The 439,814-nt window shown below is 34.3% G+C and overlaps 20 protein-coding genes and 1 long non-coding RNA gene across 33 annotated transcripts; 14 read left to right on the top strand and 7 right to left on the bottom strand.

Annotated features, from left to right (window-relative positions):
- Positions 1 to 2,081: 2,081 nt before the first annotated feature.
- Positions 2,082 to 4,501, bottom strand: LOC128675728 (uncharacterized). Of its 2 annotated transcripts, none has more exons than XM_053755310.2 (3): positions 4,233 to 4,501; positions 3,717 to 3,920; positions 2,082 to 2,746 (listed from the first exon to the last, which is right to left on the bottom strand). In XM_053755310.2, exons 2-3 carry the CDS (start codon positions 3,911 to 3,913, stop codon positions 2,269 to 2,271), a joined length of 675 nt encoding a protein of 224 aa, XP_053611285.1. In that variant the 5' UTR covers positions 3,914 to 3,920; positions 4,233 to 4,501; the 3' UTR covers positions 2,082 to 2,268. The 2 variants fall into 2 exon arrangements, with proteins under 2 accessions (XP_053611285.1, XP_053611284.1); XM_053755309.2 differs by having other exon boundaries at positions 4,275 to 4,500.
- Positions 4,502 to 14,810: 10,309 nt separating this feature from the next.
- On the top strand, positions 14,811 to 57,588 carry fuss (fussel). Of its 2 annotated transcripts, none has more exons than XM_053755795.1 (10): positions 14,811 to 14,865; positions 38,468 to 38,561; positions 39,232 to 39,457; positions 40,028 to 40,169; positions 40,572 to 40,826; positions 41,249 to 41,397; positions 41,564 to 41,690; positions 42,190 to 42,379; positions 54,712 to 54,856; positions 55,723 to 57,588. In XM_053755795.1, the coding sequence occupies exons 2-10, from the start codon at positions 38,469 to 38,471 to the stop codon at positions 55,791 to 55,793; spliced, it is 1,398 nt and encodes a 465-aa protein (XP_053611770.1). In that variant the 5' UTR covers positions 14,811 to 14,865; position 38,468; the 3' UTR covers positions 55,794 to 57,588. The 2 variants fall into 2 exon arrangements, with proteins under 2 accessions (XP_053611770.1, XP_053611769.1); XM_053755794.1 differs by having other exon boundaries at positions 41,231 to 41,397.
- Positions 16,169 to 20,263, top strand: LOC135309858 (uncharacterized). The gene is made up of 2 exons (XM_064436442.1): positions 16,169 to 17,045; positions 17,076 to 20,263. Exons 1-2 carry the CDS (start codon positions 16,169 to 16,171, stop codon positions 20,261 to 20,263), a joined length of 4,065 nt encoding a protein of 1,354 aa, XP_064292512.1.
- Positions 57,589 to 58,389: 801 nt separating the features above from the next.
- Positions 58,390 to 62,483, top strand: RpL17 (Ribosomal protein L17). Its single transcript, XM_053755885.2, has 4 exons — positions 58,390 to 58,496; positions 58,690 to 58,778; positions 59,441 to 59,713; positions 62,245 to 62,483. Exons 2-4 carry the CDS (start codon positions 58,698 to 58,700, stop codon positions 62,452 to 62,454), a joined length of 564 nt encoding a protein of 187 aa, XP_053611860.1. The 5' UTR covers positions 58,390 to 58,496; positions 58,690 to 58,697; the 3' UTR covers positions 62,455 to 62,483.
- Positions 62,484 to 63,233: 750 nt separating this feature from the next.
- LOC128675967 (uncharacterized) lies at positions 63,234 to 72,305 on the bottom strand. Of its 2 annotated transcripts, none has more exons than XM_053755824.2 (11): positions 72,060 to 72,305; positions 71,613 to 71,737; positions 71,066 to 71,234; positions 70,644 to 70,719; positions 70,109 to 70,262; positions 69,129 to 69,266; positions 67,486 to 68,362; positions 66,973 to 67,049; positions 66,097 to 66,232; positions 65,599 to 65,659; positions 63,234 to 63,389 (listed from the first exon to the last, which is right to left on the bottom strand). In XM_053755824.2, exons 1-10 carry the CDS (start codon positions 72,064 to 72,066, stop codon positions 65,604 to 65,606), a joined length of 1,815 nt encoding a protein of 604 aa, XP_053611799.1. In that variant the 5' UTR covers positions 72,067 to 72,305; the 3' UTR covers positions 63,234 to 63,389; positions 65,599 to 65,603. The 2 variants fall into 2 exon arrangements, with proteins under 2 accessions (XP_053611799.1, XP_053611800.1); XM_053755825.1 differs by lacking the exon at positions 72,060 to 72,305 and adding an exon at positions 71,968 to 71,986.
- A 206-nt stretch (positions 72,306 to 72,511) lies between these two features.
- On the top strand, positions 72,512 to 116,389 carry nAChRbeta2 (nicotinic Acetylcholine Receptor beta2). 6 transcript variants are annotated; one of them, XM_053755564.2, is made up of 12 exons: positions 72,512 to 73,976; positions 78,728 to 78,829; positions 81,410 to 81,603; positions 82,307 to 82,435; positions 82,621 to 82,782; positions 83,496 to 83,652; positions 84,127 to 84,254; positions 86,014 to 86,189; positions 90,502 to 90,654; positions 92,380 to 92,498; positions 93,137 to 93,249; positions 115,005 to 116,389. In XM_053755564.2, exons 1-12 carry the CDS (start codon positions 73,874 to 73,876, stop codon positions 115,224 to 115,226), a joined length of 1,758 nt encoding a protein of 585 aa, XP_053611539.1. In that variant the 5' UTR covers positions 72,512 to 73,873; the 3' UTR covers positions 115,227 to 116,389. The 6 variants fall into 6 exon arrangements, with proteins under 6 accessions (XP_053611539.1, XP_053611534.1, XP_053611537.1 ...); XM_053755559.1 differs by lacking the exons at positions 72,512 to 73,976; positions 78,728 to 78,829; positions 86,014 to 86,189 and adding exons at positions 80,650 to 80,806; positions 86,213 to 86,388 and having other exon boundaries at positions 90,502 to 90,669; XM_053755562.1 differs by lacking the exons at positions 72,512 to 73,976; positions 78,728 to 78,829; positions 86,014 to 86,189 and adding exons at positions 80,654 to 80,806; positions 86,213 to 86,388.
- Positions 116,390 to 117,520: 1,131 nt separating this feature from the next.
- LOC128675860 (uncharacterized) lies at positions 117,521 to 120,128 on the bottom strand. The gene is made up of 6 exons (XM_053755573.1): positions 120,039 to 120,128; positions 119,430 to 119,505; positions 118,944 to 119,075; positions 118,563 to 118,636; positions 118,118 to 118,225; positions 117,521 to 117,721 (listed from the first exon to the last, which is right to left on the bottom strand). The coding sequence occupies exons 1-6, from the start codon at positions 120,065 to 120,067 to the stop codon at positions 117,559 to 117,561; spliced, it is 582 nt and encodes a 193-aa protein (XP_053611548.1). The 5' UTR covers positions 120,068 to 120,128; the 3' UTR covers positions 117,521 to 117,558.
- A 3,261-nt stretch (positions 120,129 to 123,389) lies between these two features.
- Positions 123,390 to 130,388, bottom strand: LOC128675861 (uncharacterized). Its single transcript, XM_053755574.1, has 6 exons — positions 130,174 to 130,388; positions 129,563 to 129,650; positions 128,492 to 128,620; positions 126,901 to 126,995; positions 125,163 to 125,270; positions 123,390 to 123,566 (listed from the first exon to the last, which is right to left on the bottom strand). The coding sequence occupies exons 2-6, from the start codon at positions 129,641 to 129,643 to the stop codon at positions 123,416 to 123,418; spliced, it is 564 nt and encodes a 187-aa protein (XP_053611549.1). The 5' UTR covers positions 129,644 to 129,650; positions 130,174 to 130,388; the 3' UTR covers positions 123,390 to 123,415.
- A 5,030-nt stretch (positions 130,389 to 135,418) lies between these two features.
- On the top strand, positions 135,419 to 139,380 carry LOC128676045 (uncharacterized). Its single transcript, XM_053755945.2, has 4 exons — positions 135,419 to 135,667; positions 136,942 to 137,414; positions 138,031 to 138,141; positions 139,168 to 139,380. The coding sequence occupies exons 1-4, from the start codon at positions 135,566 to 135,568 to the stop codon at positions 139,349 to 139,351; spliced, it is 870 nt and encodes a 289-aa protein (XP_053611920.1). The 5' UTR covers positions 135,419 to 135,565; the 3' UTR covers positions 139,352 to 139,380.
- Positions 139,381 to 140,892: 1,512 nt separating this feature from the next.
- LOC128676043 (uncharacterized) lies at positions 140,893 to 146,483 on the bottom strand. Of its 2 annotated transcripts, none has more exons than XM_053755944.2 (4): positions 145,853 to 146,483; positions 143,451 to 143,680; positions 142,085 to 142,201; positions 140,893 to 141,127 (listed from the first exon to the last, which is right to left on the bottom strand). In XM_053755944.2, exons 1-4 carry the CDS (start codon positions 145,982 to 145,984, stop codon positions 140,977 to 140,979), a joined length of 630 nt encoding a protein of 209 aa, XP_053611919.1. In that variant the 5' UTR covers positions 145,985 to 146,483; the 3' UTR covers positions 140,893 to 140,976. The 2 variants fall into 2 exon arrangements, with proteins under 2 accessions (XP_053611919.1, XP_053611918.1); XM_053755943.2 differs by having other exon boundaries at positions 143,427 to 143,680; positions 145,853 to 146,478.
- A 1,305-nt stretch (positions 146,484 to 147,788) lies between these two features.
- Positions 147,789 to 153,809, top strand: LOC128675828 (uncharacterized). Its single transcript, XM_053755523.2, has 6 exons — positions 147,789 to 148,097; positions 148,917 to 149,055; positions 149,663 to 149,794; positions 150,398 to 150,486; positions 151,427 to 151,534; positions 153,535 to 153,809. Exons 1-6 carry the CDS (start codon positions 148,093 to 148,095, stop codon positions 153,710 to 153,712), a joined length of 651 nt encoding a protein of 216 aa, XP_053611498.1. The 5' UTR covers positions 147,789 to 148,092; the 3' UTR covers positions 153,713 to 153,809.
- A 3,997-nt stretch (positions 153,810 to 157,806) lies between these two features.
- Positions 157,807 to 159,982, bottom strand: LOC128675858 (uncharacterized). Its single transcript, XM_053755570.1, has 4 exons — positions 159,591 to 159,982; positions 159,357 to 159,517; positions 158,486 to 158,590; positions 157,807 to 158,117 (listed from the first exon to the last, which is right to left on the bottom strand). Exons 1-4 carry the CDS (start codon positions 159,735 to 159,737, stop codon positions 158,003 to 158,005), a joined length of 528 nt encoding a protein of 175 aa, XP_053611545.1. The 5' UTR covers positions 159,738 to 159,982; the 3' UTR covers positions 157,807 to 158,002.
- A 2,694-nt stretch (positions 159,983 to 162,676) lies between these two features.
- LOC128675859 (uncharacterized) lies at positions 162,677 to 176,342 on the top strand. The gene is made up of 10 exons (XM_053755571.2): positions 162,677 to 163,041; positions 164,266 to 164,470; positions 165,016 to 165,240; positions 166,438 to 166,548; positions 167,897 to 168,024; positions 169,097 to 169,294; positions 170,568 to 170,772; positions 172,668 to 172,883; positions 173,755 to 173,862; positions 176,132 to 176,342. Exons 1-10 carry the CDS (start codon positions 162,888 to 162,890, stop codon positions 176,250 to 176,252), a joined length of 1,671 nt encoding a protein of 556 aa, XP_053611546.2. The 5' UTR covers positions 162,677 to 162,887; the 3' UTR covers positions 176,253 to 176,342.
- A 1,334-nt stretch (positions 176,343 to 177,676) lies between these two features.
- On the top strand, positions 177,677 to 181,982 carry LOC128675844 (uncharacterized). The gene is made up of 6 exons (XM_053755550.1): positions 177,677 to 177,809; positions 178,261 to 178,441; positions 178,898 to 179,120; positions 179,567 to 179,752; positions 180,019 to 180,126; positions 181,844 to 181,982. Exons 2-6 carry the CDS (start codon positions 178,270 to 178,272, stop codon positions 181,974 to 181,976), a joined length of 822 nt encoding a protein of 273 aa, XP_053611525.1. The 5' UTR covers positions 177,677 to 177,809; positions 178,261 to 178,269; the 3' UTR covers positions 181,977 to 181,982.
- Positions 181,983 to 183,251: 1,269 nt separating this feature from the next.
- Positions 183,252 to 188,876, top strand: LOC128676121 (uncharacterized). Its single transcript, XM_053756068.2, has 4 exons — positions 183,252 to 183,709; positions 184,268 to 184,449; positions 185,107 to 185,217; positions 188,443 to 188,876. Exons 1-4 carry the CDS (start codon positions 183,566 to 183,568, stop codon positions 188,594 to 188,596), a joined length of 591 nt encoding a protein of 196 aa, XP_053612043.1. The 5' UTR covers positions 183,252 to 183,565; the 3' UTR covers positions 188,597 to 188,876.
- An 873-nt stretch (positions 188,877 to 189,749) lies between these two features.
- Positions 189,750 to 193,464, top strand: LOC128676096 (uncharacterized). Its single transcript, XM_053756041.2, has 4 exons — positions 189,750 to 190,050; positions 191,734 to 191,915; positions 192,238 to 192,348; positions 193,278 to 193,464. Exons 1-4 carry the CDS (start codon positions 189,874 to 189,876, stop codon positions 193,462 to 193,464), a joined length of 657 nt encoding a protein of 218 aa, XP_053612016.2. The 5' UTR covers positions 189,750 to 189,873.
- Positions 193,465 to 197,232: 3,768 nt separating this feature from the next.
- On the top strand, positions 197,233 to 200,623 carry LOC128675852 (uncharacterized). Its single transcript, XM_053755557.1, has 4 exons — positions 197,233 to 197,503; positions 198,721 to 198,938; positions 199,427 to 199,537; positions 200,230 to 200,623. Exons 1-4 carry the CDS (start codon positions 197,363 to 197,365, stop codon positions 200,444 to 200,446), a joined length of 687 nt encoding a protein of 228 aa, XP_053611532.1. The 5' UTR covers positions 197,233 to 197,362; the 3' UTR covers positions 200,447 to 200,623.
- A 1,691-nt stretch (positions 200,624 to 202,314) lies between these two features.
- On the bottom strand, positions 202,315 to 410,207 carry nAChRalpha1 (nicotinic Acetylcholine Receptor alpha1). 2 transcript variants are annotated; one of them, XM_053755269.1, is made up of 9 exons: positions 410,072 to 410,156; positions 359,296 to 359,346; positions 259,373 to 259,576; positions 226,834 to 226,878; positions 218,252 to 218,361; positions 212,342 to 212,522; positions 210,768 to 211,361; positions 208,569 to 208,844; positions 202,315 to 208,365 (listed from the first exon to the last, which is right to left on the bottom strand). In XM_053755269.1, exons 3-9 carry the CDS (start codon positions 259,556 to 259,558, stop codon positions 208,153 to 208,155), a joined length of 1,605 nt encoding a protein of 534 aa, XP_053611244.1. In that variant the 5' UTR covers positions 259,559 to 259,576; positions 359,296 to 359,346; positions 410,072 to 410,156; the 3' UTR covers positions 202,315 to 208,152. The 2 variants fall into 2 exon arrangements, with proteins under 2 accessions (XP_053611244.1, XP_053611245.1); XM_053755270.1 differs by lacking the exon at positions 359,296 to 359,346 and having other exon boundaries at positions 410,072 to 410,207.
- On the top strand, positions 297,954 to 300,097 carry LOC128675710 (uncharacterized). Of its 2 annotated transcripts, none has more exons than XM_053755272.2 (3): positions 297,954 to 298,256; positions 298,383 to 298,536; positions 298,910 to 300,097. In XM_053755272.2, exons 2-3 carry the CDS (start codon positions 298,440 to 298,442, stop codon positions 299,965 to 299,967), a joined length of 1,155 nt encoding a protein of 384 aa, XP_053611247.1. In that variant the 5' UTR covers positions 297,954 to 298,256; positions 298,383 to 298,439; the 3' UTR covers positions 299,968 to 300,097. The 2 variants fall into 2 exon arrangements, with proteins under 2 accessions (XP_053611247.1, XP_053611246.1); XM_053755271.1 differs by having other exon boundaries at positions 298,383 to 298,582; positions 298,910 to 300,084.
- On the top strand, positions 382,163 to 383,679 carry LOC128675711 (uncharacterized). 2 transcript variants are annotated; one of them, XR_008405327.1, is made up of 2 exons: positions 382,163 to 382,317; positions 382,646 to 383,679. It is a non-coding gene; the product is annotated as an uncharacterized LOC128675711 (long non-coding RNA). The 2 variants fall into 2 exon arrangements; XR_010370092.1 differs by having other exon boundaries at positions 382,163 to 382,513.
- On the top strand, positions 384,604 to 385,584 carry LOC128675712 (uncharacterized). The gene has a single exon (XM_053755275.1). The coding sequence runs from the start codon at positions 384,865 to 384,867 to the stop codon at positions 385,480 to 385,482; it is 618 nt and encodes a 205-aa protein (XP_053611250.1). The 5' UTR covers positions 384,604 to 384,864; the 3' UTR covers positions 385,483 to 385,584.
- Positions 410,208 to 439,814: the final 29,607 nt, after the last annotated feature.

Raw genomic sequence — 439,814 nt, 5'->3', positions numbered from 1 at the left:
AACAATCGGCTGATTGTCAAAAATACACGTGAGGTCCAACAGAAATATAAACTTCAGAATTGTGACAACCGTGTAATGATCAAAAAGTTAAGCCAAAAGAACTACACATATTTTAAAACACTATATAATTTCTTGAGCGACACACGATAGCGCGTTCTAAAACTAAATATCGCCATCTAGTGACATAAATATTCAATTTTAATATTGGCGATTAAACACATTACATAAATGTGAATTAGAATTAGCATATATATTTTTTACCTTAACCATCTTTTACGTAGGGCTTGTTAGTATAATATCGGCGTAATATTTCTGACAGTCCAGTGTACAGATTGTACGCATTAAAAATTCTTAAAATACCTTTGAATTTTGTCCTAAAGATTTAAACTGTAGCTTTTTTGAAAAATAACATCAGTGCAAGTTAATGCTCAAAATGCTTGCTCAGCTCACTACTGTCATTTACTTAAAAACGTCCACAGTAGCGTCAACGTCCAAAATCATTTAATAAGAAATTGTAAAATAAATAATATCTGGATGTATATTCAATGTTGTAGGACGATTTGCTGAAACGGTTTAATATATTATGTGGTAAGGCTGTAGGTAATGTAATAACAAGGATTTCGAAGAAATATATCGAAAATTAAGTTATTTAGACCAATGTTTTATAGAAACGGATGGGAGTCAATCCTTATTGTATTTTTGCATGCTCTAGTAGATAATGTAGGTGATGCCAAATTATAATGCCATGTCACACCGAAGTCGCATCAAAAAAGTGATACTTGTTTTAAGATTCCGTCAAACGTCAACTTTGACGTTGCGTGACGTCACAAGATGGCGGCGTTTGACGTCATGTGATGTTTATTTGCCGAGAGCGTCAAAATTTGTTTGGCTATTAAATTACTTAGACTAAGCGCGGGTGCGAAATGCTTGTGAAAATATTTTAAATGCCAGAGATATGTAAATTTATTTCTTTGAGAATAAAACGAGTCATTTTCAAAGTCGAATTTTTGATAAATATTTTGCCTATTTCAATCAAATCTTGATTCTATGGTATTTAATGTTACGTTTCGTGGTAATCCGCAACCGCGCAGTCAGACGGTCCAATCACTTCGGGCTAGAATCGACTCTCGTACCGCGTATCAGTCTCTAGTCCTTTTGTATCTTAGTACATTCATCGTATGTTAATCATAATGCCATTCGATAAATTGTTTATGACATTACACTATCACCGAGTGATCGTTCAACTCATTATATCAATGTAAAAACAAATTAGAAAGTAAGTAGATTTATTAGAATTAAAAGAGATACAATTAAATTGGTATTCTATATTAGTTAGATGGGTAAAATGACAAAATAAGCTAATAGAACTGAATTTGAAATACAAATACTTTTATTCTTATTGTGACGAACTACTCGCTGTTATATTGTGTGTATTTAATCATACTATATTTTGAATTTAGTAATATTGCGTGAATACATGATACTAGTTATTTTTGAAATTAATAAAAATGCTTTAAAATAAATCTTGTTTTATTCTAGCTACGCGTAATTAGAATGTAGTGGTTCTATGTTAGTATTAAAATCTTTCTTCAATGTTCCTTACTCCAGTTTAAGATCACGGATTTAAAAGCAGTGGCCACGCCAGTATGATTTAAATATAGCGCGGGATCACTTTCTTTGAGGAATATTTTATGAAGTTTTATGAGTATAACATTTTAATTGATAATTAACTAAGTGTAAAATAGTAATAAAACTGCACTAAATCTTATCTGTGATCATTGAGTGAGTTTACAAAGGTGACTTCATTTGTGATCTGATATGTAAATAGTTATAGATTGAAGTGTAATAGTAGTTGTATGTAATAAAATTATAGAGTAAATAAATTATTAACATGATTTTTGTAAATCCTGGGGCGTGCCACCATTTTTACGTTCATCGATACTTTGTGACAATTTTAATAATATCTTATCATTGTATTGTAAGAATACTTAGTTCCTGTGTTAGTTGTTTGTGTGGATAATAATGTGTACTCATTAGACTAACGACAATGTTGCGATTTCGGAGAAATGAATAGAATGCCATTGTTCTCTATTTATTTATTAAAAAATTAGAGATTTAACATGTACTTTTAGAAAACTTCAATATTAAATTGTTAATATTGCTTAGTAATTGAATACAATGTTTTAATAATGTCAAAAATAAAAATACAGTACGCTAGTACAGTAATCAAAACGTAAAACTGTTGGCCAATTGTTTCACACATATTCTTCAATCAGAAGAGAAAACTTCTTTCAGTTTTTCAGAAGCTATAATAGCCATTGAAGCCTCAAGAGGCGACGCGCCCGGGAATTTCAACCACAACTGCATAGCTTCTTCATAATTAGTCTTCAACATAAACGCCATGCGGTCCCCGTGTCTGTTTTTCTTTTTAGCAATCTTAATAACTGAGTTCTCGTCAATTTTTTTCAGCTGTAGTTTCCTCAGGGCACATACGAGTGGCCAGTATGAAAATAGGTGGTCAAAGTGCTCAGTTCCAGTCACAGCAGAGAGATACAACTTGCATGTGTCGACGTCCTCGTTGTCCCATTTGAGGCCGAGAAGCTTGGCCTCTTCAGACTCGATTTTGGGGAATTTGAGGCGGTTTTCGAAGACGTAGCCGGCGACTAGTCCCGTCAGTCGGTTTTGGGTGAATTCGAAGTTTTCCACTGGCACCTTTTGCCCGGTCCGCTTCACAATCAATGGCGAGCTGAAATATATTGTTTAAAATGGCGAGCGTCATGATGGTGGGACAAACCCTCGGATCTTTGTTCTTTAGTATAATATGTTACTGTTAGAGCACGAACTACGGTAAATCCTATGATATTCAAGTAAAATCTAAGATTTACCAACAAAAGTCCGAAAAATTTTGCGATTCGAACTTTCACCACCATTTCACTCGGTAAATCTTAGGATTTACAATCAAAGCACGGTAAATGTTGAAAAAAACATGTCATATCGTGTTCGGCGCTCGTTTAAAGGTAAGGTACAGTCATACCTTACCTTTAAAATATATTACCTTTAAAAGTTAAAAATACTTACAAATGAAAATAATTTAAAATAGGTAAGAATTTGACTAATTACTTATTTAATTAAATTCTCTCATAATTATGATACCTATATAAAAATATGTAAGTGATTAATAAGAATTACTCTTGTTTTATTCCCAAAACCAACATTTACCAGCCGTCGCGTCAGTGGCAAAACCTAGCAATATACTAAATTGTAATGGCAAAAGTCCGAAAAATGTAATTTTTTTATAAATCCTTACCATGCCGACCAACCCATGCCGTTCTGAAACAACCTAAGATTTACCTATGTATGGGCTTTTATAGTAACAATAAAAATAATATTATTAGGATATAGTACTATAAATCTACTATTTGCTAGTTTAAGTAAAAGTTTTGGCACCTCTTAATTACGATTAAATTTGCAAAAATAGCATTCCCAAGGAGGGTTGATGTCAGGTAGGCGGCAGTTAGTAAAATTAGTCTAATCTTCAAAATCATTCCCACGGAGGGTTGTCGTTAGGAAAGCGGCCGGTTCTAAAATCACAGCCGAATTTTCAAAATTTTCAATGTATTTTTGACGCTGCGACGCCATGCAGACACCGCTTCGCGGCGTCACAGCCCCGAAAGTTACCGGGAACTCGGAAGACGTGTCAAAAAGTAGGTACTTACTTCTTAGCGAGCCATAAGCCAGTCAAGACTTTGCTCTTCCCAGGCTCCACTGTCTTCATGAGCTGTCTGAGCTTGTACCCCTGGGAGAGGAACCACTCTATGTTGGCACCTACGTGCAGGAACTCTGCGTCTTTGTATACATTGTAGAAGTCGTACCCCGAAAATATTGCAATGTCTGTCTTTGTCACCACACTCATTTTATCACTGAAAATAAAGGAAAGATAAAATATTGATAAAAAAAATTGATAGTAGCTACTTAAGTACGTTTGCAAATATTGTAAATACAAAATAAAGTAAATTCTCAGGATGGTAGAAAGATTTATGAAATAAACAAAGAACATCCCAAATAGATCTTTATCTCAAATGAAATTCGTGCATGAACCAGGACAACACTCCCGTTTTTATGTAGTTGTGTAAAAAATTTAAATAAGAGTTTAATTACATACATATAAACTAGGAAATTATAAACACAAATATATTTATTATGAATAATAGGATAAGTAGGTAGGTACCTACTTAGGTATGTCTAGGTCAGCTATTTCAGAGTATACAACTTACGTTTGACTTTTTCCGTATTATGAACGACGATGGAACGATGTCACAAGCACTCTCAAGTATCGATAACACTAAATGGCACTCGCAAAACTAAGTATAACAATTTTGATACAGCTTATGTCCATCAGTAAAAATAAAACAGTGAAAACAATAGCTCAATTGATTATACATATTAGTAATTATATTCATATAAACATTGGTAATCGTAATCTATGATTCTCTCTGACTCTGCATACGTAGGTGCTTTGCATGCGTAGCAGTGTTGCTAACTATATATATATATATTATAATCAGCACTCGGATCACAATCATAACCTGTTTTGATATACCTTTTGACTATGTACATTATGTACTTTTATATATTATTAGAAAGAAAAAAAAAAACATTGTAAGAAACAATAATGGTAAGCCGATCTGGCATGATAGGGACCAACACTGTTCAAATGAGTTTCTTTCGGCATTTCTTCTCAGCAGTGGTCGTTCCGAAATGCCAGTAGTTTCTAGCTTGTGAGAAATAACTATAAATTTAAAGATTGACGAGAAAAAGTGCCTGTGAAGGTCTAATTTCTGAATAAATGATTTGAATTTGAATTTGAATTTGAACTGCTAGTTGTGCCCAGTCGCTAGACAATTTCCAAAAAGGTGTTAGATTTACTAAACATTAAAGTGATATTAAATATAGTCATTGAATACAACAATTTAAAAGAATACTTAAATTTTTTGGTTATTAAAGCGTAGAGATTAATATTTTTGAAAAGTTATGCTATGTGACGTCAAACGACACGACTATTTAAGAGGAAGACTTCGATTATTGGGGTACAGTCAGCAACCACCTACCTATACTTGTATGTGTACGATAGTCTACCGATACCGCTAATGAAAGTTGTTAGTAAAAATAGCTAAAAGTTTCATAAAATAGTAGCTGTCTGTCGTCAAAAAATAGCTAGATTTAGCTAGAAAGTTGCTAAGTTGGCAACACTATTCATATATATTTATGGTTAACGAGTTTGCTGCTGCTGTCAGAATTGGCGGCAAATTAAAATGAATAACCTGGAATCTTAAATATTTCAAATAGTGCATGAATATCCAGGCAATATTAACATTTATTACATTACTATTGACATTAAAAACTCATACAAGAACATAAAACATCTTAAATCCTTTTAATTTTAATTAAATTCCTCGCGCACTTGAATTTAAAAATTGCCGCCGGCCGTGTGACCTTACCTTTCGCCTCAGTCTAGTTTTCCCCAAGTATAGACAATTCGTATTTATTTCTAAAAGACGTTGTTTTTTTTTTAGCTGACGACTCTATAATGTGTAATATTTTTATAGGTTTTGTATGTGAATTAATTGAGTTATTTACATCTTGCTGTAGTGTTGATTCTATTCATCATTATGGTTTTTGACGTCTATTGAAAAAACATTATTTGAAAGTTCCAGAGCAGATTCTACTCGAAACTATTTTTGATCCAAACTAATTATACTATACATACTTAAGTATGTTTATTTGCATGCCATTCATCCCGGAAAATAATTGTTCCCGTGGAAAAGCCACGCGGGCGGAGCACAAAAAAATTTCGACTAAACAAAACAGTAGGTAGGTGCTAGGGTCTAGTAATAAGTATTTCGAGCATAGAAAGATAACGTAAACGAAAAATTCAGGCGTTACATACGAAAAGGTAAAACTTGGGTACATGCTATAAGCAAAATTGCGGGTTAATATAATAATTAGGTGTTGTTAGAAGGTTACAGTGGACACGAGGGACTGACGCCTATGTAAGTACTTCACTACGTAAGTAGTATAAAACAAGTCGCTTCCCGCCTGTGCTGGGAAGCTGTCTGCTTAGATCTTTGGAACTACTCAATGGATTTTGATGCGGGTTTTTTTATATAAATAGTGTGATTTCTGAGGAAAGTTTAGGTGTATAATTTATTTTGGTTTTACCCGAGCGAAGCCGGGACGGGCCGCTAGTATTTTAAAGTGTTGAAAAGCTTGAAACTTCGCATAAGGAATCGACGCACGGTACCGTATCTTCTTCGTATGTAAGTATATTGTATAGATATTTTGTGACAACCCGTAGTTACTACTATTACAGCCATAACGTCTGTATAATAAAAAAGTCACTGCTTCGTTCAATTTGGAAGCCCCATTTTGTAAATATGTCGGTCCATTCGTCACAATTACTGTTGGAGCGGAATAACAACGTGTGGTCTTGTTAGGTGCGCATCTCGTGGTGGCTCATACATTTTCATGAGAGGTGATTTTATCCACCCATGTCGGTCACACGATTGTATGTCGTTAGGTACTTGTTTTTTATTGGGATGGGGTGATGAAATAACCGTTCTGTAAACTAAATATGTGTCTTCCCTTTCAGTTTGTTACAAAACACATCATACACATGTTAAAAAACACATATTAAGTACCTAGGTATTAACCTAGGTACTCAATATGTGTTTTTTTGTTGGAACGGTGTTGAAATTCTGGAATGCTTTATCAACCAAGATTTTTAAATTAAATCAGAATAACCTACGACGGTCGATTTATATAACACAAATACACAAATGTTAACATTATATTTTGCAATACTACGGCCTGTTTTACCACACTCTCATAAAATACAAGTTTTGTAATCTGATAGATACACTAACTGCTAAATAAATCTGCCTGAAGTGATTGACCTATCCAACATTAACTTAATTTTTGTTCGATGTTATACATAGACTATCAGACTTTATTAGCAAGTGGTGAGGCCCACAATATAACGAGTTCGAATGTGAGGTTTTATCAACCGCATTGGTTCTTCCGCTTCAAACACCCATAGAGCTGACACGTGTCACGTGTCGCCCTAATCACAGTATAAAATGTTGGTATGGATGAGGCCGCCACAGTGGTGATATTGAGCTCCATAACAAAAGTATGGCTTGTGTTAGTACACCTCCATTTGTTACTGATAGTTCAAGGGTATGAGTAACTCCCTTGCCTGAGAATAATTAGAAATATTTTAACTTATTTTATATGAAAGAAAACACAGATAACATAGTGAGGTATGCTAAATACAATCCATATTTTTAGTAATTACTTTCTAATATTTAGTTTCTAAGAATATGCGCCACTATGGGCCGGGTCGATGGAGACAGAAAAGATGTCGTTAAACAAAAGACTATTGTTGTCCCGTCGGGCTCCCAGGCGGGCCGTTATTGCCCAAATGTAGCTGATTCGCCGAATGGGGCGCTTAAAATTTGCAAAAAAAAATCCTGTATGCCATGATAGGGTTGCGGAACAGGGCTGGTGCGGATATTTTGATTGGGGATCACAATAGGACGTAAATTTTGGTGATTATTTTAATATTTTTATGACAAGATTTGTTGATAAAAATGGGGACTTATTAGTAGGGAATTTGATTTGAGGTGGAGCTAGTGGAAAAGCTAGTTTCAAATCCTACTTGCGCTTTGAGGATTCCTAAAAGACGTACGCAAAGATAAGTACGATTCTAATAACACATACGAAGTGACAGCAAGATAATGAAAATACGTTTATGTGAATTAATCACAACAAAACGGCTTAATCAGATCTATAAACAGGTACTTGGGTATTATAAATTGTGTCTAAAGAATAAAACCATGTAGGTATGATAAAGTCAGTTTAATTTTTATATTTTAACTCTGAAGTATTTTCACTAAGTGACTGAAAATGGCTGTGCTTCAGCATGTAGTTCATTACCTCCTCGTAGTGTGTGGAGGGATCCTTATTAAAGTGCTTTTCTAATTCCAATTATAGCATAGACAATCTAGATCCAATTGTGTTGGCAGCCCTATCCATTTGGAAGTTATTAATAACGGTAGAATATTACAATTCAATTTGAGCGCGCTCGGCGTAATCCCCGGTAATCCTGGCTGTACTGAAACACAATTATATTAAAAGCAAACATGAAAATCCTCAAATCTGTACAATTTGTACAATCTGTACAATCGCTATTAAGTCGGATCGCGTTGTCAGCTGTACATGTAATGTGTTCTGAATGTATCTGAGCTTGTGGTTTTAAATGGATTTTTGGTTATATTTGAGTTGAGTTGAGAGGCGCTTCGTCCATTTACTTCAAGTTTCTTATATTATTTTATATATTGTAGTTATATTTATTTAGTTTATTGTAGAACATAATATTGTCGCTATTGATGTTAATAATGTGCAGGCATTCTGCTCACTCCTATCCTACCATAGATGTCTTTTCACAGTGATGGTTACCTCGCAATATTTTTGGGATAATTATAGCAAGCAGAGTGGTGATTATACTAACGATAAGTCGTTATCGTGTCTCAATGGAAATTATTATTGCATGTCAATACGAGCTATTATTGAAAAACAGTTTTGGCTTAAAGTTAACAGATAAGACACCCAGTGTTGTTGTGAAAACGTCGTTGTTATGCGGGTGTTAATTTCATCAGCATACATAATTAAGTAAACACCAGTATGTATAGGTAAAGGTATGGCATATAAAAGATACTACCCCGCGAGGGGTTTCTTGAGTGTGTAGAACGGTAGCAGTTTCTGTGCTGAAGATTCAAGTAAACGGATGTTTGTGTAAGCAAGAACTTATCGGCAAGAACACACTCGAGAAGAAATTACGTATAAATAAGAAGACAACAATATATTTGTATGCACTTAATCCCCCTAGCTGATATATTTACCGAAGCAGACACGGGATTGGGTCGTAGTAATCGTGTTAAAGTGACTAATGTTATTTTTCGCTACAGTGACCTTCCTTGCCCATAAGTAAATAAAGACAGGCGCGATTGTATTACTTGGATCGCAATAGAAGCCGAATCGTAATAAAAATGATAGTAACAGAAAAAAATACGCTTGGGTCTTTTTGAGAAATTGGAAATTGTACCTGATATTTACTTGAAGCAAGTTGGGGCAGAATAATTGTGAATTAAAAAAAAAATATTGTCATACCCATGCATGACTCGCTTGTGACAATCATTTTATCTAAAAAAAAGAATGTTTTTTTCATCATTCAGAGTTGAATCGAAGGTAAATCCTCCATCTCCTCTATAACTAGATGCGATGCCTGGTGTTTTGATATACATAGAGCTACAATTATTAGCTATTACAATCTGCACACTGTTGAGTAATTAAACTGTGGACATTATTATCCTAAGAAATGTCTGAAAAGAATATCCGTTTATATACAACTTGTGTTTAAAAGCAAACAAACAGGCAGTATATAATTAATTCCGGCAAGTTCCGGAGGCCGGCGCGGCTCCTCCCGTTTTAACTTTCCGCCCTGACGATCCTGGCGCAATTACCACGGTATCCGAATTAACGTGAGTATCTTGTGAGGTAAATTAGTGGTGGAAAAGTGGTTTAGTTGATAAAGGTACCCGGTGTTATATGCTTACTTCATCCCAGTCATTAATAATGTTTATCCATCCTGTCATTGTTATTTTGATAATATAATTGTATGTACATGTTACGCGGATTTATCTTGCAAACTCTTTTCTGGTAGCGCCATCTTGTTTGGTATCGCTTAAAATCAGCGACATGGCTCTTCGTCATGGAACTAGCTGAGTACCCTTTTTTAGCATATTTATTGTACCTTTGTAATATTAAAATTTTGTTCATTTTCTGTGATGTATATTAGTATTTTATGAATAAATTTATATCTATTTCAAAATCTTTACCCAGGCTCAAGTCCTACTCGTCTCACACAGTTTGTAAGTATACCAAAGATGTATGGTGGTTTACATAGGAGGAGTATTCGTAACAGTTATATCAGCTTCCTTTAGGTCATTTGAATAAATTGTGTGCACTTGTGTGAGTGTTGTCATTGTCATCTTTCCACTTCATTTCAGCAAATTCACAATCTATAAAGTTCGATCGGTTGATGAATTCGATTTCGTTTTTTCGATTGTGATCTTTTGTTTTTGATGAAATTAACAGCGCGAAAATCTCGGCCGGTTCTGAATCGTGTTTCAGGAGTAGTGGCCGGTATTCAATTAACTGAGCCCGGCTGTACAGTCTTCGCGCGTTTAGTTATGTCTGACAACGTTGGTGGCGATACTGAATATAACAATCACGTTGTGCCATGGAACAGTTTAATAGGTTTAATAGGTCCCTCCCTTGTTACTACTTTGCTAGTGTTTTTTTTTTAAATAATTTTATTCGATTTGTATTTTATTTAGATAAGAAATATCCCTTCGGTTTAGCGACAAACAGCAAGTAGGTAGGCTACGATAGATGATAAGTTAATGTTTAATTGATTTAGTAAGAATGTTAAATATATCAAAAACCTTTAGCAGGTTTCCTCACGATGTTTTCCTTCACCGGAAGCAAGTGATGGACGATGAAAACTACTATACATGAGTCAGATTGGTGTACAAACTCATGTGGCACGAGTAGACAGAACCTGGGACCTTTCGATCCACAGGCGGGCGTCTTAACCATGCATTATCATAAGTTGTTTTAAATTTCAGATTATTTTTGTAACAGTCGAAATAAAGGACTTTAAGGACCAACAGAACTTTATCTGTGGTCACTCCAGTCACTAAATTTCGATTAGCATTCTAATTACTTGTTGTATAGGTACCTGCACAGTACACAAGGTATACTCATAAGCTACCTTACCTTAATCACTCTGTCAACTATCTGTGTAATCCGAGCCGTGGGTTAGGCTGTTCATTACCTAATCTGCAGGGCGGCCCCTGTTTGGACTAGTCTGTTTGTCTGTGTTTGAATTTGTTTAATGGATATTAATGTCATTGTGCCACAGATTGTCTATCTAGAGCTACAATTTACTGATTAATTAAGCGTGCCTGTATAGCAAGACAGTAAAACGAGGTAGAATAAAGTATTGGTTCTGCTTATGAAATAATTATATGATTATTTTGTAATTGTGTATATATTAGTGTGTAGGTATATATTAAACCCGTTATTAAAAAAAAGCTATAACATGTTTTGTCACTTTCGCAGTTTATAAATTTGAAATTGACAGAAAGAGACAAAACTTATTTTAGTTTAAAGTATGTTTAAGTTTTTTATGAATATCAGAGTAAGTATACTAGCTTTGTTTTTCATAAAAAAGTATAAATGTTTTACAATTTTTGATATTTACAGGACGATACTAAACTTATTTTAGCTTATAATATATATATCTAGCTTATAATATAATATAATTTAGCTTATAATATAATATAATAAGGTACCTATGTTTTAACTATTTTATGAACAACAGGTATACCTCAGATGGTAAAAAAGGTAAACTCATTTGCCTGGCCTGTGCCATGCTTGTTTGTCTGTACTTATGTCAAGACCTTATTTCTTAAGAACGCTTAGCGGTATCAATTTGAGATATCAGCTGTGAAAAAATCAAACTTCGTCGTAAAAATTAAAAAGAAAACACGCAAGACGTATTTATTTAATGTAAATGTTGATGTATTCATAAAGCACAAGATTATATCATTTTTCGTTACGCACGTGGATAGAAATCCCCTTTTAATTGCCCTTACCATTTTGGGGAGATTAAGATGGCCGACAAATAAAATAGAGAAAAATGTTGAGAAGATTTAAAATGTCTGTAATTAAAGGGCGTAATGTAGACTTTAACTCTATAAATTTAAGGTATATTTCTGATCGACAGAATTTAGAATTAAATGGAGTTGATTTGTAAATATGTTCCGTCAGGAAGTCTTGTATTATTCACAGCATATTTAAAAACCATCCGTGGTTGAAAAGGCAAGTTTTTTCTTGTTACGAAACAATAAAGGATAAATATTATGAATACTATCCAATCATTATTGGACTAGCCCATATATTTTATTTATATATGAAATCACATATTTTACCTAAATTATTAGGTAAAATATGTGATACATTTCATTAAAAAGATATACCTACTTACAAGATTCTATAAAGGTACGTTAAGAACTTAGAAATAAATCATTTATTCGGCAAAAGCATAATATTAAAACATTAATTAATTACAATACAAAGAATAACGAATAAAATATGTCAATCGAAATGGCGACCAGTTCAACATGGCGCCATGCTAACGAGTCAAGGCGCTGATTTTCAGCAGCGGAACCAAGTAAACAAAAGTAGTTGGCAACAAAGTCACTATTGCAATGATCAAACAGGAGAATTGATAATTAGTTTGTATACCACAAGCCGCAGCGAGTACCAAGTAGTTAAAGTTGACTTGAAACGAATTTTCTATTCACAGTTCTTTTGCATGACGAAATAGAATAGGGCGGTCCAAAGAAATTTACTTGCTTATAACAAAAAATTGAGGAATCAATTTGCTACAACATATCAAGTAATGAAAAGCATGTATTTAAAAATTTGTAGTTTTATTTTACACATTATATTTTTCTGGAAGCTGTTGCACTTTGATACTGTGAAAATTTAGCTTGAGTTCAACATCTGTATATCTGTGTCTACTCCGTGGCGTAGTGGTCACCTCGTCGACATACAAAATATTTGTGCATGTGGGTGCATGTGCATGTTGAGGGTGTGTATTTTCCATTTTATTTAAGCTATTCGCTTGATTAATGCGAAAAACATAAGCACAAAAAGGATGTCGGATCTGAGGTTTTCTATTAAACGCCCGTCTATCAGTTACCGATACAATGTTAGGGTCATCTCACACTGGCGCGCCGCACGCGGCGTGACGACACTTCATTATGTCCGTCAGTGTTCAACATCAACACGCTAGGGTTGGCGAACTGTAGATAATAAAACCATCAGTCACCCAAATTTATTTTATGCGTTAGTTTCCAATCAGTTGTTAATTGTCACTTAATTTTTTTTTCTTGTTGTTTGTTAACAGCTTTTGCAAGTGTCAAGATAAACTAAACAAAATATTTAGGTTAGTACAAACCCGACGGAAAAAGTTAGTTGTCATAATCCTATCATAATCACAATTTAGTTTTTACATTACACCTACTTCACAGTTGTTTTATATTGGGTTAACTTTAAACATATGCTTTTTAGGACTTGATATAATATTAAATTCGAAATGACACAGGTAGAACGAACCTTAGAACATGTAAAGTTTTTGGACTAAAGATAATTAGGTAAAATTGGATTGTGGAATCGAATATTGTTGATACTAAAGTTTTTATAGCAGATGTGTTATGAATATGTGATAAGCGGACAAGAAAAATTAGTCAATAAGAGTACTAGTTACTTTTTTTACATCACTAAGAACTTTTTTGCAGTAAGAATTTGTTTATTTTTATTTAAAAAGGTAAGTCATTTACATCGACAGTCCATCCTAATTCGACTTTACACAACCCTGAATCAGTCAATAGCCGACGCAACAGGGGTAGCACTAAACCCTTCATCGCAGCTTAATTCTATAATTGAGGGTTAAATCTACCCTGCAGACGGCTTGTTTATTATGACACCGATTATTTCTCGGCACGAGGGTGAAGGGTTGTCTTATCTTGATGGGTTTGCCAATTATTTTTCATTTTAATTTTTTGCTTAATCGTTCTTTGCTGGCGGGTGGTTGACGTGGTGATTTTTGCAGTTAATTAGGACCTACTTGTTTTTTTAAACACGTACCTACTTGGGAATAGGGTTGTTAAGTAAAAGATTCTTCTTATAGGCGATGAACCCTGTCACTATTCCAGAATCAAAATTGTATCAATAAGTCCGCTATATAGCTTATTGTGACCTTATGTTTAAGAGATCTACCTAATCTCAAAGGGTTTATCAAAAAAATAGACTGAATACAATAATATTTCTTAAAACTATATACGAACAAAGAATACTTAAGTACATTTCGGAACCACCTTTGCCAAAAAGAAACGCTGAAAGAAGCTCATTTAACAGTACGAGTCCCTATCACGCCTACTCTAGAACGGAGGGTCACTACTTAGAGAATAGCCATTTCACCTTTCTCCAAAAATAGTTCATCCAACCTTTCCACATATAACATTATTTACAAGCGACGACCTCGATTCACGTCGCCAACACCCTATTCACTTTACATACTAAGTATAAATAGAGTATATATTATCCGCATTAAAAGACCCGAAAAAGCGAAACAATCATAAAACCACATAATGGCGTTTGTTTTAATCGAACGATCGGGGCGCGAACAAATTAATACCGTCATACTTGTAATTTCAATCACAAAATTAATTCGCCCGGGTTAAATAAGTGCCGGCTTCTCGAATCGATACTAGATTCCGTTCAAAGTTGGCTGAGCTCTGTACTAAAAAACCAAAAGCAACTTTAAATTTATTCATATAGAATTCAAAATCGACTGCGCTCACTTATAGATTTGGTTTTCAAATACAAAGTAATTCCATTTCTATATTTGTTGGAATACAGTTGAATTTGAGATGTCTGATGAATATCAGTCAGAGGTTCCATATTTGGGACGGAGAGTAGGCAGTGAGGGCGGGCGGTATCGGTAAATAAGGATTTGGGAGGGCTGGTATTGGTGGGCTGTTCGGTCGGTGGGCGGACGGGCGAGAGGCGTGGCGCGGATTGGTCGGGCGCACTGGCAGTCTCGGTCCAGCGGTCGAACGCGCGCTCTCGCTGGTTATGGTTACTCTGTGACTTTTTTTTCGTGTTTGACAAGTAAGTTTTTTTTTTGTTGCAACTGGTAATTTTTATTTATGTTTGACTTAAAGGAAGTAGGCATAATATTCGTTATAGGTCTTATCCTAAAAAAATGTAAATTGGTGGTAAATTTCATCAAAATTAGTTCACTAGTTTTTCATTACAAACAATAAAACAAAGAAACAAAAAAAAATTACAAATCTTTTCTCTTTATAATATTATCTAATATAATTATAGTAATGCTACTCTGGATAGAGGTACCTACTGATCATTGAGAGTATTATATGCCTTATTCCAGACATACAGCCAAGCGTGCATAGATAAAATAATATTATGTGATTATAATGAAAGTAGATGTGATAGAGGAAGTGCTAAGAAACTTTCTAAAATTTACGACTTTTTAAAGAAGGAAAATAATACCTGTCGATATTTTCATATTACTAAATGGTTTTTAATATTAATTAAATCACACAGCCTCCGTGCCTTGCCTAATCTGGCAACGAGTTTTTGTATCTCGTGAATCTGACCATTAGGCAGGTATGGGAGTAATAGCATGTGACGGTACAAACGAATGTGTTATTCTAATTTATATAAATTAATTATCTTGAATGTATATACATTCAAGATACATACTAAAGTTTTTCCGTATGACATTCTGAATTTTCTCACGGAATTATTAATTGCTTATACAGTATTAAAAAGACAGAGGCTTAGAGACGCCCTTTGGGATTCCACTTGAAATTCGATTTTATCCATACTTCTATAATTAAATTAAAATTCAAAATTCTTTATTCAATTTAGGGTGATATACACATATAATAATAATAATAATAAAATAGTAAGACTTTGGCATCTTCAAAAAGTTACGATAGTTCCAATAGTGCTATCAAGCACAGGAGTAATACCCAAGCAACTGCATACATCCCTCAAGACACTCAATCTGTCCCCTTACATATATACCTTAATGCAAAAAGCAGTCATATTAAACACATGTCGCCTGGTCAGAAAGTTTCTACAGACAGACGCTACTCATACACCTTCATTTCCGTCTCATACAAACCATGTTCTCTCTCAACTATCAAACTTTTAATAAAATTTCACGGTTTTTACTTGGCTTCGGCCCGTATATATCGTTAAAATTACCGGGTTAAAACCCGAGAATAAAATGGAATAATAATAATAATAATAACCCCCCTAAGGGGCCACCTTGACGTGGGAGGGGGGCTTACGGGGAGGGGATTTAACAGTCCTCTTCCTCAACTAACGGTCCCAAACCAATCCAAGCCAAGGTAGAACAGCATATGCCGAGGGCTGCATGGCTATGGGAGAGCATAGTCCTAAGTATGCGAACTCTGGATACCGGGGGACCTCCAGTTTCAATTACCCTTGCCATGGTATGCGGGGCTCTGCCGTGGTGGACTTCCAATCCCTTGCTGCTCGTGGGAACCACATGGAGAACGAAAGAAATAAAAACTTATCTACCCAGTCTCAAGCTGTTGTAGATCAATCAAACCCCAATCAACCACAGAATTTTCACAATATATCTGAACAAGTAAATTCTGTTAGGAGAAGTACTAGACGAACATACAACATATATAGAAGTATCTCACCCAATCTTTCCGATATAACAGAACCTTTTAGTCCTAGTACAATATCATACACCCCAAGTCTAGCTTCTGTGGATGAAGATCCTAGTGATCATTTAGTTCAGGAACCTCCTGCTTTGGATGTTGCGCGGGGGGAAAACTCCCTTTTACCCGTGTCCACCAAAACTGGGAAACCAAGAGTGCGCATGAGTTGGAGCTCAGAAGTTAACATTTTTATCATGCGAACTTACTACTACATCACAAAATTAGAGACAGACATGACAATTTACAGGAAAAAACTACATGAACATTTCTTAGCCAGGTATCCAGATATTAACGTGTCAGAACAAAGAATATCTGATCAAAGAAGGGCCATAATAAAGAACAAATACTTATCCGAAAGCTTTTTGAACGAACTGAAAAAAGAAGTCCAAACAAAATTAGAAATTGAATCAAATAATGAAAACAACTCTACCATACATACAATACACAGAGATGATACTACAGATACTCCTAATATACCATCATCTATCGTGCCTTTATCTATACACACACTTTCATCAAGAAACGCCCCTGTATTACAAACACACATACATAATACCAATGCTAACCGTGGTAACTCTGAAGACGTTCCTACACAAGTCACGCAACCATCTAACATGTCTACACAGACAGAAAATATTAATATTCTTCTTGAAAACGAGGTTGAATGCCTGGACTATGAGCTCGAAATTAACACTGATCCTATTGTCCAGCAAATGTACGAAAAGTTACAAACCACATTATTACTATATAGAGGTATAGATCCTACAGTCAGACCAAAATTACCAAAATTAAGATATAGCAAGAAACTAAGTCAGTTACTTAACCTGTTTAATGAACATATACTGAACCGATTTTTATCAAACGAAGTAGAATTAAGTGATATACACACATTAGTGTACTGCACTGCGTACGTAATATCTCAAGAACTAGGATTTAAAATTAATAATGATACTGAAGAAAGAGTACATAGACACATTAAACAGATTAAAAAGCCATCGTGGAAAGTAAGGTTGGAAAAGGATATAGAATCTATTAGAGCAGACATAGGTAGAGTTACTCAATATATCAATAATAACAGATCTAGAAAATTAGTACAAAAAGTAGAAGAAATATTTCAGAAGCTTAGGGTCCACAGCAAATATGATAAAAATAACGAAAAACCGGAAGAATACTTAGATACATTAAAGCAAAAATTAGCTCTCAAATCCAAAAGATTAGCAAGGTACAATAAATCTTTGAAAAGAAAAAATGATAACAAATTGTTCACAACAAATGAAAAGAATTTTTATAGGAAACTACAAGCAGAAAATAATTCGCAAGATAACAATGGTAGCACAGAAATCCCTTCAACAGAAGAGTTAGAAAACTTTTGGGCTGGTATTTGGGAAACGGAATCACAACACAAGGAAGCGGAATGGATGATAAAAGAAGAAGGAAGATGGGAAACAATAGAAGAAATGCGCCTCGGAGACATTACAGAAAGCGATATCAAAAAGAACACTGTTCATTTACACAACTGGAAAGCACCTGGTGTCGATAAAATTCATAACTTCTGGTATAAAAAATTACATGTTTTGCATAGGCCAATAGCGAAAACCTTTACAAATATATTTCAAGGTATGGAAAATATACCCCAATTTGTTACAAAAGGTATTACATACATGTTACCGAAAGGATCTCACACTAAACAACCATCAAAATATAGACCTATTACCTGTCTTCCTACTATCTATAAAATATTAACATCAGTTATCTCATCAAGGATCAATGCACACTTAGAACAAAATAATATCTTATCTGAAGAACAGAAAGGGTGTAGAAAAGGGCACATGGGATGCAAAGAGCAACTTATAATTGACTCTACAATTCATAAACATGCTGCTGCAAAAAGAAGGAACCTACATTGTGCGTATATAGACTATCAAAAAGCTTTTGATAGTGTCCCACACTCTTGGCTACTACGTGTCCTAAATATATATAAAATTGACCCAAAAATAGTTTTATTTTTACAGAATATAATGCCGAACTGGAAAACTTCACTTTGTCTAACCACGCAAAACTCTAAAGTCACAAGCAGGGAGATAACCATCAAAAAAGGCATATATCAAGGGGACTCACTGAGTCCCTTATGGTTTTGTCTTGCCCTTAATCCACTGTCTCATTTGTTGAATGGTCTCCGTGTTGGATACTCTCTTAAACATGACAATACAGAAACTAATATTGATCACTTAATTTATATGGATGATATTAAACTTTACGCTAAAACAAAAAAAGACATTGATAAATTAATAGAAACCACAGCAAAATTTAGCAACGATATTAATATGAAATTCGGACTTGACAAATGTCGTACATTACATATAATTAAAGGTAAAACCCAACCCGGGGGGTATGCAATAAGTGAGACAGAGTCAATAGCAGCAATGGAACCCAATGAAGTTTATAAATATTTGGGATACGTGCAATCAAGAGGTCTAGATCATAGTGAAATAAAAAGATCCCTACAAAATGAGTACAGAAGAAGAATTATTAAAGTAACAAAAAGCCAGCTTACAGGAAAAAACATGATTAAAGCCATAAACACTTTTTGCATCCCTATCCTTACTTACTCTTTCGGAGTTATAAAATGGTCTAAAACTAATATAATCACAATAGAACGTATGACTAGAACTATCCTAACGAAATATAATTATTTACACCCAAAGTCAGCAATAGAACGCATGGTCATAAAAAGGAAAAACGGTGGTCGTGGACTTATTAATATTCAAGCTCTCTGGAAAAAGCAAATTACAACTCTTAAAACATTCTTTAGTAGAAAAGCCGAACATAACCAAATACACAGTGCAATCATTAATAACGACAAAATGTACACACCACTAAACCTAACTGACAGACAGACAGAAACAGAACCCTGTAGAACCGACTATGAGGATGAAAATATAGACGAATGGAAAAGGAAAGTACTCCACGGTAGACATCCAAACGACCTCCAACAATCCCATATAGACCTAGAGGCTTCAAACAAATGGTTACAAGTTGGCACCCTATTTGCTGAAACAGAAGGATTCTTAATTGCAATACAAGATCAGGTAATAAACACCAAAAACTACCAAAAATATATAATAAAGGACGCACATATTAGAGATGATAAATGCCGAAAATGCCACATACATTCAGAAACCATACAACACATAACTGGAGCATGCCCTCACCTTACTCAAACAGATTACACCCACAGGCACAACCAAGTTGCAAACATCATACACCAAAAACTTGCTCATAAACATAACCTTTTACAAACTACAAACAAGCCTACACCCTACTATGAGTACTTACCAAAGCCAGTCCTAGAAAACAATACACATAAACTATATTATGATCGAAGCATCCTTACCGATAGAACCATACACTATAACAGACCTGACATTGTACTACAAGATAAACTAAATAAAACTACATACCTTATAGACATAGCAGTACCGAATACGCATAATCTCACAAAAACTATTACAGAAAAAATTCACAAATACACAGACCTAAAAGATGAAATATATAGGATATGGAATCAAGATAAAGTTTTCATAGTTCCCATTGTATTGTCCACAACTGGTGTCATTCCCAAGCATTTGCATAATTCCCTCAAGCTACTCAATCTCAAACCCCTTACATATATTAATATGCAGAAAGCAGCAATTCTTAATACCTGTCGAATAGTTAGGAAGTTTATGGACTCTACAGACACTGACACCTACAACATAAATACCAACTACACACACACGGACTGACCCCCTTAATCTACCCTAAAAATGATAGCCACTTGGTCATGGCCCGTGTCTATCATTAGAATGCCAGCCTCGGCTGAGAGCTTAAAGTGATAAAAACATAATAATAATAATAAGCCCGCAGGGCAGCTTGTGGCGAGCTGTTGGGGAGTAGCGACCCCACGGACCTGAGTGCTCCCAGGGGAGACCCCTGTTCCTCACCTCCGCCTTCCTTCCCCAAGGTCGGAGTGGAAACCGAGAGGTAACAGGACCCCTACCTCTGGCTTGCCTTCATCGGCCGGTCAGAGAGGAGTCGCGAGAGCTATATGCTCGAAGGGTGGAAGTGTAAAATGTCATAACGCCGGGGGCGTCTGACTGGATCACCATGATTTCGCGCCCCGCAGACTCACCTCTCTACACCCTTAGCCGCCCACGCCAATGTTGCCCCTTTGTCGCCAATCGCGGCGACTGATTTGAGGGGCCCATCCAGTGAGCGGCGAGTCACCACCTGCCACTGAATAGTCAGTTATCATGATTATGGCAGGTGACCGAACTCTTTGCAATAGCCCATTCTCAGTCCATCTAAATTTCATTATATAGACCGGTACTTCTATCCATTATTCTGCAATAGTTCACACTCCCGCCGAGACCTGCTTCATGGGCATATCATTTTATTGGTATATCCGCGAGCGGGTTTTGGCGGGAGACCTACACAACATCAAAACTCTCCAAAGGGCCTCTACGTGTTGGATCCATATCCCCACGCAAGCCTCTCAAAGGACCGGACTATGTGCCGTGAATTTATAAAAGGAGATACATAATAATAATAATATATCTTTATTTCTCTCCACAAATAAGATTGCTTAATACTAGTTGACAATATTGAGGTACAATTGAACAACTTGAGTTTGTGGGAGCTGACGCTTGTACTAGGTATAAACCTGTCCTACAAGTCATCAGGCCCCGCCTCTTAATTAGTGAAAAAATATTGAAAGTACCCAACTAAAAACAGTGCTAATACAATATTGAAGTTCCTAAACTAGAAAATATAATAATAGTAGATTGTGAATGCTTATGTAACGCTGTTACGCTAAGTAGGCAGTTTACTTGAAAGGGGCGTGAGATGTCATGTATTGGTGTCAATTTAAATGTAGATGTGAGATTACGATTTCAGAAAGTATTTAAGTGTTACAATTATTTACTGATTTTTATTGTAAAACTTGAAGTAAATTTTCTGTCTCTTCATAATTAAGTTTTTGTAACCATTCCACCAAAATATATTTAATTTTGAAGGTGTTTAAGTGGTGGATAGATAGCGATTTGTGAAGCTTATTGTATAAGTAAGGCCCTAGAAAACACAGAAATCTGTGACTAAATTTAGTGTTAAAAAGTTTTGATTTTGCTACTAGATGGTTGCGTCTAACATTTTCGCCAATGAGGGGAGTCAAAGAATGTTGCTTATTTACGGTATGAAGTATAAACAGTTGCCGCACAGTCAATAACTTAGTGACTTTGTAAAGCTCTTCTGTTGAGAATTGAAATGGCTTAAACCATGAAACCTTAAGTATAGCTCTTTGTGCTCTTTCAACTCGTAAGAAGTACGTTTTTGCAGCTCCGCCCCATGAGATGATGCAGTACGTCAATATTGATTGGCATAACGCGAAGTAAACCATTTTTATGGTGTCAACATCTGCAACGTGCCTTAACTGTTTAAAATAAATGAGCTTACGTACCCGAGAAGATAAAATAACTATGTGTTGTTTAAATCACTTATTGACGTCAAAAATATTACTTGAACGAAGTCTACTGCCGACTTTCAAAGCGCAGGTGAAGAAGAAGCGGCGCAACAAACTTAACCGCAGTCTTTTCTCCAAGGACGTCAATTAAAAATTACTATTATTAGTTATAATAGGAAATTTTAAATCATAAGTCAATTCAACATCATTATACAGCAATATACTTATCCCAATCCCAACTAATGTTATATAAATGCGAAAGTAAATTTGTTACCTCTTCACGCTCTATCTACTCAACCAATCTACTTGAAATTTGCATATATGAAATATGGAGAAGAACAAGGTACCTTTCATTTCATCCCGGAAAAATAAATGTTTCCGTGGGAAATTTACGCGGGCGAAACCCCGGTCAAAAACTAGTTAGTTATATTTAAATGTAAAATTATGTTGGTATAAGTATATGTACTTCTTTCGCGCTAAATCGGAGCATTGGATTTAGGTCATTTGTGCTGTGTAGATAGTTGGACAGATATTAAAATCCGCTACAAAAAGATCAGTTTGTCTTTTTGTAGCGGATTTTAATTTTTGATGTTGAAGTATTTAGACTAGAATAACAATAAATAAATAACTCAGATGACAGAGATATATACAGGGTTACCAGTAACCCTGTATATATCTCTCTCTAACACATTACCTTCAAAAGGCGCACAAGATACATAGAGACTAATATCTTTTGTTCTACGACTTTTGTCTAAAACGGATAAATACAATTTTTTTCCTTTTTTATATTTTTAATGTAGTTTCTATAAAGCGTTACTCTATGTTCGATTCCGATACATAACGCTATTGTACTATCTCGTGTTGCTTGGCTATTACATAGAGTTGTGTGCAATCGGAAATTATTTGTTTTTTTTTTTATATGAACAAAAAAAAAACTACGAATCACGAAAAGTCGTAGAATAAAAGTTGCTTGTTTTGATATACCCAAGTAGTCTTAAGGAGGTTTTGCGTTTGATACCTGTAACCCTGTATAATATACTTACACGTCCATGCCCTGTCCCGTTTAGTTTGAAATGAATAAAGATACAGAAAATACAAAGAACCTAAGTACATAACATGAAAGCGTTATTTTCCTTCATCAAAAAATACATCTAAATTATACAAAGACAAATAAGATGCGAAGATTTAATTTCTGTCTGTTTAAATATAAATGTTCTTGTTGTGTTTAAACAGAGCACCTGCCTCCCGAGGGGCGCCCTAATTGAAACAAGCGTGGGGGCGATTCGCGGCGAATTCATTATTTCTACATTAACTTGATGCCACGCGGGGCGCCTGGAGATTACGTCTGTTCGTTTAATTATTTATAGTGTGACTTCGTTTTTAAATTATCATCGTTTTGTTAAGATTTTTTTTAAATTACTTACTGTTAAATATTTAATAATTTTTAGGGTTGCCCTCAAAAGTTGTCTGTCGAGATCCATTTTCTTGGGAACGTGTAAAGATATAATTTTGAACATTTTATATCAAATAGTTACTTGAATCTATGGGCTCTTTTATCTGTGAAAATACCAAAATGATCAAAATATATGTATATATTTAGGTGTGTCGAAAATTTTGCGGTTTCTGTTGTCTAGAATAGAGTACTTTCCGTTGACCGAGAATCATTCAATTTGGCAAGAAATAACAGTTCAATAGATAAAGGGAAAAATAGAAAACCGTAAATATGAGAGTAGGTTGACGCTACATGAAAAAAATAGCGCATTGTACGCAACCTTCAGTGCGCGAGTCCGACTCGCACTTGACCGGTTTTATTCTTATTTAGTAGAAGTACATCGTTGTAATTTTTACGTTGAGAGTATAGAATAAGAGGATCTATACCTTTAGGTATAGATCCTCTTATTATATATCGCATAACTCTAATACGTAAAGCAGAAAAACACATTTATGGTCTCCCTGGAATCCAATTTAGTTAATTAATTACAATTTATTTTTACTCACAAGATATGACGCTTCTAAATATTTTTCTTTCATTACAATTGGCTTGATGGTCCTCAAAGTGTAAACTATAATGGCTGCATCGAAGCGCTGTTTAACTTTCTTTACGAGATTTCGTTTACAGCGCAAATTGCGTTATTACAAGCTTTGTTGACGTCTGCAGGAGACTTCGAAAGCAAATTATTGAGATTCGATTCGATTGCTGATGGAATTGGATGTCAGAGTGCATGAAACATGAAGAGTTTCTTTCTTAATAATGAACTTAAGAACTTGAGATAAATACCTATTGAGAAAAAAATATTAAATGTACGCGTTCTTAATAATTCTGTATTTATTCACAAGTATTCTTTATCTTTTTGCTTGGATGTTGCCAGGGAGAATTGTTCAGCTCGATTCTTATATATACTTAGTTTGGTTAATCGTGTTTTATATCAATTTTTTTTTAAGCATCCGATCATGATCATAACATATTTTTTGTATACTTTTTGACCATTTATTTTGTTATAGGTGCTACAGAAGAAACATAATATAAGATAATAATCGGGTAATCCCTTCTGGCATTATAGGGACCAAACCAATACCTATTCAAATAGGTTTATTTCGGCATTTCTTCTAAGCGGTGGTCGTTCCGAAATGCTAGTAGTTTGTAGCTTTTTGAGAACTACTTACTATACTATAATATAAAAATTTAACGAGAAAAAGTGTCGTGAAGGCCGAATTTTGAATAAAGGATAGGACTTTGACTATATATACTATAATAAACCGAAACAGTAGCGTAAAAATAGTATTAAAAATATATTACCCTGTTTACACAGAAAAGGTTCGCCACTCCAAGACGGATCCCTAAAAACGTCGGAATGTGAGGGGCGGCTCATCAAATCAAATCGCAAATGTCGCCTATTCAATTACTTTTACAAGTAAATCCGGGACAATTTACATGTTGATGCGAGCCCGCATTACTTAACTTTGTTTTGATGGGAAAACTTTGTAATGACTTGACTCGAGTCTATTCTACAGAGTTCTTTTATTAGGTATCTCTGCATATTTTAAGAAATAACTTCTTAGCTTGTTTGTTATGTATTTTTACATAAAGATTCACAGCGTCACGTCTGTATTGACGATTTAGGCGTCCACACATTATCGATAAGAAAGGTCTTCAAATTTAATTAGATACTTAAATAAAATTGGGATCGAATTAAGATCGAACTCTAATTCTGCTATTCCAATTTTTATGGTAATTTAAAATAAAATTTAGCTTGAAAATTTGTAATTATTTTTCGGTATTTTATATCAGCTCTATTTAAACACTGGAAATAAACAGTAAGAACAAGTTTATTTGTTAGACAAATTAAAAAACCTTTGACTTTCAATATTCATTTTGCTACAACTGTTGAACGGCTGAACCGATTTTCATGAAACATGGCAAAGAACACTCGGGATAAAATTATCCATGACACAAAAAAAAAACTAAACGAAAATCTGTTCATCCGTTTGGGAGCTACGATACCACAGGCAGATACACAGATACATTGACAGACACGTTAAACTTATGACACAGGGGTGTCATAAGTTTAACGTGTGTCGGGGGTTAAAAATGTGTTTATACCATTTTTAACCCCCGACGGAAAAAGAGGGGTGTTATAAGAATAACGTGTCTACGTGTAAACGTATATATCAAACAAGTACCTACTTATACCAAGTACTTATAATTTCCGTCATATATTTAAAATATTTCCACCTCAATGTTTAAGTTAAAAACAAATTGATTCAGCACTACAATGCCGGGGATTAGTTACGTATTCAATTGTGCGAAAAATCCACCAGAGGGCGCGAGGGGGTGCGGGAGGGGAGGGGAGGCGGTGCTGTCATATCTCCATTGTTGGAGAAACGGGCGACGAATAATGAGGGATTTTGTGTTTTTCTGTTCTCGAATAAACGCGGGTACCTTACGAAATGTTTATTATTGAGTAAATAGATATACATATATCTGTATAATTATTGTTTATATGACACAATACGATACGATTTTATAATCTTTTGACGATAAAAACAAATGCCTACACACCTTTTATTGTTTATAATACATGTGATTCAAATTTCAATGAACTATAATCTACGTATTAGGTAGATTTGTGACAGATTTGTTTTGATTTTACCACAAATCTAGTTTTAATTTTTTTTTCTATTTAAACAAGAGCGAATTGGGCAAGTGTACCGAATGTTAAAATTATGTTATCAAGTACGCATGTCTAATTTAGTGGTCTAGAGTAGAACCAACCACCATTACAGTCCACTTCATTGATTGGAAAACGGTGACACGTTGGTAATTCCATTTTGACGATTTTCATTAAAAAACACTAATAAAATAATTCTATGATTTAAGTGAAAACCTAAATAAATCATACAATATCTTTGCTAATATTGTTTTATATAATAACACCATGGATTTAGGAAGTACTAATAATATATACTGCTGTAATCTGCTCACATTGATATCTGAGAGGTTTTATTTCTCTAAACCTGGGTAATATTCGAATTTTGAACCTCTATGTGTCAACTGCATAGGTACCTAATACCTTAAATTCTCTCCAGTATTTTTTGAATGTTCTAAATTTGAAACTTCCATCTGTACCTGGCCAGTACCGGAATGCCGGCGGCGCGGCGAGCGTCAGTTCAAAGCATCGATTAAATATTAATCGTCGAATTAACCCCGCGTCTTCGCCCGCGACTCCAATTAAGCGCACAAAGTAGCAAAGTAAATACCGAAGCGCGCGAATTAATTTTGTAAGCTTAGGACAGTTTTCCACTGCGTTACAATTCCGAAGCTACACTTTGGCAAGCGATTCCAATACAATTTGAGGCATAAAGGTGATAAATCTTTATGAGTGAGATATTATAACTGTTATTATGATTTACGTAATGAATTAATATTATCTTGATATGACATTATAGATATATTTTTTAATTTTATTATAATATTTTTGTATTTTTAGAGTGCTAATATTGACCACTTTTTGTATGCCTGACAGGCAGAAAATAGAGAGCTATGTAATAACATTATACTATCTATATGTACCTGTTCTCACAAATAAACGATTTGATTGATTGAAATCAATAAGTTTGACACGACTCAACTAATTATTTGAACGTTTTCAGTTAAGAAAAATCCATACATTTCATGAAATTGCATTATTTTCAATAAACAACCGAGATATACTTCTTCTACTGTTCTTTAAAAATCTTATAGCGAACCCAATAGGACTTAATCGTTAAATGCTTTCGACGTGGCATTGATTTTACGTAATATTTGCTTTTGAGTAGACTTTATATTATACAAACTCGACGAGTCCTTAACGAATATTATCGCTTAGCAACTACCGTAGTGTACGACAAACCTTACGAGACGGGACCTTTAAACAAACTAGGATTGTTCACCCGACTCCGCCTCTATTGTTCTACCATGTAGAGCGGGCCTTTATGACAATTGTTCGCTGGATAAACTCAGCTTTGATTGTATAGATGTGAATGAGGTACATGAATCAATTATTTCTAAATAACTTTGACAAATATTTGAGGAGTAAATTGCCTTCGATTTAGACATTATTCTCAATTTCTTTTATTTTATTTTTAATGTTTTAAATATAAACATTCTATTTTATATAAACTATGATTGTTTATCATATTATATTATTAGTAATATTTGGCTTTTCCTCATTAGATTATGAGGAGTCAAGAGCTTATAAAATGGTGATAAATCTGTTCATTGCACCTAACCTATTTATACTTTATCTACTCAAACCTATCTTCATGAAATTTTGCAAAAACTCAGAAAATTAACTGCTCGAATGTACTACAATTATTTTGTAAGTATAAATAAATAAATATATTAGGACAAATCACACAGATTGAGCTAGCCCCAAAGTAAGTTCGAGACTTGTGTTATGGGATACTAACTAAACGATACTATATTTTATAACAAATACATATATAGGTATAGATAAACATCCAAGACCCGGGCCAATCAGAAAAAGATAATTTTCCATCATGACCCAACCGGGCATCGAACCCGAAGCTAGTAACATATATTTTCATGCCCCGTATTTGTTCATATCTGTTTTCAGTAGCCCAAAACAAATCGCCAGTATTGCGGGATGCCGCAACCGATCCATTGACAACATGTTGTGCATTTCTGCGGATAATCCGCAACTAGAGGGGCTCTTGTGTCAAGTTCTTAACGCTGGGGGCGCCAGGGTGGCCCCGGTTCAAAGATTTACATTTATTGGTTTATAATTGGTATCAATCTGTTTTCTGAGGAGGTAGATTTTTCTTAGCATTTACTATTAACTTAACAGCTCTATTTTTTAAAAATTACAACTTAATTTTAAGTCATTACAGCGTAACTAACTTATCCATAACCGTACAAAAATCCGTCCGGTAGTTTTTGAGTTCATCGCCTATGAATACTGTTCATACAGACAGACAGACGCGACAAGGGGACTGTTTTTTATAATGTGTAAAAAATATCTTAAAACAGATTCTTATGGGCCATTTAGTCATGTTGAGTATTAATATATTTCTGTTGGACGTAATTATTCATTACTGTAAAGTGTAAACAATAACATAACAAATTGTACAACTAAACCTTCCTCTATAATCACTCTATATATTACAAAAACCCGCATCAAAAATCCTCTGTGTAGTTTTGAAGGTCTAAGAATACATAGGGACTGACAGCGGGAAGCGACTTTGTTTTATTATATGTATGTAGTTATAAATAGATACAATATCGTTTCGTCGTTTATTTCGTTTCTTTTTCCACAACACAAGTTTCGAACTTTGAGGCCAACCCAATCGTGATTTGTCCCTATAATATTTATTATATTAATTTATCCTAAATAACAAAACAAGATGGTCCCCCTACCGCAATCCGCTCGGCTCGTGTCTCACAGAAAGTGTTCCTTTGAGAGCACACCATGCCCGAATACTACTTAATCTGTGAGGTACAGTCAACACAGCATGCACTCTATGCCGCGGTGATAGCGGCGAATTTGCAATGCAGTTGGCCATGCTGATTTCCAGGTGACTGTACTATTTGTGAAGCGTGCGCATCGAATAAGGTACCATTTGTATCCTAACTGCGATTGTTACGGTCTTGTTTGTAATTTGTTCGAGGGGTGTTTTGATTATAATAGGCAGTCGATAAGGGTTATTGGTCAAAGTTATTGATTCTAAATTTAAACGGGATAAAAGAGAGATAAAAATATTTTATTTCGATGTGTGCATTGAAAATTTGTAATATGAAAATGTGGAAGTAAGTTCACTTATCCATATACGATATCCTTGCATATATAAAAAATTCCCCTGTAGCACATGTCATACTTTTACGGCTAAACCACTTGGCCGATTTGGATGAAATTTGGAATAGATATGTTTTATGACTAGAGGTCAAACATAAGCAGCTGCGGGTGCAGCTTCGGGCAATTGATTTAAAACACTTATTGGACTGAAATATTCTCCCTCTTTAATTTTTTTTTAAGAATCGAAATATAAATATAACCGAAATACTATCAAAATCCTTATACATATTATAAAAAGAAGACCCCATGGCGCGTCTGTCTGAATGCGATAAACTCAAAAATTACCAGACTAATTTTTGTACGGTTCTCAGCAATAGAAAGTGTGATTCTTTAGGAAGTTTTAAATGTACTTACAGTTTAATATATTTACCCGAGCGAAACCGGGACGGGCCGCTAGTATGTAATGAAACTAGCATGTGAAAGTAGTCTTAAATAAAAATTTGCCCAAGTTTATTATCTCTGCCTCTCACTTAAAAACGCGATTAGTTCCGATACAAGTGGCACATGCTCGTCCCGACAGGTCCCCCGGGATTCGAACCCGGGATCTCGGCACCATATGGCTACTCCGGGATTCACAATACAAGTGATTATGCGAGGAGCAGGCGCCGACAGCCGAGCCGTGAAATTTGAAATATGATTAGTAGTCATATCCAGTATGTCACCACTCTATATTTGAATCTATCTATTAAAAAAAAGTTTGAATTTTTTTAGTAAATAAAGTTTTTTTTTGTTTGTGGCCAGTGTTCGAGTGCGTTAATATTAAAATGGTTTATGATTACGATTTGCAAATATGTAACAATCGTTCCTATTTATATTAGGAACTAGCGCCCCGTCCCGGCTTCGCTCGGGTTAAACCATAATAAATTATCCACCTAAGAGTCATAGTATTTATTGAAAAAACCCGCAACAAAATCGGTTACGTAGTTTTAAAGATCTAAGCATAAATAGGGACAGACAGCGGGAAGCGACTATGTTTTATACTGTAGTGATGAAATGAACCCGTAGCACGTTTGTAGCAGTGCTACAGACAGTCTGTAGAGCACGCTTCGGAAACGCCTACGTAAATAGTTATCGCTACGCCACGCCTACAATTGTTCGTAGCAAAAATAACAAAAATTATGTAATTTAAATACGTGGTCAAATTAATAGCTATTTATATAACTTTGTTACAAGTGTAATTTGCATTATTATTTTGTCGGCTCGTTTGTTCCTTTCCTTAAAAAATAATTCTACCAGTCAACCAAGAAGCAGTGACAATATAATGTTTTACCTGAAAATAAAACAGTTATTATATGCGTAACCTTATTCGAAACCTATAGAGTGAGATAGCATTACTTCCGATGACGTCATCAGCCCCCAATATGCTCCTTCTACCCCCTCCACCCCACTACCGGCGGCTCTAATGAGAGTGGAGGGGATCTTTGCTTGCTGCCAGCGCAGTGTTGGCTCGTCACATTGCATCTCACTTGAGTCCTGTGAAATTAATGAGGCCAGCAGGCAGAAATAGAAATATAGGTTTCGAATAAGGTTACGCATATAATAACTGTTTTATTTTCAGGTAAAACATTATATTATATGCTTTGAACCGTTATTCGAAACCTATAGAGTGAGATGTGTTTGTTATCGCCTGGTGGCAAGCAATATTTTGATATTATTATAAGGATGCCAATGTGTGAAATGAAAAATAAGGGTTACATAATCACAATTGTGTTATTATTAATGTAACTAATCAATTTAGTTGACATTTTCATAATTTGAACAATTAATTGTAAAAATACAAAAAGAAAAATAAATAAATAAATCCAGAAGCTTGTGGGAAATAGGTCGATTCATAGTGTATCAAACGTGTGTGCAAGGTTGTTATAATCATTTTGCTGAGAACGAATTTCAGCAGAATAATATCTAGCAAAAGTGTTAGCAGAACGCCAGTTTCCTTTTGCCATAACTTCATCGATAGAGCATTGCTGCAGCCAGTTGAGAGATGCGGCAGCGCTGCGCGTGCTGCCCGCGCTGGCGGCGACGCCGGCCGCCCGCAGCAGCGAGCGCACCCAGCCGCCCAGCACGGTGCGGGATGCGGGTCGCACTTTACCACACGCCGATATGAACAATTCCGACAAATTGTTATTTTTTCTGCGTTGTGCCGAAACCTCTATTAACTGTTTTATCCAAAATACGGGACATATTGATTTGTCATGACCCTCAAAAAATTTCCATGATGATTGTCTATGGAGATAGCTGTCCGTCTTGGAACCAAATCTTGGGTGCAAGAGTATATGGTCCTTCCTATCTTCGTAGTGATCTATATCGATGTGAAGAAGTGTTAGGTCGTGCACTCGGCGGCTAGAGGCGAGAAGTAAAATAAGTGCTGTGCGTCTCGAAACTTCGTACAAAGTAAGTTCTGTTGGCTTGTTTCCTAACAACCATTCGACTACCAACCTAGGGTCCCATACAAAAGGTTTCTTGAAAGAAGACCTTGCATTAGCTATGGATATAGCTTTAAGCATGCGCTTCACTACGGGATTATCGGTAAGTGAAGTTGCGTCTGGATTAGTTAATGTCGCTATAGTCGACTTATATACTAAAATAGTCTTATAAGAAAGGCCTTGTTGAAGATGGAGGTAAGCTAGGTATCTGGCTAACTGGGATCCAGTAGGATTCAAGTGATCAATACCTTTAGAAAGACACCAAACTTGCCATTTAGACCACACTGAAGAATAAACTCGTTTTGTGGATGGCCTCCAACTAGAGTCTAGTAACTCCTTTTCTTCCTTTGACCAATTTATCAATAAATGGTCCCACCCTTCACTAACCATACTTCGAGACACATTTGATCTACCTGTGCTGGTGGCATTTGGGTCTGTACATCCAACAACTTCTCCCTCAGTTGGGTTAACGTCCAAGGAGCTGCTATTGCTCTCCTCTTCAGGTCTGGGCGCCAAAACACTTTGTGCCAGCGAGGGACTACCAGGAGGAAAATGCCCTTCGCCTGATTGAGGTGCGCAAGAACTCGCGGCACCAAGTGTGGTGGTGGGAAAATCCAAGCTCTGTGATAGTACCAAAGCCTGCTGAAGGCATCGTGGTATTCGGCTTTCATGTCCTTGCAATCTCGTGACACGTAACGTGGGACGACGTGAGCGTTCTTGGACGCAAAAAGATCGATCTGTGGTATTCCAAAACGACGGAAAATTTGCCGACAGGCTTTTATCGATAAGGTCCACTCTGCATGGCCTTTCTGGCGAGATAGCGAGTCTGCCTCCTCGTTGTATGGGCCCGGTATGTAGTTTGGTATCACATGAATATCGTTCTGGTCTAAGAGCTGAAAAAGTAACTCCGTCATCTGAAAAAGGGCCTTTGAACGTAATCCACCTTCTTTCCTTATGTAACTCACTACACTCTTGTTGTCGGACTGAACCAACCCCGACGTCCCTCTTAGACGAGCCTGGAACTTTAGAATGGATTGAATAATAGCCCACATCTCCTTGAGATTGCTGTGCCAAGCTCTCTGACTGAGCTGCCAACGGCCGCCGCTCATTCGAGTGCCGTCTAGCACGGCACCCCAGCCTTTGCCTGATGCATCTGTAGTTATGAAATGTGTTACAGGCTCTGGGTGTATGGACGTGCTTGCCGAAAGCATTGTCGACCACCATCTTAGCTCCACCAAAGGCGATGGGCCAAGAGCGTATTTTGTGTATGGCTGGTCTTTCGGGAGAAGAGAACAGGCCATTTGAATTGGTCGGCACCGAAGTCGACCTCTTGGAATGATAAATGACGCGAAGTTTAGCATTCCTAGCAAACTCTGAGCTTCTTTTAAACTACATTCTTTCGTTTTCAGAATACGATGTAGCTTCATACTCACTTTGCGCTGCTTTTCGAGAGGTAGTAGCTTCATGTTCGCTTGAAGATTCCACTGGACTCCTAAATACTCTATTATTTGAGTCGGAGCCAAAATGGATTTTTCGAAATTGATATTCCAACCCAAAGACGATAGAGTCTGAACGGCTTCCGCAGCCTGATCTATCAGAATCTGTTTGTTCTGATTGAGTATAAGGTAGTCGTCCAGGTATACGATTACTCTCAGGCCTTTGCTTCGTAGCAGTTGTGCTACCCAGTTGGAGACAGTCGCAAATATCATTGGAGCTGACGAAAGACCGAAGGGCAGACTCGTTAGTTGTAAGAGTTCTGGATTGTTCGAATGTTCGGGCTTGTACAGTACTCCCAGAAACGGCTGATGAGATCGAGCCACAGGTATATGAAAATAGGCCTGTTTCAGGTCGATTTTTATGGCCCAGTCTCCCCTTTGAAGGAAATCTGGTACCTTCTGAACGTTGATTAATCTGAATTTGAAGTCTGTCAGATGTTGATTTAGGTTCTTCAAATTGAATATCGGGCGATCGCTGGAATCCGACTTCTTTACTAAAAACATTGGACAAACAAAACTCGGAGACGGCGGTGCTAGTATTAGAATTTTTTGGTTTTTTAAATCTGTAATTTGTTTTGTCATTGAGTGACTTGTGGGTGTTAAGTATTTCCCTAGCTGATCGGGCTTGAGGAGCCCGGGTTTTTGATAAAATGGGAGTCTGTAGCCGGAAATTGTTTTCATTACGTGATGAGGTGCTCCTAATTTTTTCCAAATATTTAAATAACTTATTAAACAACCGCCGTAAAACGAGTCTTGTTTGTTGTCATTTACGAAAGGACTTGTTATTGGTTTTGAGGGTAGAACGGCCCGATTTTTTATTTTCCTGTTTTGACTGCGTTCTCGTGTTGTCATTACGATTAACCGCGAATCTACTGTGATTCTTATTACCAGAAGATGGCCCAGGAGAGGTGTAACGCTCATCCTCCTTTTTAAAGTGTGCTGACCTCCGCGGTCGCTTGTTTTGGGCCTGCACGTTATTTCTCAGGGACATAATTGGCTCATCCGCTGGGCGTTTTCTAATGAGAAATAATTTATTTGTACCGCCAGCTTTTGTTAAAAATGCACTCATAACGTCTGGGTTAAATAAACAACTGTTTGTAGGAGGGATTTTTCGTAAATCTTCCTTAATGTATCGGTCTTTAATACCTGATAATATGCTATCTCGTCGTTTTTGGATAGTATCTGCTCGTCTTCCGCAAACGAGTTGAAGAATATCCTCAGATAGCTTTATGTAATCAGACTTACTGGAAAAAACTTCATTAAGTTTCTCGAAAAGGGAATCCGGAGTAAGAGTACAGTCTGGTTTGTGAGACCAATCCACTATTTGCTGTAAATTACTTTTGAAAACTTCATTCTGCTGAATAACAGCATGAGTTAAAGCACCAAATGAGCGGTCAAGTGACTTGAGCCAAGATGAGTTCGGATCATAAAATCGTAATTCAGTATTTACATCTAAATCGTAAAAACCTGGTGTGGCAAGATATTTCTTCTCGGTTTCGATATACCGCACTCGGTCCCATTCATTTGTGTCGAAATGATGTAAATTAGATAAAGTGGAAAGTCTAGCTTGAGATGTGTTGACAACTGTGGCTTCTTTAAGATTAGTCTTAAGGCTACAGTCCAGTGATCCTATTTTTTTAGGTTTATTAACTAACGGCTCATTTAAAGTAACCAATCTTTTTAAATTTTGTGAAGGGTGCAGAGAAAGTATGTCGGAATCATACTCGCAATTCAGTTCTTGCCTATTCAAGTATTTTAAAATGTCACCGACCTGATTGGATAAAGAATCCAATTTGTTATCATCCCTGGACCGTACTCTCGACCGTCGTTGACGCGAAGACCGCTTTCTATGCCGCCGGGGACGCTCGGAGCTCGAAGACGACGATGAAGAAGAAGACGACGATGCGGAGCTGCTGCTGCTGGAACTACGCGCTCGCCTTGTGCGGCGCTTGAGTGCGGGCCTAGTAGCCTGCTGAGGAGACTTGACGGAGCGCCGCCTCCGCGGGCGGTGTCGCTCGACGGGTCTAGAAACCCGTTCGCCAGTGTTTCCGGCGATGACCGGGCTATTTTCACGAACATCAAGCTCCTCGGGTAATGAATCACGCACAGGAGATTCTCCCATGGTGTATTCCATGCCAAGAGTAGTTCTTCCGCAGAACGCTCAAAAAATATTCCCTTCTGCAGAGAAAATGCACTGCTTTTTTTTTTTTTTTTTCGAACAATAACTTTGTTTAAATGGGGGTGTGCACTTGACGAAAGTCAATGCCAATGTGACGAGCCAACACTGCGCTGGCAGCAAGCAAAGATCCCCTCCACTCTCATTAGAGCCGCCGGTAGTGGGGTGGAGGGGGTAGAAGGAGCATATTGGGGGCTGATGACGTCATCGGAAGTAATGCTATCTCACTCTATAGGTTTCGAATAACGGTTCAAAGCATATAATATATAATACTGTTAGGTACCTACCTACATATATATATATATAAGAAGTTTTTTACAGAAGAAAGTTTTTTACTAATCAACGCCCAGCCTAAACCATAGAAGCTATAACTTTAGGGATTTCAAAGGAATTTTCAAAATTCGACCCCTAAAGGGCTATAAATTGGGGGTAAAGTTTGTATGAAAAATAACGAAAACCTTTACACTGATCTACTTGAAACTTGGTATAAATGCTATGAAACAAAATTAATGAAACCCGTGTTTCAGGATTTCTAAAAATTTGACCTTTAGGGTAGTTAAATGAGGGTGAAAAGAAATAATGAATAATACCATTCAAAATTTCGTCAACATATCCGTAAACAGCGAAATATTACTATTATGATTGTGATTACTAACATTAGTATCTTGATGGATATTAGTAATTAAATCTGATTATCTAAGTTTTATTATGGTGTTACCCTTTACACGGGCGAAAGCGAGACGGGCGCCTAGTATTTATATATATTTTTTAATATACTAGGACAAATCACACAGATTGAGCTAGCCCCAAAGTAAGTTTGAGACTTGGTTTATGGGACTCAATTGTACTATATTTTATAACAAATACATATATAGATAAACATCCAAGAAAATCGGAAATCCCGTGCCAATCAGAAAAAATATCATTTTCCATCATGACCCGATGGGGATCGAATTGGGGACCTCTCCGTCCAGTGGCAAGCACTTTACCACTGCGCCGCCGACTTCGTCTGATGTTTACCTCGTAAGAACGTACGTAACGTAAGCACATTACGTTTGTTTGGGAATTTATTTTCATTTCGAAACAACAACATCATTATTATCGTATGTCTTGTATTTTCGGCCAATTAAAACTTAATATCAGAGTTCATGATCCAAGTTTTTGAAATGGTATCTATAAACCTATATAATTAAAAGAATTTTTAAGGTCACTTTGTGTGACATTTAAAATGTGACAAACATAATTATAGCGTCCCTAAAAGCACTCCATCGAAGTGTTTGTCTGTTACAAAGTCACTAACGTAATGATAAATCGCGTTTAAACGGAACCACCGGCTAATGTTCAAAATCAACATGAGGGGCGTGCGGCCGGGGGTGTGAGGGGGGTGGGGCGGAGGGCGCGAAATAATTGATTAAGTTAAACGCTACTTTCCATTATTGTTGCATATGTTACATTTTGACATGCTCCGGGTAATTTTCTGGATTTATTGCTTGTATTAATTGTGGGGACAATGGACATTTTGCTTTTTGATTTCTTTTTTTTTTTTTTTGTTTATCATGGTAGATGGCAATCGGCAAAAAATACTATGATTACTACAATTTTATGACCTTATATTTATCTAAAGAATTTGGATAACTGATTTAGAAATACAAATAAAAATCTAATTTTGTACTTTTTTCTGTAATATTTTTTTATAGTTTGGTAATTCATTAAAAAAATAAAATAAAAAACAATTGCGAATTGCACGCAGATGCGTCTTATTGCAGGCTAGTTCGGTAGGTAACATAGAAAAAAAAACACGATGTGGGTCGTAGCTTACCTATTTGGTTCATCTGAGTAATGGACACTTTTTAGCCCGAGGTACACCTGAGTTCACCTAAGATCTTAGCTTTGCAAACGTAAGTCAAAGTTTTCATAATTTGTGAATTAACAATAAACCAGGAAGGAAATATTAATAAATAAATAAATAATAATAAATATATATCGACAAATTACACATATTGAGTTGGCCCCAAAGTAAGTTCGAGACTTGTGTTAAGGGTTACTAACTCAACGACGCTATATTTTATAACATATACAAATAGATAAACATCCAAGACCCAAGTCAGTCTGAAAAAAATAATTTTCCATCTCGACCTGATCGGCGATTAAACCCGGGGCCTCCAGTGTAGCAATCCGGAATGATGACCGTTAGGCCACGGAGATCGTCAAATCAGTATATATTTCTCTGTTAGGTATTTATTCCGTTAGAGTAATTGCCAAAAGTTTTAATAAAACCAAGTAACACATAGCCCTGCGGGGACTGTCGCTCGCGCCCCTCGCGTTTCCCCGCCAATTGATATTCGATACACCACATTCACACGCAAAATGGCTATTTGTGTACGAAATGATCACTTTTGTTGCATTTGTCCTCTCTGGTTTATTGACCGGCGGAAAACGAGGTCGTTTGCCAAAATTCTCACTTTTGTACCATTTTTATTGTTATTGCCGAAATTTTTTGTGTAATTTGGTTTTGGGGTGATAATTCCTGTTGTAATAGCTTATTTAATGGTGTGTTTTGTGATTCATTAAAATTAAATTCAGTTACGATGTTGTGTATTTAATATTTAATCATGGATTATTAAGAACGTGATTTTTAGACTGGTTTCTGCACAAGGGCGGAGAGAAATTATGTGTTATAACTTTTTAATTGAACCCAAAAAATAATGAGGATTTTCTCAATTCGTCGCAAACTTTTATTAATAATCGTTACCTTTTCTTTGACGAAATTAGAATAAATTTGATCATGCTAATATGATTAAATATGATTTGGCGACTAAGAACCATCAGGAAAGTTACTAGGCATACATGACTTAAAAGTGATATTGACAAGTTAAAAATTGGATTAGTGAGAGCCCTTTCCTTTGATTGACATTTCAAATCTGCGCGGGACGGTAGCAGCGGGGGCAATCCAAGTCTTTCTTTTGCTCCACACCAGCATGGAAGGCGCACCTATATAAAACATACTTACTCATATAGTATCTCACGTAGCAAGCATTGTTTAAGGATGGAGGCGACGAACTTGGCGCTGTCGCCGCGGGAGTCGCTGAAGCCGCGCGCTGAGCACAAATCGATGCAGCTGAGCGCTAAACCGAATCAAGTGAGTCTTCCAAACGTTGATAAAAACCCTGTAACTGCTAATACACATGGCATTTTTTCATATGACCTCTCAGTCAGAATTAAATAAGACATATATAATAACTTTTATTTTATAAGTTCTAAACCGATTTAATATCAGTCTATATTTTTTATTTTATATATTGTACCAGCGTTCCCGTTGTGCTCCGTTGATATTGACAATTACGATTCTGCATTGATGCGTTGACGGATGTAATCTAAACAAAGCACGACAGAGCAATGGGGCCAGGTCTTAACTTCACACATATAAAGTTGCTTTACTTAGATAAATTGATAGCTGTGAATTGAAAAGATCCACTGAGCTGACACTGACGGGATAATGTGGATTGATACTATTGATAGGCACCTTATATTCTCTAGTTCTTGCTGCAAGGAAAACTATAAAATAAAATACTCGTCATAATATTAAAGCTGACTAACAGGTGTCTATAATGTGCCGTCTAACTCTACTCACTACATCTGTTAAAACTCTAAATCGAAAAGACGACATGTCATGGATGTAGTAAGTACTTCGCACAACGGAGTACTTATTACATCTATTTTCTTATTGACATAGTAGTGCAGGGTAACAAACAAGGTTTTTATAGAGTACAAAATAAAAACTACAACAAAATCTACAATTTCTGTATCAGGTGAGCACAGTCTTATTATACGGCGTGCCCATCGTCTCCCTTGTCATTGAGGGCGTCGAGCGCCTCTGCCTGGCGCAGATCTCCAACACCCTGCTCAAGCAGTTCTCGTACAACGAGATACACAACCGCCGGGTCGCGCTGGGCATTACCTGCGTGCAGTGCACTCCCGTCCAGTTGGAGATACTGAGGCGTGCTGGTGCCATGCCCGTCTCGTCTAGAAGATGCGGTAAGTATTCTACTTCATTTATTTCTCGTATCACCGTACCTGACGTTCGGAGCTGTGACGCCGCGAAGCTCGGGGTAACTGTAAAAAATAACCTTAAAATTTAGATAATTCGGCTGTGATTTTACAACCGGCCCCCTGCCTGGTGTCTACTTCATATGGGAACACAATTGTTGCCTATCAGCTACCTAGGCTATATTTAGTCACCTCGTCTAACATGACATCTATTGGAGGATACAGGATGGTCGTATTTTGAAGGCGGAACTACCTCGCCACAAATCTTCAAACCTAGACATGGAGCATCAAAAGCTACTCACCTCACTCTTCTGATATAGATCTCGTATCTACAATGAGATCCACTTATGCTTTACTGTCTATCATTTGATTTTGAAATATTTACAATACGTAAATGCCTGTCAGTTCTATTGTAGCAGATAAGTAGATTAATAATGCGTGCTCCGTGCACGTATCAACATTCGACGTCTACTTTTTCTAAACTATAACAAGTTAAATATGTTGTTCCGTCGCATAATATTAAGTTATTTTGCGATATTGAAACAGCAGTATTCATAGGAATGATCACCCGACGGGAAGCCGAGCGGCTCTGCAAGTCGTTCCTCGGGGACAACGCGCCGCCCCGCCTGCCTGACGACTTTGCCTTCGCGGTGCACCACGAGTGCGCCTGGGGGTGTCGGGGGGCGTTCCTGCCTGCTAGGTAAGAAGTACCTGAAGCTATAGATAATACTGAAGCCAATCCTTCATGCTAGAGTGCCAAGAACTTTTTATCCAGAGTACTTATATTAGAATTTCTATGAAAATATATTATATTGCCTTTTTCATCTGTGGTCCTGTGGTTCTGACCTCTTTTATGTGTTGCGAGGTAATCATGGTGTCAATTTTGATCGGGATTATCTATTACTTGATTTTTATATGAATGCTTCTTTTTTGCAATTGTCTTTCACGGAATTATTCTCAGTTTTATACTTGCACTGAAATAAATAAAATGACGAGATGATTTGGCTTTGAGGAACAATATGAGTCGATTATCACCGAGCATAGCTTAGGAAGCCCATATTAAATTTTGATCGCCATGTTTTAATCTCTCCTTCAAACTTAGATACAACTCATCGCGCGCTAAATGCATCAAATGCGCGTACTGTGGCCTCTTCTTCTCCCCCAATAAGTTCATCTTCCACTCGCACCGTGTCGGTCCCGGCGACAAGTACGTCCAGCCCGACGCCGCTAACTTCAACTCCTGGCGACGTCACATGAAGCTCAGTGGAACCCCACCTGATGAGGTCGTGCATGCTTGGGAGGATGTTAAGGCTATGTTCAATGGAGGGACTAGGAAGAGGATGCTGTCTGCTGCTAGGTAGGTAACTTATAGATCATCTCTTTAAAGGAGTCTCATTAAGAAATTTTTCTTCTTTTTTCTACGTCATACATATGTTCGCAAGAATATTGTTGAAATACCACTAACTTTAACGTCAGAAGACTGCATTTGAATATGAACCTAACCGACGTAAGTTTGTTAGTTTTGCAGTTTTGACAACACTCAATGCTTCGAAAGTTGATCTTTGTCACGACTTCATTACGTGTTGATTGATGGTTCCCTCTATCTTACTTACCATTCTTCTGTAAATGGTTTATCTCATTATAAGTCTATCAAGGGTCCGGCAGATTAATCTAGAAGTACCTAATATAATTTAGAGGTGTCTAAAAGCGGCAAGATAAAGCAAATCATTTTACAAAGTTCAGCCTAAAATTGTGCCACAGAAGAGTCCCTATGCGCAGGCCAGAGGAGAGCGGCGAAAGCAAGCGCTCAGCGGGCAGCCCGCCCACTGCGCACGCGCCTGTGCCGCGGCTGGCAGACTACGTGTGGGGCGCACGTCTGCCGCTGCCGTATGCTATACCTTGGCTGAAGCCCACGCTCTGGACGCCAGGTAAAGATATACTCAGCTACAGATTGTGAACGCTAGAGGAGAGCCTTTTGCTTGGCTTCCTTTCTTTCTTATTTACTTAGAAGATTAACCTAGAAATTGTGGCGCAGTGGAAAAACAATTTTATGAGCTTTTTGAGAATATTTTTTTGACATGATCCATATTGTAGGGGCTCTTACAGCGCTAAGCGGCGTAAGCGCAATAGAGGAGCCGCGCGCATTTCGTCCAGTGAGAACACACCACCTGGAGTCCCCGCAACTGTCCCCCGCGCTGTCCCCACCACGTTCGCCTAATAGGTAAGTAATGGGCCAGTTCACCCGTGAAAATCTAGTAGTAGCTTCAGTCGAAGCTCGCAAAGTCGCATAGTCATGCGACCTGGGTAGTTCAAAAATAAATAGACAACACTCAACGACCCACACTAAGCACTAAGCTTGTGTCAAACGTGAAACGGTCACATAATATGTACCCAGACCCGCAGACAAACTTATATATTTGTTTTTAATTCTACCACTTTTAAAACTACCTCTGCGTTTAAAATTGAAAGAGAAGGGGGCTAACCATCAACTTTAGTAAAACTGTCATGCGTTTTACCTAAGTCATAGTAGAGTGAAAAGTCAACATATAGTCTGATTATGATCATGTATTAATCTTATACAAATAGGATAACTGTAAATTACATGAGTAACTGAAGCTTCGTATAAACATTATTCTCTAGTATTGGTTTTTCTACGGCATACTTTCATATTACTAGGTATTCTTTATACTCTCTGACTTACAAATATGACTTATTCCCAGGTCTAGGTCTCCCATAGCGTTGTCACCTCGACGGAGTCGCTCTCCGCACAGGTCACCGCCGCGCTCACCTCTCCGCTCGTCCCCACGCTCACCTCCCCGCTCGTCGCCCGCCAGATCAACCAAAAGTGACCGCGACAGCGACGAGAGTGTTGATATTGAAACGACGGAGGAAGACCAACCGAAAGACGTGGTGAGTAAATGTTTATATCCCTTTTTATCATTTACATCTGTCTCTATTTATCGTCGTTTCCTACAAATAGCCAGATGATGGCATGACACAGTTACATACAAAGAAATTGTTTACTCTGACACATGTAAAATTGATTTTAGCGATTCGAATTATGTAATTTTTTTTTATTTTCTATTAATGCTGCCAGTTCCAATAAAGACTTCTTTAAAAATAAATTCTTCATTCTGTATCAAAACGGACGTTCTTAAAAAAAAACTAATCGCCGATTACTGGGGCGTAACTACTGTGATTGGAAAAATTTCTCGGAGAACTTTTTAAATTGGATCTACCTTGAGGTCGGTTTGCGTCGAATGGAACGGCAGTAGATAATGCGATTGACTCAATACTCCTGTATTAAATTGCATCTTTGAAAAACGTTTACGTAAGTTATAAAGACGATAGGGAACGGGTATTATTGAACGCTGTGCAATACTTTCGTAGATTTAGACGCAGATCCTTAATATAATGGGGTTTTGTGTATTCGGAAATAAGAAGCCGTCGATGTGTTATTAGAATATTTTTCTCCAAAAACATAAGTATTTGTTTATGAATGGAATATATCTGACTACAATCATTGGCAATCTGAAATAACCAATGCAAAAACTTTAGTACGTAGTAATGTCTAAAAACGAATTAATTTAAAAATAACTTAAAAAGTTATACCTATAGGTTTCAGAAAAATTCATAAATAATGAGTGAAAGAGAGCAGTGGTAACAAGTAAATACTACATATTAGGCGTTTCATTTCTTTGGCTAAAGGGGACCCCAGTTTGAATTTCTAAGACTGATTCTTGAAGGCAAAATCCCTGGCTAAAGACCTCCTGGCCGCCCTCGACGAAAGTGGTTTGATGACATAAAGGATTGGACCGGACTTAGATACAACCAACTGAAAATAGCGGCCCGAAGGCGCGAGGGTTTCCATATGCTGACCTCTAAACTTCAATTCGAAGATGGCACCCCATGATGAAGAAAATTAGATAACTATAACTAAAATACACTACCACTTGGTATATATTTTACACAACGTTGGTGAACCTTAGTAAAGTAAGTGTTACCAAGTTGCACAGCTAGCTTTGTTAAACCAGACGTGGTAACATCGTAGGATGTTAAAAGTGCTACCTACAAGCACAATACCATACTTCTCGTACATATAAAATAATTTTAGACTATGCGAGTCATTCAATACGACCTACGGAACTTGTGGTGATTATTATATACTATATGTTTAGTAACGTTTAGTAAGCTACAAGCTACATATATTTAATAAGTTGTCTTATACCTACTTACATAGTTTTACTTAATAATGTAGCTATGATGTATTTATGTCAAAACGATTGTTTACATATCTGATAGTTTTAGAGATAACCATTTTACGAGTATTACAAACAAAAACTCTTCGTTGCGCACGTGCAATTTAACCGATATAATTCTCCTATTACTAACTCAAGTAATCTTAACTCGTAATTAAAATATTGATTAACTTAACAGTCGCAAACATTAACCATTTAATTTCAAGTGGCGTCCGCCAATTCCCAAGTGAGCCGTCGGCCATTTTGTTAAAATGGCGGACTTTGCACGTCGTAAACTCTGTGATTACGGTGCGGCGGATCCAAATGGACTTCATTTCGGTTTTAAATAAGAGAAAATGTTTAATTTATCGCCGATTGCCGATCAGGGTACCAATTAAATGAGGATTTTGCCTTTACTTAGGGACGGTTTTAGATTTTTTTGCTTCGTTTTTACATTCGGCTGAATTTTGTTTTGATTTTTAAATACAGTGGTTCAGGTTACTAATTGAGTAGGTTTTTATCAACAATAGTCTTTCTAAAATAGTCTAACTAGTCTCAAAAGGTTTATTTTTAGATCTAGTTTGAACATTGACCATAGAACATCGACAAAACAGATTGGTAAAATTACAATATAGGTAAATATAATGCAAGTAGTTAAAATAATATGTACTGATTTACATTAAATAATACACTTTAAAAAATAATAGTCAGTTGCTGTATTCGTCGTTTTATTACATCTCAAGATTTATCTAATGGACTTTCCAAGAATGGAATGGATATTGAGAATTTCAATAAAAAACGTATAAATCTTTGTTTACCTGAAATAAAGCAATTTTTAATTTATAATACTTTAACTTTTAAAGAATATATATGAATTATAAGAAGTCCATCAAGTAATGTTTATTAATTACGCCAGTTCAAGTGGCTGGTACTGGGAACCTGTTTATTTATCCGACAAGACGTAGCGTTGTTATTTACCCGTGAAGAGAAGACGTAAATAAAGAGGCGCCGGAGCCTCTCTAATGACTGACGTCACTTCGTAATTACCGAGCGTTCAAAACCCCTTAATCCTTTCAAAGGACAGGCTATGGTAGGGTGACCGTGGTTGTTCGTTTTAAAATGTTAGTATTTTTATGTATAACAGAAATATAAATGTTGAAAAAATACTAAGATTAAAATTAAACTCAAACTAAAAATAGTCAAAGTCTAATTTTCGTATAGATATTATCACTTTTTCACGTTATATTCTAAATTAAATAATATTGATCAAACCTACAAACTACTAGCATTATCACATCATTAGGTAAGAGGAAGATGAGATGCAAAGAGCATGAATTTACCAAAATTAAAACACAAAACAATATAAACCTAAAAATACCTACAATAAGTATAAACTTGAATAAATACATTTATACAAATGTATTATGAAATGCTTCAATTATATGAATTAAGAAAATATTTTGTGGGCGCTGGGAAGCTCCAACTCCCACAAAATGTGTATAAGGTGTAAGAACTTGACTTGCTGAAAAATAAAAAATATTATTTGTCCAATAAACATATTTTCTATTTTTTTTCCCTTCATGTTCTTCACTACAAGTCACCAGGCCCTACTTCTCTGTGAGGAACAATAGAAATAAAAAAGTAAATTCTAGAGAAATTTCAACGTGTGGTAACTCTAGCCGAGCTAACAGGGCTGCCACCTGATTTGTTGCGGTATGAATTTTCCTACTAAATTAATTAGAGTGATTGCTGGCTAATCTATTGGAATATTTAATCGGATTATTTAAAGTTAGTATACTCAAAGGGTTCATAGTTTATTAAAGTTGTTTATTAAAGTATTTACGTTATGCTGATATTAAAGAATAAACCTTCTTGTTCATCAAAAGTTACAACCTAATTCAGTTAAAATATGTTTTGTCTCGTTCTGGCAATGTCGATGTTATATGCATGGAATTAGTAGGTACTCCGTACAACGGATTCCATAGTTCTTTGTCTGTGTGTGACGTCACGAAGCCCTGGTGATCCAGTCAAAAATAAACTATTCTTTTTTTAAAGATTCCGCATCTAAAGAACATAACAATGTTACAACTGGCCGTCGAATCCCTGTTTTCAACAAACTTTGAGAATATCACTGTAGTCTATCAGCTGCAAGGCTGTGTCCCTTAGTCGCTTCGTACGACTTCCGCGGGAGGATATGGAGTCTTATTTTTAAGGGAGAATCACACGCTATATTAACTTCACACAAATATTGTAGGCATATCATATTATATTATAGGCATATCATATGCCTGCGACCCGTAGACAACTAAACCCATACCAGCGCATAATGATATGCGTTTTGTTGTCTACGAGTCGTAGCCGCGCCGTAGCTCTTGCTACGACGTAGCTACATGTCTACGACTACGTAGATGATCGTGGAAATCATAGTGCAATCTGGTAATACAATTTGTTAGAAAATGTCTTTTTACCCAGATTGATAGAAAATGTTGGATCAGCAATGAATAAAAAAATATTTAGTAGTATATAGTAGTAGTATTTGTATAGTAGTTTCCTTTACTTTATAATAACTATTGGTTTTATTAAGATAACGATTGACCGACATTCTGACAAAATTGATCGCTAGATTCAATCACATACTGGAAAAGTGGTTATGGTTTATATTTGGAGTGTAGTGTGGCTAACACTATGAGTGAAGAGATACTAATAACCAAAATGTATACATATAAAAAAAACTGTAAATAAGCTATGTACATGATAAAATTATTACGGTGATTTTTACGGGACTAATAGAAGCCAAAATATTTTTTGTTTGAATTGTTGTCTGTCTGTATGGTCCCACGCATCACGCAAAAAACTGGATGGAATTTGATGCGTTTTTCATAGTTGTATAGCGGATGGTCTAACTTAAAATCTGGCTTCGACGCGATACGATGCTTAGAACCGGAGATATTGACAATAATAAGTTTTAGCGGACGCACGAAATAAACGCGGGCGAAGACGCGGACAAAAGCTAGTATAAAATATGAAAAACAACAATTCATCCGCAATATAATATCAATTAAGATTAAAACTAAGTCAATTTCAAATTGCATTGGAGTAATTTGAAAATGGAACAATCCGTGAACAATCGCATTGGTCAGCGGCGCCTACTAATCATAACAAGGCAGACAATCGAGTCAGATTAAATTGTAATCGATAAATCGGATTGCACAGCATAGAACGGACACAAAGTGTGGATAGTGCAGAAGTAAAGCACATTTATGTGAAATTTAGACGTCTAGATAAAGTATAACTTTTTCGACATGGAGTATCATTGCATTTTAAAACTTCAGTTTTACACGTTAATGTTTTAACGTAATTAAACGTCAAGATTGTAACATGCTTTTATATAAACACACCTGTCCCGTTTATCTGTCTGTATTTTCGGAGGATCGAATCCAAAAGTCTTCAACTTTATACAACACTGATATACAACAAGTTTACTGAACGGATATCATTTTGGTATAGCTTAGTTGCAGGAACGTCTGACAACAATTACAAAGCTGGTAACCAAAATGGAACTAGATTTTTATTAATCAGTGTTTCATGTGGAAGCTTACCATCGGCGCCCGCGAAGTGCTATCATAATGGAATAAATATTTATATTTTTTTATTTATTTCTACATTATCAACAAAATTTTATATCTGCACAAGCAATGTTTTGTATAAAAGCCGCTTACAGTCGGCACTCGAACCGCTTTCAGTGTGTATAGTCGAGCGACAGTTTGAGCAACACTGCTGTGGCGTTACTCTAGTGGGTAATTCTTTTGTTTTCCATCCAGAACTGTAAAATTATCTTCCTGGGGCACTGGCCTTCCTTTGAACGCTCCAATGAAAGCCAAGCGAGCTCTCCCCGCACCCCGCCACAATGCGATTTTGGCGATTGCGTTTCCTTACTAAATTTATATGTTTTACAAATAAATATTTTATCCATCTATCTATCTATCTAAAATGTATGGAAGCATTGTCTGTAAGGTTAAATAATCTGTGGCCATGATCCACCACGCGGACACGCGTTCATAGGAATCATTTATTTTATTTATTTACTATTTAGGAAGACTTACAGCTAAGTAACAAAAACATAGAAATAAGAGTTGGAAACAGAGAGCCAATTAAAAGTCTCCACAGATAACATAAGAATAAGAAATTGTGAAATCTAAGCAAAAGGACAGTGTCACAAGAAAATACCAGAAGTTATATATATATACATAGTAATTTTATAGAAGGAAAAAAGAAACAGAGTATTAAGAAGAAATAGTAATTTAAATTCTAAGTAAACAATTAGCTCCTATCAAAAAAGTATACTAATCTATCTAAATCAGAAAAATAATCATTGGTTAATTCACGCCGTACCTCATTAATACTATCTGTGAATAAATCATTAAAAGTTTTTATTTCAGTTAATAATTGACAAATAATATGAAATAAAGTAGGACCAATTTAATAAGTCACATTTGACATCTGTTAGCCTATAGCTAGAATTGTCAAAAAAATTCTTCTATTTTTAGTATTATTAATTCAAATATTTAATTAATTTCAAAGATTTTGGATAAACCTTTGATAAATCTTTCAATTTTTTGTAGTTCTGATTTTGTAACAATAAATATTGTACGCCCTCCGTTACAAGGTTACATTTATGAATTTGGACGAAGTGTCAAATGTGACCTGTTAAATTGATCCTACTTTAGGTACAGAATAAAGGAACATTCTCATTGTCATCTGTTAGCTTACAAATTATACTATGTTATAGGAAATCTTGGAAAACATTGGGTTAATAATCTGGATAAAAGTATAAAGTAGTAAAAACTATTTGTACATATTCATATTATTTACTTGCCGAATGTTAACAACAGAAACATAAATGTTATAATAATGTATTTAACATAAAATTAAAAATAATTACCAAACAATTATATGTACTTATAGCTATTAAAAACACCTTTATATTAGCTATGGCCGGGCCATGTTTTTACTTAAGTGTCATTAAAATAAGGGTGTGTACACACCTAGCGCTCCATCACCCGATTGTTTAACAGTCCATCAATTAAATTACCCGATGTATCGAATGACACGAGATGTAAATGGAATACTGGTAATTTTATTGAAGCCATCCAAAATGTATGACGTTTTTCGTTTGTGAGGGGCGAGAGTGACGCTTCATGAATCATGATATATTGATCTTTTCATTTATTGTGTTAGGTACTCTTTCACCGACCTATTGTTATGAAATTTGGTACACCGGTAGAATATAACCTGGAATAACACATAGGTTACTTTTTATCCCGCCCCGGGTAAGTAAGTAAGTAAGCCCCGGGTCTCAGCTAGTCAGCTATATTTTTGCCACTATAGAAGAACAACGATCATTTTCCGACCCGCCCACAAAACAACACACATCCAATTAAAACTCCTCTAAAACATAGCCGCGACGCGACGTAAATACCTTTGGCATTCGAATACCCCACCGGCTCAGTAGTCAGTACCCCGGCCACGTAGCTAATAGATACTTTGGCCGGATTGTACAAACGATTCAATTGTGCCTCTAGTTGCTGGGATAAATCACTGGCACGCGCGCCGCGGTCACGTACCCTGTTAGCTTAGGGTGCCGTTCCAATAAGCCACGTAGCTAAGCTATAAGCGCAAGATATGCAGTTTATAAAAAATAGTTTCAATTATCTCAAATTGTACCTGCATAATGCGCGGTTTGATATTTACAAAATAGATACTAAACGTATGTGTTCTATAATAATTAAGTTGGATTTATATCTGAAATCGTGCTACACGATGCGGGTGCAAATTTTCACTGAATTTCGAATTTATCAAGAAATTTTCAGTTAGTACAACATTTTTAGAACCCATTTTTTATGAAAAATGTTTGCTTCATTATCCAATAGCTATGCTAAGCTTTAAAATACACCAATATTTATGTTTTATTTATAGAAATAATACCCACCACCACCAATATTTATGTTTTATTTCTATAAATAAAACATAAATATTGGAGTATTTCATTCATCTTAGCTGAGCTTACATGAATGAAAGCTAAGCTTAGCTCAGAGTGGAACCACAGTCTTATGTCGCTGTTCACGTACGAAGTGTGTTCGCCGTGTTATCCCGTGTTTCAAATGATTGGTGATTATTGCACGGCTGGGGACGAATTCTACAAGTTTTGGAGTTTTTTTTAGTACTATGAGACTGGTATTACATGTTATTGAAGTCTGAGGATATGTCTGGCACGTTTTTATTCGTACATGTAATTCATTGGTATATTCTGTGTATTTAATGGTGACACATAATTTTTTTAAATGAGATTTTTTTTAATTTAAGACAAAAGTACTTGGGTACTGTTGGTGCACTGAGCGCGGTTAAATTTCGCCATGAAAATGAAAATCGCAATCGAAAAAGTTCATGATATTTTTAGGAATTGATAAATAAATAAATAAATATATTAGGACAAACCACACAGATTGAGCTAGCCCAAAAGTAAGTTCGAGACTTGTGTTATGGGATACTAACTCAACGATACTATATTTTATAACAAATACATATATAAATAAACATCCAAGACCCGGGCCAATCAGAAAAAGATCATTTTCCATCATGACCGGGGATCGAACCCGGGACCGCTCGGTTCAGTGGCAAGAACCTTACCACTGCGCCACCGAGGTCGTCGATGTTTTTGATTATTCAAAAAATACTTATCCAAGTAAATTTGTTTTGAAATATTCATCCTTGTAATGTTATTTTAGTATTAAAATAAGAAGAAATTAATGATATGATAGACATTTATTTTTATAAAGAGATTTAAAATTTTGTAACACGATAAAAAAATTCTGCACTTATAGTTAAGTTATGGTTTAAGTTCATTCATTCAAATTAGTTATGAGTAGGTAATGTAGGTTCCTACCTAACTTCAATCTCTACAGAGATGTACGAATCACTACAGAGATTTCAGTTACATTAAAAATTGAGTTACACAATTTTTAGAACAACTATTGCTATTACAACTAGTTATAAATTTATTTTAAATAACAATTGAAAGCATGATGTTATGATGTTGATTCAAACACCAATTTATAAATCAAGACCGTAATGCAGTTACACGAATATCTGCAGTAATTGAATGAGCATATAATTCGTGACACAAGCATCACCCGAGCCCCCGAAGCATGTCCCGGGGGATGCGCGCACTTGATTACACGCCCGCGCAGACAACGTGATTTCATATTTATGGTAGAACTTGGCAAATACGATTTGTTATGTTCATTGTGTTTTAATAATTTGACAATTAAAATTATGATAATCATTAGGGGTTTCAGTTAGTTTGCCGTTAAAAGGAATTCTTTTAATTTAAGTTACAATTATTGAATAAAATTTATGTAGATATTAGCAACATTAGCTGTTTGAAAGTTGATCCCTGAATCTGATTAGTAACTTATTAACATATTCAGCACTCAGCTCTTCTCTTTCATTCTCGGCCAGCTCGCCGCATGTCACAGGTTTTTTCAGTTTTTGCTGTTTTATAACAATGAAAATAGATTCGGAGCTTTGTCCATTGACCCAGTTAGCGCATGAACAGCTGCAGAGATTGTTTTATTAAAGGCAAGCAGCGCCGGACATTTTTTCAAAATGAGTACCTAAATATAAGTAGCCAATACTTGACTTATTATGAAAAAATGTCCGCTTGCTTGCTTTCTAAACTTTTTGGTTTTGTTAACAAATACAACATTTATTCGAGGGTTTTGCATATAATATATAATTATTTATGTACAATTTCACACATTTAGAAATAAATCTTTTCTTAAGTTGTAGTCATAATATGTATGTACCTATATTTAACGAATTGATAAATATGAACACCAACTACAATAACTTTACACGGTTTGTTGACTGACTGACAACAAACCGTGTTTGTTGTTAACTAAAACTTAAATATTGGATTAATTTAATTTCGCTCAATGTTAGTCTCTCTGTTGATATGGCTGCCATGCGTCGCCGCATAAAAGTCGAAAACAATAATCATCCTGCCAGTTTTTATAAGTATTGAAAATTGTTCCGCTATAAAAGACCATTATTTACAATACACTATTCAAACTTCAACCGATAGTGATCTAATGTAAATCCAATATCAAATTAAAAGCGGCAGGAATTTTCTTTTATTAAAACAAAACACAATTTTTACTGCACGACACATCATATTTAATTCAGCGGTCGTGTGTCAAACAATCAAATTTGGACACAACATTAGTGACAAAAGATGTTATCAATCGTATGAAACAAAATTAAATGGTCTTTCCTTATGTAGATGAGTTTTGTGCGTACAATAACAGAGTGAATGTCACGTTGACATTTAGCGTTTTTATTTACCTCATCAGGGAATTGGCATTTGGTTTTTATCGGCGTCGTGTGTGCGGAGCATTAATTTTGACGTTTCGCGCAAGTGTGCCCCTGACCTATTGTTGGGGACAAAACATATTTCCTTTATGGCCCAATTTATTTATCTATTAGGTTGCTATTGCTGATTTTTATTCGGGTGTTGCCCAAATATAATTTTGTACCATTGAAAAATCGTATATTTTACTTTGATAGTTAACTTTAAATAAAAGGCACTAGTTAAGTACTTTAAGTAGGTGCGTACATTCTTTTCAGAACTAGTATGATAAAAATAACAACATTAGAAGCTAATAATACTATTGGTAAATTGACGTTCTTGAATAAAAGTCTGCGGTGAAGTTGTTTGCTCCATCTTCACCTGCGCTTTGGAAGTCGGCAGTAAATTTGGTTAGATTTAGACATAAATACTTAGTTATGAAAGACACACTTGCTGACTGATTTATTCTCTCACATTTTCGCGTCTTTCCGGTTTATTTGGATCTATGGCACCACGAACCCCGAGGTCAAAATAATTATAAAAATGTACCTTAAAAATTTTGAAGATCCGGCTGTAATTTTACAGTATGCCCCCTGCCGGACTCTCTTTGGGAATAATATTGTTACCTATCGTCTGTCAAGGCAATATGTCCCTTATTTGTACGACATCCACAGGATGATATAGAGTGGCGCTATTGTACAGCGAGACGTGTCGATAGACATAACTTAATTATTAGTGTTCCATAAGACAACAAAATTCAGACAACATAGGTAGTACACTCAATAGCACATCTGAACTGCATGAACCTTTATGGCGCGGTATTAGCGGCGAGTTTGTTATGAATTTGGGTAGCTTGATGTGCTGTTGACTGTACAACTACAAAGTTAGCGAGAATCCATGGCACAAACGACATGTTCGTGTCAAGTGCCGTTACATGCAACTAACATTTTCATTCGGAAATCAAGCTTTAAATTATGTTAACCGGTCACCAGTGAGACTTTTATTTATTAAAGCAAAACCAAACAGAGGTGACACGACACAACCGCGGTATTACGTCAATAATTATACGGAACACTCGATGAATTCTTTATGATGTGGCTTTGTAACGTCCAATATCTATAGAAGTGACATTACTGCAGGGTGAGAGGTTGGCTGGTAGATTATTCTATGCAAAAATATTCTCAGTATTTCATGTGTAGCGCTTAACAGAAAGTTCTCCAATACTCAACGTCCTATTTACGTAGTAATTTATACTATTTAACATTTTTCATAAATGCATTTACAGCAATATTATAAAAATATTATTATAAAAGTGAATAATAGGTACTTATTGAGTGAATATTACACATTATTATTCGTAAAAAATATAAAGCATACCTAGTTACTTTAAGTAACGTATAACTACTGTAATTAACGTGTGTTTTGTCTCATTCTGTCAATGCCAAATTTTATAAAGTGCGATATAATGACAAAATATAAGTAGGTACATAAGTTTAAAATATGCTTTATCTTTTTATAAATAAAAGGGAAATACTTTATTCAGCGGGAATAACGACGAATTTACAATGAACTTGCGCAGGTTAAAGTAATGACTTCTAGATGTCAACATTCAGATGAGTTGTTAGCGTTATTAGTTTTACCAACCTATGTAAAACTTTGAGAAGAGCTGGCGAATTGCTATTGTGACTTGATAACCAATAATAAGCCCAATGAGGCGTTATTTAACTAAATTGTTGAAGCGTGCAGCCACTTCATACCACTTCTGGTGTCGTGACTGTAATCGAAACGCTGGTAATCGGAGTATCTATCGGTGTGTTTGATCTATGAGTGTTACTGGTGGCGTTCTTTACACGGAAATCAATGTGGCATAGTAACATCGATTCCTGTTATTCACACAACTGACAAAAATATGTTTTTAAATCTATTTGGTCCCGCTGAGGTCTCTCTCCTCTCTACCTTTTCCCATGCTTCTCTGTCCAACACTATATCCAACTAGGTAAAAAATACTCATGTCCACTCCAACGCTTCTCAATCTCCATTAGCGTAATATCAAGTACGTTAGGTACTTAATGTAAGATCATAAAGGAAGAAATATTTTATGAATACACAAAGAAACTTAACACTGCGTATTTTGTCGATAGCCGGCGGCTGAAATTGATCTTACAAGTATTCTGAGAGCACAAATTAATAGTAATATCAATATAATAAATATGGGTTTGCGCACATTCTGCAAGAGCATTCGATCTCTTATGACGCTCAGAGCAACCTTACAATAATCTTGACAATGTGATGTTGCAATTGAATTGAATCATTTATCTAGGTAAGGGTGTTTCTCAGAGCGTTTCGACCGATGCCGCGCTGTCATTATAGTTTTTCAAATTTTAACAAACACAAGAATTAGTTTTACTATATGACTTTTAAATAATTAATCTATACTATGGTAATGTAAATTTTATGAATGATTGATTTTGGAAATAATTCTTTCTTTAAGAAAATTTACGGATCGTAATGTTAGCGCGGCCGCAGCGGTCGAAACGCTCTGAGAAACGTTACCTAGTACCTAATTCGGTTATTGATGCTCCGTTCATCTGTTGTAGTCATGCTGGCCATGTCGCAGTGCGCCCACGCCCCGGCCGGACGATTGCTGGCCGGGCTTGGTGCCCAAAGTTGAGAGAGAGGAAGATAGGGAGCCCTGGCGACTGCCCGACCTGCGGCCTTCGCTGCACTACTTACATGATAGAGGTAGGTTCAAAGATGTGGGGTTCCATCCTAGAATATACTCCAGTAAGTATATGGCATAGGTAGGTAGGATTGACAGCTAAAAGGAGAAGAACAACAACGGCAACTTTCAAACAAGGTTTACATTAGAAAGGCCGGTTGTAAAATCTCAGCTGAATTTTTATTCGATGCGAAAGCGGAACTGACACAATTTTCACCCGTTCAAAATTGCTATAATGGAGGAAGAAACTTTGTTCTTCTCCCATTATAGCAATTTTGAACGGGGTCTTTACCTACATGCATATCAAATTTCACCAAAATCTGTCCAGCGGTTTACCCGTGAAACAGACAAACAGCCATACTTTCGCATTTATAATATTAAGTAGTATGAAAGTATGAATATTACGTAGGTACTCTTATGTGATTAATTTGCATTCGTTCACCAGCGTTTGATGTAACGTATCGATTGCCGTCGCCCTAACGACCGATCTGAGACGACCAATTATATGCTACCCACGCTTCGCATGCTGATTCCACTAATAAACATAGTTTGAAGAAAAAAATTGTCTAAGCATCTGATGATAATATCTATTTTCTTTTATATCCATTAAAAGTCTGGACTTTTAATGTTAAAATTTTAATGTTTCCAAAATATTTTCGAAGTGGTAACGGATGACAATATAATAATACTTATATAGATGTAACTTAAAACATACTAACTATACAAGCTATATAAAGTAGTTATGTCATTCACCAGCTCTTCAACTAATTCCACACCAATGATGAAAAATAATGAAATATGTGTTCATAACGGAGTTCTGTGTGTGAACATGTTTTCATCATATTCTTTAAATACGCTGATAAAAAAAAATGTCATGTTTTTTTTTCAGAAAGGGACGGCTGCGCTGCGTGCGTCGCGCCTCTGCCGCTGCTGCCTCCACCTGCGCCCGCGCCGCATTAGCACATACAATTCGGCTCATGCAAATATTAAACTTCAAAGTGCACCTGCATATATATTATATTATTTCTACATATCTATATTACTTAGTAGGTAAAACATAGTCTGAACGTGCGAAGCAAAGCAGCGTGGCACAGCAGCTACTTATACTATTTCTGACTTTCTTATTTCGATGTGATATCACCCTGTTTCATTCGGCTGTCCGCTTAAAAAGTAAATGTAATTTTTTTAAAGATTTCACTGTGATTTTACTTCGTCGCCACAGTCGTAGGTACCTAATGGCGGGAACTTCAAGTCACATCACTTTGATTGCAATGTATTCTATTGTACTCTTAAAAATTGTATTTTTGTGCAATAAAACGTATATAAATAAATAAAAAAGTAAATCGTGCTTATAGTAAGATCCAAACGAGATTTTTTCAAAAAATGTGAAGTAGGAAAATATATTCTGTGTTAGGTACCTAAATATTTCGCTAAAAATATAAATCCTGTGCTGTTTTTAGAACGCATTCAATGTACATTAGTAATGTAAGATATTATTGTTTTCCTGTAAGTAGGTAGATATGTACCTAGGTACCTACTAGGAATAAGATTTTTTAGGATTAGCTACCCATAAGCAAATAGTTACCTACCTGTAATGAGTAAGCTAACATATAATTACGTACTATCTAAGTAATTAGTAACCAATGAAAGCAATCTGTACTAATGAATTGAATTCATACAAGCATTTGATCCTAGGAAGGTATTTTTAAAGTAAAATCATAGTCAATTGTAATCTAGTCTATTCTAGTTTTAAAAAATTAAATAATTTAGGTGCAATAAAATTTGAAAACTCAGAAAATTGTTGATCACAATTAGATATAAACTTAAATCATTAAGTACTTCATAATGAGGTTAATGTTCGCGTCATTGTATTAGCACCGCAACCGCACCGCAACCAGCGACCGGGATACACATTTCAACTAAAATTATATATACTTACTAAAATTATTTTTGTAAAGTGAATTACCTAACATGTAAATATGTAACGTGACGACACTCACTCACCATGCAAATATTGAATGAATTTTGAAGTATTGCATGAACGCGGCACATTACATAAAATACAAATGTGTCTGGCTGGCTATGTTGTTCCCGCCTGGCCCAGGCAGTAACTCAAGAGCTGGCTTGATGTCGCCAGGGATGATATGCGTGCCAAATAGGGATGTTAACGACCATAATGTTAGCGTAGTCTGACAAATAGGGATGCCAACGACCGTGCGAAGTGAAAAAGAAAATGTAGGAAAGCGGACCCTGGGTTCTAACGCTAAACGGCTGAGGAAGAAACCGGGAAAATGCTCAGATGAGGACAGGGTCCTACTGCTGGGCAAGGATATTTATTCCTTTCTTTACCACAAACCTTGTACTTGTGTTGTTTGTACGTTATGAAAAATATAATTTAATCGCACATTGTTCATATTCTAGTCATGTCGTCTAAACTTATGAAAAAATACGAGTATATATACATCAGTACCTATCTAGTACCTAAGTAGATAAAAGGCGGCCAACTTTCTGAATCAGCTTTGGAGAGTGCTAGCTGAAACGGGGCATGTAGGACGATTGTAGGTCTATTTTCAAAGAATAAGGGACGTATGGCAGCTTTCAATCGAAAAATTTTGTATATAGAATACTAGTCAAGCTAAGAAAATTATAACATGTTTAATACATATCACTACCTATCTGTATTATGTTAGTGAAAAAAATGCTAAAAGTCATGTAATTATGTATATTATGTACTTAAACAATATACCTATGTAGTAATTGTTAGTAAGAAATAAAATGATGATCCAATTTTTTTTTATTTGATAGATACCACCTATGAATAGGGAGTATTACTGCACATTTATCACACCAGCGTACAGCACTGTATGTTAGGTACATAAAAGCTTTGCCGCCTTTTGCTATAATTAAAATAATTAAAACGTTTATTTTAGAGTACTTTATTAATTTTTTCATTATGTAAGCATTCGTTTGTGAAAATATACAACAATGTAGCATATTCGGGTGCCGAAATATTGGGAAAAATCGTTTTCCATAAGATAAAAAACTTCAAAAACTATGGGCTACGCCTGACGCTGCAAAAATTTCGAGCCAGTAAACGGTCGAAAAAAAGCTTGGACTTCACACGTGAAGACTTATTAAAATAATAATAAATAATAGCTAAGATCTTCAGTCAAAATCAAGTTTATATCAGTTTATGACCACAGTTGACCAAATAATGCAGAACATAACCTAAAATAGTGTTATTATTTTCAGGATAATCCACTAAATCCTTCCTTTTTCCTTTAAACTCGCACCACGATTGCTTAGAAGGTATTTTTGGTCGTAAATCAGCAACAATATTGAAAATTGGCGCTTTTGTCTCCATTGGCAATGTTTGTGTACCTTAGTGGTACCAGTAGCGCCATCTGCGCTGAGTTTTGCCTAATATGCCCTATATGGATTCAAAGGTGTCTTTTCTTCTTTACTTTTTGGTGCAAAAAAAACAACAAAACGTAATTGTCTATGGCAGTAAAGCGCCGAGCCAATAAGTGTGTCGGTAGGTAAAATAATGAGAATACCATTCTTTATTATTTTCATCACTGGCAATAATATTTTTATGTCAATGTCATAGAACTGTCAAAATCTTTTGTCTATTTCTTTTCCTGTAAAATTGTCTTCTGAGAGGTTGGTTTCGTGTTCGTTTAAATCCATTTTTATCTAATAAAGTGCTTGTTTTTAGTATAAATCCAGTTATGGTGCCTCACATAATAGCTCAGTTCATTTACCTACGGCTATATTTTGATGGATAAGTGAAGAAATGCTAAGTTATAAAATATAACCTTTTGTATAGTGTTTGAAACGAGCCGCTCTGTTTCAGAAGCAAAAATGGGTCGTTACTCTCGGGAGCCGGATAATCCAACGAAATCATGCAAAGCCCGTGGCTCAAACCTCCGTGTTCATTTCAAGGTAAGCAACTCGCAAGTTATTTATCATGCCCACATGTATTGTTTACTTCATAGACGAATTTCGATAAACATATAAATACTTTTTAAGCCAGCATAGTAATTTATTGCTTTTTATGCAGAAACTGGTTGTTTGACCGAAACATTTGTAACAAAGTTGTATTTACTTGTCTAAAACAACCTACCTTCTAGGCGAATATTACCAACCCTAATTCATAATAAGTACCTATTTAGGGCTATTAGGTTATTGTCGGAACCTCTTTAGTTGATTTTCTGATGTTTCGACCTTTTTAGTACCTACCTACTGTCATTTTACTAAAGCTTCAGTTTTAGTTTGTGTAAACGCACAGTTGTTGGTTCCAGTAAAAAAAAAACAGTTCACTAGCTTGATGTTTTCATACGTGAAATGTAATTTCTTTGATAAATAAAGATCTTTAAATCAGTAACTAAAATTGACAAAAATAAGTAAAGGTACCCAATCGGTATTAAAAGTTGTATAAGTGTGGACTTTGAGTATTTCTTTCTGTATGGCTTCATGTTTGATCGTAGCTATGATAAGTTCATAAATAAACAATTTCTTCCAAAATTATTCCTAATGTGAATATAAAAGTAATTATTGGATTATTTAAATATAGGTATAGTAATTACAAAAATGTTGATTTTCAGAACACATATGAGACAGCCATGGCCATCAGGAAGTTCCCCCTGCGCCGCGCTGTCCGCTACCTCAAAAATGTAGTAGACCAAAAAGAGTGCATTCCATTCCGTCGCTTCAATGGTGGAGTTGGTCGCTGTGCACAGGCCAAACAGTTTGGCACCACACAGGGTCGCTGGCCCAAGAAATCTGCAGAATTCCTTTTACAATTGTTGAGGAATGCCGAGTCAAATGCTGACTACAAAGGCTTGGATGTTGACAGGCTGGTCATTGATCACATTCAGGTGAGTTTGAATTTTTTTTTTACAAGGAAAATGTGATTTAAGTGAATGTGATGGGACCAAATGCCTGATAAGAAAATTGTTGGCATTTTAAGGCTAATTACACTGCTAGATTTTTTACAAAATAGGCATATTTTTTCATAAATTAGTTGATTGCCTTATAGCCACACAACTAATTGCACCACAAGTACCTATATGCATAGCCAGTTTATATTTCTTAGTTAAGTTTCATTTGTACAATGATTTGAACATTATCAACAAAATACAGATTCTGCATAGGGTGAACCTGCTGGTTTACGATCAGTTAGTCGATGTCTCGATTTTAAAATGTCATAACTTAAAAAAATGTTGCATTAGAAACTAGATGGACTAGGGCAATGAATTGAAAGTCGAAATTGTATTGTATTATTTGTTGAAAAAAAATTTTTTTTCCGTTTGACAAAATGAACATTTTAGGGCGTTAGTGCTGCTTCAGAATAAGATATTTCGCGCATTTCTGCGCATTTTAAGTGCAACTAGGGAATGCATACATCGCAGGCTATATTTTTTTCCAAATCTTCTTCAAAATCACTAATTAATTCTTCAGCACATTCACTGTGTAACAAAGTATCTTTTTTATTACTATTCTTTTTTATAAAATCTTCTTTTTCTTTTCCTCTGCTTTCTTGTGTCCCTGTGTCAGGTAAAGTTATATTTTCATTAGGAGCAAGCAAATTCGAATGGTCGAGACCAATACTTTTGAAATGTTGTGGAACATATATAGGCTTTAGTATTCTGGAGTAACGTCTGTTATCATATCAGTTGTAAGTTGATTTGGTGCTGCAGCTTGAAGAACATATTTTACCATTTTTGTTTAAGATTCATCAAACATTGAATTTGCTAACATCTCAATAGGCAGAACGGATGAACAGAGATCTGAGGCATGTGCAGCTAGTACTTGCGAGTGGTCCTAAAGTATTCAATAGACGATCACTGAAAATGTTTCTAAACTAATCAAAAATTGTTTCCAAACGGTAACTGACCGGTATACGATCATATAAAACTAATATTTTTCTATAGAAAAAATAAATTATCGGTAACAGGCCGTTTCCCGACCACTTGGTTTGTCATTAGTAAAAAGCATTTAATTTTATGATTATTTTTCATTTTAAGCCGATCGCCATCTGATCTATAAAGTAAACATCTTACGATGGAACAAAGTAAATATTAATATTCCCGACAACACCATGCAAGATACTACAAAAGCTTAACAAAGATAAGGCCAAAACCGCCCCCTTACGATCACCTAATCGTAAACTGAAGGAAGCTTAGTTTTGTAACGTCTCATGGCGATCACCTTATTTTATAGTAAATTATTAACTTTTTTATTAAATTTCCACGTAAGAAGGAAATATAACTCTTTTTCAACACCACACAGATTAAAGTAAAGGTTAAACCGTATGAAAAACATGTTTTACTGACGATTCAATGTTCACGTCCCACTATTTTTTTCTTAAGATTTGGCGGTAATATTCACGCAAGCGCATTGGATAGATTTCGTCAGCTCACTGATCGAAAAAAAAATACCGTATTTGGCTACCGAGACAACTGATACAAATGAAAAGGATAGATGGATCAACCCTTTTTGTGCAAAATTAACACTTCACGCGCGGTAAATACGGTTATTTTAGAGGTTTTTTGTAAAAGTGATCGAGAGCGGGTGGTGATCGGTGAACCGGTCGATTCACCCTATGACAGTATTGTCCAATCCAGTTTCTATAAAAGCAATTTTTATTATGATTTGCAATTTTATTAAAATCCTGTCCTGTACATAATTTTTCACAATCTTTCACATTTATAGTATTAGTAGGCTTGCAATTGTAAGAAAAATCTGTTATTTGTAGAAGAATCTGTCTTGCACAAAATTTGGTCAATATATTCACCATTTGTTTTGAACTCTTGTCTTATCTAGAATCTGGCAATTAAATTAATTTGTTGACAATACCATAATTTGTTATGATTATCATGAAACAAGTTTTGTTTGTTTTGTTTTTAATATTAACATTTATGAATAAGATTCTTGTTAGTCTAGCTTCCAGATTTATTTATTTAATTGGAAACCTGTCTTATTTTTACATGAAAACAGAGCATTGGTTGGATTGGGGTGATTTTTTGTATGTATCTCAATTTGTAGAGAGTAACATTTTGTAGTTGTAGTTATTTTCTGCAGGCAGAGCCGTGGGCGATTTTTTATGCCTTTTTTGCTTGACAGGTAGCATTCTATGTGCCGACTGTTTTCAAAAGGCAAAAATTAACTGTAGCATGGTATAGTCTATAAGGAAAGTTTATTATTTTTCTTTATTTATTGTGTTACATACATTTCCTAATATTAATTTGCAATAAGTAATATTTACAATAATTTTACCAAGTGGTTGTGGGTTTTAATTTGACATAGCAAGATCCTATCACCGTCTCAGTATTTAGCTCAAAAACGATGGACCATCTTGTGCCGTTTATACTTCGTTAATCCCTAACAAGAAGTTGTGCGGTTGTAGGTGAACCGCGCGCCGTGCCTGCGCCGGCGCACGTACCGCGCGCACGGCCGCATCAACCCGTACATGTCGTCGCCGTGCCACATCGAGGTGTGTCTCAGCGAGCGCGAGGACGCGGTCGCGCGCGCCGCGCCCGCCGACGACGCGCCCGCCAAGAAGAAACTCTCCAAAAAGAAGCTGGCGCGCCAGAAGGAGAAGATGATGAGGGAATAGAATAAGGGTTAATAAACGATTTACAGCAACTTTGTTTTTCTTTTTAGTAATGCTTCGACCGCACTCGAAGATGACTATTGGGATTTGAAGAGTCCATTTGTGTTGCCGCTCAATGGTCAACTATCGATAGAACATCGATATCGTTTCGATCGACTAACGATAGTTTTGAGAAAAGCAATAGCATCGATAGTTTAATATTGTAGAACAATACTATCGATATATAAGTCGATCGTCATCGCGGTTCGATATTATTGTTCTTTATCAATAGTATTGCACCAAAACCGGCTATCGATAGATTTTTTCAAATTATTGGTAGTATATCGAAACGCTGTCGATGTCGGCAGCACTTCTTTCAGCTGCACCGTTCTCCAACGATGTGAAGATGATCTATTGAAAATGAGATTTAAAGCACTCATTGTAGTTATACTTTCATTGACAACAATGAGTGCCAGTTCATTGAAAAATATAAGCTTTGATGCACATAATGCCATTGACCTCTGTCAATCCTTACATATTATAAAACACTCCTCTGCCGCGTCTGTGTTCGCGATAAACTCAAAAACTACCGCACGGATTTTCATGCGGTTTTCACCAATAGATAGTGTGATTCATTAGGAAGGTTTAGCTGTATATAAAGCTGTATGTAAAGACGGGACGGGCCGTTAGTGTAAATATGTCTACAGAGGATGCTTTAAAGCTGACTTCATTGAAGTGGGAACGCACTGGTTAGCATATGAATAGCAAAGTAAATTCATGATAGGTTCATCAAATAAAACAAATAATTTGAAATGTTTAATTTATTCAAAAGAAATTCTTAACGTTAGCTTAAAATAATTAGGTATGTAGTAGATACATAGAGAAAACTAATTTTCTCAATGGAACTAAAATATTACCAATTTTACGCAGGTTCATGAACAGCTTTCGAGGCAACAGCACTGAAATAAGAAAGTAGGTAAATCATAATTTTCAATACCACATAGGTTATAGACGAGTTTTAAATTTCATGCAATCCATTCATTCGTCGTCAAATATCAAAAGATTTTAAAAAAAGATGACACCACAGCCTATTTTCATTCATCTGAATCCAGAAGCCTAACTTGTTCATAACACAATCAGATTTAATATACAAATCTGCATAAAACCAATTCCAAGAAATAAAGTATGAAGTGAAAAAGACATCAGTCGGTTTCACACATGGTACAGCCTAAGAGATCACAACAGCTGTTCGGCGGCCCTGCTAAAACAGTCAGGGTTAGTCACAAAATATGAAAAACTTGTTAAACTAAAATAGTTACATTTTTAATAATTTACAGAACTTTCGACTGTACGAACCAAGTAAATAGGGCGGTCGGCTGTAAAACAGCACAGCCTCTATACCTACCGGTGCTTGACTAGTGCTCCATACAATTACTGGTTGACAGTTCACGTTCATAGTGTGTAAGCGATTACTAGGTAGATAGTAGTAAAAGTCATGTCAGATGCCTTTAAGCAACTTAAATAAAATCTGCCACCGATGTTAGCAATAACACTTTTTTAAAGAAGACTAGCACTAGATAGAACAAAGGCCATTGCCATTTGCCATCAATAAGGCCAGTGGCGCCCTCATTTGAAACTTTCTATGCTATGCTATGCTTTCATTCAAGTTCTCACTCTTATGCCTCTCGCACTTAATTTCATTTCATTACCTAAGTGAAAACTTAAAGAAATAAAAATAACAAGAAATGTATTTAAATATAATATTATGACATATTAAAAGTATATTTTGATTGGGCACTATCACAGTCGTGCAGAGTATAACTTCAAATAGGCACAAGCCAAATTGAATTCTCTCATATTGTTTACAAAAGGATTGTCAGGGCCCAGGCCCGCTGGACCCAGCGGCATATAGACCTTTTTGTCATCATTAAATGATCAAATTCATCCATGCTAAAATCCCCAGTTTGAGGTATGCTCACGTTCATGCCAACCCATAGGTACGCCACAGAGATCTTAAAAGCACTTGAACAGCTATAACTATATAGCAGTAAGTACTGGCATCTACCAAATTATTTTTATTTCATCAAAATACCATTTCACAGTACACGTAGTGCCTAAAAACTTTTAAGAGTACATTTTTAATATACTCGTATTTAAGTAGACACACATTCCTTCTCTGCCAGGCCTCTCCTCCTGTTCCATAAATTGTACCTATTCCATTGTTTATTATTAATATAGTATCGAACTAAAACCATTTGCATGTCTGATCGGGTTACAGGAACAAATTTATCTGGTCCGGTGTGGGCGTCGCTACTGTTGAACAAAATGACTTCTAAGTCTCCAATTTTTATCGCTGGGTCAAGTATTGTAACTCGCAGATTACTAACGCATCCAATCGTAAACACCAGATACAATTAATAAATTCATTCATTCATTCAATTAATACCGACGAACTTACTGTCTTATTTATCCCTAGATAGTCCCATAAACATGCAAGCGACCCTAACATAGATTGATTGTTGTATACTAACTTAATATTGACTTATGACATACAACCTTCCATTCATTTATTGCTAATGAAACAACGACTTTTTGGCAATAAGGTATTGCCGTCACCATTTTAAATACATCCCATTTTGATTTCAGGCATTTTATTGCCGAAGTAAATAGAGGTCATTGAAAGCTGAGCGCGAAGTGCAGCTATGCGTTTCACTTCTCATTATCGAATCGATTCGAAGTGAGACACAGCAAACCAATCACATTGCGGTGTGGTTGTCGTTGCGTCACGATGTCACACTGCGATTGGTTAACTGCGTCTCACTGCGAGTCGACTCGATGGTGAGATGTAAATAGCAAAGTCGCACTACGCACACTGACACGAGTCAGATTGGTACTTATACAAATTCGCAAGGCACGAGTGGGATTCGAGCCTTCAAACTCAGCAGGCAAAAGCCACTTGGTGGGAAGTAGTCACCGCAGTCCATCCACGCCTGCAACACTAGAAGTGTCACACGTGCGTCCGCTCTTTACTCAACGTCAAAGTACGGTTCCTTTTGAAGCGCACTGTACGTGACATTTTGGGCTCACAAGGTAAGGAGTCCAGTTCACTCGTAACTCTTCCTTCCTTCAACATATATTTCTTACTTACCAGTGAAAGTTATCACTTACCAGTTTTAAACAAATTTCACGGAAATGACTTGTCCGTCCACCTTAGAGCGGTCGTATAGCTCTGTGTTATATTAAGGAAATTATAATTAGAAAAGATACTATTATATCATGAATGTGAAGATTCTGTATGATGCATAAAATATAATTCTAAAACGAACGTATGGAGTCTACTAAAAAGCTCGTTTTCTCGATCATAACTCAGTTTACATAACACGCCAGGCATGTTTTCATACAGGGTATTTAAGACGTAAGTAAGAAACAGAAGTACATTTGGAGTAATATAAATAGAATGCAAAGATATGTTTCCTCTATACTTTCAATATTAATTACTTTGGGGTCACTGAGCCAGAGGAGTATATATACAGACAAGATAAAAATAGTGCTTACACTTCGTAAGCATAATTTGACATTTTAAAAACTAAGTTTTAAGCGAGTTTCAAATATCACAGATTTTAACATTTTGATGTCTAATGATCGGTTCTTAATTACAAAGGATACTAATACATCGTTCGGCGTCTCTCCCTTGCTGGAACCTTACGATGGCGCGGCCTTGTCCCGTGATCTCCGCGAACTTCAGGGGTCCCACTTCATTCATCTTGTTCACGAGGGCCTGTGACGTCACGCTGGACGGCAGCTGGGATATATAGATAAGTATTAAGTGTATCAAACTAGCTATTGCCCGCTACTCCGCCCGCGTGAATTTCCCACGGGAACCGTTATTTTTCCGGCATTAAAGGTATTCTATGTTTCTCTCTGTACTTCAAACTATGTGCATGCAAACTTTCAAGAATATTGGTTCAGTAGATTACGTAGTATAAAGCGCGAAACAAACAACAATTAATTTAGTATATTATAAGTTAGAATCATGTGGTTTTAACCCTAGTGTATGACTTTTTCATGTAAGTTGATAAAGCGATATTTTTTTGAAATTTACAAATTGTGCATGTTGTAAGAGGCGAACAATGGAATGTCTTGACAGCTGATAGGCAACGACAGAATTCTCAAAGAGTCAGAAATAAAAAGACCTGTCGTAAAGTCCTAACTGAATATTCAATATTTAGAGTTAAATTTTTAACGCGGGGCGAGAGTCGCAAACGGGAACACGCGAGGACGAGAAAAAGAATCCTAAATGTTATGTACAAAAGAGTAAAAATATATTATTTTTCAAATATATCAAATTTTACAGAGAAAACATACACATGTTGTGTTAGCTTCCGCTGTGTACGATAGCAAATCGGCGAATAAAATGTTTCGTTTATGTCAAAATACTATTATGTCAAAATTCGTTTATGTCGACTGTAGATCGCTACTGTCTACGAATTCATTTCTGACAAGAACTAAAAATTAAATATGGTTATGATAAAAGTTACTCACATTTGTGAAGAGCAGCATATCAGATGTTTTACTTTCCGAAGTCTTTGCGTCGCTGAGTCTTGACACGTCGAATTCGTCTAAAATATAAATACTTACATTTAAGTAAAATAGAAAAAAAAAAACATGTTTGAATATGGCGCATTCATAGGTATATCTTTAGCTAGTTGACGACCTCGGTGGCGCAGTGGTAAGGTTCTTGCCACTGAACCAAGAGGTGCTGGGTTCGATCCCCGGTCGGGTCATGATGGAAAATCATCTTTTTCTGATTGGCCCGTGTCTTGGATGTTTATCTATATATGTATTTGTTATAAAATATAGTCTCGAACTTGGGGGTTTGGGGCTAGCTCAATCTGTGTGATTTGTCCTAATATATTTATTTATTTAGCTAAAGATGATTGGTGTGTAAACCGCATGAAAATGCGTGCAGTAGTTTTTGAGTTTATCGCGAACAGATGTAAACGCGGCAGAGGAGTTTGTTTTATAATATATACGGATGATCGAAACTTAACTTACCATGGTTAATTATGGAGCTGCCGTAGCAATTGTCACTTCTGTCATAGCTGCTATCACCTCTGTCATAGTTGCTCGCTTGACTCGGCGCCTGCGTTTGGGGCCAATTGCCAGTATTCCAACTTTGGCCAACGTTGGTTCCAACATTCTGTGTAACACCACTAGGCGGAATATCGAATCGAGTCTTAGTCGCTTGTGGCGTCTGCCACATACTCGCGTTTTGTTGATATGCAAGTTGCTGAACTTGTTTCACTAAATCATTCTGATTTACCATTGTACTTTGGACTACGGTTAACGCATTGGGCGGCACATCGAATCTGCTCTGTGGTTGATTTAATGCATTCTGATTGGCCGATTGATTCCCAAACGCACTCTGATTGGCCACGTTTTGATTCGCTACCGCACCTTGATTGGCCATGATTTGATTGGCATAAGCGTTCTGATCGGACATGTTACCATAAGCACACTGATTCTGCATCTGGCTATAAATTGCTTGTTGCAAAACCCAACCGAGTGAGCCTAAATTCCCGCCAACGCTTTGCATCAACATGTTCATAGGATTTCCCGCACTATTATCATTCTGACTATTATCCGATTGGTTGTTATTCCATATGTTGTTTTGGTATTGATTCGCGTTATCCTCTGATTGGTTGGCGCCAGATTTAAGATTCTGCATCTTATCGAGTTCTTTTAATAGCAATTTTTTCAATGGTTCTAGTTCTATGGTGTGTCGGACAGAAGACATGGGTTCGCCGTTAGCCCCGAGGCCCATGCCCACTGATGTGATGCCTTCGGGCAATATTGTCGTGCGATTCCATTTGTGCATCTCCACACACATACGCCTGTTATACAATTCTTTATTGTGGAACATTGATACAGCCTGGAAAATAACATTTTCCAGGAATGAACAATGAAAAACAGTATAAAACTTAAAGTACTTAAAAAGAGTAAAAATCTTTAAACTGCACTGTGGCACTTAAAAAATAAAAATCTTTAAACTGCACTGTAAAAATCTTTTAACTAAACCACAATGCTAACGTACAATAAAAATAATGTCGAAGGCCTGCTTCAACGCTTGCTGACAAAGTTCTTCATAGTCGTATTCCTCATGGCTGAGGGCCGTGGTCATTACGTGGAATGAAACACACACAACTACTTTCTTGGCATTAGTAATGGAATGGTTTGCCATTGCCTTCTCCGTTTCACACACAAGTTAATAATCAACCAGTGTGCAGGTTTCCTCACGATGTTTTCCTTCACCGGAAGCATGTGGTGGTCGATGAAAACTACTAAACATGAGTCAGATTGGTATACAAGCTCATGTGGCACGAGTAGGATTCGAACCTGGGACCTTTCGGTCCACAGGCGGACGTCTTAACCATTACACCACCACCGCTTCAAAGTATCTGATAGCATATATAAAACAAATAACATTAAACATTGTATTTCACAAGTGTTGGAAAGAGTTAACTGGGAAATAACTTCAGGCAGATTAGTTAAAACTTATGTGGTATAACAAAACCATTTAAATACGAAATTATGTTTTTTTGAAAGGCGTAGGTTCGATTCCTGATCGTTACGAGATTTTTTTATCTCATTATTATTTTCAGAAATACTATACGTAGGTATAATATCAACTTAACTACCTGAACAGCTTCCACGGGGTGGTCAAATTGGACCCTGGCCAGAATCTTGTTTTTTTTGTTAAATACGGTCGCGGTGACCACTTGACCGGCATAGCTGAATACCTCCCGAATTTTTGTTTCAGTTACATCGTCACCAAGCTGTAATACGACATGACTATTAGCGTTGAACATAACATGTATCTTTGTACATGTTATGTTCAACGCTAATGGTTGACACTTGGTATAGTTTTTACGGCGACAGACTAACTAAAGAGTTATGAAGGCAGGCACGCGAGTGAATTCGCCGTTAGGGACGTCGGTGTAGTGAAAGGTTAAAAACTATACCAAGTGTCAACCATAGCTATATCACAGTACTAATTAGCACAGTCGACTGACCTACTATTTTCCTACAGTCACATTCTAAAATCGATGTCATTTGTTCATTTTTGCAGCAGAAAACTGAACAACACTGTGTGACAGCTGCTACTCATTAAATCACGCTGTCTACCCAGTCTAGCTAGAAATCCGACCACAGTTAGATTGATTACTGGTACAGGCTAAAAGAGGCTTGTGAAATTTAGCTATTGTTCTGGCAGAGATAATCCTATGCATGCCCTCTCCATTCCAACAGTACTTAATAAAGTATATACAACATGAATAGTGGATAAATGCATGTACATTTGACGTGATTGACGTCAATAGTCCTTAAACTGAACACATTTCTACCGCACCACTCATCGCATAATGTACATTGAAAAATGAGCTTTAAACTGTCAGCAGTAGATATAATTTGACAAAAAATTGCGAACTGCTCGAGAACGCCTTAAAGGTGACTTTTCAATGAACGTCATCTTGCCAGTGCAGTAGAAATGCTATGAAAATAAAACATTGTTTATTGGGTAATTAATTAAATAAATTTAAAGCAGCTATATAGTATGCGGCTATAATATTAACTGATAAGTTTAAGAAGTAGGTATATAGTATATTTAGTTTATACTTACATTGGAAATAATTACTCTGTTGGTCAAAGGTGGCTGTATGCCAAGGTCTGTCAGAAATTTTACAGACAACCCATATGTTTCATTAGTCCGAAATTGATTTGAATATGTATTAGAATTATCTTCCGTTTTAGCATTTTTTACCATATGTTCAATCCTATTTATAAAAAAGAAAAATGACGTTAGTAAATATACATTCCTGTCGAAAGTTTCAGTGTACATATTATATTATGGTTTTTCCAGAGAAAAGCGAAGCTGGGACAGGTATAAATTTATATAAGACGACTTCGATAGCGCAGTGGTAAAGTGCTTGCCTCTGAACCAAGAGGTCCCAGGTTCGATCCCTGGTCGGGTCATGATGGAAAAAGATCTTTGTCTGATTGGCCCAGGTCTTGGATGTTTATCTATATATGTATTTGTTATAAAATATAGTATCGTTGAGTTAGTATCCCATAACACAAGTCTCGAACTTACTTTGGGGCTAGCTCAATTTGTGTGATTTGTTCTAATATATATATTATTATTTATTTATACTAACTTGGATCCCTGTTTGGATTCATATCCGAGTCTGTTACGCTGTCTTTTTATTCTATGGATTGATGTTATTCGGTTTTCTGAAAATGAATTTAACAGTATTCTTAGATATAATTACAACCATTATTATATAACAAAATGAAAGATTGCAAGAGACTGGTGTTTTAAGAATCTCATAGAATGCCAATAAAGGGTGTTTGAACTAAACAGAGCCTGGATCTCAGAAAATATTTACCTATACTTCTATGCCAATGTGAGTCTGTTAGTTGTGCTTTCATGGCTACACCACTATTCTGAATTTAATGAAATTTGGTATAGATATAGGTCGAATGGTAATATGGCACCTTAGTATTAATTTTAAAACATTGAAAAATTAGACTAAGTTATAGATAAAAAATATGCCATAGTATGAAAAGCAATACATACTTGCATTTGGTTCAATATCCAGTTTACGTCCTTCAACTGTTACACCTTTTAATATGTCTTCAATTGCCTTGCAAGCTGTTGCAGTAAGAAACTCCACAACACACTCCCCATTGAAGTCACCATCATATTTTATCATGTGTATAAATACTATTTGACTTATGTATGTGTCCTGAAACATTGATGAAAAAAATGTGTAAATTTAAAAACACCTTACAATCACGAATAAATACCTATTACAAAGGAAAGTGAATTTGGTTTTGTGGGTAGCCCAGCATAGGATTACTTTATATACAGCATAGGATTATTTTATACACACAAGGCGACAATAGGACACAGCCTAGGCTGCTAACAATACACAAGTTAAAAACTTCTTCTACGAACCCTTCCAAGCGGCGATGAGCTGGAATTTCTTTATTATTTATAATTATAAATTTTGTAAAAAAAAATATGTAATTTTTTAATGTTTAATAAAAATAAAAAACTAAATACCTAAGTTTTTTATTTTTATAAAACATACAACTTTGTATAAAAAAAGTTAAAAACTTACTTGTGCTATATTATGTTTCAACAACTGATAGATTTGGCTGTGGTGCTGCATGTGTGTTGGCAAATTTCCTATGTATAGGTAGCAGTCGTCAGAATCATCATTATAAGGAGACAAAGATCTTTTAGCTGAAATAGAAAACCAGGGTTGTTTTAGGATTTTTGTAAGTATTTCATGACAAAAAAAGTTGTCTGAGCCCACACATCATGTATGTTGTCAACTAACTACCAGACTTTGATAACCAAGAACCATATTAACAATGAATTGAAGATATTTATATTAAAAAAATCACTCAGTTTACATTTTTGATGGCAATGTAAAGCAAAGTGAATAGTGCGGTTGCAAATTTGAAATGCACCTCGTTGCAAAATTCAGCCAATGACAAGAAGGACAAAAAACACACATTTAACATACTATGGACCTACGAGTATTATATCTCGACGGACTTACTAGACATTTTAAAGTGATGTTGTTATAAAAATCGGAAACTTCACACGAGTGTTCTGAGATACAAATAAATAAACACCAAATTCAGTTTATTTAAAAACAGTATATAATGTATGTGTATACTTGATTTAACTGAACTGAATCATAGTATGGTATCTAAAACATAGAAACGGCCGAGCCACCATCGGGAAGACACGGTGCAAAACAAATAAAATACATAGCCGGCACGGCAAGAAAGGAGAACAAGAAATTTTAAGTTAACTGTCAATGTCAATACTAAAATATTATGTCAAAGTGATCATTTTTAATCGTATTATGGTTGGGTTGGGTAGTTGGTTGGCGATGATTTTGCGTTTTGTTGAATTCATAATATCATAAATTACAGTTGTAATTTGTTATAATTGATTGTATTTAAAATTATAGTAGGTACCTATTACTGCCAACATAAAAGCCCAGAGGAACTAAAACATGCTTTCTAGAAAAATTGTATCTTATCTGGTCTGTAAATAGCACAGATCAATGTAATGTTCTTAAATCTGTGGTAAATAGGCGTGGAAAAAGAAATTTTTGATCCAAAGTACTACCCTATGTGATGACTAGGTACTTCAGATCAATTACTAATGATCTGAGACGACTACAATATATGTACCTCGCAATATTAAAAAGATGAAATAGTAATACATAAGGTATAGGTACTAATAGGTATAAATAAGTAGGTAATATATCTACTGCGAACTCCATGATTTGTATTAGATTTCTCTGTAATTTTGTAGACTGTAATCATTTGTCTAAATTTGAAGTTTTCATATTTTCGCGAAAGAAAATTTATTATGAAACAACAAAAAATTACAAGAGTATTAAATACGGTTACCCCTATTCATACGCCCATTGAAAGTAATTTGAAACGTTTAATTTCTGAAAATAAACAATTACACAATTACCTGTTGGAGGCGACGACAAATCAACACCAGGAGATGAGCCGGGCCATCGACCTCAAAGTGAAGAATTCAAGGCTCAAGAAACAGATCCATGAAGCCAAAATAGAGGCATGTAGGTTGAAGAGATTGATTTGCGTTCCTCCGCTGAATGACCAATGAAAACTTTCAACGGCACTGATCAATTTAAAAAAAAAGTGATAAAGGCAGATAGAAGAAGAATATGCTGCTATTTACTGAAAAACTAAGAAAACTGGAAAAAGAGAACGAACAGCTAAGGTTTCTCATACGCGTGTCTAAACAGAAACGGGAGGAAGCCACGTGCAATGCTCTGAACTTGGCTGAAGAAAATTATTATTTGGAGAACAGGTTGCGAGATGTCAATAATGAATTACGAAGGTTGAAACGTATTATGAGGGATAATGATTACAATAGTTAGTAAAGTGAAAGAAATGGTTTAATTTCGTTTTTATACAACTTTCAATAAGGAATGTTAGACCTACCGACATTTAGTGGCATGTAGTCGCATACACACTAGTGAACTTAACTGTCAACCAGTGTGCAGGTTTCGTCACTAAGTATGTTTTCCTTCACCGGAAGTAAGTGGTGGTCTATGAAAACTTATATACTTACTATACCGGAGTCAGATTGGTCTAAAAATTCACGTGGCACGAGCAGGATTCGAACCTGGCTTTTCGTTCACCGGCGGAAGGTCTTAATCACTGCACCACCGCGGTGATCTGAATAAAAATTCCGCTTCGAAGAGCTGTGAAGCCAGCTTTATACCGATTGAAAAGCGACTTACATTTGGCCGATTTCCCCATGACTGATCTCTGAGGGCTGGACGGCAGTCAGTAGCCAGTAAGAAGCGAGCTAGGACGCATGGCGCACGTCCGAACTGCAGCCCTTATTTGCGCGTGCGCACTTTTTGCGAACGCCGCGGCCAAACCTGAGCCGGCGCCGCCGAGGAGGTCCGACAGTAAAGGTGGGATATTTTAAACGATTATTTATTTTTATTAAGGATCCTGATGATTCATAATGATCTTTTACATATTTAAAAAATCGAAGGACTTTCTCAATTATTCGGTAAAAATATAGATTTTGAAGTGGTTTTCATTCATAGATACTATTGTTTAATATCATCCCTTAAGCCAACGAGATAAAAAGGTAACAAGCTTATGTACGTATATATAAACGAAAGGTTTTAAAACTCGTAATACCTAATACATATATAGAATATCACTATTAATTAAAATCCTTTAATCAATTTCAAAATCGTATGTAAGTAATAAGTTATAACTCATAACGTATGTTATACAGCCTTTCTTAACTGATAATAACTACTAACAGTCAGCATATAAATATTACCTATAGATTTGTATATTTTTTAAACTTTTTTTATACTTAACTTTTATAGAAAGATTTATTTTATATTTAATATTTAGCGGAGACAACAGCAGCTCGGCTTCGTATCGTCAAGCGTAATCAAATTGAGTACTCAACCATTTTTTCTGACCCAATTATGTTCGGCAATAAACAACAGTGAAAACTGCATCAAAAATCCGTTGCGTTACTTCCCTCGAGGACTGTTTTCCGCAGTTAGGCCTCTTGTCTGGGCCCTTTCTGCGTGCGGAGTCTGAGCCGCTGGTCATTCCAGCCAGTGCAGCTCCTTCAGGAAGCGGAGCACCGCCAATGGTGTAATCCGTTGCGTGGTTTAAAAGAAGATAGCGTATAAACAGAGACGTGGATGGCGACTTTGTTTATACTAGTTGTTCGCCGCGAACTTAGTTCTCGCTCGCTCGGTCAACTATCTAGTGAGTCTGAAAGTTATAAACTGAAAGCATTTTAGAACGACTGTTGAGAAGAAACGGGCTCTCGACTGCACATGCACCGTTGCTATTAAGCCCCTCAATGACGCAACGTGAAGCGTCAATGAGAGTGTTATAGTCGTGAGTCGGATTGTCAACCACGGCGGCACCTTTGATGTTTTACCAAGTGCCGACTGACCCACTATTGCTAATGCGCCGGACGCTCCTAACTGCCTTACCCTATTTTCGTGCGAGTTCCAACGAACTTCAATGGATTTGTGACTCAATTTTGCAATGAAGGGGTAATTACGCTTGTTATGTAGGAAGCCGATGTCTTGGGAATGTTAAACTTTCTAGCACAGTTTGGCAGTTTAACTGTTAGTTAATCAAGAGTGGAGCCAGTTAAAAGGTCATTTGGATTTTTGCAACTGGTGGCGTGTTGTTCACTAAATGCCATTGGAAACTGGGAAATCATTATTTTTGGACAGTTGTTACAAATCAAACTGAAAACAAGTTGCTTTACCTAAATATGCTGTACCTGTTTTTAGAATCTCAGTCCATTGTAGTTGAAAATCAACCACCATTAATTTAACCATTGAAAAAGCAGTAATATCTAAATCGCGACATTCTGTAAACACTCGGTGATACACAAAGCGGAAAAAATCATATTGGTATCCAATCCTATGATCAACCATTGCGAAAGTTATTTATCACGGGTCAATTGCGAGTAGCACTGTGCCGTCCAGCCTCTCAATAATGTGTGAATGCTAAATGTGGTGCAAGTTTGTTGACAGTGACTCATTTGCAAATACGGTTACCGTGCCCGATTACAAATATCATCTGATCTATGACACTGCCTATTATGTTGCTGAGCTGTGACGCTGAACATCTTATTACGTTATGTGCTTGGATCAATATTTGACACAATATTTCATTTGCTATCGGTAGCGATAGCTTGTAGGTCTGATTTTGCGTAAATATTTAAATCGTTGAGTAGAATTTCATCATCATAAATATATATAAATAAATATATAGTAACAAATCACACAGATTAAGTTAGCCCCAAAGTAGGTTCGAAACTTGTGTTATGGGATACTAACTCAACGATATCATATTGTATAATATATACACAAATAGATAAACATCCAAGACCCAGGTCAATCTGAAAAATATTATTTTCCATGTTGACCTGACCGGGGTTCGAACCACGGAGGTCGTCAAAATCATCATTCTCTATCCACATTATAGAATATGACCACTAATTCCTAGACGAGTGGACATTATCAAAAGACTGTTCATCTTTCCTATAAAACCGATACTGTTACTGTCAAATTTGGAGTTGTGTGATTTTATATGAATACAAAAACTGGGAATTTAATCAAATTTTTAACCATTAGTTTCATAATAATACCAGCTGTTGCCCGCGCCTCCGCCTGCGGCGAAACAAAGCCTATGTCAGCTAGATCTCTAACGATATATACACTAAAAATTAATCCAATGTTCCGTTTTGACTTGAAAGAAGGAAATGAAGAAACTTTCATATTTGTAATATCAGTATGGATACCAATATGAGAATGTAAGGTAAATAATACAATATCAACAATAACAAACACGTGAATCATCACATTCTGGTGTCGTAGAGATTTTAGTACCTACTTATAAAACGATTTGCCAGAGTCAATGATCCAATTTCATAGCCCGACCCTAGTTACGTACAGTTACGTAAGTACGACTGCACTTTATTAACCGACTGCGAAAAGAAGCTGTTTGTCAATACGGGTATAGATTTAACATTTCATAATTAATGCAATGTCATTTGGAGTTTTCAAGAAAATAGTCGACATTGCCTCAACTCTTATTAGGTTAGTGTTGTTCATGGAATCCAGGGGATTTCCCTTTGCGTGTCGATTGCATCCGAGAACGAGAACAGCCGTCAAACTATTGCGTTCCAAAAATGAGCTACTGTAAATGGTTTCATTTATGGCTGTCTTATGATGCTATGAAAATAGATTAATCAGTAAATCTAAGGTATTTTGGAGTCTGTTTCAGCGACTTTTAAAAGATTTTTTTCATTTGCAAAAACTCTTATATAATTTAGATAAATTTAATAAATAAATAATAAAAAAATTAATATGAAGATTCATAGCCTTGTTCATATCTATACTTGTGGGTGCTTTAATATCACAAAGTTTTGTTTTCATCCATATGTGTCATATTTTTAGGGGGTAGTTCGGTAGTAAAAAAACAAAATTGTAATTTGTCTGTATGTGTATCTTAATAAATAAATAAATACATGAATTCCGGGAAATTCCACCGATACCGATACAGCGCCATAATTTTTGAATTCAAATTACAATATTGGAAAAAGGATTCTTAAAAAATAAAGATGTAAGTAGATTCGATTTCTTTCCCCACATGTTTCACATCACACCACCTATACAGCAATCCCAGTCCGACACATATATCTTTCGCTCAAGCGGCGAAGTCCCAATCTCGGTCAACCGTATAAAAATGTCCAATTAACGGTCACCAGACCAGGTCACGAAATATATGGAGCATCAAAAACATTTGCCACTTGGCCAGTCCCAGACAATAACATGGCAAGAACCGTGGGAGTGCGCTTCCGCGCTCATTACTAACATTAGTCAATTTGCTTCATTACAAAAGTGGCTACGCGTATATTTTAATCCAGTGCATCTATTTCCTTATGCATCGGCTCAAGTGGAAAATGGTATGCAATCGGGAAGTTGCAGTTTTGTTCGTCACACGATAGGTTTTACGTCAATCTCTGTTAATACATCGGAGCAATAGAATAAGATTAGAGCAGTACCTAGTAAATGGAATCCTACTGATATATTAAAAGTCAGGTCATCTAGTCATGGAAGACCGATGTTAGAATGAGATAATAAATAAATAATTGTTTATTTCAATAACTTACATTGTAAAGTTTTACAATTATCAGTAAAAACAATGGATTCTGAATTACAGGCGTTAAAAAGCTAGCTAAAAAACCTAAAATAATTACAAAAATTAAAAAGTATTATAAGTTAAAAATTAATAAGTGAAAATTATATTTATAAATAGTAAACGAATTTTAACTTAAATTAAGCATTTGAGAACTGCTAGCAATTCCTCTGTTTCGTCATAAGACATAATTTGGCAGGGTTCTTGGAGGGTTTGTTTGGATTATAATACGAAAAGGAGTAAAAGCCAAGTTTTTATTTAGTCTATTGTATATAGGAGTGGACCAATATAATATTTTTAACAAGAACAATATTTTTATGAACTCAGTTGGAATGTCTGCTACCGGGTTCAGAATCCAAGGATGCACTTACAAATTAATTGAAGTAATGTCCCGGCTCAGCGTTGACATTGAACCCTGGTGACCAGGAAGACGTAGCTTCTGCTATCGCCCTACTCTTCCTTGTCGGTTCCCGGTTTAATAATTGATTTGATTGGACACGTGGAGCGTTAGCTATAAGTAAATTGTACCAATATACTCTTGTCTGGAAATAGTATACGGGTAGCTGATTAATTTCCTTAGTTACGTTAGTTGCTAACATTGGTGTCAGATTTTATTCAAGTCGCTTAAAGTATTATTTAGAAATAGAAACAAATTTATTCATAGCATACTAATATACATCACATAAAATGAACAACACTTTAATATTACAAAGGTTCAATATGCTACAAAAGGGTACCACTCAGCTTGTGCCGTGACGAAGAGCCATGACGCTGATATTCAGTGACCAAACAAGATGGCGCTACCAGAAAAGAATTAGCAAGATAAATCCGCGATACATATATATTTACTAGTCCTTTATTATTTTTCTTTTATTTACGTTTCGTAGATAGTGCTCAGTTGTGTCAATAATTTATATTTACTGGTTCATTATGGAGAATATTTATTTATTTCTGTTTGTTCCAGATTCCAAAATGGCGCACGAGCGAACTATAGTTGTGAGACGACTGCCTGCCGCTTATTTGTATCCATTTAGTCTGTGGCCCATCCCCAAATACCAGACAAGAGGTAATACCTATTGCAAAGAAGAAATGAGAAATTATTAGCAAAAAACATTGCATTTGTATAAACTGCATTTTAATCATAAATTGAGATGAGTGGTTCCTTAGAATAGGATCGTAATATCTCGTCGATGTCGTATAAGGCGACAATTGGATAAGATGCCTTGATAGCTGATAGCAACAACAGCATATCCAAAGTGGGTTGACGTTAGGCAGATGGCTGGTCGTAAAATTACAGCCAAATCTTCTTCACTTCTTTCCCAATCTTGATACAGTGGTCACATTCTAAGGCGATTGTGATGCCCATCGCATGGAACATAATTAAAAAATAAAAATAACGCTCAGTCTGTCAAGAAAGTGATTAAATATGGGCGTCGTCTTCTGTTGGTTGGCAATACTGTACGTCTATCGACCAATCTTGATCATTCTATTATATTTGGTATTGAATTGGAAAAAAAGTGTAGGTAGTTCGTTTAAAATCAGTTTTCTTCACTTGACAGACTGAAGCAATTTAAACATAAACAGACTTGTCTTTCAGATCACGACGACAGCGGGCTCCAATACAGGAGGAGCGTGGAAAAGGGACAGAATAGACGGAACCAGAGATAGATATAGTCCGCAACATTATAGTAGATAATAAGGTTCGGTTAAGCCAGTATTTTTTTATGTAAAGTAACTAAAATAACGGCGGTGACTCGCAGGCTAAAGTTAACGTCAAAGGTGACTGGTGCAACCGGTACTACTCGTCGATGTTGGATAACCATAACGATAATTACTACAAAATGTTAAATATCTTTCTTTAATTTGTAAACATTTTTATGTATGTAATAAAATTAAAAATTTCAAATATTCCGAGTCTTCATGAAAGCGATTGGGTAGCGACCTGACTATTTCAACCAATTAGGTACCACACGTTACTTCGATCACGGGTCCATGTCTGGCTATTAGTAATTGCTTTATTGCTGATAAAGTATATATATATATATACAAAAAACCCTTTGACATGCAATTTTTGGGTATTATGATAAACATATTGATCATATTTCATTGTTTTTGTTGTGATAAACATACGTAATAATCATATGTAGTAGGAACAAAATAAATACGTAATTAAGTATTTAGTATGTAAGTTAAGTTGTATAAGTTATAATTATTCATCTCCTATACTAAGTATGGTTTTAGTTTTATTTGGTATTAAACTTTGTAATAAACTGATCGGTATAATTTTGTTTACTTATTTTTATGTTATTATTTTCTCTGCTGTCTTCTTGAAGTATTGTCACGTCCTCTCGAAGTAATATAGACTCATTAGAGAGAGTCCTCTAGGCCTTTAGGTTTTGTTGATTCCAACAAATATATATGTTTGCGATCCGCCCTAAAATAGGATCACTCTATATTCTCCTAGGGATGTCGTACGAGGCGACTTAGGGACATTCAGCCTAGCCATATCAGCTGGCTCATCAAAATTTCAAGACGTTTATTTACGCTGTCCCCGGGCTTCGCAGTTTCACAACCCCGAACGCAACCAGGAACATGCAGAGGTGAGACGGAATTAATCAGAAAGTGGTGAAATAGGAACATTGTAAAAACTTTTGTTGGGCAAAGCAACACCAATTTTTTTTTTTTTGTACTAACTTTTAACAAGAACTGTTATATAAATATTTTACTGCGTGGAATGTCTCACAATAAGCGTAAAATGTCAACCTTTTTCAACTCGACAGCAAAACTTCCTACTGGTCTATTACCCCTATCACCATCTATGACAGAATGCCTGAACTAACTTAGTTCCCATTTCCACCGGTACCGCAGACGGCGCTAGTATCAAAGCGTAGTGGTATCGATCACGCATGCGCGATCGGGTACCACTGAAACTGCAGCATCCTGTAAACATGGCCAGTAGCCTGAAACATTGAAATATTAATAACATCGAAGATGAAATTATCAGTTGTGTGGTTTTTCTTGGTCTATGCTCGTAATTGCTTGGGTGAGTAAACTTGCAAAAATAAAATTGTATTATAGGCGACTTCATAGATTTGAAATTTAACTAAATCCAACATCTTTTATCTAGAGAAACAACCAACAATGAATTTCATTCCGCATTTCTCCGGTCGTTCCAAAATGCTAGTAGTTTGTAGCTTTGGTAAATATAATTTAATTTAGAATACAACGTGAAAAAATGCCTGTGAAGGCCTAATTTCATAAATTAGATTTGATTTTGATTTGATTTTATATTGAAGTAAAAATTCTGAATAAATATCGATATAGTCATATAATAGTTTATTAGTACCGAAACAATTTTTATGCCAGTTACGGATGAAATAAACGTACACTCGCGTATATTAACTGATTTACACTAAAGCACCTTTGTTATAGTACAAACTCACAAACTCACAATCTCCTCTTTATAATATTAGTATGGATGGGTAAAGAGGTAATGTGTGTGAGAGCTAAATGTAAAGTACGTATGGGGTAAACTTAGAACATAGAAATTATTTCATAAATTAAGTTTATATTATTTCGTAAAGTAAGTAATTCGCGCAGGTGGCTCCGCGGACAAAAACTAATGTTTTACACGCATAATTTCCAGGTGTAAAGCTGTTGGAAGCAAACCCGGACGTTAAAAGGTTATACGATGACCTCCTCAGCAACTATAACCGGCTGATCCGGCCCGTGACCAATGTCACTGATATCCTGACCGTCAGACTGGGGTTGAAATTGTCGCAGCTGATGGAAGTCAACCTTAAGAACCAGGTCATGACAACCAACCTCTGGGTTGAACAGGTTGGTAAACTTGTCTTATTACAAACATTTATTTATATATGTTAGAATCCCAATGTGACAGACATCCTGAACAGGCTCGTGCTGAAGCTGTCGTAGAGGATGGAAGTCAACCTTAAGAACCAGGTCATAACAATCAACCTCTAGGTTGAACAGGTTGGCAGATCTATAAACATTTAGAAGAGTTTAAGTAATATAGAATCTAGAAATGTTTAGGATTTTTTAGGTTTGTAACTCATAATAAATATTTTTAATATGTCAGATTCATAATGTGATTGACATCAAGAAGATTGTGCTGAACATCAATCATTTGTATTTGATGATAGTCAAGCGTAAGAACCAGGTCAAATCTGGTACAGTTTACCTGATGTGATCCGGTTCTTAGGCTTGACTCGCCGTCCTGTTCCATCTTAGCAAATGTTAGTAGCTATTTTTGTTCTCGTATTGGATGCACAGGATCTCAGAGAGGTGGGCTGTAATTAACTCATAGTCAGCGATAACACAAGATTAAATATTCCTTTGCCATTTTCTTAAATTATATTTTTTATGTAAAGTTAAAACCATTGCAGATTCACCTCTATTAGAATTATTGTTTTAAGTCACCTTTGCTGAATCTTAACGTCATCAAAAGGGTGGTCAATTGGTCATATTTATTTCACATCAGGTTTCACTTGTCTTTTCTTTACACACATCTTTTCTTTTTCAGAAATGGTTCGACTACAAGCTCACTTGGAACCCTGACGATTATGGCGGTGTGGAGATGCTTTATGTCCCATCTGAACACATTTGGCTTCCTGATATCGTCCTTTACAACAACTGGGATGGGAATTACGAGGTACGATATATTCATCATATTATAGCAATACGTTGCTTAGAACCCGAGATATTGATAATAATAAATTATGAGCGGACGCCCGAAATAAACGAGGACGAAGCTGCGGGCTAAATAAAATATTGATAAGATTGCAAATTCAGTTTTTGGTATTGGATTTTGTTTAACAAATTAAATATATTTTTCAGGTAACACTGATGACCAAAGCGACGCTAAAATACACTGGAGAGGTGAACTGGAAGCCGCCAGCGATCTACAAGTCGTCGTGCGAGATCAACGTCGAGTATTTTCCCTTTGATGAGCAGACATGCTTCATGAAGTTCGGCTCGTGGACCTACAATGGGGCTCAGGTGATTTTTTCAAATAAAAAAAGGAAGGCAATAATCAAAATGGATTTATATTTTGATTTATACCAAATTCTATAAAAGTCCCTTCAGTAGAGTGATTGAATATAAATATTCGTTTAGTACTTATTGCTTTTAGCGGCACGCCATATGATAATTGGTCCGCATCTCCATAAACATATGTTCAAGCAGATTTAAAGCTGTAAATTCATCCGCAATAAATATATGACTTACTTAGTAAATGTTTATAGGAATCAATGCTACTAACTTCATCTTCCACACAACACCTTCAAGTTCTATGTTATTTTAAAAGTGTAAAATCATACGCATGAATGAAATTATTTATTTGAATACCATTAATTAGTTCAAGTTCTCTTGAACTTGATTGACGCATGGATTGACTCTTGTCAATCCATGCTACTACTTCATCTTCCACACTATCGTCAAGTTTAATAACAACCACACTATCGACTTCCGTGTCATAGTGGTCACCACTCCCGTCCGCTATGTAGAGGTCCTGGGTTCGATTTCCAGTGCGGGAAAATTATTTATACTGCACCATAATATTCATCGCCGTATCACAAATATTTGACAGCGGTTCTGGGTGTATTGTGCCCGTGTCGGTGTGTGTCTGGCCCACGAAATCTATGTGGGCCAGTGGCCCAAATTTTGCCCGTCGGATGGAAAATGTTGTCCATTTATTCAGTTATTTTCTTCAGGTTGACCTAAAACACATGGATCAATCACCAGGCAGCAGTCTCGTCCATGTCGGCATTGATCTTAGCGAATTCTACCTCTCAGTGGAGTGGGACATTCTTGAAGTACCCGCTACCAGGAATGAGGAGTACTACCCTTGTTGCCCTGAACCTTTCTCAGGTAAAGTTAGGAAAATGACATCCTAATATTTGGTCAACGCCGCCTGGACTATAGTTTATCGATTCCCTACGACACTACATAATATTTTATGTTTTTCAGCTAATATTCTGCTGTACACTCATAATTTACACTCATAATTCTGAGGTCATCGCTGCCGTCGGTTAAATTAAAAAAGAAAGTGACATTTCAAAGTTTTAAATTGAGGTTGTCAATAAAATTTTCTTGAATATTTGGCGTTCTATTAAAAAAAGGAAAACTGGGTATACAGCGCACATACGACTTGCGTCTTTCCCTAAATGGGTAGGCAGATGATTCTTCTGATATACCTAAGATAAGATTCTTCTTATGATATACCTAATTCTGTATAAGTAACTAATTAGGAAGCTAGGTAACTAGCCATCTTTTCAGCAAATAAGTGAAACAGTACTAAAAATATTCAAAATTAATTCGTATACATGTATACTTTTGTTACAGATATAACATTCAAACTGACGATGCGTCGGAAAACTTTGTTCTATACAGTAAATTTGATTATCCCTTGTGTTGGGCTCACGTTCCTAACAGTTTTAGTGTTTTATCTACCCTCGGACTCTGGAGAAAAGGTACGTAGGTGTTTGAATGTGTTTCGGCACTGTTTGATGTAACGACATGTTATTCACTTTTATTCTCTTATGGCATGGGCGAGTAAGGATCAAAATAATAATTACTTACAATAATAAAACGTACACCTACCGTCTTGTTACTAAAATTGTTATTCTCTAAGCTTAATTATTCTTTGTTTTGTCCTTTCTCTCTTCAGTATTTGACATTGAAAGACCGAGATAAAACAAATAATATCTGTTCTGAGCTTAATCAGAGAATATAATCGTTATTAATAAGGTGGTTACAATATAAGGTGATTTAAAATAATTTCATTACATTTTAGAGATAAATTAACTCAATGATTTTGAACAATTCAAATATTCATATCTAAAGAATTGTTTCAAATTTGAAACGTGAAGATAAATTCAACTTCTTGCTTCTATTAGATTTTAGAGAATCTAGGGTAAAACTGAACCGGTCATCAAAATTTATTTACATCTGTGTCACGTCAGTATGAAGTCACCTTATATTAATATTTCTATGTGGTAACGGAGAATAGGAATTATATTCTGCTCAGTGTGTTGTGATGTGAATATAGCTTGAACATCGAAGGAGATCTGCTTTTATAGGAGTGAAAAACACCAACGAAGACAAAACTAAAAGGAGAAGCCCATATGATCCCGACTCAACAGGTATTTTAAAATGACAACGTGAATATATATAGCACATATCTGAAGAAAAAAATATTATATTCGATATCGAACATATAAATAGTGTTAGCATGATAAATGTTAATATTTTACAAATTAAAACAGATAACTTTCGATGTTCTCTTTTGACAGGGTAGTGTTTCTGAGGGCATGTGTGTATCCATCCTTGAATCCGTAAAATGATCCATCCATTTTGCCTTTTTCAAATCCATTACCAGTAGTCTTTTTTGATCCATTAGTTAGACGTGTGAGTGTATTAGTATCATTTGAATTGGTTTGTTCATCACTGTTGTCTTTCCACGGAAAATTTTATCAAAATAAATTTGCCAAAATGTTGCAATGTGTATTCTGTTCAATATATCGTGTACTTCAATGAAGCAATAAATGGTTTCAATATATTATTTTTGGCAGAATTGTTTTGTTACAATTCACTAGGAAAAACAATCTTTATTCTACATTACTGTTTAACCTTATTTAGTTAAGTAGTTCTTTCGTAAAAGGCTACAAGTGACAATAGCCTTCTAATAACTCTACTAACAACGTTTTCCTTGTGGATTCCATTGGCTTTAAAAGTTGTTACCCTCATCATATCGGAATGCTTTGCACGTTATTACTACAATTTCAAAATCAATAACATAAATATGTCTACTTTAAGTAATTGCAAATTTAATTAACTTATTGTAGAATATAAATAAATAAGTATATATTTAGTTTCAGATATTACTATATCATAATGTTTAAATGCGAATCATAATACTAATTAATGTATAAGTAAGGTATATTCTTTAATTGCTATGTGTACCTGCTATGATTGTCGATTTACTATAGAATTGTACCAAAAAACTGCAATGGTTACAGCATTCACTACATTAATTCGCTACTAACTAAAATATGTGTAAAAATTTAAGTGAATTTTCCACAAATGTGTACAAACTACACAAACTCACTCATTTCTGTTAACACATACGATTCTGCATGCATACAAGCTTCACTTCAGCACACAGAACAGTGGAAAGACAATGCTTAACTTGGCAGTTCGTGTAACTCAAAAAGGACTTCTCTCCCTTAGATCTCGCTCTGCATCTCCATCCTGGTCTCCCTCACAGTGTTCTTCCTTGGTCTGGCAGAGATCATCCCGCCAACCTCCCTGGCGATCCCCTTGCTTGGGAAATATCTACTATTCACCATGATTCTCGTCTCGCTCAGTGTGTGGGTCACTGTATGCATACTTAACGTCCATTTCAGGTAATATATGTCTTTTCTCGTAGATATCATTAAGCATCTCAATCCTGGTATCACTCACCGTGTTTTTCCTGTTGCTGGCTGAGATTATACCCCCTACTTCACTGGCGATACCTTTGTTAGGGAAGTATTTGCTGTTTACGATGATTTTGGTATCGCTCAGTGTTTGGATGACTGTGTGCGTTCTCAACGTGCATTTTAGGTGAGTTTGTTAATTGATTACTACACTGATAATTGAACATATTAAACTGAATTGAATAAAACGTGCACTAAAAAGCTTTTGTAAAATTATAACGACTATAATAATTTCAATAAATCGAGTTGGAAAAATTATTATATTCACATTCGTTATTACAGCATCTAGAAATTTATTTTCATTGTATTTTTGCACGTTTACGTGCATATTTAATATGGTTTTCTTTCATTAAAGTCACTAGTTGTATGAACGTGCTTGGTTACACACAATGACTGGCAATAAACACCGCACAGTTGCTGATGCACAAGTTTATAAAATACGTAAGTGTAACAATGCAAATCGTCCTTGTCGATGACATAAAATCTAAAACTCATTATCGTGTTCGAACATAATTGAAAAATAATTGATACATATGATAAACGCCAATTTCACAACTAGGTAACTAACCATAACACAAAATTTTCATTTAATGAAAATATGTAATGGATAAGGTAACATAATTAAAAAAAAAAGTCGAGAAATTCTCTTCTGAATATAAAATTTTACACGAGTTATTTCCAAGTTTGATCACTAACATGGAAGTAATAAAGTGAATAGCCTCTTTAAATTGCTTGAACCAGCTATATTTACGCATTCCCTATTCCCCTGAAGCGATACTTCACTTTATAGACAAAATAAAATATTTTCGCGTATATATATCTTCATAAATATGTCCCGGGACAAAAGCAATGGCGGATAGCGTGCATAAATTGCAGTCTTTGTGCTATGAGCTGCATGAATCATCACGCGGTCTACATTGTTGAATACACAGCTCTTGACTTGAGGGAATTTATTAATTTTCGCTGATTTTGTCCACAAAATTATGGAGAGCATCTCTCTTTTTCTCGTCATTATATGATTCTCATTTCATTCTTGGCTGTGACGCCCCGAAGTTCAGGGTTGACCTGTTGGCGCCTTTCCTTATTAACTAACGTAACTACAATTCGAACTAAAATTAATAATAAAATTAATTTGAATAAGAAATTTATTGACTTAACCATTGGATTGGATTGACTTTTTTTTAAATAATAATAATAATTTATTCATTTCAAGAACAAAACTAATCGGCAAGTGGCCTTTACTTACATATGTTATAAGTACAGTCACATAACGCAATGACTTAGGTATAGTGTAATATTTAATACGCCAAATATTCGTCATTCAATGCATACCTTACTTACAAAACAGTAAAATCGTGCAAAAGTTAATGTTGTTTATTACGCTACTGAAATAACTGGTCTGTAAACAGTTTCCGAATAGGGCCAGTAAATCGTTTTGGTCACTGTAGCACGTCGTATCGACGGCACACAACGCTGGTGAAATATGGGACACTCTAAACTACGCATTGAATGCACACGAACGATAAATAATTATATTAACTTTTCACTTTTTATACAGATATGCAAAAAATATCAGGTCTATTTTCGCCTCTGTATACCCAGTAAGAGGAACGCGCTACCTGCCCGAAAAAAAAAGTTTTTCCACCCTTAATTGTTATCCGTTGTTGCTATCATAAAAACTGAGTTTATAAGTTTTCCTTTATTCGTAAATGCCAACAGATTCATTATTGGAATCTGAAAATCGTAATTTTTGTGATTCGACGAAGTAAACCGTTTGTATCATAAAAACAAAGTGTTATTTAAAAAAAAAAGGACAAGAAACCTACAAACCCAGTATAACCAAATTCAAAAAGACTTGTCACGATTTTATTAGTGAAAAACGTTTTCTCCCGAAACGCTAATTTGATAAAAAAAATACCTAACAATCAAGCTCGAACTCTTGCGCTCTATGTTATACTTTCCTCGTTAGCCACCAACGCAGTGGCGATTGTGTTTTCTAAGTATCTATTTTGCAAAACTGGAATAACTAGACAATAATCGTAAGGGACGAGCCTCAGCCTGAGCTAAGAATTGGGCCAAGTTTAGCTGTAAAGTAAATTTTAGACGGCTGAAGCAGAAGGTACCTATTTTAAGATGATCATTTTTGATTTATGAAATCCTGAACATTTGAATCGCTATTTGGCTATTGGTCTCAGTTTTTAAATCTAGGTTAACTAATCTGTTTCATTAAAATTGATGTCGTTTCACGACATTTGTAACATTTAATGCCTAAACTGCAGTTGCAGCCACATATGTGCCATTAGAGACTAGTTAGTGCAAAACTATACAAATTATTATTAAAATCCCCACCACAGCTAATTACCGTGGCGCCACTATCAACGCCAATAACAATAAAACTAAACACAATAATTCGCGCGCAAATTGTTCCGCACATGTAAATCACGCGATCTCATTGTTATTTTGTCATTACGCTTATAGAACACTGCGAAAACGTGAGTTATGGCTCAGCATATAGTGATGCTGCATTGTTGTATCGAATATCGATTTCACGTATTGAATATCGATATGCATATGGAGCATAACAGTTTAATTAATGATTAGTACACAACTGAGATAATAGAACTAATGACAATTAATATAATTTATCTACAACTTATATATTGTTTAGAGTAACTTAAATTATATTTATATTCCGTGGCAGTGCAAACCACATTAAAGATGTGTATTTTCTTTTGTGCGTAATATTTGTATTTAATCTCATGTATGTGACTGTTTTGTCCTAAACATTGAGATGTTTTGAAATCTAAGTCTATCGCCGAATAATTTATTTGTTGTCTAGTAATTATTTATATACTATCGCTAGTAGTATCCCTAGATAATGTCCAAGGTATTACATAAATAATAATAAATAAAAATATTTAAATAGCATTATTTTCTACATAAGTAAGAAATATTATTAGTACTTAAAAATTATCTTACTTTCTATGGATTTGAAACTTGAGATCCGAACTTTGAATATTATTTTATCGATACGATAGTTCGGTATGGATAGTTTTGCATCACTTACACAGATCCCACTTCTGATAGCCGCCAGTTGAATAATATGCTACCCATGTAACGTTATTGGATAATTAACGTTATAACGAACAATTTCGATTAAGATATCACCCCTTCGCAGGTTGTGCCAGTAATTGGTTGTTATTTCAACATATTCATTAACGTTACCTTTTATAATGATTGACTTTAGGGTTGAAACATGTACATGTACAATAATATTTTACAACAAATTATATAAAATAAAGTAAAAAGTAAAATAAAAATAAAAACTAAAATTTAATCAAAAATGCCACCCCGAATAGTAGCCGGATCAAAAGTGCCCATTATGCTTGCAGCATTCCCTCTCTGAATGGCTATGGACAACCTTTGAACCAGGTACTGCCCAGAGCGGTAGTCATAACCCCTGTCCCTTAAGCGACGTCCTATCTCACTCACAAATTCCCTGGCTTCTTTACACCAAGGACCAGCCGTCTCGACCGCCACCGGAGCAAACAAATAATTGTTGTAATTATCTTATGTATATATTTATATATTGTAAAGATATATGTAGCAGATTTTCCTTCACAGGTCGTTTATATTTTTGCTTCGCTTTTTAAATGAAGTGAATAAATAAGTAACAAATGAATAATACTGAACCTTAGAACTAAATAAATAACACAAAATTTATTTAGTATTTTTAAAAGTCCATGCTTTGTGGCACTTGTCAAACGTTATTTATGAAAAAAAAATTAAATAAAAACTTTCCACTTCACTTTTTGTATTCGAACATTAGTCGTATAATCGACATACATTGCAACATACATTAAAGCGGTAGTGTTCCGGTAGTTAAGGTGCCCATCTGTTATAGAAAGATCTCAGGTTCAAATCACTTGTATCCCAGTGGTTGATGAAAACTACTATATATGAGTCAGATTGGTATACAAAATTATGTGGCGTGCGCCCTAATCATTATACCGCAACAGCTTCCTCACACATTCGATAAGATTGGAAAACAACTAGGATATTTTTACAAAAATTCTTATTTGTCCCCGGCTGACGAACCGGGGACCGACATATTTGAATGGTTGTTTGTTTGATACGAGAATATATAATAAGGCAATGTACGTGGAATGTACGACGAATAGTTACGCGAATACTATTACGCGAATAATATGAATAATCATTGCAAATGACCTTCGCTCAGGTCTCCATCGACTCACACCATGTCTCCGTGGATGAAAAAGCTGTTCCTTCAGGTGATGCCCAAGCTTCTTATGATGAGAAGAACCAAGTACTCCCTGCCAGATTACGACGATACATTCGTCTCTAATGGTTATACTAATGAATTGGAAATGAGGTTAGTTATCTTAGGGTAAGTTGCTCCCATGGATTTAGTAAGTATTTCGTACAATTGGATTGGATAAATAAATAAATATATTAGGACAAATCACACAGATTGAGCTAGCCCCAAAGTAAGTTCGAGACTTATGTTATGGGATACTCAACGATACTATATTTTATAACAAATACATATTTAGATAAATATTCAAGACCCGGATCAATCAGAAAAATATCATTTTCCATCATGACCCGACCGGAGATCGAATCCAGGATATCTCGGTTCAGTGGCAAGGTCGTCAAATAGATTGATAGATTACTACGAAATATCTGACAAACAATAATAAACTCAAATTGCAAGGCACTAAAAACTTTATTAGAATAACCATAGACAGGAGACGAAAACTTCTTGAAAGAGTCTCACTTTGTCTTGGTGTGTTCCTTTCTTGTAGTATTGTGACCGTAAATTTTGACTTCTAACCATGTTGTATGGAATCTAATAACGATTTTTTTTTTCATATTGCCATAAAATAAATAATTATAAAAAATGGGCTGAAGTGACTCCCGGAAAATTAAATATTATTTGATGCTCTGTTGTACGGAGTACCTACTAATTCCATGGTTTTACCAGTCAACTTTGACCTGCGTTCCACTGATGTTTAGAAAAAATGACGTACGAGTACTTTAAGTTTTTCTAAAAAAAAAAAAAACTCATTCTCATTCTGTAAAACTCATTCTTGTCTTTGTTAAAATTTGAAGTATTGTAATGACGAACTCTGCGAACCACCCTTTATTTTAAAAGGCCATACACTAGTATTAGCTAAGAGAGAAGTAATAAACTAATATTTCTCTTCGCCTCTCAAACTGTACTTTTTGGTGTAAAATTTGTTAATTCCGCAATTCAGTGCAAACAGCTGGTGTCAGCACATAGCTGAATCCTTATAGAATTATTTTTCGCCGTTCATGGAACATGTGCTGTACGATGTTCGGATAATGGGCATTAGTCTTGTCGCATGCGGACGTGAAATATATAGGAGTAGCGAGCAGCTGCTGCATCACCAGTTTCGCACTCGGGATTTGAAAATAGGGACTCCGAATATAAATAGCAAAGACGACAAGGTCAAAAAATATTAAACTAGATAATATTTATTTATGATTCAATATCATTCGTAGACTGTTACAATGTACTTAGTTGAATTACAAAGGAAGATACGAAGATTTAAAGATTGATCCATCATAAAAAATAACCTTTTGTAACAACTTTTATTAAGAAGTAATCACCATAAACGCAATGTTAAGATTGCTGTCGAACACAGTTTTTTTTAGCGAACCCATAACCTAGTCGTAACGTCATATTTTTTATCGCGAGAAGCTTATTGGTAAGCTTATGAAGCGGTGATGGTGCGAACCTGAGACCTTTCAATCCACAGGGATTGAAAGGTCTCAGGTTCGTATCCTACTCGTGCCATATGAGTTTAGTTTGACTCATATATAGTAGTTTTCATAACCGCCACTTGCTTCCGGTGAAGGAAAACATGGTGAGGAAACCTGCACACAGGTGGACAGTTTAGTTCACTAGTGTGTATGCGACTACCTGCCACTAGATGGCGGAAAGTAGTCGTAAAAGTCATGTCAGATGCCTTTGGGCGACTTGAATAAAATCTGACACCAGTGTTAGCAATAACACACTCGATATGATGATGATGACGAGAAGCTTATTACAATAGGAACCTTTTGTTAACAGCCGAGACAGCCTCACCGATGCCTTCGGAGACTCCAAAGTGAGCGACAATGGAGACTATCGTAAGTCTCCAGCTCTTGAAGACGATATCCTGTCAGCTTCGGCACATCAGAGACCTTCAGGTATAATTTACATACCGAAATAGCAATATTCGTCTATCCATCTCTTTATTACACTTCGCGACATTTCGGATTTTTCTTATTCTGCAACAGTACATGCGTCATACGTCGTCGTCATGCGTTTAGTTTTAAGTAAATTTTTGACATCAACATGAGATGTATCCATTCATTGTGCTGGATCTACCAGATAAAAGCCCTAACATATGCATCCATGAAAGAAAACGCCCGCCAAGCATCTGTACGAGACAAATTACAGTGGCTACGTGTCTACAAACAACTTGCCTCACTACCACTGATTTGTCAAGAGCATACGAAGAAAGAAGATTATCCTAAAATCAATAAAGAATTTAAATTTACCTACTATGTAGTGAGCTCGTTTAAAAACGATGCCAGTTATGATCAAATATTTAAAATTTAAAACTAAAATAACTAATTTTACTGTTATGAATCAAAGAATATATGATAGTATCGTTGATGAAATTTATGACCTTCCGTGGAAATCTTACGAGGGACAGCCTTGTTAGCTGTTAGGCAATAATAGAATTCCCAAGGTGATTTGATTTGAGGCGTCCGGTTGTAAAGTCAAAGCCGAATCTTAATTAGTGTGAGTGGAGAATTAATAAAGCATTGTTCCTATACAGTTACGGAGTCTGAGAACATGCTGCCTCGTCACCTGTCTCCTGAAGTGGCTGCCGCTTTGCAGAGCGTGAGGTTCATCGCACAGCATATCAAGGATGCTGATAAAGACAATGAGGTAAGTCAAGATAGAGTTTGACATCATTTGGACGTTTTAATACTTTAGCATTTCCAGGTTTTGAGATTAAACGAAGAAGATCGTGATATTTTTCGACGCGTCGTTGAAAATTAAATAAGTCACAGCAAATATTTTTATTCAGGCAAAAGAATATAACAGTTATCTTTATGAACAAATCTGTTAGGTGATTTTATATTATCGTATTTATTAGGTACCCCAGTCAGTTTACTAAATCTTCAACTTAAAAATATGGGTTCAGGACACTCTGGCGAGTTCCAGTCAGTGGAGATAAGCATATTTTATGCAATTTAAATCGAGTCGTCTTAGAAATGTTAATTATGTCATTGAAAATATCTCGGGAGTCCTCTTACAGCTGCAGAAGAATTTCCAATTTGCATAAATTTGGAATTAAACAGGGAACGCGTATAAGATTTAACAGAAATGAGTGGGACCACGTTAATTATCGCTGAATAACAATAAAGAATGAAAACATTGCCCTCTGTGGCTTAAATATTCATGTTACTTTGTCCAAGGAAATAATGGCGGCGTTGGGATTGTTCACTGAAGAAGAGAAAGCGGTTAGCGGTCCAGACTTTTTCAAAGCTTTTATTTTTTTTTTGCTATGTCTATAAGGCCAGTTGAAATTTCTTTCTGTTCCAATAAAAATTGTGTAAAAGGTAGGTTATATTAATCACATATCGCGAGACCGATGTGATGTGAAATGATCGTGACAACGATTGAGAAAAATAGAAAGACCTTGGTCTTAGAGCAAGAATAGGAGCGAGGGAGAAGAGAACAAAGAATTGAGTTAAAAAGTAATCCTATGCCCATGTACGATCCTTAGAAACAAATCAGGTGTATATAAATTAAGAAATCAGAAGTAGAAAAAACAATTAATGTCGGCAACGCTTTTCCCTGGGGCCCTGAGTTTCCGCTCCTGTTCCCAAATGAACCGCTTCCTAAACCAGGAGAATATTACGAGGGAGTGACGATGGATGTTGTTACGCGACTGAAAGCCATTCTCTTATAATTATTACAGGGTAGATGATAAGCCAGTTGTACATGTTTTGCTCGTTTGTTCTGCTAATTGCCTAAATATCGTGTTTAGTCATGCGGGATTGTATTATAAGAATTGTAATGTTAATATTCAAATTAGATTTGAAGCTGTTTTAAATTTTTCGTTTGTTTCATTCCGTGTTTTTTGTAAAGACCCTAATTAATTACGACGTTGTCTCATTTGAAATTTCGGAATCTTTTGAATTGAATGAATTGTGCCAAACTGAAATTAAAAATCTTCCAGTGAAAGTAGTTTATGTTTTATCTTGCAATTAAGTCTAGACGAAACACATTTAGGTACAGCGTTGAACAAAACCCGGCCATTTCTCACGCGCGCGGTACATTTGCTATATTCAAAAGGCACTTTTGGCATCACTAATGTTCTTTTAACGTCCATATGATACACTCAGACGAAAAAGCCGACAATGCGATTCCAAGATTTACTTTCTTAGAGTAGAACGAAAACTTATTTCAGTTTTGAATAGGAAATATATTTGTTGCAAAAATCCAATATGGCGTCCTTCCGTGCACCGAAAACATGCAGCAGCTAGCGAAATTTCACAAATATCTCCACAACAAAGTATACATAATCTATTTCATGGCGGTATCGCGTGCAGAGTTGGAAATCATAAAATTCTGTAGGTCCCTGTTGCCCTGGTAGCGAGCGAGAAAATCCGCTATTTTGAGCAAATTAGTTCTGGCAAATATTTAGATGAATTGTTTATTTCATCAACGTTTACTTTAGAGGTCATTTAATATTTTGTAATCACGGAAATGTGATGTTACAATGATAATACTGAAACACTAATTAAAGCGGTAAAATTTGCTATCATCGACACATAAATTAAAATTAATTGCTCACGTAACGAAAACGCTGGTACCTATTTTTGTTATAATTGTAGTAAATGCTACATGCAATGATCCTGGGATGTTTAAAGTTATTTTAGATTCATTCGTTTTAGTACACATTTATAATAATAGAAAAACGGTTACCTTATAATTTAACGCCATCTACGACGATTGGTCGTAGTGAATGAGGTGACCCAACCTAAATAAAAACGTTTACGTTGGTCAAAGCTACATAACTATCTGCAACTCTGGTATTCATTGCAGAAAATTATACCTAGTCTTTGTTACCTATTAAGATACCTCAAGCAAAAATCAAATGGGCCGATACCTCACCAAAATATTCTATGATGTCTTCAATATCGGTAATACCAATTTAAATATTCAGATGAAGTATTAAAATATTACGTTGTTGATGGCCAGACGTTTAGACTTTGTTTAGTTAATAATTTAAGTGTATGCAAATTTAGTATCTTCAGCCTTTGAGCTATTTGAAAGATTTCTAGGCATGCTCAAAGATGTTTGTTTTCCTCTGAAACTTGTTACGCTTGATTGACTCGCTGATCTTATGTTGTCTGGTTGGTTTATTTGGAATTTTAAAACACTTTTGGGTTCGAAATGAGTTTCATTATACTCTTTTAATTTATCTAAGAATACTTCATTTGTAATTAATTGAATATGTTTTGTAAAAATAACAACAAAATGAATAAATGTCATCGATCTAATAGTAACCGGTGTTGGGACTACAAAGAAAGAAGGTACACACCACAGGTAGGTAATCTTGAAGTGAAGGATCCATTAAATGATCAAAAAATATAGCAGTAATCTTAAATGCGCGCTTTAGCTCCCGACATAGCATTCTGCTCCTGCTGTATGTCTAATTCGTCACTGTTACTAACCTAACTCAGAATCTCAGTGAGGGACGACCACATCGCCGGTCATTGTTCCTTAGCATAAAATATTCATTTTGTTCATCACGCCGGGAGTCCCCTTGAGAACATTAACTTGACCCTACACAGGAGGGTATTAATATTAACTGTGTTTATATTTTGGGACTGATAGCCTTTAAATAGTAATAAAGAGACGTTTTATCACAAAAGTAGGCACTGTCGAAAATTAGTTGTCTTAACTTACAATGTAATTATGTCACTATATATGTATGACCCTATGAATGTGAATCTTGCTACTCAATTTTGAAGCAAATATCTCCAACCTATTGAGCTGAAATGTTTTATACACGTTTAATTTGGATGACAATGCATTATTACATGATGATTACACGAACATGATTTCTTTGTCACACATTGAATGCAATATACCTCACTGACAACAAGAAAAGCTTGTATTAAAAATGACATTTTTGTAAAAAACTTATTTGGTGTTTACAGATTGTGATTGCCATTATATATAAGTATAAGCCTAAACATATGATAGCCTTCTAGATCCAAAACACTTCTACTAAGCTCTACTGAATACCCGGGTAAAATTATTACATTTATTTGATCTCTTCGTATTCAGTACCTACGGTAATGTAGCTCGATTTACGTGACTGTAGCACGGTCACCCACCTGAGTTACGACCTTTCAGGGTGCCCACTTCAGTGTTGCAGGAGCTAAGTGAATTAGCTGCAACATTGTGTTTTATTCCACGCTGTTACGAGCCCTACCAGGTGACGTGAAGTGGCGGAATTTGTTATTATGGATGGTGATTGCGTTGGTGTGGAAGTGCGGTGAAGGAAGCTTGTGGTGGAGGTTTTGAAAATTCATTTTTTGTAGATTTTTTTGTTGGTATAAGTAGTGTTCTAACTTTTTGACGTATCTAATAGTCATAGTACTCCGTAGAATTAGATCCAAAGTTTAGTTTTGTTCTTATTAAACGTAAATTATGGTATGGTTATTACGTAATTATGGTACTGGGGGTCCCGGGTTTGATCCCCGGTCAGGTCAAGATGGAAAATGAACTTTTTCAGATCGGCCTGGGTCTTGGATGTTTATCTATATATGTATATGATATAAAATATAGTATCGTTGAGTTAGTATCCTATAATACAAGTCTCGAACTTACTTTGGGGCCAACTCGATCTGTGTGATTTGTCCATACCTATTACTGTTATATCTAGTTACATATTATCTACTTTTATTTATTTATTTAAGTAATGGTTTTTATTTATTTTTGGTTTTAATGGTTCAACAATGTTTTATATAGGTGTGTTTCTTGGATTCACATAATTTTAAATACTTGAATCAGATATAGTTTCATGTTGTTCATAACTGGTGAAATCGTTGCTATAACAGTTAATAACATTCTCCAAACAAATATGTGAATTCTACATTGTGAAAATGTCGTTTCGGTTCAACTATTTGAGCGTTGCAGTATGCGACTTATTGCGAGCCGTCAAGCGTGCAAGCTTCTTAGCAACACTGGCAACACAGAACTCAATTCGCTACAGAGCTATCGAGCAGTCAGAATTTCTTTTAAAATATTCAAGTAAAAAGGTGTGGAAGTGCGGTGAAGGAAGCTTGTGGTGGAGGTTTTGAAAATTCATTTTTTGTAGATTTTTTTGTTGGTATAAGTAGTGTTCTAACTTTTTGACGTATCTAATAGTCATAGTACTCCGTAGAATTAGATCCAAAGTTTAGTTTTGTTCTTATTAAACGTAAATTATGGTATGGTTATTACGTAATTATGGTACTGGGGGTCCCGGGTTTGATCCCCGGTCAGGTCAAGATGGAAAATGAACTTTTTCAGATCGGCCTGGGTCTTGGATGTTTATCTATATATGTATATGATATAAAATATAGTATCGTTGAGTTAGTATCCTATAATACAAGTCTCGAACTTACTTTGGGGCCAACTCGATCTGTGTGATTTGTCCATACCTATTACTGTTATATCTAGTTACATATTATCTACTTTTATTTATTTATTTAAGTAATGGTTTTTATTTATTTTTGGTTTTAATGGTTCAACAATGTTTTATATAGGTGTGTTTCTTGGATTCACATAATTTTAAATACTTGAATCAGATATAGTTTCATGTTGTTCATAACTGGTGAAATCGTTGCTATAACAGTTAATAACATTCTCCAAACAAATATGTGAATTCTACATTGTGAAAATGTCGTTTCGGTTCAACTATTTGAGCGTTGCAGTATGCGACTTATTGCGAGCCGTCAAGCGTGCAAGCTTCTTAGCAACACTGGCAACACAGAACTCAATTCGCTACAGAGCTATCGAGCAGTCAGAATTTCTTTTAAAATATTCAAGTAAAAAGGTGTGGAAGTGCGGTGAAGGAAGCTTGTGGTGGAGGTTTTGAAAATTCATTTTTTGTAGATTTTTTTGTTGGTATAAGTAGTGTTCTAACTTTTTGACGTATCTAATAGTCATAGTACTCCGTAGAATTAGATCCAAAGTTTAGTTTTGTTCTTATTAAACGTAAATTATGGTATGGTTATTACGTAATTATGGTACTGGGGGTCCCGGGTTTGATCCCCGGTCAGGTCAAGATGGAAAATGAACTTTTTCAGATCGGCCTGGGTCTTGGATGTTTATCTATATATGTATATGATATAAAATATAGTATCGTTGAGTTAGTATCCTATAATACAAGTCTCGAACTTACTTTGGGGCCAACTCGATCTGTGTGATTTGTCCATACCTATTACTGTTATATCTAGTTACATATTATCTACTTTTATTTATTTATTTAAGTAATGGTTTTTATTTATTTTTGGTTTTAATGGTTCAACAATGTTTTATATAGGTGTGTTTCTTGGATTCACATAATTTTAAATACTTGAATCAGATATAGTTTCATGTTGTTCATAACTGGTGAAATCGTTGCTATAACAGTTAATAACATTCTCCAAACAAATATGTGAATTCTACATTGTGAAAATGTCGTTTCGGTTCAACTATTTGAGCGTTGCAGTATGCGACTTATTGCGAGCCGTCAAGCGTGCAAGCTTCTTAGCAACACTGGCAACACAGAACTCAATTCGCTACAGAGCTATCGAGCAGTCAGAATTTCTTTTAAAATATTCAAGTAAATGTTGAAGATTCACACAAGCGCATATAAAATTCAAGATATTTTTTATTCTGGCTATATTTTTGTGAGTTACATAGTTAGTTAATAAAAACATAAGATATAGCGACTATGTTGCTTATATTTAACTTCAAACTTTATTATCGAGGTTTTTATGGTTAGAATTTTGAAATATTTTCAATATTAAAAATATAAACTTGAAACTTTGCATAAACAATCTACGCAAGGTATTTTAGCACTTTGTGGTTATAAAGGTATTTTATTACACCTTGCATGTCTAAAATATGTTGAAGTGTTATATTAATTAAGACAGTTTTACATAACATTGTAATTGAGAGATTACAATGTTATTGTGCTGTTACCCTAACAAGACATAATTCTTCCTAGCTTGAACAGATAATATTCAAAAACCAATTTATTGTTACTGAAGTTGATACAATGCCTGCTGTAACAAGATCCATACACGTAACGATCCCATAGAAAAGCAATTTTATTCTCTAAATTAGAGTGCAAAAGATGGTAAAATATGAAATTTTGTAATGAAACATCATTTGGCAGCTGCGAGAGAATTCGGAATGAAGCAGGGAGCCGCAATCATTAAAACTCGTCAAGTAAATCTTAGTTAATTTGAATTAAGACGGCAATCCCGCTGTTCTTATAGAGAATGGTTGTAATTTGAAGTACATTTACGTAGATTAATATTGGTAGCTTCGTTGATAGAACGAATTGTTCCCAAGAGATTTGAATGGCTGGAAGGATGGATGTGTTTGGAAAGTATCGTTCGTCAGTTAATTGTGATGCGTTTGTTTTTAGATATTTTTACATTAGCTGCGACACCTACTTTTTTAAATAAGTTCTACAAAGTAAATAGGTTTGTCGAAGATGAGAACGCTTTCTGTCGATGAGTATTCAAATTTGACAGATACATACGGTGTAACAGTAAATTAATTTGTAACTTGCCCATTTCAGTCAAAGCCTATTCTTTAGATATACATATACATTAAATGTATTTGTTATACATGTCACACATGCTTTTTAACTTATTTTTGAAAACAAATATTGAGATGAAAAAATTCTGCAATCGCGCGGGTTCAATTCCCGCTCGATTCCAGAATTTTTTCATTATTATTTTCAAAAATGCATATACTTATTCAGTAACCTAGCCGTGAAGGCATTTATTTTGTAGTAGACCACCATCATCATCTCAGTTCTTTTTTGCCCACAGAGTGGAGAGTGGTTGGTAAAAGAAGAGAGGCTTCTCTTCTTTTAAGCCAACTACTCTATCCTATGCTAATTTTGTGAATTAGTCACGTCCTTAAGCTCAAAACTTTATTGAACATTAATATCAAAAAACCTATTCCACATTGTAATAAACAACCTCAAACGGAATTGCGGCGAAGTCTAATTACGCCGTCTCATTAGGATCCACAGATCCACAGAAATCAGCGCATTTAAATTACTATTGATCGAGTCCCTAAGGAAATTCAAAGGGAAATTCCTATCGGGCGCGCCTTCCTTCCGATAGACCGTGTCTCAAGGGCGTAGTAAAACCGCGAGTGTGCCCGTGTGAATCTTAACGATTTGGCCCATTTCGAAAAGCTGTCCATAGGTAGTTTTAAGGGCAGGTTTGGTTTTACGCCCCCTTTGCATAAGGGGTGCGGCAAGGGGGGGATAAGCTCGCCTCGACTTTTCAAGCTATACACGAACGGTCTTATCGATGAGCTTAGTAATATAATAATAAGCACCGGGTGTCATGTCGACGGGATCTGCATTAATAAAATATTTAAGTTATGCTGAGGACATGGTACTTTGGTTTGTGAATTGTATGCGCTCCATAGACTTAAGTATAACGTGTGAAAACGTCACACAATGATTTTTAAGGCTGACAAGTGCATTTATAAAGGGGTGCCAGAAGTTATTTTATATGGAAGGACAATAAGCTGGGTTGATAAGTTTAAGTACCTTGGTAGTTACCAAGGTACTTAAACCGATGATCTTAAAGACAATGTTGATGAACACAGGTCGGTGGCTGCCAGATGCAACATGCTGGCCTGTAGATTTGTTCGTTGCACAACACCGGTTAAAATCACGCTATTTAAAGCATATTGTTAATTCTTAAACACGTACAGTCTGTGGATCAATTTTACGGGTCGTAATCAAATATCTTGAAAGTATTTGTTACCCCCTGGCTTAGCGTTGGTTACGTATATATACAATATTTGTTTTTTATTAGTATAAATTGATATTGTTACTAACATCATATGGATTCTGTCTGAAATATATATTTTGAATTTGACAATTATAATTGTAATCATAAATATGTACGATTTTGAAGACAATAGGAGAATTTATGAATAAATCTTAGGATTCGATCAAGCCGTAATTTCAGGAGGGCTTTTCCCCAATTTTTATCAACAGATTTGCGGATACTTAAAATGTATTTGTATCCACTTATTTGTGATATCAAGTGGCGCCCCCTATTACTTTTCCGTTGGCGTTCTACTCTAGAGCCGACTCTCTTCCTCGCTTTCCGCATTAAAGATTAAGCCTCTATTACATTTGCTATCTGGAACTAAATTAGAATTCTGAACGGGAATTTGAAGTATTACTTCATAATTGAGTGAGATATGAATGTTTTGCTAGATTAGGTGTTTAACTGGAAATAAAATTCATGTATCGAGAAAGAAAATGATTATTAAAATTCTTCAATGGCTACTCATAAACATCAGTTTAAGGTACAACTCTAACAAGGTACAGTTTAAATAAATACGGTCATAAGTTACTTTCAAAGAGGATTGACGTCAAGAAGGCTATTCGTAAAATAACTGCTTAAGCATAAAAATAATGTAAAATTATTAACTGGAATCTTGGGGCGTCAAGACCGCGAATTGACAGCTCTGACGACGTTCAAATGACAGAGAGAAGACAGAGGTTCGATGATAATTATGTTCAATTATGGTTCCAGGAGTATCTTTATCATCAGCGGCTGTTTTTTTACCCAACACTAGGCGAATGTCATGAATTGAGAGACGCCTATCTCTCAATCCATGACATTCGCCCCTATCACGTGCTGTTCCACTGTTCCAGAAACTGAACACACATCCTATCTAATTTTGTGCATTTACCGAAAAACCAAAATCACAAAGCTTTCACAAAGGTACCGTAATTTATCGTAATTTTCGTTACAATTTGCAGACGCTTACCATCTATTAATTTGTCTGTTAATCACAGAGGCGTGTGGTTCTACCCTAGAATAGAAAGGACCCGTGGATATCGTGCATGGTGACTAAGGGACACATAAAAATAGCCTAGGCAGCTGCTGGGCAATAACTAGATTTACTGTGGATTCTATACGAATTTATTTTTAATTTATTTCAAACTCTAGGATGACGCAGCCCCCAAAAATTGATAATTAAACCAGCTAAATTTGATAAGCACTTAACTTTCCACAAAGTAAATTTCCTTAAAACTGCCCCATTATCAGTATTAACCAATTTATAAATTTGATTAATCCTAATAATAATAGGGTTAATCAAGTTAATAATTTGATTAACCCTTAAATAACGATATTCAAGTCAGTTCCTTGTTGACGACAAGAATGGACCGTGTTTGTTGTATTTTATAAATGGTAGGTCGCCTTATCTCCGCGCGACAGCTCCTGAATGCAAAACAGGCTGAGATATGTTGGCAACGAATCATTTTATATTACTGCCACGAATTTCGCTTTTGATCGAATTTTTGTTAGCTTGGTACTCTCTTAATTTTCGCTTATTCCCTAATGCGTTCCTGGCTGTGGCAATGCGAAGCACACGGCCAGCGTAAAAAATAACCTTAAAATTTTGAAAATTCGGCTTTGATTTTACCGCCCGTCTGACGTCAAGCCTCGTTGGGAATGCTATTGTTACCTATTAGATGCCTAGGCTATGTGTCCCTTAGGCGCCGCGTATCAACGGTAGGATGTAGCTAAATTCGGTATCTTGTCCCATAAATATTATTTTTCTATAGCTTCCTTTCTTATAAATATTAGCTAACTCACACTTATCATCACCTCCAAATGCCCTAAAGATAAACTGCTGGATAATTAATGGCTCAGTAATACATATTTGTATGTATATCAATGTACTTTTTGAGTGCAATAAACTTTCAATAAATACTTAGATTACGCGTTCATATTTAACCTTACGTTTTCGTAAGTCATATCACGAAAATTTTACGAGTAAACTCCTAAACTTCATTCTATAACGGAAGATAGAGAGCATAAACATAGTTACTACATACTTTCTTGCATAGTATGTGAAGGCACGTGCCTCGTATCAATGTAAACAAGGATTCAGCGATAGGCGACCCTATTTGAGATTTCGAGCGGGATTTCTTCCTCCTTACGTGTACATTGCAAGTTTATGTTGGCACATGGGGCTTGCATCTGAGGATAAGCGGGTTATGTAACACGGATAAAATGCTAGAATACGCTTTTCTAGAATTTTTACTTTAGAATTCGTGTTATGCCGCCGTAGTTCGGTTTAAGTAGCGCGTTTGAGAATATCCTGTTGCAGTTTATGAACTTTTATTGCTTTCGTCGAGTTTATACAAATCGTACCAAGTATACTTTGAATTTATAAAAATAAGATTTTTATGAAATTGACTTTTATAGCTTAAGAAGTCTAAAAAAGTTTAGAAAGAATTAGATAAAGGCATACTTATATACTTATAGCCTTTGCCGTGCTTCTTTTTCTACTTGTTTTCTTTATACAATAAAATCATATCAAAAACACAAACCATTATTATTTCGGTGTTTATTCAAATTTTCTGTAAATTTAAAAACCGTGAAAGTTAAATAAATTAACGAATAATAGTCCACAATTACCCAACTCGAACGCAGTTTGAATACTAATAAAAGTATCTATTTACTGAACAGAGTATTAATCTACCACAAAACGAATATAAGCTTTATACCAACGATGGTTTTAAAATTTATTCGGCCTGAGGGTGCTATTTATATCGCCGTTTCAAAAATGAAGTGCGGTTATCTCTAAGACGTAAAAACGTGTTCGGAATAACAAGAGGTTCGGTTAAAATATAGATGCTACGGAACAAGGACTGTGGACAGAACTTCATGAAGAAGTTGAATGAATAATCTTCTTCTCTTTTTCATAATCGTATTCCTCACGACTGTGAGTCGTGGTTATTACGTCCAGTGAAACAGATAACTTTCTTGGCGCTATTAATAGAGTGGTTTGCCATTGTCTTCTTCGTTTCACACACATTTTATAATAATGTAAGTTTCGTCGCGATATTTTCCTTCACCGGAAGCAAGTCATCGATGAAAACTACTTACATGAGTGAGTTAGAATGGTATAAAAACTCATGTGGCACGAGTAGTGTTCGAACCTGGGACCTGGGACCAGACACCACCACCGCTTCAAATGATTGATAAATGAACTTAAATCCAGTTGAGGTACCTATAATTAATTGATATTTTTTAATGAGATTTTCTCATACGCTGACAATAAACTATAAGTAAGTAAAATAACATAAGTATCATCTGAGGGTAAGCAGTTACCATTGGGTCAGTGGCACGTTGCTTACTTATTCAAATATTATTGGAAGTGGATAGTTTCTTTTCAATTTCCATTATTGTTACTCCCGATGCGTATATATTTCTTAACAGCAGCAGCTAACGAACCACACGGTTATTGCAACTAGCTAAAGATATTTTATAGAAACTTAATCCCAAACGAATTAATTACTCTATAACAAAATTAACCGAAATAAATAATTATTTTATATAGCATCAATTAATATAAATTTAAATTGAATACAGATGCAGTAATCAATATAATTAATGGCTTGGTTTATGCTCAGCGTTCTACATACACATTTTGTTGAAATTGATGCATACGTTGGTCACGAAATTATAGCATGTCAATTGCACGTGCGAAGAATGAAACTATTCATTTTATACTAGCAGCCAGTCTCGGCTTTGCTCGGGTAACAACGTAATAAATTATGCAATTATCCTCAGGAATCAAAAAAAAATTGCATGCGCAAATTCGTGTTGTAGTTTCTGAGTGTATCGCGAACAGACAGATGCGGCAGAGGAATTTGTTTTATTATATGTAACGATAAGGATTTATTAGCGTAATATTGCTAGGTATAGCTACATCGAAATGTTTCAATAAATCTATTTCCAAGGTCAGAGCCTCACTTATCTTTTCTTTGACTCGAGATCACACAAAGTTACTTCTTCTTGACGATTATCCCACCCATGTGGCGTCACACAGGCTATAGAGTCTTTCCAGTTAGTGCTATCATTTGCCAGTTCACTAAACACTCCAATCATACTTTCTGTAACGGAATCCACTAACCGGTGGGCGAAGTGCGGGTTTGCATTTCACTTCTTACCATCGAATCGATTCGAAGTGAGACTCAGCGAACCAATCACATTGCGCCATTGTGACGTAACGACAACCACGCTGCAATGTGATTGGTTCGCTGCGTCTCGCTTCGAATCGATTCGATGGTGAGAAGTGAAATCCCTCGGTTCTTTGGTTTTTCTTTATTCCTATCACCTATAACTTTAACAGAGTCACTTTTACTCTTTATATATTTTGTGTTTCGGAGAACGCGATAGGGAGGCGTTTCTTACAAATTGGGTCAACTTACCTACTGCACGTCAATTCTCGATCATTAAGAGAATTTGAATACGAATGTTTGATGTCTTATCTTTGCTTATCAGCTTGAATGATTTATGATCTTTTTGAAATGAAAAATGAAAAATTTATTTAGTAAATAACTGTTACATGACATAATATTGTGTACTGACACCCACTGCACATTCCCCTGTGCTGTGGGCGGCAGGCTTCTCAGTAGACATTTACAGAGTTATTTACTGTGGTATACAGACATATTATATGATTCGCATTTAACTTAAATTAAATGGAAAGTAAACATTAATGAAAGTTTAGATAGACATCTAGGTATAAATAAATAAATATATTAAGACAAATCACACAGATTGAGCTAGCCAAAGTATGTTCGAGACTTGTGTTATGGGATATTAACTCAACGATACTATATATTTTATAACATATACATATATAGATAAACATCCAAGACCCGGGCCAATCAGAAAAAGATCATTTTCCATCATGACCCGACCGGGGATCGAACCCGGGACCTCTCGGTTCAGAGGCAAGCACTTTACCACTGCGCCACCGAGGTCGTCAATACATTTATATAAATATAAAGTACTTACTAAAGAATGTTTAATTTGCTAAAAGATAAATTATATTTAATTACAGTTCAATATTCGCACTACAGTATAGTATAAATATTATGTGTATTTTGTAAATTATAGCGCTTATACATTGTACAATATTAAATATAAAGTAAGTCCTCAGTCTACATTGCTTACCATGTTTTCATAATTATCACCATTTTGGCCTTTATTATCAGTTTTCATTATCCACTTCGTTGCCAACCAACTCGTGCATTTAATTTTATATATCTACTAGATGTTGCCCGGGGCTTCGCTCCCGTGGGATTCTTGAGATAAAATATAGCCTATAGCAATCTTGGATTAATGTACCTTTCTAATGGTGAAAGAATTTTAAGTAGTTTCGAAGATTACCCGTCTCAAACATACAAACTCAGATAGTCACAAATTCACAAACGCTTACCTCTTTATAATAATAGTATAGATTGATTCTCTAGAATGATATTATTACACAGAATTTAGAATACTTACTCATAATTACTAGTTTGTGTGTTGGCCATGTTTATAAAAATAAAACTAACAAGCTATTTTGTACCTACAGATGATTCGAAACTATGCAAACATTACAGTAATGTGTGTGGTTGCGTTCCTCATTACACCACTATGAAAACATGACAATGTTGTGTTCCCCACTGTACCGCTATCGGGGCGACTCGGTGGCTGCGCGGATATCGGTTTTCAATTTGAACTGGAGCCTTCCGGGAAGTGCAGTGAAGTGTTTTTGATGCACTAGATAAAGACGGCAGGGTGTTTTGTGTTATTTAGAAATGATACTGTTGCTTGATGTTATTGTAGCAACAAAATGAAATACTAAACCTAAGGGAGAAAACAGACTAAAATGGAAAATACTCAAGAAATAACAGAACAACAAAAAGTGGGAAAAATAAGTAGTAAAAATCTTTCATGTACGTACAGTCAACAGTTCATCAAGCTACCCAAATTCAATGCAAACTCGTCGCTATTACCGCGCTATGGAGGTTCATACAGGGTAACTTGATATGCTGTTGACTGTACCTATAGTAAAATGAAACAAAACTATCGGAATAAAGTGGATTGCGCATTGAATTGTACATGCTACTCATATTTTATATCCGTATCTTCAGTACAGGTCAGATCCCGCGGGAGTCCAGCACTCAGGTTCGGTTCGTTTGTCAAAACTCATCTAATGTGAGATCAAAGCGCTGCTTTTGCCTATCAACTGTAACAAACGTGGAAAATGCGTGATGCAAATAATGAATGTATAGCTTGATAGGATAATAATTAAGAAAGTTCATTACTATTACTTACTGCTGTGTGTGTTCACTTAGTAGGATATAAAATCATAAGCCTACCCTTATCCCACTTTATGTGTGGTCGGTACAGAATGTCAGTCTCCTCCACTTCTCCCTGTCTGATGTTAACCTATCTGTTACTTCCTTTTTAGCCATATTCTGCCTAACGCACTCAATCCACCTCTTCTTCGACCTACCCCTATTTCTTTTCCCATTCAATTTCACATCCATAATCTTTCTTACAATATTATTTTCCTCCCTTCTCATATCGTCACCCCACAATCGAAGCTTATTACTTTCCAGTTTTCCTATGATTGGTGCTACCTTGAGACCTTTTCCTCTTACATATTCATTCCTTATCTTATCCATTCTTGTCACTCCACAGAATTTGTAACACTTGATTGGTGAATAACTAATATGAATATGAATTAGATCTTTGTCTATAACGTTAAAACAGCTTAGACGGACTACGGAGGCAGTTTAGTTACCGGTATTATAAATAAAATGGCTGTACTAGTATAGTGGTATGAAGCGGTGGTGTTGTAATGGTTAAGACGCACGCCTGAGTATCGAAAAGTCCCAATTCTACTCGTGCCACATGAGTTTGTATACCAATCTGACTCATGTATAGTAGTTTTCATAGACCACCACTTGCTTCCGGTGAAGGAAAACGTCGTGAGGAAACCTGCACACTGGTTGATTATTATTAACTTGTGTGTGAAATAGAGAAGGCAATGGCAAACCACTCTATTCATAATGCAAGAAAGTTGTTGTGTGTGTTTCATTCCACGTAATGACCACGACTCTCAGCCACGAGGAATACGACTATGAAGAGAACTAGTATTAAAAATATTTTTAATAGCAAGAGATCAAATCAGATCGCAGGCAAATCAATTGCTTCTCTCAGTTTAAGAGTTCTCGAGCTCGGAAGTCAGGCGGAAACCGTGTTACCGGCCGGCGCCGTGCATCCGATCTGAACACGGGATATATAGATTACTAAATGCAAAGTGAAGCTACTGCAAGGATTTTCTTAGACATGTCTTTATTGGCTCTTTTGGTTCTGTTAGCAAAGAACCCTCAAGAAGAAGAAGTCTTTCTAATCTGAGCGTATCAGTTTTATTCTTTGGCTGATGGGGCTGCTATGGCTTATATGTGATTCTTTTAAATATCATTTTGATAAATTAAAGCAGTTCCATTCTTTGCGTTTGTTTGCTTTTAACTTCTGTCTTCACTAGTATGTACTTGCCACTAAAGGTTGGCAGATAGTCGCAAAAGTCACGTCAGATGCCTTTAGGCGACTTGAATAAAATCTGACACCAGTGTTAGCAATAACACATTCGAAAAGAAGAAGAGAATTAGGGTTTTATTGATGGATAAGACATTTTCGTACATTGACGACAAAGTAGGAAACGGGCCCTGGGCTCCGACGCTCAAGGCTGAGGAGAAAAGAAAGTGAGAGAGAGTATATCATAGAATTTCTATTTAATGGAATAATAACAAATGCCTAGGTTTTATTTTTACAAGCTTTTATTTAATTTCTCCTCATCTTTCGCTTGTCCAACATAGTTGAAATTTTCCAGATCGCTTCAGTTTCCATTATTATGTTAAACAAGGTGTACCCTGGATTGGGTCATCCATACACTTTTATGTCTCGCGTTGAATCCCTCCCTGACGACAAAACTTGTCGATAATGAAAAATATCTAAAAATCTTATTTAATTCATCATACCAAATAATACAATCTAAATTTGTTAATAGTTGTGTAACACTTTTTCCATTTTAGCATTACATCGTATTCAGGTGCCCTGGTCTATTACATTACAAAGTTTACCGTTCTATTTGCATACAATTTACATGTAACTTGTTGGTAACGAACTACTTAAGTTGGTCGTATAGTTTTAGTCGACAAAATATCGTCTTTAAATCTACTATATTTACGGATAATTTTTGTATGTGTGAATGTTTCTTACTCTTTCAATCTATTGGACGGATTGTTATGAAATTTGGTATACGGGTAGAATATAACCTTGAATAACACAGGGTACCTTTTATCCCGAAAATCCCACTGGAGCCCTGGGGCGATGCTAGTCGGTTATAATTATAATTAAATTCTTATTTATCTGATAGACTACACAGCTGAAAGTACTGGGTTTAGAAATTGAAACTTTGTATGTAGATTCCTTTGCAAATGTCGTATGTAGGACGTAGCAAGGATTATAACGTTTACAAAGTCGTATGATAAAGCTATTATTAGCATAAGTATTTGCATATTTTAATCTACTTAATAGGTTTCTCTGAAGCGACTCTGGCGATCTTGACGAAATTTTTATTCAGGTAGTAAGATTTTCCTATACCGATAAGGTATATTTTGACTGAGTTTTTTTCAGTATGTAACTATTACTTTTTGGGGACGCATGCGCGAGAATCATAGACAGGTGATCAGTCCTCCCATACTACGTACCTAACTACGTACTTATGCGTACATACTTCGTATGTAACTAAGTGGTAATTCCGATTTTTGTGGTGCCAAGTTACTTGCGAATAGAAAGAGCATAGGAAGTCACTTCGAACTCTGCATTGACCCGAGGCTTCTCAATCGGCGCTCGGAAGTCGAACGGAAACTGTGTTGCCGGCAGCGTGCTCGGCACTATGCCAGCAGATCCATAAAAGGTATCTCTATCTATATAATATATTACTCTCTAGATTGAGCCATGTAAGTCACAATGTCATAATGTAACGCCGGCTCCACACTGTCGTCGAACAGTTCTAAACTTTGGCCGATTTTGTATACATTGCTCGTCTTTCATTGCGGTAATTTAAGGTCTCATATAAATAACGCGATGTTCTCGCATTCGCGTCGGCATGTGTCGAGTTTGGCGATTGTGTGGAGCTGGTATAACATTTATGGATATGCGTGCCAAATGTCTATGACAACTAACAATTTTTGAAGTAGCGGGAAAATGCTTATAGCTAGACTTAAATTACATGATCATATACCAAAGCTACTATAAACCACCTGATAACTCTCTATACACAGCATATATCGCTGTTGTGAGCTCAGAATGTCCGGCCAAGCCGAGCTAAGCTGTTGACCTATTTATATTCTTGCATGTATGAACGATCTGTGAAAAAGTACGCTCGAAATAAATAGGGTCCGAGACAGCCGCAGCGGGAATGGAATTTCATATTTACGTGAAAGATGTGTTCTCTTTGTACCCGCGACAATTCTCTCTTTTTGAATGTTGCAATCAATCGAAAGTTTCAAAATTTGTTATTTGACGAACAACTAATAAGCTTATGGTCACTAAGAAATTTAGACCATTTTTTTTTGGTGATCACAAGAAAATTTAAACTAGCAAGTAGCTATGACAGTTTTGAATCAACTGCTGCAGGGAAATAGCAGGTGATTCGAATACGTAATTATTTACTTGCTAGAAAAAAAAATCCATAAGTAATTTCATAGTAAAGATAGCCATTACAATAGTATACAATAATATTGCTTTTATTAAAACTTAATTTATCAATGAATTTGATTAAAAATCATATTAATAGTGGTCTTCACAGAGACTAAAAAAATTTACTTTTACTATACTATTATTTTATTAATGCTATATCTATATATACTGTGCTGTAAAATTAATTTAATTATAAATTCAAATTTCCAATAATTGAATTCAAGTTTTGACCTAAACGGAACGTATCTACCTCTTTTAGAGAAAAATACGCGGAAATATTTTCGTTGGCATTTCACAGGTCATTACGCAATTTCAAAACGGATTTAGTGGTCTTTCAATACTAACAAGCGTAGCACAGTATAAATAAAGTAAGTAACAAAGTTGATTTATCAAAAAGTTTAATAATCTTCATGTTAAAGCGATTGAGTAAAAAACTAGCACGCTTAACCGTCTCCAAGGTTCTCGTATAGAGCTTGTTCAAAAAATTAATTTGAACATGATTACAATCTGTTTTTCTAGTAATTAGTCAAAGCCTTCTCGCTGTTTAGGGATGGTTTTTAACCAATCTCTTGCCTTGAGACCTCTTAAAGAAAAGAAGATTCTGTTCTTTGTCAACCCCAAAACTTTCGACAAATATAAACGGACGTAATTGGCATGCTTTATTCTATTTTATACATTTTGTTAATTTATTAATATTAATTAGAGATAAGGTGACATAGACGAGGTAAAAGTTTACTATTTCGATGGGATAACAAAGTTTTTGACAATAAATTCTTGTTTTTTTCACGTTATTCCAATTCCAACATTCTGATCCCTAGGGGATGGGATATATTAGACATTTGTGTGCGAGCCGCAAGAATTGTTTCCGTTTGAATGGTCCTCCAAACGGCCGAAATCAGACTGTTTGTATGCTTTGAGAATAACTAGAGTGACATTACAAAAGTTTTGCCCTTCAGGGGTGGTCCGACGATGTACGTGTGATTTTATGCTTGTGTCAAAATGGCTGAATTGGATTGAAATTTAAAGTGTTAATGTATATAGTATCTTTCTGGAATATACGTCTCCATATTCTTCCGTAGATGTTGTACGAGGCGACTAAGGACACACACACACACACACACAGCCGCCCACTGCTGCACTTTCTCACATTACACACATACATTTTTTACACATTTACAAATCTATTTTGAGGGCAGCACCCCTGTAGATGCTATCCTCAAAATATATGTGTGTTTAAAAGTGATGCTACCCTCAAAAAACCTAAACTGAGTTTACGATTTAAAACATAAAAATATATAACTTAAATGAACACAATCAAACGGTGCAATAATTTTACTCTAATAGTATGTCGTAATATATTTCATCATTTTATGAATCGTAGGATTGATAAAATGATGAATGATGAATCTAGTCAAATGTTTGCAAATCTTTTATTAAGTTTTTGTACCTATGTTTAATTTGGTGCTCTTCACATTGTGAGATTGGATGTTACAGGACACTGGACTTTTTAACACATTAGACACTATAAGATACTAGACAATTTCGGCCTAACTAAATGTTCAGATTATATTTTATCCCTCTTTCCTATCTATTACATTGTTGGTACTAGCCATGTAGTCTATCTAGTGCCATGTTTCTGAGACGGAGTATCCCAACTACATCATTGTTACTAAATTGAGTGAACAGAGTACAATAGAGTTACCATCGTCTATAGAGCGCGCAAGTAGTTCATGAAGCAACAATAATGGTGTACCTGAATCTAGGTACAACAGTCTTGTATGTTCTATAGTAATAGAACTTTAGATAGGTGCAGGATTTTGAGACTGTTATTTTTGAATTAACATTTATTTTGTCACTGTTAGTTGTGTAGTTTTAGTTGTAGACTTAAGCGCGCGTTAAGCGGTGTAGTGGTTAAGACGGTTCCAGGTTCCAGGTTTGAATCCTACTCGTGCCATATGAGTTTGATACCAATCTGACTCATGTAATGTTTTCATCGACCACCGCCTGCTTCCGGTGAAGGAAAACATCATGAGTAAACCTGCACACTGGTTAATTATAAAGATTCAAGTGACTTAAAACGAGAACTTAATTTTTAGAGAAGATTTGTTTCAGTGGCTAGTGTCTGTGAACTATCTATTTCATATATTACACAATATAAATAACGAGTCAATATTGCAATAACAGAAAACTGAGAAATTATTCGCTGTCTACTGCTAAATATAAAATGGAACCTCATAATCATTAGTCTATCTACAAAAAAAATCAATAGTATATTGTGTTAAACAGTTGTTATAATAAATCAACTGTTTAAAACAAAAAAAGTGGTTCGCGATTATTGTATGAAATTGTATCATATGTACGCACACGTACGAAACGCAGTCGGCTGCAATTCCATACAATAAATATGCCTCACTAAGTATTACCTTACGCATTTATTCTGCGCCGGCCATTAACCTTCTTTTGTAGCCAATAAAGTTATAAGTTATACTCACTCTATAGTCAATAGCACGTAATCACGTGACCATCTATTGGCTAAGCTATGCAATTCAGCTGTTATAGGACTAGCATTTGGAAACAATGCTATCTGTAATTTATGGGCTACTGACTACAATTCAGCATATTCTGTTCAAGATTCCATTGATAAATTCATCGATAATTTAGCAATATAGCTAGATAGAGACAAATGATAACAAAATTATTAGATTTTTCAATGGTTCTTGCCATAAAAAACATATGTTCTGCTTACTTGATATGTTGCTTACATAAAATGAATTTCGTTAGTGACATCACGTTTCCCTCCAAATCAATGAACACCCAGATGCTAACAGTTTGAATAAAAAAAAAAACGTATATAACAAAAAGAGTACTCGTCTCCTGTCAGAGATATTGAGATCAAACAAATTGAATTCCGCCGAAAACAAATTCGATGATTCAGCCAAAAATATCTACAAAAAATCCTGTAGTTGCTCTGGTGAATCACAAAAATGAAAATAACAGACGAATTGGTAATGAGACAGAGGCTGTCTTAGAACGGGATCAAAGAACTTTCTTGTGTTATGATGTATTGTTCTTTATAACCGCGCTTAGGCCTAATCTCTTAGAGGAAATTGCGCCATGATACGATTCTTCTCATTATTCTAAACTTGAAAGCCTTAAAGAGACGGAAATAATGAAAAAATGTCCTCGAAAACTTTTTATTGTGCTACAGAAAGGGTTCAATTAAAGTGCCCCTTTTGAAAACAAGCAAACAAGGCGACGTCAAATTGGATCTTTAGCATAATTGGATAGGATTTTCATGCTGGCTGAAACGCGATCGGAAGTTTGGGTATAAACGATTTCAACTATCATGACGTTTGTGTTTTAGCTTTTATTAAAATCCACTTAGAAAGATGTCAAGTATTTTTATTTGTTTTTTCCCTTTCATCTTTGTGTGGCGGTAATGATTCAGTGTTTAAATTTATAACTATATATGTGTACGTTTATAGCATAGACTGAGAAATTTGTAAACTACTACTACTACTTAGTAGTATGTGTAAATAAAATTTTACCTATTAATAAATTTACAGCATGAGCAAGCTGAGCCCCGAAGTGAATTGGGATAAAAAGCACCCAATGTGTTACACTAGTATTTATATCAGCCTCTGCATTAATTAGGATACATTTTTGTCATTTATCATTTAGAATCTCTATGCTTAGATTCTCTCGTGCCTTGAAGATTGTAACGAACACTCATTATAATATCTATTAGTAGTAAATATTTACGATTAATTGAGTGTCTCTTAATTTTAATACTTGTTTTGTCACCAGGTGGTCGAAGACTGGAAGTTCATGTCCATGGTGCTCGATCGCTTCTTCCTCTGGCTGTTCACAATCGCCTGCTTCGTTGGCACCTTCGGGATCATCTTCCAATCTCCGTCGCTGTACGACACCAGGGTCCCAGTAGACCAGCAGATCTCTTCCATTCCTATGAGGAAGAACAACTTCTTCTACCCGAAGGATATTGAGACTATTGGTATTCCCGCTGCTTAATTTGTTATAGTAAGGTTTTTCAGTACTACAATGAATTTTATTGGATTTACCATTATGGAGTTTGGGTTATGAGATTGAATATCACTAATAAATATAGTCTTTAGGATGTACCTTATCGTTATGCAAATAATAAGCCGTACTGTTATATTATAACGAACAATGCTCAAAGAATACGTTTTTTTCTATATAAAACTATATAGAAGTGCTTTTAATGATTACAGATTATTTTTATGTTTAGTGTCATCTATTAAAAGTCAATACGAGTCTTCTAAATTTTCGGCAGAATTTGCGATGTTATTTGTGTTTCACACACGATTACCGTAATATTGCAAAAAAAAAAATTGGTAAATTTGGCCTATTTTAGGGACAAAAGGGTGCGATACAAGCTTGTTTTTGGCACTTGATTTACGATGTGTTGAATTTTTTAACAATGAACAGTCATAAGCCTCTGCTTTGCGGCTGAATAACTTTCGATAATTTTTTACATGTTCATAAAAATAACGTTAACAAGGACGCTCCTATGCTTTTTGCGGTCGAAAAGTACCAAAGAACTTGTGTGGCCAGAATAGATAGTAATTTAATATTAGTTCAATTAGATTTTATCTATACATATTTTACGTCAATCATATTTCTCCTATTCGAATTTCTTTAGGCTCGGGTTACCTATTTTATTCATGTTAATGATTTTTGATTTAAGAGTATAATGATTATTAAAATGTAAGATTTATATCGTTAGCTAGATATAGATTGGTAATCAGATTGTAGTGTATTATAGTAATTTAGAGAAAATACTTTGAGTATAATATTATCTTGAGTATATATTCTACTTGTCATTTTCTTAGCTAGGCAGAAAATGGCCAAAGTCAAGTCCTACTTGGATTAGAAAACCCTTTGCAATTTTTTTTTCAATGAAAATTCTTGATCCAAGACGGAATAACGAACACGATTCAAATCTACATGTATAAGCTAAGGTATATATAAATGTTCTGAAATAATAATCTTAGAGAACTTAACTGGCTGTGAATTTAAGTTTTTAATATTTTATAACTAAAAGTAGGTTTTAACAAGTGCATGTACCGTTTGGATATTGTTATAACCGTAAAATATTATGGTTTCAACCTTACTGTTACGTCACTGAAGTTCAATGCACAATAAATATTAACTAAAATTACGAAATTTGTTTTATTATAAGTGTAATTAGAGGGTACTGTGGCATAAGCTAGGACACAAAATAGGTATTGCCCCTGTAACACTCCTCTTACGGTCTTGTGGGCGTTGATAGGCTGTGGTGACCACTTACTAGGTGGGTCTTTACACTAGGTGGGTCGCACGCTTTTTGCCTGCTTGGTAATATTAATAATATATACAAAATCTTATATGGAAACTGTAAATTAATCATGTTCGTACCTGAATATGTTCAAGTAATAAATTATTTTTTAATTATGACTGTGATACGTGTATACTTGAATATAGATATACGGAATTGCATTCTATCATCTCCCATTAACTTCCCGCACATAGTGCGAGTTAATTACAATAGTATCGATTAAGTACCACGTGTGAGTTGCGGCAGTTTACTTTGACGTTGATCTTAAACTGCGCGCCGCCGCCGACAAAATAGCGTATTTTGTGTTTTTCCGCGCAGGTTAAAATTAACGTCAAAGTTGACTGATTCAACTCATTAAGAGTCTTTTGAACATTAAAAATCTCAAATTTTTTGTATATTATGATCTTGATATATATACGTTTCAATATTTCCCGCATAAAAATTCCGTCGTTAACATGAAAGCTTCATAATTTAGAGTCAATTATTACGAGGTCGCTTAATAGGCAAAAGAGCCAGGTTCACTTATATTAATGACATTTTACTGTGTTGGAAATTTCTCCAATGTTTCAAGCACAAACTGACTAACATCAAGGTGTTAATGAGTTCAATAACCCGAAAAAATTGTAGAATTATTTGTTTTAGCAGACCAATAATCATGGTCATACTTGGTTTTAAAGTTACGCGTTGGTATACAATGATTTAGGTACTATTAATGAATTCTAAACGATGTTCCTCATTTTATAGTTATTTTGATTAGGATGTTTTCAGTATAAGGTTTTTTTTGTCTTTTTAATATATTTATTGTGGTGTGTATTTCTGAGAAATAAAGTGACTCCATTCTATAATTGACCGCTTAACGGCTAATTAAAAGCGTCATAAAGAGTTTTGACGTGAGGCAGCCGATCGAAAAATTACAGCCGTATTTTTAAAATGGAAATGTTTATTATTCATAAGAGAAAAACCGTCCTGCATCAAAATATTTTATTCACGTAATCATAAGTCCTGTTAAGAATGCCGAATCTGCGATGGTAGTTCCACGAGCCTGGTGATAACGTCAAACAGGCTGTAAGGGCAGTCGTCCAAGTATTTGTCACAGTCTCCTCGGAGGCCATCATGTTCGGCCTCGTAGTATGCGTCGTCAAGGCCTTCTTCCCGAGATGATGATGGCCTGGAATCGGAGAGGTGAGTACAGTCATATAATAATACAATAAAAGCCTGTTTCTGTGTATGTGTCCATCGGATCCACGATATCAAATTTGGTTGGGCTGTTGAGTATATTTAATATTTTTTAATATCAATTTCAAATTATCCAGTATAATTTAAATGGTTTTATATGTGTATATCACATATCACACATGATTTTTAACTAATTCTGTGAGATTCTGGATTCGAGCGAGAATTGAATCCACCACGCGCCGCTGTCTATCCGGGACTGTGCTCTTGTCGGGATAGACAGGGATGTGGGATCAATTCCCGCTCGAATCCAGAATTTTTTCATCTTGTTATATATTATATAATTATCCAGTATATATAGAGAAGCCACCATATAATAAGCTATACTAACGTGAATATAATGTGCATGACGTGTCCAAGCAGGCCATTGTGGTGGAGCGGGGTCTCTGCGGCTTCACAGATGTTCCTGAGCATGCATTCACGGCCTTTCATGCCATATCTGTAAACATATGGATATTGAAATAAGCCTGTTCCACCATTTTATTGTTTCTCAGTCATTGATCTAACAGTTGCACAAGGCGTGCACCGTGCAGGCTTCCAGTGGGGCAGAAATACACAAATTATACGAAAAATCATTAAAAAATCATATCATAGATATTTGCCAATTAATGTAACAATTACAAAACAATTTTTTTGAAGATTTTATGATTGGCAAATTTACTTTACCCACTCTGGGACTGGGAAATAGTTTGCGTAAGTGGCTGTATACTACATGGCTTTATTCCTATGGGATATTTTATAAATAAAAATATTTAGCGATTTATGAATAAACTTACTCTTGAAATCGGTTTTCCAATACAGTATACGCGAGCTCCCTCGTCACACTGCGAGTTTGACGGGAACTGATGATCTGAAATTGTTAATAAACATTGAATTTTTTTCGTTTCGGTCCTTTTCATCAATTAGGGGAGCTAAGTGATGAAAAGGACCTGTGACATTTTAGAACTTCACCAAAGCTATGCTGTGTGGAGTTTCAAACACCCAATAGAATTTCGTTATGAATTTGTTTCATGATGGCATTGGTTGTGCGAAACAGCTACATTCTCCGCTTTGCACATCGCAGCTTTGGTGGAGTCCTAGCCATATTCTAGATTCAACGCACGAATGTGTTTTAAACAAGAAGACTTAGCACACTAAACAAAGTCAAATCAACTTACTGGTAGATTAGGAAATAGTACTTCATCGATCTGCGTTATGTTGGTCGTCTCACTGTAGTTCGCTTCGAAGTTGTATGAGACGAACACGTTCTTGTCAGGGATGTCTAAAGGCACGGCTATGGCTACAAAAACCTGAAATGGGTTACATTCATTGTTGTTTAATAATGAAGTGTAAAAAAACCTAAAAAAATGTTTTAGTTTTTTCAAGGATTCTCGCTCGTTGACCTTATTTGAAACACGGTGATAAGGAGTGATCGATTTTGCGCTGTTGTTAACTAGCAAAGAAAGACAATTCCAAGTAATGTATATCAAACAGTAAAAATGTGTCTTTTGAGGCTAAGGAGGAACATATAGTTTCAAAGGTGTTTTTAAGAGTGTTAAAATTTAAAAAAATGTAATGACAGCGCGGCCGCAGCGGTGGAAAACGCTCTCGATTCATAACGATTATATTTTTGTTGGTTCTGAAATGTAAAAGCAGGTACTCACCCCGTAAAGACTGGTCGGTGGGAATATTAGGGTTCTTTTCTGCCTTTTCTCTGAGTTGCAGACGCCAATTAGAGCTCTGGAAAGAAGAAATTAAAGAAAATAAAGGAAACTATCATTTCAACGTGAAAATAAGGTGGTACTTTGAAAAACTTGACTCATTAATATGAAAATAATTCATTTGACGAAGTAAATATATGTTTTCTACCAGTGTAGGTTACCAATCAAAGGCCATTTTCGATATTTTATATTAACTTTATTTTTTTTATACATATTATATTTTAAAGTTTGCTTGTAATTGTTAACACAAATTGGATTTGGTTACTACCTAATAATGTTTTGAAAACAAATCGAGTTTTATACATGGTATTTATATAAGTGTTAATTTAAATGTTTTTTGAACTCGGTTGACATCCTACTAATATAATATTATAAATGCGAAAATTTGTGAGGATGTATCTGTGTATGTTTCTTACTCTTTCACACAAAATCTACTGCACGGTAAATCTATTGTTATGAAATTTGGTACACGGGTAGAATATAACTTGGAATAACACATGGGTTACAATAACCAAAGTAGATATTAAAAAGATATTTAAAAAGCGTACTTACAATGTCACTATAGCTTTTATCCACTCCATGTTTAAACAAACACGAGTCACCAACACTATACGTATAGAACGACACTACGGACAAACTAACTGTCCGACTTGCGTGGAAAATTATCAAGGCTCTGCTAACAACTGTAGGATCTCACTTGATCCAGATTTTTTGAGACAAATATGTGAAAGTTGACGATAATTGAGTTGTCCGTATAATTTTGTCATCGAATACCATATTAATATCTATCAAAATCAATCAAAATCAAATCATTTATTCAGAATTAGGCCTTCACAGGTACTTTTACACGTCATATTCTAAATTAAATGATGTTTACCAATGCTACAAACTACTAGCATTTTCTAACTTGAAGTAGTGTTACAAAACATTATACAGTGCATAAAATGAAATACACAATTCATACGCCTTTATTTTTAGTAAAGTAATAGTAGATGACCGCAGCGGTAAAGTGCTTGCCTCTGAACCGAGAGGTCCCGGGTTCGATCCTCGGTCGGGTCTTGATGGAAAATGATCTTTTTCTGATTGGCCCGGGTCTTGGATGTTCATCTGTATATATGTATTTATTGTAAAATATAATATCGTTGAGTTAGTATCCCATAACACAAGTCTCGAACTTACTTTGGGGCTAGCTCAATCTCTGTGATTTGTCCTAATATATTTATTTATTTATATAGTATAGGTAAAAAATTTACATTATCTAAAGGACGGAAATTCCATGGCTTTCCTTTATGTGGATTTCAGCGGTCGTTAAATATTTATAATAACTTGAAATCAAGGTTTATTGGTCAAGATTAATACAAATTGGGTTTAACTTTGAAATTCTATAAATAAATTGCTGCCATAGAGACATAGATCGCGTCCCGTTATTTCGTGATAATTCTACCGTCAAGTGTGTACGGTAATTGGTTTAGGTCAACTCATGAAAGTGACCTTAAAACTCATCACGATCTTACAATGTGTATTGTTCAAGTAGTGGAAATATTTGGAATGTAAGACAGGCATATAATAATATCACAATACGATCATAAGTTGCATGCTAGTTAAATAAATAAATGCATATATATATATGGACAAATCACACAGATTGAGTTAGCCCCAAAGTAAGTTCGAGACTTGTGTTATGGTATACTAACTCAACAATACTATATTTTAAAACATATAAATGAATATATAAACATCCAAGAATTATATCAAAAAGATCATTTTCTATATTGACCTGACCGGGGATTGAACTCGGGACCGCCAGTGTAGCAGTCCGGCATGATGATCATTAGGCCACAGACGTCGTCAAAGTTAACGTTTCAACCATCCCAACATATACACGGATCAAGGCTTTATCTGAGGTAATTTTGTGCATAAACTTCAATCACATTTACCTTACTTAAATTTATACATATATTTATATCACGCCCGCATCACTGTCTTCATGATGGGTTACCCCCCAGCATTTTCCCAATTTCTACTCAAAAAGTTGGGTGCAATCCCCACTTAATGATGGATTTGCGCTGGACCTTTCGCATCTCCGGTTATGGTGGGACCATGTCTTCGTCTTCTTTAATCATTAAAAATAAATATGTAATGGTATTACATTCTGGATTAAGTTATTAAGAATAATAATTATTAATAATTAATAGTTAAATTATTAATTAATTAATAACCATGCAAACTATCACCGCGTCAATTCTTCGTGGTTAGCTTGGAAGTACTATAATTTTATTGCTGTAAAACAATTATCTACTAAACGATTTTACTAAATTGGGTGCAAATATTCAGACGAAAGCTGTTCAAAGAACATAATTATATGCCATTAAGTACAATTGACATATTGCCTCGCCGCTGACATCAAATAATCGTATAGAATTTACAACGAGTTTACAAGACAAAAGCTCCTCACGTCTGCACTTGTGACGTGATATTAAGGTGATTTTCGTGTGATATTAGGGTGATTTACAGCTATATTGGGGATCTGATAATAGGCGTTGAGTAATTATTACGCTTGGTGAGATGTTACATGTTACAGGGTAATCATATCATTTAAATGGTTTAAAAGACGTACTCGTGTATTTTAATACAAAAAACGGGTGATAAAGTGAAATGGAATTATATGGTGTTAAATCTGTGAAAAATAATGTTGTGGATAAATTATTGCATAACAAAGAAGTTTTGACGTTAAATAACCTCGTTTAACTCGTTGATCATAGTTTTTTTTTTAATAATACTAATTAATACTTAATTAATACTATGAAGCTGGCAAACAGAATTATGTAAAGGACGGGTTTAAATTAAATTGAAAAATGGAGTAGCGATACGCCGAAAAGGAGATGAATGGTTGTGCTTGTGCGTTGTTGGATGGCGCGACAGACAGACATAATATTCAACAAATTACTTAAAATAGCATATCTACGATATTTTAATGTACTGTCAACAGCACATCAAGTAACCCTGCATGAACCACTATGGCATGGTAATAGAGGCGAGTTTGCAATGAATTTGGGTAGGTTCATGTGCTCTTCACTATACACTATAATATGAATATACACTATCCAAATAGCCGGAAAAATATATTGCTCCACAATATACCATACTAGTTGAAGCATTTTTTAAAATACTGAATTGGTAAACATTTTGGTTAATGTACGTAGATATACTTAAATAGATAAAATCAAACAGTTCCATTCTCAAAGAACAACAGAATGTACGCAACGCACTGCGGAGAAAAAGAAAATAAACTGGTATGTATGTTTGTATTATCATAATCAAATTTATTTTCCATGTCGTGCGTTAGTACGATTTTCGCTCGTTTTTGCCAAGACTCTCTGTGACGTCATCGCTTTATTTTACATTCAGGAAAAAAATTACCTCTGTATTTTTTCATTTTTTTTTATAGAAAAGTATTATGCGTGCTCCTGTTGGAAGAATTTGCCACTCAATGAGTGCTCAATTATGAAGATTTACGTTTCGGATCAGAACTGTAATGTTTTATCACTACATAGTATAAAATAAAGTCGATTCACTACGTATGCCTGTCTTTTCTTATGTATGCTTTGATCTTTAAAACTTTTTAACGGAATTTGAAGCTTTGATGTTTTTTACGTAATAAATACATTATAGAGTGATTGAAGAGGAAGGTCTGACTCGGCTTCGCTCGGGTAAAACCAAAATACACCTAATATAATTTATTATGGTTTTACCAGAGCGAAGCCGGTACGGGCCTATAGTGAATATTATTTAAAGCATTTCTATAGTATTATAAGATTTTAAAAATTAAGTGGATCATCATCGGCGCCTGTACCGTTTCAAATATTTTTTTTATCAATCAAACAAGATAACCATTCAGTCAGACTTTTGTTTTTATTTATCTCCATAGTTCAGTCCAATTTCTCTAGAAACACGGATATCGAATCCACAGGATTGGTGGGACACGCATCATTGTACCGGTCACACTCGCCCTCCAGGCCAAGATACTCGGCCTCGTAATAAATATCGTCCAGGGTGTCTTCAGACATTGAAGTCGAAGGCCTGGAAAGAAATAGAAAGGTACAGTGTTTCTCTCTCTGTCATCTTCGAGTATTCCAAGTTGAATGGTGGCGCCTAAAGTCAGGGATACGTGTAAAAAATAAACCTTTAAATTTTAAAAAATTGGCTCTGATGTTTACTCGCCGCTTGGCTGATGTCAAACTCTTTGGAATTGCGGTTGTTATCTATCATCTGTCAAGGCTATGTGTCGTTTAATGACCTCGAACGACATCCACGGGAGTGGTTCTATTTCAGGGCGGAAGCACGCCAGCCAAGACAGTATCTTTCATCCATGCGTATTTTCGATAACAATCTTAGCCGTGTTTACTTCAAGTTTGAGCGGCTGTGATTTTCCGACCGACGACGAGCCATTTATTGAGGGGAGAAACTACAATGACAGCACATATTTTCTGACCATAATAATGAGCTTTATACACAAACCTAAGCATTATTTACTACATATACTTGAATAGTTAGTATATATACTTGAATATTTCGAGTAAGTTAAATAGGTATATTTGATAATCATAATCTGGACTTCTGAATAACGCTCCCCAAAAATACTAGGTATGTGATAAGTTCCAAAAGTAAATAGAAATTCACCACCTTTCGAGGCGAATATCATTCAGCATACTTATATACGTATTTGCACATCTCAGCATACCACAAGTAATCAGCTGATCCGAATCACACGTAAAAATAATCTACGGACTGAGAACTTATAAATACTGACATTAGCAGTACTTTCTCTGAACTGTAGGCCTACCATCAACTTTTACAGTACAATTCCAATACAACTCGGTTCAATTTAGGAACCTAAAATGAATCGCATTCATACAAAAAATTAAGTCGATGGTACGAATTTGCGATGCAGTTCAGTTTAGGTCGTAAAGTGAATCGCGTTAAGAGATGACGGTAAGCCTCCTGAGCTAATTTATTTCTCGGATATGACGCCACTAATGCCTAGTGAAAAAGGTAATTTATTGTACTTGATAACTGAATAGGTTCCTTCCTAGTAACAATTATGTTTTGTAGTAGATAGCCTTAAATATTTTAGTTTATTGTGTAACCTTTTCAAGATAATGAACTGAGTTCTAATATTGTAAATGAAAATTAATTTATCTCGAGTAAGTGACAAATTGTCTTAATAATGTGTATAAACCTAAAAATAATCAAAACCTTTCCTTTTTGCTGTGATTTTAGGACTAGCCGCCTTGCCAACGTCAATCCTCTTTGGGAATGCAGATACCTCTCAAGGCAAATTAGGATTTAGTCGCCTCGTACGACATAATCCTTCAGTTGCATTTGGGGCTGTGACGCCACCAGTATAAAAATAAACTGTACAAATCGATTGTGAATTTATCGCCTGTTTGACGTCAGCGGTCCTTGGATGCTATTGCTGGCTATCCGCTGCTAATGCTTCTTAGTCACCTCAAACGGCATCCACATGGTTAAGGATATTGTAAATTATTATATTCTCTCTCATCTTAGAGTTTCCCGGCTGCTTCCTCAGCCGTTGAGCGTGGGAGACCAAAGTCTGTTTTCCTATTTTATCACATCTTATTAGTGTGTGTAATAAGCCGTTAAATAGCAACTTACGTTAGTAGTAGATGAAGTAAATCTCCCAGTAAGCCGTTGTGTAGGAGTTGTGACGAGGCGTTTTCGCAGATAGACCTTAGTAAGCAAGCTCGGCCGCCTCGCCCGTGCCTGGGTGGAATAACATACTTGTATATGTTATTGTTATTTAATCTTAATTTTTTTTAGCGATGGTGGTCTAATTTCTATACCAATCTGACTCGTGTATTGTAGTGTTCGTTCATAGACAACCTCCTGGTGAAGGAAAACATCGTGAGTAAACTTGCACACTGTTTTTTTTTAGTTTTACTAGGGTGTATGCGATTACTTGCCACTAGACGCGGTAGATCTTAAAAGTCATGTCAGTTGCCTTTAGGCGATTTCAATAAAATCTCACTACTGACAAAATTTACTGCTTTCGAAACAAGCTTAAATGCCCTGAGCGTACAGTGCACATGTCATAATTTCCATATTGCCAAGTACACAAGTATAAGAAGCTTCTATAATTAAGGCGTTATATCACAAAACAGTCTTATAGTAGGCCTATAATAGTAACCATTGCGACTGCTGGTACTATAAAAGTTTTCAACAGATCGGTTTGTTGTTATTTAAGATAAAAAAAAAGCATTTAAGTCTTATAAAATAAGCTCTTAAATGAATAAGTACCGACCTAGTTAATTCCGCAACATATATTATAGTAACAATGCTCCATACATTTTTATCTGGATCTAAGTTTCTCTTGATAAACTTAGATCCAGATAAAAATGTGTGGCTCTTGATCTGCCATTTATTACCTCAGCACAAACACCGACTGAAAAATATTGCTATTTAATATATCATTAATATACCTGAACACCGAGTGAAAAATATTGTTAAAATCTCATATAATATATCTGAACACCGAGTGAAAAATATTTAATTTACAAAAATCGGCTTCGGCCACCACGAAATGATTTTAAACTCGCAATCAAATCTCATTCGAAATCAACCGCCATTCAGCGCACTGAATTTAATTTCATAATCGACCTTATTTGCATAAAGCAGCGTAGTGTGGGATACGGTGTGATGTTTGCAAGAAAATAATTATCTTTGCTTTGTAGTTTTGATTACTTGAAACGGTTTACAGAAACTCATTATGATAATGAGTTTGATTAACATGTTTATATATTGTAATGTTAACATGTTGATATCAGCAAAAAGAATATCCTTTTATTTAGTTTAGTACAACTTATTGAAATTATGATGATGTAAGGGCCATGCCCCATTTGCTCAATTGGACATAAACAGGTGCGTTGATTTTTTGTATGTTTTGACACTGACTCCTTGAAACATGAGACATAAAAATGGCTAATGAAATAAATACAAAGTCATAAGACTTTGTATTTATTTCATCAAGTTACCTTAACAACAATGTAAAGAAGCAAAATACCTATAATTAAAAAGGCAATGAAAATAATGTTATGAATCAAGTGATGTCAGATTGAAATGTGAGTATTTTTTTTTTGTGGACTAGTTTAAGGATTAAACATATTGAATTATGGAATCAGTTATGTGCAAGTTTGGACGCACATCAGGATGTTTATTACTCAATCATGCGAAATCTATTGTACGGATTTCGGGTACTTTTATCCCGAAATTACCACGGGAGTGGAGCCCTATAATACAGCTAGAGTATTATATACCACTACCATTAAACAAATATTATATGTAACATTAAACATGTATTGTATTACATGTAACTTATGTAACGGAAAATACTCACTGTTGTAACATGGTCTCAACAAACGTATATAAAAAGCTTCTAGTAAAATCATTCTTCGATTTGTTTATACTCCTCTTGTATTTGCTTCTCGATAACTGAAAACAGTGCAAACAAACATACATGTATTTGCAAAACTCATTTTAAAATATGCGATGAATCAGTAAGTAAATTTAAATCAACAATGTTCGGAATTATTGAAAGTTAAATATTATGCTTTGTAAATAGTTTGCGATTGGTTATTAAGCTCAATCAGTATACTGAACCCAGGACTTGTATGATTTTGTACTTTATTTATGCCACTACAGTTTTTCTTTTTCTCTCTTTCTTGCACGCGTATTCCTGTAACCTGTGATGCTGCAGGTCATTATAATATTATTATTTTTATGTAAAAGACAAATCAAAGTATTTTTTGTGAAAATACAGAAATAAAGACAGTGAGAGTTATATGTTCGATAAGAGGATTGTATATATTGATGAATTGTAAATCATACGCCGCCAGATTTTTATGCCCTTTAAGCAAATGAAATCGTAGTACCTTTAAGCAAATAAAATATTTCGAATTTGATTCTTTTTGATCTTTCAAAAATGGCGGAAGTATGGTACATAAGGAACATTTTAGCCCGATATTATTACTAATTGAATTTTATAGAAAAGTATAAAGCCCAATTTTCTGTTTCGTAATAGAAAATGAGCCTTGGAGTGATCTGATGAGCTCATCAGGGCATTCGACAAGACGTGGCTAGAAAAGGACAAGTGGATTGAAAAAATAATGTGGGGAGGCTTTGCTGCAAGGCAGTGTGACGTCAGCTACTAATAACAACACCAAAACAAGTAATATTAGACAGCTAAATTAGCCAAGTTTATCATTTGACTGTCCACCAAGGGAATAGTAAAATAAACAACAATTTGAAACTCCCATATTCCTTAATATGGATAATAGCCAATTAGGAGAGTGCGTCGGTAAGCGCTTTATCGACCATTGGCTACTGTCATACGGGCAAACGCTAATATATGAGCTGAAGATTACTAGAATAATTTTAACTCATTGCACCTAGTCATCAGCTAGATTTATTAAATAATCCTTTTCATTTCATATGAGACAAATATATCACTTGTTGCAAATACATCGAATTGTCGTGTGTGTGTGTGTGTGTGTGTGTGTGTATGATATTGTTTGCAACGTTTACACATTTAGAGTGCGTTGCATCTATGTTGCATCAGTCATCACTGAAATTAAATTTAACCTGTGCGCGGCTGACGTTTAAACAAAATGGCGTACTTTGCGTTTTTCTGCACATGTTAAAGTTAACGTCAAAGTTGGCTCGTACAACTCACTCTTAGAGCGCGGCCCGATTTCTCAATCATGCGCCCGTTGTTTTGACATCCATCAACGACAACGGAAAAATTGTACGAAAATTCGACTTACGGCGACGCCTATAAAAAACAATGGATCACAGCAACGGAGCGATACGTCGCAATATAGTAGCGGAGCCTGGCTCTTATACTAACGACATTTTCTCGGCGTAGTCTTCTTTGTACTTACTATACATCATATTATGGCTGCAGTCAGAATATTGTAAAGTTAACTTACAGTTGAAATATCGCCCAAGAACGGTTCGTAATAAGTTGAGTTGTCGACGGTAAAGTAGTTCGCTTCGAAGAACCACGCGACGCTCACCGTGGTCTCTGGATGCAGGGGTACTGACACCGTTGCAAACACCTGGAACATTACCAATGATAATGATTAGAGTTATGACGTAAATTGGTGATTACACTGGGTGATAAAATATTTAAATAAACAAACACGACAACAAAATGCTAGTATAATTTGATCACGTGGATTTCTGTATTATTTTATACCAAATTTTCATTCAAAAAACAATTGCTCTCTCATTTGCTAGAAAAACAAAAGATTAATAATCCAACGCGTCGTTGCCGGTAGCGGCCACTGCCGCTGAATAAGTTGGTAAGCATACCAGTTTTTAAGAACATCTCCAGAATTATTGCTTGATATAGACAGATCAACAAAATTCTCCATTTTATTGTTGCGTCTCTTTCCTGTTTCCATGTAATGTTCTATGTAAGTAACTTTATTGATTTACTGATTGATTACTCTTCTTGTTTGCTCTCCACTTACTGTGGCTATGGCTGAAAATCAACGCGTTGCTCCCCGAGGAGCAACATCATCGTTGAGCCATGACCTTTTTGTATTGCTGCAGCACACATACACATTTCTTATGTGTGATTGTTATTTACCCGTTTATTGTGTCAGTTATTTTTTTGTATTAACATTGATGTATGTGTGTGTACTGTGGCTACAAATAAAGTTTTTATCTATCTATCTATCTATCTATCTATTATAAGTTTCTACAAACATTTTGTAATGGCTCCTGATTTAATGTAAGGTGACGTCATATTTATTATACTCGACACAGGGTTCGCTTTCCTACATTACTTATCTACATCACAATTAGTTAGCAGAGCATTGGCGCGCAAATTATAGTTGACGACATCAAGCTATCACTTTTGACGTTTATCTCTTCTGCCAGGAACTGGCGGTAAGGGCATGATCAGGCATTTGTTCCCTACATCATTTCTTTGTTTACGTCTTGTAAAAAAACTTGTTTCGTTTCAGCAGTATAAAAACTAGTCAAATACTTACACCCCACTGAGTGCCCGAAGTGAAAATGAGATATCTTCGTTTGCGTCCATGTTTTTCTGTAGTCGTTGTTATGAGGAACATCACCAATCTGGAAAAATAATCAAAGGCTTTACTTGAACAACTATATAATTTTATTTATTAAGAGTTGGTTGGATAGCATATATAGAACATTGCAAGCCATGAATCAATTTCATGATACCAACTATAAAACTTACTGTTATGAATGCTATTAAAAGAAATCGACTAGCCGCATGTCGTTCTTGAAAACATTTAACAATAACTAGAAGATAGTTGAAATGTTTAACCAGAACTCTAAAGCATCATGATAAATCTAACAATTTTTTGCAAATGATGAGTAAATAATGGACAGCAAACACATCATTAATACAACGGACACACCCACAAATAACGGTCACATAAACAAAAATTAAAACACAAGTAATTTGCAAATGTAAGAGTAAACCAGTAACTTTAATAATGTATGTATTATAATATTTTATTAAGAAATGTAATCAGAATCCAGAGGACCACATTGATAGAAAAAGTGAGATACATGGTTCGAAATGAAGTAACAAGATTGACTCTGTTAGAATAAAGCAGCTATCGCTTACCATCAACTTCGTCCAGAAATTCAAAGCAAAGCACATTCATCAACCACACAGACATAAAACGAATACATACACCAAAATACAAAACTTAATCCGCATGCCTGAAACACGACACCGAAGAAAGGAGTATCGTCAAGAATGTCGTCTCATTGATTTTTGGGTAAACACACCACGTGGGTTGGTATTTGCACAAGAAATTTGTATACACGACGGAATCCTAAAATGCCGGGTGACATCAAACGATTTATAGTTTAGTGGAAATTTCACGACATTCTACAAATTAGTCAGGATTAAAATATCTGAGACTGTTTTAGATTTGTTGCATTTTTATTCGATAATTCTTGTTCCAACTTCAGATCCATATTTTTAAAATGGTGTACAATTTTAAAATTTTTAATCTATAGCAAACTAACTACTGTATAGTTGATATCTTTGATATTAAAAATCATTTATCACATAAAAATATAACTATTTATATGGTTTTATATGAATGCCAACAACAGCTTATGAATTAGGCGGTATCGGGAATTCCGCCAATTAGTTCCTATCAAATGATGTCACATTGACCATCCGCACGAACTCAGTTGCGTATAAATGTATAATCAAAGCGAAAAACGAACGTGAATTAAATATTATTGACATTTTTAGTAGCGTGCTAGCTTAATCTATTTAATTGCACATTTATAATTAAATTCATTCACACACGGATACACTTCTAAACTAATTAATTATCCTTTTTCACACAAGGAATATTAAATGTTTCAGCAAATTCACAACAAAGCGTTTGATTGCACTTTATTTATTGTGATTTTTTATAAATTTCTGAATTCGTGAATTATTTTCTAATCGACCAGATTTCAGGGTCAATCGACAATGTTACTCTGGCATCAGAGTTTGTTACCCGCCTAACGGTTTCTGATGTAGTTTGTATAACGGCCTCTTCTCCTTTCGTAAGAAAACTTGTTATGATTTTCTAATACAATATATTTTTTTCGAGTTCCATGAGTCAGTATCCATGTGGTCTCGTACCTAGTAAAACATTGGCAAATAAAGGAGTGTTAAGTGGATTGCTACCTCTTTACCATCATGTCGTAAATCCTCATTTGCTTTAATGCCTGCCAAGGTGACACTACCTGTACAATTATCCGAAACAGTAATTGTAGACAGAGTTATCCAAACCCGTAAGTTTAATTAATAGACACGACTCGCGACCAAGTTCGCTCCAGTTTGGGTTGCAATCGTATTCTCCTGTTGTCTCTTAGGTTCTGTCTCCCAGGTCGAATCGAAAAAAAAAAAAAACAAATCGACCCAATAAGAAAAAAGTTAACTGTCGCCCGGTCGATTCGACAAAGGAAGTCGAACCACTTCGCCAGAGCGCACTATATCAGGGAATTAAAGTGGCAATGTTCATTAGTGACTTCACATTTTTCATTGAACAATTCAAGAATTCTCGTTATTCACAAATAAATTAGTAAAACGGGCTATAAATTGGTATCGTGTGAAAATCCGATGCGTTTTTTTTTTTTTGCAAAGTGAAATCGTAAGTATCTGAAAACTGTTAGTAGCCTTGGTCCCAATTAGTAGATAACAAAATAAATTTACGGTTTAGTGGATATTGCTACTATTTTCCCAGAAACTCCAAGTTCTTTTTGTACTTTAATTTAAGCATTTTTCAAAGTACTGTTTTAACTACAATTGTACTTAGATAAATAAATAATTGGGGACAGAACAATGGATCCAAAGGGAGCAGACGTCTGTCCCGCAATTAGCAAGTCTGGATATCGTGACATATTACTCATATTCACTTCTGGCGAACTAGTTAACGTGTTCAGAGTTGTAACACAGAAATTTGAACCCTAGTTGGTGGGAATTCCGGGAATCACTGTAATCATGTCATGACCTAGATTTCACACAATGCAGCACAATGTTTGGAAAAGTTAGTACTTTTTATTGTAAAAATATGTGCAATATTTTCAGGATTTATGTCCGCGAGTGTACTGTAGAACTGACATGTGTTGTTTAGAATTGACACAATAAAATATTTATTTATTTTTATTGCAAACCAAAGATTAAAATCACTACATAGTAAAAACAGTTTTTCCTGCTTTATTTTAAACCACGCAACGGATTTTGGTGCAGTTTTCACTGTTATTTAGCCGAAGTTTTGTACATACAAAACAGCCTATATAAGCCAGACCGGGTCGCTAAATAATAATTCGCTATTTTATAAATAAAAATTCAAAGAACATTGATTGACATATAAATAATTACGACTCCAAATTCCTTCCATCATATTCCCGTTTCTTAGATTTTATAATTAAAATTAATTAAAACAGTCTGTCTTTAAGCGATGATCCACATCTTAAATATCTAATTTCTCCCTGCTGCGAACAAGAAAAATAAAATGGAACTTAATTATTACAACGGTAGCTTATGAAAGTCAATTTGGTTCTTATTTAGATTCAAACTTGGTGGCGGATGTAAATGTTTGAAATTGTGTTTTGGGGTGTAATTAAGGTTCAAATTAATGTCAGATAGGTGTTTCGGTATGCGCGTGTGGATTATTTAAGGCTTTTGAATTTTGAATGGATTTAAGTAGATAGAAGTCAGTTTTGGGTAAGAATTTGCCGTTTTTAAAGAAGCGATTGTTAATAGTACTTAATTAGTAGAAATTCAATTCAATTATGGTATTGCGTAATTTCGTGATTTTGTTTTTCGCTAATCTAGACATACTTTATTGTTAAATTCTTTTTTCCAATGTCGGTTCCACACTGTCGTGGAGCAGTTTGCTAAACTTTGGCGGATTCGGTATAGATTACTGGTTTTTCATTGGGGTAAATAAAAGCACTCATACTAACTACGCAATGTTCACGCATTCGCGTCGGCATGTGTACGAGTTCGCCGACAGTGTGGAGCTGACCTATAAGTAATAACATTGTGATTAGTTATAATTACATAAACATAATGTTTTAAAAGTAAACTCTTTCTGTCTATATGCTGGTCTTATGGTTTGACAATTAGGGATGCCGACGACCGTGAGAAGTGGAAACGAAAAAACAGTAAACCCCGGACTTCGACGCTCAATGGCTGAGGAAATAGCTAGGAATATATATGGTCAGATGTGAGAGGGATATGCTTGAAAAGATAATGAAAGGTTTGACTATGACAAAAACAACCACGTCAGTAATTTAGATAAATAATAGAGTACAGCCAACAGCATAATAACCTATGAAAAATAATTTCAAATTCTCCGGAATTACCATCAGCGCTTGACATTAATAACCTACTGCACTGTACAAAAGGCATTGTCATCACGAGACAAAATAAACTTCAGCTTAAAGCATGCTTTAATCTTTTTTATGAGCATATCTATATATAAAACGTATAACGTAACGTAAATCTTTTCACAATTTCAATCTCAACAATACATCCAAACAAATTGTTTACACGACAGAGTCATACGTTATGGAAGACCCGACATATGGAATATTTCTTGAACGATAACCACTCAAAACTCTTTTCAAACATACCGAAGCCAATAAATGCCACATCCATTCCATTCCTATGCAGTCGCCACGTCAAAGGAAATCTCTATATTTTATACGAGTCCAATTTGTGTGTTTCCGATTGACCGCTTGTAGTTTGCTCCTCAATTCAAATGTTTATTCAAAGACCTTTATGGATTTTCTCGTCAATTTAATAGAATCTTTATTTAGTATTTTTTAAAATTTATTAAATGTATAATTATGAACCCATCTATTAGAATATAATGTAGTGATGAGCGAAGCGGTGGTGGTGTATGATGTAATGATTAAGACGCCCGCCCGTGAACCGAAAGGTCCCAGGTTCGAATCCTACTCGCGCCACATGAGTTTGTATACCAATTTGACTTGTGTAGTTTTTCATCGACCACCACTTGCTTCCGGTGAATGAAAACATCGTGAGGAAACCTGCACTCTGGTTGATTATCAACATGTGTGTGAAATGGAGAAGGGAATGGCAATCTACTCCATTAATAGTACTCTAGCAGAAATATAGGCCTAAAGCCAAGAATTATGTTCGTGGGTGCTAATATTTTGTCAATAATATGACCTTTCAGCGTTTGTGAAAGGCCCAAGTGGTTTTTAATATTTGTGATCAGAATTATGTGTAAAGACCACGACCCTCAGCCATGAGGATTACGACTATGAAGAGACGATGAGTATAGAGGGCGCAAATAATATATCTCAGGATTAAAACAAAGTATCTGAACATGTGCGATTGTGGCTTCTCCCCACAATGGATGGCTCATTTCCTCGCCTGTCCCAAGTGTCCAAATATACCTGTACTCGGGTTGACTTCATGGCAGCTTCCGATGAAGCCATCGAAGTGGCTCGGTTCTGGCAGGAATATATTTAGGTAGCACCCAATAAAGCATTGATTTGCCACCGACACGCAAAGAAGAAGAAGAAAACAAAGTAAAGTAAACAAACTCTCTTTCATCTGAGCGTTTTCTTCTCGGTTATTTCCTCAAAAACAAGCGTCTGCTACGGTTTTTTCTTCTCCACTTCGCATGGTCTTCGGCATCAAGAGACCATTAACATCCTTGTCGACATCAAGCTGACTTGATTACTAATGCTGTATGTTGAGTATGAGTGCGTAGAATGTTTGGACTAAAGAGGAGCCCATCGTTCAATTTATTGAAATGAAGGGTTCAAATGGAATTCTGCGGTTCGTTTAGACATGTTGCTGCATGTTTCACAGTTTAATTCTGCCATTTATGCTTCTTTGATCCACAGACATACTGCGGTTATAAATGCTTATATACCCGTCATCTTTTGCTGCTAGAAATTTAAACAAAGACCATTTCGTCTGTAAATATAAAGTTTAAAAATACTATCTATATATTTTTAGACTAATAATTTATGAATTCTCTTACTAACTTTATAAATATAATCATAAATTATTATTACAGACAGTTCATTTGTTTTTCGTATTATTGTTAGCTTCTTTTATGCTTAAGAGCTTAAAGTAAAATCTCAAACAAATGTAAAATGCTCTAGTGCAAAAAAGTGAAATCTTCGTTTAATGATTGCGAATATGCGTTCATGACATATTAAAATTACAAACACGACATCCAAGTGTACAAATTTAATTTACAATACACAACAAAAATTACAATGAAGTCGAAAAGTACCTAAAAATTTACATGAAAATCTTTCAGACGTACGAAGTCTTAAATTAAATACACGCGAGTTTCCATGCTCGTTCAGAGTTGCTACGCGAAGAAACACGGTAACTGGGCTACATCCGAAATCGAGGGGAACATAACGGTTCATTAAACAAACGCCTAAGGCTCTGTACAAACACACATTTCAACTTACACGGCATCGAGAAGTACACGTACATAAAAAAAATGTTATTCAGAATAATTTTCTTGAATATTCTCGCAACGATTGCCGCTCATAGACAGAGGAGGTATCTAGTGTACCCAGACGGTGGGCCTGCCCGAACCCAGGTACGTTTTTACAAATCCCATGTAAATTTACTTTAGCTGATTTAACTTAAGCAAATGGTGTTTCCTTTGCACTCCGGATCTCGCTTAACGAAGCCCTATTTTTTTTAAAGTCCAAATGCAATTAGCCTCTTTGTTCACTGAGTTGAAGATTTTGTTGTAGCTTTTTGTGTTACTGTTTAATTAATTAACTATTTCGTTTATAAAATTTTGATTCCGTCATGTGTTATGTTTTATTCTTCGTTATCTTTTTAACTTTGTTGCTTTATTATGTTCATTTATCTAGTCTCGCGGATCCAAAGAAGGTTTCTAATTAAAATTTTACGTAGGTTGGAGTTACTAGGTCAAACTTGTCGTTATGTCTGTTTGAGGATATGTATGTAATAAAACAACTTCTTTATCCATTGCGTAGCCGAAAGAGACGTTTTACATTACATTATGGTCATCATTATTAATAATTTATGAACAATTAGCAACTCCACTCGTGGTAGCGTATGTTCAACCACGAGTCTATTATCGAACTATTACATATTTCTATTTCATCACAATCAGCAGTTTAGACCTGAAGGCGTGATATACCTACAGAAAAACAGACTTCAGCATCTGTAATATTAAGTTTAAATTCACAGTTACTTCAAATAAGCTACAACACCTCACGAACAAAACAACAGAATATTCACAACATCTTTGCCTAAAATCCAATATTGTTTTAATTTCCTTGCCTTATTGTTTCAACTTGTTAGTATTTCGTTTCAGTCGAATTCTTGTTCTTTGTTCTAAGTTTCCAGAATGTTGAAGTAGATTTACAGTCCAATTAAAGGATTCCTTTTTTGGACTGAATGCAAATTAAAGAGTTTTACAATTAGAGTACCTCTTAAGGTAAACTTAAGACATAGGTAACGCAACGTAGGTTTCAAACGTAACAAGTAGGTACATAAATATAGTAAATAAATCGTTTGCGACTAATTACTTGGAGAATTTGTGATAGATTTCATGAGTATCGATTTTTTTGTGTGTCATATCAAATGTTATTATTGCATATTGATAAAACAAGGAAAAATACTTTTATTTTAACATACCTTGTTGGCTTGTTGCAACAAATTAAAACTAAAGATTTAAAAAGTATTCAGTATTTATACACGCCTACAAAGTGTAAAAATAAGAAATGAATTAAATTATTCGCTTCCAATAAAATTTTATTTCCTACCATTCATATAATATTTTCAGCATTACAATTCCTTTATAAGTATAAACTACTGTCTGTATCTAATTTCCAGTTCATTATTGGTCTCGGTGTTCCTGTGGATTTGAAAGAAGCTTCTGTTACCGTCGGCACCGTAATCAAATTTCAATACGACTTGCCTACAAACAGTTCAGAATACACAAGCCGAATTTATGGATTTGCCAACACCGTTTCAAGAGATATGAATGGAAATGAAGATACAGATGATGAAAAAAATAATGAAACTAATGAATCTAAAATAATTGATACGAATAATATTTTAGAAGATGATTTAGATGATGAAAATAATACACTGGTAGATATAACATTTAGTGATAGAAGAAAAAGGTCTCTGTTATATACTGAAGGTGGTGCGGTGTACGATAATGGGATAGAAGGCAAAGAATTAAGTCTAGAAGAAGCTATAAAGCGCCAAGAAACTATTGATCAAAATAATTTGGTAGAAGAAGAACCTCAAAGAATGAATAGATGGGACTTTTATAAAATCCTTGAACATATGGCGGAGAGGTAAGAATGAGATTCTTGCATATTCTAAATCAAAGTCTCGTACCGCGTCTGTCTGCCTATCTGTCTGTCTGTAGGCGATAAACTCATAAAACTACTGCACGGGTTTTCATGCGGTCTTCGCCAATATATAGTATTATTCCTGACGAAGGGTTAGGTGTATAACTTATTATGTTTTTACTCAAGTGAAGACTATAGACAATAAAACTTTTAAGAGGGTGGGGGCGGTCAAGCGATTAAATCGACAGAAAGATTTAAATATTATAATATATTTCTAGTACTTTTCATAGACCACCACTTGTTCAGGATCCGTGAATAAAATTAAGCTCTAAAATCGCACGTGGTACTTGTATATTACATTAATAGACAACATGTTTTGTAGATAGCAGCTAACTATTTAGAGCAGGTTTGAATAAAGAACTAAAACTCTAAGGTATTAAAACTAGCATCCTCGAGTGTTCTGTGAGACGGAAGGCAAAGGGTTGGCGTAAATAAGCAAACTTACAATTTGACGCTTGCTTGACGTTTATCCTATTAAGTGGCCTTTTGTTCCTATTCTAAGGCCTCATGCCTCGGGAGAAAGGGAACGAAAACTTTAATCGTCTGAAAATATTTGCAGATACGGTTATACAGGGCGGCCATGCCTGCTGCGAACAATTTGTGAGGCAGCTGAGGTGCCTTTCACCCACGAAAATGGCTTGCTCGCCGAAATTGGACATATATTATTCACGTAAGTAAATCAAACGCTTATTCAACCACGATAAGTATGTGCTTAAGTATAATGAGTTATTGATTTGTTGCCTTATCTTTTACATGAGATTAGAATATTAAATTGGCTTTTAATCAGGAAGTATTTTTTCCAAACTATAAATTTTCCAATTTGAATATATTTGATCTCAAAACTAATAGTTATAGAAAATCGCTGATAGAAGTACTTGTCTCATTGAATGATATTTAATTCTTGTAGTATATACTTAACTACGGTTTAATACTTTACAATTAGCTGCTTGACTACTACTGTTTTAATTCGCACTCCTGATTCATTGTTATAGTAACTTAAGTATCCATTTTTGGCACTCAAAGTTTGTAATTATATATAAGTATATTTTTTGTAATTTTTTATATTACATAACCAGTATGTTGCCATAAGAAAAATAAAATAAAAATACATTTTTTAATCTTTGCTAAAAATTGTTCTACACTGAATTTTTTTTAGCATATCCGGGATTGAGTGTTATTTATTTTCTTAAATGAGTTACTATTTTCTTTTTATTAGATGCACTTTATCGCACTACCTCATCCTTATACAGAGTAAAAAGTAGTCCCCTTGTCGCGTCTGCCTATATAAACACGACAAACTGAAAAACTATCGGAACAATTTTAATACGGTTTTCACCATTAAAGCGGGTATTTTAAAGAGTTTGATTGTTGAGATTTAAATGTATAATTTACTATGATTTTACTCAAGCGAAACCAGGACTGGCCGTTAATAGTATATGAATATAATATTCCTTTTCCATACAAGGTCAAGGTTATGGTTGTATACATAAAATTTGTTTTGAGAATTTCTGAATAATGTGATAGCATTTTAATATTCCATTAAGAAATGAACAGAGCTTATTATTATGAATTATTAATTAGTTCAGACTAGTCTAGACGAAGAATGCAAAGTTTTATATACCTAAATAAGAATATTAGAAAAAAAAATAATTTCCTTTGAAAATATTTGTGTAATTTTTTTTTCTGTCGCTTCCAGCCCCTCGACGACTAAGGATACGCTCTCCCACCACACGGACAACGAGTACCATGCAGCAGAGAGATTAGGCAGAGAGGCCGGGGGGAGCTGCGAGTCTCTGTTCCCGGAGTGCGAGGGGTCCATACTGGAGACTTTCACGGGAATTGGGGTGGACACGCTGCACAAATTCGGACTTTTTGATTAAATCCTCGCTTATTATTAACTAACATTCATCATAATGTAAACATGTCATAATAAAAGTATTATGACATCTCTCGTCTGATTGAATTCCTGGTTACACCACCACCTTAGAGCGTCAGAGACCAAGCTTTCCTATTGACGTGAAAAAGTGCCTGTGAAGGTCTAATTTCTGAATAAATGATTTGAATTTGAATATTTTCTTCTCCTTGACTTCGCTCTGTTTTCTATTATGACATCTTTCAATGAGATACAGCTGCGAGACTCTGTACCGGATTGCGAGGGGTCACATAATTTATATTTTTATAATAAATTATTAAACATTTTCGCATAGTATTTTGTATCTCTTACTATGACATCTCAAACTATCTTTATCATCTGTGCATTTTTCCGGAAGTTTCCGCTGCAATTGTGTCGGAAATTCAGATTTTCGATTAAATATTTTTACGTATCACTTAGTATCTAGATATAAATATATCATCATATAAACTTAATGTATTTTTTTGACATACACACGACATATCACATATGTATGTATGTACATAACGACCGATAGGTACCTACTTAAAATTAAAACTATTTACAGGACACCTTGTATTTTAACTAAAACAAAACGTGGTAGCAAATGAATAGTTATAACATAATGACAAACGTAGAAACCCCTTTGCTACATAAGACAACCGAAAAGTGAATGTTGTATAAGTAAAATTTGTTTTGAAAATGTCTGAATAATGTGATAGCTTCTAAATATTCCATTAAGAAATGAACCGTTCAGAGACTATCATTATGAATTATTAATTAGTTCAGACTAGTCTAGACTACATTTTAATACAATCTCGGGAAAGAATAATGCAAAGTTTTATATACCCAAATAAGAAAATTATAGAATATAATTTTCTTTTCCTTTCAAAATATGTAAAAATCTTCCTATGTATATACATACTTGTAGGAGGGGTTAATTAAATTTTGCAAAGGCAGTGATTTTGAATAATCTATATATATTCTATACTTATAATAAAACTGTAACTGAACTATGTCTGTACATAGGAGATATTTGTGAAAAATGAATAGGATTTTTCACAAATATCTCCTATTTAGTGGGAGATCCAATTGGGAGAACAAGCAATATTCTATACAACAAAGTCCTAAAATAAATTTCAGATTTGTTCAATCCTATTCCAGTTTTTTGATCTCTACTAATATCCTAATCCTATACCAACTAATATCATAAATACGAAAGTAAGTTTGTTTGTTATCTCTTCACGCTCTATCTAACTCTAGCAATCTTCTTGAAATTTTGCATACATATAGTTTGAAATATGGAGGACATAGGGTGCTTTTCATATCCCGGAAATTAAATGTTACCGTGGAAAAATATACGCGGGCGAAGCCGCGGGCAAAAGCTAGTATAGTAATAAATTGTAAACCAATGTATTTTGTCTGCTTTTTACGTGAAACGTAACAATTCAATAAGATTACAGATAATTTGAAGCGCAATGTCAACGCACTTTATCTTTAGACTTTGATCTTTAGTAACAAAATGGCGAATTATAATGTTTAATAATAGTGTAATATAAAAAAAAGAAACATAGAAACCTGATCTATTAATATATAACTCAAATTCCAAATAGCCTAATAAAGTTTCGAGAATAGATCAATTAGTGAAATGGGGCAGTTCTTGTAGAGTGAGACACAGTCCTTCTTGCCTTCTCCATGCTCGTATGCTTCAATGTATGGCTGTACTTCATGGTGGTAGTCAGGGTGGTACATCTCATTTCTTGGACTGAAAATAATTAATTTTTATTACAAGTATTTATTTAGCCTGTATGTCTCTAAGTCCCTATGTCTAATCGGGTGGGATTTTGAAGTAGATATCTTCAACCGATCGAGCTGAAATTTTGTGCACACGTTTAGTTTGGATGACTATTGATTATTAAGTTAAGCATGACCTGATGGTAATATAACAATGAACATAAATGAAAATAATGCTTAATTATAACACATACTAGAAAATCATAAAGTAGTCGAAACATATTGACGAATTGAGAACCTACTTTTTTTTGAAGTCGGTTAAAAATCGATTTTGATCTGATGTCTAGACAAGTTTAAATAGCTACACACGACAATAATCCAATCATGAAAGTTGTCTTCAATTCTTCTTTTATCGGCATCATATAATAATTCTGTTTGGAAAACTGTATTTTCTATTTTTATAGATATTTGACGATTTGGAGATAAACATGTTATGAAGCTTTCGAGATTTCATTCAACTTCGAAGAAAAAGTTCATTCACCAACGGATCTTTTTGTTGAGCATCTTTTTGAGAGCATGCTTGATTTAACAACTGTTCGAGTATAAAAGTTAAACTATTTTTAATATAAATACGAATATAAAATATTTTTATGTAAATAGAGTATTCTACTTTAAAATCTTTACTTGAATCCAGTGGTTAAGTCAGTCTGTGATCGAAAGGTCCCAGGTTCGAATCCCACTTGTGCCAAAGGAGTTTCTATACTAATCTGACTCATGTAGTTTTCATAGACCATCAGTTGCTTGTAATATAGAAGTTAATATATACATACAGACAATACACATGTGACTTCACATTGGGTAAGATTAGTGGATGGCGTGAAAGTTATCATAAAATAATAAACGATAGAATAAAATGACGAGAATCATGTGGTGATCTCAAACACAATTATTTTGGAAATGGTGAAGAAGAATAATCTTCTAAACTTACTTCAAGACATAAGTTGCCAGTTCGTGTAGCAAGTCTTCCCCGTCCTCTGAGTGTAGTGGCTCCGATCCTAGTTGGCATAATGTCCGAAACACGCAGGAGGTGCCATTGTAGCCAAGACTGGAATGTAATAAAATTGCAATGATCCAAATTTTCTGATCTTCAACGAAATATCAAAAGTAAATAACACAAATCCAGTGGTATGCGCCGGCACTTTTACAAACAATCGAAATTATTATTCTGCGGGTAAACAGCCATAAATTACATTATGACATTCGGAAAATGGGAATTGACAAAAGCAATTTATGTTAAATTGCTTCCCAGGAATAAATTGTCGAGACGTGATAAATCATTGCCTTTTTAACGATCTGATAATTTCCATGCGATCCGTTATCTGTTATATAAGATGCGCCTCAAGGTTCTCTTCTATGAGAATCTTGAGATAGCAGATAAGAAATCAATTGTAATCTTAAACCTATCTACTGACTTTGCAGTAAAGATGATTAACCATTTCCATATAAATACTGCCACGTTTGTCTCTGCAAGCGTGTCTGTATATATATTTAAATCTTCAATATTTTTCAAATTAGTTTAAGACTCATATCATCTTACATAATCATATCATATAGCCTCATATCATATAGCCTCATATCATTTAACCTCATATCACATAGCTTCATATCACATAGCCTCATATCACATAGCCTCATATCACATAGCCTCATATCACATAGCCTCATATCACATAGCCTCATATCACATAGCCTCATATCACATAGCCTCATATCACATAGCCTCATATCACATAGCCTCATATCACATAGCCTCATATCACATAGCCTCATATCATATAGCCTATATTATCCTACTGCTGGGTATAGACCTACTTTTTTTCGCACCACTTTTTACAGCTGTCCTGTGCCAATGTCATTCATCGCAGACCCCTCTTTCCCGTGACCCAAACAATGTTGTCTTACCAGCGCGCTGGTGGCTCATTATAATTAATTTTTTGGAGCCTTTAGGAATCAAAAATGATTTTAAATATATGGATGGCAATTTGATTTAAAAATTCGACTCGATTATTTGTTTGTATTACCACAAGAATTTTATAACAATATTTGTTTTTTTACGTCGCAGATCATTTTAATCGCGTATGTACAAAACACTAACTATACATTAATCGTATCATATAACAACATCGTATAAGTATTCTATCCCTCTTTTTCATAAAAAAGTTAAAGCATACTTTGAAGTTTAGAACAAGGCAAAAAATACTATAACTTTAGAGATATACATCTTTACAGAAACTCGGATTCAATTAACGAAATAATAATATATATCTCACTCTGCCAAGAAGCTTTCAACAAACTTGTAGAAGTGATACAATCTGCCATCGTTGTCATAATACCCGTCCTTTTCCATCACATCCAGATTATTATCTACATCTCTTTTCTTCCTCGATCCTGTGTATCCGTTATATGCTTCCAGTACGTCGAATGGAATTTGAGATCTATTCCAGGGCAGTTGGAAGTTGGCTTGGAAAGCGTAGTTTAGGTTCACCAAAGCCGCAGGCGTTGGCGTTCCAATTCCCACGTTGAACTGAAGAAGATGAAACGGTTGCTTGTAAAGACAACAACACAAATAAATAGCAAACAAAGAAAGCACATTGACAGAGGTCTGTGTTGCAGTAATAGACAGATGGATGGATAAAATCTTTATTTGTTACTGTTTAACACAATTATAGACAAAGAAAAATAATATAACTAAAATACATAATACTAACAATACATTGTGCCATAAAGTAACAAAAAGGCTACCTTTTTGCCTTTTTGTTACTTTATGGCATAATATAACATATATAAAATAAATATAACTATATAGAGTTAATGTTACGAAGACGATATCATTACTAGTATCAACGTAGTGACAAAACTATTATGTAGATTATCATGCAAATTGTACAGATTAAACTGAAGGTCATTTAAGGCCATTATTAGGGTGCGGTAGTACCCACTACCGCAGTACACCCGTACTTAGGAGTATAGGATTTGTGCTTTGTGATTGTCTACCGTGATACGATTTGTTTTGATGAAGCTATAGTTATACGTATTCTTCATAACGTGGAAACGAATTCTACGGACAACAATTTTCATAGCAATATCAATGGAGTAGTATGCCATTGTTTATATGTAAAATATTAACTGATAAATTAGAAACTAGTGCCTCCATGATACTTTGCTTCGGAAGCAAGTGGTTTTAGATAAAAGTTACTAATGCTTCTTGAGTCAAATTTCTGTACAAACTCACTTGGAACCTTTCGGTTCACAGGCGCTTTGTCGTAGGAATATCGGAGTAAAAACACACTTGTATAACAAATAAAACAAATTAATGTAGCTTCCTGGTGAAAATTTTATCGGTTGTTATTTTACCGAATTAATACCCGCCCAAAACAAAGTTACATACCTACACTTTTTTCATAATATAGGTGTAGATATTGAAATATTCCAACCTAGACTAGGTTGGAATATTTCAATAGTCTTAACCACTAAACCACAACAGTTATAATAGTAATTCAAAGATAATCGAATTCCTTGCAATTTTTTCAGTTTCACCAAAAACAATACGAAGGCGTTTCTTTGTGTTGTTAAATATTTTTATTGCGATCAATGAATGAATGAAATTTGAACTTCATCTTAAGTACGAAAACCTAAACATAATATACAGTCGACGCTCTTAGCGACAGACAGGGTCAATTAAACGGGAATCAATGTAAATAACCTCCAAATGGAATGGAAAAACGATCGCCATCCAGTTCCCCGCCATTTAACAAGAAATAGGAGATAATTGTATTGCTTTGATCTGTCTCTTTGTACTTCTGGAGATCTGTTCACCTCGCCTTTTGGCTTTAATGACTACAAAACATTAATGTTCGTTAGCTCACGTCAATTTAATTTGTCGTTTGCAAATTTTGGGACGAGGTTATCTTAAGAATAGAAGAATATATATATATATATAAAAAAAGATTTCTGTGGATCTAATAGGGATTATAAAATACATATCTCTTGCTTTAAAATAAAACCGTTAACTTGTGCAGAAATGTTTGTGCCTTCTACTTTTGAAAGAATTTATTTAGGTTATTTAAAAGTAATCAGCTGTATATATGTTTTTTTTTACAAACTTTTCTTACTCCTGAACACCAAGTTATCAGTAATTTTTTTTCATAAAAAATAAAGTAAAAAGTAAAATAAAAAATAAAAACTAAAATTTAATCAAAAATGCCGCCCCGAATAGTACCCGGATCAAAAGTGCCCATTATGCTTGCAGCATTCCCTCTCTGAATGGCTATGGACAACCTTTGAACCAGGTACTGCCCAGAGCGGTAGTCATAACCCCTGTCCCTTAAGCGACGTCCTATCTCACTCACAAATTCCCTGGCTTTTTGACACCAAGGACCAGCCGTCTCGACCGCCACCGGAGCAAGCAAATATTTGTTCGTCAAAGCTGAATATTTGCTTTTTTCCTGGGCAGCCGCGGCCCTTGCAGCCGCCCCAGCTGAAGGCACAGTATTAGTCAATAGGACGCCGCCATTTAGTCAGTAATATTATTTAGAATGAACTTCAAGTTAATCAGCCTTTTATACTACGTTATATTTTGGTAAATTAAGCTTTAAATATTAATTAATAAACAAAAGATGTGTGTGGGAACATCAGACAATAATATTTAAACAATACATACTTGAGCAGACCTGCGCACTCTTAAAAGTTAAATTACCTGCAATAATGTTGAGTTTGGAAACAATAGTTGTCTTCGGCTCCGGTGGATCCCTTCAAATTCCTTCCCGCTGACGCTTATTACCACCAGAAAGAGATAGCATATCAAAATTAACTGGTAATTCGTCGACATGGTTGCTTAGCAGAGTTAAAATCACGAATGAGATAGCTGTATGAGATGTCTTATGTAAATATAAGTCAAAGACCACATTTACCAGTCCCTCATTTACAATAATCTCACTTGCATGCTAATTCATCTGCGTGAGTTTGAAAATTTGTAAAGCTTAAGGAAAATGCTGTTGTGTGCAGCAGTGCTTGTTTTGCGTGTTACGCTCGTTGCGCGTACGCACTAGTACGGCATTATCTCCTTATGGAGGACAAGTAAAAAATCAATGCATACAAAAGGTAGAAACCTTCTTGAAAAATATAAAGTTTTTTAGACTTCAAGTTATTTCAACATCGAAAAATAATTTCTTAAATAATCACACGAACGTTCAGGCACTCAATGAAAAAGAAATCCTATAAACACTTCGATATTATCAGAACTATGTTGCCAGATATACTCAGAGGCAGAATTAACAGCCTATCCTTATCCCACTTTATGTGGATTATTAGGAAATGATTACTGTTAAAGAATATGTTTCGGCTAGTGACTTAGATAAGTCACTAGCCGAAACATATTCAAAATCAAAAAATCAAAATCAAATCATTTATTCAGAAATTAGGCCTTCACAGGCACTTTTTCACGTCATAATCTAAATTAAATGATACTAAGCTACAAACTACTAGCATTTCGGAACGACCACTGCTGAGAAGAAATGCCGAAAGAAACTCATTCAAACAGTGTTGGTCCCTATTATGCCAGAAGGGCTTACCATTTTTTATATATAAATTTATGTATAATTTTTTTGTTATAATTTTATTCTTTAACAGTAGATACAAAAGATAATCAAACTCTTTTTACTTCTTCGAATTTTAACACTGTATTAATGTGCGCATTGAGTTTCTTATTCACTGAACCTTTAAATCTTCTTATTTATAAAATAGTCTAATGACTATTTTATAAATAAGAAGATTGACTGAAGACTGGCAGGTTACACTTGTTACCTTCTTGGAGCAAATAGTTTTGTTGACGTAATAAATTTGTGTGGCACTAACTGGCATCATGTGACTGCGGTTAAGAAGGTAAGGCTTCGACCACATGCAAGTAAATTATAAGGGATTTTTAAATAAGTACTGATTGACAAGGGAATATTCAAAAGTCATTTTGGAATGTTATTTTTAAGTCATTCAACAGTAGCCAAGCCCTCAGGATAAGCTCTAGATAAGTTTGCCAATCATAGATGATAGATGGAAATTACCTTTATGATACTTTGTTCGTTACTTGTTAACGCCTCGTTACCCTAATGAGGACAATCTCTCGTATAAATAAAAAGGGAAAAGGTGTGGATGAAGAAGAATAAGCAAAGAACACTCTCTGTTTGTAAAAAAAGGGATTCATAAAAAAGAAAAAGATAAATATAAATAAGTTTTAAGAAAGATAAATTGACGATTTTAAAAAATCCTATAAAATATCTTTACCTAATATAGGTAAAGATATATATCGATTTATCTTTTAGTGAAATTCAGAATTTGATCTTCGAGCTTGATTGGCTATTTTTATAGATAAGTCAAGGCAGATATAACATAAGTACGAGTTTGAACTGCATCGTAAAATCTGTCATTCTGTGACAAGATTTTATATCCTTTTACAAGGCAAATGTTTATTTTCGAGATCAAAAGATCAGAAGCCTTCTAAAGATATAGTTAATTGATTCGTTGGGTATAATAAAGGTGGTATTGGTGGCAAATCACAGACAAATGGGTTAATGAAGTGACATAAGCGTGTGAACTAAGCCTTAGGATTTCAGATACACAGTTAAATTGTGTACAAAAACTGACTAGCTTTGCACGAGTTTTACACTGTGTGTGCCCATCATTACATTTTAGGGCCCGTTAGTGCAAACATAGGCTGAGGGTAGCCTTCACAGAGAATTAGTGTTACACCGTGTAACACAGTTTAGGAAGGATTTTACTTATTATAATTTAATTCATTAATAAAAATAGTAGTGCCATGATTATGTCTCTAACTAACAAATATTTCACAGATCGTATCTACTTAAATTCAACTTGAAGCAAATAATGTATTGAATCAAGTTTGAAACATTCTTAATTCAAACTTTTCTGCAAGTTGCATTGAAAATGTGGTAAGTTATTATTTTTTATTAATGTTTACAGACAAGTTTTACTTGACCAGGCCTAAGCCCACATGCTACTGTAGTATCTTCAAATAATTAAGCACAGATGGACAAATCACATATATTAATTTAGCCCCAAAGTAAGTTCGAGATTTGTCTTCCATTTGTCTTCCATGATTTGTGTCCCAACACAAACTCAACTACATTTGCCATCTTGAACTGACCTGGGATCAACAAAAATTGAAATTAAACTTAAAAATTGAAACTACACATATGTATCAAAATGACCCCTTTTCTAAAAGACCTTATTGTCTGTTTTTTTCTTATATCTATGTGTACTGTAATGATACTCCTTCATTACATTTAAAAACCTCTTTATTGCATTTCGAACGAAGAACAGAAAAACCAACAAGATTTTATTCGATGTATGTTTTGACACAGTCAGCCCCCGGAGCTGAATAAGATTACCTGTATGTTATATCCGTATGTATGTATAATATAATTATATACTCTTATATTTCAGGTTATACACTGAACCGTGTTTCAATATTGATATTATAACATATTATATTCCGTGTCAATTTCAACCTTGACGTTGGCAAAATCATCGTTTTGGCGAACGATAGAGCTATGAAACTAAAAAAAAAAACAAAAGTATTAAATGTAGTCTGATAATAATATATAAGCGATCCCAATCGCTAACAGTACATAACACAAATGTTTAATACATGGCGGGACAAACTATTTAGTAAATAAAAAAGCATGCTGCAAGAAATTTTATGCTTCTTCTTCTTCAATCTGTGTTGATTAACACCTATTTATTCACAGGATCTATCCAATTTTGTTGATAGTAATTCATTTATGTCGTATTGCTGTTCTGGATGATTCTACATTGGAAGACGAGATGAGGACCAAGCGACAAATCAACAGTTTGCCCCTTGTGTATCCATACGGAGCTACTTTTAAGGTAAAATCTTCATACATTATAATAAATTGATTATATTTGTAGATCATGTCGGTTCACTTACAAGGTATAATATACAACAATATTACACCAGCGGTTTTGTCGGCATGTCATTTCTTGAAATCTATTTAAAAGTGTAAAGAAAAACTTTTCACTTTGAGTGTATATATATATTGTGAAAGGGCGAATATTTTTTTTAATCTACGGAACAGAGGATAATTCTGAATTCATTTAATACTGCCGAGAATCTCATTTGCTGTGGTCATTGCAATTAAAACGAAAGGACAAGCGATTCAAGCACCCAGAGCGAGCCAACTGAACGGCGGGCAGATCGCCAACGCGAATTATTTTGGCTTATTTGGGTCTTGTTTGTGCGCACTTGCGATTAATGTACTACTTACTACACTAATAAAGTCCCATTGTATTGTAACCTGTCATAATTTTAGGGCCTGCTCAGAACCTAGATCGTTATATGAAGGAATAAATATTTCTAACCTGAGTATTGTCATCCAAACAAAATGTCAGCTCAATGGGTTTCAGCTCAATATTCCACCCGAACATAGATAAAAGCTAGTAAACAAAACTATGCCATATTTCCATTAATTTACAGTTTATAGTCGGCTTCGGTTGCCCGGTGCCGACGAAGGAGAAGGTCGGGCTCTCCTTCGCGGCCAACTTCCAGTACCAATACTCCCAGTTCACCAACATATCTGATCTGTCACAATACTACGTTTATAACCAGGTAATATTTAATCATAACTAATATTATAAATACGATAGTAAGTTTGCTTGTTATCTCTTCACGCTCTATGTAATAACTCTTAAACTTAATTTGCTATAATAGCGTACATACATATATAATATGCACTATATTCTTATGTTATGTATGTGTATATACATGAATAGCATAGTAGCCCAGTCAGCCCCGCTATTGCTCCGTTGCGCGTCGACGTTGTTTTCCATACATTTTGAAACTCCATGATTCTCGTTGATATGTTGACGGACGTCAAAACGACGGAGCGTATTGGGTTGAGCCTCGCAATGGGACTCAAGCGACCTTTACTGTATAATAATAATAAATAAATATATTAGGCCAAATCACACAGATTGAGCCCCAAAGTAAGGTTCGATACTTGTGTTATGGGATACGAACTTAAGGATACAATATTTTACAACAAATACATATATAGATAAACATCTAAGACCCGGGCCAATTAGAAAAAGATCATTTTCCATTATGACCCGACCGGGGCTCGAACTCGGGACCTCTCGGTTAGAGGCAAGCACTTTACCACCGCGCCACCGAGATGGTCTATATAAATATAGATGTATGTTTTTGTATTAGATTTCGCGAGAACAACGGGAGGCCGACTGGACAGCCAGGAAAGATGAAAGATTGACATTCTACAAAGCTGTGGGGGATTTGTTGAACACGTAAGAATTATCAACTGACGCAAACAGAGGGTGCTCTAAGTTTGGCGTGGGACACTTCACTATTTTGATAAAAAACTAACTAACTAACTGGTAACTAGCTACTGAAATACCAGGGCTGTCACACGTGAGTCAGCCCTGAATAAATCTAATGAATATTTGAAGAACTTCATGTTGTATACCACGGCAGTAGTGAATATTAGTAGTTGGTGTTTCTCAGAATGGCTCGACCGCTGCGGCCGCGCTGTCATTACAAGTTGTCAAATTTTTACAAAGACAAGAATTAATTTTACTATCTGATATTGAAATAATTAATATGTATTGTAGTAATGTTCATTTTGTAGATGATTGATTTTGGAAATGATTCCTTCATCAAGAAAATTGATGGATGGTAATGAGACAGCCCGGCCGCAGCAGTTGAAACGCTCTGAGAAGTTAAATGGTCCCACTCACTAACCTCCAGTTAGTGAGTGGGACCATTTAACTTTGACCTACTGTACCACTAGGGTACGGACAGGGTCAGTATATCAATTTATCCAAGTTCATTGCAAATTTGTCGCTATTACACCGTCTGAAAGGTAAGTAGGGTAGCTTTATGTGCAGTTAGTAATGTATATATATGGATGGGTTCACGTTGTCAAATGTCAATCCAGTGAGAATCACAAAATACCTATCGGAGACGAAGACGCGGTGTTGAGATAGTCCATATGCATGTGAAAGTGTGCTTGTTCGTTTGTCTTTCTTTCACGTCAAAACATACCAAACATAGCATGAAATCTAGCCAATGTTTCAATGAAGCAATAATGAAATAATTGGAGAGCTAGAGAGAGAAATTTGTTACTTTTTGCCGCGGGCGGAGACGCGAGCAAGAGCTAGTTTGTATTAAATATTAAAGTCAACATTTCCGAGCAGTGTTAAGATTTATTTCCACAAATTCTTCCAGGAAAGGAATGAACGGTCAAGAATGCGTGTTGCGTGCTATTTGCGAGGCTGCGCAGTATCCGGTGGAAGAGGAGGGCTTAGTCGGGGAGCTTATTCATATCTTGCTGACGTAAGTAGTCCGGGAGCTCGTCCACATGATACTAACGTAAGTAGATTATATTTCACTAAGCTCTCACACCTGTAAGTGATGTTTACTTTTGTGTTACGATTTGTGTTCGTAGGAAAGAAATGTTGGGATTGGGTAAGTAGATTTAGGGAAATACATCTTGACGTTCAAAATAAATATTACTTTTATTATAATACAATAGATTTGCTTTTGCCCGTGGCTTAGTAGCCTGCTTGAATTTACCTCGGGAATAGTTAATTTTCCGGGATGAAAGGTATATCATTATTACTTTCAACTACATACATACATGCACAATTTCAAGAAGATGATTGGTTTAGTTTAGTTAAACAAACTTCCTTGCGTGTTTATAACAAAAGATCATAAAACAGAGCGTAAATTTTCATCATTCAAAAATAAGTTGCGTTCAATGCTGCTGGAAAAGTGCTACAAGTGTTAACGACTTAGGAAATTTGGGTAGATTGTTACTAACATTAATTTAAGTTGTTATTTTATAATTTAATTATGTATAATTGTGTTGTATGTATCTATATTTGAATGTAATGTACTTTGTTTTATGAATTGAATTGGTTAGAATATGAATAATTTAGAAAAAAACAATAATAAATTGTAAACGAATACGTACAAGCGTGTAATTAAGCCCTTTTTCAACGGGACAATCAGTGAATATGATTGTGGGTTGTTCACTTGCTAAGATTCACACTTTTTGTATTCTTCTATACTCTCTTCAAATTTACAAAAAGTAGGTAATCAAATCCAATAGAAAGTTCATCCAACAAATAAAAATTGTATGAAAAATTACATGAGAAATGCCTGCGGAGGAACGTAAGATACCGTCAAATTTTACAGACGAATAGACAATATAGACATGCCTGAAAGATTTTTCTATACTGATATATTACAGAAAAATACAGATTTTCCCGGACATGGGACTTAGGTCGATTTTAACTTTCGTATCGTAAATAATCGATTGTCGAAAGTTAAAATTTCGATTAATTTTTGAAAAGTGAAAACTCGAATACTGTGATTGTGCATTTTCGACATCTTACGAATTTTCGATCAGGGTCGCGTGTCCTGACGCGAGTTTAACATTTTTTACCCATCACAAAAAGTGCACAACGCCGCTAAATAAGTTTTCACTTCAAAAATATTGAATGAATGAATGAACATTTATTAAACACCACAACATAAAACAATAACAAACAAGTAGGCAGAAATCATATTATATACAAATGTATATTGCTAGTTACATATTCGACAGTTATTTTTTTTATCTGTCTATATCTTCAGTGGTCATCGTATTCCCAGCATGGACCGACTGCCATTAATTCTGAAGCATGTGCACTTGCACTCGCACGTAAACTACGTGCGCACTACCAGATATTACTATTGCAATTTTCTCAATTCTTTTCAAATCCATTGGCAAATGAGTGCCAGTAGTTTGTAGCTTGATAAATACTGTATACATATATAATTTCAAATAAAAGAATAAAATAGATTTTAAAATAATAATATAGTTGAAAAGCTCACTGTCAAGGTCTAATTTTCAATGTTTGTTTCCTTTTCACGCTATATATCTTTCTCTCTCATCTAAGAGTAATCGTTTTCCTAGTCCAGGTTAAAGAATTTGAGTTATCGTCGGTATCTTTTCTCGCTATATTTATACATATAAAATGCCATCCGGAAAGATCAGTCTATATATCTCATCAGATCTATTATATATCCTGACTAGCGGCCCGTCCCAGCTTCGCTCTGGTGAAAACATAATAAATTATACACCTAAACCACGAAGCCTCGGGAAACACACTATCAGTTGGTGAAAACCGCAAAAAAATTGGTTCATAAGTTTATCGCGTACAGACAGACGCGGCAGCGAACTTTGTTTTATAATACGTAAGGATATATAATAGACTGACTAACGTCAGGCCTGTTGTGAATATTTTGACTATTTTATCATACTGTATAAAAAATATTTTTCATTTCAGGCCAGATTACGGTCGCACTCCATTTGATGATGAAGACCAGAGCTGGGAGGAAGACATGTCGGTATATAAGGACGCTGCAACTGCCGGAAGACAGATGTTCAGCTGTTCTTACATCTACAGCGGGTGTCCAGAAGGCCAGGGTGTTATGGAGCTTATATCCGTTCTTAGAGACGACTGATATGAATACAAGTGTGTCCTATTGAAACTAATTGAAGCCATGATATGCTATGGATATATCTATGCTGATTGTCAGCTACTAATAATATTTTAACGAAGTTTTCTTTTATTTCCACCTTAAAGATCCTTCTTTTAACCTATTCCGTCCCACTGCTGAGCGCAGGCCTTCCCCAATTATTGATTACCTAGATACAACCATACACCTCCCGGATGTCAACCCTCTTTGGGAATGGAATTGTTGCCTATCGCCTACCAATAGGCTACATGTCCCTAGTATGAAATACATGAATGAAAATGGAAGTAGTTAATATTCTGTTATAAAATTTCATTCATTCTTAATAACCTGTGGTCTGGACAAGCCATTAAGAATGAATTAGTTATATTGAAATTACAGTGCCTTCACTTCCTTGGTGTTGTATACGTAGTGTTTTATTCGCAGGTTAAATAAAAGGTCGTAGAAATCTAGGTCATGCATAAACTAGTGAAAATAATGATGAAGGTATTTGATTTATTACATTATATTTCATTATTCAAAACATAAAAATAAAAACTTGTAAAAATCAAATAAAACAAATTTTATTCTCGCTCTACGCGCTTTGGTATTGGAACGCCAGTCATAATTGAATAAAAAAATATTTTTCTACAATGAAAAGAACTTTTTTAATCAAGCGAGATTTAAATTCCAATCCAGTTAGTTTGGAGGCAATACCGAAAGTCTGGACTTGCGTTTGGGGGATTTCTACAAATTAAGCGGGTCTCATACGGAGTGCGGGGCACGTAGCGGCGATCTTTCGGTTGGATATTTACATCGAGTTAGACGATGCACTATTAGTTCTCGACTGGATTTGAAAATGGAAAAAATAATATTATTTAATTTTTGAAATTAAAAAATTAACGTTCTAAAAATGAAAAAACAATATTTTTTTTTTCAAATTTTTGAACTGATTCTAATGTCAACGAGTCACTTAAGTCCATGAAGGACCTCTATGAGGTTAATCAATGGTCCTGTACTAGTCTCACATTATATAAATAGTCATAAAGACTCGAAAAGAATATTGATATTTATCTTGTCATTGAACACTTGAATATTATAAATTATAATTCAACAAATAAATGTTTTATGTATAAATAAATACAAAATCAGATTCCAGACTAGACAGCTATAGTTTCGTTATTACTAAAACAGCTTTTCAATAAAATTGCTTACGTTTTAACAGATCATGATTCAGATCAAGCTATATATCGCTGTTATGTATTTCGCAACCTCTATTTCAATTTACAAAGGAAGGAAATGCAATAAATATGAACAAATCACCACTGCTACGAATCGGCGAAATCTCACTTGCATCGATCTTGGTAATCGAGAATCGATGGTAGACGCTACAGGCCTTTGAGTGTTAAACCAACCCCAGAGGCCGCGAGCGCCAATCCAATGCGTAATGCGTCTATTTTTTCAGTGCAGGGCGAGGTAACACTCTCACTCACACAATGTAGATTAATGCATTGTCGATAACATTATTATTAGTTTCACATAAATCTAATGCCAAACACCTAGATTGAAAACTAGGCATAAATCACAACCAATTTATACTCTATCCATGACGATGTCTTGTACTTTTTTAGCAGAGGTGAACTCTAAGAGGTCACTCCAGTTGGTTTAATACAGGGCCCAATGGGCAATCAGTTCAGTAGTCGCCGATTTAGATGCTCGGGGAATTTATCGAATGCTGGCAAGTTTAGAATAACAATGTTGTAAAGCTTGCGTATTATTCACTCGATCACAGATAGTGACACTAAAATATTTTGGAAGTATATAAGTTTCTTACAGAAACCAATATTTTTGTAATTATTCGACAAATCCGAAAAACTTTCTACTAAAAATAATTAAATCGATAAGGATTGCCTGATCAAAAGAATGTTATGAATATTTATAAATTTCACAATACACTACCGTTATTAGTGCAACATGTTATTTTCGTATAAGGCTTTGAATACGTATCCTTTGTTTTATTACCTTCTCTCTTTTTAGAATTTGACATTGACAACGAGACAAAACACAAAGAAACAGAGCCTAATCCGAAAATAAAATTTTTATAAATGTTATTTTCGGATTAGTGTCGAATAAAGGTCGTGGCACACTAACTGCGTAACGCGCATGCTCTATAACATTTTTTTCACTCTATACCGTCAAGCAACTAACTGGATTTATTTCGTGCCCGAGCTGAGCTTGCAATGAGAATGGGACGGAAATATAATTACGATTGAGACAGAACGAGATAAGCCAATCAGTATTTGTTACTAACCTTAATAACAAGATTTTCCTTAAAGAATTTATCTGCATCTTGTATTTTGAAAATCATATTTATAGAAGTGAGCCCTCAGACCACACGTATATTTTAGGTTAAGTTGCACCGTCAAATTTGACTGGCGCGCAGGCGAAATTCAGGTAACGAAATAAAAAACAGGTATTAAAATATGTATGGGCGACAGCTATCAATATATACATAATATCATATTCAAGAGAGAGAAAAGAACTTGGACTGGAAACAGTATTACGTCTTATCACTCGCGGGGCAGTCAGAGTCAAGAGTTGCAAAACTCGAAGGCCATGTTAAGTTGTATGGTGGATTTGATATGAGGACTGGAATTGTTTCCAGTCCTCATCTCAAATCCACCAATAAGCCCACCATTGAAATGTTGGGATTTTTATGTTGCATAAAGATCCCAACATTTAAATGAAAATCCATATATAAAACTCTTGCGTTACTAATTGACTGACTGACTGACAGACAACGTACAGCCGAAAGTACTGGTCGTAGGAAGCTGAAATTTGTTCCTTGGGGAGTGTAGATGGGCACTAAGAAAGGATTTTTGGAAATTCCTCCCCGAAGGGGGTGAAAGGGGTGAAAAAGTTTTATATGAAAGTTCTACACCGTTGAAGTTAACGGCTTGAAAATTTGGATTTTAGTTGTTTACAACAAATTAATGAATACGTGTTTCAGATTTTTCTGAAAATTAACCCTCAACCCCTTCAAAGGGAGGTAAAATATTGAACAGGACTTAATACCATTTTCAAGATAAAAAGCTGAAAATTGGTAAACACATGATTGGTACTCTTCATGATTTTTTTAAAGAAATGACCGAGATTTTTCTGTGAAAATAACGCGGGCGAAGCCGCTGGTAAAAGCTAGTGTAGATATAAAAGAACAAAAAAATCCCAGCCTCATTATAATGGTATTAGTGTTTGCTTCATTTCTAGCAAATCTTATTACGTCAGTGCATTTCTTCATTACGGCTCTTAGTTGCACTGTGGCTTATGTTCAAATCGTGAAGGAAACACTTTTCTTCCAAAGCAAGTACATTATGTAACTGAAGAACGGAAGAGTTTTAATAAGTACCTAATACAAATGAAAGAACATTTACTTTTTATTGGTGTCCGACAAAAAAATGTACTTAATCGTATTTTTTTACCTGTAAAAAAAAACTATTTTTGAAAGTGTCGGCTGATTTATTGGCTAAAACTGAAATTACAACCGAAACTTAATTTTATTGTCAAAACCGAAGCCGAATATTCGGTCGGACATATTTTGTAACGTTACTAAAGGTTCTAGTTTCAAATTCCACTCGCGTTTCTTCCGAATTCATGATTCTTTATGATATGCGTCACTTAATGACGTCAAAATTCACTTAAAACTCGTTTTGAGTTTATATAATACGTTTTTACCTATGGCCTGCACATTGTGTGTGTGGTAAAATTTGTATAAAAGGACAATAGAACTACAAAACGGCGATCATGAAGCAAGTTAGTCTATCACTTATCGCGCGACGCGGTGTAACTGCGATCCTATTGTTATTCAATTGTTTTTATTATCTCCAGGATCTAATGGTAGAAAGAAAATAAAGTATGTAGCTAATTAGTAAACATTGAGATTACTTATGCTATCTCGCTCACTTCTGAGCGTTTTTGTGGCTGAGTCCGCCATTGATCGTCGGAGCTCAGGGTTCGCTTTCCTAATTTTTTTCTCCTAAACATTGGACGGTTTTCGGTATATTCAGGTTATGAACACAATAAAACAGGTATAGAAATATGTTTATTCAATATAAATATGTAGGGACAAATCACACAGATTGAGTTAGACCTAAAGTAAGTTCGAAACTTGTGTTATGGGATACGAACTCAACGGTACTACATATATATATGTCCATTTTTGACCTGACCGGGATTCGAACCCGAGATCTCCAGTGTAGCAGTCCGGCATGATGACCATTCGGCCACGGAGGTCGTTTATTACTACATATCAGTGTAAAGAGACACATCTAATAAGGAAAATGGGCAAGAAATGATCGACGTAGGACATTCTTCATCAGGCACGTTATGCCATTTATCTGTTGACGACGACTGATGCCTGAAATAAATTATTAATAATATTATTATTCTATATTAATAAACATCACAATGATAATTACATATGTTAAAGTATTTATTATTACAAATCCATGTTAATTATTTATTTCCTTTTTTTCTGCATATTTTACCAAACCCCCCCGGTTTGGTGATTAAATATTAAATTAATATGATTCACCATTAAACTTGTACATTTTGTCTTCAATAGCTATTGGCCGCAACTCCGCCCGTGCGTTCGACCTTGGGTCATTAACTATATCTACTAATAAATGTCATCAATACATAAATAACACTGTGCAAAGCCGAACTCGAGTCTAAAGTTAGCTAGCTAGTTAAGCCAAAGCCGAGCTAGTTAAAAATAAAACTTACCTGAAAACCATTTTCAAAATCCTGTAATACAAGCTACTCGTTTCACCAATGACTCCTATCTCACAAATTGCTCGTCGAACGCAGTGGAAACCATTCAGACCATTTCTGAAAGTAAGCGGCCATTTTAAAGATATATTTAACGTTGACCACGTTCTAAATGAAGAGTGTCAACTTGTGCACAGAAACTATGACAGTTGCACGACGTAAAAGCATTGGGTTTCCAAATGTAAAACAAAATGTTTTTTGGAAACATTTGGAAAGTCATGGCGGAATTGCTATCCCACTCATCTACCTCAACCCCGCGTATCATTACACAAATTTTGTAAGAATAATGGTAAAAAAGCAAATTTGTTTTTGCTTTATGACACAATATGTTCGGGAATGAACATTTGAGATTGCCAATACGCATACTGATATAGCAAATCAGTCTGCCGTAGAATAGAAACACATTAAATTCAAATTCAATTCAAATTTTCAAGTTCAAATCCTACACTTCTTTCTTAAAGGTGTCAGGTTCGAATCCTACTCTTCTCACACCGAGCTTGTATACCAATGGGAATTATGTTTAGTACTTCTCATAGACCACCACATGTTTTAGAAGGAAAATATTGTGAATAATAAATAGTTAACTGTTGACTTCTATTAAATCTACTGGACGGGTTGTTATGAAATTTGGTACACGGGTAGAATATAACCTGGAAAAACAAATTGGCTACTTTTTATCCCGAAATTATTACGGGACCGAAACCCTGGGGCGCAGCTAGCTATTTATAGATAATGAGATACTTTATACGCAAATGGTGAAACAGGTATGTAATTATATTCATTTTAGATTACACTCTAAGCTGCAATCTCATATCAGAATACTCACTTATCTAATAAAACCTCTAAATTCCTGTAAACCGATCGTCTATACAGATGGTGGTATGGATGGAAGGTGTCGGGCGGCTCCATCCAGTTTATGCGGAACCCTAACGCCTGCGCGAAGATCTGGTTCCACCACACCATGTTGGCTTTGAAGTTTAGACGGAGCTGAAATATTTATTAACGGTAACACCGCGGCGGGGTGCAGCTAAGTAAAAATATACTTAACACGTTTACTTACAAAGAATTGTGTGTTGTTTTTAAAACTTAGATATCTCCGAGGCCTGTAGTGTAAATTGTTATCGCTATTGGCACATCCAAAGTCTACTATTAAAAATACAACAAATAATATATAACACAACACACCCACTTGAATAAATCTGTTCATACTAACTACCTATTTATTGTTATAATATAGAATTTATAGTCTTTTATTTGATGTTATAATTCTTCCATTTTAAAACCACAAATTTATGATTTCACCATTCAAATTATGACGTTACGATATTAAACGTAACGTTTTTTTTTTCTATCGAATGACAGGTCTACTTCTGTCAATCTAATTTTTGAAAATTAGATTGTTTTAAACTATGTATGAATGAAATATAAATTATTACTTCTCAACTATACTATGATGACTACAAAGTGTAGCAGAAAAATGATGAGTTTTGAACGGTTGTTTTGAATGTAGGTGTGTTTGAGATTACATTTAACGAAAACTTTTTTTGCTTACCTGACCTGGATTTGTTTCGGTTTGGGAGCATGTTCTGTTTTACAATATATCTATATACGGTATGATTCATTTTTACTGAGTTACAAATTAATATTCAAAGATTGGTGTGGTTAAAATTCAGTGTATAGTAAATTGCACTTGAAAATATAAAAAGAAACTGCCAAACACGGAAGTACACATATTACATTTCTTGGTATATAGGAAGCAATATATTTTTATTATAGTAATGTAACTTTGCCCTTACAGCACGTCAATGCAAAGTTGCCCTTATTATCGCGACATACAGATTCATGTAGGGTAACTCGCAACGGACTTTACCTACGATAGGTACAGTAATGGTACAGATAACTTCACTATGGAATGCGGTTTAAGTTAATATTAATTACACAAATACGCTATTATTAATCACAATTTTGGTAAGTTAATAAATATTTCATGCTAAAATTAAAATCGCCACATAAAACGGCTACGTCACTCGGATTCACACGTAACAGAGAAAAAGTGAAATTTATTTATGGTCTCAAGGAATTATCCCTTTAAGCAGCGGGAACGAGCATCTGGGGCCAAGTTAATTATTATCTACTCGAGTGCAAAATACAGTAGGTACAGAGATGAATCGTCATATTCGTCCTGGATTCGATTCCCAGTGAGGGCAAATATTTGTTGACCGAGCGAGCGAAGCGAGCGAGATCTACAAATCAACTTGGGCTTAGTATCTATGAACAGAAATATTTGTCTACGGTATCTTGTGCCTGTTCCAGTGTTTGTGTCTATCGGACCCGCAATACAATTAAATATGCAAATAAAATTGCAAATTCAAAGTGATACATAACATGCAGTAAATTGTACCTACATGGAAAAATATCTCCCAACATTCATTCATCACTTACAAACACAACAAACCTAACTATGTATATTATCGTAGAACTTACAATCACAACGCTCAAAAATATAAAAAGTTCGGAGTCTGTGTTTGGACATATAAATGAGGAAGAAAACGAACATTTAACTAAAAGAACGTTGAACCTGAGGGAGACGGAAGACCAAGAAAAAGATAGATGAACAGTGTGAGGGAGAATGGCAAATGAGACGATGTTGATATAAAGTATAAAAATAAAATAATTAAATGTTTTATAAATGTTAGCAAATTGACAAATATTTTAGAATTACACAAATACCGTGGAAAATCAAATTCAATAAGGTTGTGTTTAACAAAACTGTTGATGAAATTTCAGCATTCAATTTCAAGTGAAGTTAATTAAATTATTGGCGAATATTCCAGCTATTGTATCTATTATTTATGCTGGTTATGGCAAGAATAAAAAGTAAGCTTTATGTGATGTTAAATTATATACTATACTCCATTTCTTCTTGTGGACGTCGTAGGAGATGACTAAGGGACAAATAACCTAGGCAGCTGTAGGTAACAATAGGATTCTTAATTTGGTTGTAAAATCGAATCTTCAAAATCTTTAGGTTATTGTTTATGTCGAGCCCTGGCTTTGTGGTGTCTCAGCCCCAAACCTAACTAATTATATACCTAAGCTAGAGAGAGATGTAAAATTATTTTATTACATCTCTCTCGCTCATTTGCTTGGCTTGAATTTAAATTGAATTTTACAATATGCATTGAATTTTACAATTCAGTCTCAATTTTACATACAGCTAAACGTGAAAAAAATATGGTATAAAGTCGTGATACTGAATGTGTATCAGGATTGAATATTATACAATTTGTTGTTTGCGTCATCTGTAATTTCGTTATTTTTAGACTTGATCCCTTAAGAACATACGTCTTCTTTTGAGCAGCGTGACGTGGCAATGCTCTATGAATAAGGCAATTACGACGAGATAATTATATTAAGGAAAAATAGCTTGAAGATATGACCACGGTATATAACATATTCTTTATATTGTAACTTAGTCTAATCTGACAAATGGTGAAAAACAAACTTCTTGACGTCTTTTGCAAGCCAGAAATTAGATAAATTAATTTATTCGTTGCCACAATCATACATAATCTGCAGCCCTCCGTGACTCACAGCTGGACATAGGCCTCCTTCCGTCTCCGCCAAACATCTCTGTACTGGGCCATCCTCATCCAGTTGTTGCCAACAATTTCTTTTACAACATCGACCCATATAGCTGCTGGATGTTCTACGGTCTGTTTTCCAGTTCATACACACAATGCATAACAATAAAAAAAACATAACAGAAAAGTGAAAATGACTAACCTTTACAATATAATGCTACACATATTACCTACTTACCAAATTGTATCATGTTTAATGCAATAAAGAAACTGACGCATTAATTAATTTAATGAGAAGGTACTCTGTTTGAATATTAGTAAGTTACATAGGTACTATACAAGAAGTAGAAATAGTTCATAAATTTATCATCGCGATGTATTTTGATGATATCTTTAAAAGTACCCAAATAAAATAGCAGTGGATAATCTGAAAACATAGGTAAGTTTATATTGAACAGATTAACTATCCACCTGTACCACCAAATCCGATAACGGTTACACTGAGTTTATTTGAAAATCGTGATTAACGGTCTCCTACTTCAGAGGATAAGTCAAACACATGGCATTACGCAGAAATGCTTACCTGTGCTTAACTGTAATCTCGACGAATGAAAAGAACTGGCCAAGAAATCAATTTAAAAAAAAACTATAAGTCCTTAATAACTGGCCATTTGTAATGTCATTGCTTAAAATAAATCTGTTACGTAATTGAAAATTAAAAATAACGCGCGCATACGATTTCGTTTTACAAAAAAAAAAAAATCAATATAGTTATGGATGTTTTCATGATTTTTGCGTGTTTATTTTTTTCTGTAAACGCGCAATCTTTGGATGTAAATGAAACAAAAATTGAAGACTCTAGCAGTGTTGTTTTATCAAGAAGAAAAAGATTTATTGTGTTTCCCGAAGGAAGTTCGTTGCAGCTTGGTAAGTTATGGATTCGAAGATATTCTAACTCAAGACTTTGATATTTTCTTATTTTGAGTGCTTTATATATAAATAGTGTCAGTTGACAGGGACACACATAATCCATGATACACATTATTTATATAGATATATTTTAATAATTCTAAGAAATGTTTTTAATGGAATGTACGAGTATATCTGTTTATTGCTTTGGTTGTGTATATTTATATTAATGATAGCAGATAGTTCTAGTCTTAAGATACTATATATGCTTGATGTAACTCATCCATGCAGTGCGCCACAAACCTGTGGTTGCCTGCCAGTGGTTTTCGAAGTGCAATTTATTGTCACGCGCAAACAATCCTTGTAACACGATGTAATAAATAAATAAAATATTGTATAGATAAATAACATTTTTGGTTTACATAATTACTTGTTATTATAATTTCAAATTATACATAACAGCCCTCAATCAGAAATCAATGATGAATACGCACATTTGTATAACGATATACAGTATTCTACAATAAACACAAAACAATTTTTTTAAATAAATTGTATTGTTAATTAGGTATAATTAAAACACTGCAATTTATTAACAAATTCTGTCAAATTCCGACAAGAGTGTTAAACACACAATTGAGTATATGATGTGAGAGCAACTGTGCAAATCAAATGATAACACGTTGACACTTCGTGTTTGTTTCAACGTGACTTGTGTAGTTTTAAACAGGTGTCAAACATTTCAGGTTATTATGTTGACGGTATCAATGAGAGTTGAAATACTGAATCGAAGTAGGGATAGCAAAAATACTAATGTGATTTTGATATGAAAATTAAAAAAAATATATGTTTAAGTACATCTAAGCTTTTATATAGCTTTTACCCCCAATTATAGTTATTGGGGGTTAATTTTTGAAAAAGAAATGTAGTCTATTTTTGAACGGGGGTCTTTGTTAAAGACCCCCGAAGAACATGCATACCAAATTTAATCAAAAACGGTCCAGCTGTGTAAGCGGCACAGACAGACAGACATTCGCATTTATAATTATCAGTGTGGATTACAATTGGCTTTTAATTAAATACATACTAGATATTTTTCTTTGCGAAAAACGCTTCGCCTTACGATCATCTTAATATTCCTCTCAAATGTTCGCGTTCTTGGCTGTTACGTCGAATAACGGTCAGCTTAAAAATAACCTTAACTTTTACCATCTTATTATATAATCTACTATTATTTTTCAGTATTCTGCACTACGTATCCTCTAGTATTATCTATAGGGGATATATTCCTATGGGGTAACACAGCTGCTCTGGCTTTTGAGTTGCCACAAGACCCCTACTCACCCTTTATGCATCACGCTGATCCTTTACATCGCAGGATGGATTCAAAGGCCATATATTATACAGACGAAGACGGAAAAGTGCTATACAAAAGACCATACAAAAGGTAAAGATACTAATATTATCTTCAAATGACAGCCCCTTTTCATAACAATTTCACTATAGTTCTTTGATAAATAGAAGCGGATTCCCGACGGCGAAAATGGCAGGAAAATAAATTTAGTTACGTTACAATAAAGTTTGGTTTCGTTCGTAGGAAAATTTGTTCTTAGGAACAATGGAAAATTGAGACGTGGGCAAATGTAAAATGTTTTGTTAATAATAAGTATGAAGTTTTAGTCTTATATTCATCTTATCCACTTACCTATTACATCTTAACTACGATTCTAATGAAATCGAAGTTCCATTAATAAATTTTCTTTCTTTTCTTTTTTTTTTCGAAGGTTTTTAAACGTATGCACAATCGAAGAAATTCGATCGATCGATGATGTTTGAATGAAAGATTTCGATTGTGGTTTTTCTGTGCATGTGGAAACTGTGTTACAGATAAATTTTATTTTTTAAATTCTTGACAATAAAAAAATATAACACTGGCTAGAATGTTAAAATAAACGTTTTTTATATAATTAATACTGGCCGAAAATCTTACAGAAAATTCATGGTAAACCCAGCATTTGCAAAACGAAGCGTCGACGCGACAGAGGACCAATTCGAAACAGAAATTCGAGGGAAATTTGAAATAGACAGAAAGCAGATGCACGCTTCGAAAAACAAACGCAAGTTTTTGAAAAGCGAACACATGGAGGGGCGCAGCGTGGAATTTCACAGGAGCAGTCGCGGCGTTTTCTACCAGAGAACAGAGACAATGCTGCGAGGGTATGTATTAGGACGTCAATCCAATGATGTATACGATTGACTTTAAATTGTTTCTTAACTGAAATACTACATAACATTGTTTTAAAGACAAAGACAAATATTATTTATTTGTTAACACATGAGTTTACACTATTAATAATTTATTATTTATTTATATAATATCTCTCTTAGGTATTCTATATTATATAAACGAGTCAATTATATGACATTAAGCAATATGGAACAGGAACTATTATAAAATACGTGTTCACTACTGTATACATATGCTGAAATATTTGCAATATTCAGTAAAATAATAAACAAAAATAAAAATAAATGACACACAGGAATTGTTTTCATATACATATTAGTTCCAGCGTTAATGTTAAACTCTAGTGCAGTGGGAATAAAAATTAATTTGTAGCAGCCCACGAGTAATACCTCGATTTTTCTGGTAAAACATACTGGGGTCTCACTGAATATTTTGTGCCTGTGACTTCAATGAGTCTCAAAACAGAGCATTTTGCATGTGTACACTTTGCTAAAGCTGCGCAGTATTCACATCACTGCGAGTTTCCCAACCAACCCGAACGTCGCTGTAATGCACACAAGAGCCCTCAAAGTTGTCATGAAAGCGTAAATATCTTACGCGGCACTGGATTCTCAGCCTAAGTGCGCTCGCTTACAGAATAAAGATTCTCCGTACTACGTAAACTGGCGCAATGGAGTTTTGGCGGGAACTCATGCAGGGGATCCCGTTTAAATTTTATAAATTGTTCCGCTTCTGTTGTGAGAATGCGATACGAATATAGTGACACAATGTGAATGCAATTTTAATTTACTACAATCAGTTTAGAATATGATAGCTTAGGAAATTAAAATATGGATTTATTGTTGAGTATATTTATTGTTTTCATGCTGGTATCTGGGAGAAAAAGAGCAGCAGCTGCTTCTCCACCCGCGGATCGTGAAAGTAAATCAAGAGAAGGGCTATTATACCGGAGATTCTGAAAAATATGAAAAGAGTGATGATGGTTGTTAATTTTAACGCAGTAATTTCAGGATCTGTTATAGAATATCACGGTTATCCTGACTAGTCCATTAATAAAACAAAATAGTAGTGTATTATGTGAAAGCGCTAACGAAAGCGGCGTGTGCGTGCGGCGCATGCGTGATGATAAATAAATGGCTAAGGTTAATTAAATCATATTTTTTCAGACTAGGCTTAAATGGGCGGGAATGCCTTCTAAGAACTCTGTGCCTGGTCGGACAAAACCTGGACGCTCCTCAGGGGTCCTTATTACAGGAGATATTGAGAGCTGTTTTCACGTAAGACTTAATTTTACTTCGCTCAAATTAACTTACTGAAATATTGTAATTTTCGACGACCTCGGTGGCGCAGTGGTAAAGTTCTTGCCACTGAACCGAGAGGTCCCGGGTTCGATCCCCGGTCGGGTCATGATGGAAAATGATCTTTTTCTGATTGGCCCGGGTCTTGGATGTTTATTTATATATGTATCTATTTATAAAATATAGTATCGTTGAGTTAGTATCCCATAACACAAGTCTCGAACTTACGTTGGGGCTAGCTCAATCTGTGTGATTTGTCCTAATATATTTATTTAATATTTATTTATTTAATATTGTAAGTTTGTATCATGCTCAAATTAACTTACCGAAATATTGTAAGTTGTATCACATCCGACCTTAGTATAATACGTGTAACGCTATGAATAATTTTAATTTTGACTGAGAATTGTAAAGAAATAAACTTTATTCGGCTAAACAAAACACATTTACATATTACGTTTACTATGCTAAAGTACTTATAATTAATTTTATAGGAACTTATTAATAACGGAAAATTCGGAAATCGAAGCCGTAAAGGTAACCTCAGCTATATGCCGCGGCATGAGCCACAGCGCTGATTTTCAGCTGGGCCCGTTTATGTGAGATAAAAATATAAATAAAAATTTAAAATATAAATAAAAATTTAAAATATTAATAAAAATTTAAAATATAAATAAAAATTTAAAATATAAATAAAAATTTAAAATATAAATAAAAATTTAAAATATAAATAAAAATTTAAAATATAAATAAAAATTTAAAATATAAATAAAAATTTAAAATATAAATAATAATGTAATAATAATGGTACAAAAACTCACGTCTCCTCGCACTAGGCCCGCGTCGTGGGATTTCTTAGTTCATTTATTTCTTCCACATTTAGCAAAATGCCAAAATGTTTGTTTGCTCCCAGCTGTGGGGATATTAAAATGGCTATTCATCTTTCTTTCTTAATGTAATAATTATTAAATACCAGTAGGTGTTAGATTTTATTCACCAAAATGCTTTTATTTTACGGCTAAAAATCGTGTTAAGTGGTAAAGTGATCGCATAGACATTAGCGTGACATAAGTGAACTTGTCCACCAGTGTGCAGGTTTCCTCACGATGTGTTCCTTCACCGGAAGCAGGTAGTGATCTATAAAAACTACTACAGAGGTACATTAGTCAGAATAGTATACGAACTCATGTGCCATGAGTTGGATTCGAACCTGGGACCTTTCGATAACAGGCGGACGGTCTTAACCATTTATTTAATCACCGCCTTTTCAATGGCTGTTGATGATAATGATCGTCACACGAAACTATAAAAGTATTTATATTTACAGGCTCCCAAAATCTAAAATCAAAGATGAAAACTTCACGGACTACGACAAAGCTTTGTCAGCCTCGCAGCCTTGCGACGTGCTGTATCCGGACTGCGATATACACTCGTCAGAACCAGGGTTTACTCAAAGTTTTTAACTAGTCTAGTCTACTAGTTGATTGTAAATTATGATAGTCAATGGAATTGCGGAAGTGAAAATTTCAAACAATCAAATTCACTTTTTGAAATCGTATGAACATTGCTTAGAAACTTACCCTATTTTTTTAATAAAAAAGATAAATCATACTTTAAACTAAAGTATGTTTCGTCTAGTTCTGTCAATGCTAATTTTTGGTAAGTGCGATAGTGGCAAATCATATTTTAACTGTATTCTTTAATCTTTTATGAAATATGGATGTAATGATGGATTTAGTTAACATTCCGAAACAAATGTGAAAGTTGGAATTAAATTACGTGAAAGCCAAATAAGTGAGTTATGAATTTTGAAGTGGTGCCATCAGTTTTTAATAAAGAGGACAGTTCATTTATATCTCATAAACTATACGTACTAGAATAAATTTCTAACCCAAAGCAAATTTATTTATACACTGAGATGTTAAACATTTTATTTATTTGTCAGATGGTAACTGTAATTGTTAATGATGTTGTATTGAAATATTTCTAAAATTGTTATGATTGTTTAATTCTTTAGTAACTTGGATAAGTTATTGAAAAAAGTATCGTAATTATGTTGTATTCTTCAGTAATAAATAAATACATGACATATTTTCTATGGAATAGGAATAAATGAAAATTAAAAACCTATAAATTTAAGGCCGTAACATTTTATTGTCTCCTTCCTCTGAAAAGATCTTTAAGTGATATCACACGATTTTGTTTGCTGTAATGTATGTCAACTGTGAAGGCACAAATTTGATCAAAATGATTCACGAAATCACGTTTTTCCTTTTTTGTTTTTGAACCACTTAATATTTCAAACACGAAATAACTGTAAATACGTTGACACGAACCATGTTAATTGATGGTTCATTTATACACATTTACGTGGATAGAATGGGACGCTTATACAGTCTACGCCATGTTTTCTGGTTGACAAACATGCGTTTCAAATTTCGAATTCTGATTTTAAAATATTCAATAATTGGCAGTCGTAACAATAGATATTTTAATAAATTTGCTAAGTGGCCAGTGTTAGTTTAATTTGTTGTCTTATTTAATTTTTTTACAATGAAATTCAATCAAAATATGATTGTAATATTCGTTTTTCAAACATTATTATTTGGAATTTATTGTGCAAACGATACTTGCACAATAGGATGTGAAGAAACTGAGACGTCAACAGTGCTTTCGAGAAGAAAGAGGTACTTAATATTTCCAGATGGCAGCTCTTTACAGTTAGGTAAACACATTTACCGTACCTTACTCCTAACTCACTTTCTAAGAAGCTGTTCAGTTAATTTATGGAATACATTTCTAACCAATAGTGTTACAGGTGGTTTATCGAAGCTAATGGTAATGTGATATTAATTAAATTTGATGCTTAGTATTCAATTACTTTTTTCTGCAATTTGATGCAAAGAGTACCAGTAAAGTAACTGATTCTGAGTGATTTGTAATAATTGTAATACACTGGTTCAGATTAAAATATTTATCAACCACGTGATAGTGATCAGTCCTATTGTTTGATAAAATTCTTCCCCAGTCAATAGATTTAGAAAATAGGAATATTAATAATATAATAGAAAAATATATAATTCAGAATAATAACCTTCACACAAACCTGTGAAGGCCCTAATTTCATAATATTTCACATATAATTTTAAACTATAATAATAATAGTTCTCAAAGCAACACACTACAAACATTTCGGAACGACCATTGCTGAGACCAATTGCTGAAAGAATATTTTATATCATCCTCCTATTCTCTCTATACATAGCAACCTCGATATTTTAAATCACTCGGTTATATCCTAGCTCTACCGAGGATATTAATCTCCAATTTGTTAGTTAGGTCCTAAATCGGTGACGTAATTAAAACTTGGTGTAATGTTGTCCTTTGGATCAGGACGTGTGAAGTCAAAGTTTGCTTGGGGACTCATGTCTATAATCAAATCGAAACTCTTAACTCCTTCGTTAGCAGAGTTTACATTGTAAACAAACGCGTAATTTATCGACGAATCGACTGCGGTATTCGTTGAAAACGTTTAGGTATATATTCCACTTTGTGTCAAGTTTCTCTGATCAAATAGTGTTAGGTACTGAAAAAATTGACATTTGACTTTTAAACACCATTTAACATATTGCTAGTGCTCTCTCGTCCTCTTTATTGTATTCAGGGCTGTAACGCTGCGAAGCCCTAGGTTACTGCAATAAGTAAATCTAAAAATTACCTGAATACACATACTAAAATTTTGTTTTTTCTCTCTTTTTACAAAAAATGTTATGAGTTAGTAGTAAGAGCATACAACTCCTTCTACATTGCGTAGTATAAAATTTGTGATTATAAAACAGAGAAAAAAATCATAGGAAACAATTAAATGTGTTTGATCCATTTTGAGTTGTGTGAATCTATATAATGATATCACCATCACTTATGAAAAAATATATGTTTTAAATGAATCAGATAATAAAAAAATACCAATTTTCATTATATCATTTTTGCAATTCCAGTATTTTGCGTGCAGACTGCGGCCCTTATCCCGATCGGCGACATTTTCTTATATGGCAACACGGCAGCGCTTGCGTGGAATCTGCCCACAGATCCTAAGATGTTACATCTGTTCGGGAAGGAAGCCATGAGGAGGGGGGATATAGCTAACACCATCAACTATGTGGACGAGAGAGGGACGGTTATAGGAAGAGTACCTTACAAAAGGTGAGAAGAATAATGATACGAAATTATGTTTGTTTGTTTATTTATTTGTAAGCTTTATTATACGAAAAATAAGTACATGATCATTGAACCTAATCATAAAATTTTAAGCATTCGATTGTGATTTTATGTCTGCCGCCTGTTTAATGTCTATCCAACTTGGGAATGCGATTGTTGCCAATCCAAGCAAAAGTACAAAATATTTCATTTAGTGAGCGTTGTATTAGTTTTTAAGTCCTTAAGCGTCGGAGCCCAGGATCCACTATCCTACTTTTCGTTTCTGCATTTCACACCTAAAACATTATTAATACTTATTACTGTATGATAAGAAACAAAAATATGGGTATTATTCAAATCAAATGAAATATCATTTATTCAGAATGTGATACAAACAAAATGTGTTGCTCTGACACTTGACTGTTACAGAAATAATATAAACTAAAAAAAAACGCTAATTGTTACATATGAAATTCTTAATTTAGAATCACATCAGCAATAGACATAGTTTTAAGTATTTTTTTGAAGTATTTATGTGATGTACTTATATCATGCCAAGTTAAAGTACTTATATCATGCCAAGTTAAAGTACTTATATCATACCAAGTTAAAGTATTTATATCATGCCAAGTTAAAGTACTTATATCATGCCAAGTTAAAGTATTTATATCATGCCAAGTTAAAGTATTTATATCATGCCAAGTTAAAGTACTTATATCATGCCAAGTTAAAGTACTTATATCATGCCAAGTTAAAGTACTTATATCATGCCAAGTTAAAGTACTTATATCATGCCAAGTTAAAGTATTTATATCATGCCAAGTTAAAGTACTTATATCATACCAAGTTAAAGTATTTATATCATGCCAAGTTAAAGTACTTATATCATGCCAAGTTAAAGTACTTATATCATGCCAAGTTAAAGTATTTATATCATGCCAAGTTAAAGTACTTATATCATGCCAAGTTAAAGTATTTATATCATGCCAAGTTAAAGTACTTATATCATGCCAAGTTAAAGTACTTATATCATGCCAAGTTAAAGTACTTATATCATGCCAAGTTAAAGTACTTACCGTTGTTGTAGTGCACAATCATCATCAGCCTACCCTTATCCCACTTTATGTGTGGTCGGTACAGCATGTCAGTCTGCTCAACTTCTCCCTGTCTGATGTTAACCGATCTGTTACTTCCTTTTTAGCCATATCCTGCCTAACGCACTCAGTCCTACTCAGTCAGCTACTTCGGCCTGTCCCTACATCTCTTCCCATTGGCTGTTGTACTGTACAATACAATACAAAATATCGCAGGATTGTAATATGAAACGATCCGCTACAGTACGTACCTATGCACATGACAAAAATCTTAGTAAATAAGGTAAACGTCCAGTGGTACATCACCCACAGCGACAAGGGTTGACATATTAGAAAGTGTCTCTCTGTCCGCTCCTCTTTGGGCAAGTTTGAAGACGTTATGTTTGGTGACATAATTATTATGTTATAATGGACGCTACGGTTGCTAAATTTAAATATTATATTTTTCACTAACTGTCCTCCGGATTTCACGTAGAAAAGTTCTAATAAAATGTACCCTATGTGACATGACACACCCTATTCCTAATTACTCGTGTATCAAATGTCGTCGAAATCAGTAGATATTTAGTGAATGAGTTACAAGTCCTCACACACATGTAATATTCAACATTTATTTAGTGGGATTAAATGAGAATGAAATTCTCGCTGGCTTCAAAGACATTCAAACTTTGTCATTAATTAGGCTTAAATATTTTGTTACAGTGCTAATGAGATAGTCTTTTAACTCTTATGGCAAGAAAATATAAATAAGTTGCATCAACACTGTGATTTGTAACAAAAAAAAAATTGTACTTACACTTTTTTCAGAAAACCATTCATAAACCCAGCATTCGCGAAGCGAAGCGTGGACGAGCCAATTACATACAAAGGAAAACTGAAAAACAAAATAGACAGAACACGGATGCACGAAAAAAATGTGAACAGGGATTATTTGAAAAAAGAACACATGGAACCGAGCAGTGTCGAGTTCCATAGGCGCAGTCGAGTGGGGCTGTTCGAGAAATTAGAAAAGCTATTTACGACGTAAGGATTCGAAATTCAAATTTCTTTTTGCTCTTTCACGGATTTCCATGTTGCCAGTTTTGTTATTCATACTCGCTATTGTCAACGGTCTTTTTCATTATTCTTCTTTTTTATTGGCTTGTTGTTCGAAAGAAACGCTCTATTTAATTTAACTTAAAAATTATAATCTATGGTTACATTTTATATTTTATTAAGCAATTTTATCATTGAACAAGGGTAAATGTACAGGTCCAAATAATATAGAATAAAGGGGTTTTAAATATGGTATGTGCTTTATGAAAAGTTGATCAGATATCGTGGACTAAATTCATCCTCAAAGAGTTTTTAAGGTTTTATAGGTACCTAAGTAACCTTACATTATAGTTATGTCAGCTTCACAGCAAAGTTTTCCGAGAACTTACAGACAGCCTGTTGCTTGAAAATTTACGTACTTTATTTTTTTAAGTAAATCTTTATAAAAGTCATCATTTTGTTTGCTTATCAGTTATTCAACAACTACTAACTTGAATAAAATAAGTAGATAAATAATAATTTGATGACGTAAGCACACGTCATATATGAAAATTTTAATATATATGAGGATTGTGGACAGTAAAAGGAAATTTACGGTCGTTGGCGGCTACACACATTGAATATAATCAAAAACGTTCAGTTCATCATTGCGATTTATCAAAGTTTGTAAGTTGTTTAACAAAATGTTTAATATTAATGTGTAATTACTAAGTCACGCTAATATCGGCAAAAAATAATAATAAATTTAAAGCAATGAGTTTAAAAAATGAGAAATATTTTAATATAAGTTCTGGCAACATTTTGATTCCAATTCAAAGTTTTCCAAGTTTGAAATTTGAAATATTTTTAATCTGTGCAGACTGGGGCAAGATGGCCGCCAATGCGTTCTCTACAAGCTCTGCGAAGCGACGCAGACCGCCTCTGAACAAGGCACATTCCTACAGGAATTCCTGAGGGTCGTCTTTACGTGAGTACCTAATGTACCTGAGATGGGAAAATATATTACTTTTGCTAGAGTATCTACAATGTTTTGCTGTTTTTGAGTCTGAAACCTATCGTCTTGATATCTGGTTGAATGACAAGAATGTTAGGTCTTCTTTGGCAATTGGTTGTGAATCCTTTTAAGTGATTGTGTTTAATGAGAGAGATTGTTGTAGGTATATTATTTGTAAAAAAATAATAATAACCTAACTAACGTAAATCATAATACACTTTTTAATATATATATATTTACCGCAATATGTGTAATATTTGCCGAATCCGCCAAAGAATGGCGAACTGTTTAGCCGGCATAATCTGTGTTTCTCAAAGAAGTTTTCGTTTCATTATCTGGACCTTTTGTGGGCTAAACTTAATCTTAACCATTCCACGAAATATGCATGTAAAAGATGCATGAAAATAAAAGGTGCGTTTCGAGAAATAGGTGAGATGCATTTCAAAACGGTTGCGATTCGACTTAATAACTACACGAAAAAAGTTTGATTTTAAAACTTCTTTTATTTATAATTAAACAGACAATTAATCCCTTCGAACAAAACCGACGATTGAATGTAAATATGAATCTGCAACGTAAAATAGATGTGAATATTACTAGCGAATCCGTATCGAAAACCACGAAATTTATTGAACAGAGATTAATTTTAAACGAATGATTAATTTCATAATACTTGAAACAAATACTCTTTCAACAGATATTAAAAACATATTATTTGTTTTTATTATTGTATATCATTGTATCTATATAGTAACACCTTAAATTTTGGTATAAAAATTACCAAGTTTGTTCATAATATTTCATTTTAGTATGTACCTACCTACTAGACATACGTTAATTCGACAAAAAAAATGTTTGATCGGAAATTGAACCCGAAACTTTATTCCAATGGTAGTAAGAACTTCACGACTACACACAGATTTGACTCGTAAAAATTCTAGAATTTTCCATTCGGGAATTGCTGGTACAATTAGTATGTGGTTTGCTTTCCGGTATTTCGAAACATTCTGGAACATATCTATATATATAAGGTAGTAGTAGTTGCTCTGTAATGGACCCACGAGGAATAAATATAGCCGGGAAATGTATAATAGGTGAACTTTTCTGTACTTGGCACAAAGCTGCAGATTTTAAGATATGGATCATACCTACTAGTCGAGTCGCTAGCAAGAAACAAAAGTTAACAATATCACAGTGTATTTTTAGTAAAAAAAATACCTTTAGGAATAAACTTTTGTAGGTATTAGTAACTACCTGTTGGTCATAGCTCCGCCCGCGGCAATCTGTCGTACTAAGAAAGCCGGACCACGTGATCGGAGCATATTTGACCAAATTTCAAATTTCCAAATTTCATCAAAATCGAGCCAGTTGCGTAGTCGTGAAAGCATGTCAGACAGACGGACTTTCGCATTTATTCAATATTTAATAAAATTCGTGGATAAGAGTCCTCATCACTCCCACCTTCCTCTCCTCTCTTGTCACTCAACTAGTTCATCATCTCATGTCCACCCTGACGTATACGTTAACGGCGAAAATTTCGTCTTCGTAGATAAAATCGTATACGGCTCGCGAAACTAAGGAGGCGAAGGCTTTGGCTTAAGACGAGTCTTTCTCAGAAGGGGTTTGGAATCGAGATCAACTAGGCTCGAGATCAAATATATTAGCTCCCACTTTTAACAGGAACTTTAATTTAAAATAGCGATCCAGCAGACTTATTAAGTAATGACGCTAACCAGTAAATGTAAATGTTATGAATAGAAATTTTAATGCAAAAGATACTATTAAACATAAACCAAGCTGGGCCATGCTTCCCAACGTGGTATCCCGAAAGCTCTTCCCAACGTGTTGAAAGTAGTTATCCACTAGCTCATTCTACTCGACCAGTTTGCACTCAGTTAACATTTGCCAAGTTTTAAAGTTAATCACTGTGCCAAAATACATTGCATTGCTGACCGTATCTATATCTCTGCGAATGTAGTCCAATTGGGTAGGTTCGGTAGGTTGCTTTTCGATGGCCTTGTGATAATATTATGTGTTATTTTGTACAAATATTTATACATAATTGGAGTATTTTTGTTATGAATCTATTTGTGCCGATGCAACTGTGAAATGGTCGAATCTTTGTTTGAAACTTGGTAGTGTAAAATTTTTATGTTACAAAATATACTTCAGTCGTTTGAAAAAATATGTTTTTAAATCCTACAATTTACTATGCTAATTTGTTCGTATCTTTTAATTTCAGTTTACCCAAAGGCAAAGAATTTGAAATAGAAGAATATAAAGAATATGATAAGGCGCATAAACCGACCGATGATTGCGCAGTCGCATACCCTGGATGTTCTGAATTTGAACTCATTCTTTGACACAAAATGACACTGGCCGCTAAAATTGGTATAATTTGCATACATTTGCAGAACATATCTAGGAAAAGTATTGTTCAAAAGCAGCGACGCTTAAATTTGTTATATTGTACTAATAAATGATATAAAATAAGTTGAGGTTTTTAATCTTATCCTTATCTTTGTGACGTTATAAAAGTATTCTATACTATTAATATCATTATATACAATTTGCTTAAAAATAAAATACGATATTAATTCGAGTCGATTAATCTCAATAAATAACACATTGAATTGGTGCTTTTAAATTATATTTTAACCCATTGCTACTACTATGAACGTGTAACTTCAAAACTCATGACTCTATTTTTGATGTTATTTAATCGAGAGTTTTTAAGAGAATTTTAATAAATCGAGTCGAGTCGAGTAAAAAGATACATAATTATTAAATTGCCCTCAGGTATTTGACCTTTTGACATCTTATTTAACATGTTTGAATTATTTTCTTCTTCATAAATATTCGCTTTTCACTGCTTATTTTAAAATCAAACAGGAAATAAACTGATACTAGACTGAAATACTAGAGCCGTGAACAGCAAATAAAGTGACTTAACTAACCATAACATGATAAAACATCACTAAGTAGTGATGGAAATGGTGAATATGGAACTGGTTTGTTAAACTATAACTATCAAAAATTAAAATTTTCATTTTTAAATAAGGTTTTATATAGATCTACACCTTATTCTTATCATATTAGGTATACAAAATAGCCACACAGACATGATCTATATCATGTGTATCAAAAAATAATGAGGTGAGTCTTTATAAAACCTTATTTAAAAATGTACTGTATTTCAATCTCGTTATGCGTGATCGTTTCAAGATGCTTGTTAGTAGTTTTGAAAATAATTTAATATTAATGTATCGGGCTTATTTTAGTTCTGAAATTTATTTTTATTTTATTTTTCTTGGGTTTTATAATGGATTAATAGCCGTAGGGACGCCGAGAGAAACTCAATTTAACAGTGCGGTGTCATACTGCATGTTAAAATGAGTTTCTCTCGGCGATTCCTCTCGGCAGCAATTGTCTCAAAATGGTGTTTGTTTGTAGTTTTGAGGATCATTACAATTAATATTTATGAAATTTAATGAAAACTACCTTTGAATATCTAATATCCGAAAAATCTGATAATGCTTTCAAAAAAAGAATATTGACAAAATTGTCTGCGAAAATTTAGTTTAATTAAATGTTTTATTTCGACAATTTATTTGTGTCGTAAAACATATAAACAGTGTGACAAGAGCTTGCTTTTCTTATAACGTTGACGTTACATTGTCAGTTCCTAAGTACAGTTGGAATCCAAATTATCATGTCAGTTAGCAGCTTAGAGACAAATGCTTGAAAAGAAGGAGTTAATTGTTTAAACAGGGCCAAGACAATTTGTAGTCGTTGTCTAAAAATATTTCAACTAGTTGTCTAATGTCTGACTAGCAGTATTGGTGTATTATTCGTGTCAATATGGTTACCATTATAGGATAACCCTTCATATTTATTTCTGTGATTGTGGTTACAGTTCTGTAAGTACCCGTGTCATTATTTCACTTATCTAAGTAGTTTTTTAAAATAAATTAAGTGTAAAGTGTACTTGATTAAGAGAATATTGAAGATAACAACAGACTAAGATTAATTGGTATCAATAATACACTTAAATATTTACAAAAATTAATGTAAAACTTTAACCTGCGCACAAAAACTATTATTAAAACGCGCGTAATAGTGGCAGATGGCGCGGAGATTATAGCAGTCAAAGTTGACTGGTGCAACCAACCCATAGTTTTACTATGGGATTTACAACTGTTAAATATTATGTCACAATCACAGAGGTCAAATCAAATAAGATTTCTTAAATCAGTAAAAATCTTGTTATGACAAAAAAATATTTTTTTTTATGTACTTGATTTAACTGTATAAGTATTAGGTACTATGAAAATTTTTGTATAACTGATGTTAAATTGTGATAATTTTCAGTTAAAAAATATGCAACTCTATCGTTATTTGATAGCATTTGTCATATGTGTGATAGATATATCCGCAGAATATACACAGAAGTGCACAAATACTACTTTGGAAAATATACACGACTCTTCAAAATTGCTTTCTAGAAGAAAAAGGTATCTGACATTTCCTGATGGAAGTTCGTTCCAAGTTGGTAAGTGTTAAGTTCCTCTCACCATCATCGTCAGCCTTTTTAATATGGCCCACAGCTGGGGCACTGGCCTTCCTTATATAATTATAAGCAGGAGTGGAGTATGGGCCATGCTCCACCACTCGGGCCTAATCCGAATTGGTCTGGACCACAAATACAGCTATAAATTAGCTAAGAAAATGTAAAAAAAAATGTGAAAATACCCGTCCCGGCTTTTTTCGGATAAAACCATAATACATTGTATATCTAAAAAACTTTCTCTGTAATCACATTATACTTTAAAAATTCGCATTGTTTCGTTGCTTTAAAGAACTAAGCATACATAGGGACAGACAGCGGGAAGCGATTTTGTTTTATTCTATATAGTGATATTGATTCAGAAAAACACGCTTATTGGTGTTTTGTTCTCGGAACTCTGGCTTTGTATACAACGTTTTAATGAAACTAAAACTTTTTTAGTATTTTGTGCTCAAAACCAAGGGTACCTCCAAATAGGAAATGTTGTATGGTTTGGTAACACAGCAGCTTTGGCTTGGGAATTACCTTCGGATCCCAAGTTCTTCGCTATCTTCAAGGAGCACAAGAAGTTATTCGAAAATGGACACCGGAGGTCCGATGTGTCTAGATACGTCTATTATTTAGACGACAATGGAAATGTGATTGCGAAAAAGCCTTATAAAAGGTAAGGTGATTTTTAACTATGCTTTTAGAATTTCGTACTTACGAATTTACGAGTACATATTGTTTTCTTTTTGAATAGGCTAGGTGCACTTTGGATAGGTGCTCCATGTGGAATACGTCATTACGAGAGCGTTCCGTCATGTTTACACAAACATGACCGAAACACAGAGCTTTGCAAATGGAGTACGGAATTTGGTCCATGTGCTAGCTAGCTTGCTGCAAATCTCATTACGCGCGCGCTAGCTCAAAACTGTGCAAGTCATGATACGTACGAAGTAGTATAAGGCTGAAGACCTAATACGAAACAATAGTGCGATCATTTGATGTATTTATGCGCAGTATTTTCAAAATGAATCCCCAAATACAACGATACCAAATCAAACAAGCGGATATGCACAAACAGTAGATTTATGTCATGCGAATCGGTTAACAAATTGTTGATTTCAGAAAACCTTTCGTTAACCCAGCGTTCGCGAAGCGAAGTGTGGACATGAATACTAGTTTTACGAAGAAGAAACTGCATCAGCTGCGAAGGAAAACCGAAATCCTGAAGAATATACCACCTGACTCAGTCCAGTTTCATAGGGAAGGGAGGAAAACTCTGTATGAGAAAATTGAGACCTTCTTAAACAGGTAGGAAATATAAAAGTTGGCAGGACTTATCGCGGAGAAGGCGGGGATAAAAAGTAGCCTATATCACTCCTGAAAGTATCGCCTATCTCTGTGTATAAATTTCATCAAAATCGGTTCAGTACTTTTTGAGTTTATTCATTACAAACAAAGAAAACAAAAATAATAATTTTCTCCCTTTATATTATTAGTAAGGATAAATTATTTAATACAACAGTTTATGACAAAATAAATTATATGGATATATTTTCTAATATTTTATTTTGCAGCATGGGGTGGAATGGTGATGAATGCATCCTAAGGTTTCTTTGCGAGGCCGGCAAGGAGAACACCCAACAAGGGGCTTTCCTGGAAGAAATCTTTAGAGCAACTTTTTCGTAAGTTACAGCTGGTTTATTTTAGTTAAAATATTTCTGAATCTAGATATAAAAAGAGGTAGTTTCTAACTTTGCTATCTTGGCATCCGATAATCGAGAAATACTCATTTTTATTCTGCGCCATTTTAATTTGGAAGTACACACACATAGATAGGATAGACACTGTAGAGAAGTATTGACTGATATCCAAAGCGATTCAAATGATGGGAGATGAAGACGATAATATTTTTTCTTGAATTTTATGGATTTAGTTTTGTGCCATTTGGAGTAAATATATTCTTATTTGAATCATTTTGTGGCTTATATTCTACTCCTGTAATTTTATTTTGTCAGTATGAAAATTCAAACTCACTGCGAAAATTTTGGCTTTATCCATAACATGTAGAATTGAAACTACGGTTTCAAGATATCAGCAGAATAATTTAATGTAATCTAAGTAATTTCAAAGCAAATCTCTTACCTTGTCTACGTATCCTCCATTAGGATTACCTGCTTTATTCAAATAAGCAAACTATAACCGATACTCGCTAAACGTGGAATTATTGGAATCACGCCATGATCCCAAATCAAAATGGGATTTTCGCTATGAATTATTAATGATCTGCGGAAATTTCAAACGCTTACAAACAGTAACAAAGATGATGATTGCTTAGTTGGGTTCTTGTTTCAATCGGGCAATGACCTACTTCGATTTATTCAATAAACATAATCTATATATATATATATATATATATATATATATATATATATATATATATATATATATATATATATATAAAAGAACAAGCGTTTTTCACTAATCAACGCCCAAAACCCTAGAAGCTATAAACGCGAAATTTGGGTAGTAGCTTTAGGTTATTACGTAGTGCTCGGATAAGAAAGGAATTTTCAAAACCCTAAATGTAAAGTAGTAAATGAAAAAAAAAAGAAAATCTTTACTGATTAACTTGAAACTTGGCATAAATGCAATAAAAATAATGAATCCCGTGTTTCAGAATTTCATAAAATTTGACCTTTAGGGTAGTTAAATGAGGGTGAAAAGAAATAACAAATAATCCCGTTAAGAATTTTGTCAACTCAATAAAGGTAAACACTAAATATCTTGATGGAAATTAGTAATTCAATCTGATTTCTGAGAAAGTTTTATTATGGTTTTACCCGTAGTTTTAACCGAACGAAGCCGGGACGGGCAGCTAAGTAAATCAATAAAATGTTTAACCAATTTAGAAAAACGAATACATATGTTGTATCACCGATATTATCATTGGATTTTCAGTTTCAGTTACTGTCACAGATTTAAAACCAGTCTCGAACCGTGTCATACAAGTATTTGTTTATTTTTTAAGTCTTAAGATGAATCATATTATCAAAAGATTTTAGTTGGATAAAAATCTTTGTTCAGTAAAACATTGTGAGTTTACCTCTACCTAAGATTACAATATCTGTGTTTGTCGAACCGATTTGTTTTGTCTTCAAAATTTCAACTCTTGAAATCAATCGGCAGTAGGTCAAACTTAACTTCCAAGATTTGATCCACATTTACACACTTAGGGCAAGTTAAATAAAAAAAAATCTTGTGTTAAAAGCACAAGGCATGCCACACGATATGACGAAAATAACATAACTGTGAACTCTGAAACAAATTAAATTGGGACACTTCCAGTTCATGTATATATGGACGAGACTGAAATAAAAACAGCAATATTAATATTTCCAGATTGCCTGTTGGCCCACAGTTCGATCAAGAGAAACACAAACGATACGACGTGGCCCACGGGAGTCGTGGAGACTGTGCGGCGATGTACTCAAGATGCGAAGATGTCAACAGATTTCCATTGTACGAGCAATAAAATATATTAACTTATGACAATTGCTTTTTTTTTTATTGCTATCTCCTATTGCTGCTGCAGACATTTCTCGTGAAGATGTAGATTCAGAAGTCTCAGTAAGATTTATTTATGAAAATTACTAGCTGTTGCCCATAGCTCCGCCCACAGTATCTATTCCTAATTACATTAAAGGTAATAGTGGGAGCCTAACAGCCAGATATACTTTCGCATTTAAAATAAGTGCTGTTTAATATTTTTCTTTTGTAAGCGGAGTATTTGCTAATCTCACGAAGAATAGGTTATCCTGATAATGCATGTAGATACCTGATATAATTTTAATCATAATAGAAATGAAAATATGCTGGCTTTGTTGATTGATAAAGTTAATTCATTAAAGATAATATTTAGACAATTGATTGAATGCAAAATCGTCGCTTTTGCACAAACGAAGCGAATAGAAGGAAAGGGCAAATATTTTTTCCACACACAAATCACAGTTTCACTACAGGCGCCTACGGCCGCACTTATATCTCAAGTAATAGAGTTGAAATTACCTTATATGTGAAGAAATTCCTCGGAGGTGTCAAACGTGAGTAAGCTAATGAGTGTAGGCGGCAGTCGCTCTAATTCTTTGATCAAACATCACGGGTCAGTGAACACGAAGAAGATTCTCATGATTCTTCGACTGCTGTGGATAAACCTTGAGAGTTTCGTAACACCTGATGCAAAATTGTATTAGTTGAATACTGTGTGATTTAATAATTCCAGGCTCTGATAAAAATGAACAATCAGCTTTGACTGACGATTTTGCTTGTATTTCGTTAAGATATTTGGAGAAATTTGCTTAGTTCAAATTTCAGTATTTGAACTTAGACTGTTCTTTCAAATATTATATCTTAATAGTCAAAAGGACCAAATGATAACAATGACCATTAACTCTCTTAGTTATTTAACATGTATCATGTTTATAATATCAGCTATCCTACGAGAATTAACCCTGTATAATTTAAAATGTTTTGACTTTGATTGTCTTCGTCTTTGCTGTCCATTCTGATACGAGAAATGATGTATATCTGCAAAGTATTTTGTACACATCATAAGCCTGATGTAGTTGACTGTCCATAACAAGTTAAGACACGAAGTTAAGAACAAGAGCGTAGCAACATTATTTACAATGCCTTTGCCACATTAAGACCAATACTCTAAACAATGTCAAACATAGCTGTTGCAACTCACGTGACATCACGTGACAAAACTACAAAACAAAAAATCGCAATTGTGACCACAAACTGGTCTAGAAGTGTTAGTAATCATTCCACACTTGGGAATGTCACTTCTTGAAATAGGATGAGAATAGGCTTTTAGGGAGTCTTGATTATATTTTAGACTGGATTTGGAATTTGTTCGTAAAGATGCAGTTTTAGTGACTTGCTTTTTCACAATGGTTATGATAGACGCGATCTATAATGCCACTACCTGAATGTTAGCTTACAATTTTTGACTGAGTATTAATTGGTGAAAACATTTTAAAAAAATCTTTACTGCAGCCACAAATTTTAGAATAACTAAAATTATACACTAAAATACTTAAAACAATTTTAAACGTAAATATGAAGTACTATCTTCTTGTGATTTTGATAGTGATAAGTGAGTGTCTTTCAATTTGGATCACTGATTGTCCGAATGTGAAAAATCCTATGAGTTTAGTGAGAAAAAGGAGGCATCTAGTGTTTCCTGAAGGCAGTAATGCAATTGTAAGTATTCGATTTGTTATTTACAGTCTGTATTTGTTTATACTAGTAAGCAAGTAAACAGACGTGTACACTTAATGGAAAGTAGTCACCGCAGTCTATGGACTGTCTTGCTTGCTGAACGACTTGCTGTGAAAAGCTCTTGTTAAATTTATACGTGACTTTGTTTACCATTATTTTTATATTGTGTATGTAATAAATACCTTATTATTACTATAGTACTAGTTGCTCTGTGAGCTGTAGACCTCGCGAACTTATAGAGATTGCAGATCGAAGGAATTCTTCACACCCACCATTATCCTCAACTTTTTCTTTAACTTGCAATCGATGGATGTATGTTCGGGTCAAATTTTGCAAGATAAAATTATATGACTTGGAGTTGGTCTGATAAACCACGCAATATCATCCAATTTTCGCTCGTTTTTTTTTTGAAGAGTATTTTGGTCTCAAAAGATAAGATTGTAAAAAAATTAAATGACTTTATTTACCATTATTTTTAAATTGTGTGTATAATATAATACATACTTTATTATTACGATATCATTATTTGTTTATACATAGTTGACGGCATCCTTGGTGAAGGCCTTCATGACCCACGCGCCTGCAGGCTGGAACATAGCCCTGGAGATAGACGTGTTGTTCCCGCTTCCAAACGCCAACTTCACCCGAGCACATAGCCGGAGGAAGCTGCACCATAGCCAGAAGAGAGAACTATGGGATCGCCTGAAGAATTCTATGAATTTGTAAGTTAAACTGGCACCTAGTACGAGTAAGTAACTGCAATGCCCGACATAGTTCACATTGTGTTTCGATTTGTAGTGACTGTAGTGACCTGCGACTGATCAAGAATTCTGATGCGCCCGTTCATGTTCGTAGATCATTTAGTTATTTAGTTGCATATTGTTTCAGTATTTTGTCTATCTAGTTGAAATATTTAAGACACATAGGTACAGTCAACAGCACATCAAGTTATCTCGTAATAGCGCCGAATTTGCAATGAATTTGTGTAGGTTGATGTACTGTTGATTGTGAAATGACGCTAGATCAATAGTGTATGCAAATGTGCGATTTCAGGGCCACTGATCCTCGCGCCAAAACCCTCCTGCTTAAGAATGTTTGCCTTGTGCCCTTTAATTTGATTCCCATATTGTAGTATTGTGATGTTGTATTTGTTGTGAACTTTTCTTAACAGCTAATATCACTTCGTTTAAATATGTACTAACAATTTTCTCACAACTTCCCACAGAACTTAACTTAATACTACGAATATAGACAGTTCATTTTAAAACATTCAATTTCGGTAAATTCGCCCCAGATTCCAACACAGAGCTTGCATTTTTCAGTATTCTGTACAGGAATCTCCTAAAAAGGCGTCTAATAATTTATTCCTTATATTTTAGTTACAACTTCAATGGGCAGGCGTGTATTCTGAAGAGTATATGCGAGGCGAAATTCCACCTGGCGTCTCCAGGGAAATCATTAGTCCATGATGTATTAAGAGCGATATTTACGTGAGTATTTCGTGTTTTTTAAGAGAGTGTAAGATGTTTTTTTTGTGAGTGTCGGAATCTGTAGCGTTTTTGTCCAGTAGTAAAGTTGTTCGCAGTAAGGTCTCTTTGGACGTTTTATGAAAACGTAGGAAACTGAACACGTTTTATGGCTGTAGAAAGAACTTAGACTTTTTATACCTATTACCCTGACTAACAAAATACTTATTATGAGATATAATGTTTTAATAAATATATTTATCTCTACAGATTATAGAACAAAATCCTCTGCCGCGTATGTTTGTTCGCTATAAACTCAAAAACGGACGGATTCACAGATTTATATCTTTGTATATTAGTGTGATTTTGTAAAAATTGTGTATATTTTATTATCGTTTTATCCGAGCGAGGCCTGGACGGATCACTTATACACATATATTTTTATGCGCATTAAAATAATGAAATTAGAGAAAAGGAATTGTTTAATCGGTTAGCTGTATTAAAATTTCAAACAACGTTTAACACGGTACAATTTTACTATCCACATTCGAAGATACGTTTCGAAAAGTTATTATCAAATCGTTAAAGGAAGTGTTTAATGAGTATTTAACTTTATGAGTCATTTTATAAATTTATTTGTCTTTTTAAAACCTAAAAGTCTCATTTAAAAAAGATTTCGTTAAAAATCGAGACAAATTAGATTTTATTTCTTTTCTTATTCCCGCTTTATTACCTGAATATTTGGATATCTGGATATTAAGGGTTTTATTTATGTTAAAACCAAACACCTTCAAACACCTTCGAGATAAACCGAAAGATGACACGGATACTCTATCTAAGAAGATCAGCTGCACAAAGAGGCCCATTACATGATTCGATTTTTTTCACTTCGTACACACGTAAAACAACAATCGTATACAATATTACTACAAATAAATCGCTCGCGTCGCCGCTAGGTGGCGCTGTGATACATTGCCCTGCAGGGGGTTCCAGTCCCATTGCACTTTATAGCATCTTGGAGGAATAATAGTTTTTACAAAACCACAGGGATCGCTTTGCGTACAAAGTGGCCATTATCTGAAATCACCGGCGATTCTTACAACGCTGTTTTGGGATTTCTGGATGGTTTAACGCTGAATAGAGTAGCTATTGGGGTTTTAATTGCTTTCTTTGTTCGTAATTAGAAGTAATTTTAAAATTCAAGATCCTAATATCAGCTGCTATACACTATTGGCGAACAGGGGTTAGTGCGGGTTTGCATTTCACTTCCCACCATCGAATCGATTCGAAGCGAGACGCAGCGAACCAATCACATTGCAGCGTGGTTGTCGTTACGTCACAATGGCGCAATGTGATTGGTTCGCTGCGTCTCGCTTCGGAACGATTCGATGGTGAGCAGTGAAATGCAAACCTGCACTTCGCCCACAGATGTCGGTGTGAATGAACCTTGCATAGTTTGTATGAATTCTTTAATCAAAATCAAAATCAAATCATTTATTCAGAAATTAGGCCTTCACAGGCACTTTTTCACGTCATATTCTAAATTAAATGATGTTTACCAAAGCTACAAACTACTAGCATTTCGGAACGACCACTGCTGAGAAGAAATGCCGAAAGAAACTCATTCAAACAGTGTTGGTCCCTATTATGCCAGAAGGGCTTACCATTTTTTAAATATAAATATATATATTTATTAACCGCAATGAAAAACAAGCAATGTATCGATCTGTCAAATTTTGAATCAACTCGATAGTGAAAAGTGAATTGCATTTTACCTCTCATTATCGAGTCGATATTAGATGCAGCGAACCAATCATATTGCGATGTTGTTCACTGCCATCTTACTTCTTTTTACGTGTAATGTGTCATGATTTTTAATTAAATATAGGTTTTATTTGTCATCAGTTTTAAACTTTACTCATAAATTTTACAGTCATATTCAGAGCTTCAAAATTCATTATAAAAAACATCCCAAAATTAATATTTTAATTTAAAGTCAATCACGCCGAGATATTATCCGGGATTTAAATGTAACAGAATGAGTAAAACATTTTATAACTTCAGAATGATTAATATTTCTCGTGATTAATTGCGTGGAACAGAATGTTATGCTATTTTTGGTTTTCATGTTCCAAATAATTAAATATAATACACATTTGACACCTAACTCTAATAAATAAATAGATAAAGTAAACTTAAGAAAATAATCCTTAATTGTAACCCTTCTCTTCATTTTTCTTATATTAATGTAGACCTATTAGTAGTCACAGTAGTGCCTTGTCATTTGGCTTAATTTAGATGTCTATGGAATGGGAGGAGAGATAGTTTTGGCAAAACATCAGATGAGCCATGGATTATTAATTAGAAATAGGACATGCGAACGTTTGGATTCGTGTGTATTCGATACATATGTAGAATATAACCTGGAATATCAAATAGGGTATACATTGTTATGCTGAATAATAATAGTAATATATATATAAGGACACTAATTTCTTCCAGCATATGAATCGATTTGAAAACATAGTTATAAGTAGCATAGTTACTTGATAATAAATAGTGCTTGCAAACATTTTACGACGTTTATAAAATCAAAACACGTATTGGGTAGACCCAATACGGCGTGCCTGTGACCCAGCAGCCCATATACAACGATACGATGATAGCTGCTTTCCTCTATACGCGCTCCATTATCTACAAGTTAGGCGATATATTCCGACGCAGACAAAAACCAAGCAAAAACTATCGGAGGCGATTAACTGCAGAAGGGATCAACTGCACATATCTGAGGGATATAGGCTAGGTTACGGTCCGCCCATACAATTTAGCAAACTTTTCGTGTTCGAATATTGAAGATCAGAGTATATACGAGTAGCTCTCTTATTCATAATAGTACATTATGATGTATGTGTGGTAATTTTCAAAGTGCACGTATGTCATACGACGTTTTATACATTTAAATAAAACTCGGAAAACGAATAAATCTTTAATTACTACTTAAAATTGTTAAAGCAGTTATAAAAATTTTTTAAAATTTTAAAATTGTTATTTTTTAATGTTCTCAAGTCATTATTATTATCTCATACAATTAATTTTATTCATTAAATGATGACCACTTTTCTGACATAAAAACTCTTTGCTAAGATTTAAAAAAGTTCCGCATATTTCGCAGCCGTTTATCGCGCGAGTCTCCTTCGAGCTAACGAAATTACAAAGACATGATGAAGATTTTTTTTAATCGGTCACCAGGGCTCCAGTGTTTGAAGAAGCTTTCGAAGAAGAAATACGAGGGTCATACGACGAGATTTTGGATCCTGAATTCTGTGAAAAGTTTACAGACTGTCCGGTGTCGCTTGTCAACTTTATTTCGACGTATAATAATACAATGATAATAAATGTATAAACTGAAGTAGGTACCTACTGATTGCTTTAAATAAATAAATGATTAGACTGCTGTATAGCCAAATAATTTAGAATAAATTTCAAGAGTGAACAATTATAATTACTTATTTTATAGTAGCAAAATTTAGGTATTAAGTAAGTTCAAAGATATGACAAAAATAAAATCACATTTTTGTACTCGTCCAAACGCTCCATACTAAATTACACGAAATGTTCGCAAGGAAAGCTATGTTTGTTCGATAGCTATATGAAATATCACGTTTATGGTGATGACTTCTTAATAAAAGTTGTAACAAAATGTTGTTTTTTTATAATAGTTCAGTGAGTTTGTTTTTATAATTTTATACTTCTTGAAAATGGACTTCCCAACGAAGCTTACATCTTCGTATAATTATCCGGCTGCATTGTTATAGTCTATGAATTATCATAAAGATCTCAAATTTATCTATTTTATATAGATTATATATATTTTTTACAATTCCTTGACCTGAGCTTGATCCTGACCTCGACAACTCTATTCCAACGGAATATTCGTCCCACATTATTTCAACTTGGTGTCTTACGTCAAGCAATTATTGCCATGACTTATATTCAGATGGGTCTGATAATATTTAACCCTATTTAAAGGCACTACACATAGTAACATTTGATAGTCTTGTGGGAACAGAACTAAAACGAGTACTATGAATGTACGCGTATTAATAGTAATCTCGTCCACAAGCCGAGGTACCCTGCACTCTTCATGCTTCGGTAATAGGGGCGAATTTACAATGAATCTGCGTAGGTTATGCTGTTGGCTGTACAAGTAATTTACCCAAAGGAAAATAGCTAGTCATGCTCTAACATCAACTTTAAATAATCATGATAAGTATCTTCTCTTATACAAGGTGTTATTAATAAATTGAAACCTTTGTTCTTTATGGTCTATGATGATTACTGTAATATGAGTCAGATTGGTATACAAACTCATGTGGCACGAGTAGGATTCGAACCTGGGACCTTTCGATCTCAGACAGACGGTCTAAACCACTTGACCACTAACGCTTCGACCACCACTGTTTCGCTGCACAAAACGTTACATTAACACCTTTATTAATACACCTATAGACCTTCAAAATGGTTGCATCCTGTCTCATCGTTCTCGTGCTTATCCAATATACTCTCAGTAGTTTATAACAGTACACTTTCGTAGATTGATCAACATTTAGATTAGTTTAACGCCACCGTAATAGTTTACGGGGACATGTGAAGACATCACTAGTCGACCGCATGGTGTGAATGTCGTATGGTTATAGCATGGCTTCGTGCACTATATATTTTCTCGTGTACTTTTTATTGATCGAAATGAATGTTGCCGCCAATTCTACAAGGAATTATTGTCCTAATACAAAAACGTCATTAAATGCTATAAGGAAAAGGAGACATCTAGCCTTCCCTGATGGTAGTGCGGCTTCGGTGAGTTTTGAAATTGATTCGATAATATTATTTCTTTCGTCTAGTGTTGTCTCGCTTCTAAATAATGCCTTTTACTCTTAAGAGCTTTATTTTCATATTAATAGTGATATTTGTCTAATCTGTCTTTAATTAAAGTCGACTATATTGGACCTAATGTTATGTTTTAAATTGAAATAAAATTAATCTGAACTGTGCAACCCCTTGGGTTGAATCCTTACATTTATAAAACAAAGTGCCCTTTCGCGTCTGTCTGTTTATCTGTCTGTTCGCGATAAACTCAAAATCTACTACACGGATTTTCATGCGGTTTTCACCAATGGATAGAGTGATTCCAGGAAGGTTTAGGAGTATAATTTATTTTGTTTATATCCAAGCGAAGCCAGGACGGGCCGCTAGTTAAATAAAAAATATTACTTTTGTAAATAATCTCGTTAAATCAATCGCGTTTTTCACAAGCTTTTTAGTTTCGTTCCGTCTGTTTATCTGTAATCAAATCTTGCAAGTTAAATATGGCCTATGGCGCTTTTCTTATATGGAGAAGAAATTTTCAACATAGCTTCAGAATGTAAACATGCCGATGCGTATATTAATATGATAACGCATGACAATTGGTGGTGCATCTAAGATCGGCTCAAAGGTTTACTGCACGGACTTGATATTTTTTTCCCACGCGTTGAACGCAACCATCTCCCTGGCAACGATAATTTTATTTTTTTGTAAAAAAAACTTTTTTATATTCCGAATACGTGATCATATTCTAGAAAGTTCTGAGAAACCTCCACCTGTTGCATGAAGTAGAACGAAAGAACGGGCAACTTGAAATGCGATGACGACTTGCCTCGATTATATTAAATGTCTTCATAGACATTTTAAATTTTAAAACACATTTTCGAGCGCAGTGCTAGATTTTAATTTTCATTTCGCGGTTGAACTCAAGTTCGCTTAAACAAATTATTTTTATGTTTTAAGTACAACTGAGGATCAGTTTCATCGTAAGTAAGAAGTGAGATAGGGATGAATTCATTGCATGGTATTGGTTTAAACAAATTTAGTGTAATTAACCCAATGAGTTTAAGTTAATTTAGGGGATGATTCATAATATTAGTATCGGATCAAAATGTTACATTTTTTGACGACGGCGGCGCAGTGGTAAAGCTCTTGCTTGAACCGAGAGGTCCCGGGTTCGCCAGTCGAGTCATGATGGAAAATGATGTTTTTCTCATTGGCCCGGGTCTTGGATGTTTATCTATATATGTATTTGTTATAAAATATAGTATCGTTGAATTAGTATCCCATAACACAAGTCTCGAACTTACTTTGGGGCTAGCTCAATCTGTGTGATTTGTACTAATATATTTATTTCATTGGAAAGAGTTAAGAACTCACGAACTCGAATCGCAAATTAGATTGTATTTTTTTTGTAATGAAAATGAAAACTACGAATCACGAAAAGTCATAGAATAAAAATTGCTTGTTTTGATGTACCCAAATAGGAGGTTTTGCGTTTGATACGTGTAACCCTGTATATATATTTATATACATATGAGTAAATATTTAAGTATGTACACATTAAATTTATTCAGTTTTAGTTTATTTTCAAATATATTTAAATAATATTTTGAATTCGTGAATTACTTAAGTTGAATAAACAAAACAAAATTATAGGAGTAAATGATATTTCAGATAACAATATCTGGGGCTAAGTCGTTCCTCACCCACGTACCCTCAGGGTGGATGATGACTACGGATCTAGATGTCCTGTTTCCGTTACCAGACATGAAGTTCACATTGGCCCACGCGCGGAGGAAGTTGCACCATCGACAAAAGAGGAATATTTGGGAGACGTTACAGACTGCTTTGAATTAGTGAGAATTTTGTTATGTCATTCAAAAGTCTAAAACTCATTGTTATTTTTTAAAATGCCGGTCTAATGTCGTCAAGGACCTTCGGCAACCTATGTAATGCGTGTTGTGTAACCAGTTACAAATGAAGAAAATATTCTCTTTTTTCGTAATCGGTTACGAACTAAATTATATGCGTGCCAATTGGTCTGAGAGTCCAACGGTGCCCAAAAAATCGTGCGAAGTGGTGGAGCAAAAGTAGGGCTCCGACGCTCTGTGGCTAAGGAAGACTCTTAATTAAATTTTTACTCTACTTAGTTAACTATCGTTTGTTTTTTCATTTCAGTCACAATTATAACGGGCGTGCTTGTATCCTGAAAAGCATCTGTGAAGCGAAGCTGTACTTGGCTCCACCAGGAAAGTCGTTAGTTCACGATATGCTGCGAGTAGTTTTTACGTATGTATCCTCTCTCTCTTTCTTATCCTCACGCATTCATGGTTGTATTCTGGGCTGTGATAAAATAAACCTAATAATATTAAAGATTCGTCTGTGATTTCACAACCGTCTGAGTGAATTCTGCTACTCTTTGCAAATTCAAATTCAAATTCAAATCATTTATTCAGAAATTAGACCTTCACAGGCACTTTTTCTCGTCAATCTGCCGAAAATGCCGAAAGAAACTCATTTGACCAGTGTTGGTCCCTATCATGCCAGATCTGCTTACGAGTACCATTATTGTTTCTTACAATGTTTTTTTTTCTTTCTAATATATATATCGATATCGATATATATATATATATCGATGTGAAACACAATTAACTTACATGAAAATATATGAGAAACGAGATGACCAGTTCCCTCTGGCAGCACCCATTCACGAGTTGACGCATGGGACAACCATCGCGTAGCTCAACCATAATAGAGGGAACCTAACGACCCGGCCCACGACGCCACCACCAGATTGACCATTTGAGTGAGCATGACACATTCGATTCCCATGACTTCATAATTACAATTCTTATTCGTCGAAATAGAAGTATAATTCAGACACTTGAAGATCACAAATCACGTACATGTTTTACAAATAAATAAAATAAAATAAATAAATAAAAGACTGCTGCCAAGACTGTGTCCTTCAGTTGCCTAGAAATATTACATAAATATAAAGACTTACCCTGTTATTCATAAGTTAAGCTAATTTAAACCCTAAGGTAAAACAAATTTTGCCACAATCATACTTTATATTTGAAATTGACAGAAAATATATTTTAGCTTGGAGTATGTTTCAACATTTTTATGAATAACAGTTAATAAACTATCAAAAATATATAATTTCGGACGTTTTAATCTACGTCGGAATCAATTCAACGTTACATTGTTCACAGATCACCATCGTTCGAAGAAGAATTTCGCAAAGAAGTGGAGAATTCCTTCTCAGAATTACTTGATCCAAATTTTTGTGATATATTTTACGAATGCCCCATATCATTCATACAAATGATGTTGGCGTTCAATAAGCCGACTAATTCTCCTAACCTTGTGTCCAAAGAAAAAAGTTTTAATTATTTTTAAGAATAAAGTTATTATACATTTTTTTCCTCGTTTTTAACAATTTGCTTTCCACGAATTTGCGAACGATAATACGTACCTGCCATAACGTATATCTGCGATTCCTCCCGCGCAGATTGTAAAAGTCTCAATCAAGGAAAAATGAGATTTTTTTCAGAGGCGATGGCATAAAGAGGTCGTTTAGGACTGACATATCTACAAGACAATATACATGTAACAACTGAATCTAGAAACTTAACATTCCAGTACAAAACCTCGTTATTTTTAAGGTTCCATACCTCAAAAGGAAAAAAAATGAAACCGTTATAAAGAAATGCTTATGCTGACAGTGTGTTTAACTCATGTCTTGGGTTTGATACAAAACGTCAAAAAATCTTTTCACTATTGGTACAACAATTTTTGTGCGAGTTCATAATAAAAAAAAAACGGGTTGCACTCCGGGAGTGCCGGCTGAAGTGAAAACTTGAATATGAACATTTTGTGCATTTTTGACGTCTTACGAATTTTCGATCAGGTCAAGTGTCCTGACACGAGTTTAAAATTTTTTACCCATCACAAAAAGTGCAAAGAAGATTTCACTTCAAAATTTAGACCAAGAAGAACATGAACGTTTGAAACACCTACAACACACTGGCCTTTATTTAGCAACTTTAACGCAAAGTACGACATTTTGTCTTAACGCCAGCGGCGCGCCAGTTAAAATCAACGTCAAACTTGACGATGCAACTCACCCATAACATTTGTATGACATGTCTAATAGACATGTCAAATAACCAAACACACATACACGCCGAACATGTTAAGCGACTTTGATGTCTACAATGAACTGCATTTAACGCGTTTACTGCAACATTTCAACTATATTCTAATCGGTTTCATCCTGACTCACCAACGATCGTGCTTTTGTAATATTCTCAGTATAATATACTTATGCCATTACAAATTATACTAATATTATAATCTATATAAATAAAACTCTTGCGTTACTGTGTGACTGACTGATCTATACATATTTCCTATGATGACGAGGAAATATGTATAGGTCAGTCACCTATACATATTTCCTCACGATGTTTTGTCTTCATCATCGATCTCCAAAGCACTTCTGAGCTACGTGCCGCGATGGACCAATATATGTTGTAGCTGTAATTTTCATGCATGCATAACACTATGAAATGAGTCGTACAGTTTGTCGTTTGGTCCTAGAATAGGGTTACTCTATTTCCTACTGTGGACTAACGACACATTGAGCACTCGAAGATGAGAAAGAATATGTTGCAACTCGTCATGCAGTGCAGCTCACAGTCGCCCACTACGTTACTGAGTGACTGACTGATTGACAGACAACGCACAGTCGAAAATTCTGCACGTAGAAAACTTAAATTTGGTGTATAGTTTCCTAGGAGAGTACAGGGGAGCAATAAGAAGGGATTTCCTGAAATTCCCACGGGAAACGGATTTTTACTCACATACGAAGTTGTGGGCAAAAGCAAGCTTAAGCATAAATGTAATTTTATTAATACGTAATAATAATTGATCGTCGGTCTGTTCGCCATAAATTCAAAAACTACTGCACGGACTTTCACCAATAGATAGTGTATTTCCTAAGGAAGATAATAGGTGTATAATTTACTGTTTTTACTCGAGCGAAGCCGGGACCGGCAGCTTGTTTTATTACAAAGAAAATAATTTATATATTTTTTACTTAATTGACGAAACCACTTAGAAATTCCGCATTTTGCATCGCTGTTTACTTAATACATAGTTTACGATGGCCTCAAAATTAATACCATTTGACATAACAAGAATAGTTAGCTGAATAAGCTGCAATAGAAGATATACCAGTCACATCGTAAAATTTTAAATCCAAGGGATTTATTTAAGCCCTTTCCCAACACCCAGTTTAGTGCACTGGCAAGACAATTCGTCTTGGGAAAAAGAAAACGATGTTAGTTGAGACCGACGACAAATCCTAGAAAGTCTCGGCAAAAGATCTTTTTGACTGATTGCTAGGATCATGGGATTTCAGTTTACTTTTTATTTTGAGTTTCCAAAAATATTTTTTAATCCACCCAAAATAGGGTGACGTCTTCATTTATGAAATTTTTTGCTTTCTTACCCCAAACCAAAAAGTCTCAAAAGCCAATTTTTTATTGGTTTTTCATATATGCTAAAATATTGAATTATATAGGTACTGTAACAAATACCTACATCATCTTAAAAGATGTAATCCACTTTATTTCGAACTTAAAATTTTGATTAAGAATATCTACTCAACTCTTCTCTAAAAAGAAAATTACAGTCAAAAACTACTTCTTTGAGCGTTTTCTCCGTTCCTTCCTCAGCCGTTCAGTGTCGAAGACAGAAAAAAAAAGCAAAGCTACTAACAGTTTACATCAATTTCATTCTGTGTAAAATGAAACGATCAATAAAATCTTTCCCTGTGTTTTTACCTTCATCGAAAGAATTGCGTTACTTTCAGTTTACGTCACAAAACGTTCACGCCTTAAATTGCATTTTCATAAAAGGGTATTGTTCCCTTCAGCAACGTAACATTTCATCAATATCAATTTGATTACAAAAATGTAGCATCGTTCTTACATTTTTCCCGGAATCGAACCCCGTATACGCTTTGTAACCCAATTTCGGCGTAGGCAACACTTACACTGCGTTTATTCAGTTTTTTCCCTTTCGTATGGCTCCCACGTCCGTCCTAATAGATGCTGAAAAAGCTTTCACTGTCTGTGGGGGTAATATCATTGTATTAAAATTGGTATTTTCACAACAGTCTTCCCGGTTCAAAAATGTAGTGTCTTGCTTTATCGACGCTTCCGTTAGATTCTTAGAAATGGTACAGTTATTATAAAGAGGTAAGCGTTTGTGAGTTTGTTACTTTGTGAGTTTGTATGTTTGAGGCGGGTAATCTCCAAAACTACCGAATCGATTTCAAAAATTATTTTAGCATTAGAAAGGTACATTATCCAAGATTATTACAGGCTACATTTTTATTTCAAAATTCCCACAGGAGCGAAGCCCCGGGCAACATCTAGTTTGTTAATATTCAGGTATAGTTTACGACATACGACAAGGATACAGAGTAGAGGAAGGCCTCTATCCATATGAGGATACGGTATCTACAACAGGACAAAGAGGAATCATTTTCTAAGGCTAATGTGAGGGATTACAGCTTTTATAGCTGGTGGGCAACTACAGCATTTCCAAAGAGTTTTGACGTAAGCATGTAAGGCAGACATAAAAACCGAATCTTCAAAACTTTAAGGTTTATTTTTGAAACAAACCACGAGTTTTTGGCCATCACAGAGATAGATACGAGTAAGAACGGAACCGAAAGCATTTTCATGTGATATAGAGAGATTTATTCAGAAATGTTGGAGACGAATATATATTTCTAAATAATAGTTAATAATGAGTATCAATTTCAATAAACATATGAACCAAAAAAGGTCAAGACATTGATGAAAATTGAAAATTAAAAATGAAAAAAAAATAAAAAAATTATAAAAGGAAATATTGATGTCATTATGCGTATTCCTGGCTTAAAATTGGTATCTGATTTTAACACTAATTTAATATAAAGAAACCAGTTGTGTTATCAGTTACAGTTGTGAACATATGCTGTGTAAATTATTTCACCCTACTTTCCCAACGAATGACATGGTAATTTATGTCATTTAGCGGGTTTAGAAGTACATATGTTTAGAAAGCCAAAGAAACATACATACTTTTGTTTAGACTTCAGTTTGTGACCAATTCTTCTAAAAGTAGTGTGAGTAGTGTCACTGGCCAGCGCTGAATAATTCGATTGTAATTTTAAAAAGTTACATAAAAAAGAAAACTGATCGACATTCGAGTAGCTAGTCATTATTCCTTTTTTATAAAAATGTGTGATATAAAATTAAAATCTTGGATGTTATTGTTGACAATATTCTTTGTAGGATCAGCTTTAGCTAGCGATGGTGAAACTAGAATTTTGTCAAGAAAAAGACGGTATGTGTCGTTTCCTGAAGGTTCAAGTTTCTCGGTAAGTTACATTTATCAATAATCATTAACAAGTAAAGTGATTCAATAACCACTTGACTTGTTTCATACATATTAGTTAATCGTTGTTTCATCAGAATAGGTCTAACACCATAATCACAGAAAATTAGACCTATCTGATGGATAACCGAAATATTAAAAAAATATACCTGGACAAAAGACTAATTGTCAATTCCCGCCTTGTCGTTTCATATTCTCACATACGGTCCACTTGCTTCAGTACGGTTAGCAGTTACGTTGTGATATTTTCGTGGCTTGTTCTGCACATAGTACTCTGGTACTATGTGTGTACACTCTGGTGTGGACGTGATTTCATCGGCGGTAAGTCCTGTATTAATGACTAATAAAGATAATAATGACTGATGCAGCGCATCCAAACGTAACTGTGACTTTAATCTTTGATATTTACCTTTAAATAATTATATATACATATATAGATAAACATCTTAGACCCAGGTCAATTTGATAAAGATCATTGTCGATCTTAACCTGACCGAGATTCGAACCCGGGTTCTCCAGTGTAGCAGTCCGGCATGAATCGCTTCCAGTACATATGTTTAGAAAACCAAAGACATACATACTTTTGTTTTGACTTCAGTTTGTGACCAATTCTTCTAAAAGTAGTGTCACTGGCCAGTGCTGAATAAGTCGATCGTAATTTTAAAAAGTTACCTAATTGTAATTTTAATAAGTTACCATTAAATAGATTTGTTGTACATGTCAAACATGCTTTTTTAATTTATTTTTGAAAAATATAATGAGATGAAAACATTCTGGAATCGAGCGGGAATCGAGCGGGAATCGAGCGCCTCGCCTGTCTATCCGGGACAGTGCTCTTGATCACTGAGCTATCGAGAATATGCAAGTTCGGCTAAATTAATTCATCTCTTTACGTTTTACGCCGACATACAGTGTTTTCATAGAGTTGTAGGTACTCTTAACTAATCAACATACCCCACTGTTACAAGCAAGAAATTATGTTATTTGAAAATACTCAAGCATCTATTTAAATGGATTTGTTATAAATGAGTCACACATGCTTTTTTAACTTATTTTTGAAAATAATAAAGAGATGAAAAAAATCTGGAATCGAGCGGGAATTGAGTTAAGTTAAAGTTTGTTGAGTTAAGTTACTATTAGACCACGGAGGTCGTCAAAAAATGTCCTTAAAATATCTCAATAATGTCCTATTCGTTTCAGGCTGCCGGTTGCATGACAGTGGGCGTGATCGGTCAGCCAGCCCCATCTTCAGCTCCTGGTACCTTCACCTTCGGCCTGAACTGGGGCATCGCCTACGAGCTGCCCAACACCACTGAGACATTACAGTTCTATCACAAGAAGTATAGGTTAAAGAAACCTGTTGCTATGAGGAGGAACAGAAGGGATTTATACCAGAAAGTAGAAGTTGTTTTAGACAGGTATTTATTATATAATAACATTTGGTTTGACGAGGTTTTTGAGGTTTGACGTCAGGTCAGTTGTAAAATAACAGCCGAATCTTTACAAAATTAAGGTTTATTTTAAGCTCGCTTTGGGTTGGCGGCGTCATAGTCCCGAAAGCAAATGGATGATAAGCCTATGCTAAGATTAGAGGGAGATATAAAGGTTTATATTTTTTAACACGTGTTTTAAATAACTTTAAATATTTATGACTAATACGAAAAAAACTGAAAATAATAATAAACTACAGCATTAAAATTAAAATTTAACTTATAATATTATTAAATTTATAAATAAATGTAATATTTCTAATTTCTGATCGAGGCAGAGTTTCCAGTATTTATTATACACAGAAAAATAAATCTAGGAAAAATCTAGGCTCATTCCACAACCTCAGACCTTAGAGTATGTACCTACGTAATTCAGTTCTATATATCACTATATTTCCAATGTATTGCATTTTCAGCATGGGTTACAGCGGTAGAGAATGCATATTGAAAACATTATGTGAAACCACCCAGCGACTCGTCCCTCACGGCGGTAACATGATTGAAGAAATGTTCAGGACTTTATTTACGTAAGTTACACATAATATTATATATATATAGCTAGCTTTTGTCCGTAGCTTCACCCGCATAATTCCGTTATTTTGCGAAAGCGGAACACAAACTCTCACCCCTCATTATAGTCAATTGGGGGTTGATTTTAAAAAAATCTACCCTATGTTTGAACGGGGTTCTATAACTATATGTTATGCATACAAAATTTCATCGAAATACATCCAGCGGTTTAGCAGTGAAAGCGGAACAGACAGACTTTGGCATTTATAATATTAGTATTATTATTACGCCTATTTTTCATTCGTCAAATTTTAGAACCGAGCTATTAATCGAGTAAAGACTCGATTTGTATAAAAAACATGTATTGTATAAAAAAAATCAGCTGCATTAATTTTAGATATCTGGTTAAAATGTATGACCAATCGAAGATCCCGATGCGAGGTTCTACCCGAACATAATTACATACATACATATTACAAAGTCAGATAAACACTTCTATAGATAAAAACTATTGGTCATAATTTTTCACTATTCTAGAGAACATTTGACGTGCAACATATCATTCTATCCTTTTCAATATGATTTGCATGAGTGAGATCGACTATGTGCTATTTCACTCGAGCCAATTGTAATGCGTGAGATAGTGATACGTTGCGCGTCAAATGTTGACTAGTCTCGAGCTTTAAAGAGACAATATAATCTATTTCAGGTTACCAATGAGCAAAGTGCTACCAGAAGAGCCGTTAGAACACACAATTTACGATGCTGCCCACCGACTAGGGGTCATGATGGAAAGCTGTGACATGTTCCAATGTCCACTGTCATTGGTCGATTGGGCCCAGGGATACTATAACGCACCAGCACCGAAGCTGGACACGGCAAGTCATCCTTGGGCCTTGTTCAGTAGCAGTTTCAATTCGATATGATATATTTCTCTAAGATCAATCCGCTCAGTTCTTTTTATTTTTCTTATATTATTATTCCTCATTATTTTGAAGAATCACAAGAATTTTACCAAATGGTTGCCTGGATTAAATTGCTCACAGCGCATATGGCAGTTTTTTGCGCGTGTAATTTAATGTTCATGATTTTATCTGTTCTATTATATTATCTATTATATTATGTGTGCATAAAGAGATTTTGTCTTGTATATAAGTCATTTCAAGAACGTCATTTTGTAATATACCTAATTTGTAAAATTTTGTTGAATTTTAGAAATTATTTTATTTCAAAACTGTCTTATTTTGTAAATACATAGGTATCTGACCAATATGTGTAGTACATAGGTACTAAATACATACTACTTGATTTATACACGGCTTTATATATATATATATATATATATATATACTTTGCTCTGGGTAAAACCATAATAAACTAAACTAAACCTTAAGAACACAATATTTTTTTTAATGGCAATATTGCTTTTATAATTAATGTACTTACAAATCTGACGAAAATAATATCAAATCTAAGAAAAAAAAAAAGTCTGATCTGTAGTTAAAATATTTGAGTGTTTAAATAAAACCATTCTTTATTATTAACGCATAACATTTAATATTTATAGTTCATATTTATAATACATTTCAATACTAGTAGTACGAAGTCATGAGTGTATCCATCAAATACGTGGGAGTGCTGATGCCTCAATTAATTAATTTAACATTACAAAATGGAACTTAACATGTAACATATGCACTAGTTTATTCAATAAGTTTATGTAATATTTCGCATCCTTACACATATTTATTATAATAATTGCTTACCACTACGTATTTATTATTATACAATTTCATAATAATTATAATATTATTGAGCTATTATGACTTACAAGTTATCGTACATAAATTTATTTATATATATGTATATAGCATAGTGCATTGAACCTTATTATAATCATAGTGGCAATGACTTAGGTTGTGATAGAAAGAATGATTGTTGGTATTATTAACTAACACTATAGCACTACTATTGAGAGTGTTTCATAGAATTCTATTATTGTATTTATATTATATTAGGTACCTTACAATTAAAATAAATTAGGAATTTCCTCTCGTTACTATCTATGCTATATTTTGTATCCTTAGTGTGGTGTTCGTTTGCATTTGTCATTTTCGCCAGTCAGTTTGGGTGTAATAATTGTAGTTTCTCATATATATATATGTTTATCATATATACAAGTTTATCATATATATATATATATATATATATATATATATATATATATATATATATATTTATTAAGACTTTTGCTTTTATAAGAGCTCACTTTTCATATTACAATACGTTTTACACATTGTCCATATAGTAATTTTTTGTTACTTTTATCTCAAAATGTATGCTAATAAAAACTTTAAAAAAATGTTATGTGATAAGATTGTATAATCTTCAAATATTACACACCAAACACCGTTACTCGTGACTAGAAAGGTGAAAAAAATACATTATAATCAACTCATAAATCCGTATAACTAGTAGAGGACATTTATATTAACATTAAGAGACAAAAATTTCCAACATACATCCTATCCTATGCCGTAGCGACAGACGAAATTAATTAATAACAATCAATCATAGAATCCAAACTTACATATTAATACAACGATTGCTTTTATTATTCAAAATTCAAACGAACAAATGAATGATTAAATCACTCGAACTAACACAACTCATTCTAATTCATACACATTCAATGTTTTCATTGAAAACTTAGATTTAAAGACTAATAAAATAAGGCACACAGAAAGTCTAGAAAAAAATGACGGCAAGAGCAAAAGAAGTATTTAAAAAGAGATCAAACATTTTTTGGCAAATTCGTTTTAATATATTTCTATACTTACTTGCTTTAATCGTAATGGTTAATGTATAGTGACGAAACCAAGAACATACTTTTTATTAGTTGCGGCTGATGTTTCAATGAAGTTGCACCCTCTTAACGTTAGATATCCACATGCCCTCATTATTTTAAAAGTCGAAATATTACCATAAATAATACTCAACACCTTTGAAACGCCAGAGCAATAAAGTAACAAAAGTAAATCACATCGTTACTATACATAAAAATATACCAATTCTATTTAACAAAGAAAATTTGTACAAAACGACTCCATCTCAATGTCAAAAAAGATTTCACAAAGCGATTAAGGCGTGTACGTATCGTGTAATCAGTGATACAACTCTAGTTTCAGTTTCTACTTTGCATTTAGCCGGAATTAGAGCGTTTGCCAATAGGTTGCTTTGCTGAATAGCGGCAATTTAACGTTCGATAAAAGCTTTAACACAGCCATGTGTATCGAAATCTGGCTCGTTGCTTTGGAATTATGCAGTAGTAGATTTGAAATTAGCAATTCAATTAACTGTCGTAATGATAAACTTTCTCTATGTTTATTAATCAGAATAAAATAGTGTCTTAGATTAAGTCAACGAATTCAAAGTTTGTACAATATGTACACGCCTCGATTTCCAATTAAAATGCACAACACATCTGACAAAACATAGTTAAAGAAGTTTATCATAGTGCAAAAGTGGATTTATTATCTGTATTTACATCTAATCGTGTTGGAAGCTCAACGCAAATTTCATGTGGTTTCAACTACCTTAAATACACATATATCTATTCATATTATTATAATTTGAAGTAGTAAGTTACATGAATTTGAAACCGATTTAACAGCATCAAAATATACAAAAGCTATTACTAGAAATAGCCGAGATCAATTTCAAAGAATCTAAGAGAATAAAAGTAAAATTAAACTGAGAATTTGTCAAGGGAAAATAGTAAAAATAAAACGAATTTAGAAATAAAAACTTACGTCAGTTTGGAAGACGTTCGATTAAACATGCAAGTACGCCTAACTTACGTAGATATTTATAAGATAAAGAGTATTATATATATATATATCGATGAGAGAAATATAATTCATAAAACAAAAACTGTGCTGAAAAGCAAGTACGTAAAGTGTATTGAAGAAATATCTATGACGAAATTCTAGATTTCGAAGAACCTAATTATAAAGCGTCATGGATTTTCTGTTAATACCGACTCCCTTTCAAAAGTAAATATTAAAATTTACAAGTATGATAATTATATTTACGGAAATTATTTACGGAAATTATATTACTTAACTGATTGTCAATCGGAATCAAGAGTTTATTGCCGAATGATAATATGTAAATAATGAGTTCTTAACGGAATAAATGAGATCTTGAATTCGAAATTTCAGAGCGCGCGTTGTTGTATTCCGTTTGCATTTCTATATGAATCGTTAATGTTTTTGTTAGCTCGTAAATGAAATATCTGTATTATTATATTTAATTTACTCAAAAATAGCACAAAATCAACTGTTGAAGTTATAGAAAGAACATTTTATGATATCTAATTTCGTGTTTTAAACTAACCTAACCTTCAAAATGGAGTGCTTATTTTCGAAGATTTCTTTAAATATATTCATAGATAATTTTTATTTTTATCAATCAAACAGATATTTCACGTATGCTCCGTTATTCCAAAGACATGATCATTAAATCTACAACGTCCATTCACTACGTTTCTACGTCACTAAAGACACGGTGAAAGGAACGTAGAAAAATAACTCGTCAATTATAATTATACTATGTTGATCCTCTATATTTACATGCCAACATTTGGTTAAGTTGATTTCTTAAAATTATTGACAGCCATGTGATAGCTGACTATGAGTTTACAACTTCACCACCCGATGCAGACAAACTTGCTAGTACATACAAATCAAAAGACAACTAGAAAACAATAAAATCAATGCTCTCAATAATATTAATCAAACAAGTATTACTTTAATAATAAAAACGAAATAAAGGAAAAAAATAGAATATATAGCACACATATTTTTTAATGTATGAGTTCTGACACCATCATTCTGAGTCATCATCAACATCGCGTGTCGCTTGTTTTATTGCATGTCTTCATAAGATGTGTTCGTTATATTAAATTTTGCACGATCAGCGATTCGTCAACTGTTTCTATTAGTCAAGGTTTTCTAAGTTCTTATCGCATTTAAAGTTGACCACAATATTTGTTGAATTTCAGCTGTTATGTCAATTTTATGCATAAAGATTTCTTTTTGTTTAGTATATTTCAAACAAACTGAACAAATACTGATATCATACATAGAAAAGTTTTCAAATTAAATATTATCTAGACTAAAATATCAACAGTATGATAACAAATTTATCTGGCATCGCGTTACTGAGCTGACCCATACGTCGACTAACTCTAAAAACACTGAGAAGCTAAATACCACTTACAATATTACATATACCCATGTTAACTTACTTATTGACAAGTGTTGAATCTAGCTTTTTGAGATTATTGTTAAATTTATTACCTATCTACTGCCAGATATACGACACACTACTTTTGCTTACCCGTTATCACCCGAAACATTACTTATATTCAAACAACACATTTGGCTAACATTGCCCAATGTAAGTTCACGATATTCAATATGTAGTAAAAGGTCATTGAAGTCTTCAGATTATTATATCTGTGTAAATGGTTTTAACTCACTAAAATATCTGTGTGCTTTTACTTAAATTTGTAAGGAATTAAGAAACTGCATTAGTTCAACTATTATCATTAATGTCAAGAGCGTGTATGCTTGCCACGTTCAGATGTCTGTGGGTAGTTGGTAAAATCACGTCAGATGCTTTTAGGCGACTTGAATAAAATCTGACATCGGTGTTAGTGATACACCTAATAAGAAAGAAGACTGTTATGGTAAAGTATCTGCATTATTAAGTTTAATCTTTAGTATCACAATTAGTAGTAGTAATTACACTATTCCATTTCATTCACACAGACATAAAGATCTGAGATTCGACCTGAATAATTTCTTATCAAGAACAAGAAAAAGATAAACAATGTCTTTGAGACTGAGATAGCTAAGGACAAACATAATAAAATTTAACGTCCGCTTTTATAACATTGACTGAATCTACAAAAGACACAAAACTTCAGATATATATTTTATCTTGGCAATGATATTAGTTATTATAGTCGTTGTATTGGCTTAGCTCATCTTTTCCCAGACTTAACACAGCCTAAGATATACTAGAAGATACACCGTGATATTCGAAACAAAATTTAAATTTCAAGATTCTTCTGTATTTTATAACCACCAACATACGATCTTAGCATTCTAAATAATTAGCTCCAGCTTCAGGCTCGATATTCTACAGAAAATATTTACATTAAATATTTTATTTTTCACCTTAAGCTAGCATTCCTTTCATGCTTTCAATAATCATGTCAACCGTAACACTCAACCTTAAACGATTACCCTATGGTGTTTTAGAAAATCTATTATTATTTGCAGTCATATAAAAATAACAACAGACCGTTTATTTTCTAGCAAATATCTACAATAAAAGTTCCAGATGACCACGAGACTGTGTAAAAAGCCAGTGTACTTAACTAGCCTTTAATGATATTATTATTAATATTAAATTGGTGTGTTTGTGCGTGCAATAGCACATTCCTACTCCCGAGTAATCGACGTGAATGTATTACTTATTAGAAAAATTAATTTTAGTAGTCTGTTACACGAACAATTCCATCCAAAAATTCCATCAAAGATACATGACGTATTTAGAGCCTTATTGAAAGAAATCTGAATTGGCTTTCCAATCAGAGACGGACCTATCATAAATATCAACCTTCAGCGAGCTTGCTTTTTGTCCTAACATATTAGACCGCATTCCTCACATGTTACTCTACTACCATTATTACGTATCAACTAATCTACACTAGCCAGTGTATGCATTTGACACAAACAGCTATACACACCCAGTAACACTTATATAATATGAAGACGAATCACACAAAACAATTTGAATTATTTTAATATTACCATCCCTGTTTTCCTATCTGCTCGCTGTGGATTCATTAAATTACTGAGATACCTAAGTAATCTTTATCTAATAATCTTTATCATGAGTTACTTTGACATATCAATTACGCGGCTCGAAATATTTTATTACGTTAGATTGCTACAATACCCTACAAAATGGGTCGAAGTGAGGTAAGACGCTATGATGCGCAAATGTTAAAACAAAATAAAACGTACTACTATTAAAAAAAAACGTGAGTTATGAGAGGTAACACTTAAGTGTAATTGAAATCAAATATCTAATATTCAATCTAATCTAGATAGAAATAAATATAAGATTACCTACATCATTATAGACTAGGTCACAATCCTCAACAATGATTTATTACCTAAATGTGTTCGTGGTAAAGTGCCGTTAAGTGAGTAAAAGACTTACAATCAGTGAAAATTGTGAGAATAAAAACCAGGAGAAGAAACTTGTGTACTAAATTTACCCTGTACTCTAGGATTTTATTAGTGAAATTACAGTTATAAATTACACGGAAAAGCAGACAGTGCCACAAGGCATGTAAAAAATTAAGCATTAATGATTCATTCAGTCGTTACGTTTTGGGCAAGCATTTGTTTGTCTCTTACAATTATCAAAATTTCGTTTTGCAAAATCCGAAACACGAAAATCTATGATTAGTAATAAAGTAGTTAATATCAGTATGTTTTGGCTAATTACCCGGAACTATATCGTTACGCGCTGGCAGATTTGGCACTCCGTTTAAAAAATCTAATAAAACAAGTTACCGAACTATCTAAGAATACCGACTTTATAAAAATGTAATTTACAATTGGCAGTCAATTGTGTTCACAAATATTATCTAGTCAAATAATATCACCGTCGCGAAGTGACTAAATCTATGTTGGCATTATGATAAGTGTTAGTTTTTTCATATTTCTGTTGACTAGGCTTATAATTCTATTAATATCTACAATCCCTTATAACTTCATTACGACTACAGGGAAATTATTACCATTCGTCAAATTATAGATATTGTCCTTAAAGTTTTTACGCGAGTACGTAGTTTATCAAATACTAAATGTATAATTCAAATTTATTACATCACCGTTATTAAATACATCATCTAGAAGTGTCCGGCTCTCATTGAGGACGTTTGCACAAAACTATATGGATGTTAATCGACCATTGATTGAATAATACCACTTTACAATACTTAAACGTTACGAAATTGAGCTCGATTTTATTCGAAGTAAACCTTACGTGTAACTGTTACGTTATAATGCTTGTAACATTCCATAAAATAAATGTTCTACCGCAAGAAACAAATACCCCTAAAGATTTTATCTGTACAGTGTTTGTGCGCTCGTATTAAACAATACCCGAAAAAGAAATTGACGAAAACATACAAAATGCATTCGCATAAAGTATAAATGTTTACAGCAATTCTAATTATAAAAATAGTTGCAATAGATTCGGTCAACACAAAACAGCTATGTTGAGGTTGTTCCGTTCCCGATTCCACTATCGACGGATGAGTCTCGAGTTAGAGTTTCTATTACAAAAAGACGGTTTTTGGATGCGCACGCGGCGTTCACACGTCCGTTTTGCACCAGGCGCTTGGCACCTCACTCATCACAACAATGTCCTCGCCTAGCAGTTTCCTCTGGGAGACTTAGATAGATCATCCGTGCCACCACATGACGATTAGCTCCCAGAACGTCTTCGGCGGCGAGTGGCCGAAGACGTAAGACGAATTTCAGAGGCTCGGGTCCGCTATAGAGCCCATTTTGAGCAACTCCAACTTCTTCTTCGCAATCTTCGAGTAGAGGATATCGATCGGCTTGCTGTTGTCGTAAAATGTCGGCGCACGGAATATAATTAGCGCCGTACCCAACACGCAAGCTATCGTGAAGGCAAACAGGAAAATTCTGTCCAATACCATCGCGACGTATTTCCAATCGTCCTCCACCTGAAAGCAAACATAAAATTAATGATACTTGTAAAAGTATGAATTTATCTAATTTGGGTTTTATTGTTCAACAACATGAAGAAACTTGAGACTGCTTCAAGATAACGAGAGTTTTGAAGTGATCCTTCAGATTGAAATAAAAATGTATGATACATTTTTAAACGACGCTAAAAATTGTTGATAATGAAATGTTCAATACTTACGCTTTCAAATTTATCCTTATTTTTGACATGCTGAGCAATAAACCTGGAGCCTTCAATAGTCATTTCCATCTCTTTCACGTGGGGCTTTTCTAGAGATTGGCTGCCATCATCTAAGTCTAGTCGGCAGGGCGACCCAGGAGGAGGGGAGAATAGCTCATCATCACCTCCAGGGGGCGGTGGCGGGGAGGGAGGCATGCCTGGTAGCTCATACTCTTCACAACCCCACTCTTTGAATTTGCCATCTATATCGTCTCCACCGAATACGTCAGTGATGACCTGAAAAGGAATCCAATATAGTCGTTTCATGGAAGGCCCATGTTTCAAGTTTGATCTATTTACGTAGTTGTAGTGTAGAATATCCAAAAGTACAATAGAAACAAAATATATTATGATAATAATAAAATGAGATTTGCAATTATTACAAAAATGTCAGTAGAGTAGCATAAGAAACGTGTAAATCTATTTTAATAGGTGTTTTAAAATGTTAAATAAGGATGTGTAACGTCTGCCAAAAAATCTAATAAGAAAAGATTTCAAATCCATTAACAGAATATTTTAAGACAGAGCTAAAGCCAGAAGCGTTACGTAACTAATAAGCGAAAAAGGGCTTCTGAATAAGTGAATAGGATACGGGAGAATGCACAAGAACCAAATACGAGATACAGTCGGGTGCAATATTAGTCAGCGAATGGTTTGGCGAAATGGCTAGAGATTAAAATGTCAGTTGGCGTTCCGCAGGGGCATCGTATCGATGCGGCTTAAGCCAGCACACAATTAGGATAGAGTAGATATACAGAATATTTGGAGTGCAGAAGAAGCATAAAATATTATTGTCGTGATAAAAATGTCCATATTTAGTATGCTCGGGCCAAATATTAAACATTATAAGATGTCAATGTTATTCTTCTCATTTTCTTTGCAAAAGCAAACAAATGACTCTGCGTATAAAATAGGAAATTTTCATTTATAATCTGAAAATACTTATATAACAAAAAAATCTTCGTCAAATTTATTCTACAGCAGCGACTCGAACTTTATGTATTTTATTTATCTATCTATGAATCATGTTAAAGTGTTCTAATCGGTACGTTGATTTAAGAGATCAAAATGGCTAGCTATTTATACAAATTCTAACTATCATAATTTCCTAACAACAATTATAAATTTCAAGTCACGTTTATTTGCTTATTATATTACTTATTACTTGTTCACACTTAATGTTAACATAGTTCCATTTGTGTTTTCAGTATAGATATACTGGAATTACATAGATATGTATACCTCCGCACTTTTAACTACATTGAATGTACATCGGTACATACTTACACATATTTTTTGAAATATTACATGAAATAAGAACTGTTTCCGTGGGAAAATCACGCGGATCGAATACTAAATATAGTGGCCAAAGGTAAATGATATTAGCAATTTATCAAATATTCTTATTATTCGAATAAGAAAGCTAGGCTAAGGAACCTAACTTCTGCACTCTCAGTATTCTGCCGCTAAGGTTTCGGTTTCAGCCGCATCTACTGGCTCGTATATCGCGGCTCCGTCCGCAGCCACCAGGGGAACATAAATAACAGAGCCACTCGCTCTCGTTAAGCCCGTCGGCGTCGGTAATAAAGGAAAATCGAAATGGAATGAAATTGGGCTGGAAGCGATACTTCCGCGATACACAGAGCACAATGGATTTAGAATATCGCCGACGCTTCTCCGACGAGGACAATTAAAATTGTTATTGTTGAGGGGTTTGTTGTGAATCGAATCCGATAGAAAATGTTTGGAAACGAAACGCCCTGTTTTTTCACCTTAAAAGGGATTCCTTCTGAGAACTTCGTTTGTGAGAGCTTTTATTCTACAAATTTAATTAAACGCTTTTAGCTTTGTTTGGAAAGGGAGGTAAATGAATATTTCCATCGCGATTAATGATGAGTCGTATTGACCATGCTATTATAATTTGGTGCGGGTCAAATTTCAAAATGCATGCAATGTACGGAGAATCGTAAATAGAGGAAATAAAATCACAAATCTTCAACTCATATTAGAGGTCATCATGCTGGAACATTTTGATTCTATTGAAACATTAGAAGTGAACAATAAAAATATTAAAAACCTAATATTATGTTAAAGAAATATAAATATTCAAAGAGGTTTTGCAATTCCTTCCGTATTTATTGCAGATTCAATATCTCTTACCTCATTTGGCTTATCGTTATCATCATCATCATCATCGGGTGGTTTCTCTGGCCTCTGTATACACAATATTTTGGGTAAAAAATCTATAAAGACCTTTCGCACCCACGGGGCCATGTGGTGGGTGACGGGCGACCTAAAATTTACATTTAGCACCACGATTGTGACAACTACTGATAATGTGACTAGCATCATAGTGAATAACAAATATTTTCCTAATAGCGGCACCGTAAGAGATGTCGGCGGGATAATTTCAGCTAACAGTAAGAAAAACACAGTCAAAGACAGAAGGATGGAAATACAGAGCGAGATTTTCTCCCCAGAATCTGATGGCAGGTAAAAGACAAGGACAGAAAGGAAAGAGATCCCAACACATGGGATGATAAGGTTGACTGTGTAGAAAAGAGTTTTTCTTCTAAGAGTGAGATTGAAGATGATGTCAGGGTATGGCTCTTCGCAACAAGAATAGAATTTCTCGTTCCGAGTCGCTGGCACCCGCATTATATCCCACTCTACAGAAATATAGTATTCCGAAAGATCTATCCCCATTCCTATTTGATCCGAGTCTGGCGTTTGCTTCAAGTGCCTCAAGTCCACCTGCAAAAGAAAAAAAAAATCTATTTCAAAATTTATTAGAATATCTATGATGTTTTTATTGTAAAAGTTACTATTTTCCATCCCATCGGGAATTTTAAGAAATCTTCATAATTACTTTATACATACCAATTTTCTAAGTCCAGTTTTGTTTGTGCGTTGTCTGATGATTATGATCACAGTAGAAAAGGGACCAGTAATAAGTAAGGTAGATTTGATCATAAAGAAATACAATAAAGAAAACCTAGTTACAATAGCTCAGTAGGATTATGATATTTCGGATTGAGATAACCCAAACAACCACTTAGATATAAAAGGCGTAGTTTAGGAAAAAGTAGCACAACATCCCGCTCGCGGCCATTCGTTATTACAGAATCAAACCGAATGTTTATCGCTATCTCTTACGCACATCTTAGGTGAGAATGGGATAGATAAATATGAGAACCCCTTGAACCTTAACCCGGGCGATATAAGAAGGCGTGGTGAGTATGGCTTTATTTATGTTGAAGGAAACAGAAACACATTGATTTATTAGCTTCCTCCTATCTTTCGAACGGTTTCATCTTGTAAGGCCTTTCGCTAAAATTTCTCAAAGTTTTTATCACTCCGTCTTTCATTGAATATCTTATTGTCCATATTATTTATTGGAACCCAACATATTTCAAGCAAGAAATATTGAAGGGAGCTTTTGTATAGCGGAATTTCGATTACATTCTTTTTTAGCGTTGGAAGAGATTTTTTACGATAGATACATACACACAATATGTATCACTGTGTACGAAACTTTACAAATTGTTTTCAGCATTTCATCCGCGGATTCGATCCCGTTACCAATTTGTTAATACCTATCTTATGGCCTATATTATATTAAGTACTCGTTATTCTATTAATCATACATTTTCAAATCGGATCTAGAAACAAGCGCAACGAAACATACTTTTTAGAATAAACATATGAAAAAAGATAATCCAGAAATTACAAACCGTGTAGCCATCGTAACTCCAGGAGCCGAACTTCATGAAGCAGGTCTGTTCGTCGAAGGGGAAATACTCGACGTCGATCTCACAGAACGACTTGTAAATGGCCGGCGGCTTCCACACCACCTTGCCGTCGTGATGGAGAATCGCCTTCGTCATGATCGTCACCTCGTAATTGCCGTCAGCGCTGTTGATAAATCGGTAAATGCTGTAGACTAAGCGCGATACAAATCGACTGTACAGTCAGGGACGGGTAAATAAACTCCCCACTTAAGTCATTTATCACAAGGGGGTCAGTATTTATTTCGAAAGTATATGTATAATATTATTTTTTTGATTGTTCTATGATATTTACTAGATACTTTAGATATTTTTAATATGTATTGAACTTCCATCTAGTAAGAGTATCGGATTTATATTGGTGAAAAAGAAAATGGTTTGAGTAGTTTCGAAGACAACAATTCCTTTTTATAATTTGTATATGTAATATTTCACTAACAGATATTCCAACTGTACTTATACTAGAAAGTTTTAAGAAAATTTTGTAAGAAAAAAATATGGCAATTAACTTTTGTAACATTTGCTTACAAAACTAATAAATTACACTAGTGTGAAGGCTATTTCAGTAGAATGTATTATTTTTAGATGAAATAAAAACAGAAATGGCATGTTAAATGTAATTTAAAGAGAAAACGCTAGTTTTAAATCTAAATAATGAAAATTGGTTACCGCATTGCGGCTCCAGGGGCTATACATTAAGAAATAAACTATACCGAAGACAATGCATCATTAGAACATTTGGTTGCACCAAATTGCAGCGCAAGTGGGAAGTCAAATAATTATACAGACTTTACGCGCAAATGAAAATGCATTGCTGTTTCGCACTCCATTGCACACGTAGTTTAGTTAATTCGTGTTACTAAGTCTTAATTGTTATTAACATAATAACTAGTGTTTATGTATTGCATTGCATGAAACTACAAAAATACAATATTTACTATGAATACTAATATTATAAAGAGAAAATATTTGTATTTTTGTTTGTAACGGATAAACTCGAAAACAACTCGACCGGTTTGTTATCTTGAAATTATGCATATATATAGTTTGAAGTACGGAGTAGACAGTAGCAAAGCCGTGGACAAAAGCTACTAATATAATACACATTTAAAAACTGTAAGCGTGTCTTATACTAAATAAATAAATAAACATAACCTGAGTATTATTTGAAAAAATAACTCGATATTAATGAACGATATTTTATCCAGAGTTGATAGAAATGTCTGACAAAAAGTCGAGCAGTAAAAGTAGGAAAACTGATTTTGGGTTCGGTTGCTGAAAAAGGAACCCTGAATCCGTGAATGTGCAATGGTTGATTGGAGGAGGAGAACGCTATTACTATTAAGTGTGTATTTTGTATCTTTTATTCTTCTTCTATGCGGGTCGACGGCAAATCTTCAACGCGAAATATATTCTGTTAGGTAGATAACATTTTTAAATAAATAATGATTCGCGCTTATAAAATCAAAGAACTTGTCTATAGGTGATTAATCAGTTAATATAAGAAATAAAGTGGCAAACTATCCCTTTATATTTCTCAGGAGCTCGTTGTTTTACTCTATATGTTTAATCTATATGTTGACGACTTTCGGGTAAGACAATGATTTTATAGTCAAATTTCTCTTAGATGGGAAGAAAAATAAAGATATCTCTTGTTAAATTATCCCTGTCGCTTTAAATAATAGTTTGTAGGATTAGACATATTTATGCATTGGAAACTCAATGCAGTTAATATAAAGTTTAGTTGCGTGTAAACTGCACGAATAGTTGAGCAATTATCTGGACATAAACGTAAATCACGTGCTCTGTCCTACATGTCCAATAACCTCTATGTCGAGGTAATAGAGGCGAATTTGCAATGAAGTCTGTAAGGTTGATGTGTTGTTGGCTGTACAGATCCACTCGTCTGGATTAGTGTGATGGAGTGCCGTTAGGAGTCGCGTGCTCTCGGGATTTGACCGCGTGATATTTTCATGTTATGCCATTATACAAGGACCAACTTATTTGGCTCGATCAAGGCATTGCTGCTTAATTTCGGAAAGCCAATGACTTTTTTAATTTCAATTTTGTCGAGTATCCTTGTAATTTTATACAGAATTAGTGAGTTGCACCAGTCAATTTTGCTTACTTTGGGTTTTTCTGCGCAGGTTAAAGTTAACTTCAAAGTTGCAATCGATAACTTTTTTTTTACCATATACTAGAAAGTATAAGTAAATTACTAGAAAGTAGAATTGCCCTGATGATGGCCCCCCACAATACGTTTCTAAAAAAAAAATTCTAACAAATACAATTCAATAGCTGCAATGTTAACACTTCTTTTTGATAAAAAAAAAAAACAAGTGATATTACAATAAAATTCTGCACACCCATTCGCGTCTACGAAACTCTATAGGCTTTCCAAAACTGTGACGTCAGACCTCTAAAAGCTTTGTCATAACCAACTTCAGAGTATTCAGAAAATTGTCTCATAAAATAGGTCACGCTCTCTTCCATTAGGCTAACGCTCAGCCATTAAAAATAAAGTTAACACAGAATACACAGCGGAGTGCTTTTAGGAACCAGGTGCATTAAAGAGTAACATCTATGTTTAAATTTGAAAATATTGCTGCGAATCACCATATTTGTATGGCGTGCTTTTCATTATTATATGGCGCTAATTTTCATGTTTTACGTTTACGTGAAAGCATGTTCTTGGGAATCTTAGCAGTTAAATTAGAATTTACTTATTTAACTCTATTGCACAATATACAATTTGTATTACAAGAGTCTAACAATCGACTTTTGAGATCTATGGAGAAAACTATGCGGGCGCAAGTATTCTCTTGTTGCATTTTTATATTTTTCCTATTATATTTCATGTTACATGTTAAGATATCAGTGATATGAATTTTGATTTAGCTTTTACTTTTGATTATAATTTAATTGTTTTCTTTTGACCACTACCGTTCGGTTGAACAGATTAAATTTATTTTCTCAGAGGTACACAAACTGATCCTGGTTCTCAAACCAAATATTGAATTGGTTACAATAGACCGACGATCAAACAAATTCTAATCATCAATTCGATAAAGATATTGAAGGTATTGTTAAGATTATCATCAAAATTAAAGACGCTATTTTGTTAGGGTTTGCCTTAGTTGATATCCGACGTTAAGCTCTTTAGATTAAAGACAGCAGTTATCTACTCTTCCACTTGAGCAACTCTCAACGCTTGCATCTCTCCTAGATAATAACACTTATTCAAATTATGAACCTTATCTCTTGTGACACAAGATTTAAATTCAGTAGAATGGCGGCGCTCGGTGTTAATGCATATAAATTTGGTGAACTGCTACCTGTAATGGCTGGCGCTGCAGAGACCGGGCCTTTAAAAATAATCGTGTTATGCTACGTCTCAAGTTAATACTAAATGAGGTTTCACGTATTGTAGTTACTTCACAAATTATTTTCGAGATTTCAGTGTCTCTGTCTCTTGAAGGAATGAGTTTTGAATTTTGCTTTTGAAAGTTATTTCAATTTTTTCATAAATTATTCGTTTAATTGATCGTTCTTCTTGTTTAAACGTGAACATTGGAATAGTTTTTTTTTCAGTTGGATCGGTTTGATTATTAACAATCTTCAATTTGATATAGTTATCATTAGAAGAATCTGTTTTATATTAAAACATATGTATATTTGTACATGAGATATCAAAACTTTTGGAACTTTTCATTTAACTAGTATATTTGACCTACGGCTTTGGTTGAAAAAAATAATATAATTTTACCATTAGTTACAACTTTACAGTATAATTATTTTGAATCAAAGCAGTAACTCATATTTACTATATTTTGAACAAAGCGAAAGAAATCCCTAGCGAAGGGTTAACAAAAATGGAGGATGCTTACCAGCAAAATAAAAAGGGTAAGCTGAATAAACTATCCCCTTCGCATTTTTCAAAGCCTTTGTTATTCCGGTTAAATTACGTACATAGTCGTTGTAAAAAAAGTAATATTTAATGGCGTATCTTTTTTAAGTTTTTTTTAAATTGCATAAGTGTGAAATACTACATAATTAAATGTACTTACATATATTTTATATGTAAACATTTAGTTATAAATGTCAATTGGCAAACGTGTAGGTATGACTCGTTAGGAGTGACACCTGTCTCATTTAATCAAGAATTTAAAACTTTTCATCACATTTCTGTCATGTTTCGCATGTTTTAGATTACATTTGTGGCTGAGAGGCCCCAACGCCCTGGGACATCGCTAAAACTGACGATTTTAAAGATTCGAATGCCTGCCTGACCTTCTCCTTCCTGCCTGATTTTCCTTCTCTATATATGATGTCTTTGAGCTGTTAAGGTTCTACGTCCCTTAGTCGCCACATACGAAATCCTTGTCGAATATGCATTTAACCTATTCTAGTGCGGTAACTATATGTATGTCACCAAATTCTTTTCATCACATATTATAACGTAAATAAATAAATGTTAAATTTGAAACGTCTTGCAATATTTATATCTCATAGTTCGGATTTATCTCACAGAGTACAGTTCACTGCAAAAATAAATCAACTGCTGCAATCAAATCAAGAGTTCTAAATTCTTAGCAGTAAGGTCTAAAATCGTTGATTTTTTCGTTGACTGCAACCAAATTCAATCGGAGGCTATATTACATACCGCCATTCATTCTCTGGCAATAGTTCAAGACCATAAATCGATGGTTACTTCCGACGCGAGCTATATACTTTTTGGCGGAGACAAAGACTTTTTGTCGAGTGTATAAGAGTGTGAAGAATTGTATTCAGTTTTTGTTATCGATGTTCTGTCAATTTAACTTTTAGTGTCTCAGTTGATACTAGCAGATTGACAAGAATTGCGGATTTTGAAATTGGCCTGGTTGCGGAGTCACTGATGTTAAAAAAATAATAACTTTTGGATTTCGATTACAAGGACAGATATTGTGATTACATAATTATATTTTACATTTCATATTTATTTAATTTAATATTTCAATTCCCTGTTTCTTTTTTCTATAATTTCCAATCCATGATGTATGTATTTTGATAGTTTGTTAATTAGTATTTTTTTATGTATTTTCTTTTATATGAATGAAAAAATGTTTTTTTTTGTTAAAGTAAAGTGAACCACCGTTAATTCCACTTTCTTAAACTTCCTCAAATCAATTTAGAAAACTTCCCCACGCCCGTACCTCCCAATAAAAGTTAACTTTACTTTACGAACAGCTATAAAGTCCTATCCTATTGGACGGTATCTTCTTATTTTCGGGATCCTGGACTAATACCATTACTCTACATTATCACGGCGAGTCGACAAGTTTATCGGAAGTTCAACCGCAGACGGAAACTGTCTAACTTGTCCTGGCTTTAAGTGGTTTTTCTTATGTTATTTTTTTGGACTTGATAGATGCAGAGACACGTGTGTTAATTTGGAAGAATTTGGTGCAAAGCAATCAAATCAAATTTTTTCTAACAAGATACAGATAACGAAATGGTGAATACACCATATTGCAATTTTTAGGGATTTGAAAAGATCTACAAACATTTCAGTTTTCAAATCGGATTTCTACGTTAGAAATCAGATTTGAAAACTGAAATGTTTCGATTTGCGCTGATCCTTCTGTACCTAATAACGCAAATATCGATTTACATTATCCCAGACCTCATTCTTTATTACCCATCATGAATATCGAAGATTATTAAAAAAATATATACACGCACGTGTAAACTGATTTTAATAACCTTACTTGTAAAGTTGTAGCATGAGGTATATAGATAGAAAGAACGTAGAAATACTAACAAATTAATATTCCTAACAATATGCCTAAAATATTAATATACCAATATACTTACTTATTATAAAGCACGATGTCTGGCAGCCATATGTGTTCAGAAGGCACATGCAGCGTGTCCACACCCCCGTAGTCGTCAGGATTCCATTTTAGTTTGTAGTCGTTCCATTCCTGTCAACAAGTTAGTTTTGAGTTATATAGACGATGTTCTCTTCGTCGGAAATCAATTTCAATGATCAGTGCTTAGTTGTTACAAGTTCCTAAAGTGTAAATAACCGTATTCAAGATTAAATTTTGAAATAGTACTTTACGTGTACATCTTTGGTAAAATTATTTTAAAAAACAAATCTTCATGATTTTTACGAATTCCTGATTGTATCGAACATATCATATTTATTAAATTTATTGAGATATTTGGGGTTTGAATGGCTATTGAATTAACTCGATTTGTTCGCATTAAAGTTTTGCATACTTGGTATTGTTTATACGTTATATCTATAAAAAATATTTAAAACGAATAAGTTAGCTATACTTCTATCCAGATACAAATTTCTAATTTTAAAAAAATATAAATTTTAAAATGGCTATTCCGCTATATTGACCCCGAAACAGGGCCTTCGGTTTTAGATTTCCAATCGCAGCCCGGAACCCAATAAGGGCAGCAATTTCCTCCGGTCCGAGTCAACAGCGACTCTTTAGTGCGCAAGACACGAGGGTCGGATATGAAACGGTTTTACGAAGCCACTTGATTCCGAGTCCATAGTTCAGGACTCCAAATCAAAGGAACTACTCGTTAAACTTTACTGCCATTTTTTATTGTTGTTCGTTTGCTACTATTTTTGGTTCACGATCCGATTTCGCTTTTTACCGGTTCTTCTTTGGAAGATATGTCATTATGAATGAAAGAAATAAGTTTACAGTGTACTCTATGTGAAGTTGCTTTTTATTTGTTTGCCTTTTATTCGTCATTTGAAGCATTGCATTACTTGTAATTCTCATATAGGTAAATTTACTAATTTTATTGCTACAAACCAGTATACATTATAATGTTATAAACAATTGTAAAAGGTAAATAGTAAACTTTAAGGCAAAATTAAAAAGAAAACAATGCGGCTTATAAAAATTGAATAATAAATAAATATGAGACATAATTATTTGTAATACAAAACCTGCTATCAATCCACTATCAATCCGCTTTAAAGATAACTTCCGAAAGTAGTACTCTTAAAACCTTTGGCTGATGTTCAGATAGCTTTGTCTGTTTGTTTGTGCACATTCCATTAACGCAATTCAATTAAACGGCCAGCAATAAAGACATAAGCAAGACGCCTTGAGTTATCTCGCTTAGACAAAATTTAAATTGAGTTTTAGGAGCAGTAATTTCTGAACGCGGCCCCGCCTAAATAATAATTGAGTTCCGTGGCATATTGAGGTTTTGTCTCACGAAGATATTTTTAATCAAACAGTGTTAATTATGATAAGGAATATGTAATTTACCAAATAAATATATTTCGGATCGCATGTTGATTTAACAGGAGCAATATTTTAACAATACGAAATAGTACCTATAATTGAGATAATATGTGGATGATGACGATGTTTTTCCAGACAGGAATGACAATAGATTGTGAAAAAAGTTGATACAGATTCAGTATCACGTCTTTTACACTAAAGGAGTAGACAGTGCCAAGAGTAGCGAAATTTGTGGACCAAGTTTAGCTGAATGGCTTGTTGGCGGTCGCTATCTATGAGAAAAATCTTCATTTCAATTTAGAGCACCTTCCCTTGATTGACTTTTGTGTTAAAAATTTCCTAAGAGCACATGACAACAAAAATTTAATTAAGCCACTAAGAGCAAATGAGAAACTACTCCCACAAAACAAAGGTCTTAACCTATGTGTATCTGTATTCAGCTCATATTGCCTTTCTTAACAATAACACAAGGTAACAAGAAAATGGGTTTTGCTACGCTTACGAGAAATGGGGTTTGGTTTATGAATCATTATGCTGTAATTAAAGGAGAATAATGTACCTTTATTGTGGACATACGTCGGAATTAACACTTTGGTAAGGAGGCTGTTACAAATTACTGTTAATGACATCTTAACATGCTTGTAATTTGTCAAGATTACATTTTGATTGAGTTTTGATTGTATGTCTTTTGCAAAAATTTTAAGTCAATTAAGAATACATACTTTCACTGAATGTGATAACTGTAATGTACTCGTAATAGTGTCTTAAATTTGGCATAGGAGGCAAATTAAAAATATTACTTGCATGCCTTTTGATTTTTGAAGCAAGAGAGAACATTGATATTGTCAAAACTGAACACGATTAAAAAAAGGAATTTCCCGATTGCTTGCACGAGCCTAAAGAAAAAAAAAAGAATAGAAAAAACCGTCAGCTGTCACGAAACGACTAGGGAGAGGGAGCGGTCAATTTAAAAACGCTTGACGATCGCCCACCCCGCTGTGTTAAAAGCACTGAATTTTAATATTAGACCGCGCCGTTTTTTGTTGGCAAATTACAAAGAGTTTTATTCCGAACATTTCAGTTCTCGATTATGCGGCCATCGTGAAATGTGTGTTCGAATTTCGACGGTTCAGTGCGCGCCGCAGCCCTTTTTACTTTTTATTCGATTTTCGATTGGCTGTAATTAATTGTGTGTTTGAAGTCATTATTTGCAAAACTGGCTTTATTTATTTCCGAGGTTCAGTTGTAATCGTGGTTCCACAAAGTAAAAACATATCTCCATTAAAATAATACGTAAATATTAATACACATTATATAATGCTGGCCACGAAAGATGAGACTGCGCAGTAGACGATTTATGTTTTTGCTATTTCGCAAGCAATACAACCAGCCAAGTTCCAACTTCCCAAACGCGCATCGTACAAATGCATCGCATATAAAACGCCCTGCATGGATCATAATGCAGCGGTAATAGAGGCGAGTTTGAGTTGAATTTGGGAAGCTTGATGTGCTGTCGACTGTAATACAATTTCGTAAGTTAACATCAATTTTCAATTTAGCGTATGATCATCGTTTCAAATTGTAATTAGTGCAATTCCATGGAGAAAATTCACTTTCAATTTTATAATAGAGAGGGATATTAAATTTATCTCGATATAAATTAGTATAGACTGCAAGATCTGTGCTTCAAAGGCGACTAAACTTTTTAATGGAATCAAACTCCATCTAGTTAAACTTCCCAACTCACTTTAAACTAAAATTGACCAAAGGGTTTTTAATTCCTTGCCTTTCTAAGCCTTGATTCTTTAATAATAAGGTATTTTACTGTACATGCGCAATATAATTTAAAGTCTTAGGCTTTGCCCGCGTGAATATCCTATCCAAAAAAGAGAACTCAAAGGTATTAGACGCATTTTAAAACTTTTCTTTCTCTGACTTCTCTCACACAATAAACCCGATTTTCTTCTTGCTGTTCATGCATATTCAAGGGTTTGTCTTATACCTTAATCGCCTCGTACGATATCAACGAAATAATAAGGAGTGGTCTTACTCTGGGGCGAGAAGCACACGCTGAAATTTATATTTAAATCCAGCAAAAACGCAACATTGCTGAAAAAGCAATGCATTTATTTGTCCAAATTCTTATTCGCTCCACCACGGCTGATAACTTCAACATTTTTGTTATAAACAATCTCCTGTATTACAGTCCGTTTGTTTTTCTCTTTGTTGATGATATTTTCGCGTTGTTCAGTCTCGAAAGTTATTTCGTTGCTCATCGTCTGAATTGTTTTTGTAAATAGCGAACAGCATAAAAACAAAAAACACTTGTATAAAGTTTTTAGCGTTTGATCATAGCTTGATCTGCGAGTTTCGCTTTAGGAATAACTCAGCTGAAATTATTTATACACGACTTGTTAAAAGGAGTGCCATGTTTTTTGACTTCATATGCAGTGTCATTACAGGCTATTACGGCTAAAGACTCTAGGCTACAAAGTAATCTACGCGCGTGTGACAACCCTGATGTGACAGGCGTTCGTATTAGGTGGGCCGTATGCCTATTGCCTGCTTGGCATATGTGTCAAAATCACCCAAATAACAAAGTCTCCGAAGCTCTATAGTAGGCTAAATATCGCTAATATAATATATATAAGTCGGGCACATTGAGATGATCAGAAATGAGCACACAACTAAAGGAGGGAGAGGATATAGGTATGTAGATATATGTTAATTTAACGAATTAACGGTGTTTGTATAGTTCGATGCCAATCTTTAACATTTTCGTGCACGACAAGCAGTTGTAACAATTCAACTTCTTTTGTGCCTTATCGTCTGCGAAAGTGTTATTGCTAATGATATTAAATGTATTACAAAAACAACCAAGCTTCTCATAAATCAAATATTCTTAATTCAATTTCAACTGGTTATTGGTTCCCTTCTTTACAATATCACCAAGAAACCACATAATCCCAGTTCATTTCACGCTGACCCAAGATATTTTTTTATTACAAAACATGAGTGACGGGAACTTTTCCCGAACTGTATCATAGTTGGCACCCGGGCTTTTTGCCTATCCCTGCCAGGGGTCATAAATCATCCCGGCTCAGGGGTTAACACGTTTTTCAACCCTTCATATGTTTTATATTTCATCCCTCGACATTGAAACTCGATTAAGGTAGATTAAAAGTTTTTACGCTGTTTTTCGCTCATGAATATGTCGTCGATTGTTGTTTAAGTATCAGTAGTCTGCCATTCGTTTTATTGTTGCGCCCTGGTGCTTCACTCCCGTGGGAATTTCGGGTTATATTCTACCCGTATATCAAATGTCATTACAATCGGTTCAGTACATTTTTATTATTACTCTGATACTAAAATTGGTTTATATGGTAGGCCCTATCGTGTAGGTTAGATTAGTATTGAAGGTATAGTGGATAGATAAGTTTAATTATGATAGATTAGGAAGAATAGGTAAGTTCTACCTGTATGATTGAACTAATTATTAAAGACTGTTTTCTGTTCAAGTGAGTTTGTGTCACACTTTCCCCATTATGAGTACATGACGGCATCCAGTGTTCCACGATTAGGAAAATCGGTAGGTCTAAAGTTTGGACCCTAATTACTTATTTAATTATAAGTAATTAGGTATAATGTGCGTAGGTAGGTAGACCGTACTAATAAATTTTAATTTCATTTGTTTTTAATTATTTTATTTACCAAAACTATGTTATATGTAGGGGCATCGACAACTGACCAACAGAATTATTACCAGCTCATACAACACGCAATAACAACACATTCATTGGACACTAACTTTCACTTGGCATCTCTTTCTATTCACTCCTTAAATATCCTGCATCCCTTTCACACTATCGAACCAAGTTTCCCTTTCAAGAAAGTTCTGATAATAAAAATGTTATGATTCTGATGCTGAAGAAAATACGAGATTTATATATCTGTGGGTTATTTGGAGTCGAGAATGTATGCTGTAATAAAATAGTATTTATTCATCTTCCCCCATGACATACTTAAGTTTTATCTGATATGTTGACCTTCTCGTATTGGGGGAAATATCTTTTTCATAAATAATGAGCGAGTCTTTGACCTATTAATAAATTGATTGCGAAAGGAATCAATGATCCGAGATATACTTTTATTCCGATCAGAAATCGTTGTTCAACTAATAATTATAACCATATTTCCTTGCTAATTAATACTATTATTATAAAGAGGTAAGCGTTTGTGAGTTTGTATGTTTGAGGCGGGTAATTTCTGAAACTACTGAACCGATTTCAAAAATTCTTTCACTATTATATAGGTACATTAGCCAAAATTGCTATAGGCTATATTTTATCTCAAAATGCCCACGGGAGCGAAGCCCCGGGTAACATCTAGTATTATGTCGACATTTTTATAATAGGTTAGATAGTTTTATTTTAGTGTATGTCTTATGTTTTTGTCTAGGAAATAGTTATGTTCCTTGGCTCACAGCATGTGTTGGACAACTGTAAGGGCTGTGTGTATCTTATAGAATAAATAAATAGGTTTCAACGAGCGTTCACTAGTTTTTCATGGGTCGTTGTAACACGACCTGAAACGTCCAAAATATAAATGGGACGTACTTGTATTAGGCAATTAATTACAATAATATTCCGTTGACAAAAAACTGGAAATTAAGATCGTAATAAATAATTAAATAATAAAATTAAATTAAACAGTTAATAAAATCGAGGTACGACACTTCAAAGGCATTGTATAAACGTAACTACAAATATAATATTATATAATAAGAGCTTTGTCAACATTCTCCCCATTCGCAGCTCCCTGTTTCCTTATTATATGTGGAGCTCAAATTAAACAGTGTGTAGATAAATATACACAACATTTTTATTTAATTTTATATAATTAAGGTTTTTTATTATGGCCGTTGTCTATATTTAGATAAGCATTAAGTGTTTTTGTACCGTTGCTAAATATTATAATTGCAAAAGTAAGTTTATTTGTTATCTCTTCATGCTTTATGTGCTAAACCAATACTTTGAAATTAAAATTTTCCATACAATGTAGTTTGAAGTACGAAGAAAGATATAGAGAATTTGTTTTCTCGAAAAAAATATCTATTCCTGTGTTAAATATTGCAGGCTTTTAGCTAGTTTTCTTATATTTTAAGGCCAATAAGAATGATCTGTATTGTATGTAATTACACAGTTCATTAAAATATTAAATATCTTTAATATTTTATGTGTGTGACCAAGTCACGTGCACTGCGTGCTACACTGGAGGTCCCGGGTTCGATCCCCGGTCAGGTCAACATGGGAAATGATCTTTTTCAGATTGACCTACTTGTATGTTTATCTATATATGTTTATGTTATAGAATATAGTATCGTTGTATTAGTGTCCCATAACACAAGTTTCGAACTTACTTTGGGGCTAACTCAATCTGTATGATTTGTTCCTATATGTTTAATTTATTTAAAAATTTAATATTCAAGCTACAGCTTATAAATATGTACAATTCTAAAATAATACATTGTAATAATGCATTTTCTAAATGAATGACCATCAAAAATCTTGACTACGATAATATGGCATAAATGTAAAATGACACAATATTCTTTCCCTCAACATTAGCCAGTTCTTAAACTTCTCCTGCGTATTTTATATTTTGCACTCGCTCTTTGCTTAGTATTCCACCCACGCTAAATATTAATTTTATTATTTTCCTCCCTGGCCCTTCTAAATTAATGACTGTAAGAACTTTTTGTTTAGCTGCTCGTGTTAGATTTAACATTGTACAAAAGAAATTCTGTATCCATTAGCAGAAAACTAGCAGGGATCTCAAACTGTACCCCAATATAATAGCTAACAATATTTTAATATTATATGCGAAACATTTTACCAGTTAGCCAATCAAAAACAAAAACTCGGCAGAGGTTTTAGATGTTATAATTTTAGAATGTTTCAAAGGGAAAAAAGATAAATAAAATTAAGGAAATCGTTAATTAAAATTCTTTCGTTTTTCTTTATTTTATCAAGACCACTTCCCTTCAACTGGCTGGCTTGTAAAAAATGTGTTCTAAAAAAAAAATCGTTTTTTATTAGTCTCTATTGTCCCACTCCTGGGTAAAACAAGACATGACTAACTTTTACACGCAAACGGCCACAGCAAATATCTTAATTTACAAATACAAATTCAACGACAACTATTATTGTTTTTGTTTTATTACCAAAACATTCCCTATTGCAACCGATCGTTAAAAAAACTAGAACAATATACCTATATTATTTCATGTATATAATAAGGCTTTACACCATAAAATACGAACCATCATTAAATCAGGATTGACAAAAACATTTTCACACATGACAGACCAATTCAAAACAGGGACATATTTCTTCCTGTACATTAAAAGTTTCCCCATAGGCTGTCCTTACGTCTCACGACAGAATTGGGATATTTGGGGCAAACAGGACATATCCTATACCTTTGACAAATAGTTCTGTCAACGACGGAAGGGACTCTGACATGTCTGGCCCTTTCTTTCAGCCTCTAGCTGCCAAGGTGAGTAATAGAACGTCAGTGATTGGCTCTTATAGGATGGGCTATCTGGCTATCAATCAGGGAAGTAATTTAACTATTAACGACATTTATAGCCATGTCTGCCTGCGGTTATTACCGATAATAAAAGGATATAGGGTATTCAGTTTTTAGAATTGTGACAACTGTGTCTATTAGATAACTATAATAATGCTAACATATTATAAAGAAAGGCCTCCGTCGCGTCTGTCTGTCTGTTCCCGATAAATTAAAAAACTACTGCATGGATTTTTCGTGCGGTTTTCACCAATTCATTTTGTTTTTACCCGAATGAAGGCAGGACGGGCCATTAGTTTCTTATAAAATGCTCTATGTAGTACCTAATCTGTATAGATAATTTATTAATTTTCGCTGTGCTGGGTGGCGCTAGTGTGCATGTTTGTGAGCCTTATTATAATCCCAACACTGTCGCCGAATTCAGACGCATGCCGACGCGAATGCATGAACATTGCGTAATTTGTATGATAGCTTTTATTTACTGCAATGAAAAACCAGCAATGTATAGGTACCTAATCTGCCATATTTGGCAAACTGTTCGACGACAGTATGGAGCCGGCATGAGACAATGGAACTCACCTGTTCTACCCACACGTTCGTTGTCATGATTTGATTCTTAAGATTCTGAAAAGAAAGAAAAACGATTGTTAGACGATTATATATTTCAATTATAAGCTTTAAAATAATATACCTATCATATATGATTATCCAAGTTATATAAACGCACTTGGCTGTTTATAATATATTCGAGTGAAAACAGACAAAATTATTCATTTTTAAATAATTCGCAAAACACCCGTGGCCATAGTATAGTAGTATAATAGTATAGTCATAATTTCGCATTTATTTTTCTCAAAGTTATTCGTTACAGTAAAATGGTTTAATCATGAAAATAATTGGAGCATCCTAAAATATCCTAGTGTGAAAATTTTACGCTAATAATTCGGACATGCGAGTCAATATTTCGTTAAGTTTGACCTACTTGCCAAAGATCAAAATTAGCCTGGCTGGTCATAATTAATGTTGCTATGACGTGAAACGGTTGGAGGTGGAGATATTAAGTATGGGTTGCAACCAGTCAACTTTGATTTTAACTTTAACCCGCGCAGAAAGGCGCAAATTACACTATTTAAACGTTAGCGATCACACAGTACAGTTGTAATGATTTCTTGTTCCAGTTATGAAGCTTGTGGCGAATACATTTCTGTATACTTTTTGACTAAGTTTCTTCGTAACTTCTGAAAACTTTTAAGTATTCGCTCAACCAATTTCTACAAATAAATAAATAACCTTCATTATAACACCTCAATAGCTATATTAATTCTACAAATCAACTTGGGGCAAAAATATTTTTTTGTATATATTTATGTATGTTATGTATTGTTGCCGTTAGTGAATTGTGTATGAAAATTAACAATAAATAAAATTGTTCGTCGAATAAAGTGAAAATCCATGTATATATATGTACGTATATACTTTTGACAAATATATAACTAGATTTTGAACATTAACATACAAGAAACCCAATCTAATGTCCTTAATTTTATTGCACACCTTAGATAAGCTAGATTTAAGTGTTTTGCCGATTATTATTGGGGTGTTCCAACGACGTCATAAATGCTAAACGACACATAAAAAATATTATGTCGATTTGTTTTCATAGCGAGTGTCCGATTAGCAGCCGATTGTTTACGAACCTTATCGATTACGGAATCAGTTGAATAATTTTGTTACCTTTTTATTCGATTTGTTTTTACGATTCCCGAGATTGTTATTATGATTGTGATTTTAAATTGGCCATTTTATTGATGTTAGGAAGGAACGGTGTTTTCAGCGTTCACAGCTTTTGATTAGCTAATTTATGTATAGGTATCACAAACTCAAAAGGCAAAAGATTTATTTATATTAAAAAAATATTATACTCAAAAAATACTGAACCGATTTAGATGAAATTTGGCGCAGAGGTGGAAGAAACGTTGAAGAGAAACATGGGACATACTTTTTATTATGGGTTTTTAATAAAGATATTAATATTTAATATTTTGACTAAAGTCAGTCTTATTTTTAACAGAAAATATGCCAGTCTTTCGATTTAAAAAAACTTCTATTGAAATTAATCTTTAACCAAATTGAAAAGGAAATGAAATAGTTTTTTTCTTAAAAAGGGATAAATTTAAGGCAATTTCACATTTACACAAGTATTAATTTGATATGAAAAGTGATATAATAAGTTACGTGAATAAGTGACATGCATAATAAGAAAAATAATAATTTACTTATTTTCAATTAGCATGTCTAATGAAACTGGTTACAGTAGGTATATGTAGGAGTCATGAGAGATATCCTTAGGCGACTTGAATAAAATCTAGCACCAGTACAATAACACATTATATAAGAAAGAACAAAGGAACTAACAATTGCAACTCAAATTGCCAATTCGATACCTCTAATTGAAGATGTGCCGCGAGTATAATCAAATCATATTGGTTAGGTTAGCTCGTTAATATTGGATAAATAACGTTTATGCAGCGCCAACCAATTACCAAGTTTAATTAACTAACCCTTCTCTAAACTCATGCACATACGTCACGTATTATATGATTAACGTACCAATACAGGGTTACTGGTATCAAACGCTTTTGCGTTTGATACCAGTACTCCTAAAGACTACTTGGGTACATCAAAACAAGCAACATTTATTCTAAGACTTTTCGTGATTCGTAGTTTGTTTTCATATAAAAAAAAATAGAATCTAATTTGCGATTCTCTCTCTATGTAATAGTCAAGCAACACGAGACAGTACAGTAGCGTTGTGTAGCGGAATCGAACAGAGTTAATGTTCTATAGAAACGACATTAATGTTTGTATCTAATACGTTTAGACAAAAGTCGTAGAACAAAAGATGTTAGTCTCTATATACCTTATGCGCCTTTGGAAGGTTATGCGTTAGATACCAGTAACCATGTATATACATTACTTTATACCGTTTTTGGATGGAACGAAAAAACTATAGTAGCAGGTTGATGTAGGCTGGAAATGATGAAACGGCTTTTGAAAATGTTTACATCAACAAATAAAAAAGAATTTCTTTTTGGCATGATAGGGAACTATTTAAATTATTTTCTTTCGGCGTTTCTTCACAGCATGGTCGTTCCAAAATGCTTGTAGTTTGTAGCTTTTTTGAGCCATTAAAATTGTTTGCTGTAATGCTGTAATTTTTACCAACTGGAGTAGCTTTTTTCGATTCATGTTCTTATTGCATGTCGTCATTATCACATAATTTTTTTACACTTGTTCGCACATCAACATTCACCTCAATTCCATTTCACCATTAAACCAGCCATACTGTTATATGACTTTCGAATTTCGCAGTTCTCGGCTCGGTCTTCCCCGTAACGGATAAAGACGTGTTAGTTTATATATCAATGGTTGTAACTTGTTATTGAAAAATAGATTTTTCTTCCAAATCTACCTAATTTATTTCATTCCGGTAAACTATTAACACACAGTAAATATTGTACTCGAGACAAGTTACAAGAGCAGTATCATTAACAGCATCTCGATCAATCTTAACTTTTTCAATACAAACATTTTTAAGTCATTTGTAATCGTCTCAAGCTATCTTGACAAAACTGCACTTTACCAGCTCTTGTTGCGCAAGTACAGTGTCCTTTTTCAGAGGCAATATTTAATTGAAAAAGTTGTACCGTGTTTACATGAAATTAGTTATTTTGTGAGTTAGTACTAGACGCCCGTGCTAGCTTCGCTGGGATAAACACATGATAAATTACCATTAAACCTTCATCAGTAATCACTCTATAAATTGGTGTGCACATGAAAATCCGTGCAATATTTTATTGTTTATCGCGAACAGACAGAGGTGGCTTTGTTTTATAATAGGTACGATGTCGCTGTCTGCCATCGCTTGTAAATGTGAAACTAAATATTTGAGAAATATAATTATATAGTTGCAGTTAGCATAATATCGATTTGTGAAAAAGGTGAAGACATAATTTTATCTAAATTTATAAATAATGTAATAAAGTAATTGTTATGCTAAATTTTATGACACAACTATGTAAATATGTTTGTCTTAATATATAATAAAATATCAAAATATATAAAGGGCAAAAAATAAAATGAACCTTCACAAAATCTGTCACATCATCACGTGGTAAAAGTAAAAACTCTAATAAGACAACCTTGAAAACTTACTCAAAATTTGTCAACCCCGAAAATCATAGAACAAAACCCCAATTGCTGCTGGCAGCTTCAACTTAATAACCAAGTGACATGTCTCGTGTAAACGTGGCATAGTTTCCTTTCGTTTAACTGGACATAGAGTAATATTTCATGTAGCATGTCGGCTCCAACGGAGCAAGTAATTAATAACAGTGTCAATCTTCTGAGAATTTAGGTAGAATGAGATGTGCGCTCTAACTTAAATTACTTGTTTGTTCTTCTAGTTAGTGCAATTGACTAACTTGACCTCGGTCATATTCTCGGGTGTGTCCAATTGCATCCTCGCGTGTTAAGCCCCGAAGCCCTAAGCTTGCGGAAACAACATGCTTTAAAAACAAAACACTATAGAATAGATATTTCATATAATATCGTAATCGTCAAATATTGCTATGGAGATTTCTGAACTATGCTACAAATAAACTAAGCTTTAATCTTGTAATACTTACCGAATCCCCTTATTTTTCTACCATATTTCTTTGTAAAGTAATTTTTACATACATTTAGTAATATTATGTATTCGTTATTGCCAAGGTACTAGATATAAGCTTATCATAATATTACTGTTTGTCCCTACGCGTATTATGAATTCCTATCGCGTGGAAGTGTTGACTATAGACCCGTACCGTAATCGAAAATGTCTCATAAACCCTACTCAGTTTTTGTGTTAAGATCAAGTAGGATTTGTAAGAAAATATATGAGATTCATGAAATCTCTTACGTCAACGTGTTACGAATAGTATTGGCGACCGTTAGGGCGTATCGTTTAGATTTCGTATGAAGCAAATATGCTACCTATATAGATGACATTTCAATACTTGCAAAAAAAGGTTATAGGTTTGACCGCTAAGTGTGTCTGACTATCTGTCTGTCTGTCAATTTGTCTGTCTGCGTCACCGTAGCTTATCAACGGGTGAACCGATTTGAATGCGGTTTTTTTTTATTTGCTATAGTAATTTTTATGCGGTGGTTCTTAGATATCGAGAGTGCAAATTTGTCCTGAGTGCCGAACTGCAACGGACTAATAAATAAATAAATATATTAGGACAAATCACACAGATTGAGCTAGCCCCAAAGTAAGTTTGAGACTTGTGTTATGGGATACTAACTCAACGATACTACATTTTATAAAAAATACATATATAGATAAACATCCAAGACATCCGGATCAATCAGAAAAAGATCATTTTCCATCATGACCCGACCTCTCGATTCAATGATCTGATGTGAACCACAAATGAAGCTATTGAGGCAGACTTTTTGGGAAGACATAATTTGTGGTGTTCTTGTATTAGAGTAAATTTGAAGTAATTCAAAATTTTGCTTATCAAATGATGTAGGCAAATATTTAGAAAACTTCTATTTCATACGCTACATTATATTTAAAGTATTATTCACATAGCTTCGATTCTAAAATCATCTAGAATCGATTCTTTATATGTGTATTAGATGATGATAAATTAATACAATATATTGTCCGAAAAGCTTGATAAACTAGACATGATTTCTGTTTGATATTGAGAACGTACGATGCGCTTGATTACAGGAGATGAACACGAGCTAAATATATTATATTTAGATACGGCATCTAAATATAATATATTTAGCTCGTATACATACATGTATATATACGTATATATATTAGATAAATAACATGGATTAAATAATATTAGATAATATAAAGAATTATCTGTGAACATTATAATCTCAATTTCATGACTCTTTCATCCTTTCAAAGCGAAAAAATTTCGCGTTTAAATTAAATTTTTAATTTTCCACCAAATTGAATACCTAGTAGCAAAACCTCGTTCATCAGCTAACTATTCAGCGTGACTAGCGACATCTGTTTCAAGAGCTAGTGTTCTGATGAGTAATTAAACTTTGTAATTGGATCCGGGGTCACCGCCGACTTTCAAAATGGCAGTCGTTTCACCACCCAGAGCTGAGAGTATATTCTTTGCAACATAATATGTAATTTCAGTTGGTAAATAAGTTTGATGTTGTTGCAAATTATACCTATATACATTAATGTGTTAAAAGATATAATGAATGTTTATATCTCCAACATTAAATATGATTTTGTTTGTTTTATATTTTTGGCGTGTGGTTCCACCCTGCAATAGTACTTTACGACCTCACTTGGTCGTCATACAAGGCGACTAAGGAACACATGGCCTAACAGCTGATTGTAAAATCACAGTCGAATCTTCAAAATTACAAGATTCTTTTATATGACGAACTTGACGACCTCATGTTACATGTAAAAATGTATAGCTAAGAAGAAAGCAAAGAAACACATAAGAGAGAAGCTATAAAAAAACTATTATGGTTCCGAAAATCATAGCATCAATACGTCAAGATGGTGTAGTGTGTAATTTAGTAATTAATTATAGGATCCCGACCTTATTTCCTTTATTTTATTAAAATAGAACGTAATTTACAAATTATCTATCAAAATGTGTACAACAATGACGAATAATCAAATAAAAACGTACTTACTGGTCTGACTCGACCAATTTCAGTATTCTTTACAACAAAGGCTTAATAAGCTCTTGGTTAGCATTACATAACACGATTCCATTATGACCCCACAATGGAGGGCCATAAATCACCAGCATAGTCAAAGTTGACATCTTTTTTAATAACAATAGCGTGTCATGTCTCCCTTTGTTTGGCTTATCTCGAATATTATTAAGAGCCTGCGTTTTCTCCAAAAGATCTGCTGTTCAGGTGGATAATTCAGATTATTTTCTTTATCTTTTGAAAATGCAAAATAAATACCAATTTCTCATTTATCTGTGACTAGATGTTGCCCGACCCTTCGCTCCTGTGGGAATTTTGAGCTAAAATGTACCATATAGCAATCGCGCATGTACCTTTCTAATTGTGAAAGAATTTTTGAAATCGGTTCGATAGTTCACAGATAGTTAGAAACTCACAAACACCTACCACTTTATATTAATAGTATAAATTGAGATAGATTTTTTTATATTTTTTCATTGACAAGAACTACACCTAGTTTTCATAATAATTATAGTCTCAATTTAGAATGCTGTGTTTAATTGTCAATTTGTTGCGTGTTATGTGTCTAAGAATTTTATATACACTAGTGCAAATTATAGATTCTTGTTATGCACGTTATCTTCTTTTAACGGTAAGTCCAAAACTAAACCACATTTAGGTACTCAGTGCCCAGAAACTTATGTAAAATATCACTCACAAAATCACTAGACTATACATAGTGACATGTCTCCACAGAAGGGCTACTCAACATTGTAACAATGATACTGACAATACATCACATAGGTACATAAACTCACCATCGCCTATTCCAACAGTTTGCTTTTCTAAGTCTAGTTTTAGTTTTAAATTCATCGAACTATATATATAGTATTAATATATATATATATATGGTCCAAGACGAAACAAAATTATTTCGTATACAATTTCGAGCGATTTAAATGTCCACAAATAAAATGAACCTGTCCAAAAATAAAATAAAATATAACGTTATGTTTTAAGCGACCATGTTTGTTTGTTTGCCTGTGTGGTTAAGGTACTTTTATCTAACCCAGATATTCCAAGCGCAGTCCTGAGACGTGGATAATTTTCATTATTCCTAAGCACCAATAACCGTTATACTTAATGCAGTAACCTATACTTAAGCTGTCCTCAATAAAGGCATATAGTAACGTAATCTTGCTACCTATTATCTTAGAGACAATGGAACTTAATCGAACCTATTTCGCTATCTACGGCCCACTCAGTCTATGTCGTGTTAGCCTATGGCAATCTACTAGTATATCGTCTATATCAATAAGTGATGATTTGTTTTTGCATGCTAAGTCTTGTGTGTCAACAAAGATCCTCTAGTGGCAGTAAATGATAGTAAAGTTAACATTCACAATATCAAAGTTTCCTCAGAATGTTTTCCTTCCCCGAAATAATTCAAATCATAAACAAAATCAAATAAATGAGTAAACTATACATACATTTGTAACGATTCTTATTCATCGAATCATTTATCTTACTGAACGATTCACAACCGTCACACATGCCAAGTCTGTCATTCATGTCAGTCTCGAGATTGAACAAATTAGTGACAGTTCATTCGGTCATCCAAGAACAGTTTGGGGTCAGCTGTCATCAAGTGCAATGATTTTGTAAATTTATATAATTTTTCATATTTTTCATTGTTTTATTTTACCCATTCAAAAAGTTATCTGTTCATGTAAATTCAATAGGTTTCCAATTGAACATTACTGATCTGAATGTATTGCGTAATTTACAAGATTGAAACGCATTTCATTCGTAATCTGCTGTTGATTTTTGCATTGTATCTCACGTTTTCTTGTTTGATTTATTATAAATACTGACAGAATTCTGCAGTGAAACATAACTAGCGGTAAAAAAAGTTACACCTCGATCGAATGGGCGTGATTATAACGCGCGCTGAATGAAACGTTGGAATGCATATGAGTATCCGTTTACACTTCAATTTATTTTTCATTTTGAACGCCATGTTCTGGATTTAATGCTGAATGTCGAATGTTACTTATGTCAAATACAACAAGTGTGTCCTTGGAAGGGCATAAATAAAAGGGCTCAAGATATCTCCATTTTAATAACACATAGACCTTCATCACAATTCCTTTTGTCGCATACGTGACGACCGTGTCTAGTTACACCATTTTACGTAGACCTCTCTTTCCGCCCTCGAGTTTATACTGAGAAGAGTTATCGAAGGGACGTGTAGGGGTCAACGATGGGTGGCTGGTAAGGTCCGTAACAAAAGACTGTCCTATAGTCAGCTTTTTTTGCGAAACGAGTCAACACTTGATGTGTCTTTGTCCTAAATTCTTACGGTGTGTAGATTGATCTTGGTTAATATTTCGTGTAATATTTTTGAATCACTCTTGTTTGAAATTATTGATGTAAAATAGCAAATAATTATTTCTTTTTTTGTTTAGTTTCACCTGTCCATATGTCTGTCATTCCGTCTGCTATCGTCGTCTGAATGATAACACCCAATAATAGTGTTATCAAAATACTCCTTTCATTTCTAGATATATTACGTGATAGAACCTTCACCGGAGGCAAGTACTTAAAAGCGAATGAAATTGCATCTACTAATTGATCAACAGAATATGGACAGAATAATTTTCAACGCAATTAACCAACCAATTCAAAACGTCGTTTACAATAACCCGACTATTTTAAATATCGCGCTCACATAAAATTGCGTAGCTGAATCGCCATCACAGTATGAAAGGGCAATTAGATTTTTTTTTATTGTGCTCAAAATTACATTGGCAACAGGCCAAGCCGGTTTGTCATGGGAGCATTGGCAACGTTGGCCGATGCAGATGCAAAAGTGCAGCTTAAATTTTGGCCCAATGAATTTAAACTGTGGTGCATTGAAATTTTCAAAATTATTGGGCGATATTTATGTGAAAAATGTTAATGCGGAGTGGTTCATTTTTGACAACTGCACACTACTTCGCGAGTTATAGAGTGGGAGCTGAAATTTTCTGTTGTCTCTCTCTTATCTATGCACCTTTTCGCTTATTTTTTTGCTGTGAATTGACGTTGAACACTAGCTTGGTCCCTATGACAGCACGATACATTCGATATGAGAGCGAAAGAGACAAATATATTACTGTCATACTATTTGACATTTGTCTGTGATCAATCTATGTTTTACAAAGTAGTTATCGCTGAATTGTGGACATGTATTGTGGTCAGAACTAAATATGGTTTGCACATTTTCAGTACAGTAATGTTAGATTAAAGTTTTATTCTTGCTGAAGACCTCAAAAACATCCTTTACGAGTATGATCACGTAATCAAAACACAGTTTATTTGCACGCATTGTCGCGTATTTGCAAAAATAACAAGAAAATCGCGACCCGACCGGGCGCGCGTTTACTTCAGCCATATAATATTTGTTGAGTAAATAGAGACATTTTCTTAGGGCAAAGAGCGAGTGGTTTCTTGGAATTTCGGCGCTTCTGTTGATCGAAAGTACCTTAATGTTTATCTATAACCGTTCTGATTGAATGCTAAGAGTCAGAGCGGATGAAAAGGGAAAAGAATGTCGAATTTTATTCAAATTCAATAAATTAGATTTAAATGTTAAACATTTCTTCGAAGTTTGAATAAACATTTCTTTTTATGTGTACCTAATTCTTATTTTAAAAACAACAAGTCAAGTTAAAAAAAAGCTTTTAAAAACAATAAATTTCTATATACTGGTCGGCAAAGGAAACTACTATACATTAGTCATATTGGTATAGAAACTCATGTGGCACGAGTAGGCTTTGAAATAGGACCTTTTCCATCACACGCCCACGACCTTAAACATTTGACCACAATCGAATGACCGCTAAGGAAATTGAATTTATATTTTTGAATACTATTTATGAATATTTAATACATAAATTTATATTTAAAAAATTGTAAGCCCTTCTGGCATAATAGGGACCAACACTGTTTGAATGAGTTTCTTCTTCTATCAGCAGTGGTCGTTCCGAAATGCTAGTAGTTTGTAGCTTTGGTAAACATAATTTAATTTAGAATATGACGTGAAATGATTTGATTTTGATTTTGAATAAAAAAATTACGAGTTATTAAATCATAATTTTTTATTAAATTATTTATTAATAAAAAATATACATATAATGGCCATTTTCAAAAAAGATAAATATGACCAAATCAGTTTGTTAGAAGCAAAAATTAATTCGTTATATATTTTATTTTATTTTATTTAATCAATAACTTAAATTAATCATTCAATTATTTAATAAATAAATATATTAATTTAAATGTATGGATAACTAATAAAATCAATATTACTGGGCTTTTAAATTGTTCACCGCATTAAAATCAAAATATTTTTTAAAAATTTCAATTCTACTTTCTATGGCCAGTGAAAAAAACGCGAAAATGCTCAAAGAAATAAATCAATCTTACTTATTTTATTTTTTTAATTCAATTAAAAACCATAGACTATACAATTCTATCCCGCCATTGCCTAACGCTCCTTAAAGGCGGTCTTATCTTACCGCGAGCAGATTTCTTCATTCATTGTTTCTCTGTAATTCTCGTCTTTTTACAAAGGGCTTAATGTTAAATTCCATTAATTCGGCCACATAAATCCCGTTTAGGGCAGAGCAGTGATATCGAGCGTCCATTTTGTGTAGACCTTCCAGCTTTTCAGCTACCATATCCTTTGGCCAGGGTTCATGTGTCGTTTGCTTATTTACTTAGCTAGGAAATTTTAATAAACGATCGGAAATACTATGTTGCGACTAATATTAATTGGTTAAAGATAATTTATAATAACAATTGGCGACATATTTTAATAGCGGGAAAATTGACAAATGAAAATATTTGACACTTTTTTTCTTTAGTCTAATTTGATATTAAAATATTTTGTAATTTCTTATTTCTTCATACTTTTTTTTAAATTTCACTTTTAAAGCAAATAAATGTTGATACAAATAGATGTTAATATAAATTTCATGTTTTTTTTTTACATTCTATTAATGAATTCAGTCTAATGTTAAAGTTAAATTTCAGCACATAAATCACGCTACGGTAAATCAGTTGCAACTGTAAAAAGCTGTTAATTTATTTTTATACTAACGGCTCGATTAAAAACATAAAAAATACGCCTAAATTCGTATTTCTCGGGAATCACACTATATATTGGTGCAAACTGCACGAAAATTCATGCAGTAGTTTTTGAGTTTATCGCAAACAGACAGACAGACACGAATGGAACTTGGCTTTGAAATATGTAAGGATACTCTTTAGTATTACGACCAATATTTATCATAAAAAGTTATTAACGTCATTCAAGTAAGTTAAAATAAACAAAGCTTGTGCCAACCCTTGCCATAGACTTCTGAAATCAATGGGATGACAGAGGTCCGACGTTGGCTGGCCGCGCTATCGCCGCGATCCGCACCGTGTGACGCAACCCTAATTAAATCACATGTGTGTGGGTTTTGATAAGCACTTAAGCGTGTGATGTTTGTGTGCGTGCGCTTCGATGTTCAATTTTTCTTTATCCTAATATGCGAAGTAAGTTTGTGTGTTGCCTCTTCCCGTTCTATCTTCTCAACCAATCTTCTTGAAATTTTAGGGAGTAGATACCGGAAAAATAAATGTTCCCATGGGTAATTCACGCGGATGAACAAATTAAAATTAATAGGTACAAAATCGGATACAGACAAATTAGATTTATATGTTTTTTTTGTAAGACGATATGTGTGCAATTAAGCTTTGGTCGTTTAAATGTCTGTGTGTGCATTTTATTCACTAAATTATTATGAAAGATATAAAAAAAATTGTACCATTTTTTTGTAAAAATGTTTGTAAATTTTATAAGGTGATAAGGTATTTTTGAAACTAATATAACAAACAAATAAAATATTACTTAATATATTATATTGTCATCATGTCATCGGCACTTCAATCTAATACATTATGGAAACTACAGCGCAAACACTCGCGAATTCAATAACATTTATTAAAGAAAGACGTGTAACATCTATATGTATGTAATACAATTTCGCTGCTACACCTGCGACGTTTAAAATATTCAAGTATTCAAAGTTACTTCAAGTTTTGAGAAATACATACCACGTGACGTCTTTTGTTTGCAAATCATAATATATGTCAACTATTTGCATTTATTATGAGGGTAAAGTCCCGCAGTGTTCTCACTCTAGGCTCCGCCGCTCGAGGGTTAGGAAGATATTGAGAAAACGCTCGGATGAGAGAAAAAGTGTAGCACCAAAGGCAAACACTTGGTTGGTATTGGTAATTGATACCAAGAGAGCTAGTATGGAATAATCTATCTTTAATTTATGAAGTGTCATATTATATAGCGAAATAATAACTTGCTGTTCAGTGTGAGTGGAAACATGAGAGACACGGGACTACGGACAGACGGCGTGGTCAATACTTTACAAAAATATATGTTGCCTTGCCTGCCTTGCGTTACCTTGTTACAGCACGAACTTGATGGCGATGAGTTGACAAAATATTATTGATAAAATACAATTTCTATTTCCTTATATTCATCAATCACGTTTGCTTAATAGGGCTGTTTTATAATGGTCGCCACGAGAGAGAGAGAGAGAGAAAGAGAGGGAGAGTACATTAAAAGGATAACTATGTATCGCGTTCGCGCTGCTGACTAATTTTTTTTCTCTTGTCTGCGCCATGGCAATCTGTTTTTAAAACAATAAGCAATTCAACTGTCTGGTATTATAAATAAATAAATAAATAAAATAAATAAATATATTAGGACAAATCACACAGATTGAGCCAGCCCCAAAGTAAGTTCGAGACTTGTGTTATGGGATACTAACTCAACGATACTATATATTTTATAACAAATACATATATAGATAAACATCCAAGACACGGGCCAATCAGAAAAAGATCATTTTCCATTATGACCCGACCGGGGATCGAACCCGGGACCTCTCGGTCCAGTGGCAAGAACTTTACCACTGCGCCACCGAGGTCGTCAAAACTACTAGGTACTATGTATCTGGGTTGGCGTTTGCCTTCTGATTTGAGGCTTATAAAGTCCTCTCTCATTGCCTGTTGACAAATCGCGTTGCAAGGGAAGGAATGCTCTGTCTCTTCAGCCTTACATGCCGAAGACCCCCATCACCACTGATTAGAAATTTTGCTGCCTAATAAAAAAGTTTTTGATAAAGATTTTTTTAACGAACGTAGAAAGTACTCGTTAACTACCATTATTTTGATGTCGGTCAAAAATAAACCCACAAATAGTGTCAGCAACACCTAATGTAATATTGAACCTGACAACACTCGATGCCAGAATTCAATAACACCTGTACGCTAGATGCATTTCAAGTGTTGTGTGTAAAATACGAGCCGTTTTTACGCCCCTACACGACATAGGATATGAAAATATTGTGCAATGTTTTCGGCCGTCACAAAATAAGATTATTATTGTCTTATGATGTTAATATAATATTAGTGTCTGATTGTACAAGTAGCCTAAAGGTATCTGGCATAACTTTTACGACTACCTACCATCTAGTAGTAAGCAGTCAGTAGTGGTAGCAACGATGATTATATTATATTTGTAGACAAAGCGACTATGAATACAGATTTTCCTACATTTTATTTTCAGCGTTATTGTTCCTTCTACACAACTGGCTAAATGAAGTGTTAGCCTTAAAGTTTTATGTTTGTATGTGTGAGGTTCTTTATTTCTCCATAATTCTTAAAAGCCTTACCAGATAACGATGTGGTAGGTGTGATTAGATTACTTATATTACACCGGATAGATTATGTGACGTTACTGTAAAAAATCAATATGGTGGATTTATATTTTCTACAAATTCTAAGTTGAGAAATAAAATATTGTCCCAATAATAAAATCACAAAAATATATTAACTATTTTTCTTTGCGCTCATTAAGTTAATTAAAATGATCGAAATCAATATCTATCACACAATCGTAATAAACGTTAATAAACGTTAACACGAGCAATATACGCTTGTATGTTTACAACTCCAGAACCGCACACATTCTGTTTGCAACAGTGTAGATTGCAGAATAGATGACGAATGCACGTACGACGTACGTATTTGTCATTATTCCCCGCATATTTGCTTTGTTGTCAGAGTTCAAATCAGCATAGAGAGCAATCCAGTATTAACATCAAGGTACGTATCATTAGAAAACTTCAGAAAGTGCTACAAAGTTTTTGACATTTTAAACGTGCCAAAAGTAATGGCCGAATTGATTTTTTAAAGACTTATTTACTAGAATATATAAAATCCATATTATACAATGTATCATGTATATTCTGAACGTTGCAAACAAATTTGAACACAGATCGTCTATCATCATCAGCCATTTTTATAGTCCACGTTAGGTGTCACGTTGTTAAATCTGACAATAGTGTATGCATTTCAAATAGGCATCGAAAAATATAATTTTCCATACATTGTTATTTATTGATTTCTGTAATTTCAATAAACAATTTAAAAATTTTCGACGTTGGTATTTAGAAATGGAGGCGAATATTGAAATGTAATTTATGATCCTAGCAACAGCTCATCTATATCTTGCCGCGGCGGAGACGCTCGCAATATCCTCCCGTATGTTATTAACACCCTAGGGCAACATTCTATCTCCTACATTGTAAATTCCTCATTTCATAGTGTTGACATTATGGAAATTAGCAGCGCGGTTCTGGTTTAATAAAGAATATCTTATAATGCGACTGTCGACAGTTTATTAATAGTGCTTTGCATAACCGTTATGAGTTCTGAGGTTTCTGAATTGCAGATTCGAGTAAAATAGAGCAATATTGTAATAAACAAAGAATTTTCAATTTAATTTAAATTGTAGTCATTCAAGATTGAAATTACAAAGTTCTTGTTTCATTTCGAAAAAATCAGACGCACAAAAAAATGTCAGCGTTTTATGTCGAAATTTGGGAACGTCTAAATATGTAAAGATATTGATATTCTATAGACAGACGATCATACAAAAACAAGGCCTATTACAAAAATATGAGAAGAAACGGGACAGAGAACCCTTTCTGTCTAAAACAGCCGGTGGGTTGTATATAACTATTGTATTTCATTTAACAATGCTAATTCGTTCTCTTTAATTTTCTTGGTTTATTCGGTTGGAAACTGCGACACATAGCGACACGTCACACTTGTATCACCTCCTCTTTCTCTCATTCTAGCATGTTCCTGTTTCATTCGGAGCTGTGACATCCGAAGAACCCGGCAAAAATTTTGAAAATTTGTCTATGCTTTTCCAACCGGCTGCCTGCTTGACGCCAACCCTTTTTGGCTTTGGGGATGCCATTGATGTAAGTCATGTCCATTAGTCGCCTCGTACGACATCCGCGGGGGGATTTGGAGTGATACTATTTTAGGGCGGGACCACACGCCGCATATAACCCGTCTGTGCAGGGGTTAAATATAGAAGTCTCCATCGAATATTCAAAAGCCATAGCCAACCAACATTATCAGGAAACGTCAATAGGAGATCGCGGGCTCACCAAAATTAACTTTAGTCATTAACCGTAACATTTACTGTACATTTGTCACACTCAATTTACCTTGAAAGGGTTCGGCGATTGATGTTAGGGCACTATCCTACCTGGGCCTGTTTTATACTTTAATCAACGCAAGTGTATCAGAAAGCAATGTAGGGAAGTTAGGGAGGGTTAAGATTTAATTATTTTGTTGCCTAGGTAACCGATTAACGCGGCTAGGCAACGCGACGCAGTGCGACGTGATGCATCAATCTCACACGTATGTATAGCTGCTTACACAGTCACTACTCCCTTTGACTATGGAGCAACTATCTACTGTGATTGAAAGACGTGAATATAATACAAGACTTGATAAGGGTTATGTTGGCATAAAAGAGTTGTTGCCAATACTTTTTTCATGTGTCAAAAAAAAGAAAAAAGAATGGGGCTTGAATGATAGTGGGCACAAGTGACGTCACGTATGCTGACCTCATGATAACAATAACAAAGTTACATAAATTCATTGAAAATCGGTTCAAACGTTTGTCTGCTACTATGCCACGGACAGACATAGGTACTGTTACACAGACACGTTAAATTTATGACTCGCGGCACCCTCCTTTTGTCGTTGTGGGTTAAAAATAGAGCTTACTGTTGATGCAACGTTGCAGCTAACATCACAAATGGTGTATTCATCAAAATGTCCAATATGGAGCCTCGTGGCAACACATGTTCCCGCAGGACATGTCCGGTCCGGTCTAAATGTCTGACACGCGCCATTTATGTTGGTGGGATGCATACAGATGGTACTTATGAGGCTTCTGTCATTTAGTCGATTACATCAACTGCATCTGCATCAGCAACGACTATAATAGCGGCTATTTTGCTATAATTTAATTACAATTTCTTTATTTGCATAATTATGCGTTGTACTGATTCGATATTGGGGCCTTCGGGGAAATAAATAAATAAAAATTATTTATATCAGATTACTAGCTAAACACACGTACAAATTAAATATCAGTTAATATTACAATTAGTTTAGAAATACATATATAAAATAATAATAAAAGTATGTAATAAAATCGCCATAAACCATTGTTTATAAAAGCCAAAGAGTCGCTTTCTCAAAAAATCGACAATGCAATGGTGATCTTTATCGAGTTTCTGATGAACTTGGGTTGCGGTGTTTTCTTGCTAACAGTCAACCCGCATGCTTATTTGCCAACTATGATTCACTTGTATAAAAAAGGTACCTACTAATTATTAAGAAGGTGTAGGTAATAGGTAATAACTGTGTCCGTTATCTTCTACACTGGTAAGGTATAAAAATAATATAATAAAAATATATAAACTAAAAGGTACTCTTGAAATAGGGTCGATTGTAGTATTAATTATTGCCATCATTTGAGCGGAAACACAGCGAGATTATCAAGCGAGTTGACTTGTCTTGTTGTGTTACAAAATTACGTGATTCTAAGTCAAGGTGAAATACCATAGATTTTGATTGATCCTATACCTATTTTTAAAATGGGTATTATCCTTTCTTTCTCCCTTTCCTTTTTGTATATAGATATACATTGTTACTGGTATCCAACGCATAACCTTCCAAAGGTGATAAGGTACATAGAGACTAACATCTTTTCATCATCGACTTTTGTCTAAACGTAATAAATATTTTTTTCTTTCTTTAGTTTTGATGTCGTTTCTATAAAACGTTAACTCTATGTTCGATTCCGCCACACAACGCTACTGTACTGTCTCGTGTTGCTTGGCTATTACATAGAGGTAAGATTTGTAGAATCGCAAATTAGATTGTATGTTTTTTATATGAAAAAAAAAAATTACTACGAATCACGAAAAGTCGTAGAATAATAGTTGCTTGTTTTCATATATCCAAGTAGTCTTTAGAAGGTTTTGCGTTTGATACCAGTAACCCAGTACCAGTAACCTGTATATCTTTAATCCCTTTGGGGCTCCCAATCTTATATTCTGCATATTTCTGTCTTTTCCTTTCATAACTTGCTGGAAGCTACGAATTATTATACCAGAAATATGTAAAAATATGATATGATTGCATTGGATTGTTTTATTCTGACTACGCCAAGTTAAGTATTGGCTTTACCTGTATGCTTTCCTACGAAAATCTACCTTCAATAAAACGAAGAAGACAATATCAATGGATACAGCTATCATGATAACTCATACAGTCGCACTTGACCGGTTTTGTTTATTAAAACCGCTCGAGCACTCGCTTAATGTAACATCGTCACAGACCGTTCCATCAAATACTAAACAATAGCTTACTCGAAAGCGCTATAAAATATTATCTACTCCAAGCTTATCCTGAGATTGTAAAATATTTTACGCGAGAAAACGTCGTGAGATTGAGTTGGAGTCAATGTTTTCAATCGGGTTTTATTTGCTACAAATTGTTCAAACATTTTCTTTTAAATAGTGAAACCTATTATTGTAAAAAAGTAATACAAAAAGAAAATTACACGAGTCTTTATCAGGCTATTAGAGAGAGAGTTTTAACTTGCAAGATTTCACACATACAGACGGAATTAATGAAATTCATTTAAGGTTGTAAATTCACCCTTTTAATACTAATAATGAAATAATTTTGACAAGGACATTTTCAAAACAAAAGAAATTAAAGTTGTCTACGAAAGAGACAATTGTTATTGTGCCAAAATCAAACCCAAACAGCGGGACATTCTATTGAACGATACGCGTACGATACACGACAGGCGAAGACAGCTCATGCGGCACTGCACCAATGGAAAAGGAGCAAGGTCGATTTAAAATTTAGTATTGTTAATTCAAATTCAGATTTAAAATTTATTCAGCTTAGGATGATATAGATCACTTATCATCAACAATTCACAAAAATCTAAATCTTCTGCAAACTTCCCGGACGTATACTATATGAAGAAGATTATCACGGCATATTGGCAAAGGGCATAAGTATACAAATGCAATCTGTTCCAAGAAATATTATTAAATTAGAATTACTCCTATATAAAAAAATGTGTCACAATGTTATTTGACATAGTATTCCGAAAGGGCTTGACAATTTTTTTTTTTGTATATTTATTAGGTTTGAGAATAGGTTGGTATGTATTTATTAACCACCCGAGCGAAACCGGGACGGACGCATTTATTATAGTTACTTTTTCACAATTATCAATTAAAAAACCATAAAAACGGAACCGATTTTGTGGAAATTCCAAGCCGGCGTAGTAGTAAGCAAAAGGCTAGTGAATACAAAATTAAAGACCGAATTAAATATCCCATTTGCTCTAATACCTATCACAATATTCTAGACCCGGCTATAAAAGACCTATCCCGTAAAACTCGGAATGCACCGGCCATTCAGTACCAATATAAATGCAGTTGGAAGCGACTGAACCCCTCCTAAAGTTACCATTTTAGAGGGTTTACACAAACGCCGATGTGTAGTAAATTCTTGGAAGATATTGGCTATTCCACGTTATATATCTATTACTTACCTATCTTTTGTATTGAAATTTTCTTTACACTGTATCAAAGTGACTATTTTAAACTAGCTTTTGCCCGCGGCTTCGCCCGCGTTAATTTTCCGGGATGAAAGTTAATCTATATAATTCTCCATACTTCAACCTACATGTATGCAAAATTTCAAGAAGATTTGATTTGAGTAGACAGAGCGTGAAGAGGTAACAAACAAACCAACTTACTTTCGCATTTATAATATTAGTTAGGATTAGCACTAGGAAACAATGTAGCTACGAGTTACGATAAAGGTTAACGAAGTTTTTGTCATGTTTTTAAAATTAAAAGTAATATTATTTCACTCGGCGCGTCATGTGAAAAAGTGGAGCAATTAGCTGTGGTGGGAGAGTAATGGACATAGAAGGAACTCAACCGACAAGATTATGATTACATTACATGACGGAATACCCAAAAAGCTATTTTTACCCCCGACTATAGCCGGAGGGGAGCGACAATGTTTACGAATCAGATTATTCCTTCATACTTAGGAATAATTTTAACTTAATTAAATATTATTTCTTACTTTTTACAAGGAGGGGTTTTCAAATTTTCGATTTAACTTTCATTATGTTGACTTGTTTGAGTTAACCCGATTCTCGGGCAATTTTCAGTTCACTTCATCAGTTTTCTATAATTTTTTCTGAAGATCTCACTATATTTATAAAAAATCTGTGCCAAAAAGTTCGAATGATCGAATCTTTTCGTTTATAATAGTTTAAAACCATCAAAATAAAATGGAAAAAATTGATGAAGTAAAATTCAATTGGGTGAGAATCGGGCCCTAGCCCAAATTGTATGTCTGCCATTACATTTTGTATTTTATAATTTTCTATACTAAAAATGTTTATTTTACGTGAAAAAAATAACTCTATAAGGAAAATTCCTGGACTAGTTTGCAGTCTTCGCAAATAATGAACTTGGTAAAGCAAAGAAAGACTTATTTTCTTCGGTAATGCTAATTAGGCGAACAGCGGAAAAATGCGGTAACTATAAGGAAGAAAAAGATTCGAATTTTCTAGAAAAGTTACTGTGAAAGAAAGATAAATACCTAGTTACAATACGTTCCGCAGTAAAAGAACTTTAATTTTTATTCACTAATACAATTTTTACAGCTAATTATAGGTATTTTTATGGCATTAGAGCTTTCCGGCTTTATGTTTATTTCCTATCATGCTAGATTGCACTCAAATCGTAACTGATAATTTAAATGCGAAAGTATATTATTATCTAATTAAGCTTATCTTCTTCAAATTTTGCATACATGTAGAAGGAAGAAGAAGAATGACATAGGGTGCCTGTCATCATATAAAAATAAATGTTTCCGCTGGAAAAATATAGTTATAAAAAAGATTGAGTCAATGATTACATGTTTTTATGTTTCCCAAATGTCCCAATACGGTTGGTTGGCTAATGGATTTTCATAAATTTTTATTGATAACACAATCGCAGTAATGATAAACTTACAAAATAATTATGATTATTTCTAATTTGATTATTATTCCGATTTAAAAAAGTAGTTGATTGTGGCCAACTGTTCAAAGATACGAAGGTGAATAGTAGCTATTTGTAAATAGATAAAAGGGTCAAGTTTAAAAATAGCTTCGGCTTGGGAAACTGTAAGGATGATGAAATAAATTAATAAATCCATCGTTTTTGCAGTGTGAACGAAGAAAATTTAAATTAGCTACATTCCAGAACTATGTAACACGTTTAACGTCTAGTAACTTAACCATTTCTACTTGCAAATGACATAACCGTTTTAAAGTATTCCGCGTTAGCCATTCCAGTCACTCTAACTCTGGGCAAAGGCGTCATAAAGTAACGAAAGAACAGAATTTTATCCCGATTTTTATTTTATCTTGTAACGTTTTGTCACTAACTCACAATATTTATCATTGACAGAGATATACAAAAAACTTCAAATATTCTTGAAAGTTTTTATGTATAACTAGCTCCGGTGCTTCACTCTCGTTGGAATTTGGGGATAAAAAGTACCTTATATGTTCCAAGTTATATTCTACCAAATTTTATAACAATGCTGGACGCATTAGCATTAGTAGATTTTGCATGAAAGAATAACAAACTCATATCCTCAATAACAAACTTTCGCATTTACAATATTAGTAGAACAGGATAATTAGAGGTAGATTATAAAAAAAAAGATAAGGGAATAAAGTTTAGAGAGATGAGAATGTTTGTACATTAAAAAAATATGATATTTAAAAATATATCTCTTATAAAAGTATTTGATAATTCGCTCTTTTGTCTTACAGTTGCTTTAGTTTTTGCGGCTAATGAGAAAATGTGCCGGCAACTATGCTGTTTAGAATAGTTTTAATGGTTTGTATTATTCCGCGAATTGTGCCGTGTGGTTCCGCCCTAGAATAGGGCCATTCCATATCCTCCCACGTATGTCATATGAGGCGATTAAGAGACAAATTATGTAAACATTTGGCATTTTTCTTCTAGATTGAAAAAAGTAATATAATGTTAATGTGAAATGTTAAACTCTAAAGGCACGTGTAGAGGTTACATGTGCCTTAAAAAGGGTTCACAGACAAACAGATAACAAAATGATATGGGTTATAATATATGGTTAAGGCACCTTAATAAAAATGTCAAGCGCTATTACATACCCACTAAAATAAAATTATACAATGAAAGTTGAAATAATTTAAATCACAAACTTTACACACACAGCCTCGGTTGCTCTAGGTAATTTTGACGTTAACTTAAACCTGCGCACAACGTAAAAGTAAAGTAGGCCATTTTGTCTATCGGCGGCGGCTGCGCGCAAGTTGTTAACGTCAAAGTTGACTGGTTCAACCCAACCTTAGGCCGCACTCGATTGTTGTTAAATTTAAATATTACAGAGTTGTTTTAAAACCGAAGTAATTTTAACTCAACTTTGCACTCAGGATTATTTGAACGTTTCACAAAGTGTGGAGTTTGAAACATCAGTCATAAACACAGTGAAATTGTATTCCCTTTGACTTTCATGAAAGGTATAGGTGAAAGGTTTTAGCTTTTGCTCGCGGCTTCGCCCGCGTGAATTTCATAGTAAAATCTCGGTAATTCCTTAAGAAAAATGATGAGGAGTATATTTCCCAAGAGCTTTTTACTTCGAAATTTGTATTAAGTTACATACAATCTTTCACCCCCCTTTTGAAGGGATTGAGGGTTAATTTTTAGAGAAACTTGAAACACGTGTTCTTTAATTAAAATAAATAACTAAAATCAAAATTTTCAAGTCACTAACTTCAACTATGTAGAACTTTCTATATAAAAGTTTTCCATCCCTTTCACACTTTGGAGTGGAATTTCCAAAAATACTTCTTTCTCTTAGTGGTCACCTACACTCCCCAGGGAACCTAAATGCCAAATTTCAGCAAATTAGCAGTTTCGCCTGTACGTTGTTTGTCAGTCAGTCAGTCTCTCAGTAACGGAAGAGTTTTATATATATTGATAGGTGAAAGGTATAAACTAGTATTATATAGGTATATAAGGTATAGACAACATAAACCTACTCAGAAATTCAAACCACTCAGAGTGGGTTGCACCCGTCAGCTTTGATGTTAACAAACCTACGCACCGCCGCCGTTTCGATAAAATGACGTACTTTGCGTTTTTGTGCACAGGTCAAATTTGACTGATGCAACCATGAATGACAATAAAAAATGCGAATATAACTTAAAAAATCCTTCAAAGTTCCCAACAGAAAAAAAAACCTGAATAAAAAATGGACTAAATGGACTAAGCTTCCTTCCATTTTAGTAGTTTTAGTAGTTTATTTGTTAAAAAAAACCCCCGACTTTCGATATTAATTTCGCTACAACTTTTTACGAACGACTTAACCGATTTTGATCAAACATATCTAAGGACCACCGCATAAAAATTAGCTATGAAATAAAGAAAACCGCTTCCAAATCGGTTCACCCGTTGATGAGCTACGGTGCCACTTACACAGACAGACAGACACACTTAGCGGTCAAACTTATAACGCCCCTCTTTTTGCGTGGAAGGTTAAAAAAAATAGACTAGATACGTTAACAAAGATATTGAAGACGGGAAAAAGATTCACTAATGGATCAGTCATTGTCCTTTGATCTTTGACAAAATGATTTAATCATACAGAATAATATGTTATAGAAAGGAATATGTTTTTTAGTTTTTATATATGGTAACTGTGTATTAGAAGGATTTTACCCATACTAATTATGTTAGGAAAAATTGTATATCGATAGTTTGATCATCGGTAGTAAGTAAAGACTCTATCGACAATTAAAATATTAATAGACATAATAGCCAAAGTCAATATTCCCGAATCGATAGTACCTAAATTCCTAGTATCGATAAATTTACCTTTCCTAAATTATAATGTAAACTATTAGTCTTCTTTATAAAGTGCCGCTTCTCATCGAAAATTTGTGACCGTCACGTATATCCTAAATTTTGAACGAAAGAGCCTTCGTGTTCCTACTCGAATGAATTAAATCTGTTAGATTCTTAAGTCAATATTAGTTTTTTCCTATCGGGTTTACGGGTTTTGTCTCGATATTTTTGCTACACGTGCTTGAAGAATGCGACATATTTCCCCTCTCAATACGTGTTTAGGTAAATTTATATTATTTACAATATTAACTAAAGTCGACTATCAATATTTTACTATTATTGCTTGAAATTCTACTTTCAACCATTTAATTATTCCTCTTCATTTGGGATTTCACTTCCAACTTTGATGTAAGCTTAGGTTAAGTATAAGACTAGTAGTTAATACCAAACTTAATCCTCAATCGACGTCTAAATTCCCAAAATTCATCGACTATTTGTTATTCCAACCGCATCTTGGACGGTTGTTCCCAAATTCTTGCAGCGCATAGAATAGTTTATGCAACACTGTTACGGTTATTTGAATTTCAAACTGCAACAGTTCGTAACGTGGTCTATATTCTTGTTCACACATTCTATTGTTTAATTTCAGCAAATAGTATACCCAAATACTCACTACTATTTGGGTATACTATTTGCTGAAATTAAAACAGTGCTGATTGAGTTTTATTCCAGTATATACATTTTTTTGACGACCTCGGTGGCGCAGTCGTAAGATTCTTGCCACTGAACCGAGAGGTCCCGGGTTCGATCCCCGGTCGGGTCATGATGGAAAATGATCTTTTTCTGATTGGCCCGGGTCTTGGATGTTTATCTATATATGTATTTATTATAAAATATAGTATCGTTGAGTTAGTATCCCATAACACAAGTCTCGAACTTACTTAGGGCTTGCTCAATCTGTGTGATTTGTCCCAATATATTTATTTATTTTATTTATTTATTTATTTATTTATTGCATTTTTCACTTTTATACTAAAATGGAAATATTCCAAATCAGTATCATCGTTGGTCCTAGATTCGAATTCTAATCGAACCATGCCACATAAGTTTGTTGTATACCACAATCACATACAAACTTGTTTAACACCAACATTCTTCAGAAGAGAGAAAATATCATTAGGAAAACTGCACAGCACACAGGTGGATTAGTAAGTTCATTAGGAAGCACCTACTTAATGGCAACATTATTATTTTATTATTTTACTTCCGCTTGCCTTATACTCAAAATCAACAGTCCAATAGCATACTCTCGACAAAAAATGAGGGCTGTCACATTTTTGACGTAGCTGTCACATTTTTGACGTAAAATACTGAATTATGTGGCAACAATTTTGTATGGCAAATTTTTATTTCCACATTGATTTCAAGCTCAATTTGTTATATCTCCTCCACAGCTGATCGTGTCCCCGCTGGTGGCGGGGCTGGCGGTGGCGTGTACGGAGTGGTGCCGGTGTCGCTGTGCCGCGCGGGCGGCTGCGGCGGCGCGCCCGCGGCCTCCGCCGCCGCCGCGCACTTCGACGACGACCGCGCGGACGCCGACGCCGGCTCCAGGAGGCTCGAGCCCAGCATAGGTGGGTCTTGGAGTGGAGATATCTTTATTCATTCATTTTTAATTTAATTTATTATAAAATATAGTATCGTTGAGTTAGTATCCCATAACACAAGTCTCGAACTTACTTATTTATTTAATGTATTTTTAGTATGCGTTGATTTTAGGTTACGTTATTCATTAAAAGAAAGTTAGCAAAATGCGTCATTTTAATTGAAATAACTTTTTCACCATAATGTGTGTTCAGTTGAATTTAATTTTGAGTCTTAAAAAATGAGTGAGTTGTTTCATTCACATAGCAGTCAAAGTCAGTTTAATCGTGATCTAATATATAGAGTTGCGTTTGTTTCCAAACTCCAAAGTCATAATAGTATTTTATTTATTATTAAGCCAGTATTTTTTTTTTCTTAGAAATTTGAGTGCGTTTCACTTATAACTAGCCTGATGGGAAGCAAAGATGAGGTCTAAGATGTTACACGCAAGCTCAAATAACGACTATTCTTTGTATTAATGCCTATTTCTTGCCTTGAAGATCACTAAATTGTAGAATTCGAGAAATATCGAAGCGGGGAGAGAATTCCAGACCTCATGTATTAAACCTAAGTTTTAGGTAGTAAAAGTCATGTTACATTCCATACTCGTATATAAAATGTGATACGAGTGTGTTATCAACATAACACACTTTACAAGAAATATTTTCTTCATTTTTCATCATTTCGTGAACTGTCGCTTACCGTGGTCACAGGCAAAGTTAACACGTTCTCAAGATTACTTCACGTATTCTCATTTTCACGTGGAAATGGCCCATTTTCACGTGGATATGAGATTACATTTTAAACTTAGGACAATGTACAGACCTATTTTTCATTTATTCATTACTGTAATTGTTTGGGCAATGAATTTTATCGTTATCATTATTTTAAATTTCTTCCTGATTGTTTTAAATAAGTTTATTCAGTATTATTCTATTTTTTCTACTGTGTTTTTCTAGTTATTTTTTTATTTTATTCATAACTAAACTTATTGAGTTCTATTTTTAATTTTTAGCTTTTTATATATACTACAAGCATATATAAAGAGCTAAAAATTATGTACATATCAATGTACTGATATATGTATTTCCTTTATGTTTGTGCATAAATCTGGCTAAATATTATACTTAGATTATTATTTTGAAGGATGGCGTTCATTGAGTACCTAATCCCATCAGTTGAAGAGAAGAAGAAAGAAACAAGAAGGCTGGGGAAGTGGGGAAGTGTTAAATAATAGACAACGACATAAATGATGATGATGTTCCAAAGCTGATTACAAATTTTCGTGCCTGCTCTCTAAAATCCCACTCCATCCGCACTATGACAAGAACGCTATCATACCCTGTTTACTTAGGGACCTCTTCCATTGGGCATAAGTGATGATAGGGTCATATCACTGTAAGTTTCCAAGTTTAACCCTCCCACACTTAGTTAATTTCATCTTGACACCCTTGGGTGAGATCGTAACGTGAACTTGAAACTAATCAAATTTACGTGATTTTTTTGATTATATTTCAGCGTCCCCATAAGACAATAATAACGATAATATCATTGCTGAAACACAACACACATTTAACGTTTTTGAAGAATATATTATTATAATATTGAAAGCATTGAAATTATAGAAAAATCTCCTTCTAAACTTCTAGATAATATAAACACTTTTTTTTACATTAAAAAAGTTAATAAAATTCAATAAGTTACCCGCAACGATACACCAGATTTTTTAAAATGACTGTAGTGTTATTATTTAAAAAAAATTCTAGAATTCACAGTGATACAGTGTACATGATATAGAAAATACTACCTACATTTAAAGTAAAGCCAATCAATAAGTTCACAGAGAATTGTGAAAAGTGACAATGTTAACAATACGTAGGTAACAATCTTACTAAACTAAATCTGTTGTAGTAAACGTATGCATTTCGTATAGATCTCTTATTCAGAGTTGTTTATCGATGCACGGCTGGGTGCACCTTAGAATCCAAATGCCCGACTACTTTCAGTACATACATGAATGTTATTAAATTGGAAAGTGTATAAGGTTTTATTGTTTTGTTTTTAAAGTTTTATTTCATATGTTTACCTATTTACATACAGACTAAATATATACAGAGAGATTATAGATTTTTAAATGTGTTTTTTTATTTTTGATCGAATTCGTTTTTGATTTAGCAGATTATAGAAATATTATATTTAAAACCGAAAGTAACTTGAAATCGACAATAAAGAATCATTATATAAACGTGGAACATCAAAAAATAATCAAATAGAAAAGCGAACCCCAGGGTTCGCTTTTCTATTCTCTCCAGCGCTTAACGCCCAAGGAAGGAACCGGGTAAGCTCCGATAAGAAAGATTTAATAATCTCAGCTATATAAACCACAGCTATGTATGGTTGAAATCTGCTGTAATTTCATTAGACGTAAACTCTGGGCGAGGTGATACCGTATGTTGTGTGTGGCCAATACATGAGCGATTGATACGAAGAGTGACATTCATACAATCTTATTTATTTATTCAGCTCATTAAACTTATGCGTGCGCGTCCTGAAGTTTGGAGATTTTATCCAATCTGTTCTTAAACCTGTTGACTGAAGGTGCAGTGACAACATTCTCATTGAGTTTGTTCCAGTCTCGAACCACTCGATTGGATAGAAAATTACTGTTCGGTTTTCTTGAAATGACCTCTTAATTTTTTATTTTATTATATTATCTTAATAATATATACTTTTTTATTAGCCATTTGTTGTGTTCCACTGCTGGGCAAAGGCCTCCCTTTTCAGACATTTTTTTTCTTCATATTATAAGATTGCGGGTGGCAACAGGCTGCCAACTCACAATCTTGCCACCACTCACAATCACAATGTTGCCACCCGCAATCTTATAATATAAGGAAAAAATGTCTATCTAAAAATGTACCTAATACTCTTAAATCTTTCCCAACCTTAGCGATTCATACAGTTCAAAAATTAACTTTGCATTGAAATATAAAAAACAAAAATTTTCATAAATATATTCCCGAGTCGTAACAAAATTATTAGTTCGCGCTCTAAACGTTAAATGACATTTTTCGCTCGCTCTCCGGCCCGGCCGAGATACAATTAGAGTTGGACTAAAACTGAATTGTGTGCTTTGTTAAGAAAATGTCGCATTTCGGCGCTCTCCCATTTTATTTCACAGTTGCCTCAGATGGTAATAGTGCGAGTTTTCAAGAATTTCCAGAATTATAAGTGGGGTTGAAGAACTTTGCGATTGTAGTTCAGTCACATGCATTGCTTAGGAACTACGGGTGACACTGCAATTGGTTGTGCTTGGAATTTTAATGGAATAACTTGTTATGATTTCTGGTGAATACTCAAAGCTATTGTGGTAAACTATCAGGCTCGATTTAGGCTCTTTTGTAAGTTATTTCAGAATGAAAATATCTTCGTATTACTTACAAAATCCTATCTCAAGTTGGGCTTACGCATTAAGTTAGTATTCCTTTAAAATAAAGTTTCAAAATGAAAATGATATCCGCTAGATTTCAGTTTATCACATACAATGAAGAATGAATATTATTTGTTGAGAATTAATGAATACAATGAAGTGAAAATTCAATCAGAAACCTACCTAACCAAAGGAAATCAGTAAATATGTTGTATTATTTTAAAGAATAGCACAACCCCAATTATTCTCCCGAGTGGGTACAAAATTGACAACCGTAAAAGTGTGAAAACGGTGCCTGAGAAATGAAAAGTTAAGTGTTAAGATGGAGTTCAACAATAGGGGAATGAAAAAGCAAAACGATGATAATATCAAAAGTAAAATGTGACGAAAAATACTTATTATTTCTTAACAAATATTTTGAACAGAACCAAGAAAAGGGAAACGAGATGAATTTTAAATTTGGAACGGCAGAATCGGCGACATTTTTATCGATATTCAAATTTAGAATCGACTGTGACGAGAGTTATCTCGTACCAGAAAATGATGTATTTTATGAAATCTAAAGAAATTATTTTAAAGTAGTTTCTATAGAAATTTAGTTTAAAATGCTACTTAGGAACACTTATTTTCATTAAATATGCTCCACGTATATCTATGTAGATTGCTCTATGTATAATATATCAATTTAATCAATATTCAAATAAAAAAATATCTTTAAGCTTTTTAATTTTAACACGACAGTGAAAAAACACCTGTACAAATGACAGCTTGCAACGGGCTTTACCACTGAAAAAAGTACTCTATATATATTGTGTCTAAGGTATCAGCTAATGAACAAGGTATGAGCGTAAAAACATACAAACATATATACAAATGTCGCCTTTATAATATTAGAGGGATAGTGGAATGTGATGGAATGGGACGGGATTATTTAAAATATTTTGATTCTTCCTGAAAAGTATTTTATGGAGTGCATCACAATAAAAGTTGTTATCAAATTTCCGTACGCTACAGCTCCATGCAAACGATGAAAGGTATGAAAACATGGAATATTCGCTAGCATAAATGGAACTGCAAACTTTCAATCAATTCAGCTTACAATCCGAAAAAACATGTGAGTCTGCGTTCTAGTTTATCAACTGAAGGTTACAACACGCAATTTTACGCTGTGCGCAAAAACTGCCATATAAAGGCCATATAAAGTAATAATTTAGTATATAATTCAATTTTTATTATTTTATTTAATGTTTATTTAAAACAAATTTAACACGTAGATTGAGTTACATATTTATGCAGATAAATAAGACATGGGTTTACACACTGGTATTTTACCAGTTAATTCCCAAACAGCCTATGACTTTTTTGGAAGAAACTGGGAATAAACCCATCTATGATAATATTTCTTGTCCAAATATGTTCGAGATTTTAAATATGGGTTATATTTAATTATAAATAAAGAACCTAGCATAAGTTAGCTTCCCAAGGCTCAGGTTATTCTACAAAAGATAATATTCCATGTTAATTTGATCTGGATTCGAGCGCGATTGGAACAGTAGCAGTCTGATAAAAATATGATAGCTACCGATGTTGTCAATATAACTATTAATACATTTGATATTAACTCCGCTTCGTATTCCGTATTTACGCTTCCTGGTAGATTGACATGAACTCATCGCGTCGCGCTATCTCACCGTGCTTGTCGCTCACCTAGGACATCGAGTGAAGCGACACGTGTGAATGTAACTACGTACTATCAGCATACAAGGCCTGACGACATCCATTTATCATACAGAAACAAATAACTTCCCACTTTGACTCTGGGCCATAAAGTTTAAATTCCCTCGATGCAGACGAGATTGAAACGGGTGGGTTATGAAAAAGTTTTAAGAACAGGTAAAGTTCATTTTTGACTGTGTAAATAGAAGGGTTGTTTGTCAAAGGTATAAATTAATAGATATGCAAAATATTCCCAATGACGTTTATCACACCATGAAAAACTAAAAAAAGGGTAAAAAAAATTACATTTCTATATTATTGCAATCGATTACGAAAAAAGGTAAAATTATGACTAGGCACTTTCCCTCTATTGAAAATGATTTGCCTTCTTCAATTTCACGTGCGATTGGTTTTAATATAAAAACCATAAGGAAAATAAAGGGTACCATTATATTCTTTATGATAGGAGTAAAACGAGTTTCCAAAAAAATAAGAGTACCAGTTTGATTCAGCGCCTAAGCGTGCGTACTTCAATCCTGTGTTGTCATTGGTCCATGTTTGTCAAACACTTGACACATGCGGTCAGTTATTTGAATTGACCACAAATTCACGCCATGTAGAATTTAAAACAAGACGTACGATCTACGTATGTGCCTGCGGGGTGCGGGGCGGGACATTACTAGTGATCAAAGATATAGAAAATTAAATACGACGAGCTATCGTAGCCACATGAGACAGAATATTTCCATACGACTCTGGGAAGTTGATCCACCTCATAAAAATTCTCGTGCATTTCTATTATATACATTATAACATATTCTTTTTTGTGCTAAGGAAACGAAAGAAATGAAGAATTTTATAATTCTCGATGTCTACGCTAATGTAGCAAATAAAAATGTAAAGATTGTTTACGTTATATGTCATTACATCACAAGGATCAAGCTGATTAGAATAGGTCGTGTTTTAATTAAATTCATCCAACATTTTCCGCATTAAATTATAGTGTTCAGATCGGGATAGAACGGATTTTGGTTAATACCTTTATTAAAAGGGCTTGCTAGTTGGGAAGTTTTGATGTTATGTATTAGATTTGCAAACTTTAATACGATTTTACCTTTCGAATTGGATTTTGTAATGACTGTGTAAATAAACTAGTAAAGGAAGATTTGTAACAAAAAAAATATCATTCGTTATTAAGTGCTTTTAAAAACTATTCTTTTGTATTTTATCGAAAGCCAAAACCCTATAATAAAGGTATTTTTATTAACCGTAGTATTTTTCTTTATGTAGTAGGTATTTTCAATATTATTAAAAAATCGTATGTTATTGTTATAGTTATTTCTTGGCTTTTGTTATCAAGAAAAGCGACCTTAAGATTGAGTTGAATGAGGCTAAAATTAACATTGTTATCTATCTGACAAAGCGTCATACGTACGTACAACATAAACCTAGAATTCATTACTCTTCAATTTTTGGGCAGTCGCGCAAAAAAAGAAAACAATATTTAGTTACGTTTTCAATTTTCCGTCGCCATTAAACTTCTAACCATCTGTGTCGGCCGGTGTCGGTCAAAACTCATTTAACTGTCTGAGCGGCGAGAATTCAATTTATACATTGGTTATCGGATTTATTTCAATCCGCATTCGACGGCATTTTATGCCACCAAACTCATTTTGATTATATATTTCATTGTGAATATCTACTGTTTTAATATTATTAAGCTACTTAAAAAATGAAGTGAGTATTTGGTATAGAAATCAAAATATGGTTGCAGATCCTTCAAGATGTCAAAGGTGAAGATATTTCTTATTAAAAATCTAGACAATATTGTTTAAAAAATCACTTAAAACGCCAATGAGTTGACTAAGGCAGGTAAGTTGTCGGTGAGCTGGTCATCACATAAAATTTTCCTTCAAGAATGTCCAAGCAATTGTTATTATCAAAAGCCTATAAAATATTGTTGAAAAATATACTTATTCTCATTTCGATGGTGATGAGTTGATTTAAGTAGTTGTAGCCGACGGGCCAGATCAGACGCTGGAAGCCAGAGACCAAGTCATCGTACAGCCATTTGCCTTCAATATTGTCTAAGAAATTATCAAGATCTCACTTTCTGTTATCGGAGTTATGTTAAGCCTAGAAAATAATTTTCGAAAAATGTACTTACAACGTCGATGAGTTGACTAAGACGCAGTCCCATTTTGACGGTGAGTCGGTCTGAGTTGTTGCCGACGGGCCGGATCAGGCGATTGTAGTTGGAGAGGAGGTCGTCGTACAACCGCTTCGCTTCAGGATTGGCGACGCTCAAGCGGCCCCACACGCACAGGACTCCGACCACCAGCGCCAACACCATCTTAGGCTAACACCACCCCTGAAGACAAGAGAAAAGATTATTGCTTATAAAAAATAAATTTAACTTAAATAGGGTTGACATAAAAAGGTGGATGTAAAATCATAGACGAATCAAATTTACAATTCAAAGATACCTTTGGAAAGTTACTTTCTTGAATGCATTGGGAACATCAGATGAGCGAAAGAATATGAATAAAAATATTCAAGGGTAAACACAGAGTGCATGTTCAGCCGCATAGAGATCCTACAGCTATATGTAAAACCAGCTTTCACAAAGAGAGTTGACATCAGACATGCGGCCGGTTTTAAAAACATAATAATTCCAACATGTGTTCCGAATTTATAAATATTACATGTATTATTTTTCACTCAACGGCATCCACATTAAAGGTGTAAAAGTTTCTTAATTGCGCCATCAAAAAACCATGATTATCAGGTGTTGGCGGAACAACCCTCGTATCGGATATTTTAATTCAAACGAGGGATTATATGGTCTCAAGGCGCTTCAGGGTCCAATTACCTACGCTGTGCTTGTCCTGTGGTACAAGATGCAAGAGATTTGAGGAATTGTATTACTTTTAAATATTAATTTGTACTACGTATTTGTAATACGGAAGTCTCTGCCTGTCACGCTTTCACAGCTAAACGCTGCATTGAGCTAATTTTAAAGAAAATTAAAATATAAATTAATTGATGAGCCGAGTCAATGGGCAACAGCTAGTAGATAATAAATTAATCTCTATTTGTACGGTTTTTATGATGTAAAATTCGTACGTGTAATATATAATAACATTTGATCTAATTGTCAAATTATATATTTTCTAACAATATTAAAATAGTTAACGTAATTTCAGTTGAGCAAATTATTTTTTTTCATCAATAAGTTTATCATTATATAAACTAATTTTGTTTTAGCTAATGTTTATATTATATAGCGGTCATTTGGTCTAATTTCATTTCATCTAATATTTCATATCTCGCAGATCTGTGAATTTGGACCATACCCGGAGACCGCACGGCACGCCTATTCATATTTAATCTTTACTAAGCCGATTTTCATTTTAGTAATCCCCGGAATTCCAACGACTGTTCTGCGACCCAAACCGTGTAGATAATTAACAATAATTAAAATTGTTTTGGAAAACTATTGGGTCGACTCAATTTTGACAGATCTGTCAACCGCCATCTTGAAAAATGCGATCAGCTTTTTACAAGATGGCGATTATAGCAATGTACGGCGCTTGTTCGTTTGTCATGTGCTAGTTACATTTGTACATGAATTATTTCTAGTACCTATAATATCAATAATGTAAGTAGATATATACTGGTAGAAGATGTATTAAGCATAAGATGCAGGATATCACTCTAAGAACCACCAAGAAAAGACACTCTTAAAGTGGATAATGCTTGGTATCATACATTTTACAAATTTGCAATTGACTATATGATCTAAAACATTTGTCTCCTCTCAAAGATTATGTAGTATAACTGAATCTCATTAGACACGAATAGTATTTGAAGTTGAGACCTTTAAGTACACACAGGCTGGTATCTTAACCATTGCACCACAAAAATTTTAAAATATGAGTTGAGCAAAATATACGGAAAGTTACTACTATATTTCATTTTATAGCTTACATTTTTAAGAAGCACTTCTGTCGCTTTACCCCGGGGGGCGAGGGGGGATCAATAAATACCACTTTGCAAGTTCGTGTCGTAAAAGTGATGCGTGTGGGTGGCTTCGAAAAATATTTGCTAGCACTGTACTTTTTACTAGTAATAAAATTCACTGTTAGGGAGTGATCACTTCACTTAGGTATCAACTCAGTCGGAAAAATCTGAAAAGTCTGTATGTCTTAAGTGTATTGTTAATAAGTACCATTATATTTTATAGATTAAGCTCATTGTGACATGCAGCAATGATTGTTTTCAGGCCTTTACGAGCGTCAGTGAGATTGTAATGTGTGATATTCTCAACCTTGAAGTTGGCAAAATAATCGTTTTGGCAAATGATGGAACTAACATAAGAAAAGAAGAAGAAAATCATGTACGTGCAAAATTACAGCTCAATACATGTAAAATTCAATCCGAACAAACATAGTAACTTTCATATCTACATACATATATGACAAGTGAATTAAAGGCTTTAATAATTCGATTGAACAAATTGACTTTAAACTTTAAAATTGAATTTAAATTTGCTAACATTATGATATAAATAAAATATTACTCTATTACATTGTTTTGTATTTGAAACGGCCAAATATTTGCACTATTTCGATTCCAAACACCTTTTAGGTAACCTTCTAAAAGCAAACAGAATAATTCGCAAACCCGGATCCAACTAGAATTTGGTTGGGTGATGTCTCCTAAAAATAAATCAGTAGTCTTTAAAATCGGAACCACAGTAATCGGGCATTATATTACACACTCTACATATTAAAACAGCCCTTAAAATTAACGGTTTTAAGATCAAAACGGCGTGCAAACGACGCCTTTTCAATTTAATTCTAGTGCGGATATTTTTATTAATCGCGGAGCTTTATTACATTTGCCATAAAGTTCAAGTTGGCGTGATCCGCAATCTCATTTTGAATTACGGATGCTTTTTATATCTCAGTGATTTCGCTTGGCTTTGGTAATAGATAGGATTTTTTTCCAAGAAACTTTTTACATTCAACTTTATTTTAAACTCTTGTGAGATTCGTAAGTTTATTCATTTGTTTCATTTATCGGTAAGATCGTTTATAGGAAGAAATTTCCATTCGATTTTTTATACCTAATTATTATGAGACAATGAAAACTAATTTGTTCTCATTTTGAGTTCTTTATATAATAATTCATAGTTTTCATACCTCAATAGTATGTAATCCTCTGACTTATATAAGACAGTTTTCTAAATAAATCGTAAAACTAGAATTTCCATAAATGGACACAAAGTCACGAGTGAACAGCTTAAATAAGCTTGCGCTTATTTTATTGTATACAAATTTATCTGTAATTTATACATATTATTTACAAAATAAAAATTACAAAAAAAAAACTGTAAATAAATCTTTTTGAAACCAAAGCCTATAGACAATTATTGTATTCATATACACCTACGATGATTGTGATCTAAATACCTAGACACTATGCAAGTTATAAAGATTTCATCAATGAAAATACAAAGTCTACATACAACTGATAAAACTTTTCTACCTTCAATTTCATTAGATACGCGCTTAGAAAATCTTTCACAATCTTTCTCCACAACTTTGATACGTGTCGCGCTTTACTCAGCGTTCTAGGTGAGCGACGACATGCTATACGACGCTGTTCGTATACAGACTGCTAATAAACTTGACTTGAATAAAATGACTTGGCTGGCAACACTGGGTGTTTATCAACTAAACTTTACCACTATATTTGGTATTGCAATGGCAAAAAATGTAGTTCAGTAATAATCCGTTTTCCAATGTATATAGACAGGCAGTATGAGTGATTACGGTGACATACCTAATATTATTTATAAATGCATATATGTCTGTATGTTTGTCTGTCAAGCCTTCAAGACTAAACTGGCGCCGAGTTTGTTTGTGAATGACCCGAGGAGACCCAACAGATTACCGCGGGCATAGTTGCGGTCGACAACTAGTTAGTTTTTAAAAATGGACTCATATGCACTAAGCTAGTATAATGTGCAATGGTCGAAAACACAGAAAAAATTGTAATGCACCCAGAATTACAAATAAGAATCTGTAAAAACATGCGGATGGGTGCGCGGACATGGGGACTACTACACGACATAGGTCACATTAGATAGTAAGTAGTAGTAATATTAGATAATGGCGCATCGCACTGCGTCGCGGTGTCTTGCAGCGTTTATCGCTTATCTTCATCTTGAGATTGATATATATAGTCGTTTTATTGTGGATAATCTTAGTCTTATCTTGTAATTAAGTTCGCTTTTACTGTAATCTGGGTGGAATAGGGTCAAACTAATTCGTATGTGAGATTGTTTCGAGGAGGAAGAATGTATGTGAAATGAAATACATAGAACAATTACGAGTCACATGTAGTAATTTGCAGTTTATTTTGCTCTAAACTGTTTACAGTCCCTGGAGATTGGAGTACATTTTAAAATAAACTTTAACACATCGGCTTAGGGAAGAAATTCAATTTTTTTTTATAGAACAGAACCCATATTCTAAGGTTATTTAGTAGTATTGCGGAATATAACCTATACGCTGTGCGTGTTAATAAATAAATAAATTAATGGCTATAAGAATAAACAGATCCAACAGTGTCGGGATTTCAAAATTTTAATGTTTCTCTTATACGCAAGTTCCTGGGTTTTGGAGCCTCTTAACAGAGATCTAAAACCATTTGAATAAAAAGAAAAATAAATTGTTGAAAAAAACCTGCCCACAACGCTGCTAAAACCAAAGCTTTGTTCAATTACCAGCCACTAACACTGGAATAGAATAAAAAACTGCAAGTGAGCGCAAGAAATCCAATTTCCCAGTAATATATCACTCGAATGCAGTAGAGCGCCATTACAATGAAAAATCTGATACAAGCGAATGGCTTGATATAATGATTAAATTTCATTTTGAAAGTGATTCGATTCTTATGCGCATTAATAATGTATTCGCTTTTGTGATTATTATAATTTCATGAAAAAAGTACAAATAATTTTGAAATTAGATAAAGGTTTGGTGTAATAATAATTCATGTAATAAAAATTTAATCTATTAATTTAGTCAAATATTTTATTTCAATAAATTATAGATAAAATATCAATAATATAAATAATAACAATTATAGGTATTAACATATTCGTCTATAAAATGAGTTATATAAATACGTGAAACTGTTTCAAATAGTTTTGTTTTTTTTTTTCAAAATGATTTCAAATTGTATATAATTTTACTAAATATGAATAAAATTCCCCTCACGGAGCAAGAAATGATGTTAATAACAACATAAATAATGCATATTATTTTAACTAAATTCGTTAAAATTTAAATTTGCCGCCGCAGTTAAATTAAACTGGACGCTCCCTTTCGACGCACATTTTAAAGTTAACCAACTAATTTGCATGGACCTTTTATTTAATTAGTTTTCGTAAACAACAGGATGTCTCCGAAATCGGCCGGGTATAACTAACCGCGGGTCCTCCCAAAAACAGTCAAATTAGATTCTGCCATTCGTGAAATAGGTTCAGGTTTTGTTTTATTTTTTATTTTTTTTATTATAAAAGCATGTCCACTCATATTATTTATATTTGGCTACTTCTCTAGTAGTTAAATCAAATATTTTTTGTCAAAAACAAAAAATATATAGAGCTTGTAGGAAAGTGTTGTGTAATATAATTAGATGAGAACAAAAATAATAAAATTAATAAAACTAAAAAAAAAATACACTAAATTATTATATTTTAATTATTTATTTAAATTCCTATGTGCATTTTCATTATTACAAAATCACGTGGGCAATTTATTTGTAATTTGTAAAGAACAAAAAGTTATAGATATTATATAATATATATACATACATCATACACAAGTTATTTTAGTGAGAGGGCAAGTTCATTGTCAAGATATAGCAGAATAAAACAGAAGAGTGAGTCAAACAAATCCTATAAAGATGTTCATTATCAAAATGTTCATTAGCAAAATTAAAAAGTCCCAAATTATCTTACTAAGAATTTTCACAATTCGCTAGCCTCATAGAACAGCCAGCTGGATGCGCCGGCCGCGCGGTCATTACGATCCGTAAATTTTCTTAAGGAAAGAATCATTCATAAAATTGACATTAACCACATGACAGTACAGATTCATTATTTTAAAGTAAGTAGATAGCAAAACTAATTCTCGTCTTTGTTAAGATTTGAAAAGTTGTAATGACAGCGCAGCCGCAGCTTCCGCGACGCTCTGAGAAACACCCAAACACGAGTATGTCATCTCTAGAGGACATCATCTGCAGATTTCCTTTGCCCGACATTTGATTTCCGAATTCGGACGCCATGTCTTCAGAAGTATACTTATGTGGAATTTAAATCGTTTTAAACATACTGCCGTCCTTTAAAATATATTTATTTGGCTAGAACTTAGTTATTACACTCATTATAAGGATCATGTGGATGACGACATTAAAACAGTCTTTTTTTAATGGTAATTGAATATGTAACATATTTTGGGATAAAATTACTCTATGTACTATTCCATGTTATATTCCACTGGTAGACCAAATTTTATTTAAATTCGTGACAGTGTAGCCTGCCAATCTAAAACGGGCCCGGCTCCTTATCCATCCATAAAGAAGGCCCCAGCAGTGGGGACATTAAAATTACTTGTAATGATGATAGAGGCCAAACTATAAAAAATCCTGAGGAAAACTAAACCTTTCTCCTTTTTTATTCCATTACTAAAATATTCCCTAATGTTTTTGACATAAATACGTTGTAAATGTCAAAAGTTTTTCAGCACTAAGTAACAATTCTCCGCGTTGTAAAGAAATTGATATAAAAATTGCATCAACCCTTTTCATAGTTCCAATTTTCCTTTACAAAGAGTAAAGAATGACTTTTAAAACAGAAAGCGTTTAAAACGAATTTTGTCTGGCAATTTTCGTCCGGCGGAAAAGGGTTCGAGACAGTATGTAGCCATTTTAAATTCTTTTCCCGCCTTTGAAGCGTAAGAGGAATCCAATATGATCGTTTGGACCACCCGCCATGTTTGATTCTATTTGTTTACATTTGAATGTCTTTAAAATACGTAAGTATTTATTGATGAAAATAATACAATTACACTTTATTGCACGAAATATTTGATGGTGATGATGATATCCTACTCTGACCTGACAGGAAAGTGGACCCTGGGCTCCGACGCTCAATGGCTGTTTTCAATAAAGTATTAATTTTGACCCCAAAAATCGTGACGTCATAGCATATTCTAAACTGTCTTACAAGCTCCTTATATTATTTTTGTTTTTGACATTTAAAAAGTTGGAAAATAGGTAACCTATTAATATTTAAGCTATCTGAATATAATTCGCGAAAAGTTTTCCTAGTAAGTATGGCATAATCACAAATACAACGTTGATTCAAATATCAATCATAGCCCAAAATAGGAACACACGGTGATATGAAATGAGAAATAACAAAAATAAGATATACTGTGTCAATTTAAAAGCGACTAAGAGACACACAGTTGGTAGATAGGCAACAAAAGTATTCTCAAAGAGGGAGAGCGATTGTAAAATCTCAGCCAAATCTTACAAAATTTGGGTCATATCCCCGAATGCAACTGAGAATATGAGAGACACGCTGGATTAAGTGAAAGAGACAGACAAGGAAGAAGATGAAGTAAAATACTGCGTGCTTGAGCGACCTTAGATCGAAACGCGTGATATGATCAATTGAACTGTATGTAAATTGAATTACGTGTCCTTTTGAGTGTTGTCGTAGTGGGAATGGCTCGAGTGCTTCTTGTCATTTCCTTGAAGGAATAGAATAGACATTGCATTACATTGTCAATGAATAATCCGATTTCACATTTTTTATACATACATTACATTATATTTCAGGACTAAGACGATCACAATATAAACTAGCAGCAGCACGAGATGTTGCTGTCTCAGTCAATATTGTGATCGTCTTCGATTTAAGTGCTTCATATAATTGGAATAGAACTTCACAAGGTAAGTTCGTTTAATTCCTAATTATACATAGTAAGTCCATGCATAAAACATAAAAATACTGTCTCTGTATGTAAAAAATAATCTCAAAAAAAATGTCACATGTCACGGCATAATTTGACGTTGATTGCCATCAGTTGCAACTGTTTGAATGGTTATGCAAATTGACGCGGATTCGTAGAAAATTTTAAATTTAAAAACATTCCAGAATTCATTAACTCCAGTTCGAATTTCGTTTATAGAATGTTCGATAACTGAATTCCACGAGTTGAAATATTCGATTTGACGTCCTCGCACCAATTTATTCGAATTCTTTCAAGTTTCTAGGCGCTGACGACTATTCAACGGGTTTTATTATTATACAGTGTGATAGATTGGTATTTTCACATTTTTACTTGATAGTTTTATATTTTATAGTAAGTAATCTGTGTAAATATAACGTTTTAGTTTGTTTTTATTATTACAGTCAGCAGATATTTTTGGAAGAAGGAAGCGTAGTCCTTTGCCCAGCAGTAGGACACAAATATGGGCAAAAAAGAAAAAAAACTGCGTCGCTCTCTTATGAACAAGTTCTATTATTCTTTTTGTGTCATATACATATTATGGGGGTATAAAATTGTGTTGAGACCGCGTTATGTGAAAAGAATTGTGCTATTTTGAACCAAATTTAAAAAGGAGGAAGTTCGCAATCTATAGCCATCTTTTTTTATGTATCTCTAATACGCGAAGATAGCTGGCCATCTTTGAAAAAAAAAAGAAATTGTTGGCAGTAGTAATTTAAAAACATATTGTCTTTGTCATTATCACCGCAGCACTCGGTACAAGTGGTTCCAAACAAATCAATCCTTGTGCGATTCGCAACGCGGCGGTCTTTAAGGTATTGGAGCAAATCAAATTTTTTCACGTAAAATAGTAATTTATCAAAGTATTTATAATAAATAGTATTTATATTAAATAGTAATTTATCACAAGCTACAAACTACTGGCATTTCGAAACGACCACTGCTGAGAAATCCGAAAAAAACTCATCTGAACAGTGAGCAAAATTATTAACAACCTGTCTAAGTGCCCCTTAAGCATCAGCCTCTATGATAGAATAGGGATCGCCGGCGCAATTATCTACGTCCAAAATGACATTTAATTAAAATCAGCAATGGTCAAGTGTCAGATTAATTACGCTTGATGTCCGCTGCAGTGGGTTTCAACTGTTGGAAAGGTTTATTACAAGTTTTTAGGATAGTATTCAGAGAATGTAATATAAGTGCTGAATTCTAGATATTATATATATTTAACTACTTTAAGTTCTCAGCTGAGGCTTTTATTTGATAGACACGGGCCATGACCAAGTAGCTATCATTTTAGGGTAGTTTAAGGGAGTTGGGGGGGTCCGTGTGTCGTTGGTGTGTATGTTGTAGGTGTCAGTGTCAGTATATTATTATAATCTTTATTTCAAGCAACATATGGGCTCATACAAAGTGATAATAAAAAGTGAAACTTAAATACTGGTGTGTAGTGTGTGTTAATAGTAATGAGAGTAATTCCTATTTAGTATTTTTTGGTATCATCTAGCTGTAAAATGTACGTGCGCGTTTAAAACCCGTAGGTATTAAGCAATAATGAAACGCGAAAATTTAAAATTCGTTACCATCTAGATAGTCTAATTTAAGAAACAATGGTGAAACGTTTCATTTATTTTTATAAAGAACAATAAAATTGCTTTTACTTGCCATTTGCCATGCCATGATTTAGGTGCAATTTTACAACCGGCTTGCCTGGCACCAACCCCCCGAGAATGCTATTATCGCCTATTAGCAGTTATCGCCGCGTTCAACAATAACGTGGTACGGAGTGGTTCTATTCCAGGGTGGGACCACACGCAATATTTCATGCTGTTTTGTTGAAAAGCCAGCTCAAGCTCACAGATAAAGCAATAAATTGCTCAAATGTACGCCATTTTGGAGGTATCTCGTACAGCGTGGCGGGTTGATCCAGCGAAGCGTTCTCGTACGATTTTGAATTTTTAACGAAGTCAAAATTAACTTTGCAAACGCAGCAGCGATTTCTGAAATTACATAGTACATTTAATTTTGGAACTTTTTATTTTTTACGTTTTTACACAAATGTTCAAGCTGGAAATGTGAAAAGTTGTTAGTGTGTGTTTTGTTTTCTGTGCAATGTATTAATTTTTCGTTTTTCAATAGATGTAACAATAGGAACAGTTTGTCCTTTTATTGCGATATACATGGATAGAGATACATGGACCCGGAAAAACCTAAGACCTCTGTCTTATGAACGTTTTCCCGGTTTCTTCATCAGCTGCGAAGTGACAAAGCCCGATGCCGGTTACGTACTTTTTTCTTAACTTTACAAGATTTAGTTTCGACATCATTAGTTGTCAGATTATTGAGATCATTGGCATGCATATTCTATCCAATATGCATCTTGTTCTAGTATATAAACAATTATATTGTGTTGTTCCTTAGAAGAAGACGAAATAGTCAAACTTCTTTATCTGATTGACAAATGGGGAAGAAGAACACACTAATAAACTAACTTACTATATTCATGTCTTGTCAATCTGCATACATCTAAATAATATACTACACATTATGTCTTTTGTCAGAGAATAATCTCTCTTGTCTCGAACCTATTATAGGGCAAGCTCAGTCTGTATGATTTGTCCTAATATATTTGTTTATTCTTCTTCTTTATCTAACCCTCTTCCCAGTTCATATGTGGTCGTCCAGAAAGCTCTGTTCTGACCTCTACCTTCTGCATATTTGACCGAACCTTCTTCTGTATATTTAACAGCTCCAGGTAGACGGTATTCTATCTCTTCCTCGTGGTCGACTAAGAATGTTAAAGTTTTTTCCAAGCTATGGAAAAATATGTGTTGTAACTCTATCTGGCTAATGGACTGAGGATGAACCAATTTAAGATATAAATGTAGCATCTAAATGTTTATGTTGGCCACTAGATTGCGCCACTGAGCTCTAAATTACAGCCACAACTCAACTGTCTGGATGCACGGTAAATCTCCAGAACTGTTGTTGCTCCACAAGTGAATTTCTAGGAGAACTATTTTCATTTTCACTTCGAATTAAAACTTGGAGTAAAGGTTGCACGAAACACGGGTGGGGTGGAAATGGCTACTAATATTTAAACATGTGTTTTAATAGTCGGACTGAATCTTCAATATTTTATGGTTATGTTAACGCAGACCTAGGGTTTATAGTATTTAGGAAAGATTTTTAATAATATATTTTTTACATATTTGCGTAGTTCAAATATGCCTCTTTTTGTAAATAAATTTCAAATACATGGCCTCCGCCTCCGGACGATGTCCTTATTTATGATTTAACATTAATACTTTTGTATTTTTATTTGAAAATGTAGAAAATAATAAAAAAAACGTGTTGCACTCCAGGAGTGCCGGCAGAAGTGAAAACGAGTTTAATATTTTTTACTCATCGCAAAGAGTGCACAACGCCGCTAAAGAAGTTTTCACTTAAAATATTACAAACAAATACAGTATAATAAATATAGATTGACAACACAAATTGAGTCAACTGCAAAGTAATTTTATTTATTTAAACTTTATTGCACAACAAAAAGTTAACAATAAAGCATTTAACGTTAACAATAAGACTTTAAAGCATTCTCTGCCAGTAAAACCTTCGTACCAAACAGAAAAAGGCAAAATTGGTGTATTAAGTTCAAGACTACGATACTAATTCAATGATAGGTTCAATTAGCTGCCAAAAAAACATCTCCAAGAAGTTCTCCAAAGTTATAACTTTAAAGCACTTCTTGGAGGTGTTTTTTTTATTGTATATAATAAACCAACCTAGTCGCTACAACACAAAGTTCTCAACTGAAAGTTTTCACAATCTATAGCAGTTGCCGCAGGACCAGTGTTATCCAATTCGGTACAGAATATTCGATTCATTCGCGAGTCGTAACCGGTATTTGAGATTTAAACCGAATTCGGTCTTATCATAACAATTCGTCCAGCCATAATGACAAAAAGAAAGTCCTTTTTTAAGGTTGAAAAGTAGCCTATGTCCTCTGTATTTCCTAACTATATGAATGCAATATTTCAAGAAAATTAATTTAGATAGTTATAACATTACATATGGAATTAATGACACACTTCTCTGTCCGTACGGTCTTGATATGTTATGAAGAGAAAGCGTACCTTTAGGGCGTGTTGCACCAGTCAACTTTGACCTTTGCGCCGGTGACGTTAAACACAAAATGGCATACTATACGGTTTCCTGGGCAGGTTAAGGTTAACGTCAAAGTTGGTTGACACATCCCATTCTTATTATAGTACAAAATACACTTGTATTTTTACTAACAAACTTTGTGAATTTAATGTTAGCAGCATTTCTACATTCAAGATAAGTTAATCTTCAATTTGATCATACAGATAAATATATATCTGTATGATCAAACTGAAGATTGATTCTTTATGTATAAAGAAATTTGAACGTAATTAAGACATTTTGTTTAGATAGAAAAATCGAATATTTTATATATTATCACTACTAAATGATATTATATATAAGTATACATACATAAATGTGACAATATTTAACACAAGTTTGAAGATTTATACTATGTATGTGGTAATTTTTAATCCCAAATTTCAGTAATCTTTCTTGTGTAATTTCTCATTTTCAATGAGATCTTGGCCAAGTTTGTCAGTTCTACTATTACCTATAAGCTGTACAGGAACAGATACATAACTATAAATGGGAGTCCTCTTCTCTGATTAATTAGACAAACTTTAATTAACGCGAGACCATAACTCACGGCGTCACTGGACCAGCGGCCATTAAATTTATTCTATAATTTTGTTTACCCTCGTTTAATAATAGACTTAGTAATTCGTAAAATTTATTTGGCCAATTCGACTGTTTTAACTGAATTTCATTGCTGTAAAGTGTTAGTTTAGTTGAATGCAACATTGAAGACATATATATATAAATACATACTTATCAATGAAAATACATGTTTTTGTCGATGAAATTTTTCGAAGTTTTTAATCGATTTTATTCGATTCGCCCCGCGCCACGGTTTTCTCATCCTATTGTCATTAATAATGTTTATTTCTAACTTAGTTTATTTAAATAAATGATGGTAGAAAAATATAACAACACTGAATATTTCAAAAAATTTACACTTCATAGTAGTATGTTGGCTAATAAAAGTGTATAGTTTTAAAAGTTGTGATTTATGTTATACAAGTTGCGCTGCAGCGATAAATTTTTGAATTGAAATATTTTAATAAAATTCACGTTGAAATATGTTACTGTAATCCTTTATGTTTTTTGTATTTATTCTCCGAATGGTCATCATACATTTTTATATTTATTTGTTCCTGCTTTATCCGATGTTCAATAAGTCAACTGAACACGTCAAGTTAAAATATGGCGTCGGCAAAATGGAATTAATTAAGATTAATTAATTAATCAAAAAGGCTAATTTGTAAGCGGATATTTATTTATCGTGGAAATTGTTCGTTTTCCCGGGGGTAATCTGCAAGGGTGAAGAAAGTTTGTTACTGATCCCACCTGTTGAGTTGAGGCTTGGAGAATTGCAACTTTGTATAACTTGAGAATGAATCTTCTACATAGTCGTATTCCTCATGGCTGAGGGTCGTGGTCATTACGTGGAATGTAACACAGACAACAACTTTCTTGTCATTAATTATGGAATGGTTTGCCATTGCCTTCTCCATTTCACACACAAGTTAATCAACCAGTGTGCAGGTTCCTCACGACGTTTTCCTTCACCGGAAGCAAGTGGTGGTCGATGAAAACTATTAATTATAAAAAATAAATAATAAATAAATAAAATTATGTTTCTCCTCTTTTGGAATTCACGGCACTAAGTCCGGTCCTTTGAGAGGCTTGCGTGGGGATATGGATCCAACACGTAGAGGCCATTTGTTTATTAGAGTTGTTTGTTAGAGTTTTGATGTTGTGTAGGTCTCCCGCCAAAGCCCACTCCCGGTTATACCAATGTAATGGTATGCCCATGAGCAGGTTGCGGCGGGAGTGTGAACTATTGCAGAATTACGGATACAAGTACTGATATATGGAATGATATTTGGATGAACTTAAAATGAGCTATTGCAAAGAGTTCGAACACCTGTCTTAATCAATAAAATATGCAATTATATTATAGTGAGCAGAAACATCTGAGTGAGACATCTGCAGTTACTACCGTGTTCGAAGACCTACGCAACTGACACCAGGGGGCTTACCATCATCTTTTAACGCGATCCACTTTACGACCTAAACTGAACTGCATCGCAAATTCATACCATCGACTTAATTTTTTGTATGAATGCGATTCATTTTAGGTTCCTAAATTGAACTGAGTTGCATTGGAATCGTTCTGTTAAATTTGATGGTAGGCATTCTGATGTTGAGTTTAACCTGCGCGCCGCCGTCTAGAAATATGGCGTACTTTGTATAAGCTTGCGCGGTTTAAAGTCAAAGTTAAAGTTGACTGGACTGACTGACTATAGATACATCAAGATAGATACATCAAGGTAGATATATAAAGATACATCAAGATTGTCATATGGGATCATCCTGTGGGGAGACTGCTGTGACATAAATGACATATTTGTTTTGCAAAAAAAATGCATCCGAATTCTTACAAATACAGACAAAATGACATCTTGCCGGCCATACTTTAAAAAACACAAAATATTAAGGCATTATTATATTAAAAATTATATTAAAAACATAAAATATTTACGTTTTGGAAGGTATTATTTATTATATTAAAACATAAAATATTTACGTTTTGGAAATCTGCAAATTCGTACGGAAACACAGTGAATTATATACTAATAGGGATAATTACAACAGAAGAAACAATCGGTATTTAAATAAATTATTAATCCCACTTACTAATATGGCATTAATTGGATCTAGTCCTCATCATATGGCAATAAAAATATTTAACCATATTCCAAATGAAATAAAAAATATTGCAAAACCACACATATTTACTAACCATCTCAAGGTTTTTCTTTTGGACAAATGTTATTACAGTATCGCAGAGTTCTTTGAAGATCAAATCGATCGGTGATACCTTCGACTCCCCTTCATTTTAACCGACTTCAATTCTAATCATTTCAATCATTTTTAATAATTTAATTATTTAATGCATGACAATTAACAAACAATGTTAAATATTCAAGTAAATGGCATCTAGCTGCCCCAATGTTCGCTGCGCCCTCGCAGGGCGTCACCTGTACTTACTTATTGTCTATGTAACATCTAACATTTCCACTTGTGACATTGCAATAAATGAATCTGAATCTGAATCTACTACTAGACCGCTGATGTTGACTGAAAAAGCGTGACACGTAGGTGCACGAATTTTGACAGTTGGTGGTGAACGCTTTGCAAGGCGTCTTACCTATAGTGACATCACTAGCCTTAAATTTAATCAATCTATTATCATTCAATCACCAAATTATAATTATTCTTTTTTATTTAATTAAAAAATCTAATATCATTGTAATTGTAAGAATGTACAGTGTGTACATTGTTAAATGAATTGAAAATGTCGTTCCTAACGCGAAGGAATTCTAAAGTCTCCAACTAAGAATGTGTTCAGGGTTGCCCGACTGAATTATGTTGGAATTTTAATGATATCGACCGAAGAAGGACTTAATTGAAAAAGTTTTCGCCTCGCAGAATGTGCTAAAGCTATGTGTTGAATTAATAAATAACCCTGTCAAACATTCCGTTTCAATAAATGACGTGTGATTCGAGTTTTGGGACGGTTTTAATGACTTTTTCTTTGGGTGACAACCCTGGCGTGCGTTCTACAAGAGTTTGTATACCAATCTTACTCATATAAAGTAGTTTTCGAAGGAAAACATCGTGAGGAAACCTGCACACTGGTTGATTATCAACTTGTGTGTACAATGGAGAAGGCAATGGCAAACCACTCCATTAATAGTGCCAAAAATGTCGTGTATGTTTCATTTCACGTAATGACCACGACCTTCTGTCATGAGGAATACAATTATGAAGAAGAAGTGATGTCACAAGAAGGTACAATGTATGCTTTTATTTTGACATTTAGGAGTCATAGCCTGAATGCAACCGGAAACATGGCCAGTTAAGAGACTCAATGTTAAATCAACACGTTTGTTCCTTTACAACGAATAAGACGTATTCAAAGGCATTCAAATCATGTCATTTGGTCTAACAGCCTCAAAAGCAAATGGGAGAATCGCAGACAGGAAACGGGAGTTAGGCACTTCAATGGGAAGCCTAAACTAATTACGTGGCCCGGATCCAGTACTATGCAATCGAATTAAACTTGTGATTAACTTGTTATTAATTGTTTGTTGTCAATTAATTATTTGGGATTGAACAATCGACGATAGTAATTTTAACAACATCAAGCTATTGTAGTGCGTGCCTATAGTAAAAATTTTATTCAGAATAAAACGAAATCCTATTTGTAAAATTTATAATTACACTGTTATATTGTAATTACATAAATGGATTAATGAGTAAATTAAAATTAAAATGAAAACATTTTCTCTCTCTTCCATTTTTACGTTACAGTCTCGGTTGTGGAACTCTAAAGCCCAAATCCGCTGAAAAATACACCATTTGCAATATTCAACCGTAATTTTATGACCGGCCGAACGTCCTTTTTTTGGGAATGCTGTTATTGCAAACAAAGTCTTTTAAAATTAAGCCAGATGCGTAATAGATTAAAAGATCGATCTGATTGATTCTGTTTGTCTATAGTTAAGCAACGTTACTTCAACAGAACGGTTGCGCCTCTTAAGATATGAGGACTGAGAGCCGGCGATAGTCTATAGAATTGGAGGCTTACGTTTGAGACTATAAGCTGTAGCCAAATTCGATAGCGATATTAAACGCCTGGCTTACGGGGCCCTGAGCGTAACGGGTTTGCGTTCAGATTTCTGCTAATACGCAATACATATTACGATAGTTTTTGGGGTATTTACTTGTGTCAATGTAAACGTATTTTATGGAAGCTTTACTATACGTTAAGTCTTACCACGGTTTCGCCCACGGGAACAGTACTTTTGTTCGTGGTATAGATACCAATATCCTCGGCATATATAATAGAGGGATTTAAACAGATTGCTTCAGTAGATAATGCGAGGAAATTTAATGTAAACAAGTAAAGAAAGTAAATCGCTTTCGTATTAACATAGTTGAGATTGGTACATTTCACACTGTATTGTTAATTATTGGTTGACTTAAAGGCAAATAAACCAATGAGATTAGAACCAGTGATCTTCATCGAGTTGTAATTTTGAAGTGGAACGTAATATACTACTTATTACAAAAGCTGCAATGTAAGACAATGCACAACATCTGATTTTACTACAAGAAATATAATAGTTAATAAAGTATTCGTTCGATGCAATATTAAATTTAATCTAAAAGGCAACAACTTTTGAATCCGATAGCGATTCGAATTTCAAATCCGATATTATATAAATTTTATTTTTAAGAATAGAACGTCGCGAGGTGGAGTTTCACTTTATTGGTTCGCCTTATGGTCTTTTTACTTTTTTTTTACAATACTCTTCTATGAGACAATGTAACCAACATTTAGTACTACTGTACGAAATAAAATGATTATACCAACTTCATACTATTATTATTGCTCCTAGAGTAATAACATCACTGTCTTGTGGCCTGTTTAGATTACTGTAGCACACACACCCATAATCACTTTTTGCACTTACCCACGTTCGGTTTTTTTAAATCTTAATTTTCTTATTTGATTATTATGTGTGTGTCTGTAGCGTTTTTAATAAATTTGTTTCTATTCTTCTATTCTATACTATTTAAATGACATAAATGGTTTAGTAGTGGTATTAGTATTCCTTTTATTATTTATAATCTCATCCGTCGAACTTTCCCTCTTTCGCATACTTTCCATAATTTCTTGAAATTCTTGTTTTTATGTATATGTATATAGCACCTATATGTGTAGTTATATATACATATTAATGTAGTTTGTTTTGTACATAATTTTTTAAATTAATATTATATTTGAGTACCTACTTATACCTATGTAATTTCAATAAATTGTGTTACATTTTTACGCCTTAATTTCTTTCTGTTCGCCTTGCTCGCGGAGAGAATGCTTTTAAGCATTATTTGCCCTTTATTAATAACAATGTATATTGTAATAATATTTAATATCATACATTTTAGATGCGTTATAGCGTAATAAAAACTAAAAAAGAACACAGCTCAGTAATCCTCATATGAATAAACTATAAAACCGCGACCCTTTAAAATGTTTTAAAATTTAGCATCAGAAACACGTTTTTCGTTTTTCACAACTTTTGTGAATTGCATCGTTTATACCATGTGAATAGGATTTTATGTACCTATTAAATTTGGTAGTAGCAGTAACATTTTACATAAATATAGATGGACAAATCACACAGATTAAGTTAGCCCCATAGTAAGTCTGAGACTTGAGTTATGCTATATACTCTCTCACATCTGAGGGCGAAGCGCTGGTTTTCATTTCACTTCTCACCATCGAATCGATTCGAAGTGAGACGCAGCGAACCAACTACATTGCAGCCGAAGATAAACGTCTCTACTTTAATTCACAGAGACTTAACAACCAACCACATTGCAGTGTGGTTGGTTTGTTGCCTCTCACTTCGAATTGACTCTATAGTGAGAAGTTAAATGCAAATGAGAATGCAAACCCGCACTAAGTCCACTGTGCATTTTCGCTTCAAAAAAAAAAGCCGAGGATCAGCTTAAAAAAAAAATGTTACATCGAGTGTGTTATTGCTAATACATTTGTCGAATTTTTTAAGGATTTTTTTGGAGATAGATTGTAAACAGATTTTGGAGAATACCCAACTAATTTTATATATGCGAAAGTTTGTGAGGATGTATGTGTGTATGTTTAAAACACGCAAAATCATTTAGTATCCCATATGTGGCGTGTAATCCCCCTAGACGGACCAGTCCATATCCTCCCGTAAGAAACACACAGCCTAGGCAGCTGATAGGCAACAATGACAATCCCAAGGAGGGTTAACGTCAGGCAGGCGGCCGGTCGTAAAATCGCGGCCAAATCTACAAAACTTCAAGTAATTTTTTACGCTGGCTTCGCGGTTTCACAACCCCGAACGCAACTTCAACATGCGGAAATTACAGTGATTTTTGGAAAAATCTGAACCTATGATTAGCCTTTTCACTCGTAAAGTCTCTGTGAATTAAAGTAGAGACGTTTATCTTCCACAAAAATAATTTGAAAGGATTTTTTTAAAGTCCCCTAATCTTTGAGTAAATACGGCGAGCATTAGTTGGCGTAATTCAAAATCGGTGAAGCCTTTAAAAGCTGCTGCGGTGTTTGGGGGGGAAAAGATGTTTAAAAAAAATCAGGTCTTTCAGTTTTAATTGGTTTAGAAATGAAATATTTTTTATGGTGGTTTTGAAATTTTTTTCTTCTTTCATATTTTTCAAAATGAATGATGGGTTTTCATTTTTTTTTTCTGATTGGCCCGGGTCTTGGATGTTTATCTATATATGTATTTGTTATAAAATATAGTATCGTTGAGTTAGTGTCCCATAACACAAGTCTCAAACTTACTTTGGGGCTAGCTCAATCTGTATGATTTGTCCTAATATACTCGTATATATACATATATTTTAAAAAATTGTCAATATAAATATTGTTCATATTATTTAGATTCACTATATATAATATTATAAAAATAAGTATTATAAAAATAAGTATTATAAAAATAAATAACTCATAAACCAACCGGACGATTTTTTTTTACAGTTTTCAGTATAGATAGTTCGACTCCTGACCTTAAATTAAACTTGAAAATTACAATTAAAGTCAAATAGTTCATATTAAAAACATATACTAAACCCAGTAATTCTGCAATACTATACACTACAATACTAACACAAATCTAGGTACAGTCAACATTAAAATCACCCAGACTTCTATGTATTAAAGGGTGAGATTAGAACAGATTTGTGTATTAATTTTTTTTAAATTATATTTATTACTAGCTTTTGCCCACAACTTCGTATGTGAGTAAAAATCCATTTCCCGTGGGAATTTCAGGAAATCCCTTCTTAGTGCTCCCCTACACCATTCTAGGAACTTACACACCCAATTTCAGTTTTCTACGCCCAGTAGTTTCGGCTGTGCGTTGTCTGTCTGTCTGTCTGTCTATCTGTCTGACTGTCAGTCACTCACTGAGTAACGCAAGAGTTTTATATATACATATAGATTGTTTTATATATACATATACGCTGTTAAACAATGGAAATTACAATTACACCGGAAAGAAAACAAAATCAACGATTTTTTAAGTAATTTCAAGAGACGAGACTAAGTGGTTTCCTGGATAACATATTAATTTTTAACAATTTAACCTTTTAACATTTAAATTTTAAATGTGTGTGCGGCAAATGTCACTCCATGAAAAACTCATAGAAAACTCATTACTCATAGAAAAACGCAAAGTACGCCATTTTGTCTAAACGACGGTTAAAATCAACGTCAAATTTGACGATGCAATTCACCTTTAATGAGTAAGTAATGGATATCACTTATAGGATATAGAAAGAATTAGCTAATGACAGACAGACAGAAGTCACACCACTAACAAGAACCATTTTCTTCCCTTTTGCATACGTGACTATTAAGCTTTTTTGTCTCGTTCAGACAAAAAAGCTTAATAGTCACGTCCTTACACAATAATAAATTTAAAAAAATATTTATTTATTTAATAGCATAAAAGATAGTTGGCAATCCTAGAATCTATTTAAAATCTATTTTAAGATACTGATCTAAATTGTAACCCTAATGTACTCATAAATGGACAAAGGATAGTTTGACATTCAGTAGAGTACAATATTTCATAGAGTAGTAGAGAACAATATTTCATATAGGTTATAAGGACAGGAAAAAATAATTGTGGGGTATTTCAAAATAGGAAAAAAAAACGAAAAGCATTCCAAATTAATTAGCTAGAAAAGCGTTGCGCTGTAAGGTATACTAATATTTGCCGCTTATATAGTGAAAATTGGTAAATATCTCAGTGTTTCTGTTGGATACAAGGATCTCATTATACAGACAGTACATTCTAACCATGTAATGAAAATATCGCTGACGTCACTCGACAAGAACATTTCTTACACGGAAATATGTTGCTGACTGTACAATAATCCGCAAGCGCGAGCGAGACGTGAGGTAATCACACATAATTACACTCAATCCGAATCTCGATTAGATCTGATCCAATATAATTAGGTATTATTTATCAATCAGCGGTCCACTACTAGTGAAGCCTTTGTGAAATGAATTCTGATATTCAGTTACATACAATCGTTTGTAGTTTACCGTAAGTATAACTTGTTCATTGAATTTTAGTTTTGCGTTCAGTGCTCACTAGCGTCATTATCACATTTATCATTCTCTTTTAATTAATAGCGAAAATTACAATCCAGTAAAAACTGTACATAGAAAAATATTTACGACATGGGATTTTCGTGATCACCGTTTTCTTTGTGTAAATTTTGGAAACTATTTCCAATAGAGCGTTTATACCTTGTAAAAAAATCATTTACCCACTATAATGATATTTATTCATAATTTTTATTTTAAATAAAAAACAAAATATTTTTTCAACTCTTAAAATCAATAACATGGGTGTTCTTCTAAAAGGTCGTGAAAATAAAATTATTCAAGTCAAGGCGTCGTATACCCCTAGTGTTGCAGGCGTCCATAGGCTGCGGCATTTCCCATCAGGTGGGCCGTATGCCTGTTTATTTACTCATTAGTATAACACATTTATTTGTTAGACAAATTAAAAAAAAAACCCGACTTTCAATATTCATTTCGCTACAATTTTGATTAAATATATCTAAGAACCACAACATAAAAATTTGCTATCAAATAAAAAAAAACCGCATCCAAATCGGTTCACCCGTTGATGAGCTACGGTGACACGTAGACAGACAGACAGACACTTAGCGGTCAAACTTAAAACACCTCTCTTTTTACGTGGGGGCTTACAAAAATCAAATAATTTAGTCCAATTGCGTCTGTCTAGACTAATATTACTCCATCTAGATCTATAGTCGGGGATGCAAATACCTTTACAGTGCTTGCACATCGCAAGAATGTTAAATGAACAATTTGCATGAATAAACAGCAATGTTTGTGGAGTAAATACTTGAAAGACAATACTTTTTATTCTGGTTAACACTCATTCATAAGTAAGAATTTACACGCAGATCACTTATTTTCTCGTTTTTTTTTAATATATAGAAAACTGATTAAAACTAATGTGAGAAATAGACTTAATTGATGAAGATACAGGTTTCTTCGGAAAAGCCTTTTACAGGACGAGTACCTATTAGTCGACTTTTCTATCGATACACTGAAGTGACCCGTATTGTCATTAATGATAAAAATCGTTCATTTGGTAACGATATTATCACTCAAGTTGAATTAAATAATATAAATTTTCACCTGCAGTGGTTTTCCACGACTGACTGTTAAATTTATTTAATCGGAGAAAGAGTGAGAGGAAAAATGTCCGTATTTCACTCACAATTCATAGTATAATACTCATGCATTTTGTTTTATCAAAATATAACAACTAAGCGGATTAATTTTCAATATGGCCGGCTGAACATTATTGTTTTCCGTTGGAACATTACAAAGGGCTGCATTAGGACCGGAAGTACCGCCATTTTGGATTACGAAGATATTCCAATTTATACTTGACGCAATGTAATTTCTACGTACTAGGGTTCGTTCAATGTATATAATCACACACATTGAATTCAACTGCTGAACGTCAATACCGAACTTCGTTGATCGCAGCGTGGCGGAGCACTGAGGCCACCTTCTAACTAATCCTGGAGACTTACGAAGTTAGAAACTTCAGTTAGACCAATTAGATAACAAGTGAGTAATCACGTATTTAATGAAATGATATAATCACAGGATAATGCTAATAATAATAATAATAAAGCCCGCAGGGCAGCTTGTGGCGAGCTGTTGGGGAGTAGCGACCCCACGGACCTGAGTGCTTCCAGGGGAGGCCCCTGTTCCTCACCTCCGCCTTCCTTCACCAAGGTCGGAGTGGAAACCGAGAGGTAACAGGACCCCTACCTCTGGCTTGCCTTCATCGGCCGGCCAGAGTGGAGTCGCGAGAGCTATATGCTCGAAGGGTGGAAGTGTAAAATGTCATAACGCCGGGGGCGTCTGACTCACCTTAAATAATTTCGCGCCCCGCAGACTCACCTCTCTGCACCCTTAGCCGCCCACGCCAATGTTGCCCCTTTGTCGTCAATCACAGCGACTGATTTGAGGGGCCCATCCAGTCAGCGGCGAGTCACCACCTGCCACTGAATAGTCAGTTATCACGATTATGGCAGGTGACCGAACTCTTTGCAATAGCCCATTCTCAGTCCATCCAAATTTCATTCTATAGACCAGTAGTTCTATCCATTATTCTGCAATAGTTCACACTCCCGCCGAGACCTGCTCATGGGCAGATCATTTCATTGGTATATCCGGGAGCGGGTCGTGGCGGGAGACCTACACAACATCAAAATTCTCCAAAGGGCACGTGTTGGATCCATATCCCCACGCAAGCCTCTCAAAGGACCGGACTATGTGCCGTGAATCCCAAAAGGAGATACAAATAATAATGATACATAGTGTACAAATCACATACCTATCAATAGTTATTTTGCATAGAAAAGTATATATATATATAACATATAAATAACGCCACTATAAACCATTATCCAAAATTATGCCAAAAAGCATTTTATTCTGAACTTTTATTATAACAAAGAAAAATACTCCATCTCTTTTTCGTAGCCTTGAAGCGTATCATGTGAAACGTTTTCGAAGAGCTGATTATTTTGTAATTTCATCCCGTAAAACAAAATACCGTCGCACGGTAATCCCTAAAATTTTCACGTCCATTGGTTCCACGCAAACAGCGGCAGATTGGTTTCAAATAAAAAAAGTATCAATCGCATCGGTCCCATCCAATCTAAGTTGGAACGTGCTCAGGGCGGAATATGAAACCGCTATGCAAATGGGAACCGGCCTGCATGTCCAGATGACGAGATATTGACATTTCAATTTAAAAATAACAAGTTATTTTTCATTTTAATTTATTAAATATCTAGATTTCGGAAATGAGAAGGCGAACGGAAAGACCCATTACGGTCTGTTTTCGTGAGTGTTCTTTGTAACTAGCTTTAAAAAAGTAAAAATAAACATGTTAGGATAAATTACACAGATTGAGCTGTTTGATTGTGTTATGGGATACTAACTCAACGATACTATATTTTATAACATATACATATATAGATAAACATCAAAGACCCGGGCCAATTAGAAAAATAACATTTTCCATCATGACCCGACAGGGGATCGAACCCGGGATCTCTCTCGGGTTAGAGACAAGTATTTTACCACTGCGCCACCGAGGTCGTCAAAAGCCCTATTATATATATAATATTTTTAGAAACAAGCTTTTGTCATCATGGAGACAAGCGAGGACGTTAATATCCTATCTCAAAGGACTTACAGTTACAATTGAGATCAGAAGAAATGTAGCGTCCAATCATCACAAAGATCAATAGTTTGATTCTGTTTGCATCATCAGATAAAGCTGCTTGTCATAATAATGCCTTGTCGTGAAAACTTAAGCGATCCGGAAAATTTATTTCTGTAGGACAAGCAGGTGAAATTAGAACAGGTGAAACAATTTTTTTTTTGCTACGCTGTTGATTTATCCCACTGCTGGGCAAAGGCCTCCCCTTCCTTTTCCCACAAATCTCTGTCGAGGGCAGCCTAAATAAAGCCTTATTATCAAACATACAGTAAGAAACATACCATACCTACATAAATCCAAACCGTTTGCTTATCCGGTAAAAAATTAGCCAATTAGCTGAGCACCTACGGCTCGTGTGGTTACGCCTAAATTAATTTCCTTCTACCTTTTTTGAGTTTAAACAAGATAATTTACGGTCCATTCCGTATTTATTGTGTTCGGCCGAGGGCGCATAAAATGTTGCACAGAAACACATATAATTAATTTCATGTAAGTTTCAGGGATTTTCTTTGGGAAGACGCAGCGAGAAAGTGTATAACCGTATAGACTGATGTAATTGCACCTCTGACTCTAGCGGAGGAGGAATTTGTAATCTGCGTAGATCCATCATAAGAAGTAGGAAATAGTGAAATAAAATGATCACGCAAATTATAACTATCGTCGGACAAAGTCAGTTTCGATATTGTATATAATTAAGTAAAGTTGTAAAAATTCGTAAATACTTAAGTTCATTTGAATAAAATTTCTGGGAAAGCGTAATATTTTAATTTGATGTTCCAAAATATTAAGCCACAATTTATATTATACCTTGCTAATACAAGCTTAATAGCCTTATTAAAAAAAAGGAGTAAATTGAATCGTTTGCGTACAAATAATGTGGAATAAGCATTGCATTTAAGAGGAAACAAACGTATGTTAGAACCCGCCACTAGATCATAGAGGAAGAAAAATTATCCTAGGAATCACTATCCTATATATCCTTGAATCCAGAATGTGGATACAAGTGAAAGGAAGATAAAACTGTTGCAGCATTTTAGCGGTCCCCTCCAATGTGGTTGTTGAGCGCAGGCAGTTAATTCAGGCTTACGTCAGCGGTGGCCCAAGGATAACGGACCAGAATATATAGATAAATATACACTAGATATATTCTAAATCAACTGGCAACTGGTTACATTTTAGGTACTTTCTATATTAGCTGTTAATATGGATAAATTTTACATCTGTTTTAATATGTTACAGCCTAGTTATCTAAAAGGAACTCTAGACGTATCTAATATGACTTAATGACTGCTCTTTTCCTATATACAAATACTAGAGGTACGTCCCGGCTTCGCTCGGGTAAAACCATAATAAAAAATGTAGCCTATGTCACTCGTAAGGTTTCGCCTATCTCTGTGTTAAACTTCATCAAAATCGGCCCAGTAGTTTATGAGATTTTTCATTACAAACAAAAAACGAAAATACAAATCTTTTCTCTTTGTATGTACAAATGCAAGTGCGTCTGTTCTTCTTTCACAAGATTAATCGAATATGAAATGGATACTTCAAACATAGGCAACCCTAAGGGGAAGTTCCTTAGGGATGCTGGGGATAATAGTTTATGTGAAAAATAAGTTTTGTCTTTTGGGGCAACAGCAATAATTTTAGACAGTTAGCTTATGTGCCAGGTATCTACATAATATTAATCGCTATTGAAAGACGTTATATATATCATTTATCATTTTATTTGTAATATTGATCTTTGGTCTGAAAATAAATGATCATTATTATTACGTTTAATAATAATCTTATTTTTACACCCTTTACAGGGGATGTTGAATATCTTCACGGGCTTTTGGCCATGCAAAGATAATTTAATAGGTATTATTCTAGAGTGAGAAATTTTCAAACGATTCTGAAAGTGTTGAGTATGCTAGCTTTTTTAAGAAGAGGGCAAGTAAGAGGGTGTTTTAATGTATTTCTAACCTGTACAATGATCAGTTTATCTATGATGACAAATACAACTCGCCTTGACAGAACTTCAGTCTTTTGGACGTAGTCGAGTAAACATTTATTGTTTACTAACTTATAGATTGAATAAGGTTGAAGATTGCTGTTGGATGCGTCGCGTAGAGCCCGCGCATTTGTGTCCTTCCTACAGAAGGATATCAATCCTGATAGATGGCTCTCGTTACACTACGTCGGATGTCTGAAGGTAGCTAAAAGAATATCTGATATGTGGCACCTTGTATGTAAACTTGTCAAGGATTCCCATTAGAAAATATTGGCGTTGAAGTACCTATATCTCCGAAATGAATTTATTTCGATAAAAACACAATCGTTGATGTGCAACTGCGTATCGATAGTCTTGATACAACATTGTAACGGATTACTAAAGATAAATTATGAAATTATGAATAAAAGTGATAGCAAACTTCTGTTTCCGAACCGTACAACATATTTATTCAATTAAATAAATACCAATTACATTAAAAAATTAAGAAACCTCCGACTATGAAGTTGATGGCATCCTCTCATCTCGGTGGCGCAGTGGTAAATTGCTTGCTTCTGAACCGGGTTCGAACTACGGTCGGGTCATGATGGAAAATGATATTTTTCTGATTGGCTCGGGCCTTGGATGTTTATCTATATATATTATAAAATATAGTATCGTTGAGTCAGTATCCCATAATACAAGTCTAGAACTTACTTCGAGGCTAACTCAATCTGTGTGATTTGTTCTAGTATATTTATTTATTTATCTGTTAGAAAAGAGCTTACGGTTTCCAAACGACTGAACATATTTTTCAAACATAGCAAAGGACACTTTTGATTTAATTCTCTTTTCTTTATAATAAAAAAAAACGGTCAAAATAGATCATAATCGGTTAAGCCCTTTGGTTGGGAATCGTCACAACCAAAGGCCTCAACCGATTTTGACCACGTACAGATACACATATTCGTTAAATTTATAACTACCTTCTTTCAATGTTATCATATCAAAAAGTTAGCTTGTTCGATTCAGTCATATAGCCGCCTTCTGATTATATATTTTATTGATTTGCTTAATACGTTTAAAGTTATAATGTATAAAACATTTTTTATGTCTACCTAAAATAATATGCAATAATATTTATAACTGTAATAAAAAAATCTCAAATGTTTACACGGTCAAGTTGCACGATATATTTTTCAGAATTTACGTTTTCCCAGCGCGATAGGACAATCCCTAATTGAAAAACTTTCCTGGCCCAAAAGGAAAACGAACTTTTGAGTGTATTTGAAGAATCACAAATTGTTTTTGTTTTCTATTACTCGGGTGCTCTGATTCTTGAAACGTTTCATATTCTTTATTGTCTATAAGTGCTCCTTGTATGTTTGCAATATTTCTTCCGAACAAAATTGCTTTTTCAATGTTTACTTGAGTATCGTTTTTAAATCTCGGTTTGTCCCTAGTACATTCATGTTTTTGTGGTTTCCTCTTGATTGTTGTTTTCTTAGTATATCCTCCGTTTTGTAAGTTAATATTTGTCATCATTGCGACAAAATTAGTGAAAACTTCTTAATGATTAGAATTACTTAAGAATGAGTATTTATTTTTGGTTTGTTAGGTTAATTATATATACGGATAAGGTGGTCTCGAATTTGCCCTCCGGAACGATCGGTCTATTTTCCCGATCATTGTAACTTTTACGATGCAATATTGTTAAGGTTAATATCCCATTTAATATCAATTTCTTAATCACCAACGTTAGAAGAACAATTTCTTTGATAGTTTCATAAATTTCTATTATTAATTGAAATTAATTAATATTAATTGAAATTGTTACTAACATTTACTTTATAAGTTATCTGAATAAACAGTACCGATGCTAATATTATAAATGTGAATGTCTGTCTGTCTGTTCCGCTTTCGCGGCTAAATCGCTGAACCAATTTTGATGAAATTTGGTATACACGTAGTTGAAGAACCCCGTTCAAACATATGCTACTTTTTTCCCAAAAATTAACCCTCAAATGACTAGAATGGGGGGTGAAAGTTTGTATGAAAACTCACGCGCAAAATTCACGCGGGCGAAGCCGCGGTCAAGAGCTAGTTTATTGTAAATATGCTTTATGAACAACAAATAATATTTAGAATTATCTATAACACTATCGCATTACATAGACAATTACATCATTTAGCGTCATATTCACTCATAATATTATACTGTAAAGCAGCCCCTAAATTTTTAATCACACTAAGTGCTCATGCAAATTGGTCTGAACTCCGTAGCGATAAAACTCAAGAGTGAAATTCAATTTGAACAGACATTCATTTGGGTTAATTCTGAACGTCTGCCTTTATACTATTGGGCAATGATACAAGAGATTATTAATTATCTATATCATATTGTACAATTTGTTAAATTGGATAAGAATATACATTGATTTGCCCTAGCAATGTATGTATACTTACATGCGAAGTGGTAAAATCCTATACGTAGTTTCTAAACAAGAGACATTGACAATTCTTAAAAGAAGATTTGGTTACCTATTTGTTAAAGTAGACACAAATGACGACTAAGTTCTTTTTAAAAGTCTTTGTATTAATTTAAAACTTTTTGATTTTTTTTTACTATTTTTCGCACGATGGAGGACCTAAATAAGCCCAACGAGAGAGCAATAAGCGTAGCCACATATTATATAAAATTATATCATCATATCGAGTGTTTTATTGCTAACACTGGTGTCAAATTTTATTCAAGTCGCTTAAAGGCATCTGACATGACTTTTTGCGACTGCTTACCATGCCATTCAGTGGCAGGTAGTCGCATACACAGAAATGAACTAAACTGTCCACCAGTGTGCAGGTTTCCTCACGATGTTTTCCTTCGCCGTAAGCAATTGGTGGTCTATGAAAAATACTATATATGAGTCAGATTGGTATACAAACTCATGTGGCACGAGTAAGATACGAACCTGAGACCTTTCGATCCTCAGGCCATCAGGCCATCAGGTAGTCTTAATCATTACACCATTACCGCTTCATAATATTATATAATAGCCATTCAGACTCGACTAACATAAGAAATATTTCTTGCCATCTATTAAAATAATATTGATATATAAAAACTCAGTTAACTTAATAAGTTTTTATATAAGAAAATTAAATAAAGCATGTGTTTTCACTACGTGGCAGTCGTTGACCTATCAACTGCGTAATATATCGGTGTAATATTATATTGAAAATAAACGTACATAACAATATTTCAACAATAATAATATTAATTTTTGCTTACATAAGGCAATGTTTGAAATTCATTTCATATTACGAACTGGCAATGAATTGCAGTAAAACCAATCGAGTTCAGTGTTTTAATTGAAATGTTTTTCCTCTTTGCAATGCAAGAAATGGTTACTATTATATTTTGTACGATCGCTTGCAATTGGATTGCAACTGGCAATTTTATAAATAGTTCAGCTGGCTCTCTACCTCTATTGAAAGTGGTCACTATCGGCTAAAAAGTTGGAATGTACATTCGTATTCATTTCATGTATTATATATAAACGTGATGTTATTGAGCAATGAATTCGTGTTGATTGACGTGCTGTTGACCGTACTTTTTATACTTGTTACTCTTTATAAGCTTTTGTTAACATTTATACAGTCAAGTGATCAATATTTTTGTGCGGGTGGAATCCTGCCACTTAATTTTGATGCAGATATCTTCTAACGATTGAGCTGAAATTTTGTACACACGGTGTATTTACATGATAATGCATTATTATGCTATGATGGTGCATCCAAGATCGGCTACCGATGAGGGAACTCCTCAACTGTTTACTGCGCGGACTTATTTTGTCACGTGTTGAATGCAATAAGATATCTTTGGTGAAAATTAAAGGTTATGTTATGTATGTGTGTTGTGAAATTAGTATTTTTTTTACAAAAATATTACATTTTTGTTAACAGTTTAGTTGTCTGATTTAGACTTTTTATTATGATATGCGAAACGATAAATACCAGATTTTGGTAAACCGATAAAGCATACTGCGACGAGTCATATAATATTGTGTATATTTATAACGACACATTTCTTGGATATTTATCTATATAATGTATTCGTTATAAAATATAGTATCGTTTAGTTAGTACACAACTCCCATAACACAAGTCTCGAACTTACTTTGGGGCTAGTGAATTATCCTAATATATTTATTTATTTATTATTTTATTTCAAGATCATCACATATTTTATCCTGTTAACAATTTAACGGTATAATAGACTAAAAACTAAATTTGAACTTGGTAACTTTAGATATTTCATTTCTTACCCCTTTTAAGGTAATAACATTCTATGTAGCACCATCTGTAGTTTCCAAGCCGAGAATATTCCTTTTGCTTTGATAAATGTGTCGTATATTACGAATCCCAAAAATATATGATTTTACTAGCGTTTGCATATTACGAATCCCAAAAATATATAAAAATATATTACTAGCTGTTTACCCGTGGCTTCTCAGTTTTTAATTCGTTTGCAGGAAAATTCATGGCGTGAGTGAATTCAAATGATGATACATTTTTTTTTAATGAACCGATTTTAATGAAATAAACAGTATATGTTTCGATGAGTTAAAACAAAGCAATTGGTGAAAGTTTTAATTAAATCGGTTCAGTATTTTCGAAGATAAGCGTGATAATGCAGACAGACAAAAAATTGAAAAAAAAATTTTTGCTTTCTATTTATTATTCTTTATAAGTCTATTTATCCATTTCAGTAAAAAATACTAAATACACAGACAAAATATTTTTACTGTTTTATTATATGTATAAATGATATTCATGGTAATATTTATACATATTTCGCGTTTCATATCTGTCTGGAAAGTTTTCACCCATGCAATTAAAACTTAATTTGTTGTTTTAAATTGGGGTTTTCTTTGGCCTGTCACATTTGTTTCCATCCATTTCAAAACCATGTTAAAAGACGAAGTGTACTTATATCTTATTTGACGTCGTTTAATCCCCGATGCAAAAATTGAGTGTTATAAGTTATAAGTTTGACCGTTAAGTGTGTCTGTCTGTCTATATGTCTGTGTACGTGGCACCGTAACTCATCAACGGTTAATTCGATTTGGATGCGGTTTTTTTTTATATAACAACAAATTTTTATGCGGTGGTTCTTATAGATACGTTTGATTAAAATCGGTTTAGCCGTTCAAAAGTTGTAGCGAAATGAATATTGAAGGTCGGGGTTTTTTAATTTGTCTAACAAATAAACTTGTTCTTGTTGTCATGTCAAGGCTTTTGTACATCTTCTGTGTTATTTGAATAGAAATAAATAATTAATGTTAAAATGTTCATTACATATGAAAATAGGATCGACTTATTTAATGAAAAAAAAAAAACAATTTAACGTGAACTTTTTTTTTGCATGACTTCGTGCATGATACTAATACATTTTATTTCTTTCTAATATAAAATAAATATATAAGGACAAATCACACTGATTGAGTTAGACCCAAAGCAATTTCGAGACTTGTGTTATTGAATACTAACTCAACGATACTATATTCTATAACAAATACATAAATGGATAAACATGCTCGACCCAGGTCAATCTGAAATAGATCATTTTCCCTCTTCAGCTGACAGGAGTTCGAACCCGGGATCTCCAGTGTAACAGTCCAGAATGATGACCTTTAGGCCACTGAGGTCGTCAGAGTATTACTGCACTTTATAGTGAAAGTAATATCTCCTATTTCACAATTAGAAAGGGATACAATTCACTGTTTAAAAATAGAACAACCGGAATTGAGCATCTAATCAAAGCAGGACTATATTCAATTTCCCAAAATCCAGTTCTTTTAAGGTCTGACATTTGGTCACGTCAGCGTGGTTCGAAATTCGAAAATTCGAATTCCGCTCAGCGCTAACTTCATGCTGCACCTAAATTGAATTATGCTGAAGGCGACGTTGAGTGGCCTCTAATAAATATGTAACTACTTCTGAGACATTTCTTTGAGTGTTATGAATTCTTGTATTCTGACTCATTTAGAATGGAGATTTGATAAGACTACGTTAAGCTACTGAAGATGTAAATAGATTTATTGCTGCTTAAATTCTTGCAGGACTGAAAGTTTTAGTACGTTTTAAAGGAAATGCTTACTCCAGATCTCATTCAAAGCCCATCGAAAACTTTATGTTTTACTGTCGAGTTATAAAAAAATTACAATGACGATTAAGTTGTTTATTCATACGAAAAAAGGGACGAATAAAGAACTTAATACGATATCTGATGCATTTAAAACTGCTATAATATAATCCAATTAGTTAAGTCAACATGAGGAAATATAATTGACTTGAAAATAGTTCATTCTCTATAAACAATTTTAAAAAATATATTTTCTAAACATATATTTTTATTATCCATTTTTTTTAAATTGATAATAAATAAATATAATATGGACAAATTACACAGACTGAGTTAACTCAAAAGCAAGTTCAACCCTTGCGTTATGGGACACTGACTCAACCACACTGTATTTTATAACATATACAAACTTACTCACTAAATAGATAAACATCCAAGTTAATCTGAAAAACATCATTTTCCATCTTGACCTGACCGGGGATCGAACCCGGGACACATCCAATTACCAAGAAATAAAAGCTAACAATTTTATTTTGTCAATCTAATTAAGTCTACACACGCATCACTAAATAATTCTGTTCTCACATCAACGACTGAAAACTAAGCGTCAACAAATTAGAAATACATTGCTCGCTCGCTGAGCGTGTTATTTAATAAACACCTATCAACGCCGACAAGTGACGTTAAAACCGCAAACCAATTCGAATTCCAATTCTCAATTTCGAATACCAACTGGAGATGCTGCGCCGCGTCACGTATACTTGCTTAAGCTAATACTACACTGTTGCAGCTAAGCGAAGCGATTGTTTTCTAAACAAAACAACGGAAACAAATATTTAAAACTGGCAATAAATGAAGAATGTATGAAGTTCACATATTTTCCACGAATCTTGATCTATCTATACTATTATTATAAAGAGGTAAGCGTTTGTGAGTTTGTATGTTTGAGGCAGGGAAGCTCCGGGCAACGTCTAGTTTGAAATAAAGACAAGAAATGAGAAGAATTTGTATAATATTAGTTTAATGGTAAAAACATACTATATTTCAGTAAACTGCATGTTCGGTGCAAAAACGTATCTTCGCAAAATTTCTTGATCTTCTTGATTTCTTCACTTTTATTGGTCGACAATACCTGTTCGTTCATCATAAATAATTGACATCTGATTATTATATGATTTATTAATTAGAGTGGAATATAATAAATCATAGGCCTTAAATACTTATTCATATTATATTCAATATTATTCAGTGGAGAAACGACTTAACCTATATTTTAACGTATATCCGTGAGTCTGAATTTCCATTAGAGTGTTATTTACACTGCTCTCGTGGTACGTGAGCCGTCCGGTATGTTCCGGTATTTTCCAGTAAGTTCCGATAATTTTTAGCAAATAGTTTTTCGCCACGTCCAAGCTGTAAGCTCCTTTTTATTTCTCGTACCTGCAAGATTGGATTCCGATGGACTGGCTTGTACTGGTTTGAACTGGTTTAATCTGGTAGTAAGGAATGTGCTGTGTTCTTATTATGTTCACGTGTGATTTTAAAATTTCACCGAATCAACGTACGAGATTATGCTTTAGTTTTGTATGATAAGTTCAAATATATTTAAGTGTAACGTATTAATTGTAGAATTTGAAGAATTTGGAGAATTCTTATATTTAGAGACACCAACCTTGCAGATATTATGTAACGCGATAAATAGGCTTTATTTCTGGCACATGTAGCTACAGAAGCCGCTTACCGATGATAAAAAAGCCATATATTATTTTCATTTTTGCATATACAGCATATGCCAGATGACCTCTTATAGGAAGTTTAATCAATGCTTTGATCCACTAACGCATAACTTGCAAGCCCTTTATGCCTCGGTCGTCTTATGACAGTCCTATTTATCGTTGCGCTTTGTCTTGATCATAGATACAGACATTGTTAGATATGACGTCTTATAAATTATAAAGAAATAGATGTGTCTTGTAGAGAATGCTTTACGGCACTAATATTTGCTAATAAAGTTTCAATGAATAAGTTCCCTCACTCTCTCTCTAATCTGCACGCATTCCTGACTACATTATCGAGAAACAGTACCCGAGTAAAATTGGAATCTTTAAATTTTGTAGATTTAGTTGTAATATATATCGATGACACAATATATATCGATGAATGTTAAATTTAGAGGACTACAACTATACCCCATTCCCGAATATTCAGCCTACAACAGCTAGACATTTTACGTCAATTGTATAGCTTCTTGTCCGCTCAAATGAGGGTAGTTTTAATTGAGTTCCGAATTCGAACGCTGTTGATAACCAGTTCTATCCGGTAATGTCAGGGTTGTACCGGTTTCGATAGAAGCTCGTCTAATACAGTGCTGTGGTTTGTTTAAATTGAGAACCAGATACATAATTGGTTTCTATATTGTTTTGTTTAAAGGGATTTATCATACTAAGATTGAATAATGTAGAAAGATTTTAAGATTGATAAATATATTATTATTTTTAATAGTCTAGTCTCATTTAGATAATAATTAAAATTGTAATTGGACGGATTTCTCTCAACTGGAAATCGTATACCTTTACTCGATCGTTGCATATAATATTATAATACCTACTTAAATAAACTTGTTGTTAGCGAACCTCCCGGTGCCATCTTGCGGATAAGCAATAAAACAAAACGATTATTTTCCACTACGCGGTATTAAGAAGCAATGTTTTTTTTTTTACTTATATGCTTTCGATTGAGACGACATCGCAGACGCATCTAATGCATTATTTTTTATGTTTAAAAATCTTTGTAAAGTTTGAAAATAAACAATTATCGAGCATTGAAGAACTAGTAATTTAAGAGCTCCCCCTGGCCTGGCCTTACATACACTTGCCATACACTTGTATTCATGTAGTCAAAAACAATAATTGATGTCTATGGTGCTTTCATAATATAAACCTCTTCTTTATTCCACTAACCCACGATCAGCGAAAATCTAAGTCAATTTATAATGTATATATATATATATATATATAGCGTATAGAGATTGTATGTGTAGCTAAACCTATCTAAGATGCATGATCTTACACATGACTTAACAGCTATCCCTGTCATTACCAGGGATGTTTGCTCAGCAATTTACTAAAGCACGTGATCCAGTTTCTGATATATGCTTAGTAAAATGTAATATTTAGTTATTGCAAGTGATTAGGATAAGGATCATGAGAAGTTATCCAAAAATATTTAGCATTACCAAAAGGTTAGGTAATGCTTTTAGCATTTAGTTCACCTAAATTTTATTTTGCCTGTCTACATTCAATATAAGTGCCTAATATTGTTTTTATTTTTTATTTTTATGATATCAATAATCATTTTGTACAACATATCTGCTCCTAGCCGGAGAGGCTGATCGCAAGACTTGCGATAGATTTTCAGTTCTTTGTCACGAAAAAAGAAGACTGCTCACAGAAATAGAAAATAGAAGGGGAAGAATGATTGGCCACTTGATACGACATGACGTTTTATTTAAAACTATTTTTGAAGGAAAGGTGGTGTGAAGGAAGAAGAGGTCCAGGGAGACCGAGGAAGAGTTATGCGAGCAACTGAAACAGAAGGCAGGCGTTGTGTCGTATCGAGACCATGAAAGCAAAGCCGAGTATAGAGAGACGTGGCGTATACTCCACCGACAAGAGCATAGCTCTTAAATAAGAAGATGTCACGAATAACAGTTTGTAGGTCAGTTTGTAAGTATGTATAAATTGGTAACATTTTTTTTTTCAATCAGACACGGTATAATAGAATTTCTCATGGCTTTCGTACTATACAAGGCAGCCAGGCAGCCATGTTTGATAACCGTACGACCACAGAGTATGTAGCAGGCAAATGACAGCCTGTGGACACAGCCATCCGGTCAATTCTGGTATAATCCGCCGTGGTCAGATTGTTTCGACCGGCCCGTTTCTGTTTCAATTCGATATCGATAACATTGTGTATCGGTTATTCTGTCACGTTTTTAATATAGCCTTATTCTTTCTAGTGTATTGCTTATATTTATTTGTACGAAAAATTGCTTGCAATGGTGTTATTACTTTAAGAAATTTAATAAAAATAGGGTAAAAAAATTGTATTGAAAAATAAGGATTTTTTAAATATATAGCACCATCGTAATGATTTCCTTGTTGTCTGTTTCCTTTAGTGTATGAACTATTTAAAAAAAAAAGATTATGAACGATACCAATTTAACGACAACTTATCTACGAGTATAACTTATTCTTTTAATGTATACTTATAAAAATATAATCTAAAACACACACACAAACACAACACAAGCAAAACTTAATAGAAATAAAAGACCATTTAAAACACTTAAAGAAAATAAGGAAATTATAAATCTTCTTTCTTGGGTAGTCTTTTTAATGTCTACGCGTCTCTATAAGTGTCTTAAATCAACACCAGTTATTTAGACCTACAAATTTATTTGGCAAAAGGGGTGAATTGACTTGAAATTTATTGTACCCACGAAAAAGTTTTTTTTTGTTATACTTAATAAAATAATAAATTTTCAAATCTAATTAAAAAGTATTATCTTTTTCTATGTGTATTTATATCTATTTTTTTTTATTTGGCTTTTTTTTTTTCATTCTTTTTGTAGTAGTTTCCTTTTGAATTAGAACCTTTGTAATTGTATTAAGGTAGTTACTATACTTTTCTGTAATTTTTGTGTATAAAAACCTATATAAATAAATACTAATTATCCTAAGCACAGAGTTAAGTTGCTTAATTGAATATGTGTAAACAAGCTAATTAGTTAAAGTGGCTGAGTAAATTAGTCGGTCTGATTGGGCACGTGGCGTTCCCCGAAGCTATCTATTGATTGATGGAATCTTAGACAAAGGACCATAATTATGATAGGCAAAATGCCACTATAAGCGAAATTCGTACCGTGAATCTCAATCTTTTTTATCTCTCTAAGATAAATGGCCCTGGCAGTTGGATAGACAGCCTAACGAACGAAGTGACGATACGGAACCTTAAAAATGATCAATATTTGTTCTTTCTAACTTTAGAAGTTACACAGATTCGTTAAGAAAAGATAAATAAATTCTTCATTCACTTGACACTGTTAGTAATGCTCTTTTACTTTTTGTCATAAAAAAAGGAATTTATATTATCGAACATTACTTAACCCTAAAATGAAAAAGTGCAATAAAATCACAATACTTTTTTGATCAAAGGCTTCTTTTGTTGACGTCCTTTGATCAAAGAAAGCGATTTCCGAAGAAGGAGTAATTAACTCCATCGCTTTGCATATTATTGATTTTATTATTCACTGACCTAATAATCTTTGACAAAAATTCTTTTGACCGATCACTTCTTGCTTCACTTCCGTAATTAACAACTTTATATTTATGAGATAATTATTAGTAGAATCAAATCATTCTAATTCTCTATTCTGCTAGGACCATGGAATTAGTACTCGTAATAAAAACTCATCCTCTCTCAACCAACTAGGGTTTTTTTTTTGTTGATCGATCGCAATCGGACCCGCGCGCTGTGCTCTTTCAAAATCAGTGATCCCAACATACCTACAGCTTGGCAAACTTGTGCGATCCGATAAAGATGTCGCTACTGTTGAACAAAAAATGTCATTTGAAAGAAATAATAATTGAATGAATAGTTCCAATGTAATTATCGTTAAAGAATAAAGAATTTTAAATTTTTTAAATTTGGATTTTACACAAACGCACCAGTAAATTTTGTCTATTTGTTGGTACAACATTTTTTTCTTTCTTCGCCCCGAAACAGAATGGCAGAGTTGACTTTGAGCCCTTTAATGAGACAGTAATGACATATTTGGATTTTTTTGACATAAACTATTCGTGGTCGTGAATTTTAGAAATATTTAGTTCAATTATTTATTACAATTCTTTGCGGATTTTAATTACGTGCCTCTTGGAACCTTAGCACAATTACCCTTTCTTCCTTAACCTTAAACCATCGGAGGTCAAAGACAAGACAGGATCCACTTTATATTGTGTTCTCCATTCCTCTTCGTATTTCTCAATTATAGATTTTTGGGGCACATTTAATTGTGAGTCATAATTGGAAGTTGAATTTTGAGAAAATATTAAAAAATATAATATTTATTATATTATGAAAAGAAATACAGATTTGGATTTTACGAAAATAATAAAACTGATTTCGTCGTTCGTAGCTCACACAACTTGTATGGACTGGTTGGTATTTATTTATCAAATTATGCTTTTTTACGATATATGCTTCTTTCAAAGTAAACAATATTAATTGATATTACATTTTACATTATATTTAAACCGGTCTTAAATTCAATTATAATGTTTTAGCTGCAAGTTTTTTGAGCTACCAGAAACAGCTGAGTGCGGCCACACCGCCTGTCATTTATGCTGGCGAAAACGACGCTCGTGCAAGTGGTGTGCGGCGGTTATAAACCGCTCCACTATAAAAGACAACGCTCTGGTGCAAACAGTCACGAACCATGTACGGAAACTGTGTGAAGTATTTGAAAAAACTTTTGATTTTAAAGGTATTATAATATATATATATATATATATATATTTATTTATTTATTTCATATTATGCATCATCATTATTTCATTCAGAGAAGTGAACGATATCGAAGCTAGCATTTGTGTTTTTAATTATTTATTTTTAGAATTAAAATTTGTGGAATTTGAAATGCTCTGGCTCCAGCAGTCCATGCTTTTGATTACATATTTACAAAATGACATAGGTAGGTTGGAAAGAAGGGCAATTGTCATATTAATATCTAAAATGAGTCGACAGCTAGTGGAGAGCTGATCTCCACAATTCATTTACTATTTTTTTGTTTGTTTTTAATATTATTTTGCAGTTGATAGATTTTCAATCGGGAATATTAAAAAAATACTGAAAAATGCAGTACTAAATGACGAATCAATTTATGAAATCACAACCGTGAATCATATCAAGAGTATCGCACAAGTTCACAGTCACCCATCTACGAAAAAAACTGTTTCTTCTCCAAATGTGGTCGTTAAACAAGTAGCCCAAGTGGACTGGGAAGCAATAGAGCAATTGCCTGAATTTGATCAATTTATTGATATGCAAAACGTGGAATATGGTTCTGAAGCTACTAAGGCTCTAAAACGTTGTTTAAGGCGATCCCAAAGGCTTTTTTCAATATCAATTAGTACAGAATCTGTAGAAGTAATCTCAACTGCAGAAAATTTGCCAAGTCCTGATCAAGCACAAAATGACACGATAAAAACAATTTTTTCATTAAAATCTAATCGAGTTGTAAAAGGTGATTGGGATGAAATTGAGAAATTTTCTGATATAGATGATTATGATGTAAAACAGATAATAAAAATAGGAAGAGATCACACAACAAACGTTACCGATTGGTTAGAAAGTTCACATAGTTACATAAAACCATCAGTTTGCTCAGAATTACAAGATGTTAAAACTGTAACAAGTATCGCGCAAATACACAGTGATACTGCTACGAAACAGTTTTCTAGATCCCCGAAAGTTTTGAAATATAATGTAGCTCAAAATGATTGGGATAAAATTGAAAAACTAGCTGATGTTGACGAAGTATCCATAGACCGGATAAATCCCGAAACTGATATAACAAAATATGTTTCATATTCGTTAATAAATACAGAAAAATGCTCAACTTTAGCCATTTCCTCGGAATCAAAACAAAATATAACAAAGTTAAATTTCAATGAAGTCATACAAGATGATTGGGACAAAATAGAGCAATTCTCTGAAGATGATACTGTTAATAACAAGGAAAGTAAAGATATCGATGGTACCAATGAATACTCTACAGAAAATCCTCGTCGAAGCTTGAGAAAAAGGGAATTCAAATATTATGCAGAGTGCCATTACTACCCACTGAATATAAAGAGGCGAAGGAGTTAAAAGCATAAAACGATTTTAATACTTTTTGTCGTTGTTACCTATTTTGTGTAGCATTACTAATTTTAATCAAAATAAAAGCAAGGTAATAAAAAAGTACGCTTATAGACTTCTTTTATTTAGAATATTCGACCACAGAACAATTTTTATTTTCGTGACGGAAGAATAATTTTTGCAATAAATTATTTTCAAAATTTATTACTAGGAAATCTTGCTAGTCTGTCAGTTTAGTCACAATGTATTCATCACTAAATTCTCATTTAAAACTATTCAATCTGTCAGTATCATTGGCAAGATATTTTATAAAGTATATTGCGATTCTATCAACTTACTCCACGGATTGATCTTCAGCGGGATCTGTTGACAAAATCTTCTGGACATTCAACCGCATGTCAAGTTTTCCTATATTTAACTCTATGCCGTGGTAATAGTGGATAAGTTGTTGTCTTGTCGACTGTGCAAATTTTAATAAATTCATATCGAATGCAGTGCACAATATCGTCGTCACAGTTATCGTGGCAAGAGATTACGTATGCTTATATTTATACTCAAATCTCCAAAGCCATGTTTATGCATCACGCACATTCCAAAAAAATTTATAGCCTGTCTCATGGGGTGGATTTGAGTAATTTGGACATTGGATACATAATGCGGAGTAATTTTATAGATGACACTAGCTATAGAGATATTGTCGTAAAACAAATTCATGATTTAGGGATGTAAGAATTTAAATGACTTATTTTATTGAGTGTGTTTGCTAACATTAGTGTCATATTTTATTCAAGTCGCTTAAAGGGATCAGACATGACTTTTGCAAGTTTATAAAATGATAAAGTTGAAGGGTAAAGGATATGATTATTACGTGTCATGAACACTCTTCGCCCAGCCGTTCCACGGATGGCCTAGAGATTTTAGTTATTGATAGAGTGAAATTAAGGTAATTCATAATAACAGAAGAAAATTGTTTAGCACGTATATTTTTTCACCAAGATATGTATAGCCATAGGTGTAAATAGAAACATAAAATTGAAGTATCATCTTCCAAATATGTAATTAAGTACATATCGAACTTCTAAATCCGATTGTAATATGATAATAGGTATCTTTTTGATCATCCGCTATACTACACGTGCATCATATACCTATATATGACTTTAGCGACGTATAAAAATAAGAGTTCTGCGAATAAAAGTTTTTGCAGAGCTCTTTCGTATTAAAGTGTAACATAACTTTCGTTAAAAGTTTCAAGTTAAAAAACATCTATTAAAAAACTCCAAAAGCGATTTAAGATTGAATTTGCCAATTACTCGCGCCCTTCAGTATAACAACACTTTCTTTAGCAAACATCTTTCGGTAATTTCCCTAGAATCCTGTTTGCTTACGTAAACACATCGTCAGATACTAGAACCATTATATTTAGAGCCCTCTCCTTTCCCGAACAGTTAGTTTCTACAGGGATATTATGGAGGGATTTAGAGGTCTAATTTGGGTGGTCGCTTCGTCATGCCAGAGTTTATGAGGAAATCTAATATTCCATTATAACCAAACCGGTAGCGACAAGAACCGTAACGGAGTATGCCTCGTGTGAGATCTCCGTTTTGGTGGTTAGTGACGATAATATTTATTGACAGGCTCAGACTCGCTTCTAAAACAGCTGAGCTTATTATGATGCCATATTAATCTAGTGTGTCCTGCATTTATTTCGTGTTTTTACTTTGCATTGTCTATATCATGTGTTCTAAGCAATGTATCGCCAAGTCGTGTAAATATTTATACAAAATTGTCTGTCAGTAGTTATCATGTAATTTAAGAGCGAGTCCCTTGTCGATAAAGTTCCTTCCATTGTTCTCTCTCCAAAGCCAACTTCTTCACTTCTTCATACGACACCCACATTTTCTTTAATTTGTTTGGCGTAACTATCAGTAGTATCTATTTAAATAAAGCATTTACATCAAAATGTAAAAGCAACAAATCATACTTGCATAAAGTAAATTATAACCTTTGTCTTTATAGGTTATAAGATAACCCTGGCTTAATTTCAAATCTACTGACACTTTATAGGCTTTTCACTTTATGAATATTCAAAGGCGACCCACGCTCGGTGCCTCTCATGGTTCCATATTTTTACACAATTGCACACAAAAAGAGTGTTATCCTTACAGCGGTTGTGTTTGTGGGTTGATTTATTAATAGTATTTGTACATAGGAGACCGAGCTCCCCTCGTAAAGAACGAATTTTACAAGACGTGGAATTCAGTTCGCGCGGGCAACACTGATGTGTCAACACGTCAAAGTAAATTACTCATCATATTTAAATATAAAATAATCATAAAAAATATAATAACTCAAGATATCTTTACGTAAATTAATAGAATAGCCTAAAATCAAGTGGAAGCATATATTGTGTCCTGTATAAACTCAAAAGTTTGTGTATCAGCTGTGATAATAAAGTGACAGATCGACGCCGGCCGGTTCAACGGCGAAATTTAAATCATTTATTCAAGGAACCTACATAAACCAGATAAGTATTGCTTTTAGTATCTTTATACTACAATAATATCCTTCCCACGCCAATTACAGTAGTTACTACTTGTTATTATTACCCTCATACCCAACTCAGATTTGCTAAATAACAATAACCACTTATTACACTGGCGGCATTAATTTGAGTTCTCACTTTGCTTACCAACCTGAAAGTGAAGTTGATGACCTGCTCATAGTGCCTCATCGTCCTTTTTCTTCATAAATAATATAGTTAAATTGCTTTACATACCATTTAGCGGTTTCAGTTCAATAGTCACTTATCACTTATTTACATGTAAGTGGATCTGCTGACTGAATGCTGAGGCCAAACATAAAGATAATATCTTAGTTATAACATAAGTAAATTTACTGCCCAAATAATCTTGGTATTCACCATAAAATAAATAGAACTAATATTTTTATTTACATTCTTCATCATCTACCAACATATATATACCATACTTGCAAATTAAAAATAATTGTAGTTATTCTGCACATAAATATTTTTGTTTTAAAGACACAAGCTTCTAAACAGATCATTGTCTTATATCATTTACTTCTCTAGTCCCAAGTTATTTATCCAAGTAAACTAAAGTAATATATCATTTCCAGCAAAAAAATGGCTCAAACCCGCAAAGTTACTGAACTCGAGGCCAAGCTCAAAGCTACACTCCGGGAGTTGAAAGATACTCAGGCCGAATGCACCCAGCTCAGAACAGAAAATGAAGACGGAGCTGAGCAGTTCCAACATCTGATCCAACGGAACTCCGTGCTCAAGAATGAACTAACGGCAATGGAAAGGCGCATCGAAGAGCTCTCAGCGGAATGTGTTCGCCTTCAAGATGTTATTGCTTCCATGGAACAATGTCGAGATACATTTGAAGCCTCCCTTGAGCGAGCTTCATTCCTAGAAAGACAGCTGGCTGAAGCAAAGGAGGATATCAAGTCGCTCCAGGCTGAGAAACAACTGGCTGCCTTTGTAAACACTTCGGCCCTATACAATGAGTTGGTGCCTGATCATGCTCAGTTTGTACAGTGTCAGGATGCAAATTTGTCTGTTAATAACAGTTTGGTTCCCACCATAGATCTCACTGCCACACCCATTTCAAATACCAAACGGAATTCTTTATCTAGCTCCAATAAAATTAAGAAATATGTTAAACTTAGTAAATTCATCAAAAAATCTGAAAATATTGTTAAAAAACAAAAGAATTCTGTAAAGGAAATTCCGATTAGACAACAAAAGTTAGATTTAAAAGTCCAATTACTGTCCTGTGAAGACACCATTAAAAGTAATAATAAATTTATTAAAGAATTACAAAATAAGATATGTTCTCTGCAGTCGGAGTTGCAGTCCATATCAAGTAAATATGAATTATCAAAAAAAGTGGTAGGTGAATTTACTCAAGCACTTAAAAAGCTAAATGAGGAAAAAAAAATGTGTAGTTGTAGTTCAGGCGAGGAAATCCAAAACATGGAGGCATTCTCCCCTGACAATGCTGCTTGTGCAGCGGCTACAGCCTTGACAAAGGTTGTGTTGCCCCTGGAGACTTTGCCCCCTTTACAGGTATCTCCGGGGACTTCACAACTGAATTCTTCGACAATCAACAGCACCACTAGTACTTTGGTTAGGTCAGGCTCTACTGACTGTGAGACCCAAAGAACTGTAATCTACTCTGATGAATTGGGTGCTAACCTGGGTCCCTTGCTTTCGAATTATACTACACAGAACACATGCAATATTTGTATGCCAGGATTACACATTTCACAAATAATGTCCAAGATAAAGAATGAGAAATTTGATCACAACACTACTCTTATAGTAGCCATAGGCAATAGTAAAAATGTCTCTCGTGGAGATTTATTAAACTGTAAAAATGTTCTGGCAGAAATTGAAAAATCGGGTGTTGGCCAAATAATTTTAGTTCTCTTCCCATATATTAAAAATTATTCTAACAACAAGTATATCCATACATTGAATACATGTTTATATAACCTCACTTGGGATTTAAAAAAGATTTATATTTTAGATTTAAATAAATATATTAATAACTGCTTTTACAACAATGGTACTGTGTACCTGCCCCATAGACATAAGTCGACTATTGCTAAACTTTTAGCATACAATATTTATAGACCCGTTATATCAAATATAACGAAGTCACCAGATATTAGTACTAGTACTAATAATTTAGTTTTAAACTAGGTAATAAGACAGAGGTGAAACCTTCTTTTATAAACCTTGTTCATCAAAATATACAGGGTTTCACCAGCAAATATAATGAAATTTGTTTATTCTTGGAACATAGAGAGGTTGATATTTTTTGTGTTACAGAACATTTTTTTTAAAATGAAATTAAATTAGCTTTTCCAAATAAATATATAGTAGGAAGTACATTCCTAAGACAAAGTTCTGAACACGGAGGGTCCTTAATTTTAATTAATAGAAATTATAAGCATAAAGAAAGGAAAGACATAGTACGGTTGTCAGTTGAATGCAAAATAGAACTTTCCTGTGTAGAGTTGGATAAATACATTATTATTTGTGCTTACAGACCTCCTACAGCCTGTTATGAAACTCTTTTAGATGTTTTAGAGGAAGCCCTCAGGCGAGTTACCTCCAGCAATAAGCACATAGTTTTATGTGGTGATTTTAATATAGACATTTTGATTTCATGTTCTGAAAGCAATGGCTTTAAAAATTTGCTCGATTCATTTAATTTAAAGCACACATTCTTTGAACCCACTAGGATAACCTCGACCTCAGCCAAATGTATAGATAATATTTTCTGTGATTGTACTGTTTCTGAAGGAAAGCTGTTCGCCTGTCTGGGGTCTGACCACCTGGGTCAGCAGGTGTCACTTATTCGTAACGAAGAGTCTAACCTTATCTCCGCTCCTGTAATCCGTAGGCCGTTAACTAAGTACCGCAAAATGCGTTTTCGCGAAACCATAAATAAGAAATTGCCTGAATTAGATTTAACTAAAAATCCTAATGAACATTATAATAAGATTTTTAATACAGTGGAAACAGAATTCAAAAAAACTTTTCCTCTTAAGACCTTTAATAATAAAGTGAAACTTAAATTTTGCGATTGGGCTACAAATGGTATTTATATTAGCAGAAACAAGTTGTATGAACTTTATGGTCAAAAACAGTATAATTTTAATGCGGAATTTATATCATATGTTAAACGTTACTCTAAAACTTTTAAAAAGGTATGTTCAACAGCAAAATCTTTATATTTAACTTATAAAATAAAAAATTCTAATGACAAAATCAAAACAGCTTGGTCAATCATTAATAAAGAAACCGGCAAGTTTAACCCACGCGACAACAATATTTCTTTAAAAATTGGTGATAAAACCATTAATTCAAATGACGAAGTGGCCAACGAATTCAATAACTTCTTTGCCAATATTTCTAAAAATATTACGGGCTCCCTTTCGTCTTGTCCCAGTGCTGCAGATGATTTATTAAAAAGAAATGCCTCAGATCCTAAATCTACCTTCCGATTTAGACATATTTCTCCTGAAGAATTATTATCTGCTTACAAAGCACTCAACATGAAAAATACAGAGGATCTGTGGGGTATATCTGTCTCAGTGCTTAGCACTATTATTGATCTGATTGCTCCCCACTTAACTATTATATTCAATAATTGCATCTCAGATGGAGTTTTCCCTGACCTCATGAAAATCAGCAAAATTATACCTCTTTTCAAACAGGGCGCTAAAAACGATCCCACTAATTACAGACCCATTTCTATTCTACCTGCATTAAGTAAAATTTTTGAAAAGCTAATTTTAACTCAATTAGTTTCTTATTTTAACATAAACAAAATATTACACAATAGTCAATTCGGTTTCACTAAAGGTCGTTCCACTACTGATGCAGCAGCCACTCTAGTTGGAATTATCAATGATGCTTGGGAAGCCGGACAGGATGTTATAGGTGTATTTTGTGACCTTTCAAAAGCTTTTGACTGTGTCGACCACAACATACTGAAAAATAAGCTTAAATTCTATGGTGTCACTGGAGCGGCCCTTGATGTACTATCTTCTTACTTAGACAATAGAACTCAGAAAGTAGAAATTAATAGAGCAGCCTCTAACAGCGCTCCTGTGCACATGGGCGTGCCTCAAGGCTCCATTATTGGTCCTTTTCTATTTCTAGTTTATATAAATGATCTTCCTTGTCTTGCCCAACAATTGTGTGATGTAATTTTATTTGCTGACGACACGTCACTACTGTTTAAAGTTGATAGAAAAAGTAGAAATTATAACAATTATAACAATGTAAGCAACATTATGTCACTTGTGCTTGAATGGTTTACAACTAATAACCTGGCTTTAAACACAGACAAGACCAAGTGTATTAAGTTCTCTCTTTCAAACGCACCCCAACTTGATATTCCTTTAGTAGTTAATGGTAAAGTATTAGAATGGGTACACAGTGCCAAGTTCTTGGGCATTACTGTGGATAGTAAGTTTAAGTGGGATAAACATATTGAAATCACGGCCAAAAAACTTAGTTCGGCAGCTTTTGCAGTGAGAAGGATCAGACAGTGTACAAACATCGAAACAGCTAGGCTCGTGTATTACAGCTACTTTCATAGCATAATGTCCTACGGATTATTGTTATGGGGTAATGCAGCTGACATAGGAAAAATTTTTGTTTTACAGAAACGAGCAATTCGTTTTATTTATGGGCTTAAGCCACGGGATTCCTTGCGAGAATTATTCAAATCGATAAATATTATGACTGTTGCATCTCAGTACATCTTCGACGTACTTATTTTTGTTAAATCTAACTTACACCTGTATAAAACATTGAGCGATGTTAACAGTGTAGTCACTCGTAATAGGCATAAACTTTGTATGAACAGATTCCGACTTAAAAAGGTTAGGCGGTCTTTCGTGGGTCAAAGTGTTAAATTGTTCAATAAACTCCCTGTAGAGGCTATTAACTTGCCAATGCCAAAATTTAAATCATATATTAAAAATGCTTTAATGGCTAATGCTTATTACACGATTAGCGACTATTTAAATGATAAAAAACCTTGGACCCTTCCTAAAACTTCCACCTCTCACACTTGATTTTAATTTTTTTTTAATTATTATTTATATATTTTCTTGACATGTTTATTACATATATTTTGACATTTATTGTAAAACATATACGTGATTTGTGATCTCCAAGTGTCTGAAAGTAACATAGGTATCTATTATGTTAGATTATGGAGATCGAGTATGTCATGCACATTCAAATGGTCAAACCGGTAGCGGCATCGTGGATCGGGTCGGGAGGTTCCCTCTATTGTGGTTGAGCTTCGCGATGGCTGACTCACGCGTCAACTCGTGAACGGGTGCTGCCGGGGGAACTGGTCAGCTCGATCTTTTATTAAAAGTTTTTTTTTTTTTTGTTTGGTTAATTATACATATATATATATAAGTATATATATATTTTCCTTTCATCGGCACTTGATCACAATCATAATATGTTTCAGTATACCTTTTGACCATGTACTTTATTATGTACTTAATGTTATATTACTGATAAAAAATTATACATAAATTTATATATAAAAAATGGTAAGCCCTTCTGGCATAATAGGGACCAACACTGTTCGAATGAGTTTCTTTCGGCATTTCTTCTCAGCAGTGGTCGTTCCGAAACGCTAGTAGTTTGTAGCTTTGGTAAACATCATTTAATTTAGATTATGACGTGAAAAAGTGCCTGTGAAGGCCTAATTTCTGAATAAATGATTTGATTTTGATTGATTTTGATTTTGATTCAGTTGGAACTAGTTTTGTCCCCCTAATTAATTGAAACCGCTCATTTAATAGATAAAACTTTTAGTTTCTTAATCAAATTAATTTATTATCTTAGGTTTTATCTTTATTTCGGAGGATACAAGTCACGTTTTTGATTAAATAATTTTTATTGCATTGTTACGGTAAACGTGATCCTCAAGTTGTTTGACTTCAAAAACGCAAACATCGTAAACATACAATTTGAAACTATCGCGGCTGAGTGGGCCAGTAAATTTTCAACTGGCAGATACATAAACTTGGTTGATATTAGTCGTAAAATACGTTCATAATTCACGATATTGGCTCTCCAGCTCGACACGCCTCGCGATGTATTGGTAATAACTCGAAATAAACTTAATATATTGTGAGATGATATATTTCAATAATAGAACTGTGAACATAGAACTGAAGTGTTTGATAAATAAAAACCGATAGATTTTAAATTCGATAATTCGTTTTATATCGTTAGGAAACTTTTAAACTGGTAGACATCTACCTGGCTATATAGATAACGGTATTTTCTAATTATATTAGATGAAAGAGTGATTAGACGATGAATTAATAAGGGTTAGTATCAGGCGGGTAGTAAAAAAAGAGAGTGGATTTTAAAAAGTTTAAAGATCTGTGTAAATGTTTCTACCAAGACGTCATAGCCTGGAATAAAGCCAAGAACATGAAAAAGATATCCTGTAGTTAAAAGTCTTTTCTCTTAGACTTTATCTGTCAGCGAATATTTACCTTACCTTCATAATTTGTCGTGTAAATACTTACCTGCAAAAGAAAATAAATAGTTAATATTATTATTCTACCAACGGTCCATCCCGGTTTCGCTCGGATAAAACGATAATAAATTACAACCAATTCAATCGGTGAAAACACTACTAAAATCTGTCTAGTAGTGTATCACGTTCATACAGCCAGACAGACAAACAGGCAGACGCAACAACTTCTGTAAACAACTTATGTAATATGTAAGAAAATACAAATATATTTATACCAAAGACGGCTTCATATTTTAACTAATTGATAACTCATTGTTAATTGTTTTACACGAAACTTTGCCGAACGATCTATTTCTTTTTCATAGTCGTATTCCTCATGTCTGATCATGGTTGTGGTCATTACGTGGAATGTAACACACAACAACTTTCTTGGCATTATTAATGGAGTGGTTTGCCTTCATTGCCTTCATCAGTCGTTGCCTTCTCCATTTCACACACAAGTTAATAATAATCAACCAGTGTACAGGTTTCCTTACGATGTTTTCCTTCACCGGAAGCAAGTTGTGGACGATGAAAACATAAACATATATACATGAGTCAGATTGGTATACAAACTCATGTGGCACGAGTAGGATTCGAACCTGGGATCTTTCGATCCACAACAGGCGTCTTAACCATTACACCACCACCGCTTCCGCTACCGAACGATAACCCAGCCTTAAAAGAAATTGGGAATATGTCATGATGGGAAAGAGTCACAAAAAAAATCTATCATAATCCAAGAAAACAATGTGGTATGTAGGTTCCTTGGGGAATACTATAACTACTAATAAAGGTTATCTCGAAATTCCCACGGGATCAAAAAACAAAGATGCTTTCTACGAACGAAGTTGAAGAGAATAAATACTAATAATCTACTAAATCAATTTTAATTAAACGGCTAACGTTTTCTAAGAACAGGGATGGGGTCTATAAATCATAAAGCGTTCACTTATTTATTGAACAACTCGTTTCTGCGAATCATGTCGCATAAACTCTGGTAATTTCTGATGCCTTTTAATACTAAATACAATTTTTTGTCGCCATGATGTCTATGTCTGATGTTTTTATTAAATTGTTCCTCTTTTCTTGTGGTATGGCACAATCGATTGTCAAATCGAGGATTTTGCCAACGTCAAGGTTGAGATTAGCATGGTAATAAATTAAAAATTTAAGAACCTCCGAAGTTACTTGCATCCTCTCATTTGAAAGAACTAACGAATTTCGAACAGTTTACTTACGTAATTAATCATATTTTACCTCTACAAACATAGTTAAGAACTTTTCTTTTAAATAAAGAAAAGAACTAGATCAAAACCGTTTCAGCCATTTGGCTGTTGCGACGCCACGGACGTATACATACAGACACGTTAAACATTTAACTCTTCTCCTTCTGTGGTCGGGGATAGAAAAGGAAATAATCAAAAATTATAAACGCATATTCAACACGGTTGTTGACATAACATTGTTGAATATAATATTTAAAGTTTTCCATCACCGGAAGCAAATGGTGGTCGATGAAAACTACCACACATACATGAGTCAGATTGGTATACAAACTCATGTTGCATGAGTAGGATTCGAACCTGGGACCTTTCGATCTCCTTTCGATCTACAACGGGCGTCTAAATCATTACACCGCCACCGCTTCCGCTGCCGAACGATAACCCAATATACAAACTCATGTGACAAGAGAAACCGAGGATTTTATCCTTTTTTTTTTGCAATGAAAAAATTAGAATGATTATTAAAAAACTGTAATAAAAACGTAATAAAATAAGATATCAAACGTGATTAAGTAACGCGAGCTTTTGTCTCCTTTAATATCTTAAGTGGACGCGGGCAATTTTATAAAAAGCCAAAAAAAAACGGAGAATCCCTAGTAATTTGCGGCCTCCACTTGGCTATAAATGAAATGAAAATTTTTTTGACGAGAACAAAAAACGCTTTCGGATTGCCCCCACTTCCAAGCTTTTTGAAGATGAGCTTTGTAATTTATGATGCTAATTTGTGAATGTAAGTTGCGGGTTGCAACATTTCAACATACCCATGTTGAAATGTTGGAAGTGAATCTGTTTATTTAATCAAGTAGTCTACTTGACGATATAATGTTTCTATAGTCCGACGTTCAAATAGTTGAACTAAATGCCCGGAATCCATCTGCATGGCACAGTTAGACGCAAATGCTACAAATATTGGTATACGAATATAATATAATATCGACGACCTCGGTGGCGCATTGGTGAAGTGCTCGCCTCTGAACCGAGAGGTCCCGGGTTCGATCCCCGGTCGGGTCATGATGGAAAATGATCTTTTTCTGATCGGCCCTGGTCTTGGATGTTTATCTATATATGTATTTGTTATAAAATATAGTATCGTTGAGTTAGTATCCCATAACACAAGTCTCGAACTTACTTTGGGGCTAGCTCAATCTGTGTGATTTATCCTAATAAAAAAAAAAAAAAAATACGGTAATATACGTTCAGAGTCTGTTTAACTAAAAAAATAATAATCTTAATTTAAAAACGATACGGAAAACCTTCAAACAATTTCGTTTTAATCCGGAAAATAATTTAAAACATAAACGGGCGCGGTTCGCTTAAAATCTATAAATATTAATGTATTTACACACAGCGTGGTCCCCGGAAAATATGCAAATCAACCAAAAAACCGACGGAGTTACCTTCGATTCCGGGCCTTAGTTAAAATAGATTGGATGAGGTCGTTTGTGATGCAAAATTCCATATGTCCAATAGTTTTGCACTTTGTAGACTGTAGAGGCCTTATTTTTTGCTATAACGCGTACAAAGGACAGATTTGCATGTTATTTAGAGCTAAGGGAAAGACTGACTGCTTCAGTGTTATAAGGTACGTTTATAACCGACTTTTTTTTAAAGCAGGAGATTCTAAACTCGTCGTGAACTTTTATTAAGATAATTATAAGATAATGTATAATTGACAGTATGTCAACCTAATATAAATTCATAGCAAGTTCGCCGCTATTCCCGCGAGATTAAGGTCCTTGCAGGGCACATATAATATATGATAAATTGTACTTGTAAAACTTAATTCGTGTTGGATGTAAAAAAAAGTACTGTACACGTGCGAAATTCATGTGGGCGAGGCCACGGGCAAAAGTTAGTTATACCTAAATACCGTTTTGATTGGTCTTTTGACGGTAAATTTCTGTAGTTTCACAAGTTAAACCGCACACACCAGCTAACTTGTCACTTGCCAAGTTAGGACAATAGAATTGTCGTTTGAAACTTGCGTGGAATGAAATACTGCCTGATCTGGATGGTCACGTACCTACAGTTCGTAATCTGCCAGGGTTATGATCAATGTGTGAGAAAGTTTTGATTTTACGATCATCCATATTTTCCACAAATATAACACTGATTTAAAAATACCAAACAAACATAAATCTAAATGTTTGGTAGCAGAGTTGCCCAATACAATATTCACATTTATTTTCCAAATTGATTGATTGCTACGGCTCCTAATACTTACTAATATTACAAATGGAAAAGTTTTTTTTTTCTCTATTTGTTCTCCACACGCTTTACAGATCTACTCATCCAAAGTTTTTACACATACTCATAGTTAGGAGTATGGAGATAGATAGGATCGGTAGGAAATTATGGCGGGTGAAGGCGCGGTCAAAACTAAAATAATGTCAATCAAAATAATCTTTAATAGTAGTTGTCATTATTAACTATCTTTAACCAACAGATAAAAAAATAATATGAGTGTAATTAGTTTCATGTTCAATCTCAATTTTATCTTGAAGTCGTTATTCAACAACCAAAATTTGTATAAAATCAAACTTTACTGTTCAAAAAATCGATGTAAATTGTTATAGTAAAAACGAAAGTCTGTGAAAACTTCTCCAATAGGTACATTGAAGTGAATGAGTAACTACCAATTATTGCGAAGTTTTTTGTTGCATAGCGCCGCGTCCGGGCGAGCAACCGTGTGTTCGGACGAGTTTTGAAAATATAAATGTTTAAACTCTTTTAAATTCATTCACCAATCGTTTATATCCCATTATTAGATAAAAGCCTCCCTTTTTCTAATCACTAAATAGAATTGACAATGAAAACACATAAAATTATACAAATTTAAACTAAAAACTATCTAACTTAAAAATTAAAATATCTAAAACAGGCCCTAAGCCCTTTGAAAGTCTTTTAATATGTTCAAAATTTTTGTCGTTAAGTCATGTCGTTTTACCCAAGTCGTTTCGTAACTTGAAAACGTACCGAACAGAAATGTGCGGAGGAAGCTTCAATATTTGAATATGTGAACAGTGAAGGACGTCCTTTGCAAATATAATAAAATCATTCGTTAAAGTTAATTCGTTTAAACTACGGTAAATATGAGTAAAATATGTAAATGAGACCCCAAACACTGCCTAATATAATGCATGTTGTCGACAAACATATTTATACACTAGATGTTGCCCGGGTCTTCGCTACCGTGGGAATTTAGAGATAAATACCTTTATTATAATGGATTTACATTTCTAATAGTGAAAGAATTATTTAAATCGGTTCGGTAGTTTCGAAGATTACCCGCCTCAAACACACAAACTCACAAACTCTTATCTCTTTATAAGATAGATGTATAGACCCTTATAGTGTCCTTGCTGAGCGTTAAATCGTAATTTGATCGTATTTGATTAAAATTTCATTATTCTATACTAGCAGCCCGTCCTGGCTTTGCTTGGGTAAAAACATAACAAATTATATACCTAAATCTTCCACATAAATGACAATATTGGTGAAAACAACATGAAAATCCGTGCAGCAGTTTTTGAGTTTATCGCAGACAGACATACTCAGGTACATAGTCATATATAGGTACCATAGGTAATCGTTTTTGTAGCGGCAAGAGAAATATATTTATCTGTAATAATTGTATCATAGATTCGCAGACAGACAGACTCAGAAGTGGCTTTTGTTTCATAATATACAAGATAGGGTACGATAGGATAAACGAATATAAACCATTCGTTTCTCTAATAGAAATATATTAATTTATCTGTGAAAATTGTATCTATCATGATCCATGAGATACAGCCTGGTGACAGACTGATAGACAGACAGGCGAACGGAGTAATAGTATATATATATAATCGGGTCCCGTTTTACCGGAATCCTAAAAATATGTCTCATTAGCATCAACTAAAATATCGCCTCGTATTGAATTCTCAACAAGAAGTGTATTTTTACACAGTAAATTTATTTGCTTCCATAAAATTGATGTCGTCGATAAATTGGTTCGCTATAAACGACTTATTTAAACGGTTATTGATGTTTGCCTCTCCACATAAAAGGCTTATTTCCTTAATACATTACTAAAAGATACAGTCACTCTCATATTTATGGCTATTGAACGTGTTGTGGTCATATTAAGTTACGTTATTTTAATGTTTTGGTTCTGAATAAACGGTGAAAATTGTCGATTTCAATTTGCATATGGATATATATATATATATATATATATATATATATATATATATAGATAGATAGATAGATAAAACATTTATTTGTAAAACAACAACACAATACACAACCAAACTAAAAACACAAAATAAAATACAGTATTCACAAAGCACAATTGAAAAGCAAGTGTACTGTGTTGCAGCAATACAAAAAGGCCCATCTCAGTACACATGTCACCCAGAGGGGCGATACACTGATTTTCAGATGAGACCTGAATCAGTGTGCGAAGACACACAGTGTATATTAACAGTGAGGAAGGAGATATATAACTACAATTGATATATTACTTATACAATAAACATTGACTGTAGCTACATACACGTACCCAACATAATAAATAAAGAAACATATAATAGAAGGTAGGCTCGAAATTTATTTATAAAGTAACAAAATATAGAAGAAAGAAGTCTAATTGGAGACGGTATATTTTTGACGGTATATTGAAAAAATCACTTCGTCGCCTGGTATCGGAAGAAATATATATATATATAGTTTGGACTTTCTACATGCCAACACTTCGTCGCCTGGTATCGGAAGAAATATTTATATATATAGTCTGGACTCTCTACATGAATAAAGAGTATGGTATATCCATGCATTGTAGAATTTGGATTGGTGAAACAGAGTCGGGACCGATGGCTTAACGTGCCTTCCAAAGCATGGAGGAGGTTGGGAAAATACATTTATTGCACATCACATGACCCTTCCAATAATCTATGAACAAAACATACGGAAGAAATTCACATTTTAAGATAAAAAATTCGAGCACCTCGGAAAAATAAATTGTTTATACTAATATTATAAAGAGGGTAGATTTGTATTTTGTTTTTTTTTTGTTTGTATTTAATAACCTCAAAATCTAGTAGGCCGATTTTGATGAAAATTGATAGAGTTTGGCAAAACCTTCAGGAGTGAGATAGGCTATTATATATTATGGTTTTACCCGAGCGAAGCCGGGGCGAGACGCTAGTTTTAAGATAAATTTGTTAAAACAGACGACCGAGCACCTCAGAACACTCAGAAAATTAAACAAATTTAACGTCCCGTTAAACCATTCAAATTCAAGATAGCTAAATTCACCAACTTTGTTTAAGTCCTTGATTCGTATTTACGTTGCGGGAAGCCGAGTTAAAAATACGAGACTTGACTAAGCTGTGGGACCATTAAACAGACTTGCATTCACAATTAGACGTATTATAGTATAACGAATTATAGTAGTACATAGTTTAATCTTGTATATTCTTTAGAATAGAAACTGTCAATAATTTAGATTAAAAATATATGAGACGATGTGATTCTCAGCTCTAACCATATTTAAACACACCCCATACCCCACTAAAGTCTTATGTTAAATTTTAAATATTCCTTTAAATTATTACAGTCAGATAACGCGCAAAATTAATTCGTATTAAACTAAAATATATATTTGATTGGTTTGTAAAGTAAGCCACAAACGAGAGTAAACAAACATCAAACACAAGATAAACTATAACCTGACCTATTTGCGTAAAGAGTTTGCGGTTTAGAAAATATATGGGAAGCGGCTTATTCACAATAATCAGCTTATTTAGAAGCACCCACGGATGCCTACGAAATCCTTGGATATAAAAATGGCGTATTTGAATTTAGCAGTATAGTGAACTGTGAGCTGCATCTTGTATCCTCTTTGCTGCGGTAATAAGGACGATTTTGGATTGTTATTCGCATACGGGTATTTTCGACTGTAATATTATATGTATTCTTTTATTGTCATTGTAACTTATAAAAAGTTGCTCGCGTTCCGTAATTTTGTTATTAAAGGTGCAAATGAGCTCTAAAATTGAATTAGGTGTAATGATTAAGACGCTCGCCTGTGGATCGAAAGGTCCCAGGTTCGAATCCTACTCGTGCCACATATGTTTGTACACCAATCTGACTCATAGTAGTTTACATCGACCACCACTTGCTTCCGGTGAAGGAAAACATCGTGAGGAAACCTGCACGCTGGTTGATTATTAACTTATGTTTCAAACTGGAGAAGGAAATGGCAAACCACTCCAAAGAAAATTGTTGTGTGTGTTTCAATCCACGTAATTACCGTGACCCTCAGCCAGTAGGAATACGACTATGAAGAGAGAAGTTTTTTATTTCAATTGAACAACGGCGATTAACGTGGATTTTGTGGTTCGGTTTTATAATGTTATTGAATATTGTAGATTATACTGAATAAATAATTTAAATAAAATAAATAAAATGGCCGAATGCAATACTATGCATATAATATATGAGTGATTACAGCGATAACATTATTGGCTATGAGTAAATGGAAATAATCGCTTTAGCGATAATAAAATTTATTTTTTGGATATTTCTGTCTCGTGATTACAAATAATTATATTTATATTATCCTACAAATATGAATGCGAAAGTTTGTGAGATATGTGTATGTATGTACCTATGTTTGTTACTCTTTCACGTAAAATCTACTGGACCGATTATTATGAAATTTGCTACACCGTTAGAATATAACCTGGAATAACACATAGGGTAGTTTTATTCCGAACTTCCTACGGGAGCGAAGCCCCAGGGCACATCTAGTATTGTATATAACATAAATATTGACACATCGCTCCGCTATATGCAGCCTGCAGCTTTTGTCGTTCACCTATCACAAATTTGTTGCTATATTCATTTCTTAGTGTCCTCAGGGTCATGTATGTATGAGTAACTTATCATATAGTTTCCGTGAAAACCTTAACATCAATTCTTTGGCACAGTTTCAAGTGAAACGTTGCCATCATAAAGTATACCAACCGAAGTTATAAAAGTGATAAATCAATATGCATTTACTTTGTGTATATTCTGCAGGATCCCTATCGGCAAACTTAGAAGCCGACGCATACATTGCGTAGCTTGTACGTGTGCTTTTTCTTATCGCAAGGAAAAACCAGCAATGTACATTGAAACCGCCAAGTTTGTCGAACTGTAGCCGACAGTGTGGAACCAGTGCAGGCTTAATGCCAACTTGCGATGGTGTTATATGGCGCCGACAGATGGCGTTACAGACTTTATGGTAAAACTGAAGTCTCGAGCGTCGAGGCGATGTATTTATTATCATACTAGATACTATATGCAACCCTTGGCTTTGCTCACACCAGAATTGCATAATAAATTAGTAAATAATTAATTAAGTACCTATACTTGTAGTTAGTTTTCATTAAAATAGTAATTGTAATCGTCATTGAAGCGTAATTTAGTTCCTCTCGCCCTTGCTAATTCCCTGTGTCAATCCTAGCTGTGACTCCTCAAAAATTTTACAAGAAATACATTTACATACATACATAATCGTGTATTTATCCCTTATGCGGTAGACAGAACCAAGGATTGAGAAACTTGACTTCATTTAGCTGTACCATTGGGTTTGTTGGTTTTGGCATACAATAATCACAGGTTGCAATATATTATATAAATGTGAATACAATATATGATGGCCTATGAGAAGAATTTCCAGCTTTCCCTTGATTGCCTTTTACAATCTGTGCGGGAAGAGAAGCAGCTGGCACATTCTATGTTTTTCCTTCGAGAACAGAATTAAAAGTTAGGCTTGATAGGATAAAACTTTTGATTTAATAGCTAATTAATCTATACCTATATAATAGCCTAGTGTATCAACCGTTCTGGTTAATAACAGTGAATTATCTCATGTGGATCTAGTTCAACGCGAGCTATTTTCAGCTGAGTAGAAAATCGTGTTCGTCAACCGTTGTCTATCATGTGTCAAGTTGAAATTTAATGACAGCATATTGTTAGATCTATGATTTTTTGTGTACAATCTTCTTCATAGTCGTATTCGTCATGGTTGAGGGTCGTGGTAATTACTTGGAATGAAACACATACAACAACTTTCTTTGCATTATTAATGGAGTGGTTTGCCATTGCCTTCTCCATTTCACACACAAGTTAATAAGAATCGACCAGTGTGTAGGTTTCCTCACCATGTTTTCCTTCACCGGATTATGTACAATAAAGTATGTCAAACAATTATAAATCCAAATCAAAGTAAATTTCTAAACAAAGTCTTACTTGTTACCAGATAGCAAGTGTACTCTAAATATGGTGACATTAAAACACGTCTTTAATGTAAGTAACAGTACACCGCCTTTACGACGCAGTCGGAAGACGTAAAAGCTAGACTCGGATGACACTTCACTTGTTATTGTTCATTTTGTACAAGAAATTGTGTCTGTGTTTTGTACAAAGTAGCTTTTTTATGAATTGGGGAGTTTTGTTATATATTTGAAGATTTTTTGGCTTCTTTCTTTCTATAATCATATTTTTATTAGTTATAATTTATTATGTGACATAAATAAATAAATGTAAATAATTTATCATATCCTCGCATATTATAAAACTAAGTCCTCTGTCGCGTCTGTCTGTTCGCGATAAATTCAAAATCTACCACACGGATTGACATGCGGTTTTCACCAATAGATCATTATCTATTATCTCTATCTGATGCATACCATAACCATAGTGTTTATCAGAAATCTACCTCTTTTTTCAACTCTAAAATTGTTTCATTTCTTTTCATGTTATACTGCAATTTCTATGGGGTACCTACTAAATATATTCTTGCCGGAACCGAGCTACTTCGATGGCTTCGTCAGAAGCTGCCATAAAGTCAGCCCGAGTACAGGTGTTTGGGAACTAGGAAGAGGGGAGCAGAAGAAGATACTATACTTCAGACGTATCATGACGTTTAACAACGACCCGTGGTCGTTAATAGGATATCCTACCAATATTTTAAATGCAAAAGTTTGTGAGGATGTATTTATATTTGTTACTCTTTCACGCAAAATCTACTGGACAGATGGTTATAACACATAGGGCACTTTTTATCCCGAGCACAGGAGAGCGAAGCCCAGGGCGCAGCTAGTATAGTACGAGATTGTGAGTCCGAATGGTTATAATCTACTCACTCACTACTCACGAATATGAAAAAAAAAATTCCTAAAGTAAGTAGAAACGCCTTCCTTTTTATCTTCCAAATACTAAAATAACTCTGGTTGACTCAAATGATCCAAACTTTTGTAACCGAGTAAAATTATTACGGCTAAAGGTGAACAAAAAGTAAGTTAGACTTAAAATATTCCATTAAAAGACTGAATTTAAAAACTTAAGACCCCGACTCATAACTCTTGTAAATTCCAGTGCCCCATGAAAATATGCAAATGGTTCTTTTAGAAAAATATTCGAGCTAACCGCTACAGAGAAATTTTCAAGATGTTCATTTTTAATCTGCTAAATAATGTGGAAGCTAGCGAGAAGAAATAAATGGTTTTAATTGTTAGGTAAGGAGTGTTAATTGTGTTGTGAGTGAACTTACAGAATTTGCAATTTCAAGGGTGAGTTGCACCGTCAAATTTCACAATAATTTTCACCGGGGCGCGCCGTTGACGTTTAGACAAAAAGGCGTATTTTGCGTTTTTCTGCGCGCGTTAAAATTAACGTCAAAGACGAATGAAAAGCTGCTGCTATTCACTCTTGACGCGAACAGAGTTTGCATTTGTTTGTTATAAAGGAGTTTGGGTAATTTTGAATGGACCTAAGGCGAAATTATTTTTCAACGGCTACGGATAATTTTATCGTTTATCTTTTATAAGTGTATAAGAGTGAGTAATGTCATAGCTATAATATGCTATAATTCTATTATTCTATAATTTTATATATATTTTTTTAATTTATGTGTAATAAGCAAGCCTATACACGATATCTCATCTTTAAATAATAATAAATAAAATACTCACTCTTAAGTTACGTTTAAAATCCGCGGAAACATATTTATGTCATCAGTAGCCTGACAATAAGCCGACAACAAAATATAACCACAGTGTAAAGTCTGACGGGCAGTAAGACAAAACGTTCAGTCCACTTTGTCTGTCAACTGCGTTCATTTTTCTACACTGTCCGTAATTCTCTGTAACTCCCCGACATATTACTAGACGTCGACTCAAACGGAGGGGATTTGTAGAGACGTCGGGATTTTAATTGAAACTCGAGTTATGGCTGCGCGATAGAGTTATAAATATTAAGTCCAATTTGCGAGACTCCGAGAAATGATATTAATCAACACATGCTAAAAGACAGATACTAATTTTGTATGTCTAGTCTAAAATATATTTTAAACCTTCACAGGCACTAAATCTTTACTAGTTACGAAACTTGAATGCCAAATGATGATCCTCTAAGACATGGTGTTCAAATCGCGGGTGGGTCAGATTTCTCTGTGTACATACAAAAACTGTACATACAAAGTGAAAAAGAAAACAAGAGAAACGCGGATCGCAGCTTCCTACGATTTTAGACCGAAGATACAGCAGAGAAAGCGCCGAGTGAAAAAACAATTAATATTTTACCAAAGATCTCAGCTCAATTTCAAAATAATTACAGGAAATGTCAAACAAGGAAATTATTTTAAAAAAAAAGAGCTTCAAATATAAACACGGTACAACATCTCGCTCAAGATAAATTACTCCTATCAAAACTGAATAAAATTTAAGCAGCAACACGGGAGGGGGTGACAATAGAAAGAATTGTGACCTCATTTTAGTCTATTACGCCCTTAATTTGCTCCACTTACGGCCGACATCGAAGGGACATTATTCTTTGTGCCTACAAAGACCATTGCACGAAATAGAAAATTGTAAAAGAATTTTCGAATCAAATGTATTGAAAGTAATTATTTTTTAATTATGAGCTTAGTCGAGTTACTTTTGATGTTTGACTGTTTTGAGCGATTAGATTCTATGCTACGCAAGATTTTGTGTCGTAATGGGTTGTTCTCATTGAGATGAAATGGTGTTACGATGCAACGCGAAAACATCCTATTATTCAAATAAATATTTCATTTATAAATGTTATTAATGTATGTATCGATATGATTATAGTCATCATGCCGGGTTGCTGACTGGTCACTGAAGATCCCGGGTTCGATTCCTGGTAAGACAAGATTGAAAATGATCTTTTTCAGTTTGATCTCGGTTTTAGTTGCAAGCAAATCTTGAACTTAATTTGAGGTTGACTCAATCGGTGTGATTTGTCCATACAAGATTTGTTAATATTATTTATTATATTCTTCCCTGATTTACAGACAGACAAGGCGAAGTCGAAACTACCAGACGTAGACAGGTTGAACATTGGTAAGTAGATTCCTATAGATGATTTCAAGATGTTCATCCGAAACTTTTTGTAGAATCTCTTATTTCATCAGAAGTCAAATGGATTCAGCTTGGTAATCCTTACGTGAAATTAAGCATCCAAGGACCGCAGTTAGTGATAATGAGACATTCCTTCGGGAACCGGCTTCCGACCCCAGGGATAACATCAATGGGGAATTGGCGCGATGGCGTAATTTGCGTTGTTCAACTATTCTCGAACTAATCAGGGTTTCAAAGTCGTTGATTGGTAAATGACAAGAAAATTGCGTTTATCAACCAATGTGTTTTGGTCCTCAATCTGTGTGTATGGGTATTAAAATCACCTATATCGATATTTATTTATTTATTTTATTTTCGGGGGTCTTACAGAGAAATATAGGGTAAAGTGTTAACTTTACCCTCTAAAGTTCATAAGGCTGAGTCTTGTATTAGCATAGTTTTATATATCGAAACATAAGTTATTAAGTTTCGATATATAAAACTATGCTAATACAAGACTCAGCCTTATGAACTTTTTATTTATAATATTAATCATATTATATATACTATCAATTCCTCTGAATGAACTAAAATACCGCTAAATTATATAAATTTATTATTCTTTATTATTAAATACTATTTTAGTATTATTACATATTTAATTTATTAATTATAGTTTTAGTTTCCGACAATTTATTGTATTGTTTAGTAAACACTACCTATGTGTAAAAAATAAATGTTTTAGAACAAAACAGTGTATTCAAAATTTAGATACAAATCATGAAGAAATTTGGAAATGACAAATAGGTATATACGAATCGGTCGTTTGACTAAAAAATAAAATACATACCCACAGGTCAGTATTTAGACAAACAAATACGATAATTTAAAATCACTTGACTTTTTTTTCATAATAATTATTTATACGGATATATAAGGAAGGAATGCTTTTTCACTCCAATACCGAGACATCATAACATGACGGTCACAGAAGTTTCATTCTTTACTGTTTATTGAATTAAAATATTACTTATGCAGTACCATTTACGATATTATAACGTTCTAGGAAAAGGTGTCTAACTGCTTTACTTGTTGCAAATTGTCGATTACAGAATTCACAAAAACAAATAGTGCAACACTTCGCTAACTTTGAATAGCAGTTTCAACTTACATAAGCACTGGGACTTGTGATGAAAACTCCTTGGCTGGTTATTCTTGAGACTACTAACTTTTAGTACAGTCTACAGGAGATCAACCTTCACATTTCATTGCAAATCTGAATCTATTAACGCAGCGTAGAGGCTTGGGCAACGTGAAGTTCAGTGTACACGGTGCGACAGATACTTCGAAACAATGGCCATATTTTATCTCTACGTTTTGTATATACTGTGTTGGTTCGTTTCAGTTCATTGTTTGGTTTATCGTTAAGGTGCGTTTATACCAAACAAGTGAATGCTAATTCTGTCTCCACATTGCCCGCCTATTAGTTGGACAGTCAAAGGCTATGGCTAGTCATTGGATAGAACGAGTATTCGCTTTTTTTTGTAATCGCACCTTGACTTTAATGCTAAAGGAAGACAATTGTGATGCTTTTTCCCAGAAATAATCATTTTAAAAAGTACTATTTTGAGTGTTCTTCCTGTGAATAATCATTTGAAAAGGTAGTAACATAATTGAATATACTATATTACCCAATCGCCCAAAATACACGAATAACCTAATAGAGAATGTTACACTATACAAAACTAGACGGCTGCACTAGCTCCTACGGTAATTAAACCCATGCCATGGTGCACAAGTCAATTAAGCCCTCACGCGTACCAAGTTGTAAGGTTGGTACTAAAGCAGTACTGAGCGAGCATTACATGAAAATATTAGTCCGTAAGGAAATATAATAATGCTCTTAGGCTCAGTTAACTTTGACTTAAAGTTTAACCTGCGCGCCTCCGCCGAATAAATAAAAAGGCATACTTAACGGCACATTTATTATTACGCAGAACTCTACGCAAGTTAAACTCAACGTCAAATTTGACTAGTGCAAACCTTCCTTAGATTGCATATTTCCTAATAGGTGATACCTATGAAGTCAAAACTTCACAACAAACACGTAACATTATTTCTTAACACAATCTATTGTGTGAACAGAAACACACATGTAAACGCAAAATCTATGTTCAGACTCCATAATTTCCTTGTCTTTCAGCTCACACCACAATTGAACAACCACAACACATAGTGACAGAATTCGATACAGAGTTAGCGATAATATTGAAATTCCCAGAGCGAACCGAAGTTCAAGTTAAAATTGTCTTGTCACTCAGTTCTTTGGAGACCCTCTATGTGGAGGTATTCAAATGATTGTAACTTAAAGCAACATTTAAAAGGAATGTACATGTGTTTAATTATATTATAGGAATATGACTTCGTGATTGGTAAAGAATATTCAAATTTAACAGTTGAAATTTAATTTTTATAAGTAACAAAAAAAGATATTATTATAGTCAGACTAGCTGAAAACCCCGCGTAAATTTCCCCCGGGAACACTTATTTTTTGGAATAAAAGGTACCCTATGTCCTTCTTCATACTTCAAGCGACATGAATAAAAAATATTGAATAAAATTGCTCAAACAGATTAATCATAAGAAGGTAACAAAGAAACAAAGTTTCGCATTTATAATATTTGTTGGGATTTTATTGGAGTAACCAAAAGTAACTAACAAGACTTTCACGACTACGGTAATATAATATGCTGGTTTTGCCTCTCGTATTCAAAGACTGAAGAATTCAACTGGTATAAAATATATTTGAAATTGAATCATCTTTGTAATGACGGCCATCTTGCACCTCAATCTCAAACACAAAGTCTTATTTACAATACGGTCACAAACTAATATAAAAACCATATAACGCGAACCTATTTAAAAGACGAATGATGTGACTTTTTATTTCGTAATTGTAGTTTCACATGACATTTTTTCTACTTATCCGACACCAAGCTAGTTAATGGGGGCAAAATGGCACAATATATTAGTTTTATACGTGAACCATTCCCGGTTGGGTCGTATTTACGCGTTATCAAAATAAAATGGACTTCAATGAGATCGCGTTCAGCTCGACGATATATAATATTATTTATGACGGATCGCCTGTTGGTGATATGTTATTGTGTAATCTGAGTAAAGGAGGTTTATTTTGTTCTCAATTATCAATAAAAAACTGGCTTTATTTGACAGATCAAAACGTATTTATCACACAGTGATATCTTAGTACCGGCTTTTGGGTGTCACTGTTAGAAAAGTCATCGGTAAAATAAAACATCGGCCGAGACTGCACAAGATTATTATATTTTCATTGAGAGCGAAAACGTATTTGGTATTCGGCCTAGACGGAAGAGAGAAAAGTCAATATGACATTTTCTTTTTTCTTTTAGATTGCGATAATATATAGTTTTTGAATCGTGTGCAATCCCGGCCGATGTTTTTTTTCACCGATGACTTTTCTAACAGTCACACCCAAGGATTCAATCAAGAGTATACATAGAGAGGGAGAGAAATAGTCAAAACTCACAGTGATACATACTTCTATATGTATCACTGTGATAATGAATGTATAATTTGTGTAAAAAAAGTTGTGTAAAAGCTTTTGAACTTCTTTTATTTTTTTATATACACAAATGCATAACGCTTAGTCCTACAATTTTATTAGCTATTATATTTCATTATTCTGACGACCTCGGTGGCACAGTGGTAAAAGTGCTTCCCTCTGAACTGAGACTGAGAGGTTCCGAGTTCAATCCCCGGTCGGGACATGATGTGATGGAAAACGATATTTTTCTGATTGGGCCTTGGATGTTTATCTATATATATATTCCAAGGCCCAGATTATTTTATAACAAATACATATTTGTTATAAAATAACCAATAGGTACTACTATCGGTGAGTTGGCCCATAACACAAATCTCGAACTTACTTTTGGACTTGTTCAATCTGTATGATTTGTCCTAATATATATAGTTGTGTGACAATGTGACAGTTGTGTCATACTAGTGTGCATGTGTGACGGAGCACTCAAAGAATCAGTACCATTACCGGTATATGTTAGAAAGAGTTATTGCATGGCCATAATCTGAGTACAAAAGTTTTGTTTTAGCGCGTTAAAATCAATTGTAAGTCATTAACATTATCAAGATCATTTCACTGTGGCGTTAGCTTCAGCACTAGAAAGTAATAAAATTGCAAGTGACTCGAGTTTACGAGGTGTTTCAAGTATCAAAATGAGCATAAAATATCTGGAACAAAGTATCAAGTTAGTGTTTGAAGTTTTGATGCCATCAAATAGAAAGTAACAGTGGCCGTTTACACCAACCGCGTCGTTAAAATTTAAAAATATTTCGATTCGTTCCAATTTTGAATAGGTTTTTTAATATTGCGGAAGAAGCGCCTAAATAGAGTATAAAGTTAAAAGAAAATAAAACAATAATACATTATTTCCTTCTATATATGTTTATGTTTATGAAATATGCGATTAATGTGACTAATTAATTAAACTTTCGCGTTTGATTTCATTAGTATTATATAAGTATGTCGGGATGGGTGACTTGGAGAGAAAGACCGAACTTCATTAACGAATACTTTATTGCCAATTAATTAAACATAACAATATGTGCGTCATAAATGACAGCCAAGAGACGACTAGAGGCGGGGGTTTGTTCACTAGTCACATAAAATGCAATTCTGCAATGTCGCTACAAGTATATAGGTATAATATTATTATTTATTAACTATTTTTTATTCATAAAAACAAATACCTACCTATTAACGAAAATATGTATTGAAATATTTTAATTCTGGTTTAGTGAACATATAAATACCGTAAATCATTTTATAAGTTGTTACAATTGTAACAACAATTCTTCTTATTAAACCAAAAATTACATATAATAAATATTTGATAACTAGTTTACAAATTAATTGTATTTCTCCAAGCTTACTATAATTTACACTTCGGGGCATTAAAGAAAAAATACCGAAAGAAGTTTCTTTCGGTATTTTTTCGAAAAGAAAGTTTTCTTTTCGTGTGTGTTAATAGCTAGTGTCAGATTTTATTCAAGTCGCCTAAAAGCATCTAACATGACTTTTACGATTCCTTCCAGCCGAAAGGATAAAAATTTCCATATAAGATGAGATTTAAACAGAGTTAATGACTTGGTGTATCATGCCAAAACTGCTAAAATTAATCTTAAAATTCTAAAACCTACAGTTTAAAGGCAGTAAGATCTTACCTCGCCCGCTAGTCGTAGTCAAACATCTTAACTAGCTAATCCCGTAGAGAGCTAACCTGGTTGAATACTTTATGTTCTTCTTGGCTCAAATCAAATTAGACTCAATGCATCACGAGTACAGTACTATGCACATTGGGGTGAATTATTAAGCGACCAGTCTTGTAGTTTCAACTGCCAATTCGCGTTTGACAGGCCAGTAGGAAGTATTTGACTAATTTATTAGCTAACTAGTGGCCCGTCCCGACTTCGCTCGGGTAAAGCTATAATCAAAATGTAGCCTATGTTATACTTGGAGGTTTCGTCTGTGCATGTGTAATTTCATCAAAATTGGCCAAGTTTTTGAGTTTATTAATTACAAACAAAGAAACAATAACACAAACATATTCTCTTTATATTAAATTATTTATAGTATGGATCCCAGTTTTAGATTTGCATTAGATTATTTGAGATAGATTGAAATTTCAGGACTAAAATTTAATAGTAGAAGACATCATTCTGATTAGGTAAATTCAGCTAAACATTATCAATAACCGCTTTGAAAATGATATTATATTATATTTTATGATTATTTGATATTACTTTTGAGATTACGATTACTTTGAAAAGAAATTTATTATTTATTTATTTTATTTTCGGGGGTCTTACAGCGAAATATAGAATAAACTTACATATGTTTAAATATATAACAACTATGCTAATTACAAGACTCCACCTATTCATTACATAATCATTACATAGTAAAAAAACAAAGTCACTTCCCACTTCCCGCCCGAATTCTGTTGCAATAGATACTGTTTTTAATAGATACTTAATGTAATTCCTGATCAAGGTTTAGATGTGTATTTTTTATGGTTTTACCCGAACAAAGCCGGGATGGGTTAGTAGTACTAAATAAAAATATATAGTTTTCCAATACAGAATAACACCTACAAATAGAAAATACAAATATTCAACGAACTTGAAGGAAACTCCGAGATCAGGGGTGAATATCAACCGCTTGTGACCTTCCTAACTCATAACCACAATGGAGTAATATAATATATATGTAGGTCAGACCGCAGATATATAAGTTGTGTGTAGGTACAATTTTACAAGCATTTATTTACGAGTAGTTTCACTTGTCCCGCCGTTTGCTTGTCTGTCTGTAATCAAATCTTGCAAGTATGAATTCTCCTATTTCCTGTTGTCCTAAAGAGTTGAAATTTCCCACGTCGCTTCAGTTTCCATGCCAGTGCATTATGAACATGACATTATGGTGTACTCTGGATCTGCTCCCAACGAGGGAGCTCCTCAATGATTCACAGCACGGACATAAGTTTTTTGTCAGGCGTTAAATGCCACAACATCTCTCTGATGGCAAATAATTATTAATAATTATTTATTTATTTATTTAAATCAAAAGTTAAAATAGTAGATATTGTGACATCTCATTCCGTAGCCAAAAATGGTAAAAAAATGTTTTCCTGTAACGATGCGACATCTAGCGGAATATAACTCAATGTATCAAATATATTCCTTGTTATAAGTCATGGTAGCATTTTGCCACAGAAATGCCCGCTATACCCCTATCTGATTTATTCGGGGGAAGCCGGGGAATATCCTTATACGTTTCCGTTTGGGCCTCATATTTTTTTCCGCTTAATTGATTTTGTAAACGCCTAATCTAATTGAGAAATAATTTGAGCATAAACCGTGCTTTCTTTTTGTTTAAATATATATATATATATATATATATATATATATATATATATAGGTGTCATATTTTATATTATACATACATTTCACGGCCTAAGCTGTTTTGTACTTTAGAACTCGTATGTTTGTAGTTATAAATAAAGATTTTTATATTATCTAACTATTTTTATATTATATAACATATGAACTCCCGTGAATCATGTTTAATGCCTGATAAACTTGCAATGGCTTGAAACTTATACCTGCAATGTTACCTGATTTGCATGGTATGTAAAATAAATGTGAAATAAAAATTAGAAGCAATACCTGTTCCTAACCTATCTAAACACATTCCTATCCTAAATCCAGCTAAAAATATAGATGCAAGTGTGGGTTTCTTGCTTCTTCACACTATATTTACTTGGCCAGTCTTCATAATTGTAGCTAAGGCCAAGGAAACAACTCAGGTTGCCTACCATTTGTCCCAGAATAAATAACTGTTCCTGTGAGAAAATCACGCGGCCGGAGTTAAAGGCAAAAGTGAGTTGAGTATTCATCTTTAAAAAAAATATATATTTAAAAATGCGATCTTGGCAACGCACTATCCCCACATGAAATGTCATAAATATTAGCAGGAAAAATCGAGCAAATAACAAAACCAAGTTCCACCAACATGATATGCGTTACTGTTTTAAAATATGCACAAAATTCGGCGCTCACATCGAGTCGTATATCAGGAGATAAGATTCATGAGCCATAAGGAAACTTCTCACATGCAATGTTTTGCCTATTTTCGGGTCTCGTGTGATGGTGCCGTGGTGTTGTAATGATTAAGACGCCTGTGGATCGAAAGGTTCGAATCCTACTCGTGCCATATACGCTTTTATACCAATCTGATCTCGTGTACCTATAGTGTATATCAATCTGACTCATGTACAGTAGTTTTTAACGACCACCACTTGCTTCCGGCGAAGGAAAACATCGTGAGAAAACCTGCATACTGGTTGATTATTATTAACTTGTGTGTGAAACCACTCCATTAATAGTGTCAAGAAAGTCGTTGTGTGTGTTTTACTCCACGTAATGACCGCGATCGATAATAATCCGACTATGAAGGATGACATGATACATACCTGAAACAAGTAAATACATTACTTAGATAAATAAATTGCTTTATTACTATGTAACGCTGTGAATTCTGAATATATAAAAATCTAAATCTAAAAAATATTTGGATAGTCATGGCGTTGCGGTCTCAGGAATGTTTGCGGAGGCACACTCAGTTAGCCATTATAAAAAAAAAGGTGTGCTTCCATGATGATACGGCTTCGAAGCGGCTCCAACAGGATCGAATATTTACTGATAGACGGACCTTTGGTTTGGCGATGCTTGCGGCTTCATGCTAAGTTACAATTTGTACAATGTTTATATTTATATTTTTTGTTTTTTACTAACTGTACTATGTCTCAAATAAATATCTTGAAGTTGAATTTAGCCTTAAAACCCATTCAAAGTCAAAGTAAGAAGCTATTAAATTTAATATAATCTAGAAATGCGCGTTCATACAATGAAATTGAAATAAAACTGTCAAGTGCAAATCTACACAATGTAGGGTCGTGTACAATAGGATTACCCCTACTTAACCCTGGGTCACCTCCCCCTGTAAATAGACCCTTGGAACTCATAAATTAAACGTGAAAAATAAACAGTTTTTCCAAACTGAAATTGGCTTTTTGAACGTTTAAACGAAATATCTTCTCTTGTTGGAATTAATTTGATTAATTCTTATTCCGAAGAACTTACTGCCTGAAATTATAATTCGTTTTTATTTTTATTTTTTGCAGGCTTTTTATGCCAGTATTGCACCTTTTAAAAGTAAGTCATTACGAAGATGCATATGTTCATTATATATATTTTTGTGCTGCAATTGACTTGAAATCATTTAAAAGTATTTATTATTAGAATTTACATTTTATCTACATAAAAATAATAAAACTAAATGAATAAAATTAAAACGAACTAAATTAACTTATACTAAAAACTTACAAATGCCAGTCCCGGCAATTCGTTGCCTTGAAGTAATGTGCCTAGAAGGATGACAAATTAAAAAATATATACATATGTTGTTTGTGTTAAATCTAATTCTCTTGTATTGTCATTATCTAGTAACGTATCACATAATTCACTATTTACGATATCTGGGAGAAATTCACATTTTTCGCAAATTTCTTAACATGAAAATTTTCCGAATTTTCCAGGAGAAATTTTCATCATCAAAATTTCTCGGAAACCCAATGAAGAAACGTCTCATTTCCTTTGAATTTCCGAGATTGCTTCACGCGCGTTGATTCTTCAACATTTTGAGAACAGAAAATTGCCTGCCAATAACAATGTTGGTTTCTGTTTTTACCTTTCGATATACGGAAATTAACAAATAAGATACTTTTTACACCAACATTGCTATGTATATATAATCATAAAAAAATTTAAGCAGTCTCTTTATAAGTCATTACTTAGAAGTACCTAAGTAATTTGGCGTGAAGCAACAAATTTAAAATTCACAAGACTTCATTATTAAATTTTTAATTTATTATTCACAAGGACTTAATAATTGGCGTAATGGAGCACAAGTTTCCTCATTCATAACATAAAAATTATGGCCTTAAGTTGGTAAGTAAGGAATATTGACCCATCTTTGTTTCCTCCCTAGGGAGGCACTTTGAATTACTACCCTGCACTCTTGTGGTGCTTAGAGGCGTGAGGTTCCCGCCCTAGAATAGGTCTTCATGGAATTCATGATATAACGTGCTGCGAATACAATGCTTATTATTATTTCGCAACATCCAATATCCATTGGCCCTTTTTGGACATAGTAACCGGTTATGCTCCTCCAATGATGTGCCTTGTAATTGGCTAATATAATAATGCTGTTATTATATAGGTAGAATTATATAAAATGAATAGGTTCAGTTATCAGAGTAGAGTACATAAATTCAGGCAGTACAGATTTGGATCTAGATAGATAGATATAGCAAATCTATCTATCTAGATCCAGGTTGACCAAACAGTCTACAGTTCGGTTTCGGTACGGTTTGGTGTTAAATGATAAAGGTCCCCCGATTCACCCAATATGACGTATGTAATGTACTTACTGAATGTTAAACCATATGATTTGACGACCTCGGTGGCGCAGTGGTAAAGTTCTTGCCATTGAACCGAGAGGTCCCGGGTTCGATCCCCGGTCAGGTCATGATGGAAAATGATCTTTTTCTAATTGGCCCGGGTCTTGGATGTTTATCTATATATGTATTTGTTATAAAATATAGTATCGTTGAGTTAGTATCCCATAACACAAGTCTCGAACTTAGTTTGGGATTCGTTCTAATATATGTATTTATTATTTATTTACGATTATATAAATAGTATGTAAAATAGTAGCACAATAAATTTATGTAAGTTTTTTTCTTTTGAATATTAATAATAGATTAGTATGCCAACGCAGAAAAATATTCATACTTGCGTCGATAGATATTTGTCTCCAACTTACAAATCTTTATGGACTATTTCGAATTAACGGTGGAAAGAAACAGCTGGTGCGGCCATATCCAGCGTGAAATACCTTGTAACCCGTACAATTTACGGAGGTGAGCATTACCGTATATTAACAGGCGTGGCGTGAGCTCAACATAATATGTACGCATTATTGTCCCGAGGTCTCTCGTCGAGTGGAACCTAAATTATGAACTTTTAACGACGATACTCTGTTTCACAAAATTTTGTTGACGTTAATGCGTAAAAATATTGGTAAGGGAATTGAAGTGACCGTCTTTGATGACCTGAACTTATTATATACGTTAAGCATTTCGAGATTAAAATGTAACTTTACCGAAATTGTGTGACCTCGTTTCAACGTTTTGGAAATTAGAATTAAAGTTTAATGTCCTACACTTGGCTAATAGATACAATTATATTTTAATATGTTCTCACAGGGTTAATCTGAGATTATTCTTCCTTTAAAACCAACCACAATCTATGTAAATGAAATGCAATAGATTGAATATGAATAAGCTCCCTAATTGTCAATGTCGAATTGGACTACAAAGTCGATAACACTCAACGGCACACATTAAGCACTAAGCTTATATCGCAGGACAGATAGTCACAAACAAAGAAAATCAACACACGAAGAACCGGAGTTTTGTGTTGACAGATACAATTTTTTGCCCGCGTTGGGAATCGAACTCAGTAAGCACTTCCAGATTGTCGACGAGGTGACTACGCCACAGGTCGTAAAAAAAATATTCTTCAGAAATAGGGCCCATCACTTTGTAACTATTTAGCTCTCTACTTACTAACTACTAACTACTAACTAGGTACACTGTAACGAACTCCAACAATTAACTATTTCTTGAAAAAAACCTGATAATATTATTGTCCGGTGCTCTGTCAAGGTCTGTCACATTTCTATCAATTTCTTTTATTGTTTAGCAAAAAATTTAAAATGATGTTGACATATTACAAAAGATTTGTAATTTGCCAACATCATTTATCAACATTATTCATACAAAATACAAATCTTTTTTATAAGATAAAGAATTATGAGAAAGTATTATAGTTTTATATTACGCAATGTAGTCATAGAAGACTATTTTATATTTTTATATATTATTAGAAAGAAAAAAAAAACATTGTAAGAAACAATAATGGTAAGCCGATCTGGCATGATAGGGACCAACACTGTTCAAATGAGTTTCTTTCGGCATTTCTTCTCAGCAGTGGTCGTTCCGAAATGCCAGTAGTTTGTAGCTTGTGAGAAATAACTATAAATATTGACGAGAAAAAGTGCCTGTGAAGGTCTAATTTCTGAATAAATGATTTGAATTTGAATTTGACTAAATCGAAAACTATGGCCAACAATGTGATGATGGCGCTTGTGTGCTAGATAATGACCTTAAATGCTATTAAAATAGAAGTCATTCGAATTGTTGTGCATACCGAAGTAATTCGAATTAATTTTGAACCTTTAAATCGTGATGGTGGCGCGCGTCGTTTCAACCTAGACACGCTGCTTCGAGACGACGACGAACAAAAGACAGCAGTTTCAAAGACTGCAGTTATGTGATGAGCTGCCTCGTTGATACATCAAAGACTCAAACCAACTTTTTTCACTTTCCACTGTTGAGAATTTAACACTCTACTATTTTATTGTGATAATTTGCTTTATGTAACTTTTTCTCTCTCAGCTTCTTAATGTATCTACGCTTTTCATAGAATCTAGTATAGAATAATTGTGCCAGTACCTTCCGATTAAGAGTCTAAATAGATTATTATCGAGAAATTACATTAAATTGTATAAAAATGTAAATAAAATGTCAACTATAATTTCAAATGTTTGAATGTTTGTGTGTAACGATTAATTTTTTTTACTCAATCATGGAAAATAGATTGCACTAATGTATATGGCTAGAATACAGATATCACGTCTTGAACACTTGTATGGGATTCAGAAATATTCATAAGAATTACAATTAAAGCCATTTCTCTTGATCCACTTTTACAAAGTGTAAATAGTGTGATGTTTTTTAATAGTTCTAAAAACTTTTCTTATTCTATTCTAGCCCATATTCTAATCTGAAATTCTTTCAGGAGCGGACTTAGACGTAAAAGACACAGAAACAGTTGCAAATTTGTGATCAATATACTAAGAATTATTATGAATATCCGTATGCATACATCTATGTTGTTATTTATCGCTCGAGATATTTACGCCACACAGCATAAACAATCTACTACAATGTTTGAAATACCTCCCCTGCTGTGCGTATGTTTCATTTGCCCCAAAATGTGTGGTGAAACTTGTGAATGATGGCTGCGATTTTGTTAGGAAAATGTGAAAACATGTAGACGGTAATGTTCATTCTTCATGTATTTCGACTAATGGTTTTTTGTTTATTTGTAATATTTTTTATCCATAACTCCAGTTATGTTGCATGTTAAAGTATAACTAGCGACTCCATTTATAACTATAATTTAAAAATAATAGCTTCTTTTTTAAGGTTTCCTTTATTTCATTAAAATCCAAATTTCATAAAAATCGGCTGTCATTTTTGAGATTATTAATTACAAACTAAAATACAAATCTTTTCTCACCATAGAGTATTTCTATCTATTTTATCTTTTGATCTCTGGCTTCAGTATCAGTAGAGATCTTTTTATTAATAATGTATTTTCTTTGTCTTTTATTTTTGACGCCATGTTAACATTTCTTCAAACCAAATTAGTTACATCTCACGTCTTGTACAAATACAGAATTTTCATTAAATCACTAAGTATAATTATAAGAAAATAGTTCGACAATGCTTCATTTAAAACATAACCTCAAATATTTTCGCTGAGATCGCCCCAATCTTGGAATCTATTATCAAGATTAAAGAGTAAAACTCCAAAATTACAGCTAAACGTTTCAGAGGACCGGAGTACGGCAGTTAACATCGCTAACGGTCAATAAAGGACATAAATTTGGCCCGTTCGCCCCTATCAGACAGGCCGTGTGATCCGAGAGATTTTATGGACGTCCCATGTGGTATCGACAAGTCAGCGTATGTAGGATTTTTGTTATACTCACTATCGGTGATTGCAATTTATCCAATTTCTCTTTGTTTTGTTTCCGTTGGATTTGTTACTGGAGTTTCTGCTTTGGCTTCTGGTTCATTCTCTTTTAATGCAACTTTTACTGGAAGATTGTTATCGCCTTTAGTACTATGTATTTATATGTAGTACATTTTATTTTAGGAGCCTAAAATAAATAGCATTAAAATTAAAAACTAATTTGGTTGTATGAATATGTGTTGGATCAGTTTAGGTTCTAAACTGGATGATATTATGAGATGGTAGTAAGGAAGAAGTACTTTCAGTGCATTTAAGCTTACAGGATTATTTTCACCTGTTTACTTTATATCTGCCACTTAAAATAGTTCAAGTCTACTAATTAGTATTTATTCTTCTCTCATCTATCTCCCTGACAGATTATAAAATATAATAAATTTTAGCTGTATGCGTGTTGTTACTTCCGTAAAATTTATTGTTACAACTATAATATTACAGTTGTTTATGGTTCGCAAATTGTTGTTAAGAACAAAATTGACTGTAATTTGTACTGAAATGTTAATTCAGTACAAATTACAATTACAATTAATGTAATTTGTATTGTATTGTGTGTGATTGAGTGCGTTAGGCAGGATATGGCTAAAAAGGAAGTAACAGATCGGTTAACATAAGACAGGGAGAAGTGGAGGAGACTGACATTCTGTACCGACCACACATAAAGTGGGATAAGGGTAAGCTGATGATGATATCAACATATCATGATATGTTGATCACTCGAATCACATCAATCGAATGTATTGATATTCTTATGTTAGTGAATATTTTCGAATTTTCGAAATTCTAAAATATTCACTAACTTATATAAGAATATCAATATATTCGATTACAACATTTTCACTTATATACAACAATATTACATATTATATACAACATTTTCACTTCACCGTTTCAGTTGTTTCCACTATATTGATCTAGCTTGCTGCACTCGTTTCAGATTGTCCAATTTGTTGTTATTTCTCTACAGTTTCAAGCTCTGTTTTCTTTCTTACTATTACTAGAGGAAAACGGACATTGAGCTAGAACATCACTATTTCTAACTTTACAACTTACAGTTCCCTTGAAAATATCGCCATTACAACTATTCCGAGCTAACTATTAAGAATCAATTCCGAAATTTTTGAAGTGAAAACTTCTTTAGCGGCGTTGTGCACGTTTTTGTGATGGGTACAAAATGTTAAACTCGCGTCAGGACACGTGACCCTGATCGAAAATTCGTAAGACGTCAAAAGTGCACAACGTTAATATTATTCAAGTTTTCACTTCTGCCGGTACGCCCGGAGTGCTACCCGTTTTTTTAATAATATTAATACAATACAATACAATACATATACAAATATCTTTTTCTCTCACTGTCTCGGAATTTTGTGTTTACATTCTCGACTGGGACGCCTCGATGACTGGTGTGAATGTAATAAACTTATAGTTAAAAATTATTTTAAATTTTCAAAGTTTAGCTCTGAATTTATGATCAGTCGTCTGCTTGACGTAAACTCTCTTTGGGAATGCTTTCGCTTTATGTCAATTGTTATAGCGAACTGTTTATTGTCGTCGAAAGTCTATATCCTAAAGCGAGAAACAAAAGCCTAGATGATTTATCAATTAATTGACAAAACAATTTAAATAATTTACTTACATAAAAAATAATAGGAGCATTTATGATTTTGTGAGAACAAAATATACATCTACCATTTTGCTTAAATATTTTAATATATTTCTTAGTCCAATGTCCTTCAAATGTGTTATTCCTTTTGAAGTCCAATTCGCCCAGAGCGCTACTCATAAAATAAAATTCATGTTAATATTTTGTTATTGAAATTTGTGCTTGGCATCCCATTACTTTAAGAAGAGTTTTTGTAAACATTTTTGAAACATATATCTAATTTAGGTAATCAATAAAGAAAACCGTTTGTATATACAAATTGTACAAGTAACTTGCGTATAGACTGATTTAATTTTGTTACTCATCAAAAAAACAAACTATACTATTGTTTTGATTCTAAAAACATTGGTTAGATAACAGGATAACCGAAGTTTAGCTTTGTATTAATTAAAATCATCAGTTTATTTTTAATTAAAAGTAATAAGTAATAATATATTTTTTTAATTTCGTTTTCCATGAAATAATTTGAAAGCAATTAGTTAAACAAATTTTTTTAGGTATAGTCAACAGCACATCAACTTACCCAAATTAATTGCAAACTCGCCGCTATTACAGCGACATAGAGGTTTATGCAGGGTAACTTGATGTGCTGTTGACTGTACACTTTAACATATCCTTTCATTCCCTCCAATTGTCAACATGAAAAAACAAAACTACGTATACCGCCATTTATCAGCTCCAAAACGTAAATCATTTACTATTTGCCCCTCTACTCTAAAAGCCTCTAAGTGCAAACAAAAAGTCCCACTAAAAGGCATTTCTGTACAGTCAGCTTCGATTTTCACGAGCATGTTCTATGTCACCGACTGTCCTTGTCACGTGACGTAAAATTTTGAAAGGTTGTGTTTAAGTTTCTCAGAATTCACGAGCTTTAGAGGACGCAGTGTGAAACATTTTTAATCCCCGACAAAAAAAGAGGGGTGCTATAAGTGTCTGTCTGTCTGTCTGTTGTACACGGCACCGTAGCTCTTCAACGGGTTAACCAATTTGGATGCGGTTTTTTTTATTTGATAGCTAATTTTTATGCGGTCGTTCTTGGATATGTTTGATCAACATCGATTCAGAAGTTCAAAAGTTGTAGCGAAATAAATATTGAAAGTCGTTTTTTTTTTCATTTGTCTAACATATAAACTTATTATAATATAATACTCTTTTTTTTTCTTAATTATGTTTAATTTTAATTTAACTACGTAAAAAATACTTAATATTTTGTAAGAGCCCAGTTTATAAGAGACCCATTAGACTTAACTAACTTAAAAATATAAATACTTATAATAATTTTAGTAAATATGCGGGATTCGAGCATTTTCCTTTAGTTCCTTTAGATGTTTTCTCCTCATACGTTTTGTCAAAAAACAAGTATTATTTTCCTATAGGAGCAGAATAGGATGAGGGATATTTATATAATGATTTCCATGTTAAAAACTTTTCTTATTATATGTATCGGATTTTGGTGGCCACTGGTCTATCATTATTGAACCCCAAAGGGGATAATAGTATCTAATATCCTTTACAGTGCCTAATCGACTTTCCTCATCTAAACTATTATTATAAAGAGGTAAGCGTTTGTGAGTTTGTATGTTTGAGGCGGGTAATCGCCGAAACTACCGAATCGATTTCAAAAATTCTTTCACCATTAGAAAGGTATATTATCCAAGTTTGCTTTAGGCTATATTTTATCTCAAAATTCTCACTAGTATATTATATACACACACAGTTACAATTAACGTTATGTCTGGACAAATAAAATTTTATATTTAGAAAAGTTTGATAAAGATAAGTAATAGGTATTCAAATTCAAAATTCTTTCTTCAATATAGGATGATATACATCACTTATTGACGTCAAAAAAATTACTTAAACTAAGTCGAAGAAGCGGCGCAACAAACTTCACCGCGGCCTTTTCTCCAAAGACGTCAATTAACAAATGTAGGTCTTATATAAAATAAATATGATTAGGTAAGGTAAATAAATATAGTAAAGTAGATTAAGGTATAAAAATATAATTAAAATCAAATTATGATGTGGAATGCAAGTCGTATTATATAAGTTGAAATAGTAACAATCTCTTGAAAAAAATCCACAACAGACGGGCGGAGTGTTCTCTTGAAATTCATCACATTCGATTCAGATCAAAATCAAATCATTTATTCAGAAATTAAGCATTCACAGGCACTTTTTCACGTCATATTCTAAATTAAATGATGTTTACCAAAGCTACAAACTACTAGCATTTCGGAACGACCACTGCCTGAGAAGAAATGCCGAAAGAAACTCATTCAAACAGTGTTGGTCCCTATTATGCCAGAAGGGCTTACCATTATTGTTTCTTACAATTTTTTTTCTAATAATCAAAGTACATAATGTACATAGTCCAAAAGTATATCAAAATAGGTTATGATTGTGATCAGTGTTAAAATATATATCGATGTGAAACACAATCAACTTACACAAAAATATATGAGAAACGAGACCAGTTCCCTCTGGCAGCACCCGTTTAGCCTAAGGCACGGGCCCAGGGTGGCTAGATATTGAAAGTATCGACCAATCGTAAGATGGAAAAAAATTAACTTCATATGTATTACCATACTTGACCGGAATAATAGGAATAACTGGTACTATATGGCCTAAGGCGGCAAAGACTGCAAATCCGCCACTTGGTCCTCCATCTAATCCCTTTCGAGGCTTGTCTGACCTAAAATTGAAATTCTCGACCCCTCCTAAGTGGCAATGTTTCACAGGGATACATCCCTGTGAAACATTGCCACTTTTGGCTACATTTAAGTTTAAATAATTACGTCATTCATTATGCTCATTTTAACATTTAAAAATTTAAACATTTCTAATTTTAACTTTTATCAAAGCAAGGAAATCATATATTTCAATCGGAAAGGTTTAAATGCATACATTTTATCAACAAATTACTAAGTTTACAAAATTCAAGTCTTCACACGAGGTGTACGAGTACTATGGCGCAAACGTGAAACGTCAAAATATGTATGTATGTAAAAAAAAAAACAATATTCTTTGAACATAAACAATAGCAGTTCTATATTTGCGCAGCCGACATGGGAAAACATTAGTTCCATAAATCTTCTGAACCAACTTGCGCAACGGATGAGGTATGCCTCGAATGTTAATAGATTTGCTCCCGGTTGTAAGGTTTGAGTAAAGGGAATACATAAAGTTACGACTTTATGTGTAAGTATGAAAATAATAAATAAATGTATCTGTACATATCACACAGATTGACTTGGCCCCAAAGTAAGTTCGAAACTTGTGTTAAGCGATACTAACTGGACGACACTAACCTATCCCACTAATCTTTTAAATTTGAGGATGTATAAAATATACTTACATCCTCGCATTTAATAGATTGGTAGTAACAAACATACAATCTAACAAATTGTGAGGGTGTATTTGTGTATGTTTGTTACTCTTTCACGTAAAATTTACAGGACCGATTGTGTTGTCATTCCATAAAATACCCTATTTTTTTTTTCAATAAATAAAGAATATTTTTTTATAATCTACCTTACAAAGCTGAAAAATGCTGACAAAAATCTCTGCATGAAAGTCAAAAGTAATTGTTACCCCCGACGAAATTCCTTTCAACGTACAACAAATAAAAAATCTGATTACGTCACAAAAATTAATAATGTTATTTCACTACATATATTACTACATTAATTGTGACTACATTAATATGCTAACTGTTTCGTATAAAAAGTTTATTTTATTTTATTTATTTCTATTAATATTTAAAACAGATATCGTTTAGAACATGTTTTCTTTGTCATTTCGAGAGGAAAATGTAGACAACAATATTCCAAAAAGAATTTGACGAAGCGTAACGAAATTCCGAACCGAACAATAATTGTTCGGTTCGGAATTTGGAAAAAAACAAACAAACAATTATTGTTCCAGCGTATAAATATTGCATTACAAAATAACTTCCGTACATAATCCTGAGAATTTCACCTCTCAATATTATAATTAAATGGCGGCTCGATATACCACATTTTAAATATGACCGAAAATCTTTTACCGCAGCGTAATTCAACGAATGAATGGTATAAAAACATGCCAAAATAATCCCAGTATTAGAAGAAAAAAACAGTATAATATCAAATAAATTAAAACAGATCAGGCACGCCAGGAATTTCATAGTCCAAAAAGCCAAAAATATTCTGGTTGTTTTCAACAGTATTTTCTCACACAAAGCCGCAGGAATTAATTTTTATTCCGTCATATAAAGCTTCTCCTTTGTTATTGGCATGTGTCTGTTGATAAAAATAGACGTTTATTCAAATTTTTTCCATGAAAATACCCCGTTGGGAGATACGACCATTTTGCCACTGTAAACGCTGGATTGAACTATAAACCTGACTTCACTGAGCCTTTCCGAAAGGTATTGAAAACAAATGTTATGAAATAAAATAGATATTTTATAGCTACATACTCATTGTGATAACTTGTCTGTAAACAGCATTTTGTTAAGTTTTTATAATACCTAAATATGATATTACCCAATCGAGTATTTTGGACTAGTGGCTCGTCTTGGTTTCGTTCGGGAAAAAACTATAATAAATAGTACACTTAATTAAACCTTCGTCTTAAATCACTATATTAAAAAAATCCGTTGCGTAGTTTTTAAGATTTAAGCATAAAAAGGGAAAGACAGACAGCGGGCAGCAACTTTGTTTTGTCAAATTTTATCAATTTTTTTTCAGTAAAATAGTTGTTTCTTAGTCTCGCACTAAGAAAAAAATGTAAAAAAAATCTTCACATATTATACACATAGTTTCTAATTATTGAGTTTAATGTAACATAACTATAAAATAACTAGATCAACTCTCAATAAAATACGAGGGTCGCCATGTGGTAGGCGAATACAATACTTTCGTTTACAAATCAGTTGTTAAGAACAAAGAGCTAAGGGTTAAAAGGGAGTGTATACGTACCGAATTCCATTGCGTGTCCTTTTGTATGCGATAAGAAAGGATTTCTTCACGATCAAAGGGCACAAAATTGGTGATTACTTTTGGCAATGGTTTTAAATGTTCTAAATCCCATTTTGTGGGTGCGATTACGGTTTTAGGTTGGATACTATTAAAATGGCGTTTGGGGTTCGTGTGCGTAAAAGAAACAGGGGGTCTACCAAGAAACATAAAACACGTTGATATTTCGTCTACAAGTTTTTTCTTTTTTGAAGTGAAAACTTCTTTAGCGGCATCGTGCACTTTTTGTGATGGGTAAAAAATGTTAAAACTCGCGTCAGGACACGTGACCCTGATCGAAAATTCGTAAGACATCACAAATGCACAACGTTAATATTCAAGTTTTCACTTCTGCCAGCACTCCCGGAGTGCAACCTGTTTTTTTTTTACACGATGCATAAACGATATGTTTGTTAAATTGAGACAGCATTTGGACGTAAGTAACGTGCTATGTATTTATGTTCCGTAGAAAAGTCCAGTGGGCCGACTTTTATATAATGGTCCAAGAGTCATGTTTTCATGTTTTATATCTGTAAATATGTGTCTTTCTTTATTCCACCAACAAAATCGTACATTACATTTGTGATTTAGTGACCTTTGAGTAATCAATGCGGCTTGATATAATTAAAATGTCGGCAAAAAATTCTTAACATTCTTTTTTTCCATCATTAATTTTTTGGCCAAAGGATAACATGAAAAATTAACAAAGTATGAAAGCAACTAGACGCGTTTATTACTTCGAAAAAAGCCGGTATATTTCGATGCAACATCAAAGGGCGATGGTTTCGCAATAAAAAAGAAATTATTACTTTTCCACTGGGGAAATTAAATAAACCTTATACCAAGGGCGATGTTTATTTTTTTTTTTAATTGAACTTATTAATATGCCGACTGTCCGTCGTAAATAAATAAGTCCACATTTGCTTCTGTTACCATTATCCAGAGTAACAATAATACATGCGATGAACTGATTTTTCATTTTAATATTGTCTACATAAGTATGAATGAATTAATATTAATTTATATGAATTAAAAACGATACAAAAACATTTTTTTTATTAGCCGTTTGAGTCTCACTGCCGGGCAAAAGCCTCCCCTAACTTCTTCCACGCATTCCTATCCGTCGTGTTCTCTATAAAACAAATATCCTACTAATAATATAAATGTGAATGTAGGAAAGTTTGTTACTTACCTCTTCACGCTCTATCTACTCAACAATCTTTTTGAATCTTCTTGAAATTGATTGTTTAATGAAAAATATGTTTACACATAGGGTATTTTTATCCCGAAATTCCCACGGGGGCGAAGCGGACAAATTCGCACACTATTCTAGGTTATATTCTACCCGCATACCAAATTTTATAAGTCCAGTAGATTTTGCGTGAAAGAGTAACAAACATACATACACACATACATCCTCACAAACTTTCGCATTTATATTATAGTTAAGATTAGGCTTTGAGTAGACTCTTCATACGTATCAAAAATGGGAGGCAATTTCATTTTCCACTAGAACCCAACATTCTGTTTTATAAATGAGGCCAAATATTTGCCTACTTGCCAAACATTGGCCAACATCGGCGCCACAGCACACTCATTCAGGGGCGGGTTCAATGAACCCTGTAAAAACCCGTGGCTGTTTGTTCGACGTAGAGGGTAGCTTCATATCTACTGGATGCTATGTAAACAGGATCAGTACTGGATTTTAGAGTATTTCAGTGTTACTAGTTTGGCTGGAGTATTTTCGTTTATAGGTTAGCTTTCTGTTGTTGTCTGCAGCTACACTACCTAATGGCTTTTTTTATCTAGTTATGGGGAATATTTTTATGACATTTTCACACATAGTTTTTGAATAGCACACATTTTCAAGGTTATTATTATTTAGTCTAAAAAATAAGAAATTAACTAATTATAGTTTTCTTCAATCCGATCTTTACGAGTTGGAGTTGGTACATCCTCAAAAAATATAATATCAACATGGGTAAGAATTTCTGAATATCTACATTTTCTTCATTGTATTATATCGGATATCATAATTTGATTGAGACAAGGAGACCTGGAGGAGGCCTATGTCCGAAGACGGATGAAGGAAGGGCTGCAATGATGTTGATATAGGGGAGGCTTCTGCCCAGCAGTGGGATATAAATATATAGGAAATAAAAATATTGCATGTGCCATTTTAAATGTTCCCTCTACAGAGGCACTAACTTTATAAGATAATAGACCTTTAGTCTGGAAATAAGAACACACTAGCCAACCTTCAGCCACGCAGTTTCGCAAAACTCGCTACATTCCGAATCTCACAACTTCTGGAAACAATAGTTACGCTGGAAGCTACCCAAATTAACAACTTTTATCCTAACTTTTTGCTTTGTATCTTCCATGATACCTTCTATTGTTTGTATTCGGTTGATGTTAAGCATCGTCAAATGGCGCCACACAATTTTTTAGCGTTATTTATATATGTTTAGTATAAATCTTCGGGAATAAATTGTCTTAGTAATACCTAGTGAAAACTGCAACAAAATCCGTCGAGTGATTCAAAAGGAAAAATATTAGACAACAGACAGACCGGGAGACGACATTGTTTTATACTATGTAGTGATATACATATCTATAAAATGGACAAATTGAAAAGCGCTTGAATTTTTCAAAATCATATTTTTGAAAAGACATATGTGTACGTGCTAAATTAAAATCAATCTATCGCTATCGTCCGTTTCGTTTGTTTTTACACACAAAATCTATGTTAAGAAATTCTATGTTGTATCTTTTTCTACAGATAATATATAGAGGCAGTTTGAAAGTTGTAGTGAAAACTAGTTATAATGGATGATTAGTAAAATAAATTGTGGATAACGTTATATGATATTTAAAGAGAAGCGAAGAAAAAAGAAAAAACCGGAGGAATACAAAATAATATACTAATTAAATCTCATCTTTTAGACAGTATTGACGTCATGCATACTTTACAAAAGTCAAAAAATCTATTTTTATTCTTTTTAAAGACAATATATAAAATTAATATTGTCATTAAAGAAACTTTACAACTGATGCCAACTTGAATATTTTACATGGAAATGAATTAATTTTCGTCAGTATAAAGGCGGCTATCAGTCTACATATTTTTCGAGAGGCAAGCGCCGTTTTTCAATGTTCACGTTAGGGGTGTCAGCGCAATTTATTGAGACAGATGGCGCGACAGTGCTCACTCTAGCGTCGTCATTTCAATGAAACGTATTTCAATACTTATAGGTACGTTTGTCTGTAACAACCCTGTTCGGTTTTCGGCGAATTTTGTTAAAATAAACCAAAAAGTACATTTAGACTTGCTCTTTCCGTGACTGAATAAAAAAACATTTCAAAACAAAATATTGTTTTTTGCAAATAAAAATTGTAATCATCATCATACATTTTTTATTGTAAAACAAAAGACCTCTGTTTGAATATAAAATGTAAAATAAACAGGATTTAAGAATCTAATACCAAATTTCCGATTTCCGTCTGTGTGTCAATTAATATTTACTCGTTTTACAAATACATAGTTTTATCTAAAATCCTACACAGTATATTTCGCAATCTACATACAGTGGATATTAGAGAAAGTTACGACAGATAAATCATTTGTAATCTGTGTGTATACACGTCAAGTTACGTCTCATATAGCTGAACAGCCGACGACCACTACATAAGTTTACGGCTCATTTCCTGGACGTAAAACGGACAAAACGAGGCAGAATAACAGAGCATATCTTATGCCTCATTCAGTGATATAAATGGATCTACGTCATGCGTTTACTGCCTGTATTAAATGGAGTAAATGGACAGTACATTTTATGAGGAAGTTTGAAAGTGAATCACAAGGTTACCATATTATTAATGTATGGTTTAGTTAAGCTACGTTATAATAATTAGGCAAGAATTAGCTTTAAAAACACACGCTTGAAGTGTTATGGACACTTGTCCATACAATTCATGCAGATTTATCAAGATTTGGTAAAAACTCTTCTGAATTAATCGTGCTAAATCTCATTTTCATAGTGAAGCCTAATTTGATAAAAAGCTAAAGTATAAGGTCAATAAGTTTGTAGCTTGACGTCAACAACAACAAATAACTTTATTTGTTAGACAAATCACAAAAACTCCGACTTTAAATATTAATTTCGCTACAACTTTTGAACTGCTGAATCGATTTTGATCAAACATATCTAAGAACCACGGCATAAAAATTAGCTATCAAATAAAAAAAAAAACTGCAACCAAATCGGTTCACTCGTTGATAAGCTACGGTACTACGTACACAGACAGACAGACACACTTAGCGGTCAAACTTATAATACCCCTCTTTTTGCGTCGGGGATTAATAAAATTAGATGAGGAATGCAAGAAGAAGACTAAATATGGTTTGTAAAAGACATTAACAAACGAACACAAATGACTTTCGAATTAATAAGTTTTACTTTCAACTTCTACCATAATTATTCGAAATATCTAAATAGCCATTCAAAGGTACAAAGCGGAGGTCGTTTTCAAAAATGTCGGGGACTTACATAACTTCGTTCATTACCTTTTAATGTTTTTGCGTTTACAAAAGGGAAATATTGAATCCTTTTTCTTGTGAAATCAGCTCACGGGTCACATCAAAATTCTATCTTCTGAGTCTTGGCTCACTACACAATACTTTTATTAGCTGGTTACGAAATCCTAATCAACATCATCCAAGTACACGCTTCTATTTTTTCCCGCCATATCAAACGGTTATGTGCCAGCCTCATCTACCGTTGAATATCGAATTCGATTACTCCTCAACTACCTCGCAAAATCGATTTCTGTCAGTATTTATCACGTCAATAGATTCTATCTGTGGGCTTTAGAGATTTCATCGTTCCAGTACAACGTATTCACATTCCTACTGAATCGTTGCATATGACAATTGTTATGCGGGCGAGTTTAGTCGCATCACTATGTCGATATCGAGTTTTCGAAACTCGATTGAGGGAGACGATTGTGTGGTAATCCCTAGCTCAATGCTCATACTTTGTATGGCAGGACGAATGAGTTTGCAACTGACTTTTAACAATACCTATGTATGTACAACGGGCCAGGTGGAGAATAGAGTGACTATCGGTGGTTGTTTTTCGATCGCATGCCTTGTTGCCTATTCTATATTCGATTTAGCACTCATTTTCACTAGTACCATCCAAAGTTCCATGGTGAAACTACTGATTACTTTGAAATTTGTACAGTTAAAATAAACTTATTATATTTAATGATAAAACTTTCCGAAAATCGCTAAAATCCCATATTAAAATTTTACTTTAGAGAAAACTTAATGAAGCTAGTTCTTCATAAATCCTTGTGCGGGAAAAAGGTTAAGGGTGAGTTGCACCAATCAACTTTGGCGTTGACTTCGACCTGCGCGCCGCTGACGTTTAGACAAGATGACGTGCCTACTTAACAATATTCTGCGCTAAAGTGAACGTCATAGTTGACTACAGTAATCTATTCTATATGCGAAAATAATTAAAATCTCTAACAAGATAGGTGCTATAGATACTGAAAATGACATTTATCTTGACAAACTTGCTCATATTACAAATATTGATCGAATTGATCGAACAAATAATTTTTGTTTAAAAAAAAAAGAGCAAGTAAAAGTAAGTAACGTTTTTTTTCTTCAGACCAAGATATAATTCGCAACACGTCCATGAAATAAAACCGGGCTCGGTCCTTACGATTTTCTGTTCCAGTTACGCACCGCTGACTCTGCACGTGTAGCCTGAAATTCGCTGTCAGCCACTCGCACTTGACCGATTTTGAAACTAAGCGGTATGACGTTGACACGTCTTTTGTGTTGGGAGAACATGTGTCTCGAATGTGGGTTCCATTTAATTAGTAATTAAGAGGAATTCTACGAATCTAGATAATGCTAAACTGTGGTATTACGTAATCTGTGATAATACTGAATATAAAATCTTTCTTTTTTATTGAGTCTGTTTGTACTAATACTGGTTGATACCAGTTTAGATTATGCTAATTTATATCTGACGATTTTTTATTCTAAAGACATCAGACTCGACTTTTACTACGACCACCATATAATGGAAATTAGTCGAATACATACTAATGACATAATCAGTCAACAAATTCAAATTCAAATTCAAATTCAAATCATTTATTCAGAAATTAGACCTTCACAGGCACTTTTTCTCGTCAATCTTTAAATTTATAGTTATTTCTCACAAGCTAGAAACTACTGGCATTTCGGAACGACCACTGCTGAGAAGAAATGCCGAAAGAAACTCATTTGAACAGTGTTGGTCCCTATCATGCCAGATCGGCTTACCATTATTGTTTCTTACAAAAAATATTTTTTTCCTTTTCTTTCTAATAATATATAAAAGTACATAATGTACATAGTCAAAAGGTATATCAAAACAGGTTATGATTGTGATCCGAGTGCTGATTATAATATATATATATATATATCGATGTGAAACACAATTAACTTACATGAAAATATATGAGAAACGAGATGACCAGTTCCCTCTGGCAGCACCCGTTCACGAGTTGACGCATGGGACAGCCATCGCGTAGCTCAACCATAATAGAGGGAACCTCACGACCCGGCCCACGACGCCACCACCAGATTGACCATTTGAGTGAGCATGACACACTCGATTCCCATTGGCAGGTTTCCTCACCATAAATCAAATAAAAAGAAAAAAAAAACCGGTGACACCAATACGTATAGATATGAAAGGGATTCCACTGACAATCTCTTAGTAAAAACAAAAACTAATAAATAAATAAACAAAAACAAATAGATCACTTAACTGGAAGATCCCCTGTTAAGCCCTGGTCTTGTCCTATAACACCAAGTTCACATTGACATTTTTATTAGTGTTGAGAGATGGCTAATGGAAGCCAGCTCTGAAAGTTCCTTATTGGTCCGTGCTCCACGATTAGATGGCGAGACGGGATCAGGGCTGTCTCAATAAAGATATAATTTCACCAATTGTAGGCGGCCATTGCTAAAGGCTCTCTACCCATTAGAACGAATATGTTGATAACATTTTTATTGTTCTTTTGTAATACGCGTTTTAGTACAAAAAGTCTTTCGCATGGGACTAATTCTAAAAAAGACATGTTCAAACAAGTCAAAAATAATTGTAGTTAAACAAATAGGTACCAACACTGTTTGAATGAGTTTCTTTCGGCATTTCTTCTCAGCAGTGGTCGTTCCGAAATGCTAGTAGTTTGTAGCTTTGGTAAACATCATTTAATTTAGATTATGACGTGAAAAAGTGCCTGTGAAGGCCTAATTTCTGAATAAATGATTTGATTTTGATTTTGACAAAATTTGCAATCAAAGGCTTCTTTTTTGCTTTTTATTAGTGAACTAGCGACTTCGTTCCGGCTTCGCTCGGGTAAGACTATACACCTAAACCTTCCACAGGAACCACACTATCTATTAAAAAAACACATCAAAATCCATTGCTTAGTTTTGAAGATCTAAGCATACTTAGGGACAGACAGATAACGAGAAGCGACTTAATTTTATACTATGTAGTGATTTATCGATATTTACCAGATTGTTACTCCTACACATATCACAGTCATCATCTTCCTTACCATTTAAGTGGTCCATATAAGTCTCTATTTTCAGCCATTCCTGGATGGACTGTGGAAGACTAGTGTGCTCCACAGTCCATTCATCTCTCATCATCATATCGAGTGTATTATTGCTAACACTGGTGTCAGATTTTATTCAAGTCGCCTACAAGGCATCTGACATGAGTTTTACGACTACTTACCGCCATCTAGTGGCAGGTAGTCGCATACACACTGGTGAACCAAACTGTCTACCAGTGTGCAGGTTTCCTCACGATGGTTTTCCTTCACCGGAAGCAAGTGGTGATTTATGAAAACTAATATACATGAGTTAGATTGATATACAAACTCATGTGGCACGAATAGGATACGAACCTGATATCTTTCGATCCACAGACGGGCGTTTTAACCATTACACCACCACCGCTTCAAAATCCATTCAACAATCTCTTACTTGGTTTTTCTCTTCTCCAATAATCATTCTTAAAATGATCCTGTACTATATAAATGTAGAAGCAGCTTTAATATGAAACGGAATTTTGAAGACGTCATGGTTTTGCGGTGCAAAGCCTTTTGGATTAGATTGCCAGAGACAATAGAGGGAATCAGCTTCCAAAGTGAATCGCTTTTAAATTAACCAACTTTATTTAATTATGCTATTTAATTGCTTTACGTCAACTATAGAGTTTTGGAACAAAATAAGATATCGAATTACATTAAGCCTCCTTACCTTTTTATTTAAAATGTCTACAACGGATTTATAACTTTAACAATTAGTATCTTCAGGTGGCTTTTGCGGGACATTATTTTTTATCAGTTTTAGACTGTTCATTTTATTTACATATTTAAAAAAAAGCAATTAAGGTTAATTTTTTATTGATTTAATTAGTTCTACTTATAGTTTTAGAATAAATAAATAAATATATTAGGACAAATCACACAGATTGAGTTAGCCCCAAAGTATGCTCGAGACTTGTGTTATGGGATACTAACTCAACGATACTATATTTTATAACAAATACATATATAGATAAACATCCAAGACCCGGGCCAATCAGAAAAAGATCATTTTCCATCATGACCCGACCGGGGATCGAACCCGGGACCTCTAGGTTCAGTGGCAAGAACTTTACCACTTATTTATATTTCAAACGATTTAATTACACAATTGTTAAATTAGCAACATTACAAACTCATGTAGCTTAGAAAAGGTAACTTAGAAATTGTTCCTATAAAATCAATTTGCATCACGTGTCCATTGACAATGATGAATGTGTTGACACCTCATTTATCACATTTTATCAGCCAGTAAAGGGCTTATATTCTAAAACGACTAAAAATATTGAGGGAACACAATTCTGATCAAATATTACATTTACCGTTTGATCTTTTAGATCAAACTGAAGAGTCATGTTCATAAACACCAGATTTAATTCATAATTCGATCCCTAAGTAGGTAAAGTATATAGTTTTAAGACTAAATGTGCAGTATTTTTTCTTCTTTTCATGATATTTCTTACGATAATTTCCAAGAAAAATAAAATAGCAAAAGCAAAATTATAACAAAACCAATTTCACAGTTTTTGAATGTGATTTTCCGCAGTGGATATCCGGACGTAACAATAAATAGAACCAGTAAAAACCGAATTTAACTAGATCCGAAAACTTGGCGCCATATCAAAAGTCAACGGCCCGCGTTCACCAGGGCGTCGTCGACAAGGCAAATAAAAAAATGTCGCGGAACCCGCAGCTTCACCCGCGGCTTCACCCGCTTAAATGCCCACAGGAACATTTTTTTCTTTTTCGTATCAAAATGGATTTGGCATGGTTGAAATTGAATATCCACAGCGCATTTTAAATACACACAGAGTAATCTAGTGTTTTTTCATTGCAAATTTTTATATAGATTTTTTTAATAGTAACTAGAATAAGAAACGAATGTGGTTCCCTGGGAAATTTTAAAGTATCAACACAAGGAGAGTCCAACGGCTTAACGCACGTTTGAAATAGAAGAAAAAAGAGACCTGGAGAAAATACACTTTGGACACCCATCCATTGACTGCCCATTGTGAAAATGTGTTAACTGCAACAATCGCAGGTCAAGCGCTTGACACATCACACCACCGAGCTCCTAAAATAACAACTGGAACAGATATGTATTCCCACAAATCAAATATAATACAAAATAATGAACGCTCATAATCAATCCAAAACAATACAATAGGTACCGGAGTTATAAATAAAATGTCATCCACAAATGTATTGAGTGGGATTGGCTGCGTCGTTGATAAACGACCATACAAACAAAAGAATACCATAAAATAACATAGTTTGTAAGTGACGTGACGGATCCGAAGCGTTGCTAAGGTCGAGTTTCCACTGACAGTGATTATTGGGTAGAAACAAACGATAAAACAACATGTATATTTGTTAGACCCGACTTTCAATAATCATTTCGCTACAATTTTTTGATCCAAAATATCTAAGAACCGCCGCATAAAAAATATCTGTCAAATAAGAAAAACGCATCCAAATCGGTTCACCCGTTGATGTGCCACGTTATTTGACAACACATTTTCAAAAGGTTCCGATTTATAGACACCTGATCATACTATTATTTTTGTAATTAAGATCGTATGTAGCCATTTATCTAATAAAAACGAACTATTTGAAAAATCAATTCTACAGTCTTAGAGTCATAAAACGATTGACACCAAATTAAAGACTAAATTAAAGTCATTCATGAGAGAAATGTTTTCTCCCGAATCGCAAATGAAAAAAAAACCTGTCATTCAATCTCTCTCGCTCCACTATCGGCATTAACCACAAGCGCAATTGCGATAAAACATATTTTGTAAATACCTACTCATGCTTCCTATTACTTAAACCAGATAGCTAGATTCTAGTCTGAAAAAAAAAAAAAATCTGTTTCGAGTATCGGGACCCCTGTAGTCTTAGATGGTGAGTCGTTTGGACCTCGGATGAAAATATTAGAGAGTTTTCCACTTTATCGCTGACAATGGAATGAGATCTTTATATACGGAGTCCTTGCAAGAGGGCAGCTGACATTTTTATGGGCAAGTTAGAACTGCCGACGTCTATTATATAAGATTTAGATGTTTTGTTCTGTGAGCTTGGAATTCGTATTCGCTACTTTGTAACATTTTTATATAAAACGTAGCTATCTGATGTTGAAGTCCAATATATGAATTAATTATTGTTTTATTAACCACGATAAGCAACTAAAATGGTAATGTTATACAGGGTTACTGGTATCAAACACAAAAACCTCCTAAAGACTACTTAGGTATATCAAAACAAGCAAGTTTTAATCTATGACTTTTCGTGATTCGAATTTTTTTTTTTTCATATGAAAAAAATACAATCTAATTTGCGATTCTACACATCTTAACTCTATGTAATAGCCAAGCAATATGAGCCAGTACAGTAGCGTTATGTAGCTTTATTGAACATAGAGTTAACGTTTTATAAAAATGAAATTAAAAGTAAAAAAAAAGGATTTTTTGTTGTATTTATTACTTTTAGACAAAAGTCGTCGAACAAAAGATCTATGTACCTTATGCGCCTTTGGAAGGTTATTCGTTAGATACCAGTAACCCTGTAGAAAGAAGTTAATTGATAATTGTAGCAGATATTACGGGTGAGTTGCACGATCAAATTTGACGTTGATTTTAACCGGCGCGCCGCTGACGTTTAGACAAAATGGCGTACTTTGTGTTTTTCTGCGCACGTTAAAGTTATCGACAAAACGACTGTGCAACCCACCCCAAATTTATGTTATAATTAACAAATGTTGTATTAAAAATTATTTAATATAAACATAATAACTGTAATCGTATCTTTATTATTTCTAATTTCAAATAGGTAACTATAAAAACGATTTTATTTTGTTATCGTCTCGGACGTTAAAATTTCATACATTATTTTACGATCAATAAATTATAGCCCTCACAAATGAATATTTTAAAGCTTTTTCATTTGAAATCCCAACCTAAAAATAAACTTTACATACATAAATCATCAAATGAGAATCTGTGTTCATTTCTCACACTCTATTCAAAGCGAAAAGCTTGAAAAAACATATGAAATTCATCATTTAATTTGGCGCCCTATAAGGGTGAGTGTGTGGGTGGGGCCGTGACGTCACAAGCGACCTTCAGGACGCATCCAGTACTAGGTTATACTGTTTTACATGTATTTTTGAACAAATATTATCCCTGTCTCTTTTTAGTACTCAATATACTAAATATATAAGAACGACACAAAACAGGGAAATATTTTTTTGCCATTGCCTTCTCCATTTCACACAATCAACTTTGGTGCAGGTTTCTTCACGATGTTTTCCTTCACCGGAAGCAGGTGCTGGTCTATAAAAACAGTCGGATTGGTATACAATATATAATCCTATACGTGGGCTCGGCCCACGTTGAATGTGTAGGATTCGAACCTGAGACTTTTCAGTTCACAGGCGTCTTTTAACCATTACACCACCACCACTTTAACAACACCAACGCTTCAACAACTGCTCGAGTATAATACAGTTTAGAGTGGTTCGTATTTATAACACGAAATCAAAATCAAAATCAAAACATTTATTCAGAAATTAGGCCTTCACAGGCACTTTGTCACGTTATATTCTAAATGAAATGATGTTTACCAAAGCTACAAACTACTAGTATTTCGGAACGACCACTGCTGAGAAGAAATGCCGAAAGAAACTCATTCAAACAGTGTTGGTCCCTATTATGCCTATTATACGAGTCGAGTGATAGCGTCCACACACCGCATTAGCTAGTGAAGTAAATATACGAGTAACCTAATTCTAACTATATTTATAAATGTGAAAGTAAGTTTGTTTGTTTATTACTTCTTCACACTTTATCAGCTGAACCAATCTTCTTGAAATTTTGCATACATGTAGCTTGAAGTACGGAGAGGGACATATGGTACCTTTCATGCTGAAATAATAAATCTACCTATGGGTCACCGCGAACAAATTCTGATTTGAAAATAAAGCACCTTTTCTACTGTAAAAATATAAAAAAAAATAATCACCGAGTGTCTGGAAAGTTCCCAGTCCTTTTAACCCCGACTCAACCATTCGAGAAACCTTGATACAGACGTATGATTAGATTTCCGCTAGACTTGTCTCCATTGCGGGTAACAACTATCTTTATGCATTGACTTTGTGTAATGGCTTCCAGTGACCTTTTCTGTTTCAATAATGAGATATATTTCGTTCCTTCACGTATTCGAGACACTTTTAAAAAAAACAAGAATTATAAACAAGTTTATTCGTTTGACAAATTAAAAAAAAACACCCCCGACTTTCATCAATATTCATTTCACTGCAATTTTTTTTCAAAAGCTGAACCGATTTTCATGAAACGTGGCTCACACACTCGGAATGAAATTAACTATGACACAAAAAATAAAACTAAACGAAAATCGGTTCATCCGTTTGGGAGATACGATCTGTCTGTGTCAGACAGATATACAGATACACAGCCAGACACGTTAAACTTATAACACCCCTATTTTTGCGTCGGGGGTAAAAAAATTGGCTGTAATTATTTTTATTATTAGTTTTTTTTAAACTAAAATATTGAAGTCACTCGTATTATACAACTTGTTTTAGAAGAATATTGAAATATAAATAAATAAATATATTAGGATAAATCACACAGATTGACCTAGCCGCAAAGTAAGTTCGAGACTTGTGTAATGGGATACTAACTTAACGATACTATATTTTATAACAAGTACATATATATATAGATAAACATCCAAGACCCCGGCCAATCAGAAAAAGATCATTTTCCATCACGGCCCGACCGGGGATCGAACCCGGGACCTCTCGGTTCAGAGGCAAGCACTTTACCACTGCGCCACCGAGGTCGTCGAAATGAATTATAACTTTTGTAATTTGTTAGTTTTATATTTACACTATTATGTTGTGTACACAAATAAATGACGGTCAATAAAACCAATGAAATATTACAGTCAATGCAGATAAGTAATGTAATAAATAAATAAATAAATATATTAGGACAAATCACACAGATTGAGCTAGCCCCAAAGTAAGTTCGAGACTTGTGTTATGGGATACTAACTCAACGATACTATATTTTATAACAAATACATATATAGATAAACATCCAAGACCCGGGCCAATCAGAAAAAGATCATTTTCCATCATGACTCGACCGGGGATCGAACCCGGGACCTCTCGGTTCAGTGGCAAGAACTTTACCACTGCGCCACCGAGGTCGTCGGTGGCGCAGTGGTAAAGTTCTCATATTTTTTTAGTTATATTTTTTTACACGACTATGTAACTTGAGATATTTTATATTTACACAGTTGTATATACACGGATGATAATATAAAGCAAAAACTCTTTAGAAAAGCATTTGCCTAGATCAACATGCCGAAATCACCAAAGATTTTTTTTTTACCTATTTCTAATAGAGGAGTCGGGCAAATTTATTTAGAAGCTGTTTACTTTACCCTTATCTACCCAAACCTTACTCTCAACAACCTGTTACATTTTAGATAGGTACTTACTACAATACGGTTTTCATTGGATTGATCATAAACGCATTTTTTATATTTGCCAATGGTTTTGACCTCATTTACACACTTGTGAACTCAAATTCACACATGATTAAACCAAGCAATTGAAAAAAAAAAACACAAAAAAAAGTCTTGAAAAACATTCTCCTCTTCTGAGTAATAAATTGAACAAAATTACTACCCGAAAACTTGTTCTAGCGCAAAATAATTTTACCCAACATTCCGGTGTTGTACGGTTAAAATATCTTTGTCGTTTACATTACGGCTCTTATCAGTCAAAATACGACGTAGGGCCGTTTACAGCGGCAATGTATCACGTTGCTGGCATTTTTACGACTCGGCCAGACTTACTGTGGTCTAGCATTGGGAAAATTATATTGTTTTGTTGGATATGTCGGAATCAGTTGTAGTTGTTTCTTGGATTACTGATAAACTAGTGGCGATTTATCCAGATTATATATATATATATATATATATATATATATATATATATATATATATATATATATATATATATATATATATATTATAATCAGTACTCGGATCACAATCATAACCCGTTTTGATATACCTTTTGACTATGTACATTATGTACTTTTATATATTATTAGAAAAAAACATTGTAAGAAACAATGGTAAGATCTGGCATGATAGGAACCAACACTGTTCAAATGAGTTTCTTTCGGCATTTCTTCTCAACAGTGGTCGTTCCGAAATGCCAGTAGTTTGTAGCTTGTGAAAAATAACTATACATATAAAAATTGACGAGAAAAAGTGCCTGCGAAGGTCTAATTTCTGAATAAATGATTCAGAAATTAGATTAATTTGAATTTTGATTTGAATTTGAATTCAATAGTAATTTTAATATAATAATAATCTTAGTACTTTTTATAAAAAAATAAATTATTTCGGAAAGTATGATAACTGTTTTACAATAAACAAATAAAACTTTTCCTAAATTTTCACATCTTCTTACATAAGAGTTATGTATGCTTTTGTCGGTGGGAACATTCTCCACACCTCAATCTTTCACATAACAAGTGAAAATTGTCTTAATAAAACAAAACGTTTTTACCTAAAAGTCAAAGTTACCATTGAACAGATCGCTGGGGAAACCAATATAAAACTGGCAATCATTTCCACGCCACTCAACGTTCTCAAAATAATAATGAGAGAAGGTAAAAACTTCTATAAATATAGACAATCGAAACGGTATCATTTAGCAAAGTTTCCCCCACATCTACGCCATCAAGTTCCACTAAGTTATACTCGAGTTCGTGCTATCATTACGCTCAATCGTGACTGCGTTGATTAATACATCGAAATAAAATAGAGGGTGTTGTTTTTATTTCTCTTTTTTTGCCGTTTCGCCGTGATAAATGGTGGGAATTTTTCTTTTGTTCAGCTACGAGTGCTTGACTGCGTTTTGAAATAAACACTGTTTTGTTTTTACAACTGTAAAAGTAATTTTATTTTGAACTAGAAAATTAAATAATCAATATAATTTGCTGTCATTTTAATATTGGAAAATTTCTGATGTTCTAAGTAAAATGTTGTACGACCGTATATATCATTGTTCACCACAAAAGTAAAAAGTTATCAGATCTCATACAGAGCCAACTCTCAACCTCCATTTACAGAAAGCCAGTTAGGTATATTTTATATATTTTTATATATTATACGGCATATATTGCGGGAGCGACACAAGTAAACAACGCGATCGTCTCATATCAATCACCCGTCCTTTCTTTACTTATTTTGTAAGATTATTCTTATAAGGCTCCTCTATTCAACAACTTATCATATATATTATACTTACATGCTTTTTAAAACTACAATCTAACGAATATATGTGCAACATTTAACTCCATTATTAATAAAAAACATGCGGGTCTAGAAGCAAACGGACGAGTCAGTACAGTCGTGTTGAAATTATCTATTTACTAGACTGAAATTAATAGCCTACTTTTTGTCACACATATGAGTTTTTTCATAAATATCACAGACAGATCAAATTCGTTGGTTTATATTTTGTAATAGCAAGTGTAAAAAGAATTAATGTAACCCATATTTTTCATTAACAAGTGTCTGTTTCTTGAGTTCAATTAAATTTAGCTCCGTTACACTCCGGTGTGAGTGGCGGACGGTCGTGGGCGTCGTAACGCCTAGTATTACTTATTAAAGGCCAGTAGGAAGGCATGTAATTAGGTCGTAACTTGTAAGACGAGACCGTACCGCCGGGGGCTATGGTTTTTAAAGTGATGCCAGGATAAATAATGCAAAGGCGTTGCAATGTCTTGGAAAATAAGCGAGATTAAATTCATGGACACTCGACTTTTGTATCGAATGTACAGTTTGATTTGTTGAACCCAAAGCAAAGCCTGTTTTCAAAGATTACATTTATATATTAAATGACAGGTATTAAATGCGCACATACCTTTTCCCTTTTCGGACCTTGTTCCAAAGTCGCCCAGTGAGCACGGACCTTTGTAACAAGGTCCGAACGTCTAGGAAATAAAAAAAATATGTGCGCATTTAATACCTGTCATTTAATATACAATTATGCAACGTGAAAGTTTCAAAGTAAGATTATATTTCTTTGTATTATTTTACAGACTTTGTGCTATTTTAAAGTCTACAAAGCCGTGTTTGCAGAGCGAGGCCACACTGCTCCGTTGCGCTCCATCGTGACGTGCTTCGTCTACGGTTCAACTCCGTATTCTATGGCGTTACTGTGCAGTGCGTCTTCGTACGTGAATGTAAAACGCTGTGTCTACGTTGACGCGACGTAACGCAGCTGAATCTGTTAGAAGATTATATCTAAAGTTTCAATCGTAATTGACATAAAAGCATTTACCAAAAAAAGTGTGATTTCTTGTTGTTTTTCTTTGAGTATAATGAACATTATATCGAGCTATCTAAATTCACCGCTATAATTATCATTTGACATTATAGATGATGATGCTACAGTGAATTTTCTATTCATTGTTCATCATACTACTGTTATAATATAATATTATGTAGGCTTAAATATATAAATAGAAAAAAGAGGCCTACCAGTAAGACATGGGTCCTCCTTGGTTGTGTCATCGACAAATCGAGACTTACCTGAAAAAAAAAAACAAAATTTTTAAATAATCAGTCAAAAAGTATATTTTTCTAGAATCAGACCTTAGGGTCGGCAATGAGAGCTGAAGATATTTTATAGATAAAAAAAAATCTGTACGCAGCCCCGCGGGCAGTGCATAATAAACAAAATCCAAAAATCCTACAAATATTTTTAATCTGATTAAATCTCATTTCTCGATAACAGAGATTAAGTATAAATAAGTGATAAAGCCTAAAGTATAAAGGAGAGACTTTGTAGACTTTATGCTCTTGTGGGCATACTGTGTTTAAAGTTCAGAAATCTTCAAAAAAGCCGTTTTATATTTGTCACGTTAACGAAGTCAAAAGTTAAGACAGAGCGATATAGATTAGATAGCGAAAATGACAAAATCAATTTTTTTTTTTATTGATCTTCGGAAACAGCTTCAACTTAACCTTTCTTATTATGTGTTCTTCAGTGTCTCTTTCCGAAGAAATGAGATGATTTATTGATGGGATTCATAAATGGTTTTACGACCAGTATTATCAGTAGTGTAGGTCTGTCTGTCTGCACAGGTTTCCTCAGTACTACTACGGAGTAATATTAATAAAAATTACACATCATAATGGTGAGTTGCACCTTCAAATTTAACGTTGATAGTGACGGCGCGCTGCTGACCTTGAGGCAAAATAGTCTATTTGGCGTTTTTCTGCGCATGTTAAAGTTGCCATTAAAGTTATAACACACTCTAAGGCAATGCGTCTTTAATTTTTACTTTTCTGAGGGATTGATGTCTCATCGAGTGACAAGAGAACAAGACGGGAAGTTTTGTCACAAAAACTTGTGAAACTGCGGCTACCCGAGATCTTTTCAAACCTCTTCATAAATCACTTTCTGTTTGACTTTGACCGCTTCTTTTGGAAAAAAAATGTGTCTTATATTTTTTATTATAATAATGAAACGGCAAATTTCAGAATGAAAAATAAATTGCCAAGGATAATTGTAAAAAATTAAAGCTAATATCCAAGTCGACATTTGTGTCTTTCTTTTTAGTTTTCAAAAAGAAAAATCGGAACCCTTATAGGGTCACTTTATTGTCCGTATGTCCGTTTGTCAAGGTCCTTTCTTTCCTGAATGCGTTCACGTTTCAAGTGGAAATTTACATGAGTCATCCGGGTCAATGGTCCCTTGAAGCTGAAAAAAATGAAACTTGCAAGTCAACATATGTGAAAAAAATATATATGACCGATACATTTTTTTAGTTCATAATTGTTACAATCCTACTAATTCTTACTACTTATGTTTTAAATGCGATAGTTTTTGAGGATGTATGTGTGTATGTAACTTTGTTACTCTTTCACGCAAAATCTACTGGACGGATTATTATGAAAATTGGTACATACCCGGGTAGTATATAACCTGGAATAACATAGGGGTAGTCTTTATCCCGAAATTCCCACGCGAGAGAAGTCCCGTGGTGCAATAATGCTAGTATAAAATAAATCTTCTCGGAAGAGGTCGTGATAATTTAATTTGGGCACCCATCCTGTGATCAATTGAAAATATCCATAAAAATACTCCTCAAAAGAATAAACATATAATGATAATTAATAATTTACGCTACCACTAAATTTTATAGTCAAAACCATGATCCTAACTATATTAACTGGTCGAATAATAGTAATTTCTAATTTAATGAACATTAACCACCACATTTAGGTTTGGAAATCAGATCCGATATTTTAATTTCATGAAATTGGTTCGTTCAAATACCACATTCCATTTAGTACTGATTTAGTAATAAGACACATATTTTGCACCTGATTTTAATCTGTTTTGAAATTTGTTACTTTGTTGCTCTGTTTTCACGGTACGATGGGATGTCTACAGATGTCAACCTTATCATATCCTATTCTTTATATCTTCTAATTATAATTTTGCTTTTCATCAAATATTAGTGTCTAACTACTTCGGGTACTCGAATGAAACTCACTTCGGTTTCATTCATTCATTCATCAATTCATTTATTCTAAAAAAGACCAACATTGAAAAACAATAGAATTATCACAATTCGTCGCGTTTGCATATGATGACGCTGCACTCAAATAACACACTCACGGGCAACACGCACCTAAATCACTATAGATGTATAGTGTAGATATTTTTATTGTGCATCAATTTCTATGAAAGTTAATAATGTTCAACAATATACTGCGCAAGTTTAACGCTTAACATTTAGATTCTTAAGCCAAGAGGTTTTCCTCCTATCGGGTTTACGTTTCTCATGGATTTTTCTTGGCATTACGAGCTAGAATACGAAATTCTATATATAAACAACTACAATTTTACGTAGCTGGATATCCTTTTTTTTTGCTAATGGTCAAAATAGTTTTTATATTGTTTAGAAAATAATTCACACTATATATTTTTTATTTTATACTACCATGCAGATAAACAGACGTGCGGCCCAGTTGATGGTAAGTGGTCACCACATGCTTATTATTGCTGAGCCGATTTTGATGAAATTCAAGCAAGTATAAAAAAGAGGCGACATGAAGAAGACTTCACACAGCCTTCGGCACCATTAATTATCAGACCATTGGCACGCATATATCCTAAAACGAATGAACGAATTAAGAATATTTATATTTTCATTTTGTTACAGTTATGTTCGGAATATGGTAGTACATGTGAACGATTATTCGCCCTGTCACTCTTGATGAAAGCCAGGAAATTACCGCATGCATAACACACAAAACAAGCATAATTTACCGATTTTTTTGCGAAATGAGAATATGTTTCTGATATTATTTTGATACCTTCATATTCTTCACTATTGTGGAAAAACAGTTTTTAAGCCCCGATGCAAAAGGAGGGATGTTATAATTTTAACGTGTCTGTCTGTGTGGTATATGTGTATCTGTATATTTGTCTATGGCATCGTAGCTCCCAAACGGATTAACGTTTTCGTGCAGTTTTTTTGTGTCATAGATAATTTTATCCCGAGTGTTCTTAGCTATGTTTCATGATAATCGGTTCAGCCGTTCAAAAGTTGTAGCGAAATGAATATTGAAAGTCATACATAAAATGAAAAATGGCGCTTGCTACTCTACATTAAGTTTCCTGTATTTACTTAGCGTTAAATTCTCAAACTGCTTGCTGACTGACCTCCAAAGTGAGAGGAGGGGAAAAGGAGCAGGAATAGTTTCACAATTCCCAAAAAGGCAATCATGAGAAAGTACGACATTGCGCCATAAACTTTGGACGCGAAACCTAATATCCTCCTAATGGGGACCTTTCCTTGAAGAAACCTTTAAAATTTATAACAAAATATTAGCTCTTTTATGTATTACTTTTTTCGTTTACCACTTGATTGGAAGAGATCAACGTGTAAAATTAGCTGCGGAATTTCGGGGTAAAAAGTACCCTATGTGTTATTTTCAGGTTATATTCTACCAGTGTACCAAATTTATAGCAATCCGTTCAGTTGACGAAAGAGTAGGTAATAAACATACACAAATACATCCTTACAAACTTCCGCGTTTATAATATTAGTAGGTTTGCACATACGGAACCCAAGCTTTGTTTTTATCTCGCTAGGTATCTTTTTTTATCACAGATACTGTTTATTTTAGACACGTGACTGCCTGAATGGTCCAAATGGAGTCACGTGTGTATATGATATTTTTATGGCATGGCAAACAAACATTTTTAACGCATCTCTGACAAAAACCAAGGTTTAGGCGAAAAACCCTATTTACTTGACCCGGCAACAAAAAGACATTAAACTTTTGAAAGTAATATTCTTCTCAAAAATATTTATTTCAAAAATTATATAATTTATTCAAAAATGGCTATTAGTTCAGCAGACGGAATTTTATAAGTTTACTAGCGGCCCGTCCCGGCTTCGCTCGGGTAAAAACATAATAAATTATACAACTAAACGTTCCTCCGGAATCACACTATCTATTGGTGAAGACCGCATGAGAATCCGTGCGTGCCGTTTTTGAGTTTATCGCGAAAAGACAGACAGGCGCGACAGTGGACTTTAATTTATAACAATGTGTGTAACAAAGAATGTAGAGATTTATCTTTTACCATAGAGTAAGCCTCTTAACGATTACTGAGAGTGGAGTCGAAGCGAGAAGAGTTTCTTATCCATAAAGAGAAAATAATGATGGGAAACTCCAAAGTCTAATAAGGCGCAAAAAAAAATTAAGTGTAAATACAGTACAGATAGTCATTTTAACAGTAGAAATTACTGAAAATACTACTATAGGTAGTGATTTTAACACACAAGAATATACTTAGGTAGTAGCTCCATTCAAAAGCAGCTACAACTGTGAAAGTGATAGAAACATCCCACTCTTATTTTACCACAAAGAAACACTGCTATTTGCTGCCTAATTTAAGAACTTCTGAATCGGGTATGCTTAAGCATAACCTCAAATAAATTTGCATACGAAAATAGCGAGGGTTTAAACTGCTCCCGCGTAAATATCGGGAATTTCAAATTCATCACGACCTCACAAAGAAGTTATCGGAGGCGGAAGGATTGGTGTGTAGTATAAGTTAAAAGATACCGAAGCAAATGAAATGAAATAATTTATTCAGAAATTAGACATTCACAGGCACTATTTCTTATAGATTTAAGCTGACCATTGCTAAACTGTGACATTGCTAAACAAAGAAAAAGTGCCTGTGAAGGTCTAATTTCTGAATAAATGATTTGAATTTGAATTTGAATTCAATATTTATTCTCAATTCTCTAGTTCAAATTCAAACATTAAATAAATGAAATATAAATAAATATATTAGGACAAATCACACAGATTGAGCTAGCTCCAAAATAAGTTCTAGACTTGTGTTATGGGATACTAATTCAACGATACTATATTTTATAACAAATACGTATATAGATAAACATCCAAGACGAGTCAATAAGAAAAAGATCATTTTCCATCATGACCCGACCGGGGATCGAACCCGGGACCTTTCGGTTCAGAAGCGAACACTTTACGACTGCGCCACCGAGGTCGTCGAATCCAAAGTCCACAGCTTATAACTTGTATCGCAAAGTTTCGAAGCCGAACTAGACGCGTACAGACTAGGGGAGTCGGCCGACGTGCTAAAAACATGCATTATCTCCAACGTCGAGTTATACCGAAGTTATTGTTATGTAGTGTACTGGATATTGATTTATAGTTTTTGCTTGTTGCCCGCTGAATACCTAATCGGAGAGTTTGTGACTGTTATCTGTTGGTTGTAGTTTTTCCTTTCTTTTCTTTTAAGGATGTTCGAAAATAATACTGGCTGTTAAGATTTTTATATAGAAAGAAATGCTGATGTGATTCTTGCTTGTATGTTTAGTTTTAGATGTGTAAGAATCGACAAGTGTAGTAAGTATATAGTCCTTAAATATATGTACGAGTATATAGACTAAATTTTGTATTGTTAATGCTAAAACTCGTGGTATATCATTAATGTTATAACTCATGGTTGAAGCATTTAATATTAAGGGAAGAGACACACATGGAAAAACGGTGATTAGTATGAATTTCGATGGGTAGAGAGGAAAAGGAAAACTGAAGAGAAGACAAAAGGAGTGTTGTTAGGAAGGAAATGAAAGTTTTAATTGTGATTAAAGATACGATCAATACTGCAAGCAATCGAGATACTTTGGACAACTTCATGAAATTCTTGATTGGAGGAAAAGTCGAAGCTCGTATACGAAAAAAAAAGCCACGAAGGGCTTTCATAGATCAGTTATAAACAAGGGTCGAGTTGTATGGGTAGCTAAAATCGAAGGCAGAGGGTGCTCTATCGACAAGAACAAAGTTTTTATAGACAGTTATGGAAAGACATGAATGTACCTACTTCGTGTAAAATGTGATTTGATTTTTATCCTTTACAAATCTCATTTCGGCTAGAAGAGAGGAGAAAGACGAAGCGAAATCATAAACTATTATAAAGGCATGTATGCCGTTTGAACTGCCACTTGGTCAAGCCAATTTTTTAGCCTTGAGGTGATTCAATTTAAGAAAGGCTTGGATAGATGGTTCTCAGAGCGTTTCGACCGCTGTGGCCGCGCTGTCATTACGATCTGTCAATTTCATGAGGATAATATCATTTCCAAAATCAATCATTCGTAAAATCGACATTACCACAGTACGAATAAATTATTTTAAATTCAGATAGACAAATTCTTGGCTTCGTTAAAATTTGAAAAATTGTAATGACAACGCAGCCGCACCTGTAAAAACGCTCTGAGAAACATACAAATACCTCTTTAGTTTATATGGATATGCCTTTCGAAGCCTTTATTAAATACAATCACATCAAGGTTAAAAAATCGCCTTGACTTGGCAGTTCAAAGATAAGTGAGCAACTGAAAAAGAATAGTTTTCTTTGCTATTTCAAGTCGATATTCGTCAAAGAAATAGGCAATGCTTGAGAGACTAGTGAGGTTTCCCACTTCAACACGTTCCGAAACAGTCAAAGGAGTTTGCTTCTTATTAACATTTTCTTATTAGTATTTATTATCTTTCGTAGGTTTTGTCTGTTGTACAGGAAGACAAATGAGCAGGCCTAGCAATCGACACGTAAGTACGGCTATTTCAAATAAGTATTTAATATTTATTAAGGCTTAAAGTATAATGGAAATAGTGTGTTATCTGGTTTGGTTTATCACAGGATATTTTAAAAAATGGCATAAAAAAATCCCGAGGAGGCCCGATTTAAGGACTTACTACCAAAGTTACAGATTCTAGGGAAAACTTTAAGAAAGTTGCAAATAAAATTTAGTCTCCTTTCGCATCGGCAAAAGCAAGAGCTAGTTGAATATTGTCGTAACTAATGTTTGAGTTGAGAATGCTCAGATGCAAAGTTTCCATTCTAGAGCGCCCATCTAGGTACGGCCGCTCTGCAGTTCGTAATTGAAAATGTTTGTGTTTTTGTTATTACATTGAATGTGTTTTATTTGCAATTTATCAACTTTTCCTAGCATCGCACAAGGTGATATATTTATGTAAATATCTTTTGGAATAAATTGTACAAATGTCAGTAAAAACTACATCAACTGTTACGTGGTTGAGAAAATCTTAGAAGACCGACACGGAAACAGACAGATACGGAGAGTGAATTTGACTTCTATATAACAGTTGGTGTTACGATAGAAGAGTTTGATATGACACTGTTATACAGAAATGTCTCCTGGTTACTTGAGCAAAATATAATAACTATATTGTAGCCTCAGGTCTTTCTAACTCCTTAAATTTCCACGCCAAATAATAACAATGAAATAATTAGCTCCGTTGAAAGAAGGACAAACAAACACTTTTATATTCATAAAATAAATATGGATTCTTGAAACAAAGTGAAAATGTACAAGAAAAAAAAATTATTGACGTAAAATTTTTCCCCCGCATTTTCTGCCACTTTTACAACTGAACCGCCATTAATTATGAACTGATTCACCAATTAATCAGCACAAAGATGGCCATTGTGTGCGGGGGACGTGTGAGAGTCCTCGCGTCACGATCGGTACGGGATTCAATCCCGCTGGCTGTACTTCAAGGTGATGTTCGTGTTCGTTGTCATATTTATACATAAACGCACAACTTCGCTCGGGTAAAACCATAAAATTATACCCATTTATCTATTTCAGGTTCACACTATCTATGGTTATTTCACGACCTTGGTGGTGAAGTGGTAAAGTTCTCGCCACTGAACCGCCTCTCGGTTCGATCCCCGGTCGGGTCATGATGGAAAATGTTCTTTTTCTAATTGGCTCAAGTCTTGGATGTTTATCTATATATGTATTTGTTATAAAATATGGTATCGTTGAGTTAGTATCCCATAGCACAAGTCTCGAACTAACTTTGGAGCTAGCTCAATCAGTGTGATTTGTCCTAATATATTTATTATTATTTGTTAATGTTTTTTTCCCATATAACACAAATTAGGACTAAAAATCGAGAGGCAAGCCATCAATCCATTTTTGGACAACATTGTCGGCTTCGTGGATCCTGACAATGCCGCCTTCAATAGAGTATAATGGGCAGAGGTCAGTGACGTGCCGCATACTTTGGACCTCCCCGCAGGGACACAGAGGACTGTCCGAGAAGTTCAATCTGCACAGCAATTCGGCGCATCTTCCTTGCGAAGTTCGGCACCTATTTATTTGCGTCCAGTACTTTCGCGGAAGATCAAGACCAGGAACTGGCAGGTTGGGGTCGAAGATAAGTTTTGTTAACCGCTTCGATGTTAGTACATCTGTCCAACCATTTTTCCTTAGGGATCTGATCATCCTGACGAACTGTGGAAGCGAAGAGTTGAGTTCAAAAACAATATACAAACAGTAGAATGGAAAATAATCCATCGACAAGAATCTCGTTCTTAAATTTTGTTGTTTGATTGCGATCATACAGACAGACGCGACAGTTTGAGGGTTTCTTTTTATAATATGCAAGGATAATGTTTTTTCAGAAGCTTCGTCTTCTTGAAAATTCGTTAGCATGGGTAATTATTTCGTAGTATTTAAAAACTATTTTTGTTTTGATATTCTTTCCTTAATATTATAAAACAAAAGTCCTCTGCCGCATCTATCTGTGTCTATTCGCGATAAACTCAAAAACTACTGCACGGATTTTCATGCGGTTTTCACCAATAGATAGTATGATTCCTGAGGAAGGTTTAGGTGTATAATTTATTATGTTTTTACCCGAGCGAAGCCAGGACGGACCGCAAGTAAGTTATAAAGAGATAAGTAAAAAGTATAGTGTCCACTATCGATCGCAGGGATCGACGCTCAATGGTTGGGAAGAAACCAGGAAACGCTCAAATAAGAGAGGTATTATATAGAAGCAATATAAACTAACTACTTTGGTAGTAATAGTCCCCATCCTTCCCTTTCTGGTGTTTTAAATTATATAATGATATTTTGAAGCGCTACAACGTTCCTACAAAGTCGCAGGCAGCTGGTGTTTTCACAAGCTATCAACTAGATTAACTCCTTTACATAACCAGGTATTTCTGCTATATTGAACGCGAATATGTATACATATATAAACACCAATGGTTTTCGTTGAGCCTAATATATTTGCAAATGCGTCAATAATTCACACCTTCGTGCGTGAAAGTCATTAACAAAGTTGATAGGTTTTCTGTCGGTATAGAAGAGTATCTTACGAAGTTGATTGATATAGATAGTGTATTAAATTGACAATGCGCAGGACATATTTTTTATGTATTTATTATGACATTATTTATTGGAAAAATAGAAAATATAAAGTTTTTTTTTCATATGTCACAAGGTTTCCGAAAAAATCGCTTATAGCGATAAGGCCGCCATTTGCGCATTTTCTTACACAGACGGCGGCAAACAACTTGAGCATTCGCAGAAGTCTGGTTCTGCTATTTTGAACTCTATTTCAAAGAAGTAAAAAATACGTAAACGTCCATGTTTATTCAAGATAATTTCCGCAAACTGTATATATAACATTTTCTTATTTAGATATGTAACTTAAATATAACACATATTGTATTTTTCATGAAATACCCAGTGAAGCGAAGATCCGTACCAGTCAAAAATGAACGTTTTCCTCTGCGCTAATGTTTAGGCCGCATGTTACCAGCAGGGGATGAAACAAAAAGTCGCAATGCTAACTGTTTCTCACAGCAATCATTTATCAGGATATAACTACTAGGGTGGAATGGAATACATTGGTTTGGACATTTACGCCAGCCGAGTTTTTGTCCTTGCTGGTAGCTGTTGTCAAGCCTGTTTAGTTTTTCTTTAGTTGTATAGTTATTGGTATTTGTTTTTTTGTGGCCAGTAACTTGAACGCTAAACCAAACTTAGCAATAAAGGACTCTGTTTATCTGATTAAAATTACATTAATTGTTGCTGATATTCTGAGTGGAATAGTCGAAACATGATAAAAAAAATGTTTGAAGCTAAAACTTTTTCGCTTCGTCGACATCGCGAAATTTAAATACATCATAATTAAAATAAACGGTAATTAGCGATATAGCCCTTCATACTGCTTCTTTATATTTATACGAAATTAAACTGATTAATTGCTTTCCCATTGAAATGACGTTATAAATAAAATTACAAAAAATATGAAATCTGAAACTCGTAACCATTTGTGCCATTTTCAATTCGAGCGTTCACGAGGATTAATCTTGGGTTTGGATCGCAAAAATTTGCAATTCATAAAATAACAAATTCTAACAAAAAAAAAAATCTGCAAATCACGCCCTCCTAGTCCACAACAAAGAAAACCAACTTTCAATAATCAGAAACTGCAAAAAGTTTTCGAATAAAACCCTACCATGACATCTTTGGGGAACTTGGCTAACGAATTCCGTGACCCTTATTACAATGAGGTAAAGTTCAAATTGAGGGGCACATTGTTCGGAGGTGAGTTGTTCAGGTTTTACTTTCGCTGGCTTTTGTCGACAGAATTTAAGGCGAAGAACACCGTCACACAAGCGCAGTGATTGATAGATTTACATGTTCCTTAAATTTACAACATTAAAATGATTATTTTTCGTCATTAAAATTAATCGACCGAGCGAGCGAAGCGAGCGAGATCTACAAATCAACTTGGGGCAAAAATACATTTTATTGTATGTAATAATATATATATATATATACAAACTCAAATTCATATGATCCCTAAGTTTATACGATTAGAGTTTAACGTGTCTATGATTTTTATATATGTAAACTTTAACCCTTATAATTTACTAGCGTCCCGTCTGGACTTTACACAGGCACAATATAGGTACATGTTATGTAAAAACATTCCTATTAAATCACTGTATGTATTTAAAAATCATAAGTATGTAGTAGTAATGATTAGTATGGAAATGAGTATAAATATATATATAAATATATATATATATATATATATATATATATATATATATATATATATATATATATATATATATATAATATTATTTTTTAAAAAAGGTACGAATATATAGGATGAGAATTAATATATAAAACAAAAATATATACTATCACTCTTTTCACTTTTAAATTGATTAAACCAATTTTGATTGTAAAAAATCAACGTATGTCTTTATGTTTCCTAGAGCGTCTAAAATATATGCCCCATAACATACTAAAACAAAATATTGAGATCGGATCTTATTTTGGAATACATAAACGTTTCCTTTTACGAGTGTCCTTGTTGCTTGAGTTTAGTCCTTGGGCGAATGCGAGGTATACGCTCCCCCTTAAAACCAACCTCCTGTGAAGCAAAAACGCAATCAGATGAATTTGTAACGAGAAAGTAAAGTTTTGGAAATGAAATTGATAACGGGCCCAAACCGTGACTACTCGAGTTATTGAAATGTTTTTTTAATTGCTTTTCTTCGTAATGTAACCTAAAAGTATAAAAAGGTTTAGTAGACTTTACTACTAAATTTTATAGTTTTATTCTTCATAGTCGTATCCTCATGGCTGAGGGTCGTGGTCATTACACTGAAAAAACACACACAACTCTCTTGGCATTATTAATAGAGTGGTTTGCCATTGCCTTCTCCATTTCACACACAAGTTAATAATAATCAACCAGTGTGCAGGTTTCCTCACGATGTTCTCCTTCATCGGAAGCAAGTGGTGGTTGATGAAAACTAATGAGTCAGATTAGTATACAAACTCATGTGGCACGAGTAGGATTCGAACCTGGGACCTTGCGATCCACAGGCGGGCGTCATAACCATTACACCACCACAGCTTATAGTTTTACATACACCGATGAAAAGTAATTCAGCTGTTTCTACTAGCTTTTGTCCGCGATTTTATCCGCGCGTATTTTTCTGCGAAAGGGGAACAAACCTATTATCATACAAATTTTCATCAGGACCCAATGATGACACGAAGATCGTAATTACACAAAGTAAACAGTATATTAGTATACAGTATTGATGTATATAATATGTTTATTGATTGGCTATGATTTTATGAATAACTGACGGTAGATAAAGCCGTGACAAAGCCTAAGGCTGTTTACCATTTACATTTTTTTTGTATAAACGTTAAAACTAAATATAATATTACAATCGTCCACCTGCCTGTAATCCTGCTGTAAGAATACTGTTGTTTCTCTCAGCTATCAAGGCTATTCAATCCTCGCCTCTTACCAAATCGATAAGAACATTAAAAAATTAATCCATATATCTAATTACCCAGTCGGTAGGCGGCAGTTAGGCAGGCAGCAGGTCGTGAAATTACAGTCGAATGTTGAAACACTTTAAGGGGCTTCAGGGCGTTACAGCCGCAAAAGATACACACATACAAATGAGAAAAAGGGACAAAATATTCACACGAGCAAAACAAATAACTATGTATAATAACAGGCATTTTAAAATCGATGAATAAAAAACATTTCTCTAGAGGAGTAGGTATCGTGTTTCATTTTACTGAAATAAATATGCAGAGTGGAAAGTCCATTAGTATGAAGTTTCACATTAAAGTAGCTACTTTACGAAACATTCATTAAACAGAATGTAAAATTATATTATAAGTTTGTTATGGCCTTTTGAGAAATGTGCTTGGTAGCATCACTAGCACGTTAGTCCAGTTTCGTGGAAATTCTGGATTAAAAATGGATTTTTAAAGTTTGCTTCTACCTATATTTATCTGTATGACCAAGGTCATACAATAGTCGAGTACATATATACATATATAATATAAAAGAAATATATGGTTGAGTACAAGTCTCAATTAAATTTCTCCACTCGTCTCTGTCTGTTGGCTTTTCTTTCAAAATCTTACCAAAACTTCTTAAATCTTCAGACCATCTAAAAAGCTTTTTCAATGAATCCATTTAGTATATTTTTAACGAAGCAGTAAAGACACAAATTCAAGAAACCTTCAAAACTTTCAGTTATGTAACGTAAGTTTTACTTTGAGTATGTAAAATATAAAAATTGTATTTTATAAATGATTTTTATTTTACATGTTTTTTGTGGATTTCCAGCCGTAATCATCTCGCCTTATTTACAAAAAGTAATTCAATATATTTTACACAAGAATTATTTATTTCTATGTAGTTTATATAAAATTAGTATATTCAGCCAATAGACAAAGAAGCATTGTAACTTTTTGGCCATTTATTACAAAATATGAAACAAATATTGATACCTACTTTGAAGCTGAATTTTGAATTTTGAAGGCTTGATTTTATAGACTGTGACGTGCCAGATGTTTATCGTCAATTTGATCAGTGTGCGGGCTCCTTTGAGCGACATTCAACAATTCGGAATTACATCGACAATTTCTGTATTACATCCGACAATTCTGAACTACACTGTCAAAGCACTGTCCTGCCACTACGGAACCGAATTGGTAACACAATTTCAATAGTGTCATCTTCACAATATGCAATCTAATTCGATTGCACGTGAATCATGGCGGATTTCTCGGACATTTTAAATTATTCGTATCCGTAACCGGATTTTATCTTGAATAAATTTTATTAATATATTTATTTAAATTTAATCTATCGCACACAATATGTGGCAGTCCAAATCAAAAGGCCCTTATGGCGACCGGCACTTACGCCTTTATTGCCGTTGTTTTGTATTCGAACAACGGCATTAAAGACCTAAGTGCCAGCCGCCCTAAGATCCTTTTTGATTTTGACCGTCACATGTAAAGGATGAGGTAAAAGGCGACTAAGGGAAAAATTACGGGATTAAAAAGTAATAAAGTTGACCAAAAAAAGAGGAGACATTTAATTTTTATAGGACTCAAAATCGGGATGCGAACGTAATGCAAGTAATTTCTTTAATTATCTTTATAACAAAAATTTAAACGGCTTACTTAAAAACCTAGGGCTTTTTCTGCCTTCTGTCTTGTATTTCAAGTATTGTTATAATAAATTTGCATGTTATAATTATTTCAGTAACATCACAAATAACTTTTAATTATAGCACTTTTATGGGATTATCAGTGTCTTGCTAAGAATATCTGTACAAAGTTGGCATCAAGTTAAACCAAACATATTATAAGCCGTACCGAAACCGTGTACGAAACACGAATGCTAATATGCCACCGAAGTTGAGAATCTTGTACTTAGGGAAACTTTACGCTTTGACTTTCTTTGAACGATATCTTGCGTCGGTTTTTACTCGAATGACAAATTCATCTTTTCATCAATTCAATCTATATTGTAGGAAGGTGGAAGGGCGCTGCACAGTAAACACAGACTCTGTACATTTTAATTCCTTAAAAATAATACAGTTACCACTTTAATGTGAATTGAATATTTTTTTTAAAGTATACGCATCGAGGCATATGTGTGTCTGTTCGTGGTATAATTCGACAATGGAATACTTCTAAATTGGCTAATAAACGAAAATACCTCAGGAAATAACTGCTCTTTGGCTTTGGTCGTGTTTTGGCTCAATCAAGTCGAAGAATCATGAAGAAGTGTGTGCAGTGCAGTGTAGTGGTTTTTGTGCAACAGTGCTTTTCACTTATAAATCTATATAAGTACTTAATTGGTTATTTTATTCAATTGGTTGTTTTATAACAACTACTGGCTGAAGGTGTCTTTAAAACCAACAATCGATATTCACCATCATATGATTAAATATCAGCTGGTTATTATGTTCCGATAAACAATTTCATCGTCATCGTCATCAATAAAATGGTCCAGTGGTCAACGCGTCTTGCTTCTGATCTGCGGGTTACGAGTTCGAATCTTAGTCTGTAGTTAGTTGTCTTTACTAGTTATGTTTTTCTTTTTATTATCATTAAAATATTACATTTATATTATTGATTGTGTTTTTTTATGGACATGTTATGAACTGGAATGCAAATGTTTTACATGAATAATTTTTTGTCTTCATTGTTATTATTATTTTTGTGATTATAGAAATTAAATTATAATGACGATTTGCAATAAATTCATATTATTTCAAGATTATTGTGACTGAATTATTAATGTATTTAGGCAATTGACAGTTTAACTTTTTATTTTATATCTGGTTGACTTATATGAAACATTAATATAATTAATAATTAAAAAAATGTATATTGTAATTGGATTATTATATTTCTGAGCGATTGATTTAATATAAATACTGTCATTGTAACGAGTTTGGAAATTATATTAATTTAATGCATGGTGTTGCATGTTATTTATTATTATTTGTTTTTTTTTTTTTTTTACCTTTATAATGTCACTACCAGACCCAGCTCCTGCTGCAGTGTCGCCTGTAGCTGGCCCCACGGTTCTTTCTTTAGATTCTTACCAAAAGTGTGAGCAGTGTGATCGCCCGCGTTTTTTTAAAGGACGTAGGGGTCTTAATGTACATATTTCTCGGGTTCATAAGGCTTCATCTTCATCGGTATCAAGTTCTAATCACAGGTCCAATACTGATGGGCCTCCTCCTTTATTGGCAGTTTCCGGTCCAGGTGATAGTCACCATCCGGAGGGTGTGTTTTGGGCTCTTTTGTCTAAGTACAAAAAATGTTTGCCAGTAGTCAAGAGAATCCCCAGGGGTGCAAGATTGTCGGTTGCAACAGCTTTAAAAAAAGTTATCGACAATATCATTGTGACCAACAGTATAGAAAGCTGGGAAAGCTTATTGTCTTTCGCTTTCAGAATTTTGCATGTACACGGTGAGGAAGGACGTTCATCTTCCCTAACCCAACTAATAAAATCGAATTGTTGTCAACATGATCATTATCTAGTTAGTATTGGGGATGCGCAACGCTTTATAAATAGGTCCAACAATGTTCTATTTGGTAGGATTAAGAGAATTGAGAATAAGGTTAGCGATGGGGATGTGAGGGGGGCAGCTCATTTGATTTTTTCCAATGATGCTCTTGCTCCAGAAACTGATGAAACCTTTGAATCCTTGGTGAGAAAACATCCTCAAAATACAACGCGTAATCTTCACCCGGATCCTCCTGTAGACGCAGACCATAACCTACAAATTTCTGCTGATCAAGTATTGGAATCTCTTAATTCTTTTAAAGGTGGATCTGCAAGCGGTCTGGATGGCTTATCACCACAGCATTTGAAAGACCTTTTGTGTGGTGCCACTGGTGATACGGGCCGCGCTTTACTGCAGAGTTTGGTTGCGCTCATTAATTTAATGTTGGCCGGTAAGGTTCCCAATGAAGTAGCCAGGATTTTGTATGGGGCTAATTTATGTGCCCTCGTCAAAAAGGATGGTGGTATACGTCCGATAGCAGTAGGTTGCACAATAAGAAGATTGGCTTCCAAAATTGTTTGCAAAAATGTTTTCATTACTTTGTCTTCATTATTTCAGCCTAAGCAGTTAGGTTTTGGAGTGAAGGGTGGCTGTGAGGCTATGGTACACTCTGCTAGGACTTTTATCAATTCTGCTAATAGTGAGGTTTTGTTAAAACTTGATATATGTAATGCTTTTAATTCAATTGATAGAGGTGTTTTCTTGCGAGAAGCTAGAGAGCACATTCCAGATATTTATTCATATTTGTGGCAATGTTACGGTACACCATCAAATCTTGTCTACAAGGATAAACTTATAAAATCTGTAACAGGTTGTCAACAGGGAGATCCTTTAGGACCTGCCATATTTAGTCTCGGTATAAACCCTATAATATCTACTCTCAGTTCTCCTCTAAATATGTGGTATTTAGATGATGGGACCTTGGGTGGGAACGCTGAGACCGTAAGGGCGGACTTGGAGACTTTGATTCATAGTTTTGAAGAGGTAGGGTTAAAACTAAATTTCTCCAAGTGCGAACTATACATAGGCGATTCCTTTGCAGATTCAGACAGAGACAATATTTATTCAAGTTTTCTAGCAGTAGCTCCTGGATTGACTTTGGTGAATGGGGATAGTTTACGTATTTTGGGTGCCCCGGTGTTGGAGGGTTCTGTTGAGAATTTCGTAAATGAACAGGTCATTAAATTTAATGCGTCTTCAGACCTTTTATTTAAAATTAATCCTCACATGGCTTACTTTATTATAAAATTCTGCCTCTTTGTGCCCAAGTTTACTTATGCTATACGGTGCTCGTTATTGTGGAAGCATCACAATCATCTAGAAGTCCTTGATGAACTTATTAAAGTTTCACTGGTAAGAGTGATCAATTCTGAAATAAATAGCGAGGCCTGGCAGTTTGCCTCACTACCAGTTCGTTTTGGAGGCATAGGCGTGCGTAAAGTATCTGATGTGGCTCTTCCAGCCTTTTTGTCCTCCGCTCATGCGGCATCCTCATTATGTGGTAGGATTCTGTCCCCGTTATCGGGTCCCATTGAGGTGTGCGGCTTGAGCGAGGCTGAGGAGGTATGGCGGTCAATTAGTTCGGAGGAGTTACCACTAAACAGAAGTTCACAGCGACAGTGGGACAATCCTTTATGCAAGGCCATCCAGGAGAGGACTCTGTCTCAGTGCAGCCGTTTGGAGGATCGTGCTCGCTTTCTAGCTTTAATGGAGAAAGAGTCTGGTTATTGGCTTCGGGCACTCCCATCAAAACATGTAGGCACTCTTTTAGACAAAACCACTTTTACCTTGGCTATGGGACTTCGCTTGGGTGCGAAAATAAATCAACCCCACATTTGTCAATGTGGTATGGCCGTTAACAGTTTCGGCCATCATGGCCTGTCTTGTGTGAGAAGTGTAGGGCGAATTCCTCGTCATGCATCTCTCAATGATATCATTCGCAGAACATTGGCAACGATTGGTATCCCCTCAATCTTGGAACCCAACGGGATATTCCGTGCTGACGGTAAACGCCCGGACGGTATGTCCCTTGTCCCTTGGCGCTTGGGAAGGAGCCTGGTTTGGGATGCCACATGTGTTGACACTTTGGCACCGTCACATTTACCGTCCACCTCTCTTCATGGCGGCGCGGCGGCTAGTGCGGCTGAAGCAGGCAAAATGCGAAAATATATGGGTCTGGTGGATAATTATTATTTTTTACCTTTTGCTGTTGAAACGATGGGTCCTTGGGGTCCTGAAGCAAGGCTATTTTTAAGAGAAATAACGACGCGCCTCGTGGAGGCAACGGGAGACTCGAGGGCTGGCAGCTTTTTTGCTCAGCGTGTAAGCCTCGCTATACAACGGGGCAACGCTGCCAGTATACTGGGCACGTTGCCTCCCTGTGGCACGTTGGAAGATTATTTTTATTTGTAAAACGGCATTTTTGTTTTGTATTTATGATGCTTTTTGTAAATATGAATAATAATAATAATAAATAAACCTTCATCTATATTAATATTACAAATTTGAGAGTATTTTTGTTTGTCCTTTTTTCACAACAAAACAGAGATTGATGAGATCAAGCATTAAACTGAAATACCATAAATAAGAACAGTAAATGTTCTTGTATATGGTGTGAAATACTTAAAATCAATATTTTTTTTTTTATATGAATTGATTGGTACATAAAGTCAAACAAGAATTTTTAATAGAGTATCTAAAACAGGGTACCTTTTCCAAGGAATTAGTAGGTAATTTTGATTTTTTTTTAATTCTTATTTTGCGAATGCAAAGAGTCATTTCACAATCACAAAAAGTATTCACACAATGACTGTGCCTAATGATACAATATCAAACATCTGGTTTATAATCTGAAAATATTCTAAACGTGCAAAGTATTGATTGTAAGTAGTTTAAATAAAAAAAGGACATTTTATGAAAATTATTATAATCAGTAGAAAAAAATCTGGAATTTTTTCACTAAAATAATTCTGGAATTTTTTAACTGAAAAATTTTTTCACTGCATTATATTATTTTCAAAATTAGTTAAAATCATATGTAACATGTATAACAAAATCATTAATAAATAAATCATTTGAATAAATTAAAGTACCTCGTTTTCATGACAAATTCACGCGGATGACGACGCCGCGCAGTAGGCAAAATTACAACAGAATAAAGGTTAGCCAAGATTACAGCGTTTAAAATTCAAATCTCGTCGTATGATAAACTCATGGCTACACGAATCGATTTTGCTTTAGTACGTTTGATTTCACTTTAGGGTTCAGTACACAAAGGGAAGCATAATGTTTTAATACCTGCTACTATTAGAGTAGTTTGGTCATTAAAATCGTTCGAGTGCGGCGCACATATATTTCCCATAATACTTGTCTAGTGTAAGTAGGGTTGCCATTGCCACACATTCCATCCCAACTAATAATATAAGTGCGAAATTAAGTTTGTTATCTACTCAACCAATCTTCTTGAATTTTTGCATTAATTTAGTTTTAAATACGGAGAAGGACATAGGGTACCTTTAATCACGGTAAAATACTCATGTGGGAAATTTATGCGGGCAAAACCGCGAGCAAAAGCTAGTTAGCTATATTATAGTATGGTATGTACAAACATACGTACTATATGTTTAGCCAATTGAACCATCTCCAGAAGCTTAATAGCGCAGTGATGATTAGCTTGTGATAGTGGCGGTTAAATAGCTCTCACAATGATCGATCATTGAATGAGTGACTAAAAATGTATTATTATCTTGAACTCCTCCGTGCTTCGGAAGACACGTAAAGCCGTTGGTCCCGGTTATATTTTGTAGTCGTTATAACCCGTCAATCCGCAATGGGCCCGTGTGGTCATGGCCTAAGTATACTTCTTATCCACCCGTAAGGAAGTCGTGTGCCCCATCAGTGGGAACGTTTACATGGCTGTTGATGATTATGCTGATGTACTATAGAAAAATATATAGACCAAAAACACTATATTTTACCCAAGTAAAGAGTGTGGTAGAAGCGTAATTCCAAATTCATGCATGGATAAACTGATCAGAGATAATATATCAATATTTACACGTACACTATTTAATATAAAAATTGACGTGAAAGAGTGCCTGTGTAGGTCTAATTTCTGAATAAATGATTTGAATTTGAATTCGAAAAATAAAATATATGTTTTTTTTTCTTGGATTTTTCAAAAAACTAGGGCTATTTTGAAATAAATACTATAGCTACAATCGGAAACTAAAGTGGCAACCATAGATAAAAGAAATACGTGGCAACCCTATATGTAAGCGACACATAAGGCAAGAGGTCTTGACGCGTTCAAAATCAATGAATGGATCGCCGTAATAACTCATATACGCAATTTTAATTGCCATTTCATGACTGGCAGACTTATGAAGTCTCTCTCCATGATTATAGGGCTAAATGAGAACATGAAATATATATTATAATAACGTAAAATTTAATATTAATAAGAAGATATAGGTACCTAAGGATTTTCTAAATCATTCTTCCAATTTTTGGTGTAATCTACTATTAATTCTTGGATAGAACAATTTTCTCGTGTCGTGTTTATTCGCTTTATTGCTCAAAATAATGTAAGTGATTCAAAAATGAGCGATCACATAGATATATCTATTGATATTGGATCTATCCTAAAACATACTTATGACGACCAAATCCAATGGTAAGAATGTCATTCCATTGGCCATCCTCAGTCATGGATCGTAAAATAAATTAACTATTCAATAAACTTGTTTGTTCGATCTCAGAAGAGAATAAAGTTTTCTAGAGAAAAATATTGCTTTAATAAAATTAATTACATTACCGTTATTGTTGATCTAACCTGGTATAGTCGACTGCACGTCAAGCTACCCGAATTCATTGCAACTTTCATTACTGCCGTATAAAGTGCCATGTAGGGTAATTTGACATGCGGTCGACTGTACAGACAAGGAAAGGTAATTAACTGGTGAGTTTATGCCTAGGACTAAATATTTTTTTTAGGTTTTACTCAATATTTTTATATATGTGTTTTACTCCAATTTTTTATTGAATTTCATCAATATTCACAACGAAATTTGGATAAAATTTTAGAGACCTTTCAAGATAATTCTGTGTGTTGGCTTATTACCTTGCATGACAGCATAAAACACTATACAATATGTTAATATATTATGTAGGAGTTGACAGAAACTTGATTGATTGCAGTTCTATACTTTAGTAGATTTGTGTAGCATTATATGTAACATAATATTATATTAATTAAATGAAGACTCATTTCCCAGATTACACAAGAAATAAATATAACCAAATTTTGTTAATAGCTACCAATTTAGCACCCGAAGCTTCCCCGAATAATTGGGGAATTTCAAACAAGAAATTCCTAACCCGGTCCAACTATAAACCATTAGAATGCTTGTTAATCTGTGCTATTAGGGGAACTATCGGGGGATTTGCTAAATATTTACCAATCTAAGTTATTGCCTGTCCAAGTATTCATCAATTAAAATATTATCTTTAGATAGAAATGGGCTGGTCTCTCTTTCTCATCTAAGCGGTTTCTTGGTTGCTTCCAGCCATTGAACCTCGTTGCCATGGATCCGCTTTTGGTCTATATGATTGTAAATCAGAGGAGGGACTTTTTAAAACAAAATGTATCTATCCACCTCTATTTAGGTGACCTTGATATATATATATATATATATATATATATAAACATCCAAGACCCGGACCAATCATTTTCCATCATGACCCGTCCGGGGCAAGCACTTTACCACTGCGCCACCGAGGTCGTTAAAATGTGTTCCTTCAAGGTCTATATATATATTTGTTATAAAATATGGTATCGTTGAGTTAGTATCCCATAACACAAGTTCGAACTTACTTTGGGGATAGCTCAATCTGTGTGATTTGTCCTAATATTTATTTACACATTTTAATGTATTTCTATTCGCAGGCAGATTGGTATACAGATTGGACAAGTGGCCCTTTACGTACCTATAAAATTTTTCAATCAGAATATTAATTCTATGAAACAATACTTTAAAAGGCAAAATATAAGCATTACAACAAAAACACGACGGCGTGCAGACCGAGCTTTAGGGTGGATATAGGAGGGGTGGGGGGGGGGGGTTACCTGGGGTGAGAGCGCCACGTGTTACTTGTGCGATCGGGAGGCATCTTCCATCTCGCTCGCACTGCCAACGTGTGGTTACAGGTAGCGTAGGTGTCATGCGTATCGATGCAACATATGTTTCAAGACAAAATATATTTCACGTATTCGCCCGTTATTCTGTTTCCAGAGATATAGTATGCTGTTGGATTATAGGTCGATAAATTTAAAAATTCATCATACGTGAATAAATATTCTTAGAGTTTAGAGATTTTAACATTAGTGTCATAAGTATATGACACTAATGTATGTGGCGAGTTGAAATATAGAAAAAATCTTAATTATTATAAAAATTACTGTTACAAATATGAGACCGAATAATCTATGAAAATTTCTTAATAGGATATCGCATAATTAAAACAAAATGCATTGAAATCAACTGATTGTGCTATTTTTCCGCTCGAATTAAAATACCTCAAATTATTTCTTAAAGATCAAACTTTGTGGGAAACTCAATTTCCTGCCGATGGCTTCAAATATCGTCAAGAATTGGTTTTTGTTATATATATTTCACTAATGGCTAGATTCTTCAAAGTGTATCAAATTAAAATATAGGTCCTATTATTGGTTCCTTTTTAACATTTCTTTCAAAGGCAAAGAAAATTAAAGACAACGAACATGTATAGCCAAATGAGATGGAATATTTTCTCATATAATTTCCTGAATTATCTCTAAAACAGCGACATAAAGGAGTAGAAAGAACGGGCACGCGTAAACGGCCAAATTATATAATCACTCTGTCCTGTTTCTTTTCAAGTATTTCTAATACGCTTTTCTCTCTCTTGGATGAGCGAAACGAAAGATATGGCGAAATCAAAAATTTTCTCTTTCTATTGAAAAAAATGTTGGTCGCCTGGTCACCCTTGTAAAACTGTCATATGATTAAATAAAAACTCTATGATTCGAAAAGTTATACTGTCAAAATCATTCAATATATTGTCGAAAGTTCAAGATGCAGTCATCACAAAATGTCATAAAATCAGGTACATAATTTTCAGGCAGTATTCTCAATAAACCTATCAGAATGACCATCGATGTACCCACTCGCCTACTGATATTTATAAACTCCGTACAAATGGTATTTATATTAATGTTGTTGCTACCAGTTGTTGACATTGTACAACTATCTAAAATATTGGACACATACAAAGAAATTGTCTTATCAAACTCAATATTCTGGGTATTCGCGGCTATTTACGGATCGTTTATTACTTTCTACGGATTAATAGGACCTACGAGAACTATAAATCATATGAATTATGTAAAATCTACTGGTGAGACTCCTGAACAAGTACTTTTACGTGCCATCAAAACCACTGACGCTAGCAGAAATTATTTACTTGCTGCATTTTCTTTACTTTTCCTTGTAACTATAGCGAGGCTTTTAGAATATGTGCATTTTTCAGCAAAACTACATGAGCTCTCCGATCTAATGAGTGACTATGATTTAGTGGATATCACGTGTGGAATATCAAATGAAAATGAACCAGGAACTATATTAATTGATGATAATTATTCGTTACTTGAAGAATCGGATGGTGAACGCCATGATAATTTCAGGTGGCCGTCTGTTATTCGATTAAATATTAAGGAGCAACATAAAATACGGCAGTTTTTTAAGTTCACGCCCAAAAAACATACAGAATGTAGTCCCAGCAAAAAATCTCTAGTTGGAAGAATATTAGAAAAAACTAAAAGTAAAAGAGATTTGAGCTCTTTATCAAAAACTGCACTCAAAGAAAATAATAACAAAAAAGCAGACAAAGCTGATAAAGATGAAAAAAGGAATTTGAAAAGAGAAAAGATAGACGCAATTGGTAATAAAGATCTGAAACTCGATAAAAAAGATACAAAAGACGTTGACAAATATTTGAAAGAGGATTAAAAAAGATTAGAAATTGGCTAAAAGATATACAGGAAAATAAAATCATTTAAAATTTATAACTACATTTGTAATAATAAATCAAAATCACTCAAAATGTACAATATATTCAGACTGATATTTATTATCATATTTATGATCGAAGTAGCCATTTTAGTGGCATTTTTGAAGCCGATCAAAGAACCTTACTACATCAGAGACTTGTGGTGTTATTTTAAAAATATTGATATATGCCCATGCTCGAATATAGCACTGCTTTCGGTTAGTTTTATCGTAATGAATACTTTGATGGATTTCTTATACGAACAAAGTGACTATGCAAGCATTATAAATCAAGTTAATGACAAGAATCTATACGCAAAATTTTATTATAGCAAAGTAATGATGTCGTATGTTGGAGGGATATTAGCTATATATATGTTGGTTGTAGTGGAGAGGTTGGGCCAATTTATGATAACAATAGCAAGATTACTAGAATTTGAGTTGATGTGCAGACATGCGATTTTAACAAGTAACTAGAAGTCGACATGAGATTTTTCTGATATTTTAATCAATCTATCATGACATTATAAACAAAGTGTAAACAAAGTTGACACAAATGCCGCTTGTTCTGTTGATTTGGAAATTTTATAAAATCTATTTACGTCGCCCTTATCAAAATGAAGGGTCGCAAAATAATAAAGCACCGTTTTTGCATTTTATAGGTACATAAAGACAATAAATAAATATACTACCAAAAGACTATGTTCTTAATGTGAATATCGGGTAACTATAAGCATGTAATGTGATATGAATTGTATACGAACTTCGTGAGGAAATCTGGCACTGGGCGACTATTTAGTTTACTAGTGTGTATGCGACTACTTGCAATTAGATAGTGGTAGGAAATTGTTAAAAGTTATCAGGTACCTGCAGGTGACTTGAATAAAATCTGACAACTTTGTTAGTCACACACGCTTAAGTAATAATTAATAATAATAAACAATAATAATAGTAACTTTATTCACAAAAAGAAAAAAGTACAATAGTTGACAGAATCATTTTAGAAGTTAGATTTACAATTTATAAGTTAGTTGAACTGTGGACTCTGCATTAAGCGATGCTTGTATCGCTTGTAATAATGTGAACATTTTGTAATAAATTAGGCTGTTTTATATTTGTCAGCAGTTTCGCCTGCTTAATATTTACCTCGGGTAACTATTTTTAAATAAAACATAGCCTATGCCTTTCCCATGCTCCTGTTATAATGTAGTTATGCGAAAATTTAAGAAAATTGAGTAGATATTGCGTGTAAAGGTAAAAAATACATTAATTTTCGCTTTTGTATTAGTGATATTTGGAGTTGGAATACCTCGGGGTGAGAAGTCCTAAAATAAAATGATGATAAGGGTAAACAATCACTGTTATCTAGTAACTGATTTTCATTGCTTAAATATACATAAAATTTATATTTCGTATTATACAAATCGGTAACACGATTTGTCAATGGCTCGGATTGCCTCATAGATTTTTCTTCCTCTTTGGATTGTCTTTCAGCCTTAACAAAAATTCAATCACGATGACAACTGACAACGAACAACACAAAAGAAAAATCCATTTCACAAAACGAATGGACGTCAATAAAGTACTGTCGCTAAATTTTACCGAGATGTAGGTTGGTGGAAACAAATTTCTGTGGTTTACATTTACATAAATGTCATAAAAATATATTATTCGTCGCCTGTTCGCCGTCAATACCGAAAAATGGATGGGACTTGTATATATCTCACTATAATATTGCTGTTGCAAATGTGCTTCACCCTTGGGATGTTAAACCCCATCCACGACGTCAGAAGAATTGCTTCGCTTATTCGCTTGACCACACTCAAATGTACAAGCTCGTACTTTGTAATCGTGATGATATATTTTTGCTCTATCGTCTACCTGGGAATGTACATCCCATTGCAAAACATACACAGATTGATCTTCACTGAAGACTACAATGAATACGAGAAGCTGGTGTTGCTGACGAGGATCGAGCGGAATTATATTATAGCTGGATTTTCCCTGTTCCTTGTTGTGGTTATGTACGGCATAAGATCTTTGGTGACATACACAGCTGATCTGACTCATATTACTGAAAGACAGGTGCCGTTTATAGGTGAGAAGGATATTTCAATGAAAAATGTTTCTGGAATATCTGAGAATATACTGCCTGGTCTGCTCCGCGTCAAGAGGTCTATATCGTATGAAACGATTCTATTTACTAACGAACTTCGTGACCATTTGAAGGCTGTGATAAAGAATATTGGACTTCCTCAGAGCAACTGCACCTTGTCTAGTCTTTTGGAGACCAACACTTTGAAACAACTCACTTGCTAGGCCGTTGCAGAGTTTCTTATTTGGTTATTCGATTAATGTGTATAATACTTTAAAATGTAATTTATTGACTTCATTTATAATAAATACAAATTTTACAGTAACTACGAGCTTTAAATTGAAACAAAAATCTGAAGTTATTTTAGTAATATCTCCTATTATATAATCTATTGTATTCTATAATCTTTCTCTACTGTAAAATAATTGATCACAAGAGAAGCTCCACTTCTCTCGGTTTTATTGGCTGTGGCTGTTAAATTCTCAGGTAATACAATGTTGATAGGATGATAACGATATGATATGTGATAGGGAATTTGATATGAATGTGGGTAAATATACTTTCGATAGCATGTATTAACGTGGTATATTCCTTTTTCTGGGAAGTTTTCTCAATGCCAAATTTCATAAAATTTGGCCCAGCCGTATGAGCGCGAAGAAGTAATAAACATACAGACTTTCGCCTTTATAATGTTAGTGGGATGGGATAAATTAATTCCAAATGTGGCACTGCAACATAGCAACACACGAACCCAGATATTTTAATTACACCACTGAGGTCGTCAAATATGGTCACAAACTGGAACTACCTAATTTCGGTTACAAGGTTACAACGGAATAAAGAGCGCACTATCAAGATGAAGACATAAAATAAAATGCGCACAAAAGTAAAGAAAATGCCAACGGACGAGTGAGGAACGCACACATTACCGACGAAATGGCTTCCGTTGAATTGGCTTTATTTTTTGGGGTCCGTTGTGTATAGAAAACAGGACAGTAACTACATAAAAACCACCCATTCACCAGGTATACGAGCGCTCGGGAATACAAACGAATTTATTTTACTGAAAAAAAAATATGAGTAATCAAATTTTGTTGGTAATATGAACAGGTTGTTCACTATGGGACTAGTCTGTAATTCCTTCCTAGATAGGATGTACTCGTGCCCCAAAGATTGCGAAAAAATAAATCTTAAATATTTGAAGATTCGTCTATGATTTTACAACCAGCCGCCTGACGTGAACCCGCCTTGAAAATTTCATTTTCGCCTATCAGATATCTAAGTTACGTATCCCTTAATCGCGTTGTGCAACATCCACGAAAGGATGATATGGTCCTATTCTTAGGACGGAACCAAACGCCATATGATTCTCTAATCTGAGTAAGAGAAAGAATAGGATCACTCCATAACCCGTAGATGTCGTACAAGGTGACTAACAGACACATAAATCTGGCAGCTAATAGACAACAACCACATTATCAATCCAGGTGTCACAGCTGTGAATGCGACCAGTAACAAGCAAAGGCGACAGATATGATGATGTATAAGATCAAGTCTACGAAGAAAAACAATAAGGAAACGCGGGGGCTAAGGCAGACGAAAGAAAGAGGCGGTTCTGCCAAAACTCCGTTTCTTTGATAAGGGAAATCGAAATAAGCCAATAAGCCACTAAGCATATGTGCTGCGCATTTCATTATAGCTGTGCACAAGTTGATACATCGGTTCCTTCTCTGTATTAGGTCCGTAATCATGTCTTATCTCTTACTGCGTAAACAGAGCCAAGAAAAAATAATCAACCAATCACAAATCCTTTATTTCTGTACAATCTAAACTAAATAATTGTTAACAATGTGCATTATTGTTATATAACATCCAGTCAGTCGCCCTCCGCCTCAGTCCGGGTATTTCTACGCGGTCTTCTTTTAAACCACGCAAGGGCATTTGATGCAGTTTTCACTGTTATTTATATATTTATTCCCGAAGGTTTATACATACATAAATGACCCGGTCCGAAGCCAGGTCGCCAGTACACAATAGACTGCTGAAATAATTAAAGCCTGTAAAGTCAGTACACCCGCTGACTATTAAAATATCAGAAGTCCCAGTGAAAATCGTAACAGTTTATCATAAAATAGGCATAAAGATAACAATACTTATCTCGATACACAGCAGTCTATTCTTACATTGTGTATTAGCATTGCAAATAGCACTATAAAAGTGTTATAGTACTGCCGTGGCAGGCACACAACTGGGTCGAACTATACATACAAAATAAAATAGTGTGCCGTGAGTTATGTTGTGAAAAAGTATTTCCGCCAATTTTTGTTGCGATTTCATATTTGTTTTGTTATATGTACATGGTAGTTTGGACGTAAAATATTACACAGAGGTATTTGAAAAGTATGATCGTCTAAAACAGTAAATAGTTAGGTAAAACATTTACGGCGTCACTCCCATGTCCCAAAATACATGTCTAGGAAATAATTTTGTATTATATTTAGAGTGGGTTGCGCCAGTCAATTTTGAAGTTAACTGCGCGCCACCGTCCTTTACATAAAATGGCGTACTTTGCGTTTTTCTGAGCAGATTAAAGTTCACGTCAAAGTTGACCAGTACACTCCAATGTGTTACACATATAATAAGATCACTTTCTATAAATTTATCTACGTACAGTTCATGATTCTAATTACTATGCGTTATCAAGAATATTATTATATCCCAATAATTACTATTTCTGTGCCATAAATAAGCAAATGAATTACACGATCGTTTATGAGCCAATCACAGCATTGTGGCTTGTGGCAAAACATCTAGGTCGTTATAGCTATGCTGGCTGATACTACAACAGCGCAGCTGATATTTAAATGTAGCTATCTGAATCGGTCAATGACATAGAGTAGATTATTTGAACCATTGACTCGAAGAAATGGTTTGTACCCGGGCAAAAACGCTCAGTTCCAGCCCAGGCGTAAACCCATATTTTCTGTTGAATAGACCGAAATTTAGCAATAACAATGTATGATGATTAAAGTGTACATACATACGTACATTGCATAGAATTTGTATAAAAATATAAATAAACAAACAGCTAATAAGTACCTAATAAAATAATGGACGTGAGACATTTCTGGTGTTGCAAACGGTTACGGTGACCACTTACCACCCAATGGCTTTTTGCTTGCTTAGTTAGTTATATAAATAAAAAAAAGTGTTTTTTTTTATATTATTTCTCTCACGGCTCTAATCCAGATTATCACAACCAGATTATACAACATTTTCGATTTAGTCTACATAAATATTGAATTTCATTATGCAATTGAAATTTAGAATACTTTCTACTAAAATACTTTATCTAGTGCATAATCTGTAAAAATATGTTTTATTCTTACATGTCATAAAACAAAAGTTCTCTGCCGCGTCTGTCTGTCTGTTCGCGATACTCTGTCTCTAATTCTATCATAGGTCGCCTGCCTGACGTCGAATCTCTCTGATCAACATTTCTATTCGGGATGACATGGCCAAGTCTAATAGTCAGGGAGCTAGCGAACTGTTACCGACTGTGTATTCATTATTAAACTTGTTTGCAGCCCCTAGAGTATCCCGGGTCACGAAATTGGACATTTGTGTTTCTTTACACAATCCAGTGTGTACGCAGCCTCGGTAATTATAAATGGAGCATGTAGGCAATGAATTTTATATATTCCCAGAATTTCCGAGCTCCAGTTTATGGTTTTGGGGTCTTCGGATGATTTGTGAGTAAGGTTATTTTATTGCTCCGCCAAATTTTGGCATGGGAAAGTATATTTGAGTGTTATTTTGTCGTTTACGCTAGTTTATTTACCATTAACTATAATAAGGGATTGATGTAAACCATACTTTCCACCGTACCCTGTTCATCCAAAACACAATAAATGTCACATACATTTTTAAAAGAGATATGTTAGCTAACTTGTAATTGGGTCAATACGAGCCTACCACAAATAAGGCAACTTTCAAACGGCAAAATCCGGCCAAATCCAGTGCAGTCCGAAGAAGTTAAAAGGGTATTTACAGATGTAATTGCGTCTAGCAAAACTATCGAAGAGTATTCTCCTTAAGATTTATTTTATCCTGACTAAGCCTCATCGAGGACCCTTGGGCTCTCTGAGTTGGTACAAGCCACATGGAAAATGTGAATGGCTATTATTAGAATTTAAATGACAGAAGACAGCGGAAACCTTTTTAAAGTTAATTAACTTACAAAAAATACATGTTCACTTTCCTTGGCGTTTTTTGAGATTTCCATTACACTATTAAGTTGGTATTACATAATGCAAAATTTATAAAAATATGCTAATATTTGTTTACATAAAGTGTCTAGACTATTGTACATCTGTCTTTGGGATAAAGTCGAAAATATTTATTCAGAAACCATTCCATCCATACCTTCACATGCACTTTTTCATTTTCATGTCACGTATTGTTACATAATATTTCTCGAAACAAATACAAATTACTACCTTATCGGTTTGGAACGACCACTTTTAAGGAGAGCCGCCGAAAAAAACTTACTTAAAAGTACTGATTCCAATCACACCAAAAGGACTAAAGAGAGAATCAGATACCTTACGACTATTATAAAAAAATAATCATGAATTATTTGAATGAATTAAAAAAAAAATTGAAATTATAATTATAATTTGCACCCAACATAAACGTGGCATACTAAGCTAACCGCTTACGCTTTTCCCTTACAATGGCCCGACCTTTTTATCTCGATAAAACTTCTATGGATTTATTCTTTTCACCGAAATCCTTTGATCTGACCGTTCGTAAAGCTCCATCTTCGATCTTTGGACACGGGTTTTGTCTACATGGTTGTATGATTTATATATTGATGTGTACTCATTTTGGTAGTCACAACAGCTGTGAAACGAAACGATGATTTTTCATTTTTATTTTTGTATAGTTTAATTGGATTGATCCTCATGCTTAGACGCTTGTGTCCAAGCGTCTAGGTGACAGTATGTCTACTGTCTTGAGTTTTCTGTGTTTTGAGTTTCGCACATTCATTCGTTTCCATAGACCAAAAACGGTTGTCCAAGTGGCCGACGGTTTCTTGACTTTCGCTCTCAACATTATCAACTACTGTCTACTCGCTCAGGAAAAACTTCAACTCAGAAATACAACAATATCTATTGGTGAAAACCGTACAAAAATCTATCTGATAGTTTTTGAGTTAATCACGTTCAGTTATGTTTAGAATCCGCGTCGAAAATTGTAATACTAAAGTGTTATTTTAAAGTTCTCAATTTTTCAAAGTAGTATGAATTTGGAAGAATTCAAATTCAAATTCAAATCATTTATTCAGAAATTAGACCTTCACAGGCACTTTTTCTCGTCAATCTTTATATTTATAGTTATTTCTCACAAGCTACAAACTACTGGCATTTCGGAAGGACCACTGCTGAGAAGAAATGCCGAAAGAAACTCATTTGAACAGTGTTGGTCCCTATCATGCCAGATCGGCTTACCATTATTGTTTCTTACAATGTTTTTTTTTCTTTCTAATAATATATAAAAGTACATAATGTACATAGTCAAAACGTATATCAAAACAGGTTATGATTGTGATCCGAGTGCTGATTATAATATATATATATATATATCGATGTGAAACACAATTAACTTACATGAAAATATATGAGAAACGAGATGACCAGTTCCCTCTGGCAGCACCCGTTCACGAGTTGACGCATGGGACAGCCATCGCGTAGAAGAAGAAGAATAAATAAATAAATAAATATATGAGGACAAATCACACAGACTGAGCCAGCCCCAAAGTAAGTTCGAGACTTGTGTTATGGGATACTAACTCAACGATACTATATTTTATAACAAATACATATATAGATAAGCATTTAAACAGTTAGCGTCATCATCATTACTGGAAAACTGAGTGGCCAAAGCCTGTAGAATTTAAATAAATGTTTGCGAAACTGTGTATTTGCAGTTGGTAGTTTGCCTGCCATTAACGTTTAGTTTCAACAGACAAGAACAAAATATCTGAGAGTTGGAAAGTTTTTCAGGTAAACCGCGTTTTACGGAATGCCTTTAAGGATCACGGGGGGAGGGGTTCGGAGGGGGTGGATGTTCAAACTTTTAATTTCGAGCGTTTTGTTTTAAAGTTATTCAGAGTTTCAGCGGTCGCAGGCATCCGAAAAATTCAGGTGTTTTATATTCAATGGCGGAACGCAATTTAAACGCGACATTGTCGAAATGAACATAATTAACGGTATTTAAAACAAAATACGTACCATTTTTAGCAATTTTATATTCGTATGTTTGAATAAATACAATATAATATCCTTTATTTGCACATAATAAAACATACGTTACATTACTTTAATTGGAAAGTTAAATAATATGTGCAAAAGACGGCCTTATCACAGACTCGTAGATTTTTTTTAACCACCGATGCAAAAAGAGGGGTGACATGAGTTTGACTGGAAAGTGTGTCGGTCTGTCTGTGTAAGTGGTACCCTAGCTGGTCACGCTTTCGCGCATCCAAATAGAAAAATTGATTTTTAATCAAGCACTCACGCGCGCGTACTGAATCCTTTTTACCGACTCCTTGGAGGAGAATATGGCGCGCGCGTGGGCATCAATGGGTGTACCGATGAATCGGATGCTGGTTTTTTTTATTTGATAGCTGATTTTTATATTTTATGATGTTTGATCAAAATCACTTCAGCCGTTCAAAAGTTGTAGCTAAATGATTATTGAAAGTCGGGGATTTTTTTTTTAAATTTGACTACAAAATAAACTTGTATAAGGCGTTGACAATATTGCTTAAAGGTAAATATTCCATTCATAGCACAGCGTATTTGTATTGTAACCAAATAAAGGGTTTCATTTGTCCGAACAGAATTTGTCAGTATTGGATTCTCCCGATTACACACAAACCGGACATGTCACATTACATTCAGCCAGACAATATGCTTCCTTTTCCTGCCCAAATAATTTATTGTCAAAGCAAATGTGCTTGTACATGTCATTTCAGCCCCTTTAGGCTCTGGATATATTGTGCTTAATTGGACTTTATTATAATATTCATAAGACATATTTTACTGTATCAAAAATATATTAATAATCTTCTAGTAAAATTCGATTTTTTGTTGCAAATAATATAATTATGAAATTAGCTTAATTGTATGTGGAGTGTATTTTTCATTTTTATTCCAGCTGCAATGTATGAAGCTTTGTTTGCAAGCTTTTGCGCAACATTTTACTCTATAAACTTGCGCTTTCGTGTTTATCTAGATGAAATGCAATTCTGCTTCCGTTTGCCACGGGAAGGTAATCTTTAGTGCCAAATAAATAAATAAATAATAAATATATAAGGACAAATCACACAGATTGAGCTAGCCCCAAAGTAAGTTCGAGACTTGTGTTATGGGATACTAACTCAACGATTCTGTATTTTATAACAAATACATATATAGATAAACATCCAAGACCCGGGCCAATCAGAAAAAGATCATTTTCCATCAGGACCCGACCAGGGATCGAACCCGGGACCTCACGAAATGATAAACACAGGCTGGTGTGTAAGCGTTTAACTTGGAAGTAAAATATTCTAACATTGCACGATTAAACGTTGTTGGAAGGAGATGATCAAGTATGCGTAGCGTGAGATGATTATGTACTACATGAAACAGAATATATAAGAAAATAAAATGTGGAACAATAGTACATATATACTGCTTTTTCTAAAGAAATCTCTTCCAGCTGACCCGAGTGAGGAAAGAGGGAGAAAGGGTCTTTACCCTTTCTCCCTCTTCACTCACTGCACGTGTACTAAATACAACAAATAATAATAATAATTCTTTATTTGTCAGATTAACAAAATAAACCTAAAACAATTGATAAAATAAACCTAATTAAAATTACATACATATACTTAAATATATACATACCATTGTATATAAACTTATATATACAGACACAGAGAGGTCTTTAAAGTCTTTTCTTAAAAACTGATATGGCATTGGAGTCACGTATATGAGATGGCAGCGAATTTCACAACCCGACAGCTTCAATGGAAAAAGAGTGGGAATATGCAACAGATTCATGACAAGGAAATTTAAGAAGGAATCTTAGAAGGAGACCGGCAAGGAGCATCAGCTATATTCGATTCATGTATCATTTTCATCGATATAATAATTATTCTGATCCTTTTGGATTTTAATATTAATAAATAAACAAATAAATATATTAGGACAAATCACACAGATCGAGTTAGCCCCAAAGTAAGTTCGAGACTTGTGTTATGGGATACTAACTTAACGATACTATATTTTATAACAAATACGTATATAGATAAACATCCAAGACCCGGGCCAATCAGAAAAAGATCATTTTCCATCATGACACGACCGGGGATCGAACCCGGGAACTTTCGGTTCAGTGGCAAGAACCTTACCACTGTGCAACCGAGGTCGTCATATATTATTAATAAATATTTTAAACTTACTTATTATTGAAAATAATAATGAGATAAAACATTCTGGAATCAAAAATATATTGTGACATGTATAACAAATCCATTTAGTAACTTTTATAATACACCATGGAAAATGCTTACCTTGACAAAGCTACAAGCGGAAATGCTTGCAGATCCAAAAACGGTTCATTACTGGGCATCCGGTTAAAAGCCGGTACACGAAACACAAAATATATCCCTCCTCTTTATTGTAGCCATTTGGGCCTGAATTCACCCATCGAGGGGGCGCTTTGTAGTTTGCGACTCGTGGGCCAAGTCATGAGTTGAAGCGATTTTTCTGATCAATATATTTTGTGTGTTGAATTATATTCTTATTAATTTTTTTTTAGTTCACTATTAAGTTGCACCAGTCAACTTTGACGTTGACTCGCCGCTGCCTGCGCGCCGCTAACGTATAGATAAAATGGCGTACTTTGCGTTATTCTGCGCAGGTTTAAAACCTAAATACGTTTTCGTTTGACATTGAATTTGACTGACGGTTTGTGTTCTATTTTGTCTTCTTGGGTTATATTTAACATGAATTATAGGTACCAGTCAAAGATTGTAGTCTTTTAAAACACAAAGCAAATCTATATTCCAGATTTTATCAATTTTATACAAAATTTATACAAAAATACACTTCAAGCCATGTTAGTACTTTATTGCTTATTAGTTATACTCAATATGTTTGTTAATTGCTTAATGTTTTTCAACCTATTTCACTATATTTCCGGAGGATGATGAATAGCTACACAGCGATTTTCAAAAAATTATGTTCAATCGCGTAAGTTCATATCTTAAGCCATCATCGAGGGCCCGAGTTCGATACATTTGACATAACCTCAAATATTAAAGTCCATTCGCTCATTTATTTACCGATCCCGTGTTGAAACAGTCTTTGTTGAAAAGTTAAGGAGTTTTGTCGTCTTTTAAAGAACTTTATAGAAATATTTTTGTATTTAAATTAGATTTATTAATTTGAATGGATTATGTAAATTTTGTTCTTTTTTTATAATCATGCAGATTAAAACAATTTTTTTAAGAAAGACTATAAACATATATCTTGTAAAGTCTTTATTGTATGTCTATCTGAACCCATATTGGTGATAATTTTAGATAAAAAATTAACAAATGCATAGTTTAAGTTGAAACTAGGTGATTCAGTTAAGATTTTGTTATGTCAATATTTGATTGAACTTATTCTTTGTAATTGAACATTGATAAGAAAGTAAACAGACCTAACCAAGTTGTTGTTTTTTCAATGTACAAAATAAATAGACAATAATAAATTTTACGCATACGATATAAAGTTCACTTTTGAATGAATGGTAAGTTTTCTTGCCCGCTAAGGAAAATAAATACACATTCGCTCATTTATTTACGAGCACGGTCTTTGGGTTTCTCTAGCGCGATTTTGCATCTCTTTCTAATAACTCTTAACTTCCTTATAGCCATCTCTGTCTTATTTCTATTCACAAGATCAAAACACTTATCGGCGATTCTCTTACTAAAGACGTTTGTCAAGATGAAAATGAACCGTACGGCAGTGTGATAAAGATGAATTTGGATTGGCAGCGGTCGTGTTTATGAAAGTAATATTAGGTGTTCAAAGTTATATAGGAAATTAGGAAAGTTTGTTTGATTGGTAATCGTCTCGTCATCGGGTAATAATATATTTTACCAACTTGTTATTATCTTTGAGTATAAAAATGAAAAAGAAACCTTATTACATGTTTGTCTGTCCGTCCGTCTGTCAGAGCCAATTTGCAGGATTTCCTAATATCTAATCTATATATATAAAGATATAGATTAGGAAATCTACTGGACCAAATCAGATGAAATTGGTAAGATGATGTAATCCTATGACCCAAACTCATGCGTGCAGAGTTGCGTCATATAAAATCTGGAAAGATGGCGCGATATTTTGATAGTTTGACAAAAATCCTACTAATATTACATGGAACTTTGTAGGGATGTATATGTGTAGTGTGTGTATATGCTTTTTATTCTTTCACGCAAAATCTACCAGACTGATTGGATATAATATATGGTACACGGGTAGAATATAACCTAGAATAACACATAGGGTACTTTTTGCCCCAAAATTCCCAAGGGAGCGAAGCCCCGTGGCGCAGCTAGTACAAAATAGAATTAATAGATTACAGGTCACATTTTTTTTGTACGATAGATAGTCAAATAGAAATAAATATGATTCAGATACAATATTACGTCTTAATCTCTCGCGGGGTAGACAAAGTCAAGTGTTGCGATGCTAATAGGTCATCTTTTGCTATATGGTAAGATTTAAATATGAGAAAAATCGCCAGTTGCTATCCCTATCCCTTGAATGACTTTTACAATCTGCGCTGGAGAAGAACCAAGCAGGCATATAATATATTTTTCTCGCAGACCAGCATATATATAAATATGAATATCACATATACATAACAATTTATCTGATATATAATGTAAACTGAATTGGAAAAAATGGTAATTAGTTTCAGTTTACAAACTGAATCGGATATTTTCCATTTTCAATTGTTGTAAACTTTCAGTGTGCCGTTTGGCGCATGGCGTTTTCCAAACACAACTACGAGCAATTTGTGTTTTGGAACACAGCCTGTTTTCGCGTCACAATTCACCAAACATGCCGACATTTAGTTTTATCATTTTTTCGAAGGATTTAGTAATAAATCATAAATAATTTGACCTAAAACGATTGTAAAAATTGTAGTAGTGTACACAAATATTATTAATGTTTTAATGCCTAATTTAGTGATCTCAATAAAGTTAATGAATAAAATAAAATATTCACAACTAATATTACGAAAGTAAGTTTGTTACCTATTAACGCTTTATTTAATTAACCAATCTTCATGAAATTTTACATACATGTAGTTTGAATACTGCTCTCGTGGAACACATACTAATAATAAAAAAATCAAAGCTAATATTCTCATAAATTTGACTGAATGACAGAAGAACCTTTATGTTAAAATATACATATATTTGTTGCGTTTTTACCTGGGCGATGTGGAGACCGGCCGCTACTTGTAATCCCAACTTAATATTTTAAATGCGAAAATAACTTTATTTGTTTGTTACCACTTCACGCGTTATCTACTCAGCCAATCTTCTTTAAATTTTCCATATATATAGTTAAGAGTATGGAGAAGGATATTGGGTACCTTTCATCCTGGTAAAAAAGCTATTTTTCCCGTGGGATTTGCGAAAAAGCGGTATTCTATTATCTCTTCATAGTCGTGTTCCTCATGGCTGAGGGTCGTGGTCATTACGTGGAATGAAACACACACAACAACTTTCTTGGCATTATTAATGGAGTCATTTGCCATTGCCTTTCCATTTCACACAAGTTCATAATCACCCAGCGTGCAGGTTTCCTCACAATGTTTTCCTTCACCGGCAAGTGGTAGTCGATGAAAACTACTATACAAAAGTCAGATTGGTATAGAAACTCATGTGGCACGAGTAGGACTCGAACCAAGGACCTTTCGATCCACAGGTGGGGGTGTCTTAACCATTACACCACCACCGCTTCATTCCTCCACTCCGTTCTGTTATAGGTTGCGCTATATGCCAATAAAACAAACTTTGCAATCACTATGTGTATTTTATAAGCGCTATGGATACTTTGTTTCAACTATCACAATCCCATTTTAATAAAATAAAAAAAAAACTGTTCCCGAGGGCATCTATGCGGGCGATGCCGCGGATAAAAATCTAATAAATAAATAAATATATTAGGACACATCACAAAGATTGAGCAAGCCCTAGAGTAAGTTCGCGACTTGTGTTATGGGATACTAACTCCACGATACTATATATTATAACAAATACACGTATAGATCATCTGAACCAAGACCCGGGCCAATTAGAAAAAGATCATTTTACATCATGACCCGGCCAGGGATTGAACCCGGGACCTGTCGGTTCAGAGGCAAGCACTTTACCACTGCGCCACCGAGATCGTCTCTTAGTACCTTATACTTCAATTAAGTTTACATCCGACCTCATTCCCACCTAATATTAATCATAAGTTGCATTAGTATCTGTCTGTCAAATGGCCGATGTCATAGCTTGTTGTTCCTTTAATACCACTTTTAGAATTACTAAGGCATCAAAAGGAAGTTTAAAAGTTACTTTATACCGTCACATCCAATGCTTGGAACCACATGCCTTGGATGTGACATGATAAAATAACTTTGAAGATAGAATAGAAAAATATATTATATATATTCCTAGCTGTTTACCCACGGTAATGGGATTTGAGGCGTCACAGCTCCGAATGCAACCGGTAACATGCGAAGATAAGCGAGAGTTACATCCAAGGCGGTATTTTAATTTTATTTTAAATTAACTGATTATATGTATCATATATCAATATGATTTTCTGTTTTTTTTTAACTTCAAAAAGAACTCAAGAAAAAGAAAAGCAGAAAATAATATTTTATACAGCCAATACTTTTACTAAATAAATATAATATTGATCATTATTTCGGCGACAAAAAAATGATTGAAGTACGCACAAAATTAAACACATCAATACAATTGATTGGAAACTCGTGTAGGCCGGTACCCATGGGCGCTGGTTATAACCCGGCGTCCTAGCACAGCAATGAATATTATAAGGCAGCGCGACGCGGCACATACAAGGGTTTCAAATTTATGTTTCTGTGTAAACGTCACGTGTGTTCACCGTCACCCGTACATATCGATAAAGGGGAAGAAAGCTCCAACTGTTGAGAGGCAGCAACAATATTCCCAAAGAGGGTTATCATCAGGCAGGCAGCCAAATCTTTAACATTTATTCTAGATGTATTTTTTTAAGCAGACCGAATCATATAATGACTTTATAGTATGCGAATGCAATCGTAACACGCTCTGATGAGAGAAAGCAAATACGTACGTATTAACTCTTTTACAGACAAAGCGTCACAACGCGTCAAACAACGATCGCCTCTTAGTTAGGACGCCGGGTAACAAACGACCAAATTGATGAGAATATTGGAAAAATAGCCTACCAATGGATTTACTGTGTAGACGATTTGGGTCCAGGGGTATTAAAATTGGTCGGATGTTGTCGTATTAATCATGTCTCGGTTGATAGAAGCGGTTATGGTCGAGTGGACAAAAAGCTTGTATGTCCCTCTCGGGGTGTAATTCTATCAGTATTTCATTACTCCTAATTCACAGTATTTTTTAAATATGTTTACATATATTATATAGTTACATTGCATTAGTTATTTATAACGCTACTAGTAAAAGTATATTTTTATTAAAATTAAATATCAAAAACCCCACAATGTTTAATAACATCATAATATTTTTTATTTTTAATGTCATACTGCACAATCTTGTTGCGCTACATTGAATGAAATGAATGTGACATACCGACGGACGGACGGACATGACCAAACTGTAAGGGTTCCGTTTTTCCCATTTGGCTACGGAACCCTAAAAAGACACGATGTCTTGTGTCTTGTGTCACGTGTTCATATCATGTGTTCTAATATTTTGTTTACTAAATCATGTTAACAAACTATGAGTAAGTATATCTAATAGTGTTGTTGCTCGATACATAGTCAACTATCAAGTTTCGATTGACTATCGATAGTTTGAGAAAAAGCAATAGTAACTATATAATATTGATAGTACCGATAGCCGGGTTAGGTGCAATATTATTGATAAAGAGCAATCTGTCGACAGTATTGCTCTGCGATATTAAATATATTATCGATACTATCCACAGTATTGCCCTGAAAAAATAGATATGTTTTCAATACTGTAGATAGCCGGGTTTGGTGCAATACTATTGATAAAGAGCAATACTATCAATAACAATAGTATTGACAGTCTAATCATCATCAAGGTTCGATACAATCGAAAGTATTGCTATTTATCAATAATATTATTCCAAAATAGCTATCGATACTAGCGATTTCCTTTAGTCTATAGTATTTTTATTATTATATTTTAGTCTTTTTCGACGGAAACTATCGATAGTTCAACAACACTAATATCTAACCTTTCGACTCAACAACTTAACAAAAGCCGGATCGATAGCTCAACTATACAATGTTCTTAAGACAATGGACCAGCGGAGAGCTTAACCCATCTGAGTTCAGGGCTTTCTTCGGAATTTCAGTAATTGTCCGTCGAAACTGACTTAAACTATAACTAACTGACTTAAACTATAGCCGAGAAAACACAAAGTGTGGATGTCATATCGTATGGATTTTGTCACAAGCATATCTTGTTCTGATATGTAAGACTATGATGCCATGAAGCTTGGGTTCCGTGCAAATAAGCTGGAATTTTACGACCGGCCGCCGACTCGACATCAATCTTCTTTAAAATGCTGTTGTTGCTTACTAAGTTTTTTCTAAGACATCTAATACGATATCTCACGTTCAATACTTCCTTATAAACTCATTTGAACTTTGACTCTGAGTTCAGTGGCGCCATCTCAACTAACCAATATTTTTGATGTGAAATTTTGGATATTTTGCTACTAAACTATTTGTTTGGCCATAGAGATTTGATAAAATTTTGTTAGGTAATAACACGGGCCTACTTGTACTGTATCTAAAATTGAAACAATAAATAGGTATATGTAATAAAAGCATTTTATTTTATTTATATAATTTGTAAATAATACATATACATACGGGTTTCATAGTAATTCTTTTTTAATATATTTGAAAAAAAAATCTAAAACTAAGAAATTTTCAAAACTTGACATCCCAAAATTGAAATTAAGCTATCATTTTCATATCACAAAATTTGGTATATTGTTTGCAAGCCACGAGAAACTTTGAAATATGTAACTATTGTTAAACCGGCCCCGCCTGAAAGCTGCTAACTCCGAAGTTATGCGTGAAAACTTTATAAGCTCATCAAACTATAGCATAATACTTAAAGTTTTGAACAGTGTACAAGTGGTTTTAAGGGAATGTCAAATGGAGTCTTGGGGTGGAGTGACGTAGCGGTTTGTAGCGCGTCATAGATGCAAAATTATGTTATTTATTTTAATGAGTTTACTCAAACTATTGAGAATATTGTTTAGCTAGGTTTTTATAAAAGTTTTCTTGAATTTAAGATGAGTTCAGTATTATAAGTTTTTTAATTGATTTTTAGGATTGATATTTTTTTTTTATTTATAATGACACAGAATACTTTTAATAAGTCCTGAATTTATCATAATATTTCGTCAAGGTATATTTAATGTACCACTGCAGAAATATTCATAGAATACGTAATATTCTATAGCATATTCCGTGGAAAGCATATTGCATAAATGTTGATAAATATTGTTACAAAGTTTCCTATATTCGTAGGTATGCGATTTTTAGAATAGGACAGATGTACCCGTGGCTGTCCAACGAGGTGACTAAACGACACATAGCCTAAGCTGCTGACAGGCAACAATAGCATTCCCTAGCAGACTTAGGCTAGGCCGTCAGGCTCGTCGAATCTCTAAATCTTTAACATTTTAAGATTGATTTTTACCTGAGCTTCGGTACGATTTCTCGCATGTTATCGCAAGCAGTAACGCAACGTAACACGGCGTGTTGCATTCATAAAAAAAGTGTTTACTTATACCTATCGTCATTGTAATTACTCGTACAGTGACGCGTCGCGTATATAGCGTTTAGCCTCTCAACTAGGACAATTCGGAGCCAACATTGCATAGTGTCGTGCTTTCGAGGCGTGAACTGTGCTGTAACTTAAGTTTGCGGAACTAAATGGATGCAGTTTATGCACGAAGGGCTTCGAAACTTTACAACACACGGCTACCGCAATTGTTGGTTCACATTTTAGAGTAGGCCAAAGAAAATTACTGTTTTTAGTCTGTGATATTTCTTATAATGGAGATAACAAGAGTGGTTTCGAACGATGTTAAAACGATGGTTGGAGATAGAGAGAGATGGAAATAACTTCTTAATAAACTTGTTTTTAAATTTCGAATTTAAGAATTCCGTGACGCAGCATTATTATGTACCTAATAAAATAAATCTTAGTATAATTAATTTATCTACACACATAATAAAACTGTAAACGGGCTATGTCTGTACATAGAAGGTTAGACCTATAATTTTGGAGTGTATTTATGGATTAGTAGAAGCTAAAACAATTTTATTTGTATCATTGTGTTTCGCTCATCACACAAAAACAACTATATATAGTTATCCTATTCAATCATATCCTAGTATATTTTGTATCTAGTTGCTGTTATAGAGCAGATGGTCTAACTTAAAATCTGGTATAGTTTTTATAGCGATACGTGGCTTAGAACCTGAGATATTGTCAAAAATAATAACAAAAACAGGCAATGCCGCGGGCAGAATAGAAAAATTCTTTTCAACATAAATTAATGTAACCAAACCCCTCCGCATTCAGAATCGATACCGATTGATCGAGTAGTTCAAATTAATACCGGATAAATCGTTACCGTCGGCGGGAAGTAAGGAAATGACTCGGAATCGTGTTCACTCGAGTGGGGAATCGTAAACCTTACGACGGAAGTTTCGATTCGTACGCGTCCGACGAGTCAATTAGGAGACTCGATTTAACTTGTATCGATTCGGCGATAAGATGTTATAGTCTAGTGATTAATTGGCGGAAGAACATTGTTTGTATTCGCGTATTATATCAAGCATGTCTTTTGTAAGATTTCGATCAAGTGGGAACATCGAGAATCATACTTACATAATATATTATTATTATATTATAAAGACGAAAATATGTCTGTCTATTTGTCGGTCTTTCATTGCAATTTTCTTATTAATTCACAGATTTCGAATTCTTTTTCACACACCACATCAAGTCACCTCGCGTGAACATCTATGGCGCGGTAATAGCGGTGAATTTGCAATGAATTTGTGTAGGTTAATGTGCTATTGACTGTACATAAAATAACAGTGTAAATATGAAACTTACATATAGGAAATTAAGTACAAGTATACTATTTATTTCTATAGAAATTTCGATTATTTAATTAAGTATTTTTTGTAGTCGAGTAAATAAAATAAATAAATAAATATATAGTAACAAATCACACAGATTAAGTCAGCCCCAAAGTAAATTCGAAACTTGTGTTATGGGATACAAAATCAAAGATACTAGATTGTATAATATATACATATATAGATAAACATCCAAGACCCAGGTCAACCTGAAAAAGATCATTTTCCATGTTGACCTGACCGGGGTTCGAACCTCCAGTATAGCAGCCCGGCGTGATGACCATTAGGCCAAAGGAGGAGGTCGTCAAATAATGATATGACTCACATATAATGGAATTTTAAGTATCCCAATTATGTTATTTTCCTTAGCCTTAGAAATACATATTTTGACCATAAAATAATCGAAATTAATGAAAAACTGATGTAAAATGATACTTATAATATATATATTACATACCATCTTATTCATAAAAAGTTAAAGCAAACTTTAAGCTTAAGTATGTTTTTTCTCGTATCAAATATGACCGTATCGAATGTGAAAATGCGATAGTGACAAAAGATATTTAAAATTATTAATGAATAAAAGAGATTTGCTGTTGGTTGGTGTATCAAAAATAGGTCGAAAATCTTAACAATTGCTTAATTCGAACGATTTTAAATGGAAAGCGGGCGGCTCAATCATCTTATGATTTTTTTTTCAGGAATGAATACATTGGCATCTATTGTATGATCAATAGACTGGGAATATAATATGAAAAAAAATATGTATTGATATTTTACATACAATCGAAAAATTATTTTATAAATCTTAATATTGAAAGGATAGACTAATAATAAAACTTCTATTTTTTTTTTAAGGTCTCGGTTATTTAACTTTTTTTTCAATTTGATAATACATTCGTTTATATTTTCTATTTTATTTATTGATTATTTACATACTACATATGTTTACGCAAAATTGTGTACATGATTTCCGACATACACAGCCTTACCTTTTATATACCTTTATACCTTTTTTTTATTTGAACCGTTTCTGAATAATATTTGATTGGTATCGGTTATTTTCTCAATATTTACAATATAGTATAAAAAAATACTTTTGAAAAAAAAAATCAGCTTAGGATATAAATATATAAATCAACGGGAACTCGAATTCGTTGTCACAACATAAGGCGGCAGGGGTCGCGATGGATGATTTAATAAATATTCAGATGAAAGCCGATGGACAAAAAGGAGAGTGATTCTGAGTCCCAGGATATTTTATTCAGAAAGAAATCTTTATAAATTTCGAAAATATTGTTCTGACAAATTATATGCTAAGACGAAAAAAGAAATAGATTTCAGAGTCTTGTTTTTTAACGTTCGAAATATAGTTACCTAAAAAAGAAAAAAATCAAATATATTTAGATTATTACTCTCTATGCTATAATTACTTTGTAAAGCTAGGAGAAAAATATATATGTGAGAAATGGTAAGCCTTACAGGCATGATAAGAAACAATGCTGTTTAAATAAGTTTCTTTCAGCAATTCTTTTCAGCAATGGCAAGATTATGATCAAAGTAAATGGCATAAATTAGGGAGATTTTTGTCTAGATGTGGGATATAAATAGCTGAAAATTTGTTTTTAAAGGTTGACAAGACAAAACAAGATAGGTGGTCGTTGAAGTCATGTCAGGTGCCTTTGAGCGACTTGACCAAAATCTGACACCGGCGTTAGCAAACACACTCAAAAAAATGAAGAAGACAAGATAACAATAAAAAAAATATTGCGTTTATGTACTTCAAACAACTTTTTGACTTTTATACTCCTAAAAGACATGAATGACTACCAGATAATGTTGCAAGTATCAAATGTGAATAAATATTGACAGAATCAATCATCTTCGTTCGTTTGTTGGTTTGTTTGTTTGTTTACGCCAAGTTGTTTTTGCTAGGTATCGCTTTAATTAAATTTGGTTTAAGTTTGACTCGGAACGAAGGGCAAACATCTTAAAGCTAGCGGGTTGTATCGACGATATAGTTTCATAAACTTGAGATAATTTTCAGATCAAGCTTACAGTTTTGTTGTGATATGATCAGCAAAGATTTTTGTTTTACAATTTTGTTACGTATTATTTAAGTCAAAAATAATTTCTTAAAAAATTAGACCTTCACAGACACTTTTTCACGTCATATTCTAAATTAAATATTTACTAAAGCTACAAACTACTAGCATTTTGGAACGACCACTGCTGAGAAGACAGAAACTCATTCAAACAGTGTTGGTCCCTGTCATGCAAGAAGGGCTTAACATTCTTTGATCTACTTATTATCATTTAAATATAATAAAACTATAAGTGGGCTATTTCTTTACATAGAGATATTACAAAAAAATAATTACGGGGTGTCTTTATGGTACTAATAGAAGCCAAAACAGTAATTTTATATTTGTGTCTGCCTTTATATTTATACGTGCATCACTTAAAAAATACTGGATAATTTTAATGCAATTTTCACAGTTGTATAGCAGATGGTATAACTTACAATCCGACATAAGCTTCATCGCATAACGTTGCTTTGAACCAGATATATTGACAAAAATAATTTATTACCCATATAATTAAAGCGGGCGAAGCCGCGGGCAAAAGCTATTTTGTTTATAATAATAACAGTATATCGGTGGCCTCTTATTGGCTAATATATTCGCCTGTGAAAACTACTATGGATAAGCCAAATTGGTATAGAAAATCACATGTGACGAGTAGGATTCGAACATGGATAGTTAGATAGTTCGATAAAATTTGACATTTAATCACTGGACTACTTCCACTAATTTCCATCCCTCACTCTCATATGAGCATTTTCCTTGTTCCTTCTCAGCCGTTTATATCTATCTCTCTCTCTCTCTCTCTCTCTCTCTCTCTTGTATGAGCATTTTACAGTCCACTTTCCTTCCATTCAACATCAATTCAGCACTTCATTGTTTACTTCTTCGGATAGCTAATTTCCATCCCATGAAGTGTAATTAAAACACAGGTTGTGATAAAACTCCGCATTGCATAATTATGCATGAAGCCAATCAGAGGCGTAATCGATAACCCAATGAGAGCCCTTAACCCGTCGAGGGCTCGTCCCGGCCCCGTAAAATATCTGGGTAATATTTTCCTAGTTATTTTACTATTTTCGAGTGTGTTTATTGTTAACACTGGTGTCAGATTTTGTTCAAGCCGCTTAAAGATATGATTATATAAGGTAATCGTAAAAATGTTACATACACACACTAGTATATTATATCGTCTAACAACCGTGTGGAAATTTCCCCACGATGATTCTTTCACCGGAATAAGCTAGCGTCATGAGGGGTTAATGCTGGTTTGCATTTCACATGTCACCATCGAATCGATTCGAAGTGATACGCAACGAACCAATCACATTACGCCATTATTGTGACGCAACGACAACGACACTGTAATGTGATTGGTTCGCTGCGTCTCACTTCGAATCGATTCGAAGGTGAAAAGTGGAATGCTAACCCGCACTTCACTCACTGATTAAACTACCAAACATGAGTTAGCTTGGTATACAAACTCACGTGTCACGAGTAGGATTCAAATCTAGGAAATCTAGGAGCATTCGATCACAAGCCGTTCTTCAACTCATCAACTCATCAACAGCCATTTAAACGTCCCCACTGCTGGGGCACCTGCCCTCCCAACGAATGGATATGAAGTTTGGGTCATAATTCACCACGCGGGTTCATTACGGATTGGCGGGTTTTAACGACTGCAAATACAACTGGGACCAACGGCTTTACGTCCTTTCGAAGCACGGAAGAGCTCAAAACAATTTATGGTCACCCATCCAATAATAATAAATCTATTTAATTGAATTTCTTATACATGTCACACATGCTTTTTAACTTATTTTTGAAAATAATAATGAGATGAAAAAATTCTGGAATCGAGCGGGAATTGAACTCGCGCCCCTGTCTATCCGGGACAGTGCTCTTCTGCACTGCTCTGTCCTGGATAGACAGGGGCGCCGGTTCAATTCCTGCTCGATTCCAGATTTTTTTGATCTCATTATTATTTTCATATACCAGATACCTTAGTATCTTAACCTGAAGACAAAACTAAAAAACAAAATTAATAAAACATAAACCTGTATTGACAATAACGGACCAATGAGAGAGTGTCGTAACTGATACAATCGTAAGCCGAGCTCGCTAACCGCAGCGCAATATGGCACCTCCTCAGCAGGCACTACTATTAAACAATTCCCATTTCCCTCCCATTCAATGCAATTAAAATAGAACAGCTAATTGCAATCACAGATAAGGTGTAAGGTTATGATGAAGGTGTAAATTGATATTACACGTGATAAAAATCCACATTGCATAATGATGACAGAAGCGTAATCGATAACCCAGCGAGGGCCCTTAACCCGTCGAGGGGTCGCTCCATACAATGCCTCGCCAATATTTTCCAAGTAATCGGTTAACTGTGAACGGAACGCGCGGTCTTACATGACACGTTTTATCTTTTAATTAGTTCTTTGTTATGAGCCAAGAGTGATATTATTTTATGGGTAGTTTAATGGAATGAAGTTTTCAGTGGAGGTGACCCGATTTTTAATTTGAAGTGTTAATTTAACTTTTGATTTGTTTTGTATTCTTTCTTACCTGCTACTAAAGTTGATAATATATCGTCTATTATGCGAAATGGAGAAGGAAATGGCAAACAACTAGATTAATATTGCCAATAAAGTCGTTATATGTAGTTCATTCTATGTAATGACCATGACGAATACCACAATTTAACACTTTATTTTTATATTTTAATTTTTTGAATATATAGGTAAATTAAAAGTTCAGTAATTTATTTAGATACATCAGGAGAATATAAAATAATAAATATTATGTCTGCAGCAATATATATTCCACGTCAATTTGCATTGAAAAAAATGTCATACAAGTTTTGTCGTAGCTCGGTTCTACATGAGAGCTACGTCGTAGAGCTGTCGTAGCAAAGCGCTACGAAATCACTACGGTGTGTGCTACGTCGCGAGACGGTAATTTCTGATGCACATATAGGCAAATAAAATTAGTGTTCTAAAATTGTTTCTATTAATTTTTGTTTTTCTGTCTGTATGTTTATTCGCGCATCACGCAAAAACTAATGGATGGATTTTGATGAGTATTTCACAGTTGTGTAGCGGATGGTCTAACTTAAAATCCGATATAGGTATTATATTGACAATAGTAAGTTATGGACGGACGAAGCCACAAAGACACGCGGCCGATACCGACTGCGTAAACTAGTGAATAACAAATATATAATATTTATCTACGAATTTTGAAATACAAAACGACGTGATTATTCCCTTTTCGTCTGATTTAACTCTGTTTCCATTACCAGCTCATTGATCAATGTTTCTCCGCTTGAGCGGAATAAAGCGAAAAGTTAACTCTTTAAAAATCCATTCGCTTAACACACACAACACGTCTTCACATTCATGGAGTTGACAAAGCCTTGGAGTGGGAACTCCACAGCTTAAAGCTATATAGAGGGTCACGAGGGGTTTTCTTGTAGGCCAGCAATTTGTTAACATTCCATCAATAAGGCGAAATTTTATGAATAAGCTACCAAAACATTGTCTTCCAATTACTTGACTCATTATTTATTTAGGTATTATTTTTAATAGTAATGAAATTCAAAAGTATAATAAAGATTTATAAACTAGTAACTAGTTTCGAATGAGTAAGTATGAGTTTTCTACCAAAACTGATTACGAACAAGAATAATGAAATCTTCGACCATATCTGTTTACGAAACGAGTTTCGATGGTGACTGAAGGTAATTTAGTAACTAACCGCGTTATTCTCAGGTTATATATACGTTATATAAGTTACGCATAATCAAAATCAAAATCAAAATCAAATCATTTATTCAGAAATTAGGCCTTCACAGGCACTTTTTCACGTCATAATCTAAATTAAATGATGTTTACCAAAGCTACAAACTACTAGCATTTCGGAACGACCGAAACGCCGAAAGAAACTCATTCAAACAGTGTTGGTCACTATTATGCCAGAAGGGATTACCATTTTTTATATATAACGTATATTACGCAGCGTATATATACGTTAGTGAAACTCCACTTGAATAACATTGTACACTAGTGTGGCACACTTGATAAAAATAATAAATACAAAACCAGATTCTTCCCAAAAACTCGGGCGCAGACCCAACTAGTAAACGGGTTTGCGCCGGGTTTTTTAATTTTATTTTATTATACTATGTTACCCACATCTGGTTATATATCTGAATATTCTTTTTATCAAGTGCGCAATGCTAGTGTCCAATTTTATTCAAGTGGAATTTCTAAAGGCATCTGATGTGACTTACTATTACTTACCAATCTAGTGGTGAATACTCGCACAATAGTAAACTAATAAGTAAACCACTATGCAAGAAGCAAGTGGTGATCTATGATAACTAAATAAATAAATATAAATATATTAGGACAAATCACACAGATTGTGCTAGCCCCAAAGTAAGTTCTAGACTTGTGTTCAACAATACTATATTTTATAACAAATACATACATAGATAAACATCAAAGACACGGGCCAATCAGAAAAAGATCATTTTCCATCATGACCCGACCGGGGATCGAACCCGGGAGCTCTCGGTTCAGAGACAAGCACTTTACCACTGCGCCAGTTTAAAGGTTAGGGCTATAGAGGCCCAAAACGCTGGGTATCTTTTAGACCCTTCGTAGCTGATCTCAGCCGCAGGCGGCAAGAGACCGATCTTATCTTTTATACAAAGAATTAATTCCGTTTTAGCGAAAATCTAATAAATTTACCTTTTGCATTTGACAAAATATTGAATGACAAATATCAAAGAATATAAAAAAAAAAACTAAATTTTTTTGTGGCGGGAATTTGGTATAAAGCCAATATTTTCAAGTTTAAATTGTGACGACATTATAAATACTTAGGGTGAGTCGCACCGTCAAATTTGACGTTGATTTTAACCGGCGCGCCACTGAATGGACAAAATCGTGTACTTTGCATTTTTTTTACACACATTAAAATTAACTTCAAAGTTAACGGTGCAACCCATTCTTATAAGACAATTTGTTAATTGACGTCTTTGAAGAAAATTCTGCGGTGAAGTTTGTTGCTAATACTTCACCTGCGCTTAGGAATTCGGCAGTAGATTAAGTTTTAAGTAAATTTTTGATGTGAATATGCGGCGTATGTTATTTTAAATTGAATTTACAATTTTGAATTTGCTAATGAATAAAATACTTACGTAGTAGCGCAAATGGGCCACATAGCCGAGAGCGCACGAGTGGCTCGCCGCTCGGCCGCGCTGCCGCGCTACCGTGGCATGGCGAAGCGCCGCCAGCTCGCGCGCGCGCCAAACGCGCCAGTGCCCGCGCCAAACGCGCCAATGCCCGCGCCGAACACGCCAAACGCGCCGCTGCCCGCGCCCGGCCCGCCAAACCCGACCCCGCGCGAACCCCGACCTCGCCGCAACCAGTCCACGTTCGCTCACCAACAGTTCGACTGTTGACAAAACGTCTCGTTACTACAAATCAAGTCAAAACAAAGTAATGCTCAGAAAATTATTCGAACGCACGTTGTCGCAATGCAGAGTAATATCGGAATTTTAGCTTGTTTTTTCGCCTGGAGCATTGCGAGGGTCGGCATTAATTTTACATGCAGGCTTTAACTATAGACTGGGGATTTGGACGCGTTACGGCTCAGGGTTGGAGAGCTGTGTTCAGTTTAAATACTGAATACTCACATTAGCATGCCAGCGTCGGCCTCCGGTTATCAACTATCGTTAACGTAAACAATTGAACACACAATCATTTTGTCTTGTGGCGCGGCGCGGTATCACATGCCGGTCGTACGCGGATCGAAGGAGCCGGGGCCGGCGGTCGGGCCCGGCTCGCTAGCGCATCGGCCCCGGGGGCTCGGCGCCTCTGGGCTGCCACCGCCACCACACCGTATGCGGTATTGCTTGCTAAATGAGCGGATTAGGTGTGCGCGGGGCGGAAGTGTCGGAGGCGACACGCGCGTCGTTGCCACTGCAGGCCGCCACTGAGGCGGGGCGGCCCGGGACTGCGCCCCGCGCACCCCGCAACCACCCGCCGCACCCCCGCCACCCGCCACCCGCCATGTGCCCGGAGCGCGCTCAGCCTCTCGCCTTGCAAAGGGTTGTCGGCAAAGGGAAATTGCTACTATCGTCTTTTTGTCGTGACAATTGGCCGTGTTTTGAGCTGCCGCTTTTGCTTTGACCAAAGTTTGAAGCGGTCGCCTCTTTGTAACGGCTAGATTTGTTGAGAAATCGTTTTATTTACTCGACTAGATTTGATATAGCAATATTATACAGTTATATTACTAGCGATAAAGTGTTATGTAAAAACATGCGGGAGTAAGCATTGCATAGGGGGTGAGCGCTGCTGGGAAAACTGGTATCACAGCCCTAAAATTCTGTAGAGAAATTCTGCGAGCGGCGTCGAAGTTTCACGAGTGGAGCCGAGCGACACGCCGAGCGCGGCCGAGCGCGCGCGACCGGCGCCGCCCAGTCGATAAGGCCGTCTCCTCTCAACGAACAAAGACGCTAACCTATAATAATTACATTTAATTAAGGATAACTCGAATATTTTGTGTAATAAGCATATCGCGCAGCAGCTAAAATGGCCGGATTTCATACTTAAACACCTGAAATGTTTTTATATGTGTAATATTCCCGAGGCCAAAGCGAAACGCCGTCATGTAAACAAATCTCACGCCACTTTGCAGCGTAACTGAAACTGTATTTATTTAATGGTATTAGTTGTTAATGTTATTATTAGTATAATTTAAGGGTGATTATTATAAAGTACTTAAATTGAAAAATACGAAATTACAAATTCTAATTATTTTTATTTTGACTGTGTTGTCAAATTGAAAACTTTAACATATAAAATAAATTTGACGACTTCGGTGGCGCAGTGGTAAAGTGCTTGCCTCTGAACTGAGAGGTCCCAGGTTCGAATCCCGGTCTGGTCATGATAGAAAATTATATTTTTCTGATTGGCCCGGGTTTTGGATGTTTATCTATATATGTATATGTTATAAAATATAGTATCGTTGAGTTAGTATCCCATAACACAAGTCTCGAACTTACTTTGGGGCTAGCTCAATCTGTGTGATTTGTCCTAATATAGTTATTTATTTAAATCGTTTGTTTTAGGTCTACCTTCGTGGAAATCGTGGGGTCATAAGATTTTTACGTATTCCGTGATAATTATTATTGTAATACCATTTGATAATTGGTTAATCTAATTCTGTTTTATATTTTTATAACAACTTGACATCTGTTTGTATTCTTGCAAACTTTTACAATTTGTTTCAATATTTAGATGATGGATGCAAGTACTTTGGGGCGAATTTGACGAACGTTTTGAACGCCGCCGCGGGCTGTCATTAGTGTTTATTAAATTGTACCAAACACCGTAATCAATTTAATTATCCTATTTTATAAATAAGTAAAGTACTGGTAGAATGTTATTTTTTTAAATGTTTAATTTATTTTTATATTTATTTTAAAAAACTGTGTGTATATTGTTTCATTACCAAAAAGCCATTGTAAAGTCTCATAGAGGTCCTTCAGGACGTAAATTTAAAAAAAATCTAGGTTCTTGTAATGTACGTTTGTCATATTTGTTATACACCTAAGGATAAAGTTAATAAGAAACAGTGGAATTGCTAGCACACATCTCATATAATTTGAGTTAAAATTTGTTTACAAATAGATTACTTTTTAATTTCTTAATTTGTAATTGTAAAAATATATACCAAATATTTTTAATACTTTTTTATGATTATCGTAAAACTTTACCATGTAAGTTATTGAAATAAAGAATTATAACCTATTATTAAAATAGGCAATTGAACATGTGTTAACCCGCATGTTCAATTGCATATGTCTGATGGTAAGCAAACACCACAATCGCACCACCAACTCAGATACCTTTAGGCGACCTGATTTTCCCTTTAACAACTACCGCCATTTAGTGGTAAGTAGTCGCATATATACCAGTCAACTAAATGGTCATCTAGTGTGCAGGTTTTGTCGTGATGTTTTTCTTCACCGGAAACAAGTGGTGGCCTATAAAAACTATATGGGTCAAATTGCTATAAAAACTCATGTGGCATGAGTGGGATTCGAACTTGGGACCTTTGGCTTCACAAGCTGTCGTCTTGACAACTAGACCGCTTCACAGGAACCCGATAAGATTCACTGAAGCGTTGCCCACTTTGTAATAATAATTACACTGTTTGAAAGGCTCTTTTTTATTGTATGATATCTCTAACAAAACGAGTAGGCTATTGTGACGCATTTGTTGTACTCTCAAACAGAACATCATTGGAAAAAATAAAAAAAGTCGAGCGAATATTTATTCGATTCACGAGTTTCTTTTTATGAGTCACAGCTTCAAAAATATCGCACCCGGTCTGTGAGTACTACCTATACGTGATCATATTCAAAAACCCTCATTCCATCATTCGCTCAGCATTAGCTAACAACTTAAATTCTCGAGCAACAACTAAAAATAATATTTTCAATAACAAAAACTGTTCCGGTATTTCCTTCGAGAAAAATACTTAGTAACAGAACCAAGTAAATATTGTAAAGTACCAACTATAGGCGATCTGCTATGGAAAAGCAATCATAAGGACTAATGGACCAGAACTGAGTGCGAATTACTTCTTATTGTAAATCTTGCAAGTGCAGGTTTCAACTAATTGATAGGAAAACTTTGCTCTCAACCATTTGTTGTATTGAAAATTTACTCAATATTGCATATTGTATTGATTTAAAAGAGAACAATAAATTATAGTTAAATTAGCCTCAATCAATTAATTAATTAACACAATTATTAGCCTCAGATAAGTGTTTTGTTTTGTTTCAATAACAATATCTTTCCATTTCAATATATTTGTTATACATGCTTTTAATTTTTTTTTTTAATACAATAATTAGATGAAAAAACTCTAGTCAATCAAAATGAGATTGTTTGTTTGATTTGATTCCAGAATTTTTTCATTCCATGTTTGGAAATGTCTATTTTTTATACTATCCAACAGGCAAACTTGTATGTGGTCACCACAGCCTATAGAAGTATATAGCGTGCAAAACCACACACAAAGGCGTTGCCGATTTTGTGACTTAGGGTCTTTTGCCACAGTACAATATAATCACAATGCCAATTTCACCTTTCAAATCGAAATACGTCAATGTAAACATTTGTGTTTATCTTGGTGGTGACGACCTCGGTGGCGCAGTGGTAAAGTGCTTGCCTATGAACCGAGAGGTCCCGGGTTCGATCCCCGGTCGGGTCATGATGGAAAATGATCTGTTTTTGATTGGCCCGGGTCTTGGGTGTTTATCTGTATGTGTATTTGTTATAATATCGTTGAGTTAGTATCTACATAACACAAGTCTGGAACTTACTTTGGGGCTAGCTCAATCTGTGTGATTTGTCCGTATATATAGATTTGTGTTTTATTACACCATCCACATGAGTCTCATTCAATATCCTAATCCTAACTTTCTAACTAATATTATAAATGCGAAAGTAAGTTTGTTTGTTACCTCTTCACGCTCTATCTACTCAACCAATCTTCTTAAAATTTTGCAAACATGTAGTTTGAAGTATGGAAAAGAACATAGGGTACCTTTCATCCCGAAAAAATAACTGTTCCCGTGAGAAATTCACGCGGGCGAAGTAGCGGGCTAGTTTTCAAATATTATATTGTAATCTGAAATTACATTACATTAATTACATTAGTTTTATTATGTATAAAACTGATGTAAATGGCCAGTTAGCCCTATCAAAAAGTTGTGAAACACGATTCTTAACGCTATCTGTTCGTTAAGACATTTAGTGTCAGTTGCACCACTGATATTGAATGTAACCTGCGCGCTACTACGTTTTGACAAAATAGTGTACCTACTTTGCGTTCTTCTGCGCGGGTTTAAGTTAAACTCAAAGTTGACCGGTGCAACCTCTCTTAATAGATAAAAATGTACGTCATAAATGTGTCAGATATAAGTTCGTATTAGTATGGAATCCAATCTTGAAGTTAGATTGTAAGTGTTGCAACTTAATCAATTCAACTGTGGGGCAGCATTTAGATGCAAAATGCAATTGCCACCTCGACGTGAACAGTAGTTAATTCGTTCCAATGATTGGTTAAGTTGTAATTTCTCATATCGGGTACAGCAATTAATAATACATGCTTTGTTTCAATAAATCGTATACTAAAGAACAGGTATTAAACGCGTACATACCTTTTTTATTTCCCAGATGTTTCGGACCTTGTTACAAAGGCCCGTGGTCACTGGGCGACTGACTCAGCAAGCTTCGGCGACGACGTCTGTCCGGTGGAATCTTCTTCTACCGCCATATTAATTCTGCGCCAAGTACCGTCACAATACATACTCTGACAGTGTCTTTATTCTGTAATGCAGCCTTATTTTGGGCGACATTAACCGACTTGACACCAAAACGAGGTTTTGTCTCTGACAGTGTCTTTATTCTGTAATGCAGCCTTATTTTGGGCGATATTAACCGACTTGATACCAAAACGAGGTTTTGTCTCTGACAGTGTCTTTATTATGTAATGCAGCCTTATTTTGGGCGATATTAACCGACTTGACACCAAAACGAGGTTTTGTCTCTGACAGTGTCTTTATTCTGTAATGCAGCCTTATTTTGGTCGATATTAACCGACTTGACACCAAAACGAGGTTTTGTCTCTGACAGTGTCTTTATTCTGTAATGCAGCCTTATTTTGGGCGATATTAACCGACTTGATACCAAAACGAGGTTTTGTCTCTGACAGTGTCTTTATTCTGTAATGCAGCCTTATTTTGGGCGATATTAACCGACTTGATACCAAAACGAGGTTTTGTCTCTGACAGTGTCTTTATTCTGTAATGCAGCCTTATTTTGGGCGACATTAACCGACTTGACACCAAAACGAGGTTTTGTCTCTGACAGTGTCTTTATTCTGTAATGCAGCCTTATTTTGGGCGACATTAACCGACTTGACACCAAAACGAGGTTTTGTCTCTGACAGTGTCTTTATTCTGTAATGCAGCCTTATTTTAGCGATATTAACCGACTTGACACCAAAACGAGGTTTTGTCTCTGACAGTGTCTTTATTCTGTAATGCAGCCTAATTTTGGGCGATATTAACCGACTTGACACCAAAACGAGGTTTTGTCCCTGACAGTGTCTTTATTCTGTAATGCAGCCTTATTTTGGGCGATATTAACCGATTTGACACCAAAACGAGGTTTTGTTTTTGCTAGCAACTGTACTTAACTTTGTATATAATTTTAATTTAAAAATTTTAGTTTAAAAGTAGTCAATAAATCGTGATTTTTAATAAAAAGAAGGTCTTAAAATTCCAATTCTATGTGCACTATCAGGTTGTGCATATAATAATGATACATTTCCATACAAAATGTCATTAATACAAAAATTTTGCTCAATTGGTCATGGCTTCGATAATGAGTTACAAGATTTCACACGTAACATCATAGTAATAATTCATATATTACTATTTATATATAAAAGCTTGTAAACATATGGTGATTCGAGCTGGATATAACAACTGGAATTGAATTCATTAAAAATTTTGGACTAAATAGTTTACGGCCCCTACTATTTACTTATAAAGCGCCATTTTTCTTTCGTCCCAAGAAAAAAATCTTCTCATCAAAGCCTCTATCAAAGGAATCCAATCAAAATTTAATTGGGAATCAAGTTGTCATCACGGGGACTCGAAATAAATTTATTTTTCGAGACTACATAGATTGGTCCTTTTGGCTATTAATTCGCTCTTGTCTCGAGATTCAATTATTGGGAACTAGTTGGTGTTGGCTCTTATCTGTACTTCTATACTATTATTATAAAGAGGTAAGCGTTTGTGAGTTTGTATGTTTGAGGCTACCTGCCTCAAATATATCCTCGAAAGTACCGAACTGATTTCAAAAATTCTATCACCATTAGCAATCCATTCAAGATGGACTATATATTTTTCCTCGAAATTCCCACGGGAGTGAAGCCACGGGCAACATCTAGTACTATGTATTTTTATTGATTTGGTTCCAAGATCAATCCTTCCGTACACCCTGGTGACTTTGAGAGAGAAATATATCCTAAAATAATGATCAGATGAAAAAATTGGTCTCGATAGCTCAGTGTGGTTAAGAGCACTGTCCCGGATAAACAATTCGATTGCTGAATTGATAAACAATTCGATTGATGAAAACGTTCAATTGCTGCTCGATTTAAAACATAATAAATTATACACCTAAACCTTCTTCTGGAATCACACTATTTATTGGAGAAAACCGCATGACAATCCATGCATCAGTTTTTGAGTTTATTGCGAATAGACAGACAGACAGACGCGGCAGTGGACTTTGTTTTATATTATGTAAGGATTAAATAAAAAAGGTTCGTGCTAAGCCCCGTCAATATTGTATGTATAGTTATAGTTATTTACTGGGACTTATCATGTATTTTCGAGTGCAAAATCATATTAAAATCGTTTCAGTAAATCATAAACTACTTACAACAAACTATAACTGATGAAAGCAGTCAAATATAATGAAACTCAAGCGTGTAATATTGAATTTCCATATTTCGCGAGCTCATATCTTGTTAGCGTTGCGTATACGCTGTTAAGTATTAGAAAGGGTGACTAAAAATGTTAAATACTTTGGGACGAACTGTGAAAAAATATATAAAAAATGTAAAAGTATGTCTGTCTGCACGTCTCTTACGCTTTCAAGGCTAAACCGCTGGGCCGATTTCAATAAAATTTGTAATAGATATAGTTGATAACCCGAAGTCAAATATAGGCTACCGCGAGCGGAGCTGCGGTCAACAGCTAGTATGAAGTAATTTAGAATGCAATGTTCAATTTTTCATTTCCATGTAAATCAAAAAAATACGTGTACGTAATTTTATTACCAAAATAATGAAATAAATTAATAATGCTCGCTTAGCTCTTTATGTCATAACTATGTTATGCTAACACAACATAAAGTATTCTGTCGGCATATATATATACAACGTTATAATACTGGTATTTATATTAATTAAAAAATGACGTAGGTATGCCAATTAATTTACATAATTACATCAATTTCACACATTTTAATTACCTACTTAGTACCTGCGACCGGTCTCTATTCCACATAACAGTACCGCATGGACACCCTAACTTAACTGGTATACCCGCAGATTGAATTCCATCATCTGAGCTTCTAGCCCCACAGAAACCTTAAAACTTTGTATTAAGAAGCCACGACGATTATAATATTCTGTAGGATATTGTGACAAATTTAATGTTAAATTCGCGTCAGGATTTCCAGAAGATTTAATATGAAATTCTTAGAAATTTTCATATATATATATTATTTATTTATTTAATTAATTATTTATTTATTTCACGAATTCAACAACGTTACATAGAGTAATTATAATAAAAAAAATATTAAGAACTTAAAAGAAAGAAAGGTCAATTACAGAATTCGTTAGAAATAATGCCAACAGAAAAATAGTATAATACTTGGTATATGTACTCTATATTGTATGTATATCTGTATATATAAAATTCTTACGTTACTGAGTGACTGATTGACTGACTGACAGACAACGCACAGCCGAAACTACTGGACGTATAAAGCTGAAATTTGTTGTGTAGGTTCCTAGGACAGTGTAGGGGAGCACTAAGACGGGATTTCCTGAAATTCCCGCGGGAAACCGATTTTTACTCACATCAACGAAGTTGCGGGCAAAATATAGTGCAGTATAAAAGCAGTATAGCGAAAAATGATACCAAAAGGAAAAAATATATATATATGAATATATACGTTATGCAGTCTTGGTGCAAAATACCTATGTATTTGAATAAAGAGTACATGTTCGTACAAACATTACTTAGTTCCTCGTTTCGAATGCATATATTCAAAATGTGCATAGTATATATGCAGAAGAAACATTATTTAGCACCAACATGGAAATGTAGTTTATAGCGCTCAAGAGATTCTTGTTTGTGAATTATATATTATGATAAACATATACTCGTAGGTACTATATTCGATTTTTAGAAAGTATAGTTGACAAGGTCGGAATGGCAGGTTAATTAATTTTATTTGGAAATTTAAATTAGGCATTAAAACATTAATGTTATTTGCGTACACTACTACAGTTATAACAATCGTTTCAGATCAAATAGATAGGGTGGGTAGTTGACAAAAAATAAAATAGATTATATTTAAGATCATTATTATAATTCATTGACTGTAACAATGCAACTGGATCATTGACAAGATTAAAAATTGGGAGTTTCCATTTTCAAATATGATGTATCTCGATGATGATTCTGTTTTGTAAAATATATTTCACAAATGATGTATGTCTTTTTACGTATTATACGTATGCACTGCGAAATTTAAAATATATTTCACCCGAAGAAGGGTTGTTATGTGTCTGTAGGTATATGTAAGAATATGAAAACATGACTATACCAAAGTAACAATAACATAATACTGCCTTTATCCAGGTAGGTTAAACGATGCGTGTTCTAACACTGTGATCACGGTAAGCGAAAAATGCAGCAAAGCAGCGCGGCGCGATCTTCGACTTTCATATTGTTAGAATAGTGAGAACTTTTAATATTATCTTTATTATAACATTTTAGAAATAATTTAATGTATTGTAATTTGTTTATTAGTAACCTCTTTACGATTTATCTACTCAACCAATATTTTTTAAATTTTGCATACATGTAGTCTGAAGTACGGAGACGGACATAGGATACTTTCGTCCGAAAAAATAAATGTTAACTTTATTTGAAAAATGTGTGTTTGAAAAATCTCTCGGGCAAAGCCGCGGTTAAAAGCTAGTAAACAAAGAAACGCGGCGCGGTGAGGATATTATTTTTGTACTTACTTCTGGCTATTTTCCATCATGATTGACTTAAGATGCGATGCAAAAACTAGCATCTAAGGCGCCACACGTACGTAATACATAATATGAATTACACCGCGTCGCGCTGCATTCCAGTTTTTGTAGCTCAGCTAGAATGCTGGGTAACATAACATTACTGCCACATTACTTTCCAATGATCGTTTTATACCCATTTATTTTTGTGGGCCGTATTATAATCGGTCGTTGTAATACTCCGGTTTGAATTATACATAACTGTGAATATGAGTTTCTTTTAGGCGTTTCTTTGGCCATAAATATAACAATAAAATATGCATTTTTAGGATACCGATAGTACAAGCAAGGAAAGATTAAGCCCAGTTCTCATTTTGATTAGTGTTAAGGTGCAGGTGTTAAGTACACAATTTGGACGCCTAACCAACCGTGCGGTATTTCAATTTTTTGTTAAATGACGTTGGCGATATGAACTTTTGCGTTATCTGATTTGATAGATAATCTAACTCTAATACGAATTATTGGTTGGAATTGAAGTCAGGGATTGCTTTCATTGCGGTATCCGTCGCTGTTATATTTATTACTTTTTTGACAAGTAGCCTGAGGCATTCGGGGTGATTTTACAGAACTGATTTATCTATATAGCGATATATAAAGTTGAAAAGTATTTACGTTCTTCGGAAGTCAATTTTAGATAACAGAAAAAGCACGCATCATATGAACTTAAGTTGCAAGCGAACTCCACACTTCCGAGGATTGTTATTACAAAAAAAAATTTTATATAAAAACAAATTGGAAAACTTGTAACTTTTTAATTTAAATAGAATGTTATTTCAAATAGTAACTGAATGTAAACTTGTTAGAGCATAGCTGTAAAAACTGCTGGCTGTGTGCCACAATCTTCTTTGCCAAGTTTCCGATGCTCTGTACTGACCTAAAGTAATCTTTTTACTGACAAGAGAATATAGTTAAAGGCGCCAAGCTATTGATTTCTGAGGTTATCACTTTTTAGCCACAAGTAGCTGAAGCTTGTGGTCAATTGGTTAAACTATCTTATATTCACCGTGTGGTCATATATGGTGAATGTGTAAACTTTTTTTTTTTCGAAAAATTCATTGTATCCATAAAAATCAATTTAATTCAGACAGACAAATAAATAAAACTAATTATAATTTGCTTATCATTAGTAAATATTATCTACAATTACAATTGAAAAATGCCACACAGGTCGTTCTTGGCCCACAGAAGCGTACCTACTGGCTGGTATAGCAATGCCACGTTGTATGACAAGTTATCCGACCAGAGAACAATAGTTCAACTCGCCGACGCACCCGCAAGTGTAGCGCTAGTGCTCGACTGAGTTTAACAGAATACAAATTAACCATATCCGCGCGGAATCCGACGTGATTTTTTGAACGTCTCTTACAGAATCGAAACTCAAAAGTCTTCGACATAAATAGTCACCAATTTATGTCGAAGCCGGAATCGGCTGGCTACGTCTGTAGAAGAGCAGCTAATAATCTCAATGGACGTGTTCTCGAGTGGAAACCGCGCCCGGGTAAGTAAAATGTGGGACGCCCATTGGCTAGATGGCGCGATGACGAAAGGTTGCAGGGTAAAACCCAAAACCGATAACAGTAACGAATTTTTGATTTTTTGCGCGAAGATTATTTTCGAATTTCACCAGCCCTCTAGACAGACATCTATATTCAAGAATCTATAATCTGACAAGAGCGAAATGATGGATCTCAGCTAGTATTTTTCATATTATACACATTTCAAATATCGAATTATTTCCCTCTCATCTCCGCATGTTAAAAACAATGTTGGTCAGCTTAAAAAATAACTTTAACATTTTGTTTTTTTTTTCTGAATCAACCTGCCTGCCATTAACGCTCCTACGGGAATATTTTTATTTTCTATTTTATCCTACTTAGTATACTATGCCCCGTCGTCTTGTATGGCATTCAAGGGAAGATATTGAGTGGTTCTATTGTAGGACGGAACCACACACACGTGCAGACAAATCAGTCGTCAGTTTCATAAATAGGAATGATTAATAGCGCTTTGTTTATATTCACATTTGGTACGAAACGCGACGATCTGACCTCTTTTGCCGATTGGATTGGAAAAGCTTGTTATGATAATTGTGAAAGCTCATTTATATTGCACGCCACTGTACCTGCATCTGGTTGACTTGATATTTATTATTTACTGTATCAATGCAGATCGATAACGACGGAATATAGGTACATTTATTTTTCAGTATTTGCAGTTTTTGCGAAATATTATGTTTTTTTTTTTGTGGCCAGTTATTACGAATATTGTCATAGTCAGTGGTCAGTGGTCATGGTACATCTTTTTTTTAACCCCCGACGTAAAAAGAGGGGTGTTATAAGTTTAACGTTTTTTTTTGTGTCATAGATAATTTTATCTCGAGTGTTCTTAGCCATGTTTCATGAAAATATGTTCAACCGTTCAAGAGTTGCAGCGAAATAAATATTGAAAGATGGGGATTTTTTAATTTGTTTAATAAATAAACTTGTTTACAGGTAACTTAAAAAAGGCTTGTATCACCATTAACTGATATAATATCATGCTGTGTTCAGTTGAACGATAGAAATGGGAAATTTGTAGGACGAAATGCAAACTACTGTACTATATGGAATTACACTAATAATTGTTCTTGTACATGTACGTACATTGTTGATAATTACAGATAAACTAACTAGGTACTAGATAAATATGTCTGATGTGATTGGTCAATAAGCTATCTGAAACTTTATCAGCAAGCGATGAGGCCCTAATCTATACTATTATTATAAAGGGATAAGCGTTTGTGAGTTTGTGACTTTGTGAATTTGTATGTTTGAGGCGGATAATTTTCGAAACTACTAATCCGATTTTAAAAATTCTTTCACCATTAGAAAGGTACATTATCCAAGATTTATATAGGCTATATTTTATCTCAAAATTACCACGGGAGAGAAGCCCCGGGCAACATCTGGTAATTTACACTTTTAGTTAAAACAGTACCCTGAACAGTACCCAGCTCAAAGGTTTCCATATGGATCTCTTTAGAATAAGGTATACTAACCAGAGCGAATGACAGCGTGAATAATAATTGTAGGGTACTGTGGCAAAAAAATCTAGGCCACAAAGGAGGCAACGTGTGTGTGACAGTCCTTGTGTTGGAGGCGTTAATAGGCTGTGGTGAACACTAACCATAAGATGGGACGTTGCCTGGCCGTTTGGTAGCAAAAAAACGAGTAGTTCCATTTCGGTTTTTGGAAAAAATCCAACAATTTTTCTTTTTTTAATATTTATTTCTCAAGAAAACTTACAGCTATTTAATTAGTTAATAAGCACTAAACATAAATAACTTTAAAGCCATTTACAAGTTTTCACTTTTAATATCAACAATCTTCAACAAAATCTTAAGAGCTGTTGCAAATTGTGCAACAAAACGTGCAAGGAACAATTTTCGCGCGCTTTCAAGTACCATGCGGGAGAAGAGGTTAACTTCTCGCCGTGTCTTGTGATGAACAAAGTTCCGATAAACTGTTTAGAGACAAACAAGGACGGCGATACAAATAGACTTGAAAGGTTTTAGATACTCCACCATTATATATATCAATATAATTATGTATTTCATGATAAAGTATCTGTAATTTTTAAAGTCTATTTAATGAAAAAAACACAGATTGAGTTAGTCCCAAAATAAGTTAGTTCGTTCGTAATTTTCTTTGTGGGACATTAACTCTAAATCTTCGTTTTCTTTTTCGTCCCCCATTTTACTCGGGGTCGGGTCTCATTGTACACTTGCGCCAGAAAACTCTGCTCTGAGTTGAAGCTTGGGAAATTTTAAACATATAATAAGTATATATAAATATTCAATTCCCAGGGCAATCAGAAAAATATAATTTCTGATTGCACTTTAAGTGGGGATAGAATGCGATACCACACGCCACCAATGAAAACCAACAAAATGAATATGCGAACTGACATATAATAATAACATACCTACAAGTTTATTTGTTAGACAATTTAAAAAACCCCCGACTTTAAATACTTTTATACTTTTACTTTTAAACGGCTGAACCGATTTTGATCAAACATGTCTCAGAACTATCGCATAACAATTAGCTATCAAATAAAAAAAATCATCAAAATTGGTTCACTTGTTGATGAGCTACGTTACCACGTACACAGACAGACACACTTAGCGGTCAAACATAATAACACCACTCTTTTTGCGTCGGGGGTAAAAAATAACGATGGTTACTTATCTATTTCTTGTATTGATCAATGAAGACAAACGTGATAAATTACGTTAGACCCGTGAAACAGCTTGTAGCTGAGAAAATTTTGATAAAGAGTGTATAAAATTGTTTGTCAAATACACGGCCGAAACGTGACGAAAAATGTTGGCGACTTTTGTCTTTAAAATTGAACAATGTTCGTCTTAGGTAGTGTCACGTAGACTGCACTTAGGTGGCTTATTTTCTCTCAGAGATTTACACAATATACCTTTTTTTTATGAGCTAGGGCTCATAATAACTTTTAACGTCACTAAATAGGTTCAGATTATATTATTTATATATAGAAGAATGGGAAAACGAATCATATAGAAAAAAACACATGAATGTACAAAGCGTTCCGAACCGTTATCTATAAAAACAAGCGAAAAATCACGTTTGTTGTATGGGAGTATTATTAGAACAGAAATACTTACATCATGTGAACATGAATACAAAAGTTTTAACTGTTAAGTCTAACTATCGAGATTCATCGTTCATCGTCAAGTGTCCTATTTCACACTTTGGAATCGGAATCCAAAATATAACAACTATTTTTTGCAAAGTTGATAAAGTTTCGACGATTTTATCGATAAAATGTAGTATATTAAAAAAATCGAACAAGTTTCACAAGAAATCAATGTAAAACTATTTTCAGCTCGCGTCGTGTTGAAAATTTAAGCAAGTTTAAACTTTTCTCAGCACGAACTAATTCGTTTACAAAGAGGTCTTCAATGTATCGACATCATAATTCGCTTAGTGCAGCCCCCTAAGTGATTGTTTACCTCAAAGGCAGGCTTTGCTTTCGAAATTTCATAAACTAATGGATGTTGGAAATTGATTGAACGATATTTTTCGTTTTTAAAACAGAAGACGCAAGGTTTTTTTTAAGTGACAACTTTAACTTTAGCGGCTTTGTGCACTTTTTGTGATGGGTGAAAAATATTAAACTTGCGTCAGGACACGTGACCTGAGGGGTTAGTGCGTACCAATCATAGTGCACCATTATGACGCAACGACAACCACACCACGATGTGATTGGTTCGCTGCGTCTCACTTCGAATCGATTCGATGGTAAGAAGTGAAATGCTAACCCGCACTAGCCCCTCTGATCGAAAATTTGTAAGAGGTCAAAAATGCACAATGATAATACTCAAGTTTTCACTTATGCCCGCAATACAGGAGTGCAACCAGTTTTTTTTTTATTAAAACTAAACAAGCAATAACGTACTCGATAAGAAAGAAAGAATATCCTTACTAAGGAATTTTCATAAGCTGCTGTAAATTAATTATGATGAGTAAAATAGAAGACAAAAAACATGGCTAAAAAACTTATGTGAGTAAAAATCAACAGAGACAACAAGACAAGATGTTTCTCTTAGCAATGAACAGAGAACAGTTAAATAAATAAATATATAGGGACAAAATCACACAGATTGAGTTAGCCCCAAAGTAAGTTCGAGACTTGTGTTATGGGATACTAACTCAACGATACTATATTCTATGTCATATACATACATATATAGATGAATATCTAAGACCCAGGTCAATCTGAAAAAGATCATTTTCCATGCTAACCATGTTAACCTGACCGGGGATCGAACTCGGGACTACAGGCCATAGGCCACAGAGGTCGTCAAAAGGTTGTGTAGATGACTATATCAATGTCCTGTACTCAGTTTTGATTTAAGACCTCGGTGGCGCAGTGGTAAAGTGCTTGCCTCTGAACCGAGAGGTCCCGGGTTCGATTCCCGGTCGGATCATGATGGAAAATGATCTTTTTTTGATTGGCCCGGGTCTTTAATGTTTATCTATTTATGTATTTGTTATAAAATTTAATATCGTTGAGTTATTAGTGTCCCATAACATAAGTCTCGAACTTACTTTGGGGCTAGCTCAATCTGTGTGATTTGTCCTAATATATTTATTTATTTAATATATACTGGCTAACACCTGACACCACATAGCGATAATCGTGTTAAGAAAACATTTGTAATCTCAAATATTATACTTTAATATGCTTACATATTCGTATCAAAAAAGAAAAAATGTGTCTACATCTCTTCCTCATATATTATTAAAGTATGTATGTCGGTCTTGTCGGATTCCTGTTGACAAAATACAGCAGCCTTTAACGTGCCACGTTACTAAAAAAACACACGTGAACCCTAAACAGTCGTGTTAAGATTTAGATTAGAACATCTCAATTGAAAATGTAATGTTGTAGAGGCTTATTCGAATTACAACGCTCTCCGTCAGAGATCAATAAAACATTCAAAAAGTTGATTTGATTCACAAGAGTCGAGCTAGAATTACAAACACGTGCGGAACTTGACGGCGAAACGTAAAGTGTAAAATCCCTTTCGTATTTTATGGTTGTGTTCTTGATATTGTTTTGAATATTCTTTTCGAAAATGACAAACTTGAAACGAGAACTGATTTTGTTACAAATATATTTTTTTAACTTTAATGCATTAAATTACAAAAAAATACGCACAAAATGTTTGATTGAAAGATAAAACCATATGACATTATCCATCAATCAACCAGAAATAACGTTTTTTTTGTTTGTCCTAATGGTTAGCTGGGAGAGAAAGCTTTTAGAATTAAGTTCGCTGTTTGTTTATAATCTGAAAACATAGGGTATTTGGAACAATAAAGTTTAATAAATAAATACCAAACAGACATAGCAAGGTGGCTTTAGTTAGCAATGCAGATTCATAACATTACTTCATAACAATACTTCTTCGCTATCATGTGTCTTCATTCGTAATCCTAACTATGCGAAATATGTAAAATATAATCTAATATCTATCTATATATATTTACATCATGTCTATAAGGTACATATCTCATCTTGCAGTAGAAATGTAAACTGATGAACATTGCTTAGCATTAAGTTATATGTAGTGCACTATCACAATGTAATCTTGAAGGTAATATCCTCAGTTTTGTAATTCAAACTGTCAATTCCACGGTCGCGTATTTGCGTACAGTCGTCGAAACAATCAGCGTTGAGCCCGCGAGCGACGGCTACGAATTCGATTTTTGAATGCACCTGCAGCTGACCAATCGCAAGCCCTCCCGGCGGACGGAGCGATTTTAAATTGAATCTCGGAGAATTAAAGAACATTTGAATTGGTATTGCGCACACTATAGCTTGCGTGAAGCATTTTTTTTTTTTCAAAAAATACTTACATTATATTTTTTCATAATTTTTATTAATTTTATGATCTTAAGGTAGAATTTATTTTTCCATTTCACAGTTCATTTAAGATGAATAAGTTATTTTTAACCACAAAATATACAACATAAATTACAATGATTAAAAAAAATATATTTAAAATTTTTGAATAGGCATATACTTAACACGAATTAAACTCATTATCATTCGGATCATGGAAAATAATTGACTGTGCAAATTATTACAAAACAATTATCTCACAAGTGTATTTGCTACCAGGCTTATTGTTTAAGTTATAAACAGCTTTGTAATAAGACGTTAAAGTGCATTTTTTCATGTCAGGCAGTTTCCTTTACATAACTAAACACCTGCACCTAGTAGTTCCAACATTTTTGAGTATGTATCTGACCAATTACAGCTCCGTCCCCGAGGTACAAGCTGGACGGCCGAGCGCCGAGCGATTTTAAATTGAATCTCAGAGAATTACTACGACAATTTTCTGACTGCTATATGGATTGGTATTGCGCGCGTTACCGCTTGTAGGATTTCAGTGAATTTTCGTGCATTTCAACCGCCGTCATTACCATTCTTCCTAATAAAGAACCTTTCTAAAATGTTAAATAACAAAAATCGGTAAAATTTTACACTTCCTCAAGACAGATTATTTTTCATAAATTAGAATGACCATATTATTTTTTCTAATCTGACTGTATAAGCTCGACCAAATTGTCTACAAAGTTTTCGAAGAATTTGAAGAAAATTTATTCAAGGTACATAACATGTAGATCCCAATAACGAATATTTTTCGTTATCAAGCCAAATTTTGGTTAAGATTAATTAGTTGTGTGGAATGCGAAATAATTATTTTTTTAAATACATCTCAGAGCGTTTCGACCGCTGCGGCCGCGCTTTCATTACGATCCGTCAATTTTCTTGAGGAAGGAATCATTTCCAAAATCATACATTACCACAGTTCTATTTTAAAATCTGATAGTAAAACTAATTCGTATTAAAATTTTAAGGTCGAAACGCTCTGAGAATCACCCATATCAATTTAGGCATTTTAATTCTACGTGATTCAATATTTGTAACCAACCTCGTCTTGTGGCCAACAAGTCGTAATTGCAATATGACGTTCTGCAGTGAGCAATACTTGAGTTTATTGCCGCTATATTGCCGAGCGGAAATTGCTCTCTATTATATATATTTTTACAGTCTATATTTGTCCATTGTTAGACGTAAATGAGACAAAATATAATTGAAAGATATTCTTTTATTTTGCTGTAAAATTAGTACCTATCGCTTAGTTGTTCATTGTACGAAACATCGGGAAGAAAAGGGGTTATGCATTTTTACAAGCTTTTATATAATTTGGAACTCGACTGTTATAATATACCTAGTATGTTTTCGTTGTATATTTTTGACTACCGAAGTATGAATTATATATACGTTATATGTTAATATGTCCAGATTCCGGTACATATATTTATATTTGGTAATCGATATTTGCCATTTCCTCCATAGATATGTTTAATTTAATTCTAGTTTATTTAAAAGACAGATATCATACTTAAATGTCTCCAAACTAAAAATGCATAATATTCACGTAAGTATGTCTCAATAAAATTCCTATCTAAACAAACTTTTATCGACAAATTTCAACTTTGTATGTTTCGATCTTTACCTGCAGAACGTTCGCAGCAAAAGTGCTTTGTTATAACTTTCTGTGAGACTACAGTTTATTTGAAAAATGCTTCTTATACAAACAAACACACAAAAACACAATACAAGCTTTTAACTCAATCTTTTTGCAGCTTAGTGAAGACTACGTACGTGTTTATTACTGATTACTCAGGCTTAACGTCAATTAAAACCTACGCAGAAAACGCAAAGTGGGTACGCTATTTTGTGTAAACATTAGCGGCGCGCAGGTTAAAGTCAACATCAAAGTTGACTGGTGCAACTCACCCATAATGATGGAATTTTAATGCGGTGACCCAGTGAAAGCTCCAGTGAAAGAAATCTCGATTGAAATCCGGGATAATTAAATATATGGAAATGTGTTTATTTCTAATTATTATATGTTAAACCGTTTCATATTTTTCTCCTTAGAAACATAGATATAGCACCGGATTTTAGTTTGAACACTAAAACCACAGTATCTCTTTCAATCTACGTCCCAATAAACACGAGAACGTTCTGATAGTGTTTGGGAAGCAGAGTTCTCGTTTGATTTCGATTCGGGGACGCAATGACATTGCTGCGAAACAAACACACGCTTTTGAATGGGTGTCCCTGTATCTCTACTGAGTAATACTTACTTGTATGGAATAAGGTTTAAAATCTCTTAAAGTGATATGCTGTATTTTTTTTCGTCGCTTGAAAGTGTACACGGTATTTGGTAGCAAAATATCGCAATATTTTCCATCGCCGAAAGCATGTGAGCGATGAAAATTATTATACCTCAGTCAGATTGGTGTACAAACTATTATACTATGAACATCCGAACCGAAAACCTCTTGGTTTACAGGTAGAAGTCTAAACCACCACTAGCCAGATGAGTTCACGTCCGAAAACAAACGCACTTACATATGTGTAAACAAGCAACCCGCCCTGGATTTGCACGGGGACAATATTATGCATGATACATATATAAATCTTTCTCAGGAATTCCTCTTTAAAAAATACCCGTAACAAAATCCGTTGCATAGTTTTAAAGATCTAAGCATACATAGGGACAGACAGAGCGGAAAGCGAGTGTTTTATACTATTTTTGCGAATTTCAAAGCTAGGGATCTATAAACTGTGTAACACATACTTATTCGAACGGATTTTACTACGGATATACCATATTAAATGATACAATTACGAAGATTATCAAAGATACGCAAGAGATGCACTCAATACATTTAATGTCAATACATTTTCTACAATTGCACAATATTTACGACGCCTTATATACAAAAGCAAAACATTCGATTTATAACTCTAGAATAACTGTACACAATTTCTAATGACTCCAATAATCGAGGTAAAAAAAAAAAGGGGCTAGATAACTTTTTTCATCACGCACCTCTAATCTTTTTACAACAATCTTCCCTCCAAAAATCAGAATGATAATTCGTTTCGATTGGTTGTTTCAGAGAACACGTCAGTCTGTGATTGGTAGATTTCCGTACATCTGTCATGTCAATGTCATTGTGATAGTTTGTATTGCCATTATTTTACATGTAATTACTACTTAATTTTATTGGAGTTGCAAGTATAATTATTAAAAATACTAATAAAAATAAGAAATCACGACACTATGTTATGATAACCTAACTTCACATTTTTTGGCGTTACTCGATGTTTTCTTTTTCGTAAGAAAAAATAAATAAAAAAATTAATATCACTGTTATACTATTTTTTACTCGTGCAGAATATTTTAATAATACCAACAAATACACATTTCGATTAGGTAAGCTTATCGTTAAACACAGCAACGGTTTGCATATGCAAATTGCATGGTAAATGCAACTCGAACGTGTAAGCTGATTTATCAATCAGCTATGAAGCCAGTAGTGGGATGTAGTGAGCTATTTAGAAAATTACATATTACTCCGAACTAATTTTTGACCGCGATTTCTTGTGAATTTCCCACAAATAAAGTGTTACTGATATTTTGTATCATTCTTCGAACTTCTTCTTCTATACATAAAGATTATGGGTGGGTTGCACCGTCAACATTGTAACTTTAACTTAAACGTGCGCAGAAAGATGCAAAGTAAGACATTTTGTGTAAATGCCAGCGGCGCGCCGGTTAAAATCAACATCAAATATGATGATGAGGATATGTGCAATACACTGTCTGTTTATTTTAACATATATACACCTGCATAAATTATTATAGGATAATATGACGACACACAGCTTAGGAGACAATTAACATATAATAGGAGGCATTATAATTATAATAACTTCTTTCGTAATTTGTAGGTCGCTCATAAGTACTCATACGTTCATTAAGATTCGAGAATATTCCACATTGAAGGCTAAAATTATTCAAATGGGCTCTGACTTATAAAGCGAATTCGCAGGTATATAAAGTACTTTAAATTTTGTACAACGGATCGCATGTCACATCAAAGAAAATATGAGACTGAGTTTTGTGAACTCATCTCCGCATTTACTTGGTGCCATTCGGGGTTGTGATGCCGCGAAGCTCGGGGTCAGCGTAAGAATACCTTAAAATTTTGTAGACTCAGATGGGATTTTACAACCGGCCGCCTGCCTGACGTCAACCCTCTCTGGGAATGCTATTGTTGCCTTTTAGCTGTTATATATATATAAATCCTAATCCCTATACTAATTTTATGCGATAGTAAGTTCGCTTTTTTTATCAAAAAAACAAACCCACTTTCGCACTTATTGTACTGTACATCCTTTCGACTCGTAAATGCTGTTCCCGTGGGAATGACAAATAATGCAGTAATTTAAATGTTCAAATGGTGTAATAAGTAGAAATATCTATTGTTGTGTGCCAAAATAAATATTTAAAAAAATAAGTGGAATGACATATTTTTATGATGGTTTTATTTCTCCCGCGCTTGTATTACTCAATAATGTTCAGAATTCCCCTCAGCATTAAACTTTCTTGGTAATAAATATTACAATGTTACTGAAAGGCAATCTAGGTGCGCAGGTTCCAAATAACCGATATTTTAAGAAAAACATAATGTTACCTCATAGAAAGATCTTTCAGTTTTTTTATTAGGTTTTTTTGCAGTTTCCGTGTGACATAGGTAACAGTAATATGTACATTTATTTAATTAGAGTAAGAAATCCAATGTCTGTGATTTTTTTATGTGCACTAGTGAAGTAGATACTATAGGGATATTTAATTTATAATATGATTTACCTTCGCTTTTTGCAATTTAGTCCAGGGGGCGAAAGAAAAAAGGAAGTTTTAATAACGTTCACAAAATAAGAATTCGAAAAAAAAGGTAGACAATTTAATTTCAATTAAAAAAAAAAAGTGGTGTAGCAATAATTTAACTGATTTTATGTCCCCTAGAAGAAACTTCGGGCCGTTTAACTGAAAACTTTAATAAGAGTACAATTTAAACTCCAGTACAGCGATCCGATACACTGCAGGCCAAGGAAAAGTAATAACAGAATATTCCACTAACTTTTTCCGACGCATTATCGGCAGAACTCCGATCGGGGCACTTAAACTTCATACTCGCAACTTCGCATATATTTTCGTACAATAACAACCTTTGTCTGGGATCATTTCAATAATATCCCAAGTTTAATAGCTACGCAACGCTCCGGCTTGAGGCAGTAATAAAATTTAACGTGTCGTTCTGGAGTTTTGTGACTTCACCTAAATTTATTGCTTGAAGTTTTTCACGCGATTCGTTAATCTCGAGCGAATTCGCCTTTCCAAAACGCGAACTGCGATATGTCTCCGTGCGACGCGTGCGTGATTTCGCGTTCCTAATATATTTTTTGTTGCTTTTCATTGCACTGACTTGTACAAATTTATTGTTGAATTGTGGAATATTGTATTCGATTGTATGTTTTGATGGAAACTTTTACTTGGAAATTCGTTTTATGTTCAGGTTTCAGGATGTGTATTTATATTTTCATTTAAATTTTCGCTGCAAATTTAACAGTATTGAACATATAAAGAAGGTCGAATAGAATATTTCTTAATGAGTAATTAAGTAAGCATAAGTAGAATTTTATTATGCAATTGTACAGAATTTTTACCCATCTGATTTTTGATGTAGTCAAATTTTTTTATTTATTTCCATATTCAATTATAATAGTAGCTATATCTACCATTTTATAGCCGCATGTGGCACGAGACGGATGGTCTACCACGAAAGAGATAACGGTATGACATTGATAAAAATCTGGGTGAAAGGAAATTTATAATGAATTAAGACTGGCAAAATAGTATGAGCTTCTTCTTCATAGTCGTATTCCTCATGGCTGAGGATCATGGTTATTACGTGGAATGAAACACACATAATAACTTTCTTGGCATTATTAATGGAGTCGTTTGCCATTGCCTTCTCCATTTCACACACAAGTTAATAAGTGCCAATCAACCAGTGTGCAGGTTTCCTCACGATGTTTTCCTTCATCGGAAGCAAGTGGTGGTCGATGATAACTACTATACATGAGTCAGATTGGTATACAAACTCATGTGGCACGAGTAGGATTCGAACCTGGGACCTTTCGATCCACAGGCGGACCACCACCGCTTCTTATGAGCTAACCAAATACTTATATACTTTACATACATAATATACGAGCTTTTATTTTAACTTTATATGAATATAAAACACTAGCTGCCCCGGCGTTCCTGTGAGAATTTGGAGGTAAAAAGTACCCTATGTATTATTCCAGGTTATATTCTACCCGTGTACCAAATTCCATAACAATCGGTCCAGTAGATCTTGCGTGAAAGACTAACAAACATATACACATACATCCTCATAAACTTTCGCATTTCTAATTACTAGGTTTCATGCTTTTCCAATCCTGTGTAATCGAGGATTTATAATTTACTAGCTGCGCCCCGAGGCTTCTTTCCCATGAGAATTTCGGGATAAAAAGTGTCCTATGTGTTATTACACGTTATATTCTACCCGTGTGCCAAATTTCATAACAATCGTTCCAGTAGATTTTGCGTGAAAGTGTAACAAACATGCACATACACTCACGAACTATCGCATTTATAATATTAGTAGCATGGATTCCTGGCGGTACATATGCACCTGTTTCCAATCACACAATCACACAAACACACAAACACACAATCATACAAACACACAATCACACAATCACACAATCACACAATCACACAATCACACAATCACACAAACACACAATCACACAAACACACAATCACACAAACACACAATCACACAAACACAAACTCACTTTTAGAATTAATTAGCTAAATTTATCGTAGTCGTATTGCTGAGTCAACTAAGGACAACCGCGCAGTGTCGTATTTGGCTCAAAGGATTTCTATAGCAATCCAAAGGGGAAACTGCAAGCATAATGGGTACCTTTTCACCTGGTACGATACGGGGTGGACTTATTGATGTGTGATGGGTATGTGTTTATTGATTTTATTTATTCATATTTATTGACCTTTTTAACGAAGCTTGTTGTGGATTTATTGTATAAGTGTAATTATCACAATCTATGCAAATAAATAATTACATACATTATTAGCTAAATTTATACTGACTTTGCAGTACCAACCGAGTTAACTACTTAAGATTAGTTATTTTAACTACGACTACTCTAGTTTGGTTCCTGAATCTCATTATGAATATGTGTTTAGGATGATATTATTTACCTGTTTTGCATAAAATCTAAATACTCGAAGCTACGCACCAGTGACTTGGGAACTTGCTAAGTATGATTAGGGTGACCACGTTTGCTTGGGATTTTGTTTTAATTATACTTAGGGTCCGCTTCACCATTGTTAAGTAATATAAAGGATAAATCGTTTCGGTAACTTTTTGCGTTTTATAATCAATCTTAAAAACGTTAAACGTTTCATCTCATAATACTGCTGTTTATGTTATTATTTATTTATTTATAGAGTGCAGTAGCATTAATGTCAGAATAATCGCTTATTGTAATGTCATAACTTATCTGTTTCTAAAAGGAGCACAGTAAATATGTACAGTAGACAAAAAAGCCTTTGCCCAGCATTGGGACACTTAAACAGGCTTTTAAAAAAAGAGTCAAAATTTATTGTTTTCATTATTTCAATTAAGTTTCTAATGACAAAGCAATCACTGTGGCTGCATACTAGTCAAAATTAAATAAATTTCTTTGCTTTTTTTTTTTACTCTAAAATAATAATATAGAATAATTAATTTTCCGTCATGTTACAGAAGCGTGTGCACCCTACAATACGCGAAGCGTGCGGTGCGTTAAGTTACGCTGGGAAATTTGTGCGTGTCGAATTTAACGAGCCAATATTCTTTGACGAGTTCCCAAGTAGTTATGTAATTTTAATGAAGTCTTTTCACTGAGGTGTAATTTGATTATAATTTTCATTTCTTATTTAAATATTCAATTACGAAGAAATAAAATTGGTCCTTTGTATTTTTCACTAATATGAGCATTTTCCGGTTGTTTTTATTTTCTTAGCGCCTTGTAGCCTAGAGTCTGAAAAGAATAAAATTCTTTTTAGGGGTTCCATACAAAAATGAAAAATCCGGAACTCTTATACGATCACTCGTCCGTCTTTCATAGCCACTTTTCTCCGAATCTAATAGACCTAATTCTAACTAAGACCTTATTAATCTAATTTTCGGGATATAAATTAAGAAATAAAAAAAAACTTTTATAAACCTAATATCAAACTAGATGTTGCCCGGAACTTCGCTCCCGTGGGAATTTTGAGATAAAATATAGCCTATAGCAATCTTGGATAATGTACCTTTACAATGGTGAAGAATTTTTGGAAATGTAGTTTCGGAGATTACCCGCCTCAAATATACAAACTCACAAATGCTTATCTCTTTATAATAATATAAAATAGATGAAATTCAGATGATGTTGAGGTGATTATGATAAGGTTCAGTTATGAGTCGTGGTGGGACATACTTCTCATCCATCCATAAAAAGGCCAATAAACCAGTAGTGGGAGACATTAAGTGGCTGATGATGAACCAATGGTCTTTAAACAAATAGTATATAGGTACGTACGCGGAAACGATTCCTTTGAGTATAACCACTCAATACATTGAAGTTATATGAGCATTCGGCCCTTTCCAAACTCATCCGTTACGAAATAAAGAAAAATATTTGGACAAGCGTGAAATGTCTAAGAAGGGTTCCGTATATTTAAAGTTCTTTCATTTGTCAAAGTTGTTTCATTTGTCTCTTCCTTTCTTAGTCGTCATTATATTTTCAGTTTATTTTTCACGTAAACAGAGTTAAGAGTTACGAAACTCCAAGGTTGGTGGAATGGTTGTTAGCGTGGCTTCACAAAATCATCAGTCCCGAATGGAAATAGGTACATTCTATATACGGATATGCGAGAGAAAGATAGGTTATTAGCCTATCGTCTATGAGAATAATTTCCATGTGATTGGCTTTTACCATCTGCGCGGGAAGAGAAGCAACTGACACATTCTATGTTTTTCCCTTCGCTCCCGATGATCTAGTAAGACAGACTGAAATAAGTTATATATAATTCTGTGTTAAACACAATTATCATTCGTTTAATTTATTTCAAAAATTTGATGAGACATATAATAAATCGATGTGGAAATACAGACAGATTATATCAAACAGGTAACAATTTCATTTTCTAAATGAGGAACCCTAAAAAACTTTGTAACGTCTCCGTATTAATCTAAAAGCAAATCAGATTCATACCCAAGAGGCTGAAGCCACATCTGGCCAGTTAAAAGTTGCCACTGTACTGGTATGAATACACCGCACAACTTTGTTAACGATATGTCCCAAGTTACAAGAGATCGTTGTACATTTTTTCTCTCTCTCGCTCATATACGAGATTGGAACTAATTCAATGAGAATCTCCTCCTCTTGGCGGACTCTGGGTGTAATAATTCTATTTTATTTTATAACCGGCCGTCTGCCTTGACCGCCTCATAAGACGTCTAAGGAAGGATATTTATTGAGTGGCCCCATTTTAGGGCGGAACCACACGCCACTACGTATGCGGTTTAATCGTTATATTTTTTCTTTCCAAATTCTAAAATGAGATATTTCTACTTGTATTATTTAAGATAAAATTATTATGAATCAAAAAATTATCATTTAAATTTGAAAAGATTTGTATTTTTGTTTCTTTGTTTGTAATGAATAATTGCTTGACGACCTCGGTGGCGCAGTGGTAAAGTTCTTGCCACTGGACCGAGAGGTCCCGGGTTCGATCCCCGGTCTGGTCATGATGGAAAATGATCTTTTTCTGGCCCGGGTCTTGGATGTTTATCTATATATGCATTTGTTATAAAATATTGTATCGTTGAGTTAGTATCCCATAACACAAGTCTCGAACTTACTTTGGGGCTTGCTCAATCTATGTGATTTGTCCTAATATATTTATTTATTTATATTTATTTATTTATTTAATAAACTCAAACAATATATAGGCAATATATATAAACTACTATTTTCATGAAATTTGGCACTCAGACGAAACTTTGGGGAGTAACATAGGTTTTAGCCGAGCGAAGCCCGCCGTAATTTATAAGAAAAAGAAAGTAAAAGAAATCTTATTACTTGCACCACATCGCGAAGTATCCGCGCATCCGACTTCATACTTTGTGCCCATGGCATCATTTCGTGTTGTTAGTGTTACGAAAAATATGAAAATATCACGTCTAAACTTAGTTTCTTCGCGTTTTAAGCATAAAATATAGTCGACAGGCATCCAACTAATTTTTAGTTCTACTATTTCACATTTTATCGCAAAGAAAAGTGATATTTTGTTCCATTTGCCCTAAGTAATGTTGGGAGAATTTACATAAATTAAATTGTGGATGCTTTTAGCTTCAGGTGCCTTTTATTTCCAAGAGCGAAAAGCTCGATACGATTTAGTTTTATGACGGGCCGACTGAATTTTTTTAGTTATAAACGAACTATGTTGATTTTTGGTCTGTGGTTCCGCTCTAGAATAGGACCACTCTACATCCTCCCATGGATATCATACGAGACGACTAACGGTGGGTCAAATTTGATGGCGCAACTTTCCCCAAGCGAATCATATTAACAAACATTTTATTCCCGATGGTAGTCATCAGCCTGTCGGTGGTAAAATCACAGCCAAAGCGGGTTTTGCGGCGCCACAGCTCCGAATATTTTATTAAGCATTATAATGTCATACACAATTTCAGTTTACAATTATATTTTCAATCACATTCACTCAGAGTTTCTTAAAAAAAAATACGTTTTCCATCCTATATTAATCACGATACAATGTCTTACGTCACATATTGATACATATACACTAACCAACAGACGTGACAATACTGTATGTATACACCATGGATCCTTTTTATCATAATTTGTAGCAATACTGCGACCCTGTCAAACAAAATACTGGGTTCGCGCTCCAGCACATGTTTTATGTATGATTCCGAAGGGTCTTGAACATAATATTTTAAGGCATTTGCGCGGATTATCACTATAGAGTTTTTCGACGATAAAAACCAATAAACAAATAAACAAAAAAAAACTTATTGCACTCCGTGAGTGCCGGCAGGAGTGAAATCTTGAATATTAACGTTGTGCGTTTTTTACGTCTTACGAATTTTCGATCAGGGTCACGTGTCTTGACGCGAGTTTAACATTTTTCACCCATTATAAAAAGTGCACAACGCCTTCACACAAAGTTTTCTCTTAAAAAATTACATACATGCGTGATTTATGGCCTAGATTTTAAACGGTTAAAAATAAAATGTATTTATTTTTCTCTGTTTGCAATATTTGTTTTATACTACTACCACACTGTCGTCGAACTCAGACACATGCCGACGCCGATGCGTGAACATTACGTAGTTTGTATGAATGATTTTATTTACCGCAATGAAAAACCAGCAAAGTATACTGAATCCGCCAAAGTTCGGCAAACTGTATGGCGACATTGTGGAACTGGCATTACAAACATATGCTATTTTAATAAAAATAAAAATGTAAAATTTCAACGAATTTATGCAATTTCTTTTATCATCATAGGATACAAGTTTCGGAATAACAAAGAAGTCAAAAATTGTGTTTTTCCAACCGAAGTCAATTCGAATACTGCACCTGCGACGAGCGACGGTCGCAAGCATGCCACTAGCTATATTGTTTTATCCATTTGATTAAAAATATATTTCGTAGACTAGACGTATATATTTGCATTCGATTTCTATAACATTGGTTCTGTGTTTAATTTCAGGCGTGTCACATATGGCTCGTAGTATTATTGTACACACACGTGGTAAAATACATAGTACTTATGTTAAAAGGAAAATATATTGTTATTTTCCTTTACGTTACGAATTCTCATTTCAATCAATTTCTCAAAAACGAGAGGTTACCAGTACGGCCGCGATGTCATGAATTATTATAGGTACTCCGATGAAACATGGAATAAGGATAGGTACTCCGTCGAAGTACTTACTAAATCCATGGCAAGGAATCATTTCCAGAATCAATCATTCATAAATTGACATTAACACAGTACAGATTAATTATTTTAAGTCAGATAACGACTGTACATCATGTAACATCTGTACCTTTTTGAGTCTTGTTTAATGGTTGGTTTATTGACTTTTCAAGTTGAAATTTGAGTTCATGAAGGATCCAAACCTCACGGAGAGAGGGTTACGATTAGTCGAGATCACATATCAAGTTACCCTGCGTGCATAATTCAGGTGCGGTAATTTAGACGAATTTGCAATAACATTGGGTAAAATACCTAATGTGATTACGTTGTACATAAAATTGGTTGATTCTTATTTAGTCAAGAATGTCCTAAAAATATGTATGTATTTTGTAAGGTT

The sequence above is a fragment of the Plodia interpunctella genome, chromosome 15 (genome assembly GCF_027563975.2).
Source record: "Plodia interpunctella isolate USDA-ARS_2022_Savannah chromosome 15, ilPloInte3.2, whole genome shotgun sequence".
Lineage (NCBI taxonomy): Eukaryota > Metazoa > Arthropoda > Insecta > Lepidoptera > Pyralidae > Plodia > Plodia interpunctella.
Note: the sequence above shows the minus strand (reverse complement) of the source record. Positions and strands in the feature narration are given on the sequence as shown.

Excerpts from the sequence above, each read along its gene's own strand:
- LOC128675728 (XM_053755310.2), bottom strand. The coding sequence starts at position 3,913 with ATGAGTGTGGTGACAAAGACAGACATTGCAATATTTTCGGGGTACGAC. Across the intron at positions 2,747-3,716 it reads GGCTTATGGCTCGCTAAGAA|CTCGCCATTGATTGTGAAGC; the intron begins GTAAGTACCTAC and ends AATATATTTCAG.
- LOC128675861 (XM_053755574.1), bottom strand. The coding sequence starts at position 129,643 with ATGTTCCTCATAACAACGACTACAGAAAAACATGGACGCAAACGAAGA. Across the intron at positions 128,621-129,562 it reads CTTCGGGCACTCAGTGGGGT|GTGTTTGCAACGGTGTCAGT; the intron begins GTAAGTATTTGA and ends GTAATGTTCCAG. Across the intron at positions 125,271-126,900 it reads GTTGAGACCATGTTACAACA|GCACGGGCGAGGCGGCCGAG; the intron begins GTGAGTATTTTC and ends TATTCCACCCAG.
- LOC128675844 (XM_053755550.1), top strand. The coding sequence starts at position 178,270 with ATGCAACTCTATCGTTATTTGATAGCATTTGTCATATGTGTGATAGAT. Across the intron at positions 179,121-179,566 it reads GCGAAAAAGCCTTATAAAAG|AAAACCTTTCGTTAACCCAG; the intron begins GTAAGGTGATTT and ends TGTTGATTTCAG. Across the intron at positions 179,753-180,018 it reads ATTGAGACCTTCTTAAACAG|CATGGGGTGGAATGGTGATG; the intron begins GTAGGAAATATA and ends TTTATTTTGCAG.
- fuss (XM_053755794.1), top strand. The coding sequence starts at position 38,469 with ATGGAGGCGACGAACTTGGCGCTGTCGCCGCGGGAGTCGCTGAAGCCG. Across the intron at positions 39,458-40,027 it reads CGTCTCGTCTAGAAGATGCG|GAATGATCACCCGACGGGAA; the intron begins GTAAGTATTCTA and ends CAGTATTCATAG. Across the intron at positions 41,691-42,189 it reads CCACCACGTTCGCCTAATAG|GTCTAGGTCTCCCATAGCGT; the intron begins GTAAGTAATGGG and ends ACTTATTCCCAG.
- LOC128675860 (XM_053755573.1), bottom strand. The coding sequence starts at position 120,067 with ATGGAGTGGATAAAAGCTATAGTGACATT. Across the intron at positions 119,076-119,429 it reads CACCGACCAGTCTTTACGGG|GTTTTTGTAGCCATAGCCGT; the intron begins GTGAGTACCTGC and ends AACCCATTTCAG. Across the intron at positions 118,637-118,943 it reads TACTATTTCCTAATCTACCA|ATCATCAGTTCCCGTCAAAC; the intron begins GTAAGTTGATTT and ends TAACAATTTCAG.
- RpL17 (XM_053755885.2), top strand. The coding sequence starts at position 58,698 with ATGGGTCGTTACTCTCGGGAGCCGGATAATCCAACGAAATCATGCAAA. Across the intron at positions 58,779-59,440 it reads ACCTCCGTGTTCATTTCAAG|AACACATATGAGACAGCCAT; the intron begins GTAAGCAACTCG and ends GTTGATTTTCAG. Across the intron at positions 59,714-62,244 it reads TGGTCATTGATCACATTCAG|GTGAACCGCGCGCCGTGCCT; the intron begins GTGAGTTTGAAT and ends GTGCGGTTGTAG.
- nAChRalpha1 (XM_053755270.1), bottom strand. The coding sequence starts at position 259,558 with ATGGTGTTGGCGCTGGTGGTCGGAGTCCTGTGCGTGTGGGGCCGCTTG. Across the intron at positions 226,879-259,372 it reads TTAGTCAACTCATCGACGTT|AATCTTAAGAATCAAATCAT; the intron begins GTAAGTACATTT and ends CTTTCTTTTCAG. Across the intron at positions 212,523-218,251 it reads GACATCGTGCTTTATAATAA|CGCTGACGGCAATTACGAGG; the intron begins GTAAGTATATTG and ends ATTTATCAACAG.
- LOC128676043 (XM_053755943.2), bottom strand. The coding sequence starts at position 145,984 with ATGTCGACGAATTACCAGTTAATTTTGATATGCTATCTCTTTCTGGTG. Across the intron at positions 143,681-145,852 it reads CAAACTCAACATTATTGCAG|TTCAACGTGGGAATTGGAAC; the intron begins GTAATTTAACTT and ends CATCTTCTTCAG. Across the intron at positions 142,202-143,426 it reads GTTGAAAGCTTCTTGGCAGA|TCTTGGCTACAATGGCACCT; the intron begins GTGAGATATATA and ends ATTACATTCCAG.
- nAChRbeta2 (XM_053755564.2), top strand. The coding sequence starts at position 73,874 with ATGGCGCACGTCCGAACTGCAGCCCTTATTTGCGCGTGCGCACTTTTT. Across the intron at positions 73,977-78,727 it reads GAGGAGGTCCGACAGTAAAG|ATTCCAAAATGGCGCACGAG; the intron begins GTGGGATATTTT and ends TGTTTGTTCCAG. Across the intron at positions 92,499-93,136 it reads GGCACATCAGAGACCTTCAG|TTACGGAGTCTGAGAACATG; the intron begins GTATAATTTACA and ends GTTCCTATACAG.
- LOC128675712 (XM_053755275.1), top strand. The coding sequence starts at position 384,865 with ATGGATGGGACTTGTATATATCTCACTATAATATTGCTGTTGCAAATG.
- LOC128675710 (XM_053755271.1), top strand. The coding sequence starts at position 298,174 with ATGAAAAGAAATACAGATTTGGATTTTACGAAAATAATAAAACTGATT. Across the intron at positions 298,257-298,382 it reads CACACAACTTGTATGGACTG|CTGCAAGTTTTTTGAGCTAC; the intron begins GTTGGTATTTAT and ends ATAATGTTTTAG. Across the intron at positions 298,583-298,909 it reads AAAAACTTTTGATTTTAAAG|TTGATAGATTTTCAATCGGG; the intron begins GTATTATAATAT and ends ATTATTTTGCAG.
- LOC128676045 (XM_053755945.2), top strand. The coding sequence starts at position 135,566 with ATGTTATTCAGAATAATTTTCTTGAATATTCTCGCAACGATTGCCGCT. Across the intron at positions 135,668-136,941 it reads GTGGGCCTGCCCGAACCCAG|TTCATTATTGGTCTCGGTGT; the intron begins GTACGTTTTTAC and ends TCTAATTTCCAG. Across the intron at positions 137,415-138,030 it reads CTTGAACATATGGCGGAGAG|ATACGGTTATACAGGGCGGC; the intron begins GTAAGAATGAGA and ends AAATATTTGCAG.
- LOC128675858 (XM_053755570.1), bottom strand. The coding sequence starts at position 159,737 with ATGAACAGATTTATTCAAGTGGGTGTGTTGTGTTATATATTATTTGTT. Across the intron at positions 159,518-159,590 it reads AAAACAACACACAATTCTTT|CTCCGTCTAAACTTCAAAGC; the intron begins GTAAGTAAACGT and ends TAAATATTTCAG. Across the intron at positions 158,591-159,356 it reads TTAGAGGTTTTATTAGATAA|AAATGGTCTGAATGGTTTCC; the intron begins GTGAGTATTCTG and ends GCTTACTTTCAG.
- LOC135309858 (XM_064436442.1), top strand. The coding sequence starts at position 16,169 with ATGGGAGAGCATAGTCCTAAGTATGCGAACTCTGGATACCGGGGGACC. Across the intron at positions 17,046-17,075 it reads ACATAATACCAATGCTAACC|TCACGCAACCATCTAACATG; the intron begins GTGGTAACTCTG and ends TTCCTACACAAG.
- LOC128675967 (XM_053755824.2), bottom strand. Across the intron at positions 70,263-70,643 it reads GAATCCAAACAGGGATCCAA|GATTGAACATATGGTAAAAA; the intron begins GTTAGTATAAAT and ends TTTTATAAATAG. Across the intron at positions 68,363-69,128 it reads ACCCCGTGGAAGCTGTTCAG|GCTGTATCAATGTTCCACAA; the intron begins GTAGTTAAGTTG and ends GTTATTTTCCAG.
- LOC128675828 (XM_053755523.2), top strand. Across the intron at positions 149,795-150,397 it reads AATACTACGTTTATAACCAG|ATTTCGCGAGAACAACGGGA; the intron begins GTAATATTTAAT and ends TTTTTGTATTAG. Across the intron at positions 151,535-153,534 it reads CTTATTCATATCTTGCTGAC|GCCAGATTACGGTCGCACTC; the intron begins GTAAGTAGTCCG and ends TTTTCATTTCAG.
- LOC128675852 (XM_053755557.1), top strand. The coding sequence starts at position 197,363 with ATGTGTGATATAAAATTAAAATCTTGGATGTTATTGTTGACAATATTC. Across the intron at positions 197,504-198,720 it reads CTGAAGGTTCAAGTTTCTCG|GCTGCCGGTTGCATGACAGT; the intron begins GTAAGTTACATT and ends TATTCGTTTCAG. Across the intron at positions 199,538-200,229 it reads ATGTTCAGGACTTTATTTAC|GTTACCAATGAGCAAAGTGC; the intron begins GTAAGTTACACA and ends AATCTATTTCAG.
- LOC128676096 (XM_053756041.2), top strand. The coding sequence starts at position 189,874 with ATGTCGTATGGTTATAGCATGGCTTCGTGCACTATATATTTTCTCGTG. Across the intron at positions 191,916-192,237 it reads TTACAGACTGCTTTGAATTA|TCACAATTATAACGGGCGTG; the intron begins GTGAGAATTTTG and ends TTTTCATTTCAG. Across the intron at positions 192,349-193,277 it reads ATGCTGCGAGTAGTTTTTAC|ATCACCATCGTTCGAAGAAG; the intron begins GTATGTATCCTC and ends CATTGTTCACAG.
- LOC128675859 (XM_053755571.2), top strand. The coding sequence starts at position 162,888 with ATGGATGTTTTCATGATTTTTGCGTGTTTATTTTTTTCTGTAAACGCG. Across the intron at positions 166,549-167,896 it reads ATATTGAGAGCTGTTTTCAC|GCTCCCAAAATCTAAAATCA; the intron begins GTAAGACTTAAT and ends TTATATTTACAG. Across the intron at positions 172,884-173,754 it reads TTAGAAAAGCTATTTACGAC|ACTGGGGCAAGATGGCCGCC; the intron begins GTAAGGATTCGA and ends TAATCTGTGCAG.
- LOC128676121 (XM_053756068.2), top strand. The coding sequence starts at position 183,566 with ATGAAGTACTATCTTCTTGTGATTTTGATAGTGATAAGTGAGTGTCTT. Across the intron at positions 184,450-185,106 it reads CTGAAGAATTCTATGAATTT|TTACAACTTCAATGGGCAGG; the intron begins GTAAGTTAAACT and ends CTTATATTTTAG. Across the intron at positions 185,218-188,442 it reads GTATTAAGAGCGATATTTAC|GGCTCCAGTGTTTGAAGAAG; the intron begins GTGAGTATTTCG and ends ATCGGTCACCAG.